A 560,080-nucleotide genomic window follows, 5' to 3' on the forward strand; every position below is an offset into this window, starting at 1 on the left:
GATTGACAAAAATACTTGCAGCAAAATGGTATCACTGACTTCCCCCCAAGTGGGTATGTAGTCATGACAGAAGACCGTGAGCTAAAAAGCCCAAATCCTCTCAGACAGCTTCAGGAAAGGCTGTCTGCCTTCCCCGAAGACGTAAACCAGGCTCCACTTTCCCTCAGCAGCACCGAGCCAGAGCCCAATTTAAGCATGTATCCTTGTCTGCCTTCCTGAAACCCGAGCCATTCCCCACCCCACTATGTCTCTTTAAAGGTGCTCCTTCTCCTCCTTTCTCTTTCTCTCTCTCTTTTTTCCTCTCTCTCTCTTTCTTCTTCTTTTTCCTCTTCTTCTTTCCCTCCCTCCTCCTCCCTTTCTTTGTCACTTTACTTTGAGATAATCTGCCCCAGGATGGCACACAGTGAGCACAGGGCTGCCTTCCTACGATAGAGCTTTAAGCCAACTTGCCTCTGACAGCGGCAGCATCCAGTCCCCAAAGGTGAAAAGAGATGACAGATTGGAGCTGTTCGGTTGATGGATGAGATTCTTCTTCTCTTCCTTCTTATTTTTTTTAATTCACTAAACAAAATCTCATCTTCCCCCACGCCTAAGGGAAAAATTCCTGCCTTTCCCCCATCACCCTTTGTGGGAAAAGAGGGAATATTCATTTCATCAATTTTTTTTTAATTTTTAACTAACTAGCCAGCTCTTTACTGCAAAAGAGAATATTTATTTTTGGGATTTAATATATCCATCCTTATACTGGAAAGAAAATACCAAGCAGGTATGTGGATTTATGACACTTTTTTTGGTCAGTGTGGTAATTACAAATACATAATGATTCGGCAGGGTGGTAGAGATCGAAAGAATTTAGTTTCTAAGGAGATTGTCTGAATAGTTGAAAAGCAGAAAGAAATCACAGCTAGAAAGCGGAAAGGATAAGTCCAGTTCTGGGAGTGTGAAACGCTGGCTCAGTTCTGGACCAAATACATTTCATGTTCAGTCAGAAGGACGGATTTTTCAATGAGTGAAAAGAGCTCTTTTGTCATAATTTGTTTGCTGCGATACAGATTATTTTGGGTAAAAACAGACATAGGACTGTCAGTGCCCTTGTTAGATCCAGGCTCCTTTTGTGTATGTTTTGCTTCAGATGCGTTGCTTGTGCTTAGGAAACGTTCGGGCTGCTCGCGGTATATGCTGCTTGTCATATAGGATGCGCGACTGATTTGTTTCAGACGTTCAAGATGCCTATCAGCTCAAACGCCATTAGCTCGAAGGCGCTTTCGGAAGCCTTCCGCGTTCAGAAATCTTTCAAAACTGACGCCGTGCTTTTCTGCAGTGCCACAACGGCTCGTAACGGCTTAAAGTCAGTTTTTAACACGGAGGAATTCTTAAGCGGTCGTGACCCCGCTGGATTTAGGGAAGATCAGTTCAGCCTGCAGCGCAACCCGGAGCGCAGGGAAACCGCCTGGGTGAGGATGGAGGCTGCAGGTGGAGAAGTGCAGGAGCCCGGGGCAGGAGGGCAGCCGTGCTGCGTCCGCGGGGGGGGGACCGTCCTTGCGGCTGGCGTGTTAACGGTTAATGCGGCTGCCGCCCCTGCCAGGGCCGCGGGAACGTGCTCTGGCTCCTTCACAAAAGCCGCCTGCGATAACAACTCGTGCCGGAAGCAGGGACGTGCGGGCAGGTTCCCACCGCCGGCCGCACGCACGCCTCGGTCCGGCTGCGCTCGAGGAGGGAGGGAGGGAGGGAGGGAGGAAGGCCCGGGGCTGGGGCGAAGGCTGCGCGGGGCCGGGGGGAGCGCGGCGGCAGGCGTCCCTCGGTGAGGCGGAGGCGCACGCTGGCCCGCGGCAGCCTCGTCTGCCATCGGTCGTCCTCCGCGCGAGAGCGGGGAGGGCCTGGCAGGACAAAAGGCGATATTATGCGGAACGGAGCCTCGCTGCGTTATGGATGAATGGAGTATTGAAAACCACAACATTAGGGACTAGATTGATTTTCATCCCTCATAACTGAGCCATTTGTCTGCTGGCAGGTCTCCTCCGAGGGCTTGCTTAGCAGGATTCGCGCAACGGGAGCGGGAGAGAGGGGGAATGCTGAACAGGGCCATAGCCGTTCGTGGCAGCTCCGTCCCGCACCAGTGTGCCGAGGGCTTGTGCTGAGGCCTTGCCTAGCTATCTCCAGGGTTGTGTTACGGTGATCTTTAGCCGGTGCAGGCAAAAAAATCCAAGGTTCGCTTTGGAAGTTTGGGTGCTCACTGGAAACTCCTTGGTGCTGTCTCATCCCACCCCACCTACGGTCCTGAAAGACCTTGGTAAATCTTTCTGACTTACCAAGAAGGTTCAGAAGCCGGATCTAAAATGCCTGGGGCCTGCTCCAGGGCCAGTACTCTTACCTTAGCTCCAGGAACAGAGCCTGCCTCAACTGCATGCTAGTCCGCTGGAGCACTGAATTTGTGCCGTTACATGCACCCACACACCGAGCAGCAGGAGTCTGCTGGCCGGGGAGCTGGCCACCAGGCCCTTGGCTTTCAGTGGCATAGCAGGGATGGGCTTTGAAAATGAAGTGAATCAGGCAGGAAAGTGACTGTAAGTCCTTCCGTGGGCCAGCCAGGCCCTGAAAGAGATGGGACCAGTGGTCTGAAGGGAGCCTGGGCTGAAGATGGGCTGTGGGGCAGTGACCAGTCGGAAAGGGAGGAGATGCACAGTGTCTCCTGGTGCAGCCAACATGGGGCCCAAGTCTCCAAAGACAGACTTTGGTCCTCTGTCCAGACAGAGGGGAACCTAGGCCTGATTTTCAAAGTCTCTGACCATCAGTAAATGCCTCAAGCAGTAACAGCAAGTGCCCATCACTTCAGGAAATCTTGTGCTTCATGTAGACTTAAGGGTCTAATGTCAGACCTCCAGTTATCTGAAAGTTACAGCCCAGCTTTACAGCCACCATGTGATAGCATCCATATGATGGGACTCCTCCAGCAGGTCGTGATGCTCTCCCAGTCACTCTGGTATCAGCTGGACTACAGCAGAGTTGCTCTGGATTTATAAAGGTGTAGTGCAGAGCAGAATCTAGCCCCCAGCCAGATCTCTCTCCAGGTCCCCTTGAGAGTATAAATTAAACAGAGCTAGAAATTCACCACTTCGACAGTAATTTATGAAGAGAGCACTAAATGAAGGGGAAATTGCATCTTATTATTTTTAATCTCTTCCTCATTTTCTCCCTGATATTCTCCTGTTTGCTTTTGAGCTTGTCCCAAGGGGGTTTGCGTCTCCTCCCTTCCCCCCGCTGAATGAATAACATTGTCATATCCGATCTGTGTTCCCACAGAAATGCCTTTGCCTTCTTCTTCCCAAAGGGGAGAGAGGGGACATAGTGGGGTCTCGCGGTAAAGCACCCAAGTTCCCGGGAATTGCTAGCCGAGGAAGGGAGGTATTGTGTTCAGTGGTTAGCACAGGAATGGGCTGGTAGCCTGGACTCTTGGTTTCTCTCAAAAGGAGCTCTCAAAGACCATCTGTGTCTAGTGACGAGCCATGCAGGAGAGAGCCCTTGAGTGTATTAATCCATCACGGGTGACTGCAAGATACCCAGTGGCAGAGCCTTGAAGAGAGATGGATGTACTGTTAGGATGTGCTGGATGGGTGAGTCAGTGCAGTACGTGAGCAGGCACTAACTGGGGAGGCCTCGCAGGGAACGGTGTGCAGCTTGGAAAAGAGTGCTGAGAAGGTGTCTGGGAGTTTGCGGGATGGGGAGGCAGTTTCTTAAGGGGAAGAGATCACTTCTTCACCTCAAAAACACACGTGAAGAAGAAATAGGCATGGTCCCTAGAAATGTACCGGGAGGTGAACACCAGAGAGAGATGAGCTGCCTAAGGCAAAGCACAAGGTTGGCCACACATCTAGCCAGGCTGGGAATTAGGGGAAGGTCTCTCACCAACAGAGCAGTGAGAGCCTGGAGCAGCCTTGCAGGAGGGGCAATAGGGGCTGGAAGCCTAACTGGACATGAGGTGGAGCACCATCACTTTCCAAACAGGGTTTGCGTGATGTGACTTCCCGGGGTAGTAAAGCCACTCAGTGGCTTGGGAAGTGCCTTTCAGGCCGGTGTGGGTGGGGAGTCCTTTCCCAGTTCTTACAGGACATTGACTCATTTAATGTGTGCCTCAGTTTGTCCATTGTGGCCATGTGTCATATATATGTCATATATGGCACACAGTGCTGGGGAGGCAGCTGCCTGCAAGCCCTGCATGGCCCTCAGCAGGGCAAAGCTCTTGTCCCCCACCTTGCTGCTGTGACTGCTAATGCTGGTGTCTGCCTGTTTCAGGGACAACTTCTTATCCACTTCTCTGAGAGAGCTCGACGACCATCTGTGGGACGAACGAAGAGCAGAAATGAGAACTGGTCCCTGCCCAGTGACCGGGCACAGAGCGTGGAGGCCAGGCCTTTGGGTGCTGCACGTGCCCCTGATGCCAGCTGCGCTGCTCCTCCTCCTCGGCCCGGCTGGTGAGCTCTCTCTTCGTCTAGCAGGATGGGGGATGAATTTTAGGCACTGAAGATCTTCCGTCTGGCCTTGCTGTTGGCCTTCTGAGTAACATTTTCTTGATGCAGAGGCATAGGCGTGAATGCCATGATGTCCCTAGCGGCATTAAGTGTGGGCGGTGAAAGAGGGAGCAAGTTCAGCTCTTATCTTCCACCATGAATGATGTGTGATGGCAAGCACAGCATTCAGGGCTGGCTGGTAACTGGTGCAGGCAGCTACTGGTGATGGAAACAGTGCAGATGTGGGCCCCTGGGCTGTTTGCACTCCCGGTTCACAAGAAGGTGCTGACAGCCAAGGGACAGGAGCTGCCGAAATCCGTTTATGCAGAGGAGATGGGCATGATGAGTATGCGTCTCCCAAGGAAACAGGCTAGGCTCGGCATCCCGAATTGCTCCTGGTGGGCACTCTCAGACGGGAGTACTGGTGATTTTCAATCTTGTTTATGCTGATTGGAAAGCATTTAAGTTAAACTGGAAAAAGCTGTTCCTATTCTAGACTGAAAGGGTCCACACGAGAGCCGTGTTAGTGTAATTATGCTGGTTTGACTTTATCAGTATAATTATAGTGATGCAGTTGGTAAAACCTTTCTGCCTCAACAAAGCTAAGACAAGACAAAGCAAGCTCGAAGCCAGGCAATTAAGGTGTAGTCAGACACTGTAATTGGATTAAATCAGTTTTAAAAGTTCCCACCCCCTCAGCTGGTGCTTCCCATTCCCGGAGCTCCTCTTCTGGCTGCAGTGCCTGCTCCCTGAGCCGAGGCGCAGGGATTCCCCCCGGGAGCCCGTTTCAGTGCAGAATTAGAGCAGGTTCGTCTCAGCCTCCAAGGCTGCTCCTTGCAGACTGCTTAGGCTCAGCTGCCAGAGCATCTGACCGCAGCCTTGGCAGCACCGTGCTTCCCGGAGAGCCTGCGCACGCAGCTCCCGGAGGGCTTCTGTGCACACGCTGCCCACGATGTGCTGCATCCTCTCAGCTCAGACCCGGGTCTCGTTTGAAGGTTTTTGGCAGCACGGAGCTGAGCACGGCTCCTCTCTGACACCCTGGCATGCCGCAGGCCGGTGCCGGTCCGGCTCTGTGCCACTGCCCTGTCAGCAAGAGGCAAAGCCGTCTTCCGTGCTTGCGTGGAAACCCGCCGAGCCCTTTGCAAATGAGCTTTCTGCTTTGTTCCGCTCCTGCAGCAGCCTCTGCTCTGAAGTGTGTGTGTGCCAACCCTTCAGCTGCCTCGAAGGGTGGCGTTGACGGCAGCAAACCGTGCTTCTTACTCATGGTCTTGGGAAGGGGCCGTTGTCTGTGCTTCAGCTGATGCTGTACCTTCTCCCCCAGCGTGCTGCGCGCAGTGAGGATAAGCCCAGCCGCCTCCTCCCCACTGGAGCATTTGCTGTGGACTTCGTAACTCTAAACCTCTGGTAGGCAGGAACAAGTGCTCCGGACTCTCAGGTTTCTTTTCGTGAATGGGCACAGCTAAGTCGATAATGAAGGACGATTTGTCCTCCCGTTTGGTGGGTTTATTTATAAATGTGCCCTGAAAGGGATTGTGTTTACTTTGAGCTAGTTCCTTTTTTTTTTTGCTTTGTGAAGATGGATCAGAGAAACCTGGGAGGCTTCTTCTATTCTGCAAAAATATCATTTTCATGTTTCATCATTAATGTAGAAATACCAGGAATATTTCTTCTGGTCTCTCTTGACTTTGCTGGAGGATGCTCCTAGATGAGTATTTCAAAGCTTTGACTTTGACCAAAGGGGCATGAATATTGAATATTTAACAATGCACAATGCCCTTTTCATCCGCTGCTTTTTAGGCACTAGAGTGGAATAGGTGTTAAAAAACAATGCAAACAGAGTCAAACACTCCTCCTAAAAAGCCTTCCCTTTCCACGTTTTTGGTGCAGTGGTGATCTGCAGCTGAATTATATCTCTCCAAGGAGTCCAGTCCACATGGGAGCAGGTTCTCAGCATGGGAGCAGCTCACACTGCCGTGTCCTTCCCTGTCCTCTCGTTCAGTGAGTTGGCTTCTCCGTGCGTTTCCTTGGTTTCACCCGTTCCCACCTCCAGCTCGTGGGAGCGGAGGGGGGTCTCTCCCAGAGCTCCAGTGATTCATGCTGGGACAGTTTAAGAGGACCCTCTCCCAGTTGCGTACCCTGTCTCTGAGCTGGGCGCTACCCTCTGCGGCTGAAGCAGGTGCTTTGGCAGATGTCAATCACCGGTCACACAGCCCAGCGTGGAGTTCAGTTTTTGCTCGTGTAGCAGGTCGTACGCTGCGGCAGCTGGCCGATTCACCAGCCTGCTTGTGTTTAGCTGGGGTGGCTGGAAAGATCAGCAGTGTTTGACCATAGCTGGTGCTGCTCAGCATCTGCGGTTAATCCAGGCAGGGCGGCGAGCTGTGGGAATGGATGGCATCTCAATCCTAGACCATGCTTCTTGTTGCTAAGTGATAATTACAGTGACACAGTTGTTTTACTGTCATTTCTCATGGGGCCTCTAGGTCTTTCCTTGACAGCCCTTTTTTGTAGCTGACTTAACGCTCTGCCAGGCCACATCCTAACAAGGCAAAAGGGACGGTGAGTTCATGTGTTTGACCTTCCCCTTCAGGTTCATGTTATATTGCTTTTCATGGCTGTGATATCCGCCTCCTGAGTGACAGGATCTGACCTTTATGCTGTTGCTCCAGGGAGAAGAGACAGAGCTGGAACAAGCAGGACAGGGCTGATTCAAGCCAGGTGTAAGAAAAGGGGCCACAGAGCCAACAAGGGTATATTGGTTGGCCCCTGGTTGCTATAATTAATGCGGGGGGGGGGGGGTTAATTTGTTTGGAACGCGTAGCACAGAGAGGAGGGCTTTGGAGTCAAAGTTTCTGGCCAGAGGCTTTCTGGATGTGAGGTTAGGTCTGTGCTTTCGTCCCTGCAAGCCCGGCGCTGGCGGAGAAGAGCCTGCCAGATGAATTGCCAGTGCGGGGGCTTAGGCCTGGTGGCTGCAAACTGGTGGGGCATGTGTGCGGGTGGGAGCCTCAGACACGCTGAAAGCAAGGTACGGAGGGGCCCGGGCCGAGGTGCTGATGCTCCATGTGCCAGGTCCCCTTGCCCAGGACTGCAGAGAGGAAGGGCAGGGTTGTGACACCTGAGCCACGCTCCTGGGCCGGTCAGAGACCAAAACCGGGGTCCTGGGTTGTGCCTAGCCATTGATTTGCTTATGGTGGGGGTGGAAGGGGAATCCACAGCTTGCTCGTGCCAGGTTGAGCTTGGGTCGTAGGATCTGTCCGGCAGCAGGAGGGAGGTGACGCCTTCCCCCAAGGCACCCCAACAAGGAGATCCTAGCGTTGCTGCTGTCTCCTGACCGTGCCTTGAAACACCCGGAGCAGAGGCTCCTCCAGCCTCGTCCCATCCTCTGCCCCTTGTGCTGGGAGCTCCCCAGCGAGGAGGGAGCAGAGGGGACCCCGCTTCGTTCAGAACTGAGGCCAAGAGGGGTTTTATGTCCAAATAGTCCTTTAGCTGCAGAAGAGGAGGGGGAGCTGAGAGCAGCTGGGCCACCGGGTGGAGCTGTTACTCTGCTTATTCCCGACATCTCCGTTCCCTGCCAGAGGAAAGCTCCTTCCGCACCCCTGGGGTACAGGGCTGCTGGGGAGGGCGCTTCCCGGAGCTCTTATTTAAAATCCAGCTGATCTGGGTGTGGATTATATTCTGCCCATGTTCGGCTGCCTCTGGATGCTGCTTGTTCACGCTGGTGGGAGAAGGCTGAGAATTAGACAGCCAAAATCCTACGGCAGCTCGATTTCTTTTTGTTTCACCTGCCAGTAGAGATGCTTAGGGTTGAGCACAAAAGCAGAAATCACCAGGAAATCCATCTGCTTCCCCGAAGCCTTCACTCCCTTCACCCCTCTTGGGGCTGGACACGGCCTGGCCAACATCAAGCACGAGAACCCCTGAGCCAGCTTCCCTAACATGCCAAGGTTGGCTGAAAAACAGGAGATTGAAAGAAATAGAATAAATGTTGGTGCTTTTCATTTCCCCTCTGATCTGCAAGTAGTGAGCAATCATTTTTTCAGCCATGAGGGTTAGGAATTTTTGAATGAAAATGAGACTTCTGTTATATCCCAGGACTCCAGGAGAGAGGGACTTGAAGGAAAGCCCTACATATTGCATGATGGTGTGCTGCATGTCGCAAACCTGGTGTTATCCTTCCTGAGCCAGCTGGGAACAAGAAACTCTCATGCTGACTTTCCAGCATCCCCTGATTACACCAGCTCTGCCCTGGCTCTGCTAGTGTTGCAGAAGGAGGGACAAGCAGCCCTAGCCAATGGATGTTACAAATTACATGTGCCCTGGGGTGCTGCCTGCTCCACCAGTTACGCGAAAGCAGTTTTGTTTAATTGGGAGAACAAATGACGAGGCCCTTCTCTCTCCAGCGCTTGCTCTTTCTGCTCCGCAGAGCTCATTGCAGGCTGCGGCAGAATATTTCTGAGGCAGCCTCTTGTTAAAACCTTGGCAGCGTATCCTGGGCTCCAGTTACCAGAAGGGATCAATTACCAGCAGATAATTCTTGGCCGAGTCTGTTCTGCTTGCTCCTCTTCACTCTCTCTCCAGTTAGGTCAAGTTTTTAATGTGCCTCTTCTCATTTCCCAGGACACATCCAGGCTGTCCCTGCTGTGGAGGAGGGAGAAGGGTCCCGAGGGTCTTCAGTCTTTTTTCTCTCTGGTTCCTTGAGAAAACTGTAGCTAGCGGGTCCCTCAGGTACTCACACCACTGTGACAAGGGTGTAAGACACTGCACAAGAAAAATGATGTTTTGAGAGTGTATTTGTAACTTGTAACCAGCACATTTCTTTGCTCGGGAGACAAAAGTCTCTCTGCACTGTGTCTGAAGATCGTGGTTACTGGGTAGTGGTTCGGGGCCTGGTTCTCTGTCACCTTCCACCTCAAGCAGTTGACCACATTGATAGCCACAGGTGCCAGGTAGCGGCACATCCCAAAGCAGCACAACAGGGGCGATCGGTGAGAGGACATGGGCCCACACCTGTGTCACTCCACGTCAGTTCAGCGCAGCCAGATCAGTTGGTGTTTGTGAGCTGCAGCCCTTCATGTGAACTGGAAAACAGATCTCACCCTGGTTTGCTCATCAGGCAGGATGACGCCAGGAGCAGAAGCATTAACCTGCACACTGTGGTGCAGCAGTGATTGCCTGCAATTCTCCTGTGTTAAAGGGCTGCCTTCTTCCACCCCAGGGGTGGCTCCATGGATGTGTTGGCACATGCATATAAAAATACAGCTTGCAGATATTACTGACTGCATTGTGAAAAAAAGACATATAGGAATGCCCAGTGCATTTTCCATCAGTAGATCACCTACAGGTTTCCCGTGACAGGCAGAATCATTTCTCCTCATTCCCATCTCATCCCCCAATTTTTCAGATGGGGAAACTGAGACCAGGAAGGAGGATGAGGAAATATGCTGCCCAAGGTCTCACAGCAAGTCCGCAACAAAGCCAGGAATAGAAATGAAGTCTCCTGAGACCCAGCCCCATGTGCAATCCACTTGGGCCTGCTGCTGTCAGTCACCATTTTCATAATACAAGCTGCTGGCAGTGAAACAATGGAAGGAGGAAAAAAAGGAGAGAGAGAGGGAGAGAAAAGGCTCCTTCTGTCTGAAAGCTAGCAATTCTCAAGCGTGAGCCAGGAGAGCAGCTTGGTTTCATTAAGCTGTTAATAGCAACCCTTGGCACCTCTCTTTCACGTTTCATCTAAGGATTTCAGGGAGCTGCACGAGCACTGGTGAGCTAAGATTTAGGACAGTGGTGGGGGACATGTAATCTAATGGTTGCAGCACATGGGCAGGAACTAAGAGGCCTGAATTCTTCTTTTCTGTGGGACAGTGCCACTGCAGACCCAAAATAATTCACACCACATGCTGTTGCCTCAGCTTCCTCATCTGCGAAGCAGATGAAATGATGTTCTGGTGTAGGGTTTTTCTTTTTTATTTCCTTACAAACCTCAGATCTTTGTGGAAAAGGGAAGGCACAAGTAAGCTGAAATTTCAAGTGCTCAGAGCTTCCAAAATCAACTCCAATTAATTGTTTTAGGCAGGAGAGATCAAAGGCAGGATCTGAGAGGCCTCAGAAGCAAAGCGAATGGAGATGTCCCCCCTCCAGCAGACGTGCAACACAGCAGTGTGCAGTACTTGCTTCTGTGCTGTGTTTTGAGGAGCTGAGTGATGTGTTGGCTCTGCAACAAGGCTGATTTCATGAGTTAAGACAGGTCTAGCAGCCCTGGGGATGCACCTTAGTTTTACACCTGTAACTACTCAGCAGGTCCCACCAGCATCCTCCTCCCCTGGTCTTTAGTGTCAGGATGCCCAGATACAGGGGATGTTCCTGCTAACATAACGCTGGCCAATCCAGGACAACAAAACTTGTCCCTGAAGCTTGGACAGTCACCTGGACTTCAATGTGGTCTGTAAAATGTAGCAGTGTGCTAAGAAGGGGCTCCCCATGAAAGGTCATCCCTTACTCAGCGACGACTGATGGTTACAAAGAGCCTGCAAGACAAATCCTGCCCTTAGAGAGCCCTTTAGCTTGAATGGAAAGAAAGCAGGTTACTTAGGAGAGCAGAAGCGCTCCTGGGATTAGAGCTGCTGACTTCTAGAGAGCACACATGGTCGGTCCGTAGGGGCTCTGCTGGCCCTCAGCAATGCCCTCCTGAATCACTGCTGCCGTCATTCTTTGAGTTACCTCCTTCCTCTGCCTGCTGCAAGGACACCGGAGAGATCTAATCCTTTTCTTTCTCTGTTTCAGGCAACATCTCTGAGCCTGCTCTGTTGCCATTCCCAGGTGAGAGTCTCCTCTTAGAGCTGCTTTTCTCTGGAAAGTTTTGTAGTTGAAAAAAATGCATTTTTGTTAAAAATAGGGGTTAGGGAATTTCAAAAAGAAAGCATATTGGTTTTGAACAAAAAAACGGCAACAAAAAGCTAAACTTCTTCACAGCACGGAAACAGAGATTCTTTATTATCCCTATTCTGCTTATTATCATGAGAGGAAAATTTTACCACCTCCTGCTAACTGCCTGTCATTGTGTCATTCATCATGCCCAAGTGAATAATTCCCTTGACGTTGCAAGTCAGGGTCGCTTACATGCATGTTCCCTCTTGCCAGCAGTTTGAGAAATCATTTCCATGCCACCAGTTCCCACTTGGGAACAACTCTGGACATGTTTGTTGAGACTAATAACAATTTGCTAATTGCATCGTGTCACTTGTCACCAAAGTCACATGTCATCACATGATGTCACATGATAGCTTTCTTCTTCTCCCGTTGGGTAGTTTCCCAGGCCATTAGTAGTCAAGATGGTGGGGTGATATTTTGTCTGGTGCAAATACTTATGCAAAGATGTATCAAGTATTCGCATCCGCTGTTTCCAACAGAAACCTGTGCCTCACCATCAGGTGGGTAGCAGCAAGTTAACAGCTGACTTGTGCTATAGCTAATGGAGTCACCTGTTTAGTTTCGTTAGCAGAAACCTATGATTTGGTTCAGAAAGGCTTCAAACCCTCTCTGTGACATCTGCTGAATGGTCTTCCATGCTTGCCATCTCCTAGCCATGGGGCTAGCTCATTGCCTGCTGAGCAATCTCTGTGTGACCGTCCTTTCAGAAATACGGCTTGCCAACGGGCCGAGCCGGTGCCAGGGGCGAGTGGAGATCCTCTACAACGGCTCCTGGGGGACGGTGTGCGATGACGACTGGGATATCGTGGATGCCAACGTGGTGTGTCGCCAGCTGGGCTGTGGCCATGCCATCGCCCTCCCCGCCGCCATGACCTTTGGCCAAGGGAGCGGACCCATCTTCCTGGACAACGTGGATTGCAAGGGCCGGGAGGCAGCTCTGAGCGAGTGCTGGAGCCACGGCTGGGGCATCCACAACTGCTACCACTACGAGGATGTGGCTGTCATGTGCAATGGTAACAAGGCTTGGTTCCCCTGGGGCGAGGAGGGGATGGGGGTGCTAACAGTGTTACAAGCCTGGGTGTCTACAGGCACTCGGGGGGAGCCCAGCAGTCATATCTCAGAGCTTTTTCCTCTGAAGCTGGATCAGCCAAACCTTCTCTATGTCTTCTCCCTACCCCCTTTTTCAGTCCAGGTCATCTTCCAGCTCATCAGTTTGGTGCTCCTTAGGGTGACCAGCCTGTTTTGTATTCCTCATCACTCCCAGGTCAGGGACTTCTCAGCCTCTCCAGAGTGATCCGTGGGGAAAGAGCACGTATCCACCTACGCTGCTGGCTCTGAGTCAGCCACTGCCCAAGTGCTTTTTCACCTCTTGACTGCCTTTATTTGAATTGCTGAGCTTTTCGGTAGGAAATGTTCCTAAAGGTGCGAAAAGAAGTGGAAAGTGTTTGAGCTCGACATGTGAAAGTGGAACACCTCCATGTCAACCCCTACATACCATACACATTTGCTCTTTACCACTGCGATGCAGTTTGTTCATCAGATATACAGTGCATAAAAATCGTCTGCTGTGTTTTAGCATTGAACACTGGCAAATGTGAGGATGTGCAGACCCAGAGCTTGGCCACAGCTGCAGATGCTCAATGAATCTGTATTTCCTGGAGAAGGGGGAGGGTTGGAAAGGGAGGCTGCTGGGTCAACTGATGGATTGATCTAGCAGTGATTGGAGAAAGGAGGTTATGGATTGGGCTGGCCAGGGAGGAACCCTGACTGAAGATGCAGCTGGAGAGGAAACACGAAAGGACTGAAGAAGGGAGCTGGGGAAGGTGGGTCTAGGGAGAGAGGAGCGGCTTGAGCTTTTAGGTGTTTTTTGGTGAAGGGAGACCTAGGCTGTGAAGTGTGCAGTCATTAAGAGGGTATGGTTTGAGGGGGCTCTCGGGGGAGATGCAGGATTTAACCTAAGCATCGGGCAAAGCCGATCTTTGAGTGAGGCGCTCCCTCACCCTGTGCAGCGTGGAGGCGGGGACACCAGCCGGACAGTGGGACCCGTAGGACGCAGACCCAAGTGTGGCTGAGCTGGGACAGTGCATCCCGCTAACAGTGGCACAGCCCCTCTCAGAGCCCAGGGCGTATGGCTCTGCCGTACCCAGCCCTCCTGCGATACTCCCAAACTGAACCGACAGCCAGCAAGGCACAGGCAATCTCAGCATCAGCTGTGGTCCTGTGGGAGAAGCACTCTGGCTTTGGCCTCATGGGCAGCAAAATTCAATTTGCGGAGAGGCCTTGAGCCATCTTGGACTCCCAGAAAAGCTCTCCATGGGCAGGAAGGGGAATATCTTTGTTCCCAAGTCGCAGTAGGCTGAGCGAGGCAGAAAGGCTATGTGATTTGTTGAAAACCACTGCGAGAGTCACTGAGCCGGGACAAGGACGTGGTCAACCAGCCGCTGCTCAGCGTTGCTAGTTCTCACCATGTTTGCTTGAGGTTTGTGATATTTTGTGGTGTTTTGTGATGTCCCGGCTCCCGGATCAGTGCCGTTACATCAGCTTTGCTTTTAAAGAGCCGGCTTTCTAGCTGCTGCGGTTACAGAGAAAAGCATGAAGTCAGGCAGCTGTTCACACGCTGTCAGCACTTCTGTGAGCAAAGGGGTTCGGACAGGGTTTCCAGCGACATTCCCCTCAGCCATTTTGTGTGTCTGTGGCCAGTTCTTGTATAATTTGGCTCCATTCTCCTACCCAGTTTGCCACCCCAGCCCACAGAAAGTTTTACCAGCACAGCCAGTAAAACGGGGGCTGATATAGGATGGGAATCACAGTTGCTTGAAACAACTTTGTTGTCAAAAGAAATATACATGAAAGCATCAGGAAAATTAAGAGATTACTGTTCTTTTCTGTCTTAATGCCGTGACTTTGAATGCAGTGCCTTGAGAGGCGAGAGCCTTGACCCCTGACTGCCCTGGCGTTATCATTTAGCCCCGGTGACTGTGCCGTGCCTCTGGGCACGCGGAGGTACAACTTCTCACCAGCCTGCAGGACAGAGCCTGGCCCCAAGAGCCTTTTCTTTACCATGCAACCACAAACCCCTCTTTCTTTGCCTCTTGGGGTTGTTTCATTTTGGTGCAAGGCCTTCTGCTTTCAGCAGGCTGGTGGGGTGCGTGCGCCGGGCAGCATGCTAGCTAGCACGTGTGCAGTGCTGCTGGCGCCGGTGCGGGAGGAGCAGCGGAGCAGAAGTGCGTGGGTGCCTGCGGTCGCAGCAGGGGCACCGCTTCCAGCTCACCTCCGAACGGATTTCTGCAGGCAGAAATTGATGCTGTCTCTTTGGTTCCCTTTTCAGAGCTCTCACCCACGCAGGCAAGCGAAGGACCGACCAGCAGGACTGCCACAGCCTCGGTGCAGCATGGGGAAAGTAAGCTGCTCCGCCGTCACTGCCCTTCACGCGGGGCCCTGCCTGCCTGAGGTCCTTCCACCAGCCCAATATCTGCTTCCCCTCCAAACCTCCATAAATCAGCCCAAACCCTCTGGCTGAGAGGGGAAGACCTCTGGGGACTCCACGTTGTGCCTGCCATGGTCAAATCCTATTACAGAGGGTTATCAAGGTTCCCATCAATAATGCTGCCTGGAAACAGTGCCTTTTCCAGCCAACTTCCAAGCTCCAGGCCAGCTTCTTTGCCATCACAAGGCACAGCCACATCCAAGCTCCCTTGGATCATTACACGGGGGCATCTGCCCCAGGGTGAGAGCAAAACACTTCTCACCACGTGCTGTCGTCCTCTAGGTGATGGCAGCATCCGCCTGGTGAGTGGGACCGACAGCTGCCAGGGCCGGGTGGAGATCTTCTACCGCGGGAACTGGGGCACCGTGTGCGATGACGACTGGGGCCTGAGCGATGCCAGCGTGGTGTGCAAGCAGGTGGGCTGTGGCCAAGCCCTGGATTACAAGAGCAATGCCTATTTCGGCTACGGCACCGGGCACATCCTCCTAGACAACGTCAACTGTGACGGCAGCGAGCCCTTCCTCTCTGCCTGCTACAGCCTTGGCTGGGGGATCCACAACTGCGGCCACCACGAGGATGCTGGAGTCATTTGCACAGGTAATGGAGCAGAACATTGCCGTTAGGACTACCCTGCTGGGGGGGAAAGTGGGGACCTCTCGGCCTCCAAGGGGAAACTGAGCCACAGAGAGACACCGATGTGCCCGAGGTCGTGCAGGGAGCTGAACGTAGGTCCTTGACTAGGCTCTCGGCCGCTGAAGCATCCTTTTTCCTTATCTGCTGTCATGCTGGCACGCAGGAGGAGGATAAAACACAGCACTGAGAGCAGGAGAGGCAGGGACATGTCTGAGCAGCAATTTGCAAGGGAAATGACTCTGCCTGCCTGCGATTTCCCTGCTCTGTTTGGTGGAAAACAAGCTGCCTTGGTCCGGAAGTGAGTGATCGGCTGTCAGCGGACGGGCGCTCAGCCAGGCCCGGCCTGCCTTTCTCTTCCCCTCTCTAAATTATGTATTTCTGTCATTATCCACTGATTACCATTTATAATGTTAATAATCCCCTTGAATTCCCTCATTATCATGGCTAATGACTGGAGCACTAAGTGCCGTCACTTTCGCTTTCCCACTATTAACTAACAAAGGGGCTGATGCGTGGAGAAATGGGCAATTTTCTCAGGCTGTTCCTTTCTTCCCCAAATATCCTTTGTGCTGGGTGCGGAGGGAGCGGGAAGCGCCGGCCTGGCAGCTCGCCTGGGCAGGGAGCTCGTGGGGCAGCCGCCCTCCAGCCCCTTGGCGCTGCCCTTGCTCCGTGGGACCCAGGAATAACCAGGCGTGAGGTTTTTGGAGAGCTTGCCGCCTGCCCCCCTGGCCTCCGCTGCTGTGCAGTGCTGTTGTGGACCCTGCCTGCGTGGGGGTGATAAATCTTTTGCATGTTAAGCCTCGAAAAAGCGAGGGTCTCCTTGGCGCCGCAGGTGGGAACCCTGGCACGAGCGTGGGTTGAGCCTGAGAAACACCATCTCCAGCCCTTCTCTTACCAGCTCAGCACTAATGCAAAACCACGCTGGTGCCAGCGGGGATAGCTGGATGAACGAGGTCTAACCTGCTGCCTCCTTACCCTGGATTACCTGAACCACCCTGGTCTGCACCCTGGAGTCAGAGGCGGAGAGTTCACTGCTCTTCAACTTCTCCCCGTACGTGTAACCTCTGCCCCTCTGCGTCACTGCAGGGCTGGACATGTCCACCGTCACATCCTTCACCACTTCAGTGGCCCTGGAGTACGAAGAGACGCTCACTGCCACAGCCACAGGTAGGCTGGCCCGGCCCCGGGCCGAGCAGGAGGTCTGCAGCCCCCAGGCTCGCTCTTGGGTTGTAGCCAGGAGAGCCGGGACGGGGCACTTCGTTGTCCACACACACGTGGCTTCCGGCACGGGGCTCTTGGCTGGCATTTCCCCATGGCCAGGTCCCCGGGAAATGCCTGGCAAAAGCGAGCCGCCTCCTCCTCCTCCTCTTCCTCCTCCTCCTCCTCCTCCTCCTCCTCCTCCTCCTCCTCCTCCTCCTCCTCCTCCTCCTCCTCCTCCTCCTCCTCCTCCTCCTCCTCCTCTTCCTCCTCCTCCTCCTCTTCCTCCTCCTCTTCCTCCTCCTCCTCCTCTTCCTCTTCCTCCTCCTCTTCCTCTTCCTCCTCCTCTTCCTCTTCCTCCTCCTCTTCCTCCTCCCCGCGGGAGTTTTCCCTGGGGCCACCACAGTGCCTAGATGCCCCCGGAGCCGTCGAGGGCGAGCACCCCACGTGGGGCGGGCGCAGGGGGTGCCGTAGCTGCGGGTGCTGCGCCCCAGCGCCCGCGTGTGTCCCTGTGCTTGGCTCAGCAGCCACAGACGGCCGGGACCAGCCCTCCCAGGCGACGGAGGTCATCACAACCGCTCTCCCCACCGTAGAGCAGGACAGTAAGTGCGCGGCTGCCGCCGGTCCGGCGCGGGACCCGGCACGGACGCCCTCCCAGGCCGTGCCGGCGCAGCCCCGAACCTCGAGAGTGGTTTGCTCCGTCCTCAGCGTGCCCCAACACGAGGGCAGCTGTAAGGGCTGCAGCGGGAACGTGCCCCACGCCCCCAGAGCTCCCCCCACGCCTCCAGGGGGTTATCCCCCAGCACCCGGAGGGTCTCCCATGCTCTCGGGGGTGACCCATAACCACTGAGCGTTACCCCATGCTCGTAGTGTTCACCCCCTGTCCCCAGGGGATCTCCCACCCCCCCACGGCTCACCCCACACTCTCGGGGTCACCCCACTCCCCAACAGGTTTACCCCGCGCTCCCAGGGGCTGCCCCATGCTTCCATAGGGGATCTCCCATGTCTCCAAGGCCCACCCCATACGCCCAGGGCTCATCCCATGCCCCCATGGGTTACCCTACACTGCCAAGGGACCTGCCATGTCCCCAGGGCTCACCCTGCATCCCCAGAGCTCACCCCCTACCCCCAGGGGTTACCCCACTCCCCCAGGAGTTACCCCGCATTCCCAAGGGATCTCCCACACCCGCAGAGGGTCACCCCACACCCCCAGGGCTCAGCCCATGTCCCCATGGCTTATCCCATGCTCCCAGGGGATCACCCCCCCTCCCCAGGGGATCTCCCGGGGGGTCACCCCACACCCCCAGGGCTCACCCCATGCCTCCATGGGCTACCCCATGCTGCCAGGGGATCTCCCATGCTCCCGGGGGATCACCCCCCCCTCCCCAGGGGATCTCCCGGGGGGTCACCCCTCACCCCCAGGGGGTCACCCCACACCCCAGGGGGTCACCCCATGCCTCCCATGCTCCCGGGGGCTACCCCGCAGGCTCCCGGGGGGTATCCGCTGTCCCCAGGAGATCTCCCGGGGCCACCCCAGGGCGCCGGGTGACAGCGGGGTGGATCCCGGGGGGGAGCCTGCGGGTGGCGGTGGCGGTGGCGGTGGCGGTGCGCGGCGTCGCTGTGCCGTGCCGGGACCCACCCGCAGGTGGCGGCGTGCGGCTGGCGAACGGGAACGGGAGCTGCCGCGGGCGGGTGGAGGTGCGGCACCGCGGCGCCTGGGGCACCGTCTGCGACGACGACTGGGACTTCCCCGACGCCCAGGTGGTCTGCAGGCAGCTGGGCTGCGGCGCGGCCCTCTCCGCCACCGGCCTCGGCTACTTCGGCTACGGCAGCGGGCCCGTGCTGCTGGACAACGTGGGCTGCGCCGGCACCGAGGCCCGCCTGGGCGACTGCTTCCACCTGGGCTGGGGGCAGCACAACTGCGGCCACCACGAGGACGCCGGCGTGGTCTGCCGAGGTGAGCGGCGGGCGTCGGCGTCCCCCCGCGTGCGGAGCCAGCGCCGCTCCCCGGGCCGCCCGCCGTTCCCCGCGCGCCTGCCGCCACCGAGGCGGGTTGCTCTCGCCGACGTCGCCCTGGCGCGGCGGTGTGGCCTGCAGCGAGGCCGCCTGGGCTGCCAGCTTCCTCGGATCGCATGGCCTGGGGCCGTGTCGGGGTCCTCCGGGGGGGCTCCCTTAAAGTCCGTCTCAGCAGCTTTGAAATCCCACAAGGTAACAGGTCTGGAAAGGGTCTCGGCCCCACGCAGGCTGGCTGCGGGAAACAGGCTCCTGCTCGCTGACTCCTCTAAAACAGTACGGTGGGATGTGGGCGCTTGAATGTGAACCCCAAGGGGAGGGCCTCATTTGACCCCAAAGGCTGGTCTGGGGTTCCTCCTTACAAGCAGAGGACCACACCGCTTAGATGTTTTGGAGCTGGTGGCTGAAGCATGGTGACACCTCTGCCCATGCTTTAACAGGGTGCTTCCCCCTGCTGAGGCTATAAACACGGTGACTGTGACTTCCCGCATCACTTGCCTCCAGCTGGGCTGTGCCTGTCCTCTGCTGGCCCCACGTTGCTTGTGCTGGGGCTCTGACCTGACCCTGGAGAGCACAGACACCTCATTAATTGTTTTTTTCACCCCTTCCCTGCTGTGCCAGGTGCTGATGACTCAGGAGATGATTTCCAAGAAGCTGCTTTTACAACCACCACGTTGGCCCCAACTCATCCCGAGGACGGTAGGTATCTTGCGTAGACAGGAGTGCCAGAGTGCCCCTGGGAGAGGTCTGGAGCTATGCATTGGCAGAGGGTGGAAATGGAAGTGGTTTGGGTAGAGGCCAGCAGCTTTGATAGTGCCTGAAACACTAATCTGAAGCAGCCCAGTTGTGTGGGGGAGAAAAACTGTCCTCATGGCTCTCCTAGCGCTGTTAAGCTGTGGATCTCAAAGCACGATACAGCTACTTGCTGTTACAGTCTCCCAGTTCTCGCAGTGTCCTCGAGAGGCTGACCAGGCAGATAGCTCAGTGGTGGGGAGGTGGCATGATTTATCAACGGGGCTGAGCCAGCAACAGAAACTGTCTGGTTCTCGAATCTGAACATCCACTTCCCAGCTCCAACGGCCGTGCCATGTTGTTTTTCATCACCATAATGCTTTTGAGGTCAGACCTGGCTTTGACGTAATTTGTGGGCATCCCCTGTGCACTCTGCTTGCCTGCCTGTGAGGAGGTGGTGCCAGAGCTGTGAGGGGCAGCAACCATCTGCCCTGCTTTGGAGGTGCTGCCTAGAAGAGGCAAGGGAGACCTGGTCTCTTCTTGCCCCTGCCGTGGCCTGCCTGGGCAGAGCTCCTTTCTCCACCGGCCGTGGGAGATCAGTCCAGTTGGCTGTTGGTATTAATAAAGAAGGACTGAAGGAGCAGCAGCTCTGCTCTTCCCCTGTCCCAGGGCAGCAGGGCTGAGATCCTGCGGCTGCAAGTAGCCCTGGAGAGCAGAGGTCCTGGAGGACCCTGGCCGGGGCTGTCCCAGCGCTGTCTCACCAGCCAGCACCGTTTCCCCTCCGCAGGGTTCCTGCGCCTGGTGAACGGCAGCCACCGGTGCGAGGGGCGCGTGGAGATCTTCTACCTGTCCCAGTGGGGGACGGTGTGCGATGACGCCTGGGACCTGAGGGACGCCAAGGTGGTGTGCCGGCAGCTGGGCTGCGGGCACGCCGTGGCGGCCTGGGGGGAGGCGCGCTACGGCCGGGGCGTTGGCTACATCTTCCTCGACAACCTCAAGTGCAAGGGCAACGAGGCCTCGCTGCTGCGCTGCTCCCACATCCGCTGGGACGTCCACAACTGCGACCACTCAGAAGACGCTGGTGCTCTCTGCAGCCTCCTATGACCGCCACGACCTGCCCGCAGGGACCTCACGCAGGTACAGCGGGGCACTGCCCGGCACAGGGGGGCACTGATCCGCAGCCGGGCTCCGGGGCGAGCTGCGCGTCCACGGGCAGGGCTCCCCTGGCTCCCAAAAGGGCAGCTCCCGTCCCGGAGCTCCGCTTGTCCTCCCCTCTGCGAGCCCCCGTGTGCCTGGGTTTTCTCGCCCACTGCTCAAGCTGGATGCGGGCAAGCCTGGGAGATTGAGCCCTGGGACAGGCAAGGTGGGGGCCAGGCGGTGGAGGGGACGGAGACCGGGGAAGGGCGCCCAGAAGCAGAGTGGGGACTTGCCTTGAGAGCTGGTGGTCGGACCTAGCGGAGAGGGGCTGAGCCCCAGGTGCTGCGGTGTCTCTGGAAGGAAACGGAGAGGTGACCCGGAGTGCAGGAGCACCTGCTGGGGAGAAGTCAGGGGACGCAAAAGGGCTTTTTAATCTAGCTGGAGAGAAGCGAGAATATAAATCAAATGGAAGGGAGCCAACGCCAAGCACATTCAAATGAGACATTAGGTGCGCTTCTAGCCCAGTTTCCCGGGGAAATGAGGCTTAGGCAATCAGGCTGTCTGCGCCCGTAAGTGTGTCTCCCTGTCTCATGAATCTGCCGGCTGACTTCACCCAAATTGGACAGAAGGGTAGAGGTCTCCAAGCTGATGTGTTCCCATTAATGTCTTTAAAATAGGCAGCTGGGGGAGGGAGAGGCCTCTACTGAGGGAAAACCTAATGAGCTCAACGCTTTATGAGACATCAGAGAATCTGCACTGGCAGGCACTGGTGGGAACCAGGCTCCGCTGGCTCTGTTCGCAGTCCATGGGAGCCACCCACCGTAGCAGCAACAGGCCCAGGCTCTTGGGCTAGCGATCAGCTGGGAGACCTGGGGCACCTCACATCTCTGCCTCAGTTTCCCCGCTAGTGACACTGTGGCGGTTTGGAGCTTGACGGACGGGAAGGGCTGGGTGAAGGCCAGGCCTTGCCCAGAACCGCTCATAAAATATTGGCTGAATCTTTCCCACTAAACCGCCTTTGGAAAAAAACAACAGTTTTTGGTGTGAAATTTGGTCGGTTTCACCCATTTCATTTAAAAGATGAGGAGAGAAAAATGGATTTTCTGCTGTGAAATTGAGTGGAGATTTTACTTGGAAAATGTAAAACAGGGCTGAAATAAAGCCCAGAGGATTCCAGCTGCTCTGAAGTGAGTTGCTGGCATTTTTCAGTTTGCTTTGCAAAACCCCCAGGAATCAAAATACGAGGTTTTTCCTCCCACTTTGGCTGGAGGAACAAGAAAAAGTATTCCCGAACTTCCACGCAGCGGGAGGGCAGGGTCTGGCTGTTAGGCTGCAGCCCCATCCCCTTCGTTGGCTGCCAGCGGTGGCTCCTCGTGCCGTTTCGGCTCCTCTCCCGCCGTCTCTTTCGCAAACCCGGCTCGGTTCGCAGGGATCTCATCCGAGATCTCTGTTCCCCGGCGCTTCTGCATGAAGCCGTAAGGGGAGATGGGGGATTTGGGGCGTTTTCCCGATTGCCGCAGGCTCCGGCGGACGTGGGATGAGGCCTCGCGCCTGTGCCCGCGCTGCCGGCCGTCCCTGGATGTGGCCGAGCGGGGAGGAGGCGCCTTCGCGCCGCTGCTCCCCTCTCCCAGGCGCCCCGTCCTTCCCCGGGTCCCCTCCACCGGCTGCCGCTGGAGCTTGCTGCCCGCTGCCTTTCGCCCCCGAGGCGGGATTTGGCTGCCCCTTCCCAGGAGCTCCGCGATGAGGGCGACCGGCGGTGTGTGAGGCAGGCAGGGGCTAGTTATCGAAGGAAAAAACGGAGGAAAGACAGCAAATCGCCGCGCGGCGGCACGGAGCAGAGGCAGAGGTGACGCCCCGGGCGCCGGCGCCCGCCGCGGCCTCGGCGCAGCTCTCCGGTGGCCGTGCTGGGGGGGCTTTGGGCAGCGAGGGGCCCCCACCTGCCCTGCCAGCCCTGGGGACGAAGGTCGCGTTTCCAAAATACCGAAGTGCCGCAGGAGCCGAACTCCGCGAGCGCGGTGGTGGGAGCAGGTTCCTAAGAGGGAGCAGCGCCCCGTTGGCGTGACCGCCTGCCCCTCTCCTCCCGAGCTGCGGCCCTCGGTAGCTTGGACGTTAAAAATCAGGACGGGGGAACCAAATCCGGTGGGTGCATCCCCAGGGCCCCGCAGAGGTCCCGGCCGAGGCTGGAGGAGCCGTGCCCCGTGGTGAGGCAGCACCAAGCCCCACCGTGTTAACGCGGGGTCTTCCCCCGTCCCGCCTGGCGCCTGCGTGCTCCTCCCGCCTCCCCAGGCCGGTGTCCTTGGCAGTAAAGCCCCGTTTCCGTCCTCAGATCACGTGGAAGAACCCGGCCTGCCCCCTTTGCAGCGCGAGCCTCGGCGTTTGCAAGGAAGCGTTTGTGACTTCTGCCGGGAAAGCGGTGAAACAGTCTTTTCATTTTTGTTTAATGGGTGTGAGGGAGGGGAAGGAGTTGCCTGATGGCACGGAGCGGGTCCCGGCTGCTCGCTCATCCACACTTGGTCCTATATTTGTACAATTCCTTTGTTAATAATAGCTTGTGCATATTCCAGTTTTTCCACTTTTCTTATACGTTTGGGGGTTTGTTTTGTGAATAAATAAAAGCCCATTTAAAGTGTGCTGAGAACTGGCACACTTGTTTCTCTACGAACGTCTCGAAGACGCAGCAAAGGCAAACAGATGAGGAACGGGCGGTGCCCCAAGCCGAGAGAAAAGGGCTGGGTTTCGGCTGCGTAAAGCCGGTGCAAATCCCTCGCTGTCCGTGGAGCAGCCCTTGATTTACACCCAGCCGGGAGCAGAGCTTGCACCTTTCCACACCGGTTCCAGCGGTACTGAGAGCCCTGGTCTCCACCGCGCTGGGGGAGCGGGTTTGGATCTGGCTCCCGTTCCGTTCCCGGCTCGGTTTGGCAGCCCTGGAGGCTGCAGGGGAGCTGCTGAAGTGGGTGTATTGCTGTTGTGCAGCTGTATTGGCTCTGCAGTGCTGACAGCAGTAAATTCGGTGCTGCTTGCTAATGACAGAGCAGCAGATGGGAAGAACAACCTTCCTGGGAGCTTCGGGGGCTGCAGCCCCTGCTGCCGCGCGCCGCGTGCCTGCAGCCTGCTGCGGGGGGAGGCTGCGACTGCTGCAAGGAGCCGCCTTGTGCTGCAGCCTGATTCGGGGAGGCTTTTGTGCAGCCAGGTCGCCGGGCTGCTCGGAAGGGCTCCGGCTGTGTCCTGCGCTGGTGGTTTGGGCAGTGATGTGCTGTGATATGACACGTCCCAGCCGCCGGACCTCTGCTCACGTCAGGAAAATGTCCAAGTGGGGGACGGTGTCGCTCCGAGGATGCTCCGGATCCCCCCGGGAGGCTCCTGACACCGCGCTCTGGGAGCGAGCAGCAGGCTGACGTCTGCTGGCTGCCTACCGCTTCCCGCGGCGGGCATCCAGCCCCTCGCTCTCACCCGGGGGAAACTGAGGCACAGAAGCATCCTGCAGACAGTCCCTCGCACCGCAATTAGACGTAGGCTCTGGAGGCCTTGCTCCAACCTCGTTTTCCCTGATGTCACGCCCTGGGGGGGGGGGTGCGTGGGTGAATAAAAGACTTGATTTTTACCCTTTTCCCAAGCTCCTGCACGCCCGGCTGACCAGCCTGCTCCCTCCTCTCCCCCGCTGGCACTGTCGCCTCCTGTCTCGCCTCCCGCTTCCGGGACAGCTGGGCGATGCCTGGGTCTCGCTGAGAGCGGGAGGGAGGCGAGCGGAGGTCTCCAGCGGCACCTGGGGCCCTCCGCAGCCGGCACCAGCTGGGGAGCGGGCGAGAGGGTGCGGCGAGCGCCACCGGCTCTGCCCCCCACGCTGCGGGAGGCGGGCAAGGCCGGGACCTGCTCCGGAGGCTGCTGCCTCCCTCGGCTCCTGCCGAGAAACGCCGGGTCCTCGCTCTCGCCGCGCTTCCCCCCGCGGCGGGCTGCAGCCCGGCAAGCAAAGGGTCTGCAGGCAGGAGGGCTGCTGCGGCCTCCTCCCGCGTCTTCCAGCCTTTCCCTCTGCACTCGGCGCCTGCTTTCGGGGACGCTGACCGTGCCGGGGTTTCTCCCGGCACCCCTCGCCTTGGCTGAGCCGGGCATCGGAGCCGTAGGAGCAGGGAATCGGGTTCGGGGAGGGGACCGAGGGGAGGCTGGCGGCTGCGAGCGAGCGTCTTGCTGCGGGAGCCCGGCCGAGGCCGGCAGCGCCCGCGTGGGGCCGGGGCACCCGGAGGTGCGCGCGCCCGCCAGGCTCCTGTCTGCTTGCCGACATCAGCTGTTTCTGCCTCCCTCCCTTTCCCCCGTCTCCCGCCGGGAGCAGCTGCGGTTCTGCCCTGATCGATGCCATCGATTAGTTCCCTTCCCCATCGCTGGAGAGGAGCTGGTGCGGGGGGAGGCGGAGGGCAGGGGGGCTGGGGAGAGAGAATAAATATTTCACAAGGCCTGGGCAAAAGCCGGGGTTATTTTGGGGCTTGGATTTATGGCCTATTAGGAATAAGGAATGAGTCTGTGCTGGGGAGAGGAGACCCATTAATCCAGGCTGAAGGAGCACAAATGAGCAAGGGGAAATGGAGGAGTTTTTAATTATTTCGCCGCGTTCCAGAACAGCATCCCGGTGCCTGGGCAGGACGTCAGCGAGCGGCTCGGGAGCTCTCCTCCCCGCAAAGTGGGGCGCGGGGAGACGCGGGAGACGCTGCCGGGGGGAGGCCTCGCTCCGAGGTGCGGAGAGGGCTGGATGGGGAGCGAGGGTCGGTGCCCGCTGCCGGCCGTGCCGGCGTGTCCCTGTAAGGCAATCCTGCGCGCGCCTGTAACCGGAGGAGCTGGGCAGCGGCGCGGCGCGGTGAGTCACTGCCGGAGGCAGCCGCGGCCTGGAGAGCATCCCTGGTCTCCTGACGCTGCCCGGCTCCGGGGCCCGGCACCACCTGGGTGACCTTGGGCTGCGTCCGCTGCCCTGGCTCGCGGGGCCCCCAGCGCCCGGCTCTGCCCCTCCGCTCCGCTGGCATGCCGCCCGCCTGCCTCAGTTTCCCCGGGACCCCTCAGTGCTGCACGGAGACGCCATCGAAGTCCCGGCCGAGCTGTCCTTGGGGGGGGGGGGTGCGGGGTCCCCCCTCGGCACCCGCGGGGTTATTTGGGGGCTCGTGGGGACACGGCTGCTCCTCCGGCTTTGGCGGAGGGGGGCACTGCGGGGCAGCTGGTCCCCACGAAAGGGCTGCTCCCGGCCCCCCCCCCCCCCGCCCCGAGGTCACCCCGCCGCGGCCGTCGCCTGCCGGCTCCCCGGCCGGGCCCTCCGGCAGCTCCGCGGCCTCCTTCCCCGCTCCTGCCCGGCCGCGTCTCGCAGTGACGTCACCCCGGCGGAGCCGGCAGCTATTTTGGGAACTGCAAAGTCACTGGTGCAATTAGTCCGCTGGCAAAGGGAGAGCGGCGCTGGGGGGGCCGCGGTGCCGGCTGCCGTCGCTCCGGGGGCCACGGCGCGGGGCGGCCGCGGGAGGGTCTGCGCCTCCCCTTGTGCCCGCGGGCCCAAGGACTCCCTCCGAGGCGGCAAAGAGCCACGTTTGCAAATCTGCCCATCTATCATCTCCTCCGCTCGCTCGCTCTTTTTTCCTTTTTTTCCGTTCCCCCGGCAGGAGCCTTCCCACGTGGGCTGCCGAGCACCGGCAAAATCCAGATCGCGGCCGCTTTGCAGCCCGCGCTGCGAGCGCCTTCGCTTGGAGAGAGGCACGAACGCGATGCACTCGCAGCGCGCCCCGTGGCAGTGCCCCCCGCGCCGCCCCGGCCGGGCCGGGTGCTCGCCTCCGCGTGGGCACGGGGACGGGGACGGGACCCCGCGCAAGGCCAGGGCAGGCTCTCGCCCCGCGTGCGGCTTCGTGGCGGGCACGAGGGGCCCGACAGCGCTCGGCCCTTCTCCCCCGGCGCCGGGATTTCTCCGGCCTCCCTCCTGCATCCCCGTGAGTGCAGCGAGGGGGGACGTGTCAGCGGTCCCGCGCGGACCTCGGCTCGGCAGGCAGCCTGCAAGCTCCCCAAAACGGGGGGAGCACAACTCGCCAGATTGCTTTAAAAATCCCCAGACTTTCCCACGTGACCCCGGAGTCTCTTTTAAGCCCCATCCCCCATGAGAAAGGACAGAAAGAAAAAGCAAATCCTTTCTCCTAAAGCCTGCGAAGGGCTGGAAACGTGCTGTCCCAGCAGCAAGAGCTCCGTTTTCCCCCGCCAGCCCCTGCCCCCCCCCCGAGCGGGGGCTTTGGGCAGGGGCTCCGCGGGGGGACCCCCGCCGGGCCCCCCCCCCCGACCCGGCAGGCGCAGGAGGGGGCGAAGGCGGCGGCGGGCAAAGCCGGGCCCTGCCCGTCGGGGCCGCCCTGCCGAGGTGGCGGCGGCGGGGGGGGGGCCGGGGGCCGGGGCCGGGGGCCGGCGGGGAGCGGGGAGCGGGGCCGGGCCGTGCTGACTCACGCTGCGGAGCCGCGCAGCGAGACTGCAGCAAGCGGCTCGGGCGCCGCTCGCCGCCTCGGATGGGGACGGATGTGACGGCCCCGGCCCCCCCCCACCCCCCCCGGCCGTGTGCGACGGAGCGGGCGATGCTGGCGGCGGCGATGCTCCGGGCGGGGGGAGCCGGGGGTGCCGCTGCCCCCCACCTCGGGGGCGCTCCCGGCCCCTTCCCTTGGAGGATGGGGTGCTCTGGGGGAGGGTGTCCCCGTTCGCGGTGCAAAGGGACCCCTGCGGCCGGCGGAGCCCCCCCGGCTCCCCCCCGGCCCCGCTGGCCCCCGGCCGAGCACCCAGCCCTGCACCGGGCACCCGAGACGCGGGGCCAAGGCAGGGCCCCTCGGCAGAGGGAAACTGAGGCACGGTCCTGCCGCCCCCGCAGCTCCGGGCGCAGCCGGCTCCCACGGGGCCCCCGGCGTGGGAAGGGGGCCCGGGAGCGATGCCGCTGCGGTGCCGCGGGAGAGGGGCCCCACGCAGCCCCCTGCCCGGGGCGCTCGCAGGCCTCGGCACCCGCTTCCGCAGGGACGGAGACGGCCGGGGCTTTTTTTAGGCTCTCCATAAGCGCTGTCTGGGCGGTATTTATATCGGCTCCTTAAATAAGAGCTGATACCCGAGCCCGACTCGCCTGCTTAATTATTAACGCCCCGCGGGCAGGCGGCGGGCCCGGCCTCCCTCGCCGCCGGCCCCCCCAGCACAGCCGGTCCCCGGGCCGGGGTCGCCCCGTCGCCCCCTGCACCCCGGGCCAGCGCCAGGCTCGGCGTCGGAGCCAACGCGCGGCGGAGGAGGCTCCCAGCACGTGTCCCGCTCCGGGCACACGTCCTGCATCCGAGCATCTTCCCGGGGCTCCGAGAAAGAGCCCGGGGGGGGGGGGATTTTCCCATGCTTTCGGTGCTGGGGGCTGGTGCCGGCATCGGGGGGAAGGAGAGGGGAGAGGCAGTGCGGGCTGCTGGCCCCAGCTCCCGTGCCGTCGCCCCCCACGGCAGGGTCACGTCCCTGACCCGTCCCTGTCCCCATCCCTGTCCCCAGCAGGGAGGAGGGAGCCAGATCCTGGGGCGGGAGGGAGCCGGCACTTCGCACCCGCAGGCGAGTGCCGGGGAGCCCTGCTTTGCACATCCCCCGGGGGCATTTGCCGGGATCTGCTTGGGAAATTCCCCCCGGGGCTCTCCCTCGGCGCCCGGCTGCCTGGGGCACTCAGTGGGGTGTGAGCTCCTCCCGGCCCCCTCCTCGGGGCCGCTGGGACCCCCGACTTCGGCGTGTGACGAGGTCTCTCCAAGCACCCGTCACCGCCCGCAGCGGGGAGCGCGGCAGCACCCGACACCCTGCGGGGTGCACGAACCCGCTGCAGAAACTGCCCCCGCAGCCGCCCGGGCTGGCAAAGGCGCTTTGGGCCACGGCTGCAGGAGGCGAAACAGCCCCAGGCCTGGCCGGGCTGGGCCCGAGGGGGGCTGCAAGGCCGCGGCCACCTTATATCCCAAGAAGCTTTGCATAAAGAGCGGCCAGGGCTTCCCTGCGTCAGGGATGAGCGGAGCCGGGAACCCCCCCAGAGCTGCTCCACGAGGATGCTTTGCAAGCGCTGCCGACTGCGGGGGATCCTGCTTCCATTTCTGACCTTCCCTCCATTCCCAGCTACTCTTGCCGTACGCAGGGGCTGCACTGCCAGCCGGCAGGCTCCTGTGCCAGCTGGAGACACAAGACGCAGGAGAGGATCCCGCCGGCACCCGCTCCGCACGCTGCCTGGACACTGGAGCAGTCCATCCCGCCTTGGGGCAGCCGGGCTTGCAGGAGCTCAGGAGGAGAAGGTCCCTTTGGGAAGCACCGAGGTGCCTCCAACCCATCTCCGCATGTCTGAGAAGTGACGCCACCAAGAGACAAGTGCTCGCGCTGGGACGGGAACGGCGCCTTCCCGCAGGGAGAGGGACGGAGAGCTCCACCGCAGCATCCCCCTCCACGTCCCTCTTCGGCGAGGACCTGCAAGGGCTGCAGCCGCGGCGAGCCGTATGGCCCGTGCGAAGCGCTTCGGGAGCCGGAGGCCCTTCCCTTAGCCAGGAGGAAGCGGGCAGCTCTTCAGTTTGCTTCTTCGCCGCCTGTTTTCCGCTGGGTTCGGCGGAGGCGGCGATCCCTCGGCCTCCCGAACGCACCGGCACAGCTCGCAGCGTGGGGACGGGCGTGCGGCGGCAGCAACGCGCGGCTCTGCGCGAACCAATGTGGAGGAAGGGGGAGCGCGAACGTCACGCTCGCCTTCCCGCAGCCAGAGAGGCGCGAGGATTTCTGGACGAATTTTCGGAGGAGTCAGCAGCCGAACGAGATGAGCCTCCAAGTCAAGGAGAATTTACCGTCTTCCCTTGCAGTGTCACGAGGCGTTTTCAACACCTGACAGGGAAGGCAAGAAAAGGCGAAGAGAAGGACTTGTCTTCCCGGCCGCAGGAATTAACAAAGTGGCACATTTGAATGCTCCAGAGTTATTTTAATACCGTAGGTGGAATAAGGGTTATTAGGTTTTTCAGGGACATCTGCAGAACAGACCCACATCCTTCGGGTCCTTGTAACTTCCCAAACCAGCAACCTTCTGGGCTCTTGCCGAGGTGTGGAGACGCAACAGGCAGAACTGGGAGAAAGATGTTTATTAACGAGCATCCAGATTACGCGGCGGTGAAAACCGGCACCCTGCAGCTGCGCGGCCTGCTCGCCAGAAGCCATCCACCATGCAACCTCCGTCAAAGCACTTTCCCAGTCTGTAAAATAGAATAATTAAGTGGTGTGACGAGAACTGATTTATGTATCAGAGCCCCAAAAGGTGCCTAGATACATCGTAGATAAAAATTACAGCAAGATCGCTATTCTGAAGAATTTACAGCGTAATGAATATTACATTCTGACCTGTGATGGGGAAGGAAATTGTCCGCGTTGTGGTATTTATTTATTGCTATGGTGCTTTGACAGGTATAAATCAGTATTTGTTCAGTCACCATAAATAGGCAGAGCTGCAATAATTTGGACCAGCTGAGAATCTGCCATATTTATTAAATTACTAGATAAGTGTCATAAGGTTTGTATGGAAAGGCATTATTTTTTATTAGGCCAGTTAATATAGTTGGAAAAAATAGACAAGCTTCAAGGCGTACAAGCTCTTCTTCAGGTCTAGACACGTGTTAAATATTATCTGTGAGAATCCAGTAGTTGTACCCAAGTATTATTTTTTGCAAGTTAGAGGAACAATATATTCAACACAAAGATTGAAGCATCATTCAAAACAGCCTTAAAACCTTGGCATCCAGGAATAGCACACAACCCCCGTCCGGTCCACACACACAGATCTAACTTTCTTGTGGCAGATAGTCTTGTTTGGCTTATAAGGCAGAGGACATGGGCCTCATCAGCGGGTCTCTCGCTGCCAGCTTTCTCCTTCGTCTGGAAATCCATCTGCTGGAGTTGCAATTTTTTCTTAGGTTAGAGCATGGCTCTTTGGGCAAAGTTTTTCTCTTATAAGCTTTGTACAGCACCACACGCAAAGGGGGATCAGATGCCTTATGGCATTTCTAAATACCTCCAGACTTGATAAGAAAGAGTAGTCACAGCTGAAACACTCGTGTTAATTCTGGGACTCACAAAGTATTTTAATGTTCTCTTGCGTTCTGTACATCTTTGCTCAAATTCTACCCCCAAAGCTGACATCATCGGGAGCATACTAAAAACAACACACAAACTGTTACTGAGCTCTCCAGAGATTGCGAACCTTGTTAGAAGAATGAATGCACCATTATCGCAAAAGAGGAATAAACTGCTGTTGTCTACAGGGCACTATCCTTAGGATAGCTGTCGTGGTAAACAAAAGCACGGGACAATGGGCGTTTTCACATCGGAGAATCACATGTGCAGCAGGCTGCGAGGCCAGATAGCCGGGGTGGCCAGGAGGGAGCTGAGTCTGGGACGTGGGAGCAACTTCAGTGCTTTTAGAGGCATATTTACAGCAATTGACTCAGGAGTCCCGAGCTGCGCTTGGGCTTTAGCAGGCCTGCGCAACAGGAAAACTTCCACTTTCTCTTTAAAAGGGTCACGTCCAGTCCCAAATTGGCCAAGCGGAGACTGGGAAGAGCTGTGTGCCATCCACAGGGGAGGCCAGGTGTCAGACTGCCCATATGGGCAAAAGGAAGCGGCTTGCAAAAAGACTGAGCTACGTGCTGAGAAGGTCAGCGAGAGAAAATACCTTTGGGAAGGTGAGTGAGAGGGGAAAAGGCATACGATAACGTATTTCTGCAGCCCTGGCAAGATTCCTCTCCACAGGTCTTGTTACAAATGTCTAGAACCGGGACCTTTTAAATGTGCTCATGCCTTACACAGCTTACGGGGAAAAGGCAGTTTGAAGTTGAAGGTTTAATATTCACTTTGTTAGATATCTGTGTGACCTCACCCAAGCCTTACAACATGAATCGGTCAGTTGTTGAGCGAGAAGGTGCACAAAGGGAGGAGGCTGGAAAAGAAGGAACATGTTAGACAATGTTTTATTTTATACAGGGAATAGATATGATCTGGACATATTTCTAGTTTTCAGGAACTATTTATGAGAAGGAACTATTTATGAGAAGACCTGATATCTTCTAGTCTCAGAAGCTATAAATAAGTATTTTGTTTAAGTAAAACAAGTCCATTCATTACCATTATTTGTTACCTGTAAAGCAATGTAAGAGCGCTAAAAACACAACAAAGATGGAGATCTTATCCCAACATTGTGCTGCCCACTGTCATGAAGTACAATCACCATTTCCAAACTCAGTTGGTCTCCACCTATTTGGGCGAGATGGTCTCCACAGATTTTAAATAGCCACAATAGGCTGTGGCCAAGTTACTGCCCCCGTGAAAGCCAACACCATGTACGTCCCCAGTGTCACAAATGTTTCCTATGAAGTTTCAGAAGAAAACCACAGAACAAGGGGATCAGCAAACAGGATGGCAAGAGTCAGCAGGCCGAACCGCCATTCCTGCTGCAACCTAAATTGTAGTCACGTCTCCCAAACCATCCGCACACCAACAGGCGCGTTAGGAAGGCCGAGGGATGGGCAGAGCATGCATTTGGGGCACCCTCACTGTGTTCGAGGTAAGATGGCACTCGCCAGCGGGGAAATGCACATTAGCACAGCCAGGCCTCTATCTGATTAGGGATAAAGCACTTCTACCTTGATCAGCACATCACCTTTCATTAGACCCGTTTCCTTTTCCACAATGCTGAAGTGTCCTCTAAATACTGCTTTATCTATAGGCTTTTTAGGAAAAAGGGATCTCTTATGGTTTCTAATGGAATTTCTAATGTGCAGTAGAAGCTCTTCTAGGCAGCGAGTGAACATGCATTTTTATTTCATTTGTTATTGATGAGTTAGCGTAACATACTTGTGAGCCGGCCACTCATCAATTATACAGTGTCATCCCTAAGCAAGGTTGCTCTCCTCTGCAGTCTGTTCGGAAAGACCCCTGCCCTGGGTGGTCTGTTAAAGGAAAAGCAGGAAAAACCAAATGTTGGCTGTTTGTCCCTGACTATATCACAACAGCGTGACTCAGCACTGTCATGACATCGTGTACTAATACACACGGCAGCTCCTTATGGGGCTACAGACCCAGTCTCCAAATTGGAAGAGTTCTTCACGGCTCAGCAACGTGGTGCTCTTCCAAGCAGGAATTTGCAGATGCTAATGGAGACGCCCAGCTCCTTTTTAAACACGGCACTGGACAGTACTGCACACTCCCCAGACTCAGAAACCATGAGTCAGGCAGCAAAAATCCTGAAGTTGGCCTGAAAGTTGTGAGATTAAAACCCAAGCTTCTTTGGCTTGCCCTTAAGATTTTAGGCATTTGAAAGCTCTGGTTTTATGTTTTTAAACTTGGCTCTACAGCTGAATGGGCTAGAAACAAACGATTTCTGAACTCAGGCTGACACCAGCAAAACCCTTCATGGAAATAGGGGCTAACTTGGAGCCCCAAACACAACGTGTCTCATGGTAACGCAGGGGGAACACAAGGGCATCGGGGAAGCCCCCAAGCTGTTAAGGGAGGTACGCAAGGTTACGCTGGCGGCCAGGCCCGAACCTCGACAAGGGCCCGCGCCTCCGGGGTCGCTCATTTTGGGGTGCGCGGCCTCCCCCCTTGTCGCTGCAGGCGGAGAAGCGCCGAGGCAAGGGGACGCGCGGTCTGCGCTCCCCACGCTGCAGCCGCGGCGCCCCCGACCCCCGGCCGCGCCCCTCGCCGCGGAGCGGGGCTGCCTGGGGCAGCTCCTGGGGGGCAGCGCGGCTGCTCCCACCCCCTCGCCCGCGCAGCGCCGGGGCCGCGAGGGGGCCATGGCGCGTGGGGCCTGCGCGATGGCGGCCGGCCGCCCCGCGCGAGGGGAGACGAGGGGAGGCGCGGGGCCCCCGCCGCCCCCAGCGGGGCGCACCGCCCGGTGAATCAGCACCGGGGAGCCGGCGGCAGCCGTGCTTCCCCCACCGCGGGGGCGGGGAGCCCACCGACGGGCAGGGCGGCCACCCCTCCGCCAGCGGAGGGGGGGCCATCTTGTCGGGGGGGGCGATGCGGGGCGGGCGCGCGGCGCGCCGGGAAATGGAGTCCGGCGGCGCGCGGGGGGCGTTGGCTCGGCGGCGCAGCGGACTACGACTCCCGGCGCGCCCTGCGCGCGCGGCCGGCGGGGGGGCGGCTGGGCGGCGGCGGTTGGCGGGCGGCGGGCGGTGGGGGCGGGGCGCGGGTGACGCGGGGCGCGGGGCGGGGCGGGGCCGCAGGGGGGTTGTGGTGGCCCGCGGCGCGCGCACAGCAGCCGGGTGCAGCCGCCGCCGCCGCCGCCGCAGCAGCGCCAGGAGCCGCCGCCGCCGCCGCCCAACCGCCGCCCGCAGCCTCCGCGCCCTCCCCCGGCCCCGCGAAGATGGTGGACCGCGAGCAGCTGGTGCAGAAGGCCCGGCTGGCCGAGCAAGCCGAGCGATACGACGACATGGCGGCCGCCATGAAGAACGTGAGTCCCCCGCCGCCGCCGCCGCCGCCGGGCTCCGCCGCCCGGCCCGGGAGCTGGGGGAGGGCGGGGGGTGCGCGGCGCCCTCTCGCCCGCCCGCCTCCCCCCCCGGCTCTTCCCGTGCCCGCCGCGGGGATCCCGCGGTGTGAGGCAGCGGGGCCCCCGCCCGGGGCTGGGCTGGGCTGGGCTGGGGGCGCCGCGCCGCGGGCAGGGCGGGTGCGGGTGCGGGGCGCCCGGCTCCGGGCCTCGCCGCGCTGCCGCCGCCCCGGCCCCGGGCACCCCCCGCCCTGCCCGGCATCCTCTGCCGAGCGCCGTCCCGGGGCCTCCCCCCGCCCTCGAACCCCCGCCCTGCCCGGCCTCTGTCCTGCCCCATCCCTCGTCCTCTCCTCTGCCCCACGGCCCCCCCTGCATCCTCTGCTGTGCCCCATCCCTTGTCCTCTCCTCTGCCCCACGGCCCCCCCCGCATCCTCTGCTGTCCCCAGCCGTGACCCTCTCCTTTGCCCCATGGCCCCCATATATCCTCTGCCCTGCCCCATCCCTCGTCCTCTCCTCTGCCCCACAGCCCCCCCCCCCAACATCTTCTGCTGTCCCCAGCTGTGACCCTCTTCTTTGCCCCATGGCCCGCCTGCGTCCTCTGCCATGCCCCAGCCCTGATCCTTTTTGCCCCACGGCCCCCCTGCACCCTCTGCTGTGCCCCATCCCTCGTCTTTTCATTCGTCCCATGGCCCCCTTATATCCTCTGCCCTGCCCCATCCCTTGTCCTCTCCTCTGCCCCATGGCCCCCCCCTGCATCCTCTGCTGTCCCCAGCCCTGATCCTCTTCTTTGCCCCATGGCCCCCCTGCACCCTCTGCTGTGCCCCATCCCTCGTCTTTTCATTCGTCCCATGGCCCCCATATATCCTCTGCCGTGCCCTAGCCCGTGTCCTCTCCTCCACCCCATGGCCCCCCTGGATCCTCTGCCCTGCCCCAGCCCACGGCCTCTCCTCCACCCTAGGGCCCCTGACCTGCCTGTCTTTTCCTATGCCCCATCCCTTGTCCTCTCCTTTGCCCCACAGCCCCCCTTCATCCTTTGTGCTACCTCATCCCTGATCCTCTCCCTCACCCAATGGCCCCCATGCACCCTTTGCTGTGCCCCATCCCTTTTCCTCTGCTTTGTCCCATGCTCCCACGCACCCTTTGCTGTGCCCTATATACCTTGTTCTCTCCTTTGCCCTGTGGTCCCCCTGCATCCTTTGCTGCATCCCTGTCTCTTGTCCTCTCCCCTGCTCTAGGGCCCCCCCTGCCCTGCCCCCTTCATCCTCTGCCATGCCACCATCCTCTCCCCTGCCCGAAGGCCCCCCACGCTGCACTGTGCATCCTCTGCCATGCCCTGTCCCTTGTCCTCTCCCCTGCCCTAAGGCCCCCTGCGGGCATCCTCCGCCATGCTCCTGTCCCTTGTCCTTGCCCCTGCTCAGAGGGCAGAGGAGCCGCCCTTGGGGTGTGGGGCTCCCTGCTGCGCCCTCTCCAGGGTCACACCAAACCTGCCTAGGGCTTCCAGCCCCTTGGGGTGAGCCTGCAGGAAACCCTGTGGAGGGATTTGCGTGCCCGCCTCTCCCCGCAGCCACTGCCGAAATGCCACCCCGTCGCTCCCGTGCATCCCTTCCCATGCGCTGTCTGCGGCGGGTCTGCAAGGCTTGTGTGCTTGTGACCCCAAAGATCGGAGCCTTTAGCTGCCAAAGCTCTTATTTTTACTGCACTTGTTCCGAGATTTATGAATTGAGTCATGTTGTATTCATTTCACGCTCTTAAAATAAAGACTCTGCATATAGCAGGCTGATCTGATTTGTGACACTGAACGCTCCTCTTCAATACTGACATTTTGACAATATAAGAAGTAAAAAAAACATATCTCTGATCTGATCTTGCAAACAAAGCAATCGTGGGAGGCAGGATCAAGTCATTCCAGAAGATTCTGCATTTGTCATATTGCAGAGAGGCTAGACTGGGTGGAGGGAGGGAGGGGGTGCTTTAAAGGGGAAAACTGTTCTTTATGTTTGTCTTCTTAGTCAGGTCTGAACCTTTAAGAGGAGCTGGGGTGTCCTCCCTTGCTGATGAAAAGTGAATGCTGATCTAGGAATGTCGCAGTCTGTCTTGGATGCAGCTCTGTTTGCCTATATTGCACCATTTTGTCAATAACCTTGCATTTATCAAACAGACAAAACTGTCACAGCCTGAGAATGGGGAGGGAGGAGATGTCTTATCAAGGAATGAAATATGGATAATCAGAACAAGATAATATCATATTAAAACAACCGGGCTATTCCTCTGCTGCACTATGGATTTTGTACTATTTTCTGATAACAGAACAGCATCTATTCATTTTAAAGTAAAGCCTGCAATGTGTGCAGTTGCCACATCTTATTTCATATGGAGAATATAGCCATTATTACAAAGCCGACAGTGATATGCCTCAGGACTTAACACATAGTCTTGTGGCAATATTTCTGTTGTGTGAATTTCACTAGCCTACTTATGGTGGATCTGCATTTAAACCAAAGTTGTTGTGAGAGATTATTTATATCTATAGATAGACATATAGAGATATTTTTTTCCTTTTAGTCCTTACTGCTCCTGGTGAAACAGTAAGCCAGGCTAATGCTGCTTATCAGTTTTCGTGTAGTTCAGCCCTAAGAAAATGATTCACAGTGGGAGTGCTAATGCCTCTTGCTACAGCAAACAAAAGGCAGAGCTTTGTTCTTAATTTCTGCAGAATGCTGCTTAAACTCTGGCCCGGTCCCCCGGTAATGGGCATGTCACACTTAGTTATTCCTGATACTGTCCTCCGTGCTGCCCATCCCCCGATTCCAGTTGTGCAGCAGGCTTGTGACCTCGCACTCATTTCCGTAGCAACGCTAGTGATGTCATATGCACTGATACAAGCTGCAATGCACCCAGGTGGTAGCAGAGAGCATGCAGACTGCATCTAGCTAAGGTGATGCAGAAGTGTTCCTGTGGCTTGTCTGACTGGATCCCTTTTTCTAGAAAGTACAGACATCATGGTTTCACCTCCCGTCAGCTGAGGTTAGCTATTTGCCTGCTCCATTCTCTTTTCTGGACACAATGTTGAGAAATGCTGAACTCTTTCCCCTTCTCTTCCCCCCCCCCCCCCCCCCAACCAAGTCTAGAGTGGTAGTGCACAAAAGAGCCTAATTCATCTGCAGTTGGGTCCCTTACATTTTAATGGTAACCTAATGAGTTGTGACACAGCATTCAGTCGCATCATTCAGCAAGCCTCACCTCTGTATACTTAGGAGCCTTTTGCTAAATGTCTGTTTGTAATGGCTTAAAATGCAAACAGTGTACTATGGCTTTTCTAATTTAATGTCTGCTGATTCACTGAATGCTTCTCGTTACAGTGATGCATGGAATCAAAGTAGTTTCTTCTAAGTGATAATATGGGTAATAAGTACTAGTTTCTTCCTTGCTGCATTAGCCACTAGTGTCCTTAATTGGTACATGCAAACAGGGTAATTGCTGCCGCAGAAACGGGCTTATTACTTCCGTCATTGAATTTGACAGGGTTACTGAGATGTCTCAGTAAAACACAGCATATGGTCCCCTGTGTTTGCTAGAGAGAACAAAAGGTGAAACTGTGCCTGAGAAGGATGATGGGGCTGGTTTCTCTGCAGGTGGGACTGGGCCTGTCTTTCTGGCCCTGCTAGTGTGCGTCTGTATGACCTTGGTCATGTCCGTTGGGTGTCTTGTCACCTCGGTCCTGTCTGCATGGGGATAAAACCAGCTCTATAAAGTGCTCGAGTCACTCGGAGAACAGGAACCATGATGTGGCCTGGAAACCCTCCTGCTGGTGTCTCGAGTGGTCGCTGTGCCTGCTAGCCGTTCGCTGCGCAGACAGGCAGGCATCGGGCTTGCCATTGCAGCCTGCCTGATGCCCAAGCCGTGCCAGGGCTTTTCTTCCTAGCTCGCCACCTGCAGTGGTTCTGTGCTGCCCTTAATGCCTCTGGCTGAAGTGAGCTGCCTTTTTGGCTTCAGCCCCACTGAAGTTTTCTGTCTGACCCAGCTGCTCATGCCAGGGCTCTAGATCGATATCCATTAGCTGTGGAGCAATGATGGAGGCTTTTTGGAGGTGGAGTTGTGCCAAGCTCCTGGGCTGTGTGCTGCCTGGGGAGCTGTTTCCTCCCTTGAGTGTAGCATTATGCATTGCTGGCCTGGCTCAGGTGCTGCTCTGCCTCTCCTGCAGAAGGCGGGTGCTGCTTGCTCCTGAAAGGCTCTGGCTTGGGCCTGTTTGCACCCCATAGTAATGGCCTGCAAAAATCAGGATCTCTGAAGGTGCCTCTTGTGGTTTTTGTATCCCTATTAAAGCATTTTCCGGGCGCTGTCCAGCAGGCTTCCCTCAGGCTCTGAAGCAGGGAGCAGTCATCTTACTTGCTCTGGTATTGGAATGACACTTGCAGGGAATAAGTTGCCTAGGAAGGATTATTAAACTGCACCCACCTACTCTGTAGGAATGGGACCATATGGCAGACTACTTGGGCCCACGTAAAGGTCCCTTTTGTGAGGAACACCTGGCTACTTGACTATAGGAAACCAGCCTCGGAATACGGGGTGGTGTCAGTCCCGTGTGCGAGGATTAACAGCTGCAGTGGTGGGAGTGGAGGGGCAAATGTTAGAGATGCCAAAAATCAGACTGCTGTTGCCCAAGCTTTAGATGCAACATATTTTTGATGCAGTGAATGGCCGTTTTGTGTGTAGGAGGAAACCAAGTGTGAAGAACTGCAGGCTTTCCATGACGTGAGTTGTGCAGGCTTCCGCCACATCTGCTCACCAACCTGCTCAGACTGGCAAGGTATCATCCTTCAAGTACTGTGTCCACTGTAATGCAGATAGCAGACTTGTCCCTGGAAAGGGTAGAAGCAATGCAAATACAAATCCCCCAGATGTCTGAAGAGTAACAGGGAAAGAGAGTAGAGTTGATCAGCTGCTTTCCACTTCTCAGTGTAGAATAGAGACAAAAAGGTGAGAGGGAAAGGCTTCCCTTGGAGGAGTGCTGTGCAGTCCATCTGTGATGGTAGAAAAGCCAAGGCTGTAGAACAAGGATTGTAAGCTGTTGTAGTAGCACTTCCCAGGGAAGCTAGGGAAGGCCTTGGAGGAACAATTTCCGGTACCAAGGTGGAGAAGATTTGTTGGCATCTAATGTGTGTGTTGCTGTTCTTGCTGCTGCCCCTTGTGCAAGTGCTTTGAATGCCCTTCAGCCTTGTGGTGTCTCCTGGAGCATTGCAGCACAGCACTGTGCAGCTACCAGTTATGCCACCATACCCACCCATACGTGCAGATGAGCAGTCCTCTCCAGCCCTTCTGCAGCAGAGGCGTGTTCAGGCCTGAGTGAGGGTGGGGTGTACCAATGCCTATTTGGCTCAGGGTCCAAGGTGACCTCCTAGTAGGTGAGGGCTACTGTGTGGCCCCCACCAGCCTCATCAGATGGCAGCTAGAAAGCTTGCTTGGGGCTCTGGGCCTAGAAAAGCTTCCCAGGCCGGTGCTAGTCTTCCCTCTGTGCTCAGGTGTGTCTGATGGCCAAAGCTGCAGTGGCTTTCTGCGACTTGGGCCCTGAGCTTTGGGCAGTGGCAGAAACCGTTACAGTGCAGGCAGAAAAATGGGCCCAGAGACTTTCCGGAGGCGCTCTCGGGCCTGCTTGAATGCTGTTAGCAACCTGAGCCAAGGCATAGCTCACCTTGAATTGTCGAACATGCCTTTCTAGCTGTTTCTGGGGAATTCCCAGGTTGTGCTGCAGAACCGAGGTCTAGTACGTTGTGCTGGGAGGAAGGCGTGTCCTAGTTATAACCTTGCTGTTCCTGACTTCAGATGCTTGCAGCACCAGGAGACAAGGGCATTCAAAGCCCTGTGCGGGTGGAAGGGTAACCGATGAAGGGGCAGGGCACCCCATTCTGGGCTCTGAGCTGAACACAGGGTTATAGGGAAACAGCTTCACTGTAACCTTGCAAGTGAAGAGCTGATGTGTAGGCCTTGGCTTAAGCTGCACAAAGTATCTGAAGAACTGTGAGTAGTGCCACTGACCATCTGAGTTGCTTCTTGCATCACACAGTTGCTGTTTTGTTGTGTGTGTGTGGTGAGAACGTGGGTCTGTCTCAGCTGAGTGAGAGCATGATTCATGAGCAGTGAACAGGGCTTCCTTTGCAGAGGTCCGTGGGGTCAGGACAGGATGGCTGTTGTCACAAACTGGTGCTCAGCTGCACTTCTGACCTTGTAACGGTTCACAGCATGGACTGTCTTGGTGTTGCCTCCGCTAAAAATCAACTTCAGGACATTTTAGCTGTAGGCTGAATTGCACATCTGCACTTAAGCTGTGGACAGGTACCAAGATGTCCTGTACATAAATACAGTGGGGCGTTACATGCATTTGCTGTATTAACTGGCTAGTCTTCAGCAGCTCAAGCTTTTAGACTTTTCCCTTTAAGCTCTTAATAAGCCTTTATGTACAGGCTTTAGGAAAAGCCACTGACTTGTAAGACTGTGATGGGTTTCCCTCAGTTGGCCAAGTGTAACACCTAGGTATGGATTTGACTAGAAATAGCTCTTAAACTAAATGAAAATGAGCTTGAGTTTGTAGTGGAGAATATAGCTCTTGAATCCTCCTCTAAGACTGGGGTGCATGGAAACAATAAAGCTCTTGGGTAATGCTCTTCAAGAGTCCTTAGACATTTTGTTCTTAGACATTTTGCATTTAGCCAATAGAAGTTTTAGATGGTGGCTGGCCCTGAAAGTGGGGAAAAGTGAGAGTGGTAGGACTTTTTTGTTGTTTTTTTGTTGGCTTTTTTTAGTCTTTTTTTGGGGGGGGTTGGGTGTGGGGGGTTGTTTTGGGGGGGTTTTTTTGCTTGAGGGGCTTGGGTTTGCTTGAGCTGGTTGTGCTTATGGTTAAAGATGGCTGGCTCATGGGAGACTCATCTTATTGTAACACCATGCAGTAAATAATGTGCATGGACAGCCCTGTCTTCCCAAGCCTTGTTCACCAGCTCATCTCAAAGTCAGTCTGGAGCAGATTCTTAGGGCACACTGATGTGAACTCAGGCTTACTAAAAATTACAGGAACAACAATTTAAGGGCAACCACAGGAACAGAACTTCAACGCCAAAAATGTTTTCTGAATCAAAAACTCTTATTATGGACCACTGGAACGTATACGCTGCATTCTTGGCTTGTCTCCTCTGAACTGGACAATGTTATTTGGCATCATGTTACCAGTTCTCATTAACCTACTGGATGATGCTTGCAAGAGAAGTAAGGGCTATACAGATAATAGCGTATCCTATTGCCTACTCTGCTTCCTCTGGTAAGGCGATGCCTAGGACTACTCATGGATGTTCTTTGAGATTTGGATTGTGATCAGGAGAGCTGGGGAAATTGCTTCTTTCTTGCTCTCTATTGCTGGTAGCAGGAAACCTTTCCTTAATTTGAGGATCCCTCATCTTTTTTTTTCCTTTTTTCTCTGCACCATCTCTTCATCACTGTCTGTTACTGGCTTACCTCACTTAAAGCTGTTTTCACTGCCATGTCTGGGTTGGTCTAGCTGCTGTCAGGCACAGTGTTAGAATTGGTCAGGAGCATGGTCAGCATAACTTTCTGGGTAGGAATGAGGAGACTCAGCCTCACAGAGCTTTGAACTGGGGAGATAGAGTAAGTGTCCTGATGGTTTCCTGCAGCCTGTAGAGAATGTCTGGCTTGACCAGTGTTCTGTTTTCAGGCTGGTGGGTGACACCAAGCCTCTTAACCACAGACACAAGGATTTTCACAGCCTAATATTTTGCTGGACCACTCCATACCAGGGTGTCACATGCTTCAAAGAAGTACCCTTAACTCTGAGACAAAGAAAGATGTCAGTGTTCACAGGCTGGTGTCTAAGCTGAGGACTCTAGCTGTACTAGCGAGCTGCTCTGCTCAAAGAGGCTGAGGATATCTCTGAAAAGCTGTGCTGGGGTGGTTCATGCCTTTCAGGGTGTGGGTTTAAGCAGTGCTGGTGAAAGGACTCTGCCAGTATGAAATGCACATGGTGGGAGCTTTGTCAGCGTGTCTGTTTTGATCAAGGAGCTTCTGATATGGTTGTACCAGTTAGCAATGACTTAGCCTTGGAAATAACCCCATGCACCAGTACAGGCTGGGGGCTGACCTGCTGGAAAGCAGCTCTGCAGAGAAGGACCTGGGAGTCCGGGTGGACAACAAGTTGACCATGAGCCGGCAATGTGCCCTGGTGGCCAAGAAGGCCAATGGTATCCTGGGGTGGGTTAGGAAGAGCATTACTAGCAGGTCGAGGGAGGTGATCCTCCCCCTCTCCTCAGCCCTGGTGAGGCCACGTCTGGAGTACTGCGTCCAGTTCTGGGCTCCCCAATACAAGAGAGACATGGAGCTACTGGAGCAAGTCCAGCGAAGGGCTACTAAGATAATTAAGGGACTGGAGCATCTCTCTTATGAGGAAAGGCTGAGAGAGCTGGGACTCTTCAGCCTGGAGAAGAGAAGACTGAGGGGGGATCTTATCAATGTGTACAAATATCTTAAGGGAGGGTGTCAAGAGGATGGGGCCAGACTCTCTTCAGTGGTGCCCAGCGATAGGACAAGAGGCAGTGGGCCCAAACTAAAACACAGGAAGCTCCATCTGAACATAAGGAAAAACTTCTTTACTGTGAGGGTGACTGAGCACTGGAACAGGTTGTGGAGTCTCCATCCTTGGAGATGTTCAAAAGCCATCTGAACATGGTCCTGGGCAAAGTGCTCAAGGTGACCCTGCTTGAGCAGGGGGCTTGGACTAGACGATCTCCAGAGGTGCCTTCCAGCCTCAACCATTCTGTGATTCTGTGAAATACAGCCTTCTGTCTTAAATCTCTGAAGAACTGGTGCTCCCTCAGATCTGGTAAATGCTCTGAGAGAATGTGGGTGAGCACATGCCAGCTAGCCTGTCTGGGTTCGTAGGATGAAGCAGTAAGTATTCAGATCTTCACATCAAGAAACATCCCAAAAGGTGAGGTGTGCTTGTCACCTTTACCTTTTGGGTGATACACACTTGCAATTTCAGTTTAGGTTTAGGAATGGATCCCCTACTTGCTGTGACTCTTGAGGATAAAGGAAGAAAGAGGTCTTGGGACTCAGTTTGTAGAGTAGGGGCTGTGTTGACTACTGTGGCTGAGAGAAGATTGTGGTAGCCTTGACTTCATATCTAGAGAAACCTCCATGAACAGTGACAGGTCTGACTCTAGCCCACATAGCAAGGTATAAAACACAAACTCTACAACTATACCCTTCGGCCTTCCATTTCAAGCAACTTCATGCTAAGTTAACCATATGCAAATGAATGCATAGAAAGTTGTAGAAAAGGGTACACATTTAGAGGAAGAAGAAACTTTCATTTTTCCGATTGCCAGTGCTTGAGTTACTAGATACTTTGGGGGAGGTGTCTTTGAGCTTCTCTGATGTGTCCTTGGAAGTTGAGCACTGCTTGACTTGTTGGTGCTGCTTCTCTGCCTTGGCAGAGGTGTGTAGTATGGTGGGAGCTCAGTACCAGTCTGGCGAGGAAGAGCAGAAAGAAGTGTCAGGCTAATTCAGACCAGAGCTAGCTACCTGGTGTGTGTTAATCGGACACCAGATTGTTCAGTGGCAGGTACAGAGGAAGTATTGTTTGAAAAATGCCTACAGCTGGACTGGAGGGAGCCTTTCTGTAGTAGGATTAGTATCTGGGACACTTGGGACCCTGCAGATCTGAAGGTACTTTCTGCTTTTCTGCCCACTTCCACCTCCTGACCTGTGACTGATAGTGAAATATTAACACTTAGTGGAATAACTGCAGCACAAAGCATGGTAAAACAGGTAACCCCCCCCCCCCTTCTTCTTCTGAAGCTAGTACTATTCTGAATATTTTTATGCTAACTGGTCTGGAGCCAGCTTAGACCCTCTTCGCCTTGCTATCTAGACCTTCTTTATTCACTTCTGGAAATTTGCAACTCTTAACCAACTTCTGTTGTTTATTGGAAAGATAAGTAATGTAACTTGTCCTTGGCTGAAATCTCCCTCCCTCCTGTTAGGTTCATGTGACTGTAGACAAATTAAAACCTTATGTCTGGAAAGCAAAAATTCCATTAAAACAGTAGCAAATATTTATTTGATCAGTTCCTGCAAGTGGTGGTCATTTTGCTGCAAAGTGATAGCTTGGAAACTCATTTAGTACCTGCTAAAAGGAAATGGAAGTAGCTGTGAATTTGTTGCCATACTGGTGAAGATATGGTGTTCTTGTCTTCCAACCTTTGAAGCCTTCATCTTGGCTTCAAGATGTTGTTCAGATAAATAGTCTCAGGCCAGTTTCCTGCTGGCAGTAGTCAGATAAAATGTTAAAATGTTCTGCCATTATTGTTTGCCAGGCTTTGTTTGTCCTCCTGCCTCCAAAAACCTTTCCATCTTTTTGGATGTGGGAGCTCTTATTCCCTTGTGGAGACAAAATGGCTTGCTTATAATCCAAAACCAGCTCCCAGTTTGTACTGCACTGTTTGAAAACACCATGCATTTACAAATTGGTGGTAAAGGACCATTCAAGTTGTGTAAGTGAGATTGCAAGAATTCTTGGCTCTGGTCTCCTGTGTAGACTTCTGGCTGTGCACCGACATTACTGAAGTCCAGGACAGTCCTCTCCTGGTACCTGTTCTTGCCTCCTCCTCCTGCTACCTCTCCCTACCTCCTTCAAAGTGGAGAGAGTTGAGCTCTTGAGTGACATGTGGGTAACTTCATAAATCTGCACTTGGCCTTGAACAAGTAGGAAAGGGGAAGGATATAAACCTGCAACCAGCTGGCTGCTGAGGTTACATAACTCAGTATTGTGTAGTCTTGGACAGTCAAAGCCAATGCAGCTGTATTCAACTTTCTCTTGTTCTTCCCCCACCCCCCCAGCTGCTTAATCTAATGAACAGAGTTCCTCCTCCCATCTTAACCAAGGAAAATGGTGACAAAAGGACTTTCACTCTAGTCTCTACATTGCTTTAAGCAAAAGGCCTGACTCCTGTCTCCAGAATCCGGATGTCAAGACTCTGGATTCCCACCCTACAGCGCTGTGCATTGCTGCTATTCCGTCACGGAGCCAGTGTCGTCACAGGATTGCTAGGGTGGGAGGCCTGCCTTGGGGAGGAGTTCAGGAGCAACTTGGCTTTGTCCAGCTTGTCTGAGTGCGCAGTGACAGCAAGTTTAAGCTGTTCCATCTCTCCAACCCTGTGTAATGTGTGCTGCTGCCTCTGGCAGGCTAAATCTTGGGAAGCTGTTCTCTTACTGGTTGGGATTGATGGAGTGCAGGACTTGATATCTACATAGGAATCTCACTGAGTTTGCAATACCATTCAGTGATATTTTCTGCCATTATTGAGGAGTGCTTGGTGGAGTCTGGAAACACTCACGTGGTATATTCTGGAAACAAAAGGGAAAAGAAATGTGAGGCAGCAACTCTAGGGATGCAGGAAATACTGACAAGATAGGCTCTTGAAAGTAATGCTTTCATGTACTTGGTGAAACAAAAGCCTCTGTCAACCCATTTTAGTACAAACTTTCCCTGAATCTCAGGTTTTTTTGGTGTGTCATTAAGCAGATAATGAAATGCTTGTTCTGCACACCCATGCTACTTAGACATGCAGTTATTGTATGCTGGCTCTGTCCTAGGTAAGCTGGAACCTGCTTCGCAAGTAGGCACAGGAGTGCTCTGGGGCTGAAAACATGGTGAGATCACGTAGCTGAAAATGTAGCAATGACAGTGTGGCTACAACAGAAAAATCTATTGAGCAGGTGATAAGAAGCAGCTGCAGAGTATAAAGGAAGACAAAAAGTCAGTAGGGAGAGGAGATGGTAGTTTGTTCTGTGTTAAACAGGCTTAGTCACATCTTGGGAATGACCCAGCACATGCCCAGTTAGGTATTAAACAAACCTGATACTGGTCCAAAAGCTGATCTAGTGACCAAAGGCAGAGTATCAGTTAATAGCGGTAGGAGAGTAACTAGAAAACACGTCACTGATGGCATGAGATTTCCTTAAGAGGATCCACAGATTAGGAATTAGAATACTTAATGTTTTCCTTGTATAAAGGAGATGTTGGTTAGAACTGAGTCAGTTTATGGATGTTTGAGACTCTTGCACTTGAACGTACCAAGTCTGCAAGAACTCAAAGTACAAAACACTCCTTAATTGTTTGCAGCTTCTCTCTGACCTTAGTCAATGGGTTGACTTGCTTGCTTGGTACATATCTTTGCTTATGTATCAGACAAAGCTACTTGTCATGTCCCTATGCTTCTGATTTGACTTTAAGGTGTCTTCAGCAAGGCTCTAGAAAAATATCAGTGAGTCTCAGCTTCAGAGTTAACTCAGTTGCTGATGGACATGTTGCTGTTTGGACAGTTGTGGTTCTCTGCAGCAGAAAGTTTATTAATAGTAGTTGGAAAAGCAGTTGCTGTGCTGTATGCTAACAGATACCCATGAAAACTGCTGTAAGAGATCTGTGCTTGTGAAAGACTAATGCTTAGTATTCAGCAGTGAATGAGAACTTGGGGAAGACTAACAGCCTTTGATTTACACCAAGCTAAGGAAGTTATTGGAGCTTTGCCTTTTCATGCTGTTGGGCTTTGTTACATGTGATGAATTTTTCATTATGTTGAAGTTGGGAGTTTGGCTGCTTGCATTTGGTGGTGTCAAGATATCAGTGCCTGAATGGCTCCATTACTGGGGATGAACTGAGATCAAATCTGCAGTAGTAGTGTAGTCCCTTGGACTAAAACAAAATGAGGGCTGGGAAGAGATGGCTGGAACCGGGCAAGGGTAGTTAAATCTGCACTTGGATCTAGAACAATAAACTGACTCTTCTCATAGCCATAACAATGTAAAACTGTCTGCAGTGTTCCAGAATGTTGCTAGTGTAAAAACTTAAATTTCTGTTCTACAAGTTTGTTTAAGAAACTAAAGAAAACTGTCTTCACTAGAGGTGGGTAAGGTCAAGCCTGAACTTCCTGAAGCAGTGGGAGGATAAAAAAGTACATCTGGAGGGATAATCACCTTGGTTGCTGATGTGAAAATTAAACCTATTGTGGAGCTGGCATGCTGGAGTCCACCTGGCTGCTTGGGCATTCTGGAAAGCCTTTTAATCTAGTATAACACATTTCAGATGCTGAAAGGAACTGCCAGTTCTGCAGACCAAGAGACCCAGAGCAGAAAATCTTGGTTTTTACACTTCCAGAGCCTTGCCTTGATGTGCAGTGAGCAAACTTTCCCAAAGCGTTTGAGGTAATGGAGCGTAACAGTTAAAAGCTTAATCAGTAGCTGCAGGGAGTTGTTTGCGTGGTGGCAACTTCTCCCATTTCATTCTGCTGTAGCAGTCACTTGCCGACTGCAGCAGTACGATGGCTTTTCCTAGCAGGAACAGGTGATGCGAGAAGACAAGAACTGCCCCTTTTGCACTGTTCTGGCAGGCCTGGGAGCAGGCTCAAGTGGAGCGTCTGGATGCGTGCAGCCTGACAGTGCTGGGGCAGGCGTTGCCAGCCCAGGGGAGCAGGGCAAGAGGTGCAGAGACCGTAACTTCCAGCAGCCAGAAGTTGCTCTCAACCTTACCTGGGGCATCCTGCCTGGGGCACATCTGCTCTCCTCTCTCTACTTGGTAGGTGTGAATAGCATTCATGGGTAGAGAATCACACTGTCTTTTCTTTTTTTTTTTTTTTTTTTTTTTTGAGCCCCTGATTAAGGACAAACTTCTCACATTGGCCTGGTTGCTTGAAACTCCAGGAAGGATTTAATGACCTGGTAGTAGGATACTTACTTGCTTAGCAGTGGGGTTGGAGATGAGTTGGGAAACACTATCTGTGCCAGATTAGTACTCTTGGAAGCTGTGAGGTAAATCTTTAAGCAGCTAATACTCCCAGCAGCACTAAATGCCCTTCCCCATGAAACTTGGTTCATTTATTTGGGTTGTCCTTGCTTACGTGACTGGAGTAGCAGAAGTCCGTCTTACTTGTTTTTTATTGTTTTACCTCAAATTGGAAAAACAGTGAGTCTTCCCCTGTGCTGATCAAGTCTTAGGACTCTATAAATGGCCAGTGGTAGTCCTGTGCATGGCTTCATCCACTTACAGGCTTTTAAACTGAAGAAATTTCTGAAGAATAATGCTTGAATGGAAAATAAATGAAGTCTCTAAACCTGTGTTGAAATGCTGTGGAGGAAAGAGCAGCAGTCATCGTCGAAGAGCTTTTAAACTGACACCTTGAAGTTTCTTCCTGCAGCTCAGAAAAGCCTCTAGAAGCCACTTAATTGGGATTCTCATTTGAAAAGGATCTATTCTGAGCTCTAAAAACTTTGATCATGCTCCAGGACCATATCTGAGTGCCCATGGCAGAAGAATGCTGTGGTATACTCCACACGCTTTGCAGAAAGCTTGTAGCAAAGGCTCATTAGCAGGGAACAGACTGAATAACCTTAAGGTGGAAGAGTTCCCCAAGCTGCTGAGTGATGGAGTAGGGTGGTGATCTTGGTCTGCTATTAAAGTGCTTGCAGAAATGCAAAAGGAGGCAGATGTTGCTTGCTGGCCTGCTGTATCTTGGGGAAAGAATAACTTGGCGTTCCTTCTGTTCCTCTGTAGTTAGCAGGCAAAGGTGCTGGTATCCCATCTGCTGGAGACAGTGCGATGAGCCCTGAGTGACAGACCTCTTAAATGCTGCTTTCTCCATCTGGTGGCAGGAAGGCACCAGACCGGCAGAGATTGCTTATTTTTCCCAAGAGTTTTTTTTATGGGTGCAAGGCAGCTAGTGGCAGCAAGACAGTGAAACAATTTGTCCTACGAACCAGTTTTCATCTTGTTTAATAGGCTGTCTTTTTGGTAAGGCTAACAAGAATCAGGATATTAATAAGGAATCCAGACCATGAGAAGAACTCCAGCTTAAATTTCTTAATGACTCAAAAACCAGATACTAGCTATAGAAGCAACTCACTGCTACAGACTGTGGAATGCTAGTTCAGAAATAGTTTACAGCTTTACACAGATGCACTTGAAATGTGTACACATGACCATGCTAGGAAGCTTGGGTTACTCCTTTCAGCTATTGTGATGTCTGGGTTGCCCTCTTTCAAGTCAATAGCCATGTCAGATTGCAAGGTCTAATAACATATCTGGAAACTACCTCTGAAAGGCAGATGGATGCTCCCTTATGCTTGCCTTATCTCAAAAGCTACAGAAGAAGCTGGTGGGCAGATCTGTGAGGTCCAGGTCTTCTGTTACTTGAACGGTTAGACCAAATGCTGAGACTGCGGCTCTGCAGATAAGGAATGGTACATGCAGAAAAGGAACAGCTCAGAGCTCTGCTTTTGTCACTAGCTTTCTCTCCTCAGGTCCCTTATGACCTTCCGCATGCAGAACATGACAGAGACTTGAGGCAGGAATGACTCTGTGTAGTGGAAACTGCTCTTTCTCTAATTTCAATCCATCAGAGCAAGACTGAAACTGAAGTAAATCTCCAGGCTCCAAAAACTGATCAAACTTGTATATAGTATGATGAAGTTCATATTGGCTTAAGTAGTTAATAAGCTACAGAGGCCAATGAAACAAATGAGCTCTTGGTTTTAATGTCTTTTTTAATTTGAAGACTTTGTCTCAGGTGGTTCAAAGTTGCCTTAAATAATAAAGGCTGTGGGATGTGATGAAAGCTTGCTGTCAGCTGTAGGAGCATGCAGAAATTCTAATCAGTGTCTGGAGTGTCGAAGTAGCCTCTAAGATCCAGTTATGCTACAAGTAATACAGTCTTACTTTCCAGACACTAGTCCTTGATTTGCTCTGAGCAATTTGAAACTTAATGGCAGAACCATCTATTACTACATGTGCCTTCAGCTTTTTCCAGCTACTGACTATTGTCTTGTGATGAAAGCAGGCTCTATGAACTTAAAAAAGAATTAGAATAATATTATTCATACTGAAACAGTCAAAGGAGACAGCAGTGGGGAACTAACTTCTGACCACAGCCTTCCTGTGCTTTTCTGGCTGCGTCTGAGACAAGAGAAGGGCCTGATCTGTAGTCTAAAATTCCCCTGGCTGCCCTCCGATAAAACATGAGTGCAGGGGATGGTGGAGGGAGGAGGTTGGCAAGGAGAGAAATAGTTATGGTACCACCTTCGTTTTGTAAATATAATACTAGGGAAAAGAGGAAAACAAAGGTGAAAAAGACCAGAGCCAATGAAGTCTGAGAGGGTTTTTCTAATTTAGATCTAGTTCGATACACCTACTTTGTGTCAAGGTAGGACAACCCTTTCGAAAGGCATCTTTCCTAATGCTGTGATAGTTTCATAAGACAGCTCATTCTTGAGCATAGAAGGAAAGGTCGTTCTTGACTGACTGACTGAATTTGTGTGGCGTTTAGTCGTGACTATAATCAAGCCACCAGGTAATGGTGGCAATTTAATATGCTCAAAGAAAGCCATTTCTTCAGAAACTACATGTAGAGTGAGATGGGAATGTTAAAATCAGGGTGTAATGTGGAAATCTAAAATTGGCTTCTCTCACCTGTCACTCCCAAGTGACAGCATTTGTATCTTGCCTTTCTGTATGGGGTGATGGCTGCTGAATGTGATCCGATGCTTGCAAAGGGATAACAGAGTTCTACCATGAGACCAAAAAAAAAAAAAAAAGTGCAGCTGAGAAATGGAGGATGAGGGGGAGATGGCATGGCTTCAGGTAATCCTGAACACTTATCAGCTGCTTGAACCTGGACGAGCTGCCTTGTGTGTTGGCTGGTTGCTCACATTACTGGTGGCTTCAGACTAAGGCAGACTTTCAGGACCTCTTAGCAGGACCTCTGCATTGTTCTAAAAGCACATGTGCCTTCTAAAAGAAATGAAACAGAAAAGGCCAGACCTCAGTGTGATTAGCAGATTGCATCTGAGGGAAAGCAAGGCAATTGCTAGGGTTTCTGTTGAAAGATAACATACTGATGTGAAACAGAAACCATAGATAGAACAGTGAAGACTCAAATGTTGAGGGAGAAATGGTTATTGCTTCTCCTGATGGATGAGCTCTGGCCATGTTCAAAACTTGTCCTAGGAAACGTTCCTACCCCTTTGCCTGAAACAGGCGAGCAGCAGAAGGCTGGACTTGCAAGTGGCAGGCTCTTCCAGACTAAGACTGAAAATGTTTGAGTGGCCTATGAAGCAAATGAACAGCTGATGGATGTATGCTGATCTCATTAATTGTATGTGATATCAGATCATAAATTAGCCTCATGCAGGATCACAACATCACAGCAATTGGTGACTGCTCTGTGAAAGGTATGGACGTGTTGTGGACAGTTGAAAGTTCTCATGGTTGTATTTCTCTTCAGGAAAGTTGGCTCTTTTTTAGACATTTAAATAGCATCTTCAGGAATTCAAGATCTCTTCTACTGGGTAATCAAAAAAGCAAAAATATTGAGGCTTATGAATTGGATTAAACTGTCAAATGTTGATTGTATTCCCAGGGGAACAATCTCTGGGTGTGTTTAGCTGCTCTGCTGTGTGCTTTCAGATAAGGCATCAAAGCTAGGCAACAGCCATAAATAGGTGAACGGGAGCACTTTGTTACAAAAGCTCAGAGAAAATCTCTGTGTATGGGGATAAATGGGTAGAACTAAATCTTGTAACAGGTCTCCATTGCAGCTACTCTGTAGCTGAAGAGTCAGCCTTCACTTAAAAATGATTACTTCAGGCTTGCACTGATGCAAGGTAGGAAGTGCAGGGTAAAGAGTCCTGGAATGAGCCTCATAAGAAAACAAGCCTGTCAGTGGCTAAGAGTGAACTTCCCCCATAGATCCCAAAGAAACCTGTTAATTAGGACGTTTCTGGAAAGAAGATGGAGGAGGACCAACCCTTGGGCTTTTGGAGAGCATGGACCTTGACGTTAGGTGCGGGCAGAAGTTTTGTCTGCTCCCTGACTTTTCAGTGTGAGGCTGAACCTTCCCCTGGCTGCAATGTGATATTTGAGCATGCTGGGAGCTTGCCAGGTTTTGGACATAGTGCTGAGTCAGAGCTCCCAGTTGTAATATAGAAATCGGGAGAACCTTCTCTGCAGTTTTACTGTCTCTGAAGTAAGAGGGTTTTTTACAAATCAGAGGGCTTTAAAGGCATACAAGTCTCTGGACTCTCAAGCAGTAGAAACGCTAAACCTCCAGCAGTTTTTGTCTAATGGGAACTGTTGGACTACTTCTGTTGCTTTAGGGCACTTGAGCCTTGGTGGTTCAGATGCTGCACCCTCAAAGGCTGTGAAAACTGGTGAGACTGGAACTTGGCAGCATCCTGGAACTTGCTAATGGACCGTGCCTCCATGCACAAGCCCATCAGCGTAAACTGAGCTGCTCCAAGCCCTGAGTAGAACTGCATTCCCTGATGAGGTGTCCTCCCCTTCCACACCTGCTCTTACACAGGGCTTCTGGTTGCTGAGCACAGGGCTACCTTCAGTGTGCAAAGAGGGTGGCTACTGACATGCATCTTGCATGTCGCAAGAGAGCATGGGTGAAGCTCTTGCAAGTGAGACCTGTGTCTGCAGACTTGCATGGAAATTAGAGGCACCACAGCAGATATCTACTGCTGTTTAAATAAAGAGCTAGTCTTGTGGCTGGTCTTGCAGGCTGGGCTTGTTTTGTGGGAGGAAGTAGAAAGGAAGGTGAAAGACCTTTTTTCCAGGATGGCTAAAAGATTTGCATTTATCAAGTTTCCAGCTGCAGGAGAGTGAACCATCTCTTTGCATCTGGCTTTTTATGCTATATGCAAGGCTTGACTCCATTTCCAATGCGCATATCTCCTGCCCCCCCTACCTTGTTGATCTGCAGGGGCACAAGGGTGAAATGAGGCTTGAAAATTACTGAGATCTGCAATGCGAGTTCTGTTTTTCAGAGTGAGGCCTGTCAGCCAGGGAAGTTGAACTCCGAAATGACTGAGCTTCCCGGAGAGTGGGTAGACTTTCAGTCAGAAGCTAATGGCTTTGTGTTCCTGCCAAGCCCTTTGAATGTCAGATTGCAATTTCTTCAATATTCCAAGTCTCTAACCGCATGTAATGGCGCTGTAGCACAAGACGCTTGGTGAGGCACTGATATTTACTCTTCTACCTTTCCTAAGCCCTTCCTGGTTGAGAACCTACCTTTACTCAGTGAGACTTGTTTCCTTCAACTGTGTGAAGGTGTTGCAGCAAATGGGTTATTGTGCGATGCAAAAAAATGAGGAACAAAATGAACATGACAGTCCTGTGCTAAGACCTGGCTGTGAGTCTTAAATGGAAGGTTAATTCTGGCGGAGTGGCATACTGCTCGGGGCTGACTTGCGTCAGCGGCTCCGGCTCTGCACATTGCCGTTCTGTTACGGACCTGAAAGCCTGTCTGCCCAAAGTGATGCCCGTACCTTGGCCTTCCAGTGGGGCTTGTCACAACAGAGCACTGACATTTTTCCTCTTTTAAATGGGCAGCCCTGATTGATGTTGCTATGACTGTGGGGGTGTAGCAGGCTTTTATTTTGAGACTTGGTTTGGGAATGGCATCAGATGGCCTGTTGCTTGTAGGGTTGGTCTGTCCTGTGAGGGTGTTGTCCCTCTTGGGGAAGGTTAGGCACTACCTCCAGGATCTGGGTTAAGAAGGTGAGAGTTCTGACAATATTAATGCTGATGCTGGAAACAATAGCAAAAATTCTCTGAAAGGGCTTGGAATGTGACCTCTGCAGTCTGATCCAGGCTTGATGCAGGATATTGCCTTACCAATGTCGCATCAGAGGCATTCAGTTCATGCAGTGATTATAAATTAAGTATATTGGAGCCTGCTGTTTAGCCTCTGACATGATTGAAACTCTTCTTGTCTTGGTATCGTGCTGCATGGGTAAAAAAACAGCATTTGGTTGACCAGCAGGATTACAATGAAGGCGCAGACCCTCATTCACCTGACAAATTGCTGCAGCGGCTTCTGGGGTGGTCTTCTGCTGGAGACGTTGACCCATACAGTGCTACTGGCAAAAGCAGCATGGCTGTGTGGTGGAACCCCACGTCGGAGTGCTAAGTGTTTCGTGGCAGCTCAGGCTAAGATGCCAGACTTGCCTCATCTGACTGCCACCAGCACGCCTTCCCTTCCAGTGACCGGACGCAGTGCAGTGGGGCAGCTGAGCAGGGAGTAACAGCTGTAGCGTGGGGATGTGTCAGGCAAGCTCTGAGCAGACCGAGAGGCTGTGGCAACGGCAGTTCTCAAAGGCAGGTTAATCTTGGGATACTTGTTTTTCCCCTTACAGCGATTCCCTAATTAGGGCAGCTAAACATACTCTTACCATCTAGTGTCCTGCTCATCTTATGTTTTCTCTTAGCTTCCTGCTGGGAATGCAGGTGCTGGATGGCTTTTCTTTCTTTCTTGGTTTAACTGTAAATTGAAATAGGTGTGGGGTTGTAGGCTCTTCCCTCCCCACTCCTAGTGTTGAGGGACACTGTCCCTGTCTCCAGCCGTGATACACCTTTGCATTTCTTTTCCATGAATCATTGCAGTGCTCTGTTTTACCTGCAACCTGGGTACTGCTAGAAAGGAGTTACAGGATTAACTAGGTATCCTTTGTGCTTTGATAAGTTCCCAGTGAGCTCCCTGGAGGAATTTTTGCTTCTCCACAGGTGTATGTTCCATCTGTCAGCGAGTTTGTTGAAAGGATTTTGACAGGCAACTTTCTTCCATAATCCTTAATAGCTTCCAATTTAAAATGTTTATGGCAAGCTAATCCTACTAAACTCCCTGTAGTTTTAATAAATTTGTCCTCCTGCAAGACTCTTCTGGTGAGAGGAAGTAATTCTACTTCTAAGGTATGCTTTCTGCCGTGATAAATATCTGCAAACTTGATTCTGGGATAGCTTTAAAGTGTACCTGCCTGATCTGTGATAGCGAAAGAGCATCTTGCTAAAAGCAAGACCTCATTTGGTTATGAACCTTCATAATTAGTGTCAAGACAGAAAACTGTTGGAATTGGTGACTCTCTTGCTGCTGTTGTAGAGTAACTGTCAATGTGGCTTCTGCTAGACACTCTTGAATTTGAGCCAGGAGATAAGGGAATATTTCAGGTTGGAAAGGATTTCTAGAGGTCTCTAGTCCACCCCCTCTACTCAAAGCAGGGCTACCCAGATCAGGTTGCTCAGGGTCTTGTGCAGCCAAGTTTTGAATATCTCCAAAGATGGACAACCCATAACCTCTAGGGCAGGGGACACCTTACTGTGCTCCAATATATTTCAAGGATGGCTTCAAGTCACAGTATCTTTAATCTGTTTGTGCAGATGTCATTCAACTGAAGAGAAGAAAGAATGGAATCATCTCAAAGTTAAGTCCTATAAAAACGGACAACTAAAGTCCTCCAAACTTACGGTACAAGGCAGTCTGAAAGCAGAATATAAACGGCTTGCTACAGTACTGTGCTGAGAGCCATAAACAATTTGCAGGTTGGATAGAAATTTCTGCCCAGTGTTGAGGGAAGGGAAGGAGGTTTGCATCCCTGAAATTAAAGGCAAGGAGGCCTGTCCTAGGGATTTCTCTGGTGCTCAAGGTGGCTGTGAACTACTGCAGAACCTTCAGCTCTTGCCACCTATTATTTCGGGTTAAATTGGAGAGTAGCTTAGCATGTCACTGTCTGGCTGTGTGCAAGGCTAAGCTGCTGCCACATGCCCCTCTGCAGGAAGTAGCATATCACACAAAGCCAAGGGCTGGGTGGCTAAACAGCCACTACTAGCCTGGGGAGGGGTGGGACATGGATTAGTCTCTTGGCATCGAGAGCTGTCAGATGGCCTGGGTGTTGCACGCCCTACTTACCTTGGAGCATGAAAGCTGGGACTGTCTTGGCACTCTGTACCCTGCACCTTGTCCTGTATCACTGGTGACTGCTGCTAGTCACAGAAGACTCTGCCCTTTTTAACATAACACCCCTTTCTCTGGTCCCTCAGCTGTCTTTTACCCTTGATGCAGAAGACAATTGTGCCCAGCTTGCATACTGAGATCCTCTTCTGTATGGAAGGAGTCTGTTTTGCTGGTTACCCTGCCAGGGCTTAGTGCCCCATGAGAGCAGTGCAAGTCTGTCTCGTGTGCTGAGGCAGGAGGGCACCCTGCAGTCTGCTGCAATAGTGCAAAGGGTCGGTGGAAGCTTTTTTTACTGCTTCTATCTTGAGAAAGAGAAGTAGAGGGGGTCCAGGTCAGAGCACTGGGGTACTCTGCAAGCTTCTTGAAACTAATGTTTAACTATATCTTGATTTTGGGACAACACGTTAGCCAGGCTGTAGCAATAAGGGCTGAGCAGCTGCAAGGGAGAAGTGTCAGCATGAATAGATGTTACCGGAATAAACAGTCCAATATGACACAAGCTAGTATGGATCATTCCAGACCACTTAAATGAGATTCTGGGCTGAACCATCTTAAACCTTCCAGCATGAGCCCTTGGCTTCCTGGACACCATCGTGAATGTGGTGTCAAGGCCCAAAGCAAACCCTGTCCTTGCAAATGCTTGTGAAAATGACTCAGTATTTGCAGAAGCCTTTCTGGTCCGAACCATTATCTAATCCTCATGGAAAGTGACTGCACGATGGAGGACTACCGGATCCTGCCAAATCTGCTCTGTTAACCTGTCTCAGACGTGAAATGGTGAAAGAGATGGTGAAAAGCACCAGCCTGGAGAACGTGTGTGCATGGGCAGTGTGGATATGCTCTTCCGGGAGGGGAACGACAGCTCCCCTGTGGGCTATTAATGATACCCAGGCTCAAAGTAACATTTGTTGAGGAATGGTTGGAGCCCTCTTTAGTCAGTTGGTGCAGATATAATTAACAGAATTGAGCGACTGTATGGAGCAAGCTGGCTGCTGCAGTGTCTTGCGCAGTTGTACCACCCCAGGAGGCTGTGGAAAGAGCTGCTCCAAAGGTGTGGAGATGCACGTGCAGTGCGCAGCATGGAGACAACGGGACGCGAGCCCTTCGCCGAGCTGCCTGCTGCCTGTAAGGCAGGGTAGCTGGTGTAGCAGCTGGCTGGCTGCCTTGCCGTTGTCAGAGGTACTGCCCAGGGTGGCTGCAGCCAGCGATGGATTTGTGGGAACTGGAATGAAACCACAATATCAAGCATGATGCTTCCCAGTAATTGAAGCAGCCAAGACAGCATTTGGCAGCCTGCTTGTGAAATGGCTCTATGTTCTGTCGTCTCCTTAATCATTCTGTTGCTGTGTGCTATAATGACTAAATTGCCATGTTGCGTGAGGCAGGTAGAAGTGATACTGTGCATTAACACTCTTATCTTCAATGAAGAAAATCCTGTGTGGGAAGAACGTACTCTTACCACGTGAGCTTTTAAATTCCTTATCTCCACAGATGCCTTAAGGCAGCTATAATTTTAATATCTAACGTATTCTTTAGGCATCTCAAAAGCATGTACTGTGCTCGTGGGAAACAGAAAAGATGAACACCCTGTAGCTGAATTTTCCGTATTGTTAATCCATGCAGCTAGCTTGTAACTCTAGAACATCTACACCCTCTTGCTTTGACTCTGTCCCTCCCTTCTGCTTCTTGAAGTCTGATGCTATTTCTGCAGGTGAAATGCATCTTATTCCTAAAGGATTTTTCTGGTCTGGAAAATGCTCATCTTTTAAGAGTTGGAGAACATCTTGAATAAAACTGAACCTACCCCTTTTGCAGGGGGACTGGACCGCAGCATGGTTTCCCAGCCGGCTTCCTCTAGCATGAGATTGAATGTCTGATGAGAAATTGGGATTTCACGAGCCAGCTGTGTTCTTCTGCACCTCTCTAGAGACATGTGGGAGCACCTGAATGCTAAGTAATGACAGGAACGGCAAGTGACTACAGCTTAACCCAAGTCTTTCTCTTCTTTCTTCCTCTCTCACTACAGGTGACAGAATTGAACGAGCCTCTGTCCAATGAAGAGAGGAATCTGTTGTCCGTAGCCTATAAAAATGTAGTGGGGGCGCGGCGCTCTTCTTGGCGAGTAATTAGCAGCATTGAGCAGAAGACATCTGCTGATGGTAACGAGAAGAAGATAGAAATGGTACGGGCCTACCGTGAGAAAATAGAGAAGGAGTTGGAAGCTGTATGCCAGGATGTGCTGAGCCTGCTAGACAACTACCTGATCAAGAACTGCAGTGAGACGCAGTACGAGAGCAAAGTCTTTTACCTGAAGATGAAAGGGGACTATTACCGCTACCTGGCTGAAGTGGCCACTGGTGAGAAGAGGGCGACCGTGGTGGAGTCTTCGGAGAAAGCCTATAGCGAAGCTCATGAGATCAGCAAGGAGCACATGCAGCCGACCCATCCCATCAGGCTCGGCCTGGCACTTAACTACTCCGTTTTCTACTACGAGATCCAGAACGCTCCGGAGCAGGCCTGCCACCTGGCCAAGACGGCGTTCGACGATGCGATTGCCGAGCTGGACACCCTCAACGAGGACTCCTACAAGGACTCAACGCTGATCATGCAGCTCCTTCGCGACAACCTAACGCTCTGGACAAGCGATCAGCAAGACGACGACGGCGGAGAAGGCAACAATTAGACCCCCAGATGGACTGGCAGCCGCACGCTGATGCTAACTACTGCAGTCTTTATTTTTTTCCCACGAGTGGGGGGGGTCAGGGGTGGGGGAGGGAAAGGGAGGGGACACCTTCCCAGGGAGGCCCCCCACAACCTGTCTTTGATTGCCTCTTTGACATTTTTGCCAAAACACCACTAGTGGAAGTCAGGCTGGCTGTGCTGGTATGGAATAGCAGCCTCACTGGCATATGGACTGTTCTGTAGATTATTAATACAAGTGGAGCTGTCTTTAATTTAACTTTATTGCTAGAAATAAAAGGGTTTTAAGATGAAATAACTTGAATGGAATGGCCCTCGTTTTTAAGAAAAGCAACACAAAAAGGAAGTTCTGTGGTTCCAGTAAGGCTTACGTGCGTTTGTTTCTTCAGTTCAAGTGCCGTGTGTGTGTTACCACGTAGCAGGGTGTCTCTCTGGAGCGCTCTGCCTGTCAGGGCATGGCTTAAAATCCCCAAATTGAAAAGGAATATTTAAAAAAAAAAATAATAAAAGAATTTGGGGCTTGTAAAGCCCCAGGATTTAGGCCACTTAACCTTTTTGTTAAGTTATTTATTAGGGTAGCTTACAGTATTAACACTAAAATGCAGTTTACAGTATTTCTACATTACAGCCATATGACATCAAGCCTTTGACTGTCTGTTTTCTTTTGCTAGTTCTTTTGGCTTGCCTTCCTAATCAGTCCTCGCCTGTGGACTGGCTTAGCTATTCTGTGTCGCCCAAGGCAAGAAGACTGCCCGCCCGAGGAACATCAAAGCTGCTCTAGTTTTTTGGTCAACAGCTTAACAGGTGCTTGGCTAGCGGCTGTTTAAACTATTTTAGTCCACAGCAAAAGGTTTAAGAACTTAATTAGAAAAGGGGGAAGTGTTTAAACTAAAATGCCACTAAATAAAGAGAATTCAGGTCTGTATGTCATGTACTGTGTTTGGTATTTCAAAGACCATCCTGATTTAAGGTGCCACAGCTGCTTCCTCAGGGATTGCACTGCCATTTCACTCTGCCTGACTTTCTCCCACTGTACCATGAGGTTTGTCAGCAGATCTCTGGCATCCAGGCTCCCTTGTTTGTCATCAGGGAAGCTGGGTGTGTTTTCTTTCTCCTGAGGAAGCTTGTGGTGTAATGAGTGAACTTCAGGAGCTTAGAAACTAATTTGGTAGAGAAATCCACAAGGGAAGAGCTACAATCATAGACATTTCTATCAAACATCGGGAGCCCAGGAACTTAGTTCTCTTCTTAACAAAATCTTTTCCAAGTCTGTCCTATTTGGCTGGGGGTGGGAGACGGGGCACTTGAATTGCTTAGCAGGTAATATTTACCCCATTTTGAGTAAATTTTTTTACATAACTGTTGGAAGTTCACTGCTGTTCTCTTTGGCTTGCGGAGTGCTGTACCACGTAGCTTTTTAACTAAAGCTACGCAGTAGGGAAAATTGCACTCGTGCATTTTTAAAACAGGCTTTCATTGTCCCTTTTGAGAGTCAGTCTGTAAACAGAGCGTCGTGGTGTTGCACACGCAGTACAGTCAGTTCTGTTGTTCGGTTGCACGGGGAGTCTGGCGCTGCTGGACTTGCCTCCAGCTCTGGCCCCTCAGTAGCAGTCAAATGAAGTTATTTACCCCCCCTCCCTTTTTGAGGGAGCAAGCAGAGATGGGTGTGTAGCTGATGTCCGTAATGAGCTTTGCCCCGGTGATACTAGCAAAGCTTACGAGTTGGATCCCTCACCGCGGAGCGGCGCGGAGCGGGCGGTACCGCGTGTACTGTGTGCAACACCCTGTCGCTCGCCGGAGTGACTCCAGCCGGCCGCCGCCTCTGCAGGCTCGCCAGGCTTAGGCAGCTGACGGAAACCTACAGTAAACGCCATGGACTGGAAGATTTATTTAGGCTTCTTAACTTTATTTGATTTACCTTCATGTCGAGTGAGCAGTGTTGTCCCAGCTGTATAATTTGGAAGTGATTTACTGGAATTACAAAACCTATTTTTATTTTCAGCTTTTGCTCTGGCTGCTTTAGAGAAATTATGCAGGAAAGATCGCACAAGAGGGCTAAAAATGGAGTGGGGTGGGGGACTTGATTTTTAAGCAGCTTGAATGGTTTCTTTCATTTTTTAAGAAATGCACTTGCCTATGATACTGTCTCTCCAGTGAAATGATTACTGCTCCATTACTCTATTGATACAATATTGTGCATGCTAGTGTCGTATTTCTATACAGTAGCTTGAAATTTATTAACTTATACTGTAGATGTTATGTATTCCTATGACAAAATAGTCTTCAAAAATTTTTTAAAGTTTTTTAATTTATTTTTCTTTTGGGGGTAAAGTTTGCTCTACCAAATAGTGATCGTAACAAACTGATCTGTTATGGATGTTGCTATAGTGACATGCAATTATATATGATTTTGTTTTTAAAAAGGAAAAAAGCAAAAGAAAACACCAGTGTTAGCTTAATCTTAATGTCTGGTGTTCGTCATGGTGAAATTATAACTATTACAGTGTAGGAGAACAATGACTGTGTTCTTTGAATGAGCCTTTGTTTGTGCTTTTTGTCATGTTATGCAGTGAACTATTTTTAAGGTCTAATCAGTGATTATTTTTCCAACTCCGTGTTTCTGTAAGGAATTATTTCACACACGGACCATTCTTAGCAGTTTTCCTCAGTGATGGAATATCATGAATGTGAGTCATTATGTAGCCGTCGTACATTGAGCAAATAAACTTACAGATCTGATGTCAGCGCTGCTTAATTGTATTGCATGTGTCGAGTTTATCCGTGGCGCTGCTGGGAGGAGGGCAGGCCGGGGGGCCGCCGGCAGCTGGAAGGAGGCTTGGAAAAGGCCTGGGCGCTTGCAAGGCCGGGGCGCAGCTGGCGCCGTGTCGCGGAGCGCAGGTGCGGGTGCCCTCGGTGCGGCGGGGCCCCGCCGGCTCGCAGGGAGCCCCAGATGGGGACGTGCCTTTATGTCGGGCCCCGCTCGCAGCTGGGGCGGCCTCTAGTAAACAACCTCGTTGCAGCCCCGGGGGCCCCGTCTCCTTCCAGCGAGAGCAGCGGAAAGCCGAGATCTCTCTGCTCCGCCTTGAACGTTAAACCCGGCGCGTCCCTCCCGGCTCCGGTTTCAGGCGCGCTGGGGGTGGCCGCCGCGGCGGGTTAATGGTTGACTAGTCGTCCCTCGCCTCCCTCCCGGCCTGCGTTTAACCTTCGGCTCCCGGGAGAGGGCAAACGGCGGCGGGGGCCGCGCCGGAGCTCGCCCCGCGGCGGCAGCGATGGGGAGCGTTGCCCCGCCGGCGCTGGGGGCCCTGCGCGAGCGGCCGCGGGCGAAGCGGGCAGCGCCCGGCGCGGGGGGCCCTGGCCTCCCTCCCCCCGGGTTTTTCCACTCGAAGCTGCGTGCGGTGACTCACGCTGCAAAAATAATCCCCTCCCTTGGAAACTGTAAACCTAAAATGTGCGTTGGCTCGTGCGCCCGGCGGGGCGGGCCCCAGCGCCGGCCGTCCCGTCCCGTCCCGGCACGCACCCCCCCGGGGGAAAACCGGGGAATAACCCCCCGGGAAGGGGGGCCTGGGGCTCGCAGAGGGCGAAGGCAGCCGAATTAGGGCTCCCCAGCTTTGCTCGGGGGCCCCCGTCGAGACCTCTGGCTCTCCCCCCGCGCCCCCTTCGCAGCCGGCGAGGGCGGCTCTTGCCTCGCCGACGGTGAGGAGCTGCCCGGAGGGCGCAGGAGCAGCCGCCCCAAACCCCAGCGTTTCAGGGGCAGAAACGCGGCGGAGGTGCGGGGACGCCTTCTCCCCTCTCCGAGGCGGCGCTGGAGCGATGGCCCGCGCCAGCCGCCAGCTCTCCCCGGGCGGCTCCCCGAAACGTGCCGGGCGCGGGGACGCCCACGGGAGGATGCTCTGCCAGCTCCCGCCCCGTCGCCTCCCCGTGCAGCAAAGCCCGTGGGCACCGCGGGGAGCGGGCCGTGCCGTGCCGTGCCGTGCCGTGCCGTGCCGCCGATGATGGCCCCGGCACCGCCGCACGCCAATGGCCTGCCTGTTGCTAGGGCTGCCGAGGCTTTTGGGGAGGCGAGAGCGCAGGCAGCGCTTCCCCGCCTGCCTCCCGCCCGCGGCCTTACGTAACGGCGGCCGCAGGAGGCAGATGCTCCGCTCCCGAGCGCCGTTCCCCGACCGGGCGAGCCCCGAAGATGCCAGCTGTGATTTAGGGGGGGAGCGGGCTGGGGGGCAGGAGCGCCTCCGCGGGGGGCTCCTCCCTGCGCCAGGGGCCGGAACGCGGCGCCAAGGCAAGGGATGCCCCGTCTCCGGCTCGCTCCCTCGGCGGCCGAGGCAGAGCGCCCTTCCCGGCGCCTTGGCGCTCGCGGCGCGCTTTAGGGTGATTTGTATTTATCTCCCATCCCTCCGGCCCCCCCCGTTTCATCCCACCCTCCATCCCACCCTCCATCCCTCCCCGCATCCCTGCATCCCTCCCCGCATCCCTCCCTCCCTCCCTGTGGCTCAGGCCGTGCCTGCTCCCAGCACGGAGGCCCCCACAGCCCAGCTCACCGGGGAAATTGGGGCGGGGGGGGTCTTGCCAGCAAATTAGCCCCCGAAGCCCTGATTAGCCCTGTGCCACCTCCATCCCGTCCCCATCCCCTCGCCGGGGGAGGCCTCGGTTGCCCTTTGTGGGAGTCACCTGGGTGGGTTTGCCTGCCCCACTGTGCTCTCCCCCTGGCGCGGGGGCGGCATGTGGCTGGGACGGGGCGCAGGGCTCGCCCCCACGGCTCCGCAGGGCTCCGGCTGCCCGGAATCAGCCCCGCGTGCCCCGGCCCTGCTGGCCCCACCGGCCCCGCAGCCCCGGCCTGCAGCAGCGCCCGGCGCCCTGGGCATCGGCAGTGTGTGCATGCGTGTGCACGTGTGTGCATGCGCTGTGTCCCCACAGCAGTGCCCGTGCATGCATGTGCACGTGTGCATGTGTGTGCAAGCGTGTGCAAGCGTGTGCAAGCGTGTGCATGCCCTGGCAGCCGCACTTGTGTGTGTGCATGTGTGCAGCTGCGGACTGTGCGCTCTCCCTTGAGGCCCCCAGGCAGGGCGCAGGGAGGGAGCAGGGGTGCCGATAGCGGCCATCGCGGCCCCGATGCCTTCCCCGGCCGAGGGCCCACCTTGGTGTTGAACCAGGCAGCTGGGGGGGGGGGGAGGCTGCAAAACAGCAAATTGAGAGAGGAGGGAGGTGGAGGGAAGAAAAGCGAGCGGCAGCAAGCAGCAGGAGCGGCGTCTCCGTTTGCTCAGGCAGGATTTAGTGCTCAGCTCCTTCAGCGCAGCGTTGGGTACTGCAATGCGGGGGGACGGTGCCGCGGGGTGCGGGAGGCAGCGGGGTCCCCGAGGGGGTGCGGAGCTGGGCAGAGGGGCTTGCGGGGCTGGGCAGGGTGGGATGCCCCAACCGAGCCCCCTCCCTGGGGCCATGGGGCAAATTCCTGGGGTCCTGCTCCCCTCCCTCCTCCAGCCGAACCGCAGCCCCGCGTGGGCAGAGTGAATCCTTCCTTGTCAGTTTTTTTTCTTTTTTGCCCTTTTTTTTCCTCCTAAAGCAAGATCACTGCGTTGCCAAGCTGAGACCGGCCCCACTCGTATCACAAATGACCTTCCCCTCCTCTCACCAAGGGAGTTGACAGGCCTCTCGGGGGGGGGGGGGCGATGGCGCGGGGACATGTTGCTCAGCCAGGGCACGGCCGGTGTCCTGGGGCTCTTTCCAGTCTCTGGCTGAGAATGGGGAAGTTCATCACACCCAAGAGCACCGGCCAGCTCGGACCTTGTAGCCAGGGAAAGCAAAGCCCTGGTGCCTGCAAACCTCCCTGCTCCGGTGCTCCGCAGTGCCCTCCTCCTCGCCCCAGCAGCCCTGGCAGTCGGGCCTGCCTGAGGCCTGCCAAACTCGCTGCACCGAGCGCCTGCGGCAGGTCCCGCGGGCCCCAGCGCCGGGGCGGGGGCCGGGGCGGCTCCCGGCTCTGCTCTTTCCCCTCCGCGCGGGCTGGCTGGTGCCTCCGCAGCGGGCAGGGTGCCAGCGGGCTGCCGCCGCTATGGCAACCGTCTCCATCGCTCCGGTTGCCGTGGCCACCCGGCCCCAAAATGATGGAGGGCTGGAGCCGGCGGGGGGGGGGGGGGGTGGGAAGAGCAGGGGGTGAAGGAGGCCCCCCCCCCCCGCATGTCTCCCGCTCCCAGATGCCGGGCCGGAGCGGCGAGGCGACGGGGCAGACGCGGCCACGCGCGCACCCCCGCGCAGGAGCACGTCCGCTCGTCCCGCTCCCGCAGCCTGCCCGGGAGTCTGAGGCCTGCCAAACTCGTTGCACCAAGCACGGGCGAGCCGGAGGAGAGGGGCTGGGCAGCCCGGGGAAAGGGGGCTGCCAAGCGCTCGGGAAGGGGCCCGGCGGCCGCGGGATTCCTGGCGGGTCAGCAGCGCCCGGAGAGGCTTCCTGCCTCCGGGATGACTCAGAGGGGAGATTAGCAGGGATTTGTCCAAGCGGGAACACGGCTGCAGCGGCCCTCGTCCGTCCGGGGACTGGCCCGGAGCCCTCGCGGTGGCAGAGCCCTGCCAGGCAGCACGGCCCCGGCACGGCAGCTCCTGCCCGAAGGCAGGACCGGGGCACGGAGCCGGTGTCCGAAAGGCGTCAGGGCCGCGCTCCGTCCCGCTGGCACGGCTTTGCCCATCGGCTTTGCCCATCGGCTTCCCTGCAGCCTGCAGGGCCTTTGCTTGGCTTTCGGCGCCTGGGGCACGTTCGGTGCCGGGGGGGGGGGGAGGAGGGGACGCAGCAAGGTGGGTGTTGGGGGCTGGGATCCACCTGGAGCCATGTACTCAGGATAACGGAGACCTGGGATGTTGAGACTTGGGATATTGGGGATCTGGGATGTTGGAGATCAGGGATATTGGAGACCTGGGATGATGAGACCAGGGATGTTGGAGATCCAGGATATTGGAGATGTGGGATGTTGGGACCAGGGGTGTTGAGACTTGGGATATGGCAGACCTTGGATATTGGGGATTTGGGATGTTGGAGATCAGGGGTATTGGAGACGTGGGATATTGGAGATCTGGGATATTGGAGACTCAGGATATTGGAGGCCTGGGATGTTGAGACGATGGATATCAGAGACCTGGGATATTGGAGACCTGGGATATTGGAAGACGGGTACAGCACGAGTGCAGGCAGGGTCTGTGCCCCATCCGAAAGCGATGCCGGACCCAGGCAGTGCCCACACGTGTCCCATCACGGCCAACGCCACCGGCTCAGCCCGCCCCACCGGAGGGGGAGCGCAGGTGCCCGCGGCACGTGTCCCAGCCCGGCGCCGCCGCGGCACGGATCCCCGGCCGGCTCCCCCCACCAGGCCTGCTGCCCCGGGAACGCAGGGCACGGAGCAGCTTTATTTCACGGCTGTTTATTCCGGTTCGTTCTACTTTTTTCTTCCCGTTTATTTGAGACGCTCAGTGACGGGGTGAGTACAAAATGAAGAATAAAAAGGGGGATCGAAGCGGGGGGCGGCGTGAGGAGCTATTTTGCGCGGGGCAGCGGTGGCAGGCGGCGGTTCCTCTCCCTCCTTCGCCTCGGGGCCGGCTACTTCTTGGCCGCCTCCTCCGCTTTCTTGCCTTGGCTCTCGACGGTGACGGGGATGGTGATTTCGGCGGACTGGATGGCCGGCTTGGGCAGGGGCGCTTCCACGGTGAGCATGCCGTCGGGGGAGAGCGAGGAGCGCACGGCCGTGGCGTCGACGCCGGGCGGGAGGCTGCGGGCGGGAGAGCGGGGTCAGCGCCGCGAGGCCCCGATTTTTTGGTCCTCCCCGTTTGGGCTAGCGACGACGCCAGCTTGTCCGGGGGGAGGCACCGGAGGGGGTAGGGCAGGACTTGGCGGATGGGAGAGGTCCCCAAAGGGACCTGGGATCCCGTCTCACTCTGGCACTTACGTGTATTTTCGGGTGAAGCATCTGGAGATGAAGCCGTGTTCATCCTGCTTCTCCTCGTGTTTCCCTGGAAGAAAAGGAAAAGCCAGGAAAGGTTGAAGCCTGGTGGCTGGGCACCACGGCTGGAAGGTGCTCAGGGTCCGCCTTTCCCGTGACAGCACCCCGGGAAGGCACCCGTGCCGCGGGGTGAGATCCCAGCCACGGCACAGCTCAAATGAGGCAGCATTTTGGGGAGATGGGGGGGCCGGGTGCCCTCCCTGCCGTGAGGGATCCGGTCGGAGGCTGAGAGCTGCGGGGAGGACGGCACGGGGGGATTCATCTCTGCTCCCTGCAGAGCCACGGCAGTGGCCTGGGATGGGGACAAGGGGACAGGACTGGGTTTCGCTGCCTTGATATCAGGCTGGAGCAGCGCTGAGCAACGGGAGTGGCGGATTTCCTCCCCTTCCCGCATTCCCAGCAGGAATCAGGGCCCAGGACTGGGGCCCTCTGGGAACATCCCCAAATTTGGGGGCAGTGAATTTCCCTCAGCAATGCCAGGAGCCGGTGCCGGCAGCGGGGACCAAACCCAGCCGCAGGGTTTGCAGCCCAGCTCTGCATCCCGGCTGGCCCCAAGGCCTCGAGCGGGGCTCCCAAATCTCGCCGGCTGGGGAATTGCAGCCAGCCCAGCCCAAACCCGCTGGCACTGCACGGGGGGGGGGGGGATTGCACGAGACTCACCGTGGCCGCCAGCCCCCCCGGAGCACGAGGCGCCAGCACGAGGCTGGCCCCATGCCGCGGGTGCTGTTCTTCGTCAGGGCGGCCCCTGAACGAGCCTCGCCAGCCCCGGCCCATCGCAGCCGCGGCGCTTCACCCCCCCCCCCCAAGTGCCTGGCCCCTGCCTGCCCGGAATGAGGGACCGGAGCCAGCCAGGAATTTGCCAGGACCATCCCGGCCAGGTCGGGGAGCGCAGCCCCGTGCCGTCGCCCAGCGCCCTGCGGCCCCTCCAGCAGCCTGTGCGATGCCGCGCTCCGGGCTGCCGCTGCGGTGCCCTGCCTTCTCCCTGCCCTCCCTCTGCTTTGCGCTCCCTTCTCCGGCTTCCCGCCGCTTGCTTTGCCCGCAAAACCGGCCCCTGCCGCTGCCTTGGCTTGCGGTGGCGAGGACTCACCGGTTATCTCCACCACGTTGTCCTTGGTCTTGACCACCAGCTCTTCGGGCGCGAAGTGGTTGACGTCCAGGGTGACCTTCCAGCTGTCGGCGGTGTGGCGGATCTCGGAGATGCCGCTGCTGAGCTGCCGGGTGAGCGCGCGGCCGTAGGCTGAGCTCGCCGCGGGCACCAGCGGGCCCTCGCCGGGCAGCAGCCGGTAGTAGCCCGGCCAGGCGCTGCCGCTCGGCCACTTGTACCAGTCCTCGGGGATGTGGGGCATCCCGAAGGACTGGTCGAAGAGGCGGCTGCCGTGGTACCAGTCCCGGAAGGGATCCCAGCTGGGGCTGCTGAGGAAGGTGAAGGGCACGCGGCGCTCGGCCATCTCGCGCGGCACGGAGGGCTGCCGGGGCTGCGGCTGCTGCCGGGGCGGCTCTGGGGCCTTATGAAGAGGGCGGACGGTTATTTTTAGCCGGGCCTCTCAGCTGGCTATTAATGGAAATTGCAGCAGGGCCCGGGAACGGCCGAGGAGCGGCGGGGGGCCGGCGCTGCCAACTTTCCCAGGCCGGAGCGGCAGTGCGCAGCCGCGAGCCCCGGCCCCAGCGCCGCCGGCACGCTTGCTGTCCCCGGCACCCACCGTCTCCCCCATCCCTGCCGCGGCTGCAAATGCCTCCGTGCCGCTCGCCGCGGGGCGCTGCGCATGTCGGCGGGTGATGGATTGCACTTGGAGCTGCTCCCAGCTTTTCTTTCCTTTCTTTCCCGTAAAAACCGCAGGCCCGCGCGGCGCTGCGGGAAGGGGGCGGCGTGGCTGGGCCGCGGCCAGCAGCAGCCCGGCATTCCCGGGGCCGGTGCGTCCCGGCGGGGCGGGCTGCGAGGGATGAGTCAGTGGAGCAGCGGCGCCCGGCCCTGCGCCTGCCGTGTCACCCGGCCGCGGCCCCACCAGCCACCGCCAGAAGCTTCTGGAGCAGCCGAGAGCCTCCGCGGCCCTGCCGGCGCTTTCCCGCAAGAGCGCGACGGCCTCGTCCCCATGGCCCTGCCGGCAGCTGGGCTGCTGCGCTCCTGGCCGGGGACGGCGTCTTCAAAAACATCTGGCATCATCCAAGGTCCCTCTGCCCCAGGAGGGACCAGGGGGGTCCTATGGGGTTGCTGGGGGTCGATAGGGCTGATGGGACTTGATGGGGCTGACGGGGGGTGATGGCAGCCTATGGGGCCGGTAGGGGCTGATGGGGCTGACGTGGTTGATGGGGGTTAATGGGGACCAATGGGGGTTGATGGGGCTGATGGGGGTTAATGGGGGCTGGTGGGGCTGATGGGGGTTAATGGGGGCTGGTGGGGCTGATGCAGCCCCATGGAGTCATTGCAGGTTAATGGGGCTGATGAGGACCAATGGGGGTCAGTGGGGGCTTGTAGGGCCTGATGGGGGCCAGGAGGGCCAAGGGGGGGGGTTGATGTGGGCCAAAGGGGCTGATGGGGGGGGTGACAGAAACTGATGGGGGCCAATGGAGCTGATGGGGCTGATGGGGATCCACGGGGACTGCTGGGGCTAGGAAGGACTGATAGAGCTCATGGAGCCAATGGGGGCTGATGGGACTGATGGGGCCAGTGGGGGCAATTGCAGCTGATGGGGCTCATGGGGACTGGTGAGGGCAATGGGGCTGATGGGGGCCAATGAGTCGATGGGGGCCAGTGGAAGATGATGGGGATGACAGGCGTAGCCTCCACGCCGGGGCAGGGGAAGGACGACGCCTTACCAGAGGCCTTTGCCCTCACATCCAAATACCACCCTCTGGTCAGCAGTGCCCACCTGCCACCTGGGGAGCAATGCTGGTTTCAACCAGATGCCCTGTTCCCAGTTCCAGAGGGACCTTCCAGGCCCCCAGTCCCAGGGAAGAGTTGCCCTGTGGCCCTGCAGCCCCCCCCCCCCGAGGACGTGCCTCCCCGGGGGCTGAGCTTTGACTTAGCCTCAAGCTGGCTTTTCATCAACCCCCCCACCACCACCTCCCTTCCCAGCTCCCTGCAGCCTCCCAGCTTTGCTTTTAAGGCCCAGTGCTGAAATTTGGCCTCTTTGTCCCACATTTTGACCCATATTCTGCCACTGAATCAGTTCACGGTGGCCCAGAAAACCAGGTCCCGGGACCCAGCACGACCTGCCCTGGCGAGGGGTGAGGCCAGGGCAGGGGAAGGGAGGCTCCTCTGCAGCAGCCTGCCCCTGCCTGACACCAGGGGAAGGGGTGTAGCTGAGACCTGACGCACTCAGTGCAGGGACACACAAATCCAGGGATTTCCCCCCCGCAGGATGCAGGGGCCACCGTGAGGACCGGGGGGGGGGGGGGATGCCCTGACAGGGGCCGGGGTGGGGGTGGGGGTCAGTCCCCACTCACCACCGCAGTGGGGTGCTGGCATCTGCCCCACGCGCGGCGGCAGCTGGCAAACCCTTTTGTTTGGGGAAGGGGAGCAGCCGGGAGAGCTGGAGCGTTGCCATGGAAACCGCAGGAGGAAAAAGGGATAAAACCAGCCGAATCGGGCAGGGCTGGCTGCGGAGGGTCGCATCCTGCCGGGAGCTGGCAGGGAGCCCTGCGGGGATGGGGGAAGCGGTAGGTGCCGGAGGGGCTGCGGGACGGGAGGGAGGCGAGGAGGGAGAGCGATGGGCGGGTGGTGACAGAGGCCAAGGAGGAGAGCTGGCTGCGTCCGCAGGGAGGCGGACAGGCAGACGGAGCCCGGAAAGGGCTGGACGGAGAGAGCAGGGTTAGCGCCATGCTAATCCCCGCGCCGCGGCCCTGCCGAGAAGAACCTGCTCTGTGTCCGGCAGAGTCATTTACAATATATACTGTATATTTTATTATAATTGAACCAGCTCACTGAATCTACAGCTGTACTCACAATCCAGAAAAAAAGAGAGAGCGCGCGCGCGCGAGGAAAATACTGAAGTATTCCTACAGAGTATTTGTTCCAGTTAGCTCCCTCCGCGGGCAGGAGACAGAGACTGTAAAAGAGGAAGACTGGAAATTTTCCCTGATGTGCTGTCTTTGTCGGCGCCGGCGCTGCAGCCGGGTTGCTGTCGCAGAGCGGGAGTCGAGGTGGCGGCGGGGCTCGGGGACGCTGCCGCCGGGGACGGCCCGAGGGAAGGTGCTGGGTCGGAGGCGTGCGGGTGGCAGAGCCCCCCGGGCAGCTGCCTCTGCTCAGGGGGATGAAGAGGGAGAAGAGGCCAAAATTGCAGTGTTTTGGGGCGCACGGGGTTGATGATGGCACAGCGTGTCCAACCTAGGTGCCTTGTCAGGGGCCGGCAATGGCCTCCCCAGGCTGGTGCAAAAATGCCACAAAATAAACCCACTCTGGTGGTTCAAACTCAGATTTTGCCTAGATCAGGCATTTTGGGGCTCCTACAGCCGGTCTGAGGCCAGTGCAAGATGGGAGGGTGAGCGGGAGCCCATGGCTGATGCCACCGCTGCTCCAACACAGCAGGCAAGTGGGTGCAAAGCGGGGCAAAACACCCCATGAGCCATCCAGGAGATGCTGGCCAGGCTGGGGAGCTGCAGGGCTGCAAGGAGGGGATGAGCCATGGTGCCAGCGGGGCACCGTGCAGGAAACCACAGGGACCAAGGAGGGCAAGGCATGGCCCCGACCGTGCCACACTGGCCTCGGGGTTTGGAGAAACTTCAGCCCTACGAGACCCTGTGGCTCACCCTTCTCTGCATCGCCCAGGACCTCTGCAACCATGCCTCTGGCTTTGCAACGGGGCATCTCGGGAAGACGGGGGCCCACGGAGAGCTGGAGCAACCTGGACCACAGAGGAGTGCAGCCGCTGCAGCCACCGGCACCCCAGGAACGCCCCGTCCCAGCCAGGGAGCCTGCGCGGGGGGAGCGAGGGGTTATGCCACAGCACTCCTGCCACCTGCATCCGGCCGGTCCGTGTGTCCCCGCACGCTGCCGGGGTGGCTGCCCTGCCCGGGGCTTTCAGCCTAAAATGCTAGAACAAGGCAAGCAACTGAGAAACACAATCATTTCTGCTCCTTACCTGTTAAATCCATTTCTAATTGCTTTTCTTTTCTGGGCAATTGGTTCAGCTCCTTTCCAGATCAGGCGCACCAGCCTGGAATTGCAATGAGGCCCCCCTCTCTCCCTAGCTCCTGCCCACCCTGCAGCACCTCCAGGAGGTATCTTTGAGGCTTTGTCACATCCTTGTGCAAAGGAACATTTGCCAGGAAGCAAATTTTGCTGCAGGCAGCAGCCGCTTCCTTGGGGAAGAGGGTCTACTAGCTGAGCACGTGCAGCTGGACTGGCTGCATGCAGAGATGGGCTGGAAAACTAGGGTGCTGGGATCAGGAGATAACCCAAGCCCTAGAGGTACTTCTCCAAGGCTTAGTGAATCATCGTGGCCTCAGTGCAAACATCAGTGACTCCCCGCCTAGAGGGAACCGATTTCTCAAAGCAGCCTGTGCTGGGCTTGGAAGATGATCTGAAGCTCTTGTCTCCACACCAAGAAGGAGCTGTGCCCAGACCCTTGCCCTCTCATCCCACCCTGTTCAGTCCCCAGGCCCCCCAGAGCACCTCTGCCACCAACACAAGGCCCTCTCCATCCTCCCAGCCTGACTCCTCTCTGTTTCTGAGTTTGGCTCGGTTTCTGCAGTGGCAGGTTTGGAAAGGGGAGCGTGAGGGGTTCTGCTGGCTGGGCAAACCACGACCACCTCAGCCCTGCACAGCGGGGTCCAGCCCCAGATGCAATCCTGGCTTAACTCATATTTCTGCCCTCCTGAGACATTCAATTCATCATGCAGTGGCCATGGACTAACGAGGCCTTTGCATTACCAGCTGAGCAGGATTCAAAAAGGATGACTCGGTCCTACCAATCCCCCCCCCGCGCCAGCCAGGCTGGCTGGAAACTAATGTCAAGAGGGACTGACAAAGCCCAGCTTTCAATCTGGGGGCAACGGGTTAATCCGGGCAGCTGCTCTCTCCACCAAAGGAGGCTCATCTGTATCGTCTTTCTCCAGTGAGGCGGAAAATGTGTGGTCCACACGGATTAAATGCAAACAGCCCCAGGGTGCTGTCATGCAGGAGGGTTTGGGAGCTGTCCTCAGCTCCCAGGCAGCTGGGAAGAGCTTTTTGGAAAATCATCAGAAGGAAAGCTCTGCAAAACCAGGGCTACCAGCTACCCTGCTCTGCTTCTTCTCAGCAATGTCCCATACTCACGGGACCTTCCTCCCTCTCTTTTTAAACTTAACTGACATGCAGACTGTGCCCTGCTGCTGCTCAAGGAGCTTCAGCAACCGCCTAGGCTAGGCTGAGAGATGAGAGGCAACGGGACCGAGAGCCAAGTGTGGCCAGAGCGGCTGGGACAGATCCTGCCTGCTCTGCACTCCTGTGTCCTGCTCACATTTCACACCCTGAAGCGCAGTGACCCCACTCATGCCAGTGAAGGTGGACCAGTGGCAGCATCTTCCAGAAAGGGAGTCAAAGCCTTCAGCTGGGGCTGTGCTTCCTGGGAAGGGGGATGGACTGCAAACAGGGGGACTTCACCTGAGGAACAAGCCATGCAACTGAAAGGTGGGTCAGGAGCCCTGGCTGTGAGACAGAAGTGGCATTGAGACCAAATCTGGGCCAGGCAGTGGGTCATGAACTTACATAAGGAGGTAAGGAGGGGCTGTGAACCCAACATGGGGCAAGAAGTGGACTTGTGCTGCTGAAGCTGGAGGCCTGCTGGACTAGATTCATTCCTCTCAATCTAGGCAGCATCTCAAGCCCTTGTCCTTCGGTATCGCCTCGCCCTGCTCCACTGGCCCTATGTGTGGCTGCAGCCCAGGGGCCTACTGAGACAGTCCCTGAGCAGGGAAGAGGCCACGACACTGCACGGCCGCTCGGGGAAATGGACCCCCAAGGAGGTTACTCTGCTCCAGGGGATACTCTGAGAAGGTGTCTTCATGCAACGGGTCTTCCTAGTGTGGCTCCATGCATGAACCCAGGTGTCTTAAAGAAAAAAGAAGCGTCTGAGAAAGGGAAGTGAGTGAGGACAATTGCATGGTCCTCCAGGGCTTCCTAGTTGTGCAGGGAGGGGAGCGGGGCCCGTTGGGAGACACACTGTGGGGGCTCAAACGCCATCTCAGGTGGCTTCTTGCCTTGAACTGTCCATTTTCAAAGGGCCCCCGGCGCTACTATGTGCCCACATAAAGGTCAAGGAGAAGGGGGCTGGACGTCAAGGGCCTAGGGATGAGAACAGGGAGCTGAAGCTTTTGGGACCTGGATTTTTTCCAGCTCTGCCCTGGAGGGACAACGGATGGGCAGCCCAGGCACTGGCCCCAGTGTGGGGGCTTGCACCTACTACTGCTGGGGAATATGGGCAGAGCAGGGGGCATTTTTACCTCTTTGTTTTCTTCCCATCAGAAAATACTGAGATTTGGGGGCAGACAGCGACTGTGTTGCCAAATCTTCTGCAAGAGAAGAGATGTCAGGATGGCCAAAAGCAAGGGAAAAGCAGCCTGTCCCTCTGTGAGCTGGGCGCCTGCGTGAGGACACCCCACTCTCCCGAGTCCTGCGGCCTGGGTTCCACATCCACCTCCAGACTTGCACCTTCTCCCCTCCAGCCTCCCGACCCGGCTGCAGTCTTCCATGTTCCCCCAGGGGGAAAGCCACCTGCTAATGTTTCGTGGCCCCAAACCCTTGCTTTCCAGCCGGTCTCCCTCCCAGCCTGGCCCCTCCGTGCAGCATCTCCCAGAGCCAAGGAAGGGGAGACCCCAGAGACCCGCAGCCACGGCAGGGCAGACAGTCCTGGGGATTTTGTTCTGCAAGGGGGTGCAGGATGAAATGAGATCCATGGGAAACGCAGCCCTGAAGATGGAAGACCCCCTCCTCAGTCCTCTGTCCTGCAGCTCCGTCCCACTGCGGACACGCTGGATGGTGCTGGCATGGTCCCCTTGTCGTCCCCCACCAGTGTGATGCCACAGACCACCACCACACCAAACCTCATCCGCCCTGAGGAATGGGAGAGGCTGCAGAAGAGCCCGGGAGCTTTTGGCTGACCTCCCGGGGTGAGATGGATGGGGCCCGTGAGCCCCGGGCCAGTGCTTCAGGTGGCCATGCTGGATTGGCAGGGCCAGGTCCTGAGCTGAGAAGAGCAGCATGAACCTGTGCGGAGGGACCCAGCAGACCTCCCCGCCTGGGAACAGACTGATGAGGCTGAAGACGATGCCAGGCTCCTCCCTGCATCTGGCTTTGGAGAGGGGCTGACGCCTTGGTGCCGGAGCAGGGCGCTGGTGGCGGCTGTGATCTTTGTTCATCGGTGGCTCTCAGTGTGCTTGGGCTTGCCTGGGCCTGGCAGGGTCCCCAAATAGTTCATGTTGCCTCTGTCTTCAAGGGTACAAGCCTGGGAGGCCAGCAGGAGCCTGGGTAAGTCAGCAATGCCATGTGGAAGCAGCGATTCCTCTTTGCCAGTACCAGTGGAAAGGCCGGGCTCTTCTCTGGATTGCATCGCTCCCTTCGATTAAGCATTAGCTCCAGAAACCCCTTCTTTGTCCTTTTCCCTCCCCAGCCCCCCCAAGGATACACTTGTGCTAAAAAAAATTAAACAAATCAAAGAAAGCATGAGGGCCTCTCGCTGGCCGGAGCAAGCGAAATAGGATGGGAGCCAGGGCACGTGGGGCCGGCGAGCTCCTCGCTCCCGCAGGCTCCCCAGCCGCCCCACGCCAGCTCAGTCCAAGGTCTTTGCTAAGCAATTTGTTCCCTTGCTCTGTGCTTGCCCACCCCGTCCCTGCCCACCCCAGCATCTGCAGAAATCAAGAGATATTCCCCCCTCCCTTCCCCACCCCAAAATATCCTAGAGGTTGGAGTCCACCCTCTCCCAGATGGAGGGGCTGCGCGATGCAGTCACCGTGGGCCATGCAGGGATGTGCACGGACCCAGCCGACTTTTCCATCAGGCCCCTGCTTTCCCCAGCCACCAGGTCCACCTTGTAGCAGCTCCGAGGTTTCTTCCACCTTCCCGGTGGTCCTGGCTCTGGGGACAGGCCAGAGGGGGACCCCCGGGGCAAGCCAGCTCCGTCCCTGCTTGGGGCGATGGGGAAGACGTGGCGCGTGGCAGCGGGGTGGGCACGACGAGGCTGGTGTTGGCTGCCCCGCGAGGGCCGGGGCTCGGGGGGCTGGCGAGGAGGGCTGGGGGGCTGCGTCCGGCGGGGCCGGGCCCCGCAGCTCAGAAGCCCGCGCTCTCCGAGCTGCTGCGGCTGTTGTAGCTGGGGCTGCGGCTGGGGCTCCGCGAGCGGCTCAAAGGGCTGCGAGTCCGGCTGCGGCTGCGGCTGGTGCTGTAGCTGTCGTAGCTGCGGCTCCGGCTCCGGCTGTACGAGTAGCTGCTCAGGGAGCTGGAGGACGAGGGGCTGGGGCGGTAGTAGGGGATGGGCCGCTTGCGAGCGCTGCGAACGGAAAAGGGAAACTGAGTCAGGCCCTGGGAGCAGCTCGGGGAGGGGGAGCACGGGCCCAGAGCAGCAGGGCTTGGACCGGCTGCGGGGTGACCGGTGGGTCCGCGGGCGAGCCGGCCACCCGGCGTCACCCCCCGCCTGCATCCACCCGGCCCTGGCGGCCTCCCCAAGCCCCGGCTGCCCCCGCCGCCACCCTGGGGTGTTAGTCCCGGATTAGGCAGCGACGAGGACAGAAAGTGAGCGGGTTAATGTGGCTTTTGTGTTTCCCAGACACCAAAGATTTAAAGCTGCTGAAAAAGAGAAGTTAGGGATTAGTGGGAGGCAGGATGTGGCAGCCGCCAGGAGAGCCGGGCTGCTGCGGGGCGCTGAGCCCGCCCCGGGGTCAGACCCTCTGCTCCTGAGGAAGAGGAGGGACGCGGTGAGGCCAGGGGAAAGGGGCAGAGGGAGAAACAAGGGGGGAGACCCAGAGAGAGGGTAGGGAGGAGGGTGGGGGCTCTAGTGACCCTCTCACAGCCCCCCTCAGCCCCTGCCGAGGGTCGCAGGGACTGCTGCACGGGTGTAGGGGGCTCCTGGCAGCCTTGCTGCCCCCCTGCCACATGTGGCATCCTTGCCACGGCCCCGTGGCCTCTGCCTGCTGCCCAGGACCTCCATGCTTGCCACCTGGGATGTGGGTGCTGCCTCCTCATCTCCCACTGGACTCCTGGGTCCCAGGGAGCACCACACCCTCTCCTTGGCCCTTTCGGCTTCAGGCCTCCAGGCAGCTCCGGGCACCTTCTGGGGTGGTTTTTCCCTGCGTTTCTCCCTTTCTCCCTAATTCCCTGGCAGCCCTGCTGAGCCCCTCTCCCCACGGGACTCAGCAAGAGTGGCACCCATGAGAGTGCCCGCATCCCCCAGGACGCAACAATGTCTCAAGGATGCCAGCCCCGGAAATCTGCCCTGATCAGGATGCTTCCCAGCCCCGGAGGTGGCAGCAGGGGGCGAAAGGTGGCAGCAGACTGCTGGCGTGAAGCAGCCCCTCGCCCCCTTCCCTGGCCCTGCTTGACGCAGGGCGCACCGGAGTGAGTGGTGTTAGTGGGACTGACAGAGACACACATGGCACAGACATGGCTTAGCACCGAAGGCCGCGTATGGCAAGTTCGAGGAGACACAGTGGGGTCCGTGAGGAAGAGGAGGAAGAGTGGGGGGAGGTTACCCTGCTAACCAGGCCTGCGGCGATGCTCTCCGAGAGGAACCTTGGGATGAAATGGAGAAGGAGATGTTGGCATCATTGAAGGAGGAGGCAGGACCGCACGGTGCTAGCCCACCCGGGGCCAGCAGGGAGGGCAGGTGGGCACTGAGGACAGGGTGGGAGGGAAAGGAGAGGTGTCCAGGGGCTCCTCATCAGGCTGCAGGGCTTGCCCATATGCAGACAAGAAGGGCTGTGACTTGTTCCCCCCTGCTGCCCTCTCCCTGGACCATCCTCTGCCTTTATCTGGGCCTGAGACCCTGGGCTAGAAATGCTCTTTCCTTTCTGTGACTGAAAAAAAGAAAATGATGCTTCTTCTTGTGACCCCCAGGCTCTGGGAGCTGAGGCTTTATGGAAACCACCAAGCCTTGGAGAAGAGATGAAATGGCAGGAGCCCTGGACTGCTCCATCCTGAGCTCCCTTAGCAAAGGTGGGACCAGAGCCTCCGGCCCCCATCTGTCCCAGGAGCCAGGGACGGTCCCCACAGGAACCGAGGGCTGTCCCCTCAAACAGGGCTGTGTGGCCTCCTCCTCTCCCTTTCCTCAGGGCAGCTTGAGGCTGGGGCCAGGGTAAGCCCTGCCCTTCTCCCACTGAGCTCTGCAGAGCTGTGGCAGCGGAGGATGAGATGGACTACAGCGCAGCAGCCCCATCTTCAGCAGCCTGGCTGCACGGCGTGTCACCTCGCTCCTTATCTCAAGCCTCCAGGACTAACCCACCAGAATCACTGCCGTACGCCCTGGCCAACCAGCCCCAAAGACACAGCAACTGGTGGCAGCTTCTAACACCCATGGAGAGCCCAGACTTGCTACCAGTACCGCAGCAGGGACATAACAAGGGGAGGGTTGAGAGAGGCAGTGAGGACATGGAGAGAGACCCACACGTTCTGCTGGGGCAGCCTGGGAAAAACTAGCTCAGGGCAGGGACAAGAGTGCTGCACCACGGCCGAGCTGTGCAGACGACGGCAGAGGGAGGGCTGGGAAGAGCAGGCTGCCCACCACCACTGTGCCTTAGCCACCCTGGCACTGTGGCTTATTTGACATATGCTTGTCCCAACAGGGATTTTGGCCTGGGAAAGGAAGGGTTGCATCACCCTGGAGCAGCAAAGCCACTGTGTGATACAGAGGCTGAGAAACCTTTGTGCTGTGAGGAGCTTTCCTGGCCATATACTTTACAGGCAATCTATTAGTGGAAGCCTGCAGAGACCTTTAAAACAATATATGAGCAGTTAATTCTCCTATCTTCTCTCCTTAAAACTTCAGTCCAGACAAGGCAAAAAAAAAAAATCCTCCCATACTGAGCTGATTTCTAAAAATCCAGCCACCTTCACATTACAATCCCAGATCTCCCAGCTGATAAGAGCTCATGACAAATAGGTCAGAAAAGAGGTAATCTCAGCTCCACACCAGTAATCTCAGCACCACTGAATGCTAATGAGATACTATATATGCATACGGTGTTTTGTCTGGCACTTTTTGGTTATTGCCCGTCTTAGAGCCCAGGACCCTGAATCAATAGGATCTCAAGGAGGAGAAAACTGCATTTGGAGGGAGGGAGAGAAACACATTTGAGACAGTACCTTTTGCTCGAATATACATACACAATTTCAAACAAATTCATATTTTCTACTTCTAAATGTGAAGACATCAGAGGTTTGTAATATTGAAAGCAGTCTGTCTGGTTAGCCATCTGTCTAGCTAGCCTGATGCATCCAACCATTCATGCTCAGGCTCTGTCTATCTGTCCTCAGAGATGCTCATCCATCCATCCATCCACCCACCCACCCAGTGCAATGCCCTGGGCTCCCTGGCAGCAGAGCTCAGCCCCAGGGCTGCGCTAGCGGTAGGGGTGGGGAATTTGGCGTGTGCTGAGATCTACCTTGTGATCCTCCTGGGCTCCATGAAACTGGGAGAGTCACGTCTCCTCTTCCTGATGGGAGAATAGCTTCTGGAGCGACGCCTGGCCCGGGCAGGATCAGGGTCACTGTGGCGTGTTCGGGGCTCATTGTCCTTCTCTCTAAAACAAAAATGACAACACGCATTAGTGACCATGGTGGAGCAAATAGCCATGCTTGGCTGGAGAGCTGCGCAGGGGTCTGCTGAGCAGACTTGAAGCTTGGGGACATGAATACTGGGTGAACACCACACATGGTGACCACCCGCACAGAGCGAGACTGGCACCCAAAACCAGTGCTGGGAACGGTACTGGGCCTGGATCTACGGAGACCGGGGTACCAAACCCCTTGAGACCTTGGACCTTTCTCGCCCACGGGAGGGATGCTTTGAGGGAAAGACCACCAGAGTCTAGAAAGGGTTTTTTGGCTCTCTCTTAATTCTGGTCTCTCCTGGGGAAGGACTTGTGCAGGCAGTGAGTGTCAGGACTTGCATCCCAAGGACTCGGGCTGCACAGCACAACAAACTCTCTCCAGGGAAGCGTGGATGTTGGACAATCCCACAGGGTGTCTCACACTATCCCTGGGGGCTGACCTGCTCGCGTTTTTTTTCTGTGATGGAGACCGGGTCCTGCTCCGCGCAGCTCGTTTCTCCCGGGAGCGGGAGCGGGACTTGGACAGGGAGCCGCTGGAGCTCCAGGAGCTGCTCCTGTGCCCCGTGCTGTGGGACAGGCTCTTCTTCCGCTCAGATGCGTGCCGGGAGTGCTTGGCCGATGACTCTGAGCTGCTGTTCGGCCTGCCCCGATGGTGTCTCTCCTTCACCCTGCAACGGGGGGAGAAAAGGCAGTCCCTAGGCTGTCCCCATGGCCACAGCCCCCTCCAAAGCTCCTTTTCCTCCACGGCTTTTGCCGTGTTCCTGAAGGAGCTGAGAAACACAGCAAAGCCCCTGAGTACCCAAGAGTGAGCATCAGAAGTGGTCCTATGGGGCCGCGATTTTCCAATGAGCTGAGCTTGCCCCAAGCCTCCCTGTTCCCGCAGCTTAGCCCCATCACCACCATGCAGCGCAGGGTTGGAGCTTGCCCCGGGGGAAAATGGGGTGCTGAGAAGTGAAAGCATCCAGGAACAAGCTGCCCACAGATGTCCACATCAGAGCATGCAGCTACACCCTGAATATTGGAGGCCAACCGCCCAGCGTCCCCGGGAAGGGCTGAATTGCACCCCCTTGCCTGCAAGCCCCCTCTTACTTCTTGGCATGAACGCTGTGGTTCTTCTCGGCGCTGGGCGGTGGGTGGTAGGGGTGCGAGCACGCCGAGCCCTCCGAGTCACTGCTGTAGCCCGTGGGGCTGAGCGCCGGCGGCGATGTCTCCCGGGGGGCTGCGGCCCTGGCCTTGCTCTGGCCCCGGTGCCGGGGCGGCGAGGCAGTGCGGGAGCGGTGCCGGTGACTGTGCTTCTCGGCCCCGCCGCATCGGGCCACCTTCTCCGGCGAGGGCGAGCGGGGGCTCCTGGCGCCGTGTCTGCCGCCCCGGGCGCGGGGCGACGGCGGGTCGCTCCTGCCGTGGGCCCAGGGAGAAGGGGACACCGAGGCCGGCCTCTGGCAGAGGGGAGAGACAGACAGAGAGAGGGGGAGAGGCAGAGGGGAGGAAAGAAGAGAAGAAAGAAGGAGAGAGAGGTCTTTAACAGGGCGCACCGGGCCGGAGGCTCAAGTCACAACGTCAACGCACATCGCGTAAGGCAGGCTACACAGACGCTACTCTGCACCTTCCTCTCGCCTCAGCCTCTTGCCCTCAACAACGTGGGTCATGCAAATCTCCGCATGCAAAACGCAAAAAACAAAGAGAGAGGGGAGGGGAAAATAAAAAAGCCAAGAAACCCAAAATCATCGGGGAGGGAGAGCTCAAAGGGAAAGAAACAACCCCCCAAACATTTGGAACGGAGATAAAGCAAACCCCTGGCCCCCTCCCGGCCCAAACAAGAAAGGTGAAAGGAAAAGGGATGTAAAACCCAAATGAACTGAGGAAAATGAGAAAAAAAGAAAAGATGAGAGGAGGAAAGGTGGTGGGGGGAGAAGGGAGGGATGGGGGAGAGAGTAAATTAGACTGAACTACAGGATCAAACCAAATGGGACTGGAGGTAATGGGACCAGGTGGGTGCAAAGGGGCTGGGAGCTCTGCTCACACAGATGCATGCACATATATATATATATATATACGCACACATATATATATGTTTAAATATGCATAGTTTTTACATATAGTACAGATTTTGGCTTAAAACAAATCAAGAAAATGAGGAAGACAGCACAGAGCAACCATGGGGGCAAGGCAGGGAGCCACAGAGGACGGGGAGAGAAGGTTGAAAGAAACCAAAAGAAAGAAGAGAACATAAAAAAGAAAAATCAAATAAAAACCAAACCAAAACTCCACAAATGTCATCGTTACTGAGATAAACGAATGTCTCTGAACTCTTCCTGGGATACTCATTGATTTTTTAGCTGTGACTCTGCAGGGAACTGCTAAGTTCTCATCAGCACTCAACACAGACTTTGCTTTCTGCTTCCTTTTTTTCCGTTATATGCTTTTTTTTTTTTTTTTTTTTTAAGTCCCTCTTGGTTAACATCCACTTACCAAAAAAGTGGCATTTCCTCCTTTAGTAGGTAAGGTATGAAGAGAAGGGAAAAGCGGGGCAATATAAGTGCATCATTAGATTCACAAAAATGCAAGAGAGAAAGAAAGAGAGAGAGAGAGAGAGAGAAAGCGAGAGACAGCGAGAGACGAGAGCGAGGAGGAGAAGAGAAATAAAACAAAACAGCTCGCCTCGCCTAGGCCCCGGACCCTGGCTACGCTCGCACGGAGGCAGCGCCGCGGGGGCGGCCCTGACCCGCTGTTTCAGCGGCGGCGTGAGCGGGACGCCCACGGCACGGAGCAGGACTTTCTCCAGAGCCGCCCTGGGGGCACGTCCGCAGAGCCCTTTCTGCACGGGGCCCGTCCGCACGTCGCCTTCGGGGATGCCCGGCTGCGCCCTGGGGCTCAGCCCTCTCTTTGGGGGTGGACGGCCGCCCCGCGCGCCAGCAGCGCTGGCCACCGCCAACAGCAACCCGCCTAAAAACTTTCACTTCTGGCTGCCCCAAAGTCTTCCTCATTTTTTTTTTTATTTTTCCCCCTCTGCATCCTCCTAGCAAATAGCCCGTCGGTGAGAAACCCTGAGGGAAACCCGCCCCAGGCCCCGCGCGAAGGCCGGCTGGTCCCCAGCGCCGCCATTTCATGAGGCAACCAAGGGCAAGGTGGGGCAAGATGGCGGCCACGGCGCGCCTGCTGGCCTGGGGCTGGTGCCCGAGGGACAGAAACTGCCAGCTGCGGGGGCCGGTGGCTCTGGGCCCACGCCACGGGGCAGCTTTGGGGGTTTCTCTCTGTTGTCCCCAGCGCCCTCACGGCCCCTGAGCGCCCAGCGCTGCGGGGAGGGCAGCCGCAGCGTTGAGCCTGCCGCGAGGCCTCGCGGGGCCGAAGGGGATGGTGGCAGCGTTAGGGCCAAGTCTGGGGGACACGTACGATGCTGACGAGCCTGTTTCCCCACCGTCCCCTCACCTCAGACATGCTGGGGTAAGCGGATGGGAAGAGGCTCCCCCTGCCCTCCCTCTGGCTCCTAAAACCTAGCTTCTCCCTCCAAAAAGAGGGAGGAGGTCAGACCCAGAGGGTGATGGTGGCCGCAGCGGAGACGCCGCCAAGGGGGACATGGCCACGTGCCACGAGCGCAAGCGGCCAGGGCCTTGGACACCACCGACGCAGACACGTCCCCATACCACGAGTGGCCAGGCAGGGCCGGGGCACGCCGCCACTGCAAGCGGGCACCTGCCATTGCTCCTACCACCCTCCAGAGCCAAAACAGGGCACTGGGGTTTCCTTCTTTTTTTTTTTAAACAATTTCTTTAACAAGCTGTTGGTTTTCCAGTTGCTTTAGGGAGGGGGAAAAGCTGCTAGCTAACGCAGTGATTGCTAACCCTACAAACAGCAAAACGACCCCGGAAACACCTGGCTCCGGGGCGCAGCCACAGGAGGGGCCGCAGCCACGAGGCACATCCGGGAGCGAGCCCTGAGCTAGCACCGGCACCTTCCCAGGAAGGGAAAAATAAAAGCACCCCCCCCCCCCCAAAAGAAAGACAGAGAGGCAGAGAAATATAGAGAGAGATTTCCTCTAAAACCGCAGCATTCCCACATTCAGCGTTTTCTGCTCCTGCGCTCCGGCTACCCCAGCGCCACCCCCACCGCCATCCCTGCTCGCACTGCCGCTCCTTTTCACACGCTGGGGTTTTGTCCCTGCCCTTTGTCTCTGTTTGCTGTTAGTTTTGCTCGCTTTGTTATCCAGCCCCTAAAAAGCCACAGAGGAAATCAAATCGACTAGACGTAATCGTACCGTTTATGGAAACGAACACAAAATCGGAGGGCTAAAACACACAGAAATGCATTCTACCAACAGAACGAGTAAACGAGGAAGAGAAAAGGGAGGAAAGAAAGAAAAAAATATTACATGGACAGAAAAAAAAAGCATAAAAGAGCATGGCTTTGTAGCTAATTGAGGGGAAAAAAAATACAAAATAAAAAATTATATAGAGCCACCAAAAAGAGACAAAATGAAAGAGACAGAAAGAGAGACTGAGAGAAAGAAAGAGAAAGAAAGTAAGAAAGAGAAAATAACATTAAATCAAGCTACGGTGCTTTTCAACAGGCTCATCTGCAGAAGTGAACGTGCAGAGGTGGACGAAATACCTACCTTCTGAATTGTCAGTGACAGGAATGCAATAATAAAAAAAGAAAACAATAATCTCCACAGTTGGAGTGCAGAATGGGAAAAAGACAATGACTCTTTAGTAATGTGATTTAGACCCCTTTGCTAATAAAGCTTGCTTCACTTAGCTTTCCAATTCTTTTGGTCTTGTTTGATTTTTTATTTTTTCTTTAATCGAAAGTCTCTGGCGGGCAGCCAGACACGGCGGGTTTGCTCGCTTGCGTGCGTCACCCGGCCTCTACATAGCAGCACCGCGTTTCTGTCTCAAAAAGGCGCTACGCAACATTACAAAGTCCCAAACCACATGCAAGTAAAGCAACGGATGGAGGCAGACCATGTCAAGGTTCGTCGGGTCGTTTTGGCACCGGGATCGGCTTGGAGCGGCCCAAAGAAAAAAATAACAGAGAGAAAGAAGTGCTGGAGAGAGTGCGTGTGGGAGAGAGAGAGCGCGAGAAAGAGGAGGAGGAGAGAGGAGGAAGAACGAGAGAGCGCGAGGATGGAGGGGAGCCAGCCGGTGGGGGGACGCATGGAGACGGGGACTGTGCATTTAAAAGGGAAGTTGAGTCTTCAGGGCAAAAACAACTCTTTGGGACATCCCCACGGCACAGCAGGGGGAGCAACGGGGCTCACCCCGCTTTCATCCGCGCCTGCAAAGGGTGCTCGGCGCTGGCCACGAGCCCCACCTGGCGAGAGCGGCAACTGGGGACTAAATGTAAGGAGGCAAATGGCAATTCGCTTCTCAATTTTGTAGAGCCAGATGGCTTTTTGCTTTAGATCAGCATGGTTACCTTCCCTTTTAAATCCCTTGGTCAAAATATAGAAATGGAAATACAATGTTCAACGGTTGTAAATATTAAGAAAACACATCTGCTTTTTTGTTTTGTTTTTTTCTTCTCCACATTAACACACACAAAAGCAAAAAATTCTAGAACAACACAACGACGACAGGAAAAAAAATAGAAATATATCGTTTGCATTTCTGTACATCACGAAGGAAAAAAAAAGTCATAATAAAGGAAACTAAACAAGGAGGAAAAAAGAAAAAGCACGTTTCATTTCCCTTCCCTCCCCCTCTTCCCTGCTTCTGCTGAGCAAGAAATGGAATTGTATATTACCGTTTGGGTTTTTTTCAAATGGGAGGCTAAAGAAAAACACAGATGGGATTAAAAAAAGAAAAAAAAAAAAAGAGAGAGAGAGAGAAAGAGAGAGAGAGAGAAAGTTGTTGGAGAAAAGTACCACTAGTGCCCAGGAGCGGAAGGAGCTCAGGGGCCTGGGCGATGCTCTCCAGCGCAGGGCCGGCGAGCACCAGGCAGCCCTTGGCACCCCGAGCGATGCTGAACAGCCGGAGGGCCGACGGCAGCCCGCGGCAGGCTCCGGGGCGGGAGGTGTCCAAGGACGGCTCTGGGGCACCTGGGTGCCGCCAGGTGCCTTGGCTCAGCCCTGCCTCCATCGCCCATCCTGCCCCGGGAGCCGAACCAGGCTCATCTCCACCCCGGCAGTAGTGAAGCTGGGGCCAGCTCTTTTGCCACGCTGGCTATGCCTTAACGTGAGCACTTTTATTACAGGAACAAACCCCTGAAGCAGCAGGGGCTTCCCCAGGGAGCGAGGCACAACCAGGGACAGGCAACCCCAGGACAAGCCTCCACAGAGACTCTGAATTCCTAAAAACTGAGCACCCAGAGCCAAACCAGCTCCAAAGCCTGTCCTGGCCTAAACCCTGTCCCCAGATTCAGGTGCAGACCAGGCTCCACGGCCCAGAGCCCTGGGGTCAACACCTTCGCCTTGGAGATGGCAGGGAAATAATTTCTCCGGCTTTACCCATTTCTTGGCTGACTGTGCTCAAAGCAGAGGTGCTGAGCACAGAGGTGGTCCTGGTAGGCAATGCTGGCCTGTGAGCAAACAGGTGCTGCTTACCGGAGGGGGGGATTCGGCACCCAGAGAAACGCTGGTGAGCGCTGTGGCCGGCATCCCCCTGTCTGGGCACCAGCTCGTGCCCATGAAGCTGGCGGGGACCGGGAAGGGGCAGCTGGATGGCGGCGGGGCTTTGCCTGACGGGACCAGTGCCGAGACCCCAGTGATCCACCTGGTCCGACCAGCCAGGCGTCGCGAGCTCGGAGCAAAGTGACCAGAGGAGGGAGAGGAGATGAGGTGGGAGAGGAGAGCCGGGGGGAGTCCTGGTGAGGCAGGAGGGGAGGGAAGCGGTCGGGGAAGCGAACCGTGATCCAAGAAAAGCGTACGTACATCCTGCAGCTTCTCGAGCGAGGCGCTGCGGCTGCGGCGGCCGTTCTGGGCGCTGCCCTTGTGCCCGTTCTGGCGCGGCGTGGCCGAGCGGCGGGGCGAGGAGGACGGGCTGCGGCTGGAGTGGGCACTGCTGCCCTTGGGGCAGTCCTCGCGGTGCTTGGGGCTCAGCCTGTGGGGACACCGAGGGGAGCGGGTGACCACAGGCCGGCACAGTGGGGCACGAGAAGCAGTGCAAAGCCACAGCCTCGGAGAGACACGTGTGCATGGGCATCCACCAGGGACCGACTTGTCTCCCATCCCCAGCACGGCATCACCCTTCACCTTGTTCCTGCGGGGCTGCCAGTCACAGGCCATGACAGAAACCACGGCCTCACCAAAGCAGGAAATGGGCTGAAGAAACGTGTTTTGGGCTTTTGCTCTTTCAGACTTTGCTATGCAGTTTGAAACCCTGGCCAGGCACCACATTTCCAAACAAAACTCTGCAACCAAGAGGCCAAGTCATTTTTTTCTGATCCGCTTTGGAAACGCAACTAGGGATGCGCATGTATTCGTGGGACTCCAGGAGCTGATGATTCAAGGAAAGGGGGAAAAAGGCCCCAGCCCAGCAAGACTGTTAAAACCATGAGGTCCTCCATGGCTCACATCCCCGCATGGGATAGACAAGTTTGTCATGCACCTCCCAGGGCCTCACCTGCGCTGCTGTCCCCATCCCGGTTCCCAGATGTATCAATACCTGCATCCAAAGGCTCCCTGCCCTCCTCATCACCTCTCCGCCACCTCAAAAGGGAGTTTTAGGGCTGTTTCTGCTGGTGGTGGTCAAAGCAGGGGTCCTCCTACCTGCTGGGGGATTTGGAGTTGCTGTAATCAGAGGAGAGCGAAGCACTGTGGGAGCTGCAGCTACTGCGTCTGTGCGACCACCAGGCTGAGGACTCGCTGTGGGACCTGTGGAGAGGACAGGGACGGGGAGGAAGAGCTAGCTGAATCACTGGATGGTGACAGGGACAGAGGAGCAGCACAGTGCTGCTGGCAGTGGGACGCCCCCGCTGCCAGGACCCTCCGCGCTGGTGCCTCCCCTTGCACCGTCCCCAGCAGCCAGTCATTTTGGAGGCTCCAGCCACCCAGGTTAGCTCGGCCAGCCAGCATGGACCCCTCCCGGCCTGGCCGAGGGTTGGACCCCCACCCACCCAGGCAGGGATAGCCCCACACCCCCTCCTGGCATGGTGCAGGCTCTGGAAGCCCCATCCCACCGGGACCTTCCACCTCCGTGGGTCCTCCGTGGGGCCAGACACGGCAGGGGCTGGCCACCGACATCTCACCTCTTGCGCTCTTTGTTTTTCTCTTTCCTTTTGTTCTTGGGGCTCCTGGACCTACAGAAACAGCAGAAAGCTGAAAACACAGATGCGGGAGCATGGGCAGGTCCCACATCCCCAACGGGCATCTCTCCGCTGCTGACACCTGCGTGGGGGTGATGCTGCTCTCTGCCCCATGCCAGGCACCCGGTGCTCAACCTCAGGGTCAGCTCAGGGTTCAGCCCTCAGTGCCCAGCCTTCCCTGTCCTCGCTGGCCATACCCTCGCTTTGTGGCATGATGGTGGGTGCTGGAGCCCAGCTGCAGGCTCAGCTCCGCCTGGAGACGGTCTGACCCAGAGCCGGGGGCCAACCAAGGAAACCTTCATGGGGCTCCCAACAGGCCTGTCATGACTCCAAACATTGCAAACCCCAAGATTTGGGTGGGGTGGGGAGGGGATTTGCTTGGGGCTGGGCCATCCCTGTTGCGAGACCTTGCAGACAAGGGTAGCTCCTGCCTCCACTGTGTGCAAGCCTTGACCAAGTCACTCAGTGATGCCAGCCAGGTGGGACAGGCTAGTGCCAAAGAGAAGTGGGCCATTTCTGCTCTGGATCAGCTGGTTTTAGGGCAGTTGTCACCTCTCTGCTCACCTTCCCCTGCTTCACCCACCTCTTGAGCTGCTCTGCCCACAGATGGCCCCTTTGCCCATCTTTTCCTCCTCTCTCCCTAAATAGCAGTGCCAGCAGAGGGCATCTGCAGAACAAGGCACGGCCAGGGTTTGCCATGGAGAAGCCTTCTGAGATCAATCCTTTTCTCCCCGGGCAGATGAGGGGATCATTAGTCCTAAGAGTGGGGCCCTACAGGGCCCTGCAAGCTGGGCTAGAGAAAGCCTACAGGCCAGGCATGTCTCGGTGGTGCCCATGCAGGGAATATGCTAGCCCTGCCTGCCCAGCAGCAAGCAGGCAGATACCCTCAGGGCTGTGCGTTTGCCCCCAGCAGAAGAGGACTTGCTTGCAGACTGGTGGCAGCAGAAGGTGGTCCTTTGGGCAGCCCTCAAGAGATAGCTGGGTACTAGCTAACTGGTCCAGGGCTTTGTCTCACTGTTTGGCAAAGAAACAGTCCCTCACTGGGTCAGACCCGCGTGCTGCAGCCCTACAGCCCCCAAAATCTCCAGCCACAGGGAGCATGATGGGCTGCAATGGGTGGGCTTGCTGACCCCTGGCCTGCTTGGGCCCAGAACATGGCTGGCTACTCGAGAGGCTGGTGAGACCTCGGCATGGTAGCCCCTTGCTACCTCCAAGGTGGATGGACAACCAGTGATACCCAGCCTTGAGGTTGAGGAAGATGCCCTGACCTCAAGGCACATTCCTGCCCCAGAGCCAGACCCACAGTCCCAAGGTGAGCAACATCTGTTGGGTGCTAGAAAATGTGTTTGTCAGCCCCTGCTTGTATCACCAACAGGGCTGGCCATCACAAGGCTGGTGTTTCCCATCACAGATAGAACATGGCACCTGCCTAGAAGTCTCCATGCTTCCCCCCTCACTCCCATGGCTTTGATGGGGCAGTCACTTACAGGATCCATAACTCCTCAGGGTGCTGCTCCCCCTGCCCCAATTCTCAGTGGCAGGGAGGACCCGTCTCCGCAGGGTGGAGGTGGCAGGGGCAGTGGGAAGGATGAGGGCTGGGGGCTCTCCCGTCGAAGGGAGAAGCTGAGACCTAGAGCAGGTCCCAGCGGGATGGCTTCCTTCAGCCTTCACTCTCACCTGTGTCTTCTCTTCTTTCGGGATCCAGATTCAGACCTGAGGGACAAAGAGGAGACAGAGACAAAGGAGACACATTGAGAAGGCTAAGGGGGAGGAAAGGCTGGGCTGGGCAGCCCCCAGGGGATGGAGGTGAATGGGGATGAGGGGATGGGCTGATGGATGGGAGAGCACATCAGCGAGGGAGCTGGGAGCAGGGCAGCTGCTGCTCAGACAACCCCAGCTCCCCAAGTAATGCCATCCCCATGCTACAGGGACATGCCAGGCCCCTGGCACATCCTTGGCAGGCAGTGGGGCATCAACTCTCTGGCATCCTCTTACCTCCTCCTGCCTGCCAAAGTGCCTCCCTCCAGATTTACTATAGCACACCCCGTTGTGGCTGCAGGAGGCCCCGTCACCCAAGGTCCCTTCCCAAGGCATCCTGCACCCAGGGTCATCCCACGCTAGCCATGCGCAATGGCTCAGCTGCTCTCAGGCCTGGACTTGGTGGAAGTCGGGGACACTAGGCTGGCTGCACTGCTGAGGTGGTACTCAGGGCAGGGACACGGTAATGTGGGTTCATGGGTGCCAGGGTGCTGCCACGCACCCACAGGGCCCCAGGCGGCCTTGAGGTCGGATTCACACTGGGAGCAGGGCTGAGTGGGAGGGTTCATGCCTCATCCCTGCGCATTGATCCTTGCCAAGCTCACCTCTAACCAGCCCTGCTCAATGACCGTCCCCCTCTGTCATCCAAGGAGGGAGCAGATGAGGGAGAGAAAATGCAGGCTGACCTGCTGCCCTTCTTACCTGTCACGTCTGTGTTTCTTTCCAGCCTTCTTTTTCTTCTCCTTGCGGATTGGTGAAGAGCTGTCACAGCTGGAATAAAAAAAAAGAAGGAGCCCTTGAGCCAAGAGTGAGGGGCTCTTTGATCATGGCCATGGTGCAGCAGGGACCCCAAGGCCCATCCCCATGGCCCACAGGAGCCCATCCCTGCAATGCACCACCACCCCACTTCCCTGGAGTGGCCGATGGGACTTAGACACATGAGCATCACACAGAAACCATTTCCTTAGGGGATCTGCAATAGGGGGTGGAAAGTGGCTTTTGGAGCCTGGACTTTGATTAACTTTGGTCCCAGACCACTTGCATCTCACTGTGTCCCATTGCCACCTTGTGGGCTCTGCAGTCTCCAGCAGGAAACGCAGCTGGAGGAGTCAATTCCCGCTACCATTTCCCAGCCGGACAGCAAGTGGCAAAGGCCAGCCTGTGCAGGTTCCCTGTGTGCACTGGTGCGAGCCTCCATCCAGCCCAGCCCTCCTAAGCCACCAGCATGCGCCCCGCTCCACCACCCTCACCATGCTGCAACAGGGCTCGGGGCCACGGGCACCCACACGGCCCAGCAGGGTGCTGGGCTCAGCTCAGCCCTATGGCACAGCAGGAGGGGAGGCTGTGGGCAACGGTGTCATGCAAGGGTAACAGGCCTGCTGCTGCACCGAGGGGCACGCTGCAGCCAGGGCACTCACCTGCGCTCCGAGCCAGGTTTCCTCTTTTTGCTGCCACAGGGAAGGCAAAGAAAGGCACGTTAAGGAGAGCAGCTCCTAGTCCCAGCATGGGCTGTGCAGGGGAGGAGCAGGCCCCAGGCACTAACTGGGGAGAGGGGACCAGCAGGAGGACAGAGCCAGACTCCTCCAGAGGCCAGATCCTGCCCAGTGCTGTGCCCTACACCAGCCAGGTCCTTCTTCCCTAAGGCCCTAATCAGTGTTTCCAGCTGAGCAGCCTGAAGGGTGATGGTGCATCTCTTAATGCTACAATTACCCACATCAACTGGCCCCTGTGCTAATTGCCTCCTTAAGTCACATCTCCACAAAGCAGCTGACTGTGGTTGTGTGGTTGGGTCCCCCATGGCCAAAGTGGGGCTTGCTGGCATGGGGGAGCTCCTTCCAGAGGGGCCGGGCTGGGTGCGCGCGTTGCATCTCCTGCCCATATAGATGTGTTGCACTTGGGGGGTGTATTTGGCTGCTTTGCCTCCCTGGGGAGGGTGCACGTACTGCATTTTGGGTTGGTATATGGTGCATATATGTTTATGTCAACTGGGACAATGCAGGTCCGTGCTGTGTGCTCAGGCTGGGTGAGGTTTGGGGCCCCGCAGTGCTGTGGAGGCAGCTGGGCAGGCTGGGGTGCAGACGGGAGACAGACCTGGACCTCGCCTCCAGCACCAGCCCCTGCGGCCCATGGCCCTGACCCCAGAGCTGAGCAAGGGCCAAGTTAATGACCCAGAGTCATTAAATCCTCCCATCTGGGGGGATGTGAGCCTCAGCAGAAGCTAAGGAAGGAGCCGCGGGGAGAGCCAGGCGGAAAGCCCGGTCCCCTGCTGCCCTCCTGGGACAGCCAGGGACTCACCGGCTCCGGCGGTGACCCGATTTCTTTTTCTTTTTCTTCTTGGGCGGGGGAGAGGTGGAGCTGCTTGACCGTCTTTTCAGCCTGCAGGAAAGAGCAGACACGGTCGGGATGGTGCCGGCCACCCTCCTCCTTGCGCGGGCTGCGATACGGCGGGCTGGCCGGGGTGCAGGGGAGCAGCGTTTCCGGGAAATCCCGGCCGCGGGCGCACCTGTACTCTCGGTGGCTGCTGTCGTCGCGGTAGCACTCGGCTGAGCAGTCGCACTGCAGCAGGCAGCCCTCGCCGTACTCGGGGTACTCGGCGGCGTACTCCTCCCCGTCCACCGCGTGGTGGTTTTCTATCACTCTGGCAAAGGAGGAGAAGCAGGATTATTTCGGGGCTCTCTGCTTCCCATCCCAGGGCTTGGTGGAGGGTGCTGGGGTCTCCCCAGCGGGGTCAGCCCAGGCAGGCAGCAGGGGCTGGATTAGAGGGAGAGGAGACGGCAGGAGGATCGGGGGATCTGGGGGGATTATCTGGCCGTCGGCCGGAGCCACCCAAGATTATCCAGGCTTTGTGCCAGGCGCGGGAACGTGCCGCGGGCTCAGCCCGGGCCGCCCGAGGATGCATGGGGGCGGTGGGCTGAGGTCCCGGGGCGACGGGGGGCCCACCAGGCTGTGCTGTCCGGGCCAGCTGAAACGGGCAGGGGCCGGGAGTCAGGCCCAAAACCCCCGGGGTATCCTCTGCCTCCCGAGTTCATCAGCATTAATTCTCCCGCTGCCATGGAAACGGCGGGCAGGTTGCCATTGGCAACGGCGGTCGCCGCGGGGTGGGATGCGCCGCCGCCGGCATGCCTCCCGGCCCCTTGCTCGCTGAGCCTCTTCCTCGGCAGAGCACCGCAGTTGGCGCAGGAGCAGTCGGAGGAACGCCCGTGCCTGGGGACATGGTGATCTCCCAGCTCTGCCACCAAGCTCAGCCCCTGCACGCGGCAGCGGCATCCAGCACTCTCCTCACGTCCCTGGGCTCCCCCACCTTCCCCTGCCGCCCCCAGCTCCCCCTTTTTCCAAAAACCCAGCCAGAGCCCCTCCATGCACAAGGCAAAGGCAAATGCATCCATCTACGGATGGATGGGGGTGCTTTGCTAGTGATTTGGGCCCTGAGCAGAGGAAGAGCTCCTAGGCCGAAAAAGGTGGCTGAGGGTGTTGAGAATTGGTGACAGCAGCTGAGAAGAAGGGGGCGGAGCAGATAAAAACACGTCAAAGAGCCCTGACGAAGCGTTTCCTAGCAATGCCCCTGCTTGGAGATGACAACCAGAGGGCTGTCTCCAAAGCCAGCTCCAGGAGCTCAGGACAGAGCAAGCTTCCCCTGGCTTCCAACTCAGCCCCTTGCACAGGTCGCTGGAGCCAGACTCGTTGGAGAATCCACAGGAGATGGTACAGGCTGTTTATTTTCCATTCTTCCCATGCTCCCAGCATTCAGGCTGTGTTTGGCAGCAGAAGGACGTCTGGGTGGGATCTGCCCTTCTAGCACGTACATCTGGCATACCCTGTGATCACACCAGTCGCACCTTCCGTGTGGGATATCAGAAGTTAATTCCCCAGTGGAGAAGCCGTCCAGTGCCTTGGAAGCCTCACGGTACCAGGAATGGGGGCTCAAAGCCCCATTTTGGGCTGAAGTCCTTGGGTGACCAACCACAAGTCACTCAGCATCCAGCTGCCTGGGCAGAGGTGCCAGGGCAAGCCCAAGGATCCCCCCCAAAAAGAATGGGAGTTACTGAGGAACCTGAAAATTGAGCCCACAATCCCTGCACCTCAGTATCCTCTCCCATCCGTGAGGACAGCTTTCCCTCTTCTCCTCCCTGCTCTGCCTGGTCCATGTTTAGGCATGGGTTGTCTTCTCCAGCGTGGGGCAGCATCCCTCCTGGAAGGAGCAGCTTGGTGCTGTTCCCAGGTGACCTGCTACCGTTGCCTGCAAGCTGACCCAGGCAAGCTCCTGGGAGCGCCAAGGGCACCAGGGTTGCAGTGGGTGCTGCAGGGGCGGAAGCAAAGCCCAAAGTTCTTGATAACAACAGCACGTAAGCCCAAAAGCTCAGAAATAACAGCCCAGTCAGAGCAGCGCTAACAGAAATAGTGGAGTGGTAGGGACATCCCAGTTCTCCGTCACGTCCATATCGGCAACTCCATCTCTGCTGGGGGAAAATTGCTCTGATGTAGGACATCTCATCCAGGGAAGACAGGAGGACATGGCCTTCAAGAAGGAGACTCCAGGTGCCCTAGCTGAAACTGTAGTAGACGGTGCCATGTCTGGAGGATGCCCTACATCAAGCAAGCCCAGTCTTTCACCTAACAAGGGCAGATTTAGCCTTGGAAGCTGGACTCTCTAGCTAATGTCCCAAAGGTGGGTCCCTCCAGACTTTCCAGTCTTGGAAGTCTTTGGCAGGCAAAACTGATGGAGAAGTGCATCCCCTGCAGCTGTTGGGGCCACACGGTCCCTTGGCACCAAGCTGCTTGCCAGCCCTGCCAAGGCCTCCAGCCAATGAAGGGGCATTTCTACCTAGACACGGCAAATCTGAGAACGGCACATGTTGGCTTTGCTGGCTGCAGACAGGCCCTGGGGAGTTTAACTCAATTAAAAGCATTTTGGACTCAAAATACAAGTGAGACATCCTTCTTCTCACTGCAAATGATTGCTCAACTGAGCAGGCCATGCTGGCTGGCAGAGGGGGTGAGATGGCGTGGGTCTCAGTTTGCCATTCCCCCAGCCTGCTGCAAAGCAACTACCTTTTGGGTCCTTTCCAAACGCCTTTTGGCTTGGCCATGTCCCAAGGGCAGCATATGCCTTTCAAATAATAATAAAAACATGGAAAGGGGGAAGAAAGGAGGAAGCGAGAGAAGCAAAGAGAAGTCATTACTTGTTGGATTTTCGCTCTGCTCCCTGAGTGGCTGATGAAATTCAGCAGAGAGGATCGCCAACCACGTGCTCCGAGCTGGAGCCTGCTGGCAGCTTTTCTTCCATTAGCTGTGCTCAGCGGTTCAAGACCGGGTTGTGCTGCTCCAGATATATCTCCCCTCCTGACACATGCTATCCGTTTTTTTTTTTTTTTCAGTCCCACCAGCCTGTCCATCAAGCAGTTACTCCTTCGGGAGCTGGGCTGTACCGCCAGGCTACATGTGCATAGATGGAGAAGAGAGCTGGAATTGTGCAGAGAGCCAGTTAGGGGCTCAGGTGGTCATGTCTCGGCTCTGTGCCTCAGTTTCCCTTGGGGATTTTGCGGATGATGCTGATCTTTCACATGAGCTTTGAAACAAGAACAGCTGCCCAGGTTCAGACAAACAGATCAGATATTGGGCTGGACGGACTATGAAAGTAGATGTCCAGAGAAGCATCAGACCAGGATCAGCATACGTGATATTTCTGCAGAGCGTTCTCCCAGCCTCCACACCATTTCAAGGACAGGAGCGTGTGTTTATTTAATAACTCTAGTGCACCTCCTCTGTCCAGCCTCTTCTGGAACCAGTGCAGAGATTTTACACCCAGGACATCCTTTGGAAAGGCCTTTGTATGTTTGCACGTTGCATGAAGAACCACTTCTTTTGGACCTGGCTCCAACTAGCTCCATCTGAGTACCTCTTGACTTTGTGCTGGGAGGAGCAGTCAGTGCTGAGCCACCCTCCCCAGGCCACTCAGGATATCGCAGATCTCTTTTTCTGCCCTCCATCATCTCTTTTCAGGCTGCAGAGTTGCCAGCTACTCCGTTGTAGCTTGTACAGAGGCAGTGCCACTCCTGGGATCAGACTTGGCACCTTCCTCTGAGCAATCCTGCACTTTGAGACTGGTCCTTCCAGATCAGCACTATTATTTATAGCCCATAAACTAATCTTCAACGATTACCCTTCACAGTGCAAAAGCAAGCCTGCAAGTGGGGAAAGGGCACAGCAGTGGCTGTTCGCGTAACCTTACCCTCTCTTCTGTTTCCCTGTCTGCTTATCATGGTGCCAGCTCCAATGGGAGAGCCAGCCCAGGTTCCTGCTGGCGGCCACAGCACCACTCCGGCACACAGAGCTTCCCAGCCTGCCCGGGAGGATGCTCTGGGGACGACTCATGCCCCAATGGGCAATGGGTGCTGGTTAACCCGCCAGCTTGGCTCTGGGACATCAGGGTGGTGTTGGGCAGGTTGGTAGGGCCACAGGCAGCCAGCCAGGCTTTCTGCCCTGGGTGGGCTGCCTGCAAGCCCAGGGCAGCAGCGAAGCCAGGGTTGCTCTCTTCCCTTTCGCTGCCTCGATGGAGGAACACCCCTCGCTCCACTCTGTCGTTCCAGGTCTCTTCTCACCCTCAGAGTGCTGCCTCTCTCACCCAGGGTGTTAGGAGATGGTGATGCTGGAAGGGTTTGGGAGCTGCTTTGCAAGGCACTGGGTCTCTTGTGCCCTCCTTGCGCAACCAGGTGGCTATGGAGAACCAGGAGCCCGGGCCCTCCCGGCTCCTTGGCGGCAGCGCTGGAGTGGTGGAGCTGTGGGAGGAAGGTTCTCCCTGCTGCCGCGGGTTCCCTGCCTCCCCCCTTGCCCTGATTTCCTGACCCTAATGAAGCATTAATATTCAGTGAACCTGCAGGAGCTATTCCTGTCCCAAGTGACCTGGTTTCCAGGCTGATAGATGGAGCACGCCAGGCCAGCCACACTGCCTGGGCCATTAAGCTTTTCACAGATAAATCATGATCAATCCAGGGCAGATCCTCGCGAGGATGGGGATGCTTCTGCGCTGGGCGGGCAGGAGGGGAAGCAACCAGCTGGGAGCAGTGGGCAGCAGGTCTCCAGGGAGAGCTCTGTCATTTTGTACGACTAAACTCAGCTTCTAGACCCCAAGGCAGAAGCAGCCCCCGGGGAAGGGCCAGAGTGAGGAGCTCTTACAAGACGGAGTCGCGGGGCAGGAGCTACTTGGAGCAGCTTCCTCGGTGGGGCTACGCGGGATTTACACCAGCCTGATAACCAGGCACCAAGGGGATGGCTCTGGATCTGCCCAGGGAGAAAAATAGCGAAGGCGCCAGCCCTGCTGATCCAGCCTGCGCCCCTTACGGCACAACTTGTCATTACGATCATACATTTCCCTTGCCCGGAGAGAGGCAATTGCAGCCCCAAGGAAGGCAGGAGAGGTGACCCAATATGCAGGGAATGGGCAGAGGTGAGACAGCCCAAACCCCCTTGGATCCCCTCAAAATAAAGTGGGGTATCACTTTGCTCTACTGCCCTTGGTGCAGTTTGCATTTTAGGCAGAGGGAGACACAATACCCAGGCCAGATTTATGACGGCTGCTAGCGATTGCACCGGGCCAGACTGCATGGTGCAGGAGATGGACCTGCCCGCGGAGTCCCAGTCCTGCCTTGGCCTAATGCACCAAACCTGCGTCTCAAAAGACCTGCAAGGTCTCTGCCACTGTCCAGCGGGGCAAGCCCGGCATCGAGACTGTCTGTGCTTCACTGTCAGCATCCGTGACATGGGCATTGCAACACCGACCTCATCACGCAGCACCCTGAGGTTTCTGGAGCACCAGTGCTGGATAACCTCGCTAGAGATAGGATCCTGCCTTAGACCCTCCACGTTAGAGGGAATCTGGCGGTGAGATTTCCCAGAGGAGCTGGGATCTCTCAAAGCCCTCAGCATCCAGAGCAAGTTTGGAGGCTGGGTTTTATGTAGCCCCCCTCCACGTGGATCACAGAAAAGGTTGTCCCCACAGCCCAGCTGCCACCAGGGCCCACAGCCCTACCCGGTCTCACTTACATTTGGCGCCCGTGCTGGTCCTCCCGGGTGAGCACGCCTTCCTTCTCCATCAGCATTTGCCGGAAGGTCCCCACTTTCTGCCGGATCTCCTCTTCAGAGTACCTGGAAGGGGGGAGACACAGTCAGGGTTGCCGTGGCTGGAGTGTGGGAGCCGCGGGGCAGGACAGCTGCTGGGAGACCGCGGGGCTGCGATTTTCCCCTGCAGCGCAAGGGGCTGGTGCATGTCCCCATGCTCCCGGCCCTTCCCGGCCCCCGGGATCCTGCCACTCTCCCACCCAGAGCAAGGAGCCTCTCCCACCCCGCAGCCCTGCTTGCAGTGGGCTCGGGCCGAGAGCTGACCAAAGCTGATCTGTGATTTAATGCCACAGTCACCTTCTTTTCCTTCCCTTCCATATGTTTTCCTGCAGAATAAAGTTCTGAAAGCAAATGAGCTGGAAAGAAGTTCTTGTCAGGCACCCAGAAATATTTCTTGTGGCTAAATGCAACCCCCTGCTCTGATCACAGTGGTTCATTGGTTATTTAATCTATTTGTACAGGCTAATTTTTTTTTTTGCAGAGATTAGGAAAGCAAAGAGATTCACAACACACTTGCTCTGTCCTTATACCCCATCCCGGGAATCCACTGTTGGCTACCAATAGAGGCAGGACGGTGGCCAAGCGGGACGGCGTGTCTGAGCCAGTTCACGTGGTATGTTAACGGCAGAAAAAACAGTCAAAAACATAGCTCCTGTGCAGCAAATATCCGAAGGGAGTGCTGCTCTCAGGAGGGGCATTCTTGCTCCCTGGAAAATCTGGGAAAGATCCCCTTAGCACCCAAAACATCCTCCGCTCCGACCAGGTCCGGTGGGCACTGTTCCCCCAGGAAATGGCACTGAGCTTGCGGCACCATTGCTGGGATGGGGCAGGACGAGGAGCAGGAGGCCCACGACCTGTCCGGGTCCCAGCACCCATATGGGTGCAGAGGGGTGCAGAGCCTCGCAGACGGAGACCGGTCCGAGCGCCCGCGGCGCTGCAGGAAATCAAGGAATAAATCATTCCTATTCATCTCGCTTCAAAAGCGGCACGGCGCTGGGCAGCGGGGGTGCAACAGCTGCCCGTCTCCGCCACAGCGGGTGCCGGCTCCGGGGAAGGGGCGATGCGGGTCACCGGAGACACCGCCAGGGAGGAGCCGATAGCGGAGGAGGCGGCCAGCGTCGGCGGGAGGAAAGTGTCCGTGTCCTTCGTCACGGCTGCTCCCGGCCCGCGCGCTGTCCTCGGATGCACCGTCTGGCAGGGGCTGCTCGAGCTGCAGCCGGGGCCTCCGGTCAGGTCCCATCAACCCGGAAAGCTGCCGGGAGTCGCGGCAGGATGAAGCCCTGCGATTTCCGCGGGCAGGCGCCTCGCGAGGCTGCGCTCCGGAGCGCGGGGCCCCGCTCGGCTCCCCGTCCTCACGGGCCCCACGTCACCCCCCGCGCCAGCCCCGGGCGCAGAGGGGCACCCGTGGCCCCGCCACCTCCTCCATCATACAACGCTTCCCAGCCACCTGGGTGGCTTTTTGCTTGCCCCAATATGGGGAAAATCTGCTGTGTTTCGGGCCCGCAAAGGGGGACGGATGCGGCCGCGTTTGCCCAGCCATAACCCGCTGCAAGCAGGCCTGCAGAGAACCGATGCTACGAGTTCTGCCTCCCGCACCCACACACGCCTCTGGCAGGCGTGGGTTTCATCTCCCCAAACTCTCTTTGAAGAGGTGCCGCTCGCAGCACGTGCTGCCAGCGGCGTGACGGTGATGGGGGGGGATTAATATTAACGAGCTGATTTGCACCGAAGCAGCCTCGTTAATTCTGCAGCCGGCGAGCAGGCAGGGGGCGGCTGAGCAGCGCTGCCCGCCCGGCGCCCGGGCAGCCCCGGCCACGCGCCCCTCGGCTCAGCCCCAAAACGGGGCAGCAGCCCCAAACCCCGCGCGGTGTCCTGGCCAGCGGGTGCACGAGCCGGGCAGCGCGCGGCCGCGCTGGGAGGACGAAGCCCCGCACCCGGGCACCTGCAAGCCGGCCGCCGCGCTCAGCGAGCGGGGAGATGTCTGCCCGGGAAGACAAATATTTGCCGCAGCTGGTTGTTAACGCGGCCGGTGCTCTCGGCGCGGGGCCGTCGAGCCAAGCAGGAAGCAACAGATGAGCCATCACGGCCGCGGCTCGGCGAGGACGCCAGCCCGCAGCCCGCTCCCAGGCCCGGCGAGGCGCCGCGTCTCCCGTGCTTTGCTTTCTCCGACACGGCAAACAGACGTCGCTCTGCAGCGCGTCGCTGCCCTCGCTGACGGCTCAGCCGGCTCCTCTGCCGCTGCTCCGCGGCTCCCTGCCGGCTGGCCCGGGCACCCGGCACGCGCAGCGGCGATAGCGCCGCAGGGCTCGCAGCCAAACGGGGCCAGGAGACAGAAGGGTTCGTAGGTCTGCGCAGCCCTGCGACAGCAACGCGGCGCGGAGGGACCCGGCGGTGGGACGCGGAGGAGCTGCCGGGGCTCCGCACCGACCGGGCCGCCCCGGCTGCGGGGGCACCCGCTGCCTCCTGAGCTGGGGCCCAGAGCTGTGTCCCCTGCAGCCAGGTGCTTTGGGAGCAATCCCAGACTAAGGGTTTTACTCCCAGGTGTGTCCCACCACGGGGATACTTAGACACTGCGGCCAAGGCGGGGGACTTGCCGTTCTCCCTGGCTGGCTCCTCTTCCCAGCTGGGGCTGAGAAAACGCCTGGGGAACGGGTGACAAAATGGTCCACGGGCCCGGAGCGGGCCACGGAGCAGGCGCTTAGCAGGTCTGCAGGGCAGCAAAGCTGCCGTGGGAAAGACCCCTCCAGGCACCCCTGGGTCCCGCTGGGACCTAGCGATCCGGCGACAGGAGGCTCAAGGAGCTGGAAAACACCCTGACCTGCCCCAGCCCACTCCGGCGCCTTCCCGCCTGCCTACCTCGCCTCTGCTTGTAACCCCGTTAGAGGGATTTTTTTGCATTTAACACATTTAGCAGGTTTGGGAGCTAAACAAGAAATGCTGACGTCTCTTCTCCAGAAAAGAAATCCAACCACCAGCCGCTAAATCACCACGCAGGCAGCCTGGGAGCGAGAAGCACAGCCGGACGCGGAGCAAGCAGGAGGAGCCGTCAGCGTTCAAGGAGGCCACCGAGCGCTTAAATCCCCACACAACCTCCTCTGCTACGAAGCCACTTAATCCCAGGGGCCCTGCCCCTTGGAGATAAATCTCCGCGAGGCACAGGGGACACGGCCAGGATGTGGCCACCAGGACAGGCAGAAATCTCTCGGGTCGAAAGCGCTTCCCATGCAAAGCCCCAGGAGAGCCCCTGCGCACCGGGGAAGAGCAGGCGGGAAGATTAAACAAGCTGACCAAGATTATTACTGTAATTAATTATCATTTAGGTGTATCACCGTCATCATTGTTATTAATAGTATTAATAATAGCAAAGACAATTACAGCAATACCAACAATACAGCTTGCAATAGCGCTATTACCCACTGCAGTAATAATAACATTAATAGTAAGAACCCTGGTAGGGCACGGGAACCTGAAAGGAGGATCTGAGCTCCCCAAGGCGCCAGGTCAGCCTTATTTATTTCCATAATGACAAATTAGGCACAATCATTATTCCAGTCTGTGTGAGACAATTTAATTCTAGGTCACGCTCGTGCTCTTAATGAAAGCCTTGGCGAAGTCGTCTCTCAATCCATTTCCCTTCTCCCCAGCTGATATAAGTCCCCGTCTACCCGCGTGCTGAAGAATTTGGTCTATCAATCAGGTTTTAGCGAGCTGTCAGGGGTATTGGGCTCTCCTGCCAGCCCTTCGCTTCACCCGGGCAGACAGCGAAGGCCGGCGAGCAGCTCGCGGCGCCCAGCCAGGCGCATGGAAGGAGATCTGGGGGCAGAAGGGATCTTCTCGCCCCAGCCGGCTCCCAAAACTGCAGGGAGAGGAGCGAGGCAGCGACCAGACTGACACACCGGAACGGCCCCCCTTGGGGCTAAACAGCAGCTCTTCTATTTTTTTTTTAGCGCGATGAAAACCCAAAGCGCAGTGAATTCCCAAATGAAACGCAGAGAGCAGAAATCCTGACGGTTCACTTCTCAGATGTCACAAAAAAATCATTTTGATGCCTTTTCCCCCTCCTGGACCCCGACAAAAGCAGGTTGTGACACCTGCAGATGGGTCCTCCAGTCCCACCTAAACCAGCCACAGCTTCAGTTCCCCAACCCACGGGGGCGAGCCCGACTACCTTCCTCCCTGCTCCTCTGCCAGCGTCACCCACCTCTGCCTCTACCACCACCACCGCTGCTGGTGGCCTCTCGCTGCTTGAAGAGACCCTGCAAAGGCGCTACAGAGATGAGCAGGGCACGAGTCAGGCAGCGCTGAGGGCTGACCCTTCCTCTGACACTGACTGCTTGCATGGCCTTGGGCAACTCACTTGTCTTTCTTGTCTCAGCTTTCCCGGCTATCGTCACGGAGAGCTGAGAGCTGAGATTTCCAAGCAGAGGTGCCTACAGGGAGTCTCCAAAACCCAAGCACTGCTGGGTTTGGATTTCCAGCAGCGATTTAGCATCACAGGTCTGACCCACCAACCCACCCGAATGTTGTCTGATACACTGGCCCAATGTATCCAAACACTGACAAAGCGGATTTACTTCCAAGGGGGGATATTTATCACTCCTGTGTATTTTAGATAGGGAAGGGGGCACGTCTGCAATCCAGCCCAAGGCCGTCACTCACCCTTGTTCTTCCATCATCTCCTGCAGCTCCATGCACTTGAGCTCCACCCGCCGCTTGCGCTCATGGTCCAGGATTTCGCGGTGAGCCTTCTTCACCAGGCTGGGCTCCACCAGCCGCACCTCCTCCTCGCCCTTGTGCCACGTGCCCGAGGCACCGGGCTGGGAGAAGCCGTTGGAGGCCTCCTGGGGCGAAGGCACGTTGGCCCCGTTGTTGTAGAGCGCCATGGTGGCGTGGGCGGCCTCGCGTCCAGCAGCTCCTGGGAGGAGAGAAATGGAGCCCGGGGTCAGTCCCTATCCCAGCTCCCCGCTTTGCGGGAGACGCGTACCGCCTCCCCGGCCCCTTCCCGCCGTCTGCTCTCCCGGCAGAGGGAAACCGGCAGGCCAGAGCGGCTTTTCCTCCTTCGCCCCTGCTCTTTCACCTTCACGTGTCCCCATCTCCTTTCTTCACGATCGCGTTCGATTCTTTCTCGCTCGGCTCCAAAAATAACCCCTTGGAAGAGGACAGCCACTCCGGAGCGGTAATGAAATGCTGAGGCTTTGGCTAAGGCTCCCCGAGCTCCGGGGAGCAGAGACACAACCGCGCTTGGCTCCCGGACGCCCTCAGTCAACGGGGACGCGGCGAGCCTCACCCCGGGGGGGTCCGTGCAGGTCGTGGCATCCCCGGTCCCCAGCGACTCGCGGCTCTCGGCATGTTTCTGAGCCCTCCAAGCCTGCTCATCCAGAGCAGGAATGCCGTGAGCACATCCGCACGAGCCACCGCTGCAGGAAAGAGAGCCCGACGGCCTCGTCCGCGCCCGGCCAGCCCCACGGTGCCGGTTTGCGTGTGCAGGTGGAGATGCTCTGACCGGGCGCTTGGATCCAGGCTCTCCAGCCTCTTTAGAAAGCCGTGAGCTCCCTGCAGATACCAGCCGCATCGCTGCCTGCGCTGGCTCCCGGCATGGATGCAACCGTGAGCCCTGATTTTGCCAAAAGCTAATGCTGGCTCTGCCGGTGCCGCGGGGTCACCTTGGCGAAGGCATGCCTCTTCCTCAGTTTCCCCACCCAGCCGTGCTCAAAGCACGCTGCAGAAAACACAAACCCTTTCCCACACGCTTGATGTTCCCACTGGAGAACCGCTGCCTTAATTACCGGCAGCAACCAGGCTGCAGAGGGACCGGCTGCGCTTTTACCTCGGATCCTCACAAATGCTTCTCTGGCAAAGTCCTGCACAAAGGAGAACGATCAAAGGCAGAGCATCATCCCTGCGCACACGTTCTCTCCGAGCCGGCTGCGGACTCGCAGATGCATCTTTTTCAAGCAGCTCATTCTCCGGGGTTTCCACCCGAGGGCCCCTGCCGGCAATGCCGGAGAGGGAACTGCTTTTCGGAGGCTGGGTGCTGCCTGCACGCCAGGTCTGTGGGGTCGCTCCAGCGAGAGGACAAGCCTGGAGTCACCGGTGACACCTCCAGACCCCAAGCCCCAAACTGCCAGGGGAGCGCAACACGCCCAGGCTGCTCCACCAGGCGCCCTGCCACCACCATGGGGCATTTAAAAGGGCTGCTCGGATTGAGGCTTTTCAAATCCTATAAATTGAGCCTTTGTAAATCCTCAAACAAACCGTCCTGCAAACCGCTGGACTGCCGTCACGGTGCCGAGACACGGACAGGGCTGGGTGGACGGACGGAGGCAGGAGGGGAGGCCCCTTTCCTTCTTCCCTCCTTTAGGGATGTTTTCAGAGGCTGCAAGCGCGGCAGCTGCTTGCAGAGCCGGGAAGGGAAGCAGCGCCGGGGGGCCGAACGCGCAGCCCGTGCCCACGGCGCGCCGGCCCGCGGCAGGGGGACGAGCGCGGGGCGGACGGATGGCCCGGCTGATCCGCAGCATTCGGAGGCGAGTTCGACACACCGCCCCTCCGGCGGCGCAGCCGTAGCGGGGCACCAGATGTTTCAAAGCTTTTATTTCAAGGGATCAAAGCAAATCCCGTGCATTTAAAGGCACCTCCGACAGCCCGGCTCTGCAGCGCAAATCCAGGCGAGCCACGCTGAACTCAATGCCGTCACACGGGGGAAAAGCAGCACAGGGAAAATCGGAACGAGGCCCCTTAGGAGAGCCGGAGCCGCCCTGTGCTACGTCGCTGGTGCGAGTTCGGAGGGGACTGGCCAGGCTGGGCCAGCTCTGCTGCCCGACGGTGGCCGCGAGCTGATGCCAGGCCAATTCGGGGGGCTTGGGGACGCGTCAGCCTGCCCAGACGGGACAAGCGATCTGCCTGCTCGCACGCTCTCCCCGCTCCTGCTGATAAGCAGGTTAGGGCTTTCCCGGGCCGGGCATCACCTCCAAAGCGTTCATCAGACCGATCGTCCGCGAGCTTGCGCCGCTTCGACGCCCCGGGAGCGAGCTCCACGCCGGCTCCTCGCAGGCCCACGACGGGAGACGGCATCCACACCGGGGGTTTGCGCCGCGAGCAGGCTACGGGGAAACTGAGGCAGGGAGCGGGGCATCGGGCAGCACCAGCGAGACAACCAGGCCGCTGACCGCCGTCGGCTGGGAAGTCGCCTGCCCGAGGCTGCGGCCGAAACGCGGTACCCAGAGGAGCGCTCTGATTTCTCCTCCATCCGCCAGCCAAGGACAAACATCTCTCCGTCCTCCCCGCCGCCTTCCTTACCTATTTGCTATCTCCTCTCGGGGACCGAATCCTCCTTCCCCTCCTCACTCCAGCCGAGGGGCCCTCGAGCACCCCGTTCCCGCCACTGCGGGAAGGAGACACTGCCGCTGGGCGCCGAGGCCATCCCAGCACCCCGCGCCCCACTCGGGATGGCGCGGACCCCCGGCAGCCGCCGCGGGAAGCCTTTCGCCCCGCGCTCCGGGCTGCAACCACGGCTGGAGCCAGCCGCAGATCTTCCTGCATTATTAAAGCCTATCGATTCTCATGTCAGAAACACACAGAAATCAGCACGGTTACAGCAGGATTTCTATGGAAATGTCACCTCCTGGCTAATATGTACTTATACAGGCATGCACACGCAGGGGTGGGCGCGGGGGGTGGCCCACGGCGCAGCTCCGGCCCCTCTGCGGCCAGGCCGGGGCAGGCAGGGCTGCGGAGACGACGTGCACCCGTCGGGCAGGACGCCGGGGCGGGAGCGCGGATCGCCCGCGAGAAGGTTCGAGGACCTGGTGCCGCTGTTTCGGGAGAGAAAAAGCCTCCGGGCCGCGGCAGAGAGAGCGAGCTAGGGACTGCAGAGAGCACGGAGCGATGGGACCCCGGCCTGGGCGACGGAGGCATCTCCCACCCCGCGCTCAGCCCGGCCGGTCCCAGCCACGCGGGGATGTCCCCGGGTTTCCCGCTGCCGCCGGCCGCCCCACGCGCTCGTTCATCTCCCGACAGCTCTGCCTGCCGAGGACGGACGGCGGCTGATTGCTTAATTACAAAGCTCGGCTTTTTTTTTTTATTATTGTGCCGAGCGGAGCCGCCAGGCTGCATTCCCGCGGCGCCGTGGTTCCTGCCGGCCGCGCAGCTGAGCGGGACCCTCCGCACCGCCCCGCGCAGCGTCTCGGGTGCCCGGCGGTGGCAGAGCAAGTGACCGGTCCTCGGGCCGGCCGGGCCCTCGCCGGAGCTCCCACGTCAGGACATCTGCCGGCCTCCTGCCCGCGCCCACCCTCGCCGCTGCATCAGGTGTCAGGCCGGGCAGGAAAAGGGGTTTCCGTGCTCCAAACCAGACTTTGCCACTGGAGCCCCTTGTTCCTCGCTCCCGCTGAGCCGCAGCCTCCCCCGAAGAGCGGTTCCTGCTGCCTTTAAGCCATATATCTTTCTTTGCAATCCATAAACCCAAAACGGGGTGAAGCACCCCCACCGGAGTGACACGGAGCATTGGGCCCCTGACCTCCAAAAGGACAACTGAAAAACCTTCGCATTTTCGGGGAAGTTCAGAGCACTTTGGTGTCCCAAGCCGAGGCGGTTTTGGAGGGGACCCATGGGACGAGCTGGGCTGGGCGAAGGCCGGGCCCCAGCATTTATCTCCTGAGGGTCCCCGACGCCTTCCCAGCGCCTGGAGACACCAAGGGACCCCGGAGTCCTGCTGGGAGACGCAGCGGGGAAGAGGGAGGAAAGGCAGAAGGAGCAAGGGCTTCCTCTGGGGCCGTCCTGTGGCCCCGAACCCCGAAGCCTTCCCCAGGCAGCTGAGGACACGGGGCTGGGGGTGGTGGGAAGAGCTCAGACGTGAGCAATATTCCCAATAATAGCTAATAGCTGCAGTCCCCTTTCGGTGACGGCACAGGCGCAGGCAGGAAAACAAAGGAAGAGGAAAACGACCCGCAAACACACACCCCCCCCCCCCCGGCTGCTATAAATAGCAAAGCGGCAAAACGGGAGCGGAAGCCCCGGCCAGAGCACGGAGCCACTCCGACCCCCTGGTGCCGGGGGGGGGACAAGGAGCTGGGGCAGGAGGAGCCCCGGCCCTGGGGGACTGTTTGGGTTTGTGACCCCTGTCCCCAAAAAGGAGACCCCCGGGGGCACCCTGCGGCCGGGACGGGGTGAAAACGGCCTGGCCAGCCCCGGGTTTTGGGTCAGATGTGGGTCCCCACGTCCCTGAAAGGGGGCGGCAAGAAGGACGGCGCTTTCAAGGGACCTCTGCAAAATAACGGCGCTTTCGCCCGGGGCCTGAAGCGCTTTCGCAGCGTCGCAGCCGCTCGGAGCCCAGCGAGCGGCAAAGCCTTTCGCAGGCGGCTAAAGCGCAACTCGGGGAGGTCGAACACCCCCCGGGGGCCCCCAGGAGAGGAGGAGATCAGCCGGGCCCCGAAATCGCGGCGGGCAGCGGCGCCGCGGGATGCCCCGGCGCTGGCCCCCCTCCGCCAGCCGGGCCCCGGGACGCAGCCGGCGCCGCTTTCGCCCGCCCGGGGACACCGATGCCGGGCGGCTCCGGCTCCCGAGGGCGCGAGGCGCTGCCCGAACGCCGCCCGCCCCGGCGGGATCCTCCCCCCGCTTCGCCTCTAATTAAAGCCGCCTCCGGCCGGCGCTCCATTAATTCTCGCCGCATCCGGCTGTGCCAGGCACAGCGGTGCCCGGCTCCGGTGGGCACGGCCCGACCCGGCCCAGCCTGGCCGCCCCCAGCATGGCCCATGCCCAGGGACCACCGTCGCGAGCCGCTTCCTGGAGTTCTGGGATGCAGCACGTGGCCTTGGCCAGGTCGGCGCCGGGCGAATGCTCCCGCAAAACCCACCGTGCCTCAGTTTTCCTGGCTCTCCGAGGACTTGCATCCACTGCCTACACCGGAGGAGTTAAATCCTGAACCTTGCAGAGCCTAAGAGCCTTGGCGCGCCGCCACGAGCGCCTCCGGCTCCCCTGGGAGGGCGGCAAGATGTGGCCACGGCCAGGAATTTGCTCATCTTCATCTAAAGAAGAGCGATTTTTCCCCTTTAAAATGTCCACCCTGTTTACAGGAGAAAAGCAGCCCAGGAAGGAGCGGGGGGGGGGGGAACGAAGCCTTCCTGTGCTGTTGGCTACTTGTGCCAAATAAACAGAAATTGCCAGAAAAAAACCCAAGCCCCCCCGCATCCTGCTTTTCCGAAGAGCTCTGGGGGCAGCCGAAAGCCCCCGGGCGCTTGCGGCCCCCCCAGCACCTCTCTGACCGCTCGCCGGCTCCGAGCTAGCCCGCGGCTCACCGAGCAAAGGCGACGTCCGCACCCACTCATGCAACGAGCGTGCCAGAGCTCTGCTTGCAGTCCCGGGAGCGGCGAGCGACTCGGCTGGCTCGGGGACGCTGCCAGCTCTGCCCTGTCCCCTGCCCGTCGGGGCCTCGTCGGGGCAGGCGACCGCGTACCGAAGCGCAGCAGGAACCATAATCCCTCCCCGAAGAGTTTGCAGCCTCCTAACGGGCTGCCAATTGCCCCTTATTTGCAGGTGGCTGGGAGACAGCAACCGCGGGGCGATCCGGGAAAGAGCCAGAAAATAACCGGAATACGGAAAACCCAGCCAGAACGATAAGGACGCGAAGTCTCAGGTTGCTGCTTTTTAATTGGACCGACCTTCTCAGGGGTTGCGTTTCACCGGCCCCCGAGTGCCCAAACCCGCGAGTCAGACCTTCAAGAAGGAGAGAAGGGGGAAAAGAAAAAAGGACAAAACCGGCTTTAAACAAACAGCCGGGCTGGGGCTCATTCGAGCCGTCTCCTAGCTCGGAGCCTGCAGGAATCGGCCGCGCAGGCTTCGCTCAGCCCTGCGGAAGGAGAGACCTTTCTCCCTCCGTTTTGGGGCTACCAGGCGAGGTCTGAGGCCCTTGGTGGACCCCCACCCACAGGGCGCCCGGGGGCGCAGGCTGCGGGGGGAGAGACGAGAGAGGAAACAGGGCCAAAGGAGGAGGGAAGAATAAAGAAAAAACCTCGTAGTCTGGCCCCAAACGATGTGGGCGCCTCCCGTCACAGCCACCGCCGTGCTGCACGGCCAGACTCCCGCCCAGGGCCGGCGCGCGCCACGAGGGCTCGCCAGCTGCGACCCGCTGCTGCTCGTGGGAATGCACGTATATTATATTCATATACATATAAATATATATGTATTTTTAATAGATCAGGAAGCTGGTACAGAAGCTAAACAGTTGCTAAGCAACCGGGCTCCTTCCCGGCTCGGTGATTTACGGATGGCTGAGCACAGGGTGGGGGGTCCGGGGAGGACGGGGACGGTTTCCTCCGGCCGGGTGCGCCCCCCCGCTCCGGCACCCCAGGAGGGGACCCAGGCGTCCGGGGGGGCGAGGGGAGCCCGCCGAGGCCGGCCACGCACGCAGCCCTCCCTGAGGCTGCATCCCGAGGGCAACACGGTCCCCGGCACGAGGGATGGCATGGCGGGATGCCCACGGCTCCTTGTGGCCCGGCCAAGAAATCAGGGAGGAAAAGGAGGGGAAATTGGGGCTGGCAGCGGCGGCTCTTGGAAACAAGCCTACCGGGACCCCTCGGGGTCTGCGCCCTCCGGCAACACGTGCCGCAGGGTCCCCGGGACCCGTCCGGCCCCACGACGGCGTCACTGCCGGACCTGCAGCTGGCCAAGCCCTTCCCTGCCGGCTGCCTCGGAGCGAGCGAGGGGAGGATTCACTCTCCGGGCCAGACCTGGATTTGGGGATTTGGTGCGCGTGCCCCAGGGGAGCCCCACGGGTCCTGGAGAGAGGCCAGCGTTTTGCCTCCAAATCGGGAGCCGGCAGCAGGGGCAGGACTGCGGCTCCTGCTGAGCACAGGCAGCCCCGGGCCTCGGCACGTCCCCCCCCTGCCAGGGCCACTATCCCAAACCCAGAGCGTTCCCAGGGCAGAGCTGGGCAAACGGCGTCGCCTGGCAGCCTCGAGGCTGACGGAGGTCCCAATCCCAGCTCCAGCTGGAAAGGGAGCCGGAGAGAAGGACACCGTGTCTCGGGGTAAGGAATAAAGACCGTAGCAGCAAAAGTCTCCAACACGTCTTGCCTCAAGCCAAGAAACCAGCCCTGCTTGGAGCGGGGATATGCCAAAATTGGGCTGTCTTCCCCTTCCTTTGACATTTGGCTCTTCTGGGCAGGAGGAAAGAACGTGCCCACGCACGGAGCGGCCCCACCAGCATTTTCCATCCGCGCGCAAAAGCCCCCAGACTGTCACGACCAGCCGAGCCCCGGGGTTCCCGCGGGTGAGGGCACCCGTTCCCCACCACAGGACGGCGGGAGCACCCCAGGAGCGGCCGGCACCGGAGGCTGCCCAGGGAGCTCCGGGCTGGGAGCAGGGCCAGGGCGCGCGGCTCCGGCGAGCAGCCGGACCACGCCGAGCCACCAGACCCGGGGAGGGCGCCGAGGAGCCCATAAAGGACTTGATCGCAGCAGGGCGCTGCCAGAGCGGGAAGTTCCTCTAATAACCCCCAGCAGCCCGAGGCGGGGGGGATAATAAAAAATTCAGGAGCGCAGGAAGGAGCCGGGGATCCGTCACCACGTCCCTGCTCACGCAGGGTCACCTTCCGGGCTCTCCCGGCAGCGGCATAATTCCCCGTAACGACCCGCGCGGCTTAGCACTCCCCTCTCCGGGGGTCACATCCCGGCACGCGGAGCGAGGAGCCGGCCCCGGAGCCTCCCCCCGCGCCTCCCGGCGCCGGCGCTTGCGTAACGGGAGGAGCTATTCCTGGGCTGAGCGGATTATATAAGTTACAGCCACCTGTCGAGACGGAAGAGCAAGGGGGCGGCCGAAAACGCAAGCTCAGCGATGGGAAGGAAGAGGAAGGGCTTTGCGCGACCCCGGGTAGCTCGTCCCAGCCCCGGCCCTGGCCCCCACGGCTTGTGCCGGCGAAGCCCACCGGTGCCGGCCACGCAGGAGCCCGTGGGACGCTCCTGGGCTCGGGAGCGCGGCTCTCACGGGGTGCGCGATGCCCTCGCTGGGCTCATCTCCGGCTCCTCGGGTCGGTTGTACCAACGTGTGATGCCCAAGCCCGTTTGCTGCTGAACGGGCTCGTCCACGTCCTGACCCAGAGGGTCTCCACCGAGGCCCCCCAGCAGCCCCCCAGCATCAGGCTTTCTGCACGGGGCAGAGCCAGCGCTCCCTCTCCAGCCCCTTCCTACCAACGATGGCCGGAGCTTTGCCTGCTCAAGGTTTGGAGAAGAAACCAGACCCTGAGATGCCCCAAATCAGCCCCGGCTCCATCCCTTAGTTGCCCCATGGCTCATCCGGACAGTCCCTGGCTCCGCTGCAGGGTCCTGGGAGCCACCGTGTGCCGACGCGTGGTGCCAAGGCTGGCGTTAAGGGCAGGGAGGGCAGCGGTGCCCTGTGCTGGTCTAACACCGCTGAGGGGGGTTTCCACCCAGAAACGTTCTCCCGCCTGCTCCAAGGCCAAGCAGAGCCTCCCACCACCAAGCCTGCTCCCACCCAGAGCCCAACGGCAGCTCCTGCCCGGAGAAGCGGCAAGGGGAGACCTGGCTTCACCCCTCTTGATTGCCCATCCCAGCATCCAAGTCCTCTGCCACGTGCCCATGGGCAGAGCTGGCCCCTGCACGCGGGAAGGCGATGGGGACACACTGGCCAGCCGAGGACGTGCAAGCCACAAGGCTCGGTCAGAGCTAACGTGGAAAGGGGCAGCTGGGGATGGATATTTCCTACAGGGAGGAGATCCAGGATCGGGAAAAGCCCATGTCATGTCCTGGTTCCCAGCAGGGAGTTACGGCATCCCTCTTTGCGCTGTCCCGTGAACACAGGAGAGACACAGTCAAAAGCAAGTTTAGAAGTTGCCCAAAGTCCAGCTGAACATGTGGGACCCCCAGAAAGCAAAACAAGCCACCCCAGAGCAGCCGTGCTGGGCTCAGGCAGCGCTTCGCTCCGCTCAGAGGGGAAAGCACCGTTCCCGCGGTGCCGGGACAAAACCGACCTCCCGCTCGCGGCTCAGGGCAGGGATCCCGTCAGGAAGGGCAGGATGGGGCTGGGGAAGGCCGGCACTGAGTGAGCTCAGCCGCTCGCCGCAGGCGGGAAGCAAGGCTGGGCGGAGGGACCCTGCGGGACGCAGAGCCGAGCTGGGCACCCGCCACCCACAGCCGCCGACAGCGAAGCCGACGCAGCTCGACGCCCCTGGGGAAAAGCAGCCAGTCCGTCGGCCAAAGCCTCTGCTCAGCACTTCCCAAACGAGAGCCGAATGCTCCCCTAAAAGCCGACAAACTTCTGCCTTCAAAAGCTCCCGCCTCTCCCTGCCGTCTCCCTGCATTATAGTAAATAAACCCTGCCTTGAACCAACCCCTTCTCCTTGCGGAGCCGAGGGAAACGGGGCTGCCTCGAGAAGGAAGGACCACGTTCCCGCCAGCGAGCGGCAGGGCAGCCACCAAGCGCTGCCTCCCTGGCAGGGGAGGCAGAGAGGCAGCATCTCACCCGCCGGTGTCTGCAGCCGCTTGGGAGCTCCCCCAGGACGCGTCTCGCCTGGCCGAGCTGCCGGGAGGGACGGGGAGGCACTCAGCGCCGGTGCTGCCGCGGGGAGAGGAAAGACGGGGGCAAGGGGGGCTGGAGGTTTGCACAGGGGTGCACATCTGGGGTTTTGAGGAGGAAAGACAACCACACGCCAGCTGAGCGAGAGCGGCACCGCACCGGCTTTGCTTTGAGCTAGGAAACCTTGGCAGAAAGGACAGGCAGAGGCAAGCGGGAGCCGGGGTGCTGCGTGTTTGTACACACGGTGCTAGCAACACCCGCCGCTGTCTGCCGCTCGCTCCCCGGAGAGCGGCACACGCAGCTCTTCGGCTCCTCTATTGTCGCTCCTGCCCGAAACGAATCCGCAGCCCGCGCGGGTCCCCGGACCGGCACAAAGGGCTCCGCGGGTGGGCGACCAACTGCACCCCGCTGCTGAAAGCCTTCCGCATTAGCCACCATTAAATTCCAACTCCAGAGAGCCTCAAGCACTAGTCACCCCCTGCACAGCCCCGAAACAAATCCTCTGCATCAGCAAGAGCGCAGACAAGCAAAGCAACCTCCAAGCCAGAGCCACACTGAAATTTCCACGGCAGGTGCCTCTCTGCTCCAGAGAGGATGAGTGAAGCAAAGACCATGAGTCCCCTAAATCTGCTGTTCCCCCTCCCCAGCTTTCACCCAACCCCTCGCCACCAGCTCGCCAAGCCCAGCACGCTGCACAGCGGCGCCCAGGGACAAATCTCCCGAACCCGAGGAAAGCCATAAAACTGCTCCTGAAGAGTGGAGGAAGGGCTGTGCACCCCCCTCCTCGCCGAGCCTGGCCCCCCTCTGGCCCCCACGTAAACCCGCGGCGGCGGTTTGGAGTCTCACCCGTCGGAGCCACCGGTTTCCTTCCCAGGGACGGCTGGGGGTTACAACAGCGAGTCAGGCGCCTCGGGACAGCCGTCGTACAGCTCCCCTAGCGCGCTCTCCCCTGCGGAGAGCCTTCTCCGTCTCTCGCCCGCACCCCACAACGCCTCGGCGCCTGCCCGCGGACACCCTCCGGCTTGGTGGCTTATTGTCATTCAGTCCTTCCCATCCCAACACCCTGCAGTGGGAGCTGGGAACCGCCTGTCGCTGGAGAGTCTCTCGCTATCCCCTTCCCGGCCCTCTTCTCCCAGCTCTGCCCGTCTCCGGAGCGATGGATGCGGGTGCTCCCGAGCCTTCCCCGGCACCTCGGGGGGGGGGGGGGGTCGCACCCCGGGGCGGCCCTGCCCGGGCCCTGCGCCCCCCGGGAGCCCCCAACCCTCACCCATCTGCATCCCCGCAGCATCCCTGCAGCATCCCCATGGAGCATCTCGCCCCGCGCCCCCGGCCCACCCACGTCCCTGCGGGACCCCCGGGGGCGCTGCAGCCACGGCGCCCCCCGCTCCCGTCCCCGCGGGGCTCACGGGCACCTCGGGCACCCCCAGCCCTGCCCCCGGCCGGGGGGACCCCAAAACCCGCCCCCCTCGGGCCGCCTCACTCCCACCCCCCGGGCCCGGGACACCCCTGGGCCTTGGGACACCCCGTCCCGGCTCCTGCCCGTCCCGGCGCTGGGACACCCCCGGGGTTGGGACACCCCCTCCCGGGGCCGGGACACCCGCGCCGGCCTGCCCGATCCCCCCGGGGCCCGGACCCCCCCCTTCCCGGTACCGCCCGTGAGCCAGGCCCGGGCCCGGCCGCGCCTCACCTGGCGCCGCGGCTCCTGCTGCCGCCTCGGCCTCGGCCCCGCTCCCGCCGCCGCCCGGGGCGGCCCCGCTCCGCCGCCGCCCCGCCCGGCCCCGGCCCCGGCCCCGGCCCCGGCCCCGGCCGCGCTCCCGGCCCCGGCCCCGGCGCGGCTCGCGGCCCCTCCCGGCGCGGCCCCTCCTGAAGTGCTGGACAGCTCCGCGCCACCGAGCCGCCCCGGCCGCGCCAGCGCGCCGCCGCCGCGCCCCCAGCGCCGCCTGCCGGCCGGAGGCCGCCGCACCGCGCAGCGCCGCACCCCGGCGCCCCGAGCCCCCCGGCCCCAGGGACCCCCCCTCCCCCAACGCCCCCAGCGCCCCACATCCCCGCCCTGGCCGCCAAGGCCTCCTCCAGCCCCCTGCCCCCCACATCCCCTCACCAGAGCCCCCCGCATCCCTCCACCCGCAGTAGCCCAGAGCCCCCCAGCCCAGCCCCCCGTTACCCCCCCAGCCCAGCCCCCCCGTGTGCCCCCCCATCCCAACCCCCGGTTCTCCCTATGCCCCCCCATCCCAAGCCCTAGGTATCCCCCATCTCATCATACACCCCTCTGCCCCCCACACCTCCCCAGAGCCCCCCATCCCACCCCAGCACCCTACATCCCCCCCAGACCCCCCTGGCCCCCCCATGCATCTCTCTGCCCCCCATATGCCCCCCATCCCCAGTACCCCACATTGCCCCCCCCCACCCAGTCCCCCCTCTGCACCCAAAAGCCCCCACCACAGTCGATCCACCCAGCCGGGGCATCCCTGCTTGGACTCGGGGAAACTGAGGCACGGTGACACCAACACGCCCCAGGGCTCCGTCCCTCCAGGGCCAAAACCTCCAGGCTTCAACCCAAAATGCAGCACAGCCCGGCCACGGCGATGCCTGGCCCAACCAGGGCTCGAAACACCCTGGGGCCACCATGGGGACCCGGCGACCCCTGGGCAGGGGGACGGGACCCCCAGGCCCCACAGCGGGGACCCAGCCCCACGGGCTGCCAACGCACCAGCTCCAACACCCCAAATTGCTCCAGCTGCACCATAGAAGACCTCGGAGAATCCACCCAGGAGGGGAAGATTCTCCAGGGTCTCGTAGGGTGCCAACCCCGACGGCGCAGCCTGGCTCCCTATGGAGATGGGGTGACACGCTCGCCCGGTCCCACCTTGCAGATGGGCACGCTCAGCTTCAAAATAAAGTGCAATTTTTTTTAATGTATCATTATTATTTTTTAAGGTTATTAAGCATTGCACTCACCTAAGGACAGAGGGTTACGCTTGCTCCCAGCCCCAGCCGCCCAGCAGCCCGGCACCGCAGCGGCCGGCAGGGAAGCAAGAAGCGGAGACCAAACCCCCAGGCCCGGTGCCGGCGCGGCCCTCGCGGTGGCCTCTCGTCCGTGTTTCGTGTGCATGGCGGCCCCGCGGCGCCCCCCAGCCCCACGGCCTCCCCGAAAACACCAAAACAAGCCAATATATGCAAAATATGAGGTCTCCAAGCGCCTGCAGAAATCAGGGGGGAAAGTGGGTTTATGAGGCTGGGGGAGGCGAAGGCAGGTCCGCTCCTCGCCGGGGACCGGGGCTCCTTGCCGAAGCCCCGGCGCCCCACGCGGCGGCGGGACCGGGGAGAGCGGCACCGCTGAGCCCTGGCAAACTCGTGACGCTTGGGGCTGCCCGTGACACTGCTTTGCTCTTGGCGGCTTGCGATGCCGGGCCGCAGCGGCGGCAGGATCCGGCCCGGGGAGGAGAGCTCTGCGAGGCGGGAAAGAAGCCGCCAGGGAGCGGGGATAAAGCGGAGCTGCGCTGAAAATCCGACTAAATGGGCAAAACCGGCAGAAGTCCTCGATGGAGCCAGGCCAGAGGAGCCTCCTTCCGCCTCCGTCATGCCAGGGGAAACCCTGCGGGCCCGAAGGCGCCGTGCAAAGCGGGGGAGCAGGATCCGGCCCGGCTGCAGCCCTGCGGGGCGCTGAGCCGCCTAATGCGCGTGCTTTCAGGGCGCTGAATTGGGCTGGGGCGCAGTAATTCCCCTCGGATGTTTTTCCCCAAGGGGATCCGTCACCGTCTGTGTGGAGCCCATAAAGCCCCGCGGGACAGGGATAGGGACGGGGACAAGGGTCCGGCCCCCACTGGGAAATCGCCCCCCCGCCTCGTGCCTCAGTTTCCCCCTCTGCGAAAGGGGGCTGCGCCCCCCGTGGCTGGGCACAGCCGGCCTCTCCGAGCCCCTGTTGCCGGGATGCCCGCGGATTCCCGGCGCAGTGAGGTCCGGACGAGGCTGCCAGCTCCGCGGCTCCTCCGGGCACACGTACAGAGGGAAGAGGGAAGGAGGCAGCGCGCGCCCCGCTCCCGCTCCCGTTCCTGCTCCCGGCCCGGCAGGAGCCGCCGCTTCGCCCTGCCCCTAATTATCCCGGATGCCGCTGCCTCGCGCCCGGCTGCGGCTGCGGCTCCCTCCTGCATTTGGCACTGCCGAGCGGTGGATTAACGAAGGCGACGGATCGCTGCCTCCCGCGGTGCCGCCGGGACAGGGAGGGTTCACCTGCCGAAGGGGCTGTGGCACGGCAGCAGCGGCAGTGGGGTCACATCCAGCCCCCGGGGCCCTGCCGCCCCCTTAATGAGCGGCAGCTAAAAATAAAATTAAAGAGCAGCCGGATCAAGGGTGGCGCTCGGCGGCGGCGTTGGCCCGGGGAAGGGCCGGCGTCTCCCCGCCGCGGGCAAGGATTAGGGGAGGGAATTAGGGGCTGGGGCTCCCGCCGGGGCTCCGCGGGAGAAGCGGGGCCGGAGGGAGCCGGCGGGGCCGAGCGGGTCAGGCACGCGTCCCGGCCGGGCTCGCTGCCTGCGCGGGACGAGCCGGCTCCTTCCACCGGGATTGCACACACGCTTGGGCTGGTTTCCCGCAGGCCGCTCTGCGAAAGCAGCACCCCGTGGGGCCTAGTTCATCGCTCATCGGCCTCTTCTGCAGTTGAATTTGCTGGCGCTGCAAGGCCACGTCAAAATTTGCCACCTGCCCCCACGGAGGGGCTGAAGCGGGGCAGGCGGGCAGCCAGGGCGGGCACCCGCGCGTGCGAGTCACACGGGGCAGCCGGCAGCCGCTGCAGCCCTCCACACGCCTGCACATGCATGCACAGACATGCACACGCATGCATGAACATGCACACACCTGCACACGCATGCACAGACACGCACATGCCTGCACACGCCTGCACACGCGTGCAGCTCCCGTGCCCCTCTCCGGCACGCTCGCCTTTGGGAGCTGAGGGGTAATCCAGGGCATTTCAGCAAGCGCCCGGAGAAAAATCAGCTCAAACCTTTGCCCCCTCCTCGAGCCACCTCGCACGGCCCCTTGTGAGCACCCGAAATCCAGCGCGTGGGGGGGTCGCCCCCACCACGCTGGGCGGGAGGAGGCCGGGCTGGGGCTCCCCCCCTCCCAGCACCCTGGAGCCCACCCGAGTTTGGACCACGCGCGTGGGCGCCGCAGCAGGTGCGATAAGCACCCGTCCGGCCACGCTCGCCGCTTGGATGGCATCGAGACGGAGCTCACCCGGGCAGCTGACGCCTCCGGGAGACGGCGAGGGAGGCTGCGTCCCCACGGGACGTCCCCGCCACGTGTCCCCGCTGCGCGTCCCCGCCACACACGCTGCGCGGGGCAGCCGGCCGCAGCCCGATTCCCGCGGCGCCGGAGGGAGCAGCTCCAGGGGCACCAGCTGCTCCGGGGGCAGGAAGCCCGAGGCGGCTCCTGGAGGTGGGAGCCGGCCGCACGGAGCCGAGCTGAGCCGAGGTTTCGTGCCAGGCCACGCGGCGCTTCCCCACCAGCCGCAGCAGAACAATAGGCCGGAACAATAGGCTGGAACAATAGACCAGAACAATAGGCCGGAACAATAGGCCCCCGCCCGCCCTGGCACCCCGCAGCCCGGACACCTCCATCCCACACAGGGTCCCGCGAGCACCGCAGCCCGGTCCCAGGCAACGGGAGCGGATGCCGTTCGGGAAAGGAGCCGGGACGCAGTGGCTGAATAGGGGAAGGGGCTTTTCTCCGCGGCCCCCTCGTGCCCAGAGCCCCCCCGCTGCCTGCAGGGCCCCCGGGGCTGCTGCAAAACAGGGGCAGCAGGAGCCAAATCCCATGTGCGGGGCAGCCACGGGGCCAGCAAAGGCAGCTCGAGTGCCGGATGCCAGCAAAAGCCCCGGGGGCGATGGGGAACGGCAGCGGCCGTGGGGTGAGGAAGAGGAGGAGAAGGGCAAGAGGGACCCGCCGGGCAGGCAGGCGCTGGGGGCAGCGGGGCTGCGAGCGTGGCGCGGGGGGGAAGGATCACGCGGAGAACAAAGGTGGAGAGAGACAGAACAACCGGGAAGAAGGAACATTAATTGCAGCAAAACAGACAGAGCGAGCGAGCCGCAGCTGAGCAGGAGCGGAAGAAAATAATCACTTGAGAGAAACTCAGGGCTCGGGAAGAAAAAAAACGCAATAAATAATTAAAGGAGATCAAACAAGGCAGGCATCAGAACAGGCCTAATTGCAGAGATTCGCACCGAGGTTCAAAATCTCCGCGAGCTTCCTTGCGACACACAAGAAAGGGCGGCTGGAAGCCGGCACCGCTGCGACGCGAGGCGCGTGCCGCCAGCAAGGCAAGAGCAACATCCCGTTGATCAAAGCCCGGCTCCGACTTTCATGACTCTCGGCAGCCTCGCGTTAGCCAGCGAGGGTCGAAACGAGAAAGGAAAAGGCAGCGAAGGAGGCGAGAGCAAAGGGAAGCGGGGCAGAGGCAGGGCGGGAGGGGGCCGGGGGGCTGCAGGAGCTGCGGCTGCATCCCTGGGTGGATTTTCTTCCATGTGTGTGTCTGGTCACTCTCCGGACCGGCGTGGAGCTTTTTGCATCCGCCCTGTCCTGCAGAGACCCTCCTCGGCTGGCCTAGGACCCGCCGCGTTCCCGTTTCCCTTGGCACCTCCCGACCCCCCTGCATCACGGGAAGCCACCCCAGACCTTTACCGAAATGCCCGCGCGTGGGTTTTCCCACGCTCGGCTCACACCGCCTTGCCCGTGACGCAGGCTGGTGGGTCCCGGGGCCGCCGAGGGCTCCCGCGTGCGCCGAGATCCTCAGCTGGCAGACGCCGGGGAAGGGAAGAGCCGCGGCGAGGCTCGGCCTCCGTGCGCTAACCTCTCCCGGCAGGCAATAAAGCCTCAGCCCCTGCAGAGCCCCTGCATATTAATTGCACTGCGTTATGCAGCCATCTGCTCCGGCAGCCGGGAAAAGAGCAGTCCCTTCGGTGGCCTTGATTAACAGGTTTCCCTGCAAACGCAAACAACCCTCCCGCCCGGGTGCCGCGCTCCAAACCTGCTCCCAGGCGCCCAGGAGGGGAGCGAGAGCTCGCGGGCATTTCGGTAAATCAAGAGGAGCGAATGCAAAGGTAGTGATTTAACACTGCCCGCGGCCAGGCAGGAGGCAGAGGGGAGGGAGCGGCAGAGAAGAGGCCTCTGCAGAGCAGAAACGGCAGCTCGGACGGTTTCTGATCCTCCCGCGCACGTTAAAACGCTCCCGCGCTCTCCCCTGGGCAACCCGCGTTTCTGGAGCGGGAGGAAGCTGCCCGTCCCCCCTCCGAGGGCCTTTCCCCCCGCGATTGCCCTGGGCCGAGGATGCTCTGAGCAGAGCAGAGCGCCCGGCCCTGGCCCCTTTGCAGCACGGAGGTTTCACACCTCTGTGGTGAACGAGCCCTTTACCCCGGGCTAACTGCACCCGCCGGGTGCCACCGGGAGATGCTCCGCGAGGGCAGGGGCGCTCGGACACCAGGTCTGCCCGGGTGAAACCGAGAGGGAGCCGGTGGCGCGAGGCGCTCGCTGAGCCTGGTGAATCAAGCATGAAGCTCCCGAAAGGGGACCGGTCGCACAAAGCCGGCCGCGGTTGGCACGCGGCGGTAAATCAAGCGGAGCGGGGCTGAGCAGCGGCGACAGCAGGGCAGCGCCGGCTCTGCTGGCAGCGGCGTCGCACCGCCTCCGCGAGCTCCCTCCGGCTGCCGGGGAGGCCGGCTGCATGTGTGCCCGCCCGGGGAGCCGGCCAGCTCCAGCAAGGCAGAGGCTGCACCCGAACGTCGCCCTGTTATTGTTTCCCCTTCTCCTACACATCACCGCAATGCCAGCGGTCGGTTGTCCCCGCGCTTGGCTGCGCCGGCTGCCTGGGGAAAGCCCTGCCCAAAGGCAAGCTGCTGCTGCCATCTCCCGGCTCCCGGAGCCTGCCAGGAGCAGCCAGGGCTCTGGCTCAGCGGCGGCAGATCCCCAGACCTGGACTGGGCTTTGCTACAGGGTTAAGTCTCCTTACAGACTCGGATATTGCCCGAGCAGTTATTCCCATGGAGCTGCCCTCAAAACCCCCTGCCACACCTGCCACCACGGTCTAGGGCTCTGTCGGAGACCGGGGGCGCAGTTCTGGCTGGCTTCATATAGGGACGGACACTGGTACCCCCCCAAGTACAGGGCAATTAAACAAACAAGCATGCTGGTGCTCCAGGAAGGGAAAACAGTTTTCCCAGAAATAAGCATGGAGTTAGGACACCATGCTGCCAGGCTGCACTCGGTTCCTGAAGTCATTCAGCCTGAAGCCGCCTCGGGACCAAGGCTGATCGCTGTGAAATAGCCTGTCCAGAAGGTTTGCCATTTGCTTTTCTTCCCTTTTTATCCTCTCTCGTACTTCATCATGTTGCCCCAGCTGCATGGAAGTGGCAGGTGGGATCAAGTGACCTGACATCTGGCCATCTGGAATATCTTTATTTATTACTCTTAATATGTATCTCCTATGAATCTTAGCATCTGCGCTCTGGAGCAGAGCCGCCTGAAAAGGAGGCATCTTCATTTACATAAAAGATGCTGCAGTGGAAAGCGTCAGATGGTTAAAGACCATCTAGACAAAAGTCTGCTTAGTAGAAACGGGTGCACGGCCCGGCTTTCATCGCTCCCTAAATCTCTAGGACTGGAGTGACGGAACCACACGACAAGCTAGGGGTATACTTATCCTCACAACCCTGAGAAGCCCGGGAAGCTTCTCTGCCCATTTACCCCTCTCAAGTGAGGACATGGGGCCACCAAATAGTTTAAATATTTTCACTGAAAACAGCTTCTTGTACAAACTTGGACTTCCCACCTTGTGGTATATGTGGATAAAGCACCTTCTTTCTACAAAAAAGCCTAAATTCTTCCATCAAATCCAGACGCACTGCATGCGGATGTTCCCATTTTCCTCTAGGAGCCAGGCTCTGCGACAGGCTGAGGAAAAGGAGGTGATGCGCGGCCTTACGGGAAGGGACACCGCTGGTAAGATAAACCCGATTTCCCCAAACGCCAGCTCCCACAAGGCAGCACGCCGTTTGCTGGGAGGATATTTTGGTTCACATCAGGATTAGTCTGTTCTCCAGTGATGGGAGCGTTATAGCAGGTGCTGACATTCCTTAGACCAGAAGATGGAGCAGACCAGAGAAAAAGCAGGATGGAAGCAGGAGAGCGGAGCTGCGCAGCTTGTCGCCTCCTTTCAGACCTGGCCACAGCAGCCCTGTTACTCGCCTCTGCAGGTGGTAAGAGGCGACGGCTGCCGGCGTTAGCGCCAGTGCCGTGACTCAGCACGGAGGCTGTGCCGCAGTACTGAACAGGACATGGGATGAAGGTCGTCTCGTTAGAGAGATAACACCAGGAAATAACTTCCAGGGCAAAGTGTCAGCCTAATTAGGTACACTCAATTAACTCCCATTTCTCCTACCACTGAGGAGAGCTGCTGCCAGATTCCTTTCCTTCTCTAGGGAATCTGTTTCTCGAGGGAGCAACAGCCAAGTGCAAATTCCCCATGCAAGACTCGCTTGCTCTCTGGGATAAAGACCAGGCTGGTCAGGGACGCGAACCCCATATTTCCCAGTGACGATGAGAGCAAGCGAGGGAAGAGACTGGAGCTCAGAAGGGAGAGAAGGGGTGGGATGATCCCGCACTTACATATGCGGACTGTCTTCAGTCCTCATAACGATCAAGTTATCCGCCGCAGCGATGTTAGGCCAGGTGGACGGCGTGTTTGGCCAAGCAGAGGACATCTACACGAGCTAATTTCTCACCTTCAGCCAACCTCCTCCTCCTGGCCTCTTTCTCTACCGCAGAAAGCCCTAAGAAGGGTGTCTCATTTCAGCAAAAGGAGAGCTGACTTCCAGCCAGAGGGAATGGCTGCAACCCTGTTCCAAGCATGAGACATGGGATTTGGACACAAACAGGGAAAATTACCTTATCATAAAGGGGATTTCAAGGAGACCCTGAAGAATCTGCCAGTCGGCAGGTCCTGGGAAGTAATCCTCTTCCCTTCCGCCTCAGCTCCACGTACTCACGCTGTCCCCGAGTCCCTACTGTAATAAGCAAAGCAGCTTTCTGCTTGTTCCTGCAATTCCCCCACATTCTGCTGGATTTGCACTGCTGACACAAGAAAAGGATGGAATAACGGAATAACCTAAGCCATGTTATGAACCTCAAATTAAAAAAAAGAAACAAAAAACAACCCCCCCCCCCCCAAAAAAAAAAAAAACCACAGAAAACATCTCCCCTCAGAAACCTGTTCTGTTTAAAATAGCAAGACTAGAACAAGCGTGTATGATTTTCCCCCTGGTTACAAGATGAGGCTTTTCCAGCAGCCCAGGGTTTGCTAGAAGGCTGTGTCAACAGCTCCCCTTAGACCAGCTGGGTGCCGGGGGACGCATGCTGAGGGGGCTGCCCTCACTGCAGACCACTAGCTCCAGCCGATGGATAATCATCCTGGTTTTAAATAATCCACGTTGCCTATTTCTGGACACAAAACTGCTGAGAGGCCTGCAAGGACCCCTGCCATCCAGCAACCTGCTTTATCGTGGAGTCTGACATGCGCTTTCCGTTTATCTTTGTTTTGAGCACAATGTTCACATTGCATTTACTAGGTCTGGACAGCCATTTCCTCTCTAAAAGTCCTTCAGTTGCCTTATACCCCCCCCCCCAAACTTTGATTCATTTTTCCATGATTATTAATGCCATCTAACAACTACTTTGCCACAAGCCTGCTGAGTAATATGTTGACACTTCCATTTCATTACTATTTCTATAATGGAACAAAGCTTTGATACACTGAATTTCTGCAGATACATGAGTGACAAGAACTGCCTGTGGCATCTCTCCCTACGCACTCTAGAGGGCAGGGAAAGAGCCAAGCATTTTATTCTCAGTGCATATTCAACAGCATGACAATTGTGTGATCAGAAGAGTTCAGAACGATAAACTAGATCAACAAGCTATATTTAAACTGCAAACTCCTTCAGAAACTCATAAAAAGTTAGGATACTAATAAAAAAGAGCAAGACACCCACCAGTATCTATTATCTCCGGGTCTCTTCCTTAAGATAAGCTTCTACACCAGGTTCTCTTGCTCAAACTAATGCTCCCTTAATTCAGCCAGAGATGTTGGGCTTTGGCATTTCCCTCATCTAATCAAAATACAGCCTGTATTAGAATTCGACTTAGAATTCAACCTACGTGGATTAGAGCAATTCAAAGCAATAGAGTAAGCAGCCCACAGAGCACGGAGGAAGAGCGAATTAATAGCTTCCTTCATTAAAGCTTACCTTGAAAGAAGTCAGCAATTGAGCTTGTCATCACCATTTTCTTGCAGACATTTATTTTTATATTCACAAGAGGATGAACATAACCAAAGTCTATCTAGACGCTAAATCAAGGCTTTTGTTCATAACTAGAAAGAAGTCAGTCTTATCATTTTATTACTTCCTTACAGCAGGACTGACATTCCAACAGCTGTGCTCTTTTACTAATTCTTTCAAGTCACATTACATAAGAGATTAAGGCAAAGCAACCTAACAAACAGGGGCAATGCCACCTCCTGAAAAAAACACTTCTTGGATCACTTGACTGGAAGAGTTTTTCCTCTCACAAACCTCTTCACCCTGCCTTGATCTTATTTGATCACGTCTGGTTTCTTGGCTGCTGTGCTGAACAAGTAGCCCAAGCGAACACAAAAAGCAGCACAGCTCCATGCTCAGAGGAATTGCAGAATAACTGAGCACCCAGGTAGGCAAGGCTGTGTAGATACCACCCATTCCAAAATTAATTACAGACTGGATGGGCAACAGCAGTTACTATTCCAGTGTAGTGTCGGCATTGCTTATTTTCACTCATGAGTTAGCTTTTTGGAGAGAAGCTGCTTAAAGAGGTATGAAATGACAACTTTTACTTAAAAGGCAGATTTTGCAACTTTCACAAACCAGTGAAAATAAGAAAGGAGGTCTGAAATCAGCACAAGGACTGATTTGAGCAAATTTCTTAAGCTGGAGGAGCCCCTCTTGTTCCATTGTCTCTGTTCAGAGAGCAGGGCTTATCTTTTAAAATCTCATGATTTGGGGGGGAAAAAAATGCATGATTATTTTAAACACTAAACATAACTTCAGGGTTCCTTAGTCCTGAAATGTCCATCTTTGTCAGTCTGTACTGACAATGTACATTGTACATTCCCTCCTGCAAAGGAATAACCTGGGATAATTCTTATTTACAAGATCTAATAACTGGGTCACCCATTTTAAGAGGCTGGTATCTCACTACTATTGGAACCCATAACCCTTCAGACACCTGCAGCTTCCACCTTCAAAGACAAACATATTAGGACAATTCCAGTTGATACACTGAAAAAAAATGAGGCTGTTTTATTGATGATTAGAATCTGCATTGGCGACAATCATTTAACTAATACAGACAGACTTCAATCAAAGCATGAGCTTTGAATCGGAAGTCGTAAAGTGACACGATGCCTTAATAAATTAAGGAAGTTGCAATTCCTCTCCATCATCAACTCTTCACTTGAAGTTCTTTGCAAATTCCTCTCCCTTCTTAATAGAAGCCTTCAGCTCAGACATGGCCTCAGCAATCATCTTCTCTTCAAAGGGGGAGATCTTGCCAATACCTAGGTTCTTCTCAATTCCATTTTTCTGAGGGAAAAATGATTTAAGAATTAACCATTCACTTCATTACCTAGAGAACTTAACAGCTCTGATTACTTATTATCCGCCTAAGATGGAGACCCAGCCTAGGACCTCTACTGCCTGTACAGCATGCCAACCTTGTGCTTCCTTGCAAGGCTCTGAAGCGTCTGGCTACCCGAAGCAATTTTTACAGCCTTCATAAGCTTCTCATTCACTGTTCCCTCTGTGGTATGAAACCTGCAGCTAGCCACTTAGTGCTTTCAAGAGAAGATGGTACCAACTGCTCCTTTGTGCCTTATCCCGTCTTCAGTACCACAGTCCTGCACGGGAATTCTCTCCTGCTGTGCAAGCCCTTCATTTGCCACCAGCTTGCAATCTGAAACTGCTTCAGAGCTGCACTCCTAGGTTTTCCAGATCTTATGCCTACATCCAAAACCCTTCCCTCTTAACACCCCTCCGCTTCCATTCCTTCATCAGCTAGCACCTAAGACAACATACGCTGCGCTTTCCATCCCAGCTGACCTGCCAGGGCTGCAGATTCTTTGGTTTTCGCCCCACCCACAGGGGAGGATGACAAAGGAACACTTCCTTCAGAGGTCAGTGGAGTTCCAGAAAGCAATCTATTAATCCATGCTGTAGTTTCCACACATGCCTCAATTTGTGAGGGATTTGCTTGTGGCAGATCAAGTTGAGGCCATCACCTTGCTGTTTCTGGTTAATTATCTGAAAGCCCTTCATAAAGGTGCCAACTCAATGTGACCTCTCAAGACAAATTTGAAACTCTAGTTACTCAGTGAGCTGCAGCCTAAGAGCAGATAAAAGCAGCAGCATTCCAGCAAAGCAGCAGGTTTGTGCCTGCCTAAGTACAATACCAAAATATTCAAGAACTCTTAAATGTATGCTCAACTGTCAATTTTAGTGAATCTTAGCATTAGACAAAGTTGCAATCACTAAACAGAAGTGCAGAGTTAAAAACACAAGACTAAATCAGTAGCTGCTGTTTATAAGCCCCATCATTTAAAATACATACTCCAAGTAGCAGAGGTGTAGAGAAGTATGGGCTCTCTGTCTCTTCCGATCGAACAAAGGAACATTCAATAACTCCCTCCTTTCCATTCATTGCATCCACCAGAGAGAATACAAATCGAGCACCAGCATAGGCCATAGACAAGGTAGCAGATCCTGTAAAATTTGAATCACTTTTAGCACAGATCACCTTTCAATCTATTTCTTTAGTATCAAAAGGCTTCCACACTGCTATATTTACAGAGCTGCAGTGCCATTTACTTCAAACTCACAGCCACTTCAATAAATCACTGCAAAGCAATGTTTACTACCAGCAATTTTTCTTTCCACCTCTTCAGCCCTCCTCCCTCAGGGGTATGCATACACACTGTATACACAAGGAGGAAGACAGTATTCGTCGTACGTGAAATCCTCCCCTTGTCATTCCTTGTGCCTGCCTCATATTTGTAAAGACAATTAGAGTTGTGCTTCCATCATCTGTAATTAGATGCAATTCCTGGGCACAGTCCGGGTACTGGCAATAGAAGACCATAAGCTTCAATCTTATCACTAAGCAGCTGGTTTTGGTCAGCTACACACCAGGTAGTTGACCGGATTCAAAAGAGACACAGCTAAATTTGATAGAGAAGAGGATTTTTAAAGCGAAACATTCTGTGGGATCAGTTAATGTTCAGTCTTACCTACAAACTGAGCTGCTTCTACTACCACTGGTCAGGCAGTTACTGACATGGCAAAGCGGCTAGATTTGTAACCAGCAGTTCATAATTCTGCACCACAGCCATAGATAAGAATAAACTGAAGGGTACTGCCTCCATTTAGTTGGTCAACAAGGAATTATTCAAAAGCCGTAGCCAAAAACCAACCTGCTCCTGCTTTAGCTTTGACAACTTCAGTGCCAGCTTCCTGAATTCTCCCTGTAAGCTTCTCCAGCTGATCCTGAGGAAAGTCCACTTTTGGTGTGCACTAAAATGGAAGAAAATGTTACTATCAAATACCAGGACCCCTCCAGATTCAGCATAAGGCCACCCACATGGTGCTTTTTGTACAGCTGCTGTTGTTACAGGCAGTTTTAACTAGGAAAATCAGTTACCCCAGCTTACAGACTGTATGACAGACTGACCAGCTATGCAAGTTCACCAAAGCTTCTGGTTACTGCATGAATTATAACAGTAACCTAATCACGCCTAGCTTGCTCAAGAACAATCCACAGCTTGACAACAAAGCCAGGGCTTGCCATGGTTAGTTACTTGCTACCTTGTAGTTCTTTGCACTAGACAGTGATCCTCCAAGCATGAAACAGGTCTTAGGAATTTCAAAAAGCCACCTACTAAATATTTGGGTCACTGTGGCATTATGGAAGTCAAGAGCCTTATGAAGGATCCAGTCTGCAAGGAGTATTTAGAAAGTTACTGAACCTTCATATACAGCTAGGCAAGTATGTTAAGAGCAGCTGTCGTTGTCCCCATTGGCTAATGCAAGCACCCTCTCAGGATTCAGCTGCACCAAAGCCCTTGCTCTATTCCCCGAGAGCATGTCCTTCTGTGAAGGATACTTTATTCCTGCTTAGAACAAAGCTTTTCCCCTTTCCCAGGGGACTGCTCCTTAGCGTCCCTTTGTGTTGCACATATTCTAGTCATCTCCGTATGAAGCTACAGCCTAGTCTAGAACTGCATTTCATTCTTCCAAGAGCTTCTAGATTAGATTGAAGGGAACGTATATCTGACTGCCAGTCATTACTGAAGCAGGTCTCCCCACACAGCTTGAGCTCTGCCTCCTCATTTCAATTCTGGGTGTTGAAGCAGTGTTTCCAGTCCTCCAAGGCAAAGGCAGTTTCATTTTCCCCCCTGAAGCAAGGCATTCATATCATTCAACAACCATCACACACACACACACACACACAAAAAAACCCACCACCACACACACACAAATACAGCGCCAGCATATCTTGGCATCCATGCTACTCATCAGTTCTTATCCCAGAACTCCTCAGGGGAGAAAGACGAGCTATTTAAACCACTCAGAGGAGTTGAGATTTAGCTCATAAGCATTCAAGATCTTGTGCCTCATCTCAGAGGAAAAGCATCCACACAAAAGCAGGGATGATTGCCTCTGCTGCACCTTAGGAGGCTACGTGCCATGACCAAAGCACTTTGCATCAACCCTCACGTACTCATGAGGAACACCATATAGTGTGATACCACACACAGTAGTTACTATGACCTACCTGAGAGATCAGAGGGATGATAGTCTTCCCTGCATGGCCACCAATAACCGGAACACTTACTCGAGCTGGATCTAAACCCTGAAGAAAACATGAAACTTCAGCTTCTGAAGCATGTGGATAAGAAAAAGCCACCATGCTTCATTCTTTGCCCAAGGTATTTGGGCATATCTATAATTCAGTGCTACACAGGGCAGAAGTTTCACAGGCAGTTACACTCCAGGGACAAAGCTAAATCTACACAGTTGAACTGCATGTTAATCTGATGACTTTGCACAATTACAGAATAGTATTAATGCAAGTTCAGAAAAATAGCAGCAAAGCTACAAACTCCACCAGCGCTATTAGGAGCAGTCAAGTTATTACACCTCCTAGTACCGTGCAAGATATTTTATAACAGACAGCAGACACTGCTTGCAGAGACGCACTACAGTTCAAACTTCTCTGGTTGCACCAGCAGAGTTGAAAACACCAACAGAATTAAGGCAAACAGGTAGCTCACTCACAGAGGACAGCTATGAAAAAGAAAGGTCAAAGTGTCTTGAAGTGCATTTTGCAAGACAGAAACCCTATCCCCAGGTTCATCTAAAGAACAGAAAATGGGAAGCGTTGCCTTCACCTCTAGTTCTGGAGAGATCTGAGCTACTTCAGCTCTGTCCAGTGATTTGAAAAGCATTTTTGATAGATTTGATAACAGAAGCACACAGCATCCCTCCTCCAGCATCTGTTATTATGACCTACCTTTAGTTCAGCCACAAAAGTGTTTGCTCTGATAATGTCCAGTGTTGTAACACCAAAGATTCTGTTGGGATTATACACACCATGCTTCTTGAAGATTTCTGAAGTTATTGGGATGGTTGAATTTACCTACAAGCAAGAGTAAGTAAGCACACATTAAAAACAGTACAATAAAGAAGCCAATGCGTAAACTACACAGGCTAGTAAACAACCCAAAGTAAACTTTGAGCTTGAAGTCTTCTATAAGCAGTTATTTCATCTCTAAATTGAAGAGCAATTTAGAGCCAGGCTGGAATAAGTCTTCCATTTTAAATAACCATCAAGATAATAACTTGTTCATTCACATTATAAAGGCCCCTCCTCTAATGAGCTAAAGCTTCTATTCCAGCTAATACACCAGTACATATTAAAACCACAGTCATCCAGATGTTGATGATATTAAGCAATTTTATACTCAAGTTTAATCTAACTTCAATATGGCCCAAGGCAAACCGGTAATTAGAACCAGGCTTTTAGGGATTTTTTCTGCAAATACTCTATAGATCTTGAAGAACATAGTCAAGAAAATACTACTGAATGTCATGACAGGAACTTGCAGGTTACTCTAGTACTTCCAGCCTGGGTTTTCTTCTCTACATATTCAAGGTCTCCAGAAAACGCTTACCGGGTTAGAAATAATACAGATCATGGCTTCTGGACAGTGCTTTGCACAGGCAGATGTCAAACTAGCAACAATGCTAGCATTGGTGTTGAACAGGTCATCACGGGTCATACCTGAAACATACTCAGTTCAGTATTTTATTAAGCTACCCGTAGCCCATTCATTAGTGGGCAAGCGACTCAACCAAAAACCAATACTCTACTCTGGATAGAGATACAACAACTTTGGCTTCTGGTTTACTATATCCCGAAAACTCTCCAGCTGCAGTAATGGGGTAGCTCTTCTAGCTAATAAAAGATTACTGCCCTTTCAGAGAGATCAGCCCTTTTCAGGGGTGACCACTTCAGGTGCCAATTGGCAGAACCTATTTCATCTAGGCAGCTTGAAGTACAGCATCACCATACTGACCCGTATCAGTATCAGTGACGTTCACAGCAGCATAACTGCTCCTAGGATGAACCCCCGTCTACTCTGAAGTCACCTCTACCACTGCAGTCTGAACACTAATTGCCCTGTGCAAAGTATTACTAGCTATATAAGCGCTGTCTCTCATTTCTGTTCCAGCAACCACTTTATCCATGAAAAACTGAGAATTAGGAAGAGCTGGGAATAAAATCTAAACTTCCTTTACATTCCCAATAGGACACTGAAAAACAGAGTAGAAATGGAACAGATCAGAGATGCTAGGAAGGCTTAAAAGCATTCAAAGATCCTCAGAAAGAATATCATATAATTAATGTGAAACAAATGGCTTATTTTCATTCTGCTGAAAAAAAATGAAACAAAGGACCAGTTTTTGAACATAGTACTGTTTTGTGCAAGAAATACTAGGGAAGTTCAGGATTACTTACAGCCTCTCTGAAATGTCTTTGCATCTCACCCTTACACAGAAACTCCAGAAATCAAAGCTGATCTCCATTTTACAAGTGATCACTTAAGACAGAAGTTAACCATGGTGCCTGACACCACAAATTCTAGGTCACTAGCAGATCACTTATATCCAACATCAAGAAAGTCTCTGTCCATAGGCACCAGACACAGCCCCATTTAAACAGGGCTGCAGGGATACACTTCATTGAAGCCCTGGAACTTTTAACAAGGAGAACATACCTGGTTTTCTAGGGACTCCGGCAGGAATAACTACAACATTACAGCCCTTCAAACATTCTGGCAACTGCTCAGGCCCCAGGAAGCCTGGAATGGAAGACATCTAGGCATTATGATTTTGTCAGTTATTAAATAAATCTGGCAGTTGAAAAACAAAATTACAGTTAAAGGCACCCAATTCATTTTTTCTTTTAGCCTTCAATTCAGACTTATGCTCAAAAGCAAAGCAACAAGATTAGAGATGGACCCTAACTTATGTTTTGTTGTTATTTGTTTCAAAACTTACAGAATGAGAGTGGTGGAAGCCTCACATTTATCTCTGTTGAAAATACTTGATACCTCCTGTTATGTATACTCACTTTCTTAAGACCCTGGTTTGGCACTATATATTCAGTACTGCAGAAGAAGCAGACAGGCAGACACATTCAAATAAAATTTCTCCTTTAAGAAATCTTCAAATCAAATGAAGATCAGAAGATTAAGTTTTCTTTGATTTCATCAGAACTTGTTAACTAATCCAGAGAAGAAGCATGTACAATTCATGTAGGCAAACTCTTCCACCCCCCCCGCGAGTGCTAAGCCTATTTGTAGTCACACTTTTACATTTGAAATTTTAAATTCAAGTTATGAATCTCTCTTCAATGGTGCAACCACATCTCCACGTTAGTTGATCTAATCAACTAAGCCCTAGTTATCATGCACTGCTTGAGAGAAAGCTACTTAAATTGACACTAGGTTTCAGGATCACGTGAGGATTCCCCTTCACAGGAAGCACAGCAACAGGCATCTCTAAGGGTCACATCTACCAACAGAATCGCTTCAGTCAAGATCACTATGAACACAGATCGCGTACAGCAGCTTGCAGTACCTTTAACATGTGCTCTTGTCTCGATATGGCTGAGGTCAGCTGCAACGCCTGGAGTGTGAGCAATATCATAGAGGCTGAGCCTGCTCACCAGCGGGCTGTTCTTCAGGAGAAGGGAAAGGGGCTGGCCAATCCCTCCGGAGGCCCCAAGCACTGCTACCTTAGCATTGTTCTGAGGAAAAAATAAGACAAACATACCGAAGACATGTTTTGGTAGTTACTGCTCAAGGGACCTTGGAGATTTTAACATGCTTTACTTTTAGTTCTATTTTTCAGTTTCTTTATCAAGCAGTATGCAAACCAGATTGCCATTTAAGCAGTATTAGCTATCCCCATGACTGCCTCCCAAAGATCTTTAGAATTTATTGGTAAGACTTGTTAGAAAGATTTTTTTTTTTTTAAACCATCTGAGCCTCAAAAGGGAAGCAAAACAAGACAAAGCACTCAAAAGGATCGTATTCCTTCAGATGGGAATTACTTGCCACCCTGCAGACCTAGGTCTGATTTAGGGCAACATGTATTTTGCACTTTTTCCAGTTATAGTTGCGGTATCAAGAAGTATGCCATCCCATTTGGACTGTCCCCTTTGGATAATTTATGGACTACAGAAAAATAAAATAAACATTGCGCATATATGAAGAAAATATATGTGCCTGAAATAGATTCAAAATAGCACTTGCAGCTGCTTCAGGACTGAGCCTTGAGAACATTAAGTGACTATAATTTTGAGCTTTGATCAAGTGTGGCCAAGAAGCATGTAAAATCAACTCTGTTGCATTCCACTGGTGAGCCAATTTTACTCTAATGTGCTCTCTGGAAGAAAGTTATACCTCTTGAAAACTTCTGTGCCTATACTTGGATAAAAAGTCCTGCCAAGTGAGAGGAAAGTTACACTAAAAGACTAGAACAACCTTAAAATGCAATGCTCTGATAAAGCAATGGCGAACCAGAAGCTACGGTAGAGACGTGATGTGGTAATACAATTACCACTGATAAGGACATTTTTAATCACACTGTCTTACCAAATAAAGCTGTATTTGCCCAAGTTTCTGCATGAACAGCTTAATTACCCCGCTACGACAGGAAATAAAATAATTTACCCAGAAGTTAAATCAACTTAACCTTAGTTCAGTTCTCTTGCTACTGCAACAAGCGTAATTTAGTGCAAATACTCTTGAAGGGAGAGCAAAGTCTATCACTGGTCACTGCTGTGCCCCACTAGGAATAGCTTAATAACCAATTCATTGTGTTTATGACAGAGCTGATACCAAGAGCTCCAAATCTCATTACTAATAAATAAAATTCCAGTCAAAGTAACCACAAGATCCTCGCTTGTAAAGCTTATCTTTACAGCTATAACAATTATTCTGTCAACTATCATTGGCACTATTTACTTTAGAAGATAAAGAGGCCAAGAGTAGCAGTCTTTTTCCTGTATCATAAGGCCACTACTCACACATAATGGATTTCGGTATATTATGGATTACCGTTAAACCCGCAAACCTCCGGCCCTAGTTCTCAACGCCGTTTGAAAGCGGTGCCTGTTTTCAGAAGAGGGGTGAAGCAGGACATAGCTCAGGCATCACCCTCGACCCGCCACCACTTCCCCCAGAAGTGACGCGTGCCACCGGCCGGGTTACGCCGCGGGCTGCCCGACGGCCCGGTTAGACACGAGGCAGAGACGCGAGGTCACCCCGGCGCCCGAAGGCCTGAGCGACCCGGCAGCTCTGCGCCGCACCGCTGCGCCCCCGCCTCACTGCGCCCGGAGCGGCGGGGCCCGGCGGCCGCGGGGCCACGGTCACCTCGCGGCGGGGGCCGCCGGCAGCCGCAGCCCCGGCCCCGCACGGCGCGGAGCCGGCCCCGAGCGGAAGGGGCGCGGGGGCGGCCGGGACCGGCGCCTACCTGGGCGGTGGTGGCGAGGCCCCGACCGAGGCCGGCGGCGGCGGCGGCAGCGGGACGAGCGATGCGGGAGAACATGGCGCGGCGGCTCCAGTGACTCCAACGACCTCCGCGGGACGGCGCCTGCGCAAGCCCCTCCGCGCACCTCTCGCGAGACCTGAGCCCGCGCTCCGCCCGCCCCCTCCCACCCCCCGCGCAGGAGTTCTCGCGAGACGTGCAGCAACCTAGCAACCGGGCGGCGCGCGGGCGCCCCGCGCTGCCATGGCGACGGGCGCAGGCCGCGGCCCGGCCCTCCGCCGCCCCGCGCAGCGCCCGCCTGCGCCGCCGGAAGGAGAAGCCGCGACCGCGCCTTAGCGACCCGGCTGCCGCGAGGGGCCCCGGGCCTGGGGCGGGCGTCTCCCCCCGCGGCCGCGGAGCCAGGGGCCGCGCCGCCGCCGCCTGAGAGCGGCCGTGGGGGCCGGGCCCGCAGCGGGGGGGGGGGGAGGGGGGCGCATGGCGGGGCTGCAGCTCTGCGAGCCCACGGAGCTCTACAACCTCCTCAACCAGTACGGCAGGCTCTCCAGGCTCACCGAACCCAACTACCTCTGCCTGCTGGGTGAGGCAGCAAGAACGGCGGGATTTGGGGCTCCCCGTGCAGGTGGAGGCGAGGCTGGTCCTGGCCGGGCCCCCGGGGGAAGGGGGCTCGTGCGCTCCCTTGCCGGGGCTCTCGGGCCTTTCTCCCAGCCCGCTTCCCAGCCGCGAGCAGGCACTGCTCTTTCCAGCCCTTTACACGGAACACAAGCAATGGCACTGAATATTTACGGTCACTGACGTCTCGTGGCGGTTAGCCCAACAGTGGGACCGTTATGCTGCAGCCCTGATTAAATGCAAACAAGCAAGTTTACTGCCTACTGAAATTCTTGCTGCCGTTCAAACTGAATTTGGCATTCAGCTCTTCCTTCTCTAAACTGTCGTAGGGATAAATGTTCTCCATTGTGGCTCCTAGAGGTGACTATTTTAGAGATGGACAAGATTTCTTGCCCATTTTGTAATGATTGGTGATAAGCATTTGCATCTTTCATAATGCCAGTATGAAAAAAAAAGGGTGCCAGGTACTGTGATATTAAATGTTTTGATCAGGGAATCAGCTGGTTTTGGAGTCGGGGCCAGGGTCTCTCTAATGCCTCTCTCCCCAGCCAGCCTGATCTCTGGGGCAGGCACAGAGACGGGGGTACTGGAAGGCAGAACAGGGCACAGCAGAATGGAGCACAAGAGCTGCACTGTGAACACTGCAGTACAACCGTTGCGTTGGGCCTAAAGATGGTGGTATCACTTGGTGCTAGGCATATTTGGAATCACTTCAGGATTGTGGTTTATTAGATCCATTTCATAAAGTCCCAGTTTTTAAGAAATAGAATCAGTCTGTCTCTTCTTGGCATTGGTGCCTGAATTCCCATTGACTGAATTAGGAAGAGGACTCTACCTTAAATAGTACCAAATAAGCCAATTGTTCTGTCTTGGTTATTTTTTCAGATGCCCGCACTCAGCGTGAGTACGATGAGAGCCATATTATTACTGCACGCAGGATTGAACAGGTGAGGCGAGGTTACCATTTGTTTAAGCCATCCCTGGACTTTAGCAGTAAACGAAAACCGGCTTAAAATGAAAGGGAATTCTTCTAGTCTCTCCCCTGCCGGTGTCAAACATGTTTCATTTCTACCACTGGGGGGATGTGTTCTAACACAAGAAAGAAAGAAAAGGTGGCTTCAGCAACCCAAAGGATTGGGACATAGAAGCTGAATATCGGGAAAAGTATTGCACAAGACCTAACATATTGTAGTGTTGTCTCACAAAGAACAACACTGACATCTTTACCAGTGAAGCTGATGAAGCAATCCAGAGTAGTTTACATAACCGGGTCTTTCAGAATAAAGTACAAATGCAGCTCCAAACCCATCCCATAGTCCCAGAGTAGTAACTTGCGAGATGTCTGTAGGGTTGATGCCACAAGAAAAATGTGGACTTGTTCTCCTGATAGAAATCTTATGTGATTTTGCTAGAGCCCTACAGGGGAGTATCTTGTTCCGGATTCAGAGGAGTTGGAGTGTGTCAGATACTGTGTTGTGTATGATTGCGAGACCAGCTCTTTGGATCTCTGTGATTATGAGAAAGAGGAGAGTGAAAAAGGTACGTCAGCTGGCTGGAAAGGCAAACTCTGACCTCACTGCAGGATAGATACTCTTCACGTTCCTCATTTACTTTTATGAGCTTATTTGGAAGTGATCCAAATTATGCTCAGTTTTATTTGGGAAAAGAAACACCTGTGATATACCTCTGTTTTCTTACTGACTGTATTGTGTATGTTCTTAGGCTTCATAAATCCAGATATTTTGTTTCAAGGCTTCCTGGCAGGCCCAGTTCCCTGTCTTTGCACTGATCCCCACAAAGTTCTTCACTACATGTGAGGAAAAGATTCTTTTTTCACATTTCACTGAGATTTGCCTTGTCTAACTATTGCCTTTTAGGGGCCAATGCTTCTTCAGAGATCGAAAATGCTGAGTCAAGTTCCTTATGTTCACTGAGTGAGTACTTCCCTTTAAGGGTTATTAAAACCTGTCATATTATCATATTTAAAAAGAAGATTTAGCTTTAACGGAAGTGGTGTTTTGATGGAGTTCACTGAGAAGTGTGAAGAGCTGGAAACTCTTTTCCATGTACTTGTCCAGTCTTCCCTGAACCATGTAAATGTTTAGCTTTCAAACATTCTTTGGCAAGGGGCTCTGCTGTATGAAGAACCACTTCTTTTTGTTTGTTTGTTCTGAACCTGGCTCCTATTAGCTTTATAAGAACAACTATAGTTTTAGCAAAGATTTACATCTAGGCCACACCCTGATTTCTGAGGGAAAAATCTGAGAGTATAAGGTGAACAAATAAAGTGTGTGCATAAATGCTCCGTGATGAGACATTATCAAGGCAAGGTATGAAGAAGCAGAAGCAGGTTTCCATTGTGCTAATCTGTTTCTAAAGCAGACATAGGTAGAGGCGCCCTGGATGGATCTCGTGGGAGTAGGAGGGGGAGCAACCACCTCTCACATAATTTGCATCACTGAGGGTAGGTAATATTTAAAAAAGTTGTGAAAAATTTGTTCAAGACACCTCCTTCTCTCCCTTTGCTTAAAGCAGACTAAAGTGGTAAAGAAAAGAGCCTCCATAAAAATGAGATGATTAGATCTAGCTTTTAACAAGGCTTTCTACAGGCCATTAGATGAAATCCTAAGCCCAGTGAAATCAGAAGAAGTTTGCTATCAGTGTCAGTGGCCCAGATTTAACCCCAGATGCTGATGGAGACACTCTGTCCTGGCAAATAGCTTTTTGATCTCATTAGATGCTGAGGAAGGAACTGCTGTCCGATATGGCAGAGACTTAGAACAGTTCACCCGCCACCCCGTGCTCATCCTGAGGGGAGGATACAAGCGTTTTTCAGCCTGCTATCATTTTCTGAGGACTCAGAAGTTATTCTGGATGCCTCAGGTGAGATTAGACTTTAATTTCCAAGTAGAAAACATTAACATTCATATTCAACTGATGATGGCTAATGAATTCAAGTTAAATGATGTTGTGAACTTGACACAAGTAATTTCAAACAAAGAAATTAAATGCAATTTCAGTTACTGTGCCTGCCCTGAGTCACACCACTAATTCTTTTACAGCTACATTTTGGTTTTTTTCCTCTTTTATTGCATGGAAAAAAAGCTCATGAAAACACACTGGGAAGCTTTCTCTGATAACATCGAAACTGGCCTATTGGAGAGTACTGATAACTAAATGAACAGTACTGAATGAGAAAAAAACAGGTTCCTCTTTAACCTCTTTTACATGTGGTTCTCTGAGATATTACAGAAGTAAATGGTTTCAGACAGAAGTACAATTTCTCTTAAACAATCCATCCCACGTCTATAAAGCTTTTCATCTGGAAGGATCACAAAGCACACACGCTGGTGCATTGTTTCAACAGGCCCTGAAAGAAAACAGCCATCCACTGAAACTTTGGCATCCTAATAATTTGGTTTTGCCTGCAAACATTGATGTATTGAGTTTATTAAAAGCAATTACCCTCATTTCACATCTAGGACAGTATACAAAAAGGGGCACATTTAAAGGGCACTATATGGCAGAGGACATGTCATTGCAGCGTGTCTTTCATATCCGTTATTCATATTACTTCACACCTGGTTCAAATGAAAAAGCCCTTGACATGGTGCTATCCTGTGGGATGTTACAATGCAGAAGAAAATCAATTCACTTTGTGCTTCTTCGTGAGGGGTAGCAAACTGCTAAACTTCCCCATCAGATTCAGTTGGATACAGAATACTTCCTTGCCGCTGAGTTTAAGCTGCTGTTCTTTGCCTTAAACTGTTGAGCTGCTATTTTGTTCTGCTGTAGCATTAGCTGAGTTTCAGTTATGCCTATAGAGGCACAGTCAGCTACTGAGTGTTCTTTCCTTTCTTGGCACACTTATCTACTTTTATTCTCAGCCTTCATGCTGCGCAAATCAAAAGTAGTGGACTTGTTTTGTGCCACCACCTCACACCTGCAGCTCTGTCAGGCAGCAGATGATTTCACTGAGCCTTGCAGACAGTAACCAGAAAACAACAATGACTCTGTTACACCACTGTCCTTCCATGCATTATAAAAAAAATATTCTGCCTCCTGTTTAGCAGTTATTTTAAGTAATGCCACAATGGCAGCAATTCTGTTAATTGTTCTCTACAAATCTAGCAAAGACTCCAGTATTTCAGAATGTTCAGATGATTAAATGAATCATTATACTAGAATGTGTCATGGGCTGCTGACTAAGCTTGTGTTTATTTCTTCACATGACTTCAGTTTAAGAACTTATGAAGCTAATAGGAACAAATACGCTTTTTAAACTGAGCCTATGGCTTCTCTCCTGCAGGAACTAGACAACTTGCAGCCATACCCTGTAGAGATACTGCCTGCAAAGTTATATATGGGCAATTTCAAGCAGGCGTGTGACCAACAAATTCTGAAGGACTTGAAGATCAAAGCGCAGGTCAACATCTCTGAGCAGCCTGCAGCACTGTAAGTTAAGCAGTCCAGGTGTATTCTCATCAACGTGTGCATGTGGAAAAAGTGAGGTGGCACAGCATCAGAGCCCATTCGCAGAGGACTGGCTGTAAGCTTTCCAGGAATCCTCTGCATTTCCAGTCAACGAGATTCACATGCTATTTCATGCTCATTTTCCTGATCTCTGCTCCAGAGTTTGCATAGCAGCAATGCATTTCTACAGCTGTCTACCATGACTGGGTGAGAGAAGGACCGGGAGGCCCTTGGCAGAGTGAGTCCATCACATGCTACCATCCTTCAGAAAGAACCTATGTCCTTGACTGTTTCAGGACAAAGTCTCACAAACCGTGTGAAAGCTAAATCACTGGTGTTTCACACTGTTGTTCTTCCTTCCTTTCCTACATCTGTCCATTACCATTCAGCTCAATCAGCAGGCCATGGCATTTCTCAAAGTGGTGACTAAAACAGAAGAAGCGATAAATCCAGCTATCTACCTCAGGACATGTATACTAGCAGACATTTCTTATGTCTTTGGCTCCAGAAAGCATCAAAAGTCTCTGAGCCCAGGGTAATCTTCCCATGCCCTTTGCATGACACACTTTCACATCTCAAATTCTTCACCAATATTTTGCTCTCTGAATTGAGTTCTCTTGAGTTTTTGGAAGGAGGATGATGCTGTCGTAGAAAACCATATGAAGTGAATCAGGGAACTATGTTCACAAAACTATCAACATGCATGTTTTGAAATGCTATCTTGCTTTCACTTCATCTGTTTTCATTTAGCGCTTAGATAAAGCAAGCTGTAGGGTGAAGTTAAGACATCAATGCTGATACCTTGTGGAATGGCAAATCAGTAACCAAACTGTTTGATGCTGTATTACAAGCACCTTGCTGTCTTACCACAACAAATACCTTATCGTAATGTTAATGATGATGGTGAAAACTGACACGTGTAATAGCAAACAAAAAATTTATCTGCTTGCCTCAAACACATTTTTGCAATCCGCTTCACTGGTCCATGTAATGCTGTGTTGTCTTTTTCTAGGTTTGCAGAAGACAAGCTCCTCCATATATCTGTTCCAGATTCTCCCAGTGCAGATCTTTTCTCTTCCTTTCCCACCATTTGTCATTTCATAGGTGAGTTGTTCCTGATCTGAAATTCCTGAGATCTTGTTTACTCTCAGATATTAAATGGGAGTGACCGCAATTCACTCAAACAGGAAGCTCAGACAGGAGGGTCGTAATCTTTCAAGATCAGCATACTCCCAGGCAAGCCTACACACTAATGGATACAAGAGCTGCTTTAATAACCATCCTGATGGAGGGAGGGGAGATTTTAAAGGCCATCTGATACTCATTTTAAGCAACACCTCACTCTGTGATAGTAGTGAGCTTTTCACTAGATCTGTGAAGGCTTTGCTGTGGGATAGCTACCAGGGCTTCACAGGATTCCCTCCTTTTCCTTTGTTCTTAAATACAACGCTTTGACTCTTACCAGCCCAAATCTCCAATCACCAGAGCTTCATTTGAACGGGAGTGTGACACACATCAGAGAACTTACCACAGGAAGCTGCTAATCCTTGTGATTTGCAGTGCAGACCCAATGTGGCAGCTAGGGAGACTTTCAGGTGGGACAGCATGCATATGCTGACAAACCTGCCTTCAGCTCATTACATCAGAGAGGGCAAGGAAAAACATACCTTCCAGCTGAGTGCCCGCAGCAGCACAGCAGACAGTTCCTGCAAGTCCCTCCTGTGATCGTGTGCAACTACATCATTATCTTTCATCACACCTATGAAATAGCACCTGCCACAGACAAAGGCCCTACTGTGCTGAGTGTTGTATAGATCTAGAGCCAAAAGACCACCCTGTCCCCAAAGACATTACAATCCAAGTATAAAATAAGAAATGACAACTGGATACAAACAAGGAAACAATATTTGGGAATGTATTTTTCTAGTCCTAAATCGAATTTCATGACTAGCATGCACTGAAACCCAAATGCAGATATCCACTTACTTGTCTTTCAATTTTCCCCAGTTCTATTCCCAGTAGTATTTCAGAAGAAAGTCTCTTTCTCACATCAGCATGTGGAAGTTTCCAAAATAGACTATGAGAGTTTATTAGCTGTAGCCCTTGTGAAAATGTATACTGTTTACTTGATAGTCTATAGTAGATTATTTAAACTGGAACAATTATGGATGAACACTAGACTAAAGCTCCCCACGTATCCTCAGAGGAGAGGAGGTGAGCTCATGTCAGGTATGTGTCAGAGTGAGGCCATTTCCACCCACAGAACTTAGAACAGAACTGGTATCTTGTAACAGAAATAACTCAGAAAATTCTATTTTAGCATTTGAAAAAAACCAACCTCTCAACAGCAGTAAGAGGCTTTGCCCTACAAGTTCTAGAGTGCAATTGTTAGTATTCCAAAACATGTCATGCTGTCTGCTCTGGAGAGGGAGGGAAAAAGTTCAAAAGATTATTAATAAAATATAGAACCGATCAGGCATAGGTGGCAGAGGTGATGTGGTCAGGAGTGAGTGACGACATCCTCTTAAAGCCAAGTGGTGATCTGTAGAAAATGAGTTTGTTAATCTTAGCAAATTTCACTAGCACATATCCACAACATAATAAAAACAACACCCTCCTGGCATGTATATGTTTTCTGCTGGTGATCCCCACAGAGGGATAAGGTACACGAAGTCTAAGTCCCTTCCAGCTTGAGAGCTGATTCCTTCAGCTGGAGCAGAGAACACTGATAAGACATTTCTGATGCATTCATCAGGAATTTCGTTATCTTTAAACCTGTCTGGGAAGAGTGTGAGTAGCTGATTTGATGTTGACCACAGCTGATGAGTCATCATAGGCCACTTTCATCACAGTTACCTGACATAAAGGTGAAGCTGATCTGTCTTGAAGCATTGACTGGTCGTTATCATTTGATTTCGGTCTTCTCGGCCACATTTGAACTCAGTGGGTTTCTAACAAAGACAAATGCTTACAAAACCAGGAACTGGCAGTGCCCATCTGTTCCTGTCAGAGTTCATGAGGGCTCCTGTCTCTCAGGCTAGTAATCTGTCAGCTTTCACTGCATCTTTACTTTACAATTGGAAGCTTGATTTCTTGTATCACTAATTTGGCATTTCTTTATTCAGATGCTCAGCTGAATTATGGAGCAGTGCTGGTGTTCTCTAGCCTGGGGATAAGCCGGAGCAGCACAGTAACCATGGCCTATCTTATGCATTCCTCACAATTTTCCCTGAAGGTACATCACTTTCATACTTCCCACAGATGCTGCCTGGGTCTGTAGTTTATTTCTGTTCCTGAAGTCTTCCTCATGAGGAATAAATCATCTGTGCTTTCATACGAACTGTCTACTTGATAATGTAATAGATTCTATTAGGTCAGATTGTGTCTTATTTATACCATTAAAAATTAGGCTTGGGTGTGATTTTGAATCTGTGACTCCTTACTCTGGCATCTATGATATTCTTATATTTCCTTGCTTAGCTACAGGGCTACAAAAATAACACAGTGGTTACAGATTTTAGGGGTTCTGCTCTCCTAGATCTGAGAAAGAGACTATTTGGGAGCTACTTGAGTTGATCCCATCTCTTATTACCATGGGGTTACAGGGAGGTTCAGACTCCAGTGCTTACAGAGCACCACTGGGCTCAGCAGCGCTGACTTTTTCAGAAAACCTAGTTTATTCCCCCAGAAGCAATCCCCTCCCACTGATACTACTGTAGGGAAATCTGGAATGGGATAATACTAGACCAGGAGGGATCTACAGGTTAAAGGGCCAGTACATTCCATTCCATAGCTCTGAATTACGTAAGAAAAGCAATGAAGGTTGAGAATTACCCAGCTGTGTACTAGACTGGCTGCCTTTACCAGTTCCGAGGCCCTTTTTCCCTCTGCCCACAACACACAGGCATTGTGCTGTTAGAGGCAATATCTCGTCGTGCTTGCTTAGCACAGACCAGGCTAGTGTTATCTGATCAATGGGAATTGAAAGAAGGCCTCTTAAAAATCTTGTCCTTGTTTGGAAAGTGTTTTCTCCTGTGGGAGCTTGAAAGCTTTCAGTGAAGCTGGGCATGTGCCTAATCATTTAATTGATTTTGTGCAAACATTTGCAACATAAGAGGAAATTCCCTACCATCAGTGTGTGCCAAAGGGTAATTTCAGGTTGAGTGTGCCAGCAGGGCACTAGATATTATCTGGCCTCTGCTACTAATGTTGGGTGTGATTGCTCCTGCAGACTGATAACCATTCCCTTGCTGTTTGCCCCTGCATGCTAAATTATTGGAGGTGCTTGCAGCTGCAGTGCAAAAGTCAAAGGCTGATCCTTGCAATTTCTCTCGGTTGAGATCAACAGGTTGGTCTCGGCATCTTGCCAAGTGCAAAAAAAGAAAAAAGAAGTAAAGGGCAACACCACAGCAGCATCCTGCAGCTGGCCTGGGTAGTGCTTACGCTGTTGACTGGGTAAAGCTTTCCTGGGGGATTACTCTGGCAGACAAATTTGTTTGTTGCAGACTGAAGCAGTGCAACAGACTCCTGTGTGATCCTTCACCCAGTGTAGGCAGAGATCTTCGAAAGTTTTTAGTATGGCTCCAGGACTCCCAAAGACATGGATATTGCAAAAGAAAGGCACATTTGGGGTGTGCAGCCCCTTATTCAATTAGTAATTGATGCGTGAGTAAATCTATTGGGTTTGGGAGAACTGCAGAAATCCATACCATGGGCTCAGAACAGTAAATATTGGGTGATCAGCCTCAGAGCCTGCAGAATCACTGAGATTAGAAAAACAAACTAATGGAGCACAATCTTTTAACCTTTGGTCTCATTACGCTTAAGCAATCCTCTGATTGTTGGGGGAACTCTGTTTTGTAAGTCGGAAGATGAGCACTACTTGGTAAACCCAAGGATACAGCTGGAGCAAAGCGGAGAGCTGCCAGTGGACCTGCCATGTGTAGCAGAGTTCTAGCTGATTACGTGAAGCTAATAAATAATGAAGGTGGCTGTAGTTAACATGGGGGGGGATAACTGGATGGCTTCCCAGCTGCTCTGCCACATCAGGTCACACCAATTCAGAAACATGATAACCTTTGTTGCTTAGCCGTAGATAGCTGATACTTCAATGCTTCATTTATCACCCGTGGAAGAAGCAGCATTTTAGTGGAGCCTGTGGTGGAAATCCAGGACTGCATCACTCCATCAGTGTAAAATAATGCAAGATATATGGCACATAAAGAGAGAAGCCTGAGCTGTCCTCATATCCAGGAGAGCAGGTTATAAAGATGAAAGACTCCTCTGAAGTTCTCATCTGGATCCAGACTGTCCCTACTTTGGTAGCCAACATCCTTATCTACAGGTTTCTGCTATCTGACACATAATACCAAGGAAGTAAATACGAAGCTGTGTAGCTCACAAATGTAGTTGCTCAGTATAAGTACATGAGGTTTGTTTTCAGTTCAAATTCCTAACACTTCTTTTCTTCCTTTTTGTTTACAGGAAGCTTGGGAATACGTTCAGAAGTGCAAAACAAACATGAGACCAAACCGGGGCTTTGTGAAACAGCTTTCAGACTGGGAGACCCAAATCTATCGGACCACAATCACAGATATCTCTGAACCAAATTATTGACAGGCAGCAAAGAGAACAGCCGGCAGGGAAAGATGCTTTCCTGTCCCTGCCAATGTCTGATCTATAGGTAGAAGGTGACTTGAACTGTGTTTGAAAAACATCTTAACATTATGGAATAGTTTTCATCTTTAGCAGGCATCATTTTGGGTCAAGTTGTGGAGACATTAGGGGAACTTACTTGTGCTGTTGAAGGGGGTAGTTTGGGGAAAGCAAGGCCAGAAGGATGCGGCCCCTTATACACTACGTGTCTCTTTCATAAGCTAAGGGGATTATTATAACCACATTATCAGCCATGCTCATTACCCCAGCTATGGGGAAATCATTAGGACTATCTCTGAAAAAGTTTATCGATCGGTAGTGAGGGATGGTTATTTGAGAGTCGGACTACACCCCGTTCCAGCCCAGAGAGATAAAGACAGAATTTCCTCATTTCAGAAGTTCCTCCATTCTGAACATATCTTCTCAGATACTGGCAGACACCAGGACCCAGAAACAGCCTCTCACAGACTTGTGGATTTGCTTGTGTTGGGCCAGCCCGTCTAGCAAGACCTGGTACATGCCTTCCACTTACCTTCTTCTAATACAATAACCTAACTTCTTTGCATGGCAGAGAATTTTGAAGCATCTATCCTGTTACATAAAATCTAAATTCAATACTATCCTGTCTTTTAGCACTGTAAATTCTTTGTTTTGACACCTCAAAATAAAACGCTACAGAAAATTCTCTAGGGCTTTATTGCACTCTGTGCTAAGAATTTAACTGTCTTTCATTTTAGATCTTCTCCTGAAATTTGAAAGTCAAATATGTCCAGCTGGGGACAATATTAGTCAGTCCTTACCTTTTTGTAAATGAATTTTGATCACTAGCCATTCCAAACTGCTGAAAAGCGCAACCTTTGGGAGAGGGGACCCATCCTGTAAACCTCAGCAAAGCCTTTGTTTGCTGTCCACCTACTGCAGCGTGATCTGTGAAAAGGTGTATTAATTTTGGCCTTTCCCATTCCAGAGGTGTTATTTACAATGCAAAATACCACTGCTGTCACTGAACAGGACTCTGTTTGTGTAGCTCCCTCGTGGTCTGGAAGTGGTTTATAACAGGGCCTCAGCGGCAGGACATGCCTGCGTGCACCGCGGCACTCGCTCTCCCTGAGGCGCGATCCTGCTCCACGTCTCGGGCTCCCAAAACACTTGGGCAAACACGTGCTTCTGGGTGCGTTGTTGCAGAGCAAAGCTGCAACGAAAGGTGGAGACTTTTCCAAGATGCCGACAGAGACCCGCGAGCGACGCGGGCAGGCAGCGCTCCCGAGGGGGCCCCGCGCGGCAGCAGGCTGGTGGCACCTCTTATGTCCTCTGCTTCCCTAGGACCCGGGGACCTCAGCCTGCGCGGCGCAGGGGGCCAGGCTGGACGCGCAGAGGCGCCCCGCTCTCCCGGGGTCACGAACGGCCCGTTCCCTGCGCTCGTCCCGAAGCGCCCCGCGGGGAAGGACTGAGGGGAAGCCCTGCGCGACCTCGGCATCCCCCCGAAGCACGGCGAAGGCCCCACGGAAAAGGCCGAAAAACGCCCAAAAAAAGCCCAAAAGCAGGAGCGTTTCAGCGGGGCTGGTGGCTACGCGGGGACAGCCCAGCCCGCGCGGGGAACAGGCGACAGACAGCAGGGAATGGGGGAGAAACCACAAATGAAGCAACTCCCGCGGGAGCCGGGCGCGACCCCGAGCCGCAGCGGCAGCGGCAGCGGCAGCGGGGCGAGCGCCAGACTCCGGGGGGCGGGGCGAGGAGGAAGCCCCGCCCCCGCGCAGAGGCCCCGCCCCGCGTGACGCGGGTTGGCGGCGGGGCGTGCCCGGAAGCGGGGCGGGAGGCGGCGGCAGCGCCGCGCAGCGCAGCGCCCTGCCGGGGCCCGGGGCCGCTCGCCCCGCCGCCGCCGCCGCCGCCATGTCCTGCGGCGCCTCGGCCGCCGACTGCCTGCGCGAGTGGCAGGAGCTGCAGGACGGCTACCAGCGCATCCAGGTACCGCCGTCCCGCCGGGACCGCCCTCGGGCCGCGCCCCGGGGCTGCTCCCCGCCGTGCCGAGGGGGGAGCTCACCCTCTGTCGCGACCCGAGCCTCTGTCGCGACAGCAGCCCCCGCTTCTCCGCCCGCCGTGCCCGGGCCGCGCGGACGGAGGCGAGGTCAACCCGGCTGCCGCGCTTGGGTCGCTGTCGCTTTCCGCCGGGAGCCTCTGCCCTGCCGCGGCCCGCTGTGGCGGCTCCCGAGGGGTCGGGGCGGCAGCTGCCCGGCGGCCTGAAGCCGAGCCGGGGCCCGGGGCCCGGGGCGGACACGGGGCTTTCCGGCGCTGGCCCGCACAGGCAGGCAGCCAGCTCCGCAGCCCGCCTGTGGCTTGGAGCGGTGGCATCCGCGGGGGCTTGGAAAGCTCCAGCCGGGAAGCCGTGCGTGCCGCAGTGGGAGCGAGGCCTGCGGATGCTGTTTCACGCTCCCTGCGACCCTATCGCTCCTCTCAGCCCGGATCCAGCATCGTGGTGGACCTGTCCAGCGGAGTGGAGCCGGACAGGAATCCAGGTCACAGTACAGCGGGTGGCCTGTCCCCAGCACGCGTCTCCTAGCCGGCCCGATCTGCTGGCCGCCCTCCTGCCACTGCCCCCCGGCCGGGCGGGAAGCTCCCGGGCACTTACCTGCCCGAGGGGCGCCAGCCGCGGGGACCCTCTCGGGCTGCTGCGGCTCTCGCTGCGTGCTGGGAAGGTGACTGGATACAGCTGGGTTACCGGAGGTGTTGCCACCTGCTTTGTGTAATCCTGGCACGCTGGCTGCCTGCAGAACGAGTGGGCAGGGTTCAGCTCGGACACAGGTCGCCTGAGGGAAGAGGTTGGCTAACCGTCCCCTCGTTGGTGCATCGTTCCCTCGTTGGTGCATCGTCTCAGATCGTAAGATAAATCAGTTGCTTCTGCACCAGTTTCCTCTTCTCCCCCCTCCCTGGCAGGAGGGGGCGAAGCGGATGTTGTTGCCGACACACGCTGCAGCTGTGCCCTGATTTGGGGCAAGGGAGGCTTTGAGAAACCTGCTGTTGCTCCATAGGGGTTGCGTGGATGTACCAGACTGCCTGCTTTGAACCCTGCGCGCAGAGCACAGCGCAGGCTCTGGGGACGTGACGGCTCTTCCTTCGGAAAGGGCAGCCTGGTCCGAGACACCCGCTCCCAGTTCGGCTCTTGGTCCAGACTGTGTCAGGCCGTGGGATGCACCGGCCTGGTTGCGGAGCCTCTAAAGGAGCCGTGGAGAGAGCAACTGTCCCAAACGCCACTTGCTCTTAGTTAGCTCCAGGGCTGAGAGCAACAGAAGCAGGTGACTTCAGATGGGAGCAAGAAAGCTTGATTGTCAATCAGGGGACGTCCTGCCATGGATTGGGGACATCAATCACTGCCGGGGGAGCTGGGCATATCTGGGATCTGTTCCCACTCTGTTGCTGCCGTGCTGCCTGTCACGGGAGGGAGAACAAGTTGTTTCCCTGCTCTGCGCCTCGGTTTCACCTTTCTCATTTGGGAACGGCTTTGAGATCTGCTGATAAAGTGCTTGATAAGAACTAGGGAGGTGAAAACTGTGCAGACCTCAAGGTCTAGTCCAAGGGTGGTTGTGAGCAGCACAATTTAATTCTCTCGTAGAGGTGGTATTCGGACTGCCTGTAGTCAAAGCGAGGTTGTTTTCAGCTGACTTTCACAAGAAGGAGCGTTGACACAGTGTGGTCTCCCCTTTCCTTTCTAAATATAGAGGAAGAATGGCATCTAGGGTTACACAGGTGCGGCTGGGTTACTATGGCACACGGAGCTGAGCAGTTGACCTTAACCCTGCTCTAAGTCCTTTTAGTGTTTCTTACTGACTGGCTCCTTCCAGCATCCCGCTCAGCACCTAGCTGGGTGCTCCAGATGGATCCTCAGAGGCGCTGAGTCAGTGAAGACAGCGTAAGACCTGGACAAACCATGGCCTCCAGGCAGAGAAAGGAAGAGACGCTTCCCATCCCATGCCTGGCAGCAGCAGTCAACGCCATTTCTCTCCAGGTCAACTTGGCCTGGATTATAACCCAAGCCCCAGCTCACCTCATGGCTGCAGGAGCACTTCTGAATCTTTCACTTCCCCTTTGCTGCAGCTTGTGGTTTCCCAACCGTTGGAGCGTCCCCAGGGCAAGACCGTGCTGTCAGCCGGGCTTTTGCAGCCTGGAGCTTGAGGGCGGCTGAGTGCTGGGGCCTGCAGGCACATGGTGGTGTGGCCAGACGCAAGGCTTGCTGCTCCCTGGCGACACAAGGGGTTGCTGCATGCCAGTGTGTCTGCACTGGTAGATAACTTGCTTGGAGCTGGGGATGGGCTTCCCCAACTGCTGCTTCTGCCCCCACTGAGGCAGGGACAGCTGCAGGGTGCCCAAATGCATGCCCAGTTGTGCCTGGCCTTCTGACTACAGTTTCTAACCACCCTTTCTATTACCCAACCCGTTGTGCAGTTGAATTACAGGAGATTTCTAAGAGATGCATTGTTTTCATATATCATATTCAGTTTTCTACCAAGGATTTTTCTGAGCAGCAACAGAGCAGCCAGTGCCGATCTGCCATGAGCTGGTCTTACCAGGCCTGTAACACTGAGGTCCCAGAGAGGACAGGGGTTGGAGCAGACAGGCAAAGCCTTGTGTCTCTGGGACCTTCCAGGAGTGTGGCTGTGTGAGATGGGAAGGTGCCAGGCACTCTGCAGAAGGCCCAAGGATGGTGACTGCTGGACACCTAGCTCAGCCTCACGCGAAGGCAGACAGCTGTAATGTGTGCCGGTCTCTCATTCCCAGGATAACCACAAGCTGTACAAGCAGAAACTTGAGGAGCTGACCAAGCTCCAGGATGGGATCTCCAGCTCCATTGCACGGCAGAAGAAGAAGCTGAAGGAGCTGTCTCTGTCCCTCAAAAAGTAAGTTGGTGCCCTGTGACAGCCCCTACGAGCCATGGCAGGGGTGGAGCAACAAGGACAGAGCTTGTCTAACAGCACTTGCTCCAGTTTACGTGTTACTGCAGCCTCACTGATAGCAAGGTCCTCTTGAGGTCTGGACTTAACCCAGGCAGATCTTCCTTGGGCTTTCCTTTCCTTTGCCCTGATTTGTGCCTTGCTTGCTGTTCAAAGCTTGCAAGGCCTTTACAGGGTGCTTGAATCGAATCCCCTCCTGCCCAAAGCTCTCTCTGTTGCTGTTCAAGGTTGAGAAGACCTGGCTGTCTTCCCTCACTTTCATTCCTGCTTCCTCTCCTTGAAGCAACATCTCAGACTGACAAATAGGAGCTAGTCCTGCAGATTGAGTTGCAGACTTGTCCCCAGCTCATCTTTCCTGACCTTGGGGTGTCCTCGTCTGAGACATGGTCAAGTACCAAGTGCCAGCATGTGTTGCTTTCATCACGGTGGCTGTCCTGATGCCAGTGCCTATGTTTCCTCCCCAGATGCAAGGCCCACGTGAGTCCTGAACAGGAGGAGTCCATCCAAGAGACTCAGAGCCTGATAAAAGAGAGGCAGAATGTCTTCTTTGAGATGGAGGCCTACCTGCCAAAGAAGAATGGGTAAGAGGTGCCTTGTGTCTGGGTGGTGGTGGTCTCTTCACCAGAGGGAGTCAGGACTGCCAGGGTCCTGTGATGCCAAGGTGCCCCCATGGCTGGTCCCTTGTCAGAGTAGCTCCTGGGAAAATGGACAGCCGGAATTTAGCTGCAGGCCTTGGGAGTTTTCCACAGGGCCAGATCCTTCCCCTCACTATGGGAGAAAGCTTTAGTTTCACTCTCAGGAGGGTGAAAGCTTTGGTGATGTGAAGGACAAAGTCCCTGGGAGAATGTAGCTGCTGAAACACCACTTCTTCCCTCCACGTGTCTGCAGCTGTAATGCTGCAAGGCACAAACCTGCTTGTGATTCTGCTTTCAGCTGGTGTCACAGCTGTGCTGTGCTCAGCACAGGCTCCCCTGGAGGGTGCCTGGGTAGGAGCCAGGCTGATCCTCTGCAGAGCTGCCCTTGTCTCCCCCTCTTTCGTGCCTGGCACTCACAGCCTTCATCCACCCTTGAACCGTGGCCATGCTCAGAGGGAGCCCCAGCGAACACCCCCATGCCTGCAGGAGACGGGGCTGTGCCCTTCCTGTGTGCCCTTGGGACGAAATGCCTGGGTGTTTGTGCCAGTCACGCTGCCTGGCAGCTCCAAGTGGAAAACAGCTGGGTGCTCATTCCCCCGGTGTCACTGCAGAGCATCAACAGTGCCAGGCTGGCCATCACCAGCGCACAAGCTGTGGGGAAATATGTGACAGCTCCGTCTTGCCTTCGCGGCGGGACTGCCAGGCAGGCAGCCAGCTCCTGGGAGATGCCTCTCCTAATGCCTCTGCTCTTTCTCCAGGTTGTACTTGAGTCTGGTGCTTGGGAATGTGAACGTCACACTACTCAGCAAGCAGGCTAAGTACGTCCCTCTCATCACTGCTGTCATGTGCTTTGAGGTGGTTTGGGATCTCCTTGTCACCAGGAAACAGTAACTCTTCCCGAGCTGAACTGCAGCTCCTGATTACAGCATGCACAGATGTGTGGCTGCTTGATGTACCTTGCGCAGATCCCTTTCCAGGGCTGTCCAGTTCTTCATTTCCCAGAATCAACCCAGTCTTCAATTCCCTCTTAGATTCCTGCAACCCAACTGGGACCATTAACTCTAACAAGCCAAATAATAGGACCTTCCAACAAAGTCATGGCTTCCCCATGAAGATGCCCTCTCTGTCCTTTTGGCCACACAAGTTGGCATGACTGTGGGGTTACTTGAACGTGTCTCACCTGCATGAAAGCAGAGTAGTTTGCTCTCCTCTCAGAAGTGCCCAGGGGATGAGGGTTTTCCCAAGCATGTCCCAGAGCCACTTTGTCGACCTTTGTCCAGCCTGGTGGGATGGGAGGATGCAAACCTCCGGCCTTGCTCCCAGCCTGTCCTTGTGCTTCTCTGCAGGTTTGCATATAAAGATGAGTATGAGAAGTTCAAGCTCTACCTCACCATTATCCTGCTCATTGTGTCCTTCTCCTGTCGGTTCCTCCTCAACTCCAGGTGAGGCTGGCTCGGGCTGGCTTGGATGCTCTCCCAAAGTGCCAGGCAGAGATGGTCTCCCAGGGCCTCCATGTTCTCATCTCTGGTTCTGAATGGCCCAGAGCAACACTAGAGCTTAAAAGTCAGAGCTGAATGGGAGATCATGACAAAGTAACTGGCTAATCAGGTCTCTCCAGCTTGGCCATTGCCCCTGGAGGTGCAGCAGCCTTTGTGGCTACTGCGGTCTAAGTGGGGTGGTAGTAGATGGTGTGAGAAGCAGCTCTCCGTGCGCAGGCCTGTTCCGGGCACCCCACTGGGTGGTTAAGTGTCCTCTAGCAATTGCTGACTTGGTGCCTGTGCCCAGCAATCCTGTGGGCTATGGCTCCACTGCCTCCTTTTCACCCTCACTTTGCTCCATGCCAGGGTGACAGATGCTGTCTTTAACTTCCTCCTGGTGTGGTACTACTGCACCCTCACGATCCGGGAGAGCATCTTGATCAACAATGGATCCAAGTGAGTCCTTCAGGTGCTCAGGGAGGGCAGCTGGGAGGGGTGGCTGCAGTGAGTTAGTCCTTCTCTACAAGGCTGGGGGAGTTGAAACCCATTGCGAAGACCTACGCTCACCAAGGGAGTGGCTGCAAGAACCTCCTACTCACGGTATGTAGCAAATCCTGGTAATCAGCTGTATGGGCTGGCCTGGTCCTTACAAGGTGGCTGCTGGCGTAGGAAGGCTGGATGAGCTCCCTGCCTGGAGGTGGCTGGGAGGAGAAGCAGCAGTTGAAACTGCCCCGGCCCCTGGGTACCACCTGGACTGGAGGCCTGCCCCATGCACAGCCTTTTTGTAACCACCCTTGTTCCTTGCTCTGCCCTGGGAGCTGGAGAGCAGCTGACAGCTTGCCTAGCTCCCCTTGCTTGATGTTTGTTTGGACCTTGATTCATGACCCCCTTGCCTGTCTCTGCCTTCCAGAATCAAAGGCTGGTGGGTTTTCCATCACTACATCTCCACTTTCCTCTCAGGTGTCATGCTGACTTGGTAAGTCTGTGTGCCCTCGTCTCCTGCCTGGACATCCCAGGCAGGCCCTGCTTTTCTCACCTCATTTGTGGTATGGAGATAGCTCCTGGTTGAAGAGACCCCAGCCTGCATGGGCTGCAGCCAACTCAGACAAAGAAGCCTTGCTGTAGGTGCCCTAATCCATAGCCATATTTGTGCTCTCTGGACCTTGTGGTGTAACAGTCTACTTCATGCATTCCTCGCTAAGGCCCAAGTACCCCAAACAAAACAGCCATCAGCACCTTTTTAAGACAGGCAGCACCCAGTTGGTCAGGGAACATGATCCCTTGCCTTGCAGTTCTTGTCCAAGGACTACTGCAGTGTTTTCCTGGCCGCTGTGCTGGCAGCCCCTGATTTTTTTGGCTTCCCGAACCATGTCTGAGACTGGACACCATCCCTCTGACTTGCTGCAAATACCTTTTGACAAGGTGCTCCGTAACCACAGTGAATCAGATGGGTTGCAATGTGGTGCCTGACTTCAGGGAGTCCCCCTGTTTCGGTGGGAGCTGGGGTGAGCCAGTGGTGCCACTACCCCAGCTGTGGGGCAGGCAAGGCTGGCTGTACCTCTTGACTCAGCCTCACATCCCTCAACCACCATTGTCTCTCCTCAGGCCAGATGGGCTCATGTACCAGATGTTCAGGAACCAGTTCCTCTCCTTCTCCATGTATCAGAGTAAGTGCTGGGACAGTGGGTTGGGACCTCTCCACAGCCAGCCTCTAGTGCCAAGCTTACTTGCCTGGCTCTGGAGTCACGTGGAGAACTGGCTGTAATTGCTCACAGCTCTCTGCTTGTCTGGGTTTTCCCTTGGCCTTTTTCCTGCTCTCCACCTCCATGGGGCTAGGACCATCTCTGTGCCCAGCGTCACCCCAGAGCTGGACTGATGTTGGGGCTGAGAGCTGTGGGCCTGCATCTTAGCACCTCCTGAGCTCAGCTGCTCTCTCCCTGCAGGTTTCGTGCAGTTCCTCCAGTACTACTATCAGAGCGGGTGCTTGTATCGGCTCCGAGCACTGGGTGAGAGGCACAACATGGATCTCACTGTGGGTAAGCCAGGATCTTCTCTTACTGGTTGTCCCAGTCCAACCAGACCTGCCTTCACCTCTGCTCCAGGGCCTATGGCTGCTGACAGCCTCCCTTCCAGCACCAGATGTGGCATTAAGTTAAACAGAAGCCGTGGCATCTGTTAAAGGCAAGGGTGGCTACCTCAGGGGACACAGTACCAGCAAGAGATGTGGTTCCTGGTATCTGAGCTTCCCCCAGGAAGCTGCTTTATAGATAGGAAACTTCCCTCTGATGCCCTAGATGCTTTTTGTGGGCTGTCTGTGGGCAACAGAGTGCTGGGGCCGAGCCTGCAGGGGACACCAGCCTCCACAGCCCATAGGGCACATAGTGAGTCCAACTCCAGGTGTGGGTAGCTTTACTAGAGCATCTTTCTCTGGAGGGGCCCATGATAGACTACAGAGCTAGGAACATCAGCCAGAGTCCACCCCACACTCCCTGCAAGCACAAACGCCCACGGAGAGGCTGTGTTAGCCTCGACCAGGCACAGAGTGGCCACTAAACCTCCCTGCCTGTTACCTTAGGAGCTTGGCTCTGGTTGGTCCCCAGGCTCTAGCGTGGTTTCAGGTCTCCATTCAAACCTTCATCCTTTGCAGAGGGCTTCCAGTCCTGGATGTGGAGGGGCCTCACGTTCCTGCTTCCCTTTCTCTTCTTTGGGCAGGTGAGTATGTACCGATCCTTGCAGGTTCCCATAAGGAAGGCCAGAGCTTTGGGTGGGGACTGAGCCATGCCTTGTTCCTTGCTGTGCCTGGCTGCCTGGACATCAAACAGGTCTCCACCAGCTGCTGCAGGCTTGTGATACAGATGCCAGAGGCAGAGAAAATGCTTTGAAAAGGGCAATCTTCAAATGAGCCTTCTCCTCTAGAGCACCCACCTCCACAAAACTTGCCTAGTGAGATGGGGGAGGACCCGAGTGCCCTGGTAGGATAGCTCTGCTGTTGCTGTGGTAGCCGAAGCAATGTGTGAAACACAGCAAAGGGGCTGGCTGCAAGATCATTTCCAAAACCCCTCTGAACTTGGACTCTTGAGCTGCTGCTAAAGGTTCAACTCCCCCTAGTCAGATCATTTAGGCTAATGGACAAAAGCAGTAGGTTGGTCTGAGGCTTTCTCCAGGGTGTTGGGCTCCAGACAGTAGCAAGAAATGGGAACATGTCCCCACCAGGGTCCTCTGGGGTGAGCCCTCTGACCCCTGGATGGGGTTGCACTGCGTGCTGCGGCACGCTGGCCTCATGGGAGAGCTGTGTGGGATTTGTGCCTGGAGAAAGCAGCTGGATGAGCATTGGGTTAGCTGAGGCACAGCAGCTTTGAGCCTTTGAAGGCAGAAACTCTTGTCTCCTGCAGTTTTGGCAGCTTTACAACGCCATCACCCTCTTCCATCTGATGCAGCACCCAGACTGCAAGGAGTGGCAGGTAAGGGGAGGCTCAAATGCAGCTGCTCACAGCTTACCAGCCTGGGGCCCCCCAGGGAGGGGAAGGTCTGCAGGTCCCTCCTGCTGACTTGCAGCTCTCTGGCTCCCGCAGGTCCTCATGTGCGGCCTCCCATTCTTCATCCTCTTCCTGGGGAACTTCTTCACCACCCTCCGTGTTGTCCACCAGAAGTTTCAGAACCAGAACAAAGACACGAAGCGGAAGTGAAGGGAGGCAGCGCGAGGGCCAAGCTGGTTTCTCCCCACTATCTCCATCTCCCACTCCTCTTCTTGCCTCGATGCCGTCCAGACTCCGGTGTGTCTTGCCCCATTCCTTTGAAGCAGGCCTGCCTAGACATGGGACAGTGCTCGGGGCCTGCTAGCGAACAGACAGCGTGTTCACTGTGGTGCTGGAGCTGCGTGCCCGAGCCACTAACCTGGAGGCAGGAACACCTGGCAGCTCCTGTCCTGTCTGCCTTCCTCCTCCAGGACAAACAGGGTGCCTGGGACAGCTGCTTCCCTTCTCTTTGCCCTGAAGACATTTTTTGGGATGGTTCCCTGAGGTCAAGCCCAGCTCTGCTAGCACTCTGCTGCAGGCAGGGAAGCAGTCCAAGGTGCTTGGCTTGCACTGACGTCCTTGGTGCAAGGCTGTGTCCAGGCCTGCTGGCTGCCTCTTTCACTCACCTCCCAGGGTAAATGCTCTCCCTCTTCTTTCCCCATTCCTGCAGTCAGGGCAGCCCCTGGGTGACAGCAGAGGTAGACAAGGCCTGTTCTTGTCTCATCAGTTGTGAGCAATTGCTTTTCCGGCTGCCCCGGCAGCCTCCCTTGCTTTCTAGGGCAGCTGGAGGCCATGCATCCATGCTGGCTTCCAGGCTGAGACTAGGAGCATTGTGCCACAGTTCCTCCTCTCCTTTCCAAGTCACAGGGCAGAGGGGGCTGAGGTGGAGGAGCTGTTCTTGACATGTGCTTGGTTGAGTCCTGGCTGCTCATCAGCCACTTGGCTCTCCTCAGAGGTGTGCTGCTCCAGCTGCAGCACTGGGGGTGGGTGGGAGCAGCATGAGTCCAAACCAGGCTTCACTCTGGAACTGTGCAAACAGCACCCTGGTCTTGCATCTCTGGAGGATGCACATGGAAAAATAAAGGGAAGGTGCTTCCTTGCTTTGCCAGGGTCTCAGAACCCTGCTCTGCAGTTATGGCCTGTCTGGCAGCATGCCCAGGCCCCTGGATCCAAAATGCTGAGTGGAGAGAGACGACCAATGCCGGGGTGAAATGCTCCTTAGCAGGGTGCAATGGGAGGGTTGAATGAAGCCATGCTATGAGCTGCCAAGCTCCCTCCTGTGCTCCAGCCCCTGGCCTGCACAGCCCAGTGGCCCTGGCTGTGGCCACAGCTTTACATGCAGAAGAAGCTGTGTAGGGGCAGAGCAGGACTTCAGTCCCTCCAGAAACTGGAGGGAGGAGAAGCGCTAGGCTTCAGGGAAACTCCTGAGAAATTGGGAACAAAACAGCATTTCAATCCAGAGCTGTCTGACCTGCCACAAGGATGTACCTACACTGCTCGACCTGCCTGCCTGTATGCTCAGTACACTGCCACCATCCTCATCTCCCTGGCAGGGCTCAGCACCCCAGGGTAGGAGCTGTCCCCAACAACCTGCTCCAGGTCAGGCTAAATCCACACTTGCAGCCTGGTTCCTCCCCCAGGGTTAAGGCAGGTTGTGGCGGTTTTCCATGTGCTTCCCTTGCCCCCCTCTCCCCTCCAGCCAAGCAGTGGAAGGACAGGAGGGCAGGAAGCAAACTACAGAAACAGTGTTTTTATTCCAAGGGCAAAGTATATTTAAATAATTTACAGTCATTGGATAGCCTGAAAGTTTTCCCATGATTAAATCACAAAGATGTTAAAATAAAAACAGTATTTAAAAAATGACCGTACACAGCATGATGGAGGGGCTGGGCACAGGGGAGCTGCCAGCTGTGGGACCTGCGGGGAGCAAGCAGGGCCCCTGCAGACTGTGAGCCCCTAGACCAGATCTCTTCTGGAGGGGACAGGAGCCATCTCCTCCCTTCTGCGCACTAGAGATGTGGAGGGCAGCAGGGGGAAGGAAGAAGGGGTGCCTCAAGGGTCCTGGCTGCCCCTGGCTCAAGGCCAGACTGGGAACTCACTCCGGCTTTTCTTTGGAGCAGCAATCGCTGGGAACAGCAGATATTTAGCTATTATATGGGGCAATTTTGTGCACAGTAACAGATCCCCCCAGCACAGCTGGATCAGGACTCTCTTCCAGCAGGACCAGAGTGGGGGACACAGCTTCTTCCAAGCAGGGAGAGCTATTTGCCCTCCGGGAGCAGAGCTGCAGTGCTGGAGGGAGCTGGCCGACAGCCCCACATCCCTTGCCCCAGAGATGGCTGAATGCTCAGGGAGCTCAGGGAGCACGCTGAGAGGGAGGCGAGCACAGCTCGCTGCCCTGCACCATGCCCTTGCCACCAAGCTGGTGTGCATGGGGCTGTCTGGCTCCTACACCCCCTCTGCCATACCCAGCCTGCGCTGCACAGGGAGGCTGGGCTTGTCTCTGGCCCCAAAACCAGCCTCTCCTGTCCCCTCCCTGAGGTGCCAGGGGATGAAGCAATGCCCCATGTTTATGAAAAGAGCCCACGGCTCCTCCAGTGCTGTCTGTTCCTCCTGCCCCCTTCCCTGCCCAACATCAGCTGTGTCACTGACCCCAAAGAAAAGGCTGGGGCCATGAGGTGCTCCCTTGGGTGCCAAGGGCTACCACAGCTCCCGGACAGTAGCCTTAGCCACCTCATGTCCCTCTCAACCCCTTCTGCCTCCCAGGGATACACATACGTGGGGGACAGATGCCAGCTGCTCCATCCCCAGCCTGCCCTGGGGGACTGCTGTAGCTGTCAAGCCCAGAGCAGAGGGGTTGAGGGTGACACTGGGGGAGCTGTGGGTTGGGGATGATGTGGTCACCCACAGGTGGGGCAGGCAGGCAGGCACCTTTCACCTCCCATGGGTCCGCACCTGAGGATCTGTTCTCTCCCTGGCCCTGCCAGCCCTGCTCTTAGCTCCAGACGTCCAAAGAGTACCGGCCCTTAGTCATCAGTTTCTTTACATAGTCCACGGCCTGGGGCTGACTCATGTTCCCAAACTCAGCCACAATCTCGTAGAAGGTGTTCTGCACATCCCGGGCCATGTTGCGAGCGTCACTGGAAACAAAGAGGACTGTGAGCGAAGACAGAGCGGTACCCAGCCTCTTGCCCCTGACCTGGCAAAGTCCTAACCCCTGGCAGCAGCCCAGATCACTGCCCTGGGGCTACCGCCGGACAGAGCTGCCATCTCTTCCCTGGAGCTGCAAGAGGGCCCTGAAGGAAGCGAGCCTGCTCCTCATCCAGCAGGGAGGAGGCCACGGAGCTCAGGCCACGCAGGGTGGCTCAAGCAGACCTCAAGGGCAAATGATCTGTCCTTATAGGCACTGAGCTGGGCATGACAGGATCCAGGGCTGACAGCACTGGAGAAGCCCATGGAGATCTGGGCATCCAGGCCTACATGCTGGGCCGGCCCGTGCCTCTGCAGGCTCCACTGCAGGGAAAGAGGCTTGGGATGCCCCAGGCCCTCCCTTTCTGCAGCAGCCTCCTCCTAGGCAGTTCCCACCCTCCTGAGTGTTTCCCAATCAGCCCAAGTTACTCAGATGTGCCACTTCATACTGGAGCCTCTGCCCTCCCACTCCTGTCGTTCCACCCCAGCACAGCCAGGCCAGGCTGGGGTTGTCTCTGCCAGGGCACAGAGGTGATATGGGGTGCCAGGGGCTGTCCAAGGACAGCCTTAAGACAGCCAGCAGAGGCAGAGACGAGCGTGGGGCTGCTTCCCCTCACTCAGCAGAGAGGGTGGGGACGTGCCTGGGGGTGGTCACCACCGAGCAGCCAAGCTGTGGCAACACAGCGTGACAAAGCTCTGGTTGTCTCTGAACATCCACACATGGGTGGTTCATTTGGCCCAGCCCCATCCACCTGGCTGCTCTCCGCTCCCTGGCCCACAGACAGCATAACCCTCTCCGCACTTGTAACGCACAATGCCAAGCAAGCGGGTAAACTGAGTCACGCGTTTTCTTCAGAGAATAGGAGCGGTTTTCAAGTCCCTTCCCTGTTGCTGGACTTACCCACAGACATAGATATGAGCATTTCCCTCATTAACCAGCTTCCAGACGTTTTCCTTGTTCTTCCTCAGTAAGTGCTGAACATAAACCTGGCAGGAAACAAGGGGGGTGAGGGGAGAGGGGCAGAGCTCCCAGCGCCACCGAGTACATCGCAGACTGGGGCAAGGGAGAGGAAGCCAAAGCCACGCTCACAGCTCGCCTTCCCCACACGGCTCCACAAGACAGCGGAGGAGCTGGGTGCTCCCAGGACTGCTATGGGCCTTCCCTAACAGCGAGGACCCAGGCTGGGAGTCTTCAGCTCTCCAGGCCTTTTATTCCCCCCTGCCACGACTGGGAGCGATGCTTAGCAGCATAAGCAACAGAATGGGGGACCTGAGTGGTACCTTCTCAGCCTGGTCCCTGGAGAAGGCGACATTGAGCTGGGTGAGGAGTCCATCCTGATGGAAACGAGCAAGCTCCTCACGGTACAGGTAGTCCTCGTGCTCATGGCGGCAGCCATAGTAAAGCACCGTCTCGCCCACGTCTTTGCCTGCAGAGTCATGCAACACCCATTAGAGCTGCCCGCCCCCACAGCTCCTGTCCTGCCCTCTCCACCTCCCCTTTTCCTGCTCACTCTGGGGAGGCAGAGCTGGGCCTCTGCTTGCGTTTACAAAGGGAAGTTTGGAGAGGTGATGACAGAGGTCAGAGAAGTGGCTCAGGCCTATCTGCCTCCCCAAATACGCACCGCAGCCAGCGGAGGAAGGCAAAGTATCCCCACACTGGGCAGAAGCATTCAGCGGCTGCTCACCCAGCTCCATGGCCTCTGCTTCGCTAGACCCATTTCCCTTAACCCATTAGTGGTGTGACCAGCACAAACTGCACCTGCCCATGAACAGAGGCACCAACTAGCACCCAAGAACGTCTGTCCTGCAGCAGCTCTGGTCCCCGGCGCAGTTTCTGTGCACTCACCTTGCTGCTTCAGCCAGGCCCGCTCCTGTATGAAGCCAATGAAGGGGGCTATGCCAGTCCCTGGCCCAATCATGATGACAGGCGTGCTGGGTTTGAAGGGCAGGCGAAACTGCGACTTCCTCACATACATGGGCACCAGGGACTTACTCCTGTTCTCATCAGGCACCATGTTCTTGAGCCAGTTGGTAGCCACCCCTTTGTTCAGGCGTCCCGTCTTGGTCTCATACTCCACCGTCACGGCACAGATGTGGATGGCATTGGGGTGAACCTACCAGGAAGCAGTATCAGCAGGAGGGAGAGAGCAAACCCTAGCTGAGGTACTTGGCAGCCCCCACAGCTCAGTCCCTCATGTTCAGTGATGGGGAGAAGTTTAACCTAATGTTAACACTGGGACAAGCTAATCTTTCCCTGGCAGATCAAACCTCCAAGCATGCCCAACATGGGGCTCCTGTCTTGTCCCTGACCTACCTCGGCACCACTGAGCTTTCCCGAGTATGGCCAGAGCTTCAGGCCACAAAGTAAAGGACAAATCCTGATCAACCAGTAAAACATCACCTTGCTTCCAAGTCCTGAAAGCAAGGCGTATGGCAGAGAAGAACCGGGCTGCAGGGAGGGTGACGGTATCAGGGCACAGCCGGCTGTGACGTGTGACACACCGTTTCCCTCTGCAGATCCTACAGAAGTTGGGATAGACCCTTCCTCATACATGGGAGTAAGCAGAACTGCCCCTCTCACAGAAAAGGCTTCTAGGGGAAATTCCCCATGTCCTGTCCCCAGCTGAGAGGGGACCCCGTGACACTGTGGAGCTGAAGACAAAATGGTTTCTCATCAGCCCCAGTCTCCCCCTGGAAGCGAGGCCTTTCCGTGGGCCTGGCAGAGGTGCCCCACTGGAGCCGGACAGCAGTGCGCTCACCTTGGAGGAGGAGGCGATGGAGTAGTAGCGTGCCTGCAGGCGAGGCAGGAGCTCACACAAGTGGTCGATGGGGGGCTGCAGTGAGGGCATGTCCTGCAGGATGGCCAGGATATTCCTCCGGGCCTCCACCACCCAGCTGAGGTAGAGAGCCTGCGGGCAAGGAGGGCACACATGTGATGACTTCCCTACATGGCTGGCAAACACTTCCTTCAGCTCTTCTCTGAGTGTGGAGCTCAACAATGTTGGATTCCCTTTGGGGATCCCACAGCACCTGAACCCATCACCCAGTTCAACCCAGCAACTTTGCCAGGAAAGCTGCAGCTCCCACCTTCCCCTCGGCAGCAGACGATGCCATTTTGCGGAGCTGCTCCTGTTCGCCGGTGTCCGTGGCATACTGGGCCAACTCATACAAGACATTGGTGCGAGGCGGATTGGTGATGTCCAGGTAGTACGTAAGGGCTGTACGGTAGGACGTGGGACAGGGGAAGGGATGTTTCTTATTGGATTCCTCTGGAGGAGAGGGGAGAGAGAGAAAGTCAGCAATTGCATGCTGTTATATTAGAGATTTCATGCCAGCAGCTATATGCAGGAGAGTCTGCGAGAGACAGAGCAGGGGAACTGGCTTCGGAGAGGACAGAGTAGCCCTAGGGATGAATCAGCCTGTTGGCCAAAGCCCTGACCACTCAGCAATCCCACGTGGAAGCAGCATTAGCACAGGGCAGCTCCCTCTCCAGGGAGCTACATCTCCCAATAGCCCTTTCCTTTCTGTTTTACACATGCTGCCTGACATGTTATCAGCAAAAAATACACCATGCTCCCTGATGGGTCTCTCTGCCCAAGATAGGCACGCATGCTGCGGAGGGTAAGGGCCTGGTTCATCATCCCCCATTTTACAGAGGTGGCAACAGACCTTCAGAGCAGGGCAGTGATGCAGCTGATCCAAAAACACAGGTGTTAAGAGCAGAACTGTCTGCACATCACACACTTCCCACTGACATGTCTTGCTCCAAGGCTGTCACCTCCATGCACTGCAATGCCCTGATTTTTTTCTCCCTGGCTTCCAGAGAAAGTCACACTGCACACAGACACTTTGGGAAGCTGATCCAGAAGGCAGGGCATCCCCTCAGCCTAGAAGATAGCATAGCTTGGACCCTGGAGTTCAGGCAGAGACAGGGAGTGAGCTTCCAGGGAGAGCTCTTGGCACAGAGGCACCCAGCAAACTCCCAGGCCAAGCAGAGAGGCAGTTTTGGATAGCTAATTTGGCCTCAGGCTCTTATGCGTTCTTCAGATCTGGCCTCGAGTGCCCTTTGCCTCCTTTAGCCATTGACATTTGTGCTCACAGCCCCCTTGGGAAGGATAAGTGCCAGCAATCAAGACTCAAGCCATTCAGTTTAGCAAACTAAGAGCATCATGAGGAACAGGAATGAGTGTGCGAAGCCAGAAAGCCTGGGACACCACACAGGGGTCAGCAGGCTCCAAGAGTGCATTAAAGCTAAGGAGTTCCTCTCCAGAAACGAGAGTCCAGCTCTTGAGCCACCAGGCCAACACTCTGATGTCTCAAGTTGGGCTTCACTGCTCCCATACAGGAGTAAGAGTAAAATAGGTGGCAGCTGCCTGCTCCCTCCTGCCAGAGGCCAGCTACACTGGCAATATTGTCCAAGAAAGGCTCTTTGTATCAGCATTGAAAAGGTCTCTATCCTGACAGTTCAACCCAGCAGTGGACTGAAAAACAAGCCAGTGCCTAGTCGAGGCACTGAATAACAGTGTCTCTGAAAGGAAGGCCCCTACCGAGCTCGAGGTTGCTGTGGCAGAGGGGAGTGCTGGCGGGCTGGTGCTCTAATTAGGAGCATGTCATTACATAATTTGCTGTTGAATACATACACCAAGCAAGTTTCACAACTGACCCACTTCAGTTGGCTTTCAGCAAGCAGGCTCTGTGCCAGTGCTGCTAAAGTGGCACCAAATTCGGAGCAGTGCTGGGAAGTCTTTGTTTGCCTCGAGATGCCCTAGGGGACCTGAAGGTGACCTGACCCCTTCGCTGGTGGGAAGGGCAGACGGTATGGCTGAAGGAGAACTGCTGACACTCATGGGTGATCCATCCTACTCACCATCCAAATTATTTAGAGACATGATTGTATCCAGATCCGTGTGCAGAATCTCACCAATCTGATTCACCAGCGAGGAGTCATTGGCTGGGTACACAGCCACATGGTCCCCAGACTCGTACCTGGCATGAGAACAAGAGAAGAATGAAATGCCAGCACCGCTTCTCACCCACACCAAGCCCAAGCTGTCCAGCTAGAAGACAAGCGGGCTGCGCAATGGACAGCAGGACAACAGTTGAGATCTGAGCTGCTACACAACACCTGCAGGACTAGAGACCCCAAAGAGCAGGCAGCCATAGCAGTAAAGGATTGCTCTGGAATAAAGGTTTCAAGAACCAGGTCATTTACAGGGAAGCACGGAGGTAAAGTCAGTTTTGCCAGAGATTTCAATGAGGCCAGACGTCCAGCAGGAACAGGCCAGCTCCTCAGCCAACAAGGGGCAAAGCTGCCCAAAATCTCTGCAGTAGTTACCTGTATCAACCCACCTGCACTTACGGCTTTCTCACAAGCACAAAAAAACCTTCTTGCTGGTGTAAGTTCTTTTGCAAGAACTTGATTCTCTTCCCCCATGCCTGTACAGCTAGGCCAAGCAAATCCAAACACAAGCCATCCCTGATTCTCCACTCTCTCATAGTACATCTGCCCCCCTCGTTCTTCAGACAGCTCCTAGAGAATTCCTGCTGCTGGGACTGCTCAGGTATGACAGACAGGTGCAGCCAGCCCTGGAGAGAACCAGGGCAGCCAGCTGGCATCACCACACACAGCCCAAGAACTGTGAGAAAGCCCTGATATGTAGTACGGAAGCCTAAAGTGGCAGCAGCAGGGAACTATGAGAACTAGGTCCCCTTCGGAAGTGCTCAGCGAGGCCAGTGCCACATCCCTGCTCTTTGTTTCTGGCACAGCCTGCTCCTACTGGAAAAAAGGGTCAGTCTTCTGTAAGAAACTACCTGATTTTGGAATCGGAGATATCCAGCTCCAGGTGCATTAGGTGTCGCTCTCCACCCTCGTTCAGCTTGCGGTTCATTGTAACTGAGGCCAGGAAAGGATTCTTGGCATCAAATGGTCTGGAAAGAAAAGGACCCTCTGGGTTACTCTCTTGCAGGCTCACAGAGCGCTGCTTTTATCCAGGCACATTCCCTCTGTTGCCAGAGCAGGCCCACACAATTTGGGCACAGTGTCCTCCTGCTCATGTTTCAAAGCCCACCAGAGCAGGATCTGAATCCTGAGCCTCCTGCAATGCACACTAGCAGAAAAACAGATCATTTTGCTTCTAAGCACAGCCCAGGAGTTGACAGCTTCTGTCCCATTAAGAACAAGAGATGCAACAGTCAATTAGAGGGAGTATCACATCTCAAAGTGATATTTCAGGTTGTAGTTTGTCTACATAAACAATATCCCCACTGCCATACCACAAGCAATCATCATGCTAGTCACCCCTGAGGGAGAAAGGCTGTGATTGACCTTAAGACCCTACAACCTAAAAACTTACCAGCCAAACAGGGAGACAGAATGAGGCCACTAAGGCACTGAAAGAGAGAAGCAGTCATTCCCCCTCCCACCAGTACTGATGTGAAGGGATTAAAATAAGTCTGCAAAACACATCCTTGCAAAACGACACATGTGAACACAGCTGCCTTCTCAACACTAATGATTCATTAATTAGGGAACCCCCGAGAGGCCTTGAGGGGATCTGAACCCCTTCTCTTGGGCAGACATCTGCCAGATGGCTGCTTTACACAAATGACACTGGCTGCACAACACATGTCATTAGAAGCATCAACGACACCATCACCCAAAACCTGGCCCACATACACCCTGCCCAGGGTGGTTTGGTACTTACGGCTTCTGGTTCTCATAGCTCTTGAGACGACCCATCTCACCAGTGTAGACTTTGCTCATGTTCATGTCTGTGTGCACCACCAGCTCATACTGGCGGATGCTGGAGGAGGTAGGGGGAGAGGAGAGAGAAAAAGGTCAAACTGGAAATCACAAGCAGGGATCCCCAATAGGGATCATCACTTGCTCTGCTGGATTTGCTACAGTTCAAGCAAATGCCATTCCCACCCTCTCAACCCTCTCCAGGTATTAGGGAACAGGCTAAATTAGAGAGCCCAGAGCCGACACAAAGTCCAAACCGCGAGGAAGTGCTCCCAGCAAAGCTGGTGGTGTTACCCAGCAGAACCATCCACAAAGGAACCAAATCCAACACATCGCCCATTCAGAACATGAATCCAGAGCTGGATTCAAACTCACACCAGGACAGGCTCAGTCCAAACAGCCCTGCTCACTGATCTACTTCATGTGTGCCCTCTCAAGTCTGGAAGGGGAAGCAGCACACGGGAAAGAGGACTGCAGTTCAGGGCTGATGGACAGCTGCCAGTCAAGGATGGCTGATCTGATCTCTGGCCCAGGAGAACCCGCTCCCATACCCACCTGGACTCTTCTCCTGTAGCCTCCACCCCAAAGTGCTCACACACCGCTGGCCAGAACTGCTCTCGCCAGGTGATGAAGTCTTCTTCCAGGCTATTCAGGGCAAAAGAGAGATTCAATAATCCTGCCCAGGGAGAAGAAAAGGTGCATTCCCAGAGGAACAACATGAGATCCCTAGGGACTTCCTCCTTTACTGTGGTATTTGCCCTTGGACCCAGGTAGTTTTGGTACTTCCATATGTCCATGGATCACCAGGAGAACACCTTCAGAGCACTAAGCAGGCAGGAGGGAACTGCTGCTACAGCAGCCACCCCTCACTCCACCAGGTCTGCCAAGTAAGGCTTTGTTATTAAGGCTTGGTTTTCACCCAGCTCAGCTCTCTCTTGTCCACTCCTGGCACTCTGTCTACTGCCACCTCTCTAAAAGGCAGGTTCAGTCTGGCAAAGCTTATTTTCTGGGGCTCAGAGCCTCCCACACAACCATAACCCTCTAATCAGATCTTGCAGCCCTTAGAGGCAAAGCCGCAGGCTGATGTAATTTCCAAGGTTAAGCTGGTGCCAATGGCATGTTCAAGGGGAACATACAGATATCCAGAAAATTAGCGTCAGAATTGGAAAACTGCCACAAAAGAAACAGTTCCTGAGGAGACGGAGTTTGTCTCCTCCACAGGGACAGATGAGCTTACCCATGTGGAATGGGTTAGCAATGGAGCTGCAGCAGGGCAAAGGCAGAGCAGGCTGCGAAGCCTCGCTGAGCACACAACTACAGTCATTTAAAGCTAATTGGGATTTCACCAGATTCAAGATCCCCTACAATAATCTAAATGCACAGGGATCCAATTTATCTCTGTGGGAGCAAGAGCAAGCAGACATGCTCAGAGACACGTCGGCACCCTGGGGAGTTTACATCTGCCTTAATTCAAGTAGCAGAGCCAACTCCCTGCCAAGGGCCCTTCCACAACGCTAGCCAGCTCAGACCATCCCTTCAAGTTACTCACTTGCCATCATCATCTCCCAGCCCAAGTTCAAAGATGCGCTGGGCTCCTAGCTCCTGCAGTCTCTTGTCCACGTACTTCCCCATGGCATTGAAGTGCTCGTAAGTCTTGTTCCCCAGCCCAAAGACCTGGAAGAGAACGTTGACCAGTGTAGAGAAGCAGGGACTTGACTTCTCCCATCCAGCCAGCACCCTTTAGCCAGTAGCACCCAGCAGAGGATGCTGAAGAAAGAGCATGCAAGAGAGGGATTAAAATTCCCCAGCTCATCATCAGTGATTTGGGGAGTTTCTTGGCAAGAACCTACTACTGACTTTGCACAGGAGTCCCAAGACATTGTCTAGTCAGTAGGTGCCTCTACCTCCCACGAGGTAGGACTCAGACATATCAACAGGATGCACATACAAGAGCTGCCTGCACTGTCTCTCCTAGGGACCAGTAAGCACCTGGACTGCCTGGAGACCAGTTGCTGGCCCTTCCCTCCCACAAACCACTCAAATGTTTGCTGACTGTGTTATACAGAGCAGCTTAGCATCTCCAGCAGTGGATTTTCTCCTTATTTGCAATTGTGATGCTGCCTGAGGAATTTGGCTGGGATTTAGGTGAGGTGGCTGTATCTCAGCCAATTATTCAGCTCAGCACAGGAAAAGAGCCGCACACTCCAAGCGTTTTAATTTGTGGAAGACTACCTGGCTTAGGGCTGCTCAATTAGCTTGTGAACAGCAGCAGCAGCCTCTAACTCATTTACAGACCTCATATTCAATGCCTGCTGGGCTATCTGTGGCAAGACATCACCAGCAAACCCTTGTGATTTAGGGAGTGGAGAGAGCACTCCAACAGCTGTATTTAAAGTCCCCAGATACATGTTTGCAAACATCCACGCAGCTTGGACAGGAAGACAATAGGGACTGCATCCAACACAGGCATACAAGGCAGACGCACCATGTTGTGCCTTTACCCAAGTCGCATTCTACCCAGCACAGAGGAAGGCTTTGGCTTTCCTGCCCAACACAGCATAAACTGGAATGGAGCAACTTACTGCAAATCGGAGACCTGACAAGTCAGCATCAGTCTCCTGCAGCCAGTCGTAGAAGTCTTGGGCGTTGTCTGTAGGATCACCCTCACCGTAAGTGGCCATGCAGAACACTGCTAAGGACTTGTCAATCTCAGACAGGCGACTCAGGTCAGACTGGAATCAAAGCAAAGAACAAACCCTCAGGGATCCCAGAACATGGTTATCAAGCAAGCCTATTCCTACAATGCAGCTACCACTGGTGTGTGGAACAGCACCACATAACATCAAATAGCTGATTATAAAAGGCGGTGGGAAAGGCCAAACCCACCTGAAATGGCAGAGGAAACAAAGCTAACCACCCTCACTAGACCGCAAGTCAATACTTCTACCCTACGAGAAAAGCAATGGGATTTTCCATACAGGCTTCAAGGGACCAAGATCAGTGTTCACTCCAGAAAACAACATGACAGAGGTTGTCAGTGTCTCTATGCAAGGTGACTGCAGCAGTCTGGGACCAGTGCTAACTAGGGAAGGAATATGGAGCAAGCAGCATGCTGCCAACGGATGACTTGTGATTCCCAAGCACTCAAGACTCTTCTTTCTCTTTCAGTCGCGTTGCAAGGTTCACCCCAAATCCATAACCTGGCAAGGACCAAGCCCATCTCTGCAGGTCTCAACCTGATTCAATTTCCTCTCCTCCACAGTGCCACTACCAGAAGGGCAACTGTCCCTTGGCCAGGCTCCTTTTGGTTTTTTTTAGGGGACACTAAAAGGATATTATTTATCCCAAGGCTGCATTCACAGCTAATTTACCAAGTCATACTCCTCTGGATCAGCTGCCATGCCCCGGAGGCCATAGCGATGAGCATCTTTGGAGAGGCGATTGGCAAACTCCTCTGCTGTACCTGTCTGGGAACCATAGAAAACCACGATGTTTCGCCCCTGGAAAAAAGAAGAAATCCTTGTTAAATGGCGATTACTCATTTGGTAAGATACCTGGAAGAAGCACATCTTGTCAAAGATAAAGGAGATGCCTGGGATCAGGAGGCCTGCACTGCAACTTAAAGGCAACTAGGAGCCTACATTTGTATGGAACTTCACACTGGGTTTGCAGCAGAAAACTCAAGGCTGAGCTGTTATCAAGAACACATTGCAGAGCGACTCCTGGAAATAGGGAACTTCGTGGATGAGCAGTAAGACTTGCCAAGGCTTTGGGAAGTGCCTAGCACAGGAGTTTCCACTCTGCAGAGAGCCAGCTATTTCAAAGCAAAAGGGAAAATATATCCAGCCCTTGCTTCTTCCTCTGCTTTTTCTTGTGCCCAGTTCAGCAGAGTCAAAAGCTGCCAATTCTGTGTACAACACAATTCCCATTCCAGAGTAAGCATTTGGGAACCAAACATAGATAAGAGCTGTCAGCCAATGTCTTTAAAGTCTCTGCCATTTTGCTCCTGACTTTGATCTCATATTGATCACTTTTTTCACCGCCCCATTGTCATTTGCATTTTCCCTAAGAACAACTTTCAGGCATAGACTGCTGTGAGCCACCCCTACCTCCCCACGGAGCCTTCCTCCAGACGCTCTTTGCAGCAGGCTCACCTCTACGTCCAAGCAGCTCCCTCCTGCTAACAGCTAGATGGTCACCAGAGGAAACCAGGAAGGACAAGAGGTACCTCACCTTCCCACCCACCCCACGCATTCAGAGTAAGAAGCTTACCGTCTTCTTCATCTTCTCAATGAAGCTGCTGTCTCTCTCTGGAGATGTTCTGAAAGACAGGAGGAACCTCCTTTCAGATGAATATGTTCATTCTTGGAGGTCAGGAATATGCAAGTAGGGAAAAAAGTGACTCCCCCAAAACATATCAGATCTCATGAAGGCTACCCAAAGTGGTGAGAAACCCCATCAAATGCTCTTATTTACCCTGTTCCAAGAGGCTCTCAGAGGCCTAGAAAACAAAACCACCCTGCAACAGTAAACCTCTGCTCTTGACAAGGAAGAGTTTGAAGACACAACTGTACCAACGGACCCCACCGCCATTAGCCTCGCAGTGAGAGGTCGCAAGTGCACCTTCCCACTGCGATTCTGAAATATCCAGCTTGCTGAGGGCTGCAGGGAGGAGCTGGGCCTGTTGCTGCAATAGTACGCTCCTCAGCAGCACAGGAGACCCCAGGGATGCCCATCAGTCAGCTGCAGGGCTTCTTCTGAACACAGCTCCATACAGAGTCATGTAGCTGGGCCTTCTGGAGCAGAAGGGAGAAGCCTACTCCGAGCCTTACCTCCTTCAGTAAATCTTCCTGCAAGCAAAGCCCTGAAACTCAGCCCTAGCTGCTCCAAGAGGTTTCACAGCTGGGCAGATCATGAGGCTCTCAGAGCTTTAATGCGAGACCTGGTCTCCAGATAAACCTCAGTGGCCAAGCCATGGTGTGAGAGAAGGGGATAGAGAACTCCCTGCCTCCCCTCCACAGGATAGCTTTAACCCTGCTGCAGGAGACAGGCAGGACATCAGTCTTGAACTCCTGGGATGAGCCATGCCTCCCTGGGGCTGCTCTTCCAAGCTTGAAGGCAGACAGGGCTATATAAAAGAAAAAAGAAAAAAAAAAAACACAGCTGCTCTGATCCCAAAACAAACCATCCCAGAGTTTGCCAGACAAGAGTCCCAGAGCTGGAGCGCATCATAGAGCAGGCAGACACATGGAGACTCTGCGGTTGATCAGAGCCGCAGAGTCTCTGGCAGGATGACTGCTGCCCTCTGAGGTCTTGCAGGCCTCGTTCCCACACTGGGATTTCAGTCTCCAGTGTGCTTCTCTGGCACAAAGTGCATTTGCATTATGGTATGGAGGCAGCTTTCTCTAGCTTAAAAGAAGGATAAACCACACCAGTGTCAAAACCATCTAGGCAGAGATTCACACTCTTTCACCTACTCCATTAGGTAGGAAGCCAAGAGAATTAAAAGCTTAATTACCCTAACCACACTCATGGGTTTTTAGTGTCGTGCTGCAAAAGAAACCCAGCCCTGGCAGCAACCAGGGATGGCACAGGACCCTCCACGAGCCCCAAAGGCAGAGGTGGCCCTAGCTACAGTCAGATTGGATGCTGGGGTCTTTTCAAGGCAGGAGGACAAGTGCCAGGAGCTCACTTGCTCTCTTCCCCGCTGGAGCTTCAGTGTTGGAGAGGAAAGGAACGTGGGACCCGTTCCCATTTCTCTTTCACAATGGAAGAATGCAAAGCTGGGTCTCCTGTGGGAAGAGAGAAGCCTCCAGGCAAAAAACAAACGGTTTTGGCTCTGGCCCATGCAAGAATGTGCAGAGCTCACTAACAGTTTCCTAAACCCTGCAGCCCAGAGGGAGGGATCTCTGAGGATGTGCCGAGACATTTGCAGAGCCCACAAACAGAGTAGGAGGGCAGGGGGCATTCAGTAAAACATCCTTCAAGCACCCCTTTCTACCCAGACATAACAAGGAGCTCCATACCTAGGCCTGACAGCTCTGAGCACACATCTAGATCCTTAGAGTGCACGTGAAAGAGATACCCAAAAAGGCTGCCCAAGGAAGCTGTGCTCTCAGGAAAAAGCTGCTTCGTGTCCCGCTTTGCCCTCATGAGCAGTTAACAGCTGCCCTGCGTTGTGATCTACTCCATACCAGGAACATCACAAGCAGCTTTTAGGGAGCAGCCCTCACCCTGTCCATGCTACCACCAGGACATGGGCCCTGGAGCACTAACCCCTACCGTGTACCACAGCTGGCTCACAAGACCAAGCTCTCACTTAGCTTTTGGCTCCCTGGTGAATCTGTTTGATTGCCCTCTGCAAATTAGATCTAATTAAAATAGCTGTTGCGTCAACTGCTGAAAAGAATTATTTAATTGGAGAAAAAAAATCAGTTTGCTAGATCCTTTCAACAAGCTCCTTTTTAAAGGGAAATCATGCACATGGAGTTAGTCTACATTTCCAAAGGAAGCAACCTAGCATTAAAATGTTGGGGCAAAGAACAGTCTATGGCTCGCACAGAAGAAATAATGAGTCTGGCTTTTGGAAAAGAAAAAAAAAAAAAAAGCTACACAACTCCCTGAAACTACTTCATCAGGATAGCTTCCTGCAAGTCTAAGCTGTAAGCACACAGATGCTGAAGACAGGAACGACACTTGCTTTCACTGCTCAACCAGGAAAATTCGGAACGGTAAGCACGCTTTCGACAAGGACAGCTCGCACAGCTTAGGTAGCTCAGGGTAGCATTTGTAATGGAGAAAGCAACGGGTGGAGCGAAGGGGATTAACGCCATTGTTGAACTCAGCCTTTGGCTTGCACAGACTGCCCACCCTTGGTGAGAACCCACAGCGCAAAGGACTCCCAGGGCTCTCCTTTACTTTGGTTTCGGGGGGGAGGAGGGAGGGAGGGAGGGGGGAAAAATACTGACAGCACAGCAAGGATATCAAAGCCTCCATCTCAGTGAGCACCCTTCCTTCAGAACGTTCCCAAGCCACGGCTTTCCTCCCAAAAGTACACGTATATCCAGAAGCGAGAACGCAGTCTGGACGTTGCACAAAAATTGCTCTGGCCCAAGCACCAACACCAGGGTCCCTTTCGGAGCAGCCTGCCTCGAGCAGAGCCTCTCCCCCTTCTTCTGCTCCTGCCCCGCAGGGAGACGCGCGTCCCGCTCCGCAGAGCTCGGGGCGGCAGGAGCAGCCCTCCGAGTCGGAGCGATACCGTTCGCCACTCGGGCAGATTAACTCACCTCGCCACGGCCGCCTCTTCTCGTGGCGCCGAGTAGGCACATCCCATGGTCGGGGTAGGGAAGCGCAAACAAAGAGTCCCGGGGCAGCCGTGCCTGGCTGCAAGGGGAGGTGTGTGGTGGGGGAAGGATCTAACTTAGCTCTGGAGAAACACGCACATAGGCCTTTCCATTCGGCTCCTCTTGGGCATCAAAGCCAAACGTCAGCCTTTTGTTAAGGAGAAGGGAGCCTGCACAAAAGGTCCTGGCACAGGTCATAGCAGGAGCGGTCCAGTCCGCTCGGATCCTTGTTGCAAGGCTTTGGAAGTTACTGAGTGGATCCGCGCAGTCCCGAGAAACTGCAACATCTGGCAGCAGTGGCAGAAAGGAATTGGGAGTCAAGAATGAAACCTCCCAGGATTCTCCGCAGCACACTTCCCTCTCCCATCCGCGTGGAAAAGGGGGGACGGGACACAAAACCCTCCCCCAGCCTTGTTACCTTGGAAACTGTTTATATCACAGCTGCTTTTATATATATTCCTTAAAAAAAGTCAATCCTGTAGCTGAATGAAATGATTCCAGACACTGCGTGAGCAACATTATGGGTAACTATGGCAGTGCCATTACGGAGGCAGCTTAAAGGAGTTTGTTCTCTTCAGGATCCTATTAAATTAAATTAGAGATGGTCTCTCTCTCTCTAGCACACATGCAGGCAGCAAAGAGAGCTAATCAGGCTAAGAAGTTGGAGCGATTCCTGCGACAGGAAGCCCTGTACGCACCAGGGAATGAATTTCTCTATAGCTGCAGAATAGAGATAAGCCAATTTCTGCCCCAAACAATGTTAACAACAGAGAGGGGGGTGGGGGGGGGAGAAGGGAGGGGTTGACACCAAACATACCAATCTGTGTCTCGCCCGGGTCTCCCGAGCGGAACAGTCTGCGCAACTCCAGAGCGGGGACATGAGAAGAGAAAGAAATCTGCGATTGAGAAACACACAGAGGAGGCACAGCCGAAGAATAAAAACAATTAGCGCATTCCCCAGTAATGCCACCAAGAGGAAAGCGCAGTCGCCCCAGCCACGGCTGCGTGGAGATCAAGAGCCGTTCTCTCTAATGACATCTGCGGAGCAGGCCGCGGGAGAACGCTCCGGTGGTTTCAATTAAGTCTGAGAACGGTCAAAACGCAAGCGATCTTCAGACAGCAGTCTCCCGGCCAGTCCCACGTATAGATACGTTACGCTGACAAAGGTACATGACACCTTGAATGCATGAGGCCTTTATATGTGCTGAATTCTGCCTCCGCTCTCGAGGCTTCTGGCAGGAAAATAGCTCCATCTCACCGCAAGGGCAAGCGATCAGCAAGTGTCTGAGCTGTAGCTAAACCCAGAGACGCATCGCCAGGGTAAAACATGACTGTTCCCAGGCTGCATGGGCTGATGGGAGCCATGCAGAATGAATCCAACCCAGATGCCATCCAGAATATGGTCTTCAACTGCGCATCATTTCTTCTGTAATCAACAGCAGTCACAGCAGCAGCATTTTCTTTGGAGACACTGCCGAGCTGACTTGGCCAGCTGGCTACTTGAGGTACTGCTCAGCAGCAGCTCCCAGCGACTCCCAGGGCAGCACCGAGGTACCAGACTCGATCTCAGCGTTTGGATTGGAGACCCTGTTTGCATTCCTCCACTTGTAAGCAAACCCATTAAAGAAAGCGGCCACCGTAACACATCCAAATTGCTTTGCATAACTTACTCCCCCGATTTTTCAAGGCTGAAGTTGAAATCGAGGGCTCAAGTGACACGACAGAAGCCCATCACCCATCGGACAAAGCAGTTCAGGACAGTTTGGTGAGTCGAGGCAGAGCTGCAGAGAAAGTGCTGAAGAAAAGCAACATCTCTTAAGATCGAGGATCCCTACTTCAGGGAGAGACAGCCCCTGCCGAAGGCTCTCTGCCTTCACAGGTCTGGAGTCCTGTGTTTTCTGAGCCAGCTTCCCTGCCCTGCAGACAAACCTGCCCCCGTCTCCCCAGGAAATGACTGGCTCTCCGGCCAGCCAAGGGCAGTTGCTGACAGTGTGATCCTGCATCTTGCTCATTCACAGCATCGTCTTGTTTACCAGCAAGGAAACTCCACCCCAGACTCAAGGACAACAGGAGGGAAGGAAATCCAGATGCTGAACAGCCTTATTTTCCCCACTCATTTCCCTCCTAGCTCCAAGTGTCTCAAACAACACTGCAAAAGCTGCAGGAAGTCGCTGTCTCCATCCTTGATGACAAATATGCTGTCAGCCGCAGCCTTGGCTTACAGGTCCACGCTGCCCTTGCACCAGCTTACTACGATGACCACAGCAGTGCTGCAGCAGGGAATGGCAGGGTCAGGTTTATTGCATGAGAAAAACACACATCAAGGCCTCCTTTCCCTCTTTGCCTGCAGCGCACAAAGAACCACTGTCACTTCTTCAAAACACAGTATGTCACACACAAAGTCTGGAGCAACCTCGACTTTCCCACCTGGTTATCGGTGTGGCAAGGCGCTGTCCTTCCACAGCGCCTTGAAAGCAGCAGTTCGGCTGCAGCCAGCGCTCCCTGGCATCCATCTCCCACATAGACAGAGAAGGCCACGCGGATCCCACACGGGACTAACATACAGGGCAGCCAGGGCTCACAAAGCCCATGAGATAGCTCAAAGCCAAAAGCACCAGCCGCATTCTCAGGTAGAAGCCCCCACGCCGAGGTCCCACAGCAAGACAAGGCAGTGACAAACACCTGGGATGGTTAGCAAAGCTCCTCTGCAGCATGGGGGGGGGCAGGCAGCCACAAGAACCGTGAGCACAGGAGCTCTCTGAGACGACCTGCTCTGGGTTGGGATCTAACTTCAGATTGACGGTCCTATTTCTCCAGCCAACTTCACCTCTCACCACAGTACAGCATGAGAGGCAGGTACAAGAGGGAGAGTATTTGATTGATTCAACTACTCAAATTCCCAGGATAAGGCAGAGAAGAACAGATGGACAGTCAGGCTACTATCAGCTTCACACACACCTGCCTGGACGCAGGAATTCTGCCACAGGATACCGCGGCCAGGGACATTCCTTCCTTCTAAACAGCTCCCAGGCAGAAAATGTACTTTCTGTCCTCCTGCAATATCAGTGTGTACAATCTGCTTTACAGCAGGCTGTTTGCACTGAGCCATGTGCTACTCTTCCCTTTACCCAGGAATTTCACAAGAGACCTGGAGTCGCAGTCTTGCCTTTGAGCAGAGGGCTCTGCCCAGTTGTCAGAGAAAGTTACAATCTGACCAATGTGGAAAAGATGAGACCAAGCCTGCTCCTTCTCAATTATGACCTAAATGACACAACACCAGAGGATGAGCCGGGATAACTGAAAGCAGTGTAACCCACTAAGGTAGATATAGAAGTCCGAGAAGAGATAATGGACCCACAACTACTTGCTGTGTTTGATTTAACTTGCTTTTATACAAGGGTAACAGAAGCATTGATCCCACACTGAAATTCCTTGGCACGTGACCAGGTATCCTCATCTGACCGGTCTATGAACATTTCCTGCCACAGCTTCTTTCCACACTGGGCTGTAACCCTTGCACTCTTGAGTAAACGCTTTGAAATGAAGGGCTGAGCAGAAGTACTTCTTGGCAGAGCAGTACCCCCTAAGAAATGCCACATGGAGAAAGCCACTTCATGCAGGATGCCTTGCAGGTACAACAGTATGTAAAGTCTTGAACGCATTGTGAGGAGCCAGCCATCGTTTCTCCCCTTTGTTTCACCTCTACATTGCACAGTCAAACCAATCCCCTCAGGACAGCAGGGACCTAAAGTGAATTTGCACTCTGTGTTACAAATACAGAAGAGTCACCTTAGATGCAGTCACCTACTGTAAAGGCCTAACACTGCAAGCAGGGGCAGCTGGGCTAAGACTGAAGTAGCCACGGGTCAGGCACCAGGCTGGCCTTCTATCTGGGGGAAGTTTCATGTGCACAGAGAACAGATCCCAGCATACTGGCGGGAGGGACAGCATGCAAAGTCACCTCCTAAGGTCTCTGCTTAAGGGGGTTTCAAACCTTAGTTTACTGCTCTTATCAACGCAAGGCATACTGCTACAGGAGGAAACACAAGGAACGCTCCTAAAAAGCACAGCAGAAAACCGATGTAAAGTTTAGTATATGACTGAGACAAGGAACTGAGCACACCTAAATCTCTGCCAACGCTGCTCATTCCTGGCCCTAATTGCTTTGCAGAAGACAGGGTGGAAGCAAGGACTTCTCCCATCACCAAATCCAACCTCCTGCTGTTACAGAGACCTGGCATCAAAGTTGAGCACCTTTCACAAGAGCTGCTAAGCAGCCCATGCCAAGGAAATACCTTCCAGCTTCCAAAACAATATTTCTTCTATTCATAGATAAGTGTAGATAAGATTTCCTAGATGGGAAGTCAGTATAAGAGCAAATCTACCTTTCTCCAGGTTTATTAAATATAACTTTTATCAGCAAATGCAGACAATAGCCAAAGCAATCCCTAAGCATTTTGAAGTACAGCCAGGGGCTTTTAGAGTTTTGTCTTGCCTTGTTTGGGGAAGGCAAATTAATAATTTGGGCCAAGGTGTTGGTAAGGTAGAATTGCAGCCCAGCTCTTCCACAGGGATTTCTGCATTGCAAGGTAAACAAGCAGCTCAAAAGAAACACAAGGGAGGAGAAGTGCACTTTGGGACCAAGTCCCTTCACGTGGTAAGCAAGCACAGCACCAATCCACTGAACTTCATGGAATCGAGGCTGGATGGCACCAGAAGAGTCACGTCACAGGATGCAGTCATCTAACTATGGCTGTTAATGATTTCCCTCGATTATCCTGCAGCAAGACCTCACACAGTGACCCTGCCTGGCACCTGGAACACCATCCAGCTAAGCCACCCCTACATCCCAGGACTTGCGCAGCTCCCTCCTGCAAGGCTGAGTCCCTTCCTGGAGCCTCCAAGGACCCACCAGCAGCACAAAGTCCTCAGAAAGGAGGAGATCTTTAAATCCACACCAGCAACTGCAAAAGTCATCCATCTCTTGGGGGGGGTCAAAGTAATTCCTTGGATGGCAAGGCAAGAGAACTACTAACAAAAGGTAAGCGCTGCATCGTGCACAGACCCAGAGTGAAAGGCCAGTGCTAGAAGTACCACCTCAATGCTCAGATGTGGAAACCAGCTCTCCTCCTCCCAGAAGCCTGTGATCCTAGCCCCAGGGAGGACCAAACTGGTACAAGTGTTCTAGAAAGCCTGAATGGGACAGGGAAAGCAAGAGTGACTTTGTGGTCAGACAAGCAAGACTGAAAGTCAGCTTCACTCTACATTGCTTCAGAGCTGTTACTTACACCGGTTGGATTTTGGGGAGCTCAGGGACTTCTTCCTTTTTCTTGCGGAAGAAGAACCAGTAAGTAAAAAGCCCAGTGATGAGTGAGATGAGAAACACGTCAGTCATGCTGAAGAGAGAGTCTTGGGGGGAAAGGTTCTCCGAAGTGGAAACAGTTGGTTGCATGCCAGCATCCCCCATGACGATCAGAGAACCTGGAAAGAAAGAAAAGTAAGTGAACACCAGCAGTCACAAAAAGTCACAGAAGAACAAAAGAGCACTAAGGGCCCTTCAGATCATCCTTTTACACACTAAGTTTAGTTCTAGGAGCGCAAGCAAGCCCAGCAGCTCCCAGCATTTTCAAGAAGGACTTTCCAACACATACTGAGAGATCCTTCCATGCCCTGAGGCATCGCACTGTCCCACCAAGTCTCTCCCTTCCCATTGCATCCACGCTGATCCATCAGAAGTGATTTCTGCTCTGCCTAGCTTGCACCATCTGAACAGCCCCACCTTCCAACCAGGGAGCCCAATCCAGCTCCTACCCACGCCTCTGGCAAAACTCAGTGGGACCCATTGGGAGCCTTTAGAAGGCCCTGACCCATCATGAAGCCCTCAGGTTGTTAGAGGGGACAGAGGCCATTCTTCCAGTCACCCCCCGCACAGATCGGTGCCTTTCCTTCTCCTGTCTATGAGACGATACCATGCCCCAGACTTACCGCTGTGGTCATAAGCTGCAGAGCAGGACTATGCAACCCCAGCACTGTGGCATGGTACCTCTGTGAGTATCCCCACATTAGGCTGTCACAACAGCAAACTGCAAATATATCTGATTAACTATCACCCCCTCCTGCCCCCGCAACACCCTTTTCACACCCTTCCTTAGTTTAACTTCTGTCCCCTTGAATACCCCTTGCTGGTATATGTGCATACTTAGTTTAATTGGTGCAACTGTTAATTTAATTGGTCCACTATTGCCTCCCATTCTCCATTTCTTCCACATCACAAAAGACATTAAGATAAACTCCTGAAAAGCAGACCTCAAAATGTCAACCATCACCCTGGAAAGTGCTTCCAGGTTGTTTCTCATTTTTACTCGCGCACACCAGCCTGGAAGGACTAAGTACTCTCACAGCCAAGCAAGTTCCCTGCACAGACCCACCCAGCGATGCCATTTGTTGCAGACGCACCTTCACAGCAGCCCCACAAGGCAGGACCACGCTCTAGCTGCAATTCACCAGGGGGAAACCGAGGCAGAGTTTAAATGATTTGCCCTTGGCCATACCCACAGTTGGTGGTAAAGCAAAGACTCATACCCGGCCCTCTAAGTCCTAGAGTAGCCCATGACCCCTGCCCTTCCCCTCGGGAGCCACCCATTGCTCCCTCCCTCTCCGCTGCTTTGCCAAAGCTCTGAACTCTTCTGACCACAGTCCAGATTGGAAGATTATCTTCGCAACGTGCAAGGACATGCTCTGTCCAAGCAAACAGATAATTAACTCAAAACTTGATTCATAAGGGCAAAGTGACTCTTTCCTTGTACTTGGGCATCCTGCCAATGCAGGAGACCATGGACATTTGAACTCGCACACAGAAAAGTGACTCAGAGCTGAGGAAGTGCTATCCCAGAGAAAGGACATATCACATGGCAGAGCAGCAAGAGGAGAGTTAACCTGTTCAGCACAACGATGTCTGCCAGCGAAAAGCTTCTGGACAGCTTTCCAACAGGGGGCTCAAAGAAAAGCAGCGAATTCAAGCTATGCCTGGGGTGAGGAAAAACTGCTTGAAGTTTAAGGTTATGTTAATGCATTCAGGAATTTGGAAGAAGAGGGAAGGCGACGCTTAAGGAGCAGAAGAGAGTTAATGGGGGAGATTCGGTAAGGTCTTTAAGCCCACATGGGCTGGAGAGGAAGAGACAGCTCTCAGAAGGAGAAGGCAAACAGAGAGGAACAACATCAGTAAAGTTATTGCCTCCGAGTCTGTGATTTAAGTATCCGGACAAGCCAGGAATGTTAATTCCTGCAGCTGCCCTCCAGAAGCATCTCTCAGACCTCCAGGTTCAGAGAGAGCAGAAGGAACAGACTCTCCTTTACCCCGCACCGCTCGCAAGAGCAGAGCTCCCCGCTGCCAGGCAAGCCGGGGGCTGGACCAGGGCTGCAGAGCTGCATACTGACAAGCCGATCCCAAGCTGCCTAAAATACCAGACATGCCAAAGGATTCCTAACTTACAACATCACAACCCAGGGCAGCAGTTGCTGTGGGGCATCTTGCCCAGGTGGGACTCAAGATCAGGTAATAGTCAATAGCTCTCAGCTCCTGGCTGTTTGTGCAGCTTAAGTCTAGGTCTTCACTACAGCTCATAGTTTTCTCCCAAAAGAATTAATGCAGCGGCTGTGTTTTTTATTCTTCTCTCTCACCCAGGTTATCTGATCACTGTTGCTCCTACCAAGGAAAAGCCCAACTCCTGAAAACTTAAGTACTGTGCCATTGGGCCACCAACCCCAGGTATAAGGTAGACCTTCTGCCAAGCACAGGGAGAAATCCAGAGCCACCTGGCAATGACCGCAGGTGGGCTCTTGAGTATTTCTGCAGCCCACACAGATCTCAGCCCCACGAAAAGTTCCATTCAGCATAGAATTTGGCAAGCAACCGTGCTACGAAAGGTGCTACACCACCACAACAGGGCTCCTCGTTTGCCATTTCAGTTCCCAGAGGTGGGATGCAGCTGGGATTCGGAAGAACAGCATTAGTGATGTGCCTGAAAGCAAGGCGCCTTGCTTTTAGTGCCTCGCTGCTACTGAACAGCAAGGTACCCGTTTCCCCGTACGACAGTCAGGTCACCCTGCTCTCCCTTGCAGACAGGCTTTCTGTTGTTAGATCTCAGAGCCAAGCAAGAGCTGGGTGTTACTTCTGCACAACCGTAGACTAAACTGTTCGGTAAAGCCTCCACAACTGCAACTTCATTGCCAACAACGCACAGCCCGGAGCAGAGTCCCTCTCCTCCTCCACCTTCGGTTTCAGTAAATCACTGAGGAGCCAATCAGCAACTAACATCAAGGGGACACTCTTCTACTCCCTCCTTGACGCTACCTCATCTCATCTGTAGGAAGACCTCAGCCAGAGACTACCAGGCAGCCCATCTTCTCACACACGGTTTTGGTTCTTGCAGCCTTGCTCACCACTTGAGCTACTCTTTGTCTCACGGCACTGAGCCCCTGAGCGCTGCTGATCAAGGCCTCCCCCGGGGAACCTCGGTTACTGCATAATACACAGTACAGCCCCAATTTTTCTGCAAGAGGAGGTGGAGAAAGCAGGGCCCAAACACAGGCAGCAGGTTCTCAGGACAAACATCTCCAACACTGCAAGGGGCATTTCTTCAATGCCAGCCCAAGCCGCCTCCTTTGCCCAAAATACACCAGGGTGCCAGTTTCACCCAAACCGAGCAATGACAAACACACCAGCAAGTTTATCCTCAAGGATGGGTTCAAGTAATAGCACCAGTCTTTTTTATCAGCTCTCCTTGTTGGTACCTTTCCCGTAGCAAAAGCCAGACTAGAATTTCTGCTTCGGGACAAGGATACCAGCTTTGCCTTTTAGTGGAGTATCCAATGGGGCAGCAAGGAGAAGGTCTTTGAAGACAGCAGATCCAAAACAGAGAGCAGAGATTGCCTTAGCAGTTTAATCTACAGACAGCCTCAAGTTTCTGCCCTGCATAATTCAGACATGAATATTACACCCACGGTGTGGGTCACAGCATAAGGCCATGACAATCCTTTGCTCAGAGGAAGCCTTGAATGAACAAGGCTGATAGCAACCAGCCTGAGCTGGTTTTGGACAAAAGTTGCACCCAATTCAGCCCCCTTCCCACCACCTCCTCCTTCTGAGTACCAAATTCAGCACTTGCAGCAGCTGAATCCTAGAAAAGCTTCCTTCCACAGAGCGCAACAGCACTTCCTTGCAACAAGCCACACATATAGGAGAGTTTCAAGCTAGACACATCTTTACAAGCGGCCACCAGCTGTGGGGCGGAATGTGCAGGCTGCTTATGCCTGGCCCCGCAGCAACTCACCTCCCAGCTCCTGATAGCTCAGATATGGATATTAGCCAACTTCCCTTGCATGGGGCAAGAGTACAAGTTCACGGGCTAATCATCAAGGTCAGGACAACTTCTCCAGCAGCAATTCACTGCCATGCCCGAAGCAGCAGAGCTTCTGGCCTCCCACAGCAGAGGAGACAGACAGCAAGTGCGAGGCGTTTTGCTTTTTCAGACCTCCCAGAGGTGGTTTGCTCTCCGAGGCAGTTGAGGAACAGAGCGGTACCTTGGCAGGAGGCATCCTCAGGAGGCTGCGTTTCAAGAATGCAGCGTGGACAGACGCAGGGGAGGAAGCTGCCCTATCTCCTGGCCTTCACTGCACTGCAACCCTTCGGCGCTTCAAAGGGGAAGCCTACAGCTGCAGAGGCAGCTGGACCACCCGCTTGCACACCCAACCTCACCGTCGGAGGGAAGAGCACTGTTTCTAGAGGCTTACGGGTCCAGCACTCGGACCAAAAAGTCTTACTTTGGTGGTGGTGGGGGCTGTTCAAAGTCTCCACTCTTCATTCACAAATCTCCACAGCATAAAAGTCACACACCACCCTCTGACCCTGGCAGGAGACAGAGTCATCCTCTAGTGATGGAACCAAAGTCACAAAACTGCTTCCATTTGGATGATTGCCACCATCCAGTCCTGGACATTATGATTCAGTCAGAGTCCTATAACCTAGTTACAGGTTTTTGGTTTTTTTCTCCCTTCACCTTTCCCCCCCCCCCCCTTAGAAAGGGGGATTTGCTTAGATGTAGCAAAAGAAATGCAAAGGATGTGGAATTAGATTTCACAGTTCATTTTTAAAAGGTTGTTATAACTCAGGAACTCCTTCTCTAACTCACTTCAGCTAGCACAGTAAGATTATTCCTCAATTTATCTCAGTCTTATCTAGACGGCTGTAACAATTACTTTCCAGACTTTCACAGCAATTCATTTTCAATTGCATGTCCTTTTCCAACTGCCAGAGAAGGGTAACCTGACTTGTTTAGAACTTAGCTATGAAATTCTGCAGTCTCTGGAAAGACCCTTATAGAATCAGAATTTGTTTGTTTGTTTAAAAAGGAAAAAAGAAAATTTATGAGGCAGAAGTGGCAAATCCCTAATGCAAATAGTTACTTTATCCCCAGTGTTTGTTGTACCTTCAATCAAGATAAGACAAGCACTGCATTTTCCTCACTATTTTTTTTTTTTAAACATGGTTCCAGTTCCTGATCCTTGTTTACACACACAGTATCCTCTGAAAAAGCAGGCAGTCAGTCTCAGGTGAGATATGAGGCATCTATGTCGCACAGAAGAGTCACAACACTATGAAAGATTGCGATCAGGCAATGCTGTATTTTAGCACAGCTTCTGAGCCTTTAAATGCAGCTTCTGAAGCTGGGACTTTGCTTGATATACAGCAGCTCACAATCGTTCAAATCACTGGGGAACCTCTCTGCACATCTTTATGCTGCCAGACAAATGCATTTCTTTTTTATATTAAAAAAACATATTTTTAACTCTAATGCACAGCCCTGAAGCAAACGACTTCAATGTTTGTCAGTGCCAGGCATCCTCAATCCCTCAAAATTTCCACATGGACTGAAGGCACTATCACATCACAGAGTTAATATAGAATTAGAATATAAATAAAAATAGTATTACAACAAAACAAGATTGAATGGGAAGTACCCTAAAAAACAAGCAGTCAGCAACCCAAAGAGGTCTATTCCTCTCTCCTGCACAGAGCTCATGGTGGCAACAGGAGATAACACAGCAGAAGCCCCCCAAAGTCCCTTTGGCTCCAACTAGCAGGTACAGCATCAAGTTTATAGCTTGTGGCCCAGAGGTCTCCCTTTCTGCCAAATTTAAGGATGTTTCTGTAAGTCACAGATGGTTTGTAGCATCTTCTAGTGGCCAAGAAAGCTCAGCTCTGAAGCTAACTTGATGATTTGTGCAGGAAGTTGGCTCTTCATGAACTTAAAGCAGCCTTTTATTTATACAGTGTTTGAGACTTATTTCAAGCATCTCGGGACAATTTGGCTTCCCGGTTATGCACCAGGATTGCAGCCTGTGACTCTTGCTCCAAAAGCCAGCAACCAAGCTCTGGCTTAACTCTCCTCTGACCTGCGCTGTTATAAACACGCTGTAGCCCACTGACATCAGTCCTGCTCACCTAAGAGAGAAAAGAGAAGGAAGACCGCTGACCAAGCACAGCCTCGTGCTGCCGTCCCAAGCTGCTAACCGCTCGCGGCTCTGATAACCGTCTCCATATATTTCTGAGATGGCCTGGCTCTTGGTTCCTGCCCAAGCACAGGGATCGCACCAGCCAGATGATCAGAGCACGTACTACCACTGAGCCCACGCGCTCAGCTCAGCAAGGTAGAGACAGCTCCTCCGGATCCCTGCGCGCCCATGCAGCGATTAGCACGAGTCCCGCTGCACCTCGGCCTTCTCCGCGCAGCCCCGCGCAGCAGAGTGGCTGCGCTCCCATCTTCCAGGCCCTTCAGCTTTTATTTATGCAACCAGCTGAACTATTTAGAGGTTTTCAGAACTGGAACTGAGTGGCAGCAGTGCCCTTTGGACACTCAGAGATGAAACAAATGCAGGAGCTGCAGGCAGAGGCTCTATTTTGCAATATGCACACATTAAAATCTGTGACCACCAAGTTAAATGAGGAACCGAGTTACACAAGCACATGCAACGTCACGAGTCGCCATCCATCTGACGCTCACGCAGGTACTCCCAGAGGCAGGCACCATTCAGACGGAGCTCAGCACGGATCAGCCAGCCAAGCCGTACCCAGCCTGCAGCAAGGTCCAAATGGTCTCAGCTAACTGCTAGCAGGGACAGCAGGTGGCTGGTTTAAAGCCAAACCATGCCTCCAGGAACGAGCTCGCTGTGCGCATCTCTCAGCAGTACGGTCACGCTGCCAGCACGAGTCCTGGAGCACCAACGCCTTCCCCGCTAGTCGGCCCATTCAAATCCAGCGAGGGCACTTACCAAATGACTGCTTTCCAGTTTCTTGTAAACAGGAACCCGTGCAAGTCACCACGACATCTAAAAGCAAAATACACTCAGAAGGCTGCCAGCTCTTTCAGACTAGCTTTCTCCATGTCAGACTCCCAGTAAGAGCCCCGCGCAGCCGTGCCAGGGAGGAGAGGGAAGGGAAGGGAAGGCAACAACCGAGCATTGCTGAGAGAGATGACTCGGCAGAATGCTGCTCTCGGCTCTCTGCAGCCGCATGATGACCTTTGTGTCACTGACTCAGCACAAATTGCACCAAAAAAAAAAAAAAAAAAAAGCAGAAAAACAGCTGTCACGATTACCGACCCTGAAAGCTCTGCAAGAGCCGTTTTTCTGATTGAGAAGGACCAATACGAATTCCCTAGATGCACGTAGTCACGTAGCACCAGATACCCCCTCCCCACCACACATGCCCGGCCTTCCCTGGGGAACACCCCCTCTCTCTCGTGTTGACTATTTTTCTACAGGACCACAGCATGGCACAGATCAAGGAAGCTTCTGAAGAAGCCTTCAGAAAAAAAAGAAAAAAAGGCTGTTTTAAATCAGAGATCAATTCCTTGCATTGGTATCATTGCCCAGCCACAAAAGTCAGCTTCAGGACAGAGAGGAAGACACTGCATGGAAAAGAGCAGCCAAAGCTAATGCAAATGCAAGCTGAAACTCCTTCCATTTGTACCTCACTGACCTGCAGGCTGAGCTTGAGAAACAAGAGCAAAATGGTAAGGCTGTAAATAGAAGTCAACCTAAAAAACAATTAAAACACTTGGGAAGAAGAAAAATAACAGCTTAGTGTGCATCAGCAACCATCTCGCAGGAGATTCATACTCCCATGATATCTACAAAACTTTCACAGAAAAAGAAAGCTTTTCAAAAGCTCACACACATGGCAGCACTGGAAGGAAGTTGCAGAGGGCCCTGCCACCCCCTACAGCAGCAGGAGCGGGAGAGAACTTGCTTACAAACAGGAACACAGCCTTGTGACAGGGAAAGGGTTTCTTCTTTTGCCCACTGGTGTTATAAGATAGGGGGGTTTCTAAAGTACATCAGAAAGAGGAGCCTCCAGGCATGAGCTCACCAGGAAGGAGAAGAATCGTCAGCAAAAGAAACACAGAGGTTTGTGGCGGAGATGATATTTGTGCTCAGACTGCTGTGCCTCATCTCTTCCGATTCCCTTTTCTCACCGACCACAATGAAGATTTTTCTTCCTGCCAGTGTGCAATGTTAGGCCAAGAGACCTTTAGGGGCGAGCTGTATCTTCTCTCGTACCTGCTCTATATGAATACAACTGATCAGAATATAGAATTTCATCTACACCAGCCTGTACTAGTTATTGGCCCCAGTAAGTCTCAAAGTTGTTCTTTTTTGCTGCTTTTTATTAAAAGGAGACGTGGCATGAAAAGTGGTTCTCTCCAAAACAAAAGCAGATCACTAAGGCTGGAGTTCAGATCCAGGTGATCCAATGTTGCCCTTTGACAGCCTTTGGATTAGCTATTTCTCTGTACCTCTGCTGTCCTGAGATTACATTTCCCCTCATTAAAAGGTCTTCAGTTTGTCCAAATAAGCCACTCTGCTTGGGTCGGTCTGCACAGGCTCTCTGTGGCATTGGCTGCCCTACACTGTTTCAGGTGGGCTTGCTCTACGGGCAAATCCCTCACCCTCACCAGCTCCTGCGCTGAGGAAAGAAGGCACAGCAGGAAGCCTTCCTCGCCCGGTCAGCCCCGCTTCGAACACCTGAGCTGGTACTCCCTGCGAAATGGGGCTGCCACTCTATACGACAAGCCAAATGCATGTTTTCGTCGTTGCAAAGATGCCATTAGTGGTCCAGGCCCAACTTCCACCAGTGCTTCAGACAACAGGGTTTGGTTTTCTCTGGGCATGAAGGTTCACTCTTCCTAGTACTTCTGTACCACTTTCTACTCAAGGTATTTTAAGAACCCCAGCTAGTCCCATAATTTCCTATTAACCACTATCAGCCCAACAAAGAAGGGTGCCAAGCAGCAAAGCCTCATTTTCTCACCCAACCGGGAAAGTGCCCCTCCTCCATGGGCCTCTCGGCGTTTCCAGCAGCTCAGAAAACCTAATCTAAACAGAGGACTTGGCTGCAAGAACACCTTGAAAAGGGGTAAGAAACAGCCATACAGCTCAAAGCTGTTTCTTTGGTGAAACACAACAAATTACCCTCTCCATGCAAGATCTCTTCTAATCAGGCCTTGACACAACAGCTCAGGGATTGGCAAAATTTCTATTTTAGGCACGAAAAAAGCAGAACGTCCATCAGTCAGTCTGGAGCTAGAAACGCTGCGTGTTTGAGCTTTCACTGTCGCATTTGGATTTTTTTCTGACCCACAGGCATCATTCAAGGACGGCAGAACGATTATAAAAGCAAGGAAGGAACAACAACAAGAAGAATGGTTTTACTGAGGCAAGAGGCAATTCTACTCTGTGGGTGTGCCAAGGCAGAACTATGCGCTGAGGCCACTGCACTGAACAAAAGGATTTAAGGCATTATCCAACACACAAATCAATTCAACCTTGCCAAGATGTCTTAAGAGAAAGCAACCCAAAACTACTTAATTCCACAAGCTTCCCTTAACCAGGAAAAAGCCCTTCTCTCAACCACTAAACAAGGATGTGAGGCATCTCACCATTTTATACGCTTAAATACCTACCTCCACGCAGATTAGCGTGAGCTAGAACAGAAAAACAAGCGTTCAGGTTTACAGCATAAACAAAACCTGAGAACGGCAGGTAAACTGAACTCTTCTGCTAACTAATACTGTTCACCCACTTTCCTTCCCAGGAAGGGATAAATTTGGAGTGTCATGCTACAGGCACAGTTTGAAAGGGGAATGGGGTCGCAACACTGCTAACATTTTGAATCCCTGAAGCCTTGACTTCTGATTGCCCTTTTGCCAGCTACCACGGGCACTATTCTGTCAAACCAACTGCTCAGAGTTATGCTGCAAAGTCTCAAGAGCAACCCATTAATCCATGCATTTTACATGGGTCAGGCCCTGCCAGTTGAAGATGCTTTCTGGGATCAAAAGGACACTGCTAACAAACATCATATTCCCTTCTAGAAGTGTTTTACCCAATGCTGTCATACCTGTAGCAACAACTGAAAGTTCAGTGAAAACCATCCTCCTCCAAACTGGCAGTTTGGGCATCTCATGCCCACAGGAGCGCAAGCGCCCGCTGGTCCTGCTGCAACCACATCTCCCTTTGCTGATGGTGTTCACTGTCTGCTCACGCAGCCAGGAGGAAAGGAAGTTGGCCGAGGTGTCCTCGCCATCAGTTCTCCAGCTACGGGCCAGAAGCAGACAGGGCCGACTTCGCCACCCATTTGCAAGCTGAACTGCAAAGCCTGAAGGGTCTGCAGGATCCCACTGCAGCTCAGAGGCATCACCCTACCGAAAAACCTGAGGCTCCTGTGGCAGAAGCACTTGCCCAGCTGCCCAGCCACCTCCGTTCAACGATGGTTTGTGTGACAAGCTGTGATTTGGTCTGCAGCTGCTACAGGGAGGGGAGCACTACAAAAGGGGTTGGTAGCCACAGACTTTAATCTCTTCCACCACAAAGCGTTTTGATGGCAAAACCCCTTAACACTGCTCATTTGCAAGGTTTCCTTTGAAACTAACAGCTGAATACTGTCAGAGGGACATGGTTAAATAGATCCTGAAAAGATTTAAGAAGTGTAGAGACCACTGATTGGAACAGTATGTTTTTGTGGATTTTTTTTAATAAAACCAGGAGCTATTTGTATGGAATCAGAGTATTTTGTATTTATAAGGTAGCTTTCATCTGAGGACATGGAAGCAGTTTAGACATTACGTGCCTATCTCCCTGCTGTAAGGGAAGTAGATACTACTGCACAATCCTTACGTATGATACGCCACTGCAAACCACACGGTAACTCGCTGCGAGCTGTTCTCCAGGTCACGGGCCTGGGCTTTGCACTGGCCTTTTCTATTAAAAGTGTGCACAGTCACTCTATGAACACTCCCATCTGCTAAAGGTAAGGCAATCCGAACTTTATTTTACTTTTTCAAAAGCCTGTGAAACAAGGGGAACTACCAAGTCCAGTCCTCCGCAATCCCACACAACTACGTACCAAGCAGGCAGGGCAGACGGAGCCCACAACATCAGCTCTGCACCCCGAAGCAGACGTCTCCGTACCCGATGCGGGATACGAGGCCCCCAGGACAACACACAAGTTAGGTGGAGAACGAGCAGGGTCAGAGGCACGTTCAGTGCTGTGTCTCCTGCAGCAGTGGAAGAGTCACCAGATGATCCCATGAAGGAGACAAAGCCACAGGGCAAGCAAGGAGGCAGCCTCAAACCACCTCCAGGGAAACATTCCCCAAGCTCCAAATGGAGGGAATGATAACCCAGAGGATGAAAGGAAGATTGTGAGGTGCAAAAACTGCAGTTCTAAACTGCAGTTCTCCAGCTCCGTGCTCCCACCCTAATGCAGTCAACATAAGCAGAAGGTATTTGACACTATTTGTCTTTCCCATTATAAGATTAAGTTCCTTCTCTTACCTCAAGTAATTATGTATGCAGCTGTGTTGCACAACCAGGACTTGCACAATCCTCACAGGCATTTTATCAGCCTGCTACTCCAAAGCTCGGAGTTAGCAGAACCAAGAGATGCTAGCAGTGACCCATGAAAGCAAGTCAATAGATGCATTTCACAAGCAACCACGCAGCAAGATCCAGCGTGCTTGCCAATGCGGCAAAGACAGATCTACCAGTCCCCTAGGCTGCTTACTAAATCTTCACAGGTGACTTGCACATGCACAGCCAGAGCCAGATTCTCCAAGGAGAAAATCACCCCACCTTTAGCTCCGAACCTCGCAATCTCCTAGACCATAGAGTGAGAATGCAAAAGACAATTAGTCAATGATTCTACTTGATTCTACTGCAAGGGGCCACAGGAACAATTTTGGAAGATAACCAGAGGCATGAAAGCGGTTGAAAACTAATCAAGAACATTATTATAATCTGCTACTAGAGTTCAGTTACCCTTTGGACTTGCAACCTTAGAGAAGCTGCCAGCATTACGAGCACTTCTCTTCTACACGTTGCAGATTCTGTGACTGATCAGCAGCACACAAATGATTGTAATGTTTGCTTGGGGAGGAGCAGCAAAAGACTGCTATGAGCACCCTGTAATTACTTGCTCTGTTATACAAAATTTCAGACTCTTTAACAACAATCTTCGCAGAGGCGCACCTGACACTGCAGGGCTCGTGACGCACTCTTCACAATAGCATGTATAAGAGTAATCTTACCGCTCAGATGAAACGATCGCCTCGTGAAAGCCGCTTATGCAAGTTTTATGAATTGTGTTTTTGAAGGTAAGAGAGCCTACATCAGGAAACAGAACAAAGTTTAGTGTCAGCAGAAGTAGCCATTGGACGGTTTTCTTTTATACAAGAGAAAAGGGATGGGGAGAAAATTGTAGGAGCGCAGACCTGAGCAGGGTAGCCTTTCGCCTAGCCCTTCAAGGCTGAGCAAACACGTTATCTTTGCTGCCTCACCACAGCCAAAGGAGAGAGTAAACATCAAACGGCTTTGAGTCAGGATGCGGTTCCACGTGCTGCTTTTGCCGTGGGGTGAACCGGGGAAGGCAACTTGCACTGCCAGGGCCCATCAGCTCTTCCTGCCAGACGCCACCCATCCTCCCCAAATCTCACTGCACGTGCAGCGGCTCCATCACCTGTGACGCTCAAAAGAAATGGGCTGCCAAGCACCAGCTGCTCCCGAAGCAGGTGCGAAGGGCCACCAAACTCGAGCAGAAGGGTGGCGGGTGGCAGGGAAAACCTTCTCTTTACTGGCTCTGCCATCACCCAAAGGGCAGGTCAGGATTACGTCCTTGTCCCCATCTGCGCCTGAGCAAACGCACAACACGAAGGGTTGCACAAGACCACAAAAGGAGTTTTGGCCTTACACCCCCGTGGAGTTCCCCGGTCACTCTGGAGGGGAGAGAGAAAGGGAAAAAAAAAATTGCAGAAACCACAAAGCTGCTCAAGACTGTCTATCCAGAAGGAACCACCCCAGAGATTATTGATTGAACAAGAGGCAATTGAGAAGTAAGGACAGAGCAAGAGATTTTGCTCCGTCACAACTACAGCAGGACTAAGTAACCCAGGGTTAAGCCAGCAGTGTGACACTAGCTCCTCCTTCCTGCCCACTCTTCAGGTTACTCTCTAAGGTTTTTACAGTGGAAGCTTGAAAGAAAGTGCTCAGTTGTGTCAGGCTTTTCATTATAGAACTGGTTTCCTCCCAGCCTTTCCCCCTCCTTATGACAAAGGGAGTTGCAAATACAGTTCACATGCAGCATCCAGTTCATACGCAACACACGAGGTTCTCCAAACAGCTTCAAATCTAGACACTCTTTATGGTGCGCACCATTTTGCGTTAAGAGTGATCAGTCCAGCAAACAAAGCATCTGAAGGAAAACTGAGAGGCCTGTTCGGGCAATATTAGGTTCTTCAGAAGCCCAGCAAAACAGCGTTTTCCTCGCTCACAGCAGACTTGCCCACGAGCCTGCTTTGCCTGTGCGCAAGAGCGCACGAGGATTTGTCAAAGAACAGCAGAAATAACACAACAAAGCCCCTTCCCCCCTCTCTGGCCGGAGGGCTGTGAACACCTGGGCCCCTCACCGAACACAGCTCTGCCGGCTAACAAAAACCCCACTGCTCCAGGTTGTTCCACACGAAGCCTGAAGCACTGCGGAAGGAGAGCAGCCTGGTCAGCATACGCCTTGTTTCGACTCCAGAGTTCGGAAACAGACCTGATGTTTCTCTGTGCTTCTCAACTGGATATGTGTTTGAGGGGTGTTTTTTTTTAAGTCACAAATACAACCCCGTTCCAGTGAGCCTCATTCAGATTAGGCAGCAAAACTAAATGGCCCCTATTCCCTACACGCATCCCACGAAGCGTTATTGTTTCTTTGAATGCTCTAACAGTTAATCCACAGCAAGGCTGCACTAGATGCTGGCAGACCAAAGCACACCCCAAGCAGCACGGGCGCCCTTACTCCTACAGGTAAGATGAATTCCTAACAATCAATTCCACTCCGATGACTAACTCCCAGCACCACGGTCCACGTGTCTTCACTCCCTCCAGCTTCACTATTCCCAAACATGGGATTTTCCATTATTTCCCTTTGATAAACGCAGTCCCCAAAAGCATGATTTTCCTCTCCAGAGCCGTGCCTTCAAGCAAAGACTCTGGCTAACAGTCTTCCAACGCCCAGAAGCTTTATAAGAAAAGAGTGATTAATTGTCCACCCTGCCTGTGGGAGGAATGACAGCAAACCAGCCCGGCTTGCAGCAAAGACTTCAGCTAGACACTGGGAATAACCTTCTGCAATGAAGCGCTGTAAGAGGAAGTTCACTGAACAAGCGACAGGCTGGGACAGGCGAGGTGTTCGCGAGGCGAAAGGGAGGCGAATTTGGGCAGGGCGGCCCGGCTGGGCTGCAGCAAGGCTCTCCGACGCCCCAAACCCTCCGCGTCGGGAGAACGAGGCCGCCGGGATCAGCGACGGGGACCCGCCGCCGTCATCCCCCCAAGAGCCCGCCGGCCCGAAGAGGGGGCGATGCGACGCTCCTCGCCGTGCCGCTCCGCACCTCCAGCCTCCCAGCACCCGCAGGCCCCCGGCCCCGGGGGCGCAGGGGGCAGCGGGGTCGCCTCTCCCGCCCCACGGTCCCACGGCACGCGGGGCTCAGGGGGGCCGCTGCGGAGCGACGCGCTGGGCAGCAGGGCCAGGAACCGGCCCTCGAGCCGCAGCGCTCGCCTCGGGCACCACCTCCGCGATCCCCCGGCCAGGGGCCCAGGCGTCCGGGCCCCGGCACCCCCCCGCCCCACTGCAGCCCCGAACCCGAGCACGATGGGGCTCCCCCCACCCCCAAATACGAAGGGACCCGGTTATCCCCCCAAAACAGAGCCCAGCCGTCCCAGCACCGCCGTAACAAGGGGTGCAGGTGCCTCCACCCCCCCCAAAACCACAAAGCACCCAGGCGTCCCAGTCCCCCCCTCAAAAAAAATCCACAAAGCACCCAGGCGTCCCGGTTCTCCCCCAAAAAACACAAAGAACCCAGGGGTCCCAGCCCTCCCTCCCCCCAAAAAAAAACCCACAAAGGACCCAGGCGTCTCGGTTCTCCCCCCCCAAAAAACACAAAGAACCCAGGGGTCCCAGTCCTTCCCCCCCCCAAAAAAAAAAAATCCACAAGGGACCCAGGCGTCCCGGCCTCCCCCCCCCACTACACGCGCACACACACCCCGGGCGCCCCGGCCCTGCCCCCCTCGCCGGGACCCGGGCCCCCCCACCCCGGCGCCGGCGCTCACCCCTCGGCGGCCCCAGGCGTCGCGGCCCCTCCGCCACTTCCCGCGGCGGCGCCCCGCAGCCCCGGCGCGGCCGGCACGTAGGGCGGCTCGCACCACGCGAGGACACGCGCGGGGGGGAGCCTCGCCCCGCCCCCGCCGCCCCGCCAATGGGCTACAGGCGCGCGCGCCGCCGGAGGCTCCCCCCCCTCCGCCGCGGCGCCGTTGGTATGGCCCACGTCGCGCCCGGCCCGGGAAGGGGCTCTTAAAGAGACAGGAGCAGCGGGGAGGAGCCGCAGGGTGGGGGGGGGCAGGGTGGGGTGCGGGGGGCCGTGCTGGGGTCACTCGGTCCGGGTGTGGGGTGCTGGGGGTCAGCAATTAGGGGCCAAAGTGGGGGGTTGAGGAAGCTGGGGTTCAGAGGTCAAGGTGGGGGTGCTGCAGGTCAGGTGTTGGGGGTCAAGGTGGGGGTGCTGGGGGGTCAGAGGTCAAGATGGGGGTGCTGGAGGTCAGAGGTCAAAGTGGGGGGTGATGGGGCAGTCAGGGGCTTGGGGGGGTCAAGGATTAGTGTCACGAGAGGGTACTAGGGGGTCAGAGGTCAAGGTGGTGCTGGTGGGGTCAGGGGTCAGAGGTGAAGGTGGTGCTGGGGGGTGGGGAGCACCCGGGGCGCGGGGCCCTGCTGGCGGCTCTGCTTTGGAGCCACCGCCGTCCTCAGCGGGCAGGGGCAAAGTCCGCCGGGGCCGGAGAGGGCACCGACCCGAAAAAGCACCCGCGGCCCCCGCCCCACCTCACGGGGCCACCGCTTGCTCCTCTTGCCCTCGCTCCGCAGGGAGCGCCGGGGCCCCCCAGGACCCCCCAGGGCCCCCCGCGCCCGGCTCCCGGCGCAGAAGCCCTCCTGACCTCCACGGCCGCAGTGGCTTCACGGGCAGCGCGTGAAACCACAAACTTCGAGACGCAGCCGGTCCCGGGAGGGAGCCCGGCCTAGGCCCCACAGGGATTTCATTGATTTTTTTTCTTTTTTAAGGAATAACTTTAATTCTCTGGCTCCCCTCCAAGGAAATGACCTGGTATTGCAACTCGTTCTCATAACGTGTCTGCAGCCTTGGTCAAATGGCAAAAGCAGTTGAGCCGATGATTATTTTTACCCCCCTCTTTATGCATTTCATTTCTCCTCTCAGCCCTCAGGCACATTTGCACATGGTCCCAGCCCAGCCCAGCCCCTTCCCTCCTTCCCAGCAGCTCCCCTACCCTGCACAAGCAGGAGTTTTGGATCTGCCCCCCATCCCAGGGAAGCGGGACTTGGTAGGAGTCCGCTGCTGGAGAAGCGGAGGGTCCCTGACTCGTTTATACGACAGCGGGACTCCAGCGTTGGATGGAACGGCTGCCCTTGGGGAAGGCCGGCAGAGGACTTTGCTAGATGCCATTTCTGTTGTGGTGAACATCTGCCTGAACACCACCGAACACGGGGAAGATGCGTTTCACCTGACCGGTACGCACAGTTGCTGCTGCGCGGCTGGGCTCAAGAGCAGTGCTGGGATGTGCCGAATGTTTTAGAGATCGGAGTGACCAAGTGACCCACTGGGCAGCACGCGACAGAGCTGGGATCGCAGGTCAGAGCCGTGGTTTCGTGCCGGTCCTGCCAGGCCTTTACGCCCCCCCGGGCTCACCTGCAAGACCGTGGTGGTGTCAGCCTTGTCCCAGCACAGAAAGGTTCCAGGGTGGTAACTGCTTCTCGCGCACAGGCACGTCCCCCAGCTGCCAGGGCCAGGGGCTCCGTCTCCTGCACGGCCCCGGAGGTTAGCTGGGTTTCCCCTGCAGCAGGCAGCCCACGACAGTGACTCTTACAAGCCCATCTCCCTCCACGTTCCCCTTTACCGCTCAACACCTCCCATGAAATGACTTGATGCAAAACGCGCCACCCCTCGACAGCTCTGTGGGGAGAGCAGATCTCTTAACAGATCACCTGATGGAGTTGGAAAGGAAAAATAACCAGTTTCTGGGCCCACAAGCGTTTTTCAATATGCAGTACCGCTCTTCCCCAGCGCGCGTCCTCCGCCACCAGCCAGACACGCACAGCTAGCGCTGAGCAGCTGCCGCGGCCTGGAGCCCCCCCAGGACATGGCCCACGCGCCCCAGCTCCCCACCTGCAAGCAAACCCGGAGACAAAGTCGTTTGTCTTCCAGACTGTATTTCAAGCTTACGATTTGAAGGTACACAACAGTTGTGACTGCTACGCGTCCTCATCATACCCTGCTATATTCTCTGCACGCTTCTCGAAAGAGGAGTGGTAAAATTCATAGGTTTACAGACAAGGATCTCACAAGGAGGAAGATAAAGGCACTAATCAACATTTCAATGATCATCACTAGCAATTCTTTCCTGGTATTAAAAACATCCTTTAAAGTTCCAGGCAAGCCTCTCATCCTGTTCTTGCTCCATACTAAACACAGGACAAGACAACTACTGTCAGCAGTTAATGAAAGTCAGAGCCATGACGCCAAGTCCATTTGTGATCCCACACACAGAGAGGTGAAGCAATCAGGGATGAGATAAAGCTGGCCACCAATTCCGGAAGTCCCACGAGCTGTTTCCCGGATTGCAGCATCCTCCTCCAGAAAGCTCCTGCCCTGCAGCCTCCGTCTTTGCAAGCCGAACTTCTTACTAACACGAATCTGAGGTCCAAGTCCTCAGCCCTCACTTTGGTCTTCCCCCAAAGAAAGCCCCTGCAAGGCCGTGTTACTGCAGCAGCCGTCCCAGAAGAGCTGCTGGAGAAGCAGCTGTACAGCGACACGTGGCTTCTTCAGGCACCAAAGTGGAGAAGAGGGGAGAAAAGAGGCACATACATAACTCAGAGCATGCAGCCACCAGTGCTGACCCTGCCTCCCAACCCTGGCTCTTCCCCTAGCCCCAAAGACAGCATGGAACAGCGCAGATGCTATCGCAGTCCTTGGGGTGACAGGTTAGGCACTGCAAGAACATTTCCAAAAGCAGTAATGGCACTTTGTGGTTCACAAAGCACTTTTTGGGGTGGATAAACAAACCTCCAAGCAGTAAATCAATGGCAATAGTTCAGATTCTACCTGCTTTACAGAAACAGAGATGGTAGATTCCTCCTGGGCATGGCACAGTGAGACAGTGACACAGCTGGAAGTGAAGCTCTGGCCCTCCAAGTCCCAGCAACTCAACCAAACTCCTCCATTACTACCACAGGCACCAAATGCTGCATCCTGTTCTCAGTCCCTCTCTGGAAACTCCCATCTCCCACCAGCTTTTGTTTTCACCAGCGCTAAAGAAAACAAGACAAAACCTGTGCTAACATCGGTGGGTGAGATACACAAAGCAGGGTAGTGTGAACGCTGCACCACCCCTACTGGAATAGCTACATTCCAGTTAATTCTTCTACCCTGCATTTAAGGTCCCTTCTGTCTCCTTGGATTTATGTATACCTGAAACATGATTTGCTCCACAAATGCCCTAAATCCCTTATTAAAGGATATTCCATTACTTTGCATGTATCTGAGGTTGCCTTGAGTGCTATTACAGATAATGAAGGCAACATGTCTGCGCATGCACAGACTGTAGCTAAGAACAGACCGTTGGCACTTAAGAGATGGGTTTTGGGCAGCAGAAAATGGCGTTATTTATCCCTCTCCCCCAGCCGTGGCTTCGTCAGCCCCCTGCAGGGAATACTCTTAGTGGAAAAGTCACTAGTAGAAGAGAAGTCCTACTCCACTCAAGTATTAAGTTATAAACTAAGGCTACCATGATTTCAGCCTCTCTTGGGTCCTAGTTAAATCACACCTGCAAGTGAGAGAGAAGGCTAAGAGCCTCAGTGTAGACAGGACATGTCCCAATCCCCATGGCCTGGTTCAGCCCCGGATTAGTCCAGTGTTTTGCCTATTAGCTTCCATCTGTACTTTGAGCCAGGGAACAGATGCACTGTAACTCTAGCGGCTGAGTGGAAAAAGACGGTTACTAAAGGCAGGGATAAGAAGAGGCTCCAAGAGGCGAGAAGTGCCAAGAGGTGATGCAGTTCCCAGCAATACTAAAAAGTATAAAAATTATAAAGGAACTATAAATAAAGTAGCCTGTGCTAGGGAGAGGGGGAATGGCCTACATCGGGCCTATCAGCCAATTTAGCTAGTCACCGCAGGTACAGCAAAGACGTCAGCAACGCGCTGATGCACGAGTATCACACACAATGGTCCCACCATGGTACGAGAGCTCTGCTGCTTTCTGGAGCATCAGTACACCTGGACTTTGCAGAGCTCAGCTGGCACTGGAGCCGCTGTGGCTGTTGGATACCCAGATGCCTGCTGAACCCCAGCCTGGTGCTCCATGCCCACAGGTATCTGTGAATCAGACGGGCACAGACGCTGGTGGGGAGAGGACTCGGCTGGCCGGCAGCACTGTCCAGGCGAGGCTCCAGTGTGGGTCTGGATGTAGCAGTCTCCAAAGGCACCTCTGGTTTGGTAGGGGGAAGAAGTGGGGCTGTATCCTGGAGCACAGCTGCCCTGAGATCCCTCATGTGTCAGAGCATGGCTGTATCCCAGAGCACAGCTTGGCTGAAATCCCTGGCTCTGGATGCTGGGGTGCTGCATTTGGAAAGCAGGAAGAGCCGGAGGCGAAGAGCAGTAGTAGCTTTGGGTGGGGTAGGAGCCTGGCACAGGGTTAATCCTGGGCAGGAAGAAAACAAAAGGTTACATTGTGTTCAGAACTGACATTGCCTAATTAGTGCTGGAAGTGCCCTGGGGGCAGATTTCCTCCTGACCAGTACTCAGAAAGATCAGAGCAAACTATCAGAGACAAGCAAAGCTCTTATAAGCAGCACTGGGGTAAAAATAAGTTTACCGGTCTCCCAGGACAGATATTCCCACTCCCACGCCATGCCAATTCCACGCTTACAGAACGGGGGCAGTTCCTGGCCCTACCTCTCTTCATGCAAGGAACGTGCAAGCCAAACTGCAGTGTGCTCAAGATTTCCATACCCATCCTTTCTGCCCTCCCCTGAACTATGTATCCTTTAAGCCATTAATTGAGAGAAGCCACACCTGCCAAGTGCTATTTATCAAGAATTCAAAGGTATTTGGTGCAAGCAGGAGCCCAGGGTATGGAGCAAAAAGGGAAGGAGGAGAGAGCCACAAATAGAATGAATCATTCAGAAGCAAGGCCTAGAAACAGCCTTTGCCAACAGAAGGAATGACTCACCCTGCTGAAATACATCAAGAGACAATCTGCCCAGGAGCCAAAGCCTCTGGGACTTTAGGAGTACTGTTCATCCCACGCGCAGCACCAAGATGAGTGCAGGGAGTCAGAAGAATATTCACGAAGACCCTGACTGTCAAATTCCCAGCAAGAGTAAGGGGCTGGCTCAGGCTGGAGTTTTGGGGCTTGGGGATTTGGGGATGTTTGGGGATTTTATTTTAATTTTTTTTTGGCATTCAGGGACACAAAACATGACGTAAAAGCTTTAATCTCCTAGAAACGTCTCCTGTCTGGCAGCAACTTGGTGTCTGAAGATGTGTGAAATTAAAAAAAATTAAAAAAAAAATAAAGAGCTCTTAGTTGGGAATAAGCAAGAATCAAAATAATAAAAATAAGCCCCAGAAGCAAATGTAGGACTTGGGTCTAGAACATAGAGACATGTGAATTCAGCTGCTGAACTGGAAACATCCTAGAAACACCTTCCCACGCCCTGCTTGATAATCAAATGTTTATGTAAATACATTCCAGCCAGAACAGTCTATTTATGTCGTCTCCCCTAAAGAAAGCAGGTTTAGGCACACAGCTGAGACACTGTGCATGGAAGTTATTAGCAGCAGCATTACACTGATCTAGACACAGGCACAGCATGTGGCAAGGCAGTCCCCCCTCCCCAAAGCAGTACTAGTACGGAAAGGAAAGGGTAAAAACGCTCCTGGATTTGCCCAGCCTCCTCAGCAAGCACTTGGAGCACAGGTTTGATTGCCCTAATGGATCTGTAAGGCTGCAGATTAGGCTACCAGTAAAGCTTTGTTATTTATGTTTTCCCCTCAGGTGAGAGCAGATGCAAATATTTGGGAATGCTTCCTCTTTGGAGGACACCTTACCGTGAGCTGATGGCTTAATCAGCACACAGAATTTAACACTTAACAAAAATCCATCCTTCCTCTGTGAAACTGAAATGGCGTCTTAGAATAGGGAAAAATTCGACCTATGTTTTGGAGCTTTTTAAAAGACAAGTGAATTCTCATGGCTTGTGATGTGGGAACTTAAAGCCATTTCTGAATGTCAGCCACAGGCCCCAAGGTTTCTTTCCAGTAAAGCAATCTTGCCTTTCACTGAAAACACGCACTGGAAGATCTACAATAAGCTTTGTAAGTGACATTTTTAAAAAGCTTTATTGCTTTGCTCCTGCCCAGATTTGGATATGAGTCACTTCACCGCATTCCTGCGAGGCAAGGTGGAGCAAAGAAAGATAGAGATCACGCCCCATGGAGCAACCCAACTAGGAACAAACCCCAGAAGTCCTAACGTCAGGGCAGAAATACGCAGCTCAGCTATCGCATCAGCTGAGCTGCACGTATACACATTGTCCCTGCAGCACATGAGTCCTTCACCTCAGTTTAGCATTCAATGAAAGACATTTAAATCAAATTGAGTTATCTTCCCTCCTCCGTGGATTCAGCTAACCTGGGATACCTATTAGGCCACAGTAACGTTGCTAGTGTAACACCACCAGGTGGGTATATCCCATGCTCCCTGCCTCTTAATGCCCAGGATATGACTGTGACAACCACAACAGAGCTTTTAAAGGCTGCTTAATGTCACTACTTATGTCACAGAATTGCCCTAGGTCATAAGAGTTTTTACCAGAAGTCCTGTACTTACTTGCTGCTTTCAGAGGCTCTTCTCTCTGCTAAGGACCCTGGAATATATTTCAGCCCTGGTATTCTCCTTAGCAGACTGAAAGGGAACATCCGATCCAGCTTAGAGACCACTGACTCTGGAATATCCAAGCAAAAACAGTATCCAAGACCATCTGAAGCCAGCAGTATGTTAAGGAGAACTGCAGACAAAATGCACTCGTTTCTAACACAGCCACGCACGCAATTCCTCTTGGGCCACAAGCCGGTTTCCCTGGAGAATTCTTCCAGCACTGCCCAGTGCCACCTTCACAGATCATGACCCTTCTCAGCTGCATTTTCACTAAACATGCTAAAGCCACAATGACGGGTGAAAGTGTGGGGTGAAAGAACAAATACAGAATTGGGTGTGGTGAGGACCAGCAAAGCCAGTGAGTTTAGTACAGAGCAAGAGCCATGAATTCACCTGGGGACCACCACAAAGCCAGTGCATCTTGCCGACAAGAAATGCAGTATGTTCCCCCCACCTCAAGAACCAGCTATCCCACACCGGTTCAGGGTTTCCCACTTGGAAAGGATACAGGCTTCCCCAGCTAAGAGCCCACACAGGTTACTCAGGAAAGAAGAGCGGGGGATAAACCAGGCCATGCAGAGCATAAACCACGGCACCAGTACCACCGGGATCCTAACCCCCAAAACCAGAGCCCTCTTCATCCGTGAGCGGGTGGTGGACACACCCAGCGTAGCAAAAGCTACTGGCATGAATCCTTTGGCATCTTCCACCTCTCCCATCCTTGAGACAACAGTCTCGAGTAAGAGGTACAAGAGAGCTGTGAGGACGGTGAACGCAATGGTGAAGAAGCAGTGCTTCACAGTGCCCACCTTCTTTTCAAAGCTGCCAGCAAAATACCAGATGATGATGGCACCGCAGATCAAGGATATCAGGTCTTCATAGACAAAGATGTAGGTAACTAACCTGTGAACTGAGCAGACCAGCATATTAGAAAGGGAGAGACAGCAATGAATGTTTTAATCCATTACAATTACTAGCTTGAGCAGAGGGAGGGTGAGCCTATGGGATAAATACACTTTTTCAGTTCTATCCCAGCGTAGAAGAGAGGGAACTTCAGGCCTTTAAAACCAGGATTAAAGAACCAAATACAGTTCAAACTAGTGGTAACTTGGATATTGCATACATATGGACAGACTCTTGTGCTTCCTGGGAAGGTGCCTGGCAAAGGGCAACAGTATCTATAGTTAAAATTTAGTCTTATTAGAAGGCAAGAGATGTCAAAAATGACAGTTATGGTAACTATGATCTTGCTCTCCTTGCAATAGCTACTGCAATCAAGAGATAAACACTTCTTAACCTGCCATGAGAAGCATGATGTGCCTCTCAAAAATGTCTGGAGGTCATCAGACCTCAGAAGAGCCCTCAGACCCTCAGGTGAGCAGTTCTCCCGAGCACTCTGCGAGGACTGAGCCCAACAGCTCTCCATGTCCCTCCCCTCAACCTCAGTCCTACAGCAGGAAAAATACAGAAGAGAGCATCACCCAATATAACCTGATGGCTGCCCTGGAGACAAGTCAGAAGGTGGCTAAATTCGCCCATCAGCTCACAGCGCTGGATTATTAAAAGAAATCACTGCATGATGGTGAGCACGGGACATGGCAATTAAGAGGGTGATAAAACCACTGCAGGAATATCACAGGGATGGAGGAAAGCAAATCCTAATATCGCACCCCCTCCTTGCATGGAACCAGGGGCAGAGGTGGGAGCAACAGGACCGGTGCGGGGCACAGGGAGGCGCTGGGAGACTGCGCTCAAGCTGGGAGCAAGGGGCCTGGCGTGGGGAGGAGGCCAAGGGGTGCAGGGGCTTGGCCTGAGGAGGTGGCCGAGGGGGGCAGGGGCTCAGCACGGGCCAGGCCCGGGGAGGAGGCCGGCGGCGTCCCGCAGGGCGGCGCGGCAGCAGGGCGGCCGCCGCTCGCTCACCTTCCCCGGCGCGCAGGGCGGCGGGGCGCAGCGAGGCGGCGGGCGCCCCCCGCAGCAGCCCCGGCGCCGACGCGGCGAGCGAGAGCAGCAGCGTGAGGGCGGCGGCGGTCGGCGGGCGCGCCCCCCCCGCCGCCATGCTGCCGCCCGCCGCGCCGCGCCGGAAGGCCCGGCCGCGTGGCCGCGGCAACGGGAGGCGCGGCGGCGCCCCGCTTCCGGCGGGCACCGGAAGGCCTGGTCGCGTCGCCGCGGCAACGGGAGGCGCGGCGGCGCCCTCCGGTTACCATGGCGACGGGCGAGGGCCATATTCCCCCCCCCGCCGTTTTCCAGCGCAAGGCCGGTGTCAAACGGCCTCGGGCGCCGGCCAGCAGCTCGGGGCCGAAGACAGAGCAGCGCGGTCCCGCCTAGGCGGGGCGCAAGGAGAAGGCAGGGGGCTCCCGGCATCCCCTCTGCTTCCGCGCAGCAGCCGGGGAAGGGGCAGGAGCGGGGCAGGGAGGCTGCCGCAGCGCTTCCCCTCCGCGGCTCCAAGCGGGGCGGCCTGGTAGCCAAGGGACTGCAGAGCGCAGGAGTTTTCCTCCCCGAGTCTGTTCTAAGCGCTCGGGGGCACCGCAGCGTTGTGTCGGTGCACAAACACACCCGTAAGCTCGTCTCTTTGTCTCAGCTAGGCTGGTCTCCATCTGTAAATAAGCCCTTCATCCTCCGAGGGGTCCAAAGGTTCCCGGAGGCTCCAGGCTGGGTAAAGATCTCCCCATCTCCTTTGTCCTGCTGCTGCCATTGTTTGAAATCCGCCCTAATCCCCTAAACGCATCCCACAGGGAGCAGCAAGGACCTTTGTGCAAAGCTCCCAGGTGGTCACAGACATGCTGAGGCTAACAGTGCTGAAGACAACACTGGGTTTGGGTGAGATTAAGTTTTCCAAGGAGAAACCGAGACAGGCAGAAAAAACAGGCAAAGCTTTCTGCCTGTCTCTCTTCAATTGCTGTTGGGAAGGAGAAGGAAAAAAAAAAAGGGGGAAAAAAAAGCGCTAAAATCTCACAATACTCACCGTTTCCTCTGTTCCTCTTTCAATGCTGATGAATGCACAGACACACTGCACAGAAAGCACGCAACTCTATTTCAGGGTAACTTTCTAAACATCCTCTCTAACCCTTCCAAGAAGCCAGCAGATCTGAAACAATAAATGTGACTTTTAGAAAACACTCAGATTAAATAATCAAAGTTGCTTTATTTTTCTGACTAAATTTCATTTTTGAAACAATTTCTCAGTTTTAATGTATTCCCTGTGGTTCCCAAGATCATCATCCCGTATCTCAGAAAGGGTTCTTCTCCAAGTCAATATTTAGCTTTTTGAAGTATCGCTCTGGCAAAGATGGGTTTTCCTTAGCTTTTCTTTTTATCTTACAAAATCCCATTACCAGCCTTTAAATACACCAAAAGGTTGGTCTGAAGTCTCATTCCTGCTCCAAATCCGTGGCTGAAAGTTAGACTGAACTGTCTGTGAGGAATGTACATCAGCAAAGCGGCACAGATACCCTTGTGCCCTTTGCTCCCTCTGCAGGGGTCTAGAAGCCCTGTATCTGTTGCTGTTCCATCCGTGAGGAACATTACTATCCCAAAGCTAAATCAAATCATAGCCATGGTCTTTTAAATGCTGATGTACTCAGCCCTGGAAGGGCAGGTTGAGGGGGGCAAAGCAACAGCAATAGCGACATTACATTACATGCAAAATAACAGCTAATCTAGAACAGAAGATAAAGGCACAGATTTTGGACGTTTTCTTTAATTCAGCCTTAATCAACATCTCATCTCCTTTCCTGGCTGCACGCAATGTGAAGCACAGTGACAATTTTCCCAGGCACTATGAAGTCTGACAGGCTGACAAATTCTCTTTGGAAATCCCATTAGCAATTCTGAAATGACTCAAGCCCAAATACTGCACATGGTGATGCAGCTGACATCTAAAAGGTTTGAAAGATATTGCCTGTAGCTATAAAATCGGAGCCTAATTTTGTTTTCCTCTGTCTCTTAGCATCAGAGAAGCCCCCAGCATGACGTAGTCACCCTTATTCGGCTCCCAGGATTTATGAGTGGAAGAGACCTGCTTGCACCTGTAACAGGTTTTGGACAGTCAGAAGAGCTGGAACAAGGCTGATACCACCAGCAGCAGAAGCCTCAGCAAAACCTTGTCTAAACAGGAGCATTTCACACCAGAGTGACTAGCAGCACAAAGGATAGAACAGAGAATTGGGTGCCGGGTTTATAAAGCAAAACATTTGTATTTGGGGGATTTCAGATCCTGTCCTGCCCCAAAGCACACATTACAGGAAAACAAAGCCGAACAACCAGTCCTGCAGAACGGGTTGCCTCTGATATTTTCCCAGACAGAAGCTGTCTGCAGCTGTGCTTCAGAGAAAGCACAGCAGCTCTCAGCTACTAGTTGATGCAAATTCGAAACCCAGGCAATTTTCCCCACTGTTTTCACATGTCAGCTCCTTCAAAGCAAGAGCAAGTCTCATTTCACAAGAAAGCAACAGCCAGTGCCCCAGCTGCAGCCCCTCAGCACACATCCCCTGACGCCCCAGCCCCGTCGTTCTCTAACACTCAGCCCAGACGGATATTTCCTGCACTGGGCACTAAAGCGTGAGCTGTGACTGTCCCTCCTTCCTCGAGGCGTGATGGCTAGCAGAGGCTCCATGTTTGCTCTCTATTTTAGCAGACCTCGTGTCACTTCAAGTCAATAAAGTCTGCTTTAATTTGATCCGGTTACCAGCCTGCCCCGTTCCCTTTCAGCACGGCAGCATGGTTTCCGAGCATGCCCTGCATATTTATTTAGTTGAACTCACTTAAGCTTCTAATTTACACATTGTGATTCTCAGCCTCTCTTCAGCCTCGGAAAACACATGTGCTAAGCCGCGTGTCTCAGCGAGAGACAGCACTCCGCAAGCTGTTAACGTGCCCCGAAAGAAAAGCACGAGCAAACACCGAACCCCACGACGCGCCCAGCGGACGAGAGGGCTGCGCGCAGGCGAGGGGAGGTAAAGCGCCCCTTCACAGCGCGCGGCCTCTCCCCCATCCTGAAACGCGGCGCTGCTCGGCTCCGGCAGCTGGGCGACCTCGGGCTCCTTGTGCTTCCCGCAGCGTTACAGCACTCCACGGGACTAAGCCCCCGCCTCGAGGTGCTGCTGTTTGAGGGCAGCTCAGTGCTTCACACCCTGGGGCGTCGAGCAGCCGGCCCAGCCCCGTGCTCCGCGGCCTGCCTTGGCGCGAGGCTCCTTCCGCCGGGGGCCGCGGCAGGGCCCGGAGGAGCCCGGCCCCGCCAGAGCGAGCCGCGGGGCCCGCACCCCGCACGTACAGCGCCGAGCACCCCGCTGCCCCCCCCCGCCGCAGTGGCACAGCCCCATCCGCGCGGCGCCCCCTCTCGACCGCGCGCCTTGGTACAGTCCCGCCCGGCACCGCCCCTCCTCCGGCCGCGGCGAGTTGGTACGGTTCTTACCCTGATCTCCCCCGCCGCCGGCGGGCGGGTGGTAGGCGCCGCGCTCGCGGATTGGCTGCCCGGCCCCGCAGTCCGCGCGAGCTGCGGGTGCCTCAGTGTGCGCGCGGCCGGCGCGGCGCTTGGTCCTGCCCCTTCAGCCCGGTGCCCGGCAGCGGAGGCCGCCGCTATGGCTTCGGGTAGGTGCTTCCGGCCCCCAGGGCCTGAGGTGGCAGCGGCTCTGCCTCCCGCCGCCGCGGAGCGCGGGCGGGGGGTGGTGGGCGCGCGCGCGCGCGCGCAGGCGGGCGCCGTGTGGCGCAGGTGGAAAAGAACCCGGCCGCGGCCATGTTAGGGGGGTGGGGGGGGCGCGGCCCCTCTTCCCCTCCCCCGCGTCGCCGCCTGGTCTCGTGCTGTCCCGCCGGCGGGGACGGGGGAGGGGAGCCACGCCCCCTCCGATGGCGCGCCGGCGCCACGCCCTCTCCCCGCGGGGCCCCGCCCTTCTCTGCCGGGCCGCCCCGGCCACGCCCCTTCTCCCCGGGGTGCTGGGGCAGGCCGGCCACGCCCCCTCGGTGTCATAAAGGGGCGTGGCCCTCCTTCAGTCCCCTCTCCTGCCCAGGTGCTGCGTGGGCTGTGCCCCCTCCCCCCCCCCAGCTTGTGATGTGCCCCCCAACAAGCATGGTGTGAGCACCCCCCTGCGCCAGTGTGGTCCGAGCCCTCCCCCACCCACCAAGCCTGGTCTGTGCCCCCCCAGCGTGGCCCAGGCCCCTGCCTCCCCCAGCGTGGGGGCCTGCGCTGGCCTCCCCACGTCTGATGCAGCAGCTGCGTGGTCATCTTTCGGCTGCGGAGCCCCTCGGAGCTCCCCGGCGTGGCGAGATGGACAGCCTCACCCCCTGCGATGCAGCTACAAATGCTTCTTTTCTCAGTGGAGGCCTTTGGTTGAGTGTGGAGGCAATGTGTTTGCTGGCTTTATGGAGCTCAGCTTTCCGCGGGGCTTCCACGAGCGCATCGTAATGCCTTTCTTTCATCTCCTCCGAGGTGAGAGTGTTTCAGTCCCAGGAGCAGTGGTGCCCGTGCGAAGCCAGGGATAGGTAGCGTGGCCCTGAATGGGAGCGGAAATTCCAGGGCTGTAGGTGCTTTGTGAAGCAAGCTGTGGTTTGTTAGGATTGAGCTATTTTAGTGTTCTCTCAGCTCATGGTATATAAATAACAGAGACTATACAAACAATAGTAAAAAAAAAAAGGTATGTTAAAGGGCTACTTTAAGGCAAAGAACAGTTCTTCGCAATCAGAAGAGAACATTTCTAAAAGGACTGTAAAATTATTTCGAACCATGACATCTACTACCAAATGAGTACATTTTGGCAGTAAACTAAAAACACTTTTTTTCCAAATCTCAAGTATTTATCAGTCAGGCACCTGAGAATGTGTCCTCTGTTTTTTCTCTGTGGTGATGCTCAATCATGAGATTCTTTTTCTGTTAAGAATAGTATAGAAGAAATACTGCTAGCTTATATAAGAACTTCGGTTTTCAAGCATACACAACAGATTTTTCTATCTTAAGAGAACTATAGTTCCAGAGCTGTGCAAAATGACTAGTCTGCAATGCCCCACTTGCTTCCTTTTGCAGGAATTTTTTCCAAGAACTTTTTTCAGGTTCAGAAAAAATGACCGCATATCCAGGAATTTCCAGAATAAACTATCTGTTGTTCCAGAAGCACTTGCAGACTCTTGTCCATTTTGAGCCCACCAAAATAAATCCTATCAGAAGTTTGTAGACTTGAGCAGTCCAAGAAAGGATACTCAGCATGTAGAAAAATGTATAAATAGAGGAAATTCCTGTGATTCCATGTATTTATATTTCACATGCTCCTTATCTGGTTGCTTTCAAACTTTTTCCAAAATTTTGTGTTTTGATAGAAGTTTGTAAATGAGAAGCTAAAGAATCAAATGTAGTCCTTTAAATTATAGCTAATTACATCCTTATTCAAGAATTCTTTCTGAAACACCATTAGTATTCTTTGCTTTAACTAACAACATTAATGGGATATAAATTTCAGAGTGAAACAATCATTTTAAAATGTTTGTTACCTATTTAACAGTAATCTTTATGATCATTAAAATTGAAATAGTGTTAAAAAGTTGACCTTTACCTTGCTAAAATCAATGAACATTTGAGTTGCATTTTTTAAAGTTTTTTTTTCTCTTGCTTTTCATTATGTAGTAGTACTGCAATGAAATATTTGTGTAGCAGTGCAAAAGGAAAAGAGTATTTCACATCTGAATGAAACCTTTTTGTAGGACATGTGAAATTAATAAAACCTTTCTTCGGACCTTAGGTGTTGGTAAACGTTTGTCTTATAGAATGTGAAACTTGATACTTTTTATTGTCTTGAAGAGATACTTCAGAAAAGTTAAAAACACTGCTTCATGTATGAATAGCATAGGTGAGATCTTGATCTTGGAAAATACATATGCACATGTTTAAATGTGTGTGTAAGTACCGGAAGGATTGGAATTATAAGCAGAATGAAGGATGTATAATGAACAGGCTTTGAGCGATGTGATAACTGTTTTGATTGGAAAAGGGTTGTAGTCTGTTTATTTATAGTTCATGACATTTATCATACACTACAAGTTTCGGCTTTTTAGTCAGTTCTAGGGGTAGGGGTTAGATTTATGCAAAGAGCGGGGGAAAGACTGCAATCGGGGAGGAAAACAAAGAGTTGTTCTTGGCAGATTTTTAGACTGTGGTATTGCAGTATCTGTACAAATGCTTGAAGGGTTTGAAAAGAAAGGAAAAATTGCAAGGCTGTTATCCTGAATGACAGTACTAGTGAAGCTGGTAGAGAAAGAAGAGTGTTTGGTTTTTGACCAGGAGATGGGAATGTCAAAAGGTGTGGTTTTCCTAATGCCAATACCTTTTACAAATTAGATGTGCCATGTTAAATACAAGTCAAATTTAATTTCAGTGATTTTTTTTTTCCTTGAGTTGCTATTTTGAAATCCACATTCTTCCAGTGTGCTTGTCTTTCAAGAATCAGCTTCTGTGATAAGTGATATCTACATTAATTGGGAATAATAGTCATAATTTCTGTTTGGACAACTTGTGTGTAAATGAATTTTCAAAACATTGTTGCATGGTTTGAGCTACTGGTAGTGTTTCTGGTTTTACAAGATGATAGAATATGGGAAATGTCATGGTTCCTCCATCCCTGATTTTATATCACCAAATTCTCTCTGTGTCTATACCCTTTTGCTAGGCAGAGTCTCTCATTGCATCCTGAAAAGGGGTTCAGTTAGTACTGACCTACTTAGCTTTGCCTGATTAATTAAGCTGCTGCGTTCTGCTCATTGATGATGGTACTGTATTCAATAGTCATTAGAGGGGGTTGTGCAGTCCCTGGTATTTGAAGAGACACCGTGAAAGTAGAATTCAGATACTAGAAGAAAAAAGATTAAAAGTTGTCCCCCACCCGACTTGTGCTTCTGAGCTCCTGTTCTCCCATTCTTAGTATTTCCTTGTCTGTTAGCAAAGAGGAAGTTGCCTGGTTCTACAGGGAAAGTAAATCCATTATACAATGTATTGACCCCCCCACCCCACCCCCAGTTTCTTTCACTTACAGTAAGCAGAGGAATAAAATGTTAATTGACTTACTTCTTTTTCTAGATTCTGGAAGTTACAGTCAGTCTGGAGGCCAGCAGAGGTATGTGTGGGCGTTTTGTTGTTGTTGGCAATTAAAAGTGCAAGATAAAAGGCGATTTAGGATTCCTAGCATGATATTTGAGTCTTTGGGCCTGAAATGGTGATGATACATTTTTGGAGTTATAGGTGCAGAAACCTTGCTGCTGTGAGCCCTTAGGAAGTTTTACGAAACAGGAAAGAGTGAATATTTCTGAAGGGAAGAAAGTAGGCAGATTGAAATCAGAACACCATCTTTTATAGTAAGAACTTTTGAAAAATGATTTGCGGAAAGTGTCATGAATATAGAGAAGTATGTTCCGTATGACTGCCTTAAGTTATTGGCTGAGGTTTTAGTCAAAGGTTGTACAAGTGTCAAGTTGATGGTGAAATAGATGTAAATTTCTCTTTTTACATAGATCAGAGGGATTTTTTTTTAAAGAAGAAAACTCTGATAACTGTTCAGAATTGTGAAATTATAAATTATAGAATAGCTGCACGTTTGGAGGTTTTTTTGCTTTCATCAGTAGAGCAAAACTGTAGCTTTAACTAAATATGTTTTTATGGAAGTCTGAAAATCATTAATAATAATGTGTTAATGAAAGTCGTAAGGTTATATGCATATAACAGTACATAATTTGAGTTTATATCTGAGTATGATATCAGTTTCAGTACATGGTTCTTCTGTAAGTTTGTGAACTATTAAAGTAGCAGAATAACAACTAAGTACAATCTAAAGCCAGCGCAGTTTTTGATGATGATGTTACTGTTGAGTAGTCCAACAAGTACTGTTTTAACAGTAATTGATTAAAATAAAATGAACTTCTGTAAGAATATACTGAAAAACTTAAAATGCCTTGGATTCCTATGATAGAGTTTTCTTTGATCTTGATGAATTCTGGCAACTTACAGTAAGCCCCAACTTTCACACATTTTAAATATGCACTTGAAACAGAGCTTAAGTTAAGCCTTTCTCTAATGGCTTTTGTCAGTCGACTATGGTAACCATTAATTTATTGAGATATTTCTAATATGCCTCCAAACGCCATACTCAGATTAAACAGCTATATTGGAATGAAAAGAGACAAAATAACAGCAAAAATACTTTTTTTTTCTAATTCACATGAAGTACACTGCAACAGCTTACTAAATGCATATTTCTCTTACAGCTATTCCTCATATGGGAGTCAGGGCGGTCAAAGTTATGGACAAACACAGGTAAGTTGAAAAAACCATTGTATCTTTTGAAGCAGCTGCTCCTGAGTAAAAGCTTGTTCCTGGGTGACTATGTCTGCGCTGGGAAGAAGTCCATTTTCAGCTGTTTGGAGTTTGAAGTGGTGTCATTCCAGGTCTAGAGAAGGAAAACTGTCATTATCTGCAGTGGAACTTATCCTTATTTGAGTATGTTCTTTAAATTACAGGGATATTCTAGTTATGGGCAAAGTGGAGACAATTCCTCTTATGGACAGAATTATGGAAGCTATCATGGGAACTATGGACAAAATCAAACAGGTTTGGCTAGCTTGTTACATTTATTGGCAGTAATTAAAAGGTGAATATTTACTAAAAAAATTTCTTGTTCAATTTCTAGGTTATGGACAAGATTCTGAGGGATATGATGATGAATCCGGTTATGAAAATCAAAATCAGAGTTCATACAACCAGCAGTCTTATGGCAGTCAGGGGCAACAGAAAGGATCATCTAGAGGGTAAGTAAGCTGAGTTAACGATAGCTATTTAAAATACTGTCTAGCAATTGTACATTCTTAACTACAACTGTAATAAGTTTCCTGGTATATTTGCTTTAAAAAGAAGTCCCCAACTACCCAGAACTCCCACTCTGAGAGCTCTTTAATGTCTGAAAGAACAGGAGGGAGGGGAAGAATACTTCTTTATATGAGAAGAATGGGTGCAGCTGTTTTGAAGTCAGGAATGTATTGGAAGAGAAACTTTAGAAAGTCTTTGGATAATGACTACAATGAAGAAAGAACTTGCTATGTAGTATTTTGATTAAGACAACTCAAGTAGATATCCATTCTTTAATTAGATAATATTCTTTTAAACAGTTGCCTGAAATTACAATAGGAAAAATTGTGACCTTTGACAATAAAGCGATAAGGTATATAAACTTCTAATACTCTTTATTAACTTCATATATACTTTAAGCGAGGAGATTCTTAGCTGTTCTTAGATTTGCAGACTTTCTATATGACTTAGAATGCCTTTTCTTGGTCGAAAGAAGAGAAAGGATTCAGAAATATCATTTGAGAAAGTTATCTTTTTTTCCCAACTAAATAGGATTCTCAAAACCCCACAGTTTTATCTCTGCATCAGTAACTTAAATGTACATATGTATACTACAGTCATTGGTTAGGTACTCTACACCATCTTAAATATATCTTACTTTCGTTGCATGATGTGGTACTTAAATCAGTCTCAGGTAGATTCATGATACAACTTTGAAAGTATCTTGGAAAATACAGCCAGACTTCCCTTAATGCCTTATAAGGGTACTTGATGCTAGAGGACATTTATTTTCTCATTTATAAACTTTTACATGTATGTACTCCAAGGTTACTTCTTAATGAGGATCATGTGACCTGTTTAAAATAAACTGTCAGGTACTTACCTCATTCTTGTGTCCAAGGTCCAAATATTCTTGCTCTGTTTTGAAAGCTAATAAAACTTTAGCAGGACTTCAGCAAACCTTTACTTGGTTTCTGCTTGTACTGTTGTTATTGCAAAACATATTAATATAAACAAGTAATATCCTGACCTGTCAACAGCAGGAACTAGCATTCTGAGTGTCTGTTTTGTATCCCTAAACAAGGCAGATTCATGGTTAAGCTTTGTTTTGTTTTGCTTTGTTTTTTGAACATTTATTAGGGTTGTACAAAGTACAGGACTGGGAAGTAGTGTAATATTTTAACTACCTAGACAGGCAGTGGAAAACAGTGCAATAGGGCGTAGATTCTCCAGCAAGTTCTTTTTAAAGAAATTGCAGGAAGACTTTCCTATGCACAGTTATAACAAGTAAAGAGAAAGTGAGAAATTGAAAATGGTAGCAACTTTGAAGGGGATGGTCACAAAATAGTATCTTTCACATCCTGAGGGGAGGAAGAAAAAACAGCAAATAGTGGATGCTCTCAGTGATGGTTCCTGTCATCAGTGATTTTGAAAAGGCCATAATGGAGCTGACCTTTTTTGAAGTGAAGATACAAACAAAAATCTTAGCAATCTCTTTGTCACTGGGATTGGTTATGTTAAAGGTAAGACCCAGGTTAGAATTGGGAGAGAGCAGATTAGATGGTATTTAAATGAACAGGTTATTTTCAGATGGACTTCATCCTAGAGTGCTTTGAAGAGCTGGCTAAAGCTTTCCTTAGGCTCTTAGAATTCCTTTTCTGAGACTTTTTGGGGAACAAGTAAGATTGCCAGAGGCTGGAGAATGGCCAATGGAATGTCTAATCTTCTGAAAAAGGGATGGGGGAAGGGAGGACGAGGAGAAGAAAAGGTGTCAGAGGCCAGTGATTAATTTCAATTCTTGAAAAAATAATACAGTTAAACTGCAACTGAGCACCTATGCAGAAAATAAGGGGATGAATAATGGCCACTGTTTCCTGGATGTGATTTGTTCCTTAAATCTATCTAATTTCCTTCTGTGAAAGGGTAGCCCAACTGGAGCCTAGAGGAACAACAGTTCTCATATATCTAAATTTTCAAAATAGTTTTGTTTCCACTTTGCATGCTGAATTAGTAAACAGCCTAGGGAAGTATAGTCTAGATGAAATTTCTTCGTGGCTGGTATAAAATTGATGGGGTAACTGTAGTCAGAGAAGAGTAAGTGGTGACTCCCTCTCAGAATGTAGAGATGCATTGAGTTGGAGTATCCCTGATTTGATATTGTCAATGTTTCTGATGAAAGTTGGTGTGATAGTATATGCAGATGGCACCAAAGTGGAAAGAACTGCAAATATATAGCAGATATCATTAGAGTTAGAAACGATCTTGGCAAAATGGTAAAATGTCTGGAAAAAATAGATGGCAATTCAGTGAATGCAAAGGTTTTTTGGAGGCTGGAATTATCAACTGCACGATACCACATGAGCAGCAGGTGTCTTCCTTGCAGTTCTGTAGAAAAGGATTTGGAGTTTAGCAGGTTACAGGCTAAGCAACAGTCACTGTCACACTACCGGGGAGAGGGGAGAAGCAAGCATTGTAGTGGGATGTGTAAAGAGGAGTGCTGCTGTTAAGTTACATGTGCAGTTGAAATTGAGGATGTTTTGGAAGAGATGGTAACATACAGTTTGCTGCCTTGCTTTTATCAGGAGCCAGATATATCCTAGCAGAGATGATACATATAGTATTTTTATATAGATAAGCCAGTAAAGTTTGGTAAAATTTCCTAGTCACAGTTCCTCCTAATGTCATGTGTTTTCAACCGTTATTTTGCTCTCTGTTCTGTGAACATTTAGCTATTAATACAAATTCTGTTTATTTTAAGTGGAAGAGGCTCTTCTTATGAACAAAAGTCAAACTATGGTCAGCACCAAAGCTCTTATGACCAGCAGTCAAGCTATGGACAAAACCAAGACTCTTATGACCAGCAGTCAAGCTCATATGACCAGCAGTCAGGCTATGGCCACCAGGGCTCGTATGACCAGCAGTCGGGCTATGGCCACCAGAGCTCATATGACCAAAAGTCAGGCTATAACCAGCACCAAAGCTCATACGGCCATTCTCAGCCATCCTACCAGTCTCAGAAGGGAGGCTATAGCCACAACAGCCAAGGTAAAGCTCACAGGGTGTATTCAGTATTGGCTAGTAAAACTGAGCAGAAACAGATGATGTTTTACACCATGAAAAAGTCGTGCTTCCTCCCCTGAACAGATTATTTAATGAATAGATAAAGCTCTTTTTCCATGTTTATGATTTGGGGGAATGTTTTGTTTGTTGAGATTTTCAAAACATTATGCAGAGTTGAAAAGCAGTCAGAGCCCCAGAATTGTTGTGGTGGCATTTGTGGGAGGCAGCTTTGCAGAACTGACATCACTGGAGTTCTGCAGTTTCTGGATGGAATTTTCTTCTAAGCTATTTTGGACCTTCTTTCTGCATGAAGGTGGCATGTCTTGCTCAACTGTGAAGAAGTTTTGCACTTCATGTTCCAGCTTTACCATATAGGTGAATCCTAAGATAGAAGGAAATGGGAAGTTTCTAAGATCTACCCCTTTTCCTCATCCACTTTATAAAAGTGGCAGGGCCCACGCTCTGTATCCTTGTTCTATCTTCAGTGATCTTTTTTGTCAATACAAACTGAGAAGGCTGTATCGGAGTAGAATGAAAACTGTATTTTGGACAGTATGGGTTTAATATTTGGAAAATGCAGTGTAATGAAACTGTGAAAGTACTTGCATTCTGAGATACATCGTGGCCCTGGAAACCAAGGGAGCAAAGCCAAACTTTGCCCTGTTACTTTCTGGAGTAGATAATGTAAAGGAGATGCTTAAAAATTGATGGCTTCCAGATTTAAATGGCAAACTTAAGCAACATCGAATTTTGCATTTTTTTTTTTTTTCCAGATGATCGTCGTGAAAAGAGTAGGTATGGAGAAGATAATAGAGGATATGGCGGGTCACAGGGAGGAGGTAGAGGGGGATATGACATGGATGGAAGAGGTCATATGTCTGGATATAGGTAAGTGATCTCATTCCAGTGCCTGCAGTTTTTTCCTTTGTATCATATTATTTAGCTATTTTTAATTTGTGTTTATTATATGCCTTTTCCTAATGTGGTTTAGATTTAGAGTTCGGAAAATGGAAGGTAGTTGTTTTCTAAAATTAAACTCCTGCACTGCATAGAAATGGATTTTACTCAGGAAAAGCTTTTACATTCAGATAGATTGAGGCCAAAGCACTTGATTATTATGACATATAGCTGCATTTTACTTATGTGAGTTGTAATACAAAAAATGTTAAGAGTCCATCCCTTGAAATAAAATATTGTAAAACCTCTAAAAATTTGTTTCTAATGACAAAAACCCCAACCAGGGGTTGAGAAAGCTTAATAAAATGCATAGCTAAGGTAGCTAACCTTTTGGCAGGGAAGTATTTTGAGTATGATAACAATAATTATGCCAAGGTTGGCTAATTATCTTTCTGCTTCCTAAAGAATTCCTTTTTTTATCATAAAGTTAAACTCTTGATTTGCTGTATTAACATTACTTGTTCTTTACTTTTTTTCTGTAGTTTAAAATTCCTTTTAAATGCAGTTTTTATTGTTGGTTTAGCTGTCAGTCTAAACCCATTTGTTTTAGGTAGGTTTTAAATCCTTACATTACTGTTACCCATTCTACCACTGCCTTAGGCCCTGTTCTGTTAAGATTTATGCACATGTTTAATTTTCTGCTTGCAGATGATTTTCTGCACATGCTTAGGTCTGAGGGATTGAGACCTTTTGCTTTAAATTCTGTTTGAATAGGCCAAATTACATTATTATTTCTTATAAAAATAAACTACTACAATTGGCTATGTTTTATGTACCTCTGGGTAACAATTAGGGATATACAGAGTGCTCATTAATGCAAAGTAAGAACATTGAAGCTACCAGTGAGCGCTTCAGCACTTCAGAGAGTGTCAGCATCACTCATCCTTTAATACACTGCACTGTTCTAGGTTATTGCTAGAATTCCTGATGAAGAACCGGAAATACACAATGCCGTTTGTTTCAGCTGATCAAGTTTAAATGAAACAAACCAACAGTGTGTTAAGACTTGGCTACTTTTGAAGTACAAATGCTGTATGTCTATAAATAGATATTTTTAATGAAATATGCTTTGTGTAGGTTCTTTTTTAATATTACTTTGGCACAGTCCACAGTGTGATCAGTATGTTTGAAATGAGAAAGAAAATATTTCTATTTTTAAACCATATTTAAAGTTTGCCTGCTCCCCAGATGGTCCCAAACTGTACTCATAGCTTGCTGTTTTGATGACATAGGTGGACCCTATTTCTTCTAATTAGACGTGGTAGCACAATTACCAAAAGGCTATTAATAGTGTTTTGCTGTGGTCCTTTACAGTGAGTTGGGTTTTATATAATATAAACTTAAGTAGCTAAGTAATTGCCAAATCCTTTTTCAGTTAAAACTGAACAGTTTTTTTTAATTGTATCTTTTCTGTGTCAGCAAGGGCTTTCCATATTGCTATGAGGAAATCTGGATTAAAAAAAAAACATTTATAGCTGAACCATTTCTAATAAGAGGAATGAATGTGAGCTTCAAAAAACATACTGCTGGTAGACTTTATCACTCTGAAACAAACTTCTGTCTTTGCAGAAAAAGTAAGATAAATGTCTGTGAAAATAAAGTCTCTTGCCCTGTCTTTCCAAGATGTAAGAAAAAATTTTTACCACGTTCATGCAGATGGTAGTACCCTGTGCACTTGAAATCCAAAAGAAGGAAAAGACTGAAGGTGGATAGATAAATGGGGTGAATACATCAAAGAGGGAAGGCATTAGAGACATTTATTATGAAGTCTGTCTGCTTCTGTTAAGTGATACAGTCTTTAGTGCTTTTTACAGTGAGTTTTTTTCTGAAACTACCATGCCATAAATGTTTCTTCAGTCTTCCTGTGTAATTATGATTGAGGATTCTGTTTCTGAATTATGTATTTTCCCAAAGTCCTGTGCTTATTAGACAAGTGTAGAAGGTTAAGTTAAATAACAAACTGTATGATCAAGGGAAAATAACTTCAGTAAGGTAAGAAATCATGTTTAGTACTGTGAAAATGTGGCGTTTCAGGGGACATTTTTTTTTTCTTTGGGGTATCTTTTGTTTGTTTTTTCGTAAAAGCAGCTTGTGTTGGAATGTCAGGTCTACCTCTAGTAACTAGTTATCATTTTCATTTTTTTGCTTCAGTCACATTTTAATATTAACATTAAATTATGAAACTTCCATTGCCATCAGGAAATATCAGTCTAAAAAGCTTGTCTACACAGCTATTTGTACTGCTGTAACAATGTTGGCTTCAGTTTTTATGGTGATTAGGAAGTAATGTGTAGGTGAGTTCTGACAACTCAAAAGCTGATTTTAAACACAGACTTCTCAAATATACAGTGCTTGGTTTTGGATTGCTCCATTTCTTGTTCCTTAACATTACCAAAAAATTAGTAGTTAATTTGAGATCATAGCTCGTGAGTATCTTTTGTGTTAGCTTTTAACAAAAATGTTTTGCTTGACGTTTAAAAGTAGGGAGAACTTGTGGCAGCTCGTTGTCCAGCGGTAAGAATGTTACCCAGTCGTTGATGTTCTTACAGCTGCGTCGCCTGGTCTGTTCTGTAGCGCTGGGCAGCGCATCCTTTCCAAGCGTCAGGGCTGGCTCGTTGCTGTCCTGTGCTAGAGATACAGTGACTTTGGCTACAGCCTCAGTTTTCTACCACGATTGTTGCTGCTTGTGGTGGCCTGTATAAACTTACTCTGCAGGCAAGTCATTTCATAGCGCTCTGGAGGTACAGTAAATTATCCTGGAATCTTTAGGGCAAAACCAAATTAGCGTTTTTAAATTTCGAGAGTTTTAATTTCTATGACTATTTGTAAAAATATTTTAAAACATAGTTGATAATGTTAAGGTGTGAATTGTTATTTTGAAAACTAGAATGACTTGAATATGTACTGTAGTGAACGCATGCAACACTCATTTTTCTTCTGTGCGTGTGCAAAGTCATGCAGCACTGTGGGAAGAAAATATCTTTTGAGAAATTACTGTTCAGATACCTTAGCTGAAATTATTAAGACAGAAAATGATTTTCTAAAGTGTCAGATGTTCACTTTTTAGTCTCAGTAACTTCAGGTTTTCAAAATTATTCTTCAGATTTTTTAATGGGCTTGAACTATATCTTTTGTGACTTTAAACAACAGCAGAATGTTTTTCCACCTTTTCCTTTTGAAGCTTTAATAATTTATAGTCTCGCAAATCCAATTTTGTCCAAGAACCAAAATCATTTTTTGTTATAAACCCATAATAGGAAAGGCTAATCTTTGAGGTCTTACAGATAGAAAGCAGGTACCTTCGGGTTTTGAGAGTTCAGAGTTTTACTCTTGGTTCTTCTTGCAAGTTCTTGTGCAGAATAAGTCACTTTTTTGTTAGACTCCTTATTGGAAAAATAAGGATTTAACTACTCATTGTGGTGGTGGGACTGAATTTTTTTGGCTAAGCATCTAAGTGAGAAGTACAGTAGGAATACAAAGTAGGGTCATTTTCTTTCATCTCGGGAAAGCCATTCAGCCAGTGGAGTAGCCGTACCAATGCCATTGCCCTTCTGTGAGAACGTGTGGACTAAACGGGAGAAGTTTTGCCTTTGAATTGCTCATCCATTCTGTTTTGGTAAAACTACTTAGATGCAGTTTAACAAAGGATTTGCCATTGGGTTAGGATTTGTCATTGAAATCCCAGCTTTACCCACCATAGGTTTTTCTGGTACAGACTTAAGCAAAAAATTACTTACTGCATCTTAATTACTACTTTAGTTGTTCTGAGTGGGAATTAGCCTATTGTGGTATCAAGAAACTGTAGCATAGTGAAAATGTTTTTTACAGCCATGTGGTTTGTGTTCACAATTAATATTCAACTAGTAATGTATAGGCTTGAGTTTAATCTTGTATAGACTTTGGAAAAACACGAACAGAGGCAATAAAAATATAGGCAGCAGAAGAAGCCATCTGGCAGTGATTTTGTTGGTGCACTAAGCACTCCTTTCTTGTTCACAAAAATACATTCTTACATGTAACTCCTACACACTTGATGAGACATAGATGCATGTTGGAGGCTAAAATTTGGTTCCTGGATTCTTAGTGCTATTCTGCCAGTATCTGCTCTTTTTTTTTTTTAACTATACTTTTGTATCTGTAGTATTGAACTCTCCAAGTAACTGTGCCTTTAATTTAGAAAGTTATTCCAGCTGAAGTAAGCAATGTTCAGATGAAACATCACCTGCTGGAGAGCGAATGGAGTTAAATGGGTGACAAAGTGCAGGAAGAAAGAACATCCAATGACATTTTTTCATGGCAGTTAAATTTTATCACTAAGAATCGTGCCACATACACATTCTGTCTGCTTGCAGTTCAGTCACTTCTATTTTATTATCTTTGGTGGTGGCGTTGCTGAATTTTAACTACCTGTTCATGATTGTTTCAAAGGATGTTAAAACACAAAACTCCATCTGGTGACCCATCTATTTGGTCTATGTGCAAGACTGAAAGAGCAACAGACTGTGAAACACTGTGCAATTACATATTTCACGTGCTCTGTCACAGTCGTGTGGGAGGTAATTCGGTTGCTGTGATTGAGGCTCACATTTGGGGTCTCAGTGTGGGGTAAATCGGAGACTGTGGAAACAGCTGCTTGGAACCAATTTCCGAGTTTGAATTTGCTTGGTGCAGCATAGCCACACATCTCTCTTGCTTTGTTAAAAGTCTAAAACTAAATTTGTGGAAAGGTGCCAAGAGATAAAACTAATAAGCTCAATGAGAGTAAGTACAAATAATCATCTGCTTCTGCTTTGAGCACTACAGTTTTTATACACCTTCCATACATACTGCAGAGGTGAGCTTATCCTCTTTTCTTATTTACTACTACCTCTCTGTTTAAGCTTCTGGAGATCTTAGGTAGCTTTGCCCCACATTCTTAGGAGTTTAACACTAACTTTATAAATTGCCTGTGAAAGGGGACCTAAAAATGGGCAAAGATGTTCGTCTATCATAGAATTGATGCAGGTTTTAGTTAGGTTTGTCATGTGAAACTAAGCAGTGGATCACATCCTGAAGCATCTTTGGGCAAAAACTTGTTCTAGAGAGAGTAATTAGAAAGTGTTGATTGTACTAGCATATGCCATCCAAAGTGCACAAATTTAGAAATTAGGCATTGGCCCATGACTTCCTGTAGATGATATATATCCAACTCCATCAGATCTCAGAATCATTGTGCACACATTTTACCCTAGCATCCTATCAAAATCTGCACTTTCTATACATTCTTCATCCTGGTTGTGTTGGTCATAAACTATTTTCTGTATGTTTTAGGTTGTTGTGTTTCTTTTTCTTTCTTTTCTTTTTTTTTTTTAATTTAAGTCTCTGCTGCTGTGTACTTTCAAATCAGAAAATGTAAATGTGCTGGATAATGCTGTCCTGATGAGCTGGGACCATAATCCAGGGTTTGAAAACTTGGATAATGTTTGCATGATTGATGTATTCACTGTTGTAGTATCTGTTATTTCTGAGTTAATATTCCAGAGAAGCAGGCTTCCTACTGGTAATCGTTGTGTCATAATGAAGTTTTCTTTAACTGAAGTGAATTGGAGGCGGCAGAAAGATACTTACAGTAAAATTTCTTATTTTATGATCACCGTTATGGTTTTATCATCAGTCTTTGAAAACAGCCAGCCTTGAATAAAGACCAGCTCTAATATAGCATGCAAAATTCATTAATTTTACCCCTTTAATGAGCAGAATGTAATTGCATATGAGTACACAACTCAGTCATTTAATATTCAGATGTTTTCTATGGAATAGCAATTTAAAATATGCAGCAAAAAATATTTGAAGAAGAGGCCCAGTAAAGGTGATATTCTGTGACAGTATATATAAGGAGTATTACATTTGTCGTGAAAGACTATCAGTGACCATGCAGGGAAAATGACTCTCTAAATCCAGTTTTGATAATATCTCTTGAAACCTTATTTCTCTTTTGTCCCTCATTTTGGACATTTTTTTGTCTCACCAATGTTAAGTAAGCTGTACCTTCCATTCGTAACTGCATTTGCTGTAACAGGAAACAGATATACAGTGTTCCAAAGAAATTACTCCCTAATTTTTTTCATTGCCTTTTGCTGGGGTGCATTTGTCCCACGTTTGGGTTCTGATGTGCTGGCAGATATTCTGGATTAAAACTCGGAGTGACTCCTCATTGTAAAGCACATTGCTGCAGTGGCTGCTCATACTGTCTCATTCGTTCCAATTCAGAATTCCTGGAGTTTGGAGATAGCCCTCTAGCTGAGGATTTAGCCTACACTGGGTTTATCTGAGCCACCTAGTGTGAAAGCTGCTGTGACTGGGGATGGGTAAACTTGCCTGATTTTCAGGTGGCAGTTGCATTCTCCATGCGGGGAAGGGCAAGCAGGCAGTTGTACAAGGCAGTACAAGACAGTCTTTCTAAGACATGATTATTGACTTTCTAAAATATCCAGTAATTGTATTTTTCTGAAGGCTTTGAATATTGATTATATTGTATTCATAACATGGATGCAATTGAAAATGCTGTTGTGAAAAATCCTACTGGTACAAACATTTACATTTAATAGAGTGAGAGTTTATTTTCATGCTCATAGGAATTGGAGGCGTAACATCCTGTTTCAGGTCCCCTCCTAATTTTTGAAAATTGATGTGTGTAATCTCTTAACTTGGTCTACATTTTGTGCCACAGGTTTCAGAATGAATGAATTAAACCTTCACGGCCTCTGCTTTTGAAGCTCACATACACACACCTTCTCTGTAATGTCAAGTGCTAATAGTACAGTAGGTCCCCACAGACCCTTTCTCAGAGAATGGCCGATGTTGCTAATTTTTCCCCATATTTAAATGCATAACAATGGAGATTAATTAACTTTAGCTTTTTTTATTTCTAGGAAAGTACTAAAGTAGTAATTACTCCAAAGTAGCAATTACATCTACAATTAAAGCCCATTAACCTTCATGAAAAGAACGTTTCTGTTTTAAAGCCCGGTTCATAATAGCAGCCATTTTGGCTTATGGGATGGGAGGAAGTATTGGAAAAAAAGACATGTGTATGTGTTAGCTTAAATGACTCTTTAGGACTCTCCTTCTCCAGTGCAGCACCCTGTGAGATTACTCACTTTCTTGTAATTTAATCTTTGAACACGAATAATTAGTGAGGAGAACGTAGAGATGGTGCTTTAGCTGCTAGACAGTAACTCTCAAGTTGTGATCAGTTAACTGTAGATTGAGCCTTGGGCTCAGCACATAGAGACTTAAGGAAGAAATCATTTCTTCAATTTTTCCTCTGCAGTGGTGGTGACCGTGGTGGCTTCAAAAATTATGGTGGTAAGTGCCGAGTATCCAAAAATGTTTCAGTGGAAATTCTTTATAAATCTAAAAGCCACCAATATCTTGTTACTATCTAGTTAGAAGCATTATAAAATTTTGGTGAGGCTGGTGTGTTCGTGAGTTTTAATAGCCAAACTTTTAGCCATAAACTGGATTTCTACTTTGTCAAATTGCATGAAAGAATTTGTGGAGACAGTGACATTCATCGGATTTTTTGTTGTTGTTGTCGTTATTACAAATACTGCTTAGAAAGGTACTAGAGGAAAAAAAATTGTGGTAAACTGCTTGGTGATCTGACAACCAGCATTTGCAAGATAACACCAGCATAACATCAGTGTGGCAACTGCCACACACTGCAAGTTAAAGAACATAAGAACGTGTTAATGTCCTACAGACGTCTTCTATTGAACATTTTAATTTAAATATTCTCTAAATCTGTGGTTAATGTCTTAGATCTTAGATGCATTGCATACATAGTTTAAATACTTTCTTGTCTTAAAAAAAACACTTGAAAATGTTTTTGCTAAAAATAGTCTTTTTCTTTTTTTTTTTTTTTAACCCATTTCATAGGTCAAAGGGATTATGGACAGAAATCAGATGCTGGTAAGAAAACAAGTAGTGGCTGTGGGGGGATCATAGCTCTTATGTCACTGCTTTTAAAATGTAAGTCTAGAAAGGTGGACATGGCTGCAATTTCCATAGCTCAAAAATAATTTAGTTAAAACTCATCTTCCTTAAAAGAATTTTTTTTTTTTATTAAAGTGCATGTGAATTTTTGGACATTTTTTCATGCAGCGGGTAAGAATTTGTCTGATGAACTTCAGGTCAACTTGAGCCAAGCAACTACTTTCACTTCCATAATATTTCTGCTAAACGTACATTATTTAAAATGTATATTTCGGGTGGGTTTGCATGTCCTGTTTACAAGGACAAGCTGAGCGTGCAGCAGACTGCTGGTCAGCTGTTGAATGTATTCCATCTCTGATGTACTGCAGCATCTGAAAGTGCTATGCATGTGTTGCTGAAGTTAATGATGTGAACTTCAGGATTATGCTCCCTGCTTGTCTTTTGTTTCACACAAGATTCCTTAGGGATTTAAGGGTCTGCTACTGGCCAGCAGGGACCTGAGCTTAAAATACTGCTTTTGTTTTTACCACAAAGATGTGTACTAAACGTAGTTTATTTTTTAATAGATACAGAGTCTGACAACTCTGATAACAACACCATCTTTGTGCAAGGACTGGGAGAGGATGTTTCAACAGATCAAGTGGCAGACTACTTCAAACAAATAGGTATTATAAAGGTATGCAAAATGAGAAATCGTTGGTACGAAGGAAGAGAACTTGTGGAGCTGGTGTATTGGAAATGTACTGGTATCATTCAAGGCAGATGCTTGCTCTGACTCCCCAAAAGTTGTAGAAAATATTTTTATCTGGATTCCCAGATGACAGCTCATTTGAAAGAAGCTGCTGGTGGTGCCAGCTTACTAGTGATATTTAGATTGCTTTGTGTCTCTTCCAGTTCTTTAGTCTTTATAATCCTTAACATTAATCCCCCACCTGTTTTACCATCCTGATACTTCAGCAAGTAAGCCTCTGTGTTCCTATGGCTGTTTCTTCTGTTTCTGCAATTCTAAATTAGGACTTCCTGCACTTGACCTCAATTTTTGTACAAATTGGGCCCATCGTTATTTCATGGAGGACAGCCAGGCAGTATCCTTCAACTAAAAGCATCTATTTCTGCAGTCTAACTTAAAGAGGATCTTTCTAATGATATTTACCTGTTACAATTTTGTGCCATGAACCGGCTTTCCCAGTATTCCTCCTATGCCGAGAATATATATTGAGGAAATAACCTTTCTTTTCAGACCAACAAAAAGACTGGCAAACCTATGATAAACCTTTATACTGATAAGGATACTGGCAAACCAAAGGGAGAAGCAACAGTATCTTTTGATGATCCTCCTTCTGCTAAAGCAGCCATTGACTGGTTTGACGGTGAGATTACCTGTTCTTTTCACTACTCATGGATCTAACATGCAGTGGAGGAAGCAGCTCAATAACCTCGTTGGGGCTGCATGCTCCTTTCTGTATTCTTTTTTTAGGAAGACCTCTATTTCATGGCACTTTGTGTGTGCTGGCTTTCTCTCTTTTGGTGGAAGAGTTAGTCGTTAAGAACACAAACGTATATATAATGAGACAGGGTTGGCTGCTGTGCCTCGGTCGTCCTTGCATGAAGTGTGAGAGTTGGTGTTCATCTCATTCAAGATAGTGTAACTTCTTTTTCAGTCCAATAGAACTATAATCTGCGTTAGCAGCAGGAAGGATTTCCTACAATGTTAGTATTGATATTATTAGTGTTGTGGTAACATCTTTAGATTTCAGCAAGGGTTAGGGCCATCTTATGCCAAATGCTTTGTATATACCCAGTGAAGGACAATTTTTTTTATTTGTAGATTTAGTGGAGAAAGAGAGAAGATTACAGAAATAAACTAAAACCCTTCAGGACTGATGCAGGGAACACAGTGATACTCTATTGTAATAATAAACTTTAAAAAATAAGTGCCTACTCCAGTGACCTTGTGTGTCCAGAGAAATTTAGTAATCTTGGGCAACAACAAAAGTTCATACTCTGCTTTTGGGGTGAAATAATAATGAACAAAAAATCTGACATAGCACACAATTTGATGGCTTATATTTTGCTAATGAAATGCAAATTGATTTTGATTTAGGAGAGTAAGGCAAATACAGCTGTATTAGATACCAATGCAGTCCTGTTTGTTCTGTGACAAATCTTGCATTGCTGAAGCATTGAGACTTTATATTTAAAAAGTTCATGTCTTTCCCTTATTTGGGAATATTTTGTTTTTGTACTGGCTGTTGACTTGAACAAAAGTCTTGTTGCTTGACTTAGAGGAGGGAGAAGCAGAGTTCTGACACATTCAAACTACCTGTCCATGAGCATGGCAAAATTGTATTACATATTCATACCATATCTCTAATAAATTGCAACTTGTAGATTGCATTTTAATCAAAAGAAACATGTTTTGGTTTATGGAAAAGCTAGTAAGTACCTTAGTGGTTGCCATCTCACATTTGGGCCAGTGCTTTCAAAAATAAGAGATTTACTCCAGAATCTCTGTGTCTTAAGAGACTTTGTGTTGAATTCGTGTGTGCAAATCACTTGTTCTTTTGAACTTGCCACTATGTTGTTGGGAGTGATAGTCATCTCTCTCTCACTTTCTGTCTTTCCACAGGAAAGGAATTCAATGGCAATGTTATCAAAGTTTCTTTCGCAACTAGAAGGCCTGAATTCATGAGAGGAGGTGGAGGTGGTGGACGTCGAGGTGGGACTAAAATCTGTAGAGTCCTTCTTTTTGTGTAGTTAAATATTTTTTTTAACTACTACTGGTTTGTAAAAAACAAGATGATCTTGTAGTAGTGATTTGTAAAAGTGTATGGACCTTTGGGATTCTGGCATGAAAGGGAGTAATAGGGATAGAACCAACTTAAGTAAAACTGAAATCTGTAATCTGCTCTTTCGCACAACATAGACTTTATGCTTTTCTTATGATCTGGACCCTCCAGTTTGAGTCTCATCATTGCTTATAAAGAGATAGTAAAACAGTGACTCTGAGGCTGTACAAGTTTCCACATATGCAGGTGTGAATCCCAGTGAATGTGTGCTTTTTACAGCAAAGTCTTGAGATACTCTGATGTTTCCAGATGGTATTAAGTGAGGTAAATTATCCAACTCTTGCTAACTTAGAGCAGCAGTTGGATGTCTGAGTCTCTTAATTAAATAGAAATTAAACTCCCTGACTCTGCATGATAGAGCTTTATCAGTAGTCCACTAGATATAAATTACCATCGTACAGGAGTTTACAAGAAGCATGCTTTGTACGGTGACTGTCAACAAATCTTAGTTCTTAAAGTTAGGCAGTTTTGGAGGATGATAAAAAGATTCTTTCAAGAACTTCACTTGGTGTGAAAGTTCCTGATTTTTTTGATGCACAATGCAGGAACTATGTTGCCTCTGCATTTGTGTCAGATGCATCCTGACATTAATCCAGACAGGGTGTTTTTAAAGGTTTTTTGTTTTGTGACTAACTCTGGCCATATGTGATTGATGTTATACATTATTAAATCTTTACAGAATGTTATTAATGCACATAGTGGATTTATATTTGTCCATTGGCAATTCAAGCTGATCAAGTTCCCTTTTATTGCTGAAAAAGAATTTATAGAAAATATTTGATGGTGCAAGCTTCTCTGGCTACCATGTGCTATTCTTGCTTCATATTTTTCCCCGTGTGCCTAAATTCTAAATCTGCTTTTATGCCCATGCGTATTTCAGCTGTCCAGATGCATTAACTTCAGGACATAGAATCCTGTAGAGATTTGGTGGCAGCTGAAACATCTGTTGTTGTTTGCCCACATCTTCCAGCTACCTTGTAGCCAACAGTAAATCCAGCATTAAAAAAGTAATCCTTGAATGATGAATTTTGCAGCAGTACAATTGTTTGTCCTTGTCACTAGCAGCTTCTTCCAGAGTCCCTATGCTTCAAAGACTTGCCTAGTAGGGATTTGATTACCTTAATTGCTTACTCTTTCTTCCACCTGGAAAGTCTCTCTGTCACATGGGTTCTGAAGCCAGTGACAGTCCTTAATAAATGTTTCTCATGTATAGGTCATAGACACTTCCCCTCCTTTATTCTGATTATAATTCTGTCTACAGGTTCACGAGGTGGATATGGAAGAGGTGGGGGCTTCCAGGGTAGAAGTGGGGAACCCAAAAATGGTGATTGGGTTTGTCCTAACCCGTAAGTGTCATTTTAATTGGGCAGTGGTGTTTCATGTGTGCTCTTTGAGTTTCTTAGCAACTAAGTCTGGTGAATCCTCTTGTCTTTTCTAGGGCCTGCGGTAATATGAACTTTGCCCGCAGGAATTCCTGCAACCAATGTGGTGAGCCCAGACCAGAAGATTCACGTCCGTCAGGAGGTGTGTTTAAAAAAAAAAAAAAAAAAAAAAAGTGTGAAGTGTTAAAGACATCTGCAGCGTTTTGACAAGCCCAGCTGATGTACTGATTTTACATTTTCCTCTCTAGATTTTCGTGGGAGAGGTGGCTATGGAGGAGAAAGAGGCTATCGAGGGCGTGGTGGCAGAGGCGGAGATCGGGGAGGTGGCTATGGTGGTAAAATGGGAGGAAGGTAAGCAGTTTCTTTTTCCTTGCCTGGTTGTGTCGAATAGAGATTGTGGGAGTGATACAGACTGTGGGATAACAGTGTTGTTTGTGTGCGCACAACTGTGCTGTGAAAGCATGAATTACAGATAGGAGTTTCTGGAGAAGATGAATCAATTTGCCGTGTGAGTGTGTTCTGTGAGCATTGTTGGATAAAGCTATTTAAAAAGAGAAGAATACACAGAAGTAGGTGTCGAGATGTTTGATTGAAAGGGCTATTATTTAGTTTGCTTCGAGGATTCCCTATAACTTTTTCATTCCCTTTCAGAAATGATTTCAGAAATGATCAACGCAACAGACCATACTGAAGACCACTGTGAATGTTTTGTTTGTCTTCTTGATGCGTTCGATAGTGAAATTGCCAGAGTTTTGCCTGCCGCTTCACCCATGGCCTCTTTGGATAGTGGAATTGAGTGAAATTAGGTTTTTATTTCGGTGGGAGGGATTTGGGGCAATCTGGGAGGATTTTTTTTTAAGAAAGACATTGAAAATTAATCTTTGATTTCAACATTATCTTCTCTTCTTTTTTCCCCACATACCTCTTCAACAGGCCCCAAGAAGGAAAAGGATGAACTGTAAAATATTGCCAAAATATGAAGTGTTTTGTAATACAACAATAAATGCTGATTGTTTTATTTGTGAAATCTACTGTTTCCCAGTTACTTCAGTCGCACATAGTTCTTTCAATATTTCTTGTCTTCCTGTAGTATGACCTAAGTAATAAATAGGGTCTTGCTTGAAAGTGCACTGCTGCTTTGTCCCTAGCTCTGTGTGCTGTTTGCAAAAATCTGCAGTTAAGCTGGTGGAGAGCCTACTTGCTATAAGACCTGCCAGGTTTGCAGTAGGTCTTATTCCCCCGCTCATTTTTAATTTTCCTCTCAGAGACTGAAGTCCTGTGTTGCTTGCATTTTCTGCTGCATGTGCTTTGGTGTGCCCCGCAGCCTTCCTGAGGAGCAGGGAGATGGCAGGGTGTTCCTGTGCTGCCAAGGAGCTCATGTTGTCCAGACAATGATAAATTGGAAAACAAGGTTGAATGGCTTCAAGAAAGATAATTTGCTACGTATCACTGTACCTTTTGGTTGCTGCTTTTGAAATGGGGGTGATAGCAAAAAGAAGTGGTAAGGGCAGCAGTTTTATCTTTGAGGTAAAACGCAGGTGAGATCCAGGCAGACACATTGTAAGCATTTGGAATTCAGCACTGAAGCCAAGGCTTGAAGAAGCAGGGGAGGTTAATTATCATTCCTCTCCAGAGCAGGTCACGCCACGCACGGGAGAAGTGGGTTGGTGGGAGGCTGTGAGAAACCAGCACAGCCACAGTCAGCTTGTGTCCAGTGCTATCTTTCTATCAGAAGCGTTGTTTGTTTTCTCAGAGAGAGAACAGCTGGTGGTCCAAGACTCCAGTGGGCAAAATGTTAAAATTGCAAGCTTTCAGGGTTTGCAGTCGTAATCTTGATAATTGGGCAGGCAGCTACTCGATATCCATGGCCTCTCAGCCATGTTGTTCAAAGTCCACAAAGCAATGAACAAAAATAGCTTTTGTTAATGTTTGTAAGCGAGCTCCCTAGCTTGGGGTCATGGTCAGGGTAATGGTAAGTTCAAATCAGCCATTATCCTCTGGCTGTAAATTTAGTAATTATGCTATGCCTTTTGTGACTTCTCCTGGAGAGCAGGGGTCCTGTCAGTCCTCTGCCAGAAAAGACATTTGTCACGAATTTGGGCCAGCTTGTTCCTCTTAATGATACAGTAGAGCGTGCTGGCTTGTTGCATTTGAAAGGTATATGCGTGTTAGTGATGCTATAAAAAGTTAATGTGTGGGTGGGACTGTAAAAAAGGCAAATTGTAGACAAATAACAAATTCGGTATCTGTTGGTTTTCGTAATTTTAAGATCTGAGGCCTGATGCTGCTAATGTGGTTCGGTCAAAATGAGCTGGGCTAGAGAAATTCTGATATCTATAGTTCTTAAGCTTTAACACAATGATTTTGAGTGAAGCAGGCTAGAGGATGCTCTCGCACAGAGCTATATTGGTGGATCTAAGGAAGTGCTAGCTGCTCGATGGGGCAAAAAGAGGAAAGCAGTGATGAGCAGCAGAAACCCTGTAGGGTTGCAGCTTGAACCCTCAGAGCTCTACAGAATGAACTAGTTAGGCTGAGCTGAGCAAAAGCCAGCTGTACCAAGGCAAGTGTGGGGTTGCCTGCCCGGTCCTGCAAGTTCCCTGGTGAGGCTCTCCTTTTTGCCCTTTCTGGCGAAGGTAATTGTGGAAAAAGCTGGTACTCAAACTTTCATTCTATATTGGGGGCAACACTTCTAGCTCCTTTTAAGACCTGTGCAGCTTCCAAGCCTGTTTTCTCCCCCAGGTTAAGAACACTTACGCCTTTGAACGTGCACCACCCTGGCCAAGTTACTAAGTAGACCAGTTTGCAAGTAAACCACAGAACTGCTGGGGCTGTCCCTAGCTTCACTGCTTTTCCAGCCTGGCAATGGTATCGAATGTTTGTTCCGTTTATTTGCACTGGGGACAAAACACAGCCTGTCGTCTTACGTGTTTTTTTAAGATAGTGAAGACTTTTCACCAGCTGTTTTGTCTCATAGAAAACTTAGAAGTCATCCATGGAAAGGGTAATACTAGTTTTGATAACACATATGGCTTTTTTGATTGCTTTTGGTTTGGACAGTTAAATATGGTGGCCTGGGAAGATATGTTTTGTAAAGGATGTAAACCCAGATGGTGGTTTAATTATGTCATTGCCCTCCGCTGTTTCTGCTAGGTCCTTTAGCATCACAGTTTTTCCTCAGCAAACTGCCTGAAGTTTAGTAGAGTGAGGTTTAACAAGACTAAAAGAAAAGTTTAAAGTTTAAAAGAAAAAAATCAATACTGTGTTAAGGGTTGAGTGAATATTAGCTCTTCCTGAAATGGTAACATTTGCTGTTAACTTCTTGCCTTCCAGTTAAGCAGACTGCTCTTTTAAATGGCAGGGTCTTACAGTCATGCTAGAACTCCTCCTCCGTTTGCAGTTAGACCAATTGAGCAGGTTGCACAGCTACCACTGGGCCTAGCTGATTGCGTTTCTAGGACTTTATTGTAATTCCACGCAAATAAAACTCTTTACTAATGATTGGTGCTTCTCATCAGAAGTCTTCAAAGTGGTTTTACGGATATTAGAATTGTTGGGGGGTTTTTTACATGTGAGGAAACTGAGGCACAGATGTCCATAGACAAGTAACTTTTTGCTTTTAATAGGCTAACAGCTGAACGGAAAATGCAAAGCTGAACTGAAAACACAAGGCATATCTTGTGGATCCTGCTTGGAATTTCTCTCCAGTAGGTGCTCTGCAAGGAACTGGTAGGACTCCACCCTAATGAAACGGCAGACAAGGGAGAGACAGGGCCGCAGACCTGCCAGGAGAAGGGAAGCGAGGAGAGGCCATCCCAGCAGAACAAATAGGTTTGGGCTCTCTGCTGAGAGTAGCAACAGCTACTCTCTACTTCCTTGATCTCTTTTCGTGATCTATCCTCTAATACATTTTTTTAAGCAGCAAGGTTCTAGTTTTGGAAATCGGTGCTGTATGGAATGCAGTTGGTTTATTTATAAAAATATATGTAGCACTTGCCAAGCTCAACAATGACTTTATAGAGAAAAGCACAACAGAAGGATGCCGATGTAGGAGAGGCATGTGATCATTACAGAGCTGAAGTGCAACAAAAACAGCTAAACAATTTAAGAGACAGCCAAATAATTTCAGTGCTGTTTCTATACAGCCAAACCCACCTCGCCCTAAGAAATAATGCAACTTAATAAGCTGCTCAAATACCGCAGGCCTGCAGAGAGAGGGGATGACCTGGAGGAAGTTCTGACCAAAGCCACAGAGCCTTTGGGCTTTTTGGGCGAGGATTCAGCCAGTGCTGTTTTGCCTAATCTAGAAATCACAATTCCAATTTCCAGGGTAACAAAGAGCTTGTTGTGTTACATTGTCCCCAGTAGATGGTGCCTGCTAATGCTGCTGTAAAAATTGCTTTGCATCGCCTTGTAAAGCCTTTATAATGAAACACAGCTGTCAAAATGCACCCAAAGTTGCAAACTGGCTCAAAAGAGTCTATGTTCAAACTTCTTTTTTAATATGACAAAGTCTGCTGGTACTCAGGTGAAACCCTGATGCTCAAAATAGCTATGCATGGTTTTAGCAATCTTCTGAGCAAATAATCAGTGAAATTGCTCTGAGCAAATGAAGCACGACTGTGCTGATGTGTTTGTAGGACTGCGGCTGAAGTTTACGTTCCTAGAAGGGTTAGTTCAGAGCAGCAATATCAGTCGTACAGCTCATGAGCTGGATCCAGCTTCTCCTGACCTCAGAGACTTCCCAGGAACTCTGCACACAAAAGGTGAAGCCAAGGAAGGTATGCATGGCTTTGGGGGGTTCTTTTTTTATTTAAAACTTCTGCTGAATATCTGTTTCTGGTGCTGTGGAAGATGGGATACTGGACGAGACAGACTTTTTATCTAATACATTAAGGATGCGGGAAGTCCTTTGACTTGTGAGAGCTTGTCCACAGATAAAATACCCGAGAAAGCTGTGTCTAAACAGAAAAACTTTACCCCGTGACAGATAAAGCCGGGGGAACGTAATGTGCTTCTGGCTCTTTAAAGAAGTGACTCTGGCAGGTCAGAGTTGAGATGCAGCACATCAAAGGGCAGTAAGGAAAGCTGATTCTGCAACTGCCTGTGCCTGCCTGTTCCAAGCTGAAGTGATCCCAGATCTGACGACACACCACCTTTCAGCGGCAGAATTAACGTTTTCAACGTTGCCTGACATTTGGCATCCAGTGACCCACCCTACTGCGCTCCAGCTATTGCAGCTGTTGAGCAGCAAACTTTTCAAGAATGACTGTTCTCCAGAGGAGGTATCGAGTGGATGAAATGGAACAACTCAAACGTGTTCTTAGTGCGAAGCAGTAAAGACTTTATCTGGCGGTTCTTGTGCATCAAACCCATCCGGGGTGGAAACTGCTGCAGAGGAGTAATGTTGTTGCTATTTGCTTATCAGTTGTGGTAAACATTAAAGCTGTTCAGAGAACTTTCCCGTCAGTAAAGTGCTATTTCATAATGTTGGTTTATAAACTGCTCTGGAGCTCACCTCTGCCGGAAGCAGACAGTGATTCATTGGCCGCTCATCTGTTAGCTCAGCAATGCCAAGCTGCTCTATAACGCTCCGTAGAGATGAACAAGCTTTAGTCGTTCCAGACTTTGTGGCAACATCATTTAGCTCTCCAGGATGTTTTCAGGTTAATATCAACATTATTAAGTTATCATCCTTTACGCAGTCTCTGGATCTCCAAACTCAACCTCTGGAGGCCTCTCAGGAAAGGATTTTGAAATTAAGGTAGCTGACTTTATTGAGACCTTTTGGGTTAAATTTGAGGGAGATGGGATTTTGTCTAGACACCCAAGAATCCGGGAATGCCTAAGCAACTGGAGCTTGTATGGATCTACTTATCATCCTCTTCTGAGATCTTTATTGGTGGAAACTCCTTGACAGGCATTTGCCATAGGCTTAACTTCTAAAGTTTCAGTTTTAGGGTAGAGATCATGAGGATTCAAGCTCCTTATACTCCACTTCTGAGATTTTGTCTAAAGCTGAGTCTGAAATCTGTTCACCTTTCCACAAGACGGGCTTTCTGCTTCTGATAATATTCTGATTAAAGCAGCTGGATAAACACTTTCATACTCGGAGCCAAAAGTCTTCTGAGAACTGTGATGTGGCATTGAGCTTGACTGAATTCTTCTCAGCCCGAATGCCAAAACCCTAATGACTAACCCGCAGCATCAGGAAATGCTAGGTCAGAAAGCTGCCCGGTTCTGGGGGCGCAGGTGCCCTCCCAGACGCTTCCACACGTTACAATAAGTTGAGGATGGCGTTTCCTGCTGCTCTTGGGTCCGAGCCAGCCACTTTCTCATCATCCATATTCTTAAGTGGAACAGCAGATGGATCAGTTGCTTCCTAGATACGAACCAAACACGGATGCATTTGCAGACAGAGCTGCTCTTGTTTTGAAAGGAAGCGTTGCTCTGACCTGCACTGAGGAACGTTCGGCGCGTGGATCTCTGTAGCAAGGCCAAGTATTCCTACCGCACCGTCCCTGCTCGGCACCGTCCCTGCTCGGCACCGTCCCTGCTCGGCACCATCCCTGCTCGGCGCCTTGCCGCATGCCAGCTGTCCTTCTGGCTCTCCCGGCAGTCCATCAGTCGGAGCTTACTGGCCCAGCCTCGACCTTCTTCGTTTCTAGCATCTCTGTTTTACTACGAGCCCCTCCACGTGCCTGAGTGACTTCCCCATTTTGCCGGGCTATGCTGATCCCCTTCTCTCTTGTTTAAAGCCACTTGCCTTCCCTACACGCTAACCCCTGTCCAGCTGAAGGGCAGTGTGCCACAGCATCCCTGCAGATCTCTTTGAGCTGCACTGAACAGATGCTCCTGTTACGTCAGATATTGGCACCCTTAAAAAGAAGAAGAGGCCTGTGAGCTTTAAAATAGGTGTGTGGTTGAGGCTGGCATAAAAAGAGAAGCAGATACAAGTCACATCCTATTTTTTCTGAACTGAAGTAGAATCAAAACATCCTTTTGCCTTAGTCAAGCGAAAACAAAACAGTCAAAAAAAAAAAAAATACTGCAAGGAGTAAACAGAGCTGTTAACTTGTCACTGCAAAGTGCCAGGATCCAACAGGGGATCCCGACAGGATGACTGGCTGCGTACGAGTGGCAGGAGAGGCTGCAAGGTGACAAACGTGCCTCGCGCCTGGCTGGCGTGAGAAGCAAAGCAGCCTTTGCCTCTAACTGCTCGTGGGTCCCGTGCCGGGGCGGGAAATTTAAGCATAAGCAGTGCAAACGAAAATCCCCGAGCGGGATGCTACTTTGCAAAGCTCGTGAGAGAGTCCACTCTGACACGTGGGTTTGTTTTTGCCGGATCCCTGCAGCGTGATACCGTTGCTTGCTTGACTGCCCACATTGCCACGTGAGTGGCTAGTGCTGGCTGCTGCTGGACACGGTGTGGGACCCGCGGGACCCTCCACGTCCAGCCCTTGTGCCTGCTCGTTTGGGTCGCCTGGACCGCAGGCGAATGCAGGATGAGGACAAGCCGGATGTTTCCCCCTGCTCAAGTTGGGCAGAGCCTCTGCCTGGCTGCCGCAGCCCCCGGAGGTCGGGCCCAGCACCCTACCCCAGCCGCACTGCCCCCACAGCGGGACATGGCCCCGAGCGCTGCTGCCCGGCATGCTCCGCGAAGGACAGGAAGGACAGGGCCGGCTGGCGATGCCCTGGGAGCAAAGGAGACGCTGCACAGGGGAGACTCCACGGAGAAGGATCTGTCCTCGGTGGTGGTGGAGAGAGCCGGGTGCGGGGTGAGTTGTGCCTGGGGTCATGGGGCAGCGCCGCGGGGCAGCTCTCCGGCCTTCCCCGAGGTGCGGGGTGGAGACGGGGCTGCTGCGGCCCTAAGAGCCCAAGGGGAATTTGTCCCAGCTGCCCCACTGCTGTGAGCTCCACGCTCCTTCCCCTAATGTGTGTGCGTGCATGTGTGTGTGTGGAGAGAGCGAGCCAGGCCCGGGGATGTGAAGGGAAGGGGGATGCGGGTGCATGACTTCCCGGCACAGCAGAGCGGCAGCGCCCGTGTGTGTGAGCAGCGTGTGCGAGTGCAACGGGAGCAGGGTGGGCGGCGGGTGAGCAGTGGGAGTGTAAGTGCAATGTGAGCAGGGTGCGTGTGCGTGTGTGCGTGTGTGCGTGTGTGTTCGCGTGCACGGGTGTGTTCGTGTGCGTGTGCGAGCGGCGGGTGCCGCCGGGCGGAGCCCAGCGCCGCCGTCGGGGCTGGGCCGGGCGGGCCGGGGCGGGCCGGGGCCGCCCCCGGGCGGGGAGAGGCGAGCCGGGACCGGAGTCGGGATCGGGACCGGGACGAGGACCGGGGCTGGGACCGGGACGGCGCCGCGCGGAGCCGGGAGCGCGCGGAGCCCGGCATGGGGCCGCGGGGGCGCGGGGCGCTGCGGGCCGCCCTGGCGCTGGCGCTGGCGCTGCTGGCGGCGGCGCAGCCCGGACCGGCCGCCCGGCAGCGGCGGGACGCGGAGGTAGGACCGGACCGGGCCGGGCCGGGCTGGGTGCGGGGGCAGCGGGGCCGGGACCGGGACTGGCACCCCCCGCCCTGCGCCCGGCCGTCCTGGGCGCTGCGTGCCCTGGGGGTGCGTGTGAGTGTGCACGAGTGTGAGTGTGTGCACGGCATCTGCTGCTTTCGCTCTCAGACCAGTTTTGCTCTCGGGAGGCACCGACGACTCTCGATATCGACAGGCCTATCGGTTTCCAAACCTATCGACAGGGATCGATATCGTGTGCATGCCGTCAGTGTGCTCCTGAGCGCTGGAGGTGCGTGTGCGCGCCGTCGGGGCGCCCCTGGGTGCTGCAGGCGTGTGCATGCGATAGGCGTGCGCCTCAGTGGCCCGAGGCGTGTGCATGCCGCAGCGCTGCGCCCGAGGCGTGCGAGTGCCGTGGGTGTGTGCCCCGAGTGCCAGCGGGTTGTGCGTGCATGCTACAGGCGCGTGCCTGCGTGCTGGAGGGGTGTGCGTGCGATAGGTGTGCGCAGAGTGCCCGACGTGTGCCCGTGCTATAGGTGCGTGCCCGGGGAGAAGGGCGGTGTGCCCTGAGTGCCAGGAGCCTGGGCGTGCAGGGCATAGGTGTGCGCCCCGCTATGGCTTTGTGTCCGCAGCGCTGCAGGGGTGTGCGTGCATGGCATAGGCATGTGTCCCGGCGTGCCGGAGAGGCCCCCGTGCTATGGGTGTGTGCGTGCCTGCGTGCATGCTGTAGGTGGAGGGGTGTGTGGCCACGGGCGATGCAGATCTGTTAACAAACCCTTCCGTATCGCTTACAAAACAACGGTATTTGTGCGTTAGGAAGTCTTCCCGTCTCCCGGCGATTTGGACGGGACAAAAGCCAGTCTTTCCCCTCCCTTGCCTTTCGTTGGGGCCATCCCCACCGTTTCTGTTTGTATTTCTTCTGTGAGTCCGTGTATTGTTGTCTCTCCATGCTGCCACCCGTTCCTGTTTGTTTTGGGAGAACAAGGTACGAGATCTGGCTGGTGAGCAAAGGCTGTCGTTAGGGATTTGAGCTTTTTCTTGTTTAGGCATTGATCCAGTGTACATTTGCACAGATGCTTGATTTTAAAACCCGAGCAAGCCCCGGTGGATTAACTGGGATTTTTCACATGCTTTAAGATGAAAAGTGTACATAAATGCTTGGGGGCTTGTTTTAATGTGTGAGCTGCTTACGCTGGGAGATGCTGTTTCGCTCCTCTGAAGAGGTGGTTTATACATGCGCTTGTCCCAGTTTGCGCAGACCTCAGCCAGGCCTCTCGCGTCGTCTGGAGAGGAACAAAAATGATCCGCAAAGAATTTAATGCTCAGAAAATCAGCAATTTAAAATTAGCTTTAAAGAAAACACAGCTGATGAGGGGAGAGAGCTTTAAAAAGTGCTGGGTTTTGATTCCTCGCTTGTGACTTCTGAGAACTTTCCCCTCAAAGCCTCGAAGCAGGTCCTGGGATCTTGGCAGATCTTGGCAGATCCTAGATGAGAGCATTGGGCAAGTTACTTTCATCTCCCTCCGTCTCAGTTTCCCCAGTGCGAAGTGCTACCCTTTCCAGGGACTTTGGGAAGATAAATACACTGGAAATGCTCAGAGACTGGGATGAGAAAGCTCGTCTAAATAAACTGAACAGCTAGTTTTGCTTTAAAGTGGAAGCTGAAATTCTGGTATAACATCAAATAGTTCTAGTAACTTGTGGCTTTGGGAAAACCACTGCCAGTCTTTGCTTTTAAAGCTTTTTTTTGTTGCTTTTAAAATAGCCAAACTTAGCAACAATGGGTTGTGTAAACTTAGATGTGAAAGTCTGAGAAAAAGCCTAGCTGTGTTATTTTCCTGGCTTATGCCCTTGTTTTCACTGCATTTATAATGATCACAGCTGCAAAAAAAGTAAGTAAAGTTCAGAAATTTAATTTGAAACATTTGTGTGTTAAATCATCTTCTTATCTGCAGACTCCAGATTGGAGAAGGGCAGATGCTCGATAGCACGTAGTTTGGCAGACCTGGTTGCTGCTCTTACGTGGAGGTTGCTGGCCTGTGCCCAGAGAGCAGTCAGGTATCTGGTACTGCCTGAAACCCTCCGCTGCCAGGGGGACTTGTTTAAAATTCACGGCACAGGAGCTCTCACCCCATGTTCATAGTGAAGCGCGTGTCCAGGTGCTTTTGGTGCTGAGGACAAAGGATGAACTAAGCCCCTGTAGCGATTCGCATGAGAAGCTACAGGTCTCTTGTGCCAGGAGGAAAAATTGGTGAGAAGTTTGAGAAAAGCAGGGTGTGGAGATGGAGAGTGAGGGTAAATGGCGGAGACATTCTCATTCCTGTTTTTTTTGTTATCCTGCCATTCCTCCTTGCATCTTGTTATGGTGGCATACGATCTCTGATGCGCTCTCTCCACCTTGGATAACCTAGGGCTCGCATTTAATATTGACCCTGAGCTCTATTCGTGCCTGCTAAGAGATGCTCTGGTATCTGGATGAGCTAATTTATGGAGCGGTATTAATTTGGGATGCTGGGGGTAGCTGTGCCCCGTCGACGCCATGCAGAGGGCTCCAAAGCCCATCAGCAACACTGCAGCAGCCTCCAGCTCTTGGGTAGACGTGATGTGGACAGTCCCGGCGGGAGTGGAGGTCATCTCTGCCCAGACCGCGAGTCACGGCAGTGCCCTCGCAGCCGGAGCGGTCCAGCTTGCCCTCAGCTCATCCGCAGAACAACCCTTGCTTGCTCGGGCGAGTGGCACCCACCAGGCCAGGGTCTGCAGGCTGCCAGGCGCTGGCAGGTTTCCCGCTCCCCAATCGCCGCCTTGACGGATCGCAAAGACCAAGCATCGTTGTCCCCTTCTCTATTGCTACTCCCCTAGGGGTGAAAGCCCCACCACTCTGCGCATCCAGGCTGGCTCGTCAGCCCTGCCGGCGTTCCCAGGGCAAAGCCCTGCGCTCGGCCAGAGCGTCCGCCTGGGCTGGGGGTCGTGTTCAATCGCTTCTGTGCTCTCAAAGCTGCGGCTGGGCAGAGCAGCAGATCCGGGTGCCCAGGATGTGGAGCAGCTCCCGCGGGGCTGCAGGGCTGGTGCCAGCGCCCGCAGCTGGGGCCACTCGCGGCAGGACCGTAAGCGCGGCTGTTACTTACAGCTGCTGGGTTTTTCTCATGGAGAAGTGTGCTCTGGGGGTGACGAAGTCTGAGAAGAGGGGGAGAAGGAGGGCGAGGAAGTCGGGGATGGAAGAGTCAAACACAGGAATGAAATGCAGTCGTTGCTGGTGAGGTATATGCCTTTATTCAATGCAAAAGCAACCAAACGACCTGACAGCACTGGAGGCAGCTAATACCTTGCTGGTGACACCAAGCCCGGTCCATGCCAGCCCCTGGGGACTGTTCTCTTTTGTCTAAGTGGTGCAATATTTATTATTCCTGTTCCGTAGCATCCCTCCCTTCCGCGCAGATAGGCAGGTGGTGAGCGAGCTCCGTGTTCAGCACCGCATCTAGGGTACGGAAATCAGCAGGGCTCCTGAATTCCTGGCCTACTGTCCCTGCTACACAGTTGAAGAGGATCAGGCCTGAAGAATGAATAAAGGAGCCTAAAAGACGCTGAACGAAGTCTTCCCCCGCTCCAACGTGTATGCACGCGCACCGAACGAAGAGACGGGGATTCTGCCGAGGGGGTTGCAAACGCGGACAAGAATGCGGCCTGGGAGAGCGGAAAGAAATGAACATTTTAAAATGTCTGGACGTCTTCCTAAGGCAGCTCTTCAGAAGGCAGTAACCTGATTAGCTGGGGAGCCTGCGTGCCTTCGTCCTTGCCGGCGCTCAGCCACGGCGTAGCGCTCTCTCTGCAGTCGTCCCGAAACGCGCTCGCCCGGAGCGTCTCCCTGCGGCTCAGCTCTCGTTGCGTGTGTGCTGCAGAGGGGAAACTGAGGCCGAGAAGCCAGGGGTTATTTGAAGAGCTGCTGATAATGAGATGCTTCTGCAAAAAGACATGGCAAGGTGGGATCCCAGCACCCCTCGCCCAGGCAGGACTGCTCCGGGCCCTTGTGGTTGCATTACTTTGCAGCCCAGAAGCTGCAGGGTAGGTGAGGGGCTGGGGATTAGGGTGTGCAGCAAACTAGGGCAGCACGTCTCGCTGTCCGGTGCGGCTCCCTGCCAGCTGCGGGGGTCTTGCCTCCTTCCTCCCCTCGCCGCTCTTTTTGCCCTCAGCGGCTGCCAGTCGGGCAAGGCAAGAGGCTCGTCTGGGCGCTTGGACGGATCTGCCGGAAATCCAAGCGCCTGCAGGGGAGGGCAGGCAGGACGCGGCTCTCCTGCCTCTGCCCCGTTGTTGTCCCGGTTCCTAAGGAGGAGGGCGGCTTAATTGTATTTGCTGCTTGGCTCTCTTCCAGCCGGGATGCCTGCGCTCCAGGGCAAGGTGTTTCCTCGGCTTCAGCTCTCGCAGCGCTGTTTTGCAGAGCGGTAGCCAGCTCCCTGTGAGAGCCCCAAGATGGGAACGGGCCCCCTCCCGTCTCCCGCCGGGAGCCCCAAGCGCCAGGAGGTTTTTCCGACCCCAACGGCTCTTCCCCGGGGAGCTGCTCCCCGGCAGCCAGAGCTTTCCGCTTCCCTGCCTCCCTCCCCTCGTGCGGAGGGGGGAGCTGGGCACGTTTCGTATTAGCGCTCGGCTCTGTTTCCTGCTGTTTTTCTTTTCCCCTTGTATGGAAAGCAGCATTTCCCCGGCTGGGGAAGGAGGGAGCGGGTTTTTCTCGCACCGCGAGGCTTTTTAATGCAGCCTCTGGCTCTGCACGAGAGCTGTCGTTTCAGTCGGATTTAACGGAGTTGCACCAGCTTGCAGCGACCCGTGTCAGCCCCCGATCCCTGGGGCAGCATGCAGGGCACGGGCGGCGCTGGAGCCGGTGCTGTGGGCTCGTCCGGGTCCAGGATGCTCCTCGGTTCCACCATCGCCTTGGAAAGTCTCTGCTCCAGGGGTTGTTATATTCCCCCCTGTCTGATAACACCTTGCACCATGGAAGATCACTGTATCCCTTTCCCTATCTCCCAGTTTCCAGCGCTAATATCAGCCGGAGCGAGCAATAACAGTGTATCTCGAGCCTGCACGCGTCTCGGTACCTGGGAGCCAGATGTGGGATGGCAGCAGCTCTAGGAAACGTAATAAAAAGTCTCCTGCTGGTTTTGCAGCCCAAGAGCTTACGCCGGTGCGTAACAAGCTGAACGTAAAACTGTTTAGAAACTAAAGGGAAACTGCCCGCTTTGGGTTGACTTTCAAAGCTAAAGGAAATGCAGATAGTAATGACAATTCCAGCGCCCTGCGTGCATGCCGGTGCCGTTATTTAAGAACAGCTGCCGGTATAGCGATTGCTTTTTTACTGTGCGCCCTGTCTTATCCAGATGGATTCTCAAGCATTAGTGAGATCATGGTGGGGAAAACCAGATCCATTTTCTTGTTTCAGGAGTGAGATTGTGTTAGATCACAGATGAAGAAATGTCTTAAAATTGTTACGCTTAGAGGCTGGGTAAAAAGGAAAATTGTGGTAGGAAAGGTTTAAGCTGTGCTCTGCTTTTGAGACCCAGGACTTTCTGTTTGGGTGCTTTAGAGCTTGCATTTGTCTGCAGTGATGTAATCGCTTGGGATTGTCGCTGCCTACCCATATATGTAGCTTGTGATTTTCTAGTTCTCGAGGGGAACGTTGTGAAAACACAGCAGCAGAGAAGCGGGGCCGGGCACCTTCGCCTCGCTGGATGTTGCTGGGCTCAAGCTCTGCCCGGTACCACGTATCATCGCGAGAGACGGTGATTTTGCTGATTAGAGACTGATCTGTGCAGCACTGCGTTACTGAGATCTCTGATCTGTCTGGTTTTTCCTCATCTGGGCATATTTACTTGAGGAATCAGGGCTGAAGTGCAGATAAGGAAAAGGGAGTGTCCGGGGGAGCGGAGCTGGTGCGGAGCAGTGCCGGGCTGTTTGCTCGGCGCTGGCACCTGTCTTGGAGCTCGTTTAGTGAGAAAATCATTTCCTACAGCACGCCGCTCTCTACGGAAGAGCCCTGCTTTGGCTTTGTAGATATTTTGCAGGGATCAGGCGGAGAAAGCAAAGCCATCCCCACCCGGATGAGCTGGAGGTACTGGAAGGAGCGTGCTGCTGGCAGCCCCATCCCTACGAGGGTCCCCCGTTTTGGATGAAGCCGGTATCCGCCCTTCCCTGCGTGAGCGCTGGTGCATTTTGCCCTCTGGAGGTGCTTTTCCCCCGGCATGCCTGGCCGGGCAGCCGCGTGGTCCGTCTCCTCTGGAAGGCGCTGCCGCTCGGCCCCGGCGGGTGCAGACGCACCGGCGTTTGCCCGGCTTCGACTTCTCCGGCAAGCGACGGCAGCGCCCGCGCGGACGGTGTCTGCGCGCACAGAGGCGGCAGCGGCGATGGATTAAACGTCGGAGAGGGCATGGAGGTGCCCGTTAGCAGCACGCGGGGGGTTTGGGAGGAAGGGAGGGAGAGGCCCGGACACCGTGGCTTGGCCAGCTGGAGACTGATCCTGCTCCCCAAAGTACCGCTGGCTCAGTGCCGCCCGTGTCCAGAAGGAGACGGCTTCCCGAAGGGCAAAGTCAAGAATAGCATCAGCAGGGCGGCACAGTCCTGCGGCAGCCGCAGCGGAGCGGTGCTGGAGCCGGCACCGGAGCCGGCGCTCCGCGTGCCTCCCGCCTGGGAGGAGGGGAACAGAGCAGCCGCTTTCACTAGTTAATTTGACGCTGATGCTTCTGCCCTAACCGGATGCTGGGAGGCGGCTTTGTCTCCTGAAAACATTCCCCGTCGGCGGAGGGGAAGATGGGTGTGGAGCATTCCCGGGAATATTGCGCTTCAACGTCTCGGAAAGCCGGGGGCAGGCTGGGAGGAGGGAAGCTCTTTGTTTTCTTTAAGATGCAGTTCGTGCGCTGCAGCGAGTTCAGAGCAACGAAATCCCCGTCCGCTCCGAGGGGCGGCAAGGGAGGGATGGGTCGGCAGAGCGGATTGCCGCTGGAGCGCCGCCGCTCCGGGTGGCACCTTCTGCTCGCGGGTGGGGAAAGTGGGGCGTCTTCCGGGGCAGCCTCTGGGGCCTGGCCCCCTCCCAGCCCTGCTGCCGTCCGCAGCAGTTTAGGCAGGGTTTTAATCCCCGCGCCGAGCTGCTCATCAGCCCAAGCCAAGGTGATCAGAGCCGCTTGAGCGGCTTTGGCAACCTCTGGCTGCGGATGCCACGGTGGCAGGTTTTCATCTGCTGATTGATAGCAACGTTACCTCCTATATCGCCATCGTGTCGTGGCCAAAAACCCACGAGCTGTTAAAAATGACTTTAAGGAATTGAGCAAGCGGTCGTAGAAGCAGCCGCGTTCGTGCATGCGCTGACACGAGTCACGGGGGTCGGCCGGCAGCGTCCCGAGCGCCGTGCTGCAAACGTACGCGCCGGAGCCGCTCGGCCGCTGCGGGACGTCGCAGGTCTCGCCCAGCGCCGAAGCGGCGGGGAATTCCCACGCGGGCCTGGATTTGTCGCAGCATTGCTAATCGCGTCTTTGCTCCCCCAGCAAACGCGTGCGCGTGCCTGTCCGTGCTCTGAGCCGCGCCTCTCCCGTTTCTCTCCTTGCAGCTGTTCCTGGAGAAGTACGGCTATTTCGGCGAGCCGGGGCCCGGCGAGCACAGCGCCGCGGCGTTCAGAGAGGCGCTGAGGTAGGAGGCGCTTGCGCGACGCAGCCGGCCCGGCCGCGGGAGCCTTCTGCCCCCCCGGGGGCCTTCTCGCGGCCGGGTCTCTCTGCAACCTCGCTCCCACGCGCTGAGAGGATAAAGCGCAGCGGATCCCTTTGGAAGCGCCCGTCCGCGTCCAGCTCCCCGCAGCTGCCTGCAGCCCGGCGCTCGCAGCTCCGCTTTATTTGCCTTTTATGGCCCGGCGTTCTCGTTGCAATCGCACGCGCAGGGAGGCCAAGGTTCAGGCTGCCTGGGAGCTTTCCGAGGGCCTGGGATGCCGGCCCTGCTCCGCGGACCCGTCGCTGGCGCGTGCTCCTGTCGGGAGGCAGCCGGGTGCCTTGCCGCGGAGGTCGGAGCAGCCCCCGTGGGTGGGAACAGGGGAGAAGCGGGGCGAAGCGTGGGGCGGTGGCCTGGCCCAGGCTGCCCCAGGCCGGCACCGGAGCGGGAAGCAGAACGCGGATCACCCAGGTCTGCTCTGGCGCTCCGGGCAGTCTGAGTGGTGCCGACCTCCGCCGTCGGAGAGGAGAGGCAAGGCTGCTCCAGGCGGGAGCATCCTCCTGGGATGGTGTCGAGGCCGAGGTTCCCGGTGCACCACCGTGCTTGGGCAGCCAAGTTTCCCCTTTGCCAGGTTCCCGGCAGGCAGCAGCAGGGCAGGACGCAGTTGCCTTCGGTGGAGCGAGGCGCTCGGAAATCGGGACTGGGGCGGGGGTGCCGCAGCTGGAGGCCGTAAGCTGCCCTTTCCTAAGCTGCATCCCGCTGCGTGAGCATCCCTGGCCTGCTTCTGGGGAAAGCCAAACGCAAAGTCGAACAGCAGGGTTTAAAATCCGGGAAAGGTGCGAAGGACCACGCATCCATCAGCCGTGGCTTCCGAGGCGGCTCCTGCTTGCTTTCTCCCCGTGGCGCATTCCCAGCCGCGGGCAGGAGGCTGCAGCCCCGGGGGCTCGGGTCGGACGCCTGGTGCAGGCACAAGCGAGAGGCTCGAGGAGCTGGGACTCGGCAGCTGACCTCTCCCTTTCTTTTCCAGGGACTTCCAGTGGGTGAGCCACCTCCCGCTCAGCGGGGTGCTGGACGCCCCCACGGTGCACCAGATGGGGCGGCCCCGGTGCGGCACGGACGACGCGCGGAGCCACGCTGCCTGGGCCCGGCGCGTGCGCGCCCTCCTCTCCGGCAGCGGGGCCGCGGCGCGGCGCCGGAAGCGTTACGCCCCGCACGGTGAGCGCCGCTTTCCGCGGTTTCCTCCGCGCGGCTGGGCTTTGTGGGATGCGGGCAGTGAAATTTGGGCTCTCGCCCAAGCTCTTCCTCGCTGTAGCGGGATTCTTGGAGATGCTCTCGTTCAAGAGAGGCCTGGGAGTCACCTCCGCCGCCAGGGCAGAGTCGCTCCCAGAACCTGCCTGGGCTTTGCAGTGATTTATTTTTAAATTACTTATTTTTACTTGTTCTGCGTGGCTTGCTGTCAGCGACGATTAGGGAAATGGGACTCTCACTCGCTGGGAAATTCAGCTCTTTTGCATGTTTTTACTGTTGTCGAGGGAGCCGAAGTTCGAACGCTTCCCGAGGAGCCATCGGGAGCCGCCCTGGCCCGACGCGGAGCCGGGGCTGAGCAGCCTGCCATGCGTACGAATAACTTGATTCCTAGAGAGCGAGAGGGCTGGGACCAGCTGCGCTCGGGACATGGGAAAAAGGAAGGCGAGATGGAGCGGGGGCTCTGTGGCTCGTCAGGCTGAGCGTGCATCTGGCAGAGCTGCGTGGGGAGCGATGCGGAGGGACCCTGGGGACAGCCCGCTCCTTCTCCTCGGGCCTCTGGCTTCCTGCCCCAAAAAAGCAGACGCGCAGCATCCCTCCTCCAGATGGGCTCCTGGGCAGGGGGCCTGCGGCGCCTGGGGCCAGGAGCGAGCTGCCGGCACGTTATCTCAGCGATAACGGGAGCTCCGGCCTCCGGACAGCCCTCCGTCATTCCTTGGAGCTCGCCAAGCGCCGCTCGGACCTGCGGGCCCGGACCCGGCCTCTCCCTGCCATGCGCGTGGGGAAACTGAGGCAGGGAACGGCTTGTCCTGCGGAGCGCAGCCGCGGGAGAGGCGACTGCCCGGGACGCTCGCTCAGCGCCTCCTCGGCCTCACGAGCGCGGCTGCGTCTCCCGCAGCGCTTTCGCAAGGCGGTGGGTTGCCCAGGGCCTCCCCGTAGCTGCCCTCGTCCCCTCGAGTCCCCGCGTGCCGGGCGGAGGGCAGGGGAGGGCGAGGGATGGAGCATCCTGCATGCCGGCGGCACCGGGAGGAGGACGTAGTTGTAGCTGCCTCGCTGGGCTTTAAAAGCAGCCGGCGCTGGCAGGGAGCTTCGCTGCTCACCAGCTCCTCGGCCAGGCTGCATACGCGCGCTGCCTCGATCCTGGATTTCCCCTCGGGGGAACTCCCTGCCTGCGATTGTCCCCGGCTCAATGGCTCCGAGCGGCTCCGAGCCCTTCTCTTCCGGAGAGCCGAGCGCGTTCGCCTGGCTCCAGCCCTGCCCAGCTGGCTGGTGCCATCCGTCCTCAGTGCTCCTCCGGTGGGGAAGCGCGGGGGGGGGGGTGGGGGGAGGGGGGAGGAGGAATTTCTCCCCAATCTTTATGTTTCCATAGCTGCTGCGCCGGCAGCAGGTCGGATTCAGCGTCTGCTCAAAACGCTGTGCAAACCCCTGCGGAGGGTGGCTGAGCTGTTCGACCTGCAGGAAGGCAGGAAGCGGAGCGGGGGGAGCTGCGCTGCCCCACGCGGACCGTGGCCGGGGGGCTGACGGGAGCGGGAGGTCCTCGGGGTTTGCCGAGCCGCCTGGCTCGGACAAGCAGCAGCCCGCGGGAGCGTGCTGCCGGTCCCGTTCCCCTCGGCTCCCTGCGCAGCTGGCGCAGGGGAGAGGCAGGTGCAGAGGCGCTGGAGGTCTATCGCCGCTGTGCTTCCCCCAGGCTCCCACGCCTCCGGCACCCACATATTCCCAGCGCGGCCCCACGGCTCCTCTCCCGCTCCTTGACGCCCCCGGGCAGATGTAGCGCCGGGCCCTGCAGCTGCCGAGGGCTCTGCAGGAGGAGAGGGGCCGCGATGCCGGCGGCAGCTGCAGGGACGTGCATCTCTCCGTGCTTTGTGGGCTGGGGAGGGTTGAGGGTGATCCCGAGGCCTCGTTCCCTTGGGCAGTGCTGCTGTCTGCCCCGGCGGCACTGGGGCTGGGGCTCCCCCGAAAGGAAACAGCTTTCAGGGCCAGCAAGATCCTCAGGGCAGGTGAAATGGTGCTTTTCAAATGAACGGTGAGCGGGTGGTTTATCCCCGGTGGCTCGGCGTTCAGGCAAGAACATCTGCAGGCAGAAGTTGTCAAGGTGCCTTTAAAAATCTGAGAAAATACACCGCCATCCACGGGAGAGCTGGCCTTGTTTTCCTCGTCTTAGCTCAGTATCTGCCCTGTTAAAATTGCATGTACAGAAAAAAAAAGAAAAAAGAGGATCCCCCAGAAAAACCAAGGCTGGGCTTCAGGAAGGCTCCCAGCGGAGAGGGGGGACAGTCGCTCTCCTGCCTGGGGAGTTTGGGTGCTGGTGAAAGTCCAGCCCCGCACGCAGCCCCCTCGCCTCTCGTGTCCCTCCGGATTTTGGGGTCCGGGCAGCAGCGGTTGTGCTGCTCTGGGGCCGGTTGCAGACGGCGCAGAGGTACGAGAGCTGGCCAAGGAGCGGTGCGTGCCGGGTGCTGCAGCTCCCGCCGCGGGTTTAAGGCGCCTCTCGGAGCAGCGCTGCTTCGGGAGCGCGACGCGAGTCCCAGCCGGCTCCGGCTCGGCGTGCTGTCCAAGCGGCCCTGCTGCTGCCGAATGGCCCTGGCGCTCGTCTCGGCCGCACGCCACCCCGCGGGAGCAGAGCTTCCCGCTGCGTGGGCTTTCCCCTCTGCCCGCTGCCGGCCCCACCGCCGGGGGAGTCCTGCATCCGCCCCGCGGCAGCTCCCGCGCTGGCGTTGGCTCAGCGTCTGCTGTTTCGGCGCTCGGTACCATTCCCTCCTGGCAACACGTTTCAAACCCGGCCGTTTTTCCCCTTGAGGATCATCACTTTTTGTCCTTCTCTGGCTGGTGCCCAGTTCTTTTAGCAAATCTTTTCTGAACGGGCTGCAATCCTGTGCTCCCTCCTCCCGCACCATCCTCCCGCAAAGGGGCTGCTGAAAGCCGTTCCCAATCCTTCTGCCTTTGGGCCATTTGTTTGGGGAGGTTTTGCTTTTCTTCGCTGAAAGACGAAGGTGGTAAAGCCATCTGGGGATGAAGCTGGTTTCAGGCAGGAGATCGGCAGGTCAGAGACCCTTGTTGGGTTTGGCCCTGGAAAGCACGACAAGGCAAGGCAAGTTCAAACCAAGCGTCCCAGCTTCTTCCCTGCTCCAGCAGAGTTTGACCCCTCTTGGGAAGGGGTTGGTTGCAGCTGCAGCCTCAGCAGTCTCTGGGGCGGGATCTGATGGTGGCATCTTCAGAGGGATTTAACAGGTCAGATCCTGCTGCCAGTGCAGGGGGCTGAGGCTGCTGCTGGGATGCCTGGGTTTCTCTTTCAGCTTTTCTTGGAAAGTCACTTTTCCCAGCACTTACATTCCTGGAAGCAGAGGCTTGTGAGCAAACGTTCCTCCGTCCAAGCGGTCAACGGATGGAAGAGCAAAGCCACCCCCTTCCTTGTGCTGAGCTCTGCTTCCTCTCGCAGGCGGGAAGTGGTACAAACGGCACTTAACCTACCGGGTGGTGAACTGGCCCTCGTACCTGCCGCAGCACGAGGTGCGCCTGGCCGTGAAAGCCGCCTTCGAGCTCTGGAGCAACGTGTCCTCGCTGGTGTTTTGGGAGGCGCGGGATGGCCCAGCCGACATCCGCCTGACCTTCTTCCACGGGGACCACAACGATGGACTCAACAACGCCTTCGATGGACCAGGTGCTGGTCGCTCCCCCTCGTAAGCTTCTCTTTTACAACGTGGTCTCTTTCTAGGCAGTGAGGAGGGCTGGGGCAGCACGGGGCTGGGGGCGACGGAGGCACGGCTCTGCCCTGACAGGTCCTCTTACTGAGGACACCTCCCAGTTCGCACCCAGCGTAAGCAGAGGCAGAGCTGGACCTGATGAGGCATTGCAAGGAGAGAGCATCCTTCTTGCTAGGCAGCAGTTTGCCCAGGAATTGCCCATGCCGTGTCCCTCACTGAGAGACACCCGTCCTTTGAAAGCAAGGAGAGGGCTGTGAGATCTCCCATGTCTGCTTAGCGGTGAGGATCTTTCCTTACCTGGAGCAGATCACCAGTGCCAGCTCCTGCAGAGCTCTGCAACGCGTCTCAGTGCTGCCTCCAGAGCCAGTTTGCAATAAGACATTGGCTTATTAATTTGGGTTACTGACTCCCAGTTCAGCAGCCCCTAATGCAGGGCCTCCTGGTGAGGCATCTGAGATGTTTGTTATTGGATTACGCTAATGGCCTTCAAGGAGCCCTCTTCACCCTGATCATGTCTCCAAAACCTGAGCTGATCCCTTCCAGATAAGCCTTTCTGCTCTGCTGTGTCAGGAACTTGCCCATCCTTCTCTGTTCTCGAGCCTTTGCCCTGAAGGAGTCGTTGCGGTGGGCTAAACCACAGACCCACGTGGCAAGGACCCACGCTCCAGCCTCCCTGCGCAGGCAAAACCCACCCGCCTTTGGAAGTGAACAGCAGACCTGGCCTGGGTCTCACTCAGCGAATGAAACGGCCAAGGGGAAGCCGAAGTTTTGCCGTTTTTCCTTTTTGGGACATCTCCCAGAAAGATAAAATTGAAGCAAATGGTCAGAAAGGTCTGTGAAAAGACCTGCCTGCCCTCGATCATGCCTGTGCTGGCAGGGGACCTCGCTGCGTGGAGCGGCGTTAATAAAGCGTCGACCGGGGGCCACCTCAGTGGGTTTGCGTCCCTTCCTGAAGCCAGGCTGGTACCCCCGCGGGGCCGTCGAGAGCAAGCGCTAACCCAGCTGCTCTCTGCAGAAGCGTGTGGCAGGGCCCTCGGGAAAAACCAGCTTGGGAGGGACGGAGGAAAGCCGATCCGGCGGCAGCAGGGAGGGAGCATCTGCCTTTGGGGCGCCGAGCCTCCCTCTAGGAGTTATTCAAGCAAACCAGAGCTGCGCGGGCCCCCACGGCCCCTCGGCTTGTGCCTTAGGTTCGGCCCTGCCCGTGGCCCCGGTGTGGTCCCTAACCGGCTCTCGCGTCCCCAGGAGGTGCCTTGGCTCATGCCTTCTTCCCCCGCCGCGGAGAGGCCCACTTCGATAACGATGAGCGCTGGTCCCTGCACAGCGGCAAAGGGCGCAACCTCTTCGTCGTGGTCGCGCACGAGGTCGGCCACACGCTGGGGCTGGAGCACTCCCCCGTCAAGAGCGCCCTGATGTCTCCGTACTACAAGAAGCTCAGCAAGGATTTTGTCCTCAGCTGGGACGACATCTTGGCCATCCAGAACTTATACGGTGAGCGTGGCTTCCTGAGCCTCCTGCGGTTCCTCTCGCCTGGGCTCATCCCTAGAAAGCAGAGCAGGGTGCCAAAGGCAGCGATGGCAACAGGTCCGTGGAAGGAGAGGAGGCTCTGAGCAAGCTGCACGGTGGGGAAATGACGCTGGCTACAGGGACAGGGAGCATGTAAGCCACATGTCTTGTGGTTGGCAAGGAGGACGCAGTAGGGAGTGCGATGGGTACGAGGTGCTCCAGGGCGTTTGCAAGCTGGGGAACACCAGTGCCTGGGGTTTGCAGGGTACCAAGGGGTCTTTGCCCACTACCTTGCAGAAGGGGATAGAAACCAGACTGTGGGTCAAGAAAGCGTTTGGTGCCCTCTGACGAGTCTCCAGCCTTGTGTTGAACCAGTGCTTTGGGGAAAGCCATTTCCATGCCCCTGCTCTGTGACTCACCGCTCCTTGCTCTATCCCAGGGAAGCCTTCCAAGGGCTCAGCCGTCCAGCTCCCCGGAAAGGTGTTTACTCACTTCCAGGACTGGAGCACGGACCTTTTTGGTGGGGAAAGGCGGCAGAGGAGCCTCAGTGCCTATTACTGTCACTCTTTCTTCGATGCCATAACCGCCGGTAGGTGTTTGCCAGCAAAGTGCTCTCCCAAAATGCATGTTCCTGTCCCCACCACTTCAGCAGCCTGTTTCTGCTCTATGTCTTATTGCTGATAAGATCCAGAGGCGGAAAAGACAAGTCGGTCTGGTCTGCAGCTCTGTTCGTGCTCCCGGGGCTGGTGGCATCACTGGTGCTCGTTGCTGCTGACAGAGCTAAGTGCATCTTGAGGACACAGCAATAGCTTTGTGTACTAGGAGCGAGAAAAACATCCTACAAATTGGACTGTGGCAAGGCTTACTCAGTGCACAAGCTCAGACATGAAAGACAAGCTTTGAGAGTGGGCTGTGATCATCTTTCATCCTCTCCAGGCTGGAGGGGAGGAAATGAATCATGACAACCTGAAGGGGGAGGCTGGAAAGGTAGAAGCAGCATTGTCACGTTGGTGGAAAAATGCCCTGCGTGTGAAACGCCGGCGGTGGGAGAGGATGGCCTTGATGCAGGGGGAGAGAAGGGATGGGTGGCCAGCTACGGGGGGACCGGGCACCTCCAGCTGGTGCCTGGCACCGCTCGGATAGATGTGGCCATGGAGGTTTCTCACCTCTCTTCCTCTGCTTTGCACAGATGTGGATCACAACCTCTACGTCTTCAAAGGCAGCCACTACTGGCTGGTGTCGGTGAGCGGTAACGCCAGCGACCCGCAGCCCCTGCACACCCGCTGGCCCGGCCTCCCCTCCGGCATCGATGCCGCTGCCTGGTCCGAGCTCAGCGGCAGGTTTTACTTCTTCAAAGGTACTGAGATGCAGTGCTCCCCTCTGGGTCCGTTTAGGCGAGCAGCACTGACCTTTGCTTAAAAATAATACCAGATGCATCAAACCCTTCGAGGTCCTTGGCAGAAAGCGCTCTGCAAAGACTTGGGGCTCTTGGGGAGCCGAGGTGAGCGCAGCATTTTCCCGATGCACCTCCTGGTCCCCCGTGCGGTGCTGCCTGGTGTTACGGAGAGGCCGGGGGCTGTGCCTGCTCCCGAGCTGGCACGGGGAGCCGAAATGCCATTTGCAAGCTGGCCGGGGACACTCCGCAGCCGAGCAGAAGGTCAAACCAGGCAGCCCAGCTGCCGAGGTCAGCCTCAACGTTTGATTGAAACCACTCGCTGGCCAGGCAGAATGGGGCTTTGTTGCTGCGGCTGGGCGAGAGCCAGAAGCCCCTCTCCCTCGCCAGCGCCGCCGCCGCGTCCCCCTGCGGGGCTGGGATCAGGCACGGCTCGCCAGCAGAAAAGGGCTTTTGTCCGCTCCCTTTGCGGTGACCCAGCCCTGCGGGAACGGCCAGGCCCTCGGCCCCACTCCGGCTGGGATGCAGAGGGCCGGATGAAAGTGCTGGCTTTGCCTCCTTCTGCCGTGGTGACAATTTCGGTAGTCCCAGCCCGAGGGGAGCCCGGCGGGGATGTGGGTCCGACCGTGCCGCTTGGGGGGCAGGAACAGGAGGAGGTTTGCAGGGAAGCAGCCTGGGCTGGTGGGCTTTTGGTCCAGGGCAGTTTCCTTCCAGCGTGGTCTGTGGGGAAGCCCTGGGGGGATGCTCTCCCCGGTGGTGGCGGTTGGGTCACCGGAGGGATGGAGCCTCTCGCCGCCGTGCCAGATGGCACAGACGCGTCCCTCAGGCACTGAGGCTGGTCCCGTGGCTGAGTCCTTCCCGCTGATGAATGACGGAGTTGTGCGGGGAAGTGGAAGGACCATACCTCCTGCCAGCGGTCCTACGGGACCTCTTTGGGAGTGACCTTAACCCCTCTCTCCGGCTCTTCCCAGGTGGCCGATGCTGGCGCTACAAAGGCTCCACCTTGGAGCCGGGTTTCCCCCAGAAGTGCAGCGCCGGCGGCCTCCCGCGGCACCCCGACACGGCCCTCTACTTCCAGCAGCTCCGGCACCTGGTGCTCTTCAAAGGGCCCAAGTACTTCGTGGTGAGCGAGGAGACCCTGCGCGTGGAGCCCTACTACCCCCGGAGCCTGCGGGACTGGGACGGGCTGCCCCCCGGCACGACGGGCGCCCTCCGGCACCGCGACGGCTTCCTCTACTTCTTCCGGGATGACCAGTACTGGCAGTTCGACCAGGCGAAGCTGCAAGTGGTGGCCACCGGCAAGTGGGCCGCAGAGCTGCCGTGGATGGGCTGCTGGGACGCCAACGGCGGGCAGGTCCTCTTCTGAGCTCCTCCGAGCCCACCTACCTCGTTCGTTGACTCTGCTTGAATTCCCGTCTCAGGGCGGCTCGGCGGGCACCGGCGGTGGCCACCAGGTTCCCCGGCCCTTGGGTGAACAGCTCAGGTCTCCCACGGACCGCCGGAGCCCTGGAGGAGCTGCTTCCCTGGAGACCTGCATCCTGACGGAGCGCAACCCGGAGGACGCATCCTTCAGCCCAGGCTGGTTGGACGGGGCCAAGTGGCCTGGGATTTGGGGGAGGAAAGGTTTCTAAAAAAAGCCATGAAGAACGGCGTATACCCCGGAGACCGCAGGCCTGTTCACTTCTTTTAGCTTTCAGAATATTTTTTATGCCTTTCTTTCAGAGCGGGACTGGTTTTTATTGACACTTTTTTGGGTCTTTTGCCCGTGATCACACAGAGAAATGCCTCACCAGTGGTTACTTTGGGGCTGGGGTGGGTTCTAGCCAATGAGGAGAGACTGAGAATTATTCTGGTTAAAACAAAAAGTGCCATTTGGACAAAAATATGGGCCCGTGCTGACCTCTGCAGTGCTCGGGGTGAGCCGGGCCCGCGGTGCCGTCCTGCCTCTCCCGCTGCCTTCGGCCTCGAGGGTGCCGGGTTGGAGACGCGAGCCGGTGTCTCCGGCCCCCGAGGGCGGCTTGCTGGGCCGCGTTCGGCTAAAAGCTCGCCCGCTCCGGGATGCGGATGGGGCGCGCGGGCTAGGCAGAGCTGCAGGGTTTTGGGGGGAGAAAGGCGTGTTTTGGAGTTGTTCCCTGTTCAGGGGAGGGCAGAGCCAAGCTGCGGAGCGTATTGCTCTGAGCGGGTGCTGGTGCTCAAGGGCGGCAGGGCCGCTGGAGCTTGGTTTCCGTACGGGCTGGGGATGGCTGGTGGATTCTCCGATGTCTAATAAGGACTGTGCTCACCCCACACTGCTGCTCCTAACTGCTGTTAGCCGTTGCGCAGTGATGAACCGCTCCCCATGGGAAGGGCCGCCGTCTCCGAAGGCTGGTGGGGGAGTGTCAGATCCTGGGGGCTCAAACCCAGCGGGAGCAAATTCTGACCGGGACAAAACTCAGGTTTCCTAACTGTCTCTTGACCTGAGAGGTCTGGAAATCTTCATGGAGCCGGTGCCGTTTGTACACCGAAGGGGAGAGTATGGGAGCCGGAGCAGGGGCACCGGAGGGGACGGTGATGGGCACAACCTGCCCGCGCCTTGCCTGGGCTTGATTTCGGGAGCGGCGGGGCGCAGCCGAGCCCAGGAGGTGAACGAGGGGCACCCGTCCTGCCGGGGCTTAGCGCCTAAACCGTCCCTGCCGAGGGGCGCAGCTCTCCCTCCCCGGGCAGGGTGCCGGGCCGCGCAGGTCACGAGGGCTTCGGTGCTCGAAGACGCCAGCTGAAACTTGTTCCTGGGCAGGACAGATACTCAGCGCCAGCGTTTCTGTTTGTTTTCCGTGATATTTGGGAACGAACCGTCACTGCGCAGACACGGGCACTTCGTCCGCTCCAGGCTCAAAATCTCAGGGGATTTTCAATGCTGCCAAAGAGATGGGGCCTCTCGATTTTGTTTTGAAATGAATAGTAATAACACGCCATGGGCTGCGGTGAATCCCAAAGGCTTTGGAGATCTGACGGCAAATTAAAAAAAAAGCCCTCTGGATATTCAGTGTTGGGATTTCTGTTTGTTTTTCATGGCACTTTTTTTTTTTTTAAAAGCCAATCTCGTGTCCCTTGGAGGGGCTGTGTTCAAGATGTGCATGTGTGCATCTGGGATGGGAATAGGCATTGCTGCTTTCTCCTGAGCTTCCCTGCAGAAAAGGCTGTTTGCCGGCTCAAATGGAAGGGATAGATCACGCTGGAAAATAGCAGCGTAAAGCCCACGGTGAAGAAAGCCTGAAGACTCTCTTCCCTGCTTCCTCCCAAATTAGCAGAGCTAATTTGGGGGCTCCACGCCTTGTGATGTGCTAATTGTTTTTCCCCCCCGGGCTGTTTTGCTTTTGCTGCCCGTGGGCTGGGCTGGGCCGTTCCGTCTGCGGGCGAGGAGGGCTGCGGAGCGCGGGGGCCCCGGGGAGCAGCCCTCGCCCCCCGAGCTGCGCGGCCGGCCCCAGAGCCCCTCGCACAAGGGTGCTTTTCTCCTCGCCGCCTGCCTCGCAGGACGTGCCAGGCGCGACTCCTCCGGCGGCTGCCGCGCATTCCCCAGCCTGCGGGAATAGCTGGGATTCTTGCATTTCCTCCCCCAAAATGACACCGGCGGAGCGAGGCGGGAGCCGCAGAGCACCGGCAGCTTGGTCCCGCGGGGTGGGGGGGGAGAAGGCGGCGGGGAGGCCCCGGCGCATCCCTGGCACGGCCAGAAAACCCCGTTTCAGCCCCCCGGTGCGACGGGGCCTTTGCAGATCTGCTTTTCGCAGAGGCGCCTCGGTGCCAGCGCAGCGCTGCCGGCTCGTGCCCAGGCGATGCTGCGGATTCCCGCCGTGCCCACTCGCCGCCCGCTGCCATGGGGCTGTTTCGGGGTGGTTATTTCCTTAAAGCCCCAGCTCCTGGAGCCGTGCCATCCGCGGAGGAGCTCCGCTGTCGCCGAAAACCTTGCGGTCTCGGCCGCGGCAGGCAAAGGTTTGGGAGCGAGCACAGGGCAAAGAAAGCCCGAGGCAGGGTTGCGGATAAGGAGGGCTCTGCCCTCCTCCCCGCCGCGGGCGTACGGCTGCCCGCTCCTCCGTGGCGCGTTTCGGGGGCTGCTGGGGAAGGTGATGGCGCGGCTGCACCTTTTCCTAAATCGCCAAGGAGGGAAGGGGGAAGCGGCTCAGGGAGGAGGTGGATCGGGGATGGTTCACGGCACGAAGCCAGGGCCGAAGGGCGCAGCGGGATTCCCTTCTCCTCCTCCGCAGGCAGCCCAGGGCATCCAGGCTGGGCAGCCTTTCCCGTGCAATTTTGGGCTGCCTCTTCCCCTGGCCGAGGGGACCCGTGGGGCCTCGCGGCATCGCTGGGAGCGAAGGGCAGAAGTCCACATCCGTGGAAATCACTCCCAGCCCTACCTTCGCCGTCTCTCCAGGACCCCGACGCTTGAACCTCCCCGGAGCTGGAGCGTTTTGCCGAGGAACAAACCATCCATGAAGGTGGGAGAGCTTCACCTGGTGCCGTGGCGCGAGGGAAAGCCACCGTTTCGGGTTCCTGGGCCTCAGTTTACCCCATCCCTACAATGGGCGAGGAGGCCTTTGCCCTGCGGTGCTAAACACGGGCGTAGGGGGCTGTGACGAGGGGACAAACCCCCTTCCTTCGGGGCCGTGAGCGAGCTGGGCTGCAGGGGAGCCGCGCTGGGGCTGAAACCATCCTCCTGCCACCGGAGCAGGGGAGCTCGGGGCGACTCCGGTCCTGCGAGCCGCGAGCCGGCGGCAGAGGAAGGCGCGGTGGGGCTCTCCGGCATCGGCCGAGGAGGAGCAGGAGCAGGCGCCGAAGGGTTAACGGGGAGTGTTTGCAGCCGGTCCCTTGTCACCAAGGAGAAGGGAGCAGCACTTGGGAAGGAAACAAAACACCCACTGCCCGGCAGGGTGATTTCCTCTCCCGGCGCTGCCTCCCGGCTCGGACCCCCCGGGAAGGGGCGACGGCGGGGGGCAGGTTGGGTGCTCGGGTCCCGGCGCCGCGGCAATGGGCCCCGGGGGCAGGAGGGGGTGCCGGGCTCGGGGGCGTCGCTCCTAGCGGCTTTGCAGCGCGCGCGGAGAAGGGGCTCGGCGGCGGCGCTCGCCGGCACGCGGGGACCGACGGGCGGCCTCGGCACGGGACGCCGGCGGCGGGACGGGCACGTGAGAGGCAGCGCTGGAGGCAGGAAGCAAGCGGTGCCGGGTAAGGCGGCGTTCCCAAGGGGTGGGCTCGGGAATGGCCCCCGTGGAGGTCTCCAGCTCCCTCTCCTCTCTGTCCCCTCCCAGTCCAGGCTCCTATGGCAAAATGTCGGGGATCCCGGGAGCCGCGGAGCGGAGCATCCGCCCCTACAAGTCGAGCGAGGAGTACCTCTACGCCATGAAGGAGGACTTGGCCGAGTGGCTCAAGGAGCTGTACGCCCTGGACATCGAGGTGGGCACCTTCGTGGAGGTGCTGGAGACGGGGGCCGTGCTCTGCTCCCACGCCAACAACGTCACCCACGTGGCCGGCGAGTTCGCCCACGCCTGCCCCGACCTGGCCCGCCACCTCCGCCTGCCCGCCGCCGGCGTCACCTACAACCACACGGCCCAGCCGGGCACCTTCCAGGCCAGGGACAACGTCTCCAACTTCATCCGGTGGTGCAGGAAGGAGATGGATATCAAAGGTGAGAGCCGCGGTGTGATGCTGGAGCCGGGCGCCTGCCCGCCCCAACATGGGGTGTGCAATTCCCCTCCACCAGCTCTGGGCATCACCCCCCCTTTCTTTTTATTCCCAATTTTTTTTTGTTTTTCCCATGCGCGCCTGGCTGCTTGGCCGCCCCGGCTGCCGCGGGGCTGGAGCCAGCTGTGCCGCGGTGGCTGCGTTTGCTCGGGTGCAAAAACGTGCTGTGGCAGTGGAAATGGAGCGGGCAGATGCGGTCACACGCCGCTGCCACGCACCGCCCGAGCTTGTCCTTGAGGCCATGAGGGCAGGCGTCCTGCGGCGAGCCAGGTCCTGCTCACCCCGTTGCTGCTCCGGGGACGACCTCCCCGAGCTGGTGTGGCCTGAGCCAGCGCGGCTCCACCGGGGACCTTCGTCCCCTTCTGCTCGCACCCTCGCCCACCCTGCCCTTCCCCGCTCCCCCTGCGCAGAGGTCCTGATGTTCGAGACGGAGGACCTGGTGCTGAGGAAGAACGAGAAGAACTTCGTGCTGTGCCTGCTGGAGGTGGCGCGCCGGGCGTCCCGCTTCGGCATGAGCGCCCCGACCCTCGTCCAGATGGAGGAGGAGATCGAGGAGGAGCTGCGCCAGGAGCTGGACCTGCCGCCGGAGGAGACCCCACTGCCCCGGCCCCCTCGGAGACCCCGGGACCTCCAGAACCTGGACCAGATGGTAGGGCGGCCGCCGGGGGGCTGGGGAGCCGGGGGGCGGTGGGGGGGGACAAGGGGGCCCCTGTGAGGACGTATCCCTGTGCCCGCAGGTCCAGCGCCTGGTGAGCCGCTGCACCTGCCCCGTGCAGTTCGCCATGGTCAAGATGTCGGAGGGGAAGTACCGCGTGGGAGACTCCAGCACCCTCATCTTTGTCCGGGTGAGCCCGCGTCGCCCCACGCTTTCGGGGCGCAGGCGCTGCTCACTCTGGCAAAGCCTTTGGCATGTCTCGGTCTGCAAATAGCCCTGGGCCAGCGCGGAGTTTTCCGTGTGCCGGTGGGCACGTTTGCACGGACGGAACCGTCCAAATGCACAGGCTAAAACCTGCCATCCCAGGCCAAGCCGGAGCCCGGGCCTTACGGAGCAGCGGGAGCCCCCAGCCCGCTCCAACCCCGTGGACGGGGGGGGCAGGCAAACCCGCCTGCGCGTCGCACGCGCCTCCGCGGGCTCACGGGCGCGCGGCTCCTTGCAGATCCTGCGCAGCCACGTCATGGTGCGGGTCGGCGGCGGCTGGGACACGCTGGAGCACTACCTGGACAAGCACGACCCGTGCCGCTGCACCTCGCTGTGTGAGTGGCCGCCCGGCGCCGTTTCGGGGGGAAGGAGCCCTGGGGCCTGGGCCAGCCGCTGATGGAGGGGGTGAGGGGGCGGTTTGCAGCGGGTCCGAGGGCTGCGTAGGCTCGTTTGCAGGAGCGGGGGGGGGGGCCTTGGCAATGCAATCGCCTCCTGACTTCTCTGGGGACACCTTGGTGGCTTTGCCGGGCGGCTTTGGTGGCCGCTAGAGGTCACAGCAGACTTCGGGAAGGAGACGACCAGGCTGCCTTTGCGGGGCCGAACCCGCGCCGTCGCACGGACCGCAGGGCGGCTGGAGCATCCCCCGGCAGCACAGCACGGAGCAGAGGGAAGGAGCAGGGGCTGGGGGCGATGGGGGGCAGCCACGGCCCCGGGGACCCGCTGCTCGCCCCGCTCCCCACGCTCCCCACGCTCGGCGCCACTGCGTTTATCCCAAATATCCATTAGGAAAATGCTGCAGGGCCGCCGGCTCTGGAGTGCGGGCCGCCTGGGAGGCGAAAGATCCAGATGCTCCTCGCGGGGTGGGAAGCGCACGGTGTCCCCCCAGGCGCTGACACCCCCCCCCCCCGATTTCTCCGCAGCTCACAAACAGGCCTTAAAAACCGGCAGCGCCCAGCGGCCGGTGCAGCACGAGATCCGGCTTTGCCCGGCGCCGCCAGCGGCCGGCTCCAGCCAGCCCCAGCCCACCGTGGTGGTCAGCCGCTCGCAGAGCCCGCTGCCCCCCGTCGCCTGGGGCACCTACGTGCCCCCCGGCCGGGCCACCGGCCGCAAGCCCCGCTCGTCCCCCTCGCCGGAGGGCTCGGGCAGGCCGCCGGGTCCGAGCCCTCGCCGGGAGCCGCCGGAGCCCCGCAGGGCCCCTCCGGGCAGGTAAGGGCAGGTCCGGCTGCATTTTGCACCTCTTCCATGCTGCCCCCCCCCCCCCCCCGATTTTGGCCTCCCTGCCGGGGGTGCCCATGGCGGGGGCGAAGGGCTGCACGGCGGCTCCCTCACCGGCTGCTTCTCCTTGCAGGACGTGGGAGCTGCCGGCCACCCCCACGGGGAAGCAGCCGCCGGCGGGGAGGGAGACGCTCCGGGCACCCACCCCATCCCGGCCGGCCCCCGGCACGGGGGGCCCCGAGGTGCCGAGCGGGAGGTGGGTGGGGGGCACCCCGGGGCAGAGCCCCCAGGAGCCCAGGGCGCGCGGCGGGTGCACGGCACCTGGGGCCCCGGTGCCACCGCCAAAAAGCACCCGGGCAGGAGGCCCACGCGTGGCCCCCGCTGCCCGGCCGCAGGCAGGGGGGCTCAAACCCCCCGGCGGGGCCGCGCCGGCGGCCGCCCGAGCCCCCAGCCCCGTCACGGCGCTGCCCCCCTCCCCGCGGCAGGACGCCCGGGGCCCCGCGCCGCCCCGCAAAAGCCCCCTGGAAGGGGGCCGGGGAGCCCTGGGCCGGGGGCGCTCGCCGTCGCCCCTCAAACCCGCCGGCAGCCCCAAGCCCCCCGGCAAAGCCGCCGCCGCCGCCTGCCGCCCCCAGACCCCCCCGGCCCGTTTCCCACCCGGCTGCTGCACCGGGGCGGGAGCCCAGCGAGGCCGCCCGGCCGCCAGCCCGCGGGAGCCCACGGCGGGGGGCGTCGCTGGCCCCCACGGCCGCCGGAGCCCGGTGCCCCGGGGCTGCTCGGCGGAGCCGGCGTGGGGGTCCACGGCGCGGGAGCGGGCGCTCTACCGCAGCCTGGAGGAGGAGATCCTGGCCAACATGAGGGTGCTGGGGGTGGCCGCGGAGGAAGACCACCATCCGGAGGGAAACCGGGAAAACCACCGTCCGGAGGGAAACCGGGAAAACCACCGTCCGGAGGGAAATTGGGAAAACCACCATCCGGAGGGAAACCATGATCCGGAGGGGAGCGCGGGCGGTGAAGTCCAGCCCCGCTGCGGCCCCACTGCAGCCAGTGGCACCCGGCCACCAAACCCCCGGCCGGCATGTCCCACGGGGCCACGCCGGAGCGGCGCCTGCACCCCCGACGGGGCACCCGAGCGGCCTGGGTGCTACGCCAGCGTCGTGGAGGAGCTCTGCCGGGGCCGGCAGCCCCTGCGCCCCGTGGAGCTGAGCGGCTGGGTTGCAAAAATCCCCCCCAAAGCTGCGCCAGGGCTCGCTGCGCTCCCAGCCGGCAGGGCGGCTCTGGAGGGGCTGGGAGCCCAGGGCACGGCCCGGTGCGGGGGGCCGGCCGGCGAGGTCGCGGTGCCCCCCGGGAGCCCCCGGCCGCCGGCGAAGCCCCGGCGGTGCCTGCGGAAGCCCGCCCGCGTGCCCTCCATCTACAAGCTGAAGCTGCGCCCCAAGGTGCGGCCCCGGCGGGACCACCGGCCCGGCAAGCGCCCCTCGCGCATCCCCACGCCGCTGGGGCGCCCGGCCGGGGGCCGCCGGCAGCCCCGCGCCCCGGCCCCGCCGTGGCCCGCTCCCCCCGGGGGCCGCCCCGCCGCCAAGCCCCCGCCGGCCGCCCGGCTCGCCGAGGACGGCACCAAGGAGGAGGAGGAGGAGGAGGAGGAGGAGGAGGAGGCCTGGGTCTGACGGCACGGCGCCCGGCGAGCCGCCGCGTCAGGTTTGCCCGAGGCCGGGGCGCCCCGGGGTGCTGGTCCCCGGGAGACGGGCGCAGCGCCACCGGCTCGCTCCCGGCCCCTTCGGCGTTGCAGCCCGCCCTTTGCAGCGGGTTTCCTTTCTGGACTCGTAGGTCACCTCGCACCTACGCCGTCGCCCTCTTACTGATGTGGGAGGAGGGATCGGGCTCAAAGTTGCAAATGGGGAGAAGGAGGCACCTTATGGAGGGGCGAGGAGGAGAGCCGGGCTGCCAGGGCAAAGCGGGAACTGTCAGTCCCTGGCATCCAAATGCATAAACCGCTCCGTACCTCAGTTTTCCCTGTCTGTGTAATGGAACTAATGACACCTACAGCACCAAAAACCTTAACAAATGTGTGTGAATCCGTTTGATTTGCTCAGGGCATCACAGCAAGCAGAAACGCTGCCCTGGGTCCTTGCTGCCCTGCTCGGACCGCATTTCGGAGCCGGCTGCGGTCGGCCCCGGGGCTGCCCAGGGTTTCGGCGAGCCTTGCCTTTCCTCCGCGCCGTGGAGCGCGAGGCGGCCTCTTCTCCACCCAGCATTCACACGGGATTCAAGGAGACTTTCCGAGTTGTGGGAGCAAAACACTCGGCTGGGAGTTGTGCCCGGGGAGCCAAGCAGCCCCCCGGGGGCTGGCCCATCGCTCGGGGCTGCTTCGGCTGTTTGAGCCGGCTCCGATCTCCCTAACCAGCCAGTGTCCGTGCAGGGGAGGGAGCGTCCGTGCAAAACCTCCTCCGGCATCGCTTCTGCGCCGGTGGGGACAGGGCAACCGCTCCCTCGATGCCGCAGGGAGTCCCGGCTTGTTCAAGGAGCCCAGGGATGAGCTGTTCGCAGGCAGCAACTGCCTTCCCTAAGAAATCCCCGCATGGACCAACAGAGACGGGATTTCCAGAACAGGATTAAGTCAAATCCATGGAGGAGAGGACAGGGGGAGCCTTCCACAGAGAGCAGGCCCTGCCGGGAACGACAGCCCTGTTGCGGAGGAGAAGCCAATCCCGCTCCCCAAACCGTTCCGGCCGCTTCCCCGGGACCAGCCATGAGCAATCAGGCGCCGCAAGCAACGAAGAGAGCGAGCCGGGTACAGAACAAGGGGGAACAGACCTGATTTTAATTCGATTTCAAATACCAGGGTGCAGTGTGTCACAGGCTGGGCGGACACCTCGGGACCCTCCGACAAGAAATCCAAGGGGAAAGGCAAGTCGGGCGCAGGAAAGCCTGGCGCACGCCGGGCCGGGCGCAGGAAAACCCCGCGGGGGCTGCACCGTTCCCGCGCCGGCATCAGCTGCACGGGGCGAAAACGGGCCCTCGCCGGCGCTCAGGGAAAAGGGGGGTTTTTTGGCTGTGGAAGTAGAGTTGAGCGAGGAAACGCGTAGCGGGGCTACGGCCGTGTTTCGAGAGCGGTAACACTTTATACTAAGGGTATATCTCTGGGAAGGGGGGGGGCAAGGCAGTTCATTTGCCGCTGCCCATGCGGTTACGGGACGCTGCAGAAGGGACCGATGTGGTTTGGCTCCGGCCCTTCCCACGCGCGTGGGTCCGCGGCCGCGCTGAACCTCCGGCCCCGCTTTCCCTGCCTGGAAATACCCATCGGCACTACACCCTCCTGGGAAATACGTCTTTGTAGCCCCCATTTTCCCGGGAGCTGGGAAACGCTATCTAAGCGGCGAGTATTCTTATTACTAATATAACTTCCTCTGTCTATAAAGTACAGTAGAATATAACAATTGTATTTATAACCTTTTTTCTTTCAAAATACTAAATAGATGCTATAAAAACCTGTAACTAATTGTGCTATAAACTGCAGGCTACCGGGTTATAACAAACAATGTATTGGCTTAGTCGTTGATATGTATACATCAGAGCACTTCATAAATGCTTTATTCTTAGCATTTACCAGGGAGTTTCCTTACCAAACAACTCGGGGGGATAAAGCTAGCAAGAGGGCAATAACGTGGACTTACGCGTGTTGCTAAATCCTGAAGACGCTGGGACGGGCTGCAGCGAAGCACGGGACGTCTGATCCTCCGTGCCGGGTCCGGGACCCCGACCTGGAAGGACCCGGGCTCCCCCCACCCCTTGCTCCTTTTCCTTCGGTTTTTTGCAGCGCGGGGACCCATCGCATGCCCTCGGCAGCAGCGGTCCAGGGCCGGGGCCGTAAAAATGCACCGCGCTGGCGTGCGGTTTTAGGTACTCTTAATAGAAAGTGTTACCAGGAGTTAAATGGAAACCTGTGAGCGGGGACCGAATAGCGGGTGCTCGGCCTGCTTCCCTTTTAGGGGACTTGAACACTTGCATCCCTCGTTCCTACAGCCGAAATCGCGGTGCTGGGTTTGCGGGAGACCGACCCGGCCTCCCTCGCGGCCTTTCCCTGCCGTTCGCTACGGCGGGCGAAGCGATGGGGGCCGTCGCGCCAAAGCCCGAGCTACGACCCCCCCCCCCCCCCCCCCGGCCTCGCACTTGCTAGCTCGGTCCGTACTTTGCCGTAGAGAAAAAGCAGCGGATGAGCCGACTGCCTGGTGTACAAACGAACAGATCGAGGGGGGGGGAGAAAGAAAGAAGAGAAAAAGGCTCACTTTCCCATCAGGAATTACAAACGAGGGGCGGAAATGCAGCTCCAATTTCCGACGGCTCCGGAGGGTGTCTCCGTGTCCAGCGGCCGGGCGGCGGCGGGGCAGGGGCTGGCCGGGCCCACGCGGCCCCCCGAGCCGCATCCGCCGGGCAAAGCGGTGCGCGCTGGGACGCGCTGGGACGCGCTGGGACGCGCCGGGACGCTTTGCCAGGCCGGGGGTGAGAGGCATCGCTAATAGAGGGGAGCAACTGCCAAGAGGGCAGAGGCATTTCCACCGGGGAGAGACGTTTCCAGCAGCTTCGCTCCCTTCTGTCCCAGCGGTTCCCCTCCCACCGGGAGCCCTCGCAGCTCTGCCACCTCCGCCAGCAGCATGCTCAGCCCGGGACAAGAGGTAGAAATCGGGTACTTTTCCCGGGAAACCCGCTGCAAGGCCGCAGGGGCGACACTGGGCCGGCGGTGGCACCGCCGGGAGCGTTTGGAGATTAGCCGGAGCTCGAAACGCCCCCGGCGGGAGGACAGGGCTTCCCTGGCGAGAGCGGAGCAGAAGCAGGGGACGCGGGCACCGGGAAGGGGCGCTCGCCGGCACGCCGCCGCCGCCGCCGGGGGGGCTTAGACCGAGATTTTGGGAAAGGGCTGAGCTCAGGGAAATGGGGGCGCTTTGCACGGCTCCGGGAAGGGGGAGAGGTGGGAAAGCGCGAGCGTTTCCCAGGGGCGTCCGCCTCTCCTTTTTTATTCCTGGCTTGGTGTCGTCTAGAAATTCTGGCTGGAAATCAAAGCCAGCAAACAGACGGGAGCCCGTTCATGCCGGCGGCTGCTCCGGCCTCCGCGGGGAGAAGCGCCGGCTCCGGCGGAGGCAAACGGGGCCGCTGGCTTGCACCGGGCCACGGGGGCCAGGATATTTTTTCCGGCAGGAGAGGCTGCTCCGGGGCAGGTCAGGGACACGGGCTAAAGCCAAAGCGGCGGGGAGGGAGACCTGCAGCGGGGCCCCGCGCGACGGCCGTCCGGCGCAGCGGGGAGCGGGTCGGGGAGCGGCGCAGAGGACAGACCGGCGGCGACGTGGCCACCCGGGGCGCGAGGGGGCAGAAAGACGAAGCAGGAGCTGGAGGAAGCCCAGGCCGGAGAAGAGGAGCTGGTGGGGGGAAAACCGGCATTTTCTCGAGCGGGGAACTGAACGGCCGTGCCGCCGTGGCCAGGTGCCCGGGACTGGCCAAGGGCAGCAGGGAGCCACCGGAGGTGACCAGCTCAGGCTGGCGAGGAGCAGGGACACGGTGGAGAACATCAGTGTAGGAATTTGAGGTCTACAGGACAACTTCAGGGCTGTCCCTCTCCGCAAGCATCTCCCAAGGACCAGCCGGGGCAGCCCAAGGCCACCCTGTGGGCACTATCCGAGACGTCTGCTCCACCCCACCGGTGCCAAGCAGCACTTCAGGCATGGCAAAGATACAACCCACATCTGCACAGTGCTGGCCCCAAGCACTGGGAGGAAGGGGGAGGCCTTGGGGTCCGCAGATTTAGCCGAGGTCCATCCTCACCCCTCGCTACCTATGGCATCGCCGTCCCCCGTGCAGTACCAGGCGTCCCGTCCCAGTATTTCATCCCAGCGGTGGCCCGTCCTCCACTCCTGCTGTCCCTCGGCTCCATGGAGGCTGGCGTGGGACGGGCAGCGAAGCCCGGAGGCGCTGGGTCAGGGCCGGGGGGCCCGGGAGGTCTCACATGATGGTGCATCGGTTCCTGCGCAAGGCCCCTTGGAAGCGGATGGTGGTGTGGACGTGCTTGCAGCGGGCGCAGCCCACGCTCTTCAGGAGCTCGCTGAAGAGCAGGAGGATGTGCCAGTTGTACTTGGCCGAGCACTCGATGTAGCCGCACTTCCACGTCTTCTTCACCAGGTTGGAGACGTTCCAGCGGGGGATCACCCGGCCCCTCTGCAGGTCCCGCTTGTTGCCCACGATGATGATGGGGGTCTCGGAAGTGCCAATGACCCTGCAAATAGAAGAACATTGGAGGAGGAGAGAAGGGGACTAGAGCAGAGCTAGTCCTGGCCATCCTGCTGCTTCCTGGGCCGGTCCATGAACCCCAGCCCACCCCAGACTGGGTCCTGGTGGCACCTCAGCTGCTTTCAGCAGAGAGAGGTGCGTGCCAGGCAAACGCCCTTCCCTCACCCTTCCTCATGGCCTCCACCCATGCTCAGCTCTGGCCAAAGCTGCTCTCCAGACAGCTATTGCCTTGCCCACTCGCAATACCGTCCTGGTGGCACATGCTCTGCCCTCGCCTTGGGTTTTGCTGTAGCTGTTGGGCTCCCTGCTCTGCAAAGGGCTGGGTGAGAGCGGGCGCGCGCTGGGGAGGGCCGAGCTGCCCGGCACCGGAGACGCCTCCGCGGGCTCGGGACCGCGCGGCGCGTACCTCGTTTCCAGGATCTGCTGTCGGATCGTTTTGATGTACTCGAAGCTGTCAAAGCAACAGATGTCATAGACCAGGATGTAGGCATGGACACTCCGGAGCCCCCTGCAACACACGTCCGCCCACTCCTGCAAGGTGCAGAGAGGGGTCAATCCTTGCTCGGGCCCGCGGTGCCCCGGGATGCCCTGCACCGCTCTGGGGCCGGCCCCGTCGGAGATGCTGCGGCACCGGCACGTTTTCCGGGGAGGGGGAAAACCCTTTGGCAGGCTCTGGCCTCCAGCAATTCCCCTGCATCTCCCGAGATTGTTTTCTCCCCCATTAATCCAGGGGACGGATAAAGGGATTTGTCAGTCCCAATTCCTTTCCTGAGCGAGGATTAAAGCCTGCCGAACGTGCAGTGGCCTGAAGGCACGTTAAATGGAGCTGGGCGGACGGGCTGGACGCGGTCCTGTGCCGCAGGCAGCGTCTGCGCAGGGAAAGCCTCCGTGTAGAAAGCGTCACCCTCCAGGAGCCGCTAATTAGGTCTGTTAATTAGTGATGTCCCCTGGGTTTTGAGGCGGTGAGCAGGGCGCCGAGACGTGCACGAGCTCAGAGCCTGGCCCTGGCAGGCCAAATTTTTTGCATGCTGTGGGAGTGGAAAACTGCCCCGCTTTTAGCTATTTCTCCCCTAAACCGGCAGGCCCGCACCCGAGGCGAGTCCGCTCGACGCGCGGCTCCCCCAGGCGACCCAGCGGCCCGGGGGGGGGCGGGGGGCCAGCAGCGCCTCGGCCCCAAGGCCAAGCGGGGGAGAGGAGGGGTCGCCCCTACGGATGCCGTCCCAGGCAGGTCCCCTCTCCGGCACAGAGCCGTGGCGCCGGGGACCCTGCCGCAGTGCGAATCGCCCCCCCGGCCCGCCGCCCGCCGGTGCCTCCGCAGCCGAGCGGCGGCAGCGAGTGAAGGGGGGGTCTGTTCACCTCCTCTCCGGGCTGTGTTAAGGTTGCAGTGACACAGGGGAGTCACGGCACGTGCAGGAGGCACCACAAAAATCGCTCTCCAGCCTCGACCGGAGAGTGGGAAAATGCACAAAGGGGAAAGTGAATCAGTTCTCCCTGAGCCAGCCACTAAAATACGGTGAATCACTCTTTTAAGTTCATGGTCTTCAGAAATGAGGCAGAACGAGAAGACCTGGGACTGCGGGACACTGCAGATGGGACCGTTCCTCCGGCCTCGCTCGGGCGCCCCTGCAGCCCAGGCGGCCCGAGGGCGGCGCAGGGATGGGAGCTGGCGCAACGCGGAAACGACAAGGCGACGCTTCGAGCCTGGTTATCGGAGAGATAAAGATGAATACAGCGGCAGCGGCTTAGGTTACCACCTACGATACACCTGGGAGATTAACGTATCGCCGCTATTACGGCGGGAGACGACGCTGGGATACGGCTTGCTCCGACGCCTTCCCGGTTGATCAGGTTGGGTGGCGACGCTGGCGAGGAGGAGGAGGAGGAAGGCGAGGCACGAGGAGACCCCACCTGGTTCCTCCGGGCCTGTTTCCCTCCCTCCCTTCCCACCCCTTCCTCTCCCGCTCCGGGATAACTCTCCGACCATCCCCTCTTCCTGGGAAACCTCCATCTGTTCCCGGCGCCCGCCCTCTCCCGCGCAGCGAGGCACGGCGTTAATTGAGGCTGTGCGCCTCGTCTGCCGTGTCAATAAATTACCCCTTGCTATTTCGGGCCGTCTCTCTCGCTGACCTTTCGTTCCCGGCACACGCTGGTTAATTTTCAAACCTCCTCCTCTCCCCTGGTGCGCTCGCTTCGCCTCCTCCCCGGCGGCTTCGGGGGAACGCGGAGCGCTACGAGGCCAAACATAACCTGTCCCCCCCCAGGCGCGGCAGCGGTGTAATTATACTGATTAAAAAGACAAGAGGTCCCAGCCCTGGCGGAGATGCCATCACCGGTGGCATTGCCCTGGCCACCGTGGTGACACCGCGGCTGCCAGAGTCCGCATCCTGCCGGGATCGGCCCCATCCGCAGCCCCGTCCAGGCACATCCCAGCCCCTCTGCTCGCCCTCCGCAAGCCGGGAGCATCCAGGCTGATGGGGACTCGGGTCGGCAACGCCGCTGCCTCCCCCATGGCCACGCACTGCTCGGCTTTACCTGCGTCCCCGGGACGGAGCTGCGGCACCAGCAAAACCCCCCTTTCCCAGCCCCGCGCACGGCAAGGTTGGGAGGAGGCAGCGGAGCGCGCCCGCCTGCGCCTCGGTTTCCCCCGCTGCGAAGCCAAGGCCAGCGCGCGCCCCCAGGTGCTGGGCACCACTCAGCACCGGGCAGGGGCCAGCCCCGACCGCAGGCTTTCCGCGATTAAAACCTCTGCTTCAGGCTCGGACTCTGCAGAAACCTGTGATTTTTACCCAAACGCTTTGGCCGTGCTCCCCTCGCCCCTTGCAAGCCCCATCTCCGACGGAGCCGGAAACAGCATCCAGACAAGCCGGGCTGCACTGCTCCCAGCCATGCCCAAGCCGGCACTGCGCTGGCATCGGCCGCAGCAGCACCGACCCGCTGCCAGCCGGGACGCCGCGAGCTGCCGGCACACCACCAAAACGGGGCGAGCAGCCCCAGCCAGGCAGCCGGCCGGGAAACACAGCCTCCCGCGGGAAACCTCCCTGTCCCCGGCGTCTCCCTTCCAGCACGGGCTCTTAGCAGGCAAGCCCTGACCCCAAGGGGGAAAGCATCCCCAGATGACCACGCTTGGAGGAACCCGGAGCAAAACCCCCCAGCCTGTGGCAGCGGGAGCCCACTGGTGACAGCCGTGAGGACCTCCAACCTGGAAGACCACCACGATTGAACTTCTCCTTTAGGAACGAGCCGGCAGCTCGGCCGGTCCGGCACTGCCCGGCTCACCTACCTGCAGGGTGTTCACCGGGAACGCCGTGATGGGCGGGAAGTCCATGATCTGCAGGTCGTGGACGTGGCCGTTCATGACCACGGCGGGCAGGTAGACGCGGCGGGCCGTGGTGGGCACGCAGACCTCGCTGAACTCGTTGTAGAGGAACTGGCGGACGATGGCGCTCTTCCCCACCCCTTGGGCTCCCAGCACGGCAATCTTGAACGTTGTCACCATGCCGGCCGGCGCCGCGCGGGGTGGCCAGCTGCTCGCGCCCGCCGTCCGCTGCCCTGCTGCTGCCCCCGCGGCGCCGAGGCTGCATATTCCCGCGGCGGGGGGGTCAGCCCCATTCAGGACGCATCTCCCCTTCGAGCCGGCTCTTCACTGCAGGAGCAAGGAGAAGCGGGTCAGATCCCCTGTTGGATGCCCCCTGCCAGACCCCTCGGCAGTGAAGGCTTCAGGCAACGCTTTTCCAAGCAGGGAAGAGGGTTACATCTGTCCTCTGGGAGCCAGGAGCATTCCCCATCCCCATCCCATTCCCGGGATGGGCCTTGGCACAGTGAGGCCTGGGGGTCCCTCTCCAAGGTTCCCACCCTTCAGAGCCAAGGAGAGCCAGGATTTGAGCAAATGTTGCCCCAAGTCTGGCGGGAAGGTCCTCACCCAAGTTTTCTAAAAAGCCATCGAACGCCAAGGACCAGCACGCTCCTGTCCATCTCCCTCCTTTCCTCCCACTTGGCCCTCAGCACGGGCACCCTCCTGCTTCCCAGGATCCAGTGTCCCTTTGGTGCCTCTCCCCATCCCGGGACAGGATGGGGTCTCCGGCTAAGGGGACCTTGGTACCGGCCGGGGCAGACGGTCCCTTCGCCGCAAGCCCCTGAGGGATGGCAGCGTCTCGGTGGCCCTGGGGCCACCTCAGGCCAGCAGCGCCCGGGACGGCCCGTGCTAAGCAACGGGGCTGCTCTCCGGGCAGGAGAGTTTTCTACAGGTTTGGGACCTGGGGGATTTTTTTTCTCTTTAGGTTTTCTTTTTGCTCCAGCCCTTTCCAAAGTCCTCGGCAGGCCCTGGAGCCCCAGGGAGACGCGCTCAGCCCTTTCGGCACCCCGCAGGCAGCGGGGATGAAGGAAAGGGCCAGGCCGCAGCGAGAGCAAGGACACCTCCTGCAAGAGGGACCATCCCGCAGCTCAGGGCTTGCACCGCGCTGGTGGCCCGGCCCGGCCCGGGGACTTGCCAGTGCCACGGCCCCTGGGGCATGAGAGCCCTCGGGGATGGCCAGGGCTGCTCGCTCTGAGGCCTCGTGCTCCAGGGAGGAGGGAGAGCCGCTGCCCGGCTGGTCCGTCCCGGGGCTGGTCCCGGCTCCCAGCACGTTTGGGAGCAGAGGATGGGGCCAGGAGCAGCTCCAGCGCCATCCCACGCTGGGGAATCCATCTTCCCCTCTGCTTGGACAGGCAGAATTGCCTTTTGCCGGGAGGGGGGGAATCTCTCCGCGCCTGCGAGTGACAGCTTTAATGTTTAATTTCAGGGTTCGAGCGGTTTGGCAATTAACTTGATGGAGGCTAATTTCCGAGGCAGCTGACGGGGCGCGTCCTCACGCCGCAGCCCCGCGGCAAGGCGCGCGCTCCTGCTCCCCGCGGGGCCGGCCGTCTCCTCCTGGGCTTCTCCCGCGCCTCAGTTTCCCCAGCTGCAAACAGACCACTGGGAACACCGTGCGGGAGCCCTCGGGAGCAGGGAAAGAGCGAGGTCAATGGGGCTGGTCCTGCTTTTAGTTTCTCCCATCACTAGGACCTGGCTTTTGCTTTATCCCACCGCGGAGCGGACGCTTTTGACGGTCACTTCCACTGTCTCTGAAAAACAACCCTAAAGCGCAGAGGACCGTTCCCCGAGCTGCTGGAAAGCGGCAGGTTTGACACCCCCTGTTCTGCGTGCTCTGGTGGGGGCCGTTCGCCCTAGGGAGCACCCGGTCGCGGGGCTCCTGCCACAGGGTGCACTGGACCGGGGCCATCGCTGCACTCGAAGCCGAGAGGGGACCGGGGAAAACAGGGATGCTGCATTGACGGGACGGGGCCCCCCGGGTGCTTGCTGCCCCGCAACGCCCTCGGGGACCTGCTCAGCCCCGGGGTCCCGGCCCCAGCAGCCGGGAGCATTTCCGAGGCCATGCGCAGGGAAATGGGGCGCACGAGTCATGCCGGGGTCTCGCTCCTCCAGCAGAGACACCCGGCCACCCGCGTAGGTCGCCCTGCATTGCAGCGCGGTGCCGAGGGCCCAAAGCCCCAGGCGGCCCATGGGGGCTGCACGTGGCCCTGCGGGGAGCCGGCTGGCAGGCCCCGGCTGGCGCACGGCAAAAAGCGAAGGGGAAGCGGACTCGTGCCCCGATGGCTTGGCCCCGGGGGCTGCACAGGCGCCCGGCGCTGGTCAACGGCCGCGGGAAACTGAGGCAGGGAGCGGGCGAGTCAGCCGAGGTCGCCGCGGCGGCGCGGGGCCGGAGCGGGGCCGGGGCTCGGGAGCGCTCAGCCGCTAGGCCGAGCTCTCCGCCCGCGGCAGCGGCGGCGGCGGGGCTGGGGCTGGGGCTGGGGCTGGGGCCGGGGCCGCTCGGCAGGATGCTCCGCTGCCCCGGCGCCGCCGCCGCCCCGCAGGCTCCCGGCGCGACCTTGGCCGCCCCGCCGAAATCCAAGCTCCGCGCTCCGGCCCCGGCCCCGGCCCCGGCCCCGGCGGCGGCTCCCCGGCCCTTCCGCCCCCGCGGGGGCCGCCGCATCCCGCCGCGCCGCCGACCCCCCGTCGCGGGTGGGCGCCCGGGTGGGCCCGGCCGCCGCGCGTGTCGCCGCCCAGGCCCCGAAACCGCCCCCCCCCCGCCGCCCCCCGCGAGCCTGGCAGCGCCCGGGGGCAGCTCCGGAGCGGGCCGGGGCTCGGCAGCGCGGCGCCGGGCAGCGGCGGGCGCCGGGCTCAACTTTGTCCCCGCGGCCGCCCCGGCGCCCCCCGCCCCGCCGCGCCGCGCTCGCCGCTGCCCGCGGCCGCCCCGCCGCAACTTCGCCCCGGCGCTCGGCGCTCCGCCGCCCGGCCCCGGCCCCGGCCCCGGCCCCGGCCCCGGCGCCCCCCTACCTTGCGGCCGCTGCCCGCGCCGCCCGTGCCCGGCGGTGCCATGCGGCGAGCCCGGCCGCGGCGGGGCGGGCGGCCCCGCTGCAGAGCCCCGGCCCCGGCCCCGGCCCCGGCCCCAGCCCCAGCCCCAGCCCCAGCCCGGCCCGGCGCGGGGCTGCCGGAGGTGCCGGGCGGCGGCGGGGGGGCGCCGGGCTGGGATTGCAGCCGCGCCGCTGGGTCGCAAAGCCCGCCGCGCTCCGGCGGCTCGGCCGGGGGAGGCACGGCCCGGGGGGAGGCACGGCCCGGGGGGAGGCACGGCCGGGGGGAGGCACGGCCCGGGGGGAGGCACGGACCGGGGGGAGGCACGGCCCGGGGGGAGGCACGGCCCGGGGGGAGGCACGGCCCGGGGGTGGGGGGTGCGGGCAATGCCCAGGCAGGGCTGGAGGCGCTGCCCGGGTGGGAGGGGTGCAGGCAGTGCCCGGCAGAGGAGGGAGGCAATGCTCGGCGGCGCAGGCAAGGCGCCCAGGGGTGCAGGCAGTGCCCGGGGAGGGCGGGATGCAATGCCCGGGGGTGTCAGCAATGCCCGGGGAGGGGTGCAGGCACTGCCTGGGGGGAGGGAAGCAGGCGCTGCCCGGGTGAGGGGGATGCGGGTGCTGCCCGGGCTGAGTGACAGGACGGCAGGAGGGCCACGGGCTTCTTCGGGGTCTCTGGAGAGGTGCTGATGGGGAAGGGTCCTCCCATGTCCCCCCTGCAATGTGCTGGGTGCAACACCGTCACCCTTTCTTTCCCCAGTGCCCAGCAGCATCTGCATCCTCACAGACACAGTGCGTGAGCCCTCTGGGGCCTGACTGCTCTGGGGGAGGAAGGCAGGACCCCCTCGGAGAGCCTTCCCCCCCCCCCCCCGACACTGCTGCTCTGTTCGCTCTTGGGCACATCACTTAACCTCCCTGCTGCGCAGCACAGAGGCCCTTGGAGACCTCCAGGCTCTGGTCCACCTGGTGGGGCGGGCTTCCCTGCACCTGCTTTCACGAGAATCGCGATGGGGGGATGCTCTCAGGTCCACGTGGAGAGGGACACGCCAAGGGAGGGACATTCGTGCTGCAGCACCTGTGTTTTGGGGGCACCCAGCACCAAGCGCTTACCTGCATGCCAGACACTGAGGAAGAAGCTGATGGCACATCTCCGGGGAGCGTGGTTGGGGGGTCCCACGAGAGGCTGCCGAAGGATTCCCTGTGCCTCCCTGCTCCTCAAAGCAGGCTGCTGAATCCTGCTCCGGCTTGCTGCAATGCCGGGAAGCACCGGGGTGAGCGGCCCATCTCCGGTGACCTGGCTGTGCTCATGCTCTCCTACAGTCTCCCTTGTGCCACCAAGCGCTGGACATGGCAGAGCCCGAACGCCAGCCACGGCATGGCCAGGCTCCCCCCAACCTTGTCATCACCCTTGGCCGGGAAAATCATCGTCTTGGTCAAGCTTGAGGGGCTGCACGTCCCCCCTAGCTCCCCCAGGGATGGGGAGCGGCATCGGCCGCTCCAGTGGGAGATGCCCGGAGCCCAGGCTGGGGAACCAGCGGAAATTTCCATGCCAGCCTCTTCCTTCCCCGGGGAAAGGGGATGGCGAACTCGGCCCCACGAAGCACAGAGCAGCCTTCGCGCTGCTCTGCACCACATCTGGGGCTGAGATCCATGGCAGGAGAAGGGATTTACAGCCCCTTTCTCTTTGTCCCACATTACATCCAGACTTTCCGAGATTTGGGGCTTATTTCCCTGCGGAGCTTCCTGACGCGCACTGCTGGGGAAGCATTTAGGTGCCCTGAGCTCACGGTGGGTTAGGACCAGTCCTAGATGCTGCTGGTCTTACATAAGCCCTTAGCATCATTTCCCAGCATTTCCATAAAGCAACCTGCAATATTTCTGGGAAAGGGCAGAGATGCCGGCTGCACGTGAACTTGCCTGCACAATTCAGGCTCCAGCCCTGCCTTGGGCTATTTTTAGCAGTTTCCTCCAAGATGCTCTTGCAGTTTTGTTTGTGAAATTTTATAGATGATGGGGGGGGGGGGGGAAGGGAGCAGCGCTGGACCGTGGCGCGTCCCCCGTGTCTGGAAGGATGATCCCAGCCTCAGCGAGATGAGGCAGCCGCAAACATAAAATTGGCCGTGGAAGAGCTCCTGCATCCTGGCACGCAGGCAACGGTGGGGAAAGACAGGGCACAGCGGGAGCCGGGGAGCTGCCATCGGCACCTGCCTCTGCCGCAGCCTCCAGCCCCCGGGCAGGTCCCTGCCTCTCCCCTTGCTCCGCTTCTCCCTCCCGGGGAGCGAAGCACCCGAAGGGACCTGCTGCATCCTGGCTCGGGGACCTGCTGTCACCTGATTTTGTCCCTTAACGCCCAGGAAACTCGCTCGCTCCGGCAGCTGCCGGGGGAAGCTGGTGCAAACCCACCTCCCCGGCGCCTTGCCCGGGCTGGCCACAGGCACCCGGCGCTTCCCCCTTCCCTGGCGGTGCCCTGCCGGGTGCTGGGGTGAAGGAGCAGGCCCTGAGCCTTGTTTTGGTGCTCTCGTTTCCCCTCCTCTGCCGGGTGGGTCCTGGGTCCCCCGCTGCCTCCTGGGGCTCTGCCGACAGGGAACGGCTCCGGCTCGGGAGGTGACAGTCCTTCCTGGTGCCCCGGGGCTCCCCGCAGGGGCCATAGGGACGAGCATCCGCCCCGGGGGATGCACACGGATCAGGATGTGCACGAGGCCGTCGGGAGCCGCAGTGATTTTGGAGAGGCCGCCCAGGAGGCGAAACCCCGGGAAGGCGCCAGCCCCGCGGCGCGGGCACGGCGGGGAGCAGGGGCTGGGGAAGGCCGCGGTGACGGCCCGTCCCAGCCCGCGGGGTCACTCAGCTCCCCTGGGCCTGCAGCCCCCGAGGCCTGATGCCAAGGAAGCAAAGCCAGTTTGCAAGGTGCAGCATGGCCCGGGTGAGCCTGGCCCCGTTCATAGGGGTGCAAGCGCGCCTCCAAATCCAGAACAGCGGGAAAAACCCTATTTCTCACTTGGGAGCCCCTGACGGAGCGAGGAGGAGGGATAAACCTTTCGTCTCGCCCGCAGGACACCAAGGGGACAGTGGCACGCGGGAGGAACGAGAGGTTATTTTAGCTCCAGCGCGCAGTGCGCTGCCGCTGGCCGGGGTTTTCCCCCTCTTAAAGCAAGTGGCAAAATGCAAAGACACTTTCCAGCTCCCGTATTTGATGGTGACAGTGGAGAGACCCGAGGACATCAATGCCCAGCCAGTTGCAGCAGGGGAGGAGGAGGAGGAGAGGCTGCAGCGCTGATGCAGGGCTGCGCAGCCCCAAGTCCCCAGGCAGGGGCAAGTCGCCGCAGAGCTCAGGAGGGGGACGGGACGCCCAGGACCAGCCCAGACACCTTGGGAATCTATGAAGAGAGGCGATGGCAGCACAGCTGACCCCGAACCAATCCCTCACTGGGGCCACTGGCCACATCCATTGGTTTCTAACGCAGAGACACCCCCTCGCAGGGCACGAAGTGCTGATACTTGCCACCCCCAGGCCCTGGGAGCCTGGGGGGCATCACCTAATCGCCAGTCCAGAGCCGGCCGGGGTGAAGGAAAGCGTCACTGCTTAATGCCGTTTCTTGCGTTGTCCCGTTGCTGGTCACTGCTGTTTACGGGTTGGGGCTGGCTGATCGTCCCTCTGGCCCAGGACCAAGGTTTCGCAGCCCAGCCAGCCCGGCCCGAGAAGGACCAGCAGCAGCGAAGCCCTTTGGAAGATCCCAGCCCGCCAGGATGGAGAAGGCTGGGGCAGAGCAATCCAAACCCGTCACGCTCCCATCAAATGATCTTAGCGTTTCCTCTCAGGGAAAGCAGGTCACGTTGCACACCCCCCATCCGGGACCAGGTGGGACTAAATCAGTACCTCCACCCCCCGCCTGCTCCCACCCAGAGCTGCCCGTGTCGAGGCGCTGGTGCCCCTGCAACCCAGACCCTTCTCACGCCTCCCGAGATGAGCAAGAGCAGATGGCAAAGAGAGGGAGAAAGGGCTCCAGGGGAGCAAATCGTGTCCCCTGCTTCCCAAACCCAGCCCTCGGCCCCCGCTCCCTCCGGCGGGCCGCGAGCAGGCAAAGCGACTCCTCTCCCCAGCCCCGACAGAGCCACACCACAGCCGCGGCTTCGTGGAAATGCGTTTATTGACACGGACGCCAGGTAAAGCCTGAAGAGCAACACAGCCACGCTGCAAAAACCAAACGAGGAGGGCAGAACGCCCCTGAAGGAGCCCAGGCCTGGCCCCGCAGCTCCCCTACCTGCAGCTCGGAGACACCCACGCGCCCAAACCAAGGCCAGGAACAAGTCTGACAAGGAAGCGGGTGCTCTGCATCCCCCCCAGGTTGAACTGCACTGGCTGCTTAGCAGAGCGGGACTTCAGTGCTCATTTCCGATCCTCTGCCACCTCCTCCCTGCTTCCTGGCGCAGCCTTGCACCGTCCCTGTCCTCCCTCCACAGCCCCCAGTGCGAACTGGCACCTTATTAATTGCTCTAATAATGATTTTTGCAGTGCTCCTGGCAAGGCTTGGAGTAAGTCATCTCCCAACCCGGGCAGGCAGGGCTCAAGGGCTCCTTGGGCTTGGGGCCCTGCAGCTCCCAGCTCTGCTGGAGCCTCCTCCCTTCTTTACAGAGGAGAAGGGCTGGATAAATGGGGCATTTGGGCCTTTTCCCAGCACTGGCTGCTTATCTGCAACCTTAGAGCCTTGCTGCGGAGGTGCCCTTGTCCTGCCCTCTCCCGTCCCAACCCTCACTTGGGCTCTGTCTGCACCCACGGGGTCTCCCCTGGCTGTGCCAGCGCCAGAGCCCTGAGGAACCATCATCCCCCCAACCCCAAACAAACAAAAAATTATTGACCTTGGATATGGCCTCTAAAAAGACAACATGGGTGCTATGGCTGAGAGCTTTGCTCACTGGGAGGAGACGGCGTCAAATCAAGCATGCGGGGGGAGCAAAGCTGTCGTGGTCAGCGGCTTGGGTTAAGCAGCACAAGCAACGGCCAGAGCAGGGGCATGCATGAGGCTTGGCTGTCGCTGCAGCGCCTAGCGGTTGCAACGCCACAGCCACGGGAAGGGGAAGCAGTCCTGGCCCTAGGGACCGGCAGGGAGCGAGGGGCCAGGGGGCTCGGAGCAGGAGCCTGCACGACCCTCGTCTGCGCGTGCCCCTGGGCACAGAGAGCCAAGACCCGGCCCCGGGAGCTGGAAAGGGAAGAAACGCTTCCACGGTCTGCTCGACTCGCAGCTCACCCCAGAACCGAAGCGCGCGGGGAAGCAGGGCGCAAACACCGCCAAGCCCGGGCTGCCCCCATCACGCCACGCAGCCTGGCTTTCGGTGCACAGGACGGGATCAGGGAGAGCCAGCCCAGCGCCCCGCAGCACCCCTGGCTGCACTGCCAGCACCCCGCCGGCAAAGCAGCACCGCCACGTTCGGATTTACTGCCGCGAGCCTCGGGGATTCCCGGGGTTCACGCAGTGCCAGGAGCAGGAGCCGGCGCAGCCGAAAAGGCAGGTCAGCCGCAGCAGGCGCAGGGAAGGAGCAGGCAGAGGGGCTCCGGGCGGGGGCGGACGCGGGGGCCGTACCTCACGCGCTGGCAGGAGCCTCTCACCAAGAGTGGGCTCGTTCCCTCCTCGTCTCGCCCTCCACTGTCCCGTTACCCGTCTAGGGCGGCACCTAGCACGAAAAGCCTCGCTTCTCAGAGCGGCAGCTAATGAGCCAGAGAGATGGTTGGAGTGAAAACACACCATCAAAAACAGAGTTGAGGCTGCCAGCGCAAGTGTAATAAAAAACTCTCTCTTTAGGACATCGTCCGCCTCCACGGACCAAACTGATGGCTCTGTTCCTAGTTCTTCGAGGCCGTGTTCACCCTGCTAGAGCCCAGTTTCCCTGCAGGGCTCCCACCGCTTCCCTAGGTTTGCTTTCCCTTTAAGCCAATTACAATAAAAAACTCAAAATGTATAAAAATATAAAATAAAGTGCAGTATATGTTTTCGACACTTTTGCCTTGTTTTAATGAGCAGACGTGTGGTTTTTGCTTGTTCTTTTTCCAACGAGCAGTATTTTACAAAATCTTAACTACGCCTAAAGCCATTTAGAAAACACTGAACATTGGCACAAAATGGAGAAGCCCACAAGAACGGACAACGAGTGAGGGGCGAGGGGGACGGGGGGGAATAGTCGAAGCAGTGGTTACAAAGTTTCCATGGACGCTAAAAATATCAAAGGGGTTTGTTCCCTATCATCGTTAGCACGTGGATACTAATTGCTACCTTGTTTAATCAGTGCGTTTGACTGAAATCCTACACATGAATACGGCTGCTTCCAGTTAGCGTGCTTCTCCCCGCGCCCGTGGCGAAGGAGGATCCGGGGACCCCTTGCTCCCTCCTCCTTCCGCAGGGTGAGGCACAGACGGAGCTCCCGTCAGTTTTTCAAGATGGCATCGTAGGCCTGGTAGATGTACTGGGACACTTCGGGAGCTCGGCATTTCAGGGAGAGCTGCGGAGAGAGGGAGAGCGGAGGTTAGCGCACGTGAGGCACCAGGGAAAAGCGGTGGATATTCACCTCCGTGAGACGGGAAGCCGGCCGGCTGCTCGGGGCCCGTTCACCGCGGTCCGGCGGCGCTTAATTTGCCCTCCAGCAGGTTCCCAAATCGTGGTGCCGGGCCCAGCATTGCCAAAGCAAGGGAGGGACTCGCTCGTGTCGCCACGAAGCCGACTGCACATCTCTGACCTACAGCGTAGGCTGGATGCATCACGGACGTGGCTGCTGACAAAGCCACCCAGGGGATTTCTTCTGGGTACTGGCACGCTTTCTCCATTACCGGTATTGAACTGAGCTGGCTCTGCCTCTTCAGAGCTTGCTCTAAGCTGAGGGAGGACACAAAAGCAAACTCCCACTGTGGTGTTCCCAAATTCCTTAACCAACGTAGCCACCTCCATAGGCATGAGGGAAGGGGGCACTGCCCAGACCCTGCGGCGAGGGACCTGCCCGTCCTTGGGCTGTAAATCGCAGCAGTAGGTCTGGGAGCACATTTGCTCCTAGAATTTTGCTGTTTGGTTCTGACAGACGCAAACTTGGATTTCACCCCTCTCTAAAGCGAGGATCGGGCCCGGATGACTGAGGTGACATCACTCCTTGCACAAACAGCATTTTAAAGCACCTTCCATTGCTTGCTTTCACCATATGGGTCCCCAGACCATGGACATCCCTTGAAACTCCTGGAAGAGCCTCCAAGAGGAGAGAAATTGTTTAAGATGGGAAGTCAGGCACACAGGTCCTCGGAAGGGGAGAAGGTCAAAGGGAATAGTTATATAGGTGCATGATGCAGGACAGACAGCAGCTTCCCACCGGCTAGAGACTGTTACCAGTATAAGGCCAAAGAGCCTCTGACGTCCAGACAGCCGGTCTCCACCGCAGGAACACGGCAGGGCATAAATTTAGTCCTGTTTACTAGAGGGGGAAGGGCATCCTGGCAATGCTTTCTCGCTAATGTCTCTTGGCTTTATCTCTGGGTAACCTTGGCAAGTAAGTGCTCGTTGCTGAGCGGGCATTATCCCAGCTCAGCGGTAACAGCAACACAATTCTGTTGTTTCTCACTTTTTCCAGCTCAGTGGGAATTCCCGTCCCCAGACAAGTTATCAGGATCTGCCCCAGACAAGCCAGGACCGTTGGAAGGACCCCAGCCTGTCCCATGTGCTCTCTGCCATCCGGCGGGTCTCACCGTGTAGTTCGGGTTCCCCGGCTGAATGCGAAGCTCAGCCAAGATCCAGATGCCGTTGGTGAGTTTCAGGGACTGGTAGAGCATGTCCTGGCCTTCCACGTTCCTCTTGGCAATGGTGTAGACGTTGTTGTTCTGCAGTTTGCTGGAGACAGTGTCTTCAGAGAGAAGGAAGAAAGAAAAAACCCACATCTGTTAATTCAGACTCATCATATCTGGAGAAAGGAGAGCCCAGAGGAGCATTCCCAGGATACAAGCACACAAGGAAGCACTGACTTCTGTCCCTGAGTTTTCTCTGGGGACAGGAACAGACATGATAGGAGGAGAAAAATTCCAATTTGCTCCCACGGGCTCAGCCTCTTTCCTTTCAGCCTGTGACCCCCCGGTAAATATTCACCCTTCTTGCAGGGCTTTCACTTACTGCTCACTGCTCCAGATCACAGAGGATTTACTGACTTTATCAAGACAAGATCCTGCAGTTCAGCGAGTAACAGGACTCTGCTGTACTCTTAAATCCCCCAGAACACCCAGGCAGGATAGTCTGGAGGCAGCCAAAATCGGAAGACGAAGGCAGGGAAGAACAGAGATCCCTGCCTGAGGCTCATTTGGACGCCTGGTTCTGAGGTCCCGTCCCAACCAGAAGAGCCCCCTCCTGCCTCCCTCGCTCTCGTACACAGGTACTTCCAGCCAAGCAATGTCCCACAGGGTAATAAAAGTCCTTTTTCTGTGACAATCACCCGAAGGGGGAAAAACCCACAGCTGTCTGTCTCCAGACAGTAAAGGGCTGTGATATAGTTTTAACACACTAAACGACCTCAGCACTTGCAGAAGACACGTGATTTTACCTGCACAAATATATGGATGTAAACATGATACATGCTATTTCTAAGGAACCTTGCAGAGAAACAAGAATAAAAGCAAATACACAGAACACAAGGATCAAACCCAGCATCTGGTACCAAAAGCCTCTGGAAGCCGAGGGGTTTCTTAGCCCAGCTTAGAGAAGGGCTAGCCTTGGCCTTGCGATGCCAGCAACAGGTCACCTTGCACGCCTTGGGTGGGAGGGAGGCCCGGGGACAAGACGCAAGCATTCCCACCCCCGCCAAACGTCGCTGTTAAAGCCTGGGCATTCTTGATGCCCAGCAGGAGAGGGAAGTTAATTTTCGGGCTCCAAGTGCTTTTGCTCTGACCCCGAGACCAGACTGCACATGCTAACGCTGAGCAGAGCGGCAGGCCATTTCAGAAGGGCCATGGCCCATCTGCTCAGCAGAAGCCCCCCGCAGGCAACGCAGGCGGGAGCCCCCTGCCCCCCTGCCTCTCTCGGGGCCAGCGCCGTGCCCCGCGAGGGAACATCCCGTCAGACGCGGGTCCGTTATCAGCAGCTCGGGCGCTCTTGACAGAAAGCGGGGCAGAGAAGTGGCCTTAAAACAATCTGAACAGAAAGCCAAGAGATTGGGAACACGAGATCCATTTCAAGGAGCACGAGGAGCAAGACAGCAGCACAGTCTGCAGCGGCAGAAGCAGCACAAAGTGCCTGTGCAGCTCTGATTCACGCCCGCACTTACAAACACTGAGAGCTGCCAGCATCGGTGATGGACTCAAACGGACACCCGTCCGTGCCGGTGCGCGGCGGGATCAGAGAGGGGGCTTTGCTGCGTCTGTTCGCGCACCAGGGAACGGCAAATGCAGGAGAGGAAGGACCCCACAACCCCTGTGCCGACACCGAGGCCTGGCCCGGCTTCCTCTCCCCGAGCGGACTCGGTAGCCAGCGCCGCAGGGTGCCCTCGGCCGCGGGCCACCTCCAGGGAGAGCCCGGACCCCTCGGCCAGCGGCCGCGCTGCCCCGTTTGCTCCCAGGCCTCAGAGCAGCTGTTTGCGGGTTGCGGAGGGTTCAAACATCCAGCTACCCAGACACAGTCAGATTTAGGTTTCCTCTTTTCCTCAGTTACTATGGAAACTGGCAGATATAAGTAACTAATGAGATCCTTTGCTTAAAAACCCTCGTTCCCTCCGTCTCCTCCTCCCACCCCTACTCCTCCTCCGTACAACAAACTCATCCAGCTTGGGAAAACGTGCGATACTGAGCGGTCGTCTGCTCGCGGGGAGCAGCGGCCCGGGGGGGAGCCTCGCTGCTCGGGAGCGGGACACCACCAGCACCCGCTTCCCTGTGCCACCCCGCTGCCCCGCCAGCGCCAGCAGCCTCCAGGGCTTGGCGAAAGCCCCGTGTCGAGCGCGGTGCCACCTCGGAGAGCACGTCCGCGTTGGCAAGGGACGGAAGCCTCAGCGCTAGACGTGACCTTCCGCCTGCCCCGTTTCAACGGGCTGTGGTTAAACCCCGCCGCCCTAAAGCCTCTTCGGAAACACCCGGGAAGCGAGTCCCTGGCAAGGGTTCGATGCCATTGCCCTCCGGGAATCTTTATTCCTGCTGGGAGCTGTTTCCCCACTCTGTTTGGAGATGCTGCCGGAGCGGAGGCATCCCCTGGGGAGCGTGGGTGCCGGGTCGGCAGCCAGGCTGCAAGGGGGAAGCTCTCATTTTGGGGGGAAGTCTGTCGTTTTGGCAGTCCCGGGGCCGCCACCCCGTGAGGCAGCGGGCCGCCGGAGGAGGGGAGTGCTCCCGCACCGCGGGGGCACGGCCGGCGAGGCGGACGGGGCCGCGGGGCGCTTTAACAGCGGGCGCTTCCCGCAACCGCGCGCGGCTCCCCTGGGCTCTTCGCCGCAGCGCTCTGCTTCGCTGTCCCCATCCCTCCTCCTGCCCCGGGACGCTGCTCACGGGGGCACAGGGATGGAAATGAAGCAGGGCAGCTCCAGGGAAAGCCTGCTCCTGCCTCCCTGCCCGACCTCTGCTGCTCCCCCAGGAGCGCGTGAGACCCTACCAAAGTCCACCCGGCCGCGGGCCAGCGCGCCGAGGCTCGGCTCGCCCGACTCCTGCCCCCGCTGGGAGCACGGGTCCGGGACTGACACCCGCCGGTGGCGAGAGCCGAGGGTCGTTCCTGACGCCTCTCTGCGGGCAGTAGCTCCCATCGCTCCTGTGCCGGCGGGCGGCATTTCGGAGGCATTTCGGAGATCGGGCAGAGTTGCTAAGCAACGGTGCCAGGCTGCACCTCGCTGAAGGCAGGACCGCTAATGCCATGTGACAGCACAGCCTTTAAAAAAATATATATATATTTGCTGGGAGCAGAGAGCTCAGCCTTGCTGTGAACGGGGCTGCGTGCGTGGAAGCGGCAGCCCCGGGCGGCCGAGCCGAGCCGCGCCGTGCCGCCGGCGCCCTCTCCCCACCGCTGCCATCTCGGGACTCTGCGAGCCAGAAGCGCGCGAGCCCCTGCTGCGAGGCGGCACCAGCTGCAGCTGCCCTCGCTGAGCGACTTTAAGCAGGGCTGCTTCTTTTTGCTCAACGCTTATCCTCCTGTTAAGAAAGATTTCCCCATCGCGAGTGCCAGGGAAGTCTCCGACATCAGTCCATCTTTCAGGTGTTTTGCACCAGCTAAATAGTACACGTGGAAAGACGGGCAAGCAGCTGAACAAGGCCACCTTCCTCGCACAAAGCAATCCTTCTTAAGCACCTGCTCAAGTCTTCGACACATCAGATGTGAGAAATTCACATCTCCAACATCCAAGATACCCAGTGTGCAACAACGGCAGTTTTTCCCAAAGGCCATGCACAATCCATGGGATTAGCAAGGAGAGCACGCCTGCTCTGAGCTTGCACCTCAAGGCCATTTGCAGCGAGCACTGGAAACGAGGAAGGAAAACTTCACCACTTTGTCTTGTACTGTGAGAGCTGAAAATATCCCTGCTCCATTTCTAGTAACACTCGAATGGTTCTGAGCAACCAGCCAAGAACCGCATTCAAATACCAAGCAAATCTGCAAACTTGGATCCAGCAGGGAGGGACTTTGATCATTTCCAAGACATTTCATAAGCACAGGGTTTTTAATTTATTTAATGATCAAGGGGAAGCTAATAGATTTGTGGAGATACAAAAACATACCAGGGACACGTGCATACGATTGTTTCCCAATTTGCTGCAGCAAGAAAATCCAATTTCTCTTTCTTAGTTCTAGCATTAGCAAATTACATGGGAAAAATCAAAATGACCACCGCATACCAATAAAGCCACATTCAACCCAAAACAATGAAGTTGTCATTTCACACCATAGATTGGGGGCCAGTAATAAATCAGCAAAAACAAAGTTACCAGAATTGCTGAACAGCACAGCAACTAAATTACATCCTGATTAATGGCATTCATCTGCATGTGCAAGTCAGCTTGTGCCACTGCTGTAGCTGCTCTTTCACTCAGTGGGTTTGGGTAAGCAGAATTAAAAATAATAATAATAAAAAAAGCTAATCTGATTTGCATATTTTAGCTTAATCTAATGGTTCTTTAAAATGTAATCAAACTTAGCATGTTGGTAAAAACCAGTGTAGACAAGGCCGAGCAAATTTTAGTGCATGTTTAGTTGAGGGGGAAAGCTCAGTTGGTGCAGCTTGTCAAAAAACCCACTCCACTTATTTGAGCTACATAGGTCTATGAATATTTTCACGCACGGATGACACGAACACTGGGGCATAAGCAGGAATCCTTAGCAATCATTCATCTGATACCCAAAGAACAGCGTTAAAGACCTTACGACCCTACAGCCCTTCCCAGACTCTGCTACAGCAGGCTCTTTGGGCTCTCCCAGCTCTGATTTTTTTTTTTAAAGTTAACATTTGTTTCACAAGAAATGAGAATGCAGGGGTGTACCCATGACCTTCTGTTTTTATTACAAGCTATATTTCTGAATACAGTTTTCTCCACAGCAGTATCATAACCGCTTATTAAGGAGGCAGATACGTGAAGCGGAGCTCTAATGAATGCCGAAGGGACACTGCACCGTTGGTGCACCTCGGCCCTGTAAGACGGCTCCAGACAGACTTGCTCCTCCATGCCATAGGCCCTGGCCCTAGAGAGAAATCCCTAATCTGGGGTTAAGCACGTATCCCTCACTGAGTCACTGGGAACAGTGGGAATATCTTCAAGGGCTCAGGACCTGCTTATTTTGGAAACAAAGATGCTCGAGACAGGGGTCAGGGTGGCAGGCTCTGGGCGTCTAAGGTGTCAGCAGTCCATCCGCTCCTCACCCGCCGCCTGGTGCCTTCCTGCAACCTCGGCTCAAGGCGCTCAGGGCCGCTACCTGCAGCAGCCGAGACCTCGTGGCTCTTCTGCGCCCGCTTCGGGCTGAACTGCAGGGACAGGAGCTTTTCCCACCGTCCCCATCGCAAACCGCCACAGCTCGAGTCCCAGCCCTGAGTCCTATCTGCTTTGCCCCGCGGGCACACGATGAATCTCTTCAAAGGCCTGAGAGTGCAGGCTGAGCGCGAAGCATCTCTGCTGACGGCACGCGTGCCTCTACCTCCTTTCGGTGCGAAGGAACAAAAGAAACGACCTGGGGAAACGCCGCGGTTTACACGGAGGCGCTGCAAGGCGACAGTGACAGCCAGCCTTGCACGTACAAGAAAGCACAAGCTACCTTCTTGACAGATAAAAGCCAACCCGCTAAAGCCCTGTTCCAAGCCTGCTCTAGTTTTGTTCTGAAAAAGTTACTGAAAATTTCAGCTTCCCTGTTGAAGAAAACCAGCATTCCCCGCTTAGTGGGACAGCAGGGCCCGAGGGTCCGCACCTAAATTCATCCCCGCTTCTCACGAGGTGCGGACGCAGGACGGTCCCGAGCGCTCAGGAAAGCGAAGGCTCTTTGCGGCGAGGAGAAGAGGAGCCGGGCACGCAGGTGACTTCGGATTAGCCCTCTGGCCCGCAGCAGCCTGTGCGCCGCCCGCTTCGCTCTGCTCCGTCCACCCGGCGCCTGCTGCAGCCGCGCTGCTCTATTCGAGCGGCTGGCTGTGCTGCGATTAGGGCACATCAGCTGGGGAGCAGAGCTATTTTTACCTCGCAGCTAAATCCATGTCGTTGGGCTGGAATCAGCTAGACCGAAGCATGAATGGCACGGCCAGTCCCTGCGCCTGAACGGCAACTCGCCACCAAGTGGGTGGGCTCAGGCTGGGCACGAATTAGTTATCCGAGCGGATGCGATAGGAGGGATATTGATCCACACGGAGGCCTGTGCACCTCTGGGAAGCCGGCAGCTCTTAGAAGCTTTTTATCTGTGTTAAAAGGCTGCAAAAAGCCCAGCACCTTTGAGTTTTAGTTAGGAGCTGTTAAAATCTGCAGACTTTGGTCTGAACAGCTTTGCCAAGGCAGCAATTGCTCACCTTATTTTATGCCAATGGGATGAAAGCTACACAGCGGCAGCATTTCATCAATGATCAACAGACCACCAACAGTACAGGCCAAGAGCTTTAGTCTGCTTAGGTGTCTCCAAAAAGAAAGTCTTTTGAACACGAACCAGTCCCTCCTCCACAAGGATCAAGTGCCTAAAGATTTTCTATACAACACAAAGTTGCTATACTCCAAAACAAGGAGGTGCCTTAAAATAAGGCTATTTTCACTGGATTTCCAGTGATCAGGATTGTAAATCTTGCAAGATTACTGCCCTATTGCAGCAACTGACCCAATATGCACCCTTGCTTGGGTATAAACTAGTAGCAACATGGATTAAACCTTCTTCCAAGCTCACCCAGTTTATTTTGCCCCTATCCTGGTGCACACATACACAGAGCCACTTACCACGTTTCCATCCTGAGCATGTTGTAAATCTAGCCCTCCACTGGGTTTTGGGCCCTTGTACAGACAAGCTTCGCACTGTTAGGATGGTCTGTACTAGAGGAGATTACTCTTAGATTAAAGCAAGGCGAGTAGCAGAACTATTGAATCAGGACTGAAGTGGTAGCTAAAACCCAAGAGGCAAAAGACAACCACACAAGATTTCCCTAGTTTTTCCTCCTGCAAGCTATTGGCCTGCTTTTGGCCAAAGCCCAGGTGGTCAAGGAAAAAAACTGCCTATAAAATTGCAAAAGGAAGGAGGTGTCAGCAACAGAGATACAAAAACAGAAGCTTCATCTGATAGAAGCGTTTGAAATCTGTTTATCAGACATGACCCACTTTCTCCCGAACATAAGCCAAAGAGGCTGGCAGATCCTGCATACTTTGGAGCCTCCCAAGTGACTGATCATGCTCAAGAGACACTGTTTTCAGAGCTCTTGCTAAAACACTGGAAGAAGCTTCTTCCCAGCTGAGCCCTGGCAATGGCTGCAGATAGCACTGCAGAGAAACCGCGCTGTGTTACTGCACTCTCCTTGCAAGCTATGTGTTACTGAGCATCATCAATCCAAACAAGGTTGGCCAAAAAATCTGGCCTCTGGCCGGCAAAACACCCCTGCTCTCCCAGCAGGGAGCATTACCTGTCACTCCGTATTTTATAAGAGCTCCTTCTGAAGGGAGATGGGTGCTCTGACCAGTCTGCAGGATCGCCGGACCACCACGCTGTAGGTGCTCATCTCTGCAGCTACGCAGTCTCCCTCTCTCCCTCCCAGCTATGTCCTCCACTAACCAGGACCACAACACACCAGCACCTAGGAGAAGTTACCAACATTTCTAACTGGAGATGCAAAGAGCTCCAGGCAGCGCGGTTAGGGCATGACCAACGACAGCACTGCAGTGTGGGTGGAGAGGTCGATGCCAAACTTGGACTGGAGCAGAGGGACAGCTGGGGGAGGCACAGAGGTTGTTCTCACTTGAAACCCCACAGTGAGATCAAGTCATAAGGTCCAACAGCTGCTATTTTTTCCCCTCTCTTGCATGTTACATCTTTTATATTCCAAAATAGTAATAATTATGAGTACAAAGAGACCCATGGTTTCTGTCTACAATTGAAGCAAGAGGATGTTCACTGTGTAATAGCAGACATGAGAGAATAAAAAGGTTACAGGGTTTGTAATCAATAGGGACTCATTTTTTCCTCTAAAACATAGCAGCTTTCGGTAGAATCACTTGGCTCCTGTCCAGACCTCTCGAATAGGAACAAAGCTGCTCTGCTGGCCACATTCCACTTTTTACACTCCCTCACCCTTCAGCAGTAATAAGGTCATAAGTACAAGTAGGATGCTCACAAACGGAGGCAACTAGATGACTAAACACATAGCTGAACGGGATAGAGTATGATCAAAACATGTCAATATAGCAGCTAATAACAGCAGACCAACACTCCTCTCACATGGCTTGTCCTCCACAGACATCAAAACATTTTTGCAGTGGTATGTAAGATTACTCTTTCAAATCAGAAAGAAGAAAGCAGATGCTGAAAGGCAAAGTGACTGGTCCAGAGCTGGGCAGCAGGTTAAAGTCAGGGCTGGAACACATCTCCTGACTTCTAGTCCTGTTTACAAGTGCTCTTTACACTGGTAATGGCAAGGTGCATTAACAAACTACCACATCATATACCTGCAGCATGATGCCCACTGTAGCAAGACAGGATTGATGAACAGCCCAAATACAGTATTCAGCTCTATTTAAGAACAGCTTTACAGAGAAATGAAGCATAAAAGAGAAAACATGAATACAAGATGCAGAATGAAAGGAAGAAGCAGAGAAGTAAAATCTAAGGTCTGGGATTTTAGACATGCTTTCATGGACTCAGCTAAAGTTTTTCATTTAAAACAAGCCCCAGGACCCAGAGCTTACAAGGCATTCTGTTCACAAGTGCAATACTCATCTATCTGTTATCCAGACACAATGCTATTAATAAGGTGATGTCTAGTGACCATTTATCACAGGTGCTGCTCAAGGCTCTCAGCATGGTAGAACGAAGCTACTCACCGGCATTCAGGTGGCAGTCTTTAATCTGGAACTGAAGCTCATTTTCATTTGGAATATCTTTCCATGTTGCGAGGAAGACCTGGCGCTCTACAAACAAGAAAGATGATCAGCACTCCTGGCTCCTTGCAGGATTGTAGCATTAATTAAATCACCGCAGAATGATAGAAGGTAGAGGAAAAAAACAAACAAACAAAAAAACCCAACCTTTCGGTCATGTTTTGCCCTGCCATGGTCAGATCCAGGATTTGCTCCTACAATAATCTCAGTCTTACTGTAAAAGCAGCAAAGCTTTGATGGTTTTCAGAACCCTCAAAGCAAAGACAGTCTTTATCATATGAGCTGTTTACAAACCAAGAACGGGTGGGATTTGACAAGAAGGAAGGAGACCCACACACTCAAGATTATTTTATGGTGAAAGTAAAGATGCTGCTTTTCCAAGCAACTTCCCAGCCGGTTCAAAGAACAATTTAATAAATGAGAACAGGAACACAAGAGTTGCAATGCAAAGGTTATAGGGGCAAATCCCAGATCCATTTAAGTGAGCCACCCCTCCAACAAAACCAGAAATCAGTCTCAAAGGAAAAAGATCCACCCTTTGTCTAGCGGAGAGGGTCAGAGCAGAGGACACTGGTTCTGGAAGCACAGCTCTATGGATATTGCAGGAGAACAGGGGTAGGCTATCACACCACTGCTAACCACTTGAGGCTGCTGAGACACACTGGCATGAAGATAGCGGCCAAGCACATGCGATTCTCAGCCATGGGACAACTGGTACCCAGTTGGGCGCTGCTAGTACAACCTGGCTTGGGGAGGCTGACCACAGACCTAAGCAACACTCACCCATTTTGCCATCCTCTACGAAAAGCACGTTGAGAGGAATTAGGCAGCTGAAGTAAAAGACATCAATGTTGTTTTTCACAGCCACCTGTTATAGAAGAAACAGGGCGGGTTAAAGCTGCTCTGTTGGCTGGAAGTTCAAAGGGATCCCAAGGCCTTGCACAGTCGTTTCCTGCCTGTGAGTGCAGGAGTGCTCTCTCCAAGCAAAGGCAGACTCTGAACACGGGACTATCTGGAGATATGTTGCTGAGCTGCAGGGTAGCTCACAGACAAGGATCAGGCTCAGTCCACTGCACTCGCTCCATTTTCACCAGAAGCTGCTCAGTCGTCTCCTGCGAGCATTTCACCGTGCTGCGTCAGAGCCGGTTGCACCAGCGGGGTCACAGCCAGCATCCTTGCCCGTTTCTACTCTCGTTCAGCCTTTCCCTCCCTTCATGTCCTCCACCTCCTATATATGTTCATCTACTCTGGCTGCACGCAGCTACTATCACGTCTGTCCTCCTGTTGCACATGAGCTTCTTCACCTCCCATCTCTGTCACCTCACCCTTGTAATTCCCAACCTCCAAAACCCCACATAATCTCTTGTTTTACCCCAGCAATTCAGTCGTTTCTGAACATGCAGATTCCTTGGTTAACTCTATTTCAGCCTGGATGCCTTCTACAAAGCCGGAAGCCAGTCCACTTCTGCTGCACTGTCTGCACACTCCTGTAGTCTCTCAAGCCTACTGCCTTCACCCTCGCGCAAGCTGGATAGAGAACATACGGTGGGTGTTTATTCTGTGCCTCTAGAGCAATGAGGGCAGGTAAAAAAAAGATCACTTGACAAAAGACTTAATCCTCAGTGTCATTAAACTCTGCCAGCTGGGGAGATGCACTGGATTGCTTCTTCTCACCCATGCTTGCCACATTCCTGACTAATCTCTGCTAATGTAGAGAGCAACCTCAATTCAGTTTTCCCCAGGCTGAGAGCTGATGGTACAGCAGGAGCAAACCAGAGGTCTGAGAAACTGCACTGTCATAATATAGCACAGAAAACGTAGCTGTGGGCTTTTTTTCTATGCCACTCACGCTCTCCTCCCATCATCCAGCATAGCAATAAACTGTCACTGGAGTATAGTTCAGCAGACACCTGCCATTCCTTGCAATGGAGGAAACTTAGCCTGTAAGAGGGACCTAGAAACGAGATTGTGAGGGGAGCCCTGAATTTCAGTGGCTGTTTGAGCTCCTGCTTCCTTTGAAAAAAATCCCAGACAAATTCTCCAATTTGTCACCCAGCTGAAACACAAACCAGACCAAGCTGAAAGCTGAGCCAAAGAAATAAATTTGCTGCTGCAAAGACTTATGCCAAGACAAACTCTGTTCACATTAATAATTACATACATTAGTGTTTTGCTGAGAAAATCTACTGTCCAACAGCGGCAGGTTTAGAAAGAAACCCCCAAGTGTAAGAAACAGCTGTGGATAGACACGGAAGGGGAATAAACCAGAGGATTCACAAGCCAGCTGGTTAGACATACACGCGAGCCAGAGCACAAGTGGTAGGAGACAAGGTTCCCAAACGAAGAACACCTCCAGCAATTGGGAAGGTCTCAGAAGAGCAAACAACAACAAAAAGGTAGATGTGACAGTCTGTGGGGTTTCTACTCTCAGCCATCATCAAAAGTAGTGGCTTATATTTAATTCCCACAGTGCAAGCCAGCTTTTAAGAGGGGATTAGTTTAAAGCCTGCTAGAAACATGTAGATTATGGTGCAACCTAAAAAAAATAAAAAAATCCACATGGCCTTCTGTAATAGGGAGCTGTCACATGCTTTGACTGTTGGCGTCATATTTGTGAGTTTGAATGCTGAGAGCTAGAATGGAATATTACAGCCAGCTCTTTAACATCTTACTGCTGCTACAGACACCTAAGCCAGAGGGGCAGTAGCAGATTGCTGGATGGACTTAAGTGATTCACGTCTGCAAAATGTGATTAAACAGAGTCTGGGTGAGCAGCCAAAAATGCACCTCTGAATCTTGGAGGGGAGAGTTCTGGAAAGGAAAGCAGTGTAATCATTCTAGACACTACGCTTGGAGGTAAGAGTCATGGAGACAGACTGAAAGAAGGAAAATTTAGGCTAAACCTCCAAGAAAACTTGACAGTGAAAGTTATTAAGCAGCATAAAATTCTCCGGAGGAAGAGAGAAGCTCCAGTGCTTGGAGTATTTAAAATTAGCCTTGATAATGCTCTCAGTAAGGTGTATTGTAGCAAAACAACAAAGCATAGCAGGGACTACACTGCAAGACCTAAGATCTTTTCCAGCTCTGATTTAATGATTAATTGCCTTGCCTTAGAACAACAGAGATTAGTTAGCTTTTGTAGCTAATTGTTGTTGCCATACAACAGCAGTTACTTAGGAGAGGGGCTGGAGAGAAGCGCCTTCTCTCCGGTCATGGCTCTAGAGGCGCACGCCAAATTAATATGCTAACCCTGTCCCTGCAGTTATAAAAATGCTATAAAAAGGTATCTGCTGACCTGCTTCTCAACTCTGCAGAAACATCCTGAGTAAGCTGCTTTGGCTGTACTCTAGGGAGCTACGCAATTAATGTGCTCCAAAGCGCAGTTTCTTCCCAATAAAGCACAGCAAGCCACCCTCCAGCCTTCCTACCAAATTGCATCACTGGCTTCAGTAATGACATCATGCGTCACCATGCAAGTATCTGTAATGATGCAGAAGTCAGCTGTTACAAATAACTTTGCAAACAGGGAGGGGAAGAGCTACAGTCCCCCCCCCCCATCACCTATAGCACTGGGACAAGACCGGTAAGTTTTTCTGAGAGCAGCTTCCATCATGCAACACCACATCCTTCCCCCCTCAAAACAGCCAGGCACACAGCTGTTGGTGCTCCAGTCCCCAAGACCTGGTCCATGCAGAGCAGCCTGCAGCTAGCTGAACAGGAGAAGTCACACCAAGAGCAGGCTTGGAGGCCCTGCCAGCTCGTAACACCTTTCCAAGTGTCTCAACCTTTTCACTGCCACATCAGGAGCATCCAGTGCCATCTGACAGGCTACAAAAGCAATTTCAGGCAGAAAGCAGATCTGGACCAGAGCTTGAGAGAAACTGAGTAGCTACTTTCCAAAAAAATCTAGTGCTCCTTAAGTGAGAACGTGGGTCTGAGACAACCACTGACATTTAAAATGATACCAGTAGCTGAGAAGTCTCTCCAGGTTTGACATGCTTGAAAGGAACCTCCACTTGCACTCAATAAATCCTCTAGTCCCATGGCTTTGCAGCTTTAACCCGCCAACCTGCACATGGACTATTAAATCTTTGACAAGACCTTCAGCCTCAAACATTTGAGAGTTGAGACAGAAACATTTTATATCAAAACAGCTTTCCATCTGCAATCTTATTTGAAAGAAGAAAAAAATATTACTGCCTTGTGAATTCAGTCCAGCAGACTACAAGGCTTCTGAGGGATAAAATTCAAAGGTGCCAGATTTTCATGTGATGCTTCGCTGCTGAGAAGGTCTGAGCCCACTGAACACTGGCACAGGGTCACTTACGTCCTGTTAGTGATCCTCTGACTAGAGGAATCAGTGCCTGGAGAAATAACCCTGGAACATATTTGCTCACCTTGCAGCATGAGAACCCTTCTGATGCCTTTTCCTGCTGTGAAACCCTCTGATGGCCAACACGTGATATTTTGAGGAGGAGGTACCTCATGATAACAATGCCAAACTATTTTCTTCAATAGCGCAGGTTTCCGATGCTTTAAATCCCAGACTCGAGCATACAAACTAACTTTCTAAACTGGGTCTGAAAGCACACACAGATGCTTTCCATCAGCAGTAAATACACAACATACCCACTTGGAATCCCATTAGCACCTACACTAAATTAAGGATTTAGTTAGAGTTTGGTTTGGCTTTAATGTCTGGTAACAGCCAAGCTGCTAAGGCGAGAAGAACTCTCCTCTGCAGAGTCTATTTTACCTCTGCCAGTACAAGGTCGTGGTTTATTCCGTGACAGTCTGCTGCTCTGGCTGTCAGATGCCTCCAGGGAGTGCTATCTACTTCACTTCATTTTGTTTGACAGGTCGGGCTCTTGGGATCCTACAGGCGTTTGACAGCCGCTGCTAGCCGGGTGCTCTACCTACAGGCACGAATCTCGAGCTCGGGCAGCGGAGTGGCATGCACACCATGCGAGCTGGGTGCTGCGCCCTTGGCAGCAGCTGTCACCTCCTGGCATGCCATTTACGTCAACGGTCAGGGAACAGAAAGTCACTGGGGAAGAGCTCTGCTCTCATGTTTGTCTGGCTGTACTAGAAGTTCAAAATGCACATTTTATCAAATGTACTCTACCATGTGCCAGACCTGTCCTTAATCGGGAAGTCAACAGCTTTCCACAGAGGAGCTAGGAACTGGCTGCAGACTCCAAGCTGTGATTTGAGTGTTTCCTTCAGGGAGCCTTTCAGGGTGGGCTCTCTTTTTGCTGGAATAAGACCTTCTCACTAGCAGAGGCTGTTAAAAAAAAAAAAAATCTGGGCAACAAAACTAAGCAAACACCTTCCGCTTCTAGTCACCCAGGAAGTCTGTTACGTGCTAGTTGGTCCAGTAAGTTTGACCCAGCTCACACATGCAGATATTGTGCTATTTATCAAGCAGGCTCTGAAAGCAGAACATCTACTGGCTAGACTTGCTGCTCATGGCAATTCTCAGCCTTGTTTTTATTGAGTTGAATGTGTGAAATCTGTTTCAAACTATGAAGGCTCTGCCTTTGTGACCTGAGATACATCAACACTTCTCATGAATGAGACCTCCAGCATTGCTGCATGACAAGTGAGAAACTGAAGAAAGGAGGAGCACAGGTGATGAGCTGCAGCAGAACTGAGCACTGAGGGACAAGTATGACCTAGTGCATTAACAAGACCAACCTTTTCTCATTTGCCTTTGGAAAAATATTGTTTTGCCAAACACACTGGAAGAAACAACTAAGAAACATTCTTCAACTCAGACAGCTTTAGCGGCAAGGGAGAGGTCTGCATTTCCAAGTGTCACTTTCCAGGAAGCAATGCAGTTGGCAGATCAGTCCCTTCCAATGCTCGCCAGTCCAGCCCAAATCATTTTAAGGGCCTTCTGGGAAACTGAAGTCATGCTTCTTTGGGCTGTGAGCTCAGTAGCTCCCCCCAGGTAGTGCCAGGGAATGGGACGCACTGACTGTCAATTTTGAATGTTTATTTCCCGGAACACTGATGCTCCAGGCTTAGGCAGATGCACTGCTGCTCCGGGAGTCTCTAGCTTGTTCTTGATTGTATCAGCTCCTGCAAGTAGTTACCATCTCACAGTAAAGACTATCAGATCTGTGCCATGACAGGCCAGGCCTGATGCCTGAAATTTTCTCAGCAGGCTGGCTCCACTTCACTCGTTTCCAGGATTAGGGGAGCGATTCTTATGAAAACAAATGAACAAAACTGAGTTTTCCAAATCCACAGCATTTCACAGCCCTTGAAAGGCCATTTATTAGGAACAGTGGCTCTCTTTATCATAGGAAGGCCCCCATCCCAGGCATTTTCTTACTCCAAATTTGGCTCTAAGCCCAGAAAGTGTCTGGAAAGAATTAAGATCCTTCACAATGCAAAAATCAGAATCCATTTTCTTCCTTGAGAGCTCAAGAACTCATATATGTGGTGGCAAGAATAACCCATCTCTCCCTCCAACGACGACCCTGATGGGCTACAAGTCATCACATGTGTTTCACAGCTTCGACTGTGACAAGGCAACAACAGGACTCAAATAAATCTGTGCAAGTACTGGAGCTACCTGCCTGACTGGCAACCAAGCCAAGGCTACCAAACACTTTTGATGGTCAACACAACCTCTCACACGCTTTTGGGCAAGAGCCTGTAATTGCTTGTAATTGCCATGCTCTGCAGAGCCAGCTCTGGGCAGGTGGACTGAAGCACCCACAAGTGCCAGGTAGCCTCCAAAAGGCTGACATGTTCCCCAGCTGCCATCCCCAGCAGAAATTAGCAGTGCACCAACAACCACCTCAGATTTTCTTTAGCAAGAGGCATGCTCCGAGGGCATCCTGACAGCAGCTTTTTTTATCTGGGAGAAGTAAAAGAGATGAACCAGAGAGCAGGGACTGGAGTCTCTTTAGCCTACAGTGCTGTGCCTATTCTGACTTTGGCTTTATCCTTTGACTGGGTGTTGAACCTGACTGAGCTTTGATCTCAACAAGTCAAAAACATTTTCATCACTACTTTAGGATGGGAAGGAGAAGCCTTCTAGTCATTATCACATGCAGCAAGACGACTGGCAAACAGAGAAGTCTGTTCATTTGGGCACCATGGTTATATTTCATTTAAGTAAGCCTCTGAAAACATTTCAGTCCTCCTCCCCTTTTTGTAAAAATGGCTTTTTGTTAACTTGTCGAATATTTTAGTTTCTTTCTGTGATTACAAATGTTAAGATTAAACCAGCTGTAGTCAGTGAAGGATTAGAAACAGAAATCAAAATATAACCTGAACAAGACTTGAATTCATTACTTCTGACGTAGTTGCCTAAGGAATGTACTACTGGCCTTTGAAGTTTCTGATTAACATGATGAAAAGTTGAAAGCTATCACTTTGGTTACCTCGGGACTTATTTTTCTGTTACTAAAACAACAAAAAAACAGACTAGGAGATGAACACAAGATCCTCCGGTTCAAACCAATTCTGAATTCTACTTCAATATTTCCAAGCTCAGAAAAATTGCATTAAGCAAACTCATCTTGAATTGAGTATTTTGGTTCTTCAATGAATACAGGGACATTTGTATTCTCTACTTTTATATTATGCTATAAATTGTTCCCTAAGTAGGTCACCAAAATGATTTCTGAATGTTTCAAGACAGATGATTTCCACACTAACTCACAAAACATAAAACCAGTGCCTTGGCTGTCAGGGCAATGACAGATCTCCATCAAACCCACTGCTGTCAGGAAAGTAAGGGGAGTGCTCTTTTTAACTTGGCATCTGCTATCATGATTCAATTTTTTGCAGAGAAATATACTATTACTCCATATGGCAGCTTCCCCAATTGTAAAAGGGCAGCCAACTTCTATGGCAATGAGATAGCTAGCAAATTAGCAACTAAGTCTGGCACTAATGAATGCTCTGCTGCCTCAGTATAAGGTAGCTGGAGGTTTCCTCACATGTTTTCTCTTTGCTTTGTTCTAGCAGAAGATGTTCCAAGAAACAAACTGTGTTCTGATTCCTTCAGGGATTTAATAACCCAAATACTTCATTTCCTTCCTCATCAAAGGAAGCAGCAACTTGAGAATGCCTCATTGAGGGAGTCTCCAGTGTTATGGAAGCAGATCAGGACTCACAGCTCCTACACTTCCAAACTTCCTTCAGAGAAGGCGGTAGAGTTTACAACAGCTGACCCAAATGCAGTGATGTAACCATGTGCTTGTGACCTGGATGCAGAGGGAATTCAGCTTTTCCACAAGCCCAAAAAGCTCTCTGTGAAAGACAGCACATGTATTTCATTCATTGTCCAAATGCTCCCCCGATCACACGACTGAGCTCAGAGTCGAAGTGTAGGACTGCTCGTTTGAGCGCCAGAGAAGCTATTTCGAGTTGTTTGCCCAAAGACTCATCAATAAGTCATAAGCCCCAGAATGGAAGTCAAGAGAAGTGAAAAAAATAGTTGCTCAGGCAGAATAAATAGTAACTTTCATGTCATTCTTTTAAGCTAAAAAGCTTCTTCAAAATGAGATATATTCCCTTCTATGGACTGCTACACTACAAGAAACCAACCTAGATCCCGTGTCCCCTAGACATGAGGTGAGCAAGACATGCCATAGTACTAGTTAACTGCACCTTTGGGATACTGGGAAAATCTTCATGGAGGACCCAGCTACACAGAGCAGAGACAGGAGTCACTTACTGAGCTGAACTCCAGAGAGTGACTGCATAGGACAGCAAAAGGGAAACACCTCCCCAGGTGGGAAGTGTGCCTGCCTGACAATTACTTCAGTTAGAAGAGCCTGGGCAAGACCAGTGCCCTTGACGCATGCCAGTTCTGACATAGACAGTCTTGAGTCCAAACTGGGGGAAATACCTCCAAGGATCTGTCTTGCCTAAGGCAGCCCAATCTGATAAAAAGCCTCTTCTAGGAAATGCAGATTGCTCTACTGTCCCCAAAACGCACAGAACAGCTTCATTAATGAAACATTTGCTGCTTCCATCATTTCTCCCTTGCTTTTCCTGGAACATGTCTCGTTTGCCTTAGATTAAGCTATCTGGGGCAGAGAAGTGCAGATGTCTTTGGTAAAGCACCCTGGAAGTTAAGAGCACTAGAGAAATATTAATCACTCAGCAGTTGCCATCTTTCCTGCAATTCCTTTAATTCCCTCAGTTCTTGCTGACATCTCTCACTGCCTGCTCCACCACAGGCATTTGCTTTCTCTGGTCAGACCAGCTCTAGTTCATAAGCCCAACCAAACCTCATGCCCTGTTCAAAGAAGCACATTGCTGGAGCAGATTGAGGCGCCTTATCTGCACAGACACAGGAAGACAAGCAGTGCGTTTGAGGTGTTTGAAAAAGCATGTCACAAAATTCAAGAAGTTCCTGCTTCAGTCTTCCTGGGAGACACCAGAAAAAGGAATAGGAAGACGTTTTGGCCAAACTCATGACCCACCACCATATGATATTCTGGCTCTGCATAGTCACCCTATATGCACAGCTTTTTGGTGCTAAGCGTCTTACCACATTGTGTTGGGCTAAACATACTGGGCTGAGCGCCTGCTGGTCTCCCTCCCTGCCTGGAACGAGACAATCCTTACCTGTAGGTTGTTCAGAGGCTCCATTTTCATGACTGGTCCCAGGGTGTTGAGAGGCAGGGAGACATCAATACTTTGGTTTGGCATCAGAGGTGTGTGAATGGCCAACGGGGTGCTTGGGATGACCCCAAAGCTGGGCAAGAGAAAAACAGAGGTGATGACAGCAGCACTGCATTGCTGGAGAGCCCTGGCCTGACTCTATGGGGAAGATGCCAGAGATACTGTCCCAACACCTCTTCCTTCTGCCAAACATAAGCTGGTTCAGCTTCCTGTTATTACTCCTGAGCTGCCCCTGTTGTTACCCCATGGAGATGAACACAGCTGACAATTTGCACCACAGCAGTTACTCAAAGTAGGACAAGGCATAGGACACTGAATCAGGTCAGTCTCCCTGACAACGTGCACACTGTGCCCAGGGGACCAGCATCTGGGAACTCTTCCATTAAGTCCTGCATGGCATTGGTCTACTTACTGAGCAGCAGCCTGCCCAGCAAGGAACAGCACACGGACTCAGAAAAACAGGGAGAAAGACTGAGGCCTCTGGGCAATCTCTTACGGAACTGCAGAGCACTTTATTGCACAGCTGTTACAGTGCTGGGAGCTACAGAAGGAGGAACTGAAGCGGATACAGAACACATACATAACCAGGGAGGAATATGTAGTTTGTAACAGCAGCACTGTGGAGTAAACAAGTCAACATAGCCAGCTGTCTGGTTCTGGATGCCAACATCTGGACTTGACCCTGGTTCTGTTGCTTGGTTTGAGACTCCTTCAGTTGAGGACACATACCACCATGGCAACGTGAATGTTTACGTGCCTCTCCAGTCCAGCCAAGAGGCTGGATTAATTCCACAGGCACCTCTACTTAGTGCAGAGAAGAGGAAAGGCAGCTAACGCTGAACATAACACTTGTGTACTACATACTGTCTTATATTCAAAAGCAGTTTGAAGTACAGATGCATGACAGTTTGGGTATCTACCTGTGATCACATTTCTCTTTAGCAGAATTCATGTTAACTCAGAGGGCATAGAGCATTTATAGGAACGTATCAAAGATGTGTAGGCCTGCATTTTTATTTCATGCACCAAAAAACTGATGCTGCCTCTGCACAAAATTAGACACCTGTGTATTGCGTATGCCACTGTTTCTGAAACCAAATGGCCCTTTCTCGGTTTTCCTTAGCTTTCAGCTCTAGGGAGCTGAAATGAGAATATTTTCAGCAAGAGCCTAGCCATGGGATTTGCCTTCTGCAGCCATCTCACCTTGGGGAACATAAAAAGCCCTACTGTTTTCCCTTAGGCTCAAAGGAAGTTGCATTTTGCTACTAAGTGGCAGTGACATTAGAGCATGCTAGAGCTCTAGGGGTTTTCTTCCCTCCCCCCGCAAATGCTTTATCCCAAGACCGCAGTGAATGTGATTAATAGCAACAGGAGAGGGAGAAATGCAATAGAAACTTCCCAATCACAGACTTAAATATTTAAGCCCAAAGAGCCAGCCCTCTGCAGCTCCTTCCAGTGCACAAGCCACAGTGGAAAATGGTGACAGGAAGACAGAATTTGAATAGTAAATAGTAGTAGATTATATGTGGAATATTTGCTGATAGGCTGGAAAAGGAGAAGCTGCTGTTTTAATGTACAATATTCAAACTTCTTACAACCCTGGGAGGCACCATGTAGGTGTGGCTAGAACAGAGTTTGATGTACGGAGAAAATCAAGAGCAAAATGCCTTTTTTCCGGGCCAATTTGCATGAAAAATTTGGCTACAGCAGCCTTGCAAAACTCTCCAGAAAATATAGCAGTCCAGGGAGAGCATTTACTAAGACTTACTTAGCATAATGTCTTTCGTAAGTAAATATTATTCATCCCAAGAAATCCCAAATTTGCAAAGCTAACAGTGATGTTAAAAAGACAGTTTCAGTGGATCTCTGGCATGGATAATCCCTTTTCTGTGAATGGATCTTTTAAGAAATAAGGGGAATGTTTCAGTCACATCTCCTTTACAGTCTCGACAAGAACCAGCCTGGTCCATGATGTACTTGCTCAAGATAATCTATAGCAAACCACACTTTATGCTCCGTGACCGAGAAGGGTATTCATGTGATGACACTCGGGTTGCGCTGCCATGGCATGTCTTTTGGCTGAGACAGGTTTCTGAGAAGAACCTGTATGCTCTAGACATTCAAGGGGCTGTTCCTTCTGACAAAATTATTTTGCTGCCAACTATAGAGAAAACATGTGCCACAGGCTCTTACTTTGAAAATTCTTCACTGTCAAAATGGCTTTATTAACAAGACCAGCACTTCCAGACAGTTTGAGGGGCAGCACAGCAACTAAGGCAGGAGGTACAGGCATGAGGGATTGATATTTCTGCAGCTCAGATCCTTGCCTGTTTATGCTTTCCTTAGGGCATATAAAAACACTAACCTGCCTAACAACTCATGAGGCTGCTTTAAAACTTTGCAGAGATTAAACGGGGCAGATGTTGCTTCAAGTTTGGAGAAAGAGGGGACCACCTGCTGCCTGATTCCTCACTGGAGCAAGAAAGCCGCAGTTTGAGCAAACAACTGAAAAACAACATGAATTTATCAATCTGTATTTTCAGCTGTTTCACAAAACTGTGGTCTGATGGAGAGTGCAGGCTGTGTCTAGCAGCTGTTTTCTTGACTGAATTACACACCTACATAAAGGCCTGCCTGGTTTGTACAAGTAACTCCTTGCCAGAGCTACCCTGTTTGCTCTCCTTCCCCGGCCAAGCCTCAAATGATCTTTTATGTTCTCCTGACCAGTAAACAGTAGTCTAGCCAGAGTGGGACCAATATGCAGGATGATATGATAAAGGCAAGGAGGTTTGCTCTGGGGTCCTGCCCCACCAGTAGACCAGCTTGCTCATAATGTTCTATATCTAGCAGCATAGACATAGACTTCTTCAATGGGAACATGTGATCTTTTTATCATAGCAGATTAAGTATATGGTTTTCTTACCTGTTCTTGTTAAACTGAATGGCAAAATCAGTCATGTGCTGCAAAGCCTTATTGGTAAAGTTCATCTCCATGTAGATGTGTCCTTGCCTGTGACTGAATGTGCCCGAGATCTCCAATCCTTTAGCCTTCACTGCAGGCAACCAAACCTGAAACAGAAGAGACCTCATTCAGCGTAAGAAATCTGGCCTGAAGATAACAAACAAGCATAGTTTTCCAAATAACAGAAAAGGTCCTGAGTTAGGAAATCCAGCTACACTGGCACATTAAGCCCACAAATGCAAAAGAAACACTACAGGGAGACACAACATGGGGTGTTGAAAGGATCAAGCTCACCAACAAGAATAAGCTGGCTGCTCCTAATCCATATTTGTTTACAGCACTCATGTAAGAACTCAAATATACTAAACACTGGTGTGCACAAGAAACAGTCAGAGTGTGTGTCCATCACACCAATGTGAGACTTACCAAGTCTGCTGATGGACAGGCTTCTCCAAGGACTTGTTGGGCTATTAGAGGCAGGACAATGCTAAAATTTGAACCAAATAAATCACAGGGCTGATACTATTAGTTGTTTGGATTCTGGATTCCCAAAGCAACTTTGTGGAAAAACCCAGACTCAGACTTGAGAGGTTCAAAAGGAAGTACTTCTCATCTCAAAATTACTGGGTTCTTTTGTAGTTGGTTTTATTTGGTATATTACTTGTAAACAGCTAAGTATAAGAAGCTTCATGTATGCTTTGCAGTACCTTGAGATCCTAGATTTCACAGGATGATTGTAGTTTATTTACCCATTGACTACTTAATAAGAGAGCAAATTTTGATTTATTCCCTTTCAGGTATGAAAGGCTAACCCTGAACCCAACAGCTGCTCCACAGCCTGTTAACAGAACCATGTTCTGTATCTGATGAACCCTCCAGACTAAGCATGCTTTAGTCAGTGCATCTGCCACCTCTGTCACTAATAGAGCATTTATCCACATTACACTGCAGCATGCTCAATCACATGATTTTTTCTTTATTCAGAGGAATGTAACATGGCAGTGAAGGAGTCTATGAAAGTTGTAGCAAATGACATCCTGCTCTCAGATTCCTGGGGAACCTTACTATAAGTTAGGTCTCCAGGAAAGCTGCTTCCACAAAGTTGAAATTCTCACAGCTTCTATAAGCCATTCTGTAGAATAATATTGTTACAGGCAAAATGAAGGAACTGCTGAAAAACAAAAGTCTGTAACTAACCCTGTCTCCACCAAACCATTACTCTGCCTGGGAGAAACCTAGAGCACACCTCTGATTGGATGGAATTGAACTAGGATATCCCTGTAGCACCAAAGAGCAACAATAAAGAGGACAGGCGAGCAATCTCCCACTCCCTGTTGCCTAAAGTATCACAATGTACTGACAGATTGTCCTTTTTCTTACGTACAGACTTTGGAGCCACGTATCCTCCTGGGGCCATGCCTATACCAGATGAGAGTTCAAAGAGATCATTGAGTCCGCTGCTTACCACCGCTGGGGTGGGTGAAGGGGCAAAGGTGGCTGGCACAGAAGAGGGAATGTAGGTCTGCCCCACCTGGAGGAGTGAGAAAGAACAGGCACTGATTAACATCACATATGAAGAACACTACTTATTAAATAAAGCATGAACTCGGGCAATATCCTGAATATTTTAAAGCTCTTTGCAGCTTCCCCGCTGAATTATCAATAGTGCTAAATAATGCATTTGAATTCCAGAGCTCTTGGCAACTAATCCCTACACTCTGCTGTCACCTCAATCATGCAATAGCCTTCACATCGTGATTACAGTTCCAGTTATCTATTCCCATTATGGAGAAGTCCTTCTTCTCCATCTTTCCTTCCCAAAAAGACAATGTGCTTTAGGGATCGATCATGCATAAGCCCAGGGAAAAGACAAGATGCTTCAAATATTCTCCCAAGTATGACAGTCTTTGGGAATTGGCAAGACTTGGCACATCCAGAAACAATGTGGGAGTCATGACCGTATTGTGGATTCCTATCCAAGGCCAGACCTCTATATTCTTAGCACTATGGTCAAAAGGGTTCATTACATGAAGCAGAACTAGTCCTATTTGCCTGCCAGAGGACAATCTTTCTGCAAGAAGGGCAATCCCTTCCCCTAGGACTGAAATGATGATACCAGACATTGGTATATTAATCATTACATGCCCAGCTCCAGGCAGGACGGTCACACTCAACTTAAGCACCCAAGTTCTCTTTACTAAGAGCAGGAAGAATTACGTATTTGAGAATAGGATTCACCACAGTCAGCAGCCCAGAAACAGGCAGAATGACTAAGGCAGGCAATAGGAAACACTGATAAGTCTGGGTCTGAAATCTCACTGCTATTCTGCATTTAGGAACCTATCTGAGATGTGGTGCTTTAACCAACCCTTTGGACAGGGGGGACTGGTGGTTTTACAGAACTTGTAGGTAGTTTTAACACTTGCCCGGGAAGACGAGGACCTGCCTTTGTAGGTGTGAGCCCTGCAGAGCAAATATCTCCCACTTCTTCGGTGTGCTACCTGGGGGCTACATGTAAACTGGAACACAGGTTCTCCTCTACCCTCAAGCTGAAGTTCGAAAGGAGCGCAAGGTTCACAGGGAAAGGAGGAGCAGCCATAACAGCAAGGGTCCCTGAAAGGCCCTTCTTCCAGAACTGAGTATGCTTTTCCCCTTAAGTTGCTGGCTAAACAGCCCTAGGAGGAAGGACTGGAGCCTTCTACAGGACATTGCTCTCAGCATGGGCTGGAGGCACACTCCCTCCTGCCTGCTGTGTCTCCAAGTCATCTTGCATCCTTTTCCCGCACTTCTCTGGAAGAAGGTGATATGCATTTGAAGCCACGGGTGCTTTGGAAGTATCTCATTTCCTGGGCAAGCGCTCTAGGTCCTAGTGATGCCACAGAACACAGGCACAGAAAAGGAGGTGGTGGTGGGCAGATTTTAGTGCTGATCACGTGTAGTATGAAAGCTCAGAGTATCTCTACTGGATCCTGACTTCCAGGGAGAGCCTTACATGGCTTTTGAGAGGCTTGAGCCATTCAGTTCAAGCAAGCCTGTGGTGACACTGGGTTACTGTAGTAGCAGAACAGGTTTTATGCGCAAAGAGGCATGCATCATTGGCCTTTCAGCTGCTAAAGCAGTTATGCAAGGACTGGGATATTGTCAACTTGAATACCTGTGCTCAAACCTTTCCTAGCTAAGAGCTCGGAGAAAAGAGAGCCAAGCAGAGACAACAGCTCTGGCCCTTGCAGCTCTCAGGAGCGCCCAAGTGGCAACTTCATTCAAAGCAACATACGTTGGGACCTGTGTACTTCAAGCTGCAGTTGCCCACGTTCAAACACTTTCAGAGATTTAAGCATCTTTAAACACATAATGGGTAAGCTTTATTTAAAAATCTTGAGCTTTGGGCAGCTTTTTAAATTGGGGAAAAAAATGGAATGGCACTTACTGCCGGACTTCCTCCAATGCCCCCGCCAAGGTCACTGCCAAGCTGAAAGAGAGAAGGAGAGAGAGGAGAGAAAGACCGAGTTCATTTAAGCTAAGTGTCAGATGGCCAGAGTAGAGCTCACCTCACTGCACTGCTGCAAACATGTCTCACTCGCTTGCCACGTACAGGACAGACAGAAATGCTATGACGGGAAAGCAGAGGGAACAGAGGGGCTTTTTTGTTGCTTTGTGAACAGAACTATTTGGAGAACTGCTCCACACACCTATTAGAGAAGGGAGCATTTTTCCAGGTTAATAAGACCAAAAACTCATCCCGTCTTGAACCTGTCACCTGTATGATAAACTCTGCACAATTTTTCATGTTTCATGCATCAGTGCTTTTTCTTCAACCCACAATACTGGCTACCAGCAGTCCTGAGCAGCTCTAAAAAACCCAGTGGGGTAACTGAAAAGGAATGAAAATAAAACTGACAGGACGCTCACTTCCTGAAAGCTTTTGTTTTCTAGGGAACAGCTATGAACTACGGGAAAAAACACAAAACAGCTTGGATATGTTCCTTTGACATGCGGCTCTTTTCAACAACCAGGAAGAAAGAGAAAGGGATACGTGCTTCCAGGTTGCTATTACAAAAGCTCAGGTAGATGAGCTTTGTTTTCCCTCTGAAGACAGTTGATCCTCCCACATAGGGCACAAAACCAGCTTGAGATCTAATGGGCCACTCCGTAATAGCAAAGAGACCTTACAGTGCAGCAGGACACTTCAGTAATGATCTCTGCCAAGCTACACAGCTACCATTTGAGGCAACTGAAATAGCCAACTGTATACTGCCCATGCAACCTCTGTCTCCATGCTCGTAAACAGTATGTCCTCTCTGGAGCCCTTCCTCCAGATCATCCTGTGGCTCAGCTATAAGCCGTCCTACTGCGAACTCCCTTTAAAAAATCTCCATACTGTTTTCTCAATGGTAAAGCCCACTTTTTAAACATCCACTTGTCCTATATGCTTGAGAGAACCCAGTGCTCAGGACAGGCTCCAAAGCCGACTACGAGTGCTGTTTGCAAGCAGCACATGGCTCCTGTGAATATTTATAAAGCACTCAATGGATGACCGATAGGCAGGAGGAAACAAGCAGAAATCTGCAGGGGTTATTCACTACAGAGACATCTCTAGGCTTATCAGTGTCCTACACTTTGGTTCACAAGACCACAGTATTTTTTGCCTGGTGCACAGTTTATTGTCACATGCAGAGCACAGATCACGCCCTGGCAAAACGCACACAGGACGATGACGTGCAGTCCCATGGGGACTGTCACCTGTTCTGGCAGGTCAGAACAACACAGCTCGTCTCATTAAAGGCTTTGATCTTCCATTTGATTAAGGTATACAGGAGGTTTGGGGGCTTTGTTTACGTTAGAAGAGCACTTAAAACTGATTCTAGGTATGTTATTCAAATATGGGCTGATGTAATAAAAATATTTTTAAAATGCACAGCCTGGCATAAAGCAGAAGTTGCCAGCAGTGTGTGTGCATAGAGCAGAAAGGCCCCAGTCCTATTCCTCTGCACAAAACGCCTGGAAATTCAACTTGGTTCTGGGCCCTCCAAACCTGTTTCCTTGGAGATCTCATGGCAAATGCATTTTACACTGGTCAAGAGATACCACCAAGCTTCAAACTTCTCTCTCTCCAAGCACAGGTGAAAAGGATACAGTGAGTTGAGAACAGCAAAGTTGCAAGGCAGTGACTTACCAGATGATAATTAACCACCAGAAAACCCATAAAATTTGACAAATTCCTTTGTTGTTCTAGATCCCCCTTTTATCTCCTAGCATTTCTTTGTCTCCTATAACCCAGAGGAGCCATCTGATGCAATATTAGCAACCATAAGGAGATATTAAGAGGAGTACAAATCACATGCAAATTGCCTTTTGTTAAAAAAGAGCATCTTTCTATCCATACTTGAGGTCATGGCAGAAATTCATAGGCGGTCCCTCATCTTCTGCAACAGCCATTTTTTCATACAGACCCATCCTTTTGCAACCTACAACAGAATAGGGCACAAATCCCTGTCTGTCTTAGCTTATTTAAGAGATGACAGATAGGAGTGATTCCAAAGTCAAAAGAAAGAACAGTGATAGACCAAAGAAAGCCAGCCAAAAGATGCAAATCCAATTAATATTGAGTTTGTAAAAATGGGACTTATTACACCGTCAGTTTTCCCCCACTGAAACAGCCTGGCACAGCAGAGTTTTGTTCTACAGGCTGCTCTCAAGCCAAGCCATATTTTAGATGAATATATCAGACCATTTATGCATTGTTACTGCTCGCTGAGCAGTAATAAATGCAACTATTATACCTCATCCATATCCATAGTCTTTCAGAGATGAACTTCATACTTTTTCCTTTGGACTTTACTGCCTGTCAGTATAAAGAAAGTTGAGAATCCAATTCATTTCCAGATATTACTGTATGCATGGAGGATTTCTGGTACATCATTGTCTGAAGCAGGAGAAAGACTAGTTTATCAAGCAGGAAGCATTTTTACAAAGGGCATTATGGAAATGACTGAATAATTCTGCATAATCAAGCCAGATGTTAACTATTCTACCATTTCCTACTACACTCATCACAAGAAGCTGCAGGCTAGGAATCCAACCTCGAAGAAACCAGTACACTGGTATCTGCATGTGTTCACTGCAAGGGAGGGAATAAGTGATATATTGGAGCTCCTCAAGCTATTTGCAAGTCTTCCATTTTCCCAAGCTGTCAAGCCTTGGGGAAAAAGTAGGATTTGGATTTGCTGTTTGTCTTCAGAGTTTGAGTCTTCACCTCTCACCCCCCACAAGGCAGAGAAAAACTCACTGGCCCAGAGAATTTATCATGATCCTCCTTACATTTCTAGATTGCATCCAATCATCTCTGCTTTATGGCAAAAAGGAGCTGTCTTTCCAATGCAAGAAAGCTCTGACCTACTCATCCTGAAGCCCAGTTTGATTCAGCAGGAGGGGTCTGCATGCAGGAGTCCACTGCTCTCTTGGCTCCTATGCTTGGGAGCAAGCGCTGCTGATGTCTGATGTGTGCTGTAACACAGCACAGCATGCTCCAAGGAGCGGGCAGCTTCATGAAACCTCTGTGGGCAGAGCTGGCTCTGCCTGTACAGCGAATGGAGGAGAGGAGTGACAACATACCAATTAAACAGAAATGAAAGAGAGAGTAAAAACTTAACAAAGAATTAGTCAGATAAGTTCCAAATCAGGCCTGGGGTGCACTATTCAATGTAGCAGCACAGAAGTGTTCTCCATTTTTCCTGGCTGTCACCTTTCCATAGCACCTATACTTCTCCTGTAAGGTCCACTTTACCCAATCCTCCCAACTCCTGCAAGATGCCCAAGACCTAGTTTTACTCTGAACTCAAAAGATGGAAGAGACAGTAACAGTGATGCGTATGAGTAACAGGGAAGGAGGAAGACGGAGGGAACAGGAACCAATTACCCACTGAGTGTCCTTTCCCATCTGTAGTGACAGGCAGAATGCAGAAGGAAAGAAGCAGATATTAGTGAAGCGTGAAGTGCTGCTGAACCAATTCCCAAGGGCTGGCAGCTCTAGTTAACCATTTCCATTCATTCTGATAGGCGAGCAGCCACTCCTTGGGGAAGGATAACGTGAGCCTGCATTACACGAGCAGGGAACGGCCCCGCTAGCAGATCACTGCGAGTAGAAGAAGATTGCGTTAACAGAGCTGCAAGCCCCATCTAGGCTGAAACCCTCACTATTAAGGCGGAGGGAAAGAAGAACACCACTTGACCGCAGGATGGCTGAGGGTCTCTGGGGACTTTGCGGTAGGGAACTTGCAACACTGCAAAGCCCTGCTGCTGCTCCTGAAGTTGGCAGGCTGCCTCTTGCTAAAGAGCACAGAGCCTCTCTCTGTGATGAAGTGCTGCCGGCGCGGAGCAGGAGGTGAACAGGCAGTCTCACCACCAAACACACAAAGTTCTTCAAACGGGAATTTCCTTTAATTCCATTGCACCTACAAACCCATCTTGTCACAACAGCGGTCTAGCAGCTGCATGGACTTGCAGAAGAGGTCAAGCTCTACCCTACATGAACGGGAACAGCACCAGCGCCTCTTCAAGCTGCATCGGCATCTTTATTTTGCGTTAGTTGGCTCGGATGGCATTGCAGCTGCTCTGCAGTTAAAGAGTGTTTGCCCTGTAATTTCAGCTCCGTGTTAACAGTTATGCTGACTTATGCAGCAACTCCAGCATTGCTGCACTTCATTAGGAAGGTTTATTTGCATCTTAACAGTGGCTGGTAATGAAGTGACTCTGCTGAAGTGCTCATGTGATACTGAGGGGTTACAGGCTTCTACAATCACTTCTGCAACATGACGTGAGGTATTTGGAGCTCCAAAAAATAACAGGGGAGGGTGGAGCCAGGGACAGAGGCTGCAACGACCATTGTTCAGCGCCTGGATTGTTTTGTGCCCGCAGCACAGCCAGGGCTCTCAGCGCGGCTACGCATTTCACGGAGCCAGAATTCACAGGCTAACAGGGGGCAATCGCTGCCTCCCCCCTCAACTCAAAGTTAAGCACCAAGGAGCTAGATGAAAACATGCATTCTCAGTAACATAACAGCAAGGAACACAGGACGTTTTCTGAACAAAAATCAGGTGATGTGGTTGACTGAATAGCTGAGAAAAGAGTTACTAGCAGGCCACTTGATCTGGGCTAATTCTGTTACAGACATGAGCTTTACTGCGTGAAGTGCACCCTCTGACCTCCTGGGGGGTTGCAGACATCTTGCTGCAGACCCAGGCATTTTCAGTACCTTGCTTACTGCCCTTTTTGCGCGCCTGTTTTTGAGCAGCCAAGGCAGGCTTGCAGAAGAGAAGGGCTATTGCCCAAACCAAGCTGTGTCGAAGACGGTGGAGGACAGGTTACGCAGCCGACACCTGGCCACCAGTTTCAGGAGCACTTACTGCTAATGCTTTGCCATGCTGAATGATTTCTAACAGCAAACGAAACTAACTGTTTTGATTTTTCCAAAGTGTCAAAAAGCAACTCTGCAAAGCTCTGAGTCTTATTACACTTACAGTAACAACCTGAACAGCCTTAAATCAGATATGAATGAGCAACCCACCAGAAGAGCTCCTTCACCCTATTAGCGCTGGTCCAGGAACAGACATATGCCCTTTGTCAGAAATCCTAGCAGATGTCCTTTGTAGCTCGTCAGACCAGAAGAGTCAAGATGAAATGAGGCTCGCAGCTCATTGCCGGAGGCCAGAAGAGCACTCTGGGGACACGCTGAGTCCACTGTATAAATGGACATGTGGGCTGACGCAGAGCCTAGCCGTTCTTACACTGCGGTTCCAGGGAAAGGTGAATTAACTAACTTCCCTAAAATCACACACAGCAAGTCATCTGGAGAGCCGGGAGAGGCATTCAGCACCCAGGGCAGACTGGGCCTCCGTTTTGTGCTTCCAAATTAGATCAGGTTTCTTATTCTGACAGTGCCACAATACAGACAAAGCTAAAGCCACTCTAGGAATCAATTATCCATAAACGTATGCGACTTAGTAGAAAGCTTTTGAAAAAAAAATCATCGTCGAGGCCCTAAATCAACTGCAACTTGTCCGAGTGTCATCCACTGAGGCCAGACATCGAACTCCCCACTTAAAAGCAGCCAGCCAGAGAGGGACAGGTACCGCCAGCAGCCTCTGTGCGCCAGCGTTCCCCATCAGCTCCAAGGCAGGCACTCGGGACTGGCGGAGCGGGCAGTTCTTCCCAGGCTAGCAAGGCCGCGGGTGCCTGGAGCCACGGACAGGAGAGGACCGGCCAGCGTTCAGCTCCCAGCTCTACCTCGCCGCTTCAGAGCGGGTGGAGCGGTGGGAGGCAGCCCTGAGTGATGCTGAAGAAACCTCTGGGGTCAATCCCTCACTACCCAGCCTGATTGCATCCAGCTCCACCTGGAACAGCCACAAACTACAAAGACAGTCCAGGCATTACAGAAAAGTCTGTACATCCAGTGTTTATCAAGCAGCTTTACAATTCAGGACGTAAATCAGCCTGACCAGCTGCCAGCCTTGAATCAATAATATTCTTGTAGATGAGTGGCTAGAGTATTAAATAAAATCCTTACATAACAGACAATCCAAGCCTGTCCATTGCTACAAATTTACTGCTCCGCTTCAGGGTTTAAAGCCAGGCTCTTTGGCTCCCTGCCACAGTGTCCGGGCCCCGGGAAGCGCACAGGCTCACCGTGAGCCACTGGATACGCCGGGCAGCATTTGGATCTCATGCCTGCTGGATTTTCACAGCAACTGAACGCACAACAAGGTTTAAAGACAAAATGACCCCGGCTCATTACAGCACAGATGGACAACTGCTGTCCTACAGAGAGCTGCACCAACAATAAACCAGAAGCTGGAGGGCTGCATATAACCTGCATGAAGTTTAGCCACTCGGAGCCGGCTTGAAGGGGAGAGGGCATCAAACCCCGGCTCTCGGCACACAGAACTGCATCCCTGAAACTGCTCTCTAGGCAAATTCTGCTTCTGCCACATTAGTGCCTGCTATCACTGCTTAACACTTTGGAAGCAGAGAGTCAAACAGCTTTGTAACAGTGGGCTTGGTCACCATTTTACAGAAAAGAGAGCAAAGCAGAGAAGAACAGAACTGCCCAGGGTTACAGACAGGAGCTTAACCTGGAGCAGACTCAGTCCTGGCTCTGTTAACCAGAGAACAGCTTTCCCTAAGTTGTATAGCAAGCCTGCTCTGATTATAAGCAAAGCATATCCTGTTCTTGTACTAAAGGCCTGGTACTTTTCTTTTTTTTTTTTTAATTGTTAACACATGCTCAGCATCTGTGCATGCACAATATGCACATGTTACTTTTAACACTGATTACAGGACTTACTGTTGAGATAAAACACAAGATATTCACTGAAGAAAATTAACCTATCAAGCAGCTGGAGTCTCTCTGGTTACAGGGATAAGTATCTAGCAACGCTGAGAAAGGAATTCAAGTGAACAGTATTAATTTGCTGTTTATCCAGTTTTACACAATGCAGTCACCATTCAAACGCCTGGAAGAAAACCCCACAGTTTAAGAAAAGGAAATGCAGAATGACTTTTTTTTTTTTTTTTTAAAGAAATTAATGCTTGGGTTGATCTTCCTGGGTTAGTCTCATTGGGACTTCCATTGCAAGAACATCCCTTCGAAGACAGACACGCACTCCAAAGAAAAGGAGACATTATCAAATGTACAAAAGCCAACCCAGTATCCAAGGGGATCAACACATGACACTGAGTGAATATGACAAAGTGGCTGATAATCTGCCAGCAACCTATTCCAGACCTTCAGCTGCCTTTGAGATGCTCACACTACTGACGCAATCTCACCATCACAGCCACTGGTTTCATGCATCAACTCCAAACACACCCCAAACCATTTTCCTTCACCGTAACACAGAGAGGCTTATTTATACATCATACAATTACTTGCAAAACAGAAGCAGGATCCGGGATTGTTCTACTCTGACACATCACTGGACTTTGTCCCAGCTCAAGCTGTAAGACGACGTCAGAGGCACGAGGCAGAGTACACACTGCATTTGAATGTGTTCCCTTGTGTTCCCCTGCCTCCCCCCAGGTCCCCTGAGATCCAGGAGGGCTGCTAGTGATAAGCAGAAAGTAGACAGAGCTTGACAGTAGAGGTGGCAGAAACTCCATCATCAGGAACCTTAAAAATTACACTAGACAGAACCTCTCGGGAACAAGTAAACTCAATCCTTCCTTAGATTAGACCCCAAAAAAGTGTGGTTCCAGTACTCTTGCTTAGACTCCTAAGACAGTGGGAGGAATGGGAAAAGGAAGCAACTAAAGCAGCATACACAAGAGGCTGCATCGGCATCCACAGTCAAACATGGTTACTTTCTCTCAGCGTACAGGCCAAAGCAAAGTAAATGCCTTCTGCTTTGGGAAGAAGAGAGAGACTGCTCACATTGCCCCGAGCTTCATGCAATGGTATGGGTGCCTCATTCAATCTTCCCAGCACAATAGGGGAAGAAAATGAATTAGAAAAACTTGAGAGTAATGAAGAGGGAAACTTCACAGCTGAGAGAGAGAAAGAGAGAGAGGCAGCAATATAATATACAGAGAAATGTGTGGATGAGCTATTTGGAGGAGAAAGAGGAGGAGATTGATACACCAATAGCCAGAATGCATACTGATATACTGATAGCCAGAGTACAGATAAGAATAGAGGAAGATGATTTATTTAGGATTCCAAGCCCAGTAATTGACTGCGTGAGCAACCCAAGTGACTGTCACCCCTGGCTCCTGGCCATTTTTGACTCCTGGTGAAGGATGAAGAGCTCAGCCCTTCTTCAAGGAGCTCAGGCCATGTTTTTAATACATCTCACCCACCTACCACATATACAGAGCAGGCATGCCTGCACCTGCATTTTGAACCCATGGTTTTTTTGGCACTGCACAAACTTTGCTTAATATTAGCCCAGGATTAATCCAAATGCCAATCCCCTTGACAAGGCATGCAGTGCAGAGAGACACTGCCTAGCAATTAAGCTAATACCAGGTTGGGGTAACTCAGTTTGGTACCTTTTAAACACATGCCCACAGCAACAAACAAAGGCACAGATCACATTCTCTCACACACAAACCAGGATGACTAAGAGACAAAAAGCCAGCAAAACACATAGATTTATCAGGACAAGATTCATTTATACATGTGAGAGATAAGGGGAAGAAAGGGCATTTGATGCAACAGCATTCCAACAGAAAGCGTTCTGGGGGTCAACACCCTCCAGATTTTCTTAGCGCTCTCCCCGTCTAATAACTCAGGTGAGACAGTGCTGGCCCACACAGCCTGGGGCACAGCTACTCCCCTGCCCAGACACAATCACTTCGTTAGATAAGGCCACGGAGCCCCATGAATTTACTTTAGGCTTGAGAAAAAACATGAAGTAAAAGCCTAGTATCATGTAAACTAACAGCTCTACTGCCAAAGGGGGTCATTAAATTAAGTCCATTGATGCCAACCGTTAATCTTTTTTCCCCAAACCAAGCTTTAATCCTTCTGCTTTGCCTATTTATTTACCTCCAGCTGCTAATGACATACAAGGGGTTACAATAGATGGCCTATGAGGACAGTATAGACAGAAATTTAACTTCTAGCCACTCTGAGCTGCCATCGATAGCACTGTTTTCTGTGATGCCTGAACACAGAAGAACCCACAACTTGTTAGTGGCAGCTCTTGCAACGCAGGACAAAGGCTGCAAAGGTCACTGCTCTGTGCTCATTGCCTGCATTCCCAGCAATTCCAGCTGAGACCATGTCCCTAATCCCCTATTCCCCTAGTGTAAATAGCAGGCTCCAGAAGTGCCATTTAGATGGCACAGACACTCAAGCACATCTGCCCTCAATGAACACCAATGCCATTAAGGGGTAGATTGTTTCCAGTTCATTAGCTCATGAAACGCTGGAGCTGGAAGTGTGCTTAATGTCTGCTTTAATAAGATTATGGCAGCTTAAAAAATTCTTTGGCAAATAAGGATTTGTTGCATCGGGATTCATCCAGCTGCCTCCTGCTTTGATTATTCAGCGCTTGATTCAGAACTGAAGATGCACCTAAACCAGGCATGCAGATACCCTGAGCCAGAGCACTACAAGCCAAATCTCAAACCAAAGTAAGACAAATCCATTGTGGATCTGAAAACCACCTAGCTGTGTTCACCAGGGTGGTCTCAGTCAGACTGCATGGTGCAAATGCAGCCAGACTGCTTCTTACCCCTGCTGGCAAGTCAGCAGGCTGCTAGCTCAGGGATCCATGCACTGTGCTCCACCATGTGGGATCAGGTCTCAGGCTAATGATTACATTCACCGTTTCTCGTTGCCCAGCTGCTGCCGATGTAAGAACACAGCACCGAGCTCTTCTCTGCACTGTAGCTGTCATCCCCTTGCTAAGCGATTCTCTCATTACAGCTTACGCCCAGCTCCCACCCCAGAGCAGAAGCAATGTGTATTTATTCACACTCTGGAGCCTGACCCTTTCAGGAATAGAACACCACCTCGTGAGCTGCTGTGGCAAGGGGACGACTATGTGCAGAGCGGCAGAGCACTTCCCTCTTGGCCTAACTGCAAATAAGATGTCACTGATACTAAAGCATGACATACTCTGGAGAATACACAAGCGGAATGATGCAGGGCTATGGCTTGCAGCACTGAGAGTTTTTGCAATGAAATTTAATAGGGTTAGGAACTGGATGGAAAGGAGTCAGGATAATTACAAAGCACTGGGACACCTGAAATCTTTGTAACAACTTTCTGGTTTTCTTCTCCAGACAGAAGCAGCATGAAAGATGTATGCACTGGCCGCAGGGATTCTACAGCATACATCAATATTCGTTTTATTGCAGGAAAAACCTGCTGAAAGTTCGCATAATAGCACTGGTTCAATCTTCTTCAAGTTTTAGGACTCAGCACTGGGAGCTCAGGGATTCAAGCATTACAAGAATAAGTGATGAGCACAGCTCCAATTATTTCACATCAGCTGAAGCTAAAGAGCACGTGGCTTACCAAGCTGTCCAGCCCTCCTCCCAGGAGGTCCACAGCACCCATCTGCATGGAGGACACTTGGGGAACATTCACCGGGGGTCCCAGGTCCAGGTTCAGAAGGTCACCAAGAAGGTCGCCCTGCGATGGAATGACCTGCGGCTGCTCCAGGTTTGTAGTGGCAGTTGTGCCCACAGGGCTGTCTCCTGCATCAGTGCTGCAGGCAGGATAAATAAGAATCAGAAAAGTGAACCATTAGTCACCTTTGGTCTCTGGCTTCAGATTTCCAGTAGAGAAAAACACAGCAAGAGTTGGCCCATGAGCAGAAGTCTGTTAAGGTTTGTTCTGGCAGCTGACCTAACCATTACCACATATGAGGCGGTGTGTTATGGAAGTGGTTCTTCAACACATGCTTTGAGCACAGGGACCTTCCATGAATCAGGCATCATTTATAATTCAGAAAAGGGTATCCTCAGGTGTGAAACCCTGCCCACCTGGAGAATCACAAATCCTTCCTAAACTATGAGCTATGAATACTACGTAGCCAACAGGACTGAAAATAAGTCTTTCCTAACTCGGGAGAAACCTATGAAAATGATTTTGAGCCTACTGAGTCTAGAGGACTATATGTAAATACGAAGCCAACAACCACTACCACCACCACCAACAAAAAAACCCACACGTGCACCAAACCCAGATTTCCTCCTCAGAAGCCTACCACTAATAAAACTCTTGAACCCTTGATCTAACAATACAAGCTCAACCTCCCCGTGACAGATCTGGATTAGCCATGTTCCATCAGCCAACACCAAGATCCACAACTCTTTTCTGATTGAAAACCTCAATTTTAAATTGGCACCTCCTTTTCTACCAGTAATAATTTCCTCTTCTATGTATTAGCAGGCATGCTAACTACTAGTCTAGAAAAACTCATTATACAGCTTCCAGAGTTTCTCATCATAAGCAGTCTGGCTCTTTTATATTCATTTGCCACTGAATTTCACAACAAGCAAATGAAAAGAAAATGTAAAACTCACTGTAGCTACTGGAGAACTTATTACAACATTTATTCTTTAAATCCACAGATGCTAATATTTTAGATAACTTCAAATCTATTGTGTGCCCTGTTGCCTGCAGTAACTGAGAAAGTTATTTCCAGCTCATATTACTGCAGATGCTGCTAACAGGCAGTTGCATACAGATGCCATTGGAATTAGTGTCCTGACAAGGTGCTTAACACTGGAACTCTTTTATAGGGATTCCAGCTCCTGATTTGAGTAGCCACAATCCCCTTCCTTATCTTTATTCAGTTACTGAGGGAAAAGCTTTAGCAACACAGTATAAGCTGCTCCTAACTTCACTGCCAAGAGAAAGATGTAGCATAAGGACTGAAGAATGAATTAGTTACCAGGCAGCAACAGAAAGGGTTGAAAGCTTCTTTGCATTAAAAGATTTAGACCTCTAATAGTACTAATATTAGTTGTCCTTTCTGCTTCTGCCTTCAGCAGGGAGACAGTTCTATGTTGAACAGCTAACTAAAGCATTTTTGAAGAGCAAGTGGTTATCCTGCTCCACCTCCACCCTGAAAATGGGTTTTAAAGAACAGCATGTATGAGCAGAGGCACATTACAAGCCTGGAGTGCACACACTTAGTTCTTTCCCAGTATACAATCCCTTTAACACTACACCTCTTCAACACTTACTCATCCTTCTTCTGATGGAGATAAAGCAATGCTTCAAGGTCTCGTTTAACTGCAGTTGCCCCAAAGCTCAACAAGAAATTAGGAAAGGACAAAACTAAGTAGATTGTATTATTAAGAACAAACAAAAAAAACACAATAAACAAACAAAAAACCAAAATAACAAAGCGCCAAGCCTTCCATTTTCTGTACAGAATGGGTCTTTTTAAAGAGTTTTGTATATGCTACTTCGTATTTTCTTTAAAAGACAAAAAGGAATAAAGAAAGAGGGTTATATATAGAAAGAGGGCAAAAAAACACTTGATATAAGCTTTGTAGTACTGCGCAGTAGCCAGCAGCAGCTTTCTCAGAGTCTTTTACTCCTGTACCTCCATGCGAATTGGAGATTTGGCCCTGTGTTCAACCTCCAGTGGTTCCCAAAAGCTGCATGTCACAAGGGATGAACAGCCTGAACCAGAATCAAAAAGGTTCCTGCTGCCACCTGGGTGGGAATGGGTACCTCTGCCCTTGTCTAACCAGACTTCTCCCCTCCCAGATCCTCTGCTCCCAGGAGCTCTGCCCAAATCTCCCAGCTGCATTACAGCTGAGCGGAGGTGGTGTGGGCCACCACGCGAGGAAACACTGACAAACAATCAGGAGGTTGCTTCCCCACCTTCGGGATTCATCTGCAACTCTCTGGGGCCCTGAGGCTCATGGAAGAGGCTGGAGCCTCTCACCGCCTGTGAGCTGTTCAATAGGTCTGCCTGTCAGCCAAGAGCTGAAACAAACCCTCCTACACTGCTTCGTATGACAATGCACTTCCTAATACAATGTCATGCAGTGTATTCTGCCAACCATAACTAATTCCTTATAGGTTTATATCCAGAAAAGCACCACTTGACTAGCTATTTCTGCCCATCTACTCATGGTAAGGCTATCTTGACCATCTTAAGACACACTCATTGGGGACATCTCCACACTTGACTCTCTGCTTCCACCTCTATCTTACTGTGCAATTTGAAGGAAAAAAAGAAAAAATAGTCAGTCTCTAGTGAGTGGGTCAGCTACCAGAATGGTCATCGCCACAGGGCAGAAGTAATGAAGATGACTCCAAACAGTTAGGCAAGGAGGATATCTTCCACTAGATCACCACTGTCTAACTTGCTCCAAGCTGGCAGATTTTCATGCATCTTTTAGGACTAGGAAGAGGAAAACCAGTTTTAATATTCAGCAAGAACATACTGTATGCATGAATTCAGGCTCCCCACAACCCTGCCCCTCAGGAGCTTCTCACTATAAATACATTGCTTAAAGTGGCAATTTGGCATGCTGTGTCATGGTGCAAGGGAGGTCTTGGCAGCAGCTTGACTGATCTGTCCTTTTGCTAGCAATAAAGCAAAAAGCCACAATAACAAGGCCTCTTTATAAGACGACCTTACATTGGAGAAAGCTGATGTATCACTAAATAACACCATTCATTTTTTAATTTACCGAGAGGGCTGGAGCACAGCGTCAGCATTCAGTGTGTTCTGGTAAGCACCTTTTAAACTTTCTCCCAGTGATTCTTACCACTGCTGATAAAGCCCTGCTGGTTTTAGGTTGAGGTAATGGGTAATTATGGAGCAAGAAACACCAGAGCAATGTTAAAAATTGCTACAGTCAAAAAACAGCGGAGGTGAGTTGACTCTCCTGGCAGTAGCTACTAGTTTCAAGTCACATAAGCAGTATACCTAAGAAGCTAATAAAAAGTAACATTCCTTGCAACAGCTGAATTCCTTAAATTGAGTAAGCTACTTGCCTAAAACATTAGTTTCTGTAATGACCTGAAATAGCAATATACAGAAAGGCTGGTCAGACTGGAGACCAAAGCTACATCTCCCTTGCTAGCTCATTTTGCTATGGAGGCAAATCTTTGAGTTGGAGAGGTAGCAGAGCAAAGTAGCCACTGCTTTTTTTGTCTGACTAGCAGACTTGTGATTGCAGGTCCTGGGTCAATGCAGCCAGACTGGATTTCATACACAGCGAGAAAACAATTCAGCTTCCCAAAGCCAGTCATACTACAGAAATAGCTTTAGTTGCTAAGAATAGCAGAGGAGTGGTGTCAGAAGATAGAAAAGGAACAACATCACACATTGATTTATCAGTGCAATAGCATAAAATAGCACTGCAAATGTCACTTTGGGAATATATTAAAAGGTAAGCCTGGATACTCTGCCTCCTGCTGTAAAGCACACTTACATTTGTAATTAATACAGTTGGCAAATAGCACTGCTTACCTGCATGACAAACCATGGGAACAGGCTGAGCAGCAACACAGCCAGAATTCAAGGCTACTGTAATGCCTGCTCTTCCAGATCTAACCCATTCCCAGGACTGTGATCACAGGAAAGTGTTAAAGCTCCAGATAATAAGCCAAAGCATTATTTTCACAGGTTAGACGGAACCATATCAGTGTAAACATCTTATTTCAAGCCCAAAAAGATTTCAGTGACAGGACCTAGCAGATCATACACTTCCCTCGCTTTATCCTTACAGATACCAAGCAACAAGGAAGTTTTGCTAGTCCTTCCCATCTCACATTCCCACTGCAAAGGGTCTGGTATTTACCAGCTACTGAAAGCAGGTGCTATTCTACATGACTAAGCTACATTCTTGCTGAAGCAAAAGCTTTTATAGAAGCATACACTTCTTGGATTGTGCAACATACTTGATTTTACCACTGTCCTCCTCCTCCTGGATTAGCCTTGCACCAGTTATCCAAAGCTTCTGCTCTGCTATTCCAACTCTAACGTCAGCGGCCTTATAACCAGTGCTTTCTCAAAGGACATTAAGACTTCTCCCCGCATGAGAACTTTATGATGCAGAAACTCAGAAACTACATACCCAGGATTAAATCCTACAGTGAAATAACTCCTTAAATGATCTGTAAGTCTCTATACAATCAGTAATAAAAATAAAATAAAATAAATAAATAGAAGTGTTGAAAAGGTCCTTGCATCTTTTGCACTGTTTGCTAGGAAGAAACAACTGATCTTCCTCCATTCCCACAACAGTTGTCTCTGCTTACCTTCCATGGTGAATTGGCAAATGTTTGCGGTGGATCCCGTGGCTCCCCTCCACAAAAGCATTGGGTGGTTTGTGGTACACAGAAGCTAGAGACCCAATATGGCAGATCAACTCATCTAGCAGAGTCGGCTCAATCAGATCGGTCTCTTCAGAAATAAGCGGCTTTTCTGATAAGACCACTTCTTTGGCAGTCACTGGATCCGTGGAAAGAAGGCGCCAGTAGATGTAGCCACGATCCCGCAGGTCTGGGTTGTCAGAATCCTGAAATAAAGCATTGCAGCAGTTGTGGGTTTAAATGGAACTAACCACTGCAGTCACTCTAAATCTCCTAGCAGTGATTTTGGTCAATTTAAAGAACATCCAGTAGCAACACAGTCACCAATTTCACAATGATGTTACAAACCGCTAGTTGTGACGAACACGTCAAAACTAAAAATAAGAACAAAGGATTAATTCCTGGTTTACTATCCCAAGAAGTTAATCCAGATGGTCAGAGAGGAAAAGCCCAGGATTGACACACCCCACAATTGTCCCATCCCACAAAACTTCTCTCCAAACTCTCCTGCCGCTTAATGTAACAATAAGAATCAGAAGAACCTGGAGGGGTGCAGACAGGAGAAAAGAAGGCTGATTCAAAATGACTCAGCCACATACTAAGAGTAGACATGCAATACTGCATATCATAGAAGAATGATTTAAGATTCCTGGAAACATATGACTTACCCAAGGGCGCTCGTAGGACAAAAAGATCCTGCAGAGCTAGGATGGATCTTAATAAGCTGTATTCTTCATGCCAAAAGAGATCTTATTTATCCTGCCTTTTAATTATTTAATGAAGTATGGAAAGATGCTAACGATACATTGTTAGGACCCCTCATCAGTTCTCCAGCTGTCAATAACATCTTTGTTTTACTGCACATAATTCTGACTCTGCGTGAAGCGCTAATTATTTCTCTCTTCTTTTCAAACAGCTCTGCCCAGAGCAGCAAAGTGGCGATAGCTTGCAGCTAATGTTCTAGGGATAGGGAGCTGGTGTGGTTTTATGTTGTGGTGCAACATGTTTAAGCTGCCCATGGAAGAAAGGGGTGGGAATTTTAATCTCCATGTCAGCAGAATAACAGGGTAAATGCTTCTGAGTTTTTTCTGTAAAATTTTGGCAACATAGCCTACACCTCATCCGCCTTTGTCATTAGCATTTTTTCTCTTGTTCTGCGATCTCATTCACATTGCTGCCGATCTACTGTAACCTGCCGCTCTGCCCTACGCCTCAAGATATTCTCGGGCACACAGCAGAACATCTATTTGTAATGAGACTGAGCATGCTAAATTCATTTTGCTTGCAGAGACCTAGATACAATGTCTGGGTCAACTGATTTCTCTGCAGTGCTGTTTTTCAGTTTGATGGTGGAGTCATGGGCTCTTTGACCCTTTGTCCTTAACAATTCCTACAAGAACCTCCTCATCCTGTCTGCAGCAGGCAGTTCAAGATCAGAGAGGGCCTCCACAAGGGCAGAGGCAAAAGACCACACGCTCCTATCTACCTTCAGTCACATGCAGATTCAAGACTGACTGTTTCTTCCCACAGCCAGATACATGGATTTGAAACTTTGGTCCATCTACTGGAACACAGGAGTCCCAGATCTTTACTTTCCACAGTTTTCCTAACCCTCCACTCTCTAGGGTCTGCACATACACCTGCAGCGCATGCCAGTGAACCCATGCTAGTTTAACTAGCCATGCCAGACAGAAAGCAGCAATGAAGATGTAGTGGCTTTGTGCCATTCACCAGGCTACAAACCTGCTAGGGACCCTGATCGCTACTACACATCTGTGTCTCTCCCACCCCCAGCTGCTTCGCTGCTATTTTTACCAGTGCTGGCTGGATTAGGCTGGCTCCTGCTACAGTCACACCTGCATTCTGTTGTGCAGACTTACCCTAAGAGACATGCAAAGTGTAACAATACCTAATCGGGGAAGAGAAACGTGTGTGTAATTACTCTCCCACTCAAGTGAAAAACAGTATCTCTACCTCAAAACCAGACCTTGGAGCGGAAGGCTTTTTAGTGTTTCACAGCTACTTATCCTACACCGATTCTCATATAAAATACAAGAAGCCAGACTGAATCAACATTTGTGACAAAGAGAAAAAACAGACGCCTATTATATTCCTAGGGTGCCATTAAGTGTTTCGTGACTCAGCAGAGTGGGTTTTAACACTTAGTACCTTTCTTCTGCTGGCTTAGACGACAGATACACCATGCCCTTGGCCCATCCCTCTCCAAAGAAGGGCTGAGAGCCTGTGTAATAGCATATTTGTCTTTACAGCTATGTAGGTTTTGAAGCAAGAACAGCAGGCTACAGATTTCTTGCCCATGCACCATGTGATACCCCCACCTGTGAGAAACTGAGTATTAGTAAGTCCACATCCATGACTTCTTGCAGCAAAAAGGACCAAAAAGGCCAGCTGAAGATTCTTTTCAAGCAGAAAATCTGGAGTCAATTGCAGCCTGTCCAAAGCAGTTGGAAGAGTTTATTTTCATCACTTAATACAGTAGGTCTGGAGAAGAGCTGCTCTTTTTGGGCTATGCCATTACACAGTTGTCCCAGTCATTAGAGCCAGGGAGTGCAGGAGAATCGGCTTAAGTCTTACCCACTCCTGCCAGAGGAACATCTTTGCTTCCATCCTCCAGAATTACAGAATTTTTATCTGCCAGCTCAAGCTCACTCCATACCTGCAGTGATCTAAGCTTATAATACCTCTAACTCAGCACCTCATGCATAATGAATCTGGGATCCTAACCCACTGTTAAAGCCTCCAACAGAGCTGCCACATTGGTTGGCAGCAACCAAGTAGAAGGGGAAAAAAAACAAACCTTAGTTCTTTTGTTTTCAGAGCACTGCTTAAGCCCTGCTCTTCCCAGAACAAAGTCTTTGCCAGGCCTTTCCCCTCTGTCACAGCCCCAGTTGTTTTAACTGCAAGCCACCTTAAAGGAGAAAGCATTTTTGTTTCTACAGAACTTTTACTCTGTTCCTAACATTTAATTTGAGGGGGGATGAGGGGGGAATTAGGATGAAGCAAGAGCAAAGGAGAGTGCAGATGCCAGATGGCATGGTAACAGGCACAGAGCAGATCTTAAAGAGAGTCAAAACTGTCCTCTCTGGGAGAAAGAACGTGCCTGAATCCCATCTACTGGGCACAGCTGATTGGCCTGGCAGATGGGACTCTCTAGTTTGCAGGTGCTTAGCACAGCATCTCGAGTGCTCTGGTTCACTGGGTGTCTTGGCTTACCTGCGTGGCCAGGCTGAGGACCTGCTGAACCAGCTCCTGTGTCTCAGAAGGCTTTTTTAAGAACAGCTTCACTATAGCAGTCAGCAGCGTGAGCTGCACCTAAGAAAAAAGGAACGCAGCAGAGAGATTACAAGAGTTATCCATGCTTTAGTGATGTGTCCCAAATCTAATCATCCTTTACTGATATGAAACTCGAGTCCATCATTTGTAACAGCATTATACTTTTCGTTGCCAGTAAAATCCAGCACAGTGAAACTCTCTCTTGCCTGTTGCAAATAATTTTGCAAACAAGTCCCTAATTATCATGCTGAGATTTATGTAATAATTTTATTCATCTCAGCACTACTCTTCTGTATGTTCTAGTCCCCAACAGGATTATTTTCCCCCCAAAGTATCCAAAACATGGAGTCCCTCTTGCTCTGTCTTATCCTCCAGGAAGAGAAGTTTGTGAGACACAGGCAGACCACAGAGAACATCTATAGACTCCCATAAGTTTTATTTTAGCCAAATACTGAAATTTTCATTGGGAGGTATTTTCTGACAACTGCAGTAATATTTACAGTCAGTTCCATACATACACTGCATGTCACACATACAGATAAAAATGGAAAGCACAATTTTACCTGGGTACTTTCATCATGGAAGCCCTCCAAAAAGCTCTCTAACAGCTCATCAGCATTGTCAATTCTTTCCGCATATTCACCCACTATCCAGATCATGGCAGCTCTGGCATCAGGTTCATCCAGGGAATCTAGGTTCTCGCACAGAGTGGCAATGATGCTTTCATACCTGATTTGTCAGAGCACAGATAGATTACTGGGGTGAATTCAACTTGTGTTACTCCATCTCAGCTCACATCATTCGGCAGAGAATCCTGCACTGAATTATAATGTCTTGTATTTCTATGCAACATGCAGCAAGCAGTATTTCACTCAGCTACACAAGATAATTTCTATGCATTTTCTTTTTCCATGTTGAGTGCTAGGATTTCACAAGCTCAAGAGCTCTGCCATTTCTTTAATCAGCAAGAGCACCCAGATGAGGAATTCAAGATGCAAAGTTGCCTCCCTTTCTTTCTGGTAAAAGGAACATTTGATCCAACAGTTCAATCCAGCTCCCCATGAGACTGAATCAGATCTTGCAGCTTCACTAGCATCTCTTCCCGACTGGTAGCTCTAAACTGGATATTATCTTTCCCCAATGCTTTGCTATTAAACAGACATTGCACACCATTTGTTTAGTTTCTCCTCATCCCCACACATGAGTATCCCTATTGTAAGCAGTCAGTCTATCTTGCAACAGACAACAGAAATTGCCAGAGGCACCTGCAGATGTCCAATACTACTTTTTAGATGTTCATGAAGCCTCTGCTGAGAGGCATTGGTGTGTTATTCTGTAGCTAAAGAGACAAATCCTTGTTGCACAAAGAGCTTAAAAGAAGCCGAGTACTGCCAAAGCCAGACAGAACACTTGATACAGAGAAAGCCAGCAGAATTTTGCTCAGCATGATCTAGCTGGGATCTCAGATTGTGAAAGCCATGAACACCCTCTCAGGAGATTGTGTATAAACCTTCTAGAGGATACAAGCAAAACCAGAAGGGTGATGCTGTAAAACTTGGTCAAATCTCTTTTGTGACATTTCCTATAGGAAATCCATAGGTTTTGATGAAGGCTTATACTCAGCATCAAGGTGGAGGGGGAGATTTTCAATTCAAACTAATTCTGTGTCGTGCATACATCTTGTCCAGAGTTGATATTTGATTCCTAGAGTGCTAGGCTCAGAAGGGACACTGCTTTTCAGAAAGATGGCCACCTTCACTTCAGTGCCCCTGGAAAGCTGTACTGAGCGAGTTTTGCATTGTTCTACTCTCACGCTAGCTGACTAAGGCTTCCAAAAGCCTTGTAGGACTTTCACATACTTGTTGGGGTACTTGCGGAAGATGTCCCTGATGACTACAATGGCCTCCTGGACCACATAGTTGACCTTGGTCTGGATGAGATCTAGCAGTGTGCTCACACAGCGCTCTGCAGATTGCTAGAGAGAAGAGCAGAACACCACAATTAAAACAAGTTGAGAAAAAAAACCCTCCCAGCCCACGGCACACACACTGAGGCATCGGGGATGCCTATCAAAGGGCACCAGAGGGGAGAAATAAAAGCACAACAGCTACCAACTTGTGTGTCCAGAATACCCTTGATGGTGACCAGTGCTTGTGTACTACTAGGGAATTTATGATGCTGTACAATGGAGATACCTGCTGACTCCAACTCCTGCAATAAGTGAAGTGATTGAAGCAACTGTGCCAGTAGGTGGTTGGATCATCACACAAAAGACATTAAGAACATTGCCCACATTACTACTTATACCACCTTCTTGCTGGCTAGCAGTCAAAACAGGTCACTGAATGAGCTCTCTTGGACTTGCCTAAGCCACGGCAACCAAAGGTGGGAGCATTTTGACAAGGACTGCTGGAAGGTGTCTGGGGAAGAAAGAAGAAGGTGGAAGTAAGGCATGCTACCAAACATGTTGCAAGAACAGCAGCAGATTCGCTATCTTTGGGATAAGGTCACTACCAATGTGTGAAGCTATAAACGGAAATCTGGTCTTGCTATTGCAGCTTTCACATTAAATAACTCAAAATTCCCAGCCACAGGCACTGTAAGATAACAACAGCTAGGCACTGGAATACTCCATGAACCAGAACTGGAATTAAAGGCAGAAAATTCAGGGAGGTCAATTCCCAATAGCACAGTGAGGCAGGACATCAGAAGAGCAAACTCCAACACTGGAGAGCCTGGAATAAGGATAGTGATTTGGCTATTAACAGAGCACATATGAAGCTTCATTACACAGCTGGTGATTAATGTGAGAAGCAGACTGCTCACGACCCTGCCTAGGCAATCACCACCAGAACATTCATAAAGCATTCAGTATCGAGACAAACCTTGTAGGGTACAAACAATAGCAACGTAGGTGGATTTTTCAGTTCAAGTGAGCTAATAGTCCCCTTCATTTTTGGAAGAACTTGAAGGCTGAGTAGAGGAGGAGGAATGAAATGGCATTTAAATAAGTCAGAGAAATAATTTTTTTGAGAATGGGCAAAATCTCAAGGACAAACCTCAAGACTTGTAGATCTGAATTTGGGACAAGCAGAGACTAAAACCTCTTTGTGACTTTTTGCCCATGTGACCATAGCAGTGGTACCATACCAATGCAACCTACAAGCACACCAAACAGTGGAAATGCTAGCATGGGAATCAGGCAAAAGAGGACACCCCTTTTAAACCAGCATTTGCTCTGTCTTTGCAAACTGCCCTAAAAGCCAGGCGATCTTAAAGACCACTCAAGCTAAATCCTTCTTAAGCCAACTCAACTCTATAGAATCTATAGCATCACCCACTGCTTGCAACTCAAGCAGTGCAGTGGTGCCAAATACAACTAGCAAAGCTTCAAGAGCTGAGAAACTCAAGGAAAAGAATATTAAGGTTCACATTTTCTCCTCCTTAGATTCTTTGAAACCTGATTTTTCAAGAAGGGCACAACATTTACTTTGAAACACGCAGTATTGATTTTTAGCTCAAGAGTCCCTTGGAAAGCAAGCTGCCACATGCACAGTAAAGCAGTCAAGTCCCTGTAACAAAGCACATCTCAGTTCATCTCATCCCTTGTAAACACGTCACTATTTGAAGGTGGACATCCCTGAGGACTGCTGTGCTTTGCAAACTGACACGAAAGAGTGCCCCAGCCAGAGCAGCTCTCAAGTTGGAGTGAGGAAGAACAACAAACCAATGCCAAACTTACTTTGTTGTTCTCTACTAATCAAATGAAAGCCTGAAAGATTACTGAAGTAATCATACCTCACACACTGTCATAACCCTCAAAGATTTCTAAGAGCTGGGCTGCTAGCGGAATCTCCTGGAATTGAGACAAATCCCCCTCTAATATAGTTCCTGCTGCTTCTCCTTTGCTCTACAGGAATCACTACCTACTGCGTCCTCTTCATGTACTCTTCCTCAGAGGCCTAAAGGGAATATGAGCAAAGCCTCTTTCCTTACAATCAAAGCATCAGATGCCATCTTCACCTAATGCTGTCAGTGAAGCAAACCAACCCACAAATCACAGATACCTTCACCTCATGCTGTCAAGTCTGGCTACACCACTTCGATGTAGACATCCCCAAGCTAACTCTACCTTAGCAAGCCTATCTGCATGAAATGATGCTCTTCTGACATCCCCCAAACCAGTATGACTACTTAAGCCTGGGCAAAATCCATCAGCCTTGCTGTTCAACATGTGCACTGCTTACACTTCCAAAATGAGTGCTACCTCTGCTGTTTGTCCTATGCTCTGTTATGCAGTGCAGGTAACGCCACACTGGCTCTAAGGCTCAAGTCACAGCAGATACAAATTTATTTACTAGCTTGCTCTTCTAAGAGAGACAATTAAATAAAAGGTAGGTTCCCTGTGAATACTCATTCATCAAAAGCTCCTGCTGGCTGTGCCCTATGTCAAAAAGCAGATTTCTAAGCCTTGGGAACTTGGACACCAAGGGCTGCGAGAATGCTGAAACTCTTCCATTAGTCATAACTCACAGAGCAAACAGCCTCTAGTAAACACAGATGCACTGGGCACAGGGATTAACCTAGCAACGAGGACAGTGTAGCGAGTTGTTCTGTACTTGCCCTCTTTTAAATATGGCTCTTGTCAAGGAGTAAACAGACCTAATCTTTAGCAGCAGTGTCTTCAAAGGAGTGCTGCTTAAAAAAAAGAAGAGTTAACTCAAGTTATTGGGAAATACAAAAGTAAATAGTTAGATAGTCACTGCAAATTTGCTGTGACATTATTATTAGTCTTTTGCAGACTGAATGCAACTCTGTCATGGTATCAGGGTGGGGAGGAAAAGTGCTGGGGATGAGGGTGAGAAAAGGTAAGACCTTTCAAAACATCTTGATGCTGTAGGAATACACCATCTTTTATCTGAAACCACACAGGCCCAACACACCTCCCCCTTCCCAACACAGCAGCACCCCTACAAAAGGGGCTGCCACCAGCTTTTTAACTTCTCAGTAGCCCTCTTTCATGCGCGAGAGCCTTTTCTGCTGTCACCCCTGCAGCTCTATGCAGACAGCCTCCTGCCTGTGTGTAATGCAGATGGAGCACTCTTTTTCTTTTGTTACATTGAGGTTTTTTTGGAACTGCAGGCATGAAATAGAGCAGTGACCACCCACTCAGTCAGTCCCATTTAAAAGAAAGCCCTTTGCAGCGATAAGTCGAAGGAGGGACCAGACCAGCAGGCTGTATGGGAAAAGGTGGCTGATTCTTTCAAGAGAACAGAAATTGGTGTCCTCTTTAGGCAGGCATACAGTAGTTTAGCTGAAACAAGGGAAACTTGTGCACTGACACTATACTCAGCCAGGCATGATTAGGTTTTATTTAAATCTGCTGTCAGTTAATGCTCATGGGAACACACTTTAGCAAGAGCTAAATGAGCTCAACTGAAATTAGACCACTTACGTGGCATTTCACATTCATTTATCAGTTTATTGACAAGTACCAAGACCACAGCATACGTGTCTTCTCTCTTCACAAGTTTTCTGAGCTCCTGTCAGGCACACTAGATTTATTTACAGGGAAATTAACAGGGATACCGTTTAAATATTCTCTTACAAGTATTTTGGTGGATCTTCAACTGGCAGAGGACATTTCAAACTGCTGTTTTGGATAGCTACAAAGGTTCTTGGAAACTTATTTGCATAAGTAGCTCGGCTAAAGAGAACACTCTAAACAAAGCCACAAGCTATACGGACCCTTGAAACTAGATAAGCAGATACAGTCACTCTGACTGTCTCTGAGCAAGTTGTTCTAAAGCACCAAAAACCTCTGCAATTCTATACATATGTTCTACTCAGCTGAAGCCGGAGGTGCAAAACATTTCATAATACTGAGCTCCTCTGCACAATCTTTCTTTCCTTCCCCCTTCAAAAGGTCTATAGCTACTAAAAAAGGCCTTCAAGGACAAATGGTCATTGTTCCACTGAAGCCAATACAGTAAAAATCCCATCAAGGATGCTTTTGCTGCCTTGCTCTGCCTGCAAGCTGAGGTCTGAAAGAAGCAAAACACCCTCCTATGATGTACTCAGCTGGAGCTCACGAGTCCTACTGTTCAGCTGAGGCTTTGGCCCGATCCTAACGTATCCAGGGCACTTGATGTCTAACACAGGAACAAGGAAACCTTGTGTACCAAGCAGGGATGAGAAGGAGGAGCCCAACATTGTTTCTGGAGTCTGAGAACCACAGAAAACCTCAAATTTCAGATACTTGCCTCAACCTTGATGGCACAGCGCCCAATTGCTCGGACAGCCTTGCGCACAAAGTCAACATCCACCTCAGTAGCATATTCCTTGAGTTCTGCCAGGACCTGCAGAGAAAAATACACCAACGTGAGTCCTGGGGTCACAGAAATGATATGGCAGAACATCCCAGTCTAACTAGCCACGCCACTTGGATACCAGAACATAAGCGGGATGTATTCTTCCACAGCTATCCATACGCAAAGTTAACACAGTCAAACTCTACAATCTCTTTCTCTGAAACCCACTGCTGCCTGGAGAAGAAAGGGTTTGGATTAGGCAGTAAGACTTGTTTCAGCCTGGCTGAAGCCAAAAGATGGCTAGAGATAGAGGATTCTCAGGTTCCCCTGACCAACAGCTGGAGGTGAAGCCAGCCCTGCCAAACAAACGTTACTACTCCTTCTGACACTAGAAGATATAGGAAAGTAGGGGTCATATATCCATGTGCATAGACATTATGTACAATTTATTGTACTGATTGTTCTACATTCACTGTAAGCAAAACTCTAAGCAACAACATTTCTGGCCTCTCCTTTTCTGTGCTGAAGTGCAACCTTGGATCCCTATGGGATCCAAAAGGAGGAGAAGGAGATCTGAGGACACCTTGCAATACCTGTACAGAGATTAATAACAGCATGAAGATTTTTTCCTCTTAAGAACTAACTTTACGTTTTTGTCTCTTTTTTTTTTTGATAATGGGAACTGAACAAGGGCTTAAATGAGGACCTGCTGGGATTTTACAGACCACTAACTAAAAAGCTATTTTATCTTAAATAAATCACTTGGCTTAGAAAAAGTGATTTTAAAAGACGACCCCACAGAATTTCTATTACCTCAAAGTCTCATTTGTTTCAGTTTCTCACGTCACACTATGACATCAGGGATTTCGTGTGATGTCACAAATAGATTGCAAAGGAGAAGGCAGCAGCACAACGCGAGACAGTTTGAAAAATCTGCAGTCGGTGTCAATTGCTCAGAACAATGACAAGACAAAGAGGCCTTGAAGGGCCAGACTGCAGACAAATAAATCCACAGGAATAGACAGGACATCTCTGTTTTGAAGTTTTATTATTTCCTTGGATGATGCATGTGCACCATACCCAGAGCACCCTGGTTCAGTAGCTTATGCTTTTCAAATACCACCCAAGTCTAAGCACCTCAGATACAACTAGTTGATTGTCTTGGGCTAGAACAGACACGGAAAAGAAGGGTCTTGACAAGTGACACAGGGAAAAACGGTGTAGAAGCCTGGTCTCAGTGGGTCTCAATTTTGGGGGTATTTCTGAGGAAGCTTGGCCTGTTTTAGGAATGCCTCTTCAGAACCAGGCAGGGATTCATTAGTCTGAAGATCCCAGTTCCAAGCTCAGTCCTCCAGACACCACTGCCTTTCTCCCAAAGGACCTGCATTACCTAAACACAGTGCATTAAAAATGGTGTGGAGCCTGCCAAGAGTAAATAGAAAATTCTGAATACATTCTCTTGGCAACTGATTTTTTTAAAAGTATATTCCACGTTCTCAGAACAAAAGAGGCACGTATTGCTGTGTTCTGTTTAAATAAAGTTATGCGCATTCCCTGAAGAGAATGGCTTAAAAGCATCACGTTAAATGAAGTTGCTCTATGACAATTAGGATAGCATTAACCAGAGGCATTAATCATTCTGCATTAGTTTTAGGCCTTGAGGACAGAATGCCATTCAGGAACACTTACCCTCTTAAAGGAATCTGGATTAAGCTACATCACAGTGTAGATTCTCTTTGGATTTAAAGTGGTCTCAATTCAGTTTGTTTAGCTTTGTGCAGTTTCCACTTTGGAAGCAAGCTAAGGAAAATCAAGGTTATTTTAGCTCTGAAGAGTGCCTGTGTGAGGATTTAAAGAGCTTAACACACTTGAAATTCACAGCTCAGTAATGTCTGACCTTCCTGAATGCCTGTTACAGGCACACCTCTCACACTTGAAACAAGCCTCTCATTCTAACCCCAGCTCTTGCAGTGACTCATGTGATAGGAGACATCAGCTCTCCTCCCAGAATTATAATCTGTAAAACAAGATCTACCTAACAGTCACAATGCAAGACATATCATACTATTAACATTTAAAGTTACCATACTATTAACATTTAAAATGCAAAGCAAATTCCAGCACTTCCCACTTTGTAGCTGCAAAGAGCATGATACCAGGGATAGTGCTGCTTAGTAGCCAGGAGAAGACTAGAGGTAGTTGCATACATCCTCTTTTAAGGACCAGCAGAGCAAGTTTGCCATCCCCAGAACACACGCAGGACCCTTAAGAGTTTGATCAGCTGACCTGGGCAATGTTTGCTTGAGAAGCTAGGCGGATCATGATGTCCAGTTTCTCCAATTTGACATAGATGGGGTCGTTATACTTCACAAAGAACACCTTTATTTCCTGCTTCAGGATTTCAGGCCTGCAGAACATATACAGAATATTGTTTCACCCAAGACTAGTAAAAAGAATGGGCTGCTATCCTAATCAGAAGTATCTTTGGTTTAGAAAACTACCCAAAACTTTTGCTGGGAAACAGAATGGTGTGATTTCACGTTCAGGACATGCAAACCAAGGAGAACAACAGTTTGAAAGTTAGAAGGCTGGAGAAAAGATTTTTTTTAAAAATACAAAATGTGTATCTCAAGTCTCTCTAATGGTACCTACATCTCCACCTCCTCCATTTGGGCTGCTGAACTATCCACTAGCATACAGCAGACGTATTTTCAGTGAAACAATAACATCCTTACCTCAACGCAAAACCCACCTACAAACCAGTTTTCTTCTTTCACTTGCAAGACACCTGTGCCAGTGCACAGTAACTCTGCCCAAAGTATAACTGCCCCTCTCCAATGAGAAGAAACAATATTTAAGCATGCAAATGGGAATAAACTGGAGAAGAAAAAACACAACCCAGTCCTTTGTACATCAGTATGTCACCATCCTGCTGCTTCTGTGCTGAAGAGAGAATGGCATAAGGGACATCTCCATGTTTCTACAAGTTACCATGAACTCTACAGTTACACTCTCCCTGCTGTTTGCAATCTGATTTATGGTGTGGTGGGAACACATTTCTTACTGCTCTTAAAAAAGGCAGTGAAGAGAGAGGCAGCTAAAGAAATACTGTATGAAAAGACCGTTCATTAGCTGTAAAAACAAAATGAATCCAGGCTACTAGTGTCAGGAGACTGCTTAATTCATCCCTCAGGGGGATATGAACCTGGATTAAATGCAGTTCTGTGCATGTGGAAACATCTGAAGGTATGAGATAAACGGATGCCCTTCCACACCCAGGAACAACAGCCCTTTGAGGCTTTACCTTTTCTGCACGATCAAGTTGATGTTCCTCAGGGCAACATACTGAACTTCAGGCTCTCCAGACAGCAGGGTAACCAGAGGAGGGGCGAGTTTCTTTAGCAGCATGTTGTAATAGTCAGAGTCCTTGGGTAAAAGCTCCAGGAACTTCATCAAGACTTTCACTGCTGATAGCACCACCGCCGAGTTGGCATGAGACAGCCGAGGGGTCACCCGTTCACAAATACTAGAGACAGAGGAGTATGAGAGGGTTCGCATTTATTTCAGGGTATCGAACATTTCAGATCTTATCTGTATTTAAGAAATTGTATGCGATTCATATTGAGACAAGGAGCTGAAGACAGCTTCTTCAGGCAATTCAGGCACTTCTTTGGTTTTATTTATAAAGAACAGACAAAAATCCTGCTTTCCTGAACACAGCAGGAAGCAAATAAAAATGACTTCTCACACAGCTTCAACTTTCTCTCCTGTCACACTTAGCTCAGAAACTCTCCCAGCTCTCAGCATCACAGTCCCAATGCATGTTCAGTTATTAGCTTTCTCTGTCTTTGCCTCATGGTATTCTCTCCTACTTCTGTGATCTCATCTGTCACTTATGAACACAGCTTTAACACAACAGCTACCAGAAAAACACTATCTCCCATATAATCCTTTGGGGGTGATAGACACTTCTGGCTTGCTTGGGGGTTGCTGCCATTTCAACCATTTGTTTCTGCAAGAAAAGGTTTCTGTTACTTTGAAGGGATAGGGAAAGAATGACCCAAATATCCTCCCAAGTCTCAGCTTCACCACTTGCCTCAGTGGATGCTATAACCAGTAACATCCTAGACAACCCACCCTAGGCAGAAAGGAAGTTCGGGTTCATATGGTCTTTCTTACAGCATCTGTCAAGTTTTTTCCCACCCCCTCCTGCATATTGCTAACCCAGAACAGTCTTATTCCCATCTGTGCCTCCCTAAAGTTTCTTTCTCTGAAAGATTTGCTTTCAGCCACCCTGGAGGGGAGGGGAGGGGAGGCAGCATGGCTAAATGAAGAGCGCGTGAATCTGGAAATCAGTCCAGAGGGGACAGTCCCCAGCTGCCACTGCTCAAGGTCACCTGGCAGGCCCAGCTGGCTTCATATCCCCGTGCCTCAGTTTCTCCATGCACAAGGGTAATGACACCAGCCTTCCTGCAACACTACATAAAACTAGATGCTTTCATTCTCCTCTCTGAAAAAAAGGCAGGCTCTTACGATCAGGGCTCTAGGAGCCAAACTCCACACAAAGGAGTAAGAGTAGTTACTGCCCATCCAGTCTTATACACCACTCTTTAGAGGAATGAAATAGGAGGAACTGGGACGCGTTCACAGTTGTTCAAACTAGCAGTCCTGTTCTGACAAAGGATAATACAGGCCTGGCACCCTGGGGAATCTCTGCAGGTTTCTAGCACTCATTAACAGCTGCTTTCTGGCACAGGATCTTAGAGCACAAGGCATGGTGGGGAGAGAAAGAAAGAAAGAAAGGAAGAAAAAAAAAAAAGAGAGTCAGCAAGACTACTAGCAGGCTTTTTTTTCCTCTTCTTCCTCCACCCCTTAAAAAAAAAAAGCGGATTATCTGTTCTGTCTCAAAAAAAAGACTCACTGAAGAAACCCTCTGAAACAAAAGAGGCCTGTCCAGAACTTTTCATGGGGGATCGTGTCCTTCCTCCCCTTATTTACATGAAATATAGCAAGTTTGAGAATTCCCCAGCTCCAAGTAATTTTCCTTGCTGGTTCCTTGTTCCCCTAGGGACATAATCTGACTTTTTGTGATTTCAGACACAGATCAGGAGGAGGCCTAAAGTGCAGGAATACACACCTCGTTACTTAAATAAAGGTCTTTGTATGCAGCTTTAGCCATTGCAGCTAAAGGTATAAGTAAAAGTGTGATTTCGGAGTGATAAAAAAAATTCATTCTTTATTTTCTGTTCTACGATACCACAGACTAGCTTTCAGTTGGAAAAAATATTCTAGTCTCGGACCTAAAGCATTATGGAAAACACTTCTGTGAAGAAGCTCCCACACCTATAAGGGCTTCTTGCCTCTTGACATAGCAAAGCCAGATTTGAAAGCTCCGCTTTAAAACAGAAAAATCCTCCAAACAGTGCTTCTAGATAGGTTGGCCGTTGTTATCGTTTTGGACTGATCCCTTCTTAGCAATACCAGTTCCCATAAGATCTACCCTTTTAAGAGAAAAGGTAAGAAACACGTACACAAACACCAGCAGGAACAAACATACCTCTGAGCTTCGCGATCATCTTTGGGATTGTAGTTGGACAGACAGTCCAGGATGAAGATCTGGCCCCACTCTGTGCACTCATTTAAAGCCGTCAGTAGCTTGTTAATGTTCTGAGGGTTCAAATCCAGCAGGTTGCTGTTGGGATGCGATTCACTGATCTCAGACAAGGCAGCGACAGCATTTGCTACCACCTTGGAGAAGAAAAGACAAGGAGATGCATTCTTCACTAGCACGTCATTGGTGGTGTAGTGGGGATTAACCTGGGCTTAGCATGGGTTACAGAGGGGAAACATGGAGATCCTGGCTCACTATCAACTACGCAGCAGCAGCCACGTCAGTCATCAGAGCCTTCGGGGACCCAATACAACCCCACAAACAACTTGGACAGCCCAACGCTTGACTGTAATCTTGCTATTTACTCTTTGCTGAAATAAGAAGAGTCTCTCAGGGAGGAAGGGCAAGAATAGCAGCACAGCTGGAGATAGCTGCTGACAAACCTGGGAAACATTCAAAAGCCAGCATGGGTGTGAAGAGCATTTCTCTAGAGAAATTCCAACCTGAAAGTATTTTTGTCAAAGATAAACAAAAGGCTCCACTGGACAGCACTGGGGTCTGGGCCCAAGACCTTAGAAGAGGCAGTACTTCCAGAGCCATTGCCCCTGAGGAACCTAGAGATGGCATCAGAGCATGTCCCCATGGAACAAGCAGAATATTTCACCTTCCTGCAGGCTCCAGACTTCCACTCTGGCTAGCTTCAAGTAAGCCTCATCTCCCCCCAGCTTCCACAAGATGCTCACCTAACTAATATAGTCAAGGTCTCAAAGCTACCAGTCACCCCACTCGTTCAGGGATGGATGCCTCTTGCTCAATTTCCCCTTGGCAGACCCACGTCACACGGCTCAACACAACTGAAGACATGAGAACTGTCTCCTTTGCACCAAAGGATGCCAGACACCAGGCCTTTAGCTCCATGGAGATTCCACCAGGTCACCCAGTTCGAAAGCAAACAGCTTCCTAAAACAGCTTCTCCTGCTAAATTCTTAACAAGACATATCTCAATTCCAGGTTGTCTCCATAGCATCCATTTGTCTGCTAGGTACTTTGGGGAGCCCTGTTAAAGCAAGCACTGCAACACAACTCGTCACTGAAAATATTCTTGCTGTATTTAAGACTGTATAAGGTCTTCCCTTTTCTAAGTACGGATGACAGGAAGACATGGAGAGGAGGTCAAGAGTCCAGCTTGACAAAACTGAGAAGTGGGAGTGCAACACAAATTTCTAATTCCTACTTCCATGCTCAAATTCAACAGTTATTTTAACAGATGACGTGAAGATTTCTAAAATAGAGGAGTTGCAGAATATATAGACATAAATAGAAGATTTGCAGAATATAGAGACAAAAAAATCTTTTATTGGTTTAAACACACAATAAGTAAAACAGGGCTTTAAGCCCAAATCTGACACATAAAATATATACTCTAATAAAAGTCATTTTCTGGATGTATTTTATGATGTACATCATATGACCAGCCCAACTGCCAGTGCAAACCTGCTAAAATGAAGATTTCTGGCATTATTTTCTGTGCGATTAATGCAAAGAAACACCTTATCTAAAATCTTCTGATTCTTTGGATGACTAAAGAGGTTTTCAATGCAGTACACTGTAAACAAGAACAGTGCGACCAAGAAATTTTCTGCATTGTTCCCATCACTGCTTGTCATTAAGCCAATATATTCCAAAGTCACTGCTCAAGCAGAGCAATGTTGATTGTTTTGCATTTCACACCTAGAGGTCAGAGATAGTATTTTGATCCAAGATTTTATGAATTTCATTAGCTGAATGAACCTTCTGTCACTGAAATCATTAGCAATCAGAACTGCTGTCTTCCTGCACTGCTTTAATGAGTAACTTATTAAGATTTCTGCTTATTCTTTCCATTACTTAATTTGCCTAATTCCAGAATGGTTAATGTGACACTCAGCATAAAATTGAAGTAAAAGACAGTTTTAATTTCATTAAACTTTGGAAATCTGGAAGCGAAGACAAGCCATAAAAGCAACTCAGAATTTTGAAGCCATTATGAAAAAGTACTTATTGAAAAGAAGTCTGGGGGGAAACATTTTGAAAAAAAAAAAGTGAGAGTCAAAGCACCACAGACAATGACCCAATAACTGTACTAAGAAAAAAGAGAGAGGAATTTTGGCAAATTAACTCAAGCTGCCAGGCACTACCTTAGTTGTAGTCATTAGGCCATGTGAGTACTCCAAGCCCTGTCCCCTCCAAACCTGATTGCAAGTGAGGTCTTACTTTTGCAGGCTCTTTTCAGGAACCAGCAAGGCAATACAGACACAAGCATCCAAGACAAAGCTGAGGAGCGGACACCAAAGCACAACCCACTAGATCAAGTGTACGTTAGATACTCATTAAAAACATTCATAAGAAAAGAGCATGAGATGGCAAGATGCAGTCAGATCGCTCAGTGTATGGGCTATGGTCTCCTTGGGCTTTAGAGAACAAGGGCTGGAAGGGGTGGTCCTGCAGGAGGTGGCAGCTCACTTCTGCCAGACTGGCTGGGAAAGGTAGACTCAAAGACCACAGCTACAGCTGGTCCTTGCTTCTTACCTTAGAGGAACAGCACTGCTGCCAACTTGGAGACAAGATGGTAAACAAGGCAAAAGGGGATGGGGACATACCTTCAACAAAGTTTAAGCAACACTGATTTTAAAAAAAGTACTTGCTGGCAATTCACACTGAACATATTGATATATTATGGTATGCCAACAAAAATAATTTAGCATCTTCAAGGCTTTTTACACGCTGCAGCAGCACAGTTGAAATGAAAACAGATTTCAGGAACCAGTCCAACATAAACACTGGTTCAAGTACGCACGCTCACCTCTCTTCATTGGCGCTGCCACTGGCTTCATTACAAGACAGGAACATAGAGCAGTATGAAGCAGCCACTGCATGGTTTCACTCCAGTACACAAATATTCCCATTTTGCTGACAGCTCTCACTAAGTGATAGCTCAGGCGATACGCAAACAAAGACTGAAGGGTGGTCCACATTTCAGGATATTCAGGGTTATCAGTCAGGTTTAAAAAAGTCCATTCAGAACCCAGTTAACCCCAACTCCAGCATGACATCACAGGGTTAACCAATTGGTACACTTTGGCAGTCCTGTACATGCCATTAGCAATATTTAGAAAGAAATAATGCCATAAGAAGTAGCAACATGTTGAAGCCAATGGATGTTGGTAACAAGACTTGGACAAAGAAAATTATGACTTCAAGGCTAAATCTTAAGTCTTCAACTCAGCTGGTATTTCTTCCTTAACAAAGTCTAGCTGCATTAAACAGCAAGTAAAAGACACAAAGTGATAAAACAAGTTACACAGCAGTTTCTCTTTACCTTGACAGTATACAGCAACAACAATGTATTTGTTGGGGGAATACGTTAAAAGTAAAGCTAAAGCATCTGGTATAGGACAAAATTAAAAAGCCAGACCAGGGAACCAGAGAAGTTTCACAACTAAGGCCAGAGCTTGGCTGAGAAAAAAAGCTACACGTAAGAGCTTCTTTTGCAGACTGAAAATGTTTTCTGCTTTTCAAAATATGTAACAGGCTCAGTGTGATGAGAAACCAGCTGAGAGCTGAATGACTTTTAATTCACAGATTGGAAGAGGAGACAAAAAAGGACAAGGAACTAACCTCCAGCAAGTTCCCAGAAATAATGAAAAACAGGTCAACCCACTAGCCCCGTACCTGTGAGTCAAAAGAATTAATGAACAGAAACAACCTTAAAGAAAAAAAAAACCCTTAACCTTGCAAATTAATACCACACTTATATCCAAATGCATCATGACCCAAACCTGAGACAAAGTTAATGAAGTAAACAATATGTAAATCACCATTTTCTTGGAAAAAAATGTAAAAAAAAAAAAAAAAGTAATTGAATGAATACCGTATATTATATAACCACTTAATAAAAATGTGTATATAGGGAATTATGCATGGTGAAATGCCTCACATAGCTTAAAGACAGCATTCTTAATTGCAAGTCAATACCTACCAACCAATGAAAATCAGCCTAAAAAAATAACTAGAAAGTACAAATGCAGAACAGATTGAAGATTATAATAATAATAATAATAATAACAACAACAACAACCACCAGAGCTCCCTGGCTTGCTGATTTAAATCAATTCACCCTGGGTACATTTCAACATTATTCAAATGCAGTCACAGCAACATTGCTTTAGAGCCCAGTTGAGCTGAATGACAATAAACCTGCTTTTTGGCTGGAACTTCCCCAAAAACTGAGATTCTCAGAAGTGTCACTGGGATATGGGTAATTAAGCCTCACAAGCTCTTAAAAAAAAGTAGTTATAACTATGTTACAAATTTAACAAAAAACCCAAAATGAAAAAAACCTCAACATTGTTAAATCCATCTACAGACAAACCCTCTGCAGCCAGAGAGCAGATCCAGCCTCACGGAAAGTTGCAGAGGTAGGAATGCAGATTTGCCAGTTATTCCTTCTGGCAGCTCAAACCTTTAGCTCAGAGCAAATGGCACAAAATACATTAACAAGGAGGAAAGGGGGTGGGTGAAAACCTGAGTGTCTGTCTATCAACCCACATGGAAAAGCTGGGGAGGAGGGCAGGAGGGGAGCTAGGCAGTTCTAGAACACCAAACGGTCAAAGCAATTGGATTATTTTGCCAGCATCCCAGGCTAATTGGAAATCAAACCAAGTGTGCAATGCAGTTAATGAAATACAATGTTCTGCTGCTTAAAACAGGACCCTTCCACTTGCCATCCCACTAAAATTAAGAGGAAATGGAGAAAAAGAGGAAAAATTAAGAGGAGCTGCAGAAAGGCAGCCATCACCACATACTAGAGGCTGCTCTCCTTGAGGGAGCCAGGCACCAGGCGCCGTTTTGAGTGCCCATGGTGCGTTCGTTTCATTAAGCACAGAGTCACCCAGATGCGATATTAGGGCATCTGCACGGATGCACATTTTACAGGGTCACTCACATTCACAGCCACAGACAGTGCTTGTGCTTGAAAGGTCCCTAACAAGTACCAAAAAAGACAAGCTCGCTCACCTGGGTATAAGAACCCTACTTCATACAAATGTTGTAGGTTCTTCTATTCATATTAAATGCATCTTTTCTTTACAAACACTCCTTTCACTTTGCTTTCCTAGGAACAGTCTACAAACTCCTAAAATGGGACAAGCAGCCAAGTCAGAGAGCCTGTAAAAACCTCTGATACCGCTGATGCATGCAATGCGTGCACAGCTTTAAATTAAAACTCTGGGAGACTAACTCATCCCTGGTCCAAGTACAGTCTTGGGAAGTAACAGCTCAACAGTTTATCCTTAATTCTGATAGATTTCCAGGGCTCTGGGTAAGTCATTCATCTTCCACTACTTTCATTCCAGGAAATTGTACTTCAGTGCCTAAAACTCTAGAACCAAAGTGCTGGATAAGTGATCAGTACGTGACTGGGTCCTGAAAAAAGACCTCCTGCTTGCTTTTTGCAACAGTGGGGTGAATTTATTTGCAGGAGGTGATGGCAAAACATTATGCATCCCATGGCATGCTTGCCCAAACTGGTTTTGGCACTCTTGTGCTCCTACTAGGTGCTGCTGAAAAATGCCACTTTGTAGCAGACCAAAATACTGGTCCTGCTCTCAGATCCCTTGCAAAACCAGACTGTGTCCAGTACAAGACAGGAAACCATACTTCCTCCGATAGATTAGCTTCTTCTGGTAGGACAGCAAGAAGGCATACAGGGATGGCTCCAATACAAAGGGTTTCTCTTTGGTGCGACTGAGCCCCCAGTGCAGGAAACCAAGCTCTGCAGGAAGCCACTGAGGGTCTGCAACACCATATGCTTCCTCCCAGAAAGCACTGTGGTCTGAGCTCACTTCATCCCAGCCTGGCTACAACCTTTTTTTCCTCAGGATCAAGCACCTATCACATACTGGGAAGGTTTCTTTCCCAGCTTTCCAGTAAGGCCCTTAGCAATTTTCCTTGCAGAAGTTCTCACTGGCACCATCCAGTGGCGAACAGGGCACTATCTCTCATTCAGGCAGGCTATTTAGAAGTATGGCAGCAGCTAAACAGCATCAAAAACCTTATGTAGCCCTAAAGGGAGGGGAGGGGGAAAGCAGCAAGACATCATATCCACAGCATTTTGTGACAAATGGTGCTTGTCAATAGCTAGAAGTGTCTGTTCTGATTTAAAATGTAACATCTAGACACACGTTGACAAAATCCCACAGCATCCTGATTGATATTAGAGATCCTGGAATGATCTATTCGGCAAGACTAACGCTTTGGAAATTAGACACATACTGGTAGCAGTAATTGGAAAGCGACAGGCCTCTGATGGATGAATTTGTCAATTAAGCTTTATAAATGAGGGGTCTGCAAGGAGAGACTCTGCGGCGTCATGGGAATTCATGTATTATTGTACAAATGCATTGCATCTCTCTGCCAGGCTGCTAGTATTAAATAGATAGGGAAAAGCACAACTTCTACACAAACTGCTCAAGACCAACACCCCTCATCCATGGACCTACCAAAACAATCGGGTCCTGTGCACAGGCTTGAAATTCCCTCAGATCTGTTCAGGACGACAGCCTGGAAAACAACCAGCTACTTGGTAAGCCAGACACACACAAGTCTTTGTCTGGAGAAACACCCGGAGGAGCTCAGCCTGAAGCCTGAACAGGGCTCCTACAGGCAGAGCGCATGGGGTCGGAGCATGGCTAACCAGCAGCTCCACCATCTATTACAGACAGCAGCTCTCCCTTCTCCACCAGTTTAAGTCTTTGCAATCTAGCTGCTGCACCACAGCCACATAAGCTGGCTTCTAAACTCCCCTGATGTTCTCCGGTGTTGCCTAAGCATCCCAACACATACATTAACATAACCACTGTTTTGGACAGCTATCCCTGCCCTGCCTTTCACTTCCATCTCGCTACCTCCAGGGGTCTGCTTACTTTGCAAACAGTATTGCTCTGCCTCCCGGGCAGCCTCGTGTAAACGGCATGAGTGCCCTGTAAAGAGTCCCAAAGCGAGGCCACTACGCTTCATCAGGCACTAAACAAAGCTCTCCTTCCCTGCAACACCGGGCAAGCACAGACTGCACCTGCTGATGCCCACAAACATTAGGTGTCTCCCAAAAGAAATTATCGGCTCTGCCAGCAGCACAAGCAGATTTTTACAGGAACACCACAGACATACGCGTACCAGGATGGACTAGCTTGGGGCACTTCAAGCTACAGCCTTCATTCTGCAACACCGAGGCTGGAAAGGAAGAGCAACATTTCACAACTAGTGAGGCATCCAGGGTAGCCTGGGGGCAGCCCCATCACAGACTGATGACATACCGCACTGGCACAGCCCACGACTCCCAGTAATATTCAGCTCCATACTAGGGTGTGAATTTTAAAGTCCTTACAACCTTCATGAGCAGAAAGCACGAACTGCTCTGGGGGAGGTGGTTCACTCCTTGTGCTAGATAAGACATTAGCTGCAGAGGGAGAAAAAAAAAAACACAACAGCTGTAAGAAGTTCAGGTTTCCCCACAAGAGACAAGTGCTTTCCTGCAGCTGTGAAGGTAACGTTCCACCCTCTGTTGTGCAGCAGAAGTCCCATAACCCAGACGATGCTTTCCAGAAAGTCTCGTTGGGACTTGGAGGACCACCAACAGTTTCTCAGCAAAGGCTTCATTTCTCAGCTTTATTACACAAACAAAGAAGGATAAAATTCCTGTGAAGTACTCAGGGAAGGGCAGCCCAGCAGATAAGAGCTGTTGCTGTTTCTAAACAGACTCATATTTTAGGATATGGTCTCAGATAGACATACAGCTTGCCAGCAAGTAGGAAAGGAACAAAATGAGGACCTTCTCCCTCTATAAGGTCATCCAACAAGCCCCAACATACATCCTGAAGTTCTGACTGGCAAAAGGAATAAGGGGCTTGTAGCCACACTAGGAGAGAGAACAAGAAAGTACGGTGATATATATCAGCAGGTTTGTAGCCTAGTCCATGAGCTATGGAAATGCCATACTGCTGGAGGGGACTCTAATTAAATCAGGGTGGACTTAGCCACCTCTAGTTGTCAGAGCTCAGCAGACTCTGTTCTCAGTGCAAGTTATTAAATGCTTAAACAAAAAAGAAAAAAAACCACAACAACAAAAACCCAGGCACAGTGAAAGAATCTAACTATATATTCCATGCACTTGGTGTGTTTACTAATCAACTTACGTGATCGCACTTTACTCCATATTGATACTCCACATTGATAAGGGCATTCCTCCCAATAAACAGGGATGTACCCGACGGTGTTAAACGTGACATTATCTGGACACCATATAAATGGTACGTCTACACAGCCCATGAAAACACAACAGCAAAACAGCCACCCCGTGAAAGCTTTGATCCAGGCAGCACTGGACGTCATAGTGACAAAGCAGCGGCACAGAACAGCAAAGGCAGTTTGAGCTTGCCAAGGAGGCCAAGCGCAGGATCTGGCTGCTAACCCGCTTTTGTTATCTGTGTTATTGTATTCACGGCTATTGTTATCTGCGCTAGCCAGATTTAAAGCTAAATACAGCTATGCCTCCCCACACTGGTCTCATCACCATTTTACAGACATACCCAGACCGCACACAGTTATCACAGGCACTTCCACAGGAAGTTCACATGGGCCCAGTCTGCTGGAAAATCTCTCTACTCAAATGAGAAGTCACTAGAAAAAAATATAAGTCTTTCGGTAGAAATGGATGACAAGTTATAGCTAATTTTATTCCTGAACCACGTTTCCTTATTGCTGTGAAGAAAGAGAAATAATGCAATTCTTCCCGATAGAAGTGGCCTTGGAGAAAAACATCTTCAAGAAAAAATAGAGATTTTGCAAACACATTTACTTTTGTTATCAATTTACATCTGGGAGAATACAAAGATCTGTGTGTGGGGCAAGGGGAGAAAAAGGTGGGAGACTGAACAGTATCCTTTTGGGATGATCACACTGAACTCCTCTCACAAGCCATGTGCTTTTGGCACATGGGTGACCTAGTCGAACGAGGACACTATTTGGTTAGGGATGGGAGAAGGGTGGGCAGAACGGGAAAGCCCTTATCCCAGAAAACTTGCAATTCAAGCCTCCCTGTCAGGTAGGCATCTATGTAGCAATTGCTGCCAGAGGTTTCAATCATCCAGTCCATTCTATCTCCCCGCAAGCCATGCCTGCGCCCTGCAAGGAGCACTTTGTTATTTGCTTAAGAACAGACAAATAAACAAATGAAAAGATCTTGCAGGCTGCTGTTGGCATTCAGAGCTGCCTTGTTTTAACAACTTGAGGAGAATCGCTTTTCCTCAAGTTTTCACCTCTCGGTCTTTTGACACCAACTGAACTGAACTCATGTGGAGAACACAGGTAGACTGACCACATAATTATTCTATTACCCTAAGGGGTCAAGGAGCGAAAATCAAGATCAAGGAGAGAGAAAGGTTCTGCCATTCAAGTATTAAAAGACCAGTACGGCTTAAGATGGATTTCCACTTGTGTTTTTCCACTAATATTTACATTCCTGAGGAAAACCAAGAAGTGCAGTGATAAAAGCCAGAGGAGAACTAGTTACAAAATAAGGTGTCTAACTAAACAGATCGGGTTTTGCTTTAAACTGCTGCCATCTCGTGGTCTTGCTGTTCATCACCAGGGCTCGGAGTCTGCAATAATCCAGTGATGAGCGGATCAGTCCCTCATTAGGGACTGGGGACAAGACCAAAACTTCAAAGAGCCTCTGGCCATTGACAGCTGTGTAACAGATCTGCCCTTCTCACTTCCCTATTACCTACCACGAATGCTGGGTGTGAAAGGTGTTCTACAGCAATCTGCTATCCTGTGAACCAGGACTATGGAAAAATCCTAGGATATCATACTGAAATTGTATTTTGTTTGAACAACATGAGGATCAGGAGGAGGACATGCTTCCTGAGTTGCACTGTCTTGAAGTTACCAGCAAGAAAAGCCCCTTAGGGTAAGTCCAAAGCGCACTGAAAGTCTGAAGCAGCCAGGCCTGAGCTTTATATTCATCCCAACTTGGTTCTGCAGAGCTTCGCACAAGGAAATGCGGAGCAACAAGGGAGAAGAGTCTGCCTTAAGACAGGCCTGGGAAGAAATGAGGGTTCCCTTTAGGGGAAAAACTCTTTAGCAGATCCCAAGTGACAAAGGGCAGCCACATGTTCTTTGGGACCATCTGTAAAATGAGATTAAAGGCCCCATCCACAATCAGGCTTCCACAGTGTAACTACCCATTAACTGAGCCATGCCTTTGTGTGTGTTGTTGGCCCACTGCCTGTGCAAGGTAAGATATCTCAGGCATTCAGGTGACACACAGTAAGCCACTAACCCATCTGATAACTCATCACATATATGACTCATTCTCCATTAAAAACAATTAGAAGTTTGAGTTAATTCACACGGGAGAAACTGCAAAGCTACCACAGTGATACTGCATAACAAGCTGGTGAACTAGCAGACTCAGGTTTTGGTCCTTTAATCACAACTAGAGTAAGCCCATCCGGAAGGATGCAATGCTACACAGGATGCAATCCTGTTCAAAATATCACTGGATCACTGTAGTTGAATTAATGACAGACCCTGGCAACCAAAAGCCCAGAAAAGGGAAAACACCTTGTTTTCTGCACATGCAGCACCTTAATAGAACTCCACAGCAATGCCCTTAATATCCCAAATCTCCAACATCTGTGTGATTCTATGATAATATATTAGTTTAAAAAAATAAAATAAATCCCATGTTTCTATCAATATCATCCCCAACTTACTGCTGGACACCTTTACGATGAGGGTGATTTGGGCTGGTAGAAACATGCACCTTGATCTCTGTACAATTACAAGGCAATCAGCAAGCCACAGCTGGAGTTGTTATTCTAGACAGCACCCAGCTTGAATAGTTAGTGCTTGCTCACATACCAGAGGTAGCCAATTATAAAATCATAATAAAACCCTTCTTGAAGGCTATTTTTCAACAGGAGTTTTCTAGCTCCTGCCTAAAATCCTCATTTCCCAGGTGAGAGACTAAGTGACGATTTCCAATCTAAAAAACATTCTGCTTCATTAAGTGTCTGATGTTGCCTATTTCCACAAGTCACCAAAACAAGATTTATAATAATAACATGAATGAATCTAGATAACAGGTTGTAATAAGTTTGATGCACCATTTACAGAGAAATATGCAGTAGGGATAGATGTATCTGTACCATTCTTTTCATTATCCTTCTTTTGGTTTAATTACTGATACATACATTTGCTTAATAAGAGCTTCCAGGCAGGACTGCGTTCCACCTGATCAGGGAGAAATAGCTTACTAAATACTAGTTTGCACAAAAACATAAGTTATTTGGCAAACATAACTCCTGGTTATCAGCAACACCCACTTGAATTTCCCACAGAGAAAGCAGCAGTGAGCTGGACAGTTTGACTAGGAAGATGAGTCTTTCAACCTTCGGTCAGGGTGGACAACAATTGCGCTTTTGAGGCAATGACTGTGCCACAAAGCCACAAATTTCAAAGGTGACTGAAGCAATAAACTTACCAGAAGGAATGTCCTTATCTACTAAGGAACTGTAACCAGATTAAATACTGAATAAAGTTAGCAGTTGTTAGAGCCCCAAAACTGATAAAAACTCTCCCCATCTGCCCTTAAAAAGCAAGAACATAATGCCCTGTCTACAATAAAACCTGGGAAATCAGTATATGGAACACCTGCCACACGATTCTCCCAGAGCCTGCAGATCTAAAAACAAGCCACAGGCCTCTCCTCTTCACCGCTATCACTGTTCCAAATCGCCTTCTCCCTGCTGTGAGACCTCGCCTGCAGGTAGAGCAGATAGGCATTACATGAGGCAGGTACTGTGATCCCGTTGAGCTTCAGTAGCTGTAGAGCTGCAATTGATTACAACAGCCACAGAGGCTTTGCTGTCCCAGTCCATCCTCATTACCACCAGGGAGCTCATTAGTCGTACTGATGTTTTATTAGGAATCCCTAGGCTAGTTTTGGTGGTTTATTTAGCAAATGGGGCATACACTGCCCTTCCATATTTCTCCCCTTCTCTCCATCCATTTATGTTAGTACTTAAGCTAACGTGCTTTCGAAATAGATACCATTGCTCTCAGAACAGCTGACGGTTCATTTACCAAAAGTTAGTTCTTGAGATCAGCGAGCAGAAAGGGCAGACAAAACCTTATTAATTTCTCCTCAAATACTGCCTTTCTTCAGCCAGAGCTCCTCAACTCACATCCACATGGCTGTAATCAGCAGAAGAAAGTTAAGAAGTTGGAACCAAGCCTAGGAGAAGCACAGGTTATATTACTGTCCACGGTACACTCCACTGTTGCCTGTAAGCCAGGGAAGGTCAGGGGCCAGTGATTAAGTGAAACTAAAGCAGCCCAGTCAAGTACTTTCAGAGGCTGTAAGACATACTCATCATCAAATTTAAAAAAGCAGGTGTTCTCCTTATGCCTCAAAATCGCCTAGACAGAGAGAGCATCTCCAAGTAGTCATCAATATTCATGCAGAAGCCTGGCATAATAAATTCAGGGAGGCACGCAAAGAGAACAGCTTGCAAAAGAGTCTGATACCAGAGGCAATAGGTGCCTATATCTTCTGGTTGGCACCACTTCTCACAGACATGTTCCTGTGAAAGCCAGACACCTTCAGTTTTACTGTCTCTAAAAAGCCACAAGAAAAGCAATCAGCAGCCTTCACTTTCCTACTAAAGGGGATGGTATCTCACCACCTGCACTTGACTTATTCAGAACTGCCCAAAGACAGTTATAACAGGTCAGCAATTTGCTTTTTGTAGCTTGATTCACGGACCATACAAAGAGCTGTTAGACCTATTCTAATAATGCTAAATGATGTCTTTAAGCTGAGTCAATCAGATCTGTGCTCTAAAAGAAATACAAAGGAGCAATCACATCCTTACACTACAAGTTAAACCAAGTTACAGAAATATTCTTTCTTGCTAGAGTTACACTGATATCCGTATGCTCACTGGATGCTGGTAGATCATAGGAAAAATATTGACTAAAAGATTATGCAGTGTGGCACTTCAATCTATTGTCCACCATCCTTTAATTACAAATTAATAGTGGAAGAAGCCTGGCATGGAAATAGACCATCACCCTTGATGACGTACTGATTTAGTAGGTAATTTACCCCTGTGAAAGTCTAGGAAGGCTCTTGATCTCCACCTCTGCTCTGACAATTAATTTAACTTTATTAAAAACATAAGCATTGATTTTCTACAGTCATTATACGCTCATTCCAAGAAGAGCCAAAGTGTGCAGAAGACAACATCTATGAGCTGTAGCATCAAAAAGAGCATTCCTCACTCTGCTCTTTTGACTCATCTGACCAGGAAGTGAAACTTTTGCTGCAGCACTCAAGACAGCATCCAAACAGCGAAAAGCTCAAACAGATTTAAGAATAGAAGCCACTTCTCTTCAGGAAATAACTGTTCTCTAACCAATACATTCATCGGGGTGCATCAGTTGCAACTAAAAAACCTTCTCATTTCTGATTACCTGTGCATTACAAACACAGGCAATGTGTTGGAAGGACATATACGTTACCATGGGATTGGAGTCTGCAATCAGGTCACGCAGAGAATCCAGGAATCCTTGGTCTTCCACCATCTGGGCATTGATGTCATGCAGCTTTGCCACACAGACAGCTGCAGTCTTTCGTACATAAGGATCTTCATCCTTCAGACACTTGCGAAGAGGCTCACACAAATACTCTGTGATCTTATCCACCCTGATGCATCCCATCGTACGGACTGCAAGAGCACGGATCAGAGGGTTTGGATCTTCACAGTCCTGCAAGAGGGAAGGAGAACATCTGTTCTTATGCCAAACGAAAGGTCTTCTCTCTGATTACACACTAGAAAAGGGCATTTATTTCCGATCAGGGATAAAAGGTGGAATTACTGGTTCACAGAAACATTCTATACCATCTCAAAATGTTTTCAGGCTATAATAGCTTGCAAAATAGTAAAACTGTGATCTCAGTGCCCCTTGGCTGATCACAAGCAAAGCTTCTTTCAACACAACCCAGCAGTCAAACCTAAAGTACAGCTAAGCTAGAGAGGTGTCTCTCACCACCCAAAGGCTAGCCACAGGCAGCTTTCAGACAGAATGAAATGCTGGTTTCTAGCCTTTCTGGTTTAAAGGAGCATTAGAATACAATGGAAAAAGTCAGCAATTAAACACAATGCAACAGTCATCGAGGCCAATTTCGCACAGGCCATCAGATCTAGACACAAGCATCCCTTACATTTGCAACACACGAAACACTACCCAAAAGCATCTCAGTCTAGAAGTGCTTTTCTCATGAGAAAAGCAAGCAGAAATGAATATAACACTTCTTATCCTTCAGACATATCTAGTTTTCATACAACTACTTAAAAAATTAAGTAGCTTTTACAGCTAAACAGCTATCACATCCAATCCATCTATGTCTCAGCAAAATTCCTCCAAATTCAACTTATAAAAGGATGGAGGCAGAATGACCCACAAAAGCATAAGGCACACTTACCTTTCACCGTTTAATTTTTCTATAACTGTAAAACACCTGAATGCATCAATTTTAAAGCATATGAGCGAAGTGACATATCTTACCAATGCATTCAACACCTTGAGCTGTGAATTGCATGTGAAATGCTGAGTTAGCATAGACTAGTGCCAACACTTTCTCTTTACTAACACTTGTCCCTCATCTTGGCTGAAGGGACATCAGACATTTCCTTCCAGGGAAAAGCAAGGAGCTGGAAATTATCAGGTCTGTTTGTTAGTCCATTCTAACAGAATTACATTTTGAAGATATGATGTACAAGAATATTCTTCCCAAAAGCCTACAGATGGAGGTAGGGGCATCTTCTTTACCCAGAAGAGCAGGCCACTCCCAGCCTAGGTACCCCTCACCTCTTTCAGCCTCAGCCACCACACTAGAAGCTTAAAACATGATCAGATTTCCCAGTTTCTAGGAATTTGTCAAGGTCTAAGAGGAGTTTCAAACTTTTTCTAAGCATTGGATTTTAACTTACATAATGTGGGACTGAAATAACATTTCCCAGATAAGGAGAGGCAATTTGATAACACAGTTAAAGGCCATACAGGGATCAGGCTGTTATTCTCCTCTGAACTGTCTTTCAGTTTCACCAGCCAGTGCCGAGGCATTCAAAGAAGTGCATATCCATATGACACAGATACTACAAAGGCTGAAAGATGAAGAATATACATTCTCTTGTCCAAGGACAGAAGCTGGTCTTCAACAATGGTTAGTAAAACAACAGAGGCAGCTTTTCCTGGAGCAGGCTCCCTCAGAATCACTTACAGGGGGACTTAAGTCACCTCTGCAGTAACTAACAGCAGCAAGTGAGAAATGAGACCTAGACTTGTTGGATTCAGCCAACTCCTGCAAGCCAGCTCATTTCCTGCTCCTCTGCAAGCACCCCCAACCCAGAGACTCACGTACGAAAGCAGAGATTACCAACAGCTCAGAAAGAGCTAATGGACAAAGGAGACAGGGTGACAGCCACAGCACCAGACCATTTTCTGATGAGCCTTAGGAGCAAGTTACCTTCACAAAGCTGTTGACAGCCATAATGGCCATATCCGGCTGACTTTTGGCATAGTTCATCAGATACAGGTACACCAGCTTCTTCAGCTCCAGGTTGTCTGTCTGCATGCAGTTCACAACATCTGGAAAGAGCGAGCTGGATAAGGTAGAGTGGAGCAAGAGGAGAGAAAAAGCAGTGAGATTACATTGTGAGCAAAGGGGTAGGAAGAATATCAAGGAAGCCAGGAAATCTGGAATTCCACTATAACTATTCCACAGCCTAATAAGAGGTCATTTTCCTCCCAAAACAGTCTGCAATGGATTTGATAATAGTTTAATCATTTAATCTTTTCTAAGGCTTTAATATAGGCCAGTGCCTGGAACAGGGAAAAATAAATGCAATTTCCTAAAACTGCTGTAATTGTGGAGTTCACCAAACAAGAAAACTCTGTCGTGCCAGCCTTGGAAATTAACCAACAACAAAACAAAGACGCTTAAAAAAATGTTTTGATGATGCAGGACAACTGATACACAATGAACCTGCCAAATTTCAGCCTAGTAAATTTTAAAGCAATTAGGAGATTAAATAGTGATAAACTGAGTTTCACTGAAATGTTAAGCAGCAATCTAAACAGCAGTGCAGAGGAAAGAAGAAAGTTGCACAGGACATCTGCAACTCTCAGGTATGCTGTAGAGATCTAAAGGTAAAGGTCAAGTGCTGCTGGCAAAAAATATATATATATATATTTTTTTCCTCCCTCCAGTTTATCTGTTCCTTCATTCCTCATCAAGTCATGATGCTAAATCTGCAACCTTGTATGAATTTCTCTGGCAACAGACCATACTGCCATGAATCCAGGATTATTGTGACTTTACGGCAGAATCCAGGAACAGGGGAAGCTGGAAGGGAGAAAGTGTTTGCTCAAGCAAGCCTCTCTGGTTGCCTCAAAGACAGCAAAAAATACTGGGACAGCTTTGCAGAAGGTAAATGCCCCTGTCCTTTAGCAACTGTGCTGCAATCTCAAAGGCCCAGTTTTAAAAAAGACTCAGTTTAAAAGGTACCCTTACCTCCAATGGCATAAAATCATTTAAAAGAAATGCCTGGAATTACCTTCCCAAAATTAAAAACCTCGACTAGCAAGCAGATCAGAAAACATTGTCTATAATGACATCTAAAAATGGTTGAATTCTGGAAGGATTTTTTAAATAAGAAGTGCTAACAGGCACCTAGCTAAGCTGGCACTGAGAAACTCGTTTTCTTTTGCTTTCTGTAACAGAAAGGAGCTCAAAAAACCTGTTAATCAAGCACAGCTAAACCAGGACACAGCCAGCCTCACTACCCAGCTCACTGAGATGAAGAACCTGGATCCTGGGACATAGTGTCTCCTTTCTCCCTGTTGGGGAGGCTTCCAGAGAGATGCGTGCCTCTCACACCTCACTTAGGAGTCCAAGGAGAACTGGAGCTACTACAGGTGAAAGAAAAGCAGCTTTTACCTGACATCCTTCCCCACAGTCATGGCTGCAATAACCTTTTTTACAGCTTCTTTCCTCTTCTCTTTCTTTTCATTATTGAGTTCTGCCTTCAGTTCAAAAATCTCTCCTGGAAGAAGAGAAAACAGACTGAGACTCTTGGAAAAAGAAGGGCTGGATATAGGTATAGCTTGGAAGTGACCCAAATTCCTGCAGATGATTTGTGAGATTATGGAATGGGCTGGGGGTGGGGGGAGGCGTAAGGGAGGGAAGGGGAAGGAGAAGGAAGACCAATGCTTTTTCAATAGGTAAAAAAATAATCTTTGACTGACATACAAACACAGACCTGAGTGCGATCAGAAATTAGGAAATTATCCATGAGGAATTATCCAGTTACAAAAAGAATGAAATGAAATGTATTCAAACTTTCTCCCCACCCTATGTACACATCCCCAAACTCTTCTGCCTGTGGTTACTGAAGCATCCTACACTGGCTACATGATGACAGAATTATTTCCCTTGAAAAACTAGAAAACCAAACTCACTTTGTGGTTTGCAAGGTTTAGGCTGAAAAACAAGGTTCTCCTCAAACAAGGAAGAAAAAGCAGTCTGCAGAGTTAACCTGCCTGACCATTTGCAAAGAAGTCCTGATAAACTCCCAGGGATGGGGGGGTTTTTTTCCCCTTTTTCAGTCTGTTGCTCTCATGAAATTGGTACACTAACATGTAGAAGCTGTGATACTTTATGGAGAACATGGTTCAAGAAGTAAAGCTGAGACACTCTGAGAATGATGTGGACTATACCTTGTTAAATAAAGAAAAAGAAAAATAAAAAAGAATTTTACAAGAACTACTCTACATGCTGTAGCTCTCCCACTTCTAGAACATTAAACTGTCACTGTAGTGTCTGTTTCTCAGTGGCAACTATCATATAACCAGGAAAAAAAGATATTTGGAGACACCAGAATAGTGCCTGTAAGAAAAACTAACTCAGCTAGGAGTTTGCCCAGACTTTTCTGCTTTTGCTCATCATTGCTTGGCTTCCTGCAAGTACAATGAGGAAAGAGCAGAATGACAGACTGCAGTGTAACACAGACGCCGTGGGATGCAGCAGCAGAAACAGGGAAGCATGAATTTAGTCCAGTAGAATAACTTTCTTCCAGGTTAAAAAGACAGAAGCGCTGCTAAAAAAGGCAGTAAGTAACACAGCTCGCCTGGATGCTGAGGTCACTCTGCAGTAACAGAAGCAATCTTTTCTCTGCTAATAATTCTTCCAGTTATTATTGAGTGGAAAGTCAGCTCAGGCTGGATCACAAAAGTGGCAAAGTACATTTGCAATATAAAATAAGAAACACGTAAGACAGCTTATCAAGCCTGTTCCAGACAGAACAAGTGGTGTGAGAAGGATAACACTCCTAACAGGCAGACAGCTTCCCCAGGCAGGATGGGAAGCAGTATTCCCACTAGAAGCCACAGACTGGGAAAGACACATTACAAATACCAAAATATCTCCTACAAAGTACATTCTACCTCCCAATCTGATTCCTACACACCAATGCCACGTCTTCAGAGCAGCAATATTAATTGAAGAGCCTGGCTCAAAAAGACTAACAGCTACTTAGAACACAACAGAAGTCACTGTCTGAAGAGCACAGTGCAGTGACCACCTGCCTGACAAAGAGATGCAAGCGTTATTCACACCGAGATCGTGCCCTGGAGCTTAGCGGAGCCAGTAGCGGCAGCTGCAGCTTTCGTACCAAAGCTCAGTCAGTGCAGGTTGGCCTCTTGCAGTCATCCCAGAAAAATCTAGCTGCTGCTTTAGGACTGAACTTACAGAGAGAGGAGGTCCTTAGAAAGATGTAAACTGTGTATGCTTAATTCATGAGCTTCATTCTGAAGCTTAATGAAACAAATAGATCAGCACCGTATTTTTTTCCCCCACTGGTGAACATTCCTCAGAGGCATTCAGCTATTCTGAAAAGGAGAGGTAAAAGTTAATGTGAACCATTTTCCATATCTGTTGGAGAAAGGATGAGCAATATCATGTTTAAATTGCAGCCAATATGAGTTGGGATAAACAGTGGGGGTTTGGTTTTTTTTAGAATAGGTTAGAAAAAAAAATCTGCTTGGGCATTTTCAGTAGAACAAATCCTGCCCTGGAACATATGAATGGGTTAAATAGCCCTAAAGATCCCTTCCAATCCTATTTTATAAACCCAAGCTATTTCAGAAACACTTCAACTTTGAACAGCTGCTGCGGTTTGTCCTGAGGTGAAGCGACCACCACAGTTACAGCAAAGCCAAAGGAAAATCAAAGGGAGCATAGAGAAAACAAAGGAATTTCACTGCATCTTTGGAGGAAGCAGCAAGAGGAAATCCATTACCTTTGCTACCGCTTGATGCAGATATATGTACACTTATAACAAATACTAATCTCTCTCAATCAACCTAACCCCGTGATGCCCAACAGCGACACTGTCACCAGTTTTGAACTTGTTGCCACATAATTAATCCTTTGTTTCCGATCAGATCTGCATTCAAATCCTAATGTTTTGTTCTCTGAACCTTTAAAAAGGAGCAGTTGGGGTCATTTGTGCATTACAAAGCTGTACAATACACCAGTTTTGTCTCCTGTCACCACGTGACCTACTTTTGAAGTTTCTCCCTGGATGATTAAAAGAAGAAATAGGGACAGAGCTAACACAAAATTACAAATTCTTCTGCAGGCAGTTAAAAAAAGCTGTGTAAAAATAGCCACCCACCACCCCCAGGAACCTCCAATCCACTGCACTTATTTAACACTAACCTTTTTTATTGGTTGTGAAGTATTTGGAGTCCGTCATGGTTCCAATTCCTTAAAACACCTGAAAGAGGGAACAAACAGTCAAACAGCATTCAGAGCTGACAACACCCAGTTTGCAAGCCCAGAACTCGGAGAAAGAACGCTTGGTGAGAGCATGTAACATAAGGAAAGAAGAAAATGCTTTACATCACACGCACAAGTTTCACAATCTTCATTCTGTACCAGATGTTGTTATTACTTGGGAAACCCACGGATTTAAAGGGTTCAAATGAACAGTGTCAGTGAAAATAAAACCACCTATTGTGGATAGACTGGAAAAGCAGTGGCGCCCGCCCCAGCTTTCTGATTTTTAATTGTGGAAGGAGAAAGACCATTTTCAACTGCTTATAATGAGGAGATCTCGACATGTTCTGCAGCTGTCTTTCCCCTGGGTAAACAATATCATTTTCCCCAAAAAGCAGTGCACATTTAATATCTCAACTGGAAGTGAGAAGTCCACGTTTCAGACAAAGGAAACTGTCAACTCCCCCTAACGATACATTTTTACGTTGCATCTTGATGGAAAGAACAATTAACCCTACTTGCAATAGCCACCCAGAGGCCTTTTGATTTTTCCCCCTCTTTTGTTCTTCCTAAACCCTGGAAAATGCAGAATATTTTTTTGAAAGGAAAAGCCATTACTTTTCAGTTCTCTCAAGCTTGAAATTGAAATCTTTCTTTGCCAAGATCTTACACCCCACCTCCAACACACACACAAGGTTATTAGTTTTGTGGTGCACTGCATTTTTGTGGACAGAACTGAAAAATGCCTTTGGGCCAGCAAAGCGCTTAACGGAGCTGTGAGAAAGGTCTCACCAGCACTTTGCTTGCTCCACAGAACCAAGTTATTAATACTTAGATTACAGGGATTGTCCAAACATAGCAGAGAGCCATCATTTCATTTTTGCAATTGCCAGCTCTATGACAAACATGACTCAAACAATTGCAAGTATTGGCTGAAGAACAAGCATAGGAGTAGGCAATTTTACTGTTTTTGATGATACAGTCTGCATTGTGGCTGAAAATCTATATCCCCAAAACTATCCAAAACATGCTTCTTCCTACCTTTTTACTCCTTTGCCTATTTTTTGCCCAATTCCCCTTTTCTTCTAGATACTGCTATTACCTTTAAACGTTACCAGCAAAGAAATGAGTCATTTTTTCCCTGAACGCTGCTGCCTGTTTGCCTCCAATCCTCTTGGGCCTTGCTGGCTCAACAACGAAAGGACGAGCTTAGCTCTGAACTCCGCGATGCTGCCCAGCACTGGAACTCGCTTGCTGTTTCTTAATGCTTTTCTTCCTCATCCTTTAACCAACCCCAACACCACTATCATTCTTTTCTTCTGGCCACCTAAATCATTTTAATACCTCAGGAGTTAACTTCACACGAACAGCAGCCGAGGGATAATGGCAGTTTCCATCACCTTTAATGCGTTCTACAGGGTGGCAACGCGGAGCGGTTGTGATCTTGTCCAGCCGCCAAGAAAGCAGAAGAGAAACAGAACCTGTTGCTTCGCCCAGCTCCCTGGAGCTCCTGTCTGCCCTGTGCCTGCTGGTTACCTCTCCTCACCCCAGTGAGGCCGTATTACTCAAACTGGCTTGATTTCACCCCTTTTCTGCTCCTGCCAAAGGAAGTGCACTTCGCCTGCAAGAGAGGCTTCCCCTCCTCAAACAGGGGCTGGATTGGGAGGGCCACACGAGCCACGACATAACACAGTAATCTTTCCAGCAAAGTCACAGCACCCCAGCAGAGGAGGCTACCGCGAGTCTTGTTTTATAATTAAAAAGAAGCAGCCTCATTTCAGCAGCAATGTTATTGCTGACACAGTCCTTCAGATTTGAGTCTAGCTCAAAAGACTTAAATGTTTTCATCTACCAGAATATTTGGCATGACGCCATGCAAAATGGATTCAATATAGTCTCGCTGTGCTTTGGTCTGGCTGCATTATATGAGCCTTTATCTACCTGGGTCAGACCTTCTAGCTGAGCTTGTCTGATACTGTTTTAACAGTGACCAATAGCAGATTACAGAGAAAATCCAGAGAAAAAAAAACAACACACATCACCCAGTTGTATAAAGCTACACAGAAGAACCCTTGCTGAATTTCATAGATGATATTTATACTCAAAAGCAGGATATTTCACTGTCTTTCTAACTTCAGATCACATACTTGGAAACATGGAGAACAATCACAAAAACACTCAGACTTCCAACAAGGCTAACCACAGTACCCATCTTCACAACCTCTGTTCTGACGAATGTAAAACAAGATTCGATTTATCTCAATATGAAACACAACTACCATATTCCAAGTGCAACATTGGAGAAAGCTCTTCTTCTGCAGGTACATGGATTTTTGTTTCACGTATGCCATAGCTTGCTTCGCACGTTGTTAAGAGACAGCTTGGTAGCAGTACTGAGTATAATCTACTAAGCAAACTCCTCATAGTTTACAGCAAGTCCCAGATGAAGGCCAGAAACAAAGAGCAGATTTACAAATAGCAATGTTTTAAATAACTCAAGAAAATGCCAGCTTCTTGTACACAAATTAAATTTGAAGAGAGCAGAGACAACTTACAACCATGCCACAAACATCCTTATGTTTTTAGAGAAAATCCAAAATAGATTGCCCTTGCCTTACTGTTGTTTTGTGTCCAACCAACACCCACTAAAGTAAAAACACATAAAAGGTGTTCAAGCTGACAGCAAAGGGTCCTATTCCACCCTCCCCCCCGCCCACTTCCTCCCCCCAAAAGCAAGAGATGAAGCAGAGGAATTCCTCCAGAAGCTCTGGCAATGGTTAATGCTTTAAGCATTAGCTTGACATTTAAATGTAGACCGAACCAAAAATATGACTCAATGAGAAGACTAAGGAACCATCATAACCAGAAATATAAGCAGCTTCAGTCTAAAACCATAGGGAAAACTGAATCCTGCAGCTGAGCAGCACTAGCTTTGCCCTGCGCAGAACTCGAATGTCAGCCTGGCCTGAGCTCGATACCACTGATTTCATGCAGATGTAAACAGGAACGTGGCAGATTTAAGGCCTCAACTCAGTGTTAATCTAAGCACTCTAACATTGGAAGAATCTTGTGTTCAACCTCTAAAGCCCTAATGTGATCCCCAGTTTAACCACACTTACACAGAAGCTGGTGCCCATTCCTTATGTACACATGCCCCCAGCCCCTTTTCCCCAGCGTTCCCAGCTCCAGCAGCACACCACCACCCCATGTCTACCCATTTCCCCAGGGCCCCTTCCCAGCAGCCCGACTCTTGCTCCCCAATCCTCATCCCTGTCCAGACCTGTCACTACCCCAGTAATTCACTTCCCAACTCCAATCCCATCTCCCCTCCCTAGTCTCTCCCTTGCCCTAGCACCCCGTCCCTGCCCAGTCTCCCACCCCAGTACCCCTACGCCTCACTCCTCATCCCCCCATCCCTGCCAACCACCTCATTGCCCCAGCACTTGCTCCACTACCCCACTTTTACCTACTCTCCCTTTCCAGTACCCTCAGCAATCACCCCCTGAGCCCATCCTTGCCCAATCCCCCCCCCAGGACTTGCCCCCCACCCTGGCCCATTCCCCCTAGTCCTCCCAGCTCCAGCACTGCCCTCCCAGCCAGTCCTGTCCAGTGCCTCCTCCCAGGCCCCAGATCTCACCTCACCCCTGCCCAGTCCCCCCCAGTACTGACCCTCCACCGTCCAGTACCGCCCCCCCCCAGCATCCATCCCTCATCCTAGTCCCCCCAGGGTCCCCTCCCAGTCCTCACGCCTATCCCTTCCCAGTCCTCCCAGTGCTCCCTTGCAGTGTCCCAGCAGTCTCCACCCCAGGGCCCCCAGGCAGTACCCCCATCCCATCCCAGTGCCCTTTCCCAGTGCCTCCACCGCCTCCCAGTTTCCCTTCCCAGTGCTCCCCAACCCTTCCCAGTTTCCCCTCCCAGGGCCCCCCACCGCCTCCCAGTTCCCACTCCCGGTGCCTCCACCGCCTCCCAGGGCCCCAGCACTCGCCCCCGGCGCCGCAGCAGGCCCCGGCGCCCCCGCCCCACTCACGGCGGCGGCGGGCGGCGACGGACACACCGGCTGCGGGGGCGGCCGCGGCGGAAGCGGAAGCGGAGCGGAGCGGCCGGGAGGACTCGCGAGGAGCGAGAACCAACCCTCCCCCCGCCTAGAGCGGCCGCACCCCTGCCACCATAGAGGGGCGCGCGGCGGAGACAGAGCGCCGCCGCGCCCCGCTTCCGGGGGCGGGGCCCGAGGCCGCCCGGCGCCGCCGCCGGGGTAAGAGCGCGGGGGCCGCCAGCTCCCCCTGCCGGCGGGGGCGGCGCCATGGCGGAGGTCGGGGCCCACCTCACGGCCGCCCCGGCCGGCGACGACAGGCCCTCCATCTTCGAGGCGGTGGCCCAGGACAGCCTGATGGCCGCCGTGAAGCCCGCCCTGCAGCACCTGGCCAAGGTAAGGGCCTGGCGCGGGGGAGCTCGGCAGGGCCTGTCGCCTCGCGGTCCCCGGGCCCGTTTCCCACAAAATGGCTGTTTCCCATGAAATGGCTGTTTCCCATGAAATGGCTGTTTCCCATGAAATGGTGGACAACGCGCGCTTCGCCCAGAGAACAGGAGACGTTGGCGGTGGTGGGTTTGGCGTGCGGCTGGAAGAGTTCCTTACTGGGTGATGTGCTGATCCCATGTGTAAGCAGACCTGTCGCGCCGTCCTGGTGTCGGAGGCAATGCGAGGAGCCGCTGGGCGTCCTCCCTCTACAGGCACCTCTCTCCAAAAAGCAAGTCCTATTGGTATTATGTTTCTCATTTCTCTTGTGCTCTTCAAAAACTGCATTCTGGAAGCTGTCTTCAAATTGCCTGGCAAGTGTTAACCAACAGTGTTGTGTTGTGGGGAAGTTACCTAAAGAAAAGTCAGAAGGGTTACAGGGCCTGTTCAAGATGGCAGCTGAAGTGCAGGACAAGCAGTCTGTGTCTGCGCAGAGGGTGCAGATTGATCCAAGCTCCCTCTGCCCTTGATTCAACCAAGCCAGAGTCAAGATGGAAACTGGAGTTGGCTTGTGTCCCATTGACTCAGAGAGCTCGGCTGTATTCACATGTACTCAGGGAGGCATGCATTTAGCGAGGACAGGTAACGTAGACAGTGAATATTTGACAGTGAATGCTTTGAGGGGAAACTGCTACACAGAGAGAACCTAGAGAGGCTGAACACTGCTCTCTTGGCTGAGCTTTTCGTCACCAGGATTCACATCTGGCCACAGTTGTAAGCTAGCATAGCAGTTTTGACCCACTCAGCTCACTTTCTGAACTGCAGGCACAGTTTATAGTTACTGTAATTTAGCACATGTCTCCACCACCAGCTCCTTAGCCACTTTATGTCTCTTTCAATAGGTGCTTGCTGAGTCTAATCCTGCCCGATATGGCTTCCTCTGGCGTTGGTTTGATGAGATCTACATCCTCCTGGATTTACTGCTCCAGCAGCAATATCTGGCCAAGTGCAGTGCCTCTTTTTCTGAAAACTTCTATGGCTTAAAGAGGGTAGCAATAGGAGACTGCAAACAACATTCACTGGCCTGTGCTGGCCTGCCAAAGAAGCAGCACTGGAAGTCTCTCCTTTTGCTTGTTCTTGTTCCTTACCTGAAAAGAAAGCTAGAGAAACTGGTGTCCAGTCTAAGGGAAGAGGATGAGTACTCCATCCATCCTCCCTCATCATCCTGGAAGCGCTTTTACAGAGCCTTTTTAGCTGCCTATCCGTTTGTAAACATGGCCTGGGAGGGCTGGTTTCTTATCCAGCAACTGTGCTATATCCTCGGGAAAGCTCAGCATCACTCACCCATGCTGTGGCTGGCTGGTGTTCGCCTGGTGAGACTGACTGCAGATGATATCCAGGCCTTGGAGAAGAAATTTGCAGTAGCCGCCCCGAGTCAGCCACACAGGTACATAAGAACATGGCTTAGCAGCTACTTGCTAGGGGGTTCTGTGGGTGGGTCGATGTAGAGGCAATGCCGCAAGGTGAAACTGTCTTGTTCTCCAGAAATTCTTCAAGATAAAGGTTTACATGTGGCAAAACTCTGCTCCAAAAGGGAATATCAAGATAATAAGCATAAATAAGGAACAAGTAATAGGGATTAGCTTCACAGGAGTTTGTGGTAATAAAATCGGAATGCTTTTTTGGCACTCCAGCCTCCATCCCGTTCAATCTTTAGCTGCACTTTTCTATCAAGGGAAGCAGACTGTACCCGTTTTGCTAAAAGGACTGAAACTTAGCCACTCAATTTTCCTGAGCAACAACTAGTCATGGCCACATTTAATGTCCTGTAAAATGATGGTCCATGAGTGAAATGTTCTGTGATCCAGGTCCCCTCAAACCAAACCGTTCTGATTTTAGACCTCTGAATAAAGCAGGACTTGAAATTTTTCCAAAGAGACTATGCTCTTCTTAAAACAAAAGAATCCGAGAGAAACATCCTAGCAGATGCCTCATTACAAACATGGGACATGTTAACAAAGTTATTTAGCATTAAGAAGCTGTATAGAGCAGTAACTTACCCCAGATCTTTTTTACCTTGGTTTGCAGAGGGACAAATGTGCAGTACTGATAATTTCTCCATACCTTCTCTCCCTGCTACAGCATTAAGACACAAGTCCAGTCAGCGATGAAGAAAGCATTGGGCGGCATTGCTTTCTCCCTGTCCACCGGGCTGTCGGTCGGCGTATTCTTCCTTCAGTTCCTGGACTGGTGGTACTCCTCGGAAAACCAAGAGACGATCAAATCTCTGACAGCGCTCCCTACTCCTCCACCGCCAGTACACCTTGACCACGGGGCGGACTCAGCTCTGTTACCTAAACTGAAGACCATGTGCCCACTGTGCCACAAAATTCGAGCCAATGCCACGGTCCTGTCCACGTCTGGCTATGTATTTTGCTACCGCTGTGTGTATAATTACGTGAAGACTCACCAACGATGCCCAATCACAGGCTATGCCACAGAGCTACAGCACCTCGTCAAACTGTATTCCCCCGAGAGCTGAAAGGCCTGCTCTGTGCTTTCACAGAGACGCATCTCTGAGACTAAGTGGCAGGGCCACTGGGTAGCAGTGAGCCTGAATTTGCCCTTTCTGATGTCCTAGAGAAGACTATCGACCATTACGACTTGTAAGTGATCTCTAAAGCCCCTTTGAACCTTGCAGCACATTTGAGTTTTGCTGCCTTGGTAAATTTTGATAAGGCTCTCCCTCTTGGTTTTTAGCCATTCAAACATCCTGTGACAAAGCTCCAGAGGGGTTGGACAGTCATGATCTGTCAGTCAGCATAGAAATGCCTTCAAAGGCAAACTGAAGGGGAGAAAACAATGATTTGGATAATAAGAATGCAGATGTGAGGACCAAAGAGCACTGCTGGCAAAAGTCCTGCTTGAGGGCATGGTCAGCAAATTGGAGAGCTACAAAAACCGTCCAGGCAAGCTATTCCACCCTTAGCAGCTTCACAGACTCTAGTACTGCCTGGGGCAGGCGCTGGCACTAGCGCTTCTCAAAGAGGTAGAGACAGGCTTAGACCTCTTTTCTGATCATGGTATTCATAAGAGTCTCCATGCATTTTCAGGCTACTCACCTCTGACTTAATGAGAACATTACACCCCTAATTTCCATCAACAGTTCTAAATTAAGACTTTGACTCTTTAAAGGAACAAGGGATGATGTGTACAAACACAGATACAAGACCACAAGGGAGGAAGACAAACCAGATTAAAGCAGCAATTGTGCCAGTTCATGAGAATCTCTTTCTTGTTACATGTGTCCTCGAATCTGTCGTTATCTGTTTTTACAAAGCAAAATTCTTTCTTGATTTAGAACCCAACTGCATTTGTTTTTTTTCTAACTTTTATAAAACAAAGTTTGCTCCTCTGGGGGTCTTTATTTGCACAATGGAGACTAGACTAAAGCTGCTTTTATTTTTGCAGATGATGATCATGGATATAAGATTAGTATTTTGCAGGCTGGGAATTTTTAATGTCTGTGTTTGAATTCAGTATTACATTGTAGTTATTCCAGTCCCAATCTAAACTGATCATGTAGCACATTCTTATCACAATGAAGCATGTACTTTCATCAAACAGGAAAGAGAAGGAAATGTGCCTGATGTTACGGATGCTCCTTGCTTCAGACCACTCTGATTGATCAGATACAATTTTTCTTGATGGAAGGTTGTTTTTCTTGACTCAGCTCTAGGGAGCAGCAGTTAGCTACTCCAGACATCATGGTGACATTGCCTATAGAATATGAAGCAAAGTTTGCTGCACAGAGTATACGATCTTTCCAGATTAAGAGATATGTTCTAACATTTAATTCATAAACCAGTGATCTCACTTTATCCCCATTTTAGCCCTGCTTCAGAAGACAGAAATCAATAAAATCCTCCCTTATCTGGGAGCAAGATAACAAGTGCATTGAATAGGCTAGAAAAATACAATAATTTGCATCCTCCCAAAGGTGCTCTGGAGGAAAAAAAAAGAAAAAAAACAAAAAACCTTTTCTAACAAATGGGTCCCCAATGCTTGTCTTATTATTTCTGTACAACTGCCAGCCCCTTCTACCTCTGCAGCTATGGAATAAGAACAAAAACTGTCACATTTTTCTTCCCTCCAGTAATTCTGGAATCGATAAAAAGATACCTCTATTCTTTTAGGAACCTGTTAAGAGTACACACATCTTATTGGAAAAGAAATCACATCCAGTGCAAGATTTTCTGAGATTTTCAATCACTTTTAATATAGCTGGCTTTGGGCTTGATATTAACTCACACCACTTGCTACATCAGTTTTGCTTCATACACCAAGATCATCATCTCTAATGAAAAGCCAGTATCCAAGATGCTCCATTGTTGCTACATGGTCTTAAAATAACCAGTCTGATTATACAGACATGGCACTGACTGTCCCAATGACTCCAGTGCAACTGCTCATTTAATAAAAGCTGCAGGATTTGACTGACTATTCAGTTTCAGGATAGGTTTGTTTTCCTTTGGTCCTTCCTGTACTTTCCAAATTATCTCTGTTGCTCAGTGAGAAGCTGGGCAAGCAGATAATGATTGACCTCAGAGACATAGGACAGAAGAGTGACTGATGAAGACCTACCTGCCAGCATGGTAGATCTCTTGGGCAGGATCCTCAGCCTCCTCCCCTCTAATCCAGGATTTCCTAGTAACTGCTGGACCGCACAGACCAGTTCCCTGCACTCATGCTGCTCCAGGGCCTAGACACCTCATTCTCTCATGGTTAGTAACTATTCCCCTCCCCAGAGTGGCCACTGGATGTCGTCCTGTTGGGCCCTGGCTGCCTTCCACTCCACCTCCCTCCTCCACCATGCTGTACAATGCTGAGTTCCTGCCAAACTGAGATTTGGTCGACTCCACGGCAGCTCTGGGACCTGCTCAGAACCACCTACATCTAAGCTTCACAATTTAGGACAGGCTTTAAAGAGCAATTTAACATTCAAAAGAATAATTACAGCTATCTGACTAACAGGCATTAAGTCCACAATGGTGACAGACTCAGCAGTTACCTGGCAGATTTTATTAGTGTTCCTGCAGGTGGCTGCAGAATACCAGTTTGAATTTGACTGCTTCTGCTAACTGGCCTGTCCTGAGTAGCCAAATACCCATCTGTTACATTAAGTTAGCTGCTCTAAACAACGCTACGAAACCAATTCATATTACACAAACATCCCCTTTATCTACTTGTACACTGTAATAGTACTGTTAAAGCCATGATGGTATCAAGACATACAAGGACAGACTTGTTAAGGAAAGAAATATTCTTTATTACACCAACTTTATTACACCAGTCTTCAGATTTACATACTAACTGTGAGTGCTATATGCTCATGTATCATATATATGCTCAGGAAGCTTTGTTCTGTTGCTTAATACAATTGCTTCAACATTAACAGCGGCACTGGAGTTACCTAATACATCACTGTCATAACTTGACTTTTCAAGCGTTTCAAAAAACGTTTAATGAAGCTAAGCCACATTCACAACTCGGTCACTGTTCAAAAAATGAGTGCCTTAACAACTGAATTGCTTTCCCTGCTTCCTTAACAGAAACTGCATAGCCTCTCTTGCCAAGAGAGGACCACCATATCTATTCTCCTAGGTTTGATAAAAACAAAACCCCACACATGACATACACATCCCCCATAGAAGCTTCCCTCTCCAGGAAAGTGAGAAATGAATGTAAAGCTGTCACCGAGACCTAGAAGAAAATGAAAACAGGATTAGAGAATCTTCTCCTGCACCTGCTTATTAGCCCAGCCTTTTTGGCCAGTGAAAGGGCTGCACCTTACCCCTACGCAGCCCATGTGTTTCTGTTAGTCCAACCTCTCACTAATTGCAAACTATAGTCAAACATCCAGGTGATACTGATGGTTTTTTTGGGGAAAAAAAACAAACGCAGAAATTAAAAATCCCCTCTGCATCAGCTGACACAGTCTGGGTGCTTTTACTTCCAGATACCTTTTCAGGTTAGGGAGTCACACGCCATCACAAGGGGCCATTTGAAAGTATAACACTGACTCATACTAAAGGTATTTGGAGAGTCCATCAAGGCAAAAGCATCAAAATTCAATTTAACTCATTACACTATCTGCAAATTTTCTTTAGTGAAATTGTTCCTGTGTTTTCTAAGATACAAATCACTTCCTAGAGCTGGAGAATCTGTTTTGTTTCACAGTATTTAGGTTTTAAAAGTTATGGAAACATAGCTGTATACTGTACTACTCATGCACAACTAAAAATTTGAGTCTATTACACAACTTAAAGAAAAAACTTTACATACAACAGACAAATCATTGTAAAACAGCTGATGTGAATCATGCTGGGCTCTAGCTCATGTATCGGCATCTGTGGGACTGCTGCCTAGCCCTGTCCTTCTAGGGTGTAAAGGGAAGTGTTCCCAGAAAACCCCAGTGCATAACACGTAATAAATACCCTCTCCCGTGAAGAGTTTTGGGGAATGCTTGCTTACTGCATTTTTTCCAATACCTGAATTTCAATGTCCTGCCCTACCAGAAGGGAAGCAGCCACATTACCCCGCTGCCAGGCCCTTCCATCTCGTATCTGACACGCAGCCTGAGAGAGAGCAGAGCACCAGAGCCAGGCCCAACGGCACAGCTCACTTCTAAAAATACTCCTGTCTCAGTGCTCACAATCACTAGATGATAATACAGCTGAACCAAGTGGTAATGAGGTCTCTACAGGATAACCTCCATTTTACAGAGTCTGCATTGTTTTTACAAATGGAAGATACAGTGGCACAACATCTGGAGTTTGGTAAAACACAGTCCCACACATGGGAGAGAAAGTAAGAAAACCCTGTCACAGCAAGCTCAGTACTAAACCCAGTTTTGCAGCAAGATACAGAAATCAAAACAAGTATTTGCACAACTCACTTTTCAAATCAAGGATGAACTTTTTTCTGCTGCTAAAAAATTTGCTTAAAAAGTCATAATACTTTTCACTACTTTTAAGAGCTGCATCAAACACTTTCAAGAAATGGCAAAGTTTCTTTTCATCCACGTCCTAGATGAAATTAGCCTAAATAAGCTCAGAGAGAAGATTACGTGATCATGCCCTGGTCAGAGCAAAGACACAAAGTCTCAGCAATACCAGTTCAGATAACACTTCACTCATCATTGCTTTGGGCAAATCTCATTTCCGTTCAATAAGGACATTGCTCTCCAATGAGGAACTAGAAAATTATTTTCAGGGGGAGAAAAAAAAAAACAAAACAAACATAATTGGTTCTGGGTTGATTCTTTTCAGGATCAAATGGCTTTCTACAGGACAGACTTCTCTGAAAAAAACTAAAAACTGACCCTTGCTAGATGAGACAGGAGCGGCAATTACAAGATGTAAAAACGGAACTCCTAATCGCTATTTCGACCTTACTGTACTCATCTCCATTGCACGGCAGCACTGAGGAGGCGGTACTTTGCACCAGCAATAAAGATGGATTCTCCACCCAGAGCTTGCGTGTGTTGTGTGTTCAGTCGTGTGTATAACAGAAACATGCTGGCAGAGTAACACAGGTGAAAATTCACCATTTCTCCTTCCCAAACAACATTAAGCCAGAGAAAGCACTTTTTTCTCTTGACACACCTGTATCCACAGGTCCCTTTTACTTCTCCCCACAAAAGCGTGCAGCAGATACAGGAAGCTGTTTTACACTCCACGCTCCCCTATGAATTTGGAGCACCTTTTTTCTCCTTATCACCTCCTAATGCTACAGATGATAAGGGGATGAAGCTCGTTTAGCAGGGGAGCAAGGGAAGGGAGGAAGGTGACGTGTTTGTTAGAACCAAACCGCAGCTCGGGAAGACAGGCCACGAGCCGGGATGTCAGGGAGAGCCAGGACCAGGCCAAACAGGAGGAAAAAACCTGCCCTACTTACAAACGTTGCCGAAGCCAGTGGTTCTCCCCGAGTCCAGAGGCCTGTTTCAGCGTGACACTTCCCTCGAGCCGCTCGCTTATATCCTACCTCCCACCTCCGACCCTGCACCCCAAATCCTCTCTCCTGCATGCCAACCCCATCCTCTGTGTTGCCGCCATCTCCAGCCCCCCTGCGCCCCCCTCAAATCTACCCCTTCCCCCAGCCCCGCTCAGGTCTCCCATCTCCCAGGTCCCTGCACCCCCCTGCCCCCCCCCGTCCCGCTCCGCTCACGCCCCCGCTCACCCGGGCCCGGCCGCGCGGGGGCGGAGCTGCCCGCCTTGCCCCGCCCCCCAACGGCCAAGGGCCAATAGCGACGCGCGGCGCTGCCGGCGGACTGCGGCACGAGGGCAGGGGAAGGCCAATAGGAAGGCGCGCGGGCGGCGCGCGGCAAGGCGGGAGCGTTTCCCGCCCTGAGCGGCCTGGCGCGGCCCTGAGGCGGGGGGGGGGGGGGCGGCCGGTGGGGTGCGGCGTGTCCCAGCCACCCCAGCCGGCGCCATTTCGCCTTCTGCCTCCGCTCAGTGCCTGTGCCCTGCTGGGAGCACAGGCAGGAATACACTCGGATATGCGGTGGCAGTAAGCACCCAGCTGAGGCCGTGCTCCCAGTCATGACGTTCCCAGTTCTCCCAGTACCTCCCACATGGCCGGGGCACAGCTCCCAAACCCAGCGCCCCGATGCCGGTGCGTGAGGCCCAGTGCTGCAGGACGGTGGGGAGCACGCGCCTGGCTGGGCAGGGGCAGAAGGAGATGAGAAGTCGCTGCCTCCAGCACCGGCCAGCCCGAGGGCCTGGTTCTCCCGCCACAGGGTTGTGTAGCACCAGTCACCTCACAGAAGGGGGATGCTTAATGGGATGTGGCAGCTCAGTGAAGACTATCAAACCCCTTGCAAAAAAGAGGGAAGAAAAAATAAAAATATTGGTGAGAAAAATAAAAATTTTCCAAGACTTCAATGGAAGATGCTTTGGAAGGGAAAGTAGTATTATGATTTAATATGTTAAAATAAAGCAAGTGCTTGTTTGGTTAAGGCTAGAATGATAAATAGCATCCCATTATTTTACTGCCATCACTCATTTCTTCCTGGCAGCTAGCTATTTGCAAGGAATCCTTGCATGACAAGCATGCCTGCTACAGACATGTATTTCCCATGATTTCTGTGGGGAGGGTCTTTCTGACTTTGCTCAGTGCTTTTCTGCGCTGGATCAAGAGGAGGATCCCATCGGAGGGGCAGACACAGAAAGGAAGTACGCAGGGAAATGCAGTCCTGCAGACAGGCTCCCTTTCCTGAGGACCGATCTTCTTGAAGAGACCCCCATGGTGCTTTATCCTTGGCTTTAACAAAACCATGGCAGACAGCAATTTTACCACAGCCATTTTCCCTTTGGAGGAGAAAAGCACCCCACAACATCTTTGGCTGTTCTGGCTTCGACGGGAGTGCTGGGTTTGGTATCACCCCAGCGCTGGTGAAGGGGGAGTCCCTTTTACACAGGGTGGAAGCAAAAGCATTTGTATTTTGTGTATGAAGCTGTATGTCTGCACACAAACAGAATATGTTTCTATTTCCTTGCTCTTTTTTTACCACATTTCATTTCCTCCCACCTCCCCTTGGGGAAAAGAAAAAAAAAACAAACACACACAACTTTGTTGAACCCAGGGTGCACTCATCCTGCTACCCTAAGACTTTGCAGTCAAACCCGCAACTTCCCTGGTTTCCTGCCCTCTCACTATGGCCCGGTTCTGGCGCCTCTGCCAAAACACGGCCCCGAGGAGGGAGGTGACACTGTGGTAACCTACACCTTTAATTATTTCAGCGGAGAGTTGTATGTGGACATTATTGCAGAATAAAAGCATTGGCTGTGCCAGGGCGAAAAGGTAAAAATATTGAATCCGTTATTGCAAATAGAGATAAGCAGAGCCTATCTTCTGCATGAGACTTTCCAGCTTGCTGTCCTCTTCTCCAGCTTCCGGGACTGTATCCCTGACTCTGGAGCTGCGAGAGGGTTAATGAAGTTGAAGCTTTCCGCGTGGAACACACAGTGCCCCCGTGAACAGACTGGTTGAGAGATTTCTTCTAGACCTTTCGTTTTCTCGCTCCCTGGCTCTGATAGGCTTTGGCAGCCGGAGGGGAAGGAAGTCACTGCCCAGGAGGGCTGGGTCTCCCCCTGAAACTAGCTTTGAACTTTGGCTGGAAAGATCCAGTTAAGTCTTTGGAGGCTTTGCGCCAGCTACATCACAGCTAACGCAGAGGAGAGGAATCGAAACCAGCAGAAGGGAGTCAGTTATGTTTCTCTCAGGTTTTAACGGACGGAGGGGTCAGGAGGAGGAATGCAGGTAACACGCCGCAGGTGCTTTGTACCCCCGCAATTGCTCTGCCTCACTTCAGGACTTACTTACCGATCTAAAATTGATATTTCAAATACTGACGTTTTAGCCCAGAACTGAGAAAATGAGATGGGGCAAGTCTTTTCCTCTGTCGCGTCGGTGACAGTCTGAGATTGCATCAGCTGGACAGGTTGTCCTGTTGCAGCAAGCTAGAGGGTGGCTGGGAAAATTCCTTTGGCTGGTAGGAAAATTAGCCTGCATTAAAGTCTTTGCTGCTTTGGTGGTATCTCAACTCCAAGCTACTGGGGGCAGAGCTATATTTTTCAGCATAGCTAACTCAGAAGAAATACAGGAAAGGCAGGAAACTCCTCTCCTGTATCATATCTGGAGGGGACGTGTGTTTTGGTGTTAGTGCCGTGCAGCTCTCTGGCTTCTTGCTTGGTCATAAGAAAAGCACATCTCTGCCGCTGGAAATTAACTGCGCTCCTGTTACAGAGGAGATCTCTTCTAGGCTCATTCGCATTTATTCCTAGGTGCTTTTGTGCCACCAAAGTGCATTGCTGGGGGGGGGGGGGCGGGCAGGCGGCAGGATTTCAGCTTAAGGAATTGGCTCTAATGTAATGCAGATAAAGTTTCCCACCGTTTTAAGGTGTTTGTCTGTAGTGCAAAGTTAGTAACCAGCCAAGATTCAGCCACCTAACTTGCAAGGGTGGCCAAATAGAGCTGAAGTAAAAGGGCTAGTTGTTATTGTTTATTAATTATTAATCAGTAAGGTTCCCATGCCAGCGAGTCTTGAGATCCAGGTGAGCCTTAGCACAGCCCTTTTTGAGTCGTTACAACAGGTGTTCTTCTATTAATGGGAAGAACAGTCCTCTCTGAGGCATCAGGCAGATGCACTGCAAAGCATCTCTGTTGCAGATGGTTTCTTAAACGTGCAGATGTCTTCATGGTCTATGGCAATGGAGGATCTTCGTATAGTCCTCCGTAGATATGGGAGGATCTGATCAAATTAGTGCTTTCTTTTACTATCAGGAAGGCTGGAAAGCAGAGGCATTACCCAGAGGGCTAAATTAAGCTTCTGCTTTGCCCAGGCTTTGGAGGGAGTTCACTATTCTCTGTCTCTCTTTTGGGACAAATTCCCACAGAAAGGCTTTTTTGAGCTTTAAGCAAGCGCTCTGTTTTGGAAGTGGAGAAAATGCTCTGTTGCTGTGCAGTAACCACTGAAGGGAGCACTGGTGCATATGAGCAAGATGAGCAGCTCGAGGTTACTAAAGAGGCTTCACTTTACCCTTGGGAACATGAGCTACCCATAAGGGAGGTTGCAAGACAAAAACTTCCAAGGTTTCCAAAAAAGCAGAACTTCAGGAACATTTGGGGCTAGAACAAATGACTGTAATGTATGCTTCATCTTTCATCTCCGTGATTTGGTGTATTTATTATTTGAAGGATGGCCACTGTTTAGCAAATATTTTTGGAAGTCTTTAGAAGATCGATGTTTCAACATAAATGGTAAGCATTTTTTTTACAATTGTTTTCAGGCCCAGAATGGCTCTTGAAGAGAACCAACAGCAGCAGGCCTGGGTTGATTTCGCAACATGGTATCCTGAAGTAGTTGTGCAAGTAGGAAAAATATGTTTTGGTGAAAAATCAAGAAAAAAGATATCGAAAAAGTTAAGACAAGATCAAAAATACAATGTTACCTGTGCAGTGTGTGCCTTGCTAAACTCTGGAGGAGGCGTGGTGAAAGCAGATATTGCAAATGAAAACTACAACTTTGAGAGAGATGGAATCGGACTGGATATAGAAGAGACTTTTCGGTCTCTTCTTCTGTCACCAGATTTGGCAAAATACCTCGACTTCAAACAGCAAGATAATTACCTTTTGATTTTTATTAAAACCTGGAGCAGTGAAAAATCTTCCTTAAACTCTAGCACTGCAAAGCCACGTATCTGTAGCCTGACTTCTGGGTTGTATGCAAAATGTGGTGCTTCTCTTTCCCATCTCACCCCTACTGAGGCTTTTGGCTTCCTTGAAGAAAAGCAAGATGAAGCCAGGAGAGAGCTGAGCACAGGACCAACAGCTAAGAAAAGGAAGATAAGGGATGTTGAAGGAATTAAGGATATCATAAACAATACTGTTGCTGAGTTATTTAATAGGGACCAACTGCAGCATGGAGAGACCTTGAATTTCACTGAGTCGGGTGATGTGGAATTTAAACACTATTCGACTGAGAAGTTCTTGACTCGTGTTAAAGAGATTCTACCTCAGTATATATCTGGATTTGCAAACACTCGTGGAGGGTATTTATGGATTGGTGTGGATGATGATAGGAGAGTACAAGGATTCAGCAGCAGTGATGAAGACCTTAAAAAATTAAGCCACGAAATCAATTCCGTTCGAGACAAATTAACCCTCTTCCATTTCTGTAATAATAAAAAGGGACACAATGTAACGTATGAACACAAAATCCTCAAAGTGTACAATGAGCCTGGAGAGCACTGTGGATATGTCTGCGCTGTGAAGATTGAACCATTTACTTGTGCTGCGTTTTCAGAAGATCCAGATTCATGGCTTGTGGACGGCGGCAGTATCAAGAGACTGAAAGCGGCTAAGTGGGCTTCATGGATGACCTCCACTGATCCAGGTGCAAAAGACCTGGAACAATCCCTTTCCATTTCAGATATTCCCTTTTGTTTTCTTGTTCCTTGCCTGGCAGCGTTGCTTGCCTTAAGTATTCCTCCCTGCTTTTCTCTTTGGGCCTGACCAAACCAACCATTTTGACTGCTTTATTTCCTTGCTAAATACCTGTTTTTCTGCTACTTATCTCCCTTAATGCTTCTTTCAGGCTGCAGCAGGTCGTGGTGACTGGAAGCCTATTGTATGTTACTTCACGCTTCTGCAGTGTGAGCTCTCTATGCCTTGACAAGGGCTACTACTGAGGTTAGACCACAGCCTGCATATATTTGTTTACATAGTTCAGTTTTTTCTTTCAGTCTGAATCTTGAAGAACAGGAGGGATTTGTGCACCAATGCAAATAGTAGTCTTTTCTATACCATCCCTCCTATTTTTTGGAGGGATTTTCCACTGCTGCTGTCAGTCTGGTAGGGTTGAGAGCTGTGGATAGAGAGACTGTTTGATGGACAATTCTTGGGCATTGAAAGGGGTATCACTAACAGTTAGAGGTCACAACAGCAGCTCTGTCTAACATGATCTGTAAAAAAACCAAGAGCAGGTCCACGGTCCGTGACCTCTGCTGCTAATCAGCTGCTGTTCACATGAGCTCCAAAGGTTCTGTTTGTGCATCAGATTCTTTTTTTTAAAGAAGAGTGAAAGATTTAGAACCAGCATGAGGATAGCTTGTGGCCCTTGCACTAAGGGACAGCAAATACTCATGCTATATCACAGGTTTTATTTCTTTTTTTTTCTAGATCTTTCTCAGTTTTCTGACACCTTTAAGCTAGAGCTCAGTCTGACAGAGGGGCCACCGCTTGCCAGGTCAGTTTATTCACATCAGGGCCTTGACAGCATTGATGATCTTCATAAACAACTGTTTCCAGGTAGGTCTACACACTGCTTTTGCTATCCGATAGGTTGACAACAAGAATTTTAAGGGTGCAGTCAAGGTCAAAGATTAGCTTGGAGACATTCTTCAAGCAGGTGAAAGGGATGGTAAGAAATCTGCCAGCAACATCACATTCAAATGCCTGATGACCCCTTCCCCAAGGACCGATTCCCTGCCGAATTTCGATAGGTGTACATACCAGAGCCTGGGTAGCTGAACCTCTCCGGAGACTGAGCACAGCCATGCTAATGTCTTTTTACTTTCAGGAAATATTAATAATCCAGTGCAAAATGGGAAAAATGGGAGAGAAGGTCACTTGGAATCAGCCCTAAATATGTAAAAAGGCAGAGGATAGGAATAGTCACTTAATTCTAAGGCTGGGACCAGACTGGAGAATCTGCTGCCAGTTATAGTCCAGCATTTCTCTGGCACTGCAAGGTCTGCCAGCAGTCCAGAGGTTCTTTTACTGAGGCATTGATCTTTGTTTCTCTATCCATTAGGCAGGTCTCCTAAACATAGCTGGCATAAGCTGGTCCTGTGCTGGCAATTTTAGCAAAGGGACTGAGAGCTGGGTAGGAGATGAGGACTGAGTCTGCTGAGGAAGTAGTCTTTGCAAAAGAATCTAGAAACACATGGAGTCGATAAGGAAAACTTTGAAGAAGCAGCAAAGGTGCAGGCAGCTAGAGTGTGTATTTGTAATCTTTCGCCAATATTAATTCACACAGAATTGTTTCAGAAGATTGGATTAGCATGTCTTAAACTAACACCAACCATTCTTCTGCTCTGCATTGTTAGTGAAATCCCACAGCATAACATACACACCAGAAAAACTCAGAGAAGATCTCCTCCAAGAGTACCCAGGGTTGGCTAACTTGCTGGAAGAACAATTGAAGGAGCTTTCTGCGGGAGTTCTCATATTTTCCAGAAGCTGGGCTGTTGAGGTCGGCTTGCCAGACAACCCATTCATAATTTGTGACGTTCTCCTAATAGCCCAGGGTAGGCCGCCTACCCTCTATACAGTCTGTAAATGTCCTATCACTAAGTGTTTGTTTGACTACTCAAGATGCACAGCCTGGAGGCTGAAGCAGAAATTAGTCAACACCGGAGGCTATATTCACAAACTGTGTATAATACCGAAGCTACTGACTTTGCTTCCAGAAATTAACTGTGAAAAAGAACGGAATCTGAATATTCAAGAAATGTATCCCCAAAACTATAGTGTAATCAACAGTGACAATTTGAATGCCTTACTGTGTGCTCTTACAGTAGTTTTGCTGAATTTCCGGTCCTTTTTAAGTGACCAACTTGGTTTTGAGTTTTTCAACCTCTTGACTGTCAAACAGTACCAGCTACTGTCAGAAAATCTTCATAAAACTAAGAAGCTGTATGTTTATGGCCTACCAGGAACGGGAAAAACTGTAGTGGCCCTGAAGATCATAGAGAAAATAAGAAATGTGTTTCAGTGTGCACAAGACGAGGTTCTTTACATATGTGAGAACCAACCTCTGAGAGATTTTGTGAGGTAAGTATTTCCTCCAACTATTCATTGCCATAGTCTGTTATTTGACTAACATTTCTAAACAGCAGAGTATTGATTAGTATATTTGGTGTGCTAGGTTTCTACCACCATTACAGTATTTGAGTTGTGTAGTTGGAATGCATTTTTAGTAAGGCTCAAATTCTTGTCTCGCCATCCTGAGCATCTACTAATAAATACGACTTAAATATCATTGACATTCACTTTGTGCTGATCAGGTATAACTAGTAGTTTGCAATGCACAAAGATTGCATAAATTTTTAAGTTACTTGTATTTCTTTTGTAGACAGAAGAACATTTGCCATGCTGTTACAAGAGTAAAATTTTTGACAAAAAGTTTTGATGAGGTGAAGCACATAATAATTGACGAAGCTCAGAATTTCCAAGATGGGAATGGTGACTGGTATAACAAAGCCTTGACTCTAACTTCATCACAACATCTCCCTAAGCCTGGCATTCTCTGGATTTTCTTGGACTACTTACAGACAAGTCACTGCTTCCCAACCGGTCTTCCACCAGTACAATGGCATGATCCTGTAGAGTCACTAACCAAAGTGGTCCGTAATGCTAACAGTATCTATTGCTATGTAAAAGAAACAATGGAAGATATTGTAAAGAATTCTATCCTAAATATTCCCAAAGAACGTTTAGAAGAGTTATTATGTAAAGCCACATGCGCTCATGCTGTGCAAGGTTGTATTAGAAAAGAAAGCAAGCTAGATAAATACGAAATAGCAAAATATGTGGTAGAACATTGTCACAGATATCTTAAAATGGGTTACGCTGAGAAAGATATTGCTATTCTGTGCTACAGAGATGAAGAAGTAAGAGCATACAGTCAAATATTAAAATCACAAATGAAGAAATCCAAGTTAAATATGTCATTAACAAAAATGGAGGGAGGGCTAGAAATGCACGCTGTTCTTGACAGCATCCGTCGTTTCTCTGGCTTAGAGAGAAGCATTGTGTTTGGTATTATTCCTGTTCCTATACCTTCTCAGGAAGAAATTTTCAGAAACATACTAGTCTGTGTAGCATCCAGAGCTAATTTACAGCTACATTTGCTATTTGAACAGTGGTTTTAGAAAACCATCTAGGATCCCAAGAAGGCCCTTGGAGAGGACAGTGGTTATACTTTCTGAAAGTCTTTTGGTTCTGCGTAAAGTGTAAGGCTTTCCTTTGCAGGCCTTTGCAATAGCCTACAAATGGTTTGTAAACTTAGCTAGCCTCGGGAAGCCCTGACAAACATAAAGTTACAAAAAGGCATGGAAAAGAGATACTTCAAATGACAGAATTACATCACTCACTGGAAGCTGCTTTCGAGGACTTGCAAAGCCCTACTCTCAGGCTTTGACTGCACAGGAGTACATTGGCAAGTGAAAGCCAGTATGCTGGGACAGGAAATTGGAATACTTTCTGGCTTTCAGCAGCTCATTCCCATACACACAGTAAGCTACCAAACAGCTTAGGCATCCAATGTTGGAAGCCGTTTTTTAAAAAATAGCCTCCCTTCAGATACTCAGAAAAGAAAAGAAAAAATAAGGGCTTCTGTCCAAGTTTCAGCTAGGAAATACAAATAAATGGCTTTTACAAAAGTAGCTTGCCACTCTGAACTCCAGAGACAGTCAGTACAGGTTAGAAAACCCACAGCTGCAAAGAGGAGAATTAGAGAACAAGGGAAACTTTGCATAAATAACTTTAGATAGCAATGCCATTTTTGTCTTGGTTTCAGACATACTGGCTAGGTAAAAATACCTGTAAAGAGTTAGGTGCAAATACTTTTGAAAGACAGAGCCAAAATTCTTAAAACTGGGCCATGAAAACAACCCAAAACATGGACACTTAGTCTTTATATTGTTTTCCTTGCAGTATAATAGCTAGAGTGGATGGATACTGATCTGCATGTGGGGAATCACTGACATTTATTACGATGATCCCTATTAAAACTATTTTAATGCACTTGACTTCACTTTTAGGTGATTCTTGTGTAAAATTATAGTTACTATATGCTGACATTCCCCCCTGCCCCGGCACTAAAGAAAGAGCACATGATTCGGTATTGTATATAGCATGTATAAAGAAGCTGTGCTTGAATGTAAACATTTACACAGTAAATGCCCTGTGAAAAACTGGTGATTTTCTTCTCATTCTGTTTCTTTCATAAACCAGGTATTTTCAATATTCCCTGTTGAGCCAAGCAGTGTGTCCCCTAGCATGATCTTCAGCTTGTCCTATTAGTGCTGCTTCTTCATACAGCCTACTTGTGATGACTTTGCATATTCATCTGAACAGCATTAGGTATTTTGCAAGTGGTAGAAATTTAGCCTCTGCTATGAACTGTTTTCTCTTCTTCCTGGATATGATGCAAGATTGCAAGGGAAAAATCTCCAAGATACTTCATTTGCTTTAATGAAAGCAGAACAGCAGAGATTCCACACGGAACAAAATAGTGAATTTATTAAGATTTCATCCACCATCCTCACACATCGGCACTCCACTTAAAGTCAATTAAAAAAAAATCCCATAAATGAAGAAAAAAGCGCACCCCTAAACATCCTCAAACCTATTTTCTGACTACAGCATGGGAAGCAATTAAACCCTCTCCTGCTGTCCCACCATCACTAGGAATCACTGAAGTATCAGCAGGTGTGGATGGTTACAGAACAGTTCACTTGAGAGCAGATCATTTCTCAGTAGCTCCCCACCCCCCCAGCTTTTTTGGTGCTTTTCATTTCCTTATGCCTGAGAGAGAGGTTTGATCAGCCCATAATCCATGCACCTTGTAAGGCAATCACGTGCTACATTAATGATGTGCTGCTTCTTGGGGTCATCTTCTTGCTTGCCAATGAAGGTCAGGATCTCTAGGATTTCTGTCTCCACCAGCTTCTTTGCCAGTTCTTTTTCAGCACTCATTAAATTGAAAGCTATGACCAGTCCGCGGTGCTGCACTTCCATGTTATCATGCAAGCAGAGCCTCTGCAGGATTTCAAGCCACTGGGTTGTCTGCAAAGAAGGGACAGAACATTGGTATCAATCTGAAAAAAAAAACTCAGCCAGGAGTACAAGTTTGGCAAGGCATTTCTCAGCAAAAGAAAGCACATGGACTCACTTCTTCATAGTCATGTGTCAGGAATGGTTATCTGATTCTTTAAGGAAACCTGATGCCAAACTTTTGAGCCTAATTTTTGTTTACTTAAAAAGCCAGAAATTTTCATGGCTCTTGCACCACAGAAAACAGAAGAGCTTCATGTTTAGGCTGCTGCATAATTTCTGTGCAAAGAATCTGATCAGAGTATTGACAGAGCCAAGATAAAACCAGGAGCAGAGCATCCACTCCCCTCATTGATTTCCCTAGCCTCTCATCCTACTTGGTTGATGATTTGTATTCTAACAAACCCCAGTGTCCAAATTTGACATGTGCAATGCAACAGGGTTCACAAGTTCTCAAGCACAAGTCTTAAGCTATCGCAGGGTCTGCGCTGGGTACCCAAGACTATGAAGTTGAGATGTTTTGGGATCTGTAAAGTTCAATAGGTATCTATCAAGCTCTTTTCATTTCTGAGTGAAGCAAGGTTTGAATTTAAGGTTATGAAATATCAGAAGATTTAAGGGTCTATAGAATATTCTGCATTCCTAACTATTCTTGTTTGACAGTTAGTAGCCTGACTTTAGCTTTAGAAGCTGCTATATAAAAATGTTGCTGCTCTGAGCTGAAGTCTTAGAGGCTGGTATAAGAAAGCTGCTTTACTTTGTGCAGGGATGGACTAGGAGCATGCACACACAGGTCTTGCTTGACCAGTTTAAGTTCCTCACTAGTAAACTGGTGGACTAGATCTTCCTTTTGAGAGGCATTTCATGATTGAGCCAGGTCCCTTCAAGGGTATTTCTACACTGTCAGTAATCAGGCTTATGGCCTTACCACTTCAGTCATCTTAGAGCAGAGTTTCTTTTGTGCAGCTGTTAGCATGGCTAAAGCTCCTGCTGCTGCAATCTGGACTTTCTCATCATCTTCACCACACAGTAACACCACCAACTTCAGCCGGTCATTTCCATCAGCCACAAACCTTTCTTGAACCTGAAAAAACCCACCAGAGAACACATTTATGAAATCCTCATCGTAGTGGCTCACGAGCTGTTGCATGCAGTCAAGTCCAAAACATGGTGAATTACCTCCTTGTTGACCACCAGGTTGCACATACACTCTGTGGCTGCCTGCCTAAGTTGGTCATGATTCTCAAACATGTAGTTTTCAATATCTGGCAAGGCCCTCTCTTTGACTATCTTCATCCTGTGTTGAAGAGAAGTTGAAATGCATGTTCTGTGACTGTAATAACTGACTTATAAAGCATTAACTGCAGACAGAGAGGAGACAGGGGAGGCCTTAAACAAGTCTGTGCTCATGGCACTGGAACTCATGGCATGTGGTTTGTCCCTTGTCTAATACAGATTGAGTTCATGTTGGGTTTTCCTTCTACTTGAGGAAAACATGCTACTCCTTTTCCAGGCTATTTTATGAATCTTTCAGTTCTGAGACATTTATAAGATCTGCTAAAGGTAGCTCAAATTGACCAGTCTTCATAGTCCTATGAGAAAATGGTTGAATCCAAGTTCAGCAGAACTGAAAGGGAAATTAATGAAGCCACTTACCAAGGAAGCTTATGATGGATGAGATTTGCTTTGCCAGAGTAAATACAGATGCTCTATCATTGCTATTCTTCCAAATAAAATGAACATGCCAAGGGTGAGAACAGAACCAGTGTGGTGAGCACACAATGAATCCAGCATGGATGGATATCTTTGGGGATTGCATGAACCAAGGACGTAAAAATTCTATCTAGCTTGAAAGGGTTGGCAAGGACATTATCCCTGGTTCTCCTTCTATAGCATGGAGGACTAAACATGTAATTTCAAGATCAAATTAAGATGACTAAAGTCTAACAAGCAATGGTCCTGCCCTCCTCTTCACTAGCACTAGCTTTGTGCTGTCCTATGGACTTTTAGGTCAATGAACTGACTTGATGGGAAAGTAACCCAAGGAAAACAAAAAATCAGTATTTTGCTGGTCTGTTTTCAGGCTGGGTGACCACATGAATGTTAGTGCTGGCACAGGAGGCAGAGAAATGCACAGCCAGGGCAAAGGAAGAGAGGAGAAATAGAGGTGAAAAATGACCAATTTTGTAAAATTTGCATTAAACATGTATAATTTATAAAAATCTAAACTTGTTTTAGAAACTAATCCTGTCCACATGCACTGAAAAGAAGTTAAGGGAGTTGGCACATGTAAAACAGATGTTTTCTTGGGGGAAAAAAAGCTGCCAAAAGCTCCATAACAGACCAAGTTTTATCAGGGCTTTTGACAGCTCTACACTGAGAGCCCAGAAACAGATCCGATATGTTCATTCTCAGCTTTTCTAGAACACTTCACTCCTGATAAAGTATCTGGGGAAGGAAGAGAGTCAAAAAGTAGTTGAACTCACCTAAGTCTATCACTTCTTCCTGAAAAGTTAGTGAGACCTAACAGAGCCTCATAATTCTGGAGGCCATCCCTCTCTGTGTTCAGCAGGCTCACGAGGGGCCTCACCACCTCGTACACCTAAAAACAGAAATGCCATCACTGCTTTTCCAGCTCCCAGGTCCTGGTGATTTCTGTTTGCTAAAGGAATTGCCAAGAAGATTGTTTTAACTTACCCTCTCCCCTGGGAACGCAATGTCTGGATTGGAGATGGCAGCAATTTTTGCCAGAGCGTGAGAAGCCTTTATCTTGCCTACATCTGTGCCTTCCACAGCCAGAGGTATCAGGGCCTGGTGACCAGAGTAAAGCATGAAATGCCTCTGAGAAGATTTACAGGATGGATTTGATATACTAAAATGAGTAACAAATATCCTAAAGCTTTGTGTAGGTTGAAGGAAAAACACCTCTGGACTGTAGTCCACAAAGATGTCTTGCTTTTGTTCTCAAATAGGCACCACACCAGAGCTTGTAGCTCAAACAGTTGTTTCAAGATTGCTTCTTTGGCTTGCAAAGGTAGGACTGAGGTATCAGTCCTGACACAGGGGCTAAGACAGCTCTTGTTTTTCTGCCACCTTCCCTCACTGTAGCCACACTGCAGGCTCCCAGACATTAACTGCACATCAAAATGGGCTAAAAACATACGAGTAATCACCTTTCCACCACCTTGAGCAACAATGGTCCCACGGTCCTTGGGGTCTTCACACAAGGCAAGGAACACTCTGTAAAAAGCACAGTATCACTTAGTGAAACAGCCATGCTGGAAAGCAATGACTCGTGTCCTTCACAGGAGGAGGGTAAGGCCATGTGGGGAAGCCAGGCCTAGCAGGTAAACTCCAGATGTTCAACCTAGTGCCCAGGGCACTCTAGCAGGAAGCAAATGGCAGAGTGAAAAGTTTTCAGGTCCATAAGATTGTGTTTAGAGGACTAGAAATTCAAAATGCATCCTAGAAAGACAGCCTTGCAAGCCAGCTGCAAGGTCAGCACGCAGATTTTCATGAAATTGCTCAGGAAAACCTCTCTTTAAATCTTTCTTCCGCCTCCCTTTCATTCCATCCCCATAGGCAGAATGCACCACTCCAGGAACCAGCCCAGGCCAGGAACCCATCTCAGGGATTCAAAGGCTGGCCAGCACTCCCAGCCCACAACAGCAGTGAAGGCACCTGGCTATGAGCTCCTTGCTCTGGTCCGTCAGTATGGCACTGTCTGCCTTCACCATGCAGGCCAAAGCAGACACTACTCCAGCTTTCAGCAATCGCTTCACCCGCTTCACAACAAAATCCTTCTTGTCCTGAGGGGAACATTGGGAAAAGATTAGCCCATTAGCAGCTACCATCTCACTGACCACAGTCAAGCCTGACTGGATAGCAAAGCAATTTCAGCCTAGCAGGCTGGGAGCCGGGAGACCCAAGGTCTGTGACAGGGGGATAAACCAAAGAAAGTCCTCAGATTTGAGCATCTCCTCCCAGCTCCCTGGCTGTACACAACCTACCTTTGGATGTTCCTCAGGCACATGCTGCTTGGAGAATTTTGCCAGTTGCACCAGCTCTGGGACCAGTTCCTTGGTATCATAGCTGTTGGTACAATTCACCAGTGCAGAAGCCACAGAATACAGGATAGTCTTGTCACTTGTCTGCACAGAAAAATAAAGTCAGAGGCATGAGAGGATGAAGAGGACATTACAGGGGAACAGGTTCCCAGAGGAATGAGAGAACGGGGTAAGAGGGTAGGACCTTGGCTAATTCAAACATAGCTTGCAGGGCTGGCTCATCTTCAACAAAGTCATCTTTCACATCGGCATCAAGGGTTAGATACGCCAGCCCTTCCACAGCCCACTTCCTGGTGCGGGTATCAATGCTGGTGTTGCACAGCCATCTGGAACAGAGACAAGAAACATCTATAGTGCTGTCTCAAGAGCCAGGAGTGATTTTTGTCTGGGAAGAGGGGGAGGAAAAACAAAGAGGCACCAAGAACTATTTCAGGCCCGAACCTGCATTCAGATTCTGCTGTGGCTCCTAAAGACCATAGGTGCTTCCCCTGAGACAGGACATGTTCCCATGGCCCTCTTGATGAATCTAAAGGCTGCAGGGGAAAGTGGACCAGGACAGCTACTCAGCACTGCTTTGCCTTCTCCATCACAGGAGACAGGTGATGCCCTGCTGTCTGGTGCTAATAGCAAGTCACCCACTCAGTCACATCCTAACTTCATGCCACCCCTTTGATAAGTCCACTGGGTAAATTCATCCTTAAGTAGTACTTCTGCATATTATAGAAAGCACTTGATTAGCCTGTACCATTTGGGCAAAGAGGGAGGGGCCATCTCTGGTGTCCTTCTTGGGAAGTGAGTGAGGGATAAGGCTCATTTGGATCTTGAGTAGCAATGAGGCAGGAAGAACGTATGGCTGACTGAGGCATAGAAGAGCTCCAGGTACCCAATACAACTGCTCTGTGGGCATTACCAGCTGTCAGGCAATGATAGCCAATGAAGGCAACGTGTGAGCAGGGGAAAGAGCATATTGTATTTTGCCAAGAATGCAACAGAAGGCAAAAACAGAAGGGGAAAAAAAAAAGGTGAAATCACTCACTTTCGACACTGCTTGGCTAGCTTTTCAGTGGACCCCTCAGCAAACTGCCGTAGCCCATAATCAGTGCCTCCTGCTGAGCCCAACTTGCAGAGACCCTGAAGAGGAAGAGAATACTCAAGCTAGAAAAGCTCATTAGTCCCATAGCACAGCTGCTCAAAAACAGTCAAATCCCTCATCTAAAGACTGAAGTCAGGTCTAGCCTTAAAGAGGAAAAACAGACATCCTAATACATGGCAGATTTTCCAGCTTGTAGCACAGCAAAGTTCAGATTTTGTGTTCTTACTAGATGTTTTTAATGGAAGATTAACCTGTTTTGCCTTCAGTTACCTATAATCCCTATTCTCTTGGTCTGCCCTCTCCTCTCTCCTTGGAGGCAGGAGCACCATAAACCATTCCCCAAATGAAGGCGAGAGACCCTGGCATGCTCCCAAGACCTCCTCCCTCTCCCAAGTCCAGGGATGTGGTGGTGAGCACTGGCAGGTGGTAAAAAGGCAGGGTGCTGACATCCTTACCACCAGGGCTCGAATTTTGATCTTCTCATTCTTGGTCTTCTTGTAGATCTCCTTCAGGAGTGTCACCCCATTGGAGATGATGAAGGTGGCCCGACTCAGTTTGGTGGAGGCATGGATGAGGGCTTCCACAGCCACCAGCTGGTCAATCTCCCTCTCAGACCCACACAGGGCAACCATCATCTCCATGACTCCCTTCATGCCTAGCAGCTTGTTGCCCAAGTCAAAGGGCCCTTGCAGTACTCCAGACACTATCTGGATGGCGTGGAGCGTCTTATCCATGTTCTGAGGGTCGATTTTGCTCCTACATGGGATAGAGGGAGTCAGCATGTGGTTCAGCACAGTGGTTGCTTCCTGTTCTCATTCCCCTGTGCAGCGCAGGGGACATCCTCCATCAGATTGGAGGCAATTTGCAAACTGAATCCATTGCTACCACTCCCCAGAGGAGAGCTGGAGCATGGGTGAAAGGTGGGATGAGGTTCAGAGGGATGTTCAGTTTGCCAGAGGGAACCCCTCTGCTGAGCTCAGGTAGTGGAAGCAGGGATTCAGAGGGTAGTTTTTTCCTCAAGAGGATAACAGATCCCTTGTTTCTTTGCTGAACTGAACTCCACTTGTGAAAAATATAGGTATTTGGGACACAGCTGCACCCAAATTCATGCAGAGGTTGTGATCCAGCAGGTAGGAGTACAATATGAAGATCTGGACATGCTTTCTATTCTCAGCTGAAGGATTCTATAGGATCACAGGCAAATCACATCTCCCAAGGCCTTGATTAGGCATCTAAATGGATTGAAAGTGCCTCATCTCTTTAAAACCTCCTACTCATCTGCCTCTGGGCTTGCTCAGTTGCAGTAAACCAGCCCTGACTCACTTGATGTACTCTTCGCAGATCACCCGGTAATTGTCACGCTCCGGATCACAGCGCAGGTCATCGTAGAGTTTATTTAGGAGGACAGACGCAGTCAGCTGGGTGTTCTCTGTTAACGGCAGGCAGTCAGGCATCTCAGGAATCTGGCCCACCACCTTCAATATCTTTTTTAAGCCTGGAAACATAATGAAGTAATAGGGCATTAGAGGGGAGAGGGTCTGTACAAAATTCAAGCTACTCTTTGTGGTTTCTTGCAATGAAACATCCAGCTTGGGCAGTTTTCAATTGCTTTACAGCCTAATCACATAAGCCTTAGACAAAGAGATTCTCAGATATTTACTGGGCAGGAGGCTCTGCTTCTGAGGTTACAGGTTTGCAGGATCAAGTGCTTATTCAGCTCTCAGAATAAAATAAGCAAACTTGTGCATTTGGTCCCCAGCTGGATCAGTCATTATTGTAACGAAGCATTAAACCTACTGACCTCCCAGACTGGAAGGCTTTAACTGGGGAAAAGTCAGTGGCTTCCAAGCAATTGTGAATGTCCTAGCCCTTCTTTCACTGCAAGCATTATTAAATAACTTTCACCAAAACGGTAACACACGCATCAGAATTAATAGAAAACATACACCCCACATAAATCCCTTGTCTCCCTCCAGTTTTGAAATAACCAGTTTAAGAAAATGGGTCTGCAGGTGTTCATCTATCCTACCCAAACTGAACAACCCATCCAAGCCAAATCCTCCAAACATTAGCAAACACATGAGAATAAACTGGAGAAGTTCTTTGAAGCTAATCCATTAGACACAAAATTTATTGTCCTCATACACAGGTTTTGTTCTCTTAATTTTAGAACTGTTTCCGGCTATTATGTCTCTCTGCTCCAGGCTTGCATCCACCAATAAAAAACAGAGGAACAGTTTTACAGGTATTCAGGTAAGATTATACAGCTCCGTGTCTCCCGAACCCGTGTAAGGTTGGAGGGGAAGGACTCACCATTGTCGATGACAAAGGTGGTCCTACTGTTGTCATGGTCCTTCAGATCCTTCCTTGGTATATTCTTGTTGAGGAGGTTGAGAGCTCGATCTCGTCCTTGCCCCGATACTTTCTTACTGACCAATGTATCCAGCAAACGCGTTGTGATCATCCTCAAATCTTTTTTAGTATCTGCACAGAAGCAAGGCAGTAGCAGCCAGTTAGAAGTCTCCCCTGAAAGCTAGGGAACCCAGTGAAAACCATTCAAAGGCACTGCATGACTGGAACATATGTATTTAAAGTAACAGTGAGGATGAGAACTGTGTGCACATTGCGGTAGAGCAGCTGAGGAAGAAGTTGGCACCTGCACTTGTGAGCCCATTATCTGGTTTTCAGTGCGCTCCTGTTCCTTCACGACTGCCTACACAGCACATCCAGGGATGCAGCCTCACTGGGTGCTGCACCATCGTGGCTAGAAAATTTAGCAAATTCCCCAGAGAAGGAGGAATAGGAAGGACATGCCAGGTGCAGAGCTCTGCCCTCCTCACCCAAATGACCGCTCGGTTATGCGCCATTACCTAATACCACAGCCTCCTCCTTGCCGTGATGCTCCTCTTTCCCCTCGCCCAGCAGGCAGTCAATGATGCTCTGCAGGAGGTTGCAGACAGCCAGGGAGATTTCTTCGTTGTCTACCGACATCCACATACAAATGCTGTCGATGCCCAGGTAATGGAGAATTGCGGTGGCCTGGCCCCGGAAAGGAGAGCAGAGCAGCCATTAGGGGGAGATATAAACTGATCCTTCCTGTGTGCTTTAGAAAAGTCAAGCTTGGCTTGCACAAAGAAAGTGTTTTCCTGCATGAATCCCGAGTCTATGCAGGGAGTTTTGCTCATCAGCCTTATTTTCACTTCTAGTAAGAGAACTCCTAAAATCCAGAGCTGACAGTTATAATGTGCTATTTCAGCCAGGTTGTCGAGATGAGCATGGTCAGATTTCGAAGAGGTCTTTGCACAAGGGCTGTTAACAACAAAGAGCCTGTTTAGAGCAAGAACCCATCCTGCTTGCAGCAAACCCAGTGTCACCACGCAGTGCATCCCTGTGCATGGTGACACAGTGACTCAGGGAGGCATGTTCACAAACGCACTGACCTACAGGGCTTTGCAGCACAGCCTTTGGCATGTGACAACACCCAATGCTTCAGAAAGAAAATGGGTCCCTACTGCGCTGGATTTTTATCTGGTGTATTTATCTTTTATTGTGTCCCAGGTCCCCCTATTTCTCCTTTGCACAGTCACACCAATACGTACATTCATTTGCACATGTCTATCTCCTGCTTCCAGCCATATGACAGAGACAGGGCTTTCTATGAGCCATTTTACACTACATAAACTGTCTTGGTCTGCAGTAACATAAAATCTGGTTCAGGGAGCACCGTGAGTTGGGACCCTGTCCAGCAGTCTTTGCTTTTTTCTAGATCCTCCCTGTTTTTCTTCACCTAAGGACTCTTGGATAACTTTCCCGAAGGCTGCAGAGACTGCACGACTTGTTGCTTCTTTACAACCTGTGATGAGGGACTCGGGTTTGATCCAGCCTTGCTGACCACCACTCATCTGGTAAGGACTCATCATAAGCCTTGTTTCACAAGTGCACGTGTAAGGCACCATAGGGAACGTGTACAGCTCTGACCGTGGAGATCAAGAGCACAGTCCTGGCAGTTTCTGTAGTTTGTAGTTTCCCACTTGTTCATTTGTATTTTTCCCCCCAGAATTCAAATTTTCATTTGTAGAATTTCAATGTTTCTCGCAAGAATCAGAAGGAAAAGAAGAAATCTCCGCTACACACACACACATTGTGAACTGTTGTGATTTTCCATTCCCCCAGTTGCATGGAAATAGCAGTGAAAGTCCTAGAAGGGCCCCGTTGCTTACCCGAGCTTTATGTCCTGTGCACATGCCAGAAAGCGTCCTCACAGCTGCCAGGATCAACTCAGCATTTTTGGTTTCTATTAGCTGCAGCAGCAAGTTGACCCCATTGTTCTGGAATATCCTCTCTGCACCCGCTTCCTCCCGCCCAAGGACTATGAGGTTGTTTGCAGCCTAGAGGAGACAGCAACCAGGAGTTAGCAGCACAGCCCTGCTGGCAGCCTCCAAAATGCATCCATGCAGCTCTAGGAAGCGTTGGTCGCAGGAGGAGCTGCAAAGTTCAGGACAATGTTATGAAGCATGATCCTCTCCCCCTGAAATGGCTTCAGGAACACTACAGAAACTGGACAGCAGGTTATGAACTTTCTGCAAAATATCTGCTCTTTTGCCTCCCCTCTGTCCTTGATCATTGCTAGCAATAAATAAGAACTGGACCTGACAGTGAGATGTGGGGATGTCCCCATGGGAGCTGCGGAGTGGCCATCACCTGACAGCTACAGTGGACAAGCTCTGACCCTGGCAGGCAGTTTCTCCAGGGACATCTCAGGACTGACTTTGCTCCTCTTGAGAAAAATGGGTCACTGCTTGGAAGGGAAGATGGGGACGGTGGCAGAGATGGGCCTGAGCAGCCCAACTGCAAAAGGAAACTCAGTTTGAGCCCAGCTTCTGTATTTTGGGAGGTCGGTCAGCTTCCCTTGGCACAAGGGTGATGCCTCTTTGGGCATCTCTGAGAGTTTGGTTCACCTCCTTGCTCCTTACCTCATCCTCCGTCTGGGGAAGGCAGGGGAGGGAACACAGCCTGCTACTCCGCAGCGTGCCTCTGGCATTAAACAGCCATTTTGTCAAATCTGGGGCAGTTCTCACCTTTTCGCGCTTTTCTTTCTCGCTGTTCTCATCCAGCAGAATTTCAAACATCTTCTGCACCCGCATGTCCGTGGAGAACTGAATGCGCAGCTGTACCAACACAGGAGAGCGCATGGGAAATCAGAGAGGCAGAAAATCTAGGGGGAATCTTCCTATATCACTTCAAGGAAACCACAGACCTCAAAACTGCAGGCAATCTAAGCTGCCTAACGAAATGGGCTTCACTTCTCAGGAAGTAATGTTACCATCTCCGAGACTCAGAACCTGGCTGCTACACTTAATTGAACCATTGAATCTGATCCTCAGATTTACATGCCTCAGGCAAGAGACGTCCAGTTAACGGGGCCTATTTATCTCCTTCCATTGTTAGGAGTTTTCAATATGACCAATAATCTTTTGGTGCATCCCAGAGCAAGGATTTCCCTCAGATGTCCCACCCCTAGTCTGCAAGTCTGGGACTGTTTCCATAGCATTTACCTTCTCCTGGATGTCAGCTCCCAGTCGCCTCAGGGTCTCCTGGAAGTTTTTGTTGCGGGGTTCGATGGTAGCACATTTCTGAGCATCTTTGAACGCTTGGTCCAACTTCCCCAACTTTTCCAGAGCCTGGCTGCGCCGGAACAAGGCTTTGATATCCGAAGCGTTGATATCAATAGCTGGAGAAGTGATCCAAAACACCAGCCATCAGAATTTGCTTCTTGAGAGTTTCCCATGTAAATAGTTATTTGCTTCACAGCCACTACCACTCCTTGAGATACGACCGTCAGTTTGGACCCCCGGCTTTGGGCATGTTCGATTGCCAAGAGCAGGCTGGAGCCGCGGGGCCCGGGACAGGCACCCTGCACAGAGTCGCTGCACAGCGCCCATGTCCCTGGAGCAACAGCAGCCCCCAGCCTGCAACGCTGGGGGCCTCTCGCTTGCAACGGCCAGTATCGGCTTTAAGAGCTGCCAGCTCTAACGAGAAGAAATGCACAAATGCAGAGAGAAAAGGCACCGAAGCAGCAGCTTAGAGAGGTCATTAGCAACATCCAAATCACTGCATCTCTCTACCATGACACTAAGAGGGAATAATATTGGGTTTACAGGCCTCCAAGCCCTCCATGTGCACCTGGTTCACTTTTCCTCCTTTTCCCCCCCTCAAAGTTTACTCACAGATCTGCCAAAACGAGCTCAGCAAGATCCAACGCTAGCAGCTTTCGCTGAGACTATTTTTGTTTTGCTGTAGGTGTGTGTATGCGGCATGCTGCTTTCTCCCCTCCCCAGCATCCTGCACCGGTCTTGTTGGGGAGGGGATCTAAGGAGAAGAGCAACATTTATCCTTAAATTTGGAAGGAGCAAGCCCTTTATTCAGTTCTTTGTGAACATTGTGTGTTCGGGTCAGCGTTAACATCGTAAGAGAGCAAATCAGTAGCTGAATCACGTACTTACTAATGCCAAGCTGTACAAATAGAGTGCATTGCAGCTAGTGTAAGCACATTATCTTTGCATCTTCTCTATTAATTTCCCTACGGCCTCAAGGCCAAGCTCCAGCAGGCTGGAGCAAGTGTACCCCGCAAGGCAGCTCGCTTCTGCAAACAGCCTCCTCCTTACCTCGAGACGCATCCGAGGCTGCCTTGACATATTCCTCCTATTGAATCAGGAAGGAAGGGCAATTCGTCAGCAAGGCAGTCAATTAGCAGGATATATCCACATTACTGATGCACACTGTGACCTCTCTATTTCCACTCACTAGTCAGGCACCGTGAGAACCGAGAAGTAACACGCTTTTTCAGGAACATGCAAGTGATCTGAAATCCCACAGCAGGCCTGCAGGGAGCTGAGATGGTTTTACTACAGGCGCTAATAACTTTTCTTTTTGCACTAAGATCCATGCCTGCTTCGCTTGTGCTGGAAAAGGCAAGCGGGAAAAGCCTCTGCACCCAAACCATGGGGTGTCCTCTGCCACCAGCAGCGTCCAAAGGAGATGCATCTCGCGCAGCGTTAGCTCTGCTCCTGCCGAGATGCTATTTGAAAAAGCGCCTTTGTACGGCGCCACCGCTGCCCGGGAATCTCTGGGGAGCGCCTGCACGAGGCCGGCTGGCCACGGGGGTGCCAGGCTCACGCAGCAAAGGGAAGAACAGATTTGAGCCTGTGCCCTGTAAATCATTGCCTCTGCCCCAGCAACCCCCTGAGACCTCTAGCTGCTGCTCCGTCTCTCAGGGTTTTATTAAATAAATGGACAAATGGCACAGCTGAGTGCCGCCAAGCGCCCTTGGCTGCCGCCCTGCTCCTGCCTCCCGGCTCTCGCCCCCCAGGCGAGCCGGCAGCCCCTTCCTCACCTTCTTCAGGAAACACGCTGCCCTGTTCCTGTACAGCACCGCCTGCAGCGCCTTGTCCTGGCTGAGCTTTATAGCCCGAGTGTAGCTTTGAACGGCTTTCTCGTAATCGCTGGCCTGAAAATATTTATTGCCCTCCTCTTTCAGCTGGATAGGATCCTCCATCTGGAGAGCAGAGGAGGGAAAAAAAAAAGATGTAAATTTTAGCTTGCCTGGGAATATTAAGGAAAACATCAGTCTTTGCCCCTTCCGCTTGCAGCTGCCTGTATGACAGGGTCGCTGGTGTATTCCCCTGAGCGAGTCAGGCCATCGAGCCAAGCTGCACTCCGATCCCGACATATAATTAACACACTTCAATAAAAGCAGTTTACCGGGCTGAAGTGTTCCAGAAAACCAAGGCCCAAGTTGCTCCTCAAGGCTGTGGCTTCACAAAAGTTTTTCCCAGCGTTGCAGATCCTCAGGGGTCAATTAATAAAAGAAAAAAAAAGTTTAAGAAGTCAGCCGGCGCCACGGAGGGTCCGGACAGCTGGGAAAGAGCCCGTCTCCCTCGCCTCCCGCTCCAAGTTTGGGCAGGACCCGGCAGCTCCTGGGACCTGTCAGCGTCGCCTGTCACCGCAGCCTGTCCCCACCTCTCCCCCCGCTATATGGCGCCCCGGGAGGGCTGCGCGCCAGGGCGCCCGTGACCGTCCCGGCTCCGGGGGGCACCTGCCTGCCCCGGGAAGCGCCTTTCCGCAGCCAGCGGGAAACCTGTCCCTGCCGCCTGGCCAAACCTCAGCGCTCCCGTACCTGCAGGGAGGCATGGGGCAGGGGGCATGGGAAAAGGGGGGGGTCATGCCAAAAAAGCCCCCGGCCAGGATAGTTGACCCCCAGCCCGGATAGTTGACCCCCAGCCCAGTGCTCAGACCCTTTTCCCATTCTATTTAAGGAAGCAGGAGACAGCTGAGCTGCCGGAGCAAATGGCCCCATGCCAGCAGCTGCAGCAGCGCCCAGCACCTTCCAGAAGGCACTCGGAAAGAAAGTCGATTCGTATCCAGTGCTGCCTCCTCCTCCTCCCCATTTCGCAGCCCTCTGGGCGCAGTCTAACACAAACGTCTGGACCAGAGCATATTCGCCCACTGCTGTGACAAGAGCCTCAGGTCTCAATTTGAGCGACACAGGGCAGGAGAGAGAACTGCTGAACTCCTCCAGAACAGGGCTGAGCCTTTCAAACCTGCTTTTTTTTTTGGCCACAGAGCATCAGAAATTTTGCTTTGCTGCCCAATCTCCCCCAACACACAGGCCGTGAGCTCCTGAGTGCGACCACCAGTGTCCTGGCTACAAAACGAACAGGGGGAATTGGCAAGACGGATGGAAAAATCACTGATCGAGGGGAGCAGGGGCAGATTTTTAACTGCTCTGTTGCTCCAATATAGCAGAGCTAAGCTATACCAGACGACACGCTTCCATGCTAGGGCCCCGCCAAGAAAAAAACAGGATATATTTAGTCCTGGTCACAGTTTATGGGTCTTATGCAGAAAGAATTGGTACAAGACTGCTTTGTGCAGCTCTCCTAGAGCTACATCAGCGCATGTCTTAGCTCCTTCAACCTCTACCAACCAGCACCGCTCCGTCCCCACTATCTACATGGGAGGGGGCTGCAATGTGGGTTGGAGGTCTCTGCATGTCCCCTTGCAGAGAGGTTTTGGGCCTTCACCTCTCAAGGCAGAGCAGCACACTGATGAGTCCCCAGGGCCCGCAGACACCATGCCCGGCAGGGGAGGAAGAAGCCACTTCTGACGCGCACAGACTCGGCACTGCGGCTTTTCCAGGGCTCGCTTTGACTAACACATTGGAAACGCCTCCCCGTATTGCTTTAGGTATGGGAGAAGGGTCAGCTTTCTTCGTTCCAGTAACTCCCGTGGCATATAGCAAGTTATCCAGGATATCTTAAGTTATCCCAGGTAAAGGCTTCGCTTTCACCAGCAGCAATGTCGCAGGTACTTTAAACACAGTAAATCACAAAGTGAGCGTCTGGTGCTGCTAATGCTCGAGACAGAGCGGCTGCAGTCTGCAGCTCCCCCCGCTGTGCCGTCGGGAAGGGGGTAACAGCCCAGCACCGACGTGCAGACACAGACACCGGGGGCCCTCTGGAGGCCTCGCCCGGGAAAGCAAAAAGCATTTTTTTCTGGGGAAATTCATCCCCTGGGGAACAAGGAGGGCAGCAGCCCACTGGCCTCCCCGTGGGGCAAGTCACTGCTTGGAGGAGCTGCTCCTGCCCAGGCAGCAGCCGGGAGCGACGCTGCCAGACCCATCTGCGCACAAGTGGCTGCAGGCAGCTCCTGCCACAGCCAAATCCCACTGCATCTCAGGGCTTCAAGCTGTCTTCTAATAGGAGACCTTGCAGAAGAAAAGCCAGCACACTCAGTGTTTAAGGTGCCCTCCCAAAACCACCAGAATGAACTTCAGTATCTCTAGAGAAGTAGTAGGGGCACAGGAGTAGCTGTGCACCACACCAGGCACCCAGGTATCACTTTGGTTCAATGCAGCGGTTAATTGAAGACCAGCTCCTTAGTGCAAAGCTGCATCTGCTCCTTCCTGGAGTTACCCCCAAAGCCCTAATGCAAGCTTAGCACAGCTGAAGAGGACACAGAGCACAGGCTCTTCTCTGCAAGAGCCCCTGGAAAGCAGAGCCAGGGTTTCACTCCCATGCACATGGCTGTGTCCGGCAGAGAGCATTGCTGCCTACTTGGGCAGACAGGAGCCCTGATTGCAGCCAGAGGCAGCTCCAAAAGTGAGCTTTACTTCTAAGAGGAAAATAAGCTCTACCTGGAAGTACAAAGAACTCTATAAGGTAAGATTACAGTAGCTGCACTTCTGCTTCCTACTTTTTAAATTAAGTTCTATTTTTAAGTTAATGTTTAAGTGCATTTGATTTGCTCACACCAATTCCTAATACCCACCCCTCCAGCATTACCCCCAGCAGCAGCACCTACCCCAAAGCACCCAGCTCTAGGGGGGCCAGAGTGGTGGCGATTCTGTTATTTATAGGGCCTGGGAGCCAGGGCATCGCTGCCACCTGTGCTAGCGGTCATTTAAAGCCACCGGGAGCCCCTTGTACAAGGGCCGCTGGGGTTGGGGCAGGTTGCGTTTCTGCTGCCCTTGGCTGCTGGGTTCACCCTGCTTTTTTAAGGGGCGTTTTTAAGGAGGTTTGTGCCCCGCCGAGCGCAGCCGCTAGGGGGGAGCGTGGCTCTGCTGCTGCCGGCGGCGCGCAGGAAGCAGGAAGGGGCCGGGAGCGGGGCCGGGACGGGCAGCGGGGCCGGGACGGGAGCAGCCGGGCTCGGCCCCCCCCCCCCCCCCCCCCGCGGCCATGGCGCTGCTGCGGGCCGCGCTCTGCCCCGGCCTCACGGCGCAGATGGTGCCGCTGCTGAGGGCGAGCGGCGTCCGGACGGGTGGGTAAGGGCGCTGCGCGGGGGCGGCAGCCACGGGGCGGGGGGGACGGGGGGGACGGGGACGGGGACCGGCCGCGGCTGCCCCCTGGGACCCCGCGGCCCTGGGACCCCGCGGCCCGTGGCAGGCGCCCCCGGGGGCTGCCGCAGAGGCGCCGGTCTCAGCCTCTTGGAAGGCTTTGGAGGGTTTCACGCGTGTTTTTCCTCCCGCTCCTGGCGCGGGGGGGGAAGGCTCCGGGTGGGCTCTGCTGGCTCTCATAAGCCGGGCCTGAAGCCGGGAGGATCAAACACTTCATCTGTGTTAAACGGAGCTTTTGGTCAGAAGGTCCTGTGGGTGCAAAAGCCGTGGATGTTGTAATCCTCCTTTTCCCCTTGGGAATTGCCTTTTGCTGTGTTTTTTCAACGCATAATGTACACATTTAACTAAAGATCTCAAAGGGGCTTGTGGGGCAGAAATGGAGCCGGTAGTTCTTCACTGCTTTCTGCGGCTTTCACCCTTCCCTGCGTGTCCTGAGCTGGCACCTTGAGTCGGTTGCTAGTCCCTTGAGATGGGCTCTGGTTTGCTGGCAGAACTGCGCTCTCTGGGGTGACCCTAGCCATGAAATGGCCCTGGGCAGCTCTTGACTAAAGTTAGGGAGTATTTTTTTTTTTTACTAGCCTGACCCTAATTAATTTTGCAATCAAGTTAATGGGTCTCAGGTGAAGCCAGTGCTGTCTCAGAGGAAAAAAAACAGTGCTCCACTTTGTGGGGCATCCTGCTTGCCCACTTGTAGCACCAGCGGAGAGGCACAGGAATGTTTTACCTGCTAGTGCCTAAAGGCAGAGTTTATCCTGTGGTCCCAGGGTGGTATTTCCTCTAGGAGCTGGTCAGCTCTTTGGTGTTCATGGTCTATCAAGGTTTGGCTTCCAAATTCTCATCCCTCATGTTATTTGCAGTGGTGGACTTTGTGTCGTCGGACCTGGAGGATGTGGCGCAGAAATGTTCCCTGTCTTACAAGGTAAAGGGAAACTCCTAAGTCCTGTTGTGTTAACCTGGGAGCTGTTCAGCTCCGTGCTTGGACAGGCTGGTCCATGGGGGCCTTCTCCTGAAGCAGACATTGGCTGCAGTTCAGCCTGTGGGATGCTCCGTAGCATCCGATCCTCCTCTGTGTCATGGGTTTCTCTGTGCTTGGCTCTGTGGTAGCCAGCCTTGCGCTGAGTGCTCAGTATTTTAGGACTGTGCTTAAGAGTTCAAGCTGTGAATGGGGACTGTGCTATCAGCACCCTACATCACTAGGTGCGTTGCCTGAGCATGCGGGACCCACAGTTGCCCAGGGCAATGGAGACCTTTTTTGCTGTCCCTGTGCTGCCCTGGCCCAAGACTTCCTCAGCCTGCTTTTCAGACAGCTCTTTGCCTGCCAGGCCCTGGTTGCTGTGAGACGTGTGCTTCTGGCCCAGTTCTCAGCCTTCCCTGCCAATGGAGCAGACCTCTATGAGGAGCTCAAGAGCTCCACAGCCATCTTGTCCACTGGGATCCCCAGGTGGGTACATCACCCAGGGTGCAGGCAGGTCTGGCCATGGGAAGCTCTCTGGGGAAAGAGCCCAATCTGGGCTTTGTGTTTCAGCATGGTGGTGCCTCAAGTGTTGTGCAGGGTGAGATGGGACAAGGGTGGAGTGGACCTGGGGCACTGCAGCTGGTGCTCCCTCGTGGAACTGCTGCAGCTCTCCTGCCCATGGTCCCAACCTCTCTGCCACCTTGAAACCTTCTCTGTAGAACTAGGGTGAGAGTAGAGACACTTATTCTTTATGGCCTGCCCAAATTGTGGTTGCAGACCCAGCCAGTCTTTGCCCCTTGAGGGAATGGCATTGCCATCATTCTTCTGAGAGCCTGTACCTCTCTTGGGAAATGGTTAGTGTGTGTGTGACTCCTAGGCTGGATGACATGCTCCCTTCAGCCTTTCCTTAGAGCTCTGGAGAGGAGAGTTATGGATCTGGGAGGAGTGTTGAGTGATGTTGGTCCAAATTGTCTAGATCAGATATGGAAATGAGTTGTTCTCCATATCTCCTGTGCCTTATTTCTCCCTTTTCCCTGTTGTCTCACTGGGTGGTTGCAGTAACTGTGCAGAGAAACCTTGTGTATTCACACCTCAAGAGCTCCCAGGTCACAGCTCTTTCCACTTCAGTACTGTCCTCTTACCCACCACACTGCAGATCTTCTGCTGTTCTCCAAAATGTGCAGAGAGCAGCGGGTGGAGGGGAAGGAGCAAAGTCTGAGGCACTTGCCTGTGGTTGGAAAGGGACCTCTCTAGGGACAAATATCCAGGGATTGCTGCTTTGCAATGCCCTTGCCTTTCTGACTGAGTGTGTGTAGATAATCCCACCTGTCTGTTCAACCCTTAGCTTGGACAAACTGCTGGACTCCGGGCTGTACACAGGGGAAGTGACGGAGCTCATGGGAGCACCTGGCAGTGGGAAGACACAGGTGAGTGGGATGGGGGAGGGCAGTGGACAGGTATGATGAAAACGATGCTACAGCGCATGGGGAAGGGGACCTGTCCCCAGACCCATGCTGCAGTCTGTATTTACAGACACAGCCTGGACCTTACCCCCATCCTGCCTTTCGTTTAATTGGATGGTTTCTAATGAGAACATATAGAGAGGGGGGAAAAAAGCTATTGTCAAGCTTTTGGCAAAACCCATCTGTTCCCATCCTCTCCCTGTGCTGGTCTCCTGCCATACAGGCCTTCAGGCATAGGAAGCAGAGGGACCTGACCCAAACAGACCTCTGGGGTGTGAGGCTGGTGTGACTACTTGAATGGAGGAAGTTTTTGTTCTTTCCAGCTTGGTAGTCCCCATGGTGAAGGACCCTGCTGCTGCAGGTGGCTGCCTTGGCTGTAAGGCCATCAGAATGATTTCGCCACTCAATTGTTGGCCTCTTCATCTTATATTGGGTGCAGATAAGAGGAAAGCACTGGGGAAAACAGGCTGTGGGCAGGCACTGGCCTTGCCTCCTCCTTTGGCCTTCAGCCTTTCCCAGAGCAGAGGGCAGCCCTGGCAGGAGGCTTGAACCAGGCTTCTGCTGGTCCCAGTTGCTGTGGGGTCACCAGGAAGGCCTCTAGCTGGGCCAGGAGGACCCTGGGAGCTCCTGATCTCCTGTGGGAAGCTGGTGGATGTAGGACTGATGCCCAAGCCCTGCCTCTCCTAGGTGTGCCTCAGCATTGCAGCCAGCATGTCTCTGGGCCTCAAGCAGCACGTCCTGTTTCTCGACTCCACGGGGGGATTCACAGCCTCTCGCCTCTACCAGATGCTTCAAGCCCAGGCAGAGGATGAAGAAGAACAGGCAAGTTCACTGCAGAGCAGGTCAGGCTGGTCCTTAACCACTAATGCTGGCCTTGCTTGGCTCTTGTCAAGCCCTGGAACCAGTTCCTCTGTCAGGCTCTGCCTGTGTCCTCCTGGGCTCTTCTGGATCCAGCCTCTTCCCCTCATGTCCTGGGGGAGCTGGGCTAATGGTTAGGCGCACCACACTTTGTTTTTTCCTGAGAAGAGTTCAGTGCGGTTGCCCAAGCTCTGGCTCCTTGACCTCACTGTGTTTCAGGTCTTCCATTGGTGAAATGGGAACAGCAGTGTTTGTGGGTGGAGGCAAATGGGGAATAAAGAAGGGTCCTTGGCCCTGCAGCATGGTATAAATGCAAAGAGCTATTAGGGTCCTGGGGGCAGGAGAATACGGCTTTCAGATCTGCCGGGGGGGTGCCCGTGGTGCTGGGATACGTGTGCTGTGGGTCCTGGAGGAGGGGAGGCTGTTGGTGAGGCGGCTGCTTTTTTCTGCAGCTGGAGGCTCTGCAGCGGGTTCAGGTGACCCGAGTGTTTGATGTCTATGAGATGCTGAGAGCCTTACAGGAGCTCCGGGACAGCCTCTCCCAGCAGGTAGGACCAAGACTCTGGATCTTTCTCTCCTTTCCCCTTGGCTGCCTGGAGTTGCAAGGAGAGCAGCAGGCTCCAGACTTGTGTGTGCAGTGATTTACACCAGGTCCAACACTGAGCCTCCATGCGGCTTCAGGACCTCTGAAGCTGCCAGATTTGCGTAGTATTACTCTGCATGGCGTGTGGTGCCTTTTTCCTTCAGGTCTTGAGCTCCACAGGACCTCTCAAGGTCGTGCTGATCGACTCTGTTTCGGCTGTGATTTACCCGCTGCTGGGAGGCAAGCAGTCAGAGGGTGAGCGTGCTGCGGTAGGGCTGGAGGGTAACAGCAAAGCACTGCCGCTGGCTCTGTGGTTATGGACCTCCCGCTCTTACTGAAGAGCATCCTCCTCCTGCATGAGCTGGTGCCTGGAGCAAGGGGCAGGCTTGACACGATTGCCCTGGCTTTTCCTTTGCAACCAGCTAAAAAGGGGGTCTTCCTCCAGCGCTGCTGTGAAAATTCAAACTGTGTTTCACATCACAGGCTCAGCTCAGTGGTCTGAAACCCAGCAGGGACCAAGGAGGCACTAAGCTGCATTTGCTTGCTGAATAAAACCTCTGCTTAGTGTCCCAGATGTAAAACATGCCAGCAACAAAGATGAGCAGCTCCCCTAGGCTCTTCCTGCCAAAAAGGATTATAAATTGGGAGTGAGGAGCTTTCTGCTGCCTGAGGCACCAAGGACATCTTTCAAACATTTTCTGAAGGGTCTCGCACACCTTGGGAGCAGCAAGCGCTAACCCAGGCACCCTCATGGCTGTGGGCTAGAGAGGGGTGCCTGACCTGCAAAGCCAGACCTGGCCAGAGCTCCTGGTGCTTTGGTCAGTTTTCCTCCCCTTCCTCCTGGGGGCTTCTAAGATGCAAGAGGAGAGCAGGACAACTCAGATGGGCCTGTCCATGCTCAGGCTGCTGGCTGAGGTGCCCTGGAGGTGCTGACTTGCAGTCATGGCTCCCCAGGGCGCATGGGTGGTAAAGATGCGTTGGGCTCTTCTTGGGGCACTGATGGCAGGAAGGGGTTGAAGGCACCCCATGGACTGTCACTAAATTTAGTGCTCATGAAATCTAAGCATCACCTGCCTCCAAGGCAGGCATGGGAACTTAGGGGGCTGCTCCCTCTGTCTCAGTTGATCCCACCAAACCCAGAAATGCCCTGTCCTCCTCCAGGCTTGGCCCTCATGATGCAGTTGGCCAGGGAGCTGAAGATGCTGGCCAGGGAGTTCAGCCTCGCAGTTGTGGTGAGTGTTGCTGTGCATTGCCCCTTGGGTGCTGGTTTGTGCCATGGCGAGGAGTCCTGGAGTGTTTTTGGAGCACCCGGGGGTCCCACTTGCAGCTGAGACCTTGCAGAGCTCTGCTCCTGGGCCTGGTAGCCAATGCAGCTCTGCTGCTCTGCAGCCACAGATGTCCTGTTCCAGCAACCGCGGAGTGAGAACAGGGCTGGTTAGCTGCCTCCTTTTATTGCTGTCTGCAGCCAACAAGTCATTTGCTTGATTGAGCAAGGTAGTTAAGTACAAACAGACCAAAAGGCTGCTTGTATTTATTTTTGATATAGCACCAGCTGTAGGTTCATATATCATTTAAGGAGCTGGCTAGCTGTCTAAATAGCCTCTTTAGCTACTTTTGAGTTAGCTGCAGGGCACTGCATCATATGGAAAGGTCTGGGGATTGGAAAGAGCCATGCTCTGTTCTCCAGCTCTTGAATGAGCAATTGCATTTGCTTTGATGCTCCCAGACAGGTTGCTGTGACCACAGTTAATGTGTTTGAATTGGAAGGGCCACAAGGGAAAATGAATGTGCTGAACCTGGCACGGGAAGGCATTGGGCCAGCCCTGCCCTTTGCTCTTCTGGCTTGCAATAAAGCAACAGGGAAGGGTGCCTGGAAGGACGCTTGGAGGCTCAGAGTTAATCTTTGCAGGGGGCATCAGCACTGGAAGTCACTGCAGCTTGCAGAAATGAGTGAGCTTGGTGTTAACCTGTGCGCTTCCTGGCTATGCTGAGGTCCTTTTAGGCTGAAGAGCAGCTCTTTTATTTTTACACTGCTGTTCATATAGACACAGCCCAGGGCTTTTCCTCTCCAGGCTGGGTGCAGTGTTTAATTCCCCTGTGCTTCCCCGGGCTGTGGACCCTGTCCCTAGGCTCAGAGAAGGGGAAGCTTGTCTTGCACTGCTTGCGTTAAGCAATCGGCTAGGAAACAGCGGTTGGTTTTATATATACACACACGTGTGGTGCAGTTGTGAGCTATGTTTACAGGGGTGGCATGATTGTGCTGGGGCGGGGGGGGGGGCAGGAAGGAGAGGAAAAAGATTTGCAGAAGTAGCAGATTGTGGCTGTTATCTCCTGGTGATCTCCTGTGCTTCGTTACTGTGAGCAGCACTGTTTTTCCCCCGGTGCTGATAACCATGTTTGTGCTGCAGGTGACTAACCAGGTGACGAGGGACAGCAGCGCTGGCCCCCTGAAGCCAGCGCTCGGCCGCTCCTGGAGCTTTGTGCCCAGCACCCGGGTGCTGCTGCAGAGCAAAGAGGCGACCTCGGAGAAGACCAACACTCGGCGCATTGCCTCCCTGGCAAAATCGCCCCGACAGGTGAGACCAGTCCCTCTGGCAATGGGGAAGAAGTCATGGGAAAGATGACTTGGACCTAGGCTCAGACCTGAGGGAGGAGGGAGCACACAGTCTCCTTGTGGGAATAAGGCAGGATGAGGCCTCACTGGGTGACCTATTGCAATGGGAGAGGAGGAAACGCAACCTAGTTGTATCCAGTGCAAGAGAAGAGCATCTGTTCCTAGCAGCCTGGGCTTGTATTTTTAGGCATGTTAAATGAGTGGCACTACTTGCAATCTAGGTCACCGTGTTCCTCTTGCTTGTCTTAATCTCTCCTGATTGCATATGGACAGCAAAGATCCTGTAGTGCTGGCTCCAACACCTGCATAGGTGACTTTGATTTGAATTCTGCCTACGTATTGGGGCAGCGCTGCGTAAACCAGCATCCTGGCTGATAGCCCGTTCTGCATCCTCATCCAAAGGGCTTTGGATGTGGCTGCGTGCTGGGCAGTGAAACGCATCCCGGATGTGTTAAATAATTGTGTATCTGGGGACATCTCAGAGCAAGATGTTCTTTCTCTACTAAATTGCATTCTCTATTTGTATCTGTGTTCAGCAGGCCCAGTTAAAATTAGGGCACCAGCAGAAAGAAATCATTAATGGGATATAATCAGGGATTTTTTTCTCTGGGGCAGGCAATGGAGCAATGTACAGGTTTGCCCTTAGACTTCCAGCAGCATGAGGTTAAATTCCTCTCTGATTCCCTTTGCAGCCAACAGGGATCCAGGTGGTGCTGGATGTTGGAAGTGGTGGTGCACAGGAGCTGAGCCCAGCGACACCCACACAGGGGCTCTGATGCAGGTGGAAAAGCAAATGTCAAGGTCCAAGATAGCTGCAAAGAGAGTGTGCAAACACACTGAAGGTTTCACAAACTGACTCTGTGGCCTGGCTGAGGTGAGGCGAAAGTCCTGCGGCCCTGGAAGGACCAAGGGGAAGAAGCTCTTGTTCTTCTGTGCTGGGGAGAAAATGTGTGGGATTCCCAGATGTCCTTGCCCCAGTGCATACAGCCTGCGGTGCCTGGGCTCGGTGGGCAGTGTTGTAAATGGGCCTGTTGCTGCAGGCTTGTCTCAGATCATCAGAGATGGCCCTAAGGTGTTGGCATGGGACCAGCTGGCATTTAACTGGGCAAACCTGAGACTCCTTGTGGTGGTTTTGTTCCCTCTGTAACTTGCTGCTGTCTCATCTCAGAGCCCTGATCTTACTTGGGCATCCCATAGTGGTCTTCGATAGGAGGAAAAAAAAAAAATTGTATGCTGTTGTGGTTGTCAAGAGCTGGAATTCAATTAATGGCTTCTGTTATCTTAATTAAAATTTTAAAGGACAGTGTTGTCTTGGCCTGTTTATTCCCTGGTGGGACAGGGGTGGGACAGGCTGCTGATGAGAGAGGGCATAATCAGATGTTTGATCTAACCTTCTCCTCTGAGGTAATGATGGGGCCTTGTAGGCTGGTGTTGGTATTTCTGGGGCACTGCTGTGCTGCAGAAAGCATTGCTGTTAACTCATGAAAAGGCTATGATGGGCCAGATCAGCTGAGGTGGATAAGTGCTCATTGACACCAGTTGGCTTGTCTGATGCTTAAGGACCTACTCAGTCTCGTGCCAATGTTTAAAATGATCCTTCCTTGCCCCAGTGGCTTCCCTCTGCTCTTTCCTTTTCCCTCCCTGCTCTTGGCAACCCCCTTGATGTGAGGCCGGGATGGAGCAGGGCCTCTCTTGATCCAAAAGCTGCCCCTTTGAGCTCAGCAGCTGGGCAATGGGCTGGAGCCATGAGGAGTGGTAGCACCTTGTGTTGGGCCAACTCGGTTACAGGGTTGGGAGCTCCTGCCTGTGCCTGGAGGGGAAGGAGAGGTGGTGAAACAGCTGCTGCTCGTGTGGCAAAGGCATGTCTAGACCCTTGTGCTCTGCAAGATGCAAGAAAACTTGGCAGTGGAGCCCAGTTAGGGCTTGCACCTCCAAGGCTGCTGTATGTTGTGGCAGCTGGGGCTCATCATATTTCAGGTTTCCAGGAGGCAGCACAGAAGGTCTTTTCATGTCTCCATCAGAGCTGTGCTTCTTGCAAACTAGCTCTCTGCTTTCAGTGCTGTCATTTAACAGGCTGGTAGGTCCCACCTCCTCCTGATGTGGCCACCCAGAGCTTTTGTCCCCTAGGCATGTGTCTGGGAAAGGCCATGCTCCCAGCAGGCTCTGCTGGAGGAGGGGGAAATGCCAAAACAACACGAGCTGTATCATTAAACAGTTTCCAGTAAAAATAAATGTATTTTAAAGTCATCTATTTGTTTGCATTTCTGGGAGTCCCAGGCTTGCTCCAGGATGCTGCTGGAGCACAGGGAGGGCGAGAGCCTGGGTTAGCCCCCGGGCATTGCAGCCTTTCTGCAGGGGGCGAGGAGGATGGTTTCTCTGCTTGTGGAGAGCTGTGCTGGAGCTGTGGCTGGTCACTATGAGCAGAAAATGTGGCTTGTTTTGGCTCTTGAAAAAGCTGTGAACAAAGAGCTGATGCACAAACATTTCAATCAACGCTTCTGTGCTGCAGGTTTCTCACTCTGAGGTTCCTCTTCTGTGGGGAAAACTTCTCACGGGGGAGTGTGAAGTAGGGGAAAAGTCAAATATAAACTTTTTTAAGGTTATTTGAGCAGAAGGGGTTTTCTCACTGTCTCCTTCCCATAACTAGCAGGAGCATGTAAAGAGGAACTGGCTGCTTTGAACCCTGAATCATGAATTGCTCAAAATGAGCAATACCTGCCTGCATCTTCAGCTTGGCCCAAGGAGCAGCGCAGCTCCTGCATAGCACGGGCTGATGTTCCCCTGCGCTGTGTCCCCGCGTGGATTGAGAGCGGGCCCTCGAGAGGGCTCGGCTGCGGTGGGAACGGAGAAACCAGGCAAGAGGGTTTGCGTGAGCAGGAGCCCAGGTGCAGCGTGGGGAGCGAGGACACTCGGTGGGACGAGGAGCAGAGCAGGGCCATGGCCGGTTTGCAGAGGATGAGTCCCTGGGGGTCTTTCGTAATCCGAGCTGCCAAAAATCTTGCAGAGCATTTTGTTATCCTGCAGAGCTGCTCCGCTCCCACTTCGTGCCCTTCTCTCCTGCCTGCAGGCCGGTCCTGTGCCCCCGGGAGCTGGCCGAGGAAGAGCTGAACCATTTCCGGGGGGAAATGATGGAGGAAACTCTGCTTTTCCTAATTAGTCACTGTGAAGCAGCCACAGGGCTGTGATTCAACGAGGCCGGGTGCTGGTCGGTCAGCAGGGAAGGCTGGAAGGAAGAAACCGGGAGAGGCAATGGGGCGCCGGCTGCGGACCCGCAGCGTTAGGGCATGGCATTTTCTCCTTGGCAATTGGCTAATCGCAGCTGCTGGAGTTTCATGCCCTTTTGGGAAGCAACCAGATAGGCTGGAGGGGATGGTGCGAGACGGGACCTGATGGACCTTTGCTCGCCGGTGAGGCGGGCAGCAAGCACGCAAGGCGAAGGTGGCTTCCCGGCTCTCCGGCTACGTGTCAGCAGGGAAGGCACACTGTAAGTGCTGTTTATGGCTCAGTGCGGAGACGCAGCAGAACGGTTCGGGCTGCAGGAGTCTACTACCAGATCTGGAAAAACTCGACTTCTTATTCAAGATGATTTGCCCTAAATTTGCGTAGTAAAATTAGGCTGAAAAGAAACTCTGACCTAAATATCTCAAATCAGCCTCTTTGACGTGCAGACAGGCGCTGGCTCCTCTTCCACAACCCACGCTGTGCAACCTGCTCCCCGCAAAGCAGGGCTTGGCTGTGCCAGAACGCGAGAGGAAATCCCCTCTCCCCTGCTCCCACCGGTTCCTAAAACAGCCCGAGAAAAGGCCTTGAACAGGATAATAAAACCAGTCTTGGGGAAGCTAGGGGAGCAGACCAGGTGGCCCACTGTCCCCTAGCAGTGGGGGTGCCTCTCAGCACTGAGGAACTGTTTGCATGGATGCTATATATAAAATATATATATGTATTATAAATATATGCATGTATGTCTATATACATAGGTGTGTGCACAGATATGTGCATGTGTATAGCTGTGTGTACCTGTGTGTTTATAAGCCACCCATGGCGAGGCAGCAGGACCCGGGGACACGGTCAACCTCGTGGCCAGCCGCCCGTGCTGCCGGGAGGGGGATTCGAACTCGCGGTCTCCGGGAGCCGCCGCGCCCCCGCGGGCGGCGCTGCCCTCTCGGCCTCCGGAGGGCTCCTGCGAAGCCGCCGCGCCGCGAGGGGGCCGGGCCGCCGCGGGGCTCTCTAGCTCGCCGCTCTATGGCTGCGGCCGCTCTGGGCGGCCTCTCTGTGACCGGCCGCCGCCGGGGTGGGCAGTTGCCATAGCGCCGCCGCCGCGGCGCGGAGCGCAGGGCTGGGGCGGCCCCGCAGCCGGGGCCTGGCGACGCCGCCTCGCCGCGCCGCCACGGGGCTGCCGCGGGGACAGGTGAGGGCGCCGCAGCCGGGGGGCCGCCGGGGCGAGGGGGGCGTGGGGCTGGGGGGGGCAGCCGGGGCGAGAGGGGCGTGGGGCCGGGGGGGCCTGCTTAGGTCTGGGGGGACGTGAGGCCGCGGGGCGCAGTCAGAGCTTGGGGGGGGGATGTGGGGTTGTGGGTCTGGCAGGGTTTGGGGGGGCGTGAGGTTATTGGGGGCAGCCAGGGTATGGGGAGTGTAGGGCTGCGTGTGGGGGGAACCAGGGCTTGGGGGGGGGCATGGGGCTGTGGGGAGTGTGGGGCTGTGGGGGGGGACTGGGGCTTGGGGGGGGCATGATGCCGTGAGGGGTGTGGGGGGCAGCCAGGGTTTGGGGTGTGTGGGGATATGGAGGGGCTACCAGGGCTTGGAGGACATGGGGCTGTGGGGAGTGTGGGGCTGTGGGGGCTGCCTGTGTTCAGGGAGGACAGTCAGGGTTTGGGGGGCTGTGAGGGAGCAGCCAGGGTTTGGGGGTGTGGGGCAGTGGGGGGGGCTGCAAGGGTTGGGGGGCTGTGGGTGAGGGGGTGCAGCCCAACGTGGGGGCCGTGAGGCAGTGCAGCGGCCACCGAGGCTTGGAGGGCCGTCGGATTGGGGGGCTGCTGAGGCTCAGGGGTGTTGTCAAATGTGGGGTGTATGGGGCAGTGGGGGGCTGCTCAGCCCTGGGGAAGGCACTGGGTTGGGGGAGGCTGCGAGTGCCTGGGTTTGGGGAGACGGGGCGAAGGGGCTCCCTCCTGGGGGGTTTGCGGGGTGCCCTCCATGAGGTGGGGCAGGGCAGGGCTGGGGGGACGCAGCTGCAGCCTCTTTTCTCTCGTTTGGAGAGCGGTGTTCGGAAGCTCCCTCTTCTTCCGAGTTGTGCTCCCAAAGGGACTCCGAGGTTTAGTAGATTATTCTGCTTGAAATGCTATGAAAATTGAGGAATTCTGGGTATGTGCCAACCTTTGATATAGCTCTTTGCTTAAATTGGTGTCTCTTATTTGCCTTTTATCACATCCAAGGGACTGCCTGTTTGGTATGATGGCGGTGTACCTGGGGTGACATTTCCTTGGTGGAAGGGACCCAAGTTATTTTCTTAATGAGTAACTTTGCCCTGCTTCTGCGTCAAAATAGGGGACATGTAACAAAGTGAAAGCTATGATAGTGCCACAGAAAGCAAAAGGAGTCACACTGGAGTTGAGAAAATAAAAGTACTCCAAAGGTTCTTGAGAACAGTCTGTTCCTGTAAACTGGTCAAGGTGTTTCCTGTGCAGAAACTGTTGACATATTGTCTAATCAGCTTCTTACCAACGTTTCAGTACTTGATTGCGGGTTGATAAATGTAAGCTCTCTGCATCAAGGACATGCACACAGTCCAACCTGAGCCTGTGCGGATCAGGTGCTTATTTGGCAAAATACCTGAGGATGAACACGTTCGACACTATGAGCGTATGATAGATGGGCTGCTGTACTTGATAGTTCCCATGTTTTCAAATGCCATAAGGCTGGCCAAGCTTCCTTAGATGCTGTAAAGATAAGTAAAATATTAAAGTTTAGATAGGAATGGTTTAGTTTTATGGTTCTTAGATTAAGAAATGTTCAGGGTAATGTTTAATTTGCGGAGACGTTCACGAATGTTTTGTTTGTGGTGTTTGTTCGAGCTGTGTGTGTCACTTCCTCCTCTCCGACACAGACCCCATCTTCCGCGGGTAAAGCAGTAAGTCTTGGACATTCTCTTTGGAGAACTGTTTCATGGCAATGTAGGAACTCGGGGCAGTTCTCTGTTCTTTCTAACCTGATTATGATACCAGTAAAGAACTAGTGGGTTTAAAAAAAATGTTTTTTTAGTTCTCCATTTCCTTAGGATGGTGAATGAAAGGTACAATGTCACTTCAGTTGGCATTTTTGTGTGGTTAAAATGCAATGGGTTTTATTTATTATTTATTTTAAATGGGTTTTAATTATTTAAATATGAGCTCCAAAATGATGAAGGCATATGCATGATACCATGAAACAAAAAAATTAGTATGTACCTCGTGTCTTCATTTCCTCTACTACCTTGTTTTTCCAGAACTAAGAAGTAAAAAACAAAGCTATCACTTCTAAATGTTGTTTCTTGTGAATTCTAGACCATTGCTTCCTTCCTGCACCCCTCTCCCCCATCAATACTGTTACCTCTTTAACGCATTTTGTGTCAAGAGTGGTGGGGAGGAAGAATTGTATTCATTCTTGGGGATCTTTGCTTTTGTAAACATAATTGCTTTTGATAGAACAGTTGGGTCTAATGAAACAAAATAGTTTACTTAGGCTGTTGCCCTGTTTTCCATTATGGGTAATTCCCTCTGCTTGTGTGGATCCTGGTGTGGACTTAGGCCAGCTGTAGGACGCTGTGGTTTGCATGTCCCCTCAGTCGGTAGCAACAGGACTTTAATTAAAAGCTGATTGCCTTGACATTGGTGTTTGCGAATAAATGTTTAATTGCTCAAGTTTTTGTTGAAATCAAATACTTCTAAAGCTGTTATTTAAATATTGTGTTTAGTTGTAGGGCAGTAAAAGTAGGCTGGCTTCCAGTGAGGGTTAGTCTTCCTGACTGGAAGGTACTTGTAACTGGGCTGTTAGGATTCAAAATAAAATTAGAATAGAATGCAATACTCTCCAGTAGGAGTGCAAAGCAATAATATATATATGGTGGTCTGCTAGCTGAGCTTGTGTTTATGACCGAAACCTTTCTTACTCCAGGCCTTCAGTTTTCTCTTTACTGTGGTTGACTTCAGTATGTTAAAAAAAAAAAAAGGGGGGGGGGTATATAAATGTGTAACTTTCACTTTAGTTATGCAACTTTGTATCATGGTTTGTTGTTTATAACAAATTACTGACATTGTTAAACTCTTCAATCACGGTAGAGAGTGATTTGAGTTAAACATACGGTGCTATATATAGAGGGATATTAAAACTTGTGCTTTAGACTTTCAACCAGCTTTTTCTTGCTGGAAGAGTGTAAGCAGATTTTCACGGAGTTGTTCGTCGTGGTGTTCTTGTATCTGCTTACCTGCCTCTGACTCACAGGAGCTGTGCTGGAGGCAGGATGTGGAGGTAGAAAGATTGTGTCTGACCCAGTACTGCAACTTTGTGTCCTCACGTCCGGTCTGGTAAAATGCTGTCCTAATCTAGTGAGCGTCGCTTCCATGGCAATACATGCAGGAAAGCTTATGTTTATTTAGGTTTAGGCTACCTTTCCATCTCCTATGGGAGCAGAGCATTTTCTAATGTATACAGAATATTCTCAGAGTGTCTCTTTCCTAAAGCCTTTGACTAATCCTGAAGAATATAGAGCCTGATCCAAAGATGAGAAGTTAGATGTGGAAGAGAAAGACATGTGCCTGTGAACCAAGCCCATAGTGCTCAAGAATGAAACAGAAGATAGAGATTCATAAAACACTTTGCTGAAAGAAGGATAATGTGAGATGCAAATAATTCGGTGTGAGCATGTCCCTTTTTTTGGACACAACTGTATATGAACTACTGTGGATCAAGGACAGAGTAGCCATTGCTATGTAGTAGTAAAAACATGGGGACCTTAGTACTTCTCTGTGGTCTAGGCTCTGACTACAAGCCTAGCATAGCTTTAAATGACTTATCTTGAATACTGCTAGCAGTCTGGCTTGGGCTGAGGACTTGAGTATCAATCTAACTTCTCAGGGAAGCGTTACAGCCAGTGCTACAGTAAGTTCTGTGCTGCTGCAGCTGGATGGCTACTGACGGGTCTGCACTTCGCATTCAGTTCTTAATTGTATTTCTGTGATGCCAGTGCTCCTCCAGCCCTCTCTTGATGGCCTTCCTCCACCGCGAAACCCTGGCCAGTCTCCTGCTGCCCAAAGATATTCCAGTCACTAGTCTTCTGAAAGTACCTTTCTGCCCTTCCTTGCGTCGTGCTTATTTTCCTCCACTTCCCAGTGAGGATCATTACAAGAAGCCAGAAATTAGTACTTTGAACTTATACCAGCTGGCATTCAGCGAGCGCAGAACACTTTGCAGGGATGAATAAGCATAATCTCCATTTCACAGGTGCGGAAAACCAAAGAGGGGAGAATTGCATCACGTGCTGCACTGATGTTGGAAATAGAACTGGCTGCGTTCAGTGCGTTCTTCTAACTGCCTGGCGGTACATCCTTCCCTCCTTGGTTATTCGGTCTTTAAAGAACTCTGCAAGGTTGCAAAAGTGCTGTTTTCTTTAAGCAACAGGATGTGACTGTCAGATCAAGAACTCAATTTTTGTAGCAGTTTCTCCTTACTTTCTCAGTCCGTTTCTTCAGAATGGAGAGATGGCTCATCACTCTAACTTCTGAAAACCCTGCTTGGCTTTCTAAATTTATCTTCGCATTAGGGACTTTCAAGTCTTTAAAAAGAATTGTTGCCTTCCGAGACACTGTTTATTCTTCATGAATTCTTCAAATTAATTGCTCTTGAGGTTTTCACTTTACTCCAATGTATCAATTACACTTCTTTCTGTAACAGAACTACCCTCTGGCTTCTATGCCAAATAATTTTTGTATAGGAATTTCCACATTATATTTCAGTGTAGACTAAAACATTAATTTAATGCCAATTTTTTTCTGCTGCTGCCTCCTCCTGTTTTTATATTCAAGAGGTTGTGGGATATGCTTAGAAGAATATTCCTAAATAGCGTTTGCTTTGAATTTTTAGGGTTTTTTTGCCTTTAGGCTTAGGTTAAGTGAGATTTTTTAAATGGGCAAATTTAAAATGATCTCTTTTGGGAATAGCTTGTTATGTCGTAACCACTATTGCAGAAGGATTGCTCCTTTGGGCATTATATATATTATTAGAAGTTACACTAGGATAATTTCAAATTGCAATGTCACGAGTAGCATAGTTTAATCAATGCCACTTTCTGCGTGAGCGAGTTTATATTGGTTTCGCTTGCTCCCCAAATGAGACAACTACCGTACCACTGCATCTGAGGCTGAAACTAATGTGACGCCACTTCTCGTTGATGTCAGCGTCCTGCTCCAAAGGCAGCCGCTGCTGGCATCAGTAAATGACTTCTACGTTTCGTGCACCCAGCTACGTCTGGGAGTTGCTAGAATCGTTCAGATGAATAATTTCTCACGAGCAGATTTACGCGGCGGCGTGTTGGAGGACATAATCAGCACAGTTGCATCAGGCATTCATCTTTTTTTTTCTCCATGATCCTGTTGATGCCTCTTCAGAGCTTTGCCGAGCCACCATCCTTTGGAAACTGGCTGCGCAGCGGCGTTCCTGGGGCGGGAGGGCTGGGGCAGCAGGTGAATACGCTGCTGTGTCGCCCTGTTACCATGCAGCAATCGCAGCTGGGCTGGAGCCGCAACCGATAGCGCTGCTAGTGTCGCTGTGATGAATCCCTTCTATATAGGATTGCCTTAGAATTTGGTTTATACTTTTCTTGAAATGGAGCTTTTATTCATCTAACAGAGCAGTTTTTTTTTTTAATTGATACTTGGATTTTATAATTTAGAGGACAAACAGGCCCTTGGCTTCCTGAGCAGGTTTTAAAAAGAGTAAATTAATCGTTAAAGGAAGAGAAATGGTTTCTCTGTGTAGGTTAACAAAATAATTTTTCTTATCGAATCCTTGAACCGCTTCCTATATATGCCTAGTATTCTAGGCTAACGGCAGAGACAGATGAAATGTCAAGCTTGATAGATTGTTGGAGCTGTTTTTTGGTAGTTAAACAATAATGAAACTGTTAGATGTTTGCTGGGAAACACTGCTCTCTGTGTGTGGACTTCGTACTGGAGAAAGTTTCAATTGTTCCAAAGAAGGGATATTTCTAAAATGCAGCTTCTGTGGCTAGTCACACAGCTGTCTAAATTACTGGCTGTCTTGAGGCCATTGCACAAGCATTACAAAATAGTTTGGAAACAGTTTATTTTTCGGTTTCCAAATAAAGTGTAGATTTCCAAGTCCCTTTTGACCGTATAATCAAAAAACTAGAAGTTGAAGCTGGTGTTTGTATATTGACTGATTTATGTGCTTGGAGTTCAGAACACAGGTTTCTTCACGTCGGAGGCTGAAGCTTGCATAATTCCTACTGTACGTTTCTCAAATTCAACGGCTTATCAGTTATTGCACGTGATCACTTATTTCCTTGTAAGGTTAGCCAGCTTCTAGTCTGGGCCGTTGCTGCGTATCTTTTTGTGCTCAGCGCTGTGGTAAGATGAGTGAGATCTCATCTCGTCAAAGAACCTGTTTGTTACAGGGGCTCCTGTCCTGCAGGAAGGAAGGGAGAGGAGTTGATGCAAGCATTTGAAGAAAACAAAACCAGAGACCTCACCCTTCTCCTGACAAACTTCTTGTTCTTGCTTTCCTTCTCTGTTGTTATTTATATCTCTTGCTTCTTGCCTCTTGCTTTGCTTACTTGATGAGACATCACAGACTGCAGTGGAAATAACTAAGTCAAGAAGGTGACTGTCATTCTGAGCGAAGTAAGAAGTTCCTGAAAAGAATTCAAATCGACCGTTTGGCTTGCTGCTGGGGTTTCAGAAGTGAATTGGGGTGCTCACAAAACGTACACAGAGAATGTTGGAATTCAAAGCACTAGTAAATGACTACTTGTATATAGCAAGTTCATGCATTTAACAAAGTTCATGCATTTAACAAAGTACTGGCAAAATTTCTTTTTATCTTCCAACATCTGCTTTGAGAGACATCTTAAATCTGCAGGCAGCTTTACCTGATAGTCTTGGATGGTACGATACCATCTCTGAACTCTTTAGTGGGTGCAAACCTATTTAAAGATTTTCAGAACGTGTATATTTTAGAGATTGTTAAATAACATATTTAATACAGTTTTACCCTTTTAATTTCAGTTCAACTTTTCCTATGCTAAATGTCATTATTTGAATCACGTTTTCAAACAACGTGTTCTTCCACTGCACATAATGAAACCTTTTCATGCACCAGAGTGTAGGCTGAACCCGAGCCTAATTCATGAAAGGCTTCACTTTGTCCGAGTCAAGTAAGCTGATAGCACTTGGAATGAGTCCTGTCTATTCGACAGCGTTTTCTAAGTGGTGTTCTGGTCAAAACCAAAGTAGCTTGGTAAGATACTGTTATGGAAGTCTAAAGTTGTTTTTTACTTATGGATGTGACTCCTAATAATAAAAGCGTAAGGCTTTTATTGTCCTGCCTGGAATAATGGATGCAAGTTTGAATGTAAATTTGTAATGCAAATCCATGTTTCCTAAAGACTCCCATAGTAAAACCAAATGTGAAGAAAAGGATATAAACTATTACTACCTACTGTATACTTGACTGATCGGCTTTAGTCCTTGATTATGCAGGAAAGAGCATAAAAATATTTAGCAAGCCTTCTGACCTTTTAAATAAAGGGATAATTTTACAACAATGACAAATATTTGATATCTGAAATCCTAATTTTTTTTTCAAAAGAGCAATTATTTGATAGCATGCCGCCTCCTTAAGGTGTTATTCTTTCTCAAGTACCAAGAGTGTCTTTTTTGTCAATGACAAGTTTGTCAATGACATTTTTCTTAAAAGACAAAATGTTCCATTAAGTAAAACCAAACCAATTTGAACAATGTGTTATTCTGTATGTTACCATAATTTTAGCTGTCATCCATTAAAGAGTGGAAAAAACCCCCCAAACTAACTGGATGCGCATTGTCTTTTGCACTTATATGATGTGAGGCCTCAGAATCATCTTGTCTTGTCCATTTTTGTTACCGTGTTTTGTTCTAACCTTAGAATTGCTAGGATGCCCTGCAGAAGGGGGTAAGGAGGTCAGAAACATTCGCTATAAGCATTTCTTCCCCGAAGTTCCTTATTTCTGTGGGCTGTGATGGTTCTTTGAAAGTATTTAACTCCATTTATGAATACCATACTGCTCTGCAGAAATAAAATATTGACTTGATTCCGTTCTCTGAAGTATTGTCTGTATTTGTGTATGTGGGAAACTGAGGCCCAGAGAACTGAAGTGACCCAGATGCATACATCAAGTCGGTAACAGAGCTAGAAACTGAAACAGTCCTAAAATCCTTGCCCAGAATTGCTTCTTGTTGTATATCCCATTACTCTCTGAAAGTCGTTGTCCTATAGAATTTGTTGAACTTCAGATCTTACTTTTTAAATAACTGAATAACTGGTATGAAGATTTTGTGTGCATAATCAAAAATGGGGTAATTTCTACTGAACTTTTGAACTGAGAAAAGTAGAACTCAAAATAGAAGAAAGTTCGTGTTGATGTTAAGAGGCTATTGGCCGAAAAGATAATGTAATAGGGAACTTAGCAGCAGAAGTCATGTCGGCTTTTTGTGCTGGAACAACAGATAACTTACTATTTGTTTGGGATCTGAGCACAGAAATGAAGATATTTTGAGGCTTAAATTAAAAAATAAGCATTCTCTGTTGTTCAAGGGCTGTGTGAAAGTACAAGACAGCACAATATCTGTTCCCAACTTCCATGATAGCTGATGTGTTTTTTCTTAATGCCCTGACATCAGGCCTTAGGTTCTAATATGAGAATCTTGGCCATCATTTTACAAAGCAAACAAACCTGGAATGGGGGGGGAGGGGGAGAGCGTTCCTCACAGAAACAAAATGAAAATTTAATGATGCCTGTGTACTGCAAAGATTGAATTAAAAAAAAAAGGCAAATTAAAAAAACAAAACAAAACAAACCCAGATTTATTGGTTTATAAAACCCAATGATTTCTGGAGAACTGACTCATGATGTTTGAATGCTTGGGCTTGCCAAAAGCTGTGAACTGAAATGCGAACCTAGTCTGCTTGTTGGCTTGGGCCATATATGGGAAATTTCCTCTCCATGGCATAGGTATGGAATCCGTGAGATGCGCGTCTTTAGAGGCCATTTGAAGCTTTCTTTACCTAGTATCCTCTCAGCCCTTTTGAACAGAGTTTAAGCAGATCAGATGCAACAACCATTTCGCATTTGGCAGTCCTGACTTTTCGCTCTCATCAATATACAACATATATTCCAGTGATTTCAGGTGAACTGTGGCTGAGAACCATGCACTCACTTGTGCCTCTTTTGGCCCGTTGCGTAGATGCTTGATACAAAATTTCCATGTTCTGCCATGCTATATGTATAGAGGCTACGCAATAAGGAAAATGAGCCTGCTTTTTTTGTCATGGCATTAGTTGCAAGAGGCAGAAATATTTCCTTGTACGAGAGTGGTTTGTTACTGAAGAGTTTTCTTGGGATGTTACTTTTCAACTTGGTGACCAAAAATACTGAACTGTGTGGTTATGGGTTTTTTTGACTTTCCAGTTTGAATAAAGCCAAGGTTTTGAGCTGCAGCATTTGTGGGTTACTAGTCCTTAATTTTCGGTGGAGACTGAGGCTGGAGGAAGAGGAGGGATATGGCAACAGAAAAAGGGCAGTGGTAAAGTCGCCAGCTGAGAATCTTTCAGCTCTAGAAACAAATACATTTTACTGTAGACAGTTTGGGAAATGGACTTTTTCACAACATCCATCTTACGAATGTTAGAAAGTAGTTTGTGACAAGTTCTGCGTGATGAGGCTTCAACTTTCCCTCAGTTCTCGAGCCCTTATTGCAGAACTGCATGTAAGCAAGCTTGAATTTCAAACACTTCAGTGCTAAATGGGTATTGTTTGGCCCTAAAATGGTATCTCATATTTATGGAAATGCTTTAAGAGTACACCTTCAAAGTCTTTCTCAAACTTTCACCTGTAATAGCTTACCACAAATGAGGGTGGAGTGTTTTTCCTTGTCTACAGATGAGGTTACTAAGCCATAAATGAACTGACTTTTCAGTTCCAGTATTCTTTGCTGTCTCAGTAATAAAATTAATATCCAGGCTTGCCTCTTTTCAGTGCCCAGTATCGTGGACCCACCCTTCTTTAACTGCTGACAAACTTAGGAGTATTTCTGCAACCTGAGAGAACAGAATTTTCAGACTGTTTTAGATGTGACGAGAGTGAGTACGTGCCTACTAAAGTAGATAATTTGCAGTTGCTTTTTTTTTTCTATTTCAATATCTAGTTTGGATTTGAATTCAGATTATTTTGGAATAAACATAACTAAGGAATGAGTTTGCACTGTTTGTACATGTTATAATGTGCCTAAATTATGTGCATTCAGATCTTTTTTAGCCTAGCCAAATGAAATAGTCTTTTTTTTTTTTTTTTTAGGCGACAGATGAACAGGTTAGAGTTTGCCTACCAGTCTACACACATTTTTCTGTCATATGCAATTTTATTGCAGTATCATGGACTTGAACATGCATTTTTCTGCATATGTGAATTCCTTGGGTTTTAGGGTTTTTTTCTACTTCCAGTTCATGAAATAAGAAAGGAGTATCCTTCATGTGTGAGATGTATTTGAAGAATTTTGAGGTTCTCTATTTTTTGATTTCCAAAAACAGATTAAGAAGTTCAGTGTTTAAGAAATAATTCCCAAACTTGGCATGAAAAGTAATTTAGGGTGTTTCCACTGGCATTATAAGAAATTCTACCCTTTCTACCTTATCAGCAAATGCTCCTGATTCTGGGTGTCCAAGAGACAGTGATAGCACAGTCTTCAGAACATTGGTTTCAATTGCAATCCCAGTTTCAGAGGAATTTAATGTAATTCTGAATGCTGATATAGTGCAACCTCCAATACAAGCTCAGCTATTGGGTGAATAACACTGTAAGACTTCCTGTTGTGCTTATAACTGTCCATATTTTGGGAACAGCTGCTTCAGAGAGAGTACCTCATCTCTCCGAATCCTTGTACACGTGCTTAGTATACCAGGTGGAAGAAGGAGTTTCTATGCACATCACTGCAATTTGTAGCGGGAAGCATTTTTCTTACTGTGTTCTTACTCTGCATCCGTAGATTCAGGATAAGATTTTTATAAGCTAAAGGAGCTATGGCTTGGGTAATGCTTCTGTTTCTCAGTTCAACTGCCTACATACATTTATGTTTCATTCCAAGGGTTAACTGTTGATGAATATGTGATTTATTCAGTTGGAGAAAAACCTCCCGTTGTAATGGAACAAGATGTGCAGCTGTCATCATAGGTCTCTTGGGCCAAGGATTTCAACAGAAATAGCCTGATCTCTTTTTATCTGAAATGGGAACTGTGATAATATGATGAAAATACAACCTGAAGTGCTTACCTCAAGTGAAACTATCCTGTTCCTCTGCCTTTCTTCTCCAGCTCCCTGCATTCCCCCCACTTAGGATAGGAGTACCAGTAAAGCCATCCTACAGTGATGAGCATTTTACTTTTTGAAAGCTGGGGTGATTCAAAGCTGTTCCTCTGATGTACCAGGTAAAACTGTGGAACTCCTTTTGCTTGTTTATATCTGAATGCAGAAGTTCATAGCAGTCCTCTGCAGAGCAGCAGAAACTTAGTTTGAATAAGTTTCTATTATGGGTAACATAGAATTTGCAGAAGGCAGCAAGGTGTTTGTGGTGTGAGGAGGAAGACTCCCTGAGAAGATCTAGCTATGCCTTTGGAGACCATTTCTGGCTTTCAGGTGGGCACAGATCCAACTAGCCTCACCCAGTTATTGCCACATGACTGCCACAGAAGAGTGGGTTAGGTGGGATTTGAGGTGATGTCTGGAGAGTATGGAATGAGGACCGCCCTTGAATGGAGCTGGATTAGGGAGGCAATGCAATTATTTAAATTTTCAGGTTTTCTTTTAGTGATTTATTGCTATATACTGTAATTATAATTTTAGCAGCTACCCACTGCTTGAAAAAAAATCAGCTGGCTGAAACTAATTCCAAGTATGACTGCAATGATGTGAATGAACAACGAAAATATTTCAGAGCAAGCCAGCATCAGCCTTTTTCCCATAATGAAAAGCAGTGGTTGAAATGGTATGTAATAATCTAGGATTCCTGGACTGTTGTTTGCTAAACTTTTGACAGAGAGCTTCCACTTTTACTGTTGGTTTTGTTTGGGGGACAAAGAGGAGAGAGACACGCGTACACCTGCCAAGGGTGCTAGGAGGGTGGGAATGGTAACAAAATTAAGTACTTTGGTATCCTACTTCTCCAGAGTTGTCTTTCTTACTAACTTGGTTTATGCTATATATTACAGCTGACTCAATTTTGTCTTGGTGATGAATGTGACGTACTAGGGTGAGAGAGCGCTCCAGATTTTTTGGTTTTCAGCATAGCAGGAGAGAGGAAGGGAGAGGTATGGGACTAAGGAATTGAGATAGACTGGGTAAGATAAACAATTGTCTAAAACTAGTCACATGATTTCATTAACCACTAGGGTTTTTCATATTGTCTGTTAACTTGCTGAAAGAACATCACTGTGTTGCAAAGGAAAAAGCAGATTTTGGTAGAATTTCCATCCTGGCAGATGTCTAGAGACCTAATTACAATAGCAAGAAGAACTTTTTATCTAAATATTTCTCAATAGCTAAAGTGCAATTTTGGGTCAAAATAAACAGTTTATACTGAAATAGTATACACCCCAGGTGCCCAGTTCCTTTTAAAACAAAACAGGATTTCCAAGTTCCTTCTGTTGAAGTGAGTAAAAGCAAATTGTTTCCCAGTGCTAAATAGGTGGAAGAAGGTGTGTGAGCATTGAGTTTGCAATTCAGGTGCAAGGGAGTCAAGTGAGAGTTTGCTTCTGACCTGGGAATTAACTTCCCGTGCAATGCTGCATAAATCACACAGCTCTATAAAAGCACTTTCTCAATTTTAAAATGAAAATTGCAGACCTCCAGTTTCAAAGAGGTGCTTCAAGCTTGGATCCCTTGTGCTTGTCCGGTACTGGGGGATTCACTGAGCATAGGTGCTTTCACTGAGGATCTTCTGTTACATCTTCTAACAAACTGCCCATTAGCATCAGCTCCAGAAAGCAGCCAGCCTGCAGATTACTTGTAACTTAGCATGCTGATAAACACTGAGAAAGCTGTAAAATGATCTTAGAGTACTCCTTGCATTTTTTTTTCCCCAGTTATTTAATTGATAATAAATTCTTAATTTTCCTCTCTTTTAAGCAGTCTGTCTTAGGGCTTACCATGCAGTTGGTTTATTCCATTGTAAAACAGTTATAGCAGTATAGAAGGGTCTTTGTTTGCATGACGGTACAATATAACTAGGGGAATTACTGTGGTATTTTTACTTCTCTTGGAATCAGCAATAATTTAACATGATAGCATGTCGCGTTTCAGTGAAGTTGTGTGTGGTTGTCTCTGTTCCGAACTGTTCTGGCCTCGCTCCAGCTTTTCCCTGCGCTGCTTTGCACCCTGCCCCAACTGGCTGTGCTGTTTACTTTCTGCTCCGTGGTAAATGGATGTCACTTCCTTGATTAAAATGCTGGTGCGCGGCCAAATTCTCTTCCTTTGGGCTTGCATGCTGCGAGGAGCAGCGCACCTAGTGAGCACGCACGCTCTTCAATCCAGTTGTGTGCCACACTCCCTTATCCGGCTCCTGGCTGGATGCATCGTGATGTGCTGTGTCTTCTGCTGTCCGAGATGCCTGGAGCCTGCTCGTAGAGGCTTTTGAAGGAGTCGCTGAAGTGGTGAAGCACAGAGGCAGCTGCGTAATGCTGTATTAAACAGGACCTGAAGATGGGTACACAGAAAGCACAAGCTAAACCACCAGCCATGAGCCATCCGCATCTGACGGTGAACGTCTAGACAGCGTACGGGCATGGGGTGCCAACATCGGTCTGCCCTTTCCAGCAGAAGCAGCCAGTGGGTGTGAGGATACAGATGTGCTGCTCGGCTGCCAGCTGCTAGCCCAGCTGTGCCTGGCAGCCTCCAGCTCTTTGATGCACAGAAACCTGACCAAGACGCCACAGAAACTACCCTGCCCACCCAGTTCTGACCAAACTCAGCACAGACTCGAATGCCCTGTCCTCTACCTTTCTAGCTGGCCAGCCTCTCTCCTGGAAACTTGTAGAAACATCAAAGTTGCTGCTCAGACTGGTGAGCAATTGTGTATTTGTGTTCATGAAAATTGTTCTATTGCATATTTAGATGTGAAATCTCTAGGTATTTTGAAGGCATAGAACAAAGTAGAAGACGAAGTGTCTCCTCCCTCCTCAAACAAAATTTTCTTTCTTTCCCTTGAACCCTCATGTCTCTAGCTGTAATATAGACCTGATACTTTGATACTTATTTATGTATTTTTGTAAAATGGGCATGATGTCACCTTGTGCACATGTGAACTAGTAACCTTTGCTGATAAATACACTTATTTTTTTTAATTTATGAGTAAAAATCTAACGTGTTCAAACTAGCAGCTGTATGCTAGTGAATGAGATCTGCATGCCTCACAACAGCCAGCCAGGGCTGCTCCCCACTCTTCATTTTCTTCTGTTTCATACTAGTTAAGGCACCACCTCTGCAAGCGTCATGTTCAGACTGACAACCTGCCTCCTTCCCTTGTGCCTTCTGTTTTTGGCTTGTTTGCTGACTTTTCCACCTGTCACAACATACAGTTTCTCCCACTCCATTTAGCGTAATTCAGATCTGTGTGCCTGTGACACAGGCTCATAAAATAATACTTAATACATAAATAGAACAATCCGCTCAAATTATATAGCGCTGTTATCAAGTAAATAGTAAATTTTGACCAAGCAATGAATTCAGTTCGTAAGTGCTGGGCTATTAGTGGAACTAATTTTAGCAAGGCATTTCTTATCAGTGCAGATTTGCCTTAAAAAAAAAAAAAAAAAAAAGGTAAATTGTAACAGTAGACAACAATATAATGGTGTTAATGAGGCACCAGGATGGATAACTGTTTAAATACTTAAGTCATTGCAAAACAGCATTCATGAAAATGAGATCTGATGATTTTTGCAGGGGATGCAGCATGGAATAATACATGCAAAAAGTGCTGTAGCCAGATGTGAATATTTTAAAACCATACTGTCCTATCCTGGCTTCTTGAATAGATTTCGGTGTTCTAGCTACTAAAATGGCAGAAAGTACTGCTTTTGTGAAAAATGTTGGTCCCTATCTTGTTGAGTTCTTGTGAGAATGGTGTCTTACAAATGAATATGACTTTGCTGTTGTGGAGGCCAAACAATGGAGAACAGCTTGGAGATGGTTATTGTTATATATGGATATTGTTGGATAGTGCCTATACTTGAAGCACGTAGACATCCTGCAGCTCAGCAGTTACCTTGTATGCAGCAAAGAATGAAGAGAAGGTGGGGAGAGAAGAAGGAGAGACAGTAATCTCATGGAAACCTCTGAGAAACAGGAGAAGGCAATTCTGGATCCTAGGGGATTTCTGAAAGATGGGGAGAATGTAGTCGTGAAGGATGGCTTCTTAGCGACTAGTGAAACAACGAGGGGCTTGGTGGTTCTGGGAGCTAACAGAAAAGAAGCTCAGTGTGGTGAGCAGAGTCCTCTTCTGAATTAGGAGGTGCAGGGGCAGCTGTTGGAGATAATGAACAAACGTTATTGTTGGAAAGCATGCCCTAGCAAAGCTGCTATTTGTCTTGCATCTCCCTCCCTTTTTGGCACCCTTCTTCATTTGCAGTAGCCTCAAGGGTCAGCAGCCCTGGCCTTCCAGTGTCTGAAGAACTCTCAGTAGGAGTTGGAATGCTTGTTGCTTTGGGTTCTCTTCATGTGGGAGCAAAATCAGCTGCCCATGGGAGCTCAGTTGCTTTTGATCCCTTTAATTCAAGTTTGTCCTTGGAGCTTTGGCATTGCAGCCCCCCAAATTCCTCAGCAGTCATCAAAAGGGGAGGCCAGGTGCAGTCACTGACAGCTTTGTTACATTAAGCCAAAAGCTCAAAGATTATGAGAAATGTCTTTCCCTTGCTTTGGTTCCTTATTGTTTGCTCCTTTAGGAAAATATATATATTTTTTAATTTTCAAATGTAACCCAAAGTTTTACTATACATGCCAAAGCTTATCCTTTGACAGAAATAAACAAAGCATGTATAGTAAATCCTGTATATATAGACCGTGGTCTCTGGTCATGGCATTTAAATGTTTCATCTATAGCAAGAGCCTGAGTTCAAAAACATTTTTAAATGAAAACAAAGTATAAAAACCCAGGCCTGCATTATGAATATTCTCTCCAACAGTGTAGGGGGGAGAAAACTTTGACATCGCTGATATTTCTTCCAGAATGAAATCGTGCTTGCAAGTTTGTACAAAACTAATGGTAATGTATAGAGCATGTTAATGAACAGCTGGAGAAGTGAAATTCACTCTTCTGTTTAAAAATCAATGAAAAGAGTTACAGCATTCACAGCTCCATATTGCAGAAAACACAATCCTGCCGAGCATGTGTGCTAGCACTGCCGTGCCCGCAGACCATAACAAGCAACTCAGTGCTGCCTCCAATATTTATTGGATGTCTTCTGGCCTTTCCTTAAAGAAACTTAAAGAAAATAAAACTATCTCACACCTCCCCACCCCTCTAATGACAAGCCCAATGTGATGATTGCCAGGTGGGTGGATGTGTTTGCAGGTCCAGAATATGATGTCTCTGATCTTCTTGCGTCTCCACCCTTGGTAATGTTCCCCCTCCCTTTGCTGTTGCAGATGCTCCAAGCGCAGTACGTGGTCATGGTTTAGGGCAGATATTGTTTGGCTGCCAGAAGTCATCTGTTGAGCGTCTGCCATATAGCTTTCAGTTTCCCCAAAACATGCTCTACTGTCATCCTGCAGCTACTTGGTTAGTTCCCACTGGCTAGTATGAGCATGATGTCCAAAAATAATGAAGAATGCTGATATCAGTAATGCCTGTAACATTAGTCATGCCAGCAAATCAACATCTCTTATTCAAGATGATGTTTGAGAATTCCTGAAAATTATGGCATCATTAACTTTTCCAGACCAACATGTTAATATTGGTCAGGTAACTGTAAGGGTTCACCAAGCCCTGGAGCACAGCAAAGAAGCAGCTCTTTCCATTGGTAAATTCTGAAGCAGGGTGTTAATCTGTCACTACGCTGTAATTGGGGAACTCCCTATGTGCAAAACAGCCATTCCTCTCCAAGGACTGGCAGGCTTTACATGGGGCAGTACTTTTTGATTGGGATACTCAAACTCTGCCGCATCAGTAGCGATAACTTATCCGTCCGAAATATTGCTTAGCAGAAATTACCAGTTTCTGGACAGTGCTAACCACATCCCTCTGAATGGATGACGAAACAAATCAGGGAATAGTTGGGCTGTAGCAAGCATTATCGAGAGATCTAGGAAATTGCTATTTGAAATTTCACCCTGAAATTCTGCCGCCGCTACCAGCCCTTTCCCGCCAGCAGTGCTTATTTCCTCAGGTCTCTGAAAGATGCTATTCAGAACAAAGGAAAAATCTGCCTTGAAGCAGCTGCCGAATCTTGTCTGAATTTCTTGTTTTCTTCTTAGAGCAGCTGTAGGCAGATAAAGAGAAGTTTTAGCAGCATCTTAAGCCTCAGTCAAGTCTGCTTGGTAATATGGCAGCCAGTTAGCAAAGCTTCAGCCAACTGGTGGCAGCATTTTAAGCTCCTACGCATCAGCCACGGCATTGTTCCAACTATCAGCAGAACAGTTGTTTTTCATCCATTGTGGTCCACTGGGAATTTGCAAGCAGCAACTGATACCTACAAAATAAGTTGGGGTGGCGTTGGCTCCTCAACGCAGAGTGTGGCGGGCACTTTCTGTGCCTAAGCGGAAACATTTGTGAGCTCCTCCTTTTGCAATCAGGAATGCAAGAAGAGGCTGCCCGCGCCGGCAGCGTGGTGGTCTCAGGCTGTGTACCGCAGACATCTCACGGCGCACCTTGAGGAGAATCCCAGTTTGTGGAAGGGCCGACGGTGACACAACAGGAGCGTGGGATGGCTGCTCACGGTGCAGGACACTGCTCGGGAGGAACCTGCCAGCCTCCCCGGACGCTGACTGGTGACAAAACAACAGCAGTCCACTTCTGTGTGGCTACCAAACTTCAGCACAAGGCAATTTTTTTCTTTGTCAATGTAAATCCTGCATGTAGACAAGCTCTGACTTAAACTAGTATAACTTTGAATGCAGAGGCCCTTAAACTAATTAAACCCTGGTATATATTAATAGAGGCTGAAGTACCATACCCATGTTGTGCATGGCTGTCATGTTTCTGTGTGCTCCTTTCTCTTAAAGGTGGAAGGTATTTTTGGAAAAACTTTACAGCTCAGAGGACAGCCCTAGTTATTGTTTGTTTATGGAAGCTTCCCTTCTATACTTTCTTAGATGAGCAGGATTAATGTTCTTCTGAAACAGCATCTGAGCCTTTTGTCAACCTTATATTTTCCTAGCGGTGACACAAGAACAGAATTTAAGATGAATGCCGAGTTCCATCTTACTTTATCCTGGTTTGGGCACTCCCTCGTGTTTTTCTTCCCAGTGTTTGACATGCTGCAATGTTTCAGAGAGAATTAGCAGGCTGTCTTCTCAGGAAAACAAGGTTTGGGGGCAGGCTGTAGCGTTTGTGTATTCTGTTATCGTGGGTGGCCTTCAGCTTGCAGGAGTCCTTGAAACAGGAAGAGCGCTTGGTGCGGACGCAGTTTTCCCCTCCTGCGGAGGCTCTGAATGCTTGCTTCACTCTGCCGAGGTCTTGCGTTGTTTAGGCTTGCAGTTCCTAGGAACAAATGAAGCCTCCAAACAGCGTGGTTTGAAATGAAATACAGTTATTTTTTGCAATAGACGCGTTAACTTCTGAGGGAGATTAATTGCTTAAGAATTAATGTGCAGAAAGAAGAGTAATTGTTTACGTATGAGATCTACAGTATGTGCTTCGATTGCAGTACAGAGCAAGTACAAGTGACTGATGTGTTATTTCGGTGACATGGAACGCTGCTTTCTATGTATTTATCAAATGGCAATTGCCTCTCCTTTCGCAGGGGGAGTACTGTGCCACGTGAAATTAAATGTGAGACTAAGACACTGCAGCTATGCCATTAATACTTTCAGGCTTCAGATCCCTGTGTGTCAGGAAGAGCTTGCACTGGTTTTATTGATTCTTATTTATGGTTATAAATAATAACTAGGTTTAAGCTTATAATCTTCTGAGACCAGCTTTTGTACACAGAGATGTAACACAAATCAAAGTTCTTAGTGGCCTAAAGGGCTTTGCTGCTTTGTTACGTGGTGACTATCCTAAGTGTTTTCCATGCAGAGTGTAGACGTTTCTGCCAAGGTAGTTTGCTATCTAAAACCGTTGGGGAGAAGCCCAGCAGCTTGCTTGTTATGTCTGAGAACAGCTCCAAATGATGCGGGAGGACGATGGTCAAGGCACCTACAAAATTTTGTGTCCGCACTTGGTGCCTGGGCAGTAGGGGTGGAGAATATACTGGGACGACTTCAGCGCTGGGATTTTCGGTGTTTGATGGTATCAGTGCTTGACAATTTTGATGTCACAAGCTATCCATAATAATAGTCTTGTGCCTTGTTCTGCGCCGTCTGTGCCTTTGGTCCCCCCCTCCTTCTGGCTCCCTCCTGGGGCTCCTTTTTCTCCTTTGAGCAAAATGCTGGAGTGCAGCAGCTGCCCACAAGTAGCGGTGGGGGAATGGGCCTGTTGGTACCCTGTTACTAGAGATCTCGTTGCTGCTCTAAGGGCCAGTTACACTACTGCACGGTGAACATCAGTTACACTGCAAATTGTTTATCTGTCGTGAATCTGTAGATTTTCACTTAAACATTACAATCTGCCGAGGCTGCAGGGCAGCGCTCGTTGGTAAGCTCGTCATTGTGGCTTTTGAAAAGCCTGTGTCTGCTGCAGTGACAGCAGGAGCGTTGACAGGCCAAATTCAGCTAGACTTTGAGAGGATTAAAGATGCCACTAAAGCTACAGATACTGGAACAGCACCAAACTACGAAAGCTTCCCAGTTTAAGTTCATCAACCCAACAGAGTTAACTGAACACAGCTTTTTTAAAAAACCCAGTACGTTAGTATATTATTAAGGTCACCTAACCTTTAGGACTCATACCAGTCCCTTCCCTTGGGAATCTAGATTTTGCAATGGCAGCACTTACTGAGGGAAAGAACTGAAGCGCCTGTACAGCTGAGCAAGATACTTTAATTCCAGAAGTTTAGAAAACTGAGCAGTTGCTGAACACTGTCAGTGATGGAGCTGACTTTTAAGACGTAAAGGAAACATAGAGCAGGAACAGCAATGTGAATGCAGAAGTGCAGAGAAGGCAGTTTGTGTTCTGTTTACCAGTAAGTGATGACACGTGGTGTACGCTCTAGAAACTGAATGCCCAGATGAATTCAGATTTCTTTGTAAACTCCCAAGCGCAAGTTTATAGCACTGTGTTATTCTGGAATATTTTTGCATGGGTGGTCTTAGAAGATTGCAAAACTGTGCATTTCATGCTGGGTCGTTAGGATTTTAGGTAAGCATATATATCCTTATTTGTTTTGCAAGAAAATAAACAAGGAATTATTTTTTTATCATATGCAGTTGTTTACCCAAAGAAGTTAGTGGAAGTTAATATTTGATTTTTCTTAAGTTAGTAACGCTTGCTGTGTGGTGGTTTAGCCTTCTACTGCTGCAAATTCAGTTGAAAACTGGCATGTTGAATCAGGAGTGGCACCACTGTCCTTGTCTTGTTTGTGTTTATAGACCTGTAGCTTTGACTTTATAGAGGGATTTGGAATAAAATTGAAGAATACCCATCTGTGATCTTGCTGTTGATTTTATTTAAGTAAGATGTATGAGACACAATTTGAGCTTGTTATCTTGCCTGATCCACCAAAAACTGTGTATTATGATTTATATGGAATGGTGACAGTCTATTACAGCAAACTTGGTCATAGAGTCTCATACAGCTGACTGGAATATAAATTTAATCTTACCTTTGCTGGGATCTCTTAACTCTAAGAATTCCAGTAATAACAATCCTGAAACTTTATTTGTCCTTTCTCACCAAAGGTTTATTGTGTTGTCCTGGGTGCATGTTTTTTGTGTATACTTGTAAGTTAGGGGAAAGATCAAAACTTACCACACACCGTCAGGAATGAGTCGATGGTGGGAAATTTAAATATTCATTTTACGCCTTGTTCTCACTGTAGCTGGCAGGTTGTTTCCTGTGTCATTTGTAACCTATCTTTTCCTTTTCTTTCTCTCAGTTACTATGTGGGCAAGCTGTTGTAACTGGTTTTGTCTGGATGGCTCACCGGAGGAGATGCAGCCCCAGCCGCAGCAGGGAGCCCGAGCCCAAGCCTATTCCAACCCCGGTTACAGCTCCTACCCGTCTCCCACGGCGTCCGAGCAGAGCTGCAAGGCGTGTGGGGTGCACTTCGGCAGTCCCGCCGGGAAGGTGGGTTGGAGCTCTCCGTCCTGCGGCCGCTGACTTGGGGGAGCGCTCAGTTTGACTGCTGTGCGCTGTCTGGCTCCCACTTAATTACTGAAGGCCAATTTGAAGAGAAACACATGCCCATTAGAGGCCTTAGATTTGAGGATGTATCATATGGAAACAGACAGCTTGTCTTTGTGTCTATATATTTAGTCATTCTTTTGCAATTAGCAGACATAATTTAAGATAGCTGGAAATGTGGTAGTTAACCTTCAGTAGACTTGGCTTTCCCAGGCCCTGAAAGAAGAATGCCAAGCTGCTTGTAATCACTTAAAGGAACGTTAACTTGAACATTAGTTTTTAATTTGTTATTTTAAAAAGGCTAATGTCCTTAAAAAAGAAAAAAATAGTAGTGACAATAATTCTGTTTGTGCTTTCAGTGAAAGATGTGCATATATTTTTATATCCAAGCTATTGCTCTTCAGGCTAAAAAGCCATGTAAGGTTATGGGATGGGGGGTTGAATTGCCGAAGCTCTGTGCCAAAAAAAGAAAGAAAAAAAAAAAACAGAAAAAGACTAAACCCATTTTATCTTGTTTGTAAACTTCATTTTTGAGCATATAGTTGCCAAAATGATTGTTGCCATGAGGTTTTTAATTAGACAGCAAACCCTGGCTGGGAAATTATTTAAACATGGAGGTTCCCATAATGCTTTCTGAAATGTGTTTTAGTGAAGAAAGCTGGTTAGAGTCCAAACTCTGCTGCTTAGTAAGTGTCTGATCCATATAGCATGCTACTAAAGTGAAGCTAATGAATGAAGAATAGAAGCATTTGATCTGGAGAAATGAATCTTTTAAAAAGCTCTGTTAGGGTATCTTTTTATGATTCTGTTTTGAAAAAGCTATAAAGCTGGCAGTAAATGTGAAAACTTATAAAAAAATTATGGTGAGTTCTGGCCATTGTGCTTTTAGATTAGATAGGGAAATTCATAAACTGGTCTTTTTTTGTTTTGTCTCCCCTTTTCATTCAAGCATGCTGGCGCATATTATCTGAGAAAGGGTAAGTCTTGGTACAACTGTTGCTTTCCACTCACAGAAGCAACAGGGATGTTTGACTTTTGCACTGAGAAATGTTATTGCTCCAGGAATCACTGCAAACTTAAACTTTGGTAACTGATTTTTGGGTTTTATGTCCCCTTAGTGGTTTGGGTGCATAAGTATGCTTAGACTTTTTCTGGCATTAGGCAGATTCTGGGTCAGCTGTGAATGGTGCATGCCACTGCCCGTGACTGTGGGTAATATTGTCTTAACACTGTCCCCATTAATGTAATGTGTCTTTGCAAACACTTTGAAAAAGATTAATTCTGAAACCAGTGTTAACTTTTGAAATGAAAAACATTCAGGCAGTAAAGGAGGCCACCGTTGCATATGGGTTATACAGTATCAGTGCTAGAACCGTGGTCCTATTGGTCCTGGTATCTTCTAAAATACACCTTCTAATAGCAGCTGTCATCAAAGCAGTGTCTTGTATACCACTCATCAGTACCTTTCCAGATGTGTGAAAAACACATGGATCTATGCATGCAAGGTAAAGCTCTGATGCGCACATTGTAGTGGATCTGTGGTAGCTGTTTAAGATATTTCTGCCACCAGCAGGCTTCCCTGTTTTCCTGCTGGAGTTGACCGTCTCTGTAAATGGGACGGCAGAATACAATGTGTGCTTGTGTCTCAGCTGCTTCCATTCAGTGCGGACTATCAATGAAAATGAGGCTGAGATTTATCTGCTGTACTGGGAAGGGGGGCTCCTAAACACAGGCTCATGTTCCCTTCTGCCACCACAGCTACTGAGCCATTCCCTCTGGGACTGGAGGACTACTGGTGGTAAAGTTTAAATAGCTGCAGCAAGGTCTGCTAGAGCCCATCCATCAGTCCTTGGTCTCCAGAACAGGATTTGAGATCAAGGGTTGTATATATAACTCACTTATAAAACACTGACAGGTTGGAAGCCATTTTAATTCTTTAATTTAATTCCGTTGATGTAGACCGAGAGGCATGTGAAATCTCACTTTGCTGCAACGAGAGCAGAAAAACTCTGCATTTTATCCTAGGAGAGGCAGTTCCTTTGAGCTGTAGGGTCCAGTTAATATTTATACTGGAATATTTGTATAAACTTAATAGGTAAAAATGAATTCCTTCCACATTGGAGACCATATGAATAACTTAGATTGCTTTAAAAAGAAGAAAGCGGAATGATGGTTTCTTAGGTACTTGACCTTTTATCATAGCTGTAGTTTAATTTTCATGCAACATGGCACTTGCTAAAAGGGGTAGGACAGGGGACATTTGAATGGAACAGGGACTTATGAGGTGCTTTTAAATAACTGTTGGAGCATCTTTAAAAGATATAAAATTAGTCCTGGTAGCAGAAATAATCTCTGAGTGTTCTTGTTTTCTTCCTCTTAGCTAACTTTTTTGACCTTGGTTTTCTGTAGTAAACGGGTTCCACAAAATCTTTTAATTTAAAACAAGCATTCTTCACTTCCCTCTCCTCCATTAGAAAGCTATGCCAGGCAATTTTGGGGACATGTCAGGTTGTTATTCTTTCCTCCCCCATTTTATGATTTCAGTGCCTCAAATTGGCTGACATTTTCGGGAAGATGCTTTTCTTTGCATACTTACAGAAAATGCTCCTGGCAAGCTAGAGTATAAGATTTAAAAAAAACCAACCCAAAACAAAAAACCCCAACCCAACCACAGTAGCTGTAGTGAAGGCTTGACTGTTGGCATTTCTTCATTTTATCCTGCGCGCAGAGAAGAGCCAAGTGTATCAAAGCCCAGTCCTGGTATCTCTGGGAGACTCGCTGTCAGAGCAACAACCAGGGACAGCCTACGGTCGGGACCGACTTCTGAGTTAAAGTATTGCACTTTTGTTTGACTGCCCTGTGATTGTGCTAGCAATTAGAAATAGCAAGTATCATTTAAAAGTGGCCTGACCTTTTAGTAACAGGTTTTAACTTACAGTAATGTTTAAAATGAATTGTTCTGCAGAGAATGTTGTCTTCAGCTGCATCCCTTTCGGTCAGAGTTCAACAAATATAGCAAAAGCTTTGAAGGCGGCTTAATACTCAGATGCAGCAAACAGCTTCTGTGCATGTTTAAATACCCGATGCTCCGATACGGGCAGGGGGATTTTTTTTCTCTGAAGATAACTCCTAGTGGTGAACTGATAAGCAAGAGACATGCTTGTTTTTATTTTGGCTTCTTGAGTGTATCATTTGATAACTAAGGTAGACTCATGTGTTATTGCTGTTAATTGCTTGCAAAAAGTATGTTGACTAATGTAGCCCTTGCACTGTGCTCACTTGTGCGCTATCTAAACACTTAGGCACTCCAAACTGGGGTTTTCTGGGTAGAAGGTTCTTGGCCGTGCAGTGCGTTCCCTTTAGAGCCAATTTGGCAGTCTTCGGAGCATGGGGAATTTTTTTTTTCTTTCTCCTCCAGAGTAAAGCTATGTATTTTTTCCCCACTTCTTCTGATTGCTTTGCTGTCAAGGGCATGGGTGATTGAGAGGGGGAAAGTGTTGTCATTTTCCATTAGTCTGGTGTGGCCTCCTGAACGTACCCATGATCATTTGGGTAGGAATGCCTTTGTGGAGCGCTCGCTCCCTTGCTCTGCACACATGCGCATGCACGTCTCTGCCCTGAAAGGTTCTGAGTTAACTGAATTGCTCCAGAAATCTTAGGGTCAAAAATAAGTCAGTCAAATACTAATGTTTTTTATAATGACCCAGTTGAGGAAAGTTTCTTGAAACTGGATGGTCTGTAGAGATTGCCCTTCCTGTCGTGGTTTGTGGTTGATGAATGTCGCTTTTACTTGGCAAGCCCACAAATAAACAAGAATTTTGAGATGAGGCTTCAAGTTTGCATGACCAGAGATTCTCTTTGTGGTGGAAATTTTCTCATCCTAAAATGCTTCGGTATAGGACTTTTCCACTAACTCCCAATATGAGGCTATTACAGGGTCTACAGCAGAAGTCTGTGAGTTATAACCGCAAGAGGTGTGCGGGGCAAGGGGGCTGCTAGGCTATAGAGGGGTCAGAAGGAGCTCCTATAAGCAAATAGCATATTTACATGTTTCAGAACATGAGAAACATCTGCTTCTTTGAATTGTGAAGTTAAAAATGTTCTTCGATCACCAGAAGCAATTCATGAAACAGTTTTTTTGTTAGACTGTTTGTATTTGTTGCTTCTCCAAGTCTTCATGTGTATTTCTCCATGCGTAGTTCTAAAGGGTCAGGATGCTAAGGGCAAATTTATGGTAACTCACAAATAGAATGGGGAAAGCTATTTCTCTAGTCCAAGCAGATGTAGAAATAAAGAGTATTAATGGTAAAAAGTCTAGTCCAGAACTCTAGTGACGTAAGATTACTGTTACTAACTGGTCTTTCTGAAATGCCTTTTTGGTTTTGCTCCAGTTCCTACTGAGACAAGCAAACGTATATGCACAAATTCTTTCAGAATAGTACTCTCAAAAGAAAGATTTGCGCCTGCTGATTCATTCCAGAGCTGACTGTTTCACGGTAAAAATAATGCATGCTGCCTGGATAAGAAGGGGAATGAAAGTCTGTAGGTGGCTGCCTGTGCATCTCCCTGTTTCATAGAGAAATTGTCTTCCCTAAGACTGTTAATTAGCATTTTTAACCAGCAATGAAATAATCTAGTTCTTTTCTCCCTCAGGACTTTTTTTTTTAAGGGTCCGTAATGTGGCTGTTCTGCTGCTATTCCTATTGGAAAATGCAGAATTTGACTTTCCAAAGTGTTGAACAGTCAAGTTTCTACAGAAGTCAACGTGAACTGTGAGTGCTTGGAACTTCTGAAAATCAAGCCCTGAGTGTTGATATCAGAACAGCATAAAAATATAGATCTTAAACAACCGAACTTAATCTGAAAAGCTTTTTAAACATCTGGGGCCTAATATTTCCAAAACTTCCAACACTTTCTGTCTCGCACCTAACTGGCACACAGTGTGCATATTATTTTTAAAATAAGCTGGCTATTTTTGCTGCATAAATACAATTAGAATTCTTTGAAGTCTGTCTGACACTGTAGACCTTGTTGTTTCCTTTCCCTCTTATGGTGGAAAATCGAGCTTCGTTTAGTGATTGCAGCAAATTGGAGGAAAAGAAAAAAGGTATGGGGAGTTGCTTTTAGAAAGTATTAAACTTATTAAATAGAGAAATGTTTATAAGTAGTTCCCTCCAATGCTAGAGCTTTCTTAATGCACAGAACAGCTTTTCATTGCTTTATAAAGCAATGCACAGCTAGCTGTGATTTACTTTACAGAGTCTGCTGCCTCATAGATATCTCTTGATTTCATTTTGGACTTAAACTGGATGAACAGGTCCAGAATAAGCTCCAGGAAGCTCATGTCATTTGAGGGAATTGTTTAAGAATGTAAGTTTTAATTCTGGGTAACTAGAGTATAAGTAGTGCTTTCCTAAGAACTGTGAGGAATCTAGCGATCTGTTCATGGGATTGAGCCATCTCCTCATCTAGGAGCATGCATAACATACTTGACATTTTTTCATACATTAGAAGGTTTTGATTATGCTTTAACATGGGTTACGACCTACTTTGGCTTCCAGATGTTAATGGAGCACTACAGTCATTGTGCACCTGTGTCTCAAGGCATGGCACATCTGTTTGATTCTGTTCCCTTCTCTTTACCAGCACGTCTGCTTGGACTGTAAAAAGAATTTTTGCATGTCCTGCTCGAGTCAGCCTGAAAGTGGTCCCCTTCTCTGCCATCTGTGTCAACGTTTCCGAGCCACAGCTTTTCAGCGGGAAGAGTTGATAAAGATGAAGGTGAAGGATCTACGAGACTATTTGGCACTCCGTGACATTTCCACAGAGTTGTGTCGTGAAAAGGAGGACCTGGTATTTCTGATTCTTGGCCAACAGCCTGTAATTACCCAGGAAGATCAGATACAAACACCACCTTTAAATAGCAGTGCCTCTGGACAGCAAGACTTTGTGATTCTCCCACCGACCAGCATAGCATCTTCTACCTCACATGATGCGTCTCCAGTGTCTGCAGATCCCATCTCAAGTTCACTAGCTCAGGAACATCCACAGGTACAGTCTCTAGCTAGAAGCATCTTTTGCATACTCATTCATCCCTGTTGTTGGATTAACTGCTAAGATATTCTGGGAGGTTTTCCAAGTAGGAAATATGCCAGAAAGGTTTTACATTAAAGATGCCTGCTTAAAAATCATGGAGGGCTTCTGTGTAGAATAGCTGACAAAAAAACTCAGCTGCATTTTACACATGCTCTTTCCAGTTTATTTAAATTTTGGAGTGAGGACCTTGCACTTTCTTATAGAACAATTAGGGAGGTAAGATGAGTTATTTTACACTGCCTTGTTGCTGCACTGACTCTGATGGGCCATTCCCACTTTCTGTGCTAGTAGAATTTAGTTTGGTGAGAAGGGCTGAATATACTGGACACTTACTTTGAGAAAAATATCACTATTCTGAGTTCCTCTGGAACGTGATTTTTTTCAGTGGTCTGCTTCACAGTTACCACTGACACTAGACATTTCTGTGACTAAAGGTTCATTTGGCACTTGATACCTGTGTTGGTGCACAGACCTGTCTTGTCCATTGATGTTAATAGCTTTCTGACAATTGTATGGAGGTATTAGATGAGACAGTTGTTATCTTTCTTTAATTCATATGCAAGACAGCAAGCATGCTTTAAGGTGATCTTGGATTTGAGACTGCTGGGAAAGAGGACTGGGGAATGAGCAAGGTTTTTGGTGTCTTCTGCACCTAGATCAATTGATGTCAAACCCCAAATTTGTTGTTAGTCTTCAGTATATGCTGAACTCTGTCAGGGGCATTTGAGTTTAATTGTTTTTTATTGACTTTGCTTTGTTTGTCTTTCTCCTATTTGGTATGGCAAGTCTACACAATGTTCAACATCTGCAGTCAGACCTATTACTAAGTTAATAGGCATAATTAGTTCTCCGTGGGCCAGAGCTCTGAAAGTGTACCTTCTCCTTCCTTGATGGATAGATCTAGTACAAAAAGAACATTTTTTGGTGGAGGGATGGGGACATTTTTTACATATGATTAGAACGGCCTTTTTATTCTCTGACAGATTTCTGGGTATTACCATCCCAATTTTTAACTCCATGTTCAGCTCTGCCATCCTCCCTTACTTCCCTGTGGTGCCTTTCAGCTCCTTTTCTTGACTCCCATGATATCCTGCTACAGTTCAGGCTCTTTCGTCATTATTGTTGTTATTTTGCTTTGCAAGTATTAACAAGTCACCACTCCTTTAAGCAATATGGTAACATTACCTTCTTTTATCAGTAGGGAAACCACACAGGCGGATGATAGCTGCAGAGAGAGACCTGGCTAGGATTACACTGCAGTTCCTTTCGCTCTGTTAAGTGCTCAGAGCATCTGCCCCTTCTCTTTCTACAGCAACTCCATCTTAAGTCAATATAGATTTGGTTTCCTCCTGGTTTCCTCCAGACCTTGTAAGCCTCACAAGAGCATCATGTGGGAGCTTATTGTGCAAGTACTTTACAGGGTTTAAATAAAGTGGGGCCTTAAAGGGTCAGATAGGGCGCTTCAGTTTCAAATAGTTTACACCTTGTTTAAAATTTTATTTGCTTTTGTAAGCACCACACAGGAAACATCTCCCACCAGTGTGCTTCACTTTTACCTGGTGCTGCAGTTCCTCATTCCAACAGGCAGTGTTTGCAGTTATGCTGAACTATCAAGCTAATTTCCATCTGGACACACAGATATATACTGTTGGTGAAAGCTTTATTTCCTCTTTTAGGCAAATGGGTATGTACCTCCAAGCCAAGTCAATATGACAGGAGTTGAGAATGCAGCAGAAGCATCAGCAGAGGAGGAGACACAGGTTTGTGTGTCCTAGCGTTAGACAGATGACAAGGAATTCCAGGTTTTGTAGGCTGTATTTGCCACTGCAGAATCATTACTGCAGACAGATGGGTGGCTAGACTGTAATTCAGACTATATCCATCTGCAGACCCAACCAGCCCCCCTCTTTAGCCTTCTCTTGTCCTCCACATACAGAAAGAGCTAGTGTCACTTGGACCTTATAATAGTAGGAATGGTTTATTTCCGTCATAGGACTTGTTTCAGGTAAATGGGAGGGTTCATGCAGAAATCCAATTTATATGTACATCCAGACACAAAGTCCTGTTAGTGCACATGTTGAAAGCTGATTTAAATTGTAGTGCTAGGTATTGAGGGCAAGAATCACTTCATCTTTGTTCCCTTTCAGTCTATTGACTCAGAAGATAACCTGGTGCCGGGGCGGCGGGCTTCTCTTTCTGATCTGACAAGCATTGGAGATATCGATGCGCTCACTGTGCGACAGCTGAAGGAAATTCTTGCTCGCAATTTTGTCAACTACAAAGGCTGCTGTGAGAAGTGGGAGCTGCTGGAGCGAGTGACTCGCCTTTATAAAGAGAAAGACCTTCAACATCTAGGTAAGAAATTTAACAAGCATGTATCTGGTTTCCAGGCTTTCCCTCTCTACTGACAGTGGCAGAAGGGAATAGAACTTCTCCACATTTGTTTCTTGCAAGTGAGAAGATGACTAGAGTGTTTCAAGTTCTGATACACATCCATGCACTGTTAGAGTGGAAGTTGCTGAACTATATTCATCGCTATTTGTACTTGTTTAACATGAGAGCATCACGTTAACTCTGGAGAGTGACTTCTCTGTGGTAGCAACAAATGAGAAGAACTGTGTGCCCTTCATCTTGGGATTCTGCACAGCTGTGGCAGATCTCACTGGCTACTGCAGCACCCACAGAGCAGCTGATGTGAGGCTACAGCCAGATGATTGCAAGCACTTGAGTGAGCTCTCACTGCTTGACTCATGGTAACTGGCAAAGAATGCAGGAAAATGCCCTAGTGCATTTTAACATTTTCTGATTTCAAAGATAGGTTTCTTATCATCTAAAGGAGTGCTGTTTTCTTAAACACATCTCTCCAAGGTTTGTTGTCTACAAATATTAAAAGGTTGAAGACAATCTCTTTAGTCTTATATTCTCCTTTCATTGTATTTTGTGCTTTTGACACCACTTATCATTTTTTTTTAAACACTGTTACCCCCTCTGTGTGTCTCAGGTGTGATTGTGTAAAACCAAAGAAATTGGCACAAGGGGCATGACTTCCTAGAACTACTCTTACACTGAGTAAAATTCAAAACTGTCATATAAAATCGACAAATCACTTCAGGTAGTTGCTTACCTTTGTGAAGTATTAGATATATATGCTCAGTAAAAGAGAAAGTCCCTTACCAGTCGAATGAACTATCTTAATCAGAGAATCTGCTTGAACTTCTGTTTTAGTTTAGTCACCTCCCTTCAAGGCTTTCATCTCCTGCTTATTAATACAGCTTGAATAAATGTTTTTCTCTTATTCTCACCAAATAATCAACTTTCTCCTCTTATGTTCCAGTTTCTGACACTGACGATCAAACTGGTAAGTGATATTCTTACCGTTGCCTTGTTCTTCTCATGGTTAAGAATCTCAGTGCTACTGTTTTCATGATATAGAAAATATTTGAGTAAAAACTAGAGCTTTCTGCTCCTTGCCAGTTGATGGAGTAGATACACCTGCATAAGTGTAGGCTCAGGGGAAATTTTTTCAAATCACAGACAGCACAATGATCAAATACCTATTCTAACACCATAGCAGCCTTTCTTTAAGTCTGTCTCATGCAAACTGTGGTCTTTTGTTTACTCAGGTGGTGCTGGGCTCCCTGGTGCGGAGGAGAACCTCTGCAAAATTTGCATGGACTCACCCATTGACTGTGTCCTGCTAGAATGTGGCCACATGGTAACTTGCACCAAGTGCGGAAAGCGGATGAGTGAGTGTCCCATATGCAGGCAGTATGTGATACGAGCTGTCCATGTCTTTAAGTCCTAAGTGTCTATAAGGAAGACTGGTGATGCCTTAAAGCCTCATCTGCTGTTAGAGAAATGGTCAAAATTGCTACAGATAGTTAGGTCAGAGATTAGCATATGAACCTCATAGGGAGCTGAAAGTTTATAGGCAAGGTGAGGAAAGGATGAAGCTGGAGAATTGCTCTTAATCCAGCCATGCTTGGCTATGCCCTTCCCACTATAGTGCTTTACACCACAGTGCCTGAACTCCCTGGAGCTTATTGGCAGCAGCAGAGGCAGAAATAATTAACAACGTACGTTCTAGAATAACTTGATCCACTAGTGCTGAGGATAGATAAATGCTTGGCTTTCCAGCACAAAGATCAGATTGAGGCTTATTTCCTCTGGATAATAAACAAGGTAGACTGGGGTCTCAATAAGTGACATTTTCTTTTGTTTTGCTGCTACTGAATTCTGATTCTGCTTCCCTCATGTTATGTTTAGGCTACACACCCACTGATGACTTTATTATCAAAGAATAAAATTTTGTTGGGCTTGTTTTGGGTTTGCTTTTTCTTTCTGTAATTTAATTTTAACTACTTATACTTGCAGGACAGGCAGACTGCCTCTGTTTTCCATATTTAGAATGAGTTTAATTCTAACCTAGTGGGATTTTGGAGAAATGTATTATTTTATTTGAAGACAGGCTTCGTACTGTTGAAAACTGTAAAGGGAGTAAGAGATTCTGTAAAACATACAGCCTTACCTTGTGTGGCGGCTTTTTGTTTGTTTACATGCCAGCAAGAGTGAGATTCCTAGTTTACTGTTGTTGGTTCCTTTAACTTCATAGTATGTACCAGTAATTATTTAAAAACCGATCTGACTTCAGGTGATTAAGAGCTGAGAATGTAAGGCTCGAGTCTTTTAGAGGGTTTAGTGAGCAAAATGTACATAGAGTACATAGAGCCATAGAGTAAGAATTCTGTTGCTACAATCATATTTAAGTACAGGTAATTTTTTAGAGTGGAGAGTCAAAGCTAGAGACTTGAAAGAAAGCAGAGGCCAAACTTTCACTTCTTGCTCAGCTTATTGATTCAGGGAAGATAATGATCATCATTGCAGAGGCTTCTGTTTACTAATCAGCTTCCCTCTTATCCTCTTTGCTCAATTTTACAGTCCTGTTACATTAAGACTGCTTATCAAAAGCAATTTATTTTGCGCTTGTGAGGGTGGATAAGAGATTCTCTCATCTGGTACATGACAATCACAAACTCATACAGCTGCTTCCTGAACAGCATGTTAATTTGCAAGCCTTGCAAGAGCCAAATTATAACTGACATCTTTTCCCTCAGTGGCCTGCACGTATGCAGTCCATTTGGCTGGTAACACACTGTTAAGTTTCAGAATCTTGATGCCTTAAGTTTTCAGCCACCATGGGATTGTATACTCATCTCAAGTCCTTGGTGAAGCTGAGTAACTTCTGCTGCAGGTGTTTTCTTGCCTAGCTTTCCCCCTTACGGGGTGGTGATCACTTAGTGTTCAAATTGAATCTCTGCATGTGGTGTCAGGGGAGGAACAGCATAAATAAAGTGTCCATTTCTAGCTTTTGCAGTAATGGAAGTGTGTGTAACTACAAAAATGATCACTAAAGCCATCTACTTTTGCAATAAGTAGTAATGTAAGGTAACAGCAAATTAAGCTTTGGTAGTCTTTAATGCGCAACTCTGCAACTGGCAGGAAGCAGACGATCTCTACTCTGCAAGTGGGAATAAAAAAAAGCACTTGAGATGAACACATGTCACTTGGTAGTTAGGAGAACCTCTGCACTACTGAGGTGCCTCTGAACTCCATAAAGAAGGGATAGCTGATGAGGTTCATTGAACTAAAATTTCTGAATTTTACCTCTTTTCCCCAATTCAGGTTGTTCTCTAAGTTTTGGCTTAAGGTTTAACAGCTTCCAGCATGAGCAGAGTACTGATACAATTCAATGCATCATGTTAAAAATATAATTTTGCATGTAAGCAATTACTGTCTTTACTCTTAAAGAATTTCACAGGAATACACTTAGAAAGCTTGGAACAGCATCATTAGTAAATTCACTGTGAGAATGCACGGCAACATACTTCTCAATAAACTCAGGACTGGGGGGGGGACTTGCAGGGGGGACATTATTCCCCCTGTGGGCAGATCTACTTTTACTTGTAGAGGGTAGGCTTATTTTCTACAGCAGATAAACAAGTTGCAGATCAGTGTCTGAAATTTTAAGAATGAGATGCACATAGCCATCATTAGTCTGAAATGTGCTTTCCCAGGGAGGATCATTTTGCTGACTACACTGTTTCCCTTGCAAAAATGGATTCTCTACTATGGATATGATTAAATTATTTTTAAAGTAAAATTAAAAGAAATCTGGAGGAAATGGATTTATAATCCAAAGGTATATACTGATCTGAACTAATAAAGTGAATGGAAATATTTGTGCTTTATGTACACTGTACATAGTTTAAGTATTTTAAAAGTTAATATTTTACTTGAAATGGCATGTTACTCTCTATTAAATCCTCTTGGTACTATGGTTAAACTTACTAGTTTTGGTACAGAAGTTTGGTTTATAATTTTATAATAAAGTTGAAATGTGATTTAGTTAACCTTGTTTTCTGACTCTGTTGCCAACAGGCTAGGAGAAAGCTGAGATCTTGCAGATACTTTTGAACTTTAACCAGAAAAGGCTCAGGCTTCCAGGTGCTTAAATATCATTAGAGGGTGGAACAGAAGTACAGAAAAGGTTGAAGGAAAAAAAATTAACCGAGAACCCTAATGTTTTAACAGTACAGTCTTTGTGAAGATGACAAAGGAAGAACTGACAAAGGTGGCAGCACACTCAGTCCTCTTGAAACTAAGGAAACACAGTAAATTGGTTAACTCACCTTTACTTTTGCAATGCACACATGCACTCTGAGTCTAAGCCTACAGGACTCACCCAAAGTTATTTAGCAAATGCACATCTTGATTGCAAAACAGTTAGGTTTTAGAAATACAGGTTTATTTTAAGTTATTTTATTCTCCTTATTTTATTAGTATTCAAGTACTTGAAATAGATTTAAATAGCTTCAGATCAGCAGATCCCTCAACTGTCCTAAAAGATTCAGACGGTGGAGTTCCTTCCTCAGCTTTTACACCCTGAAACAGGAATAGCAGAACCTATGTGCAACTTATTCCAGAAAACAAACACTCCAAGAGGATGCTTGGATAAAGCTCTGGCAGTTGCTGTAATGGAAGCTTATTTATTTGATGTCCTGGTTTTAATATGAAACCTATACAGAAGGTGTAAACTGTTACTGGATGGGGATCAGTGCTGAATGTTAAAGACAAGGAAAAAAAAAAAGAAACCGGATGAAGGGCACAACTTAGATGACCTTTGTGAGAATTATAGCAGTACAGCAAAGTTATCCTAGCACTACAGTTAATATTGTTTCAAATATTTGAGGGTTTGTTTCCTGTCCTGACAGAGAATAATCTTTGGAAAATAAGTCCTGACAGCAAAGGAGAAGCTGCTTCAGTTTTATTTCTTTATTTATAAAAATAGCCAAACTTTAAAAACCCAGGAGATGAAACCAGCACCTAGATAAGTGCATTGGTCTACATTATGGGCAGAAACATGGATTCAGCAGTGACAGCCTTCAGAGAGTTGTTAATGAATTCCATATGGCTGCTATGGATCTTTACAACCATCTCTGAGGTACTTGGGCATTTTATTTCTATCTGCATCCCCACAGAGGAATCTCACCATTTCTTCCCCACCTACCTAGTTCTCTGCTGGTCCCTTCAGGGAGTTCCTGAAGTATAGCAGTCTTGAGACCAGTCAGCTGCCCCACATTGTTAGCATGGAGCTACCAGTCTCCGTTTCCGGATGCATTCCCAGATCCAGTTGGGAGACACACGCTTAGCACCAGGATTCTCATCAATGTCCCCTATAACATGTGTTGCTGAGGCTGTGTCAAACTCTTGCACAAGATCCCCATCGTATGCTATAAAGTACCGCCGGATTTTGTCGAAGTCCTTCACAGAGGGTGGCAGGTACAGCTTCACACCAGTGAATATGTCCAGCAGCGCCTGCATATTGTGGAAGAGGATGAAACAAAGGTCAATGAAAGATTAGATTGGTTTGGAAATTACACTAAGTTCTTTGAGGCATGAACAATCCATTCATGGTGCCCAAGGATATCATTTTAATCCCTCGTCTAATATCTGTAAATTGCTGTTTGGACCTCCATTAAATCATATACAAGAGCAAATCCCATAGAGTTCCTCTAAAAGCCAGATGCTACAGATGATCAATGCTCCCTTAGCTAAGGGGAATTATTATCCCATTAGCAGCCCTGCAAGGGCTGCCTTCAGTGATGACGCTGATGTGGTCAAGTAAACATGCTCTTAATGCCTAGAACCTTTACAAGCTGATGCTTCTTAGTAAAAGTAGGAAAACAACAGCCCTGGGAAGGGACTTGCTGTTTACATCAGCATAGCTGCTTCAGGCTTATCAGAAAATTACAGCTCAGTGATTCTTGATCCACTCCTACAATTTGCTGCACAATGGGCTAGAAAGGACAGTTCTGTCCTTTTACAGCTCCTCTCTCTTCTGTATGCAGCACTGAGCAAGAGTAGCCACATGGCAATCACAATACGTTGCCTCTGTAGGGCAGGACATTGTTGGTGGGTGAATAGAGAAGCACAAGCCTTTAGCATGACAAACCCAGTTATGTCAAATCTGCAGCTAGGGAAGAAGGGTTGCAGACATCTGCTTCTTCTATAACAGGGCTTGTTGCTGCTATTTCTACCTTCGCATTTCATTTTAATTTAGGGTGCAGCTATGGGAAGACTATAAAACTTTCCACATGGAAGGCAAAAGTGAACAGACAATTGAAACAGCCTCGGCTTCCCCCCACCCTGCAGCGATTGCTGCCCAACTGTACCTTCTTTCCATTGTCATCCATCTCAGATGCTTTTCGCTTCTCCCCTCGTCTCTCTTCTAATTTCTGAGGGGATGCAATGACTGCTTTGCTGCCTAAAACCAGAAAGTTTTCTCATTGAGTTCTTTGCTGAGATACTGGTTGTGTATTCAAGTTGGGGGAGAAGAAGGAAGGGAGTGTAAAAGGGGAAAAGGCTTCCCCCCCCACATTTTTTGGGTAATCAGTGAATTAGAAATTAACTAGTAAGATGAACATTTTCTATTGCAATGGCCCTGGGCCTCTTCCTGCTCTGATCTCCAGGAGGCTGCGTTCCTGTTCAATTTATTTTCTCCTTGCTATCAACGTACCGCCTTTCCGAGACTGCTTAGAGATCTGCCACAAGTTATTCCCCAGTGACAAAGTGCTGGTGAGGCAAACTCATTTCACAGCTCTGCAATTTACTACCTGGAAATCCCCTCCAGGATCTCTAATACATGCATGAATTTCATCCAGATAAAATTAGATACTGGTTTACAGCCAAAAATGTCTAACCAAAGGGCATGTGATCTGCAGGAATGGGAGCAGCAGCTTTGCTGTTCAGACCAGTCTTATAAATTCTGTTAATGACCCTGATCTATTAAGATGGAAAAGAACATCTAGAATCCGAAAGAAGTTATGCCAAAGTAATTCTGGTACTAACTAACTATGCCTAGCAGAGTTACCTGTCCTAGGCAGCATAACCTCAGGGAGTCTTTATTATCTAAACAAGCTGCCTAAACACCAACCTGAACAGCATCATCAGTCCTGTTACCACCTTTTTTTGATTCCAGCATGCCTCAGAACTGTGGCTATTCAGTCTGTGCTGGGAATAACACAGTCCAAACCAAGGGTCTAAGCAGCTTTGCCCATGTACTAACCTTGATGTACATCTACAAGCTCCATGGGATCTTCAAGCATCTGACAAAAGGCAAAGATCCAAAGCCAGCTGGCCCCAAACGCACAGAATCCACCCTGAGGTTCCTCTCCCTGGAAAGCACCATCTTACCTTCTGGCTTCTTGGCTTTTGCAGGCGATTTGCTTGGGGGAGTTTTTATAGTCTTGTGTGGTGTGGAAGACCTGGAATTTCCCTCATTCTCTCCACTGCTGCCAGCTGTGGATTCCTCTTCCTCCCCAGCAACAACACTGAAATCAGCCTTTTCTTTGGAGAGTTGGTACAGCTCCTACCCCACCAGAAACAAAGCATTACCTTTTAGCCACAGTGAAACCTCTGATACTAGACAGGAGCTGTAATGCATGTACTGCTTTTGTTTTCTTTCTGAAGTGTTTGCTCATATGTTTTTTCTTCCTGCACCTTTTGTAGCCTTTTTTCTGTCACCCTCATTCAAGCTCTCAGCATTCCAACCAGCTATTTGATATCAAGGGAACCTATAGGGGGAGGTACCAAAGCTGTATTTACACCATCGACTACAGAGCAAGTCAGACTAACTGTTCACGGCCTGGCTCCCTATACAGAAAAATGGACACTATCCATTGCTCACTCCTAGAACAGTCTGTCTGAAGAGGGCATTTACCCTTCTCTCCCCACCTGCATAGGGAGCAACAACTGCTTGACAGTAGGTGGGCTGAATCACTCCTTGCTTCGATGGCGTAACAAGCCCTTATATCTGCTGTCAGTATCCCCGGAGGCAGCATGCAGACAGCCCAAATAACAGTAACTAGACTGAGAACAGAGCTCATCAACAGCTGACTTACTGCTGGGGATGGCAACAAGCCAACCGGTTTCTATCAGTCAAGGAGGCGGAGAAGCTGTGTGGGGTGGGTGCAGCCCCAGGGATCCTGGCAGGATGCCACTTGGCCCCTATGTCATGGAATTGGGCCAGACTGCCCTTAGTCACTTCCCAGATGCCTCCCCCAATCCCAGCAATTAATGGGAGACACAGCGACCATAAACATTTAGAGAATAAAAGGTCACCTCTTTCAGGAAGGAAATTCCTCACCATGAAGGCTGTTACAAGAGCTGAGACAACTAGCTACCAGCAGAGACTTTCCTGAAAGTGCACAACCGCTCAAAAGACTCAAGAAGCCCCAGTAAAGAGTAAGATTCTCATCAAAATAGTCCAGCAAGCAGCCTGAGCCTGGAATAAGTGGAAAATGTGATACGCTATCCTAGATACTAGTCAGCAGGTGTCTTCACTACATACCTGCTATCAGAACATGACTTTTTAAAGATTGGCTGTTGTCAGAACTTACTCTCAAACATGCTGCAGACATAAGCATACAACATTAAATCACCTTAAGCTGTGGGAGATTGGTGGCTGTCTTCCAGTCTTTGTCATCTCGAATGCGGGTGCAGCGAGGGAAGCGAATAGAGATCCCATCTGCAGTGTGGGCTTCTGCTTTGGAGAATTCAGCCCCTGTGATCTCCCACACTGGGGCTTTCTAAACATGGTATTGAAAGAAATCATATGTCATATTCCTGCGTTCTCTCACGAACGAACTTAATGCTTCTGCGTCCCTTTACTTCTATGACAAACACCCCAGCACACCAGAGGTCCATATACGCAAATTGCTCTTCCGATTGCCTTATTTAGAAACACTCCTCTTTTTTCAGCAAGTCAGAGATCCCCAGCTCCTGCATATTGTCATTTTCTAAATAACATTTTTACTATCAGATATACATGGCACAAAATATACTGTTGAACTTAGTAAAACAACAATAGCAGCCTTTTGTTTACAGTTGTACTTCAGCTGTTTAAGTCAGATTTTTCATGCCTCAAATTTAAAACAAGTTAACTTCTGGAAGAGATTTAATGCACAAGAATGTTTCCCAGAAATGCTGCAGGTATGATTTGTTTTAGGAAACTCTTTTAACCTCAAAATGCACATGCAAGATTCAGAGATAGAAATCTGTGCCTCATTTCCTGTTCCAAACATGAAAACTAATCTTGTAGCACAGACAATTTGTACCCTTATAAAGAGTAGTAGATTGCTATTATCAGGGCTGGAAAATTTAGTCATTTTGTGAAAACACTTACCTTTGGATCTGGGACAATGAAGTCAGGGTAGTAGATTTTGTTAATTTTTAGCCAGCCTGGAATTTTACTAGGATCCTAATAATTAAGAGCAAAAAAACAAGTTATAACATTTATGATCATATATGAACCTATTTCTAGGGAAGAGGTTGCTGAAAAATTATGCCAGTAGTAGATTAACACATATGTACTTGATCCCCTTTGTATGGATGGAACTTGCTTTCACCTGCAGTGCAAGGTGTACTGATCTGCTGCAATTTCTTCTATCTATAGTGTGGCAAAAATTTTTAGTAACAGAGCTCTCAATTACTGTCATTCCATATGTTAAAACAATAACCATGTAACTCCAATTGTAATTCATATAAAATTACACATTTTAAGAGTCCATAATCTTGCTACAAATGGCTTCCAGGATGGCAAGTAAATATTAAATTTAAACTCTTTTTTTTTTTTTCCAAGTCAGGTCCTGAAAAACAAAATTCCTCATCTAAATAAGTCATTCATAAAAAAGTCTTAACTCCAAGATTTCAGGTTATCTACAAAGCAATAGACTGACTTTAGGATTTCTCACCCACAGCCCCATCTAGTGACTGCCTTCACCAATTGCAACATGCCAAAATACTGGTATTTGCCCTTTTCCTAATGCAACTTTGTCTAAGCAGGAACCTGATAGTGCCGGGCTTCCCACTTGGTGTGTGGAAACAAATCTCAGGCAGTGCCTCATCTTTAGGAGCTGGCTGCACCTACAGCTCAGTTCTGCCAGAGAGGACATATGTCTAATGAAAGAAGGTTCTTCACAGTTTATCTGTTTATCAAGCCCTTTGCTAAGCACTCCTTTGACCAGCCTCATGCCACAGCCCATCTCACCTTGCTGATCTTCACCATATCCAGCTCTGTTTGCAGGCGGGCCAAGGTGGCATCATCGTGGCCACCAGCACACTTGGTCACAGTGCACCACTTCTCACTCTTGGGATCATAGCAACCCATGAGGAAGATGGACATCATCCCACCTGGACGAGAGGAGAGCAGGGTGGTTGGCATCTTCTACAGGACAAACCATAGCTTCTCAAAAAGCACAGTAACAAGCTAAAACCCTTTTCCATCTCTGGAAGTCAAAGGACCTCAAGCTTGTGATGGCTTCACATTATCATCTCCCATATACAAAGCTGAACAAACAGCCTCTACACTGGGTAAGAGGCCAACCCAAGACCTAATGCTTCACTCTGCCAACTGACCCACAGTAAACTCAGGCAGCTTGCTGTAGCCTAGCATGTAGCAGGCAGTCACTGTTAGAGCCAGTCTCATTCTAGTACAAGAGCAAATGCTACAGGAGTTCTGGAACAGGAAAAAGCTTGAGATTCTTCAGAAGAACTGACAGATCTCTGACTTAAGCTAACTCCAGACACTCACCTTTACTGCCTTGTCCATAAAAAGCTCCCAGCACCACCAGGTCTGCTGTGTCAGCCATTGCACCCTCATTTAGGTAGTCCTTTTTCACCTTCAGCCAGTGCCGTTTTCCTGGCTCATAATTACCCTGTGCAAAACCAAGCAAGAACCCCCAGTCAGAAAGGAGATCATTTGGTGGACAGCCATTTCCCCAAATGGTTCTTGCTTTTATCCAGCTTTGCAGTACATGAGCACAGCAGTGCTCAGATATATAAGGAGCAACTTGGTTTGGATATCAGCATCTACAAGAGTACAGAGATATTTCAGGGATGCTCAGCCTTCTGCATTTCATCCACAGGCCTCAAAGCACTTCACTGAAGCAATGAAGGCACTAAGCAATGCAGAGAATCATGAGACACTAGTGACAGAGCTGTGACTAAAATGCAGCCCTGGTTCCCATCTCAGTGATCTGCCTGCCGGACCACAACACTGCAGGCACATACAAATATACTTGTTTGTGCAAAAAGTCTCGGGGGCACCCAAAGATTCAGACAAGCAGGAGTCCAGACAACAGAAAACAGGCAAGAGAAGAAGGAAATAATATCAAAATTTGGACAAGAAGTGACAGTAACTGGGACTCAAAGAAAACTATTGCATATCCCCCCCTTCCAGGCACTGCTCAAAAGCTCTTAAAGCAGGTAAGAGCTGAATTCAAACTCAGAATAGATTCAATTGTTCAGTATGAAATACAGAGCAGTCTGTTGTTACTCCCTAATGCCCAGCATACACCAGTCAAGAATGAATGGGAACCTGCCTTTATATCTTTCAACACCAGTCCTTCCAGGCCCTCACGGATAACTCGCGTGATCATATCTGCCAGATCTGAAGCTTTCTGGAAAGGAAAAGAATTGTGGTAAGCTTAAGCCTATAAAAGGGGCTGTGCTCTTGTGGCTTTCCATTTGGAGCAATAAGGCACAACAAGAGAATGGCTGGTTACTTAAAAACTTACAAACAAAAAATCTCCTCATCTCTGAGATAGCCACACTGGTTTCATGCCCTAAACACATCCCAGATGCACAAGATAAAATTTTCTCAGCCAGCAGTGTCAGTCAAGACTACCTGCTTGCTTCTCTATCCAACTGCCTTGGGACCTATGCTTTTTTCTTCATCCCAAAACAACTTCTCTGCCCCAAATATCCAACATTCTCCAACAAAATCAAGGTGCTCCAGAAAATAGTAATAATGGGGAAAAAGACAGGACATAGGGTTTGTGCATAACAAATCAAAGCAAAAATTGAGCAAGCTGCTGTCTAAAAGCACAGGATATATCTACACTAAAAAAAGCAGGACTGTGTATCACTGAAAGTTGCCAGTTTGGGTACTGGAAGCAGCCTAGCTCACTGCAGTCTTACTTCAGTCTTCTCTGTATAACCCAGGTATTACCACGTATGCTATTTTATTTAGCATTGAACTCACTGCAACAAGCTTCATCTCCGAGAAGAGGATCCGGTTGGGGATTTCAACCATGTTATCGTGGAGAAACTTACGACGTTCACGCAGGGGCCTAGAGCAAAGCACAGGTAATTAAGGACACACAACCACTTCCAACATGAACTGCCAGTTGTGTGAACACCAAAAAAAGCTATTTAAATAACTAAATGATTTATCCTACAGATAAATCAGAGTTCCAGAAAGGACAATCAATTCTTTATCAGTCCTCCAGGAAGTAAGTTATAAAATAGAAATTTTACATGAAGCATGTATTTCATTTCAGAGGACACAAGATGAGCTATATTCTGAACCACGCTGAATTCAGTTGAATGCAGTTGCTCCTGCTATTTTGAAACTGCAGCGCAAGGTGGGGCTCCATAGTGATGTTGTCATTTATAGCTTTATCACAATAAGGATTCTCCTATGCTGTCTTAATTTTACAGGGGTAAATAGCAAGTAATAACTGTCGACATGAACTGCTCCCTCTGCAGTGGTAGTGTATTCCAGCAAGTTCCTGCTGGGAAATCTGTCAGACTGTTCTCACACTATGCAAGACACACATACCTGTCCATCAGGCTGATGTCATTGAAATAGATGCAGTCAAACACAAACAAGCAAACATTGGCATCTTGAAAAGCAGCTTTCTGTAAAACAATTATTATCAATTAAAAGAAATCTGCAGTATAAAACAAGCAGCAACATGAAGGTGTAGAAAAATAACAGAAAGAAAAGGATGTATTTTTATCCCCATAATCTGTTAGTGATAATAAGCTTGGGCTCCTTCTAAAAGGCATAAGTATTCTCAGAATTAAAATTTAGACTGTGTCAAAGCACAAACTAAGAAAATAAAACATGTTAATTTCCTAGCGGCAGGGTAATAACACCACAAATATTAATGACTTCAGGCAACCTAAAATCTATCACTACTGCTGCAACGAGAAACCAGCAAGCATTCCAGGGACTTCAGATTAATAGCGCCTTTAAGTTAAAGCACTTACAATTTAGCTTTCAATTTATTGTCCTCATTCTCACCACCATTTAATCTAGACATAAGCATTACATAACACTCATACGGACTAAATTCATATCTGTATCATCCTCATCTTCTTGTCTGCCAGATAGTGCTACAAGCAACTATAAACAATGACAGGATTGCAAGATTTTCCAAGAGCTTTTTAACATTTATTTTGAGCTGAATTTTTCCTATTAACCTGCTAATGATCAGGTTAATATCAAAGCTATTTTATTAGAACAGTGCTTTTTCATTTATATCAACCTTCTCAGGGACCAGACATCTTATGTTATCCTATGATAACAGAACACATGCTACAGTGTTTAAGACTGTTTAACTCCAACCACTACAAAGAATCCTTTTTTACCTTGTGCACACCAAGAGTCCCAAAAGGAAGCGGCTTGCCAGTTTTGTTATCAATCAGAAGAACTTCTGAATCCAGGATCATACTGTGGCCACCAGGGAAAGCCTGGGGGATGAAGTCCTTAAAATGGGCTACCTTGAAGAAAAAAAGAACAGCAACAAATACAAAATGCTTACTGGCTGAAGGGACAGACTCACTCCAAAGCTGATGTTTTCTCTAGGAGTATGTCCAAGCCACGTCTGGGCATATCTGCACTGGCTTTATTTTCCTAGTATGGCACAGACTGTTAGCATTGGTTATAAATAGAAAAACGAGACCTGAACAAACGTAACCAAGTCACCCAACTGGTGTGAAGCAAACCCAAATGCAGTGCGTAAAGAGGACTGAGAAGCAGATAGGTTAACTGTAGTCTCAAGCCCTTTAAGGCCACCAAAATTAATTGATTACAGTTCTGTTAAATGTTGCTTTTCCAGATTCATTTGAGTATTTGGACAAGTCAGGCAAAAAGCCTAAAACAGAAGGTATCCTGCTGCCTATAGAAACTGATGTGAAATTCAAGCACATTTACAGAGGAGGAAGGTAACAGCTGGCACAGCAGAAGAGACAGTTTATATGTGCTTACTTTGTGAGGGAGGACAGGTTTGAGGCTTCGGCTGAAGTAGCTGAAATGATCTCCATTTTTATGCACCTGCACCCGCTCCCCATCATATTTGATCTCTGCATACATCCCATTTGGGCACTTCTTCATAGCATAGTCAATTGACTTGCAGGCTTCAGCCTTAGAAAAGTAGAGAGAAAAGTTCCATAAAAGATTTGTCTGATACATTTAAAAATAAAGCTACTATTTAATTTCACGAATGAACTGCCAATTCCTTTTTAGATTTTTCTGCGCAGGATCTCTGATATCCAGTCCAAGTTTTCCTTTTCTTAGTTCAGTCATTTACTTAGAATCATCTGAACCTGCCCAAATAATTATAGCTTTTCACTGTTTATCTTTTCCAAAGGAAGAGTACTGTGTGAGTACTGTGCCTTTTCTAGGAGTGCACTTAGACCAGAAGTAAATATTAACTCTGATTTGTTCAAATAGAAGACAACCTTATTTGAATCTCTAATCCAACAAATGTCTTAAACTATTTCCACAGAAAGGAACACTTCTGTGATAAGAGCATGCAGAAGAAAATAAGAAAGTCACTTCTGGACTGAAAGCAAGTTGACATTTTAGCTTGTGCAGTTTCATCAAAGCAGCAAGTACACAGTACACCAAATGCTTGTCTCTTGGTAGAAAACGCTTTATAAAATGACATTACACATAAAAATCATACTGCACAATCTGTTAGCTCATACTGCATGTAATCACTTTTCTGTCTACTGATCTGTAAAGGTCAGGCTCTCTGGCAGTGGATATGACAAGTCCATCTCTCCCTCCAGTGTAGGTTACCACTGCAGGGAAGCCAACGTTACCAGCATGGGCTGAACGGGAGTCATCAGAGAGGCCTGCACACTGAGGGTTCGCTTCAGACCTGGCACCTTCTCAGCCTCCTGGTGGTTCCTCAGGACTCGCTCCACCACATCCTGGAGATTGCGTGAGGCTTTGAATGCCTCATAGGCATTTGGATCCAAAGCATCCAACCTTTAAACAAATTGAGGAGAGGAGGGAAAAACATATCAATCTCAGCTCTGCTGCACATGGATTAGTAGGCGAATGCCCACTTCTGGTTTTATCTCACAATAAAAGGTGGGACTTACACATGCTTTGCACCAGCATTCATTTTCAAGTCATGCTTGATTAGCCTGATGATGCATTTCAGGTCGTTGCCTGTACACCTGAGGTGTGAGAGAGGATTCAGAGACAGACACTTATCTGAACTACTTCCCAGTTGAAAAAGGAAACTGATCCAGGCCTCTGTAATAACAGGTCCTCCCCTTCGGCAGGGGTTAAATTCAAATGTGGAGATGTGTTACTTGTGACATCTCAGAGGCACAAGAGAATATCCAAAAGGCTTTTAGCATCTTTACGTTTGAATGGCAGTATTAATTCTGCCCCTGTATTGAGGGACCTTGCAAAATTCAGTTATTAATCCGCCAAGAGTAGATTATAACAACATCCTTGGCCTCAGATCAACACAAACTGAGCCAGACCAAGAATCTTTGAGATATCTAAATGGCACAAAGGCTTTTCCCAATATACCTAGGAACACCAACCTAATTAACAGCTAAGTACCACTACAGCAGTTTTGTTTAGTACTAATTAAACAGTGTCTTAATAGACAAGAATGAAACTCTCTCTGGCATGAACAGGAGCCATACAGGTTCTCCATACTGTTCAGCAGTCAGTCTTCATAAAGCCACTGATAGCTGTTTACAGGTGTAAAGTTCAGTCTCCTGGCTTATGTTACTGCTTTTCATCTATTCCAGCTTGTGATATTTAGATAATCACTCCTAGTTTTAGAGTGCAGCTCCAAATGCTGATCACTTACCTGCGAGTGATATCTTGCAGCACACTTTGTTGGTCATCCTCCTTTGTAAGCTTTGATAGCTGGATTAGGAACTCATCTACCTCTTGGATGGTCAGGAGACTTTTGGCAACTGGAGGACAGGACTTACTCTGTTCAAAGAAGAGGCGTATGGTCTCGGAAACATCTCCCTGTCTCCAAAAGGACAAAATGAGGGTGTGGGTCAGAGCTATGGCTGGAGAATGGGCACACACCACTGGAGATTCAGCACGTTTCCAGTAGGTAGGAGAGAGCCAAGGAGTCTGATGCTGGGATTCCATCAACGAATCACTACCAAACATTAGGACAAAGCTGCCATGACACAGAGTACATCTTTTCAGCTGTTTCATTTGTAAAAAGCTTTGTAAGAGTACCAGTACCATCTCATTGACTCTACTTTCACTGCTGTGGTATTTCCTCAGGATGAATCCAGTTCTTGTAAACTCCAAGAACTGCAAACAGTCTAGTGATGTCACTAGAAGGCAGTATACACCAAGGCAATCAACAAAAGTGATGGAATTAGCTTCATTAGCTAATTAACCCATTTTCTCCATCTTGCAATGAATTAGAAATGTGCACAGTCAATTACCAACTCCTGTGCACAGGAATTAAATACACACATGTGAGCACTTGCAATCATATGAGTCTAGCTTAATTGCCTAAGCCAACTGAAGCTCACAGGAACAGACCTGTTAATTGAATTATAATTTTTCATAAGTGATGCTACAAAAAGGTAATATAAATCAGTTAAATAGGGATACAGTAGACAGAGCAGTGTAGACAAAGCAGGTAGAGCCCAACTTTCCTAGAATCAAAATCCTCATATCCTGATCTATGCATTTTGACATTTTAGTCTTGCTTTCTAAAGTTTTGCAGGTGATTCACATCTTGCTTTCTGTTCAGACATTGTTTTCTAAAGGTTCCAGATGGCAAAAACTCTAAGAGAACTGCCAGAAAGAAGAGCAAGATTCACCAGCTCCCATTCTAACAACCAAGCTAAGAATCCTTCAAATGGGAAAAAAATTGTAGAATTTCCATACTAAGAGGTCGAACACCAAAAATTGAGAGAACTGCTGCCTCTACTCACCTGTTCCAAGTCCCGGACCATTTCCTCTTGGCTGCAGTTAAAAATCCTACTAAACAGCTTTACAATCTGCTTATCATTCAAGTTGTAAACAATTTTAATGACACCTGGTAACAGCAGTTTAATAGTCAGGTATACGTCACCATGAAAACCATCTGGGAAAAAAGCACACACCATTAGAAACTGTCACAATTTATTTTCATCTACAGACTCTGGATGTTTGTGCTCATTAGCATGACTCTAGGGAAAAAAAAACCAAACAGCTGGGGCTTCCACATTCCACCATGCTGTTCTATTTTACATGAAAGGACATTTCTCTGGGGAAACATCCCCAATTGCCCTCCAAATCTGATCTCGGCACTAAGTCTGGCAGCACCTACATTCTCCATGGTCCTGGTGTGAGACATTTTTATCTGAATTGGTTATCTAAACAGCAGTTCACTTTGTAAACACCGTCTCCATCAGTTCAGAAATCATCATAGCACACAACTTGGACTACATTGCAGACAGATTTTAATTCATCCTTGCCTTTGGAATAATATTTTGATGTTGATTTTGAGAGGGCTTTCACATGCAGAAAAATGTTAAGCAAGAATCATACCTCCTCCAGTTCCCTTCTGCAGGAAGTCCTGGATGATCTGTGTTTTCACATTATAACTAGGCTTGTCAGCAACCATGGCACAGAGTTTCCTGAACTCTCGCAGCAAGCAGTCTTTGTGCTTCGGATCACATTTTTTTGCAGACAGGCTAGACTTGTGGGAAGAGTTTGCAGAGACATCTTCCAAATTCTTTGGCTTAGCTGCATGAAAGACATAACAAGTAGCTTTTTAACAAGGATGAAATGGTGCAGAATTTGAAAATGAGGACACCTCCATTTGGCAAGCTGAAAAGAACAATCCTAGCATGCTGGCAAAACTTCAGAACTGAATAATGATATGTGCTACACCAAAATTTGTGACTTAATTACTGTAAAAAAGAAAATCTAGCCTCCTTATTCATTAGTTTTGCTCTTCACAGTACACTGGAATTTTCTGGACCTTAATTCTACCAGATGAATATAGTTAAACCATGGTGAAAAGGAATTCCTGCTGGCAGATGCTTCTGTTTTATTTCTACTTTATAGGCCTTTTCCCTTCACATGTTTTCCTAATATCATTGCTAAAATGGGGAAAAATCTGGAGTGGAACTCACTTAAGCCTTTGTTCACATCTGTCCAATAAACTCCCAGAGACAGCTGCTCCCACCACCAGGACAGAGCTTGTCTTGACCATCTCTAAAAGGTGCAAACATCTGCCAGGACTGGTTTCAGAGGTCTGCACTGTTTCTGAATAACTCTATTCTGAAGGTTATTTAAAAACTCCTGTACCTGATCTTTCTGTTTTTTCTTTTTTTCAGGATCTTACATAGTACAGTATAATTGTGTGAGTTAACTGCATCAAGAATGAAATCTCTGTTTTTCGTAGAGAATGATTATTTTACTAAGTGTCATTAAGTATTTTTCTGATCCCAGGGTTGCCACCTCATTTCTTGCAGCCTTTTAGCAGAAAAGGACACATGGTATCTTTCAGAGAACCAGCAAGGTGTGCAAAATAAGCAATCATAAAGCAACTGGGTCCATTAGCGATGGAGTTAAGGCTAGTTTTCTATAAGTTAATATCCCTCATACCACTAGCTCTTCTGTGCAGCTCCCCACCATGTCCCCATCACCTCTTCTCATAATACGCTCCAATACCCATCCATATTCTCATCTTTTCGTCTGTGTGGCAACACGTGCTCTGGCTGGTTCAGAGCTACATGTCTGCTGACTGGCCAGTCAGTGCCCACACGCTGACTGGCCTGCTGCTTCTCAGAACAAGGTACTGAGGAATAACCATTCTCCCCTCCGTGAACATTTAAAATTTTTTTTTTTAAAAAGTACTTCAGTTAAAACTAAACCACCTTTTACAGATTAAAAAACTACTGACCTGAGTCAAATTAGAACACCTCTGATGCTAACATTAGAAGAGAAGTAAAGGATTTCCCAGAATCTGTTTAATAACCCCTACCTGTGAAGCCAGAGAACTTCTTTGGTGATGGATTGACGATACCTAACAGATCTTTCTTGGGACTGGTTATTTGTCCAGTGGCAGAGATCTTAGCTTGGACTGTTGCTTTTTTCTTCGGTGTACTTGCAACCTTGGAAGTAGCTTCTATAAAACAGCAAGGTAATAGCTCAAACTGGCAGTCAGAGAAAATCTGCAACATCCCCCAACACATAACATAAGATATTTTGCAACAGGCAAGTCTTAAAACAAGTGGAGATTGAGGAAAAAAAAATGAAGGAACATTTTTCAAATAGCAAAAGTTAAAAGGTTACATAATTTGCTAAAGTTCATGAAAAAAAGACAAAAATGGAAAACAGCTGATGCTTCTTGGTGGGATTCATCTGAACTTTACAAGTCTACATATAACTTAATTCATTTCTTGCAACTGACTATGAAGGAGGTCTAGGTGATTTAAGAAGTGACTATTTCTTCCTCTTTATTATAGGGCTGAGCCAGAGATTTGATCACTCCCCACCTTTTTATCAAGTCATACTAATACATCAGTGAGGATTTCATGGGAAATGCATGGTTATCAGTGGCACACCTTGCAGCCCAGGTCCCTCCTTGTGTCTCACCTGAGATGTGCTTGTTGATTAATTCTTTCTCATCATCTTGTAGCTCTTCCCACCCTTCCAAATCTGTGATGTCTTCAATTTTCTTGGTGGTAGCCCGGGCCTTCTCTAGCTTCTCAAACATGCACTTCACATGGTACCATTCCTTCATGTCCCCACCAGACTCCGTGAAGGGGTTGGGAACAATCTTCCCAATACGCACCATCCCCTTCACGATCTTCTCCTTGCATTTCTTGCAGCCCGCCGTGCCACGCTTGGCATAGTCCACGCAGTACCTCTGCTCCGCCATGTCCTCTGCAGCTGTGCAGGCCTGGCGAGGCCCAGCATGCAAAGGCAGGGGCAAATGGAGACCTCCAGCACCACCACCCACGCACCAGAAAGACACGGTCCTCACCAGCAGCCGGTACCAGAAACAGGGGCTGGCGCCGGGGAAGCCAACGCAGCAAAAGGGGAGTCCCGGCAAGGAGGCCCGTGTGTGCTGGAGGCAGAGCGCTGTGCCCCTGCCGAGTGCCCGGGCAGCCTGTGCGAGTGTCCTGGCGCCTGTGGGCATCCAGCCTGCTCCGGGCCGGGCTGCAAGCAAGGGAGGAGACACTGAGACACTGAGCCACCACCCAGGGGCCTGCAGGCCAAAGGGGGCCCGTGCCTTGCACCCGGCCCGCGGGATGTGGGGCTGGGGTGAGGCCTCACATAGGCCCTGACCCCCACCCCACCTGGGCCTGCCCCACAGCCAATTCCCCCCTTGGCCTTCACTCCCCCAAGGGCCCCACTATGCCCGAGCCTGCCCCACAAGTGCTCCTCCATGGGCCCCAACCTGCTCAGACCTGCCCCACAGCCCCTTCTCCCCCATTGGGCCTAGTTCTCCCCCCGCTCCCCCCCAGACCTGCCCCACAGCCCCTTTTCCCCCACTGGGCCTAGTTCTCCCCCCGCTCCCCCCCAGACCTGCCCCACAGCCCCTTCTCCCCCACTGGGCCTAGTTCTCCCCCCGCTCCCCCCCAGACCTGCCCCACAGCCCCTTCTCCCTCTCGAGCCTGCGTCAAGGCCCCGTCCCCCTCCCCCGCCATAGGCCTGGATCTCCCCCCGGCCTGCCCCACGCCCCTGGACGCTCCCAGGGCGGTCCCGGAGGTGAAGGCCTCACCCAGCTCTTCACGGCGACGCCATCTCGCCCTCCCTCAGGCCGGCGACCCCCCCCCTTCTTTAGGCGAAAGCCGCCGCTACCGCGGTCCCTTTAAACTCGGCCCTCCGGGCTTCCGTAGAGCATGACGCATGCGCCCTACTCCGTGCCCCACCTCTTCCGCCAGCCCGGAAGTGGCGCCTAGACGTGCGCGTGGTAGAGCGCGGCTGCCGGCGGCAAGCCCCGCCTCCACGGCGCTAACCACGCCCCCCAGGGCGGAGCGCCCCTCCCGCGGGGATCGCAGGCCCCGCCCCCCCACAGAGCGCCCCGCCCCCCCCCGCCACGCGCACGGGGAGCGGGCGAAGGCGCGCGCGAGCGGCGGCGGTGCGAGGCGTTGCCCTGCCCCGGTCCAGCGGCGGCCGCCGAGGGTGCTGCGCCGCGGCTGTGCTGGCCCGGAGGCGCTACCCGGCTGGCTCGGCCGCCCGAAATGGGCCCTCTGAGGGCGGTGTGTCGTGTTTGCGCAGGGCCTGAGGTACTGCTCTACCCCCGGGCCCCAAAGAAGGCGCTCCGAGGGCGCTGCGCCACGTCTGTGCCGGCCCCGAGGCGCTTCCCTACTTTCGGCCGCCGAAATCCGCCCTCCGAGAGCGCTGCGCCACGTCTGTGCCGGCCCCGAGGCGCTGCCCTACCTTCGGCCGCCAAAATCCGCTCTCCGAGGGCGCCGCACCAACGTCTGTGCCGGCCCCGAGGCGCTTCCCTACCTTCGGCCGCCGAAATCCGCCCTCCGAGAGCGCTGCGCCGCGTCTGTGCCGGCCCCGAGGCGCTGCTCTTTCCCCCGCCGCCGAAATCGGCCCCCCGCGGGCGCCATGTTGTGTGTGCGCGCGCGGCCTGAGGCGCTGCTCTACCCCCGGCCCCAGAGATGGCGCCACGGCACGTCTCTGCCAGCCCTGAGGTGCCGCTCTGTCTCCGGCCGCCAAAATTAGCCCTTCGAGGGCGCTACACCATCTTCGTGCCAGCGCTGAGCTACCGCCGTATCCCCTGCCTCCCGAGATCAGCCCTCCAAGAGCGCCACACCGCCTTTGTGCAGGGCCTGAGGTACTGCCCTGTCGCCAGCCGCCCAAAATCAGCCCTCCAGGAGCACTGCACTGCCTTTGCATGGGGCCTGAGGTACTGCTGTGTTACTTAGCCTCCCACGAATCACCCACGTCACGTTCGAGGTGCTGCTGAATCACCCTGGTGCCCTGAAGACGGCCCTGCGTCCCAACGCAGATGGGTGTGTGCCTGCAGTTGGGCTGCCGACTCTCTGGTTGTGGCGGCTGTCCCTGTTTCTCCATATGCTGTGGTGAAAGTGCTGTTGTGGTGTGCCAAAAGACTGCCAAGGAGGCCAGTGTGGATACTGTATGCGCCACCAACTGGGTTCCTGCCTTCCTGCAGAAAAAGAGCAGTGCGCAGGTTGTTGTGGCTTGACTTGCTTTGCTGCAACGCAGTACATCTGGGACTGAGTATGACGCACAGGGTGCAGGATTTGCTTCACCAGGCACATGTGCCAGTCCTTTTGCTGCCCTCCAACTAGGTGCAAGGCTGACTGCAGGCAGTCTCCCTCATTTTCTCAGCATACCAGATGCCAGCTATAGCAACCATGCTGTTTCCAGCTGTGGATGACTGAAATGACTGTGTTCTTAGACAATTCAGGTCACAAAGCCAGGATGAAGTTCATGAGATAAGCATTTCTGATCAACAGGATCTGGCTGTAAAGCACTCAGTCTTTCTTTTGTCCTTATTTAGGGTCTGTCTTCAGGGAATGATGCAGTACCTTGCTATCGGACAATGTATTCAGTCAGTGGTCTTGGAACAGAAACATACCTTCCTGTCCCTCACAGTCCAGAAGTGGTGGGAACCCCAAAACAAAAGAAAGAAACAAGCTCCTACAACCAAATCAAAGTGGAGCTTTGAACCCCAGGAAGGGAATTGCGAAAGGATTCAGGGAATTCAGTAAGGACTTCACAACAGCTGTTAGAAGATGCCCAGACTGCACTGTGCTTCTGTTTTGACACCCTGAACGAAATTACATATGCATTCAGTACCTAGAGCGTGCATTTGACAGACTCGGATTGAAGGTATGTGTGCAAGTTTAATGCAATTAAATTTTTTAAATTTTAATAGATCAAGTTACTTTGCAAAGAAAATGTACTGTCAGGAAGTGATTTACAGAACCAACAGTGAATGGTGCCAGTTTGCACAGCAGTGGCCCCTTGTAGGGGAAGAAAAAAAACAGTCATCAAACCCAGGAAGAGATGAGATGGGTACGCTATTCAGAGAGAGCTGGCAGGGAACACAGGCCACTGCGCTGCATTTATGGCATCTCCTTTGGTGAGATCTCTCATTCACTGTGTGTTTGAGCCTAGTAAAAGAAGTGGAGAGGAAAGATGGACTCAGGGGCTGACACTGAGTCACTCACTGTAGTGTTGTCATCTGATTTAAGTAAGGCAGCTGCTGAGCAATCTCTCACCAGTAGGATTCGCTTCCCTAATTTTTATTGTCTAAAAGCTAGCGATGTGGTCTAAACTGGGCTCTGCGTATAATCAATACCTGCAGAGGCTTGAGTTAGAGTGAGATGAATTGTCTTCTGACTCTTTTCTGTCTGGAGGGGGTTTAGAAAGCAGTTTGGACAGGTAAGTGATAGGAAAGTATCGACTGGCCGGGGACAGAAGGCCGTTGGATATGCTCACTGCTCTTAAGTTTTCAACGTGTGCAGTTTCTTCTCCTGAAGTTGCCATGAGCGTTTATTTTTCTTCTGAGTGGGAAAATATGTTTGCAAGGGGAGGAATTAAAGTTGTTTGAGGTTTTACAGTCTTATTTAAATAAAGTCCTCCAACTCCCACTTTTGCCAAGGTGTACCTTCAAGTAGCTGTGAATAGAGCAATATATCCAGTGTGTGTCTTTCCACAAAACTGCAGGACATTGAGTTGACAGAAAGCACAGAGAAAACTAGGAAACAAATCGCTGCAGTTTCTCAAAGGATCAGTGAAGAATCACTTGCTGGTCTCTCTTGATAGTTAATACTGGGGTTGTTACTACTGGAATAGTTAATAGTGAGATGAGCCTCTTACGAACGTAATGCTGTCTTTGCACGTGAGTCATCAATGACAGACTACTAGAGAGGCCCCCTAGGAAGGTAGAACTTTGTTATTAGTAGTTTATTCCATTAATACAGGGAAGATAATGCTAACAAGTCAGATTTAAAGGCCAAAGTTTGTTCATCCTTAAGCAAAGTGGCCATCAGTTCTGTTTGAGTTAAAAATACGTGAAAGCAAAATGATGGTCTCCGGTTTTGTATTTTTTCCTCAGTGTTAAGAAGAAAAAACAATTTTAGGTGCTTCATCTTAAACTGGTGTTGAAAATATTTCATAAAAAAAAGCTCACCTTCTTCAGATCTTCTGGGGATACCTTAAATTGATGGGTTTTTGGACTGAAATTAAAGTCTTGATGCAAGACTTCTTTCAAAGTTACGTTCCAATGAATCCAATCTTCTTGGTATTGAGAAAATGTCCAGAATCTCACTAAAATCAAATAAAGGGAGGAAGATGTTTAGAATTTTAATAACTGCAGTGAACAAATATATCTCCTTGTATAGCTGCTAAAGAAGATACTGAACTTGGACATGAGGTTTATTAAAATAAGAGATAAGAGAAATGGAGAAGATTATAGAAAACAGGCATATATACATGAAATACATTTGAAAAAAAAGGGAAGTGATGTCAGTTAAATAACAGACCAAGAAGCCATGTAAGGGATCTCAGTATTACTTGTTTGCATATATATTTCTCGGCAAGACTTACTTTGCTAGGGCTTTGAAAGGAAAAGATATTATACAGCAGTATCTGGCAATTCAGTCTGAAAGGATTTGCAATGCTTTTGGTTTGAGAGGTGGCTTGTAAGGATTTCTGGTTTCTAAACGTATGAAAAGTTTCTACCTGAATGACTTTTGATTTCTTTTTATGGTCAGCTTCACATGAATGAAATTCCCACCTACTAGTCAAGTACCTCAGTGCCTGCACAACACTTATATTTCACTTGATGTTGGGTGTAGCCGAAATAAAATCACTTACAAGCCTCTTTCTGGTGCTCACTTTGGTGGAGTGGGGGAGAATATAATCTGTTATAAGCTTGCAAATCAGTTTGCGTTTCTTCTTTTTTTTAATTTTTTATTATGGATTGGAAAAGCGTTTCCTGGAACCAGAAGTGGGATTAAATATGATCTAAGACGTAACAAAAAATATTGGCTCTCAAAAGAATAGCTTTTCCCTTCTGTAGGTCATGTTGTCAGGTGTACGTATGGTAGCCCACCCCTCCTTTCCCTCCATGATAGCACTGTCCAGGATGGTGCGTGTGAATCGGCACATACAGCACATGGAGCCACGTAACTCCTCAGCATCCCTGTGACCATCGCAGCGACATGCCAGCCTAGGGTTGTGACAAAGAGATGACAAAGAACGTGGTATTATCCTGAAATTGGTATATACGGCCCTCTGCAGAGGAGACAATTTTGGAATGTGAACTCTGTCCTTTAATCAAAACACAACAGAAGTCTGTCTCTCCTCCTTATCACATCCCAGCTGTCTTTCTGAGGGAAAATCTTGACATTTGGGGCATGGACATTACGAATATCTGAGTAAAGAGAAACAAATGTGAAACTTGTCATTTCTGGTACAGGTTGCCCAAAGATTCACTTAGCAGCCACAAAAATATGTCAGAGATTTCCAAAGGCGTTTAGGAGATACTGATGCCAATTTGCTGTTAATACTAATGAGAAGTGAGTATCCAAATCACTTGGACGGGTTTTGGAAAGTCTCAGCTAGATTCATTTCTTCCTGGAGAAAATTATATTTGACAGGAGGTTTCTGATGCAGAGAGTGTAAGGGCACTGGAGGCCACTATTTGAATTCATTGTATTTTAGCTCGGAAATCTGCCACGTGACATATAGATGCCGATATCCGTACCTGTATTCTGCTGTCAGCTAATATAATATCCTTTATTTTTCTGCTTACTGCATATGCTGTTAAATTAGATAGATGTATTTGCAAGGTGAATGACAAGTGTAATTGACTATAAATGCTCCATTTAGAGAGATTGCAAACTATGTTTAAGTTACACCCAAGTGCACCTGTGCTTGAGATGCAAAGTCATTCAGCTCCCGCAGCACCTTCATTATAACCATACTTCATCCTCCCACACAAATAGATTCTGAAGAAAATAATTTCTCCCCAAATGTACATCTGCTGCAAATTATACCAGCATCATTACACATGCAAGTAGAGTGAACACAGATCTCTTACAGTATATGTTGGTGCTAGCTGAAAGATGACACCTACTTTTGGAAAACAAAGGAAAGCCAAAATAAAAGCTTGGCAATTCCTTTTGTTTGGTCTGTTTCAAAGCATTTCCAAAATTCATTTGTAATTTCTGCGTGCTTGGAGAAGATTTTTTCCAAATTTTTATTTAAAATTTTAATTTTGAATCCTTGAGAATGAGATTGAAACTATGGCTTAAATTTTTGTTAATTGACCTTGTTGGGAAATCACTGGTAATACCCAGAGATCATTTTGGTGCCATTCTTCGAGACATCTAAAATTAATTTAAGAATAACATGAACATTTTCAAGAAAAGCTAAAAGTTTAAACTTTTTTGTCTTTTTTTTCTATTGAAAATCCTTCAAGGCTTTTGACAAAAGGACTGTTTTTGAATGCAAACAGCTTTTTATTGAAAGATTTCTGACTAGCTCTCCTGCACAGTAACACTTGTGACCAGAAAGAAAATGGTACAATTTAATCGGCGCCTACTTTTCATTGCCCCTGTCAGCTCTGTGGTTGGTTGTGTTAAAAGCATGCGCGTGCAAAGCATTATTTATCATCTCAACCGCTATGAATCTTGCAGATTTAAATTCCAATTTCTCTTCTCTGTTTCTTCATTATACTAAGTGGCAGTTAGATACCAGTAGAGATCAGACAGGGCCAAGGTAGTTTTGACTTCTTTTTGTGTCTCAGGTAATCTGTGTTCTCTGCTTTAATACAAAGTAATCCCAAGGCTGCTGCACACTTTCCTGTATTCTTTCAAGCTGCATCTGTCAAATCTGTGCTCGACAGCTGCTCTGTAGGGGTGTTGTACATTCAAAGCAAACACAGCTTAATGAAAGAAACTCCTGAACAGATTCAGTGTAGAGTATGCCCTGCTCCCTGCAACCTGGGGCTGAGGTATGCCTGAGCTACATATCTGTCTTTTTTAACCTCGCGGTGACTCCTGGCTGGCAATAATGGCAGTAGCTCCATTCTGTCCTGCCCTAGTAGGTTGTGAGGTGTCTTCGCCAGTTGGAAGTATTAGCTCTTTAGCTACAGCCAAGGCCAGGAGGTATCAGAAGGCAGATGGAAGTTTAGGCACGGGATGACTTTGGAGACCTCGACTCTTGGCCTCTGCTGTTCAGGAAGCGTAGGAGTTGTTATCTCTGCGCTTGAACAACCTCAGGATGCCACCTGCTAAGGAGGCATGGACAAACCTCTGCTTGGGGGGAAATTCTGCTGCTTAATGTTACAGGGAACTTACTTCAGTGCCAAACTGAGCTATTTCTCTTTGACTCTTCCCCAAAGTAGTATGTAAGATTACAAATTACTGTGCTAAGGGCTGTATGTGTAATTAGTGACTTGTATGGCTCCCAAAAGCTGCAGCCTAAACCTTAATCCATCCTGTGCATTGATCACCATGCTGCATCTTCTGAAAGCATTTATGACTTAGAGACTGCAATTCTTAGAGCCAGTTCCACACTGGAGCTGACTTTTATTAGGAAAATAGGATGTTAAAAAAGTAATTTAAAGTGAACCCCATTAGAGACTGGAGACATAAAAGTCTCCTGAGCCAGATTGTGACTTCCACTGCAGAGCTGTTTATGCAGCTGTTTATGCAGAGAGTAGCTCACCAGGGGTGGGCATTTGCTGCCGCTTCTTCTCCAAAGGCCCTGCACCTAGATTCCAGCACTGGAAACAGGGCTTTTGGGTTCCTGCCAGAACACAGCACTCTATAATGATTGCTAATTCCCCACTTTGAAGAGTGGATGGGTTATTACAATGCCTCTTATTCACTTGCAGAGCCCTGGGGCACAGGAGCAGGATAAAAACAAAGCCAAAGCAAATGCAAAATCTCTGACCCATCTGCAAATGTTGCATCTGGGGCTATTCCTTTCTGTGTATCCTCAGAGCACTTTGGGGGATGGTGGTTTATTCCTGTCTGGGATGTCTTATTGCTTTGCTTTCAATGAAATACGACTCCTTTTTCTATCATGAAGGTTCTGCAAGTGACTCGAAATGAACTGAGGAGCTTTAGTTTGGCTTCTGTGCATCTGCAGCCAAACAATTACAATTCAGCATGGCTGAGAGAATACAGCAATGTTTTTGGATAGGAAAGAAACCAAAAGTCTGATGAATGTGTTGTAATCCCCTCCCCAAAAGCTTCATATTCTTACAAGTTCATAGACAAACTGAAATGAAACACAGATATTTTTGGGTTTGAGAAAGTACTGATTTAACTCTGCCCTTCAGTGAGCAAAGCTGGGAAGGAGAAATATGAAATCCCAGGCAGAAATGATAAATCGGTGTTATTCAATCTGGGCTCCCAAGCATGTCCACGCAGCAGTCTTAATGGGCTGATCATTGTCATCACCATGAAACAGAGGAGGAACCTTGGGCTTTATCTGAAATGACAGATATCCTTCAACAATTGGTTCCCACCAGCGCTTGTGAATACAATCCGCAAAGTTTTTGGACAGTGTGATCTTCTCAGCTGGCCTGATTGCAGTCTGTGGGGCTTTATTTCTAGCTTGGATCGCTCATGTGCCCTGGGCCATCAGGGCTGTGACTCTTCTCTCCTGCCTGACCATCTTGGTGGCCTTCCACTGTACCGGAGTGGCTGAAACTGGACACAGTTCTCCAGATTTGGCCTCAGGAGTACTAAGTGGAGAGGAAAATCACTTCCCTTGCCCTTCTGGCTGTCCTTCTGCTAATGCAACCCAGTATGCGGTTGACCCTTGCCATGAGGACACATGTGCTGACTCATGTTCACTTTGTTACCACCAGAACCCCATTTCCTTGTCTGCAGGGCTGCTGTCTGGCCAGCCAGGCCACAGCCTGCACTGGTACCTGGGGCTAAGCTGTCCCAGGTACAGGGCTTTGCATTTATCTTTGCTGAATTCATGAAGTTCCAGTTGGCCCCTTTGTCTAGCCTGCTGAGGTCCCTCAGTAACGTCCAGGTTTGACCTGTCCCTCTCTTCTCCTCTTTCTTAGCTCTCAGTTTTCCCCCTTCATCACTCCCAGCCTGGGATCTCACTGAAATAAACATATATCAGTGGAAATACTGCACATTGAAGTAAGTGCATTTAAAGCAACATTAAAAAAAGCTTTTTTGACTTACTTATCTTCTGTTGTTGTATTTTGGAGGAAGCCAGGCTGCTTGCAGTTACATCATTTACCTTTCCACACAAGGTCACAGTTATTGAGCAGATGCTGACAGTGTTAGAAACTCCTGCCTGCTGCAGATGAAACCCAATTAGCCAGCCTCATGCTGGTATAAAAATCCCCAGCAGCTATACTGCTGGTTCTTTGCCTGGGGAGGGAGGTGTGTGGGCTGTGTTCAGACCCAGAGCTAGGTGTTTGACTCTTTCTTATGTCTTTCTGAAGACTCTGTCCTCTTATGATAGGAGATGTGATGTTGAATAACATTGAAAACTGTCTGATCGTGGAAGTCTCTTTAGACCAGGTCTGATTGCCTTACCTAGATCAGTGTCGTCTTCTCCTTAGTTTTAGGGGGATTTTTAGACTAGTCACTAGGTCTAGGATGTGATAGTACCCTTAAGCTCTGGGTAGCTTGGCTGGTAGAGTGTAAAAGGAAGGGGTGTAGGATTTGGCTTGTAAGGAGGCTGACAGCTGTTCTTAAGGTGTTTAGATCTAATCCATCCTGATGAGATAGCTTCTTAGCAAGCTAGACTGCAGCATTTCCTAACTCCCTTCTGTCTCTTTTCCAAAACCTATGTATTAAATTACTATGAGACAATGGTTTCTAAAAGGCATTCTCCTAACCTTAGTTTCTTCACTAAATTGAATGAATCTAGTGAAGTGTCTCTTAGAAACAAATCTTTTTTAAACCTGCACTCTATTCTTCTTAACCTCTCTGCCCTAAACCATTTCTGAGACAAGATGAATACCAGCCTATGAAGATCATAGCTACATATATTCTACTTAAGCATTCACTTGGCTGATAGCCTGGAATAAGTCACTTTTGAGGGTTAAACAACTTCTGGGGCTATGATTGGGACCTCATTATGCAATGTGTGAGGAGAGTTATTACTGTAAGCCAGTCACTGAGGTATAGTTGCTGTATTCACTACATACAAAGTACAGGCACTAAGGTTACCCTGGCACTGACACCTCCTAGCTGAATTCTGAAACAAGTTGCTTAACCTCTCTCCCATGGGAACCTTTCACACCTTGTCCTGACTTTGCTAGTTAAGGGTTCTACCTTTTTGCTGTTAGTAAACATAGGAAAAGAGAGTTTCCACTCATTGTAACTATTATGTCTTTGCTTTGAGATGCTCTGAAGTGCTAATGCCAGGTTAAACTTGCCCTGGGCTAGTAGCACTGCTGAGAAGATGACCAAGACATTGACAAAAACTTTGAAATCAGGGGCTTCCGCTTTGAATCTCAGATGTCCCCAAAGCTCCTGAGCATTGAAACACAGTATGTCTAAACACGAGACGAATTATCCTGTCTTTGTAGTTCAGTGAGATAATCAGGATGACTGTTTCTCTAGAAGTGCATTGCTCAGAATGATTTCCTCCTCCAAATGTACTCTCCCAAATGCATTGTCCTATTTAGATGAACCAGAATGGAGGATTTCCTCCTCCTTTAGAAGAACTTTGAGCTAGAACTTTTATTCGGATTCTTCTTAAGAGCCAATGTTATGATCTGTCAACAAAGACTTCTTTGAAAAGTGTTGGGAAATAATAGGACTAGGTAAATGAATCAGAATCAGTTGTTTGCGTTATGAGTTATATAATTTTACTAGCTTTTTGTACTTATGAAAGGTTACCTCTTAAAGGCAGATAAAAGGGGATTTCTAACTAGATTTATCCCCAGACGAGACTGGAAAAGAAACCTGGATTGTTAGTTTGGACTTATATAGCTGGGGAATTGCTTTGTTATGATCAAAAAGCCATGAAAATATTAAAGGTTCCAATCTTTCATGCTGCAACCTTAAATATCTTTTTCCTAGAAGCAATCACTAAACCAAGTAACTACTTTTTGGAGCTGTCTGAAATGCTTAGGTCTACAGGCTGAATTTTGAAATCTCAGTGAAATGCAGAAAGTCATCTTAGATTAAGAGTTAAACTTACCTGTACAGCATACTTAGAGTCAGGTAGCAGCAATAATGACATGGTCGGGATCACTTCTCCCACACAACAAATAGCACTCATATCTACCTGGTTGAAATTCGGCATGGAATAGGATATATAACTTTGTCCCACCATACATTTAGCTTTTTTAGTTAAGCCTTTCTGTGACTTCTAACTTGCTACAATTCTGTGTGAGCTGTGTACCTCTTACTAAATTAATGGGAGCTCTGAGTAGGTCTTCAGACTCTGGCTGGGTTGCTGTTTCTTTGGCTTGCTTTCAAATAACCACATCCTTACAGGGAACCTGTGTTCTAGCTAATGTGAAGGGACAGTGCTTCCTTCTCTGCATGCAAAATGAGCACCAAAAACTCATTGAGCAAATGCTTCCAAGCGATGCCAGATTCTCTTAGGATGGATGTCACAAAGCAGTATGTTACTGCTCCATGCTTAAGGCTTTGCTCATAAACATGCTTAACCTCGTATTTAATGGAAATGGAAGGTTAATTCAGTGAATGTTTGCTCACTTTCTGCATGTAAATAATGGTCTGGATGGTGCTGACAGGTCCTTCTAAAGTGGTTGTCTAATATTAGAGGTCTGTTCTGTATAAATGCTCCCCCCAGCAACCCTCCTACAAATTAAGTGGCTGCTACTGCTTTTCTGTGTATTAAGGTTGTCAAGGATTTCTCTTTTCCAGCCTTCAGAATGGGATCGGACTGCAAGTCCTACTTTAGCCTGCCCTTGGTTCAGATTAAAAACCTTCGTGACAATTGTCCTTAACTCTTTCAGGGCAGTGGTGCAGGGGTTGCTAGTTGCTTTCTTACCTGCCCCTGGAGTGGCTGCATAACTTAAATCATCAAGTTATTCTTGCAAACAGTTCTCCCATTTCATTTTAATACTTCAAAGAATTACTGGGGCTCATAATATTGATCTATTCACTTCCTATCCTTTTATAGCTGCCTATATAACTTCAGATCTTTAAATCTGACAACTATGTCCCCAAGATGACTGTTCTTAATGTTTAAATGATTGCTACCTTCCATCAAAAGATCTAGCATTAAAATAGGAAATACAGTGCAAAAGCAATAAAATAGTATGTCTATGGATTAATTTCAGACTACCCTTTAAATGTAAAACCAATGTGTGGAATATAACTTGATTTTTAGCTAAAACTGGATCAAAGTTCTCCAAGCACTAACAAGAAATCACCTTGAAATAGTGTCAACTGGAAGTAAAAGTGTCCAGATTTCATGTACTCCATATATAAAAAACTGCATAGAAAGAGTTATTTCAGACAGAACTAGAGGTTTATGCTTTTATGTAGATATCACAAAGACACATAAGGTTTACTAGAATGCTAGAAACAGCAATTAACTTATTAGGCCTTTTGGTAATGCCATTTCTTCTCTGTTGAGCAGTACCGTCCTTAAACAACTTTTTCCCCCTTTTTAATGGAGCTGTGGTTTCCTGCTAAAGGACTGTGGAAAATTTTGGGATATGACTTTTTACAAATACCAACAAAATTCGTTGCTACTCCACTTCCTGCCCTGCAGATCACCAAAGAAACTGTTAATGCAATTTTAATGTATAACTCTACCTTTCTCTCAAGCTCTGGGACAAAGATTCTCTGAAGTGCTTTAGATCAGACTGTCTTGTCTTGCATGTGTTGCATTTTTTAAAAAGCTGTAAGAAAACTCTGCTCTCTAATGTAAACCCTATATTACTTAGCTCTGCAATCTAATCCAGCTCGGAAGCTGCTGATTTGATAACTGTGCATGCAGGGGTGTTTCATGTAGATCATGCTACATATTCATAAGGCAATTGGATACTATGGGAGGCCAAGTATCCAGGTTTCCTCTATTCCTGTTTCTTCTTTTTCCTCTGGAGCAGTTCCTCAAGTGATGGGAGGCTTGTCAAACAACCAATGCCAACTGCCCCTGCTTATGATAATTGGCTTTACTGCTAGTGCTGCATCCCACAATGAAACTGTTACAGCCTCTCTTCCTCCGGATCTATTAAGAGCTGCAGTTTTGCTGAAATGCTACCCAGAGCTGCTGACTTTTGGCTTGACATTTTTGTCCATTTCTTTGTTAACACACGTAGCAGAGAAGCCCTTATCCAGGTTCGTCTGTTTGCTCTGGCTTCCTAGAGCAAATGGCAAGTGACTTTGAGCCATGTATCTTTTATGGGGAAAACAGACATGAAAATCAAATGCAGAAGTCTTTGAATTTGGGCAACTTCCAGAGTATGAGCTTCCAAATTTCTGTGCTGTGAGGCAGTTGCTTTTTAACAGTCTCCTTGCTCACCTGGTGGTCAAATCTCCAGATAGCTAAATGATAAATACATGCCAGCCCTACATCTATCATCCAAAATATGCTTTGATCGTTCGCTGGTTGTGCGGATGGAGTGCGCTAGGTGCTTGCGTTTGGTTGGGACCATGTTACATAAATCTGATGCTTATATTCTGTGCAAAGGAATGATATATGAACAATTTGTATTTCCATGGTGTAGATTTTTTCCTTCCTTTTCCTTTCTCTTTTCTTTCCAAGAGGCATGACCTATATATACTCCTCTCTTCCCCCTGTTTTCACCCCATGCCCCCAAAGATGCACCACCTATCCAGATAAATGTTTCTCTAAGGACACAAAATGGAAGAACTGTAATGCCAGATATTAAGTATGTTTTGGTTGAATGTCTGTAGACTTATCCTGTGAGTCAGCTTTCTTCAGAGTAAGATGAACCTGCTTTTTAGAAAACAATCTAGGATATACGTGCTGCCTCCTCGTGAGGCCAGGTATTGTAGTAGAACAAGTATTTTTGAAACTGAAGGTACAAGTACTTTAATGACTGCTTGGGACAATGCGGGGAATCTTGAACTGGTAGTCACAAAAAGCATGATTTTGTTACTGGATCCATGTTTTTTTTTTTTTTTTTAATGTAACAAAAATCTCTTAAGTGCTGAAGGATTTTGGTCTCAAACTTATTCTCTTCCTCCTTCCTGATTTGCACAAGATGTTGTGATTAACTTGCCTCTTTCAGGCAAGACTGTGATGTGTAAAGCTGAGAAAGGTGCAACAGGAGTGTCTAATTTCTAGGACTGATAATCTAAAATCCGTCATGGCAGGAAGCTCTGTTGCAAGATAACCAAGGTGTTAAGCTCATCACAGCTGATCTAAAGCAAAGCTTCAGGAGGAGGACTGGATGGGAATTTCTCTAATATAAGAAAGAATGAATTTTAGTAGTTCTCCCTTGCAAAGAAAGGAAATTCATTGAGATTTTTCAAACATCAGGCAAGTAACTCAACCTAGAAGAGCTGGTTCTGAAGCTGCAACTTTGAAGTGGTGAGTCAGTCTCCAACACACAACTCTGCAGAGGTACTTCAGTGACCTTGTGTGAAACTTTAGGTTTTGGTGGCTGCTGAAGTCCTGTAGGAAGCAAAGTCTGCCTGCAGAAGTGTTCTGCAATGTGGCTCCATCAGGTGGAGCTTAATTGCATTTTCCACTGATACAACTCATGGCTTTCCTGGAAGGATTTTCTCCTAGAAGGATTTTTCCCTAGACCAGTGTAACAGGACTGCGCACACAGCATCGGGTAACAGTTGTCTTTTCACAGCTGCAAGCCCTTTTTCTGCACCCCCTTGTGGCGTCAGGAGTCACTCTGTGAGTGCAGACACTGAGCCTCAGTCACGTACTTGTCTGAACTACCGAAAGCTCCTCAGAAGTAGTTCTCATTAGGGCAGACTGGGAAAATAAAGTCCTCTTTAATCTCTGAGCTGACTTATCAAATACAAAGTGTTGTTGGGGCTATGCTGGTGTTGTCAGTCTTGTTTGATGCAAAGCATGAAAAATGTGCTTTGCCTTGCCGCTGACGGGGCTGTTGGATAGAGGAGGGTGATTTAGCGGCTCAGCTACCTACCTTCCATGTGTAATCTGCCACTTGAAAAGCTGCTGGTAGCGCCAGGGTGGTGCTAAGCCACAGCAGGTAATTTTTCTTTCTTGTGCTGTTGGGAGGAGAAGCTTTCATACAGAAACTGCCACTTTGACCTTCAATCTGCAAGAACAGAAATTGTAGTCTTTATATAGGGAGGGAAGGGAACCTGCTTTTATCTTTCGAGGGCAGAAGTCTGCACCTCCAGAAGACTTGTGTGGGCTCATGTAAGAGGAAAATAGTGCAAGCGCTGTACCACAGCAGTGGCCACTTGCTGTCTCTTTTCAGCTTGTCTGTCTTCTCTTCTCCTCCCTTTTTTTTTCCCCCTATCACTCTTTAACACTTTGGAAAACATTCTGATTTCTTTCTGAGTGTGAGAATGGTGGGTAGCAAACGACAGGTTAATAATAGAGAGCAAAACGTGGCTGTGGTCACATCTTCTGTCAAATCGGTTCAGGTGCTAGGCAATGATGTGGTATCTAAATACTGAGCAATGAAGCATTGGGATGATATATCTCAATTTGTTTCAATCTTCTGGAACGTGGAATGAACTCTCCTACTAGTTCAGCTCCCATCCTGAAATAAAGGCATCATGCCCTTTCTTCTCTTTTGCCTCCTTCCCTCCTCTCCTGCTTCTGAGATCAGCCAGTTTTGGAAAACCAGAGGCTTCATTCATGTGGCATACTGACATTGTAAGAGAGAAACCAGGAACAAACAGGCCTGGAATCAGAGTCCAAGCCCACTCTCCTTGTGGTTGGTGTGGGGCGAATACGGTTCCCTTTTTGGAGAGCTCCTTGCTTCCCAGGGTCAGACACCAGTTCTGTACAGCAGTGAGATTTGAATGGCTGCAGTGTAGTGGGAAGAAGGAGGGAAAGACAGTATTCCCAGGCTATCTATCAGGCTTCCTACCAGTGCAGCTGTCTGAGAGTCTGTGGCCTTGTTCCTCACTGTGACCATTTCTTTCTGGACTCTTCCACTTGCTCACTGACCACCGTTTTCAACATGACAAGATGCCCTCTTATCACAGGCAGCAGGTCAGTACATTCTCCATCCTGCCTCCTGTAAAGAGACCTGTCATCCTGTGACGTGGCCAAGCAAAGAGAAGCAGACTCTCCCTGGTTTTTCAGGATGGCAGGTGAACAGTCTTAGCTTGTAGCGCTCTGGGCAAGAACAAGCTGTTTTTGATTAGAGCTGCGGTGTGTTGGTAAACTGGCAGTGTATGAGGGACGGCTTGAAACATTCAGATCCTCCAGGACTAGATAAGCATAATTGCATGTTTGAAATTAGCAAAACTGCAAGGATCAAAGCAATCTCTGGGATGGATGACTAGATCAAAGGAAAGACTTTAAAGGGAGAAAACATGGATGTTAAGTTCTCAATCTACACACTTATAAATACAAGATGCCAGCGGTAAAGAGGATATAGGAATAAAGGGAGCTATTGCACATTTTTCAGCAGGAAATAATTTGGTGTCTGACTAGTTTGATTTTAAATTATGATAAAATCACAGGCACAGAACTCTGGCACAAACAAGGTTCTCAATTTGAAAGCTGAGTATGAGTCTGTGTTAGGATATAAGATCAAAATCAGAACTTCTTTTATAAATTTATGCAAAAGAGCAGTATTTTTTTTCTCTGCTTAAAGAACAGATGCTACCTGACTACACAGAAGAGTGCAGCATGTCCAAAATCTATCAAGAGAATAACGTTGCTTGGTCGCCCTTTAAATCACTTTCTGATGTTCAGATAGAATCAGGAAATACAGATCTCGGGCACAGGAGGCCCAGCAAAGTGCATGGCAGATTGAAAACAGCACTATTGTGTGTTGTGCATGTGGCTATTTAAAGCATATGCTTCAGAAACAGTAAAGATAATCTTCTCAGGCTTGCCTTATTTTTTGAAGGGATATGCTGACTTTTAATACTGGTCAGTGTTATCTTGCACAGCCTATGGACATGGTTGTCTTGACTGCAAATTGACCATGATACTTTGACCAGGGTGAAAGTGGCAGCCAGTGGAACCAAGTTGTAATTTCTGAGCAGAAGTGTCTCCAGAGCCTTTGTGCTGTGGTATGAATTGTCTTGTCATATCCTCAGGGACTGAACTCCCACGCTGACATGTGCATCCTGCTGCAAGTAACACTAATGAACAAATACTCCTTCGGTTAAATGAGATGATGTTTCAGAGGGTTCTAAAAGCAGCTTTCTGGGAGTCAGAAAATAAGGTGAGCAGCAGCTTACAAGAAAAGGATGTAAATTGTAAATGCCTGCGCACTCAACCTGTCACCCTTCCCTCTATCTATGCTCTGTGTTTGTGGATCTGAAGGTATTTAAAAGAGTTAGGCAGGCAACTCAGGATCGCAGTGTTGGACTGGATGGAATTTGCCCGCTGAAATCCTCTTGTGAATCTGGCCCCTCTGGCCTGTCCCATAGCTTGGCAATGAAAATCTGGAAGCCTGGAAAAAATGAAGAGGGCTGGCTTAGCCTTTGCGGAGGAGCATTTGGAACATGTGCAGGGTTAATGTTACCTCTTGCTTCAACTTCCTTTTCTGCCTGAGGCTTTCCTTAATTATACTTTGGATGGGAGACAGGAAAGAGAAACATCCAAAAGAACACCAGCTACCCACTGCCTGGCTCTTCTTCTTTTCTGAGCAGATAAAGCTGAGGGAGAGAAAACATCTTTCATTGTATGCTGCTGTTTTCCCAAATTCTGAAATCAGTTAACTGCCAAGTGCTTTCTAATCCAACCAAATCAATTTGCAAACTTTCATTAATACTATCAGGTAATCTGCAAGCTGTTTACCCCCTGCCTTATTGGAAGGGCCATTAATACACAGGATAATGGATACCTCAGGGAAGACAGACATTAAGTTAATAATTAATGATTACAGAGGCCTTGAGGCGACTGAACACATTTACCTTTGTGAGGTTATTGAAATTGCATTACTCTAATTCCAGCTAGCTCCCTGCGGTTGGTACTCAGAGCTGGATTGCAGCCCGGCTGCAGAATAGATGCTCTCACCCTGAATTGCAACGTATACGGTGTTCTTGAACTGCCAGGCTTGTCTGTGCTGTGCCGTTAACTCATACTAGCATCAGGGGGAGAGGGATGAGGCTAATTCTTCCTGGCAGGCTCCTGTGGTGCTCTGCAGATGCCCATATCATTGGAGCCCACTGCACGTGAGCTGTAGGTGTTAAATGCAAGGGCCTGTGGGACTGATGTGATGTCAAGTGCTGATGTCTGCATTGTCTTCAGAGGTCACTGCAGAATAGCTGTACAATCTCAACACGGGCTTCATAGGTAGGAGGCATGATGCCTGGTGGATCCTGTGAAGGGCCGGCAACCCAGACACCAGCCCTGATCTTCAGCTGGCTGTGAAGCTGGTTTGCACTGAAGGATTCTTTCACAGATATGGTAACAGATATGCTGCACAGCCTTAATCTAAAAAGAAACCTAGTGATGTGTGCTCCCTGCATAAGCCTGAGACACCTGGACGTTGATTGGCAGCTCTTGGGTGTGGTATGCATGCAGTTTGCTATTCCTGCAGTTCACTACTTGCACAGTCTGTATAAAGTAATGGTGTGTATTCATCTAAAAGTCTCAGTTTTCCTTAGGTACCTGTCTCCTAACTTTTCTTCCCTTCTTTCTGCTCCGTCTACAGTTTTGTCCAGTCCCTCCTTGCTGGCCCTACTATTAACTTCAGGATTTCACTGAGCTTGTGCCTGTTCCAGGACAGTCACAGGGCATTTCTGCAGAAGAACTTTAGCATAGGCATCTGTGTATATAAGGGGAGATGAGTTGGGTGTAAGATGCCTAGATTTGGGGCCCCTTGAGTGACTTCCCCACTTTTGGATGAATTTTTGCTAAATCCTAGCTTGTCTAAACTGGAACTAGGTAGACCACCCTGTGGCAAAGGTCATCCCTGATTCATGACCCTTCAGTTCTGAAAAGTCAGATTGGAAAATGTGTTTAATTCTTAGCCTGGTTGTTTTCCACTCGGTTCCTCTTCACTTCGTCTGGCTGTGAGAATAGCTGCTCCTAGCTCCTTGTCTTTCATCCAGCCTCCTGGAGGTAGAAGGTCTTATCTGGCTCTGAGGTGTAATTTGTTTGAAGCTGTCCTTCCTTACTCATCAATTTCAATGATGTTAATGTGGTGCTTAAGCTAGTTTTTTTTATTAAGTTTCAGGGGGGTTGCGTTCCACAATCCAATTTTGCATTATTGATAAAGTCTTGAGCGGGGGATTACTTGAGGCATGAGCTTTCTGGCGTATTAGTCATACCTGAGTTGTATTTTTCAGAGGAAGCTGGTCTCTTATTTAGGCCAGATACATGTCTGGCTGGCTGTTCCTCTTCCTCTGTAGCACTGGGATTACTAATGCCAGGAGTAATTGCAGGTGTCAGGGAGCAGCAAGGGAGGGTGAGCAAGGAGCTGAGGGGGACAGCGGGCAGGCAGAGGGCCCCTCGCTGACAGCCCGACCAAGAAGAGCAGAACAGGTCCAGTGACAGTAACCAGGATGAGCCACAGCCCACAGATCACCAGGCGAGTCCGTAGCGATGAGGCAGGTCTGAGGTCAAGAGAGCAGGGGAGTGCTGCAGAAGCCTGCAGGGCATGACCTCTCTCTGTAGGCTGGCCGTAGTCTCCTGCAGGGTTTGGAGGTCAATCTTGAGCTGTGGAGGAGCCCTAAAAGTGAAGGGGGGAAAAGGTTGCAAAATCTATGGATACTCTCAAGGCCCTGACACATGGCTCCTAATTTATGTGGCTCTTGCCATGGATGGGTGTGCTTGGTAACCTTGGAACCACAATGATTTTCCTGTGCTGCTTATTTACAAGTCTAAAAAAGTAGTAGAACAGATTTTTTTTTCCAGAGACGTCAGCAAAATGATCTTGCAGGCATTGAAACTGGTGGCAGCCTTACTTAATCTGTTAGCTCACTGATAGATATGCACCTGGGATTTAAAAATGAGACCCTGTGCAGCCTTCCACCTTCATAGTAAGGCAGGGTATATCTTTCCTGAACCCTTACCACAAAGCACAGATCTGCAATTGTGGACTTGCTTGTAAAATAGCACCAAGCAGAAAACTGCAACCCCATTAAAGCACTTGCTCTCTTTGTTGCAAAAGGAAGGAAACATTTTTTTCTTCAACAAGTTCATATCTCAGATGGTCCATGTTTAATTTATGTATTTTTATAACCACTGTAGAACTGTCAGAAACGAGGTATTGACAACTCCGATGTTCAACTCAGAATAGACTCAAAATCAGTTCTACAACAGTTCTTTCCTCTGAGGGGTTTTCAGCACAGTTTGCAGAGCTGTGTAGTGAAGTGTGACTTGTATGTAGTCTGGTTTTGCTTTCCTTGACTTGTGTATTACCACTTGGATGGGACAGTGAGGATGGAGTGGTGGTACCCAAAGGACATACTTCTGGGGTTGATGTTACATGCACATTTCAGAATCAGTTCCCCCCTCCTCCCCCCCGTTCAGGTTCCCTATAGCATGCTCCTTGCTGCAGTATCTGAGTGCCTTCCAGCTGCACCATAAAGACTGGAATCAAAATTTCTTCCTTTTTTCCTGTTCATCCTCTCTCTTTTTATGGGGGAGGAGGGGGAAATTAAAAACCCTTAAAATTGCATTCTGCTTTGCAGTGTCTTGATGGCTAGAATGAAGACAGCTTCCTTTTGAAACAACAGCAAGTTTGGTGTTGATGAGAAAGGAGACCCTCACTATCCAGGGGCATCTTCTCGTCCTGAACTGATCCACAAAAACATTGTGTCCTGAGAGTGTGTCCCCCACATGTGGCTCTAATCTGGACAGTGAAGTGTCTTAGAGCTTAGAGGGGTGCCCAGGTCCACTTCAGAGCCTGCCCCAGTTACCCAGTCTGGGTGGCTGGATGCAGCCCTGCATTCCCAGTGAACACCTCTGCACTTGCAGCTACTGCAGTTCCCCCCAGAGCTTCCTCATGCCTGGATTAGCTGAAGATTGACAGGCTCACGTTTCTTTTACAATTCGCGTGCTTAAGGCCTTTTATTCCTTTCTCCCTCCCCTCCCCTAGCCTCTATTGTAGAGGGCTAGTTTTATAAGCCCTGTTAGTTTCATCTTGCAAAGCTCTTGGGGGCTATATGGATTGATAAAACACCATATAAATTGGAGTGGCTGTTGATTTTTGGGGCCTTTCTTACGAGACAATTGTGTTTCCTATTAGGAATTTCCTTCTCTTACACGCACAACATGTTTTTTCTTTGCTAGATGGCTTAAAATGCCTGCCATGTGCTGATAAGCTCTGTGCTGGACCTTTTCTCTTCTCCTGATGTGTGCGTACAGGCCAAAGAGTGCAGTGGAATAGCAGATACAACCCCAACATCCATTCCTAGTTATTTAAAAGGCTGATACCAGACTGTGTTCATTCTCCCCAGCAGCTATGGTGATGCACAGAAAATTCGGTAATGAAGATGCTAGTTGAACACTGCTGAGTGTAGAATGATTTGGTATATAAGCAAGCTCTTAAAGGGAGAAGGCAGATTAGCAGTGGCAGGAGTGCTGGGAAGTGCTGATACCAGCTGGCTGTTTGTGGGCATAGTATCTCCTTGGAAATCACAGTGCTTCCGAACTCCTCTGGAAGGCCTGACACGAGGGGAAGGATGCCCATTTCGGGTCCCACAGAGCCAGATATTGCTTAATTTGAGGAACAGGAAGCAGGGCACGTGAGCAGGGCCTGTTTCAATGTTCACAGGCCAGTATCACCCTGGTCAGAAATAAGCAAAGGATCACTGATATTTTTGTTAAACCTTTTTTCAGTTTTGTCTGCCTATTCAAAAGAATTTCCATCATGAATTAGACTTGACCATAATGGAGTTACAGAGTTCCCACTCACCCCATCCTGAACGGGAAATCCAAGCTCCTTAAAGGGAGGAAAATGTGGTCTGTTTTGTTCACATGGGTTCTGATTGGGAGACCTAAAGTGAGCTTCTATCTTTTAAAAAAGGGTAGCTAAAAAATGCCTCTAAAGCAAGCCCTGCTGATGCATGCATGTTCTTAAGGGTGAGGGAGAGGTGGCAAGAATCTCTTGCTTTTTATAAACAGAGTAGGAGATAAAATTTACTCTGGAGACCATAACATGCTCCAGTACACTTGTCCTCTAGTTGTGGCCTGTGCTAAAAGCACGTAAATAAAATTGCTGATGCTGCTATTAAGTATCAAGGTGATTACCTAGGATGGGGAGGGAGATGTAACTAAAAATCTGAAATAGTAGTTAATGCCATTCCCATTAAGTTACCAGTCTTAAATACATGGCTTACTGCATCTCTAACTTTTATTGCTGTAAAATGGTACAAATTGCAGACTTAAGAGATCATTAGAATAATACACAGTGGATTTATCTTCATGAATAAAAATGATGCAACACACACACAAAGAGCTTTCTTTTGTGGATAAGCAGATATAAGTCAAGACAAGAATGACTGTGTTCCCAAATAGTGTTTCTTAAGAACAGGAGTCTACTTGTGCTCCAAAGGTTATGCTATATGTGCGGTTAAGACAGTGTCTTAACCTTTTTGATGGAAATAGTTTTTAAGATAAAAGATGAAGCTCTTCCGAGAATATTTTACCCTTCCCTGGTGACAAATCAAGAAAATGTTTTGTGCTGATTAAGTCACAGTCAGAAGGTTAGCAGTCTCAGTGAAATGATTTAGAAGCCTCTTAAATAAATCACCTCTTGCTTTCCCCCTACCCATTACTCATTAGCTCTGTATCTGCCCTGGAGACACAGACAGGGCATTGTATGCCATAACCGCAGCTGTGGCTCCCCACACCTCTGCGGAAGCTTGAACAGCAGAAACTTCGGGTGCTGATGTCTACCAGCTCCATTGCAGACCAGCTCCTGTTGTGCCCAGTGCTTCCCTACAGAAGGAAAAAGGAGCACATCATGTTCTCTTTGTGAAGGTTATGTTTCGTCTCCCTTTGAGCTGGTTATGTTAATTGACGCTATTTGAGCTTTTAGATTGGATCAAACTTTAAGATGCAGTGAAACTGTGCAGGTTCTCATTCCAGCATGGCTGAAAAAGTGTCCTAATTACCACAGAGTGTCTTGTTATCCCAAGCAAGTCTGAAGACAATGTGCCTCACTTTTCTGCTTCATTTCTGATCTATTCAAGGAAGAATGTGTATGTTTCCCTCTTCTACTTAGCTCTGTCGTATAGAGGACAGCTTTCAGGCTGTAGTTTCATGAAGTTACTCTGGATCTGGGTGCAAATAAAGCAATTAGACAGTCAAATCAGCAAGATGGTACTGCAGAGATTCTGTGTTGACATGAGTCTTTAGTGTGCTGATATTAGCTTTTGGTGTGCTGCCTGGTGTCAGACTGTCTTGTAACTGGATACCGTCGCATAGTGGGACTTCTTGGGACAGGTACCTGCTGGTCCTGCCTCTTGCTTCCAGGGTCAGTTGTGACTCCCTGTGACTGTGCTGTTGGAGACTGGGCACATTGCTTTGGCATTGCTAAGTGGCTGCTGAGAGTCCCTGGCCCGCTGGTAAGCCCTTTTTAGAGCCTCACCTCAGCATGGCATTGCACAAGGTCTTGGTGGTACCTGTGTGGGATGGTCTGTGCTGCAGTGCCATGGTACATCATGTCACTGTATATTCCCTGTGCAGGATTGCTGCGCTGTCTGGTCTTTTTTTCCCTGGAGACCCAGGAGGTCAAGCACCTTCACCCAAATCTATTTCAGATTGTGCTATGAACTGCTGATGGTTGTGGCTGTTGGGCCTTGCTTGCTTTCCTCTCATCTCATGTTGGGTAAACGAGATGCTAGCAGTAAAACACCACTGCCTCATGCCACAAGAGGGAGATTCAGTGCTTCACTCTTAAAGGCTAAGGGGCCCATGTAGTCACATACAGTGACCCCAAAAAGCGTCAGGAGGTAGGAGAGTGCAAGAAAGGACTGTTGCAAAGGCCTGTGAAATTTTAGCATGATGAGACATTAATCAAGCATAAATTCTGCTACCACTGGTAACATTTTTTTGAACAAAGCTTTACAGATCCAGGTGCTTTAGACCAGATCAGGGTTCTGCATCATCTGGCCATTACAGCTTTTGATACAGAGCCAGCTTCAGCCTCTCATGAATCAGAGATTTGGTTAGTGAGAATCTGAAAAGCATTTGTGCTGTTTTCTGAGTGGAAGACATGCATCACCAGTGCTCCAGTTTCCCTTTCTCCCATTTCCTAAAACAATAAATATTTCTCATAGATGTACCTAATGGCTTAAGCACAACCTGGCAGTTCTTGAAATATTTCCTTGCTTTAATCAGAATCCTGAAGCAAACAAGGAGGGAAATAAAAAGCCAATAATATGCTTGGTTGTGTGCACAAAAGTAGAATGAAATATATGAAGCTGGTAATGGCTCTGCTGTCACATCTTAAAAACATTTGCTTTGACTTGCGTAAGTGTCAATTCAGCTTGCACTTGATACATAGCACTATGGATAGAGCTGCTGGCTTTTAAAATCAGCTCTGTTATTCAAGGAACGTAGAGATACTTTACATAGCTACTCTGTATTGTTGGGTAATGGCGTATATAGCAGAGAAAGCTTTTTTCTTTAAAAGCTCAACATTTGGGCTGGAATTGTTTCTGCCTTGCCACTGCATCAAGGAAGGAGCCCAGAAGTTCAGCCTCAAAGCGTGATGAAAGGCAGGCGTCTCTTGCCAAGGTTACAGCAAGTTCAGCCTCTTGGCCGTTTGCTAAGAAGGTGGGTTAAGCCAGGCCTCGTTCTGTGCCAGTGCAGCTTCCTAGCTTCTGGGCGGCCTTGTTGGGAAGGGGGCAGAGGAGCCAGGGACTCTGCATGCAGCTACATGGATGTGTTGCAAATCTCAGCCTCTATTCGTTAAACCTCCTATTCCATTGAACATCCTAGTGCTGGTCCTCTGTGTGTACCCAGTGTGGCTTTGAATCCAACTACAGGAGATCAGATTTCTCTGCTGCCCTTTCTCTCTTGGAAATGCCTCACCTCTTTCCTCTGGAGATCACACTTGTGTCTTTTACAGTTACATCCTTTAGCTGGTCTTGGAAGGACTGAGACATCAAACTGATCTAGCTCCTCAGTTATTTCCAGGCAAAAACTCTTCAGTTCTAGGGTGATATATTCCCACCTTTGCCTCTTCTTCTTGTTCCTGAAAATACCACCTTTAGTTCCTGTCATCAGATCTGATGGATCTTCCCTCATGTTCTGGTCACCTCTCTCATATCCTCATTCATGTTTTCATCCCAGCACTTCCTCTGTTTATCATGCAAACATCTGCATTATTGTGATAGGCCTAAGTTCCCTATCTGAATGCAACACTATCTCTTCTCTAGCTGTCTTGCTGACTTCCTTCATGCGTTCGCTTTGTCTGCCCTCCTGTTCTAAGATGTTCCCTCATCCTTTCCTAGAGCCTTGTTGTCCTCTTCCCATCATGCTCCTCCTGTATAACAAGACTAGGTCTCTGTCCTAATGTTCTTCCTCCATTTCGGAGGTTGCAGGTCTTTGTATTGCTCCTGCCCTCAGCTGGAGTTTCTCCTGGAAGAATGGTCCTCCTGCCATAGGCATGTCTTGCCACTTAAACATCTCCCCAGACCTTCATTCCAGCAGCCATCCTGAGCTGTCTTTGCTCTCCTTCTGGACTGGAGAAATCCAACTGACAGACACTTGAATGCTCTCCTTGAGCATCCACCGGGCAGGGTAGCAGTATCCACTTTGATTTGTTCTACTAGGTATCTTACTGGATTGCTCTTATTGAAATGAAGAATGGCCAAGGGCTTCTTTCTGCTCCCACGGGAATCCCTCTGCTTCAGCTCCACCATGTGCATCATTTTCCTCCTGTGGAGTATTCTTGATAGTAGCTGGCTAGAGCAAGCAAAAACTCTAGGCAGGGAGAAATGACTTACAAGGGGCTGTAAGTTAATGCACCCTGCATTGGGCAAAGCAGTTTACCTTAGGACTGCTTCGCAAGACTTTATAGCCTCTAATTTTCTTGTCAGACTGCCTTGAACTTTATTTACTCTGGAGAGAATTGAGGAGGTGGCTTTGAGTGTTCCTCTAAATACCAAACAGCGAGAGCTGGACTGGGATGTGTGAATTGCGGAGGGACTTAAGTGACTGCTGCTGTACTTGTGACTCTTGGGTGAGGAAGTTAGAAGCTATGAAACCTCTAGAAAGGCTTTCTGACACTTTATTTACTCTGCTCAAGGTCCCTAAGGCTCACTCAGAAATGTGCTTCTGAGGATTGTTTAGTGCTCGCACGTTTACAGTGCAATGAAGTTAAAAGCACTTGGGATTTGCCTTGTTCCTGGGAAAGCTGAGTAGGAAGCCAGGCTGCCTAGAAGGCTTTTTTAACAGGATTAAGGCTTTCCTGACTCTGAGGAGAGGGATGGGAAGGCTCTTGCCACAGTGCCTTTTGATCTGGCAGGGGGGATTCATTATCTGGCATTAGCGACTGTCCTGCCTGATGGGCAGCCTCATGACGTGTGCGAGGGGGAACATGCCTGTACTTTCCCAATGCCGTTTTTCTCCGCAGGCAGTTTCAGGATTTCCAAACTGAACCTTCTCAAATCTTTCCTCTATGAGAGAGGGCAGCAATCCTGAAATAAATAAGAGGGGCTTAGTTCAGAGAAGCAGCCAGGCTATCAGAGGATTGCTTTAAACTGTAATTTTGCCTTCATAACACCAGTCTTCCTTCCTCTCCAGACTGCTCCTGCATCTTGAAACAGGGCTTCAGGCCTTCCAGATAACCTTTCTCACTTGCCTTGTGGATGGATGGAGCATTATAAAAGGCTGCCACCACATCCTCTGCACCTTTGCTTAAGTATTTGTGGATCTAGTTAGCCAGATTTTTTTCCTTCAGCATTGTTTTTAGGAGGGGTTCTTCCTTTCCTGCTCTCAGCCTGAGGCTCTTGACCTTTGGAACAATAATCAGTATTAATATGGATCCTTAGTCATGTTCACTCCACCGGCTAATGTGGTGCTCATTAGAAATATAGCTGAGCCCCTCCATAAGTCAAGAAGTGGGCGGCAGGGAGCTATGTGAGAGCGATTGAACGGTCTGTGAGACGCTACAGGAGCCCGTGATATTTTAAGGAGTCAAGGCCATGAAGAGTGATTGCAAAAGCTGTGTCGTATTTCTAAACCTGCACATTATCCCTCCCCCTGGTTATTGCTCATGTGTGTCTAAAAACTTAGTTTAAAGGCAGATTTTTCCAGCTGCTCTCTCTAAATATAAGAAGGAAAATATACCCTTTATCACTAGGCAAACCTGGAGTCCTTATAGGCTTGGAAAATAGTTTCCTTCCCCATCAGAAACCATGGGGAGGTTCTTCAATCCCTCCGTGACAAGAAATGTCTGTGTGACACTCAGCCACGGAGATGCTATCAGCAGTGAAATCCTGCATTCAGTGCCCGTACCAAGCCCCTCGGTGAGGCATGTTCCTCGGAGAATGTGCTTGTAACTAAATTCAGGGCTCAAAGCCCCACAGCAGCCTTTGCAATTGCTTTTCAACAGCTGTTTTGCTCTGGGTTTTCTGAATATCAAGGTGGTATTTCAGACTTTCCAAATCAACTCTTGGGTAGCGAGCTTGGGATATTCCTGACAGAACAAATCTGGCAGCTGCAAGATTTATAAGGCTAAAATCTGGAAGATCAAGTCTGATTCCCTGCCCTGCCACTGACTCTGTGACCTTGGAAGAGTCCTGCTTGTGATGGGGGTGGCAGGGACGAGAGCTTGAGACATTTCCATCATTAAAAAAAAAGTGCTTATGTAGGCATAATAATCCAGGAAATTTTGTAATTTTTTATCTCCCAGTACCTGGAACAAAAAAAAATACCAAGAAAATTTGGCTGGCGTCCCTATTCACTTAATCCTTTTCTCCTTGACAAATGCTGTGAATTCTCTATACGGGGGCTTATTCTCCAAAGGAAGTCTGGCTGTTAGTACATTAAGAGGCAATTTAATATTGAATGCACGCTGAAGAAACATGGAGTTCTTGACTAGAGAGCAAACAGGACCAGAAAGGGAACGCAAAGAAATAAAGCAAGCACCAGCCTATCCCCCAGTCTCACCTCGAATTCCCTTTAAAAAAAGCTAAAGCTGATAGCACTGCTTCCTGCTGGAGGAACTCCTGCTACTTTATCTCTGTATAAATGCAAAACAATCCAAGCAATAAACAGTCCTTTGGTGATCTGTTGTATTGTTGACAGCCTTGTGGCGTCGAGTCCTTCTCCTCTGAATGAAAGCATGCTTTCCTTTGCTTGTCCTGCAAAGCCAAATGCCTCAGGAAGGTGTTACCTGCAATTTCCTGCAGCTTATTTCATACAAATGGTATGTTTATAACTGGGTGTTGTTATTTTACTTTATAGCAGCCATTCTCTGTGAGATGCTTTTCAAACAGATTGTTGGGGGAGGAGACTCCCTTTGCAGGAAAGAGCACAGTTTGGAAGACAAATGTTAAACCTTCATCCTCACTGTGTCAGCTTTGAAGATAATGGAGCAGCTTTGCATGTTGACATTGCTGAGCTCTGCCTGTTCCACCCTGCTCCTCTTAGTTACTTGTCATATCTACAGGTAACAGCTGGGTAAATAAAGCTCATATGCTAATGGTAGGATTACCATCTTATTATGCTCTGCTCTCAGCAACATGAGTTGAAATTATAGCTGTTTCGTTTTCAAGTCTGAAGATGAATTCAGTTCAACAGTAACTAAAAGCTGGAATTTGATCTCCCAGGATCTGAAACTTGTGGTGCAAAAAACTTTAAGGTTGTCTGGGAGAAATTCTACATTTCAGTGCTTTTTATAGTTCCTACCTCAGTTTTTACAGGTGCAGCAAAGCTGCCCACAACATATCCATGGAAGACAGATACAGTATTCTGATGCCTGACACTGCTGTAGGTACCATTGATTTTAAAAGTCCGGTTTGTCTGGTGGACCCTGGCTGAGTTGTCTGGTTTACCCAAAGATGCGCTGATTCAGTGGCAAAATCCACTTTACTCTCTAAGCTCCTAGCCCAGTGTCTTAAACCCAAGACTTCGCTTTTCATCCTTTTGCAAACATCTTTTTGCAAAATATTCAGAGGCATCCAGTGCTGATTTGAAGTCCTTTCTCACCATTTGGAGCATGCTTTCATTAAGTTGCTCCTCCATAGAGCACTTGGTCCCCTACAAATGGTTGGAGTTGCCTCAGGCTTCCTAGAGACCTGGAGAAAGGTCCACTTGGCCTGCTTTTGGCACTTTGAATTTCTCCTTAGTTCAGCTGTAGTCTTATTAGAAAAAGTCAGCTCCCAGGGGGTTCTGGAAAGCTGCTGTCCCACCAGATAAGCCTGCTATCGCTGTGCCGTGCTGGCAGGTACAGTGTGCTAAGTTCCTGCCCTTGGCTGATCCTGGCTCGGGCTTCTGAGATGAGAGCAGTGTTGTTGGTCATCTCAGAAGTGAAGGAGAGTTGTTCCCTGTTCTGTCCTAAAGATGTGTTTTGGCACTGTAGAGTTTGAGAGGATGATGAGACTTTAGCTAACACAGCAGTTAACTGCATGATGTTAGGCCTGTGTACAGGTTTTGGCTTCTCAGCCTAAGACACCGTGTAACTCTCCATATCTTGCTTTCTGCAATCGCAGCTGCCTCAAGCTTCCCCATCTGTTCCCTGTCCCCCTTTATTATTGCCCTCTGACAACGAAAGAATTGACAAGCTTGTGGAGACTGAATCAAACTCTGCTGACAGGTAGAGAAATGGGGCTCTCAGCCCTCTCCCCTGGGGCTGGCCAAGGCAGCATCCCTCTAGTGCCAGAAAACTGCTGTGAAGATGGTGCTTTTCCCTCCCTCTTGCTGTCTGTGAGCAGATACAAATTGTCCCACCATGCTCTGTGGGTTTAACTTCATTACAAAAAGTGTCCCTGCTGCAAGCCAATGCCCTTCACAGGTGCTAAGGGAGAAAAATGTGTCTGAAATAGCCCATCTGGTACGTGCATTTTGATTACTTCCCCCATTCCGTTTCACTGCCCTCATTACTAAGAAATGCCCAAACGCTGTTATCAGTCCATTCCCCTAATAATGGTGCTGCTTCATCAAGTGCAGCCTCCATTAGAGGAAAAAGCAAGGAAGCTTTTTTCTTCTTTTGATGGGGAAGGGGGAAATCATGTTGGGAAATCATGTTTGGACCCAGAGGAGGGGAGGGAAGGGAACCCCAGGGCAATAGACACCAGATTGTTGCTCTTCTGTCAGGGTAATGGGCAGCACCTTTAGAGCAGGCAGTGCCAGAAAGCTGAGACACGCAGCTGAATTTGAACACCCGCGTGCCATAGGCATCCTGTAAGTTCGCTGCACAGTGGCAAGGCAGATCAGCCGGCAGTTTCCTCTGCTCTTTTACAGGACTGTAAAACTTCCCAGTTGTTTTGGGTACATGCACATGATCTCTTCCCAAGAAACATAAAAAGACTTATGTTTGTGTGGGGGGTAGCAGAGGTTTGAAAGCCAGTTAGATGCGCCGATGAATTTAAACCTAGCAGCACAGAAGATATAATCCCAGATTAAGGGTTAGAGCTGGTCTAAAGGAGGAAATTAGTTGTTTACATGGTCCAAAGCCCTACAGAGCATTTATGCTACCAAGTCAGATGTCAGTTAAGTTGCTGTTTTCTTTGGTTGTGTTCCAAAATTTCTGGCTCTTCCTACTCATTACTCATACTCTCAACGTAAACATATTGTAAACCTTTGACTTGGCAGTTTAAAAAAAAAAAAAAAAAAAAAAAGTGTGGTTCCATGCAGGAAAGCATCAGCTCTGGTCTCTGTCTTGAAAAACTGAATTGCAGTGTCTGGGCATCTGTGCTGAGCAATATCCCTCTGTGCAAGAAAACGTGTCTTTCAGGTTAAACAGAACTGTGGTGATAGGGGAAAGGAAACAAAGCATTTGCAAATAGTGGGGAGAGGTTTCTGTTTGTCTTCTGCAGATTTATTCGTCTCTGAATCTTCCTGCCTGACCTTTTGGTAGTCACTGGGACAACTTAGGATGTGTCCCTGTTTCTTAGGTTACAGCTCTTGGTTGCCTTTGCAAAATGGTTTGGTGTTTCCACTGCCTCTTCTGTTCCTGCTCAGCAGAAGTGAGCCACTTTCAGCAGCTTTGTCCCTTCCACAGGTGAACTAGCAGGACTTTCAGTAACGCTTGTACCTAAAGCAGCCAGAAGCATGAACAATAGCATGATATCATTAGTTGAAAAAGCAGCCTCAGCATTCGATTTAATGTCTTTATGGAGGAGGCAATAGAGACAGAGCTGATGTGGGACCATTGGAATCAAATTGTACTTGGCAGGAAAACATGCTCTAAATTTCTCCCCCACTGTGCTGTAATTTTTTGGTTTATTAGAACCACTGAAAGTTGGCTCTCTCTTGCCTGGCTGGCGGGAATTCTCATTTTACTTTCCTCATGGTCCTCTTCCTCTGGTGCTCAGATTTTGCTAATGCTCTACAACCCCCTTTAGGACTGTATCTCCCCTCCCCTTTGACTTCAGCACCGAGACAGATTTTTTCAGCTCCAGCTGGCAGATGTGCTGCACAAAGCTGGACTGTTGGTGATGTGCTGCCTTTGAAATCCAGCAGTTGCCTTGGACAGCCCTCTTATTTTTTGTTCCTGTGCAGCACAGCGATTTCCACTTCAGCCCAGGCATGCCAAGTGGGTAGTCGCTTCTACACCTGAGCTTTCTCACTCAATAGCAGTGCAACAACCCCAAGTATATTGCCATTCTGCGCACCTACGCAGCAGGAATATCCTCACAGTCTAGGTACTTCTTCAGATGCCCAGACTTCTTTGCAAGCCAGCAGCCAGCATCCACCACCTGATCCATTGCTGTCTCTGCTTTTTCTTTCATTGGTCTTGATGACTCTTCTTGCAAAAAGACTTCAAGAGCTTGCGGTTTTCCCTTGAGTTGCAAGGCCCAGTAAGCAATGCAGGTACTTTCTATATGAAGGATTAGTGCCTGCTGAACAGTGCTGGAAGAAGAGGAACAGCTATCCCTCTCAGCAAGCGTCTACCTGAGGGGACACAGCCCAGCCTTGCATAGGCAGTGCCTTTCTGCAGGAGACAGCTTGGTTGCTGCTGCCAGACAGTGGTTTGGCTCTGCATTTCAGACTCTCCTGCAGACTGCATGCCCTCAGGATTCCCCTGGAAGGGCAAGGCAGGTCCAAGGAGAGGAGTTTGCTGGTGCGGAGGAGGAGGAAGTTTGGAAGGGAAGACACTGCGGTACACTTGACTCAAGTCCCGGCATGTTCAGTTTCTTTACCCTTTGCAGAACAGACAGGATGAAGGCACAGGGCCAGGAATACCACGGGTGGGTCTCTTGATGTATTCAGCGATATTATTATTTACGGAATATCCTGCATTTCTTGCAGGTGGGAACCATTTCTGGCACTCTTTTCACAGGTGTTGCTGGGCTGAGCCAGATGCACAGATAGGCAAGGGGAAATCTTGGTGGTGTGGTATCATCACACAGTGGGCTGGTCAGCAGGAGAATGATGTCCACGGGCAGTATCTTAGACATGCTGGGAAGGAGAGAAGAGCCAATACTGACAAATTAGTGCCCTGACACAGCTTCTCAGGGCCAGGGCTGGCTCTCACCTGGGGATAGTGGGGTCCGTCCCCACCAGAGCTTTTTAAACCTCACTGAAATATTTGTCATTTTGTCTTAATAACGATGTGCAAGAGTGGCAGAATGCAACAAAGGTTTAAGAAAAACGTATTGAATAAAACAAGAATAAGCAGAGGTTATTCATTGTCAGGATAATACTATCAAGATAAGAATAGTTGGGATGCACTGGGAAATGGAAGAAGTAGCAATTATCTTCTAAAGGACCCTGTGTTCTCCCACATGCCCCTTTCACAATCAGTCTGAGGTGTTGTCCTGTAACGTGTTTAAACATTAGTAAAAAAAAAAAATATATCTATGGAAACTTTTTTACATGTGGTAATTGCAGTCATTATAACATGTAAGAAATTTCCATAGCTTTCTGCTTTTTTCTTTTTTTTCTTCTTTTTTTTTTTTTTACAAACGATTTAACACCTTAATGAGCTCATGTTCATTCATGTGCCTGCACAGTAGCCCTCAGTGGTAAGTTCGTTTGAGTGTGTAACGGGCTTTGTATGAGAAAATTACAAGGTCTTTTACAAGGTAATGGCCAGTTTTTCCAATTCCCGATGTATGACAGCTAAATATTCTTGTCTTGTTAGTGTCTTCACAGTGAATGATTTCTGCTGTTCCTGTTTTGTTCTCTCCAACTTCTGTTATCGCATGCGTGCATGCACACAAGTCTACTTCAAAAATTTCTGCCGAGATCCTTACAGCCAAAAGCCATTAGAGCCACCACAGGATAGATGACTTTCTTCTGATTCCTGCTCCACTTCCCACAACTCCTGCTGTCCTGTAGCCCACTAGTGACAAAAGCCAGGTCCTAGTCTGCCTGGTGGGCTTATGTGCCCAGCAGCAAGCCAGCTCCCAGAGTGCACATCTGAATCTGTACGGGATAAGTCTTGATGCCTTGGTCACCCCAGAGCACTGTTTCTGGCAACTCTGAGAGCTCTTGGGGGAGAAAAAGAGGAACAGAAAAAGAGGGATAGGGGCAGAAGAGCCCACCTGATGCTCAGCACTACAGAGCTGACATGAACCATGTGGAAGTCTGATTCCTCCAAGTGCTGTACTGACGAACCTTCCAGCTCTTCCCGCCACCCCTAATGCTCCCGTGTTCCCTCCTGCTCTCCCCAAACACAGCTCCGGGGTTTCCCATGAGGGTGCAGGCAAAGTGGTCCCTGCTCCAGCCCATCCTCTCCCAGGAAGGCAGTGGTGTGGTTAATAATAGCACAACCCTATGTGGATAGAGAAAACCGCCAGCATATAACCCATCCTGCCTACTGGTGCCCTGGACCAAACAGGCCCTTGCTTCTATCCTGATGGACCTGACCGGGTTTTGGAGGCTATGGAAGATGGTGAGAGAGTGGGAGCTATTGGAATTAACCCCTGGCTGGAGTGGGGGTGAAGGCATGTCCTCGTAGCTTGCTCATGAACAAGGACTAGCTGCTCAGAAGGGACTGGGGGCACGAGCTCCCTGTTGTGTGTGTTGTCACTGTGCGCAGAGCACATCCCTTGCAACTGCAGTGAAGCTGCTATCCTTGTTTCAGTTCCCTGACCTTCACCAGCCAAATAATTTACTGCCATTTCCTGCTCTCCCCTCTTCCCTACCCTGGCAATAACTGTGTGTGCACATAAAAGCTTAGTGAATGCTAATCAGGATAAATGTAATGGCGTTTCTAGCCCTGTGAACACATGCTTTATGACTATTGTGGGGTTTGTTTTTTGGTGTTTTTTGTTTTGTTAAAAAAAAGTCCCACAGGGTTTCTGTTAACATAATTGTTTTGAGCAAACTTGAAATATTTGAAAGCTTTTAAGTGCCTGTTATATATACATCCAAGGTTTGTCTTGGCACATGCTAGGTTGCAATAGACATTTTCCAATTAAGTGAAACAGCAGTGAGGATAATGGGTTTATGGAAATGGAAGAGCCATGCTGGAGGGAGATGGAAAGCCAAAAAGCATTAATCTTAATAGGATCCTTTTTCTTTTTTTTTTATTTTGGTTTGCTTTTCCTTTAAACTTTAATTTCTCTAGGCATGTCCCTGGTTCCGCAGTGGCATGTTCCATGTCTGAAAAATCTGTTACTCTTTTTCCTAGTTAATTTCAAATTTGTCTCCTCTCTGATTTTTTTTCTTCCCCTTTCCCTCCAAGAAATCATCCATGCCATCCTTTTTACGATGATGGAGACTCATGCACGCATCCTGTCATCTGTCACTTTAACTGTGTGCGCAGTGTGGGAAATGGGGAATTTGCAGCCTTCAGCTCTGGAAGGCAAAGTTATCCTCCAAGGAGCCAAACCCTCCCTCCCTCTCTCTGCCTGTGGTAGAGGAAAACCTCTGGGAGAGGTCTGGGCTCTGGTCCAGTTCTGCAGCCCAATCACCTTGGGCCAGGCTTGTCCCTTCTGCATGGTGTGTAAATATCTTCTTCAGATGGCTTCCCGGTGAAATAAGCAGGATCCAGGGTGGAATTGGTGCCTGTGACTGGCATCGTTTTATTCTGCTACAGTTTTCATGTTGTGCCTTGCTGGGTCAGTGCTTGGCTGGGAAATCCCTGCGGCGTGATCCAGCCGGGTGGGTGCTGAGTCTGACACAGGTAGATGGCGGTGGGATCTGCTGCCGGGGACTCACCTTTTGGTGTGATCTTTGAAGTGAAGGCAGGGGTCAAAAAGGAGTTTGATGCTTCGAACCAGGAACCAGTACTCTGAGCCCCTGGCCATATATCCTGGGATAAACACATTATACACAGGAAGCACTGCACCATCTCCCATGTGCTTAACCCGCTGCTTTCCTCTGCCTGCTGCCTCTCCAGTCATTTCTGGACTGATCTGCAAAGCAGTCCCAATCCCCAGTCCAAATCCTGCTTTACCATGGTTGCGTGACTACCAGCATGGATTTCTGTGAGATGCTTTATTGGGCTACATTTCTCTATAAAAGATCACCTTGAATCTGGCATTTTTTGTTTTTTTTTTAGTTTCCTTCCAATCCCTAGCTCTAAAAAGGGACAATGCTTCTTTAAATCCTGTCACTCCTTTACACTTGCTATTTTGCAGGAAACAGTGCTTAGATCTTTAATCTGAAAACAAAAGAGCTCAGACTCCCCAGATGTATTTATCTTTGCCCAAATCAGAAGGGTTGGAGGCTTAGACACCACAAACATCTCCCTAGAGGTAGGTGCATTTCAATAGCGGATGAAGGGATCTATATATAACATTCAGGTTAGATAGGCTTTTGCATGGGAATGGTCCCAAAGGTACTACATAATTCCACTCTATTGAGGTTCTAATACTGCACCTGTCACTGCGGTGTCAGTGTGATATTAGAGCGGGTCGCTGGGGAGAGCATATTGATCCCATCTGTATACAGTTTACAGCATCCTCTGCATCCTTTATGTTCAATACATCAGTCATTGCCCAATTTTTCCCCTCCCCTAACAGCAAAATCTTTCATCCATGAGCCAAAGCAAAATGGCTTCACCAGCTCTGATGTCCTGAGGAAATGCGTTGGGCTTCTGCCATGAGTGCGGAGACTACTTCCACACCCAGAAGCTTTCAAGCAGTAAGGAGGATTAAGACAAGCAGCCATAGGCTTTGCTGTGACCTTTGGGTGTTTAAACACAGTCTTGGCCTAGCTTCATGAATGTGAGTAGGCTTCTGTCTGGTTTCCAGTCCGGCCTTCTCCTTGCATGGATCCGTTTGAAATAATGGTTTTGACTATGTTTTTGGATGGCTTTGTTGGAAAAGTAGAAAATAATGCTGTCACTGATAACCAGAATTTATGGCTCTATTTCCCCACAGTATTTTGTTTTCTCTCTGTTTTCATGCCCATCCTCTAGCTGTCTTATGCACACTCTCAGTGTATTTTCCTGCATTTGTGTGTGTGTGATGATTTTATAGGCTTTTTCCAAGCTATTCACCCACTAGAGGGTACTCCTGCTACATCAGAAATAGGCATTCAGGGCTGGACTCGGTTCGCAATGCGTCCCTCTTCCTTCAGAGTAGGCTGTTCATTGACAGCCCGACCTGGGTGTGTTCAGCATTGCTGCTTCCCCACTTCAGCAGCCTGGAGCTGCCTCCTTGCTGGGTGTGCAGGGGCCTAAAGAGGCTGTGGTGCCATTTTTGCCTCTCCTGTTTCCAGCCCAATGACTACGCAACACTGCTGTGGACTGATAGTACCTTGCCTGACCCTCTGGCCCTCAGGTTGGGGGGCCTGAGGTTGGTGCCAGCTGCAGGGACCTTGCACCACGCTACCAGATTTTGACTCGAAAACACTATAATGTCTGAAACAGGACTGCTGAAACAGGACTGCTGCTGAGCTGTGGGGTACAGCTTGGGTGCTGCTGTGTTTGGGGCATATTTTATTGGGGTCAAGAAATGGGGAATTTTTACTGGCCACCCTTTTTTCAGACAGGAGGTGATTTAGACCAGGGCGGTCTCTTCTGGCCTTAAACCCTCTGCCTGTGTTGGCTAGTGGTGGATGGAAGGCTCCCTTAAGAGCAGACTTACTTGGCTTTCATCTTGTGAGGCTGCAAAGGTAGCTTTTGGTATGACTGGAGTGTGCGCTCTAGACCCCTCCTTCCTCCTCCATGCCTGAGTGCCCCTATGTGTTTAAGGCAGGCAGGCTGCCCGTGGGCAGGCAGGCAGGATGCAGTGTGTGCCGTGGTTTATGCCACGGTAGGGACTGCTCTTTCATTGCAGCATGGCTTCAGCCTCTGAAGCAGCACAGCTAGCAGAAGTGATTTTAGGTTTTCAGCTCTTACCCAAGGATAAGCCCCGAGTTCCTCCCTCTGCGGCGCCTCATATCAGAACTGTACCCCAGTGACTCGCTCCCCTGCCAGCATCTCCCCTTCACACCTCCCCACTCTGTAAAACCTTTGGGCTTTCCACCCCTGCCTGCTTCTTACTTTTTTGAGCATGCTCCTGCTTCTGTGTGTTCATGCTGATTAAATGAGTAGGCAGGAATTACAGTCGACCATCCATCACCTGGAGTCAGCGTTCCCTTGACCCAGTCAAGATGCAAGAGGTCAAAATCTGTCTTTCCCAGGCTGTTCCTAGCAGCTAGCTACTGTTTTCTGGCAGTACAAATCCAGAGCTGCGCTGGGGAGGTTTCTCTTTCCAAAAAGCAGCCCAAGTGGGCTCTGTCATGTTATACAAAATGACATCTTTAGAGCGATCACGGTCACAGCGCAGTACTGGTGGTTGGTTGAAAAGTCTTCTGCCCTCAGGAGCACCATACATCTTCTTTTGCAGAAGCGAGGACCTGTAGCCTATTTCAGTATTCTGGGCAATAAATCTTAAATGCGGACCACAAAAGGGAACACCACTGTCCCATCAAGCCTGTCTTAGGCTTCTCCTAAGTAGCTGTTATTTGCAACATGCTCCCTTTGGCAGGTCTCTAAATATCTTCCCCCAGAATGATGGCGCTGAGGTAGCAGTGGCCACGGTGGCAAGCTGTAAAAGCACTCTTTGCTCTCCAGTACTGGAGACGAAGTTGGGGTCATGTGTAGGAAGGGAAAAGATGGAAAGCAGAGCCCACAAAGTGGGTAACTCACCACTGTGACTAACTGTTCCTCTCAGAAAACCTAGAGAAAGTCATTTAGCAGTTCAGAATTACAGTAAATTACAGGCCTGACTTGGTCTGTCTACTGAGTGCTCTCAGCCTCTATTGATTTCAGAACCAGGCTATGAATTGCTGCCAGGCAATGAGATAGCTGGTGGCTGACCTTTACGTGCTACCCTGGACCTGATTCTTCCTTCTCCCAGTTCCCATCAGCATGCCTCCATGGCTGCTATCAGTCAGTCCAAGTGAGTGGTGAAGCTACTCCATTTTATCCTGATGTAAATCCAGAGGAGTGTCACAGATGCTGTAACAGCCCTTTCAAGCTTGCATCAGTGTAATGGAGCCCCCTCTTCTCTCTAGTGCATTTGATTCCTGGCCGTTATCCAATACGCTCTGCAAGGCAGCAGGATATCTTGAAGCTCTGTCGCAAACAGAAATCTCTGTTTCCTTCTGCCACCCCCCCATATGCACACCTTGGACAGCCTGCTGAGTGTCTCCAGGCCGCGTGCCTGTGACTCCTTCCCAACTGAGAGCAGATCCGTCGGGGAGGTGGAGAAGAGCTTCTCACCCCACCTGGCACATGCAGAACTGCCGAGGCTGCTCTGGAGAGTTATTGCACAAACAAATGTTGATTTGTTTGTTTGTGCAGCTTGTAGCAATTATGACATGCTGCACTTTGTGTTTTTCTAAGAGGGGGCATGGTGCTCCTGAGGATGGAGGACCATCCGAAACATCACCGGCTGGGGGACATGAGTCAGCTCCTTTCAGCAGGCCTCATCTGTTCGGTGCTGACAGGTCCCCGATAAGCCACTGCATCTCAGACATGGGGAATCTATCGAGCCAGAGTCCCTAACAGAGAGGTTGCAAGAGGGAGAATTAGACTTGCTAATCAGGAAGCGTCTGGTGCCTGGTGTTGGGACAGCTTCATTGGTAATGATGAGTCGTGCGTGCTCGGGTTAGCAGGCGTGGGGGTAGGCATAGTGTAACTAGAGTGAGGACTTCCCCTTAACATGAACTGCAGCCCAAAAATCGAGGCGGCTCCAGAACGTGAGATGTTCCCATCCTCCAGCTGCACTTTGTTCAATGAAAAATCTGGTGGATTTGCTCCATTTCCCAGCTTTCTTTCACTTATACTTCCTTGATCTTTCCACATCATGCCGTGACCTGTAGCCCTTCCTCTCTCCTGTTTTATCTGTGCTTGCTTAATCTGTGGTGCCTGTTTTATGGCTTTTGGGAGGCTGTTGCTTTGTGAATTGAAGCTGATGGTAAAATACTCAGCATGTTACAGAGCAAAACTAACAGGGCACCTTTATGAAAGTGTTGCTCTCCTGAGTCATCAGACAGTGATGGAGGCAGGATGGTCTGTTCCCTAGGGCTCACCAAAACTTGGGGACCGGCAGTGAGTATCTGTGCCTTGATGGAGATCTGCATGAACTGTTCTGGAGGCCTGGAGTGGGGAACAAGGTTGGCTGGGGAGTGGGAACACCAAGGGAGATGGGAGGAGGGAGAGAAGCAGCAAGAAGCAAGCTGTTGCTTGACTGCGGCTCACCAGTGAACTTTGGAGGGGGATGTCAAAGAATAAGTCAATGGCTAGGGAAGAAGCTTGAAAGAGCAGAGTTTTGGTGTCTAAATCTAGCACACCCCTTTGTAACTGCCTAAGTCATTTAAGTGTTCTGTGCCTCAGTTTCCCCTGCTGGAGAGGGGAGCTGGCAGGGCTGCTCACGTATGTGAGCACGTTACGCAGGGAGTCTCCAGCGCCAGCTGAGTGCGTGGGAGAAGAGGAGGTGAAGCTAATGAAGATAGATATCGTACCTGGAGGGGTGTTTGCTCTTGCTTCCATTAGATACTCAGACATATGAGAAGAGTGAATAGCCTCAAAGACCCGGAATAACCTTGAAAGCTTTATCAGGAGCCATGTTTGTGGTTCACTCGCTATAGGCTGACACAAATAAAGTGACTAATGATGGTAACCCCCAATTACCACAAACAGCTTAAAAATTGAGCACAAGTCCTTTAAAAAATGGAGCTGTGTCAACTCCTCATTCCAGTGTGTTACTGTCTCAGATCAGCATTGCTGTGTCTGCTGAGCTGCTTGTTTGTCTGATGAAGGGGGAAAAATAAGCTAATGTGAAGCTGGAGACAAAACTAGGCTGAGAAAAGGTTTGGTTTTTTTCATTCTCAGTCTCTCAGCATTTCTGAATGGGTTCCACTAGGTGACAGTCTCACCTTGTGGAACGCGGGAAAATGGAAACTGCTAGCAATTCCTCACAGAAATAAGAAAAAAATTTAGCACAAGAGCAGGTGGGAAGAAAAATGAAAGCCTATAGGAAAGACCTCTGTTCTCTGGGATGCTCACTTCATTTCTTTTTCCCTACTCAGCAAAGTTTATCTTGAGCTCTGCAGCACAGACCAGTCTCCCCCCAGCTCTTTAATTAGTGTGTAGTAAAGGAAGAAGGTGTTGGGAAGAGGAAAGGGAAATGGGATATTGTGTTTTGATGCCCCAATGGGTTGAAAAATGCATGGTTTCCAAATATGCTAGTTAATGCTTAATCTGACAGACTGTCTCTTATCAACAGGCTGTATGTGACACCCCATTACATGATAATGGAATCCTATATGGAAACCACAGGAGATCCAGTTCCATTCAATTAACTTACAAAACAGCAAATCTCTGAAAGCATCTTTGTCTTTTCTTTTTCCCCCCTCTCTTTCTCTCTCTTTTTTTTTTTTACCCTGAGAAAATGAGAGTGGATATTTCTATTTTGTTTTGCAGAGGATTAGTACCAACTAATAGGATTAATATCCTGAGTTGTGTGGCAAAGGGAACATTGTTAATAGGGTGATTATTAAAGAATTATATTGAGGGGCAAAAATACTATAGCAGCTGAAAGAAAAACATCCCTGTTCTGGAGAGACTGCCGTGACTCTGTAATATCCTAACTGCCTGGCCTGCCTGTGCTACCTCATATTTCTTTATTTCTCAGGCCTTTGGGCTTTGGCTACAACATCAGCACAGGACAGGAAGCAATTTCAATGTAAGCGCTAGATGCAAAGAGCTGGCGTCTCCTTCAGGGCTAGCTGCCAGGACCCTCAAAGTAAAGGGAAGTAAAAGCACGTGCGAGGACTAGATAGTCAACGTTTCTACCTGCCATCCAGTGGATGCCTTCCAGCTATCAGTGGACTGCTGCTCATGACGATCAACTCCCTCTTTCCCTCTTCTATCCTTCTTCTCTGGTCAGTTCAGCTTTGCCCATGGGCTCTGACCCCCCAGGCAGGCAGCAGGAAGAATCGCGGCGTGAGCAGCCACGTCCTCTGTCTGGGGAGGTTTAGCACTTGAACGCTGGTGGGCACTTGAACACTGGTGGCTGTTCAGTGCATACTGTAGAACTTCAGTCTGTATGAGCTTGCAGGGCCAAATACAACTGGCAAAAATCTTGTAGTAGGTACATGCCATGGCTAGCAGGTGTAAAATAGGCACCTTCTGCAAACTCGGGAACTGGCTTTCCAGAGATGGTGGAAAGCCTGGAGCTCTGGTTCACATTTAGGAAAGCATATACCTACGTTCTGTTCAGGGCTTGCATAGTCTTCAGAAAAATTAAAGGACCCTTAATTGTTGCCCAAACCCTGTATACATGTGTGGGTCACGTTCACCTAAAAGAATGCAAGTTCCCTGGTGAGTGTGGAAGCCCTCAAGGAGGGACATTTGGGAGAGAGGTTTCAGCAGCAGCTGAGCGCTGTTAATGCGTGGAGATTTTTTCTCACATCTCTCTAAGAAATTGTCCTTCTGTCCAGGGCCAAAATCCAAAGCTCTGTAGCCAGCAGTGGATGGTTAGTGGAGAGAGGGCTGGCACAGAGGGCTTTGTTCCTCAAGAGTATTTTCCCAGCCTCTGGATTTCCAGATCCCTAGAGGTATTTAGGCCTGCCTAGTGTTCAGGTATTTAGTATTTAGGTATTTAGGCATCTGCTGTAGGAGGTTTTGTCTGAGCAACTGATAGGAATTTGTTCCCCTGAACTGGATCCCCATTACACCATGAGTCACCACTATTTATATCGGCTGCTGATTTCTCCTGGTGGCAGCTATTTCTGGCTACCTCCCTTCTATTCAGCAGTGATTTAGTGCTTTTTTTTTTTTTTTTTTTTTTTTTGATATTGAGCTTCCTTTTAATTCTTTTCCAAGGATTTTTATCTTTGTACTTCAGCAGCTGATGAGCTGCCTGAGAGTTGGGCTGCCCTTGCCTGCCGCTTGTTGTTCTGATGGAGGTGGGGTATCCAGTGCTACTTTTTAGCAGATTCAGCTTTGTCTGAAAGAGCATGTTGCCACAGAGTGTCATGCCATCTAGAAATGAAAGGCTACAACAAGAAACAGAGCACTTTGTATCAAGCAGACATTTTAAACACTGTAGAATTACAATCCAAAGTAGTACCTTTGCTTTGTGTGTGACCCTTGTTACCTTAGGAGCTCTGCAAGCAAATAGTAAATAACATATTATTGCAAGTAGAGAGAAGAAAAGACTAGTACTTTTTTATTGAAAAGAGAAGGGAAGCTCGGGCCATGTGGAGAGCTGTGCCTCAGCCATACTAAGGAAAGTGATAGCAGAGCAGAGAGCTGATCCAAAGTCTTCTGAGGTCTGGCTGGTTGCTCTAGCCACAAGGCCATGCTTTCTGCCATGGTCAGTTTTCCCTCCCTGATCTTCCTCTGCACACTCGGAGTTCCCAAGCTATCATATTTGATTTGCCCCTCTTGCAAGGAGGTCTAAAGAGCCATCTCTGCTAGCAAATCAAGCCAGCTGCTCTGAGGCGGGACCTGTAGGAATGGCAGGAAGGTGTTTTACCTTCACCTCTCCATGAAAAGTAAAAGTCTGCTTAGATGAGTTCCCTATGCCAGGCAATGAAAAGAATCTTCAGAACATCCCCAAGGTTTCCATTTAATTACCAATTGCAGCTGATTTCACAGAGCAATTTCTAAGCCTCCAGCAAGGCCTTGTGGCAGTTCTTTCATCTCTCAGGCTTATTGGGAAAAGCTGTATTAAATGTCTTTTAATCCTGCCTTGGATGCACTACCTTTGATCACCTGCAATACATCTACATTTATACATCTGTGCTCAGGCTCACATTCCTGCGTATGTACTTCCCTATCCAAAATGCTTTAAACTGTGTCCGTTGATTAGAAAATCTCTCCTGGCTGATATAAAGCATCCTGCACACTTGACTTAAATGCCTTGAAAGCTAATGATCACCCCGTTGGCCGTGGGTGTTGCAGCCATCACCTCTTTGGGAGGGTGACTGTGGTAACAAGAGATCCCCGCACGGGGTCCAGCTGGGCTCTTGCTCTTGAGCGCTGCACCCGTGCCATGGGAGCTGTGCCATTTCATACTGGTTGGAAAGCTCTCCCTTTTGCAGCTCACGGGAATCTCTGTGAGAGCACTCTCGTTTGGAAGGGTCCCAAAGTGTTTCAGGGAAGGAAAAGAAAAGCCAGGAAAAAAGTTTATCTTGTTGTTGGATATAAGCAAAGGTTCCACAGCGTACAGAAATGTGCCATATCACAGCCTTAAAACACCATGGGGCAGAAATAAATCTGGACAAAGCACAGGTAGGGTTTCTGGTCTAAAAAGAAAAAAGAAAACAAGCCGTGCCCTAAAACTGCGTGTGTAAATGGGGACATCTGCCTATACCAACAGCTCTGTATAATCATGTGGACTTGTACCAGTGCCATTGGAACTTATTTATTTCAACTACAACAAGAAAACTGAGTGTGGGGTCATGTTGTAGAGGCCTTGGGTTTGCTTACTGGAGCAGGAACAATCTTTTTCTCAGAAAGAGTCATTATCTTGATGTTCAAAGAAAGAACAGCCAGAGAGGTTTGGGATCTAAGCATCAAATCTGAAAATAACTAGGCTCTGTAGGAAATGCAAGGTCAGCTTCTAGATGGGTCACCTCCAACCCTATGTTCTGCCAAGACCAGTATGTTTTGCGCTCTGCAGCTTTTGCCTGGGGTCTTCAGGATGTGACATTAACAGGCAGAAGCCCTTTCGGTGCTCTGTGTACGCTAGATTGCCAAGAGTGATCTCTTTATAAGCACAATATTTGGCTATGTTTTCTTCTGCTCTTCTGTTGAGGTCTTGGGTGCTGCTTCTGCCTCCTCATTTTGAAAGCTTGGATGTCTGTGTGCGAGTGTGCTTTTTGTACAATGGGAATGCCACAGGATCCTCCATAAAATGCTCTCTCAACAGAGCAGAGAAACTCATAGTTTTGGTTATGGAGGATGAACTAGGCTAACTTCCTTTTTCTTACTGTATCAGAAAAAAGAGCAAATCCCAGAGGACTCCAAGAGTTTAACATGAGATCCAGCTCTGGCACACGTGCCAGGTTTGACAGAACTGTGATCTGATGTGTCAAGTGCATTTTAGGGTCTCAGTTATGTGACAGCTTACTAATGACTGAGCTTTGGGAAGCTTTGACTAATCCCTGTAGGAGCTGGCAGAAAAAATGTAGGAAAACTTTTTTTTTTTTGGAAAATAATTTTGTCAAAATCAAAACACTGAATGGAAACATGTCTCTTTCAACATCATTTTCAACTGAAAATGTCAAAACAAATGCTTTTATTTTGATTTGAGTGAGATGCTTACAATTTGTACTTCATGTTGCAATAAGGAAATGACACATTTACCATATTTTTATTTACATCTCTGCTTTTTGGATAATTATCAGAAACAAGGGATTGTATGCTCCCAGAGTGAATTCTTGGCATTTCTATATAGAGAATTTCATCTCTCGTTCATGTTGAAAGCAGATGTGGATGTATAGCTGGAACTACCTGCAGGTGGGAGCTCCAGTGTCCTGGACTGATTCTCACCTCTGGCTTTGAGGTATTTTCTCCAGCCACAGTCTTATGGTGCAGACATTTGCAGGGGCAATCTTACAGTCTGCATGAGGCTGCTCTAGGTCTTTAGTGGCAGTGCAGTTGAACCCAAAAGCCGATTTCCTTCATTATAAGTGGAGAATATTTTGTAATGCTTAAGTCAGAGATTGCAAGGAAATTTCCTTGTGTTACTCTGGACAACCAAATACTAAGCTGAAGGTGTAACTGATGGTCAAAATAGGAGGCGGAGGGGCATGTGTGTGCCCTCAAAGGAAAGTCAGCCAACAACTCTGGCATCTCGGTGTTGCAGATTCATCCTCTGGTTCCACCTTGAGCTTGTCTCTTACCTTGAGTCAGAAGGAAGATTTTTCCTTCTCTTCTGCCTGCCAGTCGTGCGAAGGTTCGTGCTGTGTTGTCACAGCCACGCATGGCACATTCTGCTCTGCAGAATGTAATGATAACTTTAGCCACCACTAGTTTAATTTCTTTCCGGCCAGCAGGGTGGCTTTTGTAAAAATACTGCTCAAACAAATACAGATTGTTGGACTTTGCTGTTTCTTCTGGTTTGCTAGGTGATTCTGGTCTGGTCATGTCCATGGATGTGCCTCAGTTTCCCTTCCTGCCCACTGCTCTGGGATCTCTGTACTGTTGTCTCCGTTAAAAAGAGGTTGCTGTCCCTACAGTTTGGGAGCGTAGCTCCAGCAATGGTGGTTTGATGCAAAAGCTTGGTGTGGGATAGGCTGTAGCAGCCAAAGGATCTTTTCTTCCTTTTTTGTGAGCAGAAGCGAGCTTATTCTGGGGCCTGAACTGGAATAGCCCAGTGTGGCCTTTTGTTTGAAGTGTAAACCCAGACTGTGAACTGATGCTCAGGTCTGTTCAGATGGCTTGGTGATGGGGAACTGGGGCACATCCCTTGGGGAACCTCTCCTTCAAACCTGCTCTGATGATTTTTCTTCTCGCTTTGAAGTTCCCACCTGGAGCCAAAAGAGCAGGAAAGGTGAAATGGAGTGAAGGGAAAGGAAGACAGGAATAAAAGGAAGCAAAAGTATCTTCCCTCCACCTGCCAAACAGCTCTTTGGCAAAGGGGGCAATCGGCACAATGCAGCCCCATGTCATTTGGGTCCCTACTGATTGAAGCCATGTTAGATGGGAAAATTTATTCCTTTTTTAGGACAGGAGCCACAGAAAAGACCCTTGGCCCCTCTGATAGAGGGCTGACACGTCTGTCTTTGTGAACATCCCTTCCTGGTAGGTGAATCAGGGAACTGGAGACATCCAGTGAGCCTGCCAGAGGAGGGAAGCCTGCAGCTTGCCTGCTTGTTCCATACAGCCTGTTCTCAGTGTTCAGTCATTTTAGGTCCCAGAATTTTGAGACGGCATAAAGAAACCATGGTCCTGTCATGTGCCGAACTGAGCTGCCCATGAAGAGCAGAGTGGGACTGTCCTTGTTCAGAAAAAGCCATTCCTCACCTGTGTGTTGAACAGCTCCACCTTGGAGGAGGCAAACTTAACCTGGGCTTCAAAAAACTGTGTTTGAGGTGGCATTTCTTCCCGGTCTTTCTTGCCTGCAGGCCAAAAATGGCTTGTGGCTTTTCTTTGTTAAGTGCTTGCCCCTAAGCTAATGGTGATTCTTGTCGTGTCTTATTTACTCCTTAAAGCATGCAAAGCTCTATGTCTACACAGATTGTATTAAGCTGCGTGATGTACTTACCATTTTCCCAAATACCTTTTTAATTAAACTGGAGCAGAGTGCTCCACCCTGTATGCCAGTCTGTCTTAGTAAGCATCTTGCTTCCGCTGGGCAGCGTTATCCTGTTTATCACTGGCATAATTTGGCATGTTCTCCGCAGATTTGGGATTTGCAAGGAAATTTTCCTCTGGTGGGGAGATGGCTACTAGCACAAACGGTTGCTGAGTTCGCGGCTGGCTGCTGTGGGTTAAAGACCTGCATCAGTTGGTGGAGGGTTTGTTGCAGGGCTTAGCGAGAGAAATGTGGTGTCTGTGATAAAAAGGTAGGAGGTTTGACACTACACTAGGCCCTCTCTGCCCCAAAATTCTTGAGAATCTGTTCAAGACAAAAAAAGACATTTCTTTCAGCAAAGATCAGGGCTTGGAATTTGGTTAAAGGGCAAAACTGACCCTGTGAATTTGGGAACAGACAGCTCTTTTGCTCTGTCACAGGCACCTGTGATCCTTCTGCTCAGCATTAAAAATTTGTTCTCTGCAGCACCTTTTGGCTTGAAAAGCCCTTCTCAGTGATGCACCAGGCATTTCAGATCTCCTTCCTTGCTCTGAGATACAGTGGTTGAGCACGCACACATGCATGGCTTCAAAAACCCAAACCCAGATCGTGCCATTGGAGGGGTGAAGGTCAGCAGCGTGACTGTGCAGAAACGACCCTTTCTTCCTCTGAATGCAAACAGCAAGCATCTGAGTCACATTTGCTTTGCTGGAGGAAAAAGAATAGAGGCAGTTTTTGCTATCTTTACCATGTTGTCCATGCAGAATCAACTCTGCTCTGGGAGAGCACAACAGTCTTCTCTGCCATGTGAATCAACAAATTACTAACTTTCCTCCAGCTGTAGGGCTGTCTACATATTCTGACTGACTTTGTATCTATACTGCAGTCCTTTTACAGGCAAAGGGGTTGTGGAGGTGTCCAACACAGGCAGCGTTTGGCCTGGGAAATCTTTTCATGGCCGGTGATGATGCCTAAGCCAAAGAGAAAATGGTCTGATTTCCCCAAGTGAGTCTATGTGCATTTTCATTAGGCACATGGGCACGGGGAATCATTTTTAACATGTGAATTGAACAGATTTGTTGCTAACATTGAGAAAATGGAAGTAGTACCCCACAACAAGGCTTTGGAAACACAGTTTTTAAAAACACCAGCAATATGTGACATCTCTGAATTTTCCTCTTATGAATGAACTTCATTTGGCTGAGACAACACAGCTGTTTTCTTGTCTGGTCACATCTCATTCCTAATTGAAGTGATCAGGTGGGAACTGAGAGTTAGTGCTGGAGAGCCTGGTGAAAGGTAAAACTGCTGGCATGAGAGCAGACTGGGACCCGAAGATTTAAATGCAGGTTGCACCAACACGCATGGAAGGAGCTGCAGTAGCAAATCCTGCATCCTTGTAGATTGGAGAGGTCAGTGCCCCCCTCCAGAGAGGGAGACTGACAAATGAGCAGTTGTTGTCGTCCCCATATTTTAAGGGTGGAATCTGGAATTTCCCGAATTAAAATGCTGTGGTTTGTGTAAGCATGGTGGGCTAGGAAAGCCCCCGCTTGGCTCTGAACGTATTTGAAGGTATCTCCAGCCCTCTGGGGCTCATTTCTCTTATGTGGTTCCCTAAGAAGAACTTACAGGCTCAACCTGGATGTGTCAAACCAATGTTCTGGGACTCACCCAAAGAAAAGGCTTTGGATTTTTGAGACGTCTCCTTTTGTCAAAGACAATTGGATCAGAGATGTTCAAGTTTGTTGGATTTTAGATTTGATTTTTTTTTAATCACAATGGTTTTCTCTTGAAAGATGTCATTTTGATGAAACAGAAACTGCTCAAGAAATCTTACCGATTTTGACAATTCTGCTTGAAAGGGAGCTGGAGAGAAGTATCTTGAAAGTGCTAGAGTGAACCGTTATGACATTTCCTGAATGGAAAGGAGTTTTGATTTATTTCTTTTTCTCTTTACAAAATGATGTTTCAAAATGCTCTGTTTCATGAGGGAAAAAAAAGGGTTGAGTCTGAATGAAATGCCTGGAAAAAAAAGAAATCAAATATTTTGACTGATCCATGGCAGTTCTTCAGCATTCCATTTTGCAGTTTCTTTGGCTTTTCGGACAATATAGGATGATACAAAAATTGTTGGTTGTTAAGCTCTGCTATCCATACACTCAGATGTGCTTCTAAGGTGAACCAGGGATGTATGAACCATGTTTCTTTTTGTGTTGATAAATTACCTGGTTTCGTAGCTGAAAAAAACTGTTTTAATTCATTAACTATACAGAACAAAATACCCGAAGTCTCTTGATTCGCAGAACCATGCAAGGATCTTCCACTGTATGAATTATTCAGGAGTGGTGGTGAAAGTGAAGTACCCATTACATTTACAAATATTCCACAAAGAGTTCAAGGCTGAGCAGGAATAGATCAGACAGCATTTATTGTAAAGCCTTGCTGAGTATTACTGTAGATGTAATTTCCTCTAGTAATTAAAGCTGGATCTGCAATCCAGCTTTGAAAAGGCGGTTGAACCTTTCCCTGTGAATTTAGGAATCATCTGCCTTTTTACATGGTATAGGTGACTTGGAGCATTGAGCCTTTGTCTAAAATTAGTCCTCAGCGTGGTGGATGATTAAAGAGGGATTGTTCCTTCGGGCTACTTGGGATTGATGTTTTCTATTAAAAAATGCATTGCTAAAGATTTGTGAAATATAGAGAGCTTCTGTGGTTGCGTGTAACTTATTATGCAGATATGCTTAAGCTATCAGATAAATGATAAATGATTTCTATAAGTTGGATGGGTAGCATGACCCAAGGGTAGGGTTTTTTTATTGTTTTTCTTCCCCTGTAAGAATCAGAGAGCGCTATTTGTCAAGTCAACCAAGTGAGGTGCCCAGCGATCGTATGTCAAAGAGACTGTTCTGTCTGGAGTGGGCACAACAGGAGTTAATAATGTTGCACCTCTTCCGACCTCTTCATTCCTACTAAATTTTCCCTGCCCTTTTCCTTGTTTTTGAACTGCACTTTCTACTGCCTCTGAGTGCTGCCTGCTTGGAAACCTGCCACCGCCACTGGAAATGAGCAGAAGCATCGTCTAATGGTACCTGGATGACCTCCTCTCTGCCCCCGTGCTGTACTAATCCCTTCATCTCCCATTTACCTCAGAGCAGCCAGTGCTTTGCTCTTGATTCTGTCTTGCTCATGTATCTCCTTGGCTCCTCTTCAGCCTATGGAAACAGTCGCTTAAGAGGGACTTGGTTAAATACAAAGCCTCCTGAAGACTGGCGATTGTCCCACCCGGAGCATAGGGCCTTCCATTTCCATCTGGGAGTGCAGCTTGTGTTTTGACTGATCTGCAGCTGCCTGGTAGAGGGGAAGGCGGAGGCATGGGACGCGCACAACGTGGGAAGAGCAGCGCCCTGTGCGAGTCTCATCTTTGTGTCGCAGACAAGCGTGGAACAGAAGATATTTGCGTCTTGCATTTCAGTTCTCTCTTCACAGCTGCAGAAAGCGGAGGGCAAACAGTGCTCTTGGGCAGAGTTAAGGCTGTTTGGATTGTGTTGGCTGTATCATGTTGGTTTTTAATGTTTTTGGTTTAATTTTTTTAGTAAGAGAGCCCTTGACGTTGGGATGGACAAAGCTTCCCTGTTGGGCTTTTTTGAGGGGGGGAGGGAGAACAATATGTAGAGTTTGTTATTGGTAGTGTTTAAACACTAGCGTCATACAATCCTAAATCATAATTTAAAAAAATGAGACTTTCTCTAATTACTTCTGGAACATTAAGTTGCTAGAGGAAATCGGGATTTTGTTGTGCCAAAGTCTGTACACAGACTATAAGAGTCATTGGTCTGAAGAATTACCTACTTAACAAAGTAGAGAGGAAAAATCATTAAAACTGCTCCCAGTCTTGAAATGTGTGAAATCTTTTAAAATCAAAATTTCAATGGAAGAAAGGGTAACTCTCTTGGAAACACGGCTCTTACCTTTCAGTTAGCTTTGCCTCTTCTTATGTCATTGGTGAAGAATTGATGAAAGGAGCTAGTGACTTCTCAAGTAACCTTGAATTTCAGAAAGACTGTAATATGTCCTCTCCCTCTCTTGTCTAATTAGAAATAGAGGCTTGTATTTTTCATCCAGAATCTTTTTTCTATGGAAAAAAAAATCTGCAAAAGCTGATCATTTTCTGTAGGAATCTGTTCAATTAGATGTTTTGCTGAATTCTTTCTCTTTCTTGTTGGAAAGATAATAATAATTAAATCAATTACCAACAGTTTTACTCTTTGAAAGTTATTTTTCTTTTGTAAACTTGAAATATCTTAAACCAATTCAGCAAAAAAATTAACAGTATTTCCACAGTAATGTATTGCCTTATAGGAGTTATTTGAGCCTTTGCTTTTCTCTTATTGGCTGGACCCCCTGAAGGACTTTAAATCATAGATCTTCCAGTCAAGCCGCATTGTGCCTCATGGAAGAGGGGATTTGAAGATCTAAAAAATGACTTCTCTGTTGAGGCAAGGATTATCTCTTACTCTTGTGTTTGTACAGCACTTAGCACAACAGGGCTGTGATCAAGTCTAGGGCATACCAATATTACGATAAATCCCTTCTTTGTGTTTTTTAACCTGGTCTTGTAATTATAGTAGAGTTTGGATTTTATTTGTTTTTTCCAAGAACATTTTGTTTTCCTGAACATAATGTAAATAGCCCGGGATATGCTAAGAAGAGAAGGTCTGGGGATTTGAACAAATTGCGCTGGATTTGGGTAGCAGGAGATAATCCCTCGCCCGTACAAAGCACCTTTCATCCTGTGTTAGTTGTGTAGACAGCAATCACTTTGCTTTAGACTGAACTGTATGTGACAGCATCTCTGTGCCTTGTTGCCTACTCCAGCAAAGAGTGTGGCCGGCTTTTTAATTACTGTAATCCACTGCGTGTGTACTGGTGTGTTACAGTGATGACTGAATCCAAAGGATAATGGAGGAATGAGCAACAAGCAGAGATAAGCTCTGCAGAAGTTCAGACACTGCCCACCCTGAACCATCACTGACTTCAGGAGCGATTCTGCCCTCTTGTCTCGCCTTCCTTCTAAGGGGGCTTCTTTGCTTTTCATTCTTCAGGGACATCATTTGCTTTTCTGGGCATTAGCTGCTTCAGAGCTTCACTTGCTAATGGTGAAGGACAAGGGAAACTCTACTGCCAGGGCTGATATAAATATGTAATAATTTGGTTTTAATCAGTATTAACAGTGCTGAGATTACAGAGCCAGATCCACTCATATCACAGTGTCGGGGTAACAAGAAACAATCAGCGGCATGTTGATTGAGTTCTCTCTTTCCAACAAAGCGTATAGATAATTTGAATATAGATCATAAATGCAAGATCAAAGACAGCATATGCAGCATCTTTGGGAAACTCCTATTCCAAGAACTTTGTCAACAGTGTGAGCCTAATTGCATACACAAGCCTCAGAAGGCTTGGAGAGCCCAGCATTTCATCTGTTTGAAAAGGAAACTTTGGGCTTGTGTGAAAATTTGCTTTCTTCAAAAGAAAAAAAAACCTAATAAAAAGAAGCAATGTATTGTTTTCTTAACTCTGACAGGTGCCTATCTGAATTTCACGGGTAGACTAAGTGCTGCTTTTTGTCCCTTAATGGCTTTGACTGATTTCCAAATCAAATCAGGATGGACAGGAACGCACAAAGATGCTTTTTGTGTTTGTCCTTCCTTCCCTGCTTCAGGCTCAGCAGTGAGGCGTGGGCTCTGCACTGCTGTTGGAGAGCTCCAGCCATGCTCCTGCCCACAGGTTTCCTGCATGGTTTCCAGTTCCCGGTGCAAAGTCCTTGTTGAGATCTGAGTTTGATAGGAGAGGTGCCCATCTTCTGGCTTTCATGACTATTTGTTTATTGTACTCAGCTTTACAGATGACATTAATATCTTGGAGACCTACTGAAGATATTGAAGAGCTTTTGGTGAGACTGAGGCACAGGTTTAAGGTGGGGAGGTGAATGTATCGATTCAGTGCATGGCATAGCCATTCTCCTCTGTGCAGAAAGCAGAGAGGAAATGGAGGCAGACTCCTTTTGTGGAATTTGCTGAAGACAGAAATTTATCAAAATCAGATTATTTGACTAACTTCACCCCTTATTACCAAAGCACCCTTTTCTTCAGGTGAGGTCTTGAATGGTGAAGGGAGAGAGAAGTACCAGGCATTCACTCTCTGTCCCTACCAAAATGCCTACCGATTCCTGCTCTAACACGTGCTTTGACAGTGATTGTGTCTTTGTTGCTAATTTCTTTCTTTGGGGTGGGAGGAGGTGGACCAGGGCCAGGTGACCTCACTGCACATCCATTGCTAATATCTTCCTCCTCCTGAGACCCCTGAAACCTGAGGGTCTGTAAACGCTGGTAGCCAAATGCTGAGGTGGCCGCTGGCTGAGTGGAGTTGGCTGACCATCTGCTACTGCATCATTATAATCCAGAGCACCCAAGGACTGAAAAAGCCAGTGCTGAAGTGGGGCAGGAAACGTGCAGCCCCTTCTCCTCTCATCCCCTCCACCTGCTGGTTGTCTCTGCGGTGGGAGCCAGCAGGAACATGCAATTCATTGGTCATCACAATGATGGATCTTGCCCAAAATCACCTGATGCTGAGTCCACAAAGTGTCAGAAGTTTGAGAAAAGCCCCTTCCCTCTTCCTCTAAGGCTGCTCTCTCTGTTCTTTCTCTGCAGAAGTGCGTAATGGGCACAGCTCTCCCTGCATGCACGTCTTCTCCAGTCACACTCTGCAGCTGGGGCTCTGGCTGCACTCTTCAATAAATGGAAATAAATTAATAGTTTTGCCAGCTGGGGAAGGAGCTTGGGATCCAAGCATTTGGCCTTTGAAAACCTTTCTTCAATGCCTGCTTTTTTTTTCCTGCTAAACAAAAGCAAATCAGCCGAGGAATGCTGGCCAGCAGTCCCTCCAGGAGCTCCTTGTGACCTGCAGTTTGTGGCTGTCCTGCCCCAGGGCCCAGCACTGTGGCCCAGCCCAGGTTCTCTGCAGGTTTTAAGGTTGCCTTGTGCAAAGGGGGGCTGGTCCCACTTTCACCCAAGGAATTGCCCAGCAGCTGGAAGGGGCTGGAGCAGGGCTGCAGTCTGTCTCCTCTGAAAGTTTGTACCTTCCTTACTTGGTTTTAGTATACATCTCAGGATCTGCTTCTTTAAAAATTATTAGTACTTTGGGCTTTGCAAGGGGCCATGGCCTGCTGAGCAAGGACCAGATCTCTGTTCTCTTCCTTCCCTTTTCCCTGCTTTCATGGCTATATTGAGCAAACTGGTCTGTCTTTTCCTGCCTTGGTAGAAAAGTTTTCTAGTGCTCCCTGCTCCACTGTTGGGTGAGCAGGGAGAGGGAACAAGCTCTGGTGTTTAGGGGCCTCACAGCCTCTGTTCTAAAAATATCCTTGTTGAAGAAATCCCATCCTTTCACATCTGTTGCTACATTTTAAGAATTTCATGGGATGCTTTTTTTCCCCTCTTTTCACTGCTAAATTTTGTTTGCCTTCAGCTAAGTTCTTCAATCTTTCTGTAAAGATTAACATCTTCCTTCCTGGAACTTGTCTTCTTTTCTTGGGAAAAATTCCTCCTCTTCAGAAATAACCAAACAGGATTTTTTAAAGAGCTGGGCTTGCCCCGTTCCCCAGGAGCTGTGACACCACTGTACCCTGGAAAGGGTTGGCTCCACGGGGCTGCCTGCTCCTTAGGACTACGTGTGACCCCAGCTCTCCATCTTCCCTCCTGGGCACCAGACCGGACTCCTCACAAACAGGTCTGAACTCCAGCAGCTCTCTCTTTATTGATACCTAGCAAGATCTCTCCGTGGGGGCTAGAGTCTGTGCTGCATGTTCAGACTCCAAATCCCTGCCAATAATGCAGAGTTAGAGAAGGGGATTATAATGGTACATAACAAATAATAAGGTTTTAAACCTTAAGAGCACTGTACCCAAGGAAGGGGGCATTGTTTGCATGGTGAAGCCCATGGGTATGAGGAAAGGCTTTTATTTCATGTACCTATACACTTGTGATAAGATACTGCTGCTTGTGGTATGGGTTGTTATAATATAGTTATCCCTGGAGTTGTCTGTTCCTCTTGCTCTAATGCACATGGGTTGTGATCTCATTCTGCCTCCTTCAAGGCCTTTCAGTCCTGTGCGGGGGCAAAACAGGAGGGTGAATAAGTATCAAGGGTGCAAAGGCAACGTGGAAATCTGCCTTTTTTTACCTTCTTCCCATCCCTTCCTCCTCAGCTCATCTGTCAAAGAGGGGGAGCCCAGGCAGAGCTCACCTCTCCTGGCTTGTGTCTGTTCCTTGCAGCATGTGTGGGCTGCTCTCCACCGAGCCCATCCTGTCTCGATCAAGGTGGTAGATCCTGGACGACCTGGTCTTGGTGAAGCTGCCTGTACACAGGACCGCACAGGCCAGTGCTCTTTGAAAACCCTGGGGGCCATGCATGTTTGTATTCCTTCATGTGCGGAAGGCCTGTCCAGTTTAAATCTCTGTGTAAAACAAGACTGTCATGTGGGAGACAGAAATGAGGGTGTCAGAACACGTTAGCGCTGCTTTGAGCGCCTGCCTACCTTGTAAATCCCCCCTTCCCTCCGAAATCCCACACAGAGCTTGTTTTGCACAACGGCAACTGGCAACTGCAAACGCTTACTTGCTTTGTGTTGAACAAAGCTGCTTTTTTCCCCTCATGTTTTTGAGTAGTTGTTACACGTGGCAAAAGAAGATGGAAAGGAGGAACCTTGCTTTTGGAATAAATAAAGTGTCTTAATAAAACATAAAAAATCAACAAAAAACAAGTAGATCTGAGACATCTAAGAGAAGTATTTATTTAAGCCAGTGCGTTGTTTGTTTATGTGTTCCTTTTTTACAATGCTGAAACATCTATATTTGTCTCGTCCACCAAGTTAGAATGGCAAGTTACCAAGCAGCAGAGGTGGAGGTGCTTTTATACAGGTTTAAAACAAACACGCAAAATACCCATGTGCTATTTAAGTGTCATTTTTAAGCCAAATGTAGCCATGCTGTAAACACACATTACTGCAGCTCAGATTCTGATACCAGCCTTCTTCTGGTGTAAATCTGGCTTTGCTCTCCTGCAGTTTCTCTGCATCTTCTTTGGCAGAGTCTGAATTTTGCTTGCTGACTTCAAAGAAAAGTGATTTTTTTTGCCTTTCCTAGTGCTAAATTCAATTCCTGCAGGTTGATCTCTTCCTATTTTTAGATGTATTTACACAGAGGTCTAGGGCATCTCCTCTGTCATACGTTGCGTGTGCCTACTAGTTGTGCTGGAGTGCTGCATTAGTGGTACCCACCCGCTGGTAAGCTATAACTGTGACACTATCCCAGAGGTGTCCAATTATGGATGAAAGTGGTCCAGCTGCCTGCATAGATTAGACAGAATGAAACGCGATTTGCCATCCTTGTAGATCTTCTGCCACACAATGTTCACAAAGGGCAGGGTATCGAAATGCTTTGACTTGGAATCAGAAAAGAAAAAAGCAAGAAAATGGGTCATAATGTAAAGGACAGGGAGGGGAGGGAGGGGAAATGTGTTTGAGATGCTGCTGGGTTCTGTGCTGCTCTGATGATTATTGACTTGTCTCATGAAAATTAGGAAGTCTGTACACACTCTTAAATACCCCAAAGGACAACTTTCTCATACAATTCTACTTCTTGAAGTGTGTTTATTTTCATTGATTTTGGAGGTCATTTTTGTACCCTGCATAGAGTGACTCAGATGAAAGTTCCCAAGTAGATATGCATACAAGAGCCACTACTGTAAGCAGGATTCAAACTTGCCTTCCTAATCCATAACAACCTTCTATCCCAGAGAAGCACAAAACACATCGTATGCACCATCTACAACGTATGCATACAATGCACTTGAAAAACAGCTAAATTTGTGAGAAAGACAGCACAATCCATTGTATATTGCAGGTCTTCACTGGAGACAGAGGATGAATAAGAATTTCGAACCACAGTCCTCCTGGGGCCTCCTAGGAATCCACGTGTCATGGTGAGAAATTCAGGGACTAGTTGACAGTGAAAGTCCAAGCTATTTTTCTGGTCAGTGGCATTGATAGTACTGTGTTGTCTTTCCAGAGCACCAACCCTAGAAAGAATAATGGTTAAATCAATACTAGTCGTAGGCCGTAACAGAGGTAAAGGTGTTGCCATTGGACAGCTTGTTTCCTCCTTTGAAAATTAGTTTTTAGGCTCAGATTTACAAGGGGGGTCAGTAGGTGTTTAAATACCTCTGTGAATCCCTGAGCTGTGGCAGTACCAAGCATCCAGGTGCTTTGCACGGGCTGTGCGTGTGAGACATCGCTTCTCTTTGCTTATCTTTGTGCTCTAGGCTGATAACGTTGCTCAGGGCATTTCTGACTGCTTGCACTGATGGCAGCTCAGAGGGGCTGTGAACCTCTTCGGGCAGCAGCTCAGTGACTAACACACCATGCCAGACCGTGGGTGATGCGGGTTTGAGTCCTGCCTCTGTTGCCAAGGCGACTAGAGCCTCCATGTCTCGTGCCAGAGCCCAGTCCAGCGGCTACCCTGGGCAGAGCATATTGCACCCTCCAGTTGAAGATGCCCTATTTTGCAAGGCTGGAGAGGGAGTGCAGTGGTTGGAATGAAGGATGTCCATGACATAATGTATATTTATGCAAAATACACTGGCAGAACGATGGTATAACCTCCATCTCTGGGTTGCTTTGTTGGGTACCTTTTGCTATGTGCAAAGAGATTCTGTAAGCAGGATGTACACAACCTTTAAAAATATACAGAAGTTAGTTATTGGCTAATGCACACAGTGGATCACTAGAACTAACAAGCCACTAGGCCAAGCATTTAATAAGTTGTCTACCCCAACGAGTCTTTGCTGTTCGGACAGTTGTCAATCAGGTAGGGAAAGGTTGGGCTCTGTTGATCCCTGGGAAGATCCTTGATGTTGCTGAGTTGCTGTCTTCTGATTCCCCATTTTTTTCCCCTAGGATTTTATACCTTTTCTTGTCAAAGTTTTTCCTCTTGAATTTTTGAGCTACCTATCCCCGTCACCACAATCTCGTTTCTGTCTGCTGTTTTACTTTTCTCATCTTGCATGGTTCTTGGCTCAGACTTAAGAGAAAATGGCTAAGTTTATGTGGTTGGGCTGCATCCAACTAAGTCTTGGATTGCAGACAGCCAAACTCATAAGAGGAGGGTTATAGTGGCAAAGGCTCAGAAAGCAAGCAAGACGACATTTGTGGTGCTCAGCAATGCCTTTAGGAAAGAGGAAGATTTTGTACGCAGGTCTCAGACATCTCAGAAGCGGAATGAGGTATTGGGCAGGGGAGCAGAGGACAGTAGGTAGTGCTTTCACTGCCTTTTGGAAGTTTGGCATCACCCTGCTTTCAGGGCCTGGAAGGGGTTCATGGGTGACAGTCCTGAGAGAAGAAATCCTCCTCTGGTATGTGGCACATCTTTGTTCTCTTTTGGGAGCAGAGAAGAGTCCTGTCCTTTTCTTCCACCATTGCCTAGCAGGGAAACACCTCAAGGCTTCTAAATGACTTAACATGTAGGCTTCCAGAAAGCCTGTTCTGAGTCACCTGAAGACAACAAGTCAAAGACAAGATATGTCTGAATAGCTGCAGCACTCAGGGAAACCTCTGGTTGTGTGAATGATGTGTTGGGCATGGGCTGGGGAAGAAAGAGGTGAAAGGGATGAAATGTTCTGACTTCTACCAACTTTTTGCTGAACAGATACAGAAAAGTGTCCTGATCTAATGTTCCTTTGGGGGTACTTCCAGATATCTGCCTAGTTGTGCTACGATTCTACTGCCCATGGTCCTCCAGAGCAGGAAAGGTGGCAGGGAAGGGCTTTTTCATAGATTGCATTATTTTGTCTGATGTCTTCTTGCCATATGCTTTCTATTTTCCTCCTCTTGCTTGCTAGGGTAGCTAAATCTATTAAAACACCTACTGATTAACACTCAGGGTGTCATTTACACTCCCACATAAATCACTGCTAAACATGGACCAGAGACTCAAACCCAAATATTTAAAAACAAATAATTCTTTATCCCTCTGTCGTGGAAGGAAGGGAAGGAGGCTGGAAAATGCCAAATGTTATAGGAATCATAAACTCAGACACACTCAGCATCAGGCATTTCCAAGAAGTCTCCAGATTGTGTGCCTGCTTGGCCCTGAAGATGGAAATGCAGGAGGAACTGAACTATAATCAATAAAGGGCATGTTGGTTACCTGTCTCCTCCCTTTTCTTTGCTTTTCTCACTGCGTCTAGTTCTGACAGGCTCCTTAGAAGCTTCCAAGTACTGAGATGTCAACTAACCTTGCCAAGTCAAGCAACTGCAGTGGTTATTTTGTGCGTTGCTGTCGAGTGGTCTGTGTGGGGGTCTCTAGTAGACTGGATAGGGGAGGGGAGGAAAGACTCTCTCAGCTGTTTCTACAGCTTCTTTATTCCCAGCCTTCCTTCTTATTTAGGTTTTTCCTCTTTTCCTAAAGCTGTCCTTTTACGTGCAGAAAAGCTGTTTAGCTGGCAGGAGATCTCTGCAGGCCATTTGAGGATTTCTCATTAGTCTGTGTTCTGCCCAGGGAGATTTTGGCCATTGTTGGCTAGATTCACAATTCAGCTCACTTTTGTTTTCATCCAAAATAGCGATCTAAATACAGAAATGCAGCTCCTCTATTAATATTCTCTGTGTTATGGTAGAACCAAGCTGCCAGATGCTGTGTTTTGTGCATAGTGAGGGAGACTATTGTTTCTGTGAGCTTGAAGCAAAAGTGTAGAGAGAAACCAGATTACTCGGGAAAGCTGAAAATTCAGCTTTGGATTTCTAGGCCTCAGATCAATCTTTGATCTGCCAGGCTATGCTGCCTATTGGTTTGAAATCACCCTCTTCTGTGAGGGCTAAATCTGCCCCCCTGCAAAATAATGTAAAGCTCTTAATGTCTGCCTCCAAATTTTTGCTGCCTCAGGCCTCTCCTGAGGGTGCTTTCTATTCTAGCAGCCCACTATTTTTAATTTTTGCCCACATTTTATACATGTCATAAGAATTCACTTGACTGCTGTCACATTCATGCTCCAAGGGCAAATATCCTAATTACTGTCTGATGGTAGAGCTTCATGGAAGTGTCTAAATCACAGATTTATTTGCTGATTGTATGACCAGTCCTCTTCCTTACCTTCAGTGTCTGCTGGGCTGTATCTTGCTGGATTTGGGACAGTTTAAATTTGTTGTCATTTTTCCTTTCTGTGAAAAGACAGCTGGTAGATAGCAAGTTCTCACTTGGCATGACTCACATTGGACTTGGGCCCAGCTCATTCCACTGCTGAAAGTGGCCATAGATTTCCTGACAAATTCCCCAAAGAACCTCTTAGAGATGTACAACATATTCATGGTGCCCTTAGCCTCTCTTGCCTTGCGCTTTTCACAAAGGACTCCCGGTTTGAGGCTGGACTATATAGTGTCACTGGTTGCACTTTCCTATATGGAAGAGCTCGTGTCCCTGAGCCAAACTTGGACTCTTTCTTCTGATCTCGTCAATGGATGCCTTGGACTGAATGGGCCTCCTCCATTAGCAGGGACTTCGATCTGTTGATTGCAGTCTACAAAGGTGTTCGAGAGGGACTAAAAAAGGCCTGTTGCTCAGAAAACAGAGGCCAGACCTAATCTTTTAAAGAAGGGTGAGGTTGGTATGCAGAAGGGCATTTTAGCAAATGAGGGTGATGTAGCCATTAGAACAGGTCCTAATGGCCTCCTGTTAGCTGTACAATTTTGGTGGCTGAAAAATTACCTTCTCCCTTGATAAGATTAGAAACAAAACAAAACAAAACAAAGCACCAAAGCATTAACAATCATTATCTTGAATTCACTCTGAGAACACAGTCAGATTTGAATACATTGGAATAATACTAAAATTTTCTTCAAGTTAATAATTAATTGCATGTTTTTAGTTAGAAATTGCTGTTGCATCCACATGGACTTCTAGCACATTGCGTCTTATTAAAGCTGTAATTGGAATGCGTTATTTATTTGTTTCTTTTGTAAATGTTCATATTCCAGTTTCCTCAGGTCACTAGAGCTGTAAAAGAAACTTGTTTAAAATGAAAGGCAGCAAACTCCCAGCAGTAAATGTTCCTGTATGACAGTAATTGTTCTTGTTCCTCCCTGTTCTGGTTTGGTACTTTGCAATGCAGGGGATATTTATGTGGTGTCCACGCTCATGGCTGAGGGTCTCAAATGGCACAGATTCAGCTGCTCATTAGGTACTCTACGGGTCCAGGTACGACCGTGGTTACCCCTGCTTCTCTGCAACAGAGGCCTGAGCTGGCTGTGCTCTGCTGGCTCTTAGACAGCAATGTAGACGTAGGCTAGATGATGGATGATGTTTCCAGGATGGGAGTATTGACAGTATTCCTGTAAGCCATTCTGATAGCAAAACTAATCTTTTGCTCCAGTTGGGAGTGCTGCTGACAGGGTCTGAGTTTAGCCCTGTCCTCACTTCCTGAGGGGAGGTGTTTACTGCTGGCTCACTCCTGTAAGCCCTGTGGGAGGATTTCCTGTGCTCATCAACTCCACAGCTCCTTCTGGCCCTTCTGCATCCGCTCCTCTTACTTTCGGTTGCTGGAGACAAGCCCAGAAGAGGAACAGAGACTCATTGCTGGTGAAGCTCTGCTTCACATACAGTCAAGACAATCTGGAGAGCTCTTGTGCTGTCTACAGGAAATTGAATAGACTGGGAAGAATGGCTTGTGTGGCTCAAAGCAGCTGCTGAGCTCAGCCCTAAATATCAGGTAGATACGGAATGAAAACTTGGCTAAGGAACAAAGCTGTAGACCTCCATAGGCTTTGGAAAACATCATAGAAGCAAGATAGCATAAGCACAGCTGGAGAAATCACAACTGAACAGAGGGGGAGAAGAAAACAGAGGCACAGATGCTTGCTAAAAATGGCGCAAGTGGTCAGTACTAGAGCTGGCATTATAACCGATGCCTCCCAAGGCCACTCAGCCTTTCTGGACATCACTGGACAGGATGCAGCTGAGAAGTGAGAAGACCTCTCATGTTTTTCAGCTACCCACCTAGAAGCTCTGTTTTCCCTTGTGGCCTCAGGGCAATGTATCCTGAGTGCGAGTCCTCACTGCTCTGTGCTGAGGAAAGCAGATATGACAACCCTTCCCCAGCTGAGGTGAATTCCAGCTGGCAGGATTTTACATTTATTTCACATGACGCCTTAGCTCAGTTGCCAAGAGCAACACGAAGTCTGAGACGGCAAAGTCTCTGGCTTGTTCCTTGTCTGACTGGATTTCTTCCCTGTGGGGATTTGGTGTCCAAACGACACTGTGGTCCTGTCTCAGGTGAGGGTGAATCTGAATTGCCTCTGTGGTGAGCATCCAGAGAGGTCTCTGGGAAGATCTCAGTGAGGGGGAAGATGATCCTCCAGGGAGTGATGGCCTGGAAACTCCCGTGGGTCAGACCAGTAAAGGTTTGTGGAAGAAATGGCTGAGATCATCAGAAAGAACTGGTGCTCCTTCAGTTACAAACAAAATTGCATTTTGTTCCATTTGTTTCATTAACTACAGAGAGAATTGACTCAGAAATCCTATGCTGTGTAAGAGATCAAGTGAGATAATCTAAGGACCCTTTGAAGCCTTCTAATCAAAAGTCTGCATGGGAGCTGACACCTAAAATCTGCCCTCATTAAGACAGCTGGGAGATTACCAGTTGCAGGCCACCTGATTAACCTGTAAATATTCAAGAAGTTGAAGTAAACTCAATGGATGTGGAAAGCTGACATGTCAAAGCAACAGCAAAACCTTTGGCACATGTTCAAATAATCTTTCAAACACCAGGATTTGGGCTGATTAGAAGAGAAAACTAGAGCAATTTAAGGAATTGGGGTGGAGGGGAGAAAGAAGTAAATTTAGACAAGAAAAAGCAATTACAGGCTTAAAAGGAATAATAAGCATCAATTAGTCGCAAGTATCTCTGCCTACAATGAAAGCATTTTCAAGTACATACACGGTGGAATAGAGAAAGAGAAAAGACGACTCTGTCAATGAATTACAGCAGGGATTCCAAGATAAAGGGGAGCAAATGCTGCAGAGATATTAAACAATTACTTAGCATCAGCTTTTTAGAAATTAAAAGGTGGAGGTTGCCCTGAGTTTAGGAGCTTTCCAAAGAGACTAGATAAGAATGCGGATGTCAGCTGATAACGCTGCCTGGCTGATTCTCTTCTAAGAGCCTCTTGCATTTGGCCAAACACCAGTTCCCAACAAAGCACTGCAGAGGCGGCACAGCAAGAGTGGGGAGCTGAAGGCAATGGGCTACACAGGAGGTGGGTGATAAAGCGCCTGCTCTGTGCTATATTACGTTGCCTCCTGTCAGGATGCGTGCCATCGCCTCCTGCAGAACGGGAACAAGGGGGAGGTTTGGTTTTGTCTGTCTGCTTTTTGCTGCTCATGGTCCTCTGTAAATGATTATGCTTTTTTTCTGCTAGCCAGGATTTTACACTTGTTTGTACCCGGGGGAGAGCTCAGTGATGGACAGCTGTGCTGAGGAGTCCAAACTTGGCATCCATTACAACAAGAGAGCGATGACAGGATTCAGTTGGCTTCATGTCTTCTTAGCTGTGGCCACATTCCTAGAACAGGCCACTAATTGGATCACACTAGTTATTCTGTGGAGCATAGCTAATCCTTTTCTGTCTTCCTCTTTCCCTCCTGCCTCCAAATAATGGAGACTGGGGATGTGCCCAGGCCTATAGTGAGACATTTTGTGCCTGGGGTACCCAATGGTAGTTTTTGTTCTGATTTTTCAGCCTTTGCTTAGAAAGACCCTGCTCATCCCCCTTTCCTGAATAGCAGCAATTGGCAGAGATCAAACACATTGTCCTCCGCTTTCATTCCTTCTTCTCTCAGCAAAGACACATCAGGAGCTATAGCACTGCCCTAGAAATGATCACAGTATTCAGCAGGGATATGGGAACTACCGCTGAGTGAGTTAATTTTGTCAGCCCACCCGCGTCGTTCAGTTCTGGTCTTCTCATTTCAAAAAGGATCTAGCAAAACTGGGAGAGGTTCAGAGGAAAGTAACAAAAGCGATCAAAAGTCTGGAATAGCCTCTGTGCAAGGAGTGACTAAGTGGCACTGACTCCTCAGTCTGAAAGTATTGATTGAAGGGGTGTATGAGAAAGGTCTATAAAGTGATGAGAGGCCTGGAGAGGATGAGCAGGGTTTGACTGTGCACTACCACTTCCAGCACAAGGGCTAGAAAGCACCAAATGAAGCATCCCGTTGTAAGTGGCAGGATGAGAAGAACAAAAGGAGGTTGTTGTTTGCATGAAGTGTAGTTTAGCTGAGGAACTCCTTGCTGCGGGATGATTTATACGATTTCAAGGGGACACTAGATTGATCAGTGGAAGAGAAATCCACTTGAGTGATACTAAATACATGGAAGTAATGTCCAACTTTGAATGTCCTTGAGCCACAAAGGTTGGAGTCTGAGAGACTATTTGAGGAAGGATTGCCTTTGTTTGCTATTAATTCATATGCTTTTCATATGTATCTGTTCTAGGTTGCTGTCAGAGATAACTACACTGATGTTTGGGCGGACCCAGCTGCTCTTTATGTTCTTACGGTCTTGTGTTCTGGTGGTGATGGTCTCACTGTGGTGGCAGCAGGATTACAGAACCATTTGGAAAAGCAAGACCAGTTTTAGTCTGTGTGGCTTTCTCTGCTGCTGGAGCTGGGATGGTATAGGTACACATGACAAGTCATATTCTGAGCTGACTCATTCTAACATGAACAGTGAGCAACTCACTTGAAATCGGTAGCGTTACCCAGATTTGTGCCAGTTTGATTTGTAGCTACTGGCATCTCAGGTTACACATGTTTTCATGAAGCATTTGCAATCTCCCTTCAGCAAACGGTCTCTGCAGCAACCCTCTAGGCCATGTCAGACTAGGTGTGAAAGTGGGCCTCATTAGGATCTTATCAAATGCCGAGCGAGCCATCTTGACAATGATTTCTTTCCTTTCCTCCCAGTCATCTGAAAGCCTAAGCCAGGATAGAATGGGCAGTGAAATTGGAAAGGCTGATACCTTTTGTTAAAATCATTCCTCTGCAAAGTGTAGGCATTCTTTTGGACCATGAGACCTGTCTCACAGGGGCCTGATCCTGTCTGATCCTGCAGAAGTGACAATGCCTTAAAAGCACGAAGAGCTGGTCTTGTTGCAAGGTGAAGGGATTTACTGAAATGTACTACAATTCCCTCTGGGATGAGAGCTAGAGAAGTTCATAGCCAAAACAGAGTTCTTCTGGGAGTGATAAGTGTAAGAAAACCAGAAGTTTTCAGTGCAAAACTAAAAGCATTGTTCAGCAAGGTGGATGAGAACAATTGTCTCACAGCTTGGGCACCAGGCTGGAGGTGGAAGAGCATGGGAGGAGCGGTGGGTGCCCTTTCATTCTTTCTCCATGCCCACCCTGCTGGAAGTCCACTCTAGCTGGCGCAAATCTATAACCCTTGGAGCAAGTCTTAAACTCCAGGGTGTTGCTACAATCTGGGGTTTCAGTCCTGATTGGAAGTCAATCAGCAGTTGACACTCAGGATGGGTCTGGATCAACTTTTCCATCCAGATGAAGACTATGTCTCAAAACCTTGTTGTCTAGAATGGAAACTCTAGGTATTGCATCCATGTGGAGCTGAAGGCTTGTTCTTATAATGGCAGTATGCTGAAATGACAGAAGGATCCAGAAGGATTACAATGGGAAGAGCTCTCTGGGAGGAGAGGAAAATGGGGAAGGAATGTTTCAATGACCTAATTCAAGGCTGTTTTTAATTTAAAAAAAAGAGTGAAGAGAGAATGAGATAAAATTCAAAGACAAGAAAAGTCCGCTTAAGGCTGGACAGAGCTATCATGCAAATAAAGGATTTTAAGTGGAAAATTAAAGAAATTAGCAATAAAGAGAAGAGAAGCAAAAAAGTAGCCAGAATAAAAACTAAATTGCTGAGTCAGACATGGAAAGAGTTCAGAAAAGAGGGCTTTTTTTCCTGGATAGATCTTTTCTTGTAAATAATAGATGAAATAGGAACCAATAACACAAAAATACTGGGGTTTGAGAATGCTGAGTGGCTGCCCTCATTAAAACTATATTTTGAAAGATATTTACAGGTGAACACCTCCGCATCCCCAGCATCTACCAAGTGCCAGAGTGCTTTACAGCCACCTACAGCCCACAGGTTTGTTGGCTTCTCTTTGCTTGTGCAAGTTAGAGGTTATGAGGCTTATGGGAAAGGGATGAAATAAGTAGGGATGAAATCCTCATGCCCTTTGGTTGGCAAAGCCTCTGTGTCGGGTATATTGAAGCATCATCTCATTGTGAGATGGAGTGGGAGCTGTCTGTAGCATCAATCCCAACTAAACCAACGTCTCCTGCTTGGAGTCATAAGTCTGAGTTTGGCAACTAATAGCTAGGAGAGTTCAAGCCTCTCTGAGGCAAGGAACTGCCTGTTTGTTGTGTTTGCCCAGCTCAGAGCACATAAGGGGTCCAGCCCCTAACTGAGGCTGCTAGGTACTATTGCAGACAAACAACACATCCTAGTGGTTCAGCTGAAGGAGCCCAGAGCCCAACTGCATCCCTGAGATCAAGAAAGAGATGAGTTTTGCTAAGTTTTCCTCAAGGTTGGCTTCTTCTTTTCTAGTGGAATAGAAGTAGAGCTGTTTCACACAGAAGCACTGTTCCCCAGTGCTTCAGTTTTCAATCCAAAAGCATATTGGCTCCAGGCTGAGGAGCAAATGAGTCAGGCTTTGGTCACGGGTCTGATATGTCCCCTGTGTGAATTGCCCTATGAGGTACCATGGAGAATGGTAGGGAATGTTGTCCATCAATCTGTAACTTCATGCTTCTAACAGCAGAGAGCTGAAGCTGGTGTATAAATCACAGGGAAATAGCTTAGCCTGATTCTACCTTTATTTTTCCTTCTGGAAGTCTCAAGTAGCAATCCTAAAAGCTGTCAGCCCTTCACAAAGCTTCCACTGTAGGAGATAAGCAAATCCTCTGAGAGGCTGATCTGGCAGCAGCATTAATAACCAGCCACACACAGCCACTAAGTAGGTGGAAGAAGCATTAAAGATTCATAGTTCACTGTGCCAGCAGAAATGTCACATAAAACCACCCCACCATCTGGCCAATGCTGCCTTTTTCACACCCCCTCTCCTACCGTTATCTCTGCCTTATCTCCAGGTGTGATAACCAAGATGCCAAGGATTGAACTCATGACTTTCAGCACTAAAAACAGTATAATATTGTTTAATCATGCTCTGAAGCCATCTAGCAGAGGGGCTGTAACAAATGCAAGTTCACAATTGGGTTTAGAGCAATCTGAAGGCTTGCTCTGTTTTGTCTGGTTGGCTGGGAGATTCTACTCCAGTCTGGCAGATGATGACCTGACCTTGGTTATGGGAGTCTTCATCCCTTTTGGGCTGAGCTACAGTGAAGTGATGTTCCTGGGCATGGAGCCCTTCATCACTTAGGAAATTCCAACTAAAGGATGCTGTAATGTGTCTCCTTAGCAACACAGGCTACTCAGAGTTCATCTGCTCCACAGCTTTCTCTTCCTCTACTTTCCAGGCTGGCTTCCCATGCAATCTGAATCCAGTTCAAAGTGATATTATTCCTTATCTTCTGGCTGTTCTTTGTCCTGAGCTCACATCTGGGGTATCTAGAAGACATCTAACACTGAGAAAGACGATGACAAGTGACTATGATCCTTTGGCACTGTGGGACTCTGTGCAATAGAAGCATGCCACCTGTCATTTATAAACCATGTATCATTTGCAAAGCAGTTTTTAGCTTTTAAGAACCTTCTGATGAGACAAGCTGAAGTGCCTGTCCCTTCAGAGTCCAAATGATGCACGTGTTAATGTTCAGCTTTTCCATTTCACACAGCACTGCAGATGTCTGTTTGTCTGCTTTGCCAGTAGAGACTATAGCCTGCTTTTGGTTTTCTTACTTCAAAAATATGGGTACGTGTCACTTCTCTGTATGGCCTGCTATTTGAGGAGCCTGTCCATGAACTGACATCACTACCTTCATGGAAAACATCTTCTGACTCTCAATCATCCCAAACTGACCTTGGGTTGAGGTTGCCCAAAAGGTTTGGTTGGGCTTTGCATTGCCTTATGCTTGCTGTGGTCACTGGAAAAAGGACAAGATACCCATTTCCAGTAAAGCAAAAGGTTACATTCCTCCTTGGAATACTGGGAATGCAGTAAGAAGGAAGAAAACCAAGGAAAACAACTGGCAGTAAGCCTGACATTTAGCTCTTAGAAGTTCATATGCAGCTCTGAGTTTCATTCTGTTTTCCTAAGAGACATCTGGGTCTCATCCCTGGATGTTTGTCCCTTGCCCATGCTTGTTGGTTCCCTGGTTGTTAGTGAACACAAAAAGAGCTATTCTCGAGTCCCCCTGGATTCCTCTGCTGATTTGAGGAGCTGTGTTGTGGTGTCACCTTACTGTTGCTGTGAGGCTCCTCTGGGAGAGAATTCTCTCAAACACTTTCACTTCTCTCTGGCAGTCCAAGTGGATTGTAGCTCTAATTACGTGATTATGAGAATGCATTGCAAGTCACGTACCAGCAAACTTTTGTTTCTTGCTGTACAGCAGTTTCAAATGTCCTTTCATTTTACTAGCCTTTTACAAAGTTTAGGAAGGGCTTGCTAATAGGCACATTAAGGCTAAGGGTCACAGTATCACATGTAGTACTGGCTTTGGGGTGAAACTTTTTGTAGCTGACATCATACACTGGCATTTAAGAGGGTTTTGTCCAAGGAAGGCTTGGACCTCTCTGTTCTCCAGCCAAGGATAAAGCAAATATAAAGCAATATAAAGCAAATACAGTGATGAACTCCCTCACATCCAAAGGACTGATGCAAACATCTCCACCTTCCACTGCAAGTGGGGGGAGTGTCTCTTGGATCTTGTGAGATATACCTAAAAAAAACCATTGCTGTCTTAAAATAAATGCATTGACAACATCATCTTACCACTGGGAAAAGAAGCAGAGACTGAACAACCTTTGTAATGGTTGTCAGTTAGCTGGAAGGGGTTTTGTAGTTTGGGGAGCTCAAGCAAACCATGAAGTCTCTGTCCCAAATTGAGGGCATTGGGACCTCCTGAGATTGTCTGGAATGATGTAGGACGCATGGATGAGAAGAGCTTATGGTTTGGAACATCCTTGTAGGTAGCACATGGCTACTGGGATTTTTATTGACCAGATAAGGGAAACGAAGGGGAAATGTATGCAGGCACCCCACCACCCCCACCCCGCGATGGTTAGAGCTGAATTCAGGGCAGTTAAGTCCTGTTCCTCCATGCCTCTGTATTTGAACTGCCTGAAGTAGGTGAAGGGGACAGAGATTTTGCTAACTGGGGATGCAGCCCATTTGCTTGACAGGATAAAGGAAGCACGGTCCTGTAGAGGAGGTCAACTCGCTTTAATCTTTTCTTTCCAAATGCAAATTAATCTTTTAATGAAAACAATGGCAATGTTTGGCCTGGCATGGTGGGTGGTTACTCATGCAAATGCGATGTGTCTCCCTTCTACCTTTCTTCTACCAACAGACAGCAGGACTGACCCCCCCCCCCCCCTCCAGACCGCAGGCCAGTGTCAAGACAATGACACAAAAGAACTGACTTTGCCTTGTGCAGAGACGCTCTTGGACAGGTCTGAGACCAAAAGCTTAATTCCAGATGGCTTGGCAATTAGTAGACCGTTTTGTTGTAGCACTAACATTAGCTGCAGGCTATCTGCTTTGATAAAACCCTTTGTATTAGAAAACCTTAAAGCCAAAGAAGTAAAGACGGAGGCAATAAAGCAAGAGTTAGATACTGCTCAGTTGATGAAGTGAGCTTCAGTAAGAAAAAATGTGTGTCAAGTCAGAGGCCCTGAAGGAGGAACAGTGGGGTTCCCTCTGAAGAAGCAGGTGGCCTAAGTCCAAGACCTAAGAATTCAGTAATTGAGTGAGTTTCAGACTGTCAGGGGAAGTAGCTGCAAATACAGGAGTCCACCCTGGCAGCTGAGGAGGAGAAAAAAATAGCTGAGCAAGATGTTGAATTATGCCCGAGAGAACAGAATTAGTTGTCTGGGAAGACAAAGAATATTACAGGATGGTGAAAGGTAGGTTTGGATAAATTCTTCCCCTGTCACTACAGGGGTTTGGGTGTAAGATTAGACCCTTCACTATTCAGCCCTTACCCCCTCTAATATAAAGGTAAGCACTGCCTTACATCCTTTCCCAAGCCGACGCTCATGGCCACAATTAGAGAGCAGGATCCAGAGCTGCTGGACCTGTGGGAGCCATTGCTGTGCTCCTCTACTTAGGGCTTGTGTGCAGCTAAATTGAGGCTCATTAGCTCCATCACTGAGGAGGACCTTGGTCTTGCAGGTCTGAGGCCAGAGAAGACTGCCATGGTTGTTTGGGCAGCTGCTGAACTGTGGTCAGAGATGCGTGATTGGTACCATTTAATGTGGGCTTAGAGCTCTTCCACCTGGGAGTTTGGTGGCTGGGGGGAAGGCTGCCCTAGGGCTACACCTGGCTCACAGTGCTCCGGCGTCAGAAAAGCTGGGGAAGCACTGACCTGGTCAAGCCTCTGGCAACACAGCATAAAATGTCCCCCAGTAGCTGCAGCCTTAATGCTGCCTCTCTCACAATGGTGTCCAGCCTTGATATAAATACTTCAGGGAACAGCAAAACCAGCTCGTACTGATGTTTCCTGATGGTCTCAGTTAACGTTTCTCACAGTGAATGTGTCTCCCTTCCACCCACTGGTTCCTGTCCCACTCTACCTTCTCAGACTGAGCACGTCGAACCCCTCACCAACAACCTGCTAGACCTTGGATCCCTCGGTCTTCTTTCAGAGACAGCCACTCTTCCTGCCCTCAGGGAATGCTTTTTAAAATGCTTCTGTCAGCTCCGCTGCAATTGTGGGGCCAGATGAAGGTTTGCCAACTGCTCTGCGCTCTGATACTAACCACATTTTTTACAATGACTCCTTGGCATACCACCCCTGTTCCAGCACCCACTAGTGACCTTCCATCCAGCTCATTTACTGGGCATAGGATGGTCTAGCTAGAGATCAGGCACGTTCAGTCTGTAGGTCTGTCTTAAATCCACTGCCCATAAACCTGTTAAACGCCGTCTCCATTGAGCCTTGAATTCAACATGGTAAAAGCTGTGATGTAGTTCCTGTCTTTAACAAGTGGCTAGTTTTAAATTGGAGAAATCATTTAGGTAATAAACACCCATTAAAGGTTGGATTAAACTATGTTTTCCTCCTTTGCTGATCTGTCATTGTTTCTTATTTAGTAGCTGCATTTGGGAGTATTCACACATGATTGCTTATGATGTTTTAATTGTCTCTGAAATGTTGTTTCACAGCTTAGGTTGAAACCTGGGTAAAGTGATGTGCACGGTGATCCTGAAAGGCAATGTATCTAATTGGTTTCTGGCTGCTTAACAGTAATGCAGGGTTATCTTTTTTCTTTTTTTATCATTTAATTGTTGGTAGTAGTCAAACTTGGTTTTCTGCTTGCTGAGACTGGAGTCCTCAGTCTTGTTAGGAACAATGAGAAATTGCCAGGAAAAAGCCCTGCCGTTAATATCCCAAGAATATGGCTAACTACTGCTATTAATCTTAATGCAAAGCAGACATTCAGACTTAAATCATATCATCCTTAATGGAGTGACGTGGTTATAGCAAGCATCAAGTGGCCCTAGGGCAAAGATGTTTTGGTTTCATTGAGCTTTTCTTGATCTGGCCAGGGACAAGCCTTTGGTTTGATAATTTTGAGTCCTGCAGAAAGTGGTGCTGCAGGCAAATGTCGAGGAGTGGATGGGATTGCATGGGTGTGTGGATTACGAATGGCTTGTGACCTTGGGGAAGAGAGATAGCTGGATTTGGCACAAAACAACCCAGAGCATCTAGGGAGTTCTCCAGTTTCTGGATCAGGGTTTCTGTTCCCTCAGGCTCTTCCCCCTTTGCCTGTCGTGGATGTCATCACAAATGCAGCAGAAGTGACTGCTCCATGCAGTTCCTCATATTCACTGTCACACAGATGAATTTCTAGCCTTGACGCTTTGATGAAGGGACTTGGCATTCACTGTTTTGCTTAGAACAGCTTGTCTGGCGTTCCTTGTGCAAACAGGCCCCTTCTCCCTGCAGGAGTGTAATAACTAACCAGAGAAACAAGGGATCCCTCTGAGCAGCCCTGACTGCACTGGAGAAGTAAAATCAATTTGTGAAAACCCCAGCTGAAGCATGGATCTAAATTTAGCTTCAGCCTGCCTGGAGCTCCCAAGCTTTGTGACTGCTGGGGCCGTTGCTTGCAGCATTGTGTAGCTTAGAGGTTGAATCTGCATCCAAAGGCTGCAAGCAACGTGGAAGAGGAACATGCTTCCTCTGTTCTCTTTCCAGATACCTCTCCTAAGTCTTTGGTTCTCACAGATTCATGTGGTTCGTTTGGTGGTTATTTAAAAAATGGCTATTCTACGTACTTGAGAGAGAGTCTGTGCCCCACAAGGCTTGCAGTCTGCACAGAAAAGTCAAACAACAAGCTGGATGAACAAAGCATTTCTTATCCTCTCTTCACAGCTGGGTAACTGAAGCTTGGTGAGATGAAGTGATTTGCCTGTGGTTACACAGAAATGGGGAAGCAGGGCATGCAGCTGGGTCTCAGGAGATCTGAGTTCAAAACCAGTTTCTTTCTGCAGCTCTAGACAAACCAGGTGATTTTTCAGTGACCTGTTGTTTTGCCTTTGGCATTCTCCAGTTAAAGAATCAGTGTTAGCATCTTCACTGAAAATAGATGCAGGCTAGTGACCGCTTGTGAGTAAGATGTGTTGGCTCATTTGAAGAAAAAAAAAAAACATGCTTCATTTAGACACTCTTCATCACCTTTAATCAACAGACAATTTGTAGATTCTGCATTTTGACCTAGTAGCAAACCAGAAACTAGTGTTTGTCTCACAGCTGCAAGTTAGAAAAGAATATGCTTACTATGGCTGAATAAAAGCTGACCTGGGCACGCATTTTTGAAAGCCAACAGCACCAAAAATTGAATTCCTGGGCAAGAGAAACTGGGTACTTGTGACCAGAGGAAACAGCTACTGCCTGGTGAAGATGGAACAGCTATTGCTGTATAAACTGTAACCCTAGATTTGGTGGGCTCAATGCCAAAAACAGCACATTGCTCCCAGCACTGGGACCAAACTCCTGCATGTTTTGTACAGTAAGCACAGGGGGTGCGTGATGCAAAGCAGTCATATCCCCAGTGCTTGCAGAGTGGTGGAAAGGGCTGCTGAATGAGAGCCAGAAATGAAAAGTACTTTGAGTGATCTACTCGCCTATTAATGTTCTCTGGAAGGGGTTGTCGTTAATGTTGCTGCTTCCCATCTAAACAGAAACACACAGCCTGCTTGACAGGGAATTTAGCAGAAGCTGAAGCGATTACTGTGTGTAACAATATCTCACTTCTAAAAAGTTAGTGTATTAGTAACGTGTGAGTCTAGACACGTATTGCAAGACTGATTTAGGATCTTAAAGAGGATTCTGCCTTTCATTCTGGCTTTTATTAAAAGCTTTGTAGTACATCTTTAAAGAGCCACTAAAGCCACACTGAAAACATAAAGAGGAAGACAGAATAGAAGCAGAAAGGTTTTTAAAAGGATTTGTTTCCCCATTTTCTCTCTTGACCCTACCCAAAGTTTAAGCTATTTGCATAAAACCATGTTGTTATTTTTTTTCCTAAAAATCTACCTACTCTTCCTCTTGACTTTCTGCCCATGAAAGCTATGAACTGGTGTCTGAGACTAATGTCAGAGCATGACTCTGGAGGAGCAGAATGCCTTGGATTTTGAAGTTCATCCAAACTTCGTGTGACTGCAGACTGGTAGAGATAAGAGCAAGCATGACTACACCCCCTCAGCATTTGGATAGGGTTCCTGCTCCTCAGTAGGAGTTGGAATAGCTTCAAGGGAATTGGGAAAGAGATGATGGAGAAAGGAACTGTGTGGATTTATAGAGGGTGAGGATTTTACTGTGGATTGGTATGTATAGTATGTTTACATGGACATTCTGGTCCATTTTGGACAGTTATATCCCCAAGCCAGTGTTCCTGCAAAACCCTGGAGAACTTAGTAGCAGGCATAGGCAGATCTTGCCGAGTTCCTGCTTTGTTTCACCTCTAATAGTGTGGCACATGATTTAGAGATACTTGAGGTCTCCTGCAGGGAACCATCCTGAACTTGCTGCGTGACGGGAAAACAGCCACTTTTCCCTTTTGCTTTTTTTCCTTTAGTCTCTAACTTCTCAGGTCCTTTCAACTCATGGCCACCCAAAATACTGTGAGAGGGCCTGCCTGTGTTCAGGTGCGGGGGGAACAGCAGGAGCAGCTGGATTCCGCAGCGACGGAGGACTGGCTTCCATGCAGATATGGCCTGCTCACAAAGAACAAGGAGGCAAACGCTGCTGACGAAAGGTGTCAGAGCTGGTGTCTCAAAGTTTCCCAAGGCTCTGGTGAATCTGTAACAGGTGGCAACCAAACGGGGCTGCTTTCTAGTCAGAAAGGATTTTTAAATACAGCCGAGGTCGCTGAACAAAACACAGAGAAGCTCCTAACAGCGTCTGATGGCATGCAAATGCGCTGCTGCTCCCAGCCGCATTATAGCCCGACCCCCCCTCAAAGGGAGGAAGAAGGCACCACAATTTGCATATAGATAAGGTGAGATTGTGTTCTTCTCTAGGCATTAAGATGGGTTTATTATCCTGTTTGTTCTTCGCCAAGCTGCTCACCCCATCACCCTGGTCTGACCAGCTCCTGACAACCAGTTTGTCCTTGTCTGGGGGAAAGAATCTCCCAGAAACTTTCAACGCTGGCAACCTGCCCAGCGCCTTGCTCTGCCTCTCTGCTTTGGCTCTCAAGAGAAGCAGGGAAAGAGCACTCTGAGCCTGTGCTTTGGCTCTGGACCTCAGCCATACCAGGGAGCAGTGGCAACGCTTAGCTCTTAGAGTGGTGAGCAGTGGTTTGCCAGGAGGGAAACACCGGGGGAGGAAGGCACTGATGGGAAGGAAAAAAATGGCCCAAGAACAAACAGCGGAAGCAGGACTGGAACCCAACTTTTTGGTGCAGAGAGACTGGTCTCTACTTTCACTGTGGAAAATTTGCTCTACTGAACCCCAGCTGGGGACTATGCAATCACTGAGTCTGAATTATATCTTCCTTCTTCCTTCTTGCCTCAGAAGATGTGTATTAGCTCTGATGACTTTGAAATTACTTTGACTCCGTGTCAGCAGACTCAGGCCTAGTGGGTTTATCCTAGCACAGGATAAAATGCTAGTGAGTGAAGGTTTTATGTCGTTTGGCCCTCCAAAGGGAGTCTAGGAGTCAGCTGGATCAGGTAGGATCAGGTCTGCTAAGAACTGGTTAAAAGGCTTGGAGTGGTTTTCTGTCTCCCTTTCTCTTTGGAACAGTCACTGAGCCGTATCAAAATGCCCCACCACAGTATTTAAGAGCATTTAGTGTTCAAGAATTACAGGTGACTGTGCTTTGGACTCAAAAATGCAGCAGGACTGTTCCCCCCCTCCCAAGTTATTGATAATAAAAAATAATTTAAAACCAAACTTCAAAATTCCAAGGTTTTTCATTTTTACAAAATGCTTCCAGTCAGCAGACTTTTTTAAAAACATGGACATTTTGCCAAAATCAGGTTAGCTTGTTTTGATGGAATGGCATTTTCTGCTGGAAAGCATGTTGTAGAGAAATTTGACTATTGCTAACACAACAGAAGCACTCACAGACACAGCAGGATTAGAATAAAAATGTATAGAGTAAGAGGAAACACATTCAGGTCTCCCTGCTGATGGCTACTCAACCTTCTGAACAGACTTTGTGGCCCTCTAATTCACACTCTTCAAATGGTCTGACTGCGGCAAACTACGTACCACGGCAGCATTGCTGTATACTGCTAGCACCAGGGTGCTCCGAGTGTTAGAGCGAAATAAAACTGTGCCTGCAAAGTGTCTGCTCTTTTCAATAAAGTACAGGCTTTCATTTCAGAAAGTGGTCTCAGCACAAAGTGCTAAGTGTTGTAAACAGTTTCCAGCAGGACATTTCAGTTGCTGAAAACTGACAGCTTTGGTAGCTGCAGTTGATGTAAAGCAAACATAAAAGAAGAAATCTTCCCACAAAGCCCAGTAAAGGCAATATTCTGCTTTCCGTGAAGTTTTCTGCTGAACTTCCTCTGGCTGACCACAGTTAGCTATATGACTGGAGATTTGAACTCGTGATCTGCCTATGTGCCGTAAGTTAACAGCTGTCTTTTGAGCGTTGGGCCCTCCTGGCATGGGGTCTCTGTGCTTAGCCCACTTTGTTGGCAGTCTGAACTTTGATGAATATCTTCCATTCGTCGTGGAATAACAGGAATTGTTCCGTGTTTGCTATGGTTTAGGAGCATTTCTGTAGATGATCAGTGTGGCTTGGATGATGCAGGGTAACTGATTGCTTGAGTTTCCACGGCTTGCATGTCTAAACCCTGCAGTATAGCACTTCTATATGTTTCATTTTCTGCACTTTTAAATAGAGAGGGTTCACCTCTGTTCCTTCAGAGGCAGCTGTAATGCTGTGCGCTGACCCCTGCTGTTCCCTCTTTTCTCTTATTCAAACAATACATAGTATGAAGGAAAAAATGGGGACCAATCTCCTAGGACTGGCTGTTCCGGCTGAAGCAGCTACTTGCTATGCAGCTATAGCGGCGTGCGATTTGGGCTGCTGGTTAGAAGCAATGACCACTGTTGCTCTTAATTTCACTGTATGGCCAGGGTTCCCTGGAGCGCCCTGCCCTGGTGGGACATGCTGGGGCAGGGTGAGCGCTCTGTGTCTGGCACCTTTCACTCGGGTACCCGAAGTGGCATCTGGGGCAACTGGTAAATTTGGCTGCGTAGCTCTAACTTTTCCTCTGCTCTTTCTAATCTCTTGTGGTGCCCTGAGAGGGGAATTACTGGGAAGGGAGAACAGGAAGATGCTTTGAAGCTTTTTTGTTGCGTAAGGATCTGGCTTAAGTGGAGAGTGTTTTCAGAGTGCTGTGCAGCTGGATTAATTGGTTTGCAGCTTAGAAGGGCGGCAGAGTTTAAGATCATGGTCACGTGAACAGATTCACTTGTGGCAAGTCAAGGTACCCTGAAGTTTTCAAAAACGATAGCTGAAAACATAGGATCCAGCCTCTTGAGCCAGGGGAACCCCAGAACACCTCCATTGCGTTCATGCCTAGTTAAACTCCGGGCATGCTTTCCAATGTGTGGTCAAACTGCTGTAGTGCAGTTTTACTGCAGATTTGTGCCTTAAGTTTGCTTCACCCTTTTGTACTGCCCCCAGCCAAAGAGACAAATGCAACACAACTGCCAGGGCCTCTGCCATGCTGACACTGACTTTCTGCTGCGAGTTGTTCTGTACAGACTGCTTGCGGTTTCCTGTCATCCTCGTCTCCGGCGTTGTGCTAAAAACAAATGGACAGAGATCCCAGCTGGGCAGGAGTGACTTGGCTCAGCTGGTTTTTAGGGCTTTCTGGCAACCAGGCACAAGGCAGTGCAGAGCGTGGGCTTGGAGATGGCCATTCCCAGGGTGGCAGGAACGCTGGTGCCAACAGATGCTGCTCTTGTGTGTATGTGAGCAGCAGCAGGTAGCAGCCCTCAACTCTTGATAAGCAGCTGCTGTGCTCTGACTGTGCTCTATCTGCTCAGTGTATCCGCCAAACCAGCTCTTCCCTTTCAGGCAACAGAGACAGGGATTATCTTGTTGGACTGATGGTACAGGGGCAGCCCTAGGTACATGGGGAGACATCAAATGAAAAGAGGCAATGGCAAGTTCAGACCAAACAAAAGATAGTACCTCTTGTGCAACATGTAATTTAAGCTGTGGGGCTCCTTGTCATCTGGACATTGTGGGTGCAGAAAGCTTACCTGGATTGCAAGAGGGATTGGGCAAAGTCAAGGAAGAAAAATCCCTCGAGGGTTGCTAAAGACAGATGCAAACCTCTGGACTGGAGAGTTCCCATGCTGTAAATCACTGGGAGCAGGGGGAGTGTTTTGGGGAAAGGTTGCTACCTGTTTGTCCTGTTCTAATACTCCTTCCTGGGTACCTGTTACCAGGCATTAAATAGTGGACTAGCTGAATCTTTGGTCTGACCAGTTGTTATGGTCTTTCTGTGCTGTGAGACCACCAGACTGTTGTCTTTCCAGCAATCAGAATTCAATAACATCTCCATTCCTTGCCTTTTTTTGTCAGCTGCTGCTGAGACCTTCCCAAACACCCCCTTCCACTTTATGAGAACAAGAGGGAATTGAGCTTACTTGTCCAGGCCCTTACAAGTCACGAGACTGAAAGGCTACCCTAAAACAGATCCCTGGGAGACTTGCTGGGAGAGCACAGCCAGAGAGCAGGATTGAAGTAGTTAAACAGCAGAGGGTTTTGCCAGTCAGTGGGTAAAACGTTACTGATTCTCACCCTAGAGTCGAAGTGCTAAAGCTAACCGCAAATATTTCAATAAATAGCAATCTCATAAATAACTTGCAACATTGCACTTCATAATAAACCAGTGACAAATGTTACATCTTTTTACAACATGGATTAATGGTAATGGGGGTGGGAAGAAGGAGTGATGTTTGTGAGGTGGTATTAAAAATCACTTACATTTCACAGGTTCCCATAAAAGGGAGGCTTGTGCAAAACAATTAATCATGCATTATAAATGCAGCTTTTATTAAAGACTAGCAAAAGCATAAATACAGCCTAGCCCTTAAGCACTTTTTCTTTGCAATGGTTAGAAAGTGTTTGGAAATATGAGTCAACACTTGGGATCCAGTTTAGATCTGTTGTTGGTGCTGGGAGAAAAGCTGGGATGCAAAGGTGGCTTAGCTGCCTTATCCTTGTCTTTCCTACAGTCTGGCATGGACTGCACTGGTTATCCCCACATTTTCATATGCCTTGCTCTACGTAAGGTCTAGGAACAGTCTGGCTAGATTCTTCCAAGGACTTGTCCTGGAGATGACTTCTGCAGAGCACTGTTATACAGCCGTCTATGCTGACCTTGGGCTGGTTGGAGATTTCCCCAGTCATAAAAGACTGCAACCTTTGTCAAAGCCAATTGAAAATAATCCACAAAATATGCCACCCATGTAGCAGAGAGGAGGAGAGGAGTCTGTTTTCCCTAAATGCAGCCTCTGGGGAGGTGTCACACCAGTTGCCCCGTTGCATTCAGATGAGTTAATGAAGATGAGTTTGTTCATTCAGGCGGTCTGGATTTGCTTCCTGGTTAGAGCTGTAGGGTTGGTCTGCTCTCCCAAATCCTGGATCTGAGCTATGGGAACTTCAGGGATCTTTATTGCTCTCCTTGGGATAGATCTGCTCTTTCAAGTTTAGCCTAAGCATTGAAAGAGGGAAGGTGGCAGAACTGGAAGGTGATGCAAGAAGAATACTAAGGGGAAGGGGGATTTTATGACAGCACAGTAAGAGAGCTGATTTATTTTGTCCTTCAAGCACTTTCTTTCGAAGGCTGCTAAAGCCCATTAAAACTCCTGTCTGAAGCTATGGTGAGATTCACTCCCTGGAAAGGACAGAGGTTTTACCATGGGGAACCAGCAGTGGTTATGGCCCTGATTTCATTAGCAGAGCAGTTATCTGAGCTAAAAGGGTTTCTGCTAAATTAGCAGGGGCCCTTGTTGCAATTAAAGTGTGGCTGTTTTGTAACCAAAGTCACTGTCATTTGTTCGATTTTTGAGGGTGAGCCAGAAAACTATTCAGAATCACGGAGCTGTCAAACAGCAGGTACAGAAGGGATTTCAGGAGATCATCAGATTCGCTAGTCCTCCCCAGAACCACCTGTGCTAGTCCTTTTTTTTTGGCTTCTCCAGTGTTCAACACCCCAAGGTCCATTGTCTACGGTTCAGCAGCAGACATATCAGACAGTGCATATGGTGAGGAGTTGTGCGCTGTGTCTAAGCAAGGCCATTCCTGGCATGTACAAAGCAGAGTGTGTTCTGTTGCTTGTGCAATGCATCACGTCTTCGTGTGTGAGTAGGAAATTACTCACAGTGCTAGCAGTTTGGCTAGCTGCTAGCTTGCAGCCTCTGGATTGTTTCTCATGGCCCTGGGCTCTCATGGCCCAGGACGTTATGGAGATAGACACAACGGAAGAAATAGTGGCTCAGTCTTGCAAGTGGTACCAGCCCAGACAACAGTACTGTGCATTCTGGAAAAGCACAAATCCTTGGGGTAAAATCCTCCTGTTCTGCTTAGATACGTCCTTTTGGCTACAAGGTCATGCTGCTTCCAACCTCAGAGCCTGTGGCTCAAGTTCTTCTCTGGAGACCAGCCAAGAATGCTGCTAACTGTCACCATTTCTCCGTTCCTATGTCTCCTGTCTGCTCTGAGGTACATGCGGGCCTTCCAGAACCATTTTGACATAGCAGCTGTCCTGAGCTGTCACACCAACTACTAAATATTTAATTCATCCATGTCTTGAGGACCAGCCATGATCAAAGGGGCAAAGCAGTTGCTATTCAGTAATGTTAGTTAATCACAGCCATTCTGATGAATGGCTCTGACAACATCTTGAGAGTATTTTTTTAAATCTCCATTGGGGTACTTGGATCTGTCACCCTGGAAAGAGGACACCTGTCAGCTCAGAGCTCAGCAGAGCAGCCTCCTCATTCTCTTCATCCCTAAAGATGGGATCTCATCTGGCCTAACAGCAGGGATACCATATATATCTTGCCTTTGGTTTGGCTACTGGAGCCAGAGCTAGACATTGAAAAATGTTTTCTTTGACTGAATTCCCTCTTCTTTGAGGGGGAATTGACGATAATTTCCTGCATTACCCAAGCCTAGAGGAACTTGGTGGTTCCCTCTTTCATTTGGAGACAACCCATGATCTGGGGAGAAAACACAGCTCATGCTCTTTGCTTTGCTTAATTTTTAAGTGCAATGAATTTTAAGCAACTTGTGAAGCTGGATATTAACTTTCCTGTTCTCACTAAATACGGGGTTGAACCACTCTCTTATCTGTATACTTCAAGCTCATGACCTTGGATCTGCAGTCAAATCTCAACCATCTCTTCTCCCTTAAATCTAGAGACTGGCTTCTCTCTTTATACTGGACTATCTCCAGACATTGCCACTGACTGAAGGGTGCTGGTTCTCCAGCATCAAATCCAGTTCTAATTGCTTTTTCCTGGTCTTGATCATCCTGGCACGACACAGATCCAAGTTGCCTCCCTGTCCATCTGTTTTCCCCAGGCCCTGGCTGAAGAAGGTCTCTTCTTTGTCACTGCACTGTTCGACATGTGTAAGGCTGCAAGTGTCTGAATGGAAATACAAGTCACTGAAGTTACGGCATCTGGGGCGCACAGGCGAAGAGCAGGGACGATGCAGCAGTCCCTCATTCTCAATCCCTCTAGGTGGTGAGAGATCTTACAACTGTCACCTCTTTTATTTCTTGCCCTAAATGATGACTAGGCTTTTCTTTCCTGTCAAGTTGCTTTGCCAACACCGTAAACACTCTCCATTACCATTCAAACACCACTCAGCCAGCTGTTCCTTGCATCTCTCTTGCTTATAAATTCTACACTTAGTTCATATATTTTTGTAGGAGAATTAGTTCTACAGCTCTGAACACTACTTCCTTGGTTGTCTTGAGTTAGCAATGCTTTTTTCTCTCCCCCTACTTCAGTCTCTTCTCTCCTCTTTTCTTTTTTCATTCTCTCTCTTCTTTTTTCATTCTCTCTCCACGCTCTGTTCCCCATTTTTCTCTCTGGCCTATTTTTCTGGTGCTAAATTAAGAATCCTCCTTTCCCCACACCCTCGATCTCTCATTGAAACTCCCCTCACCCCGCAGCCCACCTTGCACCCCAGAGGTTAGCAAGCCTGTGTGCTCACAGCAAAGCCCAAGGGCAGCCTGTCCACTGAAAACAGAGCTGTCCTAATCCCAATGGTCCCCTTTTCCTCGCAGAACGTGCCGTGTCCCTCCAGACCTCCCAGCTGCCCCATCTCCAGCTTCCTTTGTGAGCTCCTTGTACATTTAAGTTCAAAAAAGCCTTATTTCCACAATGAAGGCAGGCTCACAGTTTGCCTGTTGTCCTTTATACCTCTGGATCAGTTCCAGGTCCTGGTGTAACACCGTTCCACAGGCTTCTAATTAAAATCTTCAAAGAGCCAGCGAGGATGTATGGGGAGCTGAGAATAGCTGAGTGAACTTCGGATGCCTATTTCCTGATGCCTTCTTTGTCCTTAGCTTCTGTGGGCTGGGGTGTTTGCTAGATAGTCGGTTCTGATCACAGGAAGAACATTTTATACAACCACTGCTATTAGCGATAATGAGAATAAATGATACAATAATGAAATCTTATTATACACTTTTGGATGAGGGCCTTTCATCTGAAAGATTTCCAAGTGCTTTACAGGCTACTGAACATAGAAATCATTTTACTCAGCAGGGAAATTCAACCAGTGCAGGAACAGTACGTGGGGAACTGTTGAAAAACATACCCTGAGCATGCGGGGCAGTTCAGTAGGGGGAGCAAATATGCGGGATCCAAATGTAATTGCTGCATAAATTTAGGCGGAGAAGCAGGCTACAGTGTGTTTTCCCTGGGGCATTAGATAGCTACCCCTTGGCTAATACCTGTTTTTGGAAAGAGACTGATACGAGATTTTATAGTTGGTATTTTCTTAAAGGACCTCAAAGGACACTTGACTCTTAGGTAATTCTGGTGCCTAACTCCTTTTGGTTCCTGAGAAGATGCTAGCCCGCTCTGATTTCACATCCCGTAGGAAAAAGAATCCTTCTGCAGCTGTGATTGTTGTCTTAACCCTGCCTGGAACAGAGATCCAGTGCTGGCTCAAAGAGAAGAGCATTAGTCTCTGAAAAGCCAAGTCACAAATATTTCTCTCCTCCCATACTGTGGATTTCGTTTTCCCTTGAGATCTCCCATCCAACTACTGACCAATGCTTGACCCTGCTTAGTTTATGAGAGGTCGACAAGATGAAAATCCATAGCAGAAAATTTCCTGGGCATATTTATTTTTCGTAAAGAGGAAAAAAATCAACACAAAAACCTAACCTCTAAAGACACCAGCTGCCTCTTGCTTATTAAATGGTCCTTGTTTCTGTTTATAGAAGTAGATTGAATAGGGCTGGCCCTGGTGCTCCCTGTGAACGGGAGCTGTATGCATTCCCCAGTGATATATGAGGTTAATAATATTCGCAGTACAAGCATTATGCAAAGCAGGACATCCATTCTGCTGGTTGGCAACCAAGAAGCTGTAGGCAAAGGCGACAACGCAATCAATCTCCAGGCACTCTGCACTTCCTAGCCGCCTGGGCTTGCGCTGGCCTCCTGAACGCTGATGTGTGCCTGAGCACCCTAACCGTCTTCCCAGGCTATGTGCTTGTGAGGAAAGCTAGCTCTGTCACTGGGAACCCAATATCTTGAGCTGTTTAGGTTGCAAACAGCTGACTTTGGTGAAAAAATGGGCCTGTTAATAATGCATGAATCTCTTGCAAGACCTGTTGCACTGAAGGGCTGGGTGAGAGGCTTTTAGTAGGAGGAGAGAAGAGAATTCCCTGCTTTTGTTGCTCTGATGGTGCGAAGAGAATCCTAATGGTCTCTTCAGGCCACTGCAAAATCCCTAAAGGTCTAGGGGGAAACTGAGGGGGTATTTGGGCCCGGTTCATGATGTGCCGTGGTAGACAGGGTTGGGCTGTGAGAGCTCGTGGCCTGGAGGAAGTCACAGAGGGAACAGCATTCGCAGACAGGTTTGAGTGTGACCTTTCCTGACACACCGGAGGATTGAAAACCCCAACATGGATTGACTCATTCCCTGGGAAAAGCACCGTTCGTCTTACAGGGCTCTGGCAGCAGGTGACAATATGACCGATGGGAAGAGGCCACCAAAGGGCAATGTGGCAGCTCTGTCACTGGAGGTATTTAAGAACAGATTAGACAACTCTGACAGAAGTGTGTGAGGTGTTCGACTCCTGCCTTGGAGCAAGGGGAATGGACAAGGTGTCTCGCGAGTCCTTCCCAGCCCCTGCCGTCTGTGATCAGCATTGCAGGAGTGGGCACTTGCACACCCAGCGCTTGCTCCCCCTGCCAGGGAGCAGGATTCATCCAGGGCAATAAATAATCCAGGGCAATTTGTCTGAGCAGCGACAGCTGGGTGCTGTCTGAGGGTGATCTGACATCCACCGAGGGGACGTGAAGTTGCTCTGTGCGTTATTTCGGAGGCAGAGGCGGGTGAGGAGTTGTTGAACCAGTTATGTGAATTGTTTGAAACTGCCATCTGTTTTCAGAGAGCCAAAGTTGAACCTGTGATTCAGAGCAGGGACGGGGTGTGCACAGAGCTCCCTCCCTTTTCTCTGCAGAGGCTGTGACGGGGAGCTCTGGCGATGCGGATAATTAATAGCAAAGGTTGGGGGGAGAGTATTTGGGTGGAGTCATACACTGGTCTGAGGAGTTCCCAGACTTACATAGCCGAAGAGAGGAGAGAAAAGAAGCCATGAGAAACTACCATGAAAATAACATCTTGACCAAAATGCATCTAGGATCAGTGCTGGGCTATCTGAGGGAGCAGTTACTTGAGTTAGGAGTCGAGAGGGTTATAAGCAGGCAAAGATGAGCTTAAGAAACCCGAAGGCATCTGGTCTGGATTTTCTAGCAGCTATTCCACAGGTGGGGATCATGAGCCACCCATTTCCACTGCACTTGGAGGAACGTAACGTTTCCGAGCCCTTTATTCCTGTGTTGAATCTCAGAGAAATTGGCCAAGAGATTTGAGAGGTATTAGGAGGAAATGACTAACACAGAGCAATAACAGGCTTTTTTTCCTTAGGAAATCCAGGCTAAAAAGAAGCTTGAATAAATACATGTAGTAGATTATTTACTGTAAGCTATTCACCTATCTTGACTTTAAACTAACTAGTCGAATGACTTGCCTGTGCTTAAAATAAATGTTTATTTTAACCTAAGCACATTGTAGAAAGCCTCAAACCCCCAGTGCTGCTATCGGCTAAATATATTTTCTCAGTGTATATACAAGGCTCTAATTAAGGTTTTGTCAGACATTCCATTATATGTCTCTCATCTCAGTCTCTTAATATTTATCACCCATTTTCACATCACTCGAGCCTACCTCTGGGCAATCACTCAGACCTGGCATGATATTTCCCCATGAAATGGATTTAATCCACCAGTGGTGTTTTCAAACCTGCAGAGCATCAGTAGAGGTTGTTTCCAGTTTGCTTTAAAATGATGTTACTTCTGCGACTTCAGGCTCCAGCCACCCACAGCCTGACCCTGCCACATGCCGTTCGCAGTGGGCTGGGCTCGCTTTCCAGCACGGCCCCGGCCACGCGGAGACCGGTGGGAGCGCGTCCCACCACCCCCTCCCCTGCAGCGCCCGTGCACTGGGGCTGGTTTCCTAGTCCGTCTCCGGGGACGGGGCCTTTGCTGGTAGAGGTTACCACCGTGTGGTCCTCAGGTGTGTGTCCCATTGCAGCCGCAGCTGGATCCATGCTGACTGTTCCATCACAGATAAATGGTGTGTCAGTGATAACATTCATGGCAGGTGCTGGCTTGGGTTTCCTGGGGTAAATGTGGTTGCCTGCAACTGTCCTGTTGTACGCCCTTCCAGCCTGGTGCCAGGAGTGTGGTTTGTCCAGGGTCCTGTCTGAAGGACTCCCCGTGAGTTGCATGTTGGCCGCTCCGCTACACGAATGCACATTCGCCCTCGCTGGCTGTGCTCTCCCGTACCTGTGTGTTGTGGTGCCAAGGGAATGGCTCATCCTTGGCACTGTCTCCTGGACTTGCAAAGCAGGGTGCCAGTGAGATGTCACTGTCCAGGTGATAAAACCCTGTGCTGGGACTCTGAGATGCTGTTTCCTGTTCTGCTGCTCCTCTGCCAGCTCCCTGGGAAAGGCTGGAAAGAGGAAACAGTGATTAACATCTACACAGGGCCTGTGTTTTCATGCCGCGTTTTATAGCTCATACCCACTTGGGGTAATTAATCCAAACAGCAGCGCAGAGACCCCAGTGCCCTGGGGACTGGTGGTGGCAAGAACCCCTCGGTCTAGCCAGGGCCGTTTTGATTTCCCTGGGAGAAGGTGGCGTAGGGCAGGAGGTGGCCGGAAGGGGAGCTTCAGCCAGAGAGCAAAGAGCAGAGCAGTCTGTGGGCATCGGTATGTAAGCCTGCTGTGTTGACTATGCTAATTCATTTTAGCTGAATGGGAAGCATTTATTATATGTCAGGGCGAGTGTGATGAATGGGAAGTCAGGTTTTCCCCTGTATTATTTCAGTTCCCTGGTCTATGGGTGATTTATTCAGTAGCGTTTACGGTGTTACTAGTCTAAAACCAAAGGGGAAATTTATTCAACCCTTTTCTGCCTTTTTTCCCCCCTATTTTATTTTATTTTATTTCTGTTTTTTTTTTGTTTGTTTAAAGTCTTCCTCGCTTTTTGGACAGACGGATTACATTCCTGCATTCGGCAGCTTGCTTTTCTGCTATTCAGCTCTCCCAAGTAAGGGCAGCTTTTCCAGGGACTTCAAATGCCCAGCCTGGGTGATGGGCTCTTTCAAAAATCAGTCCCATGTGTCACCGGAGGAGCTGCTGTGCACCAAGCTTTTCTGGAAGGCTGACCCTGGTGGTGAGTGGCTAAGCTTTTAAAAATCAAACCATATGCTCTTTGGAAATAAAACAAATACTCTAGCCTTTGTCGCGTAAAAGCTGATCGTGAAGCAGATGGGACAGTTTAGGGTAATGGGCTTGCCCCTGCATTTTATGTTTTGATCTCTTTTGACAGGAAAAAAAACCACATCTTAGTATTTTAAAAATAAAAATCACTGTTTGATCAGAGATCTATGTATGGGGCAGCTGGAAAGGTTCAGGGGACTTTAGGTACCTTCTTCCCTTACTGTTCAGAGATCACTGCGTATTGCAGGAACTGCTTGTATTTGTTGAGTCCCCCAGGCCAATCTGCAGCTAGCGTAAAGCAGCCTGCAAATCAATACAGCTCCTCCGATTTAATCCCAAATGAAGATCAGAACCTGTAGCTGTAGGCTTGCAAACCACGCTGGCAGTGTTTGTGCCCCTCCAGCCCAGCAGCCTCTGAACATGCCCGCTGAATCAAGTGATGCAACACCCTTTTACCGCATTGATATCAACGTCTGTTTATATCTATAGAAAACCTGCTTCCCTTCATGCATAGCCTATAGGGAAGCATCATTCATGTCTTGCAGTATATAAATTGTGCATGCTGGGTTCAATCTTCTGGCGTAATCGTACTTAGCTCAGCGTGGCTGTCCCAAAAGACAGCGGTGGAGGATCAGACTCTATTCTGGGACCAGTAACCCCCCTATCCCTGCGGTACTGCTGGGGTGTGTGGGTAGCGCTAGCTAGTCATGCTGAGAGGTGATTCTCCTGCTTTTGAGTCAAAGCACACAGGAACTTGTTGAAGGAAGTTTGCTGCTAGTAATAGGTTGGTTTTAAGTGGCACATAAACCTGCCGGCTCTTTATGGAGGCTGTCGGGCAATAAGGACATAGGGAATTATGACAGCGGAGGCATCGTACGATAGTGCTTTGCAGATGATGTCTCACAGGGGACGCGCTATTTATTTATCTAAAGGAGCAGGTTTGCAGTGCTTTTCCAGAGGAACGGCTTCCAGGCCAGGATGTCTCCATGCCTGCGTACACCTCTTCATATTACCTCTGATAGGCTCTAAATCTGGGATGAAGAGGGGTCGGAGGGGCAATGGGGCATCCCTGGGAGAGCTCAGAAGGATGATGAGAGGAGCAATTTCTCGCTGGAGACCTGCGGTATTTTGCACAGAAAGCTGGGCTGGTTTTGCTGAGAGCTGCAATTTTTGTCCCTGTTGTTGTTTACAAACCGAGCCGTTCATTGAGGAATGAAATGTTTAATTGCAATTGGCTTTTCTCCGTCTTGTACAGTCTTGTACCAGTCAGGGAAGGAGGGGAGGGGATGAGAGACTGCAAAAAAAGAAAAAAAACTGATTTCTCTCTGGCTTTAACAACTGGGAAGGACTTTTACTGCCGCCGCAGCAGGAGATGGTTTCTTTGCTCACATCTGTCCTGAGCTCGGCTGTGCGCGGCTGTGCCTTGCTGAGCAGCTGCAGTGGTCTCCCTCGGAGACTGCTGCGTTTCAGCACCAGCTAGCAGGTTCCTCCCCGCCGCGGGGGGAAGGACCGGCAGGGACGCGAGGGTGGCGCTGGCCCCGGGAACAGGCAGGGCCCCTGTGCTGACCTGTAATGCTGGCATAGCTGGCCAGTGGCCAAAACCTCACCTGTTTTAGGGGATTTGGTTTTAATTGTAATTGTCAGTCCCCTATGGTGCTTGGAAAGACGAATCTCAGTCCAAGCTGGCAGGGCTGATTCTCTTGTCCTACCAGGTGGTATGTCTGCTTCCATAGCTCTTTTGTTTTGGAAAAATTCATCCTCTTGTGCTCCCAAGTGGGAGCTGATGAAATCTGTCCAACCTGCCATGCAGTGTGGGTCTGCAAAATAGCTCTGCGGTTCTACACAGCTTCCTCCTTCCATCTGAAATGGGTCTACAGATGAGTGGCACTTAGAGGGAAGGGTTCTTTGTGCCATTTACCGCAGGTGTTTGACGTGCCAGGCTATAAAGAGGGAGATTTCTTCAGAGGATGATGCAGAGCTCCCAAATTCATCTCCTCTGGTCAGTTTAATAAATTAAAAGGAGCCCAGAGCAAATAACCCCCCTTTTCATGGCGGGGAGGTTATGCAGTGTGAATACCACTCTGCACTGGCTTTTGCAGGACAGAAGTCCCTCTCCACAGCGGGGATAGAAAAGCAGGGACTAAAAGCAATTCCACTAACATCAGGCAGGAAAGCTTTCCTGTAACATCCTTGCAAGGCAGGGGAATTACCGTTCCCCTTCCTTTATCAAGGAGGGAAGTGGAGGTACGGCGGATGAGCCTTTCCCACCTTCTCTTGTGCATTTCAAAGTGGGGACCGGGGAGGGGGGAAATCTTGGGTCTAATTTCCGTTCCCTAATATAACTACAACGAATAGATCCATCTTGGGGCATAAGCCCAGTTCCTTGACCACAGCTGAAGACAGGCATTTAGAGGTAAGGATGAGTTTGTATCTAGGCCCTTGAGATTTGATCGTTTTGAATTCAAAGGAGATCAGAAATCACAGAATCACAGAATAGTTGAGGTTGGAAGGGACCTCTGGAGATCATCTAGTCCAACCCCCCTGCTCAAGCAGGGTCACCTAGAGCACCTTGCACAGGATCGCGTCCAGGCGGGTTTTGAATATCTCCAGAGAAGGAGCCTCCACAACCTCTCTGGACAACCTGTTCCAGTGCTCTGTCACCCTCACAGTGAAGAAGTTTTTCCTCATGTTCAGATGGAACTGCCTGTGTTTCAGTTTGTGCCCGTTGCCTCGCGTCCTGTTGCTGGGCACCACTGAAAAGAGTCTGGCTCCATCCTCTTGACACCCTCCCTGAAGATACTTGTACACATTGATAAGATCTCCTCTCAGCCTTCTCTTCTCCAGGCTAAACAGGCCCAGCTCTCTCAGCCTTTCCTCATAAGAGAGATGCTCCAGTCCCCTAATCATCTTTGTAGCCCTTCGCTGGACTTGCTCCAGTAGTGCCACGTCCCTCTTGTGCTGGGGAGCCCTAGAACTGGACACAGATGCTTAGGCAGCGTTTGAGCTCATTGCAAGAGGTGAAAGACACATACACTCACCACCTCCCTCATCAGTCCCTTCCTGTGTATAATTTACGATACATCGTGTTACATTTTTATTACTATGCCATTTCTCAGGCTCTTGGCTGGCATGAATCCCAGAAGGCAATGCAGGAAGGCTTTTGTATTGAGACCTTAAAGAGGAGGAGCGATTCCTCGTGAGTCTTTGTATCCACATGTGGATTTAACACACAGCTCCTAAAATAAGCTTTAATAAAATGTGGTTTTGTGTGTTAATAATTTCCAAGACTTTTTTACCAATGGAATTGATACCGGAAAAAAAAGGTTCATAAAAAATTGTAGAGGAAATGAGAGTCACCCCAGTCATCTGCAGGTAATTGCTTCCAGTATATATTGTAATTGTGTTTGAATTATAAGGCAATTAGTCTGTCAGACTGATAAGTATTGTACAAGACCCCTGGAATTTCCTTGGAAGTTCTCAGCACCTCTTAGCCTTGAAATCTAGAGAGGTTTTAATGTGAAAAGATGTACTGGGTTATGCTAATAGCAGGTATTGATGTACTACCCATGGCAGATGTTACGGGACTGCTGACGAGTTGGTGACATATGAGTGTCAAGGCACCTGAAATGCGGTTCTGGGGTAGGACCTGGGGATCACAAGAAACTATCCTTTTCAGGAGCAGGAGCTTCCCTCTCAGTAACACATGCTGTGTACACATGCTCTCATGCTACTTCTCATTGCTTTCGGAGGCAGGACTCTCGTCTCAGTGCAGGTGTGAGACATTCGTTCTTGAGTGCTCCCCAAAGTGTGGTAGGCAGCACACTAGAATGACTAAATTAAAGAAATCTGGGAAGTTTTGGTGGAAAGATATATTTAATGCCTGGCCTCATTCTGACATGAATAATAACATAAGTGAAGGCAGATTAAAAATAGGCAGCATCTCCAGCAAAGTCCAGGAGACTTGGAGCTGCAGGAAGAAAAACCCAGCACAGAATCTGATGTTGAGGGCAGGGACTGAGCTTATTTCATCTCCAGAAATGATACTCAACATCTTCTAACACCTGTGTCTTGAAGAGGGTCATCTAATGAGTTAGTAGCAATGGCTAGGCTTTCTCTTAAAGGTTTCTCTTCCTGCTAATGGATACTGTTCAGTCCTACCTGGGCTTGTGAGTAACCCTGGAGGCATGGCTGAGTGGGTTTATTCAGAGACTTGTTATATGCTCTGCAGTACCAAGATGACCTTTCTAATTACTATGGCTTCCTATCCTCTTTCCCCATGCCCTGTCTCATCCATTTAGGTTGCAAGCTCTTCAGAGCTTGTTTCTTTTGCACAGCTCCTGACACAGTGGAAGTGCCTTCACTTCTGCTTGGTTATTTCTAAGATGCTGCTGCAAGGCACCCATATCACATTTGCTTCTGGAGCGCCTATCCAGGTTAATTTACTGCTCTAAGTGGCAAGACTTCAAACTTAGTTTTGAGTGCTAAGCAAGACCCCAGAAGTTGCACACCCTCCAGCCTGGACAAAAATCTTGAGAAGCTTCATGTGAACCAATGTGATTTGCCACTTCTCCCTCTCTGTCCCCCTCCTCTGCTGCACTTGGGAAGAGACCTCCCAAAAGCAAGGCAGAGAGAAGTGTGTTCTCTGCCCTCAAGCTGTAATCCCACTGGCAGATGGAGAAGTCTGCCATCCAGCCAGGGATCTCAAGAAAAGTCTGCCCAATGTGCTGCTGGGCTCCCAGAGATTTGTCCCTGCACCTCTCCAGGATGTGGACGTGTGGATCTTTATTAAGAGTCTTACTGCTTGTGATGCTCCCTATTCGTTATCTGCCATAGAAGTCACGAGGTCCCAGGCTTTACACATTAACAGCTTTAGAGATAAGGGTAGGAGGGAAAGGAGAGAAAATTCTGCTGCAGCCTTGAAACCCACCAATGATACTGAAATATCTCTGGGTTTCTCTTTGCCTCTGTCGGCATTTCTCAGAAAGATGTTTCCAACCTTGACTCCTAGGGAGGGAGATGCAGACTCTGAAAAAATCCAATTTAATGTGAGACACGGAAATGTTTGGTAGATAAAGTGCTGTGGTTGTTCCTTGCCTTCCTCTCTCAGCCTGGAATTGAAGCAGCTCCCTCTTCGCTGCTAAACAGTATGAGCTCTCGCATTGCTCCTGTATGGATGGATCCCCTGTTTCTTCATGCAGGAGTTCATCTAAGGTAGTGACCTCCCAAATTCACCTGGCCCACAGGCAGAACTCTTAAGGAATGAATGCACCGTAGGCTGTAGTTCATGTTCTCATTCCTTATCAAGCTGAAAAACGTGAAGAAAAGCAAAATAAGGATCTGTAAGCAACAGCAGGGAGATGCCAGGGCAGGTTGTTGCTGTTGTGAGCCAGCATCTTGGAACATCTGCTGTGAATCAGGGTGGATTTGTAACATCCCCTGCTTTCCTAGGCTGGTTCTTGTAGCGTACCAGTGTGCACTCGTTCTGCGGTAGATGATCACATGCATGAATTGTTTAGTCTGACTCATGGTGTTCTCTTCCTAAATCTGTTCCTCCTTTCTGTCCCCACATTAAATAGCCTTTTCTCTGCTCTCCCCACCTGGCTCCCAAACTCTCATCCAATTTGATGGCAGGTATAAAGAAAACACCCCTTTTCACACAACCTGGTGCTTTGTTTGCAACAGTATTCAATTCCAGATTGTGAATGAAAAATCTTATTGCGTCTGAGGGTGTGCTTGTAGCTGGTAATTAACACCCAGCATACTCTGCCAATGCATCTCATAGTCGCTTTAGAGAAACCTAGAGCTAGAACAGAAGCCACCCGGAAAAAACAGTTTCTGCCAATCTAGTTAAACCTTAACTAAAATCCCCAGCCAAATGACTGCAGAGTAAATCAGGTAAGGATGCTGGCTCCTGCGCTGAGCTCAGGAGGTATTTTCCAACTACGGGGCCCAGGAGATAATGAACGTTAAGTGTTAATGGGACTTATGTAGATATATCTCCCCCTCTTGTATGCTGTGTTCCAGCTGGGAGCGGATGCTTTATGGGGAGTTAAAACAACTCCTCCAAACTTGTAGTGGAAGTGCTGACAGAGCCGAGTTTTAAGCCCTGCTAATGGAAACGTCTGCTTTCCAGATGAACTTGGAAACAGGGGTTAGGCAGTATATACAAAAGCAGAGAGTAAGTCCCATACTAACAAATTAAGTTTGCTGCTTTCAAGTGGAGAACTAATCTGTACGTTAAATATGCCTGGTGGCCACATAGCCTGACTTCAGCATTGTGGATTGCTCTCATCCACATGCTTTTTTCCCATCTTTGTCGTCCTTTCTGAACATGAGCTTAACAGAAAGGCTAACACCCTCTTCCAAGTGCCTCCCTAGCAAACATGCCTGAACCCTAGCCAAAGCAGCTGTCAGAGCCTGAGAGTGTAAATTCTCACTGCCCTGAACTCTCTACACCTCCTGGCACATACACCAGTGGGGAAGAGGGCTTTAATGGAGCTGATATTGCGGAGAGCCGCTCTTGTCCCCAGAGGCCAGATTGCCCCTATACTTCTCTGATGTGACACCACCTCCACCAAGAATGTGATCCCCAAATGTGTGGGATTTCCTGGCAGCTATAAATTAAATGCCTGTCTCCCAGAGAACTGAGCAGTTGGTTCATTAACCCCCTCTGACAGCCACCTTCCCTACCGCTGATGCAGGTGGGCTGTGGGGGGGTTTTGTTTTGTTTTTCCCAGTTCATAGCTAAAGAGGCTACAAACTGATTTGCTTTCCCTTGGTCTGCTTGTGCTTCCACGTCTGACTCATTAGCTCCTGAAAGGTGTCGGCTGGGCGAGAGCACTCTGTAACCATTGTAGGTGTTGAACAACCACCAGGGCCATCAGCATTTTTCTGCCCGGCTCCTGACTGGCTGGCAGGGAGGAACAGGCAAGGTCTTGTACGGCCTGGGTGCAAAGTGGGAAGAGAATCAGACCCACAGTTTAGTAACCGAGATGTTCCCACTTGCAATAAAAACATGCGAGATGACCACAGGCCTGAAACCACCTGGGAGGTGGCTTTTTTTTTTAGACTTCTACAGCCCTTTGGTTACTTTGTCCACAGAACTATGAAACAGCAATGTGCATGTGCATGCGTACACAGACACATATTTATATGGACAGTTATAGTAAGAGACAATCTGCTGCCTCAAGGAGTCTAAGGCTGGATTCGGAGAGGCGTTTTGATGCCTGAGGCTGCACTGAAATAGGACAAGACCCAAGTTAATTAGGCACATAATTGCTTAGAACAATTTTAAGTACTTCTGGGCACAATGTGCATCCTGGCCCTTAAACAGTAAGCAGCAGGGCTCATTTGCCATGTGGGAATTGTGTCAAAGGAAGTATAAGTGACTTTCTCAAGGTTAAACAAGAAGTCAGTGGCAGGGCACCTTCTGTCTTCCATTACGCTACTGCCTGGTGCTGGCTGTCCCCTCTCCAGGTAGCACCGTGGCTGGAAGATATGAGACTCACTCACGCAACTACACAGCCCTCTCTTTCCTCTTCATTCCTGTTGGGTCTCTCTGTAGCCACCATAACCTCAGATCAACCCGGAGAAGCTTCTTGTGAATCCTTGAGCTCCCAGAAGGTGCAGCTGGATTGCAGACTGCAAGTTTGCTTGTGTTCTCCAGTCTGGTCCCCTCGGCCCCTCCTTCTGTCTCCTCTCTTTGTTTGTCTGCTATTTTCTTTTGATTTGCAGCTTTACTGAGCACTGAGTTTGCAGCAGCGTGTGATTACTCTGTATGGAGCCTTTCCCACTGACAGCATGATGAGCAGAGACACTGTTTGGTGCATATACAATTTAAGCCAAGCAGGAGGCCAGTCCAACACCTCACTTGCCAATTAACTGAGTCGATACTGTGCACAGGATAATGTTTGTTGTTTGCCTCTGTTGCTAAAACACTTCCAGAACATTTAGAGCAATATAGCAATATCCTCGCCTCCCCCCTGTAGGGATGAGCTCTTCAGCTAAAGCAGAACTCCATCGCTTTGAGAGGAACAGCCAGGGAGCAGGGAGAGGGGAACCAGAAGCCTCCACAGCTCTGTGGTCCATCAGGATTTGTGTGAATACAGTGGCAGCTGCTACAGGCCTCTTCAGGGTGTGGGAGGACTAGAGTTTCTTCTATAGATCAGCTGAGAAAGTGTGTAGATGCAAGGAATTGAGAGGGCAGTTGCATCAGTGTAGAAAGAAAGACCCTCAAGAAGATGTGATGCAGTGGAGAGATCATCTGCAATGTAACTACATAGAAGAGCCACAGGCAGATTAGCTCCCACTGACTTCCTTTGCTTTATATGTCATGGTAAGCCATGCCTGGCTATCTGATTTACAAAGGCTGGTGTCTGCTCTGTTTCCACGGACAGCTGAAGGCAAAGGGAATTCAGCAATGAAAAATTACAACTGGACATGGGCTTCTCCCATGTAGCAAGCACTTCCCTGGGAGCAAAGCCTGCAGGCAGCTCCGGGGCATGGAGCGATGGGGAGCACTGGTCGCCTCAGAGGCGGCTGTGATTTCTGGGGTGTCACTTGCTGGCTTACTTTCATTGCCTGAGGGTGTGCTCCCTCTTCTTTTTGGAGCCAGGTGGGATTCTGAGGCACCAGGATCTGATTCCTGTCCTAATCTCAGGTTGCGTATCAGTGGGAAGTGCTTGTGCCTGCAGAGGAAGCAGAGCTGTGTGCCCAGCAAGGCTAGCCTGTCTGCTGGAGGAGTTTCTGAGAGAAGCCCCAGGAAAATTGCCTTTGGTTCCCTTGGGGCAAGTCTCTGCCTCAGGTTTGTTTCTTTTCCCAAAGAACACAGACAGTATTTTCCTGCCTTTCTACAGATGTACAACGATGGATGTCTGTGAGGCATTAGCATCCCCATGCAAAGGTGGCCGCTGAAGCATGCTGGCACGCAGGGCCGTTGGCACGCAGACCGCAGGAAGTGCCACCCTTCCTTCTGTGGTGGCAGTGGGGTGACAGCAGCATGAGAGAGGAGAAGGGGCCACACACTATTTGCTTTGCCATTTGTGCACAAGGGACAAGGGACCTTGCCAAAGCCCAGAAGGTGCCTCTTATGATGGTTACGGACAAAAAAATCTGAGTTAAGCTGAGCTCTCACCACTTTCAGTGTCTCTATCCATTGCTCTAATAGGTCTCAGTCCGGCGTTTACTTGCTGGTCTCTCACCATCCTTCACCAAGTGCCATGTTCAACTGAAAGCACTTAGGTGACCACAAGCATGGAATATCCCCTCCCTCCTTCTCTTCCTCTTTTCTGGGCTTCACCAGGAAGTATTTATTAAGTGTCAGAGTGATAAATGAAAAGTCATATTTTATTGTGAATTATTCCAGCCCTGCAGTGGAGCCCAGATCTATAGCCTGAGAGAGTTATTAACTGCTTACCACGGAGAGCTATAAAATCCTCATCATTTTCTCCAGTCTCTGCTCTGTCAGGGTGAAGGAAAGGGAGCTGGATTCTCACTCAAGATGGCTGGGAAGCTGCTTCCAAAATTCCCTTTTGACTGGAGTCCAGTGTTGGCTGGAACGATTTCGCCAGGGCCAGTCAATTCTCTTGAGAAACAGCTTTGCTGGGGTTGGTTCTTTCCAGCTTGTTCATCCCCTTTTCAGGTTTCATTGCTCCAGCTCCTTATGAAACAGCGTTTGGGTGTCTCTTTCTGGTGGTGATAGTTGTGTTTCTTCCCTTGGATTCTTCGTGGGTTTTATTTGGAGACACAAAAGTAAACAAATACCACTTTAATGTATAGCCAGTACTTCTTTTTAATTTCTCTTACGGCCTCCCTCCAAAGAAACCCCAGAGCTTTCCCACTAGGTATCAGTATTAGCACATCCTTCATTGCTGCATTTGGGAGTTATGTCATGCCTGGCTGCCCATTGCCGAGGTTGCCAAACAAATTCCTGGTGTACTCTCACCACTTCAAATGCCTGAAAAGGAGCTGAACTCCTGTGACTCCAGTTGAATTAGGAATATACTCTTCACTTCTTTTACTTCATGAGAAACTTTCTTGGTTCTGCATTTCCTCTAATCATCTCGGAACGAAGACCCTACTAGTCTTTTCCATAGCTTGACTGCTCCTGCCATTTCTCGTCCAAGTTACCTGCGGTGTTTTGAGCTGCGCGCTGGTTCCTGGGTGGGTGCCAAGTGCTGTGACTGTGTTGCTCTCACGCCCCACGAGGAACTGGATTCCCAGGACCCAGGGAGCTCAACAGTCTGGGGAATAGATTCAAATAACTCATCCCAGTGGATATCAGTTGTGCTATCAAAAGTGGCTCACTGCTGTTTCCCAGGTGGTGCGAGATTCATTGCTGCTCTCGTTTCAATGCAGATAAGGCTCACACCTCAGGAACAGTGAGTAATCGTAGGCCAAAGATTGACTAGACCCAAAAGGCTGCCAAGGCCTTTTATTGAGTCCTGCTGATGCAGGGCTGGACACTCAGATGATGCAGTGTAGAAGCAATATATGCCGACTAGGTTGTTTTGTCCTCATCTTTCCCACAACACTGATCCTTTTCATCTTTTTCTGCTTTGGATTTTGCTTCTGTTCCGTGATAATGACTTCTGTTTGTAGCACTGATGACCCAGAAGAGGTTGGCTTTGTAATCTACCAGGCCATAAAAGGTTTGGCTTGATCAAGAGGTAAAGACTGCACTCCATCTTCCTGAAGGCATTTGAGAGCTAAGTTCATAGGTACCTTGAATCTTTTGTGCAGTCTATTTGCTACTGGATGATTACTGAGAAGTAGAACAAACCTCTCTCAAAACAATGAATACAGTTAAGACTGGTCCATGCCTTCATATGCAGGGGGCTCTTTACTGCCATATTCATTCCTGCTTGAATTAGTGATCTGGGAAGGCAGTGGGAGTGCATGCACTGAATGTACATTGGGGTTGGACAGGCTTGCTTGGAAAAGGGAGGGATCCTACTATGGAAGTTGTTGAAAACCAGCAGATTAAGTTGATTGGCCAGTAAGGTCTGTTGTGGTCCTGTAAGATCTGATAGGTGTAGTGATGGAATAAGTCCGTGGGCAGAGCTTTACTTCGTAGCTGGAGATACAACATCTGAAGCAGGATCATCAGAATCATCTAGGTCTTGCTCAGTGCAACAGTCATTTTGTGTTCTCTAAAACAACAGCAGCAGCAGAGGGGAGTGAGGAAGAATCATAGCCTGCAGCTTGGTGGACTCTTGGGGCGCTTGACATGTTGCTGCCTCCATTAAATGAAACTCCACTTCTAATTATATCCCATAATTATAGCCTTCAACCAATGTTATTTGTAAAGAGAGGGGTCATAGATACCAAGATCACTCTGAAATTGACTGTGCAGTGGATATCAGTAAACATCCTTGAGTGCCTACCAGAGCCTGACAGAGATGTAAAGGACTAATGCAATAAGGCATGGCACGCAGCTGTATTGATAGAAGCGGTGGTGTGGCCTCTGGCCCCTAAAGATATTACGTGACAAGGCAGCAAAAGCTGCAAACACAAGGGCAAACCATCTATTCAGCATGACAGTATTAGACAGAGGTTAAGAATCTTGTGGACGGCTATCAACATCGATGAATGGTCTCCAGCAGGGATCTGCTTTAACGCGTTGAGTGCCAGACTCCACATCGTGTGCACAGCAGCTGTGTCAGACCAAACATCTCTGTGTCAGAGATGGAGCCTGTCATCGTGAGAGAGTGCCCAGGGTGGCATGGCTTCTGTGTCCCTGGAAATGGACTGCTCATCTGAAGAGGCAGGTTGTGAAGGCTGGAGAGCCAGGGGAGGATTTGGCTGCAGATGAACTCTTTATGATCATGGGATTACGAGGAGTTCTGTTTTGTCATCTAGAAAACACTGTTGTCAGGCGGATGTGCTACTATAAATGATGTCGTTTTGGATTGAAACCCCAGCCTTAGGTCTCTGTTACTTTTCTGCTGTGTATTTCTCTGGTGGCTTCCAAGGGCGGTTCACCTCCCTGGGTTGATACCAGTACAACAGAGACTGTACGCCAATAAGAACCAGCCCCAGAGGTTATCAGGTCAGAAAGAAGCTGTATGTTGCTCTGGTTTGGCCTCTTGCATCTCTCAAGGTCAGAAAAACTCAGTGACTGACTTCCTCACGAAGTCCAATAAGTTGTGGTTCACTCCTGTGCTCTTCCGGTCTGGATTTAAAGACTCCTAAGTGATGGAGAGTTGGTACCATGTTTTGGTGAGCGCCTCTAGGTGATAACTCCTCTCCTTCTTAAGTATGTGTTTCAGGTGCCATTTAAATATTTCAGTTTCAGCATCCAGCCACTGGGTCCTCAGTGCATTAAGACAAGTAAGAATATGAGCACTGAATGAAAATCAAAAACACGGATTGTCTTCTCATTTGCCTGGCGATAATGTCCATACAGGTTTCACAGCGATAAGGGGGAGGCAGAGGAAAGAGACTCCGTAAGGCTCACAATGAGAAAAGGCCCCAGCTCCAACTTCATCTATGTGTCCCACAGGAGAAAGAGGTCCTGAATGTCTCCCCAGCTGAAAAAGCTTTAGTAAGAACTCACAGGTAATTAGCAGTGAGACACATAATCATTTGGAAATTTGATTTAGCTGTTCTGATGTTTATGAATTTCTTTTTTGTTTACCTTGATAGCAATAAGGGACCCACTTAGCTGGAAATTGTGCAAACATGTAACAAGAGACTGTCTCTGACCCAAACCTCCCATTGACTAAACAGATAAGGAAGCCAACAGCCATTTTACAGATGGGGAACTGAAGCAAAAAGAGATTAAATCGTGTTCTCTAAGTCCCGCAGGGTGTCTGGTTGACTGCCAGCCAGATCTCTTTTCCCTTTTTGTCTCTAATTCAGGTCCTTGATCAGAGGGTTTGGCTTTTGTTTCGACAACTCACCCAACCTTCTTCATGCTTTCTAGCAGCCTTGTTACAGATTTGAGTGTGTTCTGCCGAGCTGGCATGAGCATTGTTCTTCTCTGCAGGATGGGATGTACGTCTGAGTCATTCTTTGCGTGAGTTGTCTGTCTCTCGGGGAGGTTTCTCTGGTTTCTGCGATACAGAATAAATCGCAGTATGGAGCTTATTAGAGAAACAAAAAAACAAACAAACCTTCAAAATCAGGAAGGTTCAAAGAAGCAGGCGGCAAAGTCCAACATAAATAAGCTGTAGAAATACAGTTATAAACTATGCCACTAGTTTCCAGGATAGATTTAGCAAGGATCTCTGCTCTCTAGGTCATAACATGCTGAAATCTGAGTTTACATTCAAGTTTTCACCCTCTGAACTTAGTAGCAGAGACATCCTGCCCTGCAAGGTAATATCTGGATGGGAAGGTTCAGCTTGTGAGATGCTTCCTACCAGTGCCTGGGGCCAGATCCTTCCTGGGTCCTCCTAACAACCAGCTGCCTTCCTCCTGAGGGGAGGAAACCAATATGCAAATGCTTCTCTAAGAGCCCTGCACATTCCCTGGAGCTTGCCTGCTGTACAATGCTTAAGTCCAGAGGCCTCTCTTGTGTTAATGCAGCCAACGAGAGACATTTGGAAACCAGGATCTGGGCCATGCGCCATCGTTAAACCACCCTGGCCTGAGCTACAGCTGAGAGCAGGTCAGACTCCCGAAACTTGGAGCGATGAAACTCAATATTGCCATTACAGCAATTCAGGCAACCTCAGAGTTATGTTCTGGAAGGATTCCTCTGCTTCTGTTGCTTTTTGCTGCACGTTGAGGCATCCAAACACCATGGGGGTTTGACAACCTATAGGAAGATATTCCAGACGAGCAGACTTTCTGTCTCTTGACACTTGAAGTGGAAAGCACTTCTTTCTGTGCCATGTGCTTTCTTCTTCTTTTTTTAAAAATCAGCTTCCCTCCCCCTCCCCTTCCTAACAATACAGTTAAAATCTCTCTTCTCTAAAAATCGGATTTACCAAGAACATCTTTATTGATTTACAGGGTTCACCTTTATGAACATCTCCAGTATTTCTCTTTGGACAAAATGAAGTGATATTAAACACTGTAACAATAAATCCAGGGCGCCCTCCTCTCTCCAGGGTATAAGGTTATCCAAATGTATGCTCTTATATTTATCACTTACCAACAGAGCTATTTAAACTACAGTATTTGACAGAAGTGGTTGTGTCAGGTGTGATGGAGTGTGTGTTATAAAAGGACAGAAAGAGACTTTGCATTTGTCCTTCAAACATAAAGTCGATTTTTGCATGATTGGTACTTCAGAGATCATCTTCAGCAGAAGATTAACTAGGGACCATATTCAATGAAGTCAGATGACTTAGACCCAATGGCTTTCGCTCTGTGCTGCACAGTCTCCCAGAAGGCTATGTACTCCTACAAGGTGCATAAAAAGCGCTTAAGGAAAGCAAGTTAATTTATGCTGTACAGCAACCACTGGATGTGGTATTTTTAGAGGAGTTCACACCCCTCCTGGAAGATTTTGGACTGTGGGCAAAAAGTTTAAATCCACCAGGCAATCACGTCTTTAATACATTCTACAGGAACGACCGGTGTCTGTAAATAGGCCCAAATCAGGCTAGTTTGAAACTGCTTTTAGTCTAGGAGTTACTCATGCATGCCTGCTTCCCCTCGGGAGCCCTTCTGGGGCTCCACACCTCAACAGCCGTGTTAATGCCTTACCACATCGCTGGTGGCTGAGGCCAGATAGGTCATGAGCTGTCCCTTGCAGGAAGCATGATTGGTAAGGGTTCCCTTGTGACCTGGAGAAAAGAGGTGGGGAAACTGCAGGGAAACCATGAGCTCAGTGTAAAGAACAAGGCGTCAGACATGCACAGTTTACCAGTCAGTCCGTGGTGCGCAGAGGTGCAACTGTTGGCCGAGCGCAACGCACATGGAAAATAGCCCCTGGACAGTGCAAAGAATAAGGAAAATGTGGTGTGATACTGGCTGCAGAAGGGAAGGGAAGAAGGTGGATGGGCAATGAAAAACGTTCCTGTATAAAGGCTTTTGCTAGAAACTTCTTATTTCATTAGAAGCAATGAGGAAGAATGTAAGCCCTTGGATAAACTGGTGTGTGCTTATGGATCTCTTTCCGCTTGTCGCAACTTGTTCTGTATTTTGCAGTTCTGGTTCTTGTCTTGGGAGAAAGACTCCCTGGGCAGAGAATCGAAGCCTTGCTGCTGAGCTGACAGATGATGTGCTGAGCCTGGGCCAGGGGGCTGTGGGCTGTTACTGATTTCTGCTAGGGTTTGAGCTGCAGGAGCTCTTTGACCATGTTTTACCCACTGCACTACGTGCTGTACAAAGGCAGAGCGAGAGGCCGTCCCTGCCCTGCGGTGCTGCGCAGCTGAGCAGACATGGTGAAGTGATTTTCCCAAGAACAGCAAGGCAACTGGTGGGAGAGGCAGGAACAGAGAAGAGCTTCTCTGTTATCCCACTGCACTTTCTTTGCTGCGATACTGAAGAAGACGCAGTTTCAGGCAATAGATGGGGTGGAAAGAAAGAGATATTTAAAATCAAGAATGGGGAAAAATGAACAATGTATTCAGCTGTTTTGTTATTCCTAAGACAACCCTGAGCCCAAGTTTTTAGATCATAGCAGGAGGAAGGCGATAATTTTGCAAGCCCTTGTTTGCAAAAATGCAGGCAGGTTAGTAATAGCTGGAGCCTGGGTGTATATTCAGCTGTTGAGCTGGGATCTTAAATGACTCTCTCATAATGCATTTGCCAATGCTGTGAAGTTCACCTTTTTACACTAGATTATGGTAATAATGGTATTGTGCGACATATGAAATTAGTTTTTCTACACAGTTTTGTTTCGTCTCAGTGGCTAAATGTGTGAAATAAAAGGTGCAACTGGCAATATTTTCATGGGCAAGCCAGTTTCCTCCCGCACCCTCCCCACAAACCCAGATGCTTCCTCCTGACCTGGGGACAAGCTGGCTGCCAGGCAGTGCATGAAAGGACTGTGAGGAGCAAGGGCTTTTTTTACGATTTATATTTGCCTGTAGGATGATTCTGGAGACTTATGAATTTTCAGGTGGTGGGGATCATTAGGAGCTTCCTGTGTGCTCTGGCATCTAGCATGGACTATAGCAACCCCGAGCAATTCCAGTGTCATGAGCATTTTTCTTTTCCACGTGCACACAACGGCAAAACCCACCCCATCTAGCTATAAAGCCTCGGAGCACAAGAGACCCCATTGCATCCCTGCATCCTCTTTAAATCAACACTGGCTGGTCACAAGAAGTTAGTTGCCTTGACAGAAACGTAGGCATCCCTGCAGTGCTGATGCACTGCAGGGATCTTGCCCTGGCTTGGGCTCAATATAAACCCAGCTGGGCTCTCTAGGGAAAGCGCAGGCGATTCCTGGGTTGTTGCAAATTCCATGCCAAGACCCTCAAGGGCTTTTTCCCATGCCATTCCTGTCATCTCTAGCAGCTTCCCAGCATGTAGGTATCCACATCAGAGCTGGTGCTGAGGCAACATTCAAGAGAGAGCGGCGTGCTGCACTTCTGCTCCCTTAGCAGCTTCCGTGTGGGAACCCAGGAGCCATGTGATGCATGGATGGAAAGGAGCACTGGAATAGTCTTGAGCATATCAGGCCCTATTATACCACAGTTGCATTATGTGGGATATCCAGTGCATTCAGCTTTGGATTTCTGAACACAAAGCCCTTTCTCCTGTGGAAAATATTTCCAGGAACTCTCTAACAAGAACATTGACCTCTCTCCTCATTCCTTTCTGAGCTTTGCGTTTGCTGTAAGAGGATGTCAAAAAGCATCAACAGGGAGGACGTCCCTGAGCAAAGGTTCACATTTTGTTTCCAAAAACATGACTTGAAAAAAAACCAAACAGCCAAGTATCCAAAATTTTGTTTCAGAAATACCAGTTTCCACTGGTTGGTGAGACTGAGCCAATGTGTCAGAGAGGATTAAGACTCCTGCCATGCCGACTTGACCCATAGTGTATTTTGGTAACTTCTCTGTGGACTGCAAGAGCAGCTCAAAATTCAGGCTGTGGTTCTTATCACACATCCCCCATTTGCCTAGACAAACTTCCAAGTTAGGACTCAGGTTAGAAATTTCCTGAGAAGATTTTGTTGTCTTCAGGTTCTGACCACATAGCAAGCTTTTGCTTCGATTTTGCATGGTGTGGTTCCAATCCTGGCCTCCCACCTTCATCAGAGATGTCTGCAATCAGACATTGTTGTACTCAGTGCTGTTTGCATCTGTGAACGTTTCACTGTAAAAAGCCTTCCAAACCATGCAGGGAGGAATCCCACCCCAGTCGAAACGCAGCCACCTCTAGGGTTGAACACAGAGGTGCTTTGACAGCCAATTGCTGACCACTGGGGACTGAAGAGATGATTGTAGCCTTAGAAATAACAGGTTAGGTAGTAGTGAGTCTGAAATCTATACGCACAATAGCCTTAAAATTCCCCTTCCACCACCCTTGCCAAGACTGCTTACGACTTTCATCAGAGCAGTTAATACAGCTGTGAAGAGAATCAGGCTGGCTTCTCCGGGGCACCCACCTTCTCCGTATCTGCCTCCTGTGCCTGAAAGCTTGTTAGCTTTCTCAGTAGCTTAATAAAAGATATTACTTCTCTTATGAAGCCTTGCTTTGCTGATATCCTTAGCCCCCCACAGCACTGAATGTTTAATGAGCCGATGCAATCGAGGCCTTATTTTTTCTGTTTCCGCTGAAAAGTCTCACCTCCGAGGACACGCACTCCCTAACAGCACGCAGGGGAAGGACTTCACCGCGGCCTGGGAGGGAAGAACGATGCCCGCTGTGCTGTCAGCACAGCACAGAGCCGGATAAACCACATTTACCTTGCGAGCTGTGACAAGATTATTCTCAGGTGATGGTGGGGAAGGAACCAGCTGCCACGTGTCAAAGAGCTCCTTTCACACCCCTGATGCCAAACACACCCCACCCTGTATGAAGAAGATGGAGGTGCTCATACCGGCATGTGTCTGACCCAGGAACGAACATGGGACGCTCATCTACCTGCTGGAGTATTAAGCCATGTCTCCACTGGTCCTCAGTGTCACCAGCCTTAGTGTTCAAAGAGGATGTTGTGTGGGTGGGTGCATGTGGGGGGTTTTCTTCAATCCAGATTTTGGCAATAATCGTAGGTAATTTTCATGCACTGCCTTGCATCTCAGCTTCATTCATCACCAACATGATGGCCAATTAGTCATCTCTCACTTTTAAGCAGTGCTAACAGCTACTTTAAATGGAAGCAGAGCCTTAATCTAGTGGTAACTCAGACGGATGGTGATACTTGCAATTAGGGCATCAAACAGAGGAAAGAGAAATGTGGTATGTTTAGAGCTGAGGAAACCTTTTCATTGAACTATTTCAGCAATAATTATGTATTATCTTTATTAACATGGCCTGAGTTAGTAAATAATGGGTCATGCTTTTGCATTTGGGTTTTTTATAAATAAATGTATATATACAGATATATTAGTTTTAGGCTAAATTCATTGCTGTCTAATTTGCTGTGAGATGCTACCTTGCCAGAACATCCATTACAGGGTCAGGTTTCCTGGCACGGAAAGTCAGGAACTTCCCCCAACCGCAGCCTGGGTGATGTACGGACTCCAGGGCATGTGACAGAGTTGTGCATTTCCCTTCTACGCACCCCCGGTCCTTTCTGGGGCATCTTCCCAGTACAGCTGGATCTGCCATGCTTTGCTAGCACAAGCAGAGTACGAAGAAGGGATAAGGAGGCTCCCCCCGCTGCTGACGGCTCAGGCCAAGGGGTGTTTGGATGCTGCGTGCAGGATGCCCATGCTCTACCTGCTAATGCACCACGATCCCATTTGCAAATGCCAAGTAACAGCTGCAGCACCAATTTCCCATAGGTGTGCGTGTATTTGTGTGCGTGAGGTACGATGCAGGGCAAGGCAGTGGCATTCCTATTTTTGCAGTATGCCTCACGAGAAGAAAACAGAAACCGCGTCCCCCTCTGTTTTTCCCATGCCTTATGGGATGCGTGGCTCTGCGTAGCAGCTGAAGCGCTGCTGTTCGGGGGGCTGCCTGGTGTGTTCCTCCCTGGCTGGTGGCCCCAGTGCCAGGCTTGCTTTCCCAGCCTTGCTCCTTCACTGTGCCAGAGCAGGATGCTCTCAGTCCGGTGCAAGGCACCTCAGGCATTGGTACCTAAAGGCTCCCTTTTGGCTCCTTTGGAGCTGATTCCTCTTATGCCTCCCTGCTGTTCTGATTTGAACCTGGGCGATGACACAGTGCTTGTAATGGTGGGTAAAGCTGAATAAAATTCTTGCAGAGAAAAGAGCAAAGCAATAAAGGGTGAAGAAGCCATTGCAATAAACGTATATTGATATACATCATGTATATGCCTCCTCAGACGTGTGTTGTCCTAGGTGATGTGTGTGACAAAAATCAGATAAGCACCTATCAGGTTTTGATGAAAAAACGTGAAATGAACATTTCCATCACCAGAGCAGCTGCGAACCTGTTTGCTCCCTTGTTTTGAGATAAAGAAAATGGAGAGGGGGGGAACTGAGAGGAGCTGTTTCCCTTTCTAAAGGAGAGAAAGCAGAAAATTTCTATTTAAAACAATAAACAGGAAAAGAGAAAAAGGGGAAAGTTCACTGGGGGAAAAAAG

The 560,080-nt window shown here is 50.0% G+C and overlaps 20 protein-coding genes, 1 long non-coding RNA gene and 1 other non-coding gene across 40 annotated transcripts; 11 read left to right on the plus strand and 11 right to left on the minus strand.

Moving 5' to 3' along the window:
* Positions 1-4,730: 4,730 nt before the first annotated feature.
* On the plus strand, positions 4,731-23,254 carry SSC4D (scavenger receptor cysteine rich family member with 4 domains). The gene is made up of 11 exons (XM_067309931.1): positions 4,731-4,851; positions 11,283-11,318; positions 12,137-12,442; positions 14,758-14,829; positions 15,199-15,513; positions 16,636-16,716; positions 17,271-17,348; positions 18,392-18,703; positions 19,381-19,458; positions 20,279-20,628; positions 22,955-23,254. The coding sequence occupies exons 1-10, from the start codon at positions 4,731-4,733 to the stop codon at positions 20,593-20,595; spliced, it is 1,716 nt and encodes a 571-aa protein (XP_067166032.1). The 3' UTR covers positions 20,596-20,628; positions 22,955-23,254.
* A 10,665-nt stretch (positions 23,255-33,919) lies between these two features.
* YWHAG (tyrosine 3-monooxygenase/tryptophan 5-monooxygenase activation protein gamma) lies at positions 33,920-61,401 on the plus strand. Of its 2 annotated transcripts, none has more exons than XM_067309979.1 (2): positions 33,920-34,087; positions 57,989-61,401. In XM_067309979.1, exons 1-2 carry the CDS (start codon positions 34,001-34,003, stop codon positions 58,643-58,645), a joined length of 744 nt encoding a protein of 247 aa, XP_067166080.1. In that variant the 5' UTR covers positions 33,920-34,000; the 3' UTR covers positions 58,646-61,401. The 2 variants fall into 2 exon arrangements, with proteins under 2 accessions (XP_067166080.1, XP_067166079.1); XM_067309978.1 differs by lacking the exon at positions 33,920-34,087 and adding an exon at positions 47,514-47,753.
* A 4,636-nt stretch (positions 61,402-66,037) lies between these two features.
* HSPB1 (heat shock protein family B (small) member 1) lies at positions 66,038-68,339 on the minus strand. Its single transcript, XM_067309583.1, has 3 exons — positions 67,717-68,339; positions 66,576-66,639; positions 66,038-66,398 (listed from the first exon to the last, which is right to left on the minus strand). Exons 1-3 carry the CDS (start codon positions 68,075-68,077, stop codon positions 66,230-66,232), a joined length of 594 nt encoding a protein of 197 aa, XP_067165684.1. The 5' UTR covers positions 68,078-68,339; the 3' UTR covers positions 66,038-66,229.
* A 7,531-nt stretch (positions 68,340-75,870) lies between these two features.
* SRRM3 (serine/arginine repetitive matrix 3) lies at positions 75,871-102,355 on the minus strand. Its single transcript, XM_067309659.1, has 14 exons — positions 102,132-102,355; positions 97,398-97,499; positions 91,861-91,995; positions 91,653-91,733; positions 90,776-90,805; positions 90,060-90,128; positions 89,277-89,312; positions 87,543-87,593; positions 87,064-87,168; positions 86,227-86,395; positions 80,451-80,797; positions 79,802-80,029; positions 79,194-79,331; positions 75,871-76,087 (listed from the first exon to the last, which is right to left on the minus strand). Exons 1-14 carry the CDS (start codon positions 102,353-102,355, stop codon positions 75,871-75,873), a joined length of 1,932 nt encoding a protein of 643 aa, XP_067165760.1.
* Positions 102,356-124,346: 21,991 nt separating this feature from the next.
* Positions 124,347-133,283, minus strand: MDH2 (malate dehydrogenase 2). Its single transcript, XM_067309453.1, has 9 exons — positions 133,168-133,283; positions 131,269-131,437; positions 130,404-130,487; positions 129,297-129,406; positions 128,636-128,761; positions 127,898-127,975; positions 126,537-126,636; positions 125,678-125,829; positions 124,347-124,653 (listed from the first exon to the last, which is right to left on the minus strand). The coding sequence occupies exons 1-9, from the start codon at positions 133,240-133,242 to the stop codon at positions 124,522-124,524; spliced, it is 1,026 nt and encodes a 341-aa protein (XP_067165554.1). The 5' UTR covers positions 133,243-133,283; the 3' UTR covers positions 124,347-124,521.
* Positions 133,284-133,656: 373 nt separating this feature from the next.
* Positions 133,657-144,589, plus strand: STYXL1 (serine/threonine/tyrosine interacting like 1). The gene is made up of 9 exons (XM_067309728.1): positions 133,657-133,759; positions 134,677-134,738; positions 135,204-135,330; positions 135,669-135,725; positions 136,529-136,674; positions 138,101-138,246; positions 139,277-139,368; positions 141,390-141,499; positions 143,749-144,589. The coding sequence occupies exons 1-9, from the start codon at positions 133,657-133,659 to the stop codon at positions 143,878-143,880; spliced, it is 975 nt and encodes a 324-aa protein (XP_067165829.1). The 3' UTR covers positions 143,881-144,589.
* A 1,169-nt stretch (positions 144,590-145,758) lies between these two features.
* On the plus strand, positions 145,759-156,353 carry TMEM120A (transmembrane protein 120A). Its single transcript, XM_067309786.1, has 12 exons — positions 145,759-145,884; positions 148,690-148,808; positions 149,327-149,443; positions 150,256-150,315; positions 150,844-150,939; positions 151,342-151,431; positions 151,886-151,951; positions 152,581-152,642; positions 152,919-153,011; positions 153,623-153,687; positions 154,368-154,436; positions 154,548-156,353. Exons 1-12 carry the CDS (start codon positions 145,810-145,812, stop codon positions 154,659-154,661), a joined length of 1,026 nt encoding a protein of 341 aa, XP_067165887.1. The 5' UTR covers positions 145,759-145,809; the 3' UTR covers positions 154,662-156,353.
* On the minus strand, positions 156,226-192,541 carry POR (cytochrome p450 oxidoreductase). Of its 3 annotated transcripts, none has more exons than XM_067309783.1 (16): positions 192,474-192,541; positions 177,053-177,245; positions 168,694-168,742; positions 167,793-167,921; positions 167,004-167,153; positions 165,971-166,095; positions 164,977-165,066; positions 164,384-164,482; positions 163,491-163,607; positions 162,547-162,665; positions 160,767-160,948; positions 160,439-160,588; positions 159,526-159,793; positions 158,961-159,106; positions 158,581-158,666; positions 156,226-157,630 (listed from the first exon to the last, which is right to left on the minus strand). In XM_067309783.1, the coding sequence occupies exons 2-16, from the start codon at positions 177,229-177,231 to the stop codon at positions 157,486-157,488; spliced, it is 2,034 nt and encodes a 677-aa protein (XP_067165884.1). In that variant the 5' UTR covers positions 177,232-177,245; positions 192,474-192,541; the 3' UTR covers positions 156,226-157,485. The 3 variants fall into 3 exon arrangements, with proteins under 3 accessions (XP_067165884.1, XP_067165885.1, XP_013813695.2); XM_067309784.1 differs by lacking the exon at positions 192,474-192,541 and adding an exon at positions 184,095-184,310; XM_013958241.2 differs by lacking the exon at positions 192,474-192,541 and adding an exon at positions 178,221-178,239.
* A 2,073-nt stretch (positions 192,542-194,614) lies between these two features.
* On the minus strand, positions 194,615-201,420 carry RHBDD2 (rhomboid domain containing 2). Of its 3 annotated transcripts, XM_067309886.1 has the most exons (5): positions 201,285-201,420; positions 199,873-200,274; positions 199,317-199,467; positions 196,658-197,123; positions 195,158-195,244 (listed from the first exon to the last, which is right to left on the minus strand). In XM_067309886.1, the coding sequence occupies exons 1-4, from the start codon at positions 201,418-201,420 to the stop codon at positions 196,691-196,693; spliced, it is 1,122 nt and encodes a 373-aa protein (XP_067165987.1). In that variant the 3' UTR covers positions 195,158-195,244; positions 196,658-196,690. The 3 variants fall into 3 exon arrangements, with proteins under 3 accessions (XP_067165988.1, XP_067165986.1, XP_067165987.1); XM_067309887.1 differs by lacking the exon at positions 196,658-197,123 and having other exon boundaries at positions 194,615-195,244; XM_067309885.1 differs by having other exon boundaries at positions 195,156-197,123.
* A 3,393-nt stretch (positions 201,421-204,813) lies between these two features.
* TAF15 (TATA-box binding protein associated factor 15) lies at positions 204,814-227,426 on the plus strand. Its single transcript, XM_067309884.1, has 16 exons — positions 204,814-204,950; positions 208,417-208,453; positions 209,598-209,646; positions 209,850-209,940; positions 210,020-210,137; positions 212,933-213,219; positions 214,008-214,122; positions 221,504-221,538; positions 222,112-222,144; positions 222,735-222,844; positions 223,409-223,538; positions 224,798-224,887; positions 226,279-226,363; positions 226,456-226,541; positions 226,648-226,750; positions 227,051-227,426. Exons 1-16 carry the CDS (start codon positions 204,941-204,943, stop codon positions 227,088-227,090), a joined length of 1,419 nt encoding a protein of 472 aa, XP_067165985.1. The 5' UTR covers positions 204,814-204,940; the 3' UTR covers positions 227,091-227,426.
* A 10,733-nt stretch (positions 227,427-238,159) lies between these two features.
* MMP28 (matrix metallopeptidase 28) lies at positions 238,160-253,423 on the plus strand. Of its 2 annotated transcripts, XM_067309672.1 has the most exons (8): positions 238,160-240,653; positions 242,471-242,550; positions 243,590-243,777; positions 247,241-247,462; positions 248,748-248,993; positions 249,448-249,597; positions 250,198-250,365; positions 251,373-253,423. In XM_067309672.1, exons 1-8 carry the CDS (start codon positions 240,603-240,605, stop codon positions 251,765-251,767), a joined length of 1,500 nt encoding a protein of 499 aa, XP_067165773.1. In that variant the 5' UTR covers positions 238,160-240,602; the 3' UTR covers positions 251,768-253,423. The 2 variants fall into 2 exon arrangements, with proteins under 2 accessions (XP_067165773.1, XP_067165774.1); XM_067309673.1 differs by lacking the exon at positions 249,448-249,597.
* Positions 253,424-255,693: 2,270 nt separating this feature from the next.
* GAS2L2 (growth arrest specific 2 like 2) lies at positions 255,694-259,902 on the plus strand. Its single transcript, XM_067309932.1, has 6 exons — positions 255,694-256,051; positions 256,518-256,756; positions 256,845-256,952; positions 257,265-257,361; positions 257,947-258,232; positions 258,828-259,902. Exons 1-6 carry the CDS (start codon positions 255,694-255,696, stop codon positions 259,900-259,902), a joined length of 2,163 nt encoding a protein of 720 aa, XP_067166033.1.
* Positions 259,903-262,491: 2,589 nt separating this feature from the next.
* On the minus strand, positions 262,492-270,934 carry RASL10B (RAS like family 10 member B). Its single transcript, XM_067309521.1, has 4 exons — positions 270,864-270,934; positions 267,792-268,154; positions 264,918-265,042; positions 262,492-264,497 (listed from the first exon to the last, which is right to left on the minus strand). The coding sequence occupies exons 2-4, from the start codon at positions 268,005-268,007 to the stop codon at positions 264,227-264,229; spliced, it is 612 nt and encodes a 203-aa protein (XP_067165622.1). The 5' UTR covers positions 268,008-268,154; positions 270,864-270,934; the 3' UTR covers positions 262,492-264,226.
* Positions 270,935-276,850: 5,916 nt separating this feature from the next.
* On the minus strand, positions 276,851-358,054 carry AP2B1 (adaptor related protein complex 2 subunit beta 1). Of its 4 annotated transcripts, none has more exons than XM_067309419.1 (22): positions 357,997-358,049; positions 353,910-353,967; positions 351,129-351,234; positions 349,656-349,791; positions 347,648-347,893; positions 333,968-334,158; positions 331,715-331,936; positions 330,697-330,817; positions 328,363-328,458; positions 323,959-324,074; positions 322,663-322,828; positions 322,040-322,138; positions 318,752-319,011; positions 314,030-314,222; positions 303,437-303,478; positions 301,394-301,540; positions 299,971-300,116; positions 296,991-297,120; positions 288,174-288,258; positions 287,334-287,420; positions 278,586-278,740; positions 276,851-277,360 (listed from the first exon to the last, which is right to left on the minus strand). In XM_067309419.1, exons 2-22 carry the CDS (start codon positions 353,944-353,946, stop codon positions 277,286-277,288), a joined length of 2,856 nt encoding a protein of 951 aa, XP_067165520.1. In that variant the 5' UTR covers positions 353,947-353,967; positions 357,997-358,049; the 3' UTR covers positions 276,851-277,285. The 4 variants fall into 4 exon arrangements, with proteins under 4 accessions (XP_067165520.1, XP_067165521.1, XP_067165522.1 ...); XM_067309420.1 differs by lacking the exon at positions 357,997-358,049 and adding an exon at positions 355,314-355,387; XM_067309421.1 differs by lacking the exon at positions 303,437-303,478.
* A 126-nt stretch (positions 358,055-358,180) lies between these two features.
* PEX12 (peroxisomal biogenesis factor 12) lies at positions 358,181-361,835 on the plus strand. 2 transcript variants are annotated; one of them, XM_013958264.2, is made up of 3 exons: positions 358,181-358,395; positions 359,325-359,869; positions 360,565-361,835. In XM_013958264.2, the coding sequence occupies exons 1-3, from the start codon at positions 358,270-358,272 to the stop codon at positions 360,962-360,964; spliced, it is 1,071 nt and encodes a 356-aa protein (XP_013813718.2). In that variant the 5' UTR covers positions 358,181-358,269; the 3' UTR covers positions 360,965-361,835. The 2 variants fall into 2 exon arrangements, with proteins under 2 accessions (XP_013813718.2, XP_067165716.1); XM_067309615.1 differs by lacking the exon at positions 358,181-358,395 and adding an exon at positions 358,412-358,714.
* A 3,691-nt stretch (positions 361,836-365,526) lies between these two features.
* LOC136993931 (uncharacterized) lies at positions 365,527-366,534 on the minus strand. Its single transcript, XR_010886196.1, has 2 exons — positions 366,382-366,534; positions 365,527-365,679 (listed from the first exon to the last, which is right to left on the minus strand). It is a non-coding gene; the product is annotated as an uncharacterized lncRNA (long non-coding RNA).
* On the minus strand, positions 365,532-365,629 carry LOC136993965 (Z30 small nucleolar RNA). Its single transcript, XR_010886243.1, has one exon. It is a non-coding gene; the product is annotated as a Z30 small nucleolar RNA (small nucleolar RNA).
* Positions 366,535-368,726: 2,192 nt separating the features above from the next.
* On the plus strand, positions 368,727-375,963 carry LOC106497312 (schlafen family member 13-like). Its single transcript, XM_067309523.1, has 5 exons — positions 368,727-368,745; positions 370,275-371,380; positions 372,166-372,294; positions 373,095-373,821; positions 374,123-375,963. Exons 2-5 carry the CDS (start codon positions 370,282-370,284, stop codon positions 374,919-374,921), a joined length of 2,754 nt encoding a protein of 917 aa, XP_067165624.1. The 5' UTR covers positions 368,727-368,745; positions 370,275-370,281; the 3' UTR covers positions 374,922-375,963.
* Positions 375,964-376,361: 398 nt separating this feature from the next.
* UNC45B (unc-45 myosin chaperone B) lies at positions 376,362-389,542 on the minus strand. Its single transcript, XM_067309548.1, has 19 exons — positions 389,381-389,542; positions 388,653-388,689; positions 387,543-387,718; positions 387,066-387,155; positions 386,208-386,375; positions 384,858-385,026; positions 384,301-384,471; positions 383,311-383,482; positions 382,443-382,743; positions 381,931-382,025; positions 381,079-381,220; positions 380,838-380,978; positions 380,509-380,636; positions 380,001-380,067; positions 379,525-379,638; positions 379,314-379,429; positions 378,007-378,124; positions 377,756-377,911; positions 376,362-376,839 (listed from the first exon to the last, which is right to left on the minus strand). Exons 1-19 carry the CDS (start codon positions 389,540-389,542, stop codon positions 376,573-376,575), a joined length of 2,790 nt encoding a protein of 929 aa, XP_067165649.1. The 3' UTR covers positions 376,362-376,572.
* A 3,171-nt stretch (positions 389,543-392,713) lies between these two features.
* Positions 392,714-400,657, plus strand: RAD51D (RAD51 paralog D). Its single transcript, XM_067309722.1, has 10 exons — positions 392,714-392,805; positions 393,739-393,800; positions 394,204-394,322; positions 395,182-395,263; positions 395,987-396,121; positions 396,610-396,705; positions 396,905-396,995; positions 397,902-397,972; positions 399,149-399,316; positions 400,047-400,657. Exons 1-10 carry the CDS (start codon positions 392,724-392,726, stop codon positions 400,128-400,130), a joined length of 990 nt encoding a protein of 329 aa, XP_067165823.1. The 5' UTR covers positions 392,714-392,723; the 3' UTR covers positions 400,131-400,657.
* Positions 400,658-403,677: 3,020 nt separating this feature from the next.
* On the plus strand, positions 403,678-448,671 carry RFFL (ring finger and FYVE like domain containing E3 ubiquitin protein ligase). 9 transcript variants are annotated; one of them, XM_067309771.1, is made up of 8 exons: positions 417,142-417,703; positions 424,831-425,021; positions 430,725-431,129; positions 432,851-432,934; positions 433,322-433,529; positions 434,509-434,532; positions 434,798-434,920; positions 448,596-448,671. In XM_067309771.1, the coding sequence occupies exons 1-8, from the start codon at positions 417,547-417,549 to the stop codon at positions 448,598-448,600; spliced, it is 1,197 nt and encodes a 398-aa protein (XP_067165872.1). In that variant the 5' UTR covers positions 417,142-417,546; the 3' UTR covers positions 448,601-448,671. The 9 variants fall into 9 exon arrangements, with proteins under 9 accessions (XP_067165874.1, XP_013813692.2, XP_067165872.1 ...); XM_067309769.1 differs by having other exon boundaries at positions 448,601-448,659; XM_067309768.1 differs by lacking the exon at positions 448,596-448,671 and adding an exon at positions 448,310-448,584.
* On the minus strand, positions 438,207-454,649 carry LIG3 (DNA ligase 3). The gene is made up of 20 exons (XM_067309767.1): positions 454,535-454,649; positions 453,403-453,969; positions 452,789-452,932; positions 451,345-451,542; positions 450,747-450,898; positions 449,645-449,811; positions 448,914-448,991; positions 448,629-448,797; positions 447,790-447,945; positions 447,171-447,302; positions 446,356-446,435; positions 445,777-445,864; positions 445,115-445,192; positions 444,325-444,448; positions 443,782-443,924; positions 442,918-442,992; positions 442,175-442,321; positions 440,928-441,102; positions 439,907-439,998; positions 438,207-439,049 (listed from the first exon to the last, which is right to left on the minus strand). Exons 2-20 carry the CDS (start codon positions 453,947-453,949, stop codon positions 438,816-438,818), a joined length of 2,979 nt encoding a protein of 992 aa, XP_067165868.1. The 5' UTR covers positions 453,950-453,969; positions 454,535-454,649; the 3' UTR covers positions 438,207-438,815.
* Between the last annotated feature and the right edge of the window lie 105,431 nt (positions 454,650-560,080).

The sequence above is a fragment of the Apteryx mantelli genome, chromosome 22 (assembly GCF_036417845.1).
Source record: "Apteryx mantelli isolate bAptMan1 chromosome 22, bAptMan1.hap1, whole genome shotgun sequence".
NCBI lineage: Eukaryota > Metazoa > Chordata > Aves > Apterygiformes > Apterygidae > Apteryx > Apteryx mantelli.

Bases quoted from the DNA above. Each gene is read 5' to 3' on its own strand.
- LOC106497312 (XM_067309523.1), top strand. From the start codon at position 370,282: ATGGCTCTTGAAGAGAACCAACAGCAGCAGGCCTGGGTTGATTTCGCA. The intron at 372,295-373,094 runs GTAGGTCTACAC...CTGCATTGTTAG, and splicing joins TCATAAACAACTGTTTCCAG to TGAAATCCCACAGCATAACA. The intron at 373,822-374,122 runs GTAAGTATTTCC...TTTCTTTTGTAG, and splicing joins CCTCTGAGAGATTTTGTGAG to ACAGAAGAACATTTGCCATG.
- AP2B1 (XM_067309419.1), bottom strand. From the start codon at position 353,946: ATGACGGACTCCAAATACTTCACAACCAATAAAAAAG. The intron at 347,894-349,655 runs GTAACTTGCTCC...TCCCTCTTGCAG, and splicing joins CTGTCAACAGCTTTGTGAAG to GACTGTGAAGATCCAAACCC. The intron at 303,479-314,029 runs GTAAGCCACGTG...TCTCTCTTTCAG, and splicing joins GAGGAGGGCTGGACAGCTTG to CTTGGCAGTGACCTTGGCGG.
- RASL10B (XM_067309521.1), bottom strand. From the start codon at position 268,007: ATGGTGACAACGTTCAAGATTGCCGTGCTGGGAGCCCAAGGGGTGGGG. The intron at 265,043-267,791 runs GTAGGTGAGCCG...TGCACCTTGCAG, and splicing joins TCCCGGTGAACACCCTGCAG to GAGTGGGCGGACGTGTGTTG. The intron at 264,498-264,917 runs GTACGCGCCGCG...TTCTATTTGCAG, and splicing joins CAGCAGATCCTGGAAACGAG to GGTCATTGGCACTTCCGAGA.
- SRRM3 (XM_067309659.1), bottom strand. From the start codon at position 102,355: ATGGCGCTCTACAACAACGGGGCCAACGTGCCTTCGCCCCAGGAGGCC. The intron at 90,129-90,775 runs GTGAGTGCCCTG...TTTTTATTCCAG, and splicing joins AAACCTGGCTCGGAGCGCAG to CTGTGACAGCTCTTCACCAA. The intron at 87,169-87,542 runs GTGAGATGTCGG...TCCTCTCCACAG, and splicing joins AAAAACAAAGAGCGCAAGAG to GTCCCACAGCGAGTCCTCAG.
- GAS2L2 (XM_067309932.1), top strand. From the start codon at position 255,694: ATGTCGGGGATCCCGGGAGCCGCGGAGCGGAGCATCCGCCCCTACAAG. The intron at 256,953-257,264 runs GTGAGCCCGCGT...GGCTCCTTGCAG, and splicing joins GCACCCTCATCTTTGTCCGG to ATCCTGCGCAGCCACGTCAT. The intron at 258,233-258,827 runs GTAAGGGCAGGT...ACCCGCCGGCAG, and splicing joins CGCAGGGCCCCTCCGGGCAG to CCCCAAGCCCCCCGGCAAAG.
- STYXL1 (XM_067309728.1), top strand. From the start codon at position 133,657: ATGGCGGGGCTGCAGCTCTGCGAGCCCACGGAGCTCTACAACCTCCTC. The intron at 134,739-135,203 runs GTGAGGCGAGGT...TGATTTTGCTAG, and splicing joins CTGCACGCAGGATTGAACAG to AGCCCTACAGGGGAGTATCT. The intron at 135,331-135,668 runs GTACGTCAGCTG...ATTGCCTTTTAG, and splicing joins GAAAGAGGAGAGTGAAAAAG to GGGCCAATGCTTCTTCAGAG.
- RFFL (XM_013958235.2), top strand. From the start codon at position 417,547: ATGCACAGAAACCTGACCAAGACGCCACAGAAACTACCCTGCCCACCC. The intron at 431,130-432,850 runs GTACAGTCTCTA...TTCCTCTTTTAG, and splicing joins TAGCTCAGGAACATCCACAG to GCAAATGGGTATGTACCTCC. The intron at 432,935-433,321 runs GTTTGTGTGTCC...GTTCCCTTTCAG, and splicing joins CAGCAGAGGAGGAGACACAG to TCTATTGACTCAGAAGATAA.
- POR (XM_067309783.1), bottom strand. From the start codon at position 177,231: ATGGGGGATGCTGGCATGCAACCAACTGTTTCCACTTCGGAGAACCTT. The intron at 167,922-168,693 runs GTAAGCTTCTTA...TCTTTTTTCCAG, and splicing joins TTGAGAAGATGAAGAAGACG to GGGCGAAACATCGTGGTTTT. The intron at 162,666-163,490 runs GTAGTTTCTTAC...TTCTCATGCCAG, and splicing joins ATCTCCGATTCCAAAATCAG to GTACGAGTCTGGGGACCATG.
- SSC4D (XM_067309931.1), top strand. From the start codon at position 4,731: ATGGAAACAGTGCAGATGTGGGCCCCTGGGCTGTTTGCACTCCCGGTT. The intron at 4,852-11,282 runs GTATGCGTCTCC...TCTCTGTTTCAG, and splicing joins AGAGGAGATGGGCATGATGA to GCAACATCTCTGAGCCTGCT. The intron at 12,443-14,757 runs GTAACAAGGCTT...TTCCCTTTTCAG, and splicing joins TGTGGCTGTCATGTGCAATG to AGCTCTCACCCACGCAGGCA.
- RAD51D (XM_067309722.1), top strand. From the start codon at position 392,724: ATGGCGCTGCTGCGGGCCGCGCTCTGCCCCGGCCTCACGGCGCAGATG. The intron at 393,801-394,203 runs GTAAAGGGAAAC...TTTGCCTGCCAG, and splicing joins AATGTTCCCTGTCTTACAAG to GCCCTGGTTGCTGTGAGACG. The intron at 396,122-396,609 runs GCAAGTTCACTG...TTTTTTCTGCAG, and splicing joins CAGAGGATGAAGAAGAACAG to CTGGAGGCTCTGCAGCGGGT.
- MDH2 (XM_067309453.1), bottom strand. From the start codon at position 133,242: ATGTTCTCCCGCATCGCTCGTCCCGCTGCCGCCGCCGCCGCCGGCCTC. The intron at 130,488-131,268 runs GTACTGCAAGCT...CTTCCATTCCAG, and splicing joins GACAAGAGCACATGTTAAAG to GCTTCCTGGGGCCTGAGCAG. The intron at 127,976-128,635 runs GTAGGTCATAAT...TGTTTTCTTCAG, and splicing joins CTTTTGTGGCTGAACTAAAG to GGTTTAGATCCAGCTCGAGT.
- HSPB1 (XM_067309583.1), bottom strand. From the start codon at position 68,077: ATGGCCGAGCGCCGCGTGCCCTTCACCTTCCTCAGCAGCCCCAGCTGG. The intron at 66,640-67,716 runs GTGAGTCCTCGC...CTTTTCTTCCAG, and splicing joins CAACGTGGTGGAGATAACCG to GGAAACACGAGGAGAAGCAG. The intron at 66,399-66,575 runs GTAAGTGCCAGA...TCCCGCCCGCAG, and splicing joins TGCTTCACCCGAAAATACAC to CCTCCCGCCCGGCGTCGACG.
- UNC45B (XM_067309548.1), bottom strand. From the start codon at position 389,542: ATGGAGGATCCTATCCAGCTGAAAGAGGAGGGCAATAAATATTTTCAG. The intron at 387,719-388,652 runs GTAAGGAGGAGG...TCACTTCTCCAG, and splicing joins AGCCTCGGATGCGTCTCGAG to CTATTGATATCAACGCTTCG. The intron at 379,639-380,000 runs GTGATTACTCGT...TCTGGTCACCAG, and splicing joins TTGCTCAAGGTGGTGGAAAG to GCCCTGATACCTCTGGCTGT.
- MMP28 (XM_067309672.1), top strand. From the start codon at position 240,603: ATGTTGCTGGGCTCAAGCTCTGCCCGGTACCACGTATCATCGCGAGAG. The intron at 242,551-243,589 runs GTAGGAGGCGCT...TTTCTTTTCCAG, and splicing joins GCGTTCAGAGAGGCGCTGAG to GGACTTCCAGTGGGTGAGCC. The intron at 243,778-247,240 runs GTGAGCGCCGCT...TTCCTCTCGCAG, and splicing joins GAAGCGTTACGCCCCGCACG to GCGGGAAGTGGTACAAACGG.
- LIG3 (XM_067309767.1), bottom strand. From the start codon at position 453,949: ATGCCCACAGGCGCCAGGACACTCGCACAGGCTGCCCGGGCACTCGGC. The intron at 452,933-453,402 runs GTGAGACACAAG...GCTGTTTTATAG, and splicing joins AATCAACAAGCACATCTCAG to AAGCTACTTCCAAGGTTGCA. The intron at 449,812-450,746 runs GTGAGTAGAGGC...TTTTGGAGACAG, and splicing joins TGGTCCGGGACTTGGAACAG to GGAGATGTTTCCGAGACCAT.
- YWHAG (XM_067309978.1), top strand. From the start codon at position 47,526: ATGCGAGAAGACAAGAACTGCCCCTTTTGCACTGTTCTGGCAGGCCTG. The intron at 47,754-57,988 runs GTAGGTGTGAAT...CTCTCACTACAG, and splicing joins TGCTCTCCTCTCTCTACTTG to GTGACAGAATTGAACGAGCC.
- TAF15 (XM_067309884.1), top strand. The intron at 208,454-209,597 runs GTATGTGTGGGC...TTTCTCTTACAG, and splicing joins CAGTCTGGAGGCCAGCAGAG to CTATTCCTCATATGGGAGTC. The intron at 213,220-214,007 runs GTAAAGCTCACA...TTTTTTTTCCAG, and splicing joins CTATAGCCACAACAGCCAAG to ATGATCGTCGTGAAAAGAGT.
- TMEM120A (XM_067309786.1), top strand. From the start codon at position 145,810: ATGTCCTGCGGCGCCTCGGCCGCCGACTGCCTGCGCGAGTGGCAGGAG. The intron at 149,444-150,255 runs GTAAGAGGTGCC...CTCTTTCTCCAG, and splicing joins TACCTGCCAAAGAAGAATGG to GTTGTACTTGAGTCTGGTGC. The intron at 151,952-152,580 runs GTAAGTCTGTGT...GTCTCTCCTCAG, and splicing joins TCAGGTGTCATGCTGACTTG to GCCAGATGGGCTCATGTACC.
- PEX12 (XM_013958264.2), top strand. From the start codon at position 358,270: ATGGCGGAGGTCGGGGCCCACCTCACGGCCGCCCCGGCCGGCGACGAC. The intron at 358,396-359,324 runs GTAAGGGCCTGG...CTCTTTCAATAG, and splicing joins CCCTGCAGCACCTGGCCAAG to GTGCTTGCTGAGTCTAATCC. The intron at 359,870-360,564 runs GTACATAAGAAC...TCCCTGCTACAG, and splicing joins GCCCCGAGTCAGCCACACAG to CATTAAGACACAAGTCCAGT.
- RHBDD2 (XM_067309885.1), bottom strand. From the start codon at position 201,420: ATGGCGGCGGGGGGGGCGCGCCCGCCGACCGCCGCCGCCCTCACGCTG. The intron at 200,275-201,284 runs GTGAGCGAGCGG...TGGTCTGCTCAG, and splicing joins CGCCCTGCGCGCCGGGGAAG to TTCACAGGTTAGTTACCTAC. The intron at 199,468-199,872 runs GTATCCTTTCCA...TGCTGGCTTCAG, and splicing joins GCTCTTAGCTGGGGAAGCCT to ATGGTCTTGGATACTGTTTT.